Below are 497754 nucleotides of genomic sequence, written 5' to 3'. Positions count from 1 at the left end.
AAGGCACTCTGAGCTGAAGTATATAAAGGAAATATATTGTGGTTTCTATAGAGGTGAACGTCTAAGAAAGTTTTACTTTGTAAGAAATAAATATTTTAAAGTTTTAATTTTGACCATACATTTCTTTTGTAATTAGGAAAAACAGGTAGCAATAAAATATTTTTTTTAATTAGGCAAAGAATTTTTTTTAGAGGAAGGGCAGATTATAAAAGATAAATACTAAAAAGTATCACAAATATGTAAGAGTAAGGCCAGAAAAGTCTTATTGGGAACAGGAAAAAAATACCAGAGACAAGAAAATAAAATGGAACTTTTAAAGAAGATCAAGAAAGAGATATATTTACTGCTTGAGGCAAATAACTGATAAAGGTCAAGCCAAGCTTCTACTTTGCCTGTCTTCTCCATCAAGGAGAATGATTTTTGGATGAAAATGAAAAGAGTAAACAGTTGATAGGAGGAGGAAGATGTCCATGAGGGGCAAAAAGATTGGAAAAGGACATCTCTGCACTAATTGAAGTTAGATCTCCTAGTCCAGAAGTTACATCTAGGGGTGGGGGGAGAGGGAAGATATGAGAGCTTGCAAACAAGATTACTCAAGGGAACCAACTTTTGTTGAATATATATGTTATGTTCTGGCACTTTATATTTTCCTGGAATTTCTATAGTAACTCTCAAGTTATGCTTGTGGAGAAAATAAAGTGTAGGCTGGGTGCCAGAACTTCACTACGAGGTAGGTATTATTATTATTATTATTTTACAGATGAGGAAAATGAAACTAAGTGAGGTTAGATAATTTCATTGAGGGTATATAGCTCACATAAAGTGGGTGTGTCAGGGGTCCCCAAGACCAAACTTAGACTGGACTTGCTAGAAGGACTAACAGAATTCAGAACAGCTATAATAACTCATGGTTATGGTTTATTATAGCAAAAGGATACAGTTAAAATAAGCAAAAGGAAAAGGCCCATGCGATGAAGGCCCCAGGAGAAACCAGGTGCAAGTTTTCAGCTATCCTCTCTTAGTGCAGTCTCAAGGACAGCTCTTAATTCTCCCATCAATGAAATGTGACAAACTGTGTCAAGTGTTGCCCATCAGGGAAGCTCACCTGAGCCTTGGTTCCAGGGTTTTTATTGGGGATCAACTATGCAGACATACAGTGCCTGTATGACTGACCCTTAGCTACTCAGTCTCCAGCCTTCCAGAGGTCAGGCTAATTGAGTGTAGCCCGAGGCCTCAGGCACACTGAAGCATCCTTATCAGGCAGGATATACCAGGGGCTCAGAGGTTACCTCCCAGTAGCCAGTCAAAGGCTAGTCTTTACTTTGGAATGTGCAGAATTGGCACAATAACTGACCCACATGTAACTCATCAAACAACCCTGAGAAGTATTATTGCATGTAAAGATGAGGAAATTGAGGCTCAAAAAGATCAAACAGATTGCTGAAGGTCCAACAACTAATAAGTGGCAGTTAGATTTAGTAGAATTTAGTTTTGCCTGACTCCAAAATCCATAACGTAACCACTTCTCAGCGACTACTAATCAGAATGGACAGACTAGAGAGATAAGCTGAATTCAAATGAACTTTTTTTTTTTTTTTTTAATGTTCTGGCTGTATGTCAGTCTCTTCAAGCTATTCTTACTTAAGGAGACAGGGCAGTGACTAGAAAGAAGTTGTGAGTTTTTTTAAGAAATCTTTTTTTTTTTTTTAAACGCATTGTTTACTTTGTTTATTTATTTATTTTTGGCTGTGTTGGGTCTTCGTTTCTGTGCGAGGGCTTTCTCCAGTTGCGGCAAGTGGGGGCCACTCTTCGTCGCGGTGCGCAGGCCTCTCACTATCGCGGCCTCTCTTGTTGCGGAGCCCAGGCTCCAGACGCGCAGGCTCAGTAATTGTGGCTCATGGGCCTGGTTGCTCCGTGGCATGTGGGATCTTCCCAGACCAGGGCTCGAACCTGTGTTCCCTGCATTGGCAGGCAGATTCTCAACCACTGCGCCACCAGGGAAGCCCCAAATGAACTTTTATAGAGATGAACATTAAGTCCTAGAATATAGATGCTAAAAACCAATTTTCAAGGACAAGTCATAGAAAACATGATTTAGAATCAACCTAAATGAAAAAATTGGAGGGATTTCAGTCTATATCTAGCCTCACGTGAGTGCATCATAAGCTTTATATGAATGGTAAATGGCCACCAGAACAACTAATATAATCTTGAAAGCAATAACAGAAGTATTAAGTCTGGAATGAGGGAGGTGTTATTGGGTCCTGATAACATGGCTGACTCTAGGTAGTACTTCATACTCCAAATCTTTCCCTATTGCAAAGATCTCTTGCCCTCTCTTCCCTCAGCTCAATAACAAGGCAATCTGACACGGTGCAACTAAGCCTGTGCGCCACAACTACTGAAGCCCACGCGCCTAGAGCCCGTGCTCCACGACAAGAGAAGCCACCGCAATGAGAAGCCCGCGCACCGCAACCAAGAGTAGCCCCTGCTCTCCGCAACTAGAGAAGGCCTGCGCGCAACAACGAAGACCCATTGCAGGCAAAAATAAATAAATAAATTTTAAAAAAATAACAAGGCAATCTGATAAACTATCCCTATGAAGGTATGATGTTGAATCAAATAAAACTACTACTTGTGTAAGTCAAAATGTTTGAATATCAGCAATTTCAATCTAATATTAACACCTGATAATAATTTTACGTGTCATTTCTCTAAGGGTATTTCCATTTTAGTGGAGGAATCCAAGAGACAAGAGACAACATTTCAGATCAGGAAAGGCAGATACTTGCGAACACGGAAACATTCAGATGCTTGCCAAATTACACCATACCCAACCTACACTTTCTTGACAGTTTGTTCAATTAAGTTGTACCAATATCTCTTTATGACATTGTCAACTCATACCCATTCAAATAAATTAATGTTCCCATCTCAGCTGACTCATTTGGCAGTAAAAGCTAGTTCACATGCCAATGCATTAGCTGGCTCACATGACCTCTCTATAAAAAAAAGCACATTTTCACAGTAATAAACAAAAAGGAGCAGTATGCCCTCCCTTGCCCAATGTAGTAGCTCAGGTTAAACAAATGTGAAAAGTTTTAAGGGGCAAAGAGATGGAAAAGAGGAGATACAATGCAGAAAGACCTGGAACGATACAGACGTTTTACAATGTATAAAATAAGAGTGCTTGACATTTTGTGTTTTTAGGTCTATAAAGAGATGACTGTAATTACTCCTGAGCTCTCAGAATACTTATTCAAAGAGCACAGTTGATTCCCTACAATGTACACAATGTTATCAAGATACATTAAGGACATTTAATAAACTCTCAAATTAAATCAATATATACAATTATAAATATTAAATTTGTATTAAATGGCATGAATAATATAAATATTGATAGTTTAATATAAACTAAATATACGTGATTATATATATTAGGTAAATTACAAGTACAAAAGAGCAGATTACTCTGTGATTGGTCAAATGTTGTCTTTAATGCTGCCAAAGCGACACAGTAGATCTGATTGTTTTTATTTTATTTAGCATTCACTTGTACAACAAATATTTATTATGCACATGCTCTGTGATAGGCACGTGAAATAACTTTCATATTGACCACTGCTGCAAATAAAGTCATTTATAAACAGCCTGGAGAAAGTGTTATCAGTATCTGTTTTTAAGTAGGCTCTGAGGATTTGGAATATTTAAAACCGTTCTATATTCACATCCCAAAGATAATGTACAAATTGTCTTCATTGATTAATCTATGCTATCATAAGCTGGGGAAATGTCGTTCTGTGACTTCAGTTTTCTTTAAACGTTTAATAATGTTCTCCACTTGAGGAAGGGTTTAAGGCTGGACTCAGAGACAGAGGTGATGGATGTTTCCCATTACCAGGTTGAATGAAAAGCTTCTTACTTAGCATGGACCACGCCTAGAGGCTAGCAGAAGAAGAAAGCTTTGCCCGGTCATTAGTTATCTCAGAACTCCTGAAGACTTCAACCTTTTCTATTACTACTTAATTGAATTTAGAAAATTATGATCTTCCTTTTGAATATTTTACAGGTTTTTAAATGTACGATTGATTTTTTTTTTTTTTGGCCTGGAGAATGTTTGGATGTGTTCCTTCTAATCTGTGATTTGCTATCTATTCCACAATCTAAAAAACATCTGAATGTTTTGGCTAAGTTAGAAAATAAAAGTATGTTCTCATATTTTGGAGCCAAGGCACATCTGCATTAGTTTCTTGATTATGTAGATATACCTTGGCTCCAAAACTTTCTGATTCTGTGGTTAGCCTTAAGTATGAAAAGCTATTTTGGAGAAAGCAAAGCTTGAGTATGAAATTCCAAAATTACTTTTTAACTACTTAATGTTGGATAACATATAGTATATTATACATTTATTATTGTGAAATAAAATTCATATTTTATGACAAGAAAAATTTAAACATGAAAAAATTTTCTCTTCCTTTTGACCTCTTTTCCCACTATTGTACATTGTGTATCTGCATTATGTATTGACCAAACCTTCCAATCAGCAAAAATACCTGCTCAACCATAAAGAGAAATATTTTCCTAGCATCAACAAGGCAACTCCTTAAAAGATAACATTCCTTCTTGATCTTGTAAGGGGCCACGATGACCCATGACCCACTACTCACTAGATTGTGTAAACAGTCAATAATACGTCATTTAATGTACAGCCCTCTGTCTCAAAAACTTATATAACTGTGCCTTGGCCCCTAACCAGTGGAAATGTTCTCAGAACTTTCTGAGAGGCTGTTCCCGGGTTATAATCCTCAATTTGGCTCAAATAAAATATTCCATTTCATGAACTTATTTTCAAAACAGAAACAGACTCACAGACATAGAAAACAAACTTAGGGTTACCAAAGGGAAAAGGTTGGGGGGGAGGGATAAATTAGGAATTTGGGAGTAACATATATACACTATTGCATATAAAATAGACAACCAACAAGGACCTACTGCGAAACACAGGGAACTATACTTAATATTTTGTAATAACCTATATGGGAAAAGAATCTGAAAAAGTATATATATATATTCATATATATATATATATATATATATATATACATACATACATATATATATATATATACATACATATATATATATATATATGAATCACTTTGCTGTACATCTGAAACTAACACAACATTGTAAATCAACTATACTTCAATAAAAAAAAATAAAAGAGAGTAAATCCTAAGAGCTCTTATCACAAGGAGAAAATTTTTTTCTTTATTCTTTTCTTCTTTTTTTTATTGTATCTATATGAGAAGACATATGCCAGCTGAAACTATTGTGGTAATCATTTCACAGTATGTATAAATCAAACCATCATGCTGTATGCCTTTAACTTATACAGTGATGTAAGTCGACTATTTCTCAATAAAACTGGAAAAATTTGCACTTCTAAAAAATTTTTTCCATTTCGTTCTAAGATCGACTGATTAATTTTTCATTGACATTACCCTACAGACTTTATAATAGGGATCTCAAAAATAAGTTCTGACATGCCCCACATCTAAATCCCTAATGAACACAATTTTTTTTTCTTTTCTCTATTTTCTATTCTACTCTCCCACTTTGAATAAGCACTAATTCACCATGAATACTCTGGTCATTTTCCCCAGAAATAAAATTAATGTCTACTTCACAGAGTTTCTGAAAGTGTCACTGGCAAAGCCCACTGGGGTGGAGAATAAGATGGAATCGAGGTTATAAGATAAGGTCTAACCTCTTCTTTTGTGCTTAGTCTAGTTTCACTTGCCTACAGGGGGCATGTGCAGAGGCCTTGCACCTAACACGTGGAATCAGCATTCTCAGCACAGAACCGCTGCACCTGGCACGTGACTTGGTGTGCAGAAGCGGTGCACCCGACACCTCAATTCACCATGACAACAGCATGCGGTGTGCAGAGATGCTGCCCCTGGCACTGCAATCTGGAGCCCTAAGCAACACACCTGCACCTACCAACAAGTGCCCTGTCCCTTACTCCACAGGTGAGATCCCCATAAAGCAGCCCCACCCATGGCCTGTCTGGGAGAGGGTGTGCTCTGGAACTAGGGCTTGCACCTCTCCATTTTTTGATCAAAGAATAAAACTTTCCTTTGCTTCTGATACTACTTGGTCTTGTTCTGAGCTGAACGACACCGGGCAGCAGGACCGTTGCTGGAGGCTGACTCTGGAGGGTCAGTAACAAAAGGGGAGAAAAGAATTTTCTCTCAGTTTAGTTAAGATCATACTCAAACTCAGTGTTGCTGGGCCTTGATCTGTTTCTTAAACTATAGGATGGGAACTTCAAGTTTATATATGGTTTGTCAATTAACCCTGACATCTCAGGTAATGGTCGAACTGACTTATTTTAGCCTATTTTGCTAAAGGTTATATCTCACCTGTAGGGGAGGAAAAAGTTTTTCTTCACTCTCTTAGGTTCCCTGGCTGGGTCTGGAAATTAAACTGACAAAGACAGATTAACAGGAGAAAAGCGTACAAATTTTATTAAATTTTTACATGTATGTGGGAGCCTTCACAAGAGAGTGAAGACCTGAAGAAGTGACCAGAGCAGGAAGCTTTTATACATTTCAGACAAAGAAGCAATGAATTTATGAAGAATTGACAAGACAAAGGGATTTGGGCTTGGGGTGGCAAATGGTGAAGAGGTAACTAGTAAGGGTTAGTTTAACCAGGTTTGTTTTGTACAGATTTCTAGGCCCCAAATTCTAGGCTCTAGCGATAAGAAAGTCTTCCTTCCTCCTGGTACAGGGAGGGTACTTTTCACCTGGGAGATTTTATCTCCTGCTTTCAGGGAAGAAAAACAAGGCAGGAAGGTCAGAGTGACCTTCCTGCTTCTGCTGTTTTCTCAAATTCCTTCAGCTTAAGATATTCAATATGCCAAGGGGGCATATTTTGGAGTAGCATGTCCTGAATCCCATTACACCCAACAAATTTATCTTTGATAATAAATAACTCTTCCAGGGGAGCACTCTCTCTATCTTTCTCTTTCTCTCTCTCTAATATATATAGTTTTTAGAATAATATTGAGATCCTGCTATCTATCTTACAAAATAAATATTCCATATTATGTCAGAAAGCTGGGGCACTTACGGTATTCATAAAGCTGCCAGTCTGTGTAATTCATCAAATAGATGAGCAAACCCATATATGAAATTTTAATCTTGATTCATTTCAGAGTTTAGAATAAGCCAGTTTGTTTTATTAAACATATGTATCTAATATTTATGTATTTCATGTGCATAAATTCTATTTTCTTATTACTATGAGGGAATATATTTTTTTAAAGACTTTGTTTTTAGTTTACTTATTTATTTGGTTGCGTTGCATCTTAGTTGCAGCAGGCGGGCTCCTTAGTTGCGGCTCGCAGGCTCCTTTGTTGTGGCATACAAACTCTTAGTTGCGGCATGCATGTGGGATCTAGTTCCCTCACCAGGGACCGAACCTGGACCCCCTGCTTTGGTAGTGCGGAGTCTTAACCACTGGACCACCAGGGAAGTCCCTATGAAGGCATATTTCATTCACACTCCAACACATAACAGATAGGGATGCCAGGCAAGAATTTTTAGACATGGTGTCATTTTATTGAGAGATACTTTCTTTCCTGATAAATGGCTTTGAAAGCAGCTGTGAGCCTCCCCCTTCCCTCATCTCCCCCACCTCACAGAGTTTGTCGGTGCACCTTTATAACCTGCCTGAAGAGAATTATAATCTGCAGTGTGACTTTGCCAGCCATTAATCTTCCTCCCGTTTTAGGGTCTGAAAGGAGAAATCCCTAGAGCATGTTTTCCCCTGGCCTCGCAGTCATCCCGTTAGCTTCTGCAGTCACAGATAAAAGAGCAGTCTTGTGCTCTCACAGCAGGTCTCTGGGGGCACAGCCAGCCACAGAGCTCGATTCCTTAGATTTTTCCATGAAGGATTCATACTTGTCACCAACCAGCAAAAAATCAACCCTATCAACTTCAGTTAAGGTGTCACTGTAAGCAGAAGATGTTTTCGTGGCCAGGACACAGCTCTGCAAATAAGGAAATGACACATGCAATTGAAATCTTAAATATATGATCATTCAGGGTGTGGGGAAGATACCTTTTAAAAGCTTTCATAAAATAACATTTTCTGCCAGCAGCAGCATTTTATCACCAGTTGCAATAACCAGTTCCTTAAATGCATGTCTTCCCTTGGAAGTCACGAATAAGCCAATTCTGATTCCTGGGTACATAAATTGTCCAGGATGTTTCTTCCAAGTACCAAATGATATGTCTATCTTCTGCCCACGGAAGAGCCCTGAGCTTATCTTACAGCCTTGTATTATTCACTGAAATGCTCCAGCGAGGTAGGGTAAAGAGCACTGCTCTCAATCAACACAGTCTGTAAATCGCACCATTTAAAAGCATCGTCAACATCTGTCCCTAAGTCCTGTGATCAAAATTACTGGAAGGTTCACTGACATATCCACACTTAATTCTTTTTTCACCAAGCACTATGAATTCAAACTCAGAAGAAACTTTACCTCATGGGTCGCTGGTCACTGATTGTTCCATTTAACATGCATCAATCACCTCCAGAAACTCCCTTTGTTCCAGGTACCAAGCCAGAGAAGCTTGGAGCAGATGTGCTCCCTCGAGCGGCCCGGTGCTCCCGTATCCCCCAGAAACAGACCCAGTAATCAGTTAGCAGTCAGTCTATCAGTGCAGGAAGGAGAAAAAATCTATTTCTGGGTGTCCTAGTGGTGCTTCCAGAAAAATCATATTGATAGCCAGCTAACATGACTTAAATTTTACATATTCAGAATGACCTAAACCGGTGCTTCTCAAACTATTTGTGGACTAGTTTTTTTTAAATGCCCAATCCATGTGGACTGATATTTTTGTAAAATATAATAAAAATGAACTACTAGAAAAATTACATTTAAAAAAATCCCCAAAATATAATGCCATGTGGTTTATTATTTTTTATTATAATTATTATGTTATTGTGTATTATTATATTATATAATTACTCTGTCAAATTGCTATAAAAGTTCCTAAATGCTTAGTTTCAATTTCTGTATTTAGCTCATCACAGACTGATAATATTTACATCACCTGCTTGCACCGGTCTGTAAATCAGGCTTGAAGTATCACTGACCTAAATCATAGCCTTTGTCCTTTAAATATCCTTATGTGTTTTAAGTGTGAGCCTTTTTGAATTATAATCAAATGAGACATAAGCATTTTCAGAGAAACCTCAGAAGAGTAGAAATCGCTCTTCAGTGCAGTGGTAAATATCTTCCAACGTGGAGCTTATCTTTTCCTTTCTAGGAACAGAATATTATTATGGAATAAAGATTGGTTTTGGATCCAAATAGGTCTGGGTTTGAATCCCAAATCTATCATTTACTAGCTGTGTGAGCTTTGGCAAATTAATTAACCGTTGTAAGCTTCCTTTCTATCTGTAAAACGGGGTGGGCAAATAACTTCCTCTCGAGATTGTTGTAAAGATTGAATAAAACAATGGATAAAATGCATCTGGAAGGAAGCAAATGTGCAATAAATGAAGCTATCATTATTATAAATGGTTGCTCACTAAACTGGGAGCTCCTTTGAAGCAGGTTGGAGGAAAAAGCACAGCTCCTAGCTCGGTAGCCAGCAATAAATGCTTCTGGGTGTGAATAGAAAGGGAAAGGAAAGGAAAGTGAGCTCAAGGGAAAGAAGGAAGGGAAGAAACAAGAAAGCAAAGGAGGAAGGGAATGCTAGTAGTGGTAAATCAAAGATTTTCTTCCTTTAATGAGTTTCAGAAAGTTCTTCCTTATAATTTGCAGAAATTGGAATGGATGAGACGTAAATTCCTTGGTTAGCTGCCAATGAGGGTTCAGAGTAGGGTCACTATTTTTAATCTGGCATTGGACACCCACTTGGGCTAATCCACATGCAGTCATGGAACAATCCATCAGTCAGTGGTATTTATTGAGCAAGGTACCCAGCAATCTGCTAGGCGTACAGAGCATGAGGTTGGATGACCTTGGGACACACCTATTTAATTGGGGGTGGGGGGACAATTACATAACTTGATATCTTCTTGAAAATTAGAAATTGTCCATAGCTCCAAAAAGAGACATATTTAGCAGTTTTTTATGAACAAATAAAGTGTCTCAGTGGTTTTTAATGTGTAAGTGAAATTGGGTATCATTATTCAGAAGGTTGATCTAGTGGAGCAGAGTTTGCTTCACAGACAGAAGTGGCAGTGTAGGCTGAGGTTATTTATAACCTGCTGCCGTTTCAGCACTGCTGATGGAAGCTGCAGAGTACTATTTCTTTTTGCAGATGACGTCAATTATTTTGGTGTGTGTTCTTTTCTAAAATGTTGTAACTGGCCTCAGCTGTGATAGGAATGATATTGGTCTTTGGCCTTCCGCGATTACAGTAATAACACCTGCAACTGGGTATTAGTGTTCAATGATTCCTTTTAAGACCACAGCCTTTTCTTCGCTCTTCTTTTGTAGGGAAGAGTTGCCTTTGGAGAAACTACATTTTGTTCCTCCAAAGAAAGAGTCACCATTTTCAATATTTCCCTAGAAGTCTATAACACAATGTTCTTTTTCTTGTACATACAAGACAAGCTTTTCTGTGATTCAGTACTTAACTTGGTACTTCTGGTAAGAGAAAGATTTTAGTTTTTACTGAGGCTAAAGTAAAATATTCACCTATCAGTAATACTGCAATGCTCTATGCTGTGAGAATATTTAGTATGGTAATTACTTCTCTGATAGAATTGATAATGGCTGCTTTTTTCTGAAATAATTCTCTTTTATTTCTAGGGATGAGTAAAGGAAAATATGTAGGCCTTCCAGGGCACTAAGGAATCAGTCTCCATTCCTACAAGGAATTCTAAGTTTCATCATATTGAGTTTACAAAGTTCTTTAGTTTCCTTTAAATTTATTTTTTAAAAACATAATTCTTCAATTGGATAAATCCTTCCAAACTAAATCCAAAATGATAAGCTCTAGAAGCTGATAAACAGCAAAGTCTTTAATAAAGGCCTTTTTCCCTTCAATGCATTAAACATTCGTGAGCATCAGGGTCTATGTGTATAATTAGTAATGTACAATGTAATATCTCATCTTGAATATCTGCATAGTTCAGCCTATTATGAAAAGATAGCAGGCAGATCCTGACATTGGAAGAATCAGACCGCTCAGGGAAAAATGAATGAAATATATTTTACAGTCCTTTGATTTCCTCCTAACTCAGGGGGGGCATTCATTCCTGGTTTAAATTTATAAGATTTATGATCATTCTACTTGCAATAAAGATATGCTCATTTTTCAAGTAGTAATACTTTAATTAAGAGTTGAGGAAGAAATTACTGTAACACAATGGAATATAGAGCTTTAAGAGCTTTCAAAAAATTATCAATATAAACAACTGGTTATTTAGGGCCGATGACGGATCTTCTTTTGTACTGGCAAGATATGAGAGAAAAATTATTTCTATAGTTTTCATCCTTTGTCAGTGATAAATAAAGATGAAGATTAGGACCCATCCTGGCATGCACACACACCAGTCATGGCAAGAGTCATTTACGAAAACCTTGGAGCAGAATGTCGCTCTGTATTGAAACTGTGATGAACCCCAGCTGGGTCCCCTAAATAGCCTAAGGAAGCAGTGTCCTATGTTAAACATCATCTCCCAATTTTTAGTGATATCTGGAGATACCCAGATCACACCCTCCCTCTCGATGTGTCTCCAGTGACCCTCTCCTGACCTTTGGTCCTGATTTAAGCTTTCAAAACTGAGACACAGTCGAGATGATTTCATATTGTTCATCAGAAGATCCAAACTGTTTCCCTCTTTCTCTTTATTGCATCCTACCTCTCTGAGCCTGGCTGTTTCATTGTTCCAATAAGCTGAAATACCATAGAAGGTAGATTTTCATACATTTTGTTCCTTTATAACCTCTGCATGCAGGGTCCTGGGAGAATGGTGAGGTTGCAGGCTTCTGCGCTCTCCCCAATGCTGACTGCCTCACATCCGCTCAGTTTTAGGCGCTACTATCCTTTTATGCCCCCTCATTCCCTATCAAACTTTTCTTTGGATTCTCGTTTATACTAAGGTTCAAATAACAGATAACAACCTAAAGCAGTGGTTCTCAACCCAGAGTGCCCCTCAGAATCACATGGGAAGTAAAGTTTCACGTGGTTTGGTTCTACTCCAGGCTTAGTGAATCAGAATCACTAGGAATGGGAACCAGGAATTTTTATTTTGTAAAAGCTCATAAGCATTCCTGATTAAGAAATACTGGCCTTCCATTGGACCTTCCCTTTAATAGGTTCAAAACCTGCAGCTAAAGTCACTATGATCAGCTGAAGAATTTTAAGCAGCTGTGGAAGTGAACTGCAGAAAGGCAAGAATTCCCAGGACATAACGAGTGGAGGGCTTTGCCTCCGAATTCCTTGCCTGTAACAACTACATCTTTTTTTTAACAATAAAATGTTTTAATAAAATTTTTTTTCTCACTAAAAGCTGCCTATTCTTTACAGGAAACATGAAAAATATATAAAGGAGAAAAAGCTATATTCATAAGATATAAACTTAATATTTTAGCTTATTTCCTTCTATTCTTTAGGCAATTATTTGTATTTTTCTATTTTTGCTTTCTATGAAATTGGCTTTATCTTTTTCATATTGTTTCCTGCCAGGAAACAGTCATTTTGTTTGATGAATGTAGGATCTATATCTGATATTCCCTCTCTCTCTCTCACACACACACACACGCACACACGCACGGTGCCTAACATATACTGCCTCTAATATCTTATGTTCTCAATAAATATGTGCAGACTGAATGAATTCAGAGACCCAGTTTTGGACTCCTTTCTTGGCATTCACAGAAAGATAGTAACAAATTATAATGATTTCTATTCCTTGCTTTCTCAATCAGCTTCAAAAGATAATTTTTTAAGATGATTGTGTAAAATATACAAAATAGAATTATTAAATAGAATTTGAGTAGCTCCTTGCTCTTTCAAAATAACTCAATGACAATATTTAAATTTTAAAAGAATCTGTCTCCTAAGAAATAAGGCTTCTGCTCCTAACTTTATTTCTTCCAAAAAGTATCACTTTTAATGCCATTCAGCAGCTGCAACAGTCAGAATTAGGTTTGGTTGCATGCATCCGTAATGCCAAATAATGATGGTTTAAACAAGAGAAAGTCAAGGGATAGATAGTGCAGTGCTGGCATGGTGGTTCCATGGTCAATCAGAGACTGAAGCTCCTTCTTTCTTTCTGCTCTACCATCTTCGTGAGTGGCTTCCATCCTTAAAGTCTACTCACAGTCAAATATGGCTGTTGGAGTGCCACGATTTACATCTATATTCCAGGCAAGTAACAAGAAGAAAGAGGGAAGGGGGGCTTCCCTGGTGGCGCAGTGGTTGAGAATCTGCCTGCCAATGCAGTGGACACGGGTTTGGGCCCTGGTCTGGGAAGATCCCACATGCCACAGAGCAACTGGGCCCATGAGCCACAACGAGCCACAACTACTGAGCCTGCACGTCTGGAGCCTGTGCTCCGCAACAAAGAGAGGCCTCGATAGTGAGAGGCCCGCGCACCGCGATGAAGAGTGGCCCCCGCTCGCTGGAACTAGAGAAAGCCCTCGCACAGAAACGAGGACCCAACACAGCTAAAAATAAATTTAAAAAAAAAAAAAAAAAAAAAGAGGGAAGGGAAAAGAGAGAGCATTTTAGCCAAATTAGTGCCCTTTAGGGAGCAAGCCCAAAAGACACACCCATCAATTTTTGTTGACTTCTCAGTTAAGCCCTCAAGAGAAGCTGGAAAATGTGTGCAGTTGTTGCTAAGAATATAATCAGGGGTCTCTTAATAAGAAAAAAAATGGACAACAGATACCATACAGGCAGCTAGCAGTCTCTCTTCCACAGCATAACCTCTTATGTCATTTAACAGTTATGCTTGTGGCTACAAATAACAAAATATCTAACAATAAGTGGCTTAAACAGTAAATTTTATCCTACAAACTAAGTCAGGGTGGTTGAGAAGCTCAAGGATGTTGTCAAGGCCCAGGTACCTTCCATCTTTCTGCTATGCCATTCATAATATATCAACAGTATCTTTCTTTTTCTTCAAAAGATGGCTGCATCATGCCTTCACATTACAACATCCAAACATTGGAAGGGTAAATTCACATTTGTGTCCCTTCAGGGTAGAAACCGCCCAACTGACTCATGGGTTGTCATGTGTCCATGCTTAAACCAATCATTAGCAAGAGTAATGGAATTACAAGAGTTGGTTTAAAGTGATGAATCAGCGATTCCCTCCTGGGGCTGAGTGTGTGGGAAGGTATTTACCTGAACAAGATCAGGGCTCCCCTACCAAGGAAGAAAGGAGGTAGGCAGTGGGGAAAATGGCTATTGGATAGATAAAGGTTTTTTTCTGTTTTACAAAACACAGTGATTTACAACTGTTCTCCTGAGTAGTGAACACTTAGGAAATTCCATGATACCTCACTCATTACTTAAATAGCATTTTCTTTCTAAAGGGCAAAAGACAAGCCTGAGATCAGACATTGAATCATCAAGCATTAACACACAGACACAGATTTCTATTTCTACAACTGTAGAAAAATTAAAGGATAGTTACCTTTTTTTTTTTTGGTTGCGTTGGGTCTTCGTTGCTGTGCATGGGCTTTCTCTAGTTGCAGAGAGTGGGGGCTACTCTTCGTTGCGGTGCGCAGGCTTCTCATTGAGGTGACTTCTCTTGTTGCCAAGCACGGGCTCTAGGTGCATGGGCTTCAGTAGTTGTGGCACGTGGGCTCAGAAGTTGTGGCTCACGGGCTCTAGGTCACAGGCTCAGTGGTTGGGGCACACTAGCTTAGTTGCTCCGTGGCATGTGGGATCTTCCTGGACCAGGGCTCGAACCCATTTCCCCTGCATTGGCAGGCGGATTCTTAACCGCTGAGCCACCAGGGAAGCCCAAGGATAGTTACCTTTTGATGAATAGTATCAGTACTCTTTAAGTGTTAGACTTTTAGCATTACAATTGGCGTACATTACAAAGGACCAAAAATCCCAATTATTCTAAAATTCAAATAATCATAAAAGAATTTGCATTTCTCCCACATAGATGCAAATACATTTTGATTGGATGTTCCATTTAAACTGCTAAGGACATTAATGGGTCAATGTAAAATTATCCTTTATTTTTCCCCCAATCATAAAATCTGTATTCCTTATTGTAAAAATCCTCCCTCTCTTGCCCCAAATAAAGCAATTAAGCCTTCTGTGTCGAAGATTTGAATTTCCTTAGCTTCTAGAAGAAATATTTGACCTGGATTCTCAAAATCTAAGCTGAATTCTCAAAACCTAAGCTGACGGGGGTTTCAGACAGATTATCTCGGATTGGGGAAAGAGGGATTTCTGGGGGTTCAGGAAGAGACACGTGAGCCTACATGGGAGCGTTAAATTCCGTCAGACTGAGTAGGGTGGTAGGACATTTGGCAAGTTCTACAAGGTATGACATCCACTCCTACCCAGCACTCTGAGGGTGACTGGTCATCTGATGGATGCCCCTATGGAGACTGAACTTCTAGTACTCTGGTCTAGAGGACAACCTATGGCCAATGGATTTCTGTGACAGCATTCTTGGATTCCACCCAAAACACTGGTGCTTGGTAGCAGAGAATGTAGTTAAAGAAGCATCAGGAAAGATGGCAATTATCATAAAATCAGGGCCCTGCTTGTGTTCCCAGAGTCAAATAAGTTCTTGGATTCTTATGATCCAATGGAGAGAGGGAGAGAGTCTCTGAGTGACACAGTATGATCATGTCTACCCAATATGCATTCTTTCTCACTAGCAAAACTGCTAAGTTATTGGAGGCAACTGTACCTGCCTTAAAAAAATACATTACCTAGTCTTTCTCACTCGTATGTGGCTGATGAAAATAAAAAGAAGTTGAGAAGCACTCCTGAAGAAGTTCCTTTGCTCTTTGGAGTTTTCTTTCTTCCTTCCGGGAATGAAGAAATCATGTCTGGAAATCCAACAGCCATCTTTTAACCCAGAAGGTTACTAAAGATTGCAGCGCAGAAATACAGGAAGCAGCTTGGTTCCTGGTAACTTCCTGGAGCATCCATACCATCTCAGGCTGCCTCCATCAGAATTCTGCATGACAACCCTTATCTGCTTTAACACTGTAGTCGGGTCTCTTATTGGCAGAAGCATTGACCTCCTAATCAATTTATGTAACTGTCACAACAACCTTGGAAGTATTATTATGACTGATCCCAGTTTTTACATGATGAGGGACTGATAAATCATGGAGTCAGAATTCAAACACGGTTTTGTCTGGCTCTAAAGCACATACTTTCAATTTTCATGCTATTTGGTAAATCAAGCTGGGATAGACAAGGTTAGGAAGGAGTGGGGTTTGGGGAGGGACCGTACAAATACCAGAGCAAGAACCAGGTGACCAGAAGCCAGGGGGAGGAACCCTTGGAGGGGTATGTGTGTATGTGTGTGCAGTTACAAGGCCCAGGAAATAGTATCATGCTGATGAGTACTGCTCTGTTTGCTTTTTAGCCCTGATCGTTGCACTTGAAGTATTACTGAGCTTGAAACCTGAAGCCCAAATAAAAAATATGCCTGGCCATTAGTCCGCTAATTGAATTAATGTAGATGCCAATCCTGATAAGTCAGATCTGGAAGAAGAAATTTTGATCTGAATTAACTAGTTTAATTGTCTGCGAAATCCAAATTGACCAAATAATTGCAAGTTAATCCTTTCATTTAATGCTGTATAGATCCTCCCACTCTGATTGGGAATGTGGTATTTGTATTCTTAGAGTTCTCAGCCTCTAACAGGTACTCCCTTTACCAGCCTGGAATACAAATGTCAGGGGACATTTGGCAATCTCTGGAGACATTTTTGGTTATCACATCCGGATGTTGTTATTGGCATCTAGTGGATAGAAGCCAGGATGCTGTTAAACAACCTGCAATGCACAGGACAGCTCTCCACAGCAAAGAATTATCCAGACCAAATGTCAATTGTGTTGCTGTTGAGGAACCATGCTCTAGTCAAACAGTACTTAGTGAAGGGAGAATTGGGCACTTTAAACTGTTAATGACAGTCCAATCAGTTATTTCAGGCTCCAAAGTAATATTTAAACCTGGCCTCTTGATTCATCAAATTAAGCAGGTAATTGATCACGCTCTATTTCCCTTTTTCCATTGTAGATTCAGCCAGAAAGCATAGCAGATAGGTTTCTAAAATCCTTCATCCTTTCTGTTTCAAGTCTTTGTGTTTACTGGAAGGTCATTAAGTTGCTTTGCTTTTGAAGTTCATTTATTATTTCTAAATCTAGTGCAGTCTATTTGGTCTTTCTTAATGCTGTCTAGTGAAACATTAATGAGAAGCTCACGCATAGTCATAGAATTTGTCTGATTACTTCATTAATTTTTAATGAGCTTGCTGCTTACTCTTCAGGGTAACATAACAGATATTGGATAATGTAATTCTTTCCCGGTGGAGTGCCCCTAAATTTGGCTCTAAATTATTAATCATGTAGGCTGGGGACATTAAAGAGTCTTTTGCCAATTAATTTACCTAAATATTTGGCTACATAATTTCTATAATATATTCTCTTCCCAGAAATTTCTTTTGATCAATTACTGTGGCTGAAAACATACAATTTTCTCCAGAGTGAAATCCTCAGAATTCAAAATCTGAGAAATTGAGTTTCATTGTAAGATTCAAACTTGAGCCTACCCTTAAGAAACATTGTAATCACATCAGTTTCTTAAAAAGGAAAGGGAATTGTTATTTTAAATATCAATCTGTGGCTTCTAGAATCCAGGTAGTAATTTCAATTCAATATGTTTCTGTACCTAGAGCATCTAAGTTTATTATATATTGTTTTAAAATTCTCGTCTTATGGACTTGGGGCACAAAGTTTTATTAATATCCTACTAGTTTTGCAGCTATGAGCAATGTAAGCCCCATGGTAGCAATGATTATAAGATTACTTGGCCAGTAAAAGTTTATTCTACAGTTGCAAACATCTCAGTACAAAAAAGGTTAAATTAGTTGTTCTAGTCAGTCAACCTAAAATTTCTGTATCCCAGCCCTTTTCTAAGAATGGTAGCAACTATTTCTTTCCAATAGAGCAAGAATAATAATGAAAGTCAGACCATAAAAGTTATGAAGACTCCTATATGCCTCACTCTACCAGTCCTAACTACCCCATGCCAAAAAAACAACAGCAAACTATTCTGTCAGTTCGTGGGAGCTATAAATCAATTCAGGCTGTGTTCATGTATTCAGTCTAAAATCATTACAAAACATTACAAAAGAAACATTCCACTGAATTAATCAACCTCAGGTCATCAACACAGGAGTACAATGCGGGTGACCAATACTTCCCAGCCTCTACTAATCCAGCCATCATTTCTCTCAGCCAAAACCAACTGGTTTGACTGCAAGCTGGAGTAATAAAGTTGCAACAAGTGCTTTGCAGTGCCACTTCACAGCATGGCTTTCGTGGAAACACAACAAATAAGGCTGTCAAACGGGTCATTTCGGTCATGTAGATGAAACTGTTAGGATTCAAGGGGGTTAATTAGTCACATCCTTTCGCTGAATTAGTTCAGCAGTAGACCTAGAAGTCAAATGAAGATCAAAATATGAAATTTATTGCTAGTAAAGCTGGACTAGAATAAGCTGCTTGAACCTATGACAAAACCAGACTTCCTGGTCTTCCCTCCTGAGATGCAAACCGATGCTCTCTGCAGGGTAGGGCTTGCCCTTATGCTTGCCATCTGAAGTGAAGAACATGTGTGTCCAGCAGACAGGCTCATTGAGAAAAGATGGATGCCAACAGCTCAGTACTCTACTAGAAATCCCACCGTGGGAAGGAGCCAGCAAAAGAAGGAAGGCAGAAGCTTCTATCTAATAACTCCAAGAACCTGGAAGTTCCCACTTTGTCAGTCAAGGCTGGGAAGATGGGAGAAGGAGAACATGAGCCCACGTACCCAAAAGTCTCATTGCTTTGCAAAACAAGGGACTTAATTTTTCAGTATTCAGTAGTCAGTCTTTAGGTATAAAAATAGAAACCGTCCTTATGCTTAAAACAGACCTTACTTTTAAGATCCTTGCAAATACACTATTGATGTGATGGCTCAGACAGGATTGCATGAAATATTTAACTTCATCAACCAGTGCTTTTTTTGTGGCGATGACCAGATTATACTAACTTGACTTATTGAGTAAATCTCCAATGTCTCTTGCCTTTGATGACAAGGTCAAGATTAGACACTTAAACAATAGTGTGGTAAAGGAAGCTTGGAAATCATTTTGGACAGTGGTTCTCAACTCTGGCTGCACATTAGAATCACCTGATGAGCTCTAAATAATACATATGTGACTGGTGGTCTCCAGTTCCAGAGGTTTTGATCTAACTGGTCTAAGGTGTGGCTCAGACATCAGTATGTGAAGAGGCACCAGCAAGGCCTCCAAATGTGTAAAAGGGTCTTTCCTTCTGGCAGATGCAGCCTCAAGCCAGGGGTCAGGGCTCGGCTCAGGTTGTGCTGTGCTCCCAGGGCCTTTGCAGGGCCTTTCTGGATCAGTACAGAGCTGTATGCATGTTCACAGTGGCCCTGCTCCACAGACATAGAAAGTAAGCCCTGAGGTGTCAAGTCTGGAAATAGAAGGGGAACTGGATTGAGTAGAGCTACAAAAGTACTGAATTAGAAGCAGCAGCCCCAGGGGCTAGTCTGAGGTCTGTCACTTAGAAGCTGTGTAATCTCAGAAACTTGAGCTCTCTGAGTCTCCACGTCCTCCTTTGTTAAGAAGCATAATGGGGCTTCCCTGGTGGCGCAGTGGTTGAGAATCTGCCTGCCAATGCAGGGGACACGGGTTCGAGCCCTGGTCTGGGAAGATCCCACATGCCACGGAGCAACTGGGCCCGTGAGCCACAATTACTGAGCCTGCGCGTCTGGAGCCCGTGCTCCGCAACAAGAGAGGCCGCGATAGTGAGAGGCCCGCGCACCGCGATGAAGAGTGGCCCCCGCTTGCCACAACTAGAGAAAGCCCTCGCACAGAAACGAAGACCCAACACAGCCAAAAATAAATAAATAAATTAATTAATTAAAAAAAAAAAAAAAGAAGCATAATGGGAGCGTGTTGAGTCTCTGTTTCAGCTCTGGGGAGCTCTAGAGCTGGTTTTGTTCAATTTAATCCAAGTACATGTGTAGAGTATGTGTTAGCTTAAGAACTTGTTTTCTAATTCCAGAAGAGGTGCTAAAAGTAGACTTTCCCCCTTAGTAAGTGGCTTTTTACTCAGAGACACAGATTTGCAGAGCAAGGATAAAGCAAAGCTAGCTTTATTGCTAAGTCTCATCCTCCTAAGACCCAGGGGGGGAAGAAAGAAGTGGATCCCTGGCTAAAGAGGGGGTTTAAGGGGTACAGAATCCTCCCACTCTTGGTGGACTTGGGACATGCCCAAGGTGAAGGGCTCTTGGGGCTGTTCTACTCATCCAGGGTCCACAGGGAAACTGGCCTGTTCTTTGCTCAAGAACAGAACTTCACTACTTTGTCAGACCTCAGTAAACAGAGAACTGGTAATTAGACTGATGCTTAACCAGTGGTTCTCACATTTTAGCAGGCATCAGAATGACTTGGAGGGAATGTTAAAACCCAGAATTCTGGCCTCTGCCCCCTAGAGTTTTTGGTGTGAAAGGGGGCCTGGCAATTTACTCTTTCTGCTGGTCTGGGGACCACTCTGAGAATCTCTGCTTTAGGCCATCTTAGAAAGAACCACGAGGCTCTCCCTCTTATAAACCAGTTGTAATGACTTTGTGCCTCCGTATCATTTGAAAACTTCTGAACGCACTTGTATTTTTTGTGAGAGACATGTCCACTCTTTAGGTTTCATCAGGATTAATGTACAATATTGTTGTTAACCAACAGCAAATTTGTTATATTCTATTAAGCTATAAATATTTTAAAAACCCCACAAAACTTGACCTTTTATTTGACAAATTAGTATCAGAAATAAAGATCACACTGAGATTTGCTTCTATATATCTTCTTTGATAGTTTTAAAAGTTCCATATGGTGACTATTAGTAAATATGCCCTTTTCTACAATGTAGCCAAGAGACTATTTAACTTTTTGCTATAATAAATAATGCCTCAATGAATATATTTAGGTATAATATTTTTTTCCAGAATTTTGGACTGCAAATATAGTTATTGTCATATTGAGTGAAATTACACTTCATGCACTTTATTAGCCTGGGTTCTCCAGAGGAACAGAACCGATAGAATGTAAAGGAGATTTATTAAGAGGAATTGGCTCATGCAATTATGGAGGCTGAAAAGTCCCAAGATCTGCCGTCTGCAAGCTGGACCCAGGAAAGCCAGTGGAGTAATTCAATCTGAGTCTGAAGGCTTGAGAACTAGGGGAGCTGATGACGTAAATTGCAGTCTGAGGGTAGGAGATTCTAGCTCAAGCAATGAGGCAGAAAAAAGGGACAAATTCTTCTTCCTTCAACTTTTATTCTATTCAGGTCTTCCACAGATTGGATGGGTGACGCTCAACCACACAGGGGAGGGTCATCTGCTTGACTCAGTCTACTGATTCAAATGCCAATCTCATCCAGAAACACCCTCATAAACACACCCAGAAATAATATTTAACCAGATATCTGGGCATTCTCTGATCCAGTCAAATTGACACATAAAATTAATTATCACATGCACATTGTAAAAACATCCTCTTCCCAGCAAATGGTTCTAACCATCTCCCTCCCACCTCACTTTCACCCTCCAGTTTTTGAGCACCTACTATAGCTCTGTGCTAGGCAATGGGAATACAGTGGTGGACAAAAAAAAAATCATAAGCCCTAATTTTATGGAGTTTACATTTTTTGAGAGAGACAAAGAAGAGAGAGAGAAGGAGAGAGAGAGAGAAAGTAATTACAAGTTATAACACCTACTGTGAAGGAACAAAGGGGATGCTGAGACAGATAAAGATCAATAGACATGGGTGATCACCAAGGAAGGCCTCTCCAAGGAGACATTTAAGCTAAAACTGAGGATAGGGAGTAGCTAGCCATGTTGCTGTGGTAGAACATTCCAGCTAAAGGAAATTGTGTGTGCAAAGGCCCTGGGGTGGAAAAGAGTTTCAGGCAGAGAAACTGAAGAAAGAACAGTAAGCTAGAACCAAGGGAACAGTGGATAGAGAGGCAGGATTCAATAGTAAAACGCTTTGTAATCCATTGTAAAAAGGTGGGATTTTATTCTCAGTGAAATGGATGGTTTTAAGCAGGGGAGTTATATAACCAAATTTTTGTTTTAAGCAGATCGCTTTTGCTGCTGAGTGCAGAAGGAATTAGAGGAGGAAGACTAGAAACGGGGAGAAGGTCATCGTGGTGTCCAGGCAAATGATGTTACAAAATTAGACCAAGGTGGGGTTATGGAGATGGTGATTAAAGGACAGATGATAAGTAAAGGAAACACATTTGGAGGTAAACTCTCTGGGATTTCCTGATAAATGGGGATGAGAGAGGGAAGGAAAGGGAAGAATCAAGGATGACTCCTAGATTTCTGAGCAATGGAGGGAATAGTTACATAATTTACAGGCCTGGGTAAGATCTGTGAAGTAAAGGAAAGATTGCCTATGAGGCAAATGAAGTGGTGATTCCTGAGTGGTTTTCCAGGATCCCCCTCTAAGGAAGCTGGTCAAGGGGGATACTGTGAGACCGATACCCAATTTTCTGTTCCTATTTCCATGATCTCTTTTGTTTGGAATTCTTCTCCCCACACCAGGCTACAGGGTGCTATCATCTTTCCAGTTACCTAACTCTCAAGACCACAGCCCCTCCTTCTACTTTTCTCGCTACTTCTGTAGCCCTTAAGGATTTTACTGATAATCATATAGGGAAAATAGACAGATATTAAGGACTTCTAAAGTTTCCATTCCTGGTTCCCTTCTTGTATTCAGTCATGGTAAATGGAAGCCCAGATGAATTCCATGCTTTGAGATTATACTTCTAAGAGGGGATTTCACCCACTTCTCTATCTCAAACCCTCTTGTTCTCAAACTTCCTCTTGGACCCAGCTCTAGGTCTCATAGACTCTTTCCTCCTTGAACACATTACTTCTGGCACCGCGGGCTTGTGAGACCATTAGGTGTCCTCCCCTCTTCAACAGGTGTATTATTTCCTAGGGCTACCATAACAAGTGACCACAAACTGGGTGGCTTTACATACAAAGAAACTTATTCTCTCACAGTTCTGAAGTCTAGACATCTGAAATCAAGGGCCATGTTCCCTCCAAAGTCTCCAGGGGAGAATCCTTCCTTGCTTCTTCAGCTTCCGAGAGCCCCAGGTGTTTTTTTGGCTTATGTTAACATCTCTCCAATCTTGCCTCCAGTCATGTTGGATTAAAGGCCAGCCCTATTCCTAAATGTCCTCATTTTAACTTAATTCCATCTGCAATGACCCTCTTTCAAATAAGATCACATTTTGAGGTACTGGGGGGCTAGGGCTTCAACATATCTTTTTTGGGGACACAATTCAACCCATAACAGTGTGCAATCTGGATTTCTTTTAACTCCAGACCATGTGACCATGTGGACTGGTCCCGTTGGGGCATCCCTTCCATATTAGCCTGGTAGCGTCAGAAACTTCACGGGGTTCGCTAGGTGATGCGCCTGGATAGCTCACCCTGCACTGCCATATAATCAGGGTCCCTGCTTATAATTTTTAATATGAAAAATAATCATTAGACATGCTGAGTGTTTGTGTAAGCCTGATCAATGCTTTTTCTCCATGTAGGCAAGCCACGTGGGGAAACAATTTATCAGACACTTGTTTGGAAAGGATGGAATAAGCTGGAGGCGTAGGAGTGGGAGGCAGGAGTTTTGCAATTTGGACGTCTGGAGGCATCCACACAGGAACACCGGAAGAAGACAACTGGAAGCGCCCCCATCTGCGACCAGTGCTTAGATGGGCGCTGCTAGCCTTGTCTCTGACAAGTGATTTCTACCTCCTTGGCTGGTCAAACCCTCCCCTGTCCTCACTATTTAGATGTGTATTACTGGTTTCAATCTGATTAATGTCCATTCTTACTGCCTTGGGAACCATTTGGTCCCGCTAAGGTACTTAGTAATCTCTGCTCCCATCCATCAGGAATTCATTTTTAGTTTAACTCTGAGACGGCGGCTTCATATCCAAGGCTTTGAGGAACACAGTGACAGCCACACTGAAGAGACTTTGTTTTTCTTCAGTTTCTCTGCTTTTCTCAAAAAGAACAGAGCTTGACATTTTTGGACCAGATAATTTTTTGTTGTATAGATTTATTATGTGCCTTATAGGATATTTAGCAACATCCCTGGCCAATGGGAGAGTGGGGGCAGAATCACCTCCAGTTAGGAATCACTGGTACTTTGTATCTATCTATCTATCTATCATCAATCATATATCCATATCATATTTATACCTATATCATATATCTACATCATATATCATAAAAACATAGATACCAAAAAACACACATACATGTATATGTGTAAGATTATATACATATATATCTAAGATGTTATATATATGCACATTACGATTATATATAGACAGCTATAGATAGGACCATAGACAAATAGATGATAGCTAGCTAGCTAGGAGCTCCTGACACCCAGGTGGCCTGGTATTATGAGATGTCTTCTTGTTGCTAAGAGGTGGCCTGGCACCCATTGAGAAGCCTTGGTTTCTCCTGCTGAACATAAGCAATTTAAGAAAAAAAATATATATATATATATCAGAGAGAGCATATTCTGATGGAAGGAGGGAGAGAAGGAAGATAGAGGTCCCAGCAAAGGGGCTCCCTTGTTAGGGCAATACACTGCAAACTCTCAGGAATGGGGGGTGGGGGGGGGAAATAAACGGAAGACTCTGAGGAAATGAGAGTGAAAGCCAACCTCAACTTTGCAATTTTCCCCCAGAGCCAGTTCTGACAGTATCCTCCTATGTCTTTACAGAAAGCAGCCAGTGAAAACGAAGATGACAGCAGAGTTTTTTTCCTTGTAAAGCTGGGCTCAATTTGAAACAGAATATTAACAGCAAAAGGCTCAATATCTCATTACCAATCCCCGTAAGCATAGAGTCCCCAGAAAAGATAAATATTTGAATAGAGGATGACAATATGTATGATAATTTGTAGTCAGCATTCCACATGCATTTTCATTGAGTCTTTTATTTTGAACTCGTGCTTCTGAGTGAGATTTGCAATAATTACATGCATATAAATTTTGAATTCTGAACTCAGGATTTGAGGATCATTAAGTCCACACAAGCCTTCAAAAAAGAGCAGCCTCCTTATTGATTTACCTAGGACAGGCAAGACAATGTCTAGATTCTTTCCCTTTTTCTTTCAGTTCACTGAGTAAAAATAGATTGAGGTTTATACCAGTTTCCTCAAAATTTTGCTTGAAGGTGAACTTGAGGTCACCTTAATAGCTATCAAAACTCTTCTTATTATCAAGCTTGGAAAACTTTCCCCAATTTTCTCTTTGAAAGTCTATCTTTGGGGGAACTTTAACCTCCTCTGACTTCTAATTAGCTTTTTTTCAATAACAAGAGTTCAGTGGGAAGTGAAAAATCACAGAGGTTGACTAGGGCCACAGGTTACAAAAGTAATGCAACTCTTTCATCTCTTCCTGTGAAGCAATTTCAGGAATTAACACTGTTGTCTTTAAAGCATGCTTTGGAACCAAGCCTCCCAAAGAAGGTATTGATATATACAAGCAGATACAATTCCCACATGGGCCATTGGTTGACTTAGGCTGATCCATGCACCTACACTTTCAGAGAATCATCTTCAAAGACAGCTCTTACAAGATGAGTCATTCTTACATGGACTCTTCATAGACAGTTTTAGATCCTTCCAAATCCCTGAAGTCAGTACATTCTGGAGTCAAGCACTTTCCCATTAGGTGGGGAAATGGTCCTCAAGTGGGAAGGGAGGCTTCCATTTATTTGGACGTGGGGTAAGGATAACTGGCCGAGGATTCATTGTCTCAAAAGTCTTCATTCCAAAAGAGGTTCTTTGCTCTATTTTCACATTGCTAAAAGACCCAGTCAAGTGATTTCTTTTTTTAATAAAAAAGAGGTGTGTTCTCAAAGATAAATTTATCAATCCTCTGATTTATTCAACAAACATTTACATTGTGCCTACTCTGTGTGTCAGGAAAAGATACTTGGTTTAATTCTCATAGAGCTTACATTCTAGAGAGGAAGACAGATAATAAGCATGCAAAGACAAGAGAAGGAGACAGTCATGAGAAGAGTCTTCCAAGCAGAGAGACTATTGAGAGCAAAGGTCACGAAGCCAGAAAGAGCAGAAGTAGAATTTTAGAACAAGAAGCAGCCAGCATGACTAATTGAAGTTAGATGAGAATAGAAAAGTAGGCAGGAGCTTTACTGTGAGAGACCTGGTACATTAAGGTCAAGAGTTTGGGTTTTTGTAAGACAGTGAGGAGCCATCTGGGATTTCAATTATGTGTCACATGGTCCAACTGAAAGGTGACCTGTTCAATAAATTTACCCATTGACAAAAACCTTGCTTTTATAATCATTTATAATCATTATGATTATTTAGAGCAATGCATAGTGGATTTTACCAGCCCATTTTTGTAGCACCTCAAATTGAATATAATCATTATGATTACTTAGAATTGAATGCAACAGTTTTAACAGCATTTGAATATTCCTGTGACGTTTTAGTTGACTGGTTCTGTTTTGTCTCCATAACAGCACTTTAAGGGACAATCAGGTAGCCAACCACTCCAGATTATAAAGTGGTTTAGTCTTCTATGTATATATTTTATATCAAAATTCAACTGTAACTGACACCTTAACATTTCAGTTAGGAATTTTTATGTTTACATTGATTTCTAATTCTTTAAATGTCATTTTAAAAGTATAATTTTCTGTTTTTCTAATATTTTATTTTTATTTTTTATTTTTTGGCCTGCCTTGCGGCTTGTGGGATCCTAGTTCCCCGACCTCGGACCTCAGCAGTGAAATCTCAGAGTCCTAACCACTGGACCGCCAGGGAATTACCTGTGTTTTTCTAATATTTTAGCACTTTTAAGACACTTTATTTTTCCAAGTAACAAATCAATGTTTGTTACTTTTAGCTATTTGTAGCTTGAATTTATTATGTGATGTGATCGCCCTTGTCACTTTCTGGTTCATTTCTTGACTTAAACTTTTAAGGATTTTTAAAACTTTAAAAAAAATTCTTCCTTTACAATTTCATGTTTATTGTTAAGGTAACCTAAGTTTGAAGTATTAATCCTATAGTACATTATGCTAACCCCTCCCAGGCATTCTTTCCACTCAGTTAAATAATTTCCCTTTTTCACGTTAAGTCTTTCTGCAAACTGCTACAGTCTATGTATAGAATTTCTCCCGGTTAGAAATAAATTTTTTAGTGTTTAATACATGACAGGATTGTATAATGTACTTCTCATCTGTTTGGGATACTCTTTAATGTTTGAAAAGTCAGAAATAATATTAAAATAAATTTTTTAAAGTTTTTTTAATAAATCAGTACATTCAATAAATTTGGAGACTTGTTCATTTGGTAAACTGTCACTGGATGAATTGAATTTCTGTAAACTGGCATTAGGCAAATTGATTTTCAGATAATTCACCCAGAAGGGATTCAATTTCCATTAGAGAATAAAGAACACTGACATAACTGTGGAAAATGTATGTTGAATTCAAGCCTCTACCTTTTGAGAGAAACACAACCTGCTTAGAGAAATGAATTGGTACTTTTTAAAGATTACAAACATCAAAGTTGCAGAAAATATTTTAACCCACTCTCAGCCAGGCATCTCTTTACATACGATTTTTATGAAACTTATAAAATGTCATATTTTCTGCTAGACTTTCAGGACAGACTGTTCCAATGCTCACCTTTCATAAATAATTCTTCTCTAGGATGAAAACTCAACTGCTAAGAAGAATAGACAACTTCAGTAAAACAGAGACATGCATTTATTAGTGCTTCTCATTAAATGTCTTCCTCGATTTTCTTCTCCAACAAAGTTCCTGGTATACTGCCGGATGACTACCCAAAATGCTTTACAATCGTGGGATTTTATGATTTAAAAGTAATTTAAAAATCAATCCCTTCTGCCATTTACTCTAAGAGACACTCACTTGCTCTGTATTGTTTTGAAGTATGGTCAAATGAAAGATTTCCCCCCGGCCTTCAGCGTCCTCCAAGTCAGAGTTTATACCTTCCTCTCACTTGAGTTCCATTTCCTGAGAACGGCAAATATTTCTGGTATGCTTTGCTTTTTTCTTTCTTTTATTTTTCTCCCTTTCTGAAGTGGTGCTAAGAAGCTGCTTCTGAATTTTTGTCTACCTTCTACTCTGCATCTTGCTTAAACCTTTTTTTCTTTTCTTTTCCTCATCTTTATTTTTCTCATTTAAAAATTATACTCATTTAAAATTATACTCATTTAAAAATTAAAATGAGTATATTTTAAGAAAACTATGAGCAGTATCATCTCTGCAGAGGAAGCAAGAGTTCTTGAAACCCCACTGTTCTTCACCCAAGGTAAAGCAGATGACAAACATCTGAATTACAGATACTTTTGCTTAGAAGACAAACATTTCCTTTAAATGGGTGACTTCAAAATTCTCATTATTGTTATTACAATATTATTTGGGCAACACAGGTTGGTTTTTTTTGTTTTTTTGTTTTAATGAATGAATACATTGGTTCAACTGTAGGCTAAATAATGGCCTCCCTAAAGATGCCTATGTCCTAAACCCTGGAATCTGTGAATTTGCTACCTTATGTGGGAAAGGGATTTTGCAGATGTGACTAAGCTAAGGAGTTTGAGATGAGGAGATTATTTTGGATTATCTGGGTGGGAACAATGTAATTACAAAGGTCCTCTTAAGAGGAAAGTCAGTGTCTAAAAAGATGATAGATGATGAAAGCAGAGGTTGGAGCGATGACATTTCTGGAAGGCGGCCATGAGTCAACGAATACCCATAGTTTTTAGTAATTGGAAAAGGCAAGGAAGCAGATTCTCCCCTAGAGCCTCCAGAAGGAATGCTGCCCTGCTGACCATTGGTGAGATGACCCAAACTTTCATTCCCCAAGGTTCTGAGTCCTCCATCATCCTGCTTTTCATGTTTTTGCTTCTGTAGTTTTCTATTAACCTTTACTATTGGCAGGAAAGTACTAAGAGGAACTCTGGAGAATCCTCTGTGTTCCAGACATAGTCTTTCCTACCTCTAATGTGTAGCAGGAACTTAATTTCCCCTGGGTGATTGGGATCAGTCATCCTAGCCATTAGTGTAACATCTTTATCTGCTTATTGACTCAGTGGCATAAGAAGCCCAAAATGGCCAGATGGCAGTCTCATCTTCCAGTAAGCTGCAGGATCACAAATCACGGCAGTGAAGGGCGGATTTGAAGCTGAGAGATAATAATAAATTGATAACTGGCATAATTATCTCTGCTTTTCCAATGAGAAAACTATGGTTCAGAGAGGTTGATTGGTGTGCCTCATGTCACCTATTAACAAGAGGCAGTGTCCCAGATACTCAGACCTCAGATCTGAATGTTCCTTTCTGCTCTTTTAAACGTGGTGGTTCAGGTAGACTGGATCAAGCCCCAGACCTGGGTCTGAACTCTAGCATTTACTCACTGAGAGACCTTGGGCAACTCACTTAACTATTCTAAGCCTCAGTTTTCTCAGCTGTAAAGCTGGGATAATAGTCCCCAAATCACAGGATTAGAACGAGAATTGAATGAGTTCACAGTCTGTGAAAGCACTATGTAAACTCAGCAGACTTCATGAAGGTATCATTATTAAGGATTGTACAGACTCTCCATTTACTGCTTACCCACTGAAAATTTCGATTAATTCCTTAGCACCTCATAGTTTATGAAGAATGTTCTCTATTAAGGGGAGTTGCTGCTATCTGGGCAGCAAATGGAGTAAATTCTAAAATCAGCAGGAAACACAGAGCAAGTGAGCATAGTCTGGTGGAAGAAATTGATACAGCTCTTTGTACCAGTAATCTCTGAATCTCCATTATTTTTGCCAAATATTTCTTGCAAGTCATTTTGGGAAATGCCTCACTGCCTTTTTCTATTTTATTAAATCTAAGAACCTCATTAAGTCAAACTATCAGCGATGCACCGTCAGCAGGCAGAAAATGGGGAAAATCCTCATTCAGTGTTTCATCATGAAAACCTTCCTAACAAACCCAAGACAAACACATTCCCCTCCTACTGCCTATTCATACAAGATTAACTATTGTGCCGGTTCACAATATTCAATCATCATTTCTTACCCATTTAAGAGCTGCTTGCGTGAATTAGGAAGTAGAGACCCAGCAGGCTCCAGTGCTTCTTTCCATATTTTCAGCACTAGAAATACAGCTTAATTAAATGCAATTAGAACATGACACAACTTTTATTAAGAAAAGAAGAAGCTAAAGCTTCTCTCCCTCCAAAATAAAGAAAAAGATAGTAGGAGACGTAAAATTTATTTTCCGCTCTCTAATACCCAGTCCTGGCTGCTTCTATTTTTTAATTGTCCCACATTTCATAGATCATTATTCACAGTCCTGCCACGAACACCTATACTTTGCTTCTTGCCTTTACTTCCTATATTGATGGTCCCCACTAATCGTAAGAACGTGAATGTGTTTGAAGGGAAAAGCACAACTTCAGAAGCTCAGTGCAATTTATGAAAATGTCCTTTTCCACCTGGTTTTCAGGGAATTATTACATCAGTAAAGTGGGGCCACTCTCTTATACCTGTCTGAGAACCTAATTTGGTGTCTGGTTTATAGAAGCACACAATAAATATGTGTTGAATGTAGGCCTTTGGATTCATATCATGGCCTACTTAATCAATGAAAGAATCTTATGAGATTCACGGGAGGTCTCAGATAGCATTTAAAATTAACTGGTTTAGTTCTATAATGCTAAATCAAGATTTTTTTTAGAAACAGTCTTCCCCCGTCATTATTAAAGTGGTAACTGGTCATTGTAGGTTTTTTTGAAAATAAAATAACAAAATAAAGAAGATAAAAATCACCCATTGTCTCAAAATCCAGATGGAACTACTTTCAACATTTTGGTGTATTTTCTTTCCAGTTTCTCCGTCTTTCTTGGCCCCCCTTCCTCTCTCTATCTTTCTGTCTCTCTGATTAGGATTATATAATACACAGTTCAGTATTCAGCTTTCTCACATTATGTATTTTGAACATCTTACTTGCCATTATATAGTCTTTGAAAATAAAAAATTTAATAAATGCATGATATTTCATAATAGGTTTGTACATATGTGTTTATGTGTGCTCCCTCAGTGTGTACACAGATACACACACACACACACAAATACTGCTCACAGCAAAGCTGAACGTATTGGTGATTGTAGTAAGGGAGCAGAATGCTGGTCAACCAATCTCACCAAGCAGAACAGACTGATCATTGCACGCACAGTTTGGGAGAGTGTGGAGTTCCGGGATTGGCAGACTTTCAAGGGCAAAAGTAGGTTGATAGCAACTCTAGAAATGTGGTTATTCTAGTGAGACTTCTGTTGATTGGTTGGCATTGAGAAGCATATTTATTGGACTAACTTCGTTCCTGATTGGCTGACTTTGGGATGTAAGAGACCGTCACTTACTGGTTGGTTTGCCAAAGCATGTTCACCAAAGCAAGTTGCATTGATGGGTAGAAAGGGTTTAAAACCAGGTTATAGTGGTACTTGTTACCATGATTACAGAACGATCAGCATTTTCCTAGGAATATGAGAAATTTTTGTCATCTCAATACCATAATTTATTTAATCATTCTCTTACTGTGGGATAATTGGATTATTTACAATTTTCCTACTATTATAAATAATGCTGCAGTGACTGTCCTAAGCAGTCTTTGAGCATATATCTGGTTATTTTCTTAAAAAAGATTCCTAGAATGGATTGTTGATTCAACAGAGGATTCAAAAAAAACTTATAATAGTAATACAGGTTCATTATAGAACATTTAGGAAATATAGATGCATAAAAGGAAGAAAATTAAAATCATCTATAAGCCACCGTCCTCCCCACCATATAATCACTGTTTAATCTTCATCTTTCTCAACCATTTTCTGTGTTTGTTTAGATCTACACAAATAAACACAAATAAGAAATATCGATAGTACTTTTTTTCAGTTTGCTTTCTTCACCTAATGAATTGTTATGGATATCTTTCCCTGTCATCATATAGTGTCATTTAAGGGCTGAATAATAATGTGTGTGTCTACATCTGCATACAATACAATTTATTTAGCTTTTTTCTATTGTTGGATCTTCAAGTCTCCTTTCCTCCTTCTTTTTGTTCATGCCTGCCTGCCTGCCCGCCTAGCTTCCTGCTTTCTTTTTCCTTTTATTATTTTATTATAATTATTATTTTATTATTTTAAATGCTATTATAAGCAATAGAATACTTTATATAAAATATATCCACCCTTGTGGCATTTCAGCTGTCTTATGATTTGCTTTAAATTTTGTTTTTAGTGTTTTAAAAATCTCTTCATTATGGAAAATTTCAAATTTATCATATTCTGTATTCAACGCTAGACAGAATAGTATAAGGAACTTCTATGAACTCACTACTCAGTTTCAATGATTGTCATGGTCCATTTTATGTTTTCTATACTCCCCATTCTCCCTCTCAAACTCTTGATTATTTTAAAGTGAATCCCAGACATCAAATGATTTCATCTGTAAATATTTCTGTATGTGTATTTATTTTAAAGCATAACAAAACCACTTTAACATCAAAAAGTACTACAGTGTTTCCTTAATATTTTAAAATATCCAGTCAGTATTCATATTTTACATGAATAACACTATATATATATATATATGAATGTATGTATGTATGCATATGAAACACCACAAAGCTTTGGATTGTCAAGTTAGACTCACACAATCAAAGGTCTTACCCAGTATTCAAACTCCACAAATAATTACAAGAATAATTACAAGAGACTCAGACAAATATGAAGAGCTCTGGGACAGCAGCGGAAGCTTCCTTAGGTCCTTCACTCCTAGAATAGACACAATCTCTGGCCTAGAGAGAACAAAGTCTCAAAGCTAAGCGTAAAGATTTGCACTCCAGGGAGTGTTTAGAATATGAAACATCCGTTTTCAGTTTACATGACATTGTCCAGGAAGCCATACCTCATAAATCCACGGATTCTAGGTTTATTTACTATAAGCAATACTTAACTAGGGAGAGTTAAGAACATTCCATAGATAAAGACCCTCCCCCTAGTGTATATCATTGGTCTCTTCATCCGGAGGTCTGGTTGCCATGTTGATAAGGACATTAGACTGAATAATCTGATTCTTTTCTTTTTCCCTGAGAGTCTCCCAGGTAAAAAAAGTGCATGGATCACAAAGTAGCTGCTTTACAAGTTCTTTGGTTTTAATTGGAATCCAAAAGAGATGTATGCATTGCAATTGATTAATACATCTCTCTAGTCTCTTCTAATTTATATATTCCTCCTCTGTCTCACTTTTCCTTGTAATTTTTTTGGGAGAAGAATGTGGCGAAGAGTCTCCAGAGGTAGTCACCATCAATTTCTTTCCTCCCTCTTTGTGCATGCTATTCCTTATATTAAGAGACCGAGTCTTGGCTGACTTAAGTGACTAGTTTGACCAAGAGAATGTGGCATACGTGTCATTCATTCTAGGACTTTTGAAGCTACATCCTAAACCTTACACCTTCCCCCTGAAACCCAAACACTAGATGCTATAAGAAGCCCAAGCCACATAGACGAGCCATGTGGAAGAACTCTGGCCAACAGGCCTAGCTAAGCTCCCAGGCCAAAGCCAGCATTAACTGCCAGCTGTGTAAGGTTTACTGTCTAGTCTAGTTGAAATTTCAGATGATTCTATCCCCAGCCACATTATCTGCAAATTCATGAGAGACCCCACTTTAGAAGTACCCAAAGAGATCTGTGAACCTACAGAACCATGAGAGACAACTATAAATTGTTATTTTATGGCAACAAGTTTTGTGATGATTCTTTTTATGTGACCAAAATAATTAGAATCAAGAAATCAAGGGCTTCCCTGGTGGCGCAGTGGTTGAGAGTCTGCCTGCCAGTGCAGGGGACACGGGTTCGAGCCCTGGTCTGGGAGGATCCCGTGTGCCGCGGAGCGACTGGGCCCGTGAGCCACAATTGCTGAGCCTGCGCGTCTGGAGCCTGTGCTCTGCAGCGGGAGAGGCCGCGACAATGAGAGGCCCGCGCACTGCGATGAAGAGTGGCCCCCACTTGCCGCAGCTGGAGAGGCCCCTCGCACAGAAACGAAGACCCAACACAGCCATAAATAAATAAATTAATTAATTAAAAGAAAAAATATCTGGCAGCACTGAAATAATCAAGCGAAGTAACATGTGCAAAATATAAAAAAAAAAAAAATAAGAAATCAAGTCATTTGTCCTATAGATTTTCCTACAATCAGAAGTTTGCTGATCGCATCCCAGTGGTGTCTTTTAACATGTTCTTCTGTCCCCTATATTTCATACACATTTGTAGTTATGTCTAAAGGCTAAAATGGATTCTATTTTGATTTTACTTTGGCAATAATATTTCATAGGTGGTTATGCAGCCATGAAAATGTGCCTTTCTCGTCTTTGACTGTGGGAAGTGCGATTGCTCAGTCTTCAGTGTGTTCATGCCAAGGCCACCTTCCCCATATGCTGTCTACTTCCAGCCAATGACTGAGTACAGCAGGAATACCAAGGCAGGCCTGTTCCTAAGAGTCATGGGACTCCTCTGATGGGCAACTTTGGACACTACATTGGGCGTGTCAAACTTCCTTAGAACTGCACTGCAGTCTTAGGCTCTTTCACCCAACCTCCTTCCTTTCTGCTCTCCTTCCACCAGCGTGAGACCTGCGTCATGGCCTGATGTCTCTTCCAGCTTCCCTTGGCTCTCTCCTCATTTTCCTTCATAGACATTTCCCCTAATAAATACTTGCATATCTAATCCCATTTTGGCATATGCTTCTTGGAGGACCTGTACTAACACAAGTGCTAATGGAAGTGATCTGAGAAAACAGTCACCCAGGAGACAAAGAAAATGTCATCCTCACTGGTAAGTGGGGCATAGACAGTCTATTGCACAGGTGGCAGCTCAGTTACTAAAGATTTCACTTGGAAAAATGTCCTGGTAAAAGAAATGAATTTTGAGGGTGATTGATGAAAGGGACAGAAATGTTTGACTGAAAAAACAAGAATTCATTGGTTTAGGGGCATTTTCTCAGGAGGTAGGATTTAACACCTCTATTGGGAAACCACTCTGTTTTTCCTTTCCTTTCATACTATTACATGCTCACAACACTTTTGACACCAGATATGTAGGTTTTCCACACAAAGCAATTCTGTGACACCCACTGGGTGTCCTACGATTCAATTCAGTTATAACACTATCTAGCTGGAGGTAACATCAGATCTCACAAGTTAAGGGCTCAGTCCCTCAGAATTGCTTCTCTTCTGATACCAACCACCAAGTCTCAGATTGTCACATGTACTTCTGACCAATGGAGCAAAAACTGAGGTTCCCTGGATCCCCTCCTTGGGTTTGGTAATTTTCTAGAATGGCTCACAGAACTCAGGGAAACACTTACTTACATTTATTGGCTTATTATGTAATAAAGGATGATAAGGATATAGATGAACAGACAGATGAAGAGATGCGTAGGGTTAGGTCTGGAAGGATCCCGAGCGTAGGAGCTTCTGTCCCTGTGGAGTTGGGGTATGCCAACTTTCAGGAACATAGAAGTGTTCACCAACCTGGAAGATCTTTGAACCCAGTGCTTTTGGGATTTTATGGAAGCTTCATCATGTAGGCATGATCAGTCATTAACTCAATCTCCAGCCTTTCTGCCCTCCCTGGAAGATTGGGGTAGGGCTGAAAGTTCTAAGCTTCTAATCATGGCTTGATCTTTCTGATGACCAGGACCCACCTGAAGCCAACCAGAAGCCCACCAAGCATCACCTGATTAGAATAGAAGATGCTCCTATCACCCCGGAAATTCCAAGAGATCTAAGAGCTCTATATTCAGAACCAGAGTCAAAGACCAAATATTAGAACAAAACGTGCTCCTAATGCTCTTATCACTTAGGAAATTACAGGGGTTTGAGAAGCTCTCTGCCAGGAACTGGGGGCAGGGACTAAGTTTATATATATTTTCAATTATTTCGCAATACCTAGCAAGAACCTTAGGGAGTAGAACAAAATCACTGCCAGGGTGGCTCTCAGAAGCCTGGCAAAAGCAACAGCCAACTCTCAGGAAAGTGGAAATGCCTGAGGGGCCCTGACAGATGCCGGAGGAAGGACTGCTAAGGGGCAGAGGCTAAGGGGAGTAGGCATGCTGGAATGGATATTTAATATAAGGTTGGAAGACCTGTCAGAGCTTTCTGATCCTCGGAGAGCCCAATGACATGCCATTTACCGAGGCCTTTAGGAATGTGCTGGTGAGAGGATGCCAGCATTGCTAGCAAGTTCAGGGATGGTCCTTCTCTGATGGTCAAAAGATGGTCTCAAAGTGGGGCTCGTTAATATCTATAGGGATGATGGGTCCTCAGAGAAGCCAGGCCATAATTACTGTAATGACTAGCACTATAGAAGGGGCAGCAAAGGGGGCTTGACCCACAAGGAGATATGGAGATCACAGACAGAGAATGGCATCTCTTGGTACAAAATAGACAGGAAGCCAGCAAGGGTGGTGCTTAACATCTGTAACCACAAAAGGGGCAGGAATAGAGACACAGTATAAGAAAGTGCCTGTCTCGTGGCTGCTCATCAGTATTGAGTGTTATTTTTTATTTTTTTTTAACTTTTTATTTTATGTTGGAGTATAGTTGATTAACAATGTTGTATTAGTTTCTGGTGTACAACAAAGTGATTCAGTTATACATATACATGTATCTATTCTTTTTCAAATTCTTTTCCCAATTAGGTTGTTGCAGAATATTGAGCAGAGTTCCCTGTGCTATACAGTAGGTCCTTGTTCGTTATCCATTTTACATTTTATTTTATTTTTTTGAAATCGAAACATAAGTTTTGTATCTCTATCCAGGGGATATGAAGACAGAGTTTTGGCTTTCATCACATCAGCTATCCATTTTAAATATAGCAGCGAGTACATGTTAATCCCAAACTCCCTAAATATCCCTCTCCCCCCTTCCCCCCTGGTGACCATAAGTTTGTTCTCTAAGTCTGTGAGTCTGTTTTTGTTTGGTACATAATTTTTAAAATAGTATTTGCCACTAATTCAGGTGTATTTTACTAAGAAGTATGCAAGCAGAGGCAGAGAGCAAGCTTTCTTTTATAGCATGTGCGCACTAGCTGCTCTGTTTTCCTTTGAGCTTTCCCTTGCCGATTCTCCATCACCAAATTACTTGTCCTAAACGAACCTTGCTGGCCTCATCTATTCTCCCCCCACCACAGCTGCACATTAGCAATGGTATGTGTGGCCTCATCAATTTCAAAACCTGACAGAGCAATCTAAACTCTACTGCCAGATCACTCCCATGCTCTCCTTGAAACCAGACTCAGCACTTCGTCTCACTCAGCTCCCCCAAAGCCCATTTCCAGAACTTTTAGTAAATCACATAGATTTTGCCGAATGCTTCATAAGGAAATGGAAAGGAAGTTACATGACAAACTACACAGCAAAGCTTTATCAGAATCCCTGCCTTCTGGAATCTGCTTTCTTGGGCTCTCACTTCACTACTCTCCACCTTGAACAGCATCTGGTAGCACTTGCGGTTCTTAGAAGTTTCTATGCTCTAGATTTCTTATCTTGTCACTTGCTATTTTTTCTTTCTAGAATATTCTCCCGATATCCCCTTTCCCAATCTGGATAATTCCTACTCGTCCTTTGGAAGTCATCTTAGATTTCACTTCCTTTAAGGAGCCTCCCCTGTCCCTGCAAGTCTAGGTGAGACACCCTTCCTGACGCTCCTCTCACAACCTCCTCTGTTTACACCTTATATCAGTCAGCCTCCCTGCAGGAAACGAACATACACTCAAGAGTCAAGAGAACCCACAAGGGATGAGGAAGCATCTGGGGACCACTCCGGCTCCTAAACCTAAAGAAACAAAGGGAGGGAATGGTGTTTAAGACACCCTTGCAAGAGCTGCGGCAACAGAAGAGGAGTCACCTGACAGAAATTGTAGCCGTAGAAGAATCATAACCTCTGCTAGAACTGAGACTAGGCAAGGCTGGGGGGCTGGCGAATAATACCCTGACTTCTCTCTCCTTCCTCCCTCACTCCAATGTCTGCCCAGAGGCGTTACCTAACCGGAAGTCAAGGGGCAAGAAAGCCCGGGTCAGTCTCCTGGGCATCAGGTTTGACAGTCGTGTAGAGAATAGATGGAAAATGGGACAACAGCTACTATAGTCCTATTGTAGTCCTTTAACACATAGTGTATATTTGCTGATTTGTTTATTTCAACTCCTTGGAGGCAGGTGCTACATTCTCAGGGCCTAGTACTATGGCTCATATATGTAAATGCTCAATAAATAAATATTTAGCAAATTCAACACACATATTAGGTCATGCAATACACATGATTAATTCTTCTATTAACCCCATTGCTTAAAGTATGAAGAGAGGAATGGAACTACCATTTCTGAAATAATTAATTAATGACAGGGAGGGCCCAGACTTCGAAGCCCCACTACCGAGGTCTAGGTCTGGTTCCATCACTTCCTAACTGGGTGACTTTCGGCAAGTGGTTTGACTTTCTGTGCCTCAGTTTCCCATTATAAAACAGAAGTAATAGCAGACCTACTTCATAGGGTTTTGGTGAGGATTAAACAATTTTATACATGTGAAATGCTTAGAATAATATCAGATGCATAGTAAGCATCATAAAATTGTAAGGTGCTTATTATTAATGAAATTTTAATGTAAAAGTGTAAAATATTGCAATTATTGGTCTTGTTATTCATGGCTACAGTTGTGGTCCCTCTTGCAAAGGAGCTGCTTTTCTAGTATTGTGGTACCTCTGGGTCTTTTGGACAATATGCATACAATACAGTAATCGTGGCAAATGTGCACATATATAAAAGTTTCTACTTAATCTGTTAAATATACCTCAAAAGGACAGTGCAGTGGGAAAATGTACAGAAAATGCCTCCGTGGTTTCCATCTGTGGTGCAAAGCTGGCAGCTATAGGAAATGCATGGAATTATGGCCTTTGGGTCAGACAGATTTATGAGGACTCAAGTCCCATCTTCCCCACTTACTAACTGTATAATCTTAAGACAATTCTTTACTTTTCTCATGCTTGGAGTTCCCACGTGTAAAAACAGAGAAAATAGCATCTACTTTGCAAGTTTATTCGAAAACTGAATTAGATAATACATGTGATAGCACCTAATGCTGTATTTGGCACACTGTAGACATTCAATAAATGTTTCTTTTCTTTCTGAGAAAACTTTAAAGGACACTTTACTGATAAAAACAAAATAAAAAATAAAAGTAATTAGTCAGTAAGTGTTTACTGAGCATTTACCATCACAAACTCTAAAGTGTTCTGCTGATGTTCGAGAACCAGGACCACCCCGTAATAGTTGGGTTACCGTCAGTGAGTTACTTAACCTCTTTGTGTTTCAGTTTCCTCATCTGTAAAGTGAGAAGAATAATAATAACCATCCCTCTGAGTCGTTTTGAAAATTAAATAACTGATAATGTGTGAAGTGCTTAGAATAATGCCTCTCATCCATAAGCACTTACTGAGTGTTGGCTGTTCCTTCTGTTATCGTTGTTGTTATTATCTGATCATTAGAAGAGATACTAAGAAGCTTTACACAATGCCACTGCCATCAAGAAGACTCTGGTCTTCAACCCGAGAAGCCTCTTTCATGGAACCATGTCCATGCCATCCTTTTATGTTGCTAGGAAGGCTTCCTTCAACAACAAATAATGACAGGTAAACTATCAGGACAGACGAAACTCTGAGATGCCTAATGCAGCATGATAGCAAAACCTGGTGCTTCCTCTATACCCTCTGCCACAGGTTATATTCTGGCCCCAGCTGAGAGAGAGACTGGTCTTGTAGTACCCACAGCTACAGAAGAGAAAAATGAAGGAGGATTATTCCTGAAGGGGCTTCTGAAGCTACGTCAATACAATCAGTAAAGCCAACAAAACTGGACTAATTAAGTGGCATAAACAGCATGGGAAATATGAACAAAGCAAATGGTGATTACATCTGAGACAAGCTTGCAGCACAGCTGCTTAATTCTACCTTAGCTTTGTTGGCACAAAAATTTTTAGTGTCAACGAGCTGGCACACCAAACACCAACATCATGAATTAATATTGACTAAGTGTCCAAAGTCTGTTGGGTACTGCAGAGCAAGAACAATCGCTAGCATTAAGATAAAAAGAGCATAGAGAAAAAAGTAAATATCTTTTCATGTTTATTTCCCCCAGGAAGGTAAGCAGTATGGGAAGCCACTGGATTCATTTAGGGATATTCTTATAGGGAAATGGAAACAATAACCAAAATGATGATAATCGCAGCTACATTTACTGAGCTCTTGCTATGCATCAGGTGCTGTCCTAGTACTTTACACATACTGGGTCATTTAATGCAGGTGGTTAATCCTCATTCCCTAATGAATGGAGAGAGAACAGGTCTACCATCTGTTAAGTGCTTCGTTAAGTGTCTGGCACTGTGCTATGTTCTTTTATACACATTCTCATTAAATCCTTAAATGGTCATTTTTTTCAGCTGAAGAAAAACAAGTTCAGAGAGTTTATGTTATCTGCTAACGTCTCAGCACTAATAAGTTGCAGATTAGTGGTTCAATTCAGTTTTTCCTGACCCCAAAAAGTCACACTCTTTTTTTGTTTGTTTTTACCACAACAACTGTATTCTTATAACATTATAGAACAAGTTTCAAAGTTCAAACAGTAGATGTCTTTTGTTAACATTAACTTTTTGTCCAGGAAATATCTCCTTTCTCCTGGGAAGGGATCATACTACTTGCGTGGGAGGTACCATCTTTATTCAGATCCTACTCACTTGGCTCTCTTCATTGTATCATGACCCTTCCCATAAATCGGCTTTTTTTGTAAGCTAATTCAAGTTGAGTGCCTGACACTCGCAACCCAATGTATCCAATTCAATCACCACTGCAATTTTAATGATGTGGCAGGGCATTAATTCATTTTTGGCAGATTACATAGTGAGATGGACGTATCACTCTGTACATGTTGTAACTGAAATCAAATGGATCTTTGCGTGTGAAGGATGGCAACCAGACTCTTTACTATCTAGTCACACCTTTTCTGAGGGAAGCATGATTTGGTCTGTAGTATAAGAAAATCTATTGTGCACTGCAAAGTAAAGGAGCTGTTACAGTGGAGGATTACTGGACTGAATGTCAATATTATGACATAGTATGAGTGTGTTTCGTGTTTGGTAATTGCAATCATTGTTGCTTTTGTTGTGGTCATCCATTTACAATGCTTGGTGTCAGCTTATTTCTCTCTTGTAAAAATGAAATACAGTGTGTGCGTGTGAAAAAAAATAAAAATAAAAAAATAAAGTTTACCCAAAATAACAAAAAATAAACATTAAAAAAAAAAAGAAAATCTATTGTGTACTATGTTAAGCTGGGATGGAATATTGCATTTATGTTCTTCCAGTACAAACCAGTCGGATTCTTAATTGTTTTTACTCTCAAATAAAGGCAGAATCAAAAGTTGTTTCTTCTAACAGCAAATAATTAGGGTTGTAGGGGTATGTGTTGGGGTGCGGGTGTTCTAAAAAGCATGATATCTTTGAATTCAAGGAATTTACGATGTAGATAAGAAGATACATAGATATGAAAAAAATGAGAATTAAAACAATCAGTAGAGCCCCACCATATCTTATCAGTTAGTTGGATGTGTTCCTAAAGTCCCTTGGAAAATTGACTTGTGAAACCTGGAATATTTCCCCATAGGAAGAATGTGATATAAGGTCCTGCAATTCCAGGGGTCATCTGTAAAAACTATTTAACCCTGTACTATCACAAAATGACCCCAAATCCTTCGCCTCCAAGGCCTTTCCCAGTCTGGCTCCTTCTCTCCTTCTCAGTCTCTCAACTCTCCTCCTTACTTTGTCCACTAACTGTGTGACACTGGCCTTCTTTAAGTGCCTCCAATGCTCCACTCTGTCACGAGTCTTTCCCACTACCTAGCCCTCCTGGACTGCTCTTTCATCTTATCCCCACCTCACACCTTCACTACCCCTTTATCTTTCAGGACCCGGCTTAAATACGACTTCGGATGTGTCTCCTGACCCGCAGACCAAATCTTCCTTCTACACCCTGACACCACCACAGCTCCTCCTGGGATGTCCTTTGTAGTCCTTACTGTATTCGTAGGAGTTTATTTAATGTCTGTCTGCTCTCTCTGAGCCTGTGTCCTCATCTGCATGATGGGGTATGCACCATGTGGGGTCATTAGGAGGATGGAGCTAACGCCAGCAAAGCCCATGGCACAGACTAGGTTCTTCAACCACTAGAGCTCTTCCTGTCATGTGAAAGAAACCGAAATGCCAGGGGCCAGGTTCTGCTTCATCCTTCACTTAGAGGTGCCTGCCTGAGGTTCCTGCTGGAGGTTTGCAGGCTCCTGGAAGGTGAAGAGCAGTTGCCGCCTGGCTGAGGCTGCTCAGAAAAAGCCCATGAGCATCTGTCCTGTTCCCTGGCGATCGGACATGTACATGTGGCCGCACACAGTGCTGGTGCGGGTCAGCAAGCCCGAGCCCACCACTCACGTCAGGCCAAACAGGAAGAACCGTACGCGGCCTCATTAAAGGAGAGACATGACAAATAAGCAAATTACATATGCAGACACACACACATGCACATGCCTGTGCTCAAAAATATGATTTAATGACTAGGTCTTGACTGTCTTTGAAATAGATTGGCCACCTGGGCTAAGTAAAGCTACAAATAAACCAGGTCAGGTTCGGTTTTTCCAGGAGGGAGGGAGAGAAAGAGACACTGTGTGTGTGTGTGTGTGTGTGTGTGTGTGTGTGTGTATGTGTGTGTCTAGCAGAGCTCTGAGATACCCTAGAATGGGTACTGGGCTAGCCATCCTTGAAATGTGCAGATCTTCCTCATTCTTCTGAGGCTTTGCAGACAACAAGGAACTGTCAGGCTGAATTAGCGGCTCTGTAAACCCAGTCTCTGTGGCTAAACAGCTGGGACAAAAATCTCTGAAGTCTCTTACATCCTGGCAGTCTTCTCTAAAATATTTATGGCAGGGAGGCAACATGGTAAGCCCCGAGGTTTGGAAATCTACAACGAAGGCCCAGAAGGAAGCCAGCTGGATAATCTTGGGCAAATCTCTTAACTTCTCTGAATCTTCTCTCTTTACCTGCAAAAAGAAGCTTCAAAATTCCTGTCTACCCCATAGGGTGATGGTTAGGAGGCACGACATAAGCAGTGTCTCAGCCCCTAGTAAAATGATAAACGAACAACAGGGATTCCTTTTCAAATATTGTTCCAGTTTCTCTGCCTTACCTTGGAAGGCTTTTGGAAAGCTCTCCAGAGATTGTGACCTAGGAATCAACTCGTATTTATTTGCTAGGAAGCTTCTGTAAATCAAAGTTACAAAGAGGGACTCAGATAAGGCAGTATTTCCGCTCACTGAGAAAATGAGTTTCAGGCCCAGGAAGGGGAACTGGGAGGCTGAGGAGAGATTTCAGGCGTGTTTACCTCACTAAACACCCACGTTGGTTCAGGCACAGTGATTGTCTAAAGTCCCGGAGCCATCCTCCTCCAGATCAGCAATGTCCAGCGGGTCAGCAGTTTGCAATTGTCTCCAGGCAAACAATTCTACTTGGAAGTTATTTTTATACTTGAAAGTTTTATACTTGAAAATTTCCCCTGGTCTCTGGAAGAATGGAATTTCCGTATAATAACTGAACTGGCCTTGTGCAGAAGCAAAGTCCCTGTTGCAGCTACTGCAAAGAAAGGAAGATGAATAAATAGGAGGTGTATGAGCAGAGGAAGCTTTTGTCTGCAGAGGAAGCAGGGCCTTTTAGAGTGATTCCTGAATGCCTGTCTGATGCCCTCCATACAGAATCACCAGAGCACTTCCTTAAAATACAGGTACCTGGGCCTCACGCAAAACACACTAATTCCGGAGAAGGGGTCCTGGATTCTGTGTTTTAAACAAGCCCTTTAGGGGATTCAGTTGCCCAGCTGGGCCCGAGAAACAGTGGGCAGAAGCTTTCCCTCCACGTTCAGTGCACGGACGGCCCTGGTGACTGCTTGCTGTGATTCAGGGCTGACCCTGCAGGGGTCCTGGGAAGACTGACTCTTTGACCTCCTTCAAGCCAATGTTCGTTCTTTCTTTCTTAATACATTTATTTATTTATTTATTTTTGGCTGCGTTGGGTCTTCGTTGCTGCGCACAGGCTTTCTCTAGTTGTGGCGGGCAGGGGCTGCTCTTTGTTGCAGTGCCTGGGCTTCTCATTGAGGTGGCTTCTCTTGTTGCAGAGGCGTGGGCTTCAGTAGTTGTGGCACGTGGGCTCTAGAGCGCAGGCTCAGTAGTTGTGGCGTACGGGCTTAGTTGCTCCCACGGCATGTGGGATCTTCCCGGACCAGGGCTCGAACCCGTGTCCCCTGCATTGGCAGGTGGATTCTTAACCACTGCACCACCAGGGGAGTCCGCCAATGTTCTTTAAATGTGTACTTGACACCTATTTAGAGGAGAGACACCTATTTAGAGGAGGGACACCTGGTGTTAAGTGGGGACGAATCCTCTGCTGCCTGCAGCGAATCTGCTCTTGCCCCAAACTTGCCAACTTTGCTCAGAAACCACATGCCATATGATCCCACTTACACGAAATGTCCAGAATAGACAAATCCATAGAGCCAGGAAGCAGATTTGTGGCTGTCTAGGGCTGGGAGTTGGGGTGATGGCTAAGGGAAGGAGGGTTTCTTTGGGGGGTCAACAAAAATGTTCTAAAATTGACTGGGGAGGTGGAAGCACAGCTCTGTGAACATACTGAAAGCTGCTGAACTGTACGCTTTAAATGAGTAAATTGTATGGTATGTGAATTACATCTTAAGAAAACTGTTTAAAAACAAACAAAAGTTTACTAGGAAAAACCAAAACCCTGCAGTGAACCATGCCCACCTCTCCTTATAAGGTAGTTGAGTAACCATCTGCTGATATTTGGGGGAGAAGAAAGGCCCCTTCCCAGAGATACAGTAAATCTTATGTGGGGCTCAAATACCTATATTTTAAACGAGTGCCTCTGGTGATTCTGATATAGTGAGAATACACACAGGTATTTGGGAACTGCTCTAAAAGGCTCTATTGCAGAGACAATTTTTCCTGTATCACTGCCTTTCTTGAAAAAAAAGTGCCCCAGTGTGTGCGTGTGTGTGTGTGTGTGTGTGTGTGTTAGCATTCCATATGGATTTATTCACATGTGCTTTAGTCTGGCTCTGGTATAACTGCATTTTATACATGAGATCAGTTCCTTTCTCTAATCCAATTTTGAGGCTTGCCTAAGCCAAGTCCCAAGGGAAGGAGGTAAAATGGGAATTAAAGGGCTTGCTGGAGGGTTTTTTGAGACATTTTAAAACAATATCCAACTTTATAAGAGTCCTTCAGTAGTCTGAGCCTACATTAAGATCAGGTCACTACATAATTATGGGCTATCCGAGATTGCCTGGCATTGTGGAAATAGTGAGGGCTTTGGCTGCCCCTGTCTACCTTTAATAACTGTTACTTTATCCCTTTCAGCCTGTAGATTTGGACTATTGGTACCTTGCTCACAGAATGACTCTGAAGAGTAAATGACATAATAAACATATACAAGATGGCACAAAATATCTGCTCAGTAAAAACTAGCAAATATTACTGTTATGTTATTTCTCATTTCATGCTTCCTATGTTTCCTCATTTGGATTCTAAGCTCCTTTGAGGACAGTCCTTTGATTCCCACACAACTCCTATCGTAGCGTCTCATATGCAAAAGCCAAGAGAGGGTTAAGGAAGCACAGGTTGTGGAAAACACCCATGGGCTACCAGCCCAGGCTCCGCTCTCCTAGGGTTATCCTGACCCCGCCACCCACAAGGTTATAGCCGTGAGCTCCCAGCAGCTTCTGTAACAGTGTGAACTCACCCCCACTCCTCCTATGCCACAACTGATTGGATTAGGTGAGGACTCCCAACCCAAGCTTGGCCAATGAGTCTCTTTCCTGGGAATTTGTAATTGGGTCCAAGAGATTCCAGCAGGTGTCTCCAGGCCTCTTTGAAACAGACTATGTAAACCTACAACAATATGCAGCAGCTATTTTCTACTAGAAGCATAATACCAAGGCCTACAGTGGGGTGTGGGCATAAAACAGATGCTCTCACGTTCCACCGTCACTGCGTGATTTGAAGTATATTCATAAGGTTTATTCTAGGCAGCTATTCACAAGGCTTCTAAAGAATGTTTTAAAGCATGGGAAATGTACATATTATAATGTTGAGGTAAAAAGGATGAAACAAAATTATGTAGACCTCACAGATTAAAAAATATACATATATTCATAAAATACTGGAAATTATAAAAATATCAATAGCAATAGAGAGGTTGTAGATGATTTTATTTTTTAATACTTTCTGACTTTTCAAGAAAAGTCTATATACAGGGGTAAGAAAAGCCAGTGTAAGTTTTCTTCCCCCTTCTCTTTAAAAAATTAAGCTCCTCTGGCCTCAGTTTTGTCAGAATCCTAGATATTTTGATCTCGGAGGAAATCATTTGCACCTAGGTGTTAGCTCTGGAAAGGTGCTATTGAAAATGGACTTCCATAGGCAGGATGCAGAAGTTCTCAACCACGGATCCCTTCCAGAGGATCCCTTCTGTGAGAGGTAAGCAGTTCTACCTCTAAAAGCAAATATCAATAGTGATTTCCCAGTTTGTAGGAGAAAACATGATAGAATTTTCCAAAATTAAAATTCTCTCCCGTAAATTTTCCTTTGATGCCTGCCACTGATGTTCCAACTAGATTCTTACAGAGTGAACATTAGAATCACTGGGGAGCTTTAAAAATATGCAAATACCACTGCTCCATCTTCCAGAAACTTTGACTTAATTGGTCTTTTCTGGGATCCAGACAGCTATAGTTTTTAAATCTCTTTAAGTGATTCTAATCTTCAGGCAGAATTGAGAACCACTGACCTAGTCTGTCTGGTTGAATGCAAAATTCTACATTCGTTTATTTCGTTGTCTGAAGCTATATATATACATATTTGTTAGGATTTCAGAAAGAGCTTCACAATTTCCAAACGCCCTATTGATTGAGGGAATTGGAAATTCAGGCTGGAACTCATCCCCAGGCACTGCCATGCCGGGTGGCCAGAGAGACTGTTTGGAGACATCGCCCTCCTGTGGCGACACTTGGTAACTGTTTGGCCAGGCCTGGGTTCACTCTTCCCCTTGTTTCTCTGGAAACGGTCCCAAGCGGGCTCTGAACCTTGTCTGACAGAGCCTCCCATGGAGTCTGCCTCCATTTCAGCCACTGACCGGCTGGGCGTGGGCCTGCCCTTTGAAAGCTCCCTTGAATTAGTAATATGTTTTCCCTTTCCTGACATGTCAGCAGCAGACTTGGAGCCATAAACCTGGGACAAAGTTTCCAGACTGGTTCTTAATTGTCAGGAGTAACAGTTGCTAATAAGAGCTGCAGAGTTGCTTATTGACACCGGGAATGCTAAACTGAGCCAGAATTGTTCCTGTAAGTTTACTGGGGGGAAAAAAAAATATCACATCGACAGTTATAGGGTCTGGGGAAGAGGGAAAGTGTAAATGTTTAGCAAAACAAACTCTTTAGAAGGTTCAGTTTAACACTGTCCCTTGTGTGGGGGACAGAAGTCCAAGGCAGTGGGGTACACTGGCGGGTTGGGGGGACAGTTGAGGAGAGGAAGTGTCACCAGGGTGAACAGGGACAACGGGCTATAGTGCCGACCTAGGTCCTGGAGCGGGCCTGGGGGGAAAGATTAATCCCGGTGAAGAAAACTTTATCGCACATCAAAACCGCGTGGGAAGCTTGTCCAGCAAGCTTCTGTGAAGGCCTTTTCCACCAGTTTGATTCAATCGGTCTAGGAATCTGAGGGGATTGAGAAGCAGTGCAGGGGCCCACCATTTGTCTGGTGCCTACTTAGTCCCAGGCACAGCATGACCGCATTATTTCCTTATCGAGTCCTTACAACAACTCTCTTGAGAAACAGTGCAGGGGCCCACCATTTGTCTGGTGCCTACTTGGTCCCAGGCATAGCATGACCGCATTATTTCCTTATCGAGTCCTGACAACAACTCTCTGAGGTAGATGGTACTCTTCCCATTTTACAGATGAGGAAACTGAGGCTCAGGGAGGTGGCAATAGGTGCCTGAAGCCTCACAGCTGGGCAGTGATGGGGCCTGGATGGCAATGGCAGGTAGCTGGGAGTTGGTGGCAGGGAGCTGCTCACAGGAACAAGTCACGAGAACAAGTCAAATCCTTCATTACTAGGCCTGGTGCCAAATGTCAGAGCAGGGACCAGAGATATGACAGACCACAGGTGTGGTCCCAGAGCTGGGATGGTGCCAAACCTATGCTCGGTGGTGAAGGAAATCTTGGGGTGAGGTAGGGATGTAGGGAGGGAGGAACAAAAGGTAGAGAGAGGAAGAGGAGGCCGGGCCCAGAAACCAGCCAGACCAGAGGCTGCAGAAAGCACGGGGGGAGGTGGTGTGATGGAGACCAAGTACTGGTCTGCTTGAAGAGGGGGCTGGGGACCCCTCTGCACCCCTGCCCTCCTGCAGTCCTTTCTCCTTGAGCTTCTTTCTTCCTCTGGATCTTTTCATGTTCCTTTCTTACTTCTCCTTTCTTCCTGTTTCTTGTCTTCCCCGTTAGAGGAAGGTTTTTAGCTTCCCTCAGAGATCCAAGGCGTGTCCTCCCAGCATGTCACATGCTTCTCACAGGATGTCAAAGAGAACAATCAATTGCTTAAGTAAAGGAAAACATCAAAATCCGATCCCTTTGCAATCAAAATCCCCACCCGTCTTCTTCCCACAGCGCGTACATCCTCAGCTGGCCCAAAGCCCTCCTCGGTGGCGCCTTCCCACAGAGCTGAGATCATCCGGGGCTGAGAAGAGCTGCCTGCAGTTCCCTGTGGCAACGGCACTCAGCAGCATCTCATGTTTAATGCAAGTGAGCTTCTGAGACAGGAAAGCTTTCAAGATACAGCTTAAGGTACCTAAATGCTGCCCTTTACAGAGCAAACAGAAGTATACACAACCAATGTGGGTTTTCCTATTTTAGAATAATTGTGTTCTCATCCGTACAGATTTAAGCAAACCAGTTCTGTCAGAAGAAAGGAAAATCAATATGCCCAAGGGCCTCTGTGGGCCAGAGAGGTCTAGGTCCCCTCCACTTTTTGAGTCTCCCAAGGACTTTTAAAATGCCAAAATTGGGTTTTAAAAATTGCAGTGGATTGTAAATGCTTCATTAGCAAGTTAATATCTTTGACACAAAAGATATAATGCAGTGTAATTGTTCTAGTTACAAGCTAATTACTGGATCTGTATAAAGTGATAATTCATAGTGCACCTTAGGTAACAGGACATGGGGTAAAGCTGTATGTTGAAAAACTTCTTTCAATCCTGTCAGTATATGATTCCTTTGGAAATAACATAAAAAGTCTAAAATTGAAAACTTTTGCGTGGCCATGTTCAAGCTAACGAACAATATCGGTGACCGTGGAGGTTTCCCTTCTGTTAACACGGACACTCTTGTCTTTGAGTAAGTCCTACCGCTCTTCCTACTCTGTCACCCATTCTGAATCGTTCTGTTAATATATTAGCGTCCTCTAGCCTGTCTTAAGAATGCTCAAGTTGGAAGGGCTTTATAAATACCATATATTTAGTCCAACAGCCTTTCTTAGCCTATTTGAATCCAAAGCAGCATGCCAACTCAATGCATTGCTGCAGAACTCTTTTTTTTTTTTTAAATGGCCCTGGTGCTCCTTGATGAAACTGCTGATTCTAGGATTAGGGTAGGAAATACAGGAGATGAGCCTGGAGCATGTTGCAGTGCCAGAAAGTAAGGAAATGATCAAAAACCAACCAAAAGAAACCCCTACATTGATGGGACTGTCAACAGGACATAGGAACCAACTGAAAGAGCTCCCAGTGGCCAAAGCTGGAGCAATTTGAGCAGTAAAATCAAGGAAGCAGTACTGGCTTATAACCCAAAGTAGAAAATAAATATCCATGAGTCTATATTGATACAAATGATTGAATAAATAAAGGGGGAGGGGGACATACATTTTCCTTGGAGAATTGCAAATAATTTATGTAGATACTCCACCCTCAACAAGATAGCATGTAACTCCCAGGTCTTAAGTGTGGGCTATGCATTGCAACTTGGTTCCAAAGAGGGCAGTGTGGAAGGAGGTGGGGAGTAACTTCATTGTGGGAATGGAGTCAAGGGAAGATAAAATATAATATTAAACCAGGCCAAATGTACGGACTTGGGTGTGTTTATCTGAGTCTAGATTTAATGTGTCAGCTCACCCAGCTGGACGTGGCTCTAGCAGTTTTCGTGGTTGATTTAATGATGTGTGTACTCATTGGTGCCTACATCCGATGAGGTGAGATGCTAGAACTTCCTAGTGTGATGTAGAAAACTCATCCAAAGACTTAGGGAGACAGGAATGTAGATTTACGTAGGCCATGAATACCCAACCGTATCTCCGGGTGGAATCCGTTTGGCAATGTCCTCACCAAGGTATGAAGAAATATATCAGTATCCTCGGAAAGTTCTGTGGGGCTATGCTCCCTAGGCTGAGGTTCATGGGGGAAGATGCTGCCATTGAGATGGGTCCTGTCAGGACGATAGAAACCGCATCGTAGAGATTTCAGCAGAAGGAATTTAATGTGGGAATCAGTTGGAGGGCTGAGCGAGGAAGAGGATCATTCTCTGTGGTCATCCAGAAGTAATAACCCAGGATGGGCCCTGGGAAGCTGGGGCTCAGGCCTCTGACAGGGGGTGCTGCATGCTGCTGTTGCTGCCTCTGGAAGGCCTGACGCTGTTTCTGGGAGAGCTTAAGTAATACAGAGGCCAAAACCAACTGCTGAGAACCCGTTGCTGAGCTGGTATGTCAGGAACAGCAAGTAAACTCAGAGAAGTTCCTTTTCTCCTGTGGAACCCCTTATTGACAAAAGCTAGAAAGCTAGCTAGTAAAGGAGAAATCTAACGTGTGGAATCCCAGCCCCACATCATAAAGAATAGAGAAGAGTGGATTTGGAACAGAAGGGCAAGAACTTCATAACCTGCAAGGAACTCCCCTCATCCCCTCTACTTTAAAAAGCAAACCTCTCAAAGACACACACTTTCTTGGACTCCGCTCCCCTTGCCATAGCCAGGCAGGGTTTTAGTAAATATGGGCTGAGCATCACGGATGATATTACTATAATCCTGCGACACAGCACAATCCATTGTGGAGCTCGGATCTCAATATTTATGAACACAGCACTCAGTTATAGTGTTTTATGTATTTAGCTAGAGAGTTTTTACCCACTCTACTCAGGATCATTTTGGAAAGTCACATCAGGAGAGCAGAGCCCTGCCTTATTTTTATAAGTGGCATAGCCTCTTGATGTCAGTGGTCTTTATGCACAGAGATGCTGAAAGTAGTTTAACTACTCCTGTAAAATACCTTTCTCTTTTTTTTTAAATCATTGTAAGAGACAGGGATCAGCTCAGCTTCCATGGTGATGTGGGGATTTCTGAAGAGTTTGCAGATGAAAAAAAATGTAATGCAGGGTCTGAGAAACTTGTAAGGTCTTTCTAAATATAATCCTAGAACCAGCAGAAAAACTCTGCATTTACATCTACCCAACGTCTTTCTTATCCAAAAAAGGCTGATAGTGAGGATTTCTGTTTTAAGGCGTTATGGCAGCAGTTGAGTGATTGATCTCACAGCTCAATGGAGGAAGGGCCAAAATACAATAGTCTTGTATCAGAAAGTATAGCAGAAGGGCTTCCCTGGTGGCGCAGTGGTTGAGAATCTGCCTGCCAATGCAGGGGACACGGGTTCGAGCCCTGGTCTGGGGGATCCCACATGCCGCAGAGCAACTGGGCCCGTGAGCCACAATTACTGAGCCTGCGCGTCTGGAGCCTGTGCTCCGCAACAGGAGAGGCCGCGATAGTGAGAGGCCCGCGCACCGCGATGAAGAGTGGCCCCCGCTTGCCGCAACTAGAGAAAGCCCTCGCACAGAAACGAAGAACCAACACAGCCAAAAATAAATATTAAAAAAATAAAAAATAAAAAAAATTAAAAAAATAAAGTATAGCAATGGCAAGCTGCATCATGAGGACAAAGAACTTTTCATAATGGTCTTAAAGTGGTGTTGATATTGAAATGTTCAGCCCAGAATTATCTATGTCAAATTCATTACACTTCCCTAGTCTTTTTCTTTCTCTTGAAATAAAAATGATAATAAATGAGCAAAACACTACTTGGCAAGATATATATCAGCTTTTTCTTTGAAAGACTCAGAACTCAATGAATATCAATTATATTATAAGCTATGCATATAAAGATTCCAACCATTAAGAACTGTGCAAATTTTATTTCAATGTCAAATTCCAAAGAAAAACACCCAGAAATTGCTATGCACATTTGCACTTACAGCTTTTCTTTTTAGGATGTGGTTTTGAACCCAGACTCCAATGAGCCATGTGCTCTTGCCGACAGTATTTTCAGGGAAAGGCTTTCCTGAAGCTGCATCACACTGGCTCATTTTAAGGAAAATGCAGGTCTTTGTAAAATAGAACCTATTTATTGTCAAGGAGTCCAAGGTATACAGACTATTCGGATAATATTTATATCCTAATAGTAGACGTTACCGTCCCGACTTCCATTTCTGTTGGAGCCCAACAGCAATTCGACTTAAGAAAAAGATGTTCTATTCCTAATCATTTCTAAAATGGAACTGAAATAATGATCGCAGGACACCCAAATAATTGAAGCGGCCAACAAAGATTACAGAACCATAAAATGCTCTGTGACTTGCTACACTGTTGATAATAGCAACAGGATAAAGAGATTTAAGAAGGAAAGCATATTTTAAACATGGAAGAATAATGTTTAAGGAATGGCCAATTTGTTTCCCTCTAGAAATCTCCTTGTACATGGTTCTCTTGGGAAGTCTAATCAATTAAAACCCTACGTGCTATTATTCTATTTATGAGTGGAATGAGGAATACATTTCTCATGTTACTACATAAATGAATCTCATCTTCAGGGCTTTGAAATATAACTTTAACCAGACTATAGTGAATTTGGGTGCCATCTCATCTTTCTGCATAACAGTGAAATTGATTTTATGATTCCTTACTCATAAATTACAGGACTGAGGCAGTAACAGACTTGGAGATGCTTTTGCCTTGTCTCCTCTAGTCTCAGAGGCTGCGCATGTCACTTGCTCTTTTTTTCTTTTTTTTTTTTCTGAGCCACAGATAGCTCCTCAAGCTTGCAATTCTGGTTATAGTACTCAACCGAAAAATGTGTTTTGAAAAAGACTGATCTGTTAGACCCAGAATGTGTTCTTGGCTTACTTAGATCTTCCAACCTGAATATTTCCCCTGAAAACTTTAGCACGTCATTGGTATTAAATATTTTGTTAAGAATTAATAGAATGATCACCATGCAAATGAATGTATATAACATGGGTACCATTATGAAACTAAGCTACAAAACTCAAAGGATGTCTTTTCTCCTCACTTTTGCAATGAGAGCAAAGTAACCCATGGTAGTATTTGAATTCCTGACGCTCCTACTGGGTCCTACATTCGTGTCAGGATTTCGCTACTTAGTCAAGAGAATCAATACCTTAATGCCCTTTATAAAAGAATCTCTGTTAATTCCTTCATATACTGACTAGTCTATCTAGAGGGAAGAGTAAGGTAATATAAAATTATAAGGCATGCTGAATTTTCTTTAATTCCTCAGACTCACTCCTGGGAGATCAGGTAATTCCTTGAGGTTACCTCAAGAAGGCTGAGGTTAGCAAGGGAAACAGAAGTCAGGTTTCCTCATCTTGTCCTGGCAGGTGTGACCCCCAGCCTGTCTACCTGCCTTCTAGCTTGACCCCTGCCTTCAATTTCAGGAACGGCTGGAGTTATGAGAAACAGTGGAAGTTTACACATTCCATCTTCACACACATCCAGCATGTGGCTTCCGAATTCACCTTTTCTGTCTCCATCAGCCCATTTCGTTCTCTCTTAATTGGATATGCAGCGACCTGTGCCCCAATCCGGCAGAGAATAAAGAATGTGGTCAAAGGAGCATTGAGTTCAAGCCGGGAGAAAGGTTTGGTTCTACAAATTTACTAAACCAAATCTTACCCTAATGTTCCTATCATTTTTTTAAGCCTTCTTAAATCTTTTGATTTTAATATTTCAATTGACTTTTTGCTTTCTCTCTATATAATAGTTCTAGAAAGAGATCATTTACATCAGAACAGCTAATTACTTCTCAGCAATTGAGAAAATGTGGGCCCAAAGGCACAATTATTTAGGCTGGTGCTTTATACCAATCTCAGAATGAAGAAGGTGAAAGGAAACGGTTAATCATGGGAAATATAACAGGATACAGAACCGTTGTCTATTTATTGCTGAGTTGACTTTATCATTACGACTTCTCAGAATACCTGGTCTATCTGCACTCACAAGTAAGGATATAATTCAGTCAAGACCTGAGTTTTAGATTTTCTCTTTTGATGATCTGCAACACTACTTCCTCTCCCTGTGCTCTCACAACGCTTGGGTGCTGTTTCTCTAACAGTATTCCAGTGTGTAGTGTACCTTATTTTTGTAAGCACACTGAACCGAGACTGTGACTTGGTGAGGGCAGAAAAGCTTCTTCTTATTTGTTTTCCTAGCATCTTAAAACTTGGTTCATAAGAAGTTCCCAATATTTGTTGAGTAAACCAAATTATTGTTTTGATTTGGTTTTAGATGACATGTTAGTATTCTATTTCTGATACATTTTTAGAAATGCTATTATAACACAAATAAAACCCCTAATGCGCACAACATTCAAACCATAAGAGTGTGTGAAACAGGCTTAGATGAAATCTCTCTCTAATGTGGATAGTAGGGTGTAGATCAAGTAAATTTAAAAACCAGTCTCCTATGAGGTGAGACCCGTAGGTAATAACTTTCCTAACTGGCTTTAGACCAACTAAAACCTATTCTATTTCTTCCATGGAAACTTCAGCATCAAACTGTCACACAGTGTTTTTGCCTTTTTTTTGATAAAGAGGTACAGCTTTTACTTGAAAGATTTTACTCTAACAAAATTTCAACCTTAACAATTTTATGTTTATTCTTTAAATTTCCTTGAGATAACTAGTTTTCTAGATGGAACACTGCAAAATTCTGAACCAGGTTTTTGGACTGGGGATCTGATTATGCATTCCTAAAATGCAGTTTTCTTTCGAAGGAGCTCAAGATGAGGTAATTTTAACTCTTCAATGCCTAAACCTTACCTCCCCTACATCCTTAAACCTGTTACCTTCTTTATTTCCTTCTAAAACTATTTTGAGGAACACTGGCTGAAAAGAATCATGGGTAGGAGGGATTAATAACTAGATTTTTCTCTTTCTCGTTGTGCCATGTATTACATGTTTCTTTCAGTTTCCAACTAAGGGACTTTGGCAAATACTCAAGTGAATGGAATAAGCCTAGAGTCAAATTGTTTTAAATGTCAGTTAAACAGAAAAGTTTTTATATGTTATAAATCTATTAAGAAATAATGCTTAGGGCTTCCCTGGTGGTGCAGTGGTTGGGAATACGCCTGCCGATGCGGGGGACATGGGTTCGAGCCCTGGTATGGGAAGATCCCACATACCGCGAAGCAACAAAGTCCGTGCGCCACAACTACTGAGCCTGCGCTCTAGAGCCCGTGAACCACAACTACTGAAGCGCGCACGCCTAGAGCCCGTGCTCTGCAACAAGAGAAGCCACGGCAATGAGAAGCCCGCGCACCGCAACGAAGAGTAGCCCCCGCTCGCCGCAACTAGAGAAAGCCCGCGCACAGCAACGAAGACCCAATGCAGCCAAAAATAAATAAACTTATATTAAAAAAAAGAAATAATGTTTACAGTGAATTATATTTCTAAGACTTATATAGCCATTCCTTCCTTTAGGGAAATGGTTATTAAGCAGTGGGGTGGAAAATATCAATATATATAAGGCTCACCCAGAGGGATTTTTCAAGCTATACATTCCCCCTCCACAAATATTCTGATATATTCCTTTTTGTTCTCTCTCTGGAATCAATGCTATAATGAACTATTGACTGCTGTGTGTCATATCCTTTTGTATGTTGTGAATTATTATTTTAGATTTATCAGTGAATGAAATGTTTCCAATTCGAATTCTACAAAAATATAAGACAACATTTTGTTTAAATTACGTTATTTATTTTTAGATCATCCCTCTTAGTCCTGCATGCATTGTTAGCACAAAAAGTTGAACTTGATCACAACCTCCTTTGAAGAGATATTAGGTACATAACCACCATCTGAAGATTTTCTTCATAGATGGCCCAAGATTTCCAGGCCTTGGTAACACTGTCAGTAACCTATACAATGTACAATAGAAAAATTTACCAAATATCCTTTGTTTAATGTAAACAAGGCAGGAGGCAAAACAGAGTATTATAGTAACACTATTTTACAGGGCCCAGAAATATGATTATCTATCATGTTTTAACACATCATATGTCACAATGACATGCATATTTTGATTAACTGTACAACCCAAAATATAATTACCATATAAATTGTGATTTTAGCACTTCACTGTAACTTCTGTCAATATAAACTTCATAATTAAATGGTAATTGTATATTAATGCAATAATTTATGGAAATATGTTACCATGAATTATGAAGTAATTCCATAATTTGTGCCCCGTAAAATTAAGTGTAATAATCTTTACACTAGCAACAGTGTAAGCAAGCTAAGGATTTTGGTCCTTATAGATATATACACATATATATATACACACATGTACACACACAATAATGTACAATTAAACCAAAAAGCTATGAATCCACTCATAGCTTATATATTGCACAGACAGATACATTATGAGAACCTTACATAGTCAATGTGAGTACTACAGTGATAATTGGCTGGCTAAGGACACATTTTGAGTTCTATCACGTAAAGAATGTGGCTCATTACTAAAAAAAATAAACCCAAAGACTATACTGTTAGACAGAAAGTTAAAAAAAAGAATGTGCATACCCATTTACACCAATGTGAAGCAAGGCTAAAGTACAGTTTGGAATCTGTCATGGCAATCGATTGCTAGGGTGGTACTGCCCACTCAACACAGTGCATATCAGTCACTGTTTTGCAAATACTGAGGAACAGAAATAGTCAGCTTCTGAAAGACAGTACACAAATGGCTAGTCATGGAGGACAATGTTTCACCAACAAATCCAACTCACTGTGAGAACTTGTGCTGGCTCTAGGTCTGAACTAAACACGAAGAAGAAAGGAAGGAAAGACAGCAGCAAACTTAGAAGAGAAACAAATTATACCTTAAGCTTTAGCTGATTACAAATCAAAGTCATTACAATAACTTAGGAAAATAATTATCTTTTAAGAAGCAGCATACACACACACAAATATGAATTAAAGCTTCTCTGAGCTTGGTTTCATGGTTTAGCCAAAAGGTCCTACTGTGAAATCAAGGACAAAATCGTATTTGGTTTGAGAGGTAACATCATTGCCATTACACCTATCGAATGCTCCAAAAACATTAAGAAATATCTAATATCTCTTAATGTTCTATTTTAAGTACACCTACATCAAAGTAGACTACAACTACATCTAAAAATGAAGATGTTGCAGCGTTCCTTCATCAATAAATACAGCAAACAGAATAATGCTTTCCCATCATTAAAAATCATTTAAAGAAAATCATGCACAAAGTAACTATCTCCCACCTGTTTTCTCATTGTTTCGCTCAATAAATTTCCTAGAGTGAGCTAACAGAGATTTGCATTAAATTCGAAATTTAGGTTTTTTTTTGTTTTGTTTTAACAGTGGTAAGCATTCTAGAGCCAAGAATATTCATAATTTTTGACATTTTGTTGTTAATAAATAGCAAAAACTAACTATAAAATAAATCAGAAAACGAATACAACAAAATTAGCAGTAGGTGTAAAACAGGCTTCTATACACACGCTACACCATGTATAGATACAAACATGCTACACAAAACAACTTCTTAGAACGGGCAGCTACAGTTCCTTTCAGGCTGGAAGGTTTGCCTAGTCTGCTCCCCCAAATATCAGTAAATGAAAAGGTAAAGAGGAAAGTGCTGCTGCTTAACATTTCAACTGAAAAAATAAAACAAAAAGCCAAGGAAGCTTAAAAGCAATATTTGAGTGATAAGTATCACTTAAAGGAAGGATAGAAAGTGGATTAGCAAACGCCATTTTGTAAATCAAGTACCAGCACGCTGTGCACAGCGCAGCTTTGTCAACTACCCACACCACACGTTCCCACACACGTACCCATTCACACATATACCAATTTACCCAAGTTCTTTCATATGTAAACAGGTCAGACTTGCTGGTTTGTTTTAAAATCTCTTTAGAACGATTTAAAACAAAAGACTGAACAAAATGGAAAAAAAAAAATGTAAACATTCAGGAGGCCATTGGCATTTTGATTGCTGCCACCTACACGCTACCATGCATTTCAATAAGAAAATCAAATTATAAAGCAATTTTCAGAGAGGGAGGGAGAGAGAGCAAAAAAAGGGTCTCAACCCAATACATGTTAATTAGCTTAAAAAATACTATTTTAGTAAACACTACCAACAGTGAGCACAAATTCAACATTGTTGCAAAAATGACAAAGTTTAAATAAACTGGGACCCATACATGAAAATCAATCACTAACGTGGCTATGTGCACAAGAGAGTAAAAGAAGGTTTCTTTAAAAAATATATATATTAATCAAGAATTTCTTTATCATATTAAATTGTTATTCTTAGAAAAGCTGAAGAAAGTTAATGGTGCTCTACACATTTTTATCTTCTATTATTAATTCATTTGATGGTTCCTAAATTGTACTTTTTTCTCACTTACAGTTTTTTTCAATATTTTGTTTGATAAGAATTCTGACCTTAAAAAGTTATAAAATTAGGTGTTTTTTTTCCTGCTACTTATTAATCCAAAAGAATATAAGCACTTGAGTCCCAGAGAACGTCAAAATGCCTTGCTACCTAAAAGGATATTAAATTAACAGAAATATCATCAAAGTCATGACATCAGAAATTTTGCAGCTTTTCACACAGGCATTAGAAATGCTTATTTCCTGAAGTTCCTTTGATTGTATCCTGGACTCAAGGATGTGCAACTTTATATCTAGAACCATTATGATAAAGTCAACATCACACAACATTGTACTGAGTGTCCACTCAGTGGGTTCTGAATGGTTCTGTCCAGTTTACAGCAATGCTTCATTTAAAAAGGCTTTTTATCCTCTCGTGGCTGGGTGGAACTGAGGCTTTTTTGATGAAATGCATACAACAGTTCTGTTCCCTTGGTTACTTGCAAGATGCTGTTTATGGTGTGGAGGCAGCATGGTATTTCACAAAGGCGATGGCCGCCAGCTCCTTACAGAACTCTTCCAGCACAATCACACCCTCCAGCAACGTGATGTGCTCGATACTGGGAAGGGAAAGCAGGCAATCAATCAATCGATGCAGGGTGGTATTAGCAAATCATCAAGTTTTGGCAAAAGTTTTAGATAAACAACATGTAAAATGCTGACTTACATAGGGCCTTCAGGTTCCAGACCAAGTAATCGCTTTCTGACTAATAGAAGCTTGGGAGTAAAATCTTGAATACGCTGGATTCGAACCATGAGGTCTCCAACAACCTGTGTCACAGGCACAAAAGGAGCTCAGTTCCTAAACACCTCCATGGGGATTTTCAGGATAAAAAAATACTCCATTTCCTATTACTAAATGAAGACTGTCACTTTTCACTATTCACATAACAATCTTTGACAAAGGACTCATAGCTATCCCTTAAAATACAGTAGTTATATATACCACTTAAAAGAATGAATCTTTATTCTCCACATTCTGTAGTAAAATAATTATTTCTAAAGAGTAAATATATAATATTTTTTATTATGTGACACTAATTACACACAATGATATTAAGATGTTAATTCGTCAGGTTTATCAATCCTAGAGAACATAACAAAACTGATAACTCACCCTGACGATTACAGAGAAGAGAGATCTACAGCCAGAAGCAAGGTTCACATAAGGGTCCAAAAGGTACTCGTGTATGTGTGGATGAGGGAAGAGAGAAAGTCTAGATAACACTGATGTTACTTGTAAATTGACATCATATGGCTATGGAGAGGGAAAAACCAAAAAGATATTTGACATTATGTATAATGTATATACCTGACAACTTAATTTACCATTTCCATTTGTCTTCTTAAGAAAAAGGAAAATCTACCATCTCATTCCTCCCGCTACATGCTCTTCTACAATGAAAATATCTATAACTAAATTAGCTCTAGCTCGCACCACCTTAGTCAAAGTGCATATATCACAGTCCTAAAACTTAAAATAAAAGGTATGCACATAAACATATAGAAAAAAATAAATATATAACAAAGTCAGAATGTCTCTGTTTTATGCAGGTTGTTTTATGTAGTAAAATAGTTCAAGAGGTCATCAAAACCCAACAAAGAGTCATATGTAATATTAATTACAAACAATAGAAGACATTAAATATAAGACCAAAGATAGAAGGGAAGGTATTAAAATCTTTTATAGTAGTCTAATTTTAGAAATGATAATCCTCGTCTCTTAAATTATTCAACTACTGCCAATTACCAAGAGTATGTATACAACAAAGTCATATACATCACAGAACCTTGTCAACAGAATGAAAGTACTTGGGGGTAGAAATAACTACCATATGCCTCAAAAGTGAACAAGAAGATTCAAAATCATGATTAAAGACAGGGATCACCTCCTTTACTGTGCAAGAGCATTAACTCTTCCAAAACAATGTCTGTGTACATCTGTGTGTAGTTCCTCATATACTTTTTTGTATGTAGTATCACAATTTTACTTGAATTCTGTTTTTTTTATATTTAATCTGTTTATTCTTCGTAGGAAGTAGCTTGGAGGTGCTTTACAGAGTATGTGTCAAAATCCAAGTGAAATGCATAACGTACAAAAAGAGTTGCTATTATTGTGCCTAGAACTTTCAACAGAAATCTCTCATCCCTTCCAGTTTTCTTCTTCTAAGCAGCCAAAGGCAACTGAGTGGCTGAAACAAAACCGACTTCAGTGAGAAGGTTGGAAAGAACCTAGGTGACCGGATGAGTGAGAAACAGATGCTGCAGCAGGAGCAAGGGAAAAGTGATTCAGGACCAAGTTGATATTAACAACGGAATCTGAATCTTTTACCCTCATTCACTGAGCAGCTTTTAAGCCCTTGATCATAACGAATACCAATCCAGAAGTGAATATTTGACATTTAAAGGACAGCAAATGCTTGAGCATGTGCCAGAAGATATCAAAGATACTGTTATTTGAACAAAAATTCAAGGCCTGTGCTAAAGTCCAATTTTAGTCTTTTTTGCTTACTACTAGATACATGAACACAGAATTTCTGAAAGAAGAAAAACTACCCCTAAGTCACTCTTATTCAAAATCTAGCCTTAAGCAAGATAAATGAAAGGAGATACGATTCCCATTAAAAGATAGTTTGAAGGGCATCTTTTCCTACTTGATAATATTTGCAACAGAATAGCCTTCTCCAAGACTCAGTTCAAAACAAACAATGAATTCACATTAAATTGTATTTTAGGCACAAAGGAAACATTTAAAAAAATCTTTAAGAAGAAAGCATTTGGTAAAATGTGGACAAAATCATTTAAAATACAACTTAAGTACAGTATTGTACATGACTTCATTTCAGGTGGTTCAGAGTTTTAGGTCACTAAATTCTGCCATTTACAGGTACTTAAATAAATTGAGAAAATTTGGCTTCAAACAACTATATATTGCCACTTAAACTCTGTATTTTCTCTATATGGTGTTAGTCTGGTTTTAAGTTTTTTTTGAACAAGAATCTATATCTTTGGTTGTTTAAGAAACTTAAGGCTGACTCAGATTATATTTAAAAAAATTTTTTTTAAGTCTTTATTGAATTTGTTACAATATTGCTTCTGTTTTATGTTTTGTTTTTTGGCGCGGAGGCATGTGGGATCTTAGCTCCCCGACCAGGGATCAAACCAGCACCCCCTGCGCTGGAAGGCAAAGTCTTAACCACTGGACCACCAGGCAAGTCCCAGATTATATTTTTATGTTGTGAAAATGAAGATAAATTTCAGCTAGATAGAAACTGTTCCACCATACTCTGAACTGGTCTCTACTTCACTGGTCTCTTTCTTCTACTTTAAAGTAGTAACTTTAAAACAAGCTGGCCTTTTAGAGGGTGGTTAACAGCAACTGTTTGTATCTATTATTTTGAATCCCTCCCATTTGTACTTTATACAGTATTCACCTGAAATAAAAGTTAACCAGATTTTTCTGACACATTAAGTGCACTTGGCCCATTTTTGATTGAGCTCACCCTAAATACAAGGTCTGAATTTTGGAATAATAAACTTTGACTTAAAAGCATATTGATGCTGGACTTCCCTGGTGGCGCAGTCATTAAGAATCCGCCTGCCAACGCAGGGGACACGGGTTCGAGCCCTGGTCCGGGAAGATCCCACATGCCGCGGAGCAACTAAGCCCGTGCGCCACAACTACTGAGGCTGTGCTCTAGAGCCTGTGCGCCACAACTACTGAGCCTGTGTGCCTAGAGCCCGTGCTCCGCAACAAGAGAAGCCCCCGCTCGCCACAACTAGAGAAAGCCCACGCGCAGCAATGAAGACCCAATGCAGCCCAAAAAAAAGCATACTGATGTCATGTGCAAACTCAGTCGCAACCCTTTTATTAAAGGCCAAGTATGTAGATGGTCAAAATAATAAGAAGTAAGTCAAATTTTTAAAAATCTCAACAACTTGAGAGTCTCTGAAATTTCTTATAACACCTGCATTTAACAAGATTTTATATTTTTTAAAGTATTTTAAATTGCTTTTTTTCATATAATTCTTACAAGCAAATCAAGTAATATCAACTTCACTTTAACAATAAGAAAATGTGACAAACAGCTAAGTTTCGTTGCCCAAATTCAGATTTTTCACCGTCAGAGCAGGGACAAGAACTTGGGCTTCCCTATATTTTTCCTGGTATTCCTTACATTCTGCTATGGACTTTTGTTTTTACTATCTTTTTAAAATCACAACGGTTAAAAACAATACTAAACACACTATATTTTTCAAAAGTTAACATTGTGACAACACAATAGTGTCATGAATACCTGATGCCATAACTTCTCAATTATACATGCAGAAATTAGCTACTTTATTAATTATCCACAGTAATGTTTAATCCCAGCCTGGTTACCCTGACCCTATTAGGGGTATATATGTACTAAGAAAATACAAGCAAACATCACCTTCAGCAAAAACATTTAGAGAAGAAAGAAAATGAAATTAAACCAAGCACGCTAGGCACACCAGGACTCATGATTATCTTTGAGATCTGATTATAATGTCCTTATCCAAAAAGGCTTGGAAAATCAAGCGTTTAAAGACAGAAGGGTTGAGGCTAGGCTCCACAGCTCACTGAGTCACGTGAACTGACACTAAGGGTCCCTCATTTATACCGTAACATGGGGAACGGTCTTGCCTATCGTTCAGGGTTCCAGGAAGAGAAAGTGAGACACTGTGTATGATCACTTCTGCACTGTGAAGAGCTATCTGGTGAACGGAAAAGAACTGTAAGCATTCTGGGATATTCTGTCTCCAGGGTATCCTTTTCTGTCAGCACTCTACAGACTGAAGGGAAAAATGCTCAGGTGTGGTGAGGATTCAGAGAGGCTCTTTCCACTCAATTCAGAAACTACTTTTTAAAATTTAGATTCCTTGTGAGGGCTTTTGGTCAAAATTTCTAAAGATTACTGACTTAATACTGATTGTTAATGTCTCTTCTGTGTTAGCTGAATCAGATCCAAACTAAGCCAAGAGAACTAGCACAAAAACACAATATACTGATGAGCCCCACTACCTGGGAGGTTTACACAGCCGTGATGTATTATAGCATAATACCTTCAGTAGCTGGATTTAAATACTTTGGTTGTTAAGTATTAAAAACCAACCAACAGGGGCTTCCCTGGTGGCGCAGTGGTTGAGAATCTGCCTGCCAATGCAGGGGACACGGGTTTGAGCCCTGGTCTGGGAAGATCCCACATGCCGCGGAGCAACTGGGCCCATGAGCCACAACTACTGAGCCTGTGCGTCTGGAGCCTGTGCTCCGCAACAAGAGAGGCCGCGACAGTCAGAGGCCCGTGCACCGCGATGAAGAGTGGCCCCCGCTCGCCGCAACTAGAGAAAGCCCTCGCACAGAAACGAAGACCCAACAAAGCCAAAAATAAATAAATAAATATATTTTAAAAAAAAACCAACCAACAAATCAGCAAACAATGAAACACTAGAAATTCAGCACATGTTGTTAGGAGGTTAAAAGAAAAAAAAGGACTTTACTCTGTGTCTTTATTGATTACTATCAGAAACAGTGCTGACTGAAGTCCACCCCACTGAAATACTTCTTAATTATCATTTCTTTATTTGGCTTTCTGGTTATTGAAGACAGCCTGCTTGTGGAGTAAATTTCTTTTATAACTCCCTATGGTCACACAAATATTTAACTAAAATGCTAAAATGAACAAGTACTTCAATATACAGTTTTAAATTAATTCTAAATTGGCTAACTCAGTTTCCATGCTGAGGCAAGTTTAATGCCAGATTGTTTTATTTCAAGTGTCCATCCCAGTGTGTAAAACATTTCAAAGCTCTATCGTCACTTTGTATGTCAAGGAGAGATGGAGAGAGGGATTCTACTGATATAATCCCAAATTCAGTTCTCCTGACAATCAATGAGAGAGACATAGCAACATACCGGCGGATGGTGATTTTTAGCTACCTTGGAATAAGTAAATTAACCTTTTTTAAACTGCATCTCCCCATATGAAAATGAGTATCATTCACAAGTTCTTTGTCTGAAGAAGCAGGTTCATCTGATACTGTTCCCTAATTTTAGCGAGACCAGAGCTCTCAAGATTCGATTTGAAATGACATTTAAGGTCTTCTGAATTAAACCTAACAAGTTTCACTCTACCTGTATCTGTACTAACTGTACTAACTAAAAGGCTTTCGAAGAAAGCGCTCTAGGCACTGCCGAAAGGTGTTAAGGTTATTAAGACAATAACCTACAATGAGACGTAAACATACAACTCTGTAACAGCTGTCAGGCCAAATAAAAGCTTTAACATAATGAATGCATCAGAAACCCACCAGTTGTTGGCAATCTAGCTTTATGAAAAAGTCATCTAGTGGAAAAAGAAAACAATAAAACTACTTTACTGAAGATGTAAACTAAGATGTGAGTAGAACTCATGGTGAATGGCAACAAAATAATATGGAAATTAATATTTTAAAACTTGTTACCTGATCAAGAATTCTTCCCATTCTGTCAAATAAAACTTTCAAAAAATGACCTTCAAAGAAAGCTGCTTCTAAATTGCACTTTTCCAATGCTTTTGGAGACCCAGGCCACTCCCATCTTAAGCAGATAGCACAGTAGTCCCGGAACTAGGGAGAAAGTATTTGGATCATTAAAGAAGAACTGAACAAAAACAAATGGAGATTAAATAGAAATAATTTTCCCCAATAGGCATAGAAATCCACTTGAATGCTAAGTGTCTGCTAAGTGTGAGGTGCCATGGAAGAGGGGAGAGGGATGAGCCGGATAACACGCTGACTGGAGAGAGGCACAAGGTCAGGTCACGACCACCAGTCCCAGCACGTTGATGGAAAGCAGGCAGATTTTAACTTTACCAAGGTACCCCTTTCACTGCTGAGCTTATGCTCTTTCCTTTAGAGGAATTCAACCTTTTACTTATTCTCATCACAGAATTAGCGAGTATTTAAAAAGCAAAGCAAGTTTTAGCCACATTTTCAAATCTATTCTAAAGTATATATAATATATAAAATAGGTGAACAGATACACAGCACCTGAGAAGGCAAACTTGACTTTCCTACGATGTGTTTACCCAGGCACGTTGCTATGACTGTCAGGAGGAAACAGGGCTGCTCTAAGTGTGGTCCGAAAACCGTTCACTACCACTGCACTGAGACGAGTACAAAACCTGAGAGCAAGTTTAGAAACTTCTCTTGCAATTTCACTGAGTAAATTTTACATCTGTTCAATCTATAAAATAATCAGGGCTTGTATTCTGTGTTTTTTCTTTTCATTTTTTTATATTTTACAAAAGCATTAGTCAGTGACAGGTTGGAAATAAGTGGAAACCGGTCCTCACTACACAGTTTATCAGCAGGATACACAATATGGATTTTTATAAGCACAAGAATATCTCTTATAATAAAAAGAAAATTTTAAAGTCTTCCCAGATATGTAATTTACTTGAATTTAAACAAAAGAAATTTAGAGCATAGTTTTCTTCCATATTCTTTCTCCCTTTTCAGATTGTCCTTATTCAATAAAGCAAAATTACTTTATCATCTCTAGTTTACAAATTAACTGAGATTAAAACATATTCTTACACAAAGCACTAACTTCAACTTTTAAAAGAAAAACATTTAAAATGATTAAAAAACCAACTTCTTCAATATCTTGTGAGCTTTAAACTATTTGTCTTTCAATAGAAAATTTTCTTTATAAAACCACACTCCAATATTTAATAAAGCATTTTTTTAACATCTTTATTGGAGTATAACTGCTTTACAATAGTGTGTTAGCTTCTGCTTTATAACAAAGTGAATCAGTTATGCATATACATATGTTCCTATATCTCTTCCCTCTTGCGTCTCCCTCCCTCCCACCCTCCCTATCCCACCCCTTTAGGTGGTCACAAAGCACCGAGCTGATCTCCCTGTGCTATGCGGCTGCTTCCCACTAGCTATCTATTTTACATTTGGTAGTGTATATTATGTCCATGCCACTCTCTCACTTTGACACAGCTTACCCTTCCCCCACCCCCCCATATCCTCAAGTCCATTCTCTAGTAGGTCTGCGTCTTTATTCCCGTCTTGCCACTAGGTTCTTCATGGCCTTTTTTTTTTTTTTCCTTAGATTCCATATATATGTGTTAGCATATGGTATTTGTTTTTCTCTTTCTGACTTACTTCACTCTGTAGGACAGACTCTAACTCCATCCACCTCATTACAAATACCTCCATTTCATTTCTTTTTATGGCTGAGTAATATTCCATTGTATATATGTGCCACATCTTCTTTATCTATTCATCCAATGATGGACACTTAGGTTGCTTCCATGTCCTGGCTATTGTAAATAGAGCTGCAATGAACATTTTGGTACATGACTCTTTTTGAATTATGGTTTTCTCAGGGTATATGCCCAGTAGTGGGATTGCTGGGTCATATGGTAGTTCTATTTTTAGTTTTTTAAGGAACCTCCATACTGTTCTCCATAGTGGCTGTATCAATTTACATTCCCACCAACAGTGCAAAAGTGTTCACTTTTCTCCACACCCTCTCCAGCATTTATTGTTTCTAGATTTTTTGATGATGGCCATTCTGACCAGTGTGAGATGATATCTCACTGTAGTTTTGATTTGCATTTCTCTAATGATTAATGATGTTGAGCATTCTTTCATGTGTTTGTTGGCAATCTGTAATATCTTCCTTGGAGAAATGTCTATTTAGGTTTTCTGCCCATTTTTGGATTGGGTTGTTTGTTTTTTTGTTATTGAGCTGCATGAGCTGCTTGTAAATTTTGGAGATTAATCCTCTGTCAGTTGCTTCATTTGCAAATATTTTCTCCCATTCTGAGGGTTGTCTTTTGGTCTTGTTTATGGTTTCCTTTGCTGTACAAAAGCTTTTTAAGTTTCATTAGGTCCCATTTGTTTATTTTTGTTTTTATTTCCATTTCTCTTGGAGGTGGGTCAAAAAGGATCTTGCTGTGATTTATGTCATAGAGTGTTCTGCCTACGTTTTCCTCTAAGAGTTTGATAGTGTCCGGCCTTACATTTAGGTCTTTAATCCATTTTGAGTTTATTTTTGTGTATGGTGTTCGGGAGTGTTCTAATTTCATACTTTTACATGTACCTGTCCAGTAATAAAGCATTTTTATATTAACACTTCTGAAATTCTGAGCTAGAAAGTAATAGTGTAAATTTTTTCTACTCTTTTTGTGTCTTGTCGAATATTTCTGAAACAATCATAACTGTAATCAGAATATGGAAATGAAACTTTACAGAAAGAATCAAAGCAGTTTAAAAATCCAATCAGTACTACTGAGGTTGGTACTACTTTTATTGCCTCTATTTTATTGTTACATGAATGTATTTGCATTACTCTAGTTATTCACATAGTAATGTGGACTTGAATTCAGGCTTAAAGCATCATGAATTAACTATAAGCACAGGCAAGTTAATTATCAATAAGAGCACACTTTAACCCAAAGGATTTAAATGAAAATTAAATGTATATTTTTCTGACTTGAGACATTTCAAAATTTGGAATTTGGTAAAAATGCAAAATGTTACAGAGGGGAAAGATGACTGAGAGAAGACCATTTAATTTAATAACTAAGAGGAGACCTTTGGGAAAGTACTTTCAGTAAGGTGGAAAGCTGGGAGGCAGGGGATGAAGAGCCAGCACTTGTGAGTTACTGACGAGTAAGAACAGTGAAGAGGAAAGGGTATAGCCTGTGGGCTGGGGGCAATGGTGGGCGGTGGGTAGAATTATTTAAAAATCATGTTTTAGATCAGCAGGGGAAAGGATTTGGGGGACATATAATTTCAAGGGCAGGAAGAAAGAGAAGAAAAGGAGGGGAGGTGGGGAAGGGAGCATAAAGAAATCTTGAGATAGAGACACACAGTTAGTGAAATGCAAAGTCAGGTCACTGGCAAAAAGTTCAAGTGGTGAGAGTGGAGTTCAGGTCTTGCAGAGAAAGGGAAACCTTTGGAGAAACGACTGTGGGCAATGTGACAACGTGTGTGCATTCTTATTAGATTGCGTGTCAAAAACTAGTTACTTCTCTTACCTGCCTATGAGCATCTCGGAGGTAGGTGTCATATCCCGTGCCCTCCACATGGTAGGATGATTTTGCTTCATCCGGTACCAGACAGAGAAAACTTAAATGAAAAAATGCCATAATCAATAATACAAATACTCTCACAATTCAACATCTCTATATGTGTTAAAATACCTAGCAATATCTTCAGTTTAGCCAAGTATTAATGCAAATGGAAACTTGAAAAGTAAAATTGTATATTCCTAAGTACTTAATCTTGAATCAGTACTACAATTCACTGATTAAATACTCTGTCATTATTTTAAAAGTTTTATTTAAAAATTACTCATTCCACTTAAAGTAGAATCAAGCAGAAGAAGACTCGACTCTTTTTACATTACAGGACAATGATAGACTGCCGTGAAATTTGTTAGTCTCAGGAACCTGGCTTTTAAGTAACTGAACCTTCGATTTTCATGCACCCTAACTGTGCATCTTACACCACATGCAGTCTTCTCTAAAGTCACCTCCCAGCACCAGGCATATCAGCGACAGGATTGCAAAGGAAGGAAAAGAAGAAAATTGCCGGGAAAGGGCACTTAAAAAAAAACAACATAAAAACGCTAAAAAAGAAAAAAAAAAAGGAATAGCCCTCTGCTTAACACATGTGAGTACACGGCCAATAAGTTCAATTTGTCAAACTGGAAATTCTCAATGTTGTTCCAACTGGGAATTACTTAAAACATTTTACATTAAAAATAAGCAGAGGACCTTGAAGATTTATTTAACCACTACTCCAGAGCTTTTCTCTTTTGTGCGGATCGTTGCCCCTCGGTTGTCACTAGCTACATAAGCATTTCAAAAAGCTGACATAATCTCTAAAGAAGGGAAGACTGAATTCATAACATATCTCTATAATGATCAAAGAGCAGAGCTATTACATGTTATAAAAATAAGTAGGGCTTTCCTGGTGGCGCAGTGGTTGAGAGTCTGCCTGCCAATGCAGGGGACACGGGTTCAAGCCCTGGTCTGGGAAGATCCCACATGCCGCAGAGCAATTAGGCCCGTGAGCCACAATTACTGAGCCTGCGCGTCTGGAGCCTGTGCTCCGCAACAAGAGAGGCCGCGATAGTGAGAGGCCCGCGCACCGCGATGAAGAGTGGCCCCCACTTGCCGCAACTAGAGAAAGCCCTCGCGCAGAAACGAAGACCCAGCACAGCCATAAGTAAATAAATGAAAATAAATAAATAATAATAATAAAAAATAAGTAAAAGAGATGTAAGTCAAATTAATATAGCAACTCACCTATTTACAATTTTATGGACTTCAGTTTTCCCATCATTTTTGGGGTGGTCTGGAGAAGCAGGAGGTGAAGAACTAAGCCACTCTTGGTTTGACAAAGTGTTATCTGGTGAAATGTCAGTAAACAAAGGATCTTCTTCCAGATCTCTAAGTTTAATTTAATGATGTATAAAAAAAAATTTTATTAGAGTTTCTAAACCAAAAGATTCTCTGCTATGTTCTTAGAAAACATTACATAATTTTGCTAATAAAAGAATTAAGGAATAATGAATGTATTTATATTTTTTAGAGAAATTAACATTTTATACTAACATCAAACTCAAGGCTATAATGATTTCGTTACGTTTAATGACTATATACTGCCATTTGTAATTTAAAGGGACAATAAGATCAGGACATCTAAATTTTATTTTTAAAAAACTTTTAAACTGTTAGAGGTATTTTTTTTAAGAATAAGGGAGGGAACTAAGAGGGGAGAAAATTATGATTCTATATGAAATGCTAAACTCACAGAGTTGGATAGAAACTTACACTGCTCCTGCTATTAATCCATTCTCCACTACATCTTTATCTTCTGGGCACACAGGTTTATATTCTGTATAGTTTCTTTCTTCAAGATTTCTTAGGACCAAGTTGTAAAGAATGTGCTCATTGGGTTTTTGCAAAAGATGTTCAAACATTCTTAATGTCATTATGCTTATCTGAAACCAAAAATGATAAAGGGTAACTGAAAAGTTGTTTAAATAAACGATTCTTCTTCACGCTTTCAATTTTCAAAATAAAAAGCCACATAAAAAAAGAGGCTATAGGGCACTTCCCTGGTGGCACAGTGGTAAAGAATCCGCCTGCCAATGCAGGGGACACGGGTTCAAGCCCTGGTCTGGGAAGATCCCACATGCTGCGGAGCAACTAAGCCTGTGCACCACAACTACTGAGCCTGAGTGGTGCAACTACTGAAGCCCACGCGCCTAGAGCCCGTGCTCTGCAACAAGAGGAGCCACCGCAATGAGAAGCCCACGCACTGCAACGAAGAGTAGCCTCCATTCGCTGCAACTAGAGAAAGCCTGCACGCAGCAACAGACCCAACCCAACCAAAAATAAATAAATTAATTAATTAAAAAAAAAAAAAAGAGGCTATATTCAAAACATCACAAGTACATCAAAGTCAGTATGTCAAAAAATCTAAGTCCAATTCTAAATCCTTACATAGCTTACCTCATCAGATATGTGATCACAATGTTCAATTAACCTATGTCTTAAAGGATGTCTGCTGATTTCTGCCAGAGTTTCTGGTTCCCTCTGTTCTCCAAGGATGAAAAACACCATTTCTTGAAGCAAAATGTCAGAGGTTACTTGCCGAACAATGCGATGAAGCAGAGCAGTTGATGTCAGAATACCCATCTCAGAACTGGCAAAACAAACAAATAATTAGTGGGCAAAAATAACATGAACACAGTGATTTTTTTTTTTTTTTAAGTAAAGAGGCCACTCACGTTTGCATTAATTGAGGTTCCATAACACCAATAAAAAATCTTTCATGAACAGCTTTGGCAAGAGCAACAGCAGCAGTCTAGAACATAGTATAAGTATCATTATCTTTTTTTAAAATGGGAAAGAGATTAATTTATAACATCCGTAAGTCAGTTTGCACTCTCCCTCTGAATTGATGTGAAAAAACAAACTTGACTACTGACCATCTTGTTGATGGCATATAAACCTAGATGAGACATTAGCTATTGGGTCCTTTACATGTTATCTAAATTTCCAAGAACAAAGACAAACAGGATAAAAATATTATCCCAGTCACTTATTGTATTAACATCTCCCCAAAGAGGAGAAATGCAGGGAGGCCAATGTTACCTTGTGAAGGGTTATGCTGTAATACTTAAAGAAACATATGGGCAGAACTTGAACTTCGATTTATTCCAGAGCTGTAATACACACACACATGCACACACACACGTATATACACACTTTTTTTTGGTTTATTTCATTTTATTTATTTAACTGTGTTATCCTAAGACAATTAAGATATACTTAGGGATATAAACTACTAACTGTGCTATCCTAAGACAATTAAGACATAGTTAAAAATGTAAATTGAGGATTCAAATTTTAGTTAGTTGATATTTACAGTTTTAAGTTATCAGTAAAAAACAATGAAATATTCAAACCTTTTGTGCTTCCTTTATGAGTTGATCACAATAATCAAACCAGGAGAGAAATGAAATTAAGGCTCGTTTTCCTGGAAATGCAGAAGCATCTTCTTTATGACTATATGAGTCCAAGCTATAGGACACAGAGGAAATGTGAAGTCCAAAGTTATCCGAAAGCATTAATCCAATTCAGTACAAAAGGGGAGATGAAGGCACGTGAATGAACACACACGATGATACATTTACACAGGCGATGCTGGATGACAATCAGAAGAGGGTTTTATAAATAAAAGCCAAAGATAAGAGAAAACCTTTTAAATGAAAGTTGTGAATAATTTTCACTCATTAAGTGGAGAGAGATTGAAGCAGAATGGAGCTGCAGCAGAAAAACCATTGAGATAGGTCCTCATATTTCCATCATAAATTTGACCAAGTAACAGAAATGAAAAGTCGGAGGTTCTCAGCCACTAGGATGGAAGGAAAGAAACATAAAGAAGGGACTGCAAGAGGAAATAACTGGTTTGCTTCTCTTCCTGCCTTAAAATACCACCCAGTAGTAAAGTTAACAAGTGGGTCTGGCAGATGTTGACAATATAGGGTGGAAAAAAACAAGTAAGAACCAAAGCAGGGTTAAAAATGCACAGAGAAACAATAACAGGTTATTATGTCAAAATGTTAGACTGCTTACAGGTGGTGGGATTATGGGTAATTTTATTTATGCTGCTTTACAGTTTTTAATAACTTATAAGTGTTCCTCAATAATCATATTTTCATATGAGAATCAAGGGGGGAGCCCTAAAAGCTGGGGGGAAGGGGCGAAACAAAGAGGTGGGAGGCGAGGTTCCACACAGGCAGGCCATGAACTGTGAGACTGCCCCAGGGGCAGTGGAGCTGATTTATAAAAGAGAAGATTCCTCCTCTCAGGGTTTTGTTTTTTAAAAAATATAGTCAGATAAAGTTATGGATCTTAACACAGTTAAGGTCGTAATTGATCACTATTAACACACAGAGGGAAAATAGCTTAACTATGTAACAGATGGACCGGTCCCACGCCAATTCATTCCTGATAACAAATTTTAAAACAAGTCTCAAAACACAATCCTGTTTAATGATCACTAGCAATGTTATATATTTCAAAACTAAAGATTTCTATCATTGCAAAATGGAAATGGATTTAAAAGCGTAGGTTTAAGAAGTCACTCTTATGGGAAAAGAGAAATAGCAGCTCTTACCCCCAGTTAATTGCTTCCACTGTTTCAATATCTAAGGGGTCCACTGACTGAGGTAGGGCCTTGTACAGGGAGGCGAGCCTGTCTGTGAGCAGTTCGCACAAGCAGGTGCTCTGCGTGAGGCACTTGGCGGCCGCTGGCTCTGGCAGACTCACTAGCAGCATCAAGCCCTCGCAGGCTTTCACAGCTATTCGGCCATCCTGAGGGGAGAGACACATAACCTCTTCAATGCTGGAATTAGACGTACATCATGTTGTTTGGGAAAATTCAACTTAAACGGATTTAAAGTTTTACACCAAAATAAAAATAGATTTTTTTCCCCTGTGCAAATAACTGAGATTATGTTAGAGGGAAAAAAAGGTAAAGAAGATGACTCACAGGACTTCTAGTAAGATTTAACAAAGAATTCACTAAGTTGTAATCCTGGTTTGGACGAACAACTGTGGCCTCTGGCAGTGCAGCGATGCTGAGGTTGTCCAAGCCTGTGGACAGATCATCCGGCTGAGGAGGCGGCGCATCCTCTAACTCAGTGTGCTCCATTCCAGAAGCACCAGACGGTTCCTCTGGCCGACAGGACTGTCCTGTATCTGTTGACAAGGAATCTTGACCTTTTAATACATCTTCTGAAGTTGCATTTGGTGCTCCTTTAGAAGCCAGAGATTTAAACTTGTTCTGAAAAGGAATACATGTGTTGTAAGATTCACGTCAAAAGCCTTATGTAATAGAAATCATATTTTAATGGGTTTTTCTAAAATTAACATTCAATATCTAGCCACTGTAGCAATGGATACGTGTTGTGACAAGTGAAAATACCCAGACTTAAACAAACTGTGTTTTAGATATTTTAAAATTACACAGGTGTTTCAGAGGTAGAGAAGGGACTTGAGGACGTGGGGAGGGGGAAGGTGAGACTGGGACGAAGTGAGAGACTGGCATGGACATATATACACTACCAAATGTAAAATAGATAGCTAGTGGGAAGCAACCGCATAGCACAGGGAGATCAGCTCGGTGCTTTGTGACCACCTAGATGGGTGGGGTAGGGAGGGTGGGAGGGAGACGCAAGAGGGAGGAGATATGGGGATATATGTATATGTATAGCTGATTCACTTTGTTGTACAGCAGAAACTAACACACCAGTGTAAAGCAATTATACCCCAATAAAGATGTTAAAAAAAAATTACATAGGCATTTATGATACTCTTCAGAACACGATCTACAAACTGTTTTACACCAACTATAAACAATGAACGATACTAGTGATAACTATTTGACTACTACTGAAAACAAGTGATGTTAGTGAGGAAAAAAAAGATTCAGGAAGTTTCAATTGCAGTTAATTGTTTTCTAATCACTAGGCTACTAAAAATACATTGCCCCAATGTTGACTCTTCTAAAACCAGTTTTCTAAGATGATTTTTCTGTTTTTTCCTTATACTTCTGCTCTGTAAATATAAACCAACATTCTGAGGGCATTCTTACTTGTGTTTCTGAGGATAAAACTAAGATTTGCTTGAAATATTGTGACCCTTCCCCCCACCACATACACCCAAACACAAAAAGAATCTAAACTGAAGCAAATCTTTAGTTCCCAGGTAAAAGTATCTTGCTTTCCATTTAAACACAAGAGCAAAAGTCAAATCACTCACACAAGTTAGAATTCATCATAAACCCGCTTCTCTGCAGGGCCTATCAGAGTGTTTCACCCATCACAGAAGTGCATTAAATGCTGAATGAACTCAAAGTTCTACTTCCAAAGTTATATGATAGTTATTATAAATCACTTTATTACTATTAAAAGTAGAGTTTAGACCAATCTTCTTGAGAAATTGAGCTCAGAGCACATATATTAAAAGAAAACAATTCTGAGGAACTACAATGAATATCCCAAACAACTTCCCTATTTCCTATAAAGTCAATTGCATATCATAGTCTTTATGAATGTAGAACATTTTATTCCATCTAAAATGTTAATACTATTGTTGGGCGTGGCACCTGGGATAAGAATGGCAAGAGGAAGAGTAATCCTAGAACAGCACTCACTCCCTAAACTAGTGTTCCTCAAAGTGTGACTCAGGACTGTTGGCCTTGTGGTCTTCTGTGGGGCCTGATAAAAATGCAGATTCCTGGGTCTCACCTAGACCTCCAGAATGAGAATATCTGGAGGTGGAACCAAGGAATCTGCATTTTGAAAAAGCTCTGCAAGCAAGTACAAACTCTTCATCCTGCCATTCAAAGCCTTTGACAATTCCAACCTATCTGTCTAGGCCCTTTTCTTACCACATGGCCTAGTTAAACTATGTGAACAACACACCACAAACTTTCATATCTTCACTCCTTCACTTATGCTCACCCCTCCTTATCTAAACATCTGTCAAGGCTCATTTCAAAGACAACCTCTTCCGTGCCGCCTTTCCTAATGACCAGGGCCGATGTAATCTCTTCATCCTATGAACATTTAGGGGGCATTAGGGGGTATCTTTCTTATGATACTCACCTTAGATTATAGTATCTGAACATTAGTCTTACCCTCATCACCAGACTACGAACTCCTTTAGGGCAAAAATGTTTCTAACTCATCTACTATCTGCACTTAATTCACAGCAGATGTATCTATTAGCTGATATAAATGAACAGAGAAATTAGATTTCAGGGGATACATATGCTCAAGAACTGCAAAGTACTTCTATTACTATCTGTTACTTACCAGTAATAAAGCTGCATTTCTCTAAAGATTCATTCATTCAATAAGAGTTAATTAAAGTTACTCTGCATTGTGCTAGATACCAGAGAAGCTGTGGGGACCTAAAGATTAATGAGATAGAGTCCTTGTCCTCAAGGAGCTTACTGACCAGGAAGAAAAAATAAAATGCATATAAATAACTCTAATGCTAGGGAGCTTGTAATAACTGACATTAAAAGCGTATAAGTAGTCCGATCAGTTCAGAAAATGGAGATACCTAGCACCTCAGGCTTTGGAGAAGTATGTGCTATAAACATGCTGCATTACAGCAGTCATGACGCTAATTCAGAAAGGTGTTCTTGGTATTCAGGTCGAAATGTAAATGTTTCTCTGAAAACAGGCAGGCATACATATGCTTGCAAATTTTCTCTGCTTCTGATCTATGGCTGTGTACTTCTGAAACAAGTTTCGGAGATTCTGAGAAAAACTCCTTAAAGCTTAAGGTTGGAAGAAAATCTACTGCATCTAAAGTAACTTAGGTATCGGGACTTCCCTGGTGGCTCAGTGGTTAAGAATCCGCCTGCCAATGCAGGGGACACGGGTTTAAGCCCTGGTCCGGGAAGATCCCACATGCCCCGGGAGCAACTAAGCCTGTGCACCACAACTATTGAGCCTGTGCTCTACGGCCCGCGTGCCATAACTACTGAAACCTGCATGCCTAGAGCCTGTGCTCCGCAACAAGAGAAGCCACCGCGATGAGAAGCCTGCGCACCACAATGAAGAGTAGCCCCCGCTCGCCACAACTAGAGAAAGACCGCGTGCAGTGATGAAGACCCAATGCAGCCAAAATATAAATAAATAAAAATTAAAAAAAAAAAAGTAACTTAGGTATCTAAGAAAACTTTAGTAAAAAACTTTGAGAAGAAAAATCTCATGCTTAGTCAAATCGAGATATTTGATACATTTATATCATAAGGCTATTCCAGCCATGTTGAAGCAAACTTTCAAAATATGATGCATACCATGAAAATCAGGCATTCATAGTCCTTAACAATAACCTAGAAATTTAAATTCATGCAATTTTGCAGCTTCATTGTTTACCTACCTCCAGTAAGAGTGCAGAATAAGATCCTGAATTACTTATTAAATAAAGTGAATAAAAAATGAGCCCATCTATTAGAACGGCTAAAAGTTTTAAAAACCAAACAAAAAAACTTGACAACACCCACTCTGACAAGAACATGGAACAACAGAACTCTCATACAGTGTCCATGGGATGCAAAATGAAAAACCCACTCGGGAAGAGTTTTGCAAATATACACTTACTACATGATACGGAAATCCTACTCTGAGGTATTTACCCAAGTGAAATGAAAATCTAAATCCATACAAAAATCTGTGAATGTTTACAGTGGCCTCATCCATAATTGCCCCAAACTGGAAACAACCCATAAGTCCCTCAACTGGTGAATGGATAAACAACTGTGGTACATCTATACAGTGGAATACTACTCAGCAATGTAAAGGACCAAACTCATGGATGACTCTCAAATGCATTATATGAAGTAAAAAAAAGCCAGATTCAAAAGGCTGATTATATTTTTATGACTTTCTGGAAAAGAGAAAACTTGGGACAGAAAACAGATCAATGATTGCTTGGGGCAGAGGTGGAAACAGGATGACCAGGAAAGGACATATGGTAAGGTGATGGAGCTACTGCATATCTTGATTGTGTTGGTGGTTACACGACTGTGTTTGTCAAACTCATAGAATGGTGGATCGGAAAGACTGAGTTGTACTCTAACTTATACCTCAATCTGAAAAAAAAAAAAAAAAGAAGAAGAAAAAACATTTTTTAACAAAAAAAACAACATTTTTTCTAATATATTCCTAAATGACTTCACTGCTGAAAAAAAGTAAATGAAAGCAGGAAATACATAAAAGTTATTTTCTAATTTAAAACTGGAAATAAAATCCAAATATCAATTAAGTAAACTATGATTCGGTGACTACAGCTATGAAAAGATAGTACAAGATAATAGAGCAATTCCAACTGTTACACCAGGGTGGGGAGGTAACTCATGATGCTTCGCATCTTGTCCAAATCTGCACACACCATCCTTACCCCAGGTCAAGTTACCCACACTCTGCACTTGAGCAAGCCTGGCTGAAAATATGATAGCTTATAAATTCCCGTGACTTCTCTCTCCCTGATTTGCCCTTCAAGCTGTACTCCTTCTAAGCCTTGGCTTTGTATTTGTCCAGCCCCTATACTGCCCCATACATCTGGCTCAATCACATTCTTTGAGAATCGTTTTTCTCAGGAGATTTCAGGTTAAAATAAAACAGTGCTCTTAAATGAAAATTCTGGGAAGTAAAACAAGCTATCTGATTCCCAAAGAAGTAATTCCTTCTAATATTATTCACAGAATTCAGTTCTCATAATAATTTTAATACACACATACTTTGAAGGTTGACAGGAAGTATACCATACCTCCAGAAAAAAATTAACCAAGTAGGGATCTTGTTTCAGCTTTGCACACACAATGCAGAGAAACTGAATTTCTTCATTTTCTGTTGGCGTTGCAAGGACTTCACCACACAGTCGAATTAATTTCTGTCAAAAAATTTAAAACAAATGTTTAAACTTAGGTTACTTTTTATAAACATGTAAACAGCCATTCATTTACCTTCAGGATATTTAAAATTTTCAAATAATGCAAATACCTTGCATTTTTCAGAAAGAACACTATTTACAATCACCTATATCAAAATAAATTTGCTAGCAGTAAGTTTTTCAAATATGTTACTCTAAAAAAGTAATGAGTTATATAATAAACTCTCCTTGAGATGTCATGGAAATAAGTAAATGGTAAAATTAATGTATAAAATTTTAAAAGAGAAATATAAAGACATGAAATGCATTTAATACATCGTCATGCATAAAGAAAGCTCAAGTATTTGCTAATTTGCATGTTATTTTAGAAAAATCATATAACATTATTTCTATACGAAAAGAAGCAAACTGAAAAGTTTTGTGTAAAGGGAACAAAATACCTGCACTGGCCTATGCACGTTAATATGTGGAAGTAGTGGCTGCCGGACTTTCCCCAGAAGTTTGGTATAGAACACCAAAACCTGCTGTTTCATCCCCGGAGGGCACTAGGGGTAGGAGAAAAGAAAAGCAAACAAGAAAAAAACAGACAACGCAAACATACTTACTTAAAAGCTTAAAAAATAGGAGAGGCAATGTACATGAATATATTCCACCTTCAAAAATCAATGCAATTAGCCAGTTAATGACTTTATCAGAATAAAATTCTCCATGAAATTATTACTGACTGGTATTGTATAAATAAAATTACATCTGGGACTATAATATAGTGTATGAGACCACAGGCTGATGTAATTACAAATAGCCTGGTGATAATGTGCCATGGAGACTGGAGTTTGGCTCAGGCAATGCCAACCTGTTTATATTCTAAATGCTAGGGTAACAGGAAACTCCCCAGCCAAAGCAAAGGCAGAATCTTATCGCTTACGCTACTGACAGGTAATCAATAACCTTCCATCATACACGTGTAGGAGAAATGAAGCCTTCTAACACATATTATGTAAATAAAGGAATCCTATGTATAAACTGCTGTGATTTATTCTAACAATGCTGTTCTAAATTAGTTGCAAAATTATTTACATTATGATTACTATAGGCAATGAATATTTAATAAATAAGTTTTGATAACATGCCAATTGTTTTAAATATTTGCTGAAAAGTAGGTATACCTGATGATTCCTCATGTTGTAGATTAAGAGAGTATGAGTTAACAAGGTTATATGTTCTATAGTTAACCTGCTTATTCTGCCTCAGATTTAAAATATAGTCACAAAAGAAGTATTTCCAAAACATCATCATAGACACGTTACCTGGAAATAGCATAAGCTATAATCTTAAGCACAATAATATTTTAAGATAGCAAATACCTTCAATTATTCAGGTAAAACACAATACTTATAATCACCAATATCAAACTAAATTTCCTAGTAGTATAATTACTAATATTTGCTCAAAAGTCAATTAATATTTGTTTAATATAATGTTGCATAACCCCTCTCTCCATGTAACAGGAAACAGAAGGGAGGAGTGGAATGAATCGGAGGGTGTTAGGGAGCAAACATGTTGCCTAGAAAATATAAACAGAATGAATTTAACCTAGAAATGAAATGGAGTATTACAGATTTAGTTAAAAGGAAATTGTCTTCAATACTACTTCATAATTCTATTTGGTGTTTAAACACGTCTATTAGCTTGGGGTTTTTCTAGTTTGATTTTCACATCATATATTATAGAAATTCACAGAACAGAACCACAGATTTTTAGAGCTGGGGGAGGCCCCTTGGTGATCACTTCCTAGTTTTTAAAGAGGAGGAAGATTAACCAAAGAGACTTACTTGAAACTGGCTCCACTCATCAGTAGAGTTAATGTCAGAATAATCAGTGATATTTTCTTTCAGGATTATGAAAAATACTTCCTATTTTTGTAACCCAGTTTTCACTGGGTTCCTACTCATTTCCTTTGATTCTGAGCGTCTGCACTTGAGTTTATTTTCACAAATGTTGACACTGTAATTCTAAGCAGCCTAAGTACCAGTTGTTGTCTAGAGCATTTGGGAGCTTCGAAAGTCACGTTCACAGAGGCCATACCATTTTCTTTTTTTTCCACATACTGACTTGAATCCTGCCATACTTAATACACAACTCTACAATTAAATTTAGTGCTTGGCAGCTTCTTTATCTCTAAGACATGAATACATATATTACATGCCCAAGAACGTCACGTGGATTAGGAACTTACATCAGCTTTCCCTAAGGTATATAATGTTTCCAAGATCTTGTGATGAAGTAAATACTCCATACATGGCCCCGTCTCTCCAAATTCCCGTTCACTTTCTTCTTGTATCAAGATAACCAACATCTGTTCCAGATGAGATGGAATATTTGTATCTGTCACTGGGGCTTTATCATCTAAACAATAAAAACATTCATCAAATTTTCAAACATTTTTATCTGCACATTTGCACCTAAAATACTCTTTATATTTCCCTGTTCCTATTCAAACAGAAAAATCTGAACCACACACACTTAAGTGAGGTTTATATCTTATTCAAAAACAATCTATATTCTGAAAGATAGTCTATAAGCTAATATTCACGCAACGTAATTCAGAAAAGGAGCCATTTATATGGGGAATGGGAACACAATCAGAAAAAATAAAAGTAACATCAGAATTTTGTACCCACTTATAATTAAAAAAATTTTTTTTCAATTAGCCAGTTCAGAAGATCTAAACTTTAGGTCTCTTTATATAGAAACAGGTTGGCCGTGAATGTTAAGCTGAATAACGTAGGATATGAGGAGAGGACAGGTTCTGTTTTTGCTCACTGCTGCACTGCTTTGTAACAATGCACTTACTGTCCCCAATTCATCTCCAGATTTGAAAACATGAGGAGCCCAAAGAAAATCCCTCTATTAAAAATTTCTGACCTCTCCTCTCATTAGCAGATACCTACTCCCAAAGTAAAAGCTGCTTCTCAGGAGAATTCTTATAAAATATTGATTTTTCAAAATAAAAATTCATGGATACTTTTTACATATCAAAAACACATGGTTTTATTAACCTATCTTTATTACATAAGGGTTAAATTACTCTCAATAAAATGTGAAGTTTTATAGAATGTCTAAATACAAAATATATTAGGGAATGACAAGTTCTTTTTTACGTCTCTATTTATGTCTCTATTCTCCTTTACTTAGCACTGCTACAGTTTACACTACACAATCCTGGTATACTATGTATCTGATGATTTAAAGCTTTGTCTGTACATATGCACATGGATGTATTATATATACACACACACAGACTAAACCATAATACTAAAGCCTTATGGAGAAAACAATGGAAAGAGAAGGGTCACTCTTGTTTCCCAGGAGGACATATATGTATCAAATTTGATATAGTATGGGACAGTTGTTAAGAGCATGAGACCTGGAGTTGGGCAACTTGAATTCAAATCTTGGCTCTGTCACTTTTAGCTGGATGACCTGGGCAAACTGTTTAAGCCTCAGCACCAACATCTGTAAAATGGAGTTAATCAACACCAGTAAGTGCTATCGTATGATTTCAATGAAATACTCTGTGTAAAGCCCAGTGCCTTAGCACATTGTAAGAATTCAAGAAATGTTAACTTATGATGTCTTACTTCATATTCTTCTAAAATGAGTAGTCTAGGGCTAATAAAAAATAGTGTGTAATTTTATTTGAAATTTGCTTTTTAAAAATGTTTTTTCACCTGTTTTACTGCAGACTTTATATCAACATTCCAGGAAAGAATGAATATTTAAGCATGGTCTGATTACACTTATTTATGGAGAAAAATAATCAAAATGACGTTTTTTTTGAGAAATAAATGAACTGTAAATTCGACTTGATGGGATTAAAATCCTAGCTCTCAAGAAGATGTAGTTTCTGCCGTCCACTCTCATCCCAAACCATGTTTATAGATCCCTGTGCCTTTGCATAAGCTATTCCTTCTATCTGAAATGCCTCTGCCCTCCTTACCTACCTCAAAACCTACTGCTCATCCTTTAAAGCCCAGGTCAGACACTGCCTCCTATCTCTCCCTTCTTCCTTCTCTCTCTGTGCCTGATGCACCTTTTTGTCCCATACTTTACTGTAATGCACACACTTGTTTCTGCTACGAGACTGCAAAAAAATCATTTAAAGCAAGAACTCATAGGCTTTCCTGTAAAGCATTTCCTTAAGACCATGGAGGGGTGAAAAATTCACAAGGGCTAAGAATAGTCATTTGAAAAGGCAGCTCCTCTCAAAAAACTTTTCTGTAGATCTGCTGTCTAAACATCCAAATTAAGGTAGAAATTATATTTTACACCTAAAGGTGTATATACAGATATAGATAGTCTGATTTTCACTTACTATACAAATATGAAGAATTTCTTTCTTTTAAAGAAGAATTATCTACGACCCCATCAGCTTATCAGATCAACTATTTTTTTTTCATGTTTCCTTTCAGTTAAAAGACATGTGCCCAATCTGCACATCCACTAGCGTTTACCTATACATTCCTCAAGGGAGCCCATAGCGCTATGTAGCAAGGCTACTCTATTTCCTTACTTCAGAGGTTGCCAAACTTCAGCTCATGGGACAGACCCAGGCTTGCCATCTGTTTTAATAAAGTTGTATTGGAACAAAAGAATGCTATTCTTTTACTTACTGTTGATGGCTGCTTTTGCACGATAACAACAGAATTGAAGAGTTGCAACAGAGACTGTATGGCCTACAAAGCCTAAAATATTTACTATCTGACACTTTACAGAAAAATTTTGCCAACCTTTGACCTAATTTATTCACATTTCCCCATATTCACTCTTCAGCCTACTCACTAAGAAAAATTGAAGCAACCAGAAAATAACTTCCAAAGACTCCCTATACCATGTCTACCCCTTTCCTGAATCTACACCCATATGTTCTTCTTTCTGCCTTAATTTTATGGATGAACTGTCCACAAGTCTATGAAGGCTAAGCCTCCACTAATGCACTAGGATCCCATACCCCACTTGCCAACTGAAGGATATGGCTCAGAAATGATTTCATATGACTCTCGTACCCACCTTTCCTTCTCCACTCGATCATTCTCACCAAAGTACAAATGGCAGTATGTTCCATCTTTACAAAAAAATTAAAACCCCCTCAGTGCCACATCTCCCCTGTGGCTGTTGCTCCATTTCTCAGCCCCCCTTTCCACTAACACTCCTCAAGAGAGCAGTCTTCACACACTGTCTATATATGCTCTCTGTCCATTTTCTCTGAAACTTCCTCCAATCAGGTCTCCTCTCTCTTCCTTGCTATTAAAAGGGCTCTTATCAAGACCACTAACGAGCTCCTCATGGCTGAATCCAATGATCGGTTCCTAGCCTTCATCAGCTTTGACATCATTTGTCATTTGGATCCTTCTCTCCTCCTCCAGCTTCTAGGACACCATTCTCTCTTGGCTGTCTGCTACCGAACTGGCAAAAGCAAAATCTCCTTTGCTGTCATTCTCATTTTCCCAATCTCTAAACATTGAGTGCAGGGGCTTAGTTCCTGAACACTTTCCCTCTTCCATCTATCCTTAGCTATCCCTAGATAATCTCACCCAGTCTCAAGGCTTTAAATCCTACTTACATGCTGATGAGTCTCAATTCCATATGTCTAGTTTAGGCCTCTACCCTAAATTCCAGATTCCTATTTCCTATTGTCTACTTGACATATCCAATTGCATATATAATGGGCGTCTCAAACTAAACATGTCCACAATGCTCTCACAAACCTGCTTCTCCTGCAGTCTCCCCATTCTCAGTGAGTGGCCCTTCTATTTTTCCAACCGCCTAAGCCCCAACATTTGGAGTTATCCATGACTCTTACTCTCATATCCAATATTCAATCCACCAACAAAGCTTTCTTCAAAGTATACCCAGAGGACAATCATTTCTTACACCTCCACCCTAGTCTGAGCCACCATCATCTCTCAGACCATTGCAATAGTCCCCTAACTGTGCTGCCAGCTTCACCTCTGCATACTTTCAATCTCATTTTCTCACAGAAGCCAAAGTGATTCCTTTAAAACAGATTATGTTACACCTCTGCTCAAAACCCTCTAACGGCTTCCCATCTTAGAGTAAAAGCCAAAACCCTTACAATGGCTTACAAGGCCTTGTGTGAATCTGCACCCTCACCTGTCTTTTGTCACCTCCTCCCATTTCCCTCCTTGTTCACTTGCTCTAGCCACACTTCTTTGTGGTTCCTAGTATAAGCCAAGTGCTGCACGCTCCAGCCTCAGGGATTGTGCGCTGGGTGCTCTCCTGGAACTTCTCCCCCAGGTGCCCCCAGGCTTGCTTCCTCCTCCTTCAGACTTCAGCTCAGAAGTCACCTGGGGCAACAAGGCTTTCTCTAATCTTAAATAGCCATCTGCCCCTGACCCCCACTCCCCAACACACACCTCTATCCCTTTTAGCCTGCTTCATCTTCTCCTTAGCACTTATCATCTGACACACTATGTATACCTGTCTATTTATTGTTCGCTTCCTCCCAATCAACACATAAGCTCTGTTAGGACAGAGATTTTTGTCTGTTTGATTGTTGTATTTCCCAGTGCCTAGAACAACGCTTACACATAGTAGGTGTTCAACAGATATACTTTTGAATGAATCTACGAGAGGAATTAGAAGTAAAATAAATTGTTTATAAGTTTAATGTAAAATAACTTTGAAAACTAGTTTGAAATGTGTTTTAGCATTTCAGAAATTTTCTGTTTAATTAATATTAGCATTGTTTCTTACCTGAAGTCTCTATGTAGTAATGGGTAATTGCCTTCCAGTGATAAACAAAGTCTTCTTGTAAAGGAAGAGAAGGTGCAAGCTACACAAACACAAACAAAAAGACCACAGCAATTAAGGAAATGGTATTAGGAGTTTCCCATTAAGTATAACTCTGTATTTGTCTACTAATGATGCAAAAGCAGCATAAGAATAAGGGGTGAGCTTTAATTTGATTCTTTATGTCAATATCAAAGAGAAACAAAATGAGTCAAATCCAAGAAAGTAAAAATGATTTATTAAGAAAGAGGACAAACACATTTATCAGCATTATTATTATATTATAGTATTGGGGTTTTTTTTCCCCTCCCTGATACCAGTTACTATATATATGGCTTCAAAAGTAACAGCGTTACATGAAAACACAATATCCTATTACTAAAGTATCAGTAAAATGGAATTATCGATAACCAGGGATCTTTGTACCTAGGACTTTGAAATGCAAGACAGTAAAAAGGCTGCTATGTAATTAGTTACACATCACCAAAGTCAACCCTGTAATCAGATTAAAACTGTTCCGTATTTTCAATGACAGACAGAAGTGAATCTTTTCTTTTTAAGCCTAGATTAGACAGTGCATATTTTTAGCAAAATAACTACATGAACAAGACACTACCAATTTAAATTCCACAAAGTCAAAAATGTTTTACATTTTAATTTTGAAATTTACTTCAGGAGTTTTAAGCCCAAAATCATATCCCTTCAGCCATCTCATAGGAAATTTACAAGTATTTCAAATGGGTGTTAAATGGATAGAAAAAGATTTGGATGTACCTTCTAAAACATTTTCTTGTCCTTAAAAAGAGTGAGAGAAAGAGAGAGAACTCTCTCTCCGTCCTAGTAGCATCAATACATTTTGGGCAGAAAGTACAGAGTTGACCCAGTTTACTTAAGAACAAATAGGTTTCGGGCTTCCCTGGTGGCGCAGTGGTTAAGAATCCGCCTGCCAATGCAGGGGACACGGGTTCGAGCCCTGGTCCGGGAAGATCCTACATGCCGCAGAGCAATTAAGCCCATGCGCCACAACTACTGAGCCTGCACTATAGAGCCTGCGAGCCACAACTACTGAAGCCGGCGTGCCACAACTACTGAAGCCCACGCGTCTAGAGCCTGTGCTCCGCAACAAGAGAAGCTACCACAACGAGAAGCCTGCGCAATGCAATGAAGATTAGCCCCCGCTCGCCGCAATTAGAGAAAGCCCACGTGCAGCAAAGAAGACCCAACACAGCCAAAAATAAAATAAATAAAATAAATAAGTTTATAAAAAAAAAAAAAGAACAAATAGGTTTCTATTTTGGGAACCTAAACTATGGCAGCATAATCGTCCATTTTCATATATTCATCTAAACAGATGACCTAAGAGGTCATGTTACTCCTATACTTCTACTTGTTCCATTTTGATTTCTTGGAGTCTCCTGCAGGGACCTCAAAGTTCGAAACCCTGTCAAAACAATTTCCAAACTCTTGAGCAAATTATAAAGATTGGTCATGACATCTTAAGTGTTTCAATCCAGAAGATGAACTGTGCTTAGGAAAAAAATGGACCTGAAAAATTTTCAGCAATCATCAACATCTTAATGCTAGCTTTTTCATCTGTGCATATTCGTACCACTCTGAATAGTACTGAATTAAGAAAATATAAATATTCATCTCATTTCCAAATAGAATGCTATGAAAAATTTTAAAAGACTTTAATATCTTTAACAAAGGAGTTAAAACCTTTGGGATTACATAATTCAAGAACATGGGGAAAGAAATAACTTGTAGGATATTGAGAAAACAATTAAAAAGAAAAATAGGAAAGAAAGAATTAACTTGGGAAAATAATCTTCCTGAAATTTTTAGATTAAAAGTCTGTTTTAATCAGCTACTTATTTTTAGAATCTTCCTCAAAACACATAAAATTCCTCTTGTTTTTTGGGCCTGGTTTTTTACACACCAACTTTATGTAGTGTTAACAATTATTATTAATTAATTATGTATTAACAATTGGGACAAACCCAAATGAAATTTGGTGTTTCAAAAAATGTACCTAGTTTCTTATGTGTAAATATTATGACTTGTTAAATTTTTCCAAGGGAATTTCCAGGGTATATATGGAATTACAGCATCCTTGTTCCAGATTATTTCACCCACGGGATTTAACTCTATTTACAAGGAAAGTTACTAAATCAGAGGTCTTAAATGATTTGTGTCGGGGGCCTTTGCTGTTACAGTCAAATTCAAAGCAGGATGGTGTTGCTTACTTGTGAATCTCTTGCAGAAATTTGCTTTAAATAAGAAACCTATTTACAGAGACAGTGAAACAGTTCTAAGTTGCTCATAATTCAGTAACAATCTTGTTCAAACATGAATAAATTTTCTTATTTAGGTAAAACTTCCTAGTAAACTTGCCTCTTTCATTTCAAATTATAACATGCCAGACATATGTTTTATCATTACATAAAAACATTTACGCTCTGGGTTAAAAAAAAAAAAAGATGTGTGAATCAGCATGAGGAGATTCTAATTTGAGTTAACTTCTTACAATACAGAGATTAAATTTTTGAAAATTCATGCGATCGATCACTATCTCAACCAAAAACTGACCTGAATATCTAACGTGGATATCACTTTCTCTGAGAAGTCTTGCCAGACTTCCTGCCGAGGTTATAGTCATTTCCAAACACATTTGCGGCACCCGCTCCCTGACTGACTGCTCACTCTCTCCCAGCCCTTATCCCATGTCTGTAATTGTTGAGTTATCCATCTTCTCCACTAGATTGTAAACTCCATGAGTTTACAAGGATTATATCATCTTGTTCATCACTGAATCCCCAGTTTCCAAGTCAATGATGGCAAATAGTAAGCATTCAGTAACATTCATTGAGTGAATAAACAGCAGTTGCTACCATTTAATGAGTAGTTATGTGCCAGGCACAGTGCTACAAAGTTTACACTTACCATGTGGTCTTAAATTCTCACGATAAACTCTAAGACCACCTGAGTCATTAACTGACCTGCCCAAGGAAACACTACTTGTAATTAGAAACCCGGACTCTCTTTCTCCAAAATGCCTACCACACAAAAGGACCTACCTACATTGATAACTCAGATGAGAACTAGTGCTGTCAAAGCCACATCTGCAGTCTCACATGTATCATGAACATTCCATGCCCAGATCTTTTAAAATGCTTCTTCCCCGCTGCAACTTTCCAGACACCCATCCTATCTTCTCTGCCTCTCCGAAGTCCAGCTCAAGCCTCACTTCCTCCAGGGAGCCTTCCGCAACTACTCCAACCCTAAGTGTTTACTCCCCTCCTCCTATAGAACTCACTGGCTGAACAATCATCCAGATAATAATAATAATGATTAACATTTATTAAGCACCTACTATGTGCCAGGCACTGCATTAAGCACTTCATATACACAATCTCATCCTAATTTTCACAACAATTCTATCAGATAGGTACAATTATTTCCATTTTACAATGAGGAATTGAAATGTACAAAGACTAAGTAACTTGTCTAGTGAAAAAGCAAGGGGCAGAGGCAAGCCTGGAACCCTGCTCTGACTGGCTCTAGGGGCTAGGCCACACTCTTGGGCACTGCTTGTACTTTAACCAGTGTTTTGTTTTGTCTCCCAATGCATTCTCACTGTGAACTCGCACTGTGCCATGCTTTCTTGGTGGGCTCATAAAATATTTACTGAATGACTAAAGGACTAAAGTTAAAGATCACTTGTTGGAAAAGAATACACTTAAGAAAACACTACATATATTTCATCTGATGTTTTAATTCCTAGTGCAGAGTAGATTTTTAAGGAATTGCTGGTCCCAACAATCATCATTAACTCAACTATAATTTAAAAAGAAAATGTTGCATTCAAATTCTGAAAGATGACATCCATTGAATTAATTAGTTAAGGTAGATGAAACTTTCTTTCCTGACACTGCCCTTTATCCTCTTGGAATAAATCTGCCCTCAAGGATGGAACTGACTGGAATTTAAAAGATATTAGTCCCTGGCAGATAACCTCACATAGACAAAGGCCCTCAACAAATGTTGAATTGTACTAAATGGAAGGTGTTTTATTTATCCTTTGGAGAAGCTGTACTAAAATGATCCACCTCAGAACTACATGGGAGGCCTGATTTCAGACGTGTGACTTGTGGCAACTGGCTAAAAGAATAGATTCATTTCATAACTCTTACTGGCCAATCACTTGTATGCTGAGGGAAAACTGTCATTTCTGAAACAGGAGGCAAGAGTTACGTTACAGTTTTTGTTTTTGATCAAGGTGTGAATTTCTCCCCTAAATTCAAAATGCAGTCTATCAGCTTAATAACACATCTTCAAATACTGATCTTTGAAAACATCTTAGTTGTATTTCATCCTTGTTAAGTAGTTAACAGGAAATGTGAAGAAACCATTAATTAAACAATAAGGAAAACTCTACACTTAAACCCCATTTAAATGAATATGTATCTGGTTGACCCTAAAAAACCATTTGAAGGCTGATCCGATTGAATCAAGAAACCTAGGAAGGGACTTCCCTGGTGACACAGTGGGTAAGAACCCTCCTGCCAATGCAGGAGACACGGGTTCGATCCCTGGTCCAGGAAGACCCCACATGCCTCAGAGCAACTAAGCCCGTGTGCCACAGCTACTGAGCCTGCGCGCTCTAGAGCCCACGAGCCACAACCACTGAAGCCCGCGTGCCACAACTACTGAAGCCCGCGTGCCTAGAGCCCGTGCTCCGCAACAAGAGAAGCCACGGCAATGAGAAGCCCAAGAACCACAACAAAGAGTAGCCCCTGCTCGCTGCAACTAGAGAAAGCCCATGCACAGCAACGAAGACCCACGGCAACCAAAAATAAATTAATTTTTTAAAAAAAAAGAAAGAAACCTAGGAAATAATCATACCAAAACCGTTGAGAAAACATTAGAGATTCACACAGTGACACAACTGAAAAAAGGTCATGTCAGAATCTGCTTATAGGATTATCTCCCATCTCTGTAGAATCCTGATAATTCTGATAATTGCAATACTGTATCAGAAAATGCTAATTGGGCATACAAATTAAAAGGAGTACAGAGAAAAGCTAATGAAATAAACTGAGGAATGGTAAGATTAGTACACAGAAAAAAATGTCAAGGAAATAAAGAAACAGAACTGAATAAATGTAAACCAATCTTGGGCTAGGAAAAAAAAATATTCTTCAAATACCACAAAGATGGCTTATTCAGCATTACGTATGAGTTCATTCCCAAGAGAATTTTAAAAGAGGAAAAAAAAAAAAAAGTATGCCAAAAATTTTTCACAAGATTGAACCTCTTATCAAGGTAAACTGGGAAGTATCACAGCTGAAAACATTAATGCTAAGCAAATAAAAACATTACTTTTCTAAATGCAGTGCATTAACTCCTAGGACCAGGTGAATATAATCCACTCTTAACTTTTTCTCACTAACCTCAGCAAAGTAGAGAACCTGGATATTACAGAGCCAGAGTCAGACAATTTACATGGATAATCTGGTAGATGCTAACATATACAATTATAAAAAGATAACGCAGACAGAGAACACAGGTCTCTGGACAAAAATGAGTCTTGACTGGGAGAGCATGAAAGCCATCTTTCTTTTTCTAACTACTTATTTCTGTAAATATCAGCCTGAATTAGTAAAGAATATAAATAATGTAATAAATTTTTATTCCCAATTATCTCAGTATTTAGCTGTATTGAGTGTTAAAAATTAAATGATTCTTGGTACTTTAAGTTAAGGAATAATATAAAATGTAAATATCACTGTTTTTTATAAATTTCAGTTAAATTCTTAAAATAAGGTGCTGTAGATTGTGTATAAGCCAAGAAAGGCAAATTAAAAGTTGCCTTAAAGTCTAAAACTGTCGTCTCCCTCATGAGTAATACTGCTCTTCATCTATGAAAAACCCTGTCTTGCTTGATTTGATACACTCATTTTCTCAAGAACTTGTAGTAGAGCTAAAATGACTCTTAAACATTTCCCACACAGCACTTAAAAATTGTATTGAAGTTTTGTTTCCATTACTGAGTTTTAAAAATCCATTTTATTTTTATCTGGCCATAAAAACTGTTCTATTGCAATTGGGTTTTGTTTTGTTTTTTTTTCCTTAAAGTTGTGTAGATTTGAATGTGCTGTATCACTCAAACTGAACATAGAGAATGACATTTTTAAAACTAGCAAAGTAACACGTCTAGCAAAACTGCACTTGTTATGAACTTCACAGGGTGCATTTTTCAATTTGGGCAATTCTGCCAGCGTAAAGCAAAACAACCGGAGTAAAGCAACTCGACCCCTTTCACTGAAACAGCAGGAAGACATTTTCCTGTTAGTTACTTCTCTTTTATTAGTGTTAGGATATTTGAGTAATGTCTCCCTATGCTTGTGTCTAAAATCCTCAGAGGAGGGTACAATGGCAGGAAAAACGACGAGCATCCAGGAAAGGAAGAGAAGAAAGGAAACAGATGGTCCCGGTGCTGTGTGAGGGCTTGGAAGCTGTCTAAAGCGCCCTCGACGAGACCCGCCAAACGCCTATTTCACATCAATCAGTAATGAGTTCGGCCGCAAGGCCTGTGAAAGCAAGAGCTGGCCAGACTACGAAACCGGGTCGGGTGGGCTGCTTCCTCGCCAGAGCCGCGCCCCCGGCAAGAGCACCCCTTCCTGCCTCCCCACCCCCCAAAACAAAACAAACCCAAGCAGTGTTAGGCCGTTTCTTTTGTCTTGGTCAACGCTGACCACTTGAGGTAACGGCCAGGGAGTCCGGGGGAGAGCCCTGTGGCCCTGCCAGGTGCTCCCCGACTCCCCTGTCCCCACCGGAGGAATCGGGCGACCCCCGACCCGGGCCGGGGGGCCGGTCCTGCCGGGGACCCCCGCCCACCCTCCTGAGCGAAGGAAAGGGCTCCACGCCGGCCCGGAGCAGGAAGGAGAGCAGGGGGTCCGCTCGGAGCCAGGCCCGCGGCCCCGGCGCCCGCCCCGGGCCTCGCCCTTCCGCGGGGCCGGGGACGCCGAGGGCCGGGCCGAGGCCGCCGGGCTCTCCCGGGGCCGGCGCGGGAGCGTAGGCCGGCCGCCATCCCCGACCTGTCTTGCGCCCGCAGCCCGAGGCCTTACCGCCTCCACGGCGTGCTGCAGGATGGAGGTGAACTTGGAAAACATCCTGTCCCGGGACTGCAGCAGCCTCTCCCGGGACGACCTGGAGAGCTCCTCGATCCGCCGCCGCCGCCCCTGCTGCGGCTGCCGGGGCCGCTCCAGAGTGAAGGCCGGTGCGGGGCGGGGAGGACGAGCAGAGGGCCGAGGCGGGCCCGGCCCGGCCGCTTCGGGTGTGCGCGGGCGGCGAGGCGGCTCCGGCGGGCGCTGCGACGTGGCTGGCGGCGAGGAGGGTGTTCCAGGCGGACTCCGGGCCCGCGACACTCCGGCGGCGGCGGCGGCGGCGGCGGCGGCGGCGGCGGTGCCTCCGGCTCGGACACGGTGGCAGCTCGGCTCGGGTCCCTTCCGCCCGCTCTGCCCGCCGCGGCCTGCAGGGGGCGCCGCCGCGGCGCGGGGGTGGGGCCCAGCCAGGCCAGGCCGGCCCTGCGCCGCGGGGGCCACACGCCGCGGGGGCGGGAGAGGCACCGAGAGGCCGCGGCCTGCCTGGGGCGGGAGTCGGGCCTGGGCGCAGCCGCCCCCCTCTTCCGGCGACACGGTCATTCTTACGTTTTAAAAATTCAGCCGTTCTCACTCACTTTGTTTCTCCGATGGAAGTAACATGTCGATTTTGTATGAAAACGTAGACATGTATGTATACAAAATTCAGAGGTTAGTCTTTTAAGGGCAGATTTGCAAGACCGGTAAGAAAAAGCACAGTATTCCCAAGGCAAACAGGAACCTTGGGTTTTAAATGCTAAGAATTAGAACAAATCAACTAATGCAGATGAAATGGCTTTGCTAACTGTAAAACTTCATTATTATTTTTATTGTTGTTGTCGTTGTTATTATCATTTTATTTAGTTATTTATTTATTCAACATTAAAACAGGAAGCCCCAGATGGACAAATGGTAAGATGATTCAGTTATTAATTTGTAACATGTTTGATAGTTAGAAAATGTATTCAGTATAGCATTTTCTATTCAGCTTATCAGTTGATACTGGGAAACATCAGTGAGGGAAAAGAATCAGAAGGGGTTCTAGAAAATGCATAGGACAGATAAGTGGAGCTACAATGTAAGCGCTCGGATGGAGGCTTCTTAAAATACGGTGCAACAGTATATTTGTCAAGCCTTGAAGAAACAAGATTCGGGCTGGTAAAGTTTAGGTTGGGTTGATACAGATTATGAAAATGTTCATATCCTGGAGAACTTTGTTTTTGCTTGTATTGGCATTTTTATCAAAAGAACCACTAAATTCTTGATAAGATGAGGGTGGAGTAAGTGTTGCACAACCGGTGATGAAAATATGTATTTGTAACTGAATTAGTTGAACAGAGGAAAAAGGCAGAAAAAGTAGCATCAGTGCAGAGTGGTGTTTAGGGCCAGTCTCTGGAGCCGGTTAGCCTAGATTTAAATCCCAGTTCTGCCACTCACTGTAGCAAGTTGTTTAACCTCTTTGTGCTTTAGTTTCTTCATCTGTAAAATGGGGGTAGCACCTACCTCATGAAGTTGTATGTAAATTCCTTAATATACGTAAAATACTTTAACATGCCCAGTCCATAGTAAGCGATGCATGGACAATTGTTATTATTATTGTTGTTGTTATTGTTAGTAATAGTAGTATTTAACAAAATAATAGGGCCAGAAATCAAGATTTAAGGAGGAGACTTTAACTAGTCTTGTGTTCTTTTCTCTCCTGTTTTTGCTGCCTCTGTCCTTGGATAGCAGGTAAATTTGACCTTAATTCCCTGTATAGGAGCCCCAGAATGCTGGAGGCAAATTCTGTCATTTGCTAAAGATCGAAATGTGCTCCTTATCAAACTGTAGCTAATTGTGTCTGCTTCAACCAAGAGTACATACTGTTTATTATCATTATTATTATTCAACAGTTTAAGATGGTTAGTCATATTATTAACTAATTATTTTCCTGACCTAATTGTCATACATTTATATGGTGTTTTGTATTTTCATAATACCTTACAACCACTAATTGTATGAGGAGGTCTGTTTAAAGCAGGCTTACTCAGAGTTGTTTGTATTTGACAATGCCTGTCTTTTGTATACTTAATATAAGCACAATAAGATATATGTTTTGCTCTAGATTAATATCAGTATTTAGGATGACGATTCATCTATTCGATATGTAGGTTCTAAGACATGCAAGTGGGACTAGAATTATAATAGAGCAGATACTCTTACTTATTCTCATCCTAGAATGACACTAACATTATCACCAGCCTTATGCATGGGCAGAGTTGAACCTACCTCAACAAAGTAGCTTATGACTTAAGAAAGCATAACAAAGGCTTTCCTGGGTCTCGAAAACACTTAGATATAGGTGCCTGAAATTCCTCAATTAGAACTTTATTCCTTCATTCCTTTGGCTTAAGGCAAATAAGAAATTTAGTCCCTGCTTAAATTAAAAGACTTTGGGAAGAGATAACACATTAAACTCTTATCATTCATTACACCTGAGGGTGAATGAATTTGTTAAGTTCTTTTCTGAATAAAGTTTAATCGGCAAGGACACAGAAAAATCTATGAAACTGAAACTCAGTTGGGATGGAGTTGAAGAAGAAATAGAGTTAGAGGATACCCACTTTCAAAATTTGGCAGACTTCTGGAGATTTTCTATATATATTCCCTCTATATGTAGAATTCAGCAACATTCCCTTTCCAAATGTCACTAAAAATTACAGTAAAGAGATTTTTCAAAGTACACACCCAAAAAGTACAAATAAATTAAGAGATAGCAATAAAATTTTGAGAATTGGAAAGTAACTGTAAAGGAGGTAACTGATATGACTGACATAAGAAAGCTGAATCCCAAGGTAACAGTTAAGGAAACCAAGAACAAAAGTGATATGTCAGTACATTCACAACCTCTCAATGGCTCAGGAATTGGTAGCATTAAGTACCTCTGGAAGTGGAGGTAAAAGTGGGACTGAAAATAGCAGGATGGATTGAAAGTTTGTTTAGAACTGGATAGATGCATCCCCCCCACTCCACAAGATTGGCTGACTTCCCCTTTCCCACCCTGGAATAACATTAGAGACTTTTTCCCAGAAAGGGAGGGGTTCCATACTGAGAGAAGATAAAAAGAAGAAGGAGAAGGAGAAGAAGATAAAGTGAAAATAAACCTTGTGAATGTTGAAGACACACGTCCCCAACCCTCATCCTGCACTTGGCTCAAAATGTAATCATCAGGCTGATCCTTCCAGGTAGAAGACAGGAAGGGTCCTCTCTGGAGAATCCGTTTAGTCCAAGAGAAAAGACCCAAAGGTCCTGCAGAGGGAACCCAGACAAGTCTTCAGTGCAGCCCCCAGTTGACAAGCTCTGTCCACATGCTCAGAGCTTCAGTTTCTTCATGCATCTCTTTTAAATAGGATCACACAGCCCGGGGTCATCAACAACTTGAGGAAAGCTTACATTAAAGATAGAACCCAAAAAAAAAAAAAAAAAAAAAAGATAGAACCCAAAGGAAAAACAGGACAAAAAAGAAACTGGGAAGAAACAGAGTTGCTTACATTGAACAGATAGGGAAAGATGGGAAGAAAACTTAAAAAAACAACTATTTTAATATCCTCATTAATATCCTCAGAGAGATAGAAGATGTTGCATCTGTAAAATAAGAATGGTATGGTATTTTTATTTTATTTTTTTTAACTTTTGGGTTTATTTATTTATTTTTTTATTTATTTATGGCTGTGCTGGGTCTTCGTTTCTGTGCGAGGGCTTTCTCTAGTTGCGGCAAGTGGGGGCCACTCTTCATCGCGGTGCATGGGCCTCTCATTATCCCGGCCTCTCTTGTTGCGGAGCACAGGCTCCAGACACGCAGGCTCAGTAATTGTGGCTCACGGGCCTAGTTGCTCCGCGGCATGTGGGATCCTCCCAGACTAGGGCTCGAACCCATGTCCCCTGCATTGGCAGGCAGATTCTCAACCACTGCGCCACCAGGGAAGCCCGGTATGGTATTTTTAAAAAGCAGCATTTTGGAAACAAAAAAGAGACTCTTAGAAATCAAGAATATGATAACAAATTTTTTTAAAAAATAAGAAGGGTGGAAAATAAGCTTGAAAATATTTAGCAAGCTTAGACTAGAGCAAAAAAGAATGGAAAATGGCAGGGAAATTTATTTTAAATTAGAAGGCCAGTCCAATGGATCCAATATCTGAATAATTGGAGAGAATAGAGGGAGGAAATAATTGAATACATTAATTAATAATTTGATATAATTTTATAGATCTGAAAGACATGAATTTCCAAATTGAGAGGGTTCATTAAACACCAGAACAATGAATGAAAATAGACTCACTCTAGAGGGCATTATTGTGAAATTTCAGAACAGTGGGTTCAAAGAAAGCTCTACAAAACTTCCAATGAGGGAAAAAAGAAAACAAGTTTATGCAAAGAATCAAAAATTACAATGGCATCATACTTTTCAACAACAAAATGGGATGTCAGAAGGCTTTGGGGCAATGCCTTCAAAATTCTGAGGTAAAATAATTTCAATCTAGAATTCTATACTAAGAAACTATCAATCAAGTGTAAGGGTAAAATAAGTCATTTCAGATGTGCAAGGTGTTGAAAATTTTTCCTAACTTGCAGTCTTTCTCAGGAAGCTGTCAGAAGATGTGCTCCATCAAAACTCAGGGAGTGGGACTTCCCTGGTGGCGCAGTGGTTAGGAATCCACCTGCCAATGCAGGGGATACGGGTTCGAGCCCTAGTCTGGGAAGATCCTACATGCCGCGGAGCAACTAAGCCCGTGCACCACAACTACTGAGCCCGTGTGCCTAGAGCCTGTGCTCCGCAACAAGAGAAGCCACCGCAATGAGAAGCCTGCGCACCACAACGAAGAGTAGCCCCCACTCGCCGCAACTAGAGAAAGCCCACGCACAGCAACAAAGACCCAATGCAGCCAAAAATAAATAAATTAAAAAAAACAAAAAACACAGGGAGTAAACCAAAGGAAAAAAGATAAAGGAATCAGCTAACAGAATCCACCATAAGAAGGAGGTAAAGGAAATTCCTAGGATGATAGTAAAGCAGAATCCCAGGAAGACAGCTATGCATCAAGATGGGATAGTAAACAACCAGTCCAAATTGGAGCAAGTCAGAAGAGAGTCCCTACAGAAACAGACTTGCTGATATAAAAGACAAACTAGTGGTTACCAAAGGGGAGAGGGAAGGGGGAAGGGGCAAAGTAGGAGTGTGGGATTGAGGTACAAACTACTATGTCTAAAATAAATAAGCAACAAAGGTATATTGTATGACATAGGAAATTATAGCCATTATCTTATAATAACTTTTATTGGAGTATAATCTGTAAAAATACTGAATCACTATACTGTACATGAAAAACTAATAAAATATTGTGAATCAACTATACTTCAGTTAAAAAAAAAAAGAAGAGATTTCCTCAAGAAGATGAAACTGGTGGATGGCCTATCTATGTGTTTGAGCAGATTTATCAGATAGGAGGAGAGTGATATTGAATTAGTGATAAATACAAAGAAAACTAAGCAAAGGGAAAAAAAAAAAAAAGCTAGATCATTGTTAACACCAGGAAAAATATTGTGTAGAAATGTGTAATCATAGTATACACATGGCTCAACTGTAAATAGTGCTTACATAACCATAATAATGTAAATACTGATCTAATTTAAAATTATGGTATTGCTGCTGTACTTAGGGAAGATGAAAGGATGGATGTGTGATGGGTGGGGGTGGTTGTGTGTGTGTGTGTGAGTGTGAAAGAAAGCTAAATCTTTATCATCTGTCATCAGGAAACATTAGGTATTGTTTAAAACCAAAATATCAAGAAGTAACACTATAAGCATATTATTTAAGGAAAGGAAGTAGTTAACAAAAGAGCCCACCCAAAGCATTGAAAGAGGTTGCCTTTGTGAAGCAGGAAATTGGGGAGTTTTGGAGGAAGGACAGGGGCTTTCATAACAAACTTTGTAAAACCTCTTGACAAACTATGCTAGTATAACTGATATGACCAAAGTTTGTTTGGCAAAGGGAGAAACTAAAGGCAAGAAACCATTTTTGGTGCAGACAAGAGATTATAAGGGTTAATATGTGGAAAATAGGAAGGAGATGGTAGACTTGAAAGATGAGGTAAGATCAACCAAATTGTGCAAGTGATTAAATACAAAAAGTGAGGAAGAAAAAGTAGTCAAAGATGTTGCTAGAGTTTCTAGCTTGGATGAAGTTAGGTGAAGATGCCATTAATTGAGATAGGGACTACGGGAATGTAGAAAGATAGATTTTTTTTTAACGTGTTAAGTTTGATTGCTTGTATGATGACATCTGTGTGAGGATGTTGATTACGGGATGATAAATTTGGATTAGAAAGTCAAGAGAGAGATCTGGGCTGGAAGTAAAGATCTGAGAGTCATCTCTTAGAGATGAGATGCTAGAATAAATGCGGTAGTTCAGTGAGATGGTATAGTGAACAAAAAAAAGACAGAATGTGTGTAAACTTCAGGAGTCACTGAATTTAAGGATTGGGAGATGGAAGAGGAATTCACTGAAAAAAGCAGTTAAAGGGATAGGAAAATACATTATGAAGTTCAGGAAGAAGTGAGTTTCGAAATTAGGAAGCTGGTTCAAGATAAAAGTAGCATAGGCTTCATCTCCTGAACTCAACCCTACAGCTGCCACAGAAACAAGAGAGAAGCTGATAGATCCCAGAACCTTATATAGAAACTGTGAAAATTCCTTAGCAAGTATAGCAGATACCTCTAGTGTCCAGTGTCATGTTCCTTTGGTCCACTTCTGATTGCAGCTGCAGCTGATTGCAGTTCTGTGCAAGCTCAGACTCACCTCATGGTGACAGCATCTCACCTCAGTCTCATTCAACCCTCTTCAGAACTTCTGCCACTGAAATCTCTGTGTGGGAGAGCCTGCTCCTTGCAAATGTGTGATGGAGTTAGAACCCATGGGGACAACTCTTAGCCAATGGGGGATGGAAACTGGTGGATAAAGACTCCAGTGTCCGGTCTGATTCTGGGAAGCAATTCTAGGAAGTATTCTGCACACTTCTCAGGATGTCCTGGTGGGATCAAGTACCCACTGACCAGAGTGGTGACCTCAGTAGCCCTCTTATGCTTTTCCTTCTTCATTCTTATCCTCCCCACTTCCTCATTTCCTGTGATCTGAAGTAAATTACAGTCAAGTCTTTGTCTCAGGGTCTACTTTTGAGGAAACCCACTATGTGTGGGAGTTAGAGTGGAAGAAGCCTGGAGGGGAAGACCAAGTGCCACAAATTGGGTCCAGACAAAGGGAAGTATACCTTTACCCCATAGGCTAGGGAATTACAACAAAGGAAGCAATTCCTAGAAATGATCAGTGCCTATTAGGTCCAGCTGCATATGACCAAAAAAAAAAAAAAATTTTTTTTTTTCAAATAATAGTTCCTTAAAAAAGTTTCTTTCTCTCAAGTAAAAGTTTGCCTGGTGGGCTGTCAGGACTCTTAACTTTCCGCACTCCATCCAGTGCTGCCATACTCAAGATCAATTCATGGTCTTATAGTGATGCTGGAGCTCCAGTTACCCTTTTGAGGGCAGTAGCAGGAAGAAGCAAGGAGAAAAGCAATTACCTCCTCCCTTTCAACAAATTCTTTCTGAAAGTTCCACACTTCTTACATTTCATTGGCCAGAACTTACATAACCACCCCTAGTTTTGGGGAAAGAAAGTTGGGAAATGTAGTGTTTAATTCAGAGTAACCAGCAGAAAAATAAAAAGTATAACTTTCAAATTCAGTACAAAAAGTTTGCTCAATCCAATGAAATGTGGGAAAGAAAAAATAAAAAAAAAGAAGCATGAAAAATAGAAAACTGAAAATAGGTCTATTAATTATAATAAATGTAAATGGGCTAAACCCAACAATTGAAAGCCAGAGAGTCATACACTGGATTTTTAAAAATATTTATAATTGACTCTTGAACAACATGGGTTTGAACTTCAAGGATCCACTTATACACAGATTTTTTTCAATAAATATGCACTACAGTACTACATGATTCACAGTTGGTTGACTTCACGGATACAGAAATGCAGATACAGAGGGATGACTGCAGAGTTATACACAGATGTTCCACTGCTCAGAGGGTTAGCACCCCTAAACCGCCACATTGTCAAAGGGTCAACTGTAGTACCATACTTTCTAGGAGAGGCACATTTAAAACAAAAGGGAAGAGAAAGGCTGAAATAAAGGAATAGAAAAGATATACCAGGGAAATATGAATCAAAGAAAAAAACAGAGTAGCAATTGTATCAGACAAGAGAATTGAAGTTGAAAAATGTCACAAGAGCTAAAACATATAACAATATTGGTAAAATAATAATAGACCAATAATATAAATATACCTGATATTGACACAAAAAATATGGTATAGACACAAAATATATAAAGCAATAACTCACAGCACTACAGAAAGAGATAAACTATTGTACTTAGAGGTTTTAATTCACCTCTCACATAAGCAGATAGATCAAGCTCTGAAAATAAGCAAAGATATAGGGTATTTGAATAAATGATTAGTAAGCTCAAGCTAAAAGTTATAGAAATCATACTTTCAAGCATACCTGGAACATCCACAAAATTTGATTACATACCAAGCCACAAAAGAAGCATAAGGAAATTCCAAAGACTCAATATTCATTCTTTAACCAAATATTTATTGAGCAACACACACACACACACAGAGGTTATATCCTAATGGGAAAGACTAATAACAAACAAATATATAATAAAATTTCAGGTAGTGGTAAAAGCTTTGAAGAGAATAAACTGGAATAAGGGGAGAGAAGATGATTTGGTGAAGTCTTATTTTAAATAAAGTGGCCCAGGAAGTCTTTTCTGTGGAGGTGTCATATGAACGAAGCAAGGGAATTAGCTATACAAATAGAAGAGTGGTTCTGGCAGAGAAAACATCATGTGCAAATGTCTTATGATATGAGAAAGAGTTTGGCATCTCTGAGGAAGGCCAGTGTGGCTGGAATAAGTAGGTGTTTGAGGAGAAAAAAAGAAAAAGTTGAATATGCAATTAGGGAGGTGGCCAGGAGTCAGATCACAGAAAGCAGTAATTCTCAGTGCTGTCAAATTCAAAGGGCCCCTTTTCTTAATGGAAAAATGTTAATGAAAGTATTACAAATACGGAAAAGTCATATGTGTACACCTTAATGAATTTTCACATAGTGAACCACCTGGGCAATCAGTACGCAGATCAAGAAAGTGAGCATTACCACTACTTCCGAAGCCTCTGAATGCCCATCCAGTCATTAACCCTTGCCATGAGCTACCACTATTATGACTTCTAACACCGTGGACTAGTTTTGCCTCATTCTGAACTATATATAAAGTGGAATCATATAACATGTATTCTGTCACTGTTGGGTGCAGTGTTGTAAAAGCCAAACTTGTTAATATTGTGGTTCTGATCTTCTATATCCATAGTGATTATTTGCTTTGTTCTGTCAGCTTCTGAGAGATGTAAGTCTCCCACTATGATTGTGGCTTCTTCTACCTTTAGTTATGCCAATTTTGCTTTATATATTTTGAAGCTGTGTTATATGTATATTCAGATTTTGACTTTTAGTCACTTCCTGATGGATTGACCTCTTTGTCCTGATGCAAGTCCCTTTTATGATAATAGTGCTTCTTGCCTTAAAGTCTACTATGATTGATTATAAGTATAGCTGGTTAATGTTTGCATACTGAGTGTATAGTTCCATCTTTTTACTTTCAAACTTTCTGTGTGCTTAAAAAATAAGATCTGTCTGTTGACAACATAGGTTTTTCTTTCATCTACTGAGACAGTCTTAGTCCTTTACTTGGAATTTTATTCTGTTTAATATAGTTGCTGATAATTTGGGTTTATGTCTACCATCTCACTATTTATTTTCTATTTTACCAGTTTTTTGTTTCCTTTTCATTCATATCTTACCTTCCTTGAATTAATCAAGATTTTTTATTTCCATTAATATTAATATTTTAATATTGTTACATTTATATAACAATTTAACAAAATTTGTTATTAGACATTATTTTTCTTTTAATATTGATAGTTAGATTAGAAATTATAACATATATCCTTGACATATTCTATTTTAACACAAATTATTACCTTCATAACTTCCATAATAATGCTAGGACCTTAAAATACTTTATTTCTATTTATTAACATTTGCCCTTTTGGGTTGTTTTATTCCATAAAACATTACTATTATTATTTGAACAGTATATATCCACTTGTATTTACCATATATTTACTTGTTCTGTTCTTTATTTCTTCTTTCAATTCCCTCTGGTTTCCCTCTAGGGTTACTTTCTTTCTGCCCTGAAGAACTCTCATCATTGGTTTTTGTTTTTGTGTTTTTTCTTTTAGTTTTGCAGTGAGGGTTTGCCTAAAAATATCTTTATTTCATCTTTATCAGTTTATTCACTTATTTCACTCTCAATGTTGAAAGATATTCTTACTGTTGGTTGGAACTTATTTTTCTTTCAGCACCCTAAAGGTATCATTCCATTTTTCTGGCTTCCATTACTTTTTTAAAGAAGTCATCTATCAGTCTTATCGTGTTTTTGCGGGTAATGTATCATGATTTTCCCAATTTATATAGATAGAAACCTAGAGAATAGGTGTGGGAACAAATCTTAGGGATGGAAGGAATATAAAGTTCGATCAGGCCAATGATGGCTCACTAATCAGAGAGTCTAGATTCAGCATGTTAGCCAACGAGCATGGAAATAGATCTGATAGTTTTCTTGTTTGGTTGACCCAAATTCTGGACCCAAAAGTGGCTTCCATTAAATGAAGTCGAAATGCCAGAACTTCTTTCACATGTTGTAGAGAAAGGTATTTAGGAAATTGTAAAGTTTAAGGAAACTGGAATATTAGTGGATTTATCATGTAAGACCTGCTCATCCACCCTCCCACCACATCCCCCAAGAGGGTTCTCAGGATACGCTTTTCATCAAAGTAGTGAGAAATAGATTGATGAGGGAATCCCCAGAATCCTTGAAGAGTTCTGTGCTGGCTCTTCTTTAAGTAAGTAATTGAAGCTGGGAACTGCTACCATTGAACTGGGACCCCTAAATTAAATGGGGATTATAGGATAGCAGGGGCCAAGTGGCAGCACTTAATTACCAAAGTCAAGGTGGACATAATGACTGTAATGGACAACAGAGCCAAAGCGATAATTAGAATAGCCTAACCTGCAGAGGTCTTTGGCATTGGCTAATTGATTATGGTATCCCTAGAATTGAAATAGATGGGGCATCCTTATTAAAGTCTTACTTAATCTCTTACTCTAGTTCTAATGAACAGAAGTCTGGCTTGTATCACCAAAACAGAGAGCCTCAGCTACTCTATCATTTCCCAGGCTTGAGTCATGTCACAAACCTGGAGTTCCTTGAATGGAAGGAAAGCCAGGTCCCCTTGAGAAAGGACCATGCCATACTGCCAAATATTTACAGTGTTAATCTTCTTTCTAGCCATCTCCCAAGGACATGTAATCATTTACCAATGTGACTGTGTACTGAGGAAAGAGAAAGAGTCAGACTATTTTAGGAATTACTAAATACTAGCTCTGACACTAATTCTTAGAGACCCCAAATATTGCTGTAGTCCAACAGTGAGGGTAGGGCCTTAGGAAATTAAAGTCGGGTGGTCAATGAAGTTTTGTCACAGGTTCCTATATAGTGGTCCCAGGGGGTATCTGAATCTACCTTGCGGTTATTTGCCCAGTTCTGTAATACATAACTGGAATAGACATATTCAGCAACTGGCAGAATCTCCACATTGATTCCCTGACTCATGGAGTGAGTACTGTTATGTCAGGAAAGGCTAAGTGGGAGCCACTAGAATTGCCTCTGTTTATGAAAATAGTAAGACAATATCATATTTATGGATGGATTGGAGAGATAAATACCACCATCAAGGATTGAAAAGATGCAGGGATGGTGATTCCTACCACATCTCTATTCAACTTGCCTATGTAGCCTTGCAGAAGACAGATGTGTCTTGCATAACCACACTGGTTTACTGTAAACTTAATCAGGTGGTGACTCCTATTGCAGCTGTTGTTCCAGATGTGCTTTCATTGCTGGAGCAAATCAACACATCCTCTTGCAACTGGCTCGCAGCTATTTTGAGATTTTTTTCCCCTCTATACTTGTTAGTAAAGACCAGAGATCAGCAAACTTTTTTGTCAGTGACCGGATGGAAAATATTTTAGGATTTATGGGCCATAGGTCCCTGTCACAACTACTCAACTCTGACATTGTAGTGCAAAAGCATCCATAGACAATACATAAATTAATGGACATGGTTGTGATCCAGTAAAACTTTATGTACAAAAACAGCTGGGAGGCCAGATTGGCCTTCGGGCCATGGTTTGCTGACCTTTTGCATCATTAAATATCATCACATGGAGTCTTCTTTCAGCAGGCAAGGCCAACAATACACCTTCAATGTCCTAGCTGAGAGACATATCAACTCTTCACCCCTATTCCATAATCCAGTGTGCAGAGACCGATCACCCTTCCATTCCACATGACATCATGCTAGTCTGATACATTGATGACATTATGCTGATTGCTGAGCAGGAAGTAATAACTCTTCCTGCTGCACATGTGCCAGAAGGTACAAAATAAATCCCACAAAAATTTAGAGGCTTGCCATTTTGGTGACACTTCTAGGGAGTTCAGTGGTCTGGGACATGTCAAGATATGTCTCCCGTGTGAAGGATAATTGGCTCCATCTGGCCCCCACTACCACTAAGAAAGAGGTACAATACCTAGTAAGCCTCTTTGGAATTTGGAGGCAATATATACCTCATTTTTGCATGCTGCTCTGTCCCATATAAGAAGTGACCTCCAAAGCTGCCAGTTTTGAGTGGGACCCAGAACAAGACTGGTCTGCAGCATAAGCTGCTCTGTCTCTTGGCCATATGACCCAGCAGATCCAATGGTGCCTGAAATGTCAGTGGCAGATAGGGATGCTGTATGGAGCATTTGGCAGGCTGCTATATGTGAATCACAGTACAGACCCTCAGGATATTGAAGCAAAGCCATGTCAAACTCTATGTATAACTATGCTTTAAAAAACAAACAAAAACAGTTGCTTGCTTGCTATGAGGCCTTGGTAGAGAATGAATGCTTGACAATGGACCATAAAATTACTGTGAGACCTGAACTGTCCTTCATGAACTAGGTGTTATGTGACCCATAATGTCAGCCGTGAAGTTGGGCATGCGCAGCAGTACTCCATTAGCAAATACAAGTGGCATATACAAGACGGGGTTCAAGAAGATCCCGAAGACACAAGCGAGTTGCATAAGTAGCCCTACTCCTACAACATTATTTGTTTCTCCCAGTTATCACTTAAGGCCTCATGAGGAGTTCTCTTTGACCAGTGGGCTAAGGAAGAAAAAAATTCTGGTTTGGTTTACCAGTGGGGTTGCATGATAGATGTAGAGAGCTACAGCACTGCAGCCCCACTCCAAGATGTCCCTGAAAAACCGTGGAGAAGGGAGAGCCTCCTGAGGGAGGGCAGAACCCAGAACAGTGCACCTGGTTGTTTGTTTTTCCTGAAAGTAGAGATGTCCAGAGATGTGGATCCATACGGATTCCTGACATGGTTAGTTGTTTGGTGGGATGGTCAGGAACTTGGAAAGAACATGGTTGGAAGATTGGTGACCAGGAGGTAGGGGGAAGAAATATGTGGATAGAGCTCTCTGAATGGGAACAGAGGTTCAAGATAATTGTATCCCATGTGAATGCTCTTCAGAGGGCAACCCCTGTAGAGGAGAATTTTAATCAGCTGTAAAATGGGTGACCCATTTTTTGGCTGTCAGTCAGCCTACTTCCCCATCCACTCCTGTCACTGACCAATGGGCTCCCAAAGTAGCCAACTCAGCAGGGATGGGAGGTTGAGCATGGATAAGGAACATGGATTTCCATTAACCAAGACCAATATGGCAAAACCACTGCTGAGGGTCGAACCAGCCAATAGCAGAGATGAACATTGCACACTCAATACAGAATCATTTCCTAGGGGCATTAGCTATCTTCTGATGGCAGCTTGATTCCAGTGAACTACTTTCATCATGGAAGGGGCAGCACTTTGTTCTCATCAGAAGGGACACTTCCTCTGGATATGGATTTGCCTTTCTTCTCTCAATGCTTCAGCCGAAACCACCATTTATGAATTTAAAAATCCATTTGCTGTCATTGGATTCCATATAGTATTGCTTCTAATCAAGGAACTTATGTTACAGCAAACGTAATGTGGCAATGGGTCCATGCTAGTGGAATTTCCTGGGCTTACCATGTTTCCCATCATGCTGAAGCAGCTGACTTGATAGAACAGTGGTATGGCATTTTAAAAACTCAGTTACAGTGCCAGTGAAGTGGCAGCATCTTGCAATGCTGAAGCAATGTGTTCCAGGAGGCAGTATATGCTCTAAATCAGCAACCGATGTTTGCTGCTGTTTTTCCTGTAGCCATACTTCATGGGTCTGGGAATTAAGGGTGGAAATGGGAGTGGTTCCTCTCACTACCAAAATTTGCTTTTCATCTGCATTACTTTTATTTATTTATTTATTTAACATCTTTATTGAAGTATAATTGCTTTACAATGGTGTGTTAGTTTCTGCTGTGTAACAAAGTGAATCAGCTATGCCTATACATATATCCCCATATCCCCTCCTCTTGAGCCTCCCTTCTACCCTCCCTATCCCACCCCTCTAGGTGGTCACAAAGCATCAAGCTGATCTCCCTGTGCTATGTGGCTGTTTCCCACTAGCTATCTATTTTACATTTGGTAGTGTATATATGTCAATGCGACTCTCTCACTTCGTCCCAGCTTACACTTCCCCCTCCCCGTGTCCTCAAGTCCATTCTTTATTCCTGTCCTGCCTCTAGGTTCTTCAGAACCATTTATTTTTTTTCTCTTAGATTCCATATATATGTGTTAGCATATGGTATTTGTTTTTCTCTTTCTGACTTACTTCACTCTGTATGACAGACTCTAGGTCCATCCCCCTCACTACAAATAACTCACTTTCGTTTCTTTTTATGGCTGAGTAATATTCCATTGTATATATATGCCACATCTTCTTTTTTTTTTTTTTTTTTTATTTTATTTATTTTTGGTTGTGTTGGGTCTTCGTTTCTGTGCGAGGGCTTTCTCTAGTTGCGGCAAGCGGGGGCCACTCTTCATCGCGGTGCGCGGGCCTCTCACTATCACGGCCTCTCCCGTTGCGGAGCACAGGCTCCAGATGCGTATGCCACATCTTCTTTATCCATTCATCTGTCAGTGGACACTTAGGTTGCTTCCATGTCCTGGCTATTGTAAATAGAGCTGCAATGAACATTGTGGTATATGACTCTTTTTGAATTATGGTTTTCTCAGGGTATATGCCCAGTAGTGGGATTGCTGGGTCGTATGGTAGTTCTATTTTTAGTTTTTTGAGGAACCTCTATACTGTTCTCCATAGTGGTTGTATCAATTTCCATTCCCACCAACAGTGCAAGAGGGTTCCCTTTTCTCCACACCCTCTCCAGCATTTATTGTTTGTAGATTTTTTGATGATGGACATTGACTGGTGTGAGGTGATACCTCATTGTAGTTTTGATTTGCATTTCTCTAACGATTAGTGATGTTGAGCATCCTTTCATGTGTTTGTTGGCAATCTATATATCTTCTTTGGAGAAATGTCTATTTAGGTCTTCTGCCCATTTTTGGATTGGGTTGTTTGCTTTTGTAATACTGAGCTGCATGAGCTGCTTGTATATTTTGGAGATTAATCCTTTGTCAGTTGCTTCATTTGCAAATATTTTCTCCCATTCTGAGGGTTGTCTTTTTGTCTTGTTTATGGTTTCCTTTGCTGTGCAAAAGCTTTTAAGTTTCATTAGGTCTCATTTGTTTACTTTTTTTTTATTTCCATTTCTCTTGGAGGTGGGTCAAAAAGGATCTTGCTGTGCTTATGTCATAGAATGTTCTGCCTGTGTTTTCCTCTAAGAGTTTTATAGTGTCTGGCCTTACATTTAGATCTTTAATCCATTTGGAGTTTATTTTTGTGTATGATGTTAGGGAGCGTTCTAATTTCATTCTTTTATATGTAGCTGTCCAGTTTTCCCAGCACCACTTATTGAAGAGGCTGTCTTCTCCACTGTATATTCTTGCCTCCTTTATCAAAGATAAGGTGACCATATGTGCATAGGTTTATCTCTGGGCTTTCTATCCTGTTCCATTGATCTATGCTTCTGTTTCTGTGCCAGTACCATACTGTCTTGATTACTGTAGCTTTGTAGTATAGTCTGAAGTCCGGGAGCCTGATTCCTCCAGCTCTGTTTTTCTTTCTTTCTCAAGATTGCTTTGGCTATTCGGGGTCTTTTGTGTTTCCATACAAATTGTGAAAATTTTTGTTCTAGTTCTGTGAAAAATGCCATTGGTAGTTTTTTTTTTTTTTTTAAACATCTTTATTGAAGTATAATAGCCTTACAATGGTGTGTTAGCTTCTGCTTTATAACAAAGTTAATCAGTTATACATATACAATATGTTCCCATATCTCTTCCCTCTTGCATCTCCCTCCCTCCCACCCTCCCCATCCCACCCCTCTAGGTGGTCACAAAGCACCGAGCTGATCTCCCTGTGCTATGCGGCTGCTTCCCACTAGCTAGCTATTTTACATTTGGTAGTGTATATATGTCCATGACACTCTCTCACCCTGTCACATCTCACCCCACCGCCTCCCCATATCCTCAAGTCCATTCTCTAGTAGGTCTGTGTCTTTATTCCCGTCTTGCCACTAGGTTCTTCATGGCCTTTTTTTTTTTTTTTTCCTTAGATTCCGTATATATGTGTTAGCATACTGTATTTGTTTTTCTCTTTCTGACTTACTTCACTCTGTATGACAGACTCTAACTCCATCCACCTCATTACAAATACCTCCATTTCATTTCTTTTCATGGCTGAGTAATATTCCATTGTATATATGTGCCACATCTTCTTTATCCATTCATCTGTCGATGGACATTTAGGTTGCTTCCATGTCCTGGCTATTGTAAATAGAGCTGCAATGAACATTTTGGTACATGACTCTTTTTGAATTATGGTTTTCTCAGGGTATATGCCCAGTAGTGGGATTGCTGGATCGTATGGTAGTTCTATTTGTAGTTTTTTAAGGAACCTCCATACTGTTCTCCATAGTGGCTGTATCAATTTACATTCCCACCAACAGTGCAAGAGAGTTCCCTTTCCTCCACACCCTCTCCAGCATTTATTGTTTCTAGATTTTTTGATGATGGCCATTCTGACCGGTGTGAGATGATATCTCATTGTAGTTTTGATTTGCATTTCTCTAATGATTAATGATGTTGAGCATTCTTTCATGTGTCTGTAGGCCATCTGTATATCTTCTTTGGAGAAATGTCTATTTAGGTCTTCTGCCCATTTTTGGATTGGGTTGTTCGTTTTTTTGTTATTGAGCTGCATGAGCTGCTTGTAAATCTTGGAGATTAATCCTTTGTCAGTTGCTTCATTTGCAAATATTTTCTCCCATTCTGAGGGTTGTCTTTTGGTCTTGTTTATGGTTTCCTTTGCTGTGCAAAAGCTTTTAAGTTTCATTAGGTCCCATTTGTTTATTTGTGTTCTTATTTCCATTTCTCTGGGAGCTGGGTCAAAAAGAATCTTGCTGTGATGTATGTCATAGAGTGTTCTGCCTATGTTTTCCTCTAAGAGTTTGATAGTGTCTGGTCTTACACTTAGGTCTTTAATCCATTTTGAGTTTATTTTTGTGCATGGTGTCAGGGAGTGTTCTAATTTCATACTTTTACATGTACCTGTCCAATTTTCCCAGCACCACTTATTGAAGAGGCTGTCTTTTCTCCACTGTATATGCTTGCCTCCTTTATCAAAGATAAGGTGACCATATGTGCGTGGGTTTATCTCTGGGCTTTCTATCCTGTTCCATTGATCTATATTTCTGTTTTTGTGCCAGTACCAAACTGTCTTGATTACTGTAGCTTTGTAATATAGTCTGAAGTCAGGGAGCCTGATTCCCCCAGCTCCATTTTTCGTTCTCAAGATTGCTTTGGCTATTCGGGGTCTTTTGTGTTTCCATACAAATTGTGAAATTTTTTGTTCTAGTTCTGTGAAAAATGCCAGTGGTAGTTTGATAGGGATTGCATTGAATCTGTAGATTGCTTTGGGTAGTAGAGTCATTTTCACAATGTTGATTCTTCCAATCCAGGAACATGGTATATCTTTCCATCTATTTGTATCATCTTTAATTTCTTTCATCAGTGTCTTATAATTTTCTGCATACAGGTCTTTTGTCTCCTTAGGTAGGTTTATTCCTAGATATTTTATTCTTTTTGTTGCAATGGTAAATGGGAGTGTTTTCTTAATTTCACTTTCAGATTTTTCATCATTAGTGTATAGAAATGCAAGAGATTTCTGTGCATTAATTTTGTATCCTGCTACTTTACCAAATTCATTGATTAGCTCTAGGAGTTTTCTGGTAGCATCTTTAGGATTCTCTATGTATTGTATCATGTCATCTGCAAGCACTGACAGTTTTACTTCTTCTTTTCCAATTTGGATTCCTTTTATGTCTTTTTCATCTCTGATTGCCGTGGCTAGGAGTTCCAAAACTATGTTGAATAATAGTGGTGAAAGTCGGAAACCTTATCTTGTTCATGATCTTAGTGGACATGGTTTCAGTTTTTCACCATTGATAATGATGTTGGCTGTGGGTTTGTCATATATGGCCTTTATTATGTTGAGGTAAGTTCCCTCTATGCCTACTTTCTGGAAAGTTTTTATCATAAATGGGTGTTGAATTTTGTTGAAAGGTTTTTCTGCATCTGTTGAGATTATCATATGGTTTTTATCCTTCAATTTGTTAATATGGTGTATCACATTGATTGATTTTGTAAACTGAAGAATCCTTGTACTCCTGGGATAAACCCAACTTGATCATGGTGTATGATCCTTTTAATGTGCTGCTGGATTCTGTTTGCTAGTATTTTGTTGAGGATTTTTGCATCTATGTTCATCAGTGATATTGGCCTGTAGTTTTCTCTTTTTGTAACATCTTTGTCTGGTTTTGGTATCAGGGTGACGGTGGCCTCATAGGATGAGTTTGGGAGTGTTCCTCCCTCTGCTATATTTTGGAAGAGTTTGAGAAGGATAGGTGTTAGCTCTTCTCTAAATGTTTGATAGAATTTGCCTGTGAATCCATCTGGTCCTGGGCTTTCGTTTGTTGGAAGATTTTAGTCACAGTTTCAATTTCAGTGGTTGTGATTGGTCTGTTAATATTTTCTATTTCCTGGTTCAGTCTCGAGAGGTTGTGCTTTTCTAAGAAATTGTCCATTCCTTCCAGGTCGTCCATTTTATTGGCATATAGTTGCTTGTAGTAATCTCTCATGATCCTTTGTATTTCTGCACTGTCAGTTATTACTTCTCCTTTTTCATTTCTAATTCTATTGATTTGAGTCTTCTCCCTTTTTTTCTTGTTGAGTCTGGCTAATGGTTATCAATTTTTTTTATTTTCTCAAAGAACCAGCTTTTAGTTTTATTGATATTTGCTATTGTATTCTTCTTTTCTTTTTCATTTATTCCTGATCTGATCTTTATATTTCTTTCCTTCCGCTAACTTTGGGGTATTTTTGTTCTTCTTTCTCTAATTGCTTTAGGTGTAAGGTTAGGTTGTTTATTGGAGATGTTTCTTGTTTCTTGATGTGGGATTGTATTGCTATAAACTTCCCTCTTATAACTGCTTTTGCTGCATCCCATAGGTTTTGGGTCATCGTGTTTTCACTGTCATTTGCTTCTAGGTATTTGTTGATTTCCTCAGTGATCTCTTGGTTATTTAGTAGCATATTGTTTAGCCTCCATGTATTTGTATTTCTTACAGATTTTTTCCTGTAATTGATATCTAGTCTCATAGTGTTGTGGTCAGAAAAGATACTTGATACAATTTCAATTTTCTTAAATTTACCAAGGCTTGATTTGTGACCCAAAATATGATCTATCCTGGAGAATGTTCCATGAGCACTTGGGAAGAAAGTGTATTCTGTTGTTTTTAGATGGAATGTCCTATAAATATCAATTAAGTCCATCTTGTTTAATGTATCATTTAAAGCTTGTGTTTCCTTATTTATTTTCATTTTGGTTGATCTGTCCATTGGTGAAAGTGGGGTGTTAAAGTCCCCTACTATGATTGTGTTACTGTCAATTTCCCCTTTTATTGCTGTTAGCATTTGCCTTATGTATAGAGGTGCTCCTATGTTGGGTGCATAAATATTTACCATTGTTATAGCTTCTTCTTGGATTGATCCCTTGATCATTATGTAGTGTCCTTCTTTTTCTCTTGTAATAGTCTTTATTTCAAAGTCTATATTGTCAAGCAGTCAAGCATTTCCTAAGCAGCAGCGTGGTGGGAAGCTGATAGTTTTGCTTCCATAGATTTGGCTGAGAAGGAAGCAAGTCCAGTTGGATTTAGAAAGCTTATTACTGAGTTCCCATCAGGAACATAAGCTTCATGTTTACCTCGGCTCCCCTTGCCACCTGAGCCCCCGGGGAGGCAATGTGGAGCAGGCCCAGGTAGACACCATACACACAAGTCTGTGTCACAGCTGAGAAATGCTAAGTCCTCAGTCTCATAAGGTGACTGCCAGCAAACCTGCCCATCCTCCTTTCTGGAAAGAGACTCTATCTTTATTATCCTGGAATATAGACAAATCTTTCCTGGGAGGGGAAACTTTTCTGTCCTGGAATGTCTCTGGGGGTTTTCTATCTCTGCTTTCCTGGTGAGGAAACAAATCTGCCCTCTGACCTAGAGAGAGAGAGACACCATGCTATGCAAACAGATAGCCCTAGGTATGTTGAAACTCCATGGAGAACTGCCTACCACAAGAAATACCTAGTGAAGAATACCTTGTGGAAGAGACCAGTCTTCACAACATTGGATTTCTAGTGTCATAACATCTGCCTCAAGAGTAGGTTTCTTAGGATGGCTTGAATAAAATTTTGCTTCATCCAGAATTATAGGCACATATTGGAAGGCACACTCCAACATTTGATTTATGCCTCTTTATTATTAGTACTCTGAATTCCCATATCTTTCAGAATCTGTGCCATCTCCAAGGCATCTTGAATTTTTCTTGGGAGTTGCCATCCTGCTAGCCTCTCTGATCTGTCAACTGCTCTAGAAAATTTTTTACTTTAGCAATCAAAAAATTTTGAAACAATCTCAAAATTACAGTAAAGATTCAAGTACAGTCCCAAAAAACCTGAGGGTTTTCAAATATGAGGTAGGTTGCTGACATGATTCCCATCACTGCCGAATACTTTAGTGTGTATTTCCTACAAACAAGAACATTCTTCAGCATAACCACAATACAGTGCATTCGTTTCCTAGGCCTGTCATAACAAATTACCACAAACTTGATGGCTTAAAACAACAGAAATTGATTTTCTCATAGTCTGGAGGCCGAAAGTCTGAAATCAAGGTGTCAGCAGAGCTGCGCTTCCTCTGGAGCCTCCAGGGGAGAATCCTCCATTGCCGTTTACAGCTTCTGGTGGCTCCAGGAGTTCCTTGGTTTTGTGGCTGCATCACTCCAATTTCTGCTTCCATATTCACATGAACTTCTTCTCTTTGTGTCTTCTCTTCTCTGTGCGTCTTATCTAAGGACACGTGATTTAGGACCCATCCAGTTAATCTGGATGATCTTATCTTGAGATCCTTAACTTAATTATATTTGCAAAGACTCTTTTTTCAAATGAGGTCACGTTCACAGATTTCAGGAATTAGGACCTGGGTGTATCTTTTGGGGAGCCACCATTCAACTCACTACAATGACCAGAAATCTAGATATTGAAACTAACACATTACTATCATCTAATCCACAGACCCCATTCCAAATTTGACCAGTTGTCTCAATCATGTTGTTTTTTTTTTAAACTATTTATTTATTTATTTTAAAAACTCTTTATTTTATATTGGAGCATAGTTGATTAACAATGTTGTGTTAGTTTCAGGTGTACAGCAAAGTGATTCAGTTTTACATATACATGTATCTATTCTTTTCAAATTCTTTTCCCATTTAGGTTATTACAGAATATTGAGCAGAGTTCCCTGTGCTATACAGTAGGTCCTTGTTGGTTATCTATTTTAAATATAGCAGTGTGTACATGTCAATCCCAAATTCCCAATCTATCCCTTCTCCCCATCCTTCCCCCCTGGTAACCATAACTTTGTTTTCTAAGTCTGTGAGTCTGTTTCTGTTTTGTAAATGAGTTCATTTGTATCTTTTTTTTTTTTTCTAGATTCTGCATATAAGCAACATCATATGATATTTGTCTTTCTCTGTCTGTCTGTCCTTTATGGTAAAAGAATCCAGTTCAGAATCATGTGGTATATTTACTTGCCTCTTTATCCTCCTTCAGTCTGGAAGAGTTCCTTGGTCTTTCATTGACTTTCATGACTTGACAATTTTGAAGATTCAGGCCCTCAATTTGGGTTTCTGATGTTTGCTCATGATTATATTTAGGTATGCATTTTTCGAAGGAACATCACAGAGTGATGTTTTCTTCCCATACATCCCATTAGGTGGCACATATTTTCAATTTATGCCATTACCAAGCAATGTTACTTTGACCTCTTGGTTAAGGTGGTGATGCCAAACTTTACTGTTAAATTACTCTTCTCATGTATGTAGAGATCCTGTTCTTCATCAAACTTTCCATTTAATTATATCACTATGGACTCACAGTTGACTGTTTCAATCAATGGGTTATACTCCATTGCTATTTTATTCTTTTCCTTTTAAAAAATTATTATCTGATGCTTAGTTTTTGGCCAGAAGGAGCCCCTCCAAGCTGGTTTCTGTGTCTTTTTAACTTGTCACCATCATTCTTTGAGCATTTTCTTGCTTTCTGCTACAAGATGTTCCTAGCTCGTCTTGTACTTTCGTTGTCTTAGCCGTGGAATCAAATATTTCACCCTGGTTCCTTTTATTGGAGAATGGCTGTTAGAAGCTACGATAATATAGGGGAACATGCTTTGTTGTCTGAGATAAATAAACAAACAAAAAATCTCCCCATATAATTCTGGTCCCCCAAATAAATGAAACCTTAAGTGGTTTTTTTTCTGGAAATTTCTCGCTCCCTAACAAAAACAACCAATTTCATCCTTGATTTTTGTAGTGCTGATGCCTGAAAAAAATGTCATGGTCTTTGTGGATATGATAATAATATGAGAAAATTGCTATTTTCCATCATGTACAAATGAAATATAAACTCAGTAACACTGGTAACTTTGTGGGATTAAAAAAACTTACTGTATTTTTTTGTTAATGTTATTTCTAAAAATCTCCTTTGCAAGCTATTTTTCTTTTCTGAGTGCTTTTGTCTTTGAGTTTTCTTTTGACAGGATGTTGTATTCAAACTGGTGTTGTAACTGAGTCTTCAGGAAAACACTGTTCTCTCAGGAGTATGCTGAGATCTGAGTCTAGAGTCATTACGGGTGGTCAGGATGGGTCTCGAGAAAGATATGCAAGGCAACTTCCCTAGGTGATCTTACACAGGATCTTTAATCTAGTCTTCTTGGACACAGGAGGACAGGCTGTCTGTGTTGGCAGGAGAGGCTCAGAGAGACTTGGAGTTAAGTTCTCATCTTTGTTCAATTCCACCAGAGGTCCCCATTCCAAGTCTCAGGTTCACTCCCTCTCAATGCCATAACTTTAACATTAAGAGACATGGCCAAGTCTATGAATTCAACTCAAGTTGTTTTTTTTTTGCAACCCAAGCAACTAAATTTGGGGTATGATTTTCAGTGAGTTTGACCCTGCAGCTATAAGAAATTGAAAACTATCTTAGGGTCACCATAGACTCTCTCTAGTTCTTTGTGACTTGAAATGTCTCAAAGTTTAAAATCACAGTTTAAAGCCTTGATCTTATCGTTTTCTTTCTGTAAGCTCTCCAGTGCAGTCAGAAGCAGCCAATGACCCCCTAGTTCTCATACTCTTCAGTATTATCATAGCAACCCAGTGCATCAGCCACTTGGTCCTCCAGGCCACTTGTTTCAGTACAACTAGATTCCTATTTTCTATTAGCAAAAGATCTCAGCACTGCTTTCAAAGTTAAGCACATAACCAAACAATCCCAAATCCCATCTTTGAGGGTCTGTTTCCCAGAACCACTCTGGCACTGAGTACTGTACTTGTTAGGGTACCGTCAGGAAGACAGAGACCACACCAGTCATTTCAGCAGAGAGAATTTAATGTAAGAAATGTGTTACATGGGGCAAACATTGAGGCCCAGAGATAATGACCTGCTACTGGAACAAAGGGAAGAAGCTGGTATTTTCAGGGCTTCCCTGGTGGCACAGTGGTTAAGAATCTGCCTGCCAATGCAGGGGACACGTGTTCAAGCCCTGGTCCGGGAAGATCCCACATGCTGTGGAGCAACTAAGCCCATGCGCCACAACTACTGAGCCCGTGTGCTGCAACTGCTGTAGCCTGCGCGCCTAGAGCCTGTGCTCCACAACAAGAGAAGCCACCGCGATGAGAAGCCTGCGCACCGCAACGAAGACCCAACACAGCCATAAATAACTAACTAAAAAGAAAAAAGTTGGTATTTTCAAAAACCAGAGGCTTGGAAGAGGAGCCCCACAGAGCTAGGACTTAGACCCCTGAGAAGGAGGTGCTGCCCTGCTGGCACCAGTACCTCACAGGGGGCACCATAAAGCTAATTTTGGAAGCGTCAAAAGAAGCTAAAGACTGGAAGTAACTGCTGGTGCCAGAGGGAAATGCTGCTGCGGAGGCAACGATGTCAGGAACTGCACACAACCGGAAGAGGCAGTTCTGCTGCTTTTCTTCCACCTCATACTCTCCCTCCAGCACCCCCTGCTGGCAGAACTGAACAGTTACCCGGCAAAAGAGAAACTAGTTTGCAGACCTAGACCCAGACCACAAAGCAGAGTTTAGGAGGGTGGATTTGGACCTGATTTAATAGGATTATGTGTGTTTTAACACATAAATGCAGAGACTCAATTCCAGAGAGGACATGATAAAATAGATGTTTATATCCATATGCGGGATCAACACGAAGGTGACAGCTCTAAATCTATTCGGGCATGTTACACTAGTGATGCAAATAACAAATGGTGTTGCCAAGAATAATGTGATTCTTCAACGTGGTGAGCAACTTTTGGTAACGTTCCAAAAAAAATAATGCACCACTCTCCCTTGATTTACAAATTAGTGCATTCCTGGAAATTTTATTTTATACTAAATATTCAACTAACGGTAAATAGGTTTTTCATCTACATGAATATCCAGCCAGAAATTCAAAAGTCCTTCTTTTATGGGAATAGCCTGTATATTGCAGGATGTCTAGAACCGTTCCTTGAATTCCACAGTCCTCCACTAATTTCCAAAACACCTGCTAGGATATGCTAGTACTGTCTCCATTAAGACCGACTGCCATGGGATCTTACCATAGGGCTAGGGCTTAAGGATTCAGGATTTTATTCTGAGTCAACCTGGAAGCCATTTGAGGGTTTTGAACGGAAACATTTGATGTACATTTTTAAAAAGATCACTCTGGCCGCTGCTATGTGAAAAACAGTCTGTGAGGAAGGCAAGAATAGAAGCAAGGAGTACAGTGGAAGGCTCACATTATTCCAGTAGAAGGAGAAAGCAGTGAGAAGTAGTTGGATTCTGGACATATTTCAAAGGTATAGCAGATGGGATTTTCTTTAAAATTAGGCATGAATGAGGGAAAGAGCAGGACCAGGGATGATGCCAAGGTTTGGGCCCAGTTGACTGTGCATGGCTGTGCCTTTTTTTTTTTTTTTAATAAATTTATTTATTTATTTATTTATTTATTTACTTATGGCTGTGTTGGGTCTTCATTTCTGTGCGAGGGCTTTCTCCAGTTGTGGCAAGCGGGGGCCACTCTTCATCGCAGTGCACGGGCCTCTCACTATCGCGGCCTCTCTTGTCGTGGAGCACAGGCTCCAGACGCGCAGGCTCAGTAATTGTGGCTCACGGGCCCAGTTGCTCCGCGGCATGTGGGATCTTCCCAGACCAGGGCTCGAACCCGTGTCCCCTGCATTGGCAGGCAGACTCTCAACCACTGCGCCACCAGGGAAGCCCACGTGCCATTTTAAAATATGGAAAATTTGGGGGGGGGGTGGATTTTTCAGAGGGGGGAATCAAGTGTTCTGTTTTCAGTCTGTAAGACATCCAAGTGGAGATGCTGAATAGGCAGTTGCATATACCACTCTAGAGCTCAGTGGGAAGATCAGGGCCTAGAGGTATAAATTAGGGAGTAGTCAGAGCTTACATGAAAATTTAAATACATGAACCTAGATGCAATTACCAAGGGGATGAATGTAGGTAGGGGAGAGAAGAGGTTCAAGGCATGAACCGGAGCTACTCCAGCCTCCAGAGTCTGGGAAGAGGCAGAGGTGCCAGCAAAGAAAGTAACATCATCCTGGACTGTGTTTTTTGACCATAACACAATAATATGGTATAATAATATTATAATGGCTAGTGCCAAGCACTATTCTAAGCCCTTAAGATATACTACTTTAAAAAAATATTGGGAGTTCCCTGTTGGCCTAGTGGTTAGGATTCTGGGCTTTCACTGACATGGCCTGGGTTCAATCCCTAGTTGGAGAACTGAGATCCTGCAAGCCATGTGACGCGGCCAAAAAAAAAAAATTTAATAAACAACCAATCTATGAGGTAGGTTATGTTGTCTTTATTTAATGATGAGGAAACTCAGGCAGAGTTGAATACATCCTACTCAGTATTAAAACCAACTGTAAAGTTATAAAACTTGATAAAGGAAGTGCTTGCATAAGACTGTGAATGTACTAAATGCCACTGAATCATTCACTTTAAAATGGTTAATTTTATATTATGTGAATTTCACCCTAATTTAAAAAATCAGTTGTAAAGCCAGGGCAATAAAATAGCACAGTTATAATAGAGGGAGAGACTAATAAACCAATGTAACAATGCAGACTGCTCTTGGAAAACTCTATTGCTATAAAAAAAAATGTATGCTAGATCTGTCCATCGCAACATATTTATATAAAAACAAACAACAAATGGTTTAAAGTCATAAACATGAAAGGTAAATCTGTAGTTTCAATAATCAAAGAAAATGTAGGAGAATATAGAGTGGAAGATTTTCTTAAATAAGACCACAAAAAGAAAACTATAAAGGGAAAGATTGAGAGATGTTATCATATCAAAATTAACTATGTCTGTTCAGCAATAGATACCATGTACAAGCTAACAGCAACAGTCAAAAGACTTCAGAGTCTAAAACTGGTATATAAGTTTCCTATTGCTGCTGTAACAAGTACCACAAATTTAGTGGCTTAAAACAACAAAAATGGATTATCCTATAGTACTGAAGGTCAGAGGTCTGGAATGAGTTTCACTGTGCTAAAATTTAAAAAAGTCCAATATTTAAATATGAATAACATTATTAATAATAGCATCAGCACTATTAATCTCATTTATAAATACTATACATACTATGATATTTGTTAATGATACATATTATTTATAGTGTATAGTATATGAGAGTATATTATTGTATAAAAGAGAAAATAGTCACATTTAATTTCCCCAGATTAAACAATAGTAATTACACAATTACCTACTTTATGACCACAGTTAATATGGAAATAGAAGATAATCATTTCTTTTATTCACAAATAAAGATGGAATTTTTTTTTTTGGCCGCTCCATGCAGCATGTGGGATCTTAGTTCCCCAACCAGGGATCAAACCCCTGCCCCCTGCAGTGGAAGCGTGGAGTCTTAACCACTGGACAGCCAGGGAAGTCCCAAAGATAGCATTTTTTATAATGGGGTTAACTATGTGAGAAATTTAACCTTGAATATATACAGAGGGAAATGTGTTGTATCATTCAGATAAAGTAGACCAGATAACTTCATAATGGCAGATGACAGAATATTTAGGAATTAGAAGCCAATCTAATTACCCTGTTCCACCCAACATCCCTCCCCCAAGAAAGTCATACATTCAACATGTAATCAATTAGATAATTTATTTTCATTTTTAAAAATACGAAGTCTTTGAGACCTAGATTTATCAGTTGGGACTATATACGTCAAGTGCTCAATAGCCACATGTGGCCAATGGCTACCATGTTCGGCAGCACAGTTTTAGACAAAGGAAGAAGCTAACAAAATAAAGTAAGAAAGCGACTACTTCAGGGAAGACAGGAAGGTGGGAGTGAGATTGCACCTGGTTAAAAAGTATCAGGGTTGCTGAGAAGTTGAGAGGGAATGAAATTTTAAGCACAGGTGGAGGGACTGACTTCAGATCAGAGGCAAAACTCTTTCGTTGTAACAAGAGGAAAGGAGGAGAGGATGGGTCCAGACACAAAGAGTCCCCAGCTAATAGATTCTATTTCCTTTGGGAACTAAAAAAGCAAATGAGAATGACGGGAGAGGTGGAGGGTGGCAGTGGTGGTGGATTTGAAGTTTTGAGGAAAGTGGAGAATATTTGAAATAGCCTCTGTGGGGACTGGGAAGAGAGAGAGCTGGCTAAGGAAACACTGATGGTGGAACTGTTGAACAACTTTGGAAGCCAGTGTGAGTGTGATGACCATGTATCCGGTCTATTCTGTTGTGTGATTTTCTCCAGCAGCCTTCATTAACCTGGTCGTAGGTAGTACAAAAGGTGTAGGATTGTCAGTTGAAATCAGTCAAAACTAAGGCGCTTCCAGGCAGATGTGAATGAGAGCCTAGGAGACAAAGGAGGTGAGGAATCTATGCAGAGAGGGGTTCAAGTGATGGACTTTAAAATCTAATTTGAAGTGGAAATGAAGACAAGAGAGATCTGATACAGAGAAAGGAGATGTGACAGTTTCCTGGAAGTTCCAATCAGGTCTGGGGACCCATCTCAGGACTCGCTGATTAGCGAACTGGAAAAATAGAAAGTTACAGTGAGACAGTGAGATGATTGAATTTATTGTTTACAAAGTTGAAGAGTTTTGGTGTTGACAAATCCAGGGTGTTGGTGTGGAGTGGGGTCTGAATCGGGGTGGATGGGAAGGGCACTGGAGATGAGGAGGTTAAGGAACTGAAGGCCATGGTGACAGATGGGTCACCCATGAGGATATGGATATCTTGTGATGATGGCAGGACTTGGAGTGAGAAGGACACCCGTAAGCCAGGTGCCAAGTCACAGTGATGGGGGGTGGGGCAGTGACCAGGAAGTCTATAAATGACAGCAACGTGGAGGGATGGAGCTTGGTATAGCCATATGGCTTAAGGCTAAGAGGAGTAGGCATTTCTACATGAGAGTGAAAAGCAAGGTCTGGAGGTGACATTTGGGAGGCACTGAGGAAAGAGGAGGTCATCAACTTTAAAGCTCATCTAGTTAAAAGATCTCATTCCATAGATAAGGAAACTGAGGCCAGAGTGTGTGGTAGTCAGCCTCCAAGATGTTCCCCAATGAGCCCCACCTTTTGGTATTCACACCCTTCTGTTGTCCTTTCCCACAGAGCACCAAGGTTAGTGCACATGAACAGTACAATACAGCAGAAGGGATGGTTTATTGCTTCTGAGGTTAGGTTAGAAAGGATATTGCAGCCCCTGTCTAGCTACTCTCTCACTCTTGGATCACTCACTTTGGGGGAAGCCAGTTGCCCTATCATGAGCAACCCTATGGAGACCCATATGGTGAGGACCAACACTTCTTGCCGGTAGCCACGTGAGCAAGCTTAGAAGCAAATCCTCTAGCCTCCATCAGGCCTTAGATGACTGCAGCTCTAGCTGACATCTTGATTGCGACGTCATGAAAAATCCCTGAGCCAGAACCAGTTAAGTCACTCCTGAATCCCTAACCTACAGAAACTGGGAGATAATACATGTTGGTTGTTTTAAGCCACTAAGTTTGGGATAATTTGTCAAGCAGCAAGAGATAAATAATACTAAGAATTTGGGTAACTTACCCAAAGGCACAAAGCTAGGTAGTGGCCAATTTAAAATGAGAACACAGGGCTTCTCACTCTCAATTCATTGTTCTTTTAGGTCATGCTGTATTCTGGTGTATCTTGTGCTTTATTTGTACTGAAACACATGCACTTGGGAGGTGTTAATACCTATCTAAAAATGTTTAATGGATCATAGTTCTGCTGCTTCTTAGGCAAAATAAAATAAAAACTCATGGAATGCAGAATAAGATTCAGTAAGGCAAATTTTTCTTTGTCATCAACATAGAGTATAACACGTAAGCATTTCCAAAGCATGCTTATATCTTTTTGCCATAATTCATGGAAAGATTCAAAGGACTAATTAAAGTTTGTGCAATAGCTTAGTGGTAAAACCAGAAATGTAATTTCTCCTTGGCTTCTTTTAACCACTTGATAGGAATGACATAGAGTAACCGGTATTAGTTATATCATTTAAATACTTCAATAATTCTGCCCTTCCTGTGCAGTGAATCAGTGACAGGGTCTAGTGTCTGCATTTTTCTTTGTTGTCTCTAAATGTAATATTAGGCACTTTGTGGCTTCTACTTCCATGCCATAGAGTCTGCCATTTGTATGCACAGGACTGTTATGTCAGAGAAATTTTGTGTGACCATTTGACTTACAGTTTGGGACTCAGTTTTCAAAAATATGATTATATAATTACTTTATGTTTTCCTTCCTTAAGAATATAGCTAGGAAAGAAGGGGACAGAGTAGAAAATTAGATTTGGGTTTCACTAGAACATGGATTTAAAACAAATTAATCTCAAGTGTGTTCAAGGCTCCAATTTCATTAAATCTCATAAAAATTCAGATGTATTTCCAATTACTCCTCATTACAGTCAGCAAGTTAATTTGCTCTCATATATTCTCAGCATTATGGAGATTCTTGAATGTTTTCTTGTGTTTTTTTCTACTGTGCTTGAAAAAAGTAGATTTGCCAACTATTTCCTAGAATCACTTATTCTCTTGGGAGTCACAGAAAGACAATTTTCACTCCCTTGACATTTTAGCACTTTCCCGGTTACAATTCAGGTAATTAAGTGTGGCTTGAGCTTGCTTGAGCAAAAATACTATTTCATATTTTATAGTAAATAGGTTAGTGATTAATGTGTAGTTGGAATTTTGTAAAAATTTAACATTGTTTTTATAATAAGCAAAAATAAGAAAACAGAAATATGTGTCCTTAATCACTGATGGTACTAATTTTTCCAGTTGTGTTCTTGTTCTTCAGAAAACTCAGATGTTCCTAATCAAACTTATGTTTGTAAATTCCTTTGATTTTTATGATCTTATACATGGTTTTTAGTAAGAACTCATTCATTCAACAAAATTTATTGAGTAACTATTATGTGCCAGGTACTTTTATTTGTGTTGGGGATATGGGAGTGACTGAAACATACGAAGTGTCTGTTTTTGTAGTGGGGGAAGAGCTAATAAGCAAATAAACAAAATAGATATATGTCAAATGGTGATTAAATGCTATGAAGAAACAATAAAGCAAGATAAGAGGATAGAAAGTGATAGACCTAGATGAGGACAGGGATCAAGATATGTATTTGTCAGGGACAAAAGCATTCCAGAGGGGAACACAGGTGCGAAGGCAAGCAAACCATACCTAATGGGTCAAGAAATGGCCAGGAGACATGTTTGGCCGTAGCAGAGTCAGCAAAGAGGAGATGAGATCCGTGGGGAAGCAAGGGCCAGAACTTGTGAAGTCCACAGGCCAAAGTGAAGAGTTTGATTTTTAATGTAATCTCTTCTGGCTGCTGTGTCAAGAGACTATAGTATGAATTATCATTGTAATTGTGGAAACAGGAAGACCAATTAGGAGACTCTGTTAGTGTAGGTCCCCTGAGAAGCCGAGTTGGGATTAGATGTGTAGGAGATTTATTAAGGGAACACCTGTGAAGGGAAATGGGAGGGGGTGTCAGAACAGGCTTTGAGAACCTTCAGAATGCAATGTAGTTCTGACCCAGGTCAAGGAGGCAGGAAGTTTAGATGGAAGAGTCTGAAACCGCAGTGCAGGTCTATGAAAGTTTGGCAAGGCCAATAAGGAGCCCTTGAGTCAAAGTCACCCATCGTAGAAGTCCCTCATCTCCTAGGAGTGGGGCTGCCCCTGTGTTTCTGCCATGCTGTCATTAGCTAGAAGCAGTCCTTGGGAAACATGGCCTCAGGGTGAACACTGATGGATTTCAGAGTGCAGCAGCTGGGGCCATCAGTCAGACTGGGAGGTCTCAGATGGCCATCACGGAGACTTTTGCCATAATCTAGGTATGAGAGATCATGGTGGCTTGGGTTCAGGAAGTAGATGGATTTAGGCTGTCTATTCATCTGGACATATCTGAAGGTTAGGTTGACCTCTTTTGCCAGTAGATTTGATATGGAGTGTGAGGGAGGGAGAAGAGACAAAGATGCCTCCAAGGTTTTTTGTTCTGAGTATCAGGAGAAGGGGATTGCCATTTACTGAGATGGGGAAGACTGAGGGAGTCTTGAAGGAGGGGGATCAGGAGTTCATTTTGGCCATGTAGTTTGAGATGTTGAATTGACCCCCAAATGGAGATGTTGAAAAGGCAGCTGAATAGATGAATCTAGATTTCCAAGGAGCGTTCCAAACCGGAAATGTAACTTTGAAAATCATCAATGTATGGATAGCAGTTAAAAGCATGAGACCAGATTGGTTTACCTAAGTAATATATATAGATGGAGAGAAGAAGAGGTTCAAGGCCTAACAGGGAGAAGAGGACAATCCCAGAAAAAGGCAGAAGGAGCAGCTGTAGCAGGTAGGAGGAGATGCACAGAAGGGTGGTGTCCAGGGAGCCAAGTGAGAAAATATTCTGGAGGGATAAAATTTCAGTTTTCTACTTCTTTAATCTTGATATCTGTTAAATGAAAGTTCTATGAAGTATTAATATCTTACTAAGTGGACCTACTAAATAGAAGAAAATAAAGCTTATAAGAATTTTGGCTTTGTGGCCAATTCAAAACCTGTCTCTGCCATTCCTGTGTGTCCTTGGGCAAGATTCTCAGTCTTGCTTCTGATTTCTCATTTCTACACTGGGGATTATAGGGTTGTTAAGAGGATTGAGTGAGGTAATAGTTGTAAATGATTATTGGGACAGCGCCTGACATACGATAAGTATTCAATAAATGTTATATATCATTGCATAAGAAATATTGCCATTAACAATAGCTTTTACTCTCTCTCAAGTTTTCTGATGGTAGCAGCTAGGATTTTAGGGTTTAACGTAGATCCTTTCAGATTTCATTTCTCTGACTGGGATCCTTATGTACTTGTTTTCTCCTCATATTTCTTTTCTCTTCTATATTTTGAAATAAAACTGTTTTTAAAATCTTCACAACTCCTTGTATTTAAGGTTTTAAACAAGTTGCCGACAGAGGCTTCTTTAAGTACAGCATGGCTGGACAGAGAAATAAAGTCAAAATAAGGAGAAATAGTTTCATAGAACAGTAGTTTTAAGCCCTTTGGGGTTATTGATCCCTCTGAGAATAAGGTGAAAACTCTCCTCTGAAAAATGCATACTCAGATACACACACACACACACACACACACACAATTTTGATTATAATTTGAGCGAGTTTGTGGATTCCTAAAGCCAACCCATGAACCCTTTAGGCAGCCATGAAGCCAGGTCTTGAATTGGCTGCAAAGTCCATATTCTTATGAGCTTGATTTCCTTCTTGATTGTTTAGGGTCCACTAAGTAGGATGTCAAAACATCATGAATTTTAAGTCACTCATATACTTCTATTTTTAACAAAAAGGACCTTCCCTCAGAGAAATTTAAATTCTAAGTCAATTCAGTTGGTGAAAAAGCCAAAAAACAAAAACCATATATACAGGGCATGTGATCTGTGCAGTCAGGGCCCTGTTCTTAAGAGTTTCCCATGCTTGAGTTAATGCTGTGCTGTTACCATCTTGAAATTCTTAATAATTTTTTTTAATAAGAAGTTCCACGTTTTCGTAATGCACGCTGCCCTGCAAATTATATAGCCAGATACACACACACACACACACATGCACACACAAACATACAATTTAAGTTCACTAGAATTTTTCTTTCATTTAAATAAGAACACAAAATTTGCTGGAAATAAAGTATTTTCCAATGTGCCTTTCCACAGTAATGTTCTCACTCATCTTTTCTCCTTGAGGTAATGTATTATTTAATTATAATTTGCGATTATAATTTTTACCTCCACTTAAGTCCAGAGGTAAGATGTAACTACATAATAAAATTATCATAAACAATATTAAAAGACACACAAACCAGGAACCTCTGTATCCTAGGCCAAGCGAGCCGTCTAAGGAAAGGGAGGATTCTGATATTGATGGGAAGCTGGTGCTAAGGCAGGGAGGAGCTAGACAGGAGTAGAGACGTGATTGTTCTTATGATGCCATGTTAAGGTGCTGCTACGTTCTCCTGAAGCCAGTGAGAGACCATTGAAAGGTTTTAAGCAGCAGAGTATGGTCAACATTATTATCTCCATTTTTAAGGGTTGCCAGATTTAGCAAATATAACTGCAGGATGCCCGATTAAATTTGCATTTCAGATAAATAATAAATCATTTTTTAGCATAGGTATGTCATATGCAATATTTTGGACATACTTATACTACAAAAGTATTGGTTGTTAATTGAAATCAGATTTAAGTGAGCATCCTGTATTTTATCTGGCAACCCTAGCATTTTTCTTAATACAATGCCTGATACATGGTAGGTGATAAATACATTTTAGTGCCACCCCGCTTTTTTTTTTACCACCTGTAGGTGGCAGTGTGATCAAGTAATTTTATGGGAGCTGCTTGGCAAATCCAAGTTTAATACTTTATTATTTGTCTGTCTATTAAAAAGGCTTTTTAAAAAAAAATAGATAAATGAAGTTCTCAAAAATATAGTTTTTAAGGTACTCAAAAATAAATATAATTCAGTCCTCATCTTTCCCACACTCATCATCAAAGGGATTGAAACCCATATGTGGTCCAGTTCTAGTGGACTACGGTGCCTTCATACTTCTAGGGCTATTTTGAGAATTTTGTAGCTTTTCATGATATTGTAAATAGAATTTTTTCCCTATATTTTCTAACAGACTACTTCTGATGTGTAAGATTGGTTTTTGTATGTTTATTTTTGTTTTAGACCATACTCTATAGTTCAAGTAGTGTTAATATGAATATTCTTGAATTTTCTAATATACAATTAAACTATCTGCAAATAATGTACTTTTCTCTCTCTTTCAAAACAGCGATGAATCTCTCTTTTATACTTAAAAAAACTAAATATAATTCTACTAAATGTAGGCAGAAGAAAAATATAATTGTATTGTGCTCTTAAAAAAATCTATTTCCATGAGCATGAGATTTTGTATTCACACAAAACTATTATCATTATAATAGTTTAATACTGCAATCCAAAGATACAGCCATAACCTTAAAATTGTATTTACACATAAATGATATAATATAGAATTATGTAAAAATGGAACCTCAATTATCTATTGTATCTACACCCATACCTCTACCCTCCACCCATTCTACTAAGAATGCTTATTCTTATCACAGAGATCTGTCTTCTTACAAAGCCAAAGGAAAACATCCTCGTGAACTCCAATAAAGTCCCAAATTTATTTAAATTTCAATACAAGAGCCAATGATTTTTTTACAGAAAAGTTACACCACTATCTGTTTCCTAAAACTATTTATTATCTTTTGAGCTGTGACAATGTACTTAGCACCACACAAAACAGGACATGGTCCCTTCCTGTATCTAATGTTGCGAATCCACCTAAGAGTTACAATCTATGAAATCATGAGTTTTGAAGATAGCACCTTTAGGTATTTTAGTTCACATGTATTTAAATGTGTGTTGATTTATAAGCTGTAAAATAGAATGGAAGTTTAAATATTTATCTCAAAATAAACTTTGCACTAGGTGGCACTGTTTGCTAATATGCTACTTATGTTGAACTAGACTAGTTAATGATTTTCATATACTTTGCTGTATCCCAGTAGGTACTTGGGAAATATAAAATCTATTATATATTTATAAGTATTTTTATGATTATGAAAGTAATTTATTCTCTTTTTAAAATTCTTCTAATGGAAAAGTCCAGAAAAATATAAAAAGTGTAAAAAGAAAAATCATCTATAATTCTGTGTTTAGATGGCTTATAAAATTTTTTTTCTCTATGGTCCAGGAAGCTCTGAATAAAGCATAAGCATTTGGGTCAAACTAACCTGGGTTCAAATCCTATCCATGCCATTTATACTTATTTAATGTATCTTAGGGCAAAAATCTTAATTTCATTAAGTTTTAATTTTTTTTTTTTAATCTTGACTCCTCTTCTCCCTCCAGCTACAATCTATTTCTTCAGGAAAGTTGTATGTTGTCTTTCCTTTCTTACATTTATTGCACTACTCTGTCCACTTCAATTTGGCTTCTGCTCCCATAGTCCAAACATGACCCTGATTAATGTCACTAATGACCTGCGTGTTGTCAGATTCAATGCACATTTTCCTGTCTTCATCTCATGCTCCCTCTCAGCAGCACTGTTGTGCTGGAGCCTGATGGTAACGGTGCCCGGCAGCTAATTATGTGCATCTTTTTCCAACTCCAAGTTCAGTGAAGACATGTTGGTAGCTTGAAATTAGCCATGGTGAGAATATTTACATCATGGAAATCAGCAAATGCTACAAATCAGAGCCCTCCCACCCCACCAGTAGCCATTTTTCAAACATTTATCAGCACAGTGCTGGATATAGGTGATCATTTTTCCCTTTACAGACTCCCTTTTTTGTTGTTTGTTTGTTTGTTTACGCAGTCCCACTCTCTCCTTGTTTTCCTCCCATCTTAGCTCCTCCGTCTTCTCCTTTGCTGGCTCTTCCTCTATTCTACCACTACATGTTAGCACTCCTCAGTCCTGAGTCCTCTCTTCTTCCTTTCATATAGTAGCTTCAAAAAATAATCTCACTAATTTCCAGGTATTTAAATGCTACCATATGCTGATCGATTTCAGATTTGTGTCTGCAGCCCGGACCTCCCCTCTAGGATCCAAAATCAAAACACTTATTTAAACTTGTACTGGATGTCTCACAGGTATCTCAAACTCATGGGCAAAACAAAGTTCCAGATTTAAGTCCACAAATCTTACCTTCTCTATCCCAACATTCTCCATTTCAGTAAATGGAACCGTCGTCTACTTGATCACCGAAGCCAAAAACTTAAGCATCGTCCATGGTTCTTCCCTGTCCTCCATCCCCGTGTCTAATCTAGCAGCAAATCCTGTCAATTATATTCCAAAATATCTTTTGACTCTTATTTTTATTCTCCACTTCTGTCATCACATTTTGTGCTGACATGGTCTCTCAACTCAATTACTATCATGGCCCCCAAACTGATCTCTGAAGGTCAATTCATCCTCCCCTCCAATCCATCTCCATGTAGGCGCAAAAAGTGATACAATGTAAATCAGATCACAGCATTTCCATGCTTAAAATCCTCAAACGATCTTTCACTATATTTAGCTTAAAAATCAAATATCAGGTTTTTGATCTGGCCCCTGCTAATCTGTCCAACTTGAAGTGTAGTCATTCAAGTTCGTTTATGTTCTGCTCAAGCCCACAGTGGTTGGCTTTCTAGTCTTGAACATGCTAAGATTCCCCCCCATATAGAGCTTTTGTATAGGCACCCCCCCCTCTGAAATGACCTTTTCCTTCTCTTTTTGTGGTTAGCTCCTTCTGTTCCTTTAATTATCAAATCAATTTAAATCTACCTTTTCATTGTTCTTTGTCTCAGTCCCCTTTTTATCTCCTGGTTGCATGAATGAATGAATCTATAAATAAGGATTTACTTTATAGGAACAAATAATGAAAAAAGTATGAAAAAGTTCTCAGCATAAGGCCTGGTACAGAGTATGTGTTAAATAAATGGCAATTTTTGGGGGAGTAGGTGGCAACTATTTAAAAATTTAATTCAATTTAATTTTTAACATTGCAGAGTTCCAGAATAAAGACTTGTGTCCTGAAGGTGGCAGTACTAAAACTCAGGATATTCTCATTTCCTAGTTTCACAGATGGGTAGTTTTACTTCAGCAGAACATCTCTAGTATTTATGATTTGAATTACTAAGTATGTACTAGTAAGACGAAGAGCTAGAATTGCTCAGAGGAATTGAAATATTTCTGGTAATCCAAATAAAATAAGAGAGAAAAGCACCAATAAAACTATCAGGCCATACATGTCTTTTGTTTTTCCCTGATCAAATACACATGGAAAGAGCGTATTTGGACTTTGGCAATTTAATAGGTTAGACTGTGATGCTAAAAATGTTCTAGCTATATGATTATAAATTTTTCACTGAGTTTGTTATCAGAGAGTTCTGCAACTTTAATCTTATATTAAAAATGCAGCTTGTTTATCATTAGAACTTCCAATGAAACAGAAAGGGTGGAGCTGCATTTATTATTTAAAAAAAAAAAAAGTCAGGGGCTCAGAGAGTAACATCAACTTGCTGTACTAAGGGTACATCAAGTAAGATAAAATTTAAAATAACATTATAAATAACACATAAATAACATTTAAAATAATATAAATAACTGATATGAAATAACACTAGTACTCGCATTAAATTTTAAAACCACTTAAGGAAAGACATTTATTCAAATGCTGGTTGGTTGTGTCTCATGAGAAGTGGTTCTGTTGCCACTAGCAACCACTAGCCACCACCACTGTGACTCTTCTGGAGTGAGGAGGGGTGTATGTCCAAGGGACCCTCCAGGCAATTGCATACGACTTCTACCTAAATCTTTAGTCCTCATCCTCTCTCATCTCTGACCCTCATCTCCCTGAAAGGATTAAAGCAGAATTTTCGTGGACTCTTCACTACACAGTGTCCTAACCCTGAATCTTACTCTATCCAGTGTGACCTTTCAGGGATAAAGGGACACTCCCAGCCCTGGTTATTACCAGCCGGGTCACAAAATATAGAAAAGAGAGACTCCAGAGGGAAAGAAAGCTTTGACCCACTTCATTCTTTTCCCCCCAGTTAAGTGTCACTTCCTTCTGACCTGCCACCTCCTTTGTTGGGCATCCCATTGTGTGTTCTCAAGGACCCCATTTGTTCTACTAATTATACCCAAACTCTCCTTTCTGAAGATGAAGTAGTGAAGAGAGAAGATCTTGGCTTTCCTTCATGTGTTCAAGTGTGAGAGTGCTTATACACAAAATTGATTTCCTGGAAACATAGCAGCCTCAACCTTTCTAATCTGTGAATGACAAAGGAGAAAAGTTACAGCCTCAGGGCTTCCCTGGTGGCGCAGTGGTTGAGAGTCTGCCTGCCAACGCAGGGGACACGGGTTTGAGCCCTGGTCTGGGAAGATCCCACATGCCGCGGAGCAGCTGGGCCCGTGAGCCACAACTACTGAGCCTGCGCGTCTGGAGCCTGTGCTCCGCAACAAGAGAGGCCGCGATAGTGAGAGGCCCGCGCACCGTGATGAAGAGTGGCCCCCGCTTGCCACAACTAGAGAAAAGCCCTCGCACAGAAACAAAGACCCAACACAGCCATAAATAAATAAATAAATAAATAAAAATTAAAAAAAAAAAAAAGTTACAGCCTCAGCTTGTGAGTCACTGTTAAAAAAAAAAATCAACACAACTTTCATCCCCAGCAATTTTATTTCTAAGTGTCTTTCCTAGACATACATTTGCAAATAATCATAGAGACATGTTCAAGGATTCTCAATGTAGCGTCATTTGTAACAGTGAAATGAAAGATAATATAAATGACCAGCAAAGGAAAAATGGTTAACTAAACGATAATGCACTGATTCAATGCAATATACCCATACTATGCAGCATCCAAAGAATAAAATGGATCTATATATACTGATGGAAGGATCCTTAAGACAAATTGTTAAATGAAAACAGTAATCTGTAGAAAAATATTTCTCTGTGTGTAATGTACACACATATACATGATGTATATATGTATGTAAACAAAGAAAAAAGGTTCAGAGGGCTACCCATAAAACAAATAGAAGTGATTACTTCTGGGGAAGAAAATTGGACTTGGGTGGAAGTTGGCTTAAAGCGGCTTTTGCTTTGTTTCTGAATTTTTTACAATGTGTATCAATGTACTATTACTTACACAGTTAAACATTTAAGAGAAAGGGACAAGGAAAGCAAGAAGACGTACAGTATAGTATAGTGGTTAATTTCATGGTCCCTGGAACCTGACGACCTATATCCAGGTTGTAGCTTGTCACTTATTTAACCTCTCTGTGCTTCAGTTTCCTCCCCTGTAAAATGGGGTAACAATAGTACCCACCTCAGAAGGTGGCTGTAAAGATGAAAGAAGATGATGCATGTAAAGTGCTTGGCACCTAGAATGTGTTATGTAAGAGTTAGCTAATAATATTGATTAAGGGAAGAATAAATCATTTGTGATTCCACTTTAGTCAGAAAAGTTATTACTTTTCTTCCTATTTTGGCACTAGTGGGACCTCAGGAAATGTACCTTTAAAAAATCAATATAAAAAAGCCCTGGAGATGAGGCTTGTAATGGTCTTGCTATTATCTAGTCATCCTGGAACAAAATGCAGGATGGCAAATTGGAGTGTACAGTCCAACCAACATTAATATCAAACACTGATCTGGGTGTTGGAGACAAAAAGACCAACGAGGCAAATTTTCTGCTCTTAAGGAACTCATTTTGTGTAATGGGAGGTGTGGTGGAGGGAAGAATCAAATCAGCCTACAGATCATTTCAGCATAATGTGGTGCTCTATCACAATGTGATAGGAATGATAAATGTAGGTAGAGAGAAAAGGAATAGGTGGGGACAAGGAAAGATTCCCGTAAGAGGTGAAAACTCTGGAAAGATGGGGACGAGTTAGCTAATGACAAGAAGGAAGGAATGGGCATTCCAGGCAGAGGAAACATCATGATTTATGTGAGGGAACTACTAGTAGTTTGGTACTGCTGAAATGTAGTATGTATATTTTTTGTGTGTGTGTGTGTGTTTGGCAGCAAGTGGAGAGAGCTGGGGAAGAATGGTGGGAGGAAGTAAAGAGTAACCTTACTTTGGAAAGATAGTGACAACCAAAGACGACCTTAGTCATGTAGTATCAGTGTTGTAATAAGAGCAGAAAGCCAGACTGTAGTGGAAAGATTACTGAAGATGACCTGCCTTGACAGATCAAGGGGTTCTATGTAAGAGGTCTCAACTTTGAGAAATAACCTTCTGAAAAAATATTACAGGACAATTTCTGACTTCTGCTTCTGTGTAGAATGTAATAGGTCATGGCAGGCCAGTGCTCTTGCTGCAACGCCTAGGGAAAAAAAGGATAAGTTGCAAAATTCATAGTTTAAAAGATATCAGAGAATTGACAGGGAAGAGCCCTTCCTAGGTAAGTTGACAATCTCTGGCCATTTCCTTGCCTGGGGATATTTGCCAGTTCTGGGTGAGGACTAAGAATCAGGCTTGGCCTAGGAAGAGGGACCTGACCCCTCTAGGGAAAATAGGTACAAGTAGAGCTTTTGCTGGTTGTGTGGGGCTGGCTTGACAGATTGTAAACTCGTATAGAACCAAACACAAAGGACCATTTGCTGATTCCTGGGTGATGCAGGACACTAGGAGACTTAGCTAGAAGCTTCTAAAAGGCGTTGTGAAATATCTCAGTTTCGTAATACTTAGGAGACAAATTCCCACTATAAGGAGAGGTCCTGACACAAATATATAGCCAGTTACTTCCTCAAGACATTTGCTAATTATTGAAACTGCATGGGGTCAGAGGCAAAGAGCTAAACTCAAAACCTCTAAAGGGCAGAACTGACTCTGAAGAGCTGAAGAGACAGAGACCGAGCAGGCTCTCAATCAAAAGCCAGGAGGGCCACACCTGAGAAATAGGGATGAAAAGAGATCCTTGTATGGGTTGAGGTGATCTGCCTACTTGATGGAAAATGACATCATCTGCAGCCTCTGGATTCTTATATACAATGTCTGGTATACAATCAAAATTACAAAATGTGTGAAGAGCAGGGAAATGTGGCCAATAATCAAGAGAAAAAATAGATAGTACAAGCAAAGCCACAGATGATTATATATTACAGTTACCTGACAAGGATTTTAAATATAACATATGATTAATATTAAAGAAAATAGGGAAAAATGGACAAAAAGATAAAGACCAACAGAGAATTAGAATCTATAAAGAAGAATCAAATACATATTCTAGAAATGAAAAATATGCTATCTGAAGTTAAAAACATCTTGGATGAGTTTGACAGGACACAGTAAAGACAGAGCTAGTGAACTTGAGGATGGGTGAACAGAAATTATCCAAATTGAAATATATAGAGAAAATATTTTGGAAGAAAAAGAATAGCACATAAATGCATGTTGAACACAAATGGTCTAAAACCAGTCTAACTAATTGATTACTCGAGAGAGAGAGAGAATAGACTATGGAGCAGAAGAAATTCATAAAAACATTAACCTTAAGATATTTTTAAGATGACTACTGAACCCAAGCAGGGTTAAATAGAAGAAAATCACACATAGCCAAACTGATGAAAACCAGATAAAAAGAAATCTTAAAAATAGACAGGTAAAAAGACATTTTACCTTCAAGAAACAATAGTAAGAGTAATTGCAATCTTTTCAACAGGAACTATGGAAAAAAGTAATGAAATGGGATCTTTAAATTGCTAAAGAAAAATACTCTGTACCTTACAATGATCACAAATGTTTTACCTATACCAATTACGGATTTGTTGTTCACCATCTCATATTTATGGCCATTTTTAGGTCCTATGAACACTCTTTAGCACTCTGAGCTATGTGGCCTCACACTTTATTCATATTACATAATTTGGGGCTTTGCAATTGTGTGGCATAAAGATCATCTATGCCAGGTTATGCAAACTGGAGTTTTATACTCCTTTAAGGTGATATTTACTTTTGTAATCCACTGGCTTGACTCTGCAATCAAATCATAGCATCAATGTAATCTTCTCATGAGGAGTTTACATTGCTTCGACTTTATTAGCAAGAGCTTTCTGCTGTATGTTAGGAATACTGCTTGTACTGATAGCTTTTATTCTAATTTTTCTGGCATATAATGTTGGGTCTCAGTGACTAGGGACATTTTTAAGGCTATTATAAACACCATGTTTAGAGTTTAATCACAAACTATAGGCCAGGTCATTTTTATTCATGTCACTTAAAGAATTCCCTACATTTGCAGCATGGAGACAGATGGAACAGTTCAATAATATAAGCAGCTGTGCTGTTATTGAACTGGAGGTTCCTTTTGGTGTGATTTAACATGTCTAAATAATGACTGAGAGGGTTTGTAAAATGTGTTCTTCAATATTCCCATAGATTCATCATAAGTGAAGCAGGACAGTGAGAACTTCCTGTGGCTAATGTGTCCTCTCTGGCCTATCTATGAACATCCAGTTATTTACTGTTTGGGTGGCTCACCTCTCTCCTGAACTAAAGAGACACCAGCCAGCAGCAGATGAGTAATCCTTGATGATTGGAAGTAACCAGTTGCCATTCCCCATCTCTCAGATGTTTCATTGAACATCCAGATATGTTTTTCTCAGGTAGCTTGAATACCTGGTCCCTCTTTTTCTTTTTCTTTCTTTCTTTCTTTCTTTCTTTCTTTCTTTCTTTCTTTCTTTCTTTCTTTCTTTCTTTCTTTCTTTCTCTCTTTCCTTCTTTCTTTTTCTTTATTTCTTTCTCTTTCTTTCTTTCTCTCTCTCTTTCTCTTTCCTTCTTTCCTCTTCCTTCTTTCTTTTTTCTTTCTTTCTTTCCTTCTTTCTTTCTCTCTTTCTCTTTCCTTCTTTCCTCTTCCTTCCTTCCTTCCTTTCCAAGGCACTGGTTCCTCGGGTGCACACCATTGGACAACTAGTACATTTTTGCCTGACTCCTGTAGGGACTAGAATCTGATCTTAACTCTGCCTTGATTCCCTTGTACTCGCTTCCTTTAATGATGAAGCCTACATCTAAAATATTTAACATCTCCACACTGCTCTACCAAACCCTGCCACTAGCCCTAATGTCTATATTAGAGACCCTTCAAATTTCACATTATGACCTGGATCTGGATTCAATTACTCATTCCTCTGTTTTTGACTTTTTCTCTCCTTTTTCAGTACAATTTTTCTGTTTCCCCAAGTTACTGCCAACTTCTATGTAGTTTTCCAGTATGCTGCATGACCAGCCTCTAACCCTCTGCTTCAAATTAAGTTTCATTATGTTAGGGTCTCCAGATAATGATAATAAAGCATTTACTATTTACCACAGGATAGAATAGAAACCATTCAGAACATAATTTCCAAGAAGTTGATTGATATTAAATGCCCCAAATGATATCAATGCTCCACCTCCAAATGGCCATTTTAAATGTGAAATCTTAGATGTGGGCACAATTAGGAGGCTGAGAAGAACTGAATAGAGGTTTCAGAATGGTGGACAACTAGATTGGTGCCTTCAAACATTAGCTCAGAAGCTCCCTAGATGAAAAATATGACTCTAGTGGTGATATAGAGGGGTACGAACCACAAAATACACACATTATTAACCAAGTAAATAATTACCATTCATTCAATGGTCTAATTAAAACGTTCTTTTATATACATTATTGCATTTGTAGTCCACAGTAACCTTGCTAGGTGGATATTACTTTTATTATGTGCATTTGAACCCAGCAAATAAGAGCAAATTTTATTGATTATTTACCATATGCCAGATTATGGTAATATATTTAACATTCATTTTCTCATTGAATCCATAAAAGACTTCTAAGAGGAAGCAACTCTTTTTAGATGAGGAAACTTCAGGCTTATAGAGGCTGTGCCTAAGGATGCAGGAGTAGCAAGTGAGAGAGCCAGGATTTAAAGATCAAAGCTTTTAATCATGAAGTTTGGAAGTTAAATGACTTGCCTAAGTTCTCCCAGCGGGGAAATTGGAGACCGGAATTGAGCCCAGGATACATGACGATTTATTGTTCATTTTCTAAAACTTTATTCACACACTATACAAATCTACCCACTTAAAATGCACAGTTCGATGGCTTTTAAAAAATTTTATATTGGAGTATAGTGGATTAAAAATGTTGTGTTAGTTTCAAGTGTACAGCAAAGTGATTCAGTTATACATATAGTTGTATCTATTCTTTTTCAAATTCTTTTCCCATTTAGGTTATTACAGAATATTGAGCAGAGTTCCCTGTGCTGTACAGTAGGTCCTTGTTGGTTATCTATTTTAAATATAGCAGTGTGTACATGTCAGCCCCAAACTCCCAAACTACCCCTCCCTGCACCCTTCCCCCTGGTAACCATAAGTTCATTCTCTAAGTCTGTGAGTCTTCTTCTGTTTTGTAATTGATGGCTTTTAGTCTATTCACAGAGTTGTCTGTCTTGCTCAGGCTGCCATAACAAAACACCATAGACTGAGTGGCTTAAACAACAGAAATTAATTTTCTCATAATTCTGGAGACTTGATGTCCAAGATCAAGGTGCCAGCATGGTCAGTTTCTGCTGAGGGCTCTCTTCCTGGCTGATAGATGGCAGTCTTCTTGCTGTGCCGTCATGTCGTAGTGGGGAAGAAGACAACAAGCTCTCTGGTGTCTCTTCTTATAAGGGACATCATGAAGGTCCCGATTTCATGACCTCATCTAAATTAGATTATCTCCCAAAGATCCCATCTCCAAATACCATCACATTGTGGGGTAGGAATTTAGCATTAATTTGGGGGGATACAGTTAAGTGCATAGCAACTCACTTCAGGTCAAAGGCCCAATAGTGACTAATAAATGTCCTCTGTCCCAATCCAAATTCTCTAGAGAGAGAACTGGATTGTCCCAGCCTGGGTCAGGTCCTCACTCCAGTCTCGTCAGCTGTGGCCATAGCAGAGATTGCTATGTCTTTGAGTTGTAGTGTGGTTTAAGGATTCTCTTGCTTTAAAAAATAACTTACCAGACAAGTATGTATCCCTAAATGATATATTTTCCAGTTTGGCTAGTGTTAAATATATTATGCTTCAATAATTCAGTCATGTTGGATATAGCTGTGGTGCATCCATTATTGCAAATGTGTATTATTTCAATATGTGACTACACCATACTTTGTTTTACTTATCTTCAAATTTGCTGCTTCTTCCTTCAGATGTATCCAGTCTACTGATGAGCTCATTGAAGGAATTCTCATCTCATATCTAGCCTTTCCATTTGACTTTTCTTATCATTTCCATCTTTTTGCTGAAATTCCCCACCTTTCTGTATGTGTTGTCCTTCTTTTCCACCAGATCCAGATACATAGTTATTTTCAAGTCCTTGCTTGTAGTTCCCAAACCTGGGTCATATCTGAGTCTAGTTCTGTTGATTCTATCTGGTATCACTTTCTCTCCTCCCAAAGAAAGTTCTTTAACATTCTCGTAGTACAGGTCTGCTGGTGATGCATTTTCTCATATTTCATTTGTTTAAAAAAGTTTTTGATGTTATTGAAGAATACTTTGGCTGATATAGAATTCTAGTTTGACAGTTTTTTTTCCTTTTGGCTCCTTAAAGAGTATTTCCAGTGTCTTCTGGAGTGCTTAGTTTCTGTCAAGAAGTCTACTCTCCTTATCTTTGTTGCTTTGCATTTAGTTTATCTTTTTACTCCAGGAGCTTTTATGATTTTCTCTTTATCACTGGTTTTCAGCAATTTGCTTATAATACGCCTGGGTGTATTTTGTTTTGTATGTGGGTATATGTTTACCCTGCTCGAGAACCACTGAGTTCTTTGAAATGTGAAATTATTCTTTTCCTCAAATTTGGAATATTTTCTGCTCCTCTCCTTTCTAAGATTCAAATATTCATATGTTAGACTATTATTGTTCCACTGGTCACTGAACCTGTTTATGATTTTTTCAATGTTTTTTTCTCTGTGTATCACTTTGAATAGCTTTCATTGATTACTTCATGTTCACTGATCTTTTCTTCTGAAGAGTCTTATTTGCTATTTATTCCACTTTGTGAAATTTTTGCTTAAGATGTTGTATTTTCCTAAAACTTCGATTTGGTTTATTTGTTCTTTAAACTTTCATTTTCTTCCTCACTATCTTCATGTCTTCCTTTAAATACTTGAATGTAGTTAATTGATAGTTCCATCATCTCTGTCATTCTAAGTCTGTTTTAATGATTGGTTTTTCTCTGAGTTATGGGCTACATTCTCCTGCTTTGTGGCATGTTTAGTAATTTTTGACTGGATGCTGACCATTGTAACCATTACTTTGTTGAGTGCTGAATTTGTTGTCTTCCTTTAAGATTGTTGTTCTCTATTCTACAGGCAATTAAGTTATTTACAGATCAGTTTGATCTCTTTAAGGCCTGTTTTAAGTTTTGCTGGGGTAGATGGAGTGTACCTTTACTTCAGCAGTATTTTAGCCTCCCTACTAAGGTGTGACTCTGATGAAGTTTCCACTGAGTGCCTTAGATTATCACCAATGAATCTCTGCTGTGCCTGGCCAGAACTCAAATATCTCCCAGCCTCGTGTGAGCCCTACAAATTGTTCCTCTTTTAACAATTTGTTCATTTTGCCTACCCTTTGTAGCTTCATCTTACATGTGTACAGCCTAGTACACAGTAACGTTTCAAGGGGATTCTTGTGTAGATTCTTGGAGCTCTTTTTCTACATAGTTTGTTCTTCTAGGTATTCTGTCCCACAGCTTCCAGCCACTTCAGTCTCCCAGGACTGTGATTTGGTTTCCTAAAAGCAATGAGACCACTGAGCTCTGTTTGAGTTTCTCCTCCTTCCACCTGTGGTCTGCAAATCTACTTTAGTCAGAAGCTAGAGCATTCACAGGACTCGTCTTATTTGCTTGCCTTTTTTAAAGGATCACTGTCCTGAGTTGTCTGTTGTCCATGCCCTACAAATAGTTGTTTCATGTATTTTATTCAGTTTTTCACCTGTTTGATGTGGGAAAGCAAACCTAATTCATGTTACTTCATCATGTCCAGAAGTGAATTTTAGTCTGTAACATTTTTTAAACATCTGCTCCATATGTAAATAAGTGTCTCTTTCTATTCCTAATATTCACTTTTGCCTTCTCTTTTTTTCCTTAATCAATTTCATTAAAGGTGATCCATTTTATTAATCTTTTCAAAGAAATAATTTTTATCCTAGTCTATCATTTCAAATGTATCAATGTTTAGTCAGATTTATCTACATGTAAACAAAATTTTTTTCTCTCATTGTTTCTTCCATCTCACACCTTTTAACAGAGGTCATTTTTTGCTATATAAATATATTTATATATTATATATATTTATATATAAATAATGTAGAAATGCCTTTAGTGGAAAACAATATTTATTTTAAAATATCTTTATTTTGCTCTCATTGTTGAAAGATTTTTTGCTGTTTACATAATTTAATTGGCTATAGTCTAATCACAATTCCATTGTCTTCTGGCTTTCACCATTCCATTTAAGAAATGTCTTGTTAGTCTGTTGTTTCTTTGTAGACTGTCTTTTCCCTTTGTTTTTAGTGTTGTTTGGTTTCAATACAATGTGTCTAGGTCTGGATTTCTGTTTATTCATCCTGTTTGATATAAGTTGTATTTCCTTTATCTGTGGATTTATGTTTTTTTGTAAAGTTCTCAGTTGTTATTTCTTTAAATGCTGTCTCTCCTCCATGTTTTCTATTCTCTCTTAGGACTCCTATTATTTATACATTAGACCATATCATTCTGCCCTCTATATATCTTAACCTCTTTTTTAATATTTCCATCTCCTAATATTTCACAGCTGTATTCTTAGCAATTTTTTAAACATCTACCTTCCATTTCACTAATTATTTGGTTCCAAATAATCTTCTGTTTCACCTATTCATTGAACTAAAAAAATTTTTTTTAACAGTTGATATTTAAAATTTTGATTTTTTAAAATTTACTTGGTGATTTTTTGTAGTTTCTTGTTGGTTCATTTTTCTGTGATGTATACCTTTTATTACTTTTTTGTATTATTTATATATTTCATCTCATTTTATATTTGTTATCTGGGAATTACAAGATCTGAAGTACTTACTATCTATATCTGCTATTTGTTATTTCTGATAACTCTCATTCAGAGTGGCATGTTTTCTTGTGTATTTAGTAATCATTGATTGTGACCTCATTTTTGGTGGATCATCTGTCAAATTTTATCAGAATAGAATTTTTGTTTGCTTCTCTTGGGAGCCAGGGATACTACTGACCTGGAATCATTTCAGCCCCCTTTAGTGACCTGGCTTCATGACAAGTCTCAAGTTTAGCTTCTCCACCTTGTACATTGTCTGACTTTCTCCTACTTGAACATAAATATCATGAGGACAGGAACTGATCTAACTGGTTTGCCATGTCTTCTTCATTGCCTTACTTCTTCATTGCCTTACATGGTAGGTATTACAAACGTATTTGCTGAAAAATTGTTGAGTAGTCAGATTGCCCTTTTTTTAAAAAAAAAAAACTTGAAGTTATACAGAAAGCCAAATTGAAGTGGTGGTGAATCAGCAGTTGAAAAGCTGTGTGAATATGAATCCATATTCAATCACTTTAAAAGTCAACAAAGAATAGAAAACACTAATAATGTATGCTAACTTCCATTAGAAGTTGAAAGAGTATTTTTGGCAAGAGTCAAATAGTAACATTTTTTTTCAAACACAGACTGGAATGTTTCTTCCCATTGGTCTATATAAAACTGCTATTTATAGTTTCAACCAATAGCCTATACTTTATTACCTGACTTTAAAAAGTGGCATTTAACGTTTCTCTTAAAATTCCTTGCATCTTAGAGTTTGCTTTTACGATGATTTCAAAAGTATTCTCAGTTATCTTAGATGAGAAATTTGTTAGGATGTTCAAGCTACTAACAGGAACTTGGTTGCTGTGTGGTTGGAAGAATTAGTTTCAGATTTGTAAGATTATAGGAACAGATTCTGGAATGATGTGTTTGACTGTAACAGGCATTTCAATCATAACTGCAAAATATAAGCAAATCATATACATTTTAAAATCTGAACTGATACTTAACCCGAAGAAGACCAAAGTTAAATTCATAGGGAAACCTTTCTTTAGCCAAAGATAATCTTTGATGATAAACTTACCATTTTCCAACCTGCCAGTCAATCAGGTACTGAGTACCAGTGTGTGCCTAACAGTTTTGTTTAAGATGTCTTATTTCAGACTTACAGTTATATATAGGAGTGTATTTTATAAGCATCTGTGTAGTCTATTATAAGCATGTTAAGGACAGGAGTAAGCTCTGTTCATTATTAGGCTTTTGCGCTGTACCTATAATTTTGGTGTAAAGTTATAAGGACCAGAACTATTGTGACAGTTAGAGAAAAGGGCTGGATATTAATTACAAGAATAAAAGTGAAAGTCACACAATTTTGGGACCTCCCTATCTTACTAGTCTGGGGTCTGATATAATATATGCCCTGTGATATACTTCCAGAACAAATTCAATTCAACAAGACGATCCAAGTCTCTCATTTCAAGGAACTTACAATCAGCTGGAGAGACAGGAAACACGTACAACAAAACCATTGAATGGCAACACAAAGCAGTATATTAAGTAAAAATAGGTGGTTCTGAAAGTACAAGTTGAAAGAATGAGGAGATCAAGGTGGGTTGAGGTCGCTGGAGGACTTTACACGAGGAGACAGTGTATAAATTAATTTGGGTGAGGAGGAGGGCATTTGGGAGGCGCACCAGAGGGAAACTATTCTGTCTACAACAGAGCGTTTGCTTAGAGGAGTAGCTAGAGATGATGCTGGAGAGGTAAGAGAGCATAGGTTGTGGAAAGCCTCAAAATCTTCATAGTCCTTTAGCTCCATATAGACACAGACAATGTCTATGTTGTTCACCATTGTAACTCTGGTACCTACCATAGAGATTGGCATATAGTATATATTCAATAAAATTCTGTTGAATGGATTAACTGCATGGATGAGGAGACTTTGAAATGTTGAGGCTTTATCTGAAGATTTGTGGGGATTCACTGGAAGTTTTGGAGTATGAAGATGTCATATTATAAACAGTGTTTTAAGAAAGCTATTCTCAAGGCAAGAGGCAAAATAAACTGGAGCGGGTGGAGGCTGGATGTAGGGAGAACAGTGGCTTTCATGTAACCATCCTTTGGGTGAGAAGGGTTAACAGTGGGAAAAAAGAGTTGTTTTGAAATGGAAGCAACCGGATTGTGATTTATTGTCAAGTTTGCCTCCTAGAAGATAGCAAAAGGGATGTTGTCAAGACGGATAAATAATGAGTTAATTTTTGTAGTTGGTAGTTGAATATGAGAATTTCTACTCTCATTACTTACCTTTTTCCTAATATTTCTCTCCCCACATGGTTATTTGATTGGGCTTTTTTTTTCAATGATGCTCAGTTATCCACCGATTATTTTTTTCTAGAGATAGTTTGTTCACCTATTCTTTGAAGATTTCTGAATTATCAGACCTATTATACAATTCTCATTATATCAGGATAGATTTGGGAAGTGCCTACATAGAAAATAACTAGAATATCTGTTGTGAGAGTGGATATAGGAATAGACACGGAGAAGGGAGTGAGTGTGAATTCCTGAAACTTGGAATTCTTTCATCAGTCTTAGAGGTTTAATAAGCTGCTGTGCCCGTTCTCCTCAAAGCTTAGAATCTCACCTCTTCAGTTTAGAACTTCTGGATCTGGTGGTGTTGTAAGGTTGCTTACTAGCCTCAAGCTCTAGTTGATAAAACCTCCAGGCAGTAGGAGATTGTTCTTGTATTTTTTTCGTTTTTACTCTGATAAATAGAAAAGGTGGATTTGCTTAGAATGTTTGCCCTACTCTCCAGCCCAGCCCAGCCCTGCCCAGCCCTGATACTCCAGAGTTGATACAATAGATCAGATGTGTTTACAGACCTTCCTTGAGTGTCAGTTGACTCAAGACCCAGGGCTGGGTCAGCCCTGCTCTGCATCACCTCAAGGGTCCCAGGAAGAAAAGTCCGCCCATCCCACCCGGCCGACTTCGAAGGGGCTCACTGGTCGCTAATTTTGTTTTGACCAGCGGGCGGACGCCCAAGGTCTTCCTCCCACTGAAGCCCAAGCCCCTCCAGCGACCGTGGTCTTCCCCTCCTGTCCAGGGTATCACTTAGGGGAGGGAAGAGAACAGCTCTTTCCTCCTTTCTTTCTCTGAGACCAAAGCGGGAGGCTGGAAGGCCACTCATAGCGGCAGCACTATTCTTATTACTACTATTATTTTCAACAAGGACTCGGGTCGGGGGAGGGGAGACGCAGCCCTCACCGCACGCCGCACCACGCTCGCTCGGGGACAAAAGCTCGCGCTGGCGCCGCAGCCGAGCTGGAGGCGCGTCCCCGCCGCCGCTGGACCCGGTGGGCCGGGCGGCCGGGCGGGCGGGGGAGGCGGGGAGGCGGGCCCCGCCCAGCTCGGGCCGCGGGCTGTCAGCGCTGCCGCGCCCGGCCGGTGCTCGCCCGCCGGCCGTGCTGCGCCCAGCGGCGCCCAGGTGTCTTGCGGGAGGCGTCCCCGCGCGGCCAGCCGCCTTCCCACGCGGGCGGGCGCGGGTGCGCCTCGTGCGTTTCGGCGAGATTTTCCTCCCCACGCCCTGCCGGGTGTCTCCGCCGCCCTCCCTGCTTCGACTCCTGCTGCCTGAACCATGTCCGCAAGGGGTGAGTGGGGACCAGGTGGGCGCCGTCCCCGGACCCCGCGCCGGGCCCGGCGGGGAAGGCGCGGACCAGGGCGGGCCGGGCAGGTGCCGGAGGGCGGGGGGCCGGGGGCCGCGAGAGCCTTGCCGGCCCCAACCCGGTCTGAAACTTTGGCATCGGATCCCTGGGCTCTGGGCGGCCGAGGGTGGGGCGGGGGCAGTGTGCGGGGAGTGTGTGTGTGTGTGTGTGTGTGTGTGTGTGTGTGTGTGTAAGGAAGCCCTCGCCCTTGACCTTGATCCCCCGGATGTGGGCGAAGCCAGAGGGCCGAGGTCGGTGTCCGGCTCACCTGTGCCAGCCGCACGTCTGGGCTGGGAGGGCGTGGGGGATGGGCTCGCCGCTGCCAGTCCTGCTGGGCAGTGGCCTGAAGGGCTGGCCGGGAGGGAGGAAGAGGTGTTTTTTTTTTCCTCCATTCTTGTTACCATTTTGCAGCTTGGTTACGGAAGGAATCCAGGGCTTGATGCAGTAACATTTAAAGCTGCAGTGCTTACATCTCATTTAAAAAAGTAAATTCCCTACCTGTACTCCTCTTTGCATTAATCTCCCCTCACCCCAGCAGTTTTCTTCCTGGAGTTGAACGATTTAACTGCAGGTGAAACTGGGCGAAAGAAAGAAAAAAAAAAAAATCAGAATTGCTTTTCAGCCAAGAGTGAAGGGAATGTATTTCTTGCCATCTGGAGCCAGTGGTGATGCTGGGAGAGTGGGTTAGTCATAGCTCAGTGGCTGCTACTATGAGTGAAATATTAAAGCGATCAAGTCACTGTGCAGCTTGCCAGCAATGAAAACGAAGTGACTTGGTTGCTTTGCCATAAGCCTTTAAGGAAAATAGTGATTATGTTTAGAAAGTATATTTGCTAAGCAATAAGTACCACCCCTTTTGATACCCCGAAGCTTTAAGAGGAGTTGCAGTGTAATTTTTTTTTTTAACTCTGAAGGGTGAACCCTGCTTTTTGAGGGGAGTTTAGGAATTTAACAATGTGTTGGATAATTAAGTGATGCTTTTCAAGGTTCATTCTGGGGCGTGTAATGAATAAAGTAAATTCTATCCAGAATGTTTAAACTCCCTTTTAAGGAAACTGGTCTTTGTGGGTCTGGCAATATGGTTGGTTGGTTCCGTACCTGGAAATGGGGTGGTACAGGCAGGGTGGAATGACAGAATTTATGTTTGTAGATCTCGGGCTACAGAGGTGATATGCGACCCTGAGATACTACCTGCCTAATGATGCCTAAAAATTTGTGTGTATTAGAGAAAGAAAAAAGAGGGTGAAACGTTGACTACAGGGGGCTGGGTGTGTGTACGGAATCTTCTGAGCGACTCCAGCTGTATAATCTCTAAACTGTGCTCTCAGACGGAGGCTTTTGGTCCTGACTTCTGTCCTAAGTATTACAAGGAACACGTGGCGACTAGTTCTCATAGGTTGTATAACTCTCTGTGGTCAGAGTGCACCTCTGATGCGCTTTACACCACCCAAACCCCTTAGTACACAAAACGTTGCACACCGTAGGAGCCAACTAACTACTGGGAACCTTGGTATGTCCTAGAAAGCATCAAGTTCATTAGGTAACCCCCCAGTTTCACCTTGTCTCTGGCCCCTTCTACTACAAGGTCTCTGTGGTTTATCCAAGGATATGAAATGAAGATGCCCCAGTGATTCAGAGGCTAGAGCCCTGGCTTGGGACCTGGTTCTTGAATATTTCTTCTTGAACCTGGTTTCAAGCAGGATGATTCGGAGTCGGACACAGATCTTTCACTTAACGCTCTTGTTTCCCCTTCAAACTCCATGTTGATAATCTTGCATTTGACAGTTTAAAGTCTGACTAATATTGCAAGGGGAGAAAAAAACATGATAAATATCAGTTACTGCATACTTACTACATGTCAGGCACTTTACATGTATTGCCTCAGTTGGTCCTCACAATAACTGACTCAAGTAGATGCTGTTATTACCTCTCCATTTCACAGATGAAGGAACTGAGGTTTTGAGAGATTGTGTAACTTAACCTGAGCTCAAACATTTGGTAGGTGGCAGACCCTGATTTCTACCCAGGACTGTCTGACTTCTGATCACATCCACTTTGTTTTAGTGCTTCTCTATTACTTGTCCTTTGAGTATTATAGTAAACATCACAATCATTGATTTGCTGAGAGAGAAAAATGCCCTATACTTGAGATTGAAAGGAAATGGCCTTGGTAAGTCATTTGGAATTCCCAGTACATTTAGGAACTTCTTCATGGACATTTGGTAAAGACCAAGTGAGGGAAACAAGGCCCTTGATCCTTGATGTTGTTAATTTGATATCCCTACTCTGTTTCTTCCTCCTTTACTTTTGAGGACCAGAACTTCCTAGATATTACCAATGACTGAAGATTTTTCTTATGTTTCTATGAAGTACTTCTATCTTTATGAATTTGTAAAAAACAATTCTGAATGATTAGTAGAATGCCTAGTATAGTAGCTACTGAATTAAGTTCATGTGGAGAGATGTCTGTTTGCCATTTATTTTTTATAAAAGATGTTTTTAGAACTGAGCTTCACTATGCTTTTCTAATTTAGTATCTGCTCTCATCTCTATTCCTGAAAGTAGAGATAAACTTTTATGGTCAGAAAGTTAATGTCTACTTAAATACCTAACTTATCATTAGGAAGGTCTTTAGATACTTGGAAAGATAAATCTCATTAATTTAAAAAATGAACTCTGCTTGTTTCTAATATCTAGACTTGTAAGTTATGGTAGGGGTAGAAATATTTTTTAAAAATTGAAAATGCTGAAACATTGAATCTCATAGAAAAGTAATTTTATTAAAAAATTGTAGAGAGAAAAATATTTTTGAATTCATCTTCTCTTTAAGATATAAAGAGAGTACTAAAATTTAATTCATTATTCAAACTACCAATAAAAGATATTCTTAAATTTCATGATAGGCCAGCTAAGACATTCCTCATCTTGTGGTCTTTTAGAATACTATCATCAAAGACTTTTAACTTGGTGTTGTATTTTAACTGCTAGAGACCAAAATGGAGCTATCATGTCTTGATTTTGAATTGACAAACTGGGGGAAATTATAACACTTAGAAAAGAGTTTCCAAACCTGGGAAGAATCATCTAGGTAGCCTTTTTAAAATGTAGATTCTTGGGTCTCATTCCAGGTCTAATGGCTCATAACCTCTAAAGGTAGTGCCCAAACATCCATATACTATGTGAAAAGCTCCCCAGGTAATTCTAAAAATCATTAGATTAGAGCAGGATCAAAGAATCATCTGGAGTATTTATTAAACATGCTGATACCGGGCTCTGCTTCAGATCTACTGAATCAGAATATTCATGGAAAGGCCTGGGAATCTGAATTTTTAGCAAATTTCAGTTGATTCTTATGTACAGCCAGACTTGGGAGTTATTGAATTAGAGCTTGTTTCTTTTAACTCAGGGCTTCTGTATCGTCCAGCAAGTTTTGGAAAAAAGCTGTTTTTGAGTTATAAAAATAATGTACTAAAATTTATTATCAATATATTCGTATAATCAAAATATATTAATGTATAAATGGATATATTAAATATTGAAATTATAGAGTATTATATTAAAAATTCAAACAGAAGTGTATTAACTTAAAAATGAAAATTTTCTATTTTTACACCCTTCCTACCAAATCCTCGGAATTAAGCATGGCAAACAGTGCATCCTGTGTATCCTTCCCGGCAGTTTCTATCTGGTTAGCTTTTGGTTCAGTTCAATAAATATTAAATACCTATTCAGTACAAGATGCGTGGCAGCAACTGGCGCTGTACGCAGAAGAGATAGCTTATGAGCTTATTAGGTTGTCAGAGCTCGAGTCTTGAGAAAATAGGTCCAGGTATGTGAGGATAGAGTCCAGAGCACGGGCAGAGAAATAACGCAAAGTATGGATGCTCTAGAAATGTTAGCTCGGTCTTGCTATCTTTGTTTTCAGAATTTCCATAAAACTAGGAGCAACCTGAATGCTCATCCACTGGAGAATGAGTGACTAAATCATGGTTCATCCATACGATAGACTGTTATACAACTATTAGAAAGAATGAGTTAGGTCCATATGTGTTGGTCTGGAGTGATGGCCATGATACATTATTAAGGGAAAAGAGCAAGTGTTATGATAAAATACATGTGTGCGATCCCAGTTCTACAAATTGAGAAGACTCTCTAAGTGTGCATATGGGTGTGCCATGAGCATAGAGAAAGTCATAGAACAGTACACACCAAGCATTCAACAGTGGTTAAAAAAAGTCAAGGGTAAAAAAAAGTCAAGAGTAAAAAAAGTTAAAGTCAAGGGTAGGGAGGGGAGAGAGTTGGCTTTTCTTTGAACACGTCTTTGTGTTGTCTGATAGCAAGTAGATATAGCTTTAAAAGATTGAGAGAAAAATCGAATAAATAAGAAAAATGTCCACTTCATCCCCAGTATTCATTTCATTTATTCAAGTCAGGACTGTAGATTTTCATTCATTTATTCAACAAACATTTACTGAACACCTGTTACGTGCCAGCAGTCAGTGACTAGGACACAGCATATACCCTCAAGGAACTCATAGTTCTGTGCGGGAGACAAATACATAAATATTATTTTTACAAGGATATGCTGAGTGCAGAGAGAAGGAGAGAGATAATGTGAGCTAGAGAAAGAGTTATGAGGATACAAAGGAGTGGCACCGAATATAGCTGTGGGGGGTGAGGACCAGGAGATCAGGTGAGGTTTCTTGAAGAAAGCGGGGATATTTTCTTGGAGAATGAGTTGGATTTAGCCAGGTGAAAAAGGATGGGGTGGAGGGAAAGGCTTTCCAGGGACACTTGGGCATGAAAGAAACAGTTCTGTGTATGTCAACCTGGAAGGCATGTAGGTTCAGGAGGGTGTGTTTGCCAGGGAGAGAGGAGCCAGATCTCAGTTGAGTGAGGAGGTGCGGCGGGCTGGGGGATGTAGGGATTGTGGAACGGCTGGGGATGTAGGGATTGTGGAACGGCTGGGGATGTAGGGATTGTGGAACGGCTGGGGATGTAGGGATTGTGGAACGGCTGGGGATGTAGGGATTGTGGAACGGCTGGGGATGTAGGGATTGTGGAACGGCTGGGGATGTAGGGATTGTGGAACGGCTGGGGATGTAGGGATTGTGGAACGGCTGGGGATGTAGGGATTGTGGAACGGCTGGGGATGTAGGGATTGTGGAACGGCTGGGGATGTAGGGATTGTGGAACGGCTGGGGATGTAGGGATTGTGGAACGGCTGGGGATGTAGGGATTGTGGAGCGGCTGGGGATGTAGGGATTGTGGAACGGCTGGGGATGTAGGGATTGTGGAACGGCTGGGGATGTAGGGATTGTGGAACGGCTGGGGATGTAGGGATTGTGGAACGGCTGGGGATGTAGGGATTGTGGAACGGCTGGGGATGTAGGGATTGTGGAGCGGCTGGGGATGTAGGGATTGTGGAGCGGCTGGGGATGTAGGGATTGTGGAACGGCTGGGGATGTAGGGATTGTGGAACGGCTGGGGATGTAGGGATTGTGGAACGGCTGGGGATGTAGGGATTGTGGAACGGCTGGGGATGTAGGGATTGTGGAACGGCTGGGGATGTAGGGATTGTGGAACGGCTGGGGATGTAGGGATTGTGGAACGGCTGGGGATGTAGGGATTGTGGAACGGCTGGGGATGTAGGGATTGTGGAACGGCTGGGGATGTAGGGATTGTGGAACGGCTGGGGATGTAGGGATTGTGGAACGGCTGGGGATGTAGGGATTGTGGAACGGCTGGGGATGTAGGGATTGTGGAACGGCTGGGGATGTAGGGATTGTGGAACGGCTGGGGATGTAGGGATTGTGGAACGGCTGGGGATGTAGGGATTGTGGAGCGGCTGGGGATGTAGGGATTGTGGAACGGCTGGGGATGTAGGGATTGTGGAACGGCTGGGGATGTAGGGATTGTGGAACGGCTGGGGATGTAGGGATTGTGGAACGGCTGGGGATGTAGGGATTGTGGAACGGCTGGGGATGTAGGGATTGTGGAACGGCTGGGGATGTAGGGATTGTGGAACGGCTGGGGATGTAGGGATTGTGGAACGGCTGGGGATGTAGGGATTGTGGAACGGCTGGGGATGTAGGGATTGTGGAACGGCTGGGGATGTAGGGATTGTGGAACGGCTGGGGATGTAGGGATTGTGGAACGGCTGGGGATGTAGGGATTGTGGAACGGCTGGGGATGTAGGGATTGTGGAACGGCTGGGGATGTAGGGATTGTGGAACGGCTGGGGATGTAGGGATTGTGGAACGGCTGGGGATGTAGGGATTGTGGAACGGCTGGGGATGTAGGGATTGTGGAACGGCTGGGATGTAGGGATTGTGGAACGGCTGGGGATGTAGGGATTGTGGAACGGCTGGGGATGTAGGGATTGTGGAACGGCTGGGGATGTAGGGATTGTGGAACGGCTGGGGATGTAGGATTGTGGAACGGCTGGGGATGTAGGGATTGTGGAGCGGCTGGGATGTAGGGATTGTGGAACGGCTGGGGATGTAGGGATTGTGGAACGGCTGGGGATGTAGGGATTGTGGAACGGCTGGGGATGTAGGGATTGTGGAACGGCTGGGGATGTAGGGATTGTGGAACGGCTGGGGATGTAGGGATTGTGGAACGGCTGGGGGATGTAGGGATTGTGGAACGGCTGGGGATGTAGGGATTGTGGAACGGCTGGGGATGTAGGGATTGTGGAACGGCTGGGGATGTAGGGATTGTGGAGCGGCTGGGGATGTAGGGATTGTGGAACGGCTGGGGATGTAGGGATTGTGGAGCGGCTGGGGATGTAGGGATTGTGGAACGGCTGGGGATGTAGGGATTGTGGAACGGCTGGGGATGTAGGGATTGTGGAACGGCTGGGGATGTAGGGATTGTGGAACGGCTGGGGATGTAGGGATTGTGGAGCGGCTGGGGATGTAGGGATTGTGGAACGGCTGGGGATGTAGGGATTGTGGAACGGCTGGGGATGTAGGGATTGTGGAACGGCTGGGGATGTAGGGATTGTGGAACGGCTGGGGATGTAGGGATTGTGGAACGGCTGGGGATGTAGGGATTGTGGAACGGCTGGGATGTAGGGATTGTGGAACGGCTGGGGATGTAGGGATTGTGGAACGGCTGGGGATGTAGGGATTGTGGAACGGCTGGGGATGTAGGGATTGTGGAGCGGCTGGGGATGTAGGGATTGTGGAACGGGTGGGGATGTAGGGATTGTGGAGCGGCTGGGGATGTAGGGATTGTGGAACGGCTGGGGATGTAGGGATTGTGGAACGGCTGGGGATGTAGGGATTGTGGAACGGCTGGGGATGTAGGGATTGTGGAACGGCTGGGGATGTAGGGATTGTGGAACGGCTGGGGATGTAGGGATTGTGGAGCGGCTGGGGATGTAGGGATTGTGGAACGGCTGGGGATGTAGGGATTGTGGAACGGCTGGGGATGTAGGGATTGTGGAACGGCTGGGGATGTAGGGATTGTGGAGCGGCTGGGGATGTAGGGATTGTGGAACGGCTGGGGATGTAGGGATTGTGGAACGGCTGGGGATGTAGGGATTGTGGAACGGCTGGGATGTAGGGATTGTGGAACGGCTGGGGATGTAGGGATTGTGGAACGGCTGGGGACGTAGGGATTGTGGAACGGCTGGGGATGTAGGGATTGTGGAACGGCTGGGGATGTAGGATTGTGGAGCGGCTGGGGATGTAGGGATTGTGGAACGGCTGGGGATGTAGGGATTGTGGAACGGCTGGGGATGTAGGGATTGTGGAACGGCTGGGGATGTAGGGATTGTGGAACGGCTGGGGATGTAGGGATTGTGGAGCGGCTGGGGATGTAGGGATTGTGGAACGGCTGGGGATGTAGGGATTGTGGAACGGCTGGGGATGTAGGGATTGTGGAGCGGCTGGGGATGTAGGGGATTGTGGAACGGCTGGGGATGTAGGGATTGTGGAACGGCTGGGGATGTAGGGATTGTGGAACGGCTGGGGATGTAGGGATTGTGGAACGGCTGGGGATGTAGGGATTGTGGAACGGCTGGGGATGTAGGGATTGTGGAACGGCTGGGGATGTAGGGATTGTGGAACGGCTGGGGATGTAGGGATTGTGGAACGGCTGGGGATGTAGGGATTGTGGAACGGCTGGGGATGTAGGGATTGTGGAACGGCTGGGGATGTAGGGATTGTGGAACGGCTGGGGATGTAGGGATTGTGGAACGGCTGGGGATGTAGGGATTGTGGAACGGCTGGGGATGTAGGGATTGTGGAACGGCTGGGGATGTAGGGATTGTGGAACGGCTGGGGATGTAGGGATTGTGGAACGGCTGGGGATGTAGGGATTGTGGAACGGCTGGGGATGTAGGGATTGTGGAGCGGCTGGGGATGTAGGGATTGTGGAACGGCTGGGGATGTAGGGATTGTGGAACGGCTGGGGATGTAGGGATTGTGGAACGGCTGGGGATGTAGGGATTGTGGAACGGCTGGGGATGTAGGGATTGTGGAGCGGCTGGGGATGTAGGGATTGTGGAGCGGCTGGGGATGTAGGGATTGTGGAACGGCTGGGGATGTAGGGATTGTGGAGCGGCTGGGGATGTAGGGATTGTGGAGCGGCTGGGGATGTAGGGATTGTGGAACGGCTGGGGATGTAGGGATTGTGGAACGGCTGGGGATGTAGGGATTGTGGAACGGCTGGGGATGTAGGGATTGTGGAACGGCTGGGGATGTAGGGATTGTGGAACGGCTGGGGATGTAGGGATTGTGGAACGGCTGGGGATGTAGGGATTGTGGAACGGCTGGGGATGTAGGGATTGTGGAACGGCTGGGGATGTAGGGATTGTGGAGCGGCTGGGGATGTAGGGATTGTGGAGCGGCTGGGGATGTAGGGATTGTGGAACGGCTGGGGATGTAGGGATTGTGGAACGGCTGGGGATGTAGGGATTGTGGAGCGGCTGGGGATGTAGGGATTGTGGAACGGCTGGGGATGTAGGGATTGTGGAACGGCTGGGGATGTAGGGATTGTGGAACGGCTGGGGATGTAGGGATTGTGGAACGGCTGGGGATGTAGGGATTGTGGAACGGCTGGGGATGTAGGGATTGTGGAACGGCTGGGGATGTAGGGATTGTGGAACGGCTGGGGATGTAGGGATTGTGGAACGGCTGGGGATGTAGGGATTGTGGAACGGCTGGGGATGTAGGGATTGTGGAACGGCTGGGGATGTAGGGATTGTGGAACGGCTGGGGATGTAGGGATTGTGGAACGGCTGGGGATGTAGGGATTGTGGAACGGCTGGGGGATGTAGGGATTGTGGAACGGCTGGGGATGTAGGGATTGTGGAACGGCTGGGGATGTAGGGATTGTGGAGCGGCTGGGGATGTAGGGATTGTGGAACGGCTGGGGATGTAGGGATTGTGGAACGGCTGGGGATGTAGGGATTGTGGAACGGCTGGGGATGTAGGGATTGTGGAACGGCTGGGGATGTAGGGATTGTGGAACGGCTGGGGATGTAGGGATTGTGGAACGGCTGGGGATGTAGGGATTGTGGAACGGCTGGGGGATGTAGGGATTGTGGAACGGCTGGGGATGTAGGGATTGTGGAACGGCTGGGGATGTAGGGATTGTGGAGCGGCTGGGGATGTAGGGATTGTGGAACGGCTGGGGATGTAGGGATTGTGGAACGGCTGGGGATGTAGGGATTGTGGAACGGCTGGGGATGTAGGGATTTTCATTTACAAGGAAGGATGGTTCCAGGGAGCAGAGTGGAAGGTCATCAGTGGTGGGTGGGAGGTGTGCAGCAGGAGGGAAGAAGCACAGGGCAGGGAGGATGAGGGGGAGAGGAAATGAGCGAGGCTGGGCCCTCTCAGTCCTTTCCATGACTGAGACTGCAAGAGTGAGGGAGACGGTTGGGCATGGTCGGCCTCAAATATCTTAATATCTTTGGCATGAGGAGTTCTGGTGGCAGACCGAGCTGAGTCCCAGGCAGTACTGGCTAAAGGCAGCGAGGAGGTGAGGGCTGCCATCAGATTTGTAGAGTAGCAGCTAAGCCCTGTGCTGGACAGTGGTTCTTCCATAGGGCTGGGGTGCAGAGGGACTTTAGGAGTCAGAGCTACACTCACTTGTGCTGACGTCTTCTGCTTCCATGCTTACAGTAGGGCTCAACAAATATGAATCTGCTAAATGATAAAGTGGAGACTTCCATTCTGTTTCTTCTCTCTCTTACTTCCTCCTGTAACTCCATGCCTGTTATACCTCTAGTTGCATCACTCTACCTTTATCAGCTTCTTTCATGGTGATGTTGCAAAGATTAATGCACTAAGACTTCTTATTTGGTGTTATAGGGGGGCCGTTTTTCTGGCCTGTATTTTCTGGCCTCTGGCTAGAGTTTTTCTTCTCTTTGAGTTACAGAACTCTCAAGCAATTTACCGAACTGAAGAAAAAGGACAATGTATTTGAAAGCCAAGTCTAGCCATTATAAGTTTTAGTATTAAAAAAAAAATAAAGCAGCAACACACTACACTTCCTGGAAGTCCTTTTTTGCACTTAAAATAAATGGGTTCCAATTAAATAGATTTTTTTTACATGAGAGAAGTAGTTTTTGACATCAGTTTCTCACAGGTGGGAGAATCATGTTTCAGAAAAGAGTTTCAGAAGGTTGAATTGTTCATGCATTGTATCTCTGAACAGCGTTTTATATATATGTGTGTGTATATATATATATTTTTTTTTTTTTTTTTTTAATTTGAGACCTCATGTAGAGAAGGTTGAGTTAATCATACTTCCCAGGTTACGGCTTACTGTCACCAACAGTTCATCAGACCCCTCCCTTGTCCAGTTTATTTATTGATATATTTTTATCCCTATCCCTCAATCCCGTTCCCTTTTCCCCAATGGCAATGATTCTAATACCTTTGATATGTGTGTCCTAGAGTTTATAGTAAAACCAATTCTTAGAATAGTTCTTATATTTAAAGCTGTAAGTACCAAGTTATTTTACTTTATGTGTGTGTCTGTGTGTCTTTGTGTTTGAAAGATTAACCAAATTCTTATTTGGGTACCTGATTTTGTGAACAGATATGTATTTCTGATCTTATTTGGAAGTTTACATCACTTAATGCAACAGCAAGCCTTATTCTGTTAGGGACTAGATATACAAAATGAAAAAAGGTTATTCTCAATCCCAAAGGAATACAAACTAAGGTGTGTGTGTGTGTGTGTGTGTGTGTGTGTGTGTGTAAAGTTATGCACATGTACACAGCTGACCAGAATAGATGATTAATATTATCAAATAAGAATCATCAAACTGCTATGGGAGGTTCCACTAATTTGTGACTGGAGTTAACATGAAGCCTTCACTTCACAGAGCACATGGAATTTGAGTTGAATCTTGAAGGATGAGTAGGGATTTGGCAGGCAAAATACTGAAAGATGTGCTTCCTTTCAGAAGGAACAAGAATCGCATAGGTGAAGGCACGGAGGAGGGAAAGTGCAGGACATATGGGGAGGAAGGAGTCTGTGACATGTGAGGGGGTTACAAGATTGGTGGTGGGGAGGAGAGGGAGAATAGGGAAGACAAGGGAATGATGCATTGAACTAGTAAGCCTTTCCATCAAAGGCTTTTCCTAAACAGAGAAGTGCAGATGTAAAGAAGGGAAGTGAGAGGTCTGTCCTTGGTACATTCAGATAACTCATTCCTGGTTGTTCAACTGCCCACAATGGTATTGATGGTATTTTATTGCCAATTTACGCTGCAGTGAGTTACATTTTATCCTGACCACAATTCCCATTTAGGTACAAACTTTGCCCAAAGCCCGCTCTCGTGTTTCCTTTTTTATGGCAGATTAGGAGTCTTATCTTTAGTTTTGTACCTGACATCAGAATATTCCAGGACAAAGAATGCTGGCATACAGGAGGGCTGAATGCAGACTAGCCAAGCAACATGTTTGACTCTAGCCAAGGGAAGGAGCAAGGACATTCCCCCAGAAGTGTGCATTCTTAACCAATCCTATTTTTACACGCACATTAACAGTTCCCTCAGTTCTAGAGAGGAACAAAACAGCACTAGTTCATAGAGCCCTTTAAAATGAAAGATGAAATTTTGTAAAAGTTATGGAACAATCTCTTTGAGATGGTAAGTTAGTCTTCATCATCTTTTAGGGGAGAAATGTTTCTTTTTTTATGAGCCTGTGGTTTCAGGTTCTTCTCTAACTCAATCCATATTAGTGTCCATTGACATAGGTAGTACTGATCACTTGATACAATTTAACATTTTGTTGCTCCATTCCCAAGGTGCTACTTATTAAGTCCTGAACTTGTGGTGCCATTATCTGATTAATCACTGGTTTCTAATTACATGGTAGTGAAATGAAAAGGAATGTAAGTGGTCAGCATTTCACCCTGGTTAAAGCAGCAGTCTCTAGGAATATCATCCATCCATCCACCCATCCCATAGATATCTATCGAGCCTTCCTCGAGTTCATAATAAACGTCATCCAAGAGCCTGCTGTCTGTCTATGTTTATTAAATTTTATAATGTCACTAGGAGTTGACAGCTCATGTTGCCTTTCACTATCCTATTATGGTAGGGTTGTTCTCTCTCTAAATGTGCAGTGCGCGCCAAAAAGAACCGATTTTGTTCATTTGCCCTGAGGACCTCTTGAGAAGTATTTTGAAGCTTTGTGGTCCTCTCCTGCAACCCATCTCGTCCACCCATTTTGGTGACGGTGTAGCAAGGCTAAAAATGAACCTATGACTCCACTCCGTGGATAGAGCAATCCCTGTGTTTCTTTGGGTTCTCCTGGGGCACTTGCATTTTTAGGTCTTGTTTTCTCCCCCACACGTTAGGGTGTACCCTTTGCTACCTTAGTAAATACCTCACGCTTTGGAGCACAAACAGCATCATTCTGTCACAGACAACAGCCTGAGGAGAAAAACCAATCCACTTGCAAACTGGAGAGGAAATTGTTCTGAGAGTCAAGTGTGAGGGAGAGGGAGAGAGAGAGGGAGAAGGAGAGGGAGGGAGGGAGAATATGAGAGCAATAGGGGGTTGATGTAGATTAAACAAGACTATTAGAAATTGAAAATAGAGATATCAGATTTGAGTCTAACTTAGATATTTGCTAGTATAAATTGAATTATCACATTTTTCTTTACTGAAAATGGAATAGAAGCTAGTGGCGTTGAAATTTATGTTAGATATACACAGGATTCCAGAACCAAGAAAATGCATACTTCTTCTCTCCCTTCCCCCAAGAACAGAAATGCCAACCATTTATCCGAAAATTTCTTGACAGCAAGCAAGAAGACAGTGTGATGGACAGGGGTTAACTCTTTTCTCTTTTGATGATATTCAATCAGCTAATATTTATTGAACCTCTTTTCTAGAGCAGCCAGATTTATTCCAAATCTATATATTAATTAATAAAGTCATTTAACAAATATTTATTGAGCACTCTGGAGTGAGGATTGTCATGATTTTTGGGTGCAGAAATATTAAAAGGTGTTAGAATTTGTGATTGAATGAGGCTGGAGCAAATAGGACTGATCAACATTTATTGTTGACATTTAATCTAACTTACATGTATCATGTAAGTTAACATCTAAATGGGATACTTCTATCTAGGACAAATGCTAAACCTGATGGGATGCTGGAACACAGGTGCAGACTGGGGCTATCCCAGGGAAATTGGGATTGTGGCCTTCCTACCTAGTAGAGTTTCTAGCCAGCATGTGTTTTGGTGTCAGTGTATTCCTTGGTCTCAAAGGACAGAATTTTTGTCAATATCTGAATATTTGCCTGTAATGTTAGCTACATTGTATATTATCTACATCAAAATTTAACTTAAATCCTAGACTGGCCATCTCCTCCCCATCAATCCAGCACATTTCTGTGCTATGTTCTCTCATGGGAAGTTGGTATGCTCAGGTGTAATTACCATTAGAGACCAACAATAACATTTGATATGAAGTCAAACCCAAATGAATTTTTAGAATTTTTTTTGGAGTAATTCACACAGTAGTTTTCTTCTATCGGGGTCAATTATCTAGAGAAAAACTATTGTGGGAAGGAAATGTGCCTTTGGTCTTCCATAGTCATTTAAAATGAGTGGCTGTTTCTTCTAGTTAGTGCAATTTCAAAGCAGCTTTAAAATGTGTAGTTCAGTCTACCTGTGTCTGTTCTTGGACTCACTACTTATTTGATGACTCTCTGCCAATGTATTTAAGGTTTATTTCCCCAGTACATTGTATTATTTTATTGGAAAATTTATCTAATATGTATTTACCAGTATAAGGAAATTGTCTGTCCGTGTTTTTTTTTTTATAATTACTGGGTGGGCAAGTTCTTATTTAGTAGATGTACCCATAAAATCCTTTGTATTATTCAGCCCTACATTAGGATAAAAATGAAAGCAGAAATTGTGGGTCAAGCATCCCCAAATTACTTGCTGATTGATTAGAGGTCATATGATTTTGGTCCTTTGTTAGATAATTTCTTTTTTAGGCTTGTGGGAGAAAGAGCTGTACATGCGTAATTATGTTTGTTCACATTTTAATAAATTAAAGTTCTTTATTCTGTACTGTGTGTTCTCTCTCCAGCTCTTTAACTTTATTATATATGAGAATAATATTTGATGGTGTGTATGTAATCATGTTAGAGTCAATTTATAAATAGTTTGTCCTCAAGAAAATATCCTATAATATGTTTTGCTTAAAACTGTATCTGAGGTCTTCACCCGTGCTTTTCTTTCTCAACTTATTGAGAATTCATTTAAAAAACACATCCACAAGAGAGTAGCCACCAGAGAACTGAATGGTAACAATGAAGGGAAATGAGGACAATGAAGTAAACAGCTATTTCTGGCTTTTAGCTCCAAATAAGTATGAACAGAAGGATAGGAGTCCCAGAGTCTGGGGGAAGGAGAGAGGGGAGGGGAAGCCATCATTTTTAAACGTTAAAAAAAAATGTAGAAAAGAAGTTTAGGTTGGCAGTCTCTAATGGCTTCTAGGGAGATTTTTTTGTTGCTCTTGTTCTGTGTAAAACAAGGGAATCTTTATTTTGATTCGTTTAAGCATCTGGGTGAGCAATGAGTGTGAACACCAGTGATAGTTTAGTTTTCTCACCAGTTCCTTAGCTCCTTTTTATTTCAGGAGGATCTATTCAGTGGTTAGACGCTTTATATAAACTGTAGAATTGGAGTTGTAAACAATGTGTTCATTTGTCCACTCATTCAGTAAGTATTAGTTGAACACCTACTAAGGGCTCAAATTATTCTAGGTGTTGAAGTGAGACAGCCACTTACCAAATAAACGTATAATGTGACAAGTGGTGATAAAGTGCTAGGAAGAAATATGAAGAAGAGCAAAGAGAAGAGAGAGAGCTGGGGAGATGAGAGGGCAGGGCAGGTGCTATTTTGTACATACGGGATGATAATGGAAGGCCTCTTTGATAAAGTGACGGGTGAGCAGGGACCCGAAGGAAGTGAGAGGTCATGCAGATTCTGGCGGAAGGGTTTTCTAGGCAGTGAGATAAGCAGTGCAGAGGTGTTGAGGTCTATCCTGCGTGTGTGTCCTGGGACCAGCAGGAGGCCAGTGTGGCTGGATCAGAGAGTGTAGGGGAGAGGGATGGAGCTGAAGTGAGAGAGATAGTTGGGGAAGGGGTGGTTATGTCAAATTGGTCCTTACAGGCCACTGTGAGAACCGAAGTTTTCCTCTGAGTGAGACAGAGTGAGATAGGAGGTCCTTGATAGTTCTGAGCAGAGTTGTGACATGATTTTATATAGTTTAAAAGGATCACTTGGTCAACAATATAGAGAATAGATTGTAGTGAATAAGGGTAGATGCATGAAGACCATTTAGGAGCTTACTGCAATGGTCAAAACAGAAGATGGTGGCTTGGACCAGATGGTATGAAAGCAGCTGGTGAAAAGTCAATGGATTCTGGAAATATTTCTAAGGAAGTGCTTATAGGACTTGTGGGTGGGTGGGAAACATGGAGCAAAAGAAGGGGGAGAACTGTGGATACCTCCATTTTCTCAGCAGCTGGAAGGATAGCATGTCATTTCCTGGAATGGGGAAGCATGTCGAACAAGCAGGTTTGGGGAGTGGGGGAATCAAGCATTTTGGACATTTAAATTTGAGATGTCTCTTAGGTATTCTATTATGAGGATCTTTATTATGCCCATTTTACAGATAGAGAAAATGAGGCACAGAGAAGTGAAGACGCTTGCCTGATATCACCTAGCTAATAAGTGGTTGATACAGGATTTAAATTCAGGTCTTGTTCGTGCCAGAGTATATGTTATCCACCACAATGCTGCCTCTTTACATGAGGCTGAAATACATGCCAGAAAAATAATGCATCTAGTTTTCACTTCTTAATTATGATTTCTCATCATATGAGATAATTTTCTGCATTTTAAAACATGGCTTGTGTTTAAGGGGAAAATAAAACCCTGTCAGTCACATTATTCCAAATTCTACTATTTATCAGTGTTATCACTGTTAGCGTTGCAAAAATGCTACTGAAATATGAAGAAGCATAGTATGGCATTCGTTCATGCATTCGATTTGATCGTTGAGCGCTCGCTATAAACCAGGCTTGGGGGTGCTAACTGGCTCCTCTGCTAGCAGACCTGCCAGACTAATGAGGTGAGAGGCATGTGTACAGAAGGTGCAGCACAGTGTGACCAGTGGTGATGGTGGGACGTAAAACGTGCTGCAGGAGCACAGAGGAAGGACCTGCTCCACTCTGACTGGACATGGGGCCAAAGAGGACTTGACGAAGCAAGTGATACTGGAATGGGACCTTAACGAATGAGTGCCAAATGGGAGAAATGGTGGAAAAGCGTTGCAAACACAGCATGCTTTTAGAATTTTAAAAATGCTAATTAAGCATATGAAACAGTAAGACATTTGAAGTGAATAACATACAGGAGCAATATCAGGAAAATTTTAAAATTACCCTGAGGAGAAACATGAAAAATTTAAGTCATTGAAGAGACCTACTAGGCTCTTGGATAACAAGACACCATATTGTAAAAATGTTCATTTCCCCTAAATCTCTCTACAAAAGAAATGAAATCTCGATTAAAATGCCAACAGAATCTTTTTTTAGAGACATGGCAAAATGATACTATTATTCGTTTTGCAAAATGAAATTTATGAAACTCTGAGAAAGAGGTGTAGTTAAGGGAGGGTTAGCTCTATCAGATATTAAAATGTAATATGAAACTGCAATAATTAAAACAGTTAAGTATTGGAGAGAAATGAGAATAGTGGGAAAAGATTACAGAGTACAGTAAACAAGTGTGTATGGAATTTAATTATAGAAAAGTGGCTTTTTGAGGTGTGAGGAGATCCAATAAATGATATGGGTACAGCCGGCTATTTAGAACAAAGAAATCTGGACCCCTTATTTCTTACACCAGGCACACAATTCCTAGTGTAGTAAATCATTAAGTGTAAAATAAATGAAACAATAGTGGTCCTAGAAGAAAACACAGGTAAATTTATGAGGATGTTAGAAGATTCCTGACCTTTCATACAGACTACAAAGCTCAGAAGTCATAAAAGAAAATGTAGATACATCTAACTACATAAAAAAATGGAAAGAATTCTGTATGGTTAAAAATACCCCACCCTGCCTTCTGGCTTGCATCACAAGGCCCCAGCAGAGCTGACTCGACCTGACCACCTGCACCAGGAAGGTCCAGCCAACAGGTAGCCGGAGAAGAGGCAGAGATGGGCTGGGGGGGCACTACTGGGGTCTTTTAGAGAGCGTGGCAAATGCTTTGACAGTGTTAGTGTTAGGGTTCCCCTGAGAACCTCACTGAAGTTTCACTCTCTGTACAAAGCAGGCCAGACAAATTCTGAGGACAGCCTTCACCCCTCATTTCACAAACACAGAGGGAGGGTTTTCACTACCAAATGCAAGGGGTACAGCATAGTCCCTGCCTCAGAGAGGCCTCGTTGGACCTAGGTTTGACATCTGAAATCGGAAGGCCACCATCACTCCCATTCTTCCCTGTCTTCCAGAACATTCACGTTCCTTAGGATAGTGTGGTCAGAGGCTTTATCCCTTTTCTTGACAGTTGTAGGAATGGCACTAAGTGGTCATCTACTTTAAGGTTAATATTAGGCTACCCAGTGACACTGGCACACATTTACCATAGAAAAAGAGGTGACATGGTTGGGATGCTCTATTCCTGCTGAAAAAGGGGACAAAGGAACACTTGGAGCTGGGCTAGAATGGGCAGTCTAATGAACTCATTTATCTCAGCCTTTTCTCCTCCCAGAGCCAAGCTGCCTAAAGTGATAAAGGATATTTACTTGCTGGTGCTCAGAACATTTGACTTAAGTGAGCCTCCTATTAGTGGTTCTTGGAGATTAGCCTGCCTGATTTCTCTGAATCCCTTTGATTAAATCGGGGCTTGCTTTGGAGGCATCCTTTTGCCCTGATTTCTCTGCTAATAAATACATTTTGAACTTGGTGGTAAACTCTGCTCTTCCTCTAATGGTTACACTTCCTCTCCCCAGACTTTTTCATTTTAGTGTCTAGTCAATGACACTAAACTGTGCAGAGTTGTCTAAGTGGCTCTATCCTCTCCTAGACTGTAAATTCTGAGAAGCCAGAAACCGAGTGTTATAAGTGCACTCCCAGATCCTAGCCCACCCCAGAGCCTGAAGCTGAGTACCATTCAATGAACAGTTATTGAGAGATTGGGAGAAGAAAGGTTGCCGTGCATGAAATCCACAGTCTGGTGGGATGCACAAACATAGGAAGAGGGGTAGAAGGAGAAGGGGCTGTCCTAGGATTTCTCAGTCCTTTTGGTTGAACTCAAGTTGAATATGACTTGAAAGTTCATTTCGTCATATGCCTTTGCTCTTAAACCTGATCAAGGACACAGTTCTTCCTACTTGGGCAAGGAGTGTTTGACATGCAGATTGTAACCCCATCCATTGTGTTCTTCAGTGGGCTGGGTTCTGGAAGGATTGAAGCTGGACACTGACGTGGTTGCTCTGATGTGCGATTTCACCCCTCCTGCCCCTGCGTTTCGTTTTCCTACAAGGTGATGTGTACCCCAGGGACCCTGACCCTCTCCTCCCTTTATCCTCCTCACACCCACACGCCTCATTGCCACCTGTCACGGGGTTCTGGAATGTGTCAAGGACACTGGGGTGCATATTGGGTATGTTGTTGTGTCGCCCACTGCATTTGCAGCTACAAATTAATCCCCTTCAAAGCATCCTTCAGCTATGTCCAAGAGTTTCCTAAGGTATTGTCTCACGTGTCTTATGTTTGGACATCCAGCTTGGCTGCAACCCTGCTGCCTTGGCGTAGACAACGGCCTTGAGCGCTGCTCTTTGGCTGGGGCTTCTGGTCGCCTCGCCCACCCCCACCCAGTCTGGCCATAGTCTCCCTGAGCTGCTTTGAGCTAAGCGTGGCTAGTGGCTCTTCCCCAGAGCGTAACTGAGACCAAGGTGCAACTTAGAAAATTAAATGAAAACTAAAAAGGTAAAAGCTTCTTTTTTAATTCTAAGAGCTATAATATAACTGTCCAGAGAAACTCTTTTGACGTAAAAGAGGGATATACACATATACTTAGATTTAAAAGAATAATTTAAATAACATAAATGAGACGTGAAAGGTCCTCATCCTCTGAAGTAACCACTATTACCAGTTTCTTGAGATTCTTTTCTAGAGAACAGTTATGTGTGTACTGGGACACTAAAATCAATCTATTACCTATAAAATGGTGATCTACCTACCTGCTTACTTAAAAAAACACTTGGCCTTTTTCACATAATATATCTTTATGTTGTTCCATCTAAGTACCTGCTCATTTTTTAAAATGACTTCATAGTGTTCAAGCAGATGGTTTCACCACACCTGACTTAATAATCCTTTTTTTAAAAATTTATTTATTTTATTATTATCATTATTTTTAAGCTGGTGTGGTGGGTTTTTTTAAAATTAATTAATTAATTAATTAATTTATTTTTGGCTGTGTTGGGTCTTCGTTTCCGTGAAAGGGGTTTCTCTAGTTGCGGTGAGCGGGGGCCACTCTTCATCGCGGTGCGCGGACCTCTCACTGTCGTGGCCTCTCTTGTTGCGGAGCACAAGCTCCAGACGCGCAGGCTCAGCAATTGTGGCTCACGGGCCTAGTTGCTCCGCGGCATGTGGGATCTTCCCAGACCAGGGCTCGAACCCGTGTTCCCTGCATTGGCAGGCAGATTCTCAACCACTGCACCACCAGGGAAGCCCTAATAATCCTTTTTGATAGATACTTTGCTTGATGGCTTTTATAGACAGTGCTGCACTGAACATCTTTGTGCATGTATCTTGTTGAGATTTTTAGAGCATAGCAATAGGTATTAGCTGTAACTTTTAATGAGGCTTTACTGATGGTTCAGAGAAAATGGCAAGGGAGCATGGTCCCCTCTGTGGTTGACTTGCTTTAGGCTCTCTCCTGTGGTGTCTCCTGCCTTGCCCCCATTCAGTCTCTGCCCAGCTAGGAACAGCTTATTTCTCAGCACTAAAAAATGTTACAGACATCTCCTTTATATATACCAAGGGACAGACCACTTCTAGCCCAGAGGGAAAAAAAAAAGAATATTTATTTTCCCTTACTTCATCTAAAGCCAACCTCATTGCCTGTTACAGGATTAATTTTCTCCAGAATGATCCATTGCTTTTAGGACAAGTTACTCACAAAATAGTCTGGGGCTGATATATTTCCCAAAGGCTGGATTATTTATCCTTATTCATGGTCACTCGTTACCCTCAGTTAAAAAATAAAACCTGAAAATTAATTCTTTTTAAGATTGAGTCCAAATCTCCCCACTTACAAATAATCAAATTGGCCATGCCTCCACAGGAGGTCATACATTCTAGTGGGAAGAGTTGGATGAGGAGTTGGGAGGCTGGAGTTTTACCTATAACTCCGCTCCTCCAGCTGTGAGATTGTGGGTACACCATACAACAGACCCTCACCTTGGAGCCCCATTCCCTATTCCCAAGATGACCTCAGAAGACTCTTCCACCTCCAAGTTTTGAAACTAAAAATGAATTTCCAGATCAGATGACTCAATTTTACTTTGATTAAATTCCTGTAATGCTTCACTCTTGGCTGGAGTTTCAGCAGACAGGAGCTACTTGGGCAAAGGGGTTTGGGAAGAGGCTGGCTGCCATCTCAAGTCATGGAATTAAAATTTTAAGCTGCTTTTGCCTTTGCACAATGTGACTCCTGATTTACTAAGAGACCTGATAAAATTTCCAAGAAGCCTGTGATGGGTTTGATGTTCTGAAGCCAATGAAAAAGAAAATTTTGCTAGTGAAAGCAGAGCCTCCTTTTTGAGTCTGGTTGTTGTATACCATTTTTAATGATGCGTGTAACATATTCTGGTCAAGGAGCCCAAACCTAAAACTAACAGAGGGCCTGCTTTGTTCTTAGAAAGGGTCATATGATGTTCATTAGGTTGGTTGGATGAATTTATTTGGAAGCCTTGACTGATAAGGCTTAATATAAAAATATCATATCTAACTTATAAAAGAATTTAAATGCCAACTTTTGTATGGAATAGAAAGAACTAGAAAAATATCATATCTTCTTTGTTTTTTCCATGCCTCTTCCTGTTGTTTCTGGTACCAAACAAACAATACCAAATATTTATTGGTAAAGAGGAAATGCAAATTTAAGAAATGAGTATTATTACCTATTAGAGTATGTATTCAGAGCAGCTCCTGTTTCCCTCATGCGGTTCTTTGACTTTGCAGTGAAGTATCAGTGACTGAACTCTTTTCATTCTCTTCCTTTTGGTGAATTTGGTAGTTAAGGCAGCTTCTCCATCAATCACTTCAGTCTTTAGAATCATGATGGTAAGATTATGCAACATCTTTCTCAATTAAGAAAAGAAGCAGAAGTCAGGAGGAAAGGCACTTATTGGCTGTTTTTAAACAGAATGATTTCTACTTTTGTATTATTCATTGCACAAGAAAGTATTCCACATGAAATTGATGTTGGGGTGCTAAATACAATCAATATGACTTTAAGGTCAGTTAGGAAAAGTTTTTTTGAAAAATTATTTTTACTATCTTATTGTCTAAGTCATAAAAAAGTGACGACATTTGGTGGAAATATATTTCATTAATAGAATGCTAAAAGAAAGATATTTTATAGGAAATTGTTGTCATATGTAATATATGTTTAAAATACAGCAGAATGCTTTTGGAGGTTATGAATATTGACGCTATAAAGCTTTGGCAGAAGGGATATACTCTACCTGGCTTCAGCTTTGTTGAGAATATTATCAACAACATTTTTACTTTCCCACCTTTTTTCAAATTTATTTCCTAGTCTTCATTTGAGTTTTGTATTCTGCTTAAACTAGCCTCTAGGTATATGTGCACTTCCTATGGAGAGTGTTTAAATTTGCTTCTCTAAAGAAGTTTTGGTCTGTGTTGGAGAGGGTGTGGAGAAGAGGGAACCCTTGTGCAGTGTTGGTGGGAATGTAAACTGGTGCAGCCACTATGGAAAACAGTACAGAAGTTCCTCAAAAAACTAAAAATAGCACTACCATATGATCCAGCAATCCCACTATATCCATTTCCAATATATGCAGAAAAAAATGAAAACACTAATTTGGAAAGATACATGCACCCCAGTGTTCATAGCAGCACTATTTATAATAACCAAGATGTGGAGAAACTCAAGTGTCCATCAACAGATGAATGGATAAAGAAGATGCAGTATATAGATTATATAAAATGGATTATTACTCAGCCATAAAAAAAGAATGAAATTCTGCCATTTGCAACAACATGGATGGAGCTACAAAATATTATGCTTACTGAAATAAGTCAGAGAAAAACAAATACTGTATGATATCATTTATATGTGGAATCTAAAAAATAATACGAATGAATGTATAAAGCAAAACAGAAACAGACTCACAGATATAGAAAACAAACTAGTGGTTACCAGAGGGGTGAGGGAAGGGGGGAAGGGCACAATAGGGGTACGGGTTTAAGAGATACAAATGACTATGTATAAAATAGATAAGCAACAAGTATATGTTGTATAGCACAGGGGACTATAGTCATTATCTTGTAATAACATTTAGTGGGGTATAATCCGTAAAAATACTGAATCACTATGCCATACACCTGAAACTAATATATTCTAAATCAATTATACTTCAATTTAAAAAATAAAGAAGTTTTGGAAATGATTTAATAAGGTTGACTACATCACCACACTGACAAGGACCCTAATGTAGACAATTTAATGAGCTTGATTTTACCTGAGGAACAATAATCATGGATACTGTTACCATCTGAATAGGAGGAACAATATTTTAGTCAAGTCTGTCTGCCTAGCACGTAGTACAGTCATCCTACAAATATTTATTAAGCACCTGCTGTCTTAGGAGCAGTAGATGCAGCAGTACACAAAACAGATTAAAAAAAATTCCTTGCCAGTGGGAGCTTACTAGAGAGCTTACACTTTAAGTTGTTATTTTATTTATGTAAAAATTATATTTATAAAATATAAGTAAAATATATAGCATATCAGATGGTGATGAATGCTCTGGAGAAGATGAAGCAGGGGCAGGGAGTGGAGAGTGCCGGTTGAGCTTGATCAGGGAAGGCTTCTCTGAGATGACATTTAAATAGAAGGAGGAGAAAGCAAGCTATGTGACCGTCCGGAGTAAGAGAATTCTAGGTGGAGGGACCAGTGATTGTAACCCTGAGTCAGGAACATGCTTGGAGTGTTTCAGACACAGTGAGGCTAGTAGGAGGGGGAGGTCAGAGAGCAGCTTGGGGGACGGGTCATGTGCTGTCTTGTGAACCAACATAAGGACTTTGAGTGAGATGGGAACCACTGGAGGGTTTTGAGCAGACAAACAAACACAGTTAAATGTTGACCTGACCTGAACATACCTTTAAAGAAAACATGAAACCCTGATCTGTGGCTTTGGCTTGTTTATATATACAGTATTTGGTCATCTTTGGGTTTTGTGGTGTGTGTGTGTGCACGCATGTGTGTGTGTGTGTGTGTGCACGTGCATGTGTATGCACAGGGCCAGGACTAGGGTGAAGGGAGTAAGACTCTACCCCGAGCGTGATGCCTCCTAACTTTTGCACCCTAAGCACCTCACTCCTCTCACCCTAGTCCTGACCTGTGTGTGTGTTTATTGTTTTAATTTGTGAATAACTATATGAATAAAACTTACCTCTGGCTACTGTTACCATTGTAGCAAGCAAACAAAGTGTGTATCCTGCACCACAGATCTCTGACATTGTTGGAACCAGAAAGAAGCAAATGTAGTCAATGGGTAACGGGCAGTCATTGCCTAACATTTGGCTTAGAGAACTTGATACAGTCCAGAAGAATAACTAGTAAAGGAAGGCAAACTGCTTCCTTCTGTGGTTTCAGAAAGGAAACGCTGTAATACCAGATAACCGCCTCGTAAAGGGTGTGACCAAGCTTAGAAATCAAGATGTCCAATGATAAATCATTATACTTTCAGTACACCCATGACACGTAATTTCAATTAAATTGTTAGGCAGTCATAATGGTAGCACGCTATTTGAGCTAGAGACAAGTCCCCGGGGATGGAGATAATGTGCAGGTGTGACTGGTATTAAAAAATCTCAGCTGCCATCCTTGCCTCGTCTTTCATGTTATGCACCAGGTTATTTTAGTTTAGTTTAGTTTAGTTTTAGTTTAGTTTTTGGAAAGCAGACAAAATGGAGGGAAGCGATGAATTTATTGGACACACATACACATTGAACAGAATGAGAGACAGGCACACACAGCAGATACGACTTCTGAAGGCCTGGGGCTGTATTAAAACACACACAGATAACATTTTCATTGTTGTTTTGCATCTGTCTCTGCATATCTGACAGTGGAAATGTAATTTCAGAATTGAACTGTGATCCCTTTTGTATAGATTGCATATTGTAAGCTGGCCAACCAGAGACAGTATCTAATGTCATGTCTGTTTACTACTATGTATGCTTTTTAAGAACTGAAAAATAATAAAGATTAATGATAGCTAAAAATATGGTCAGCCCAATTTTCCAAACTTAGTTCATGGTTTCCATGAAAATGAGAATTATTGGGACTTTCCTGGTGGCACAGTGGTTAAGAATCTGCCTGCCAATGCAGGGGACACAGGTTCGAGCCCTGGTCCAGGAAGATCCCACATGCCGTGGAGCACCTAAGCCCGTGCATCACAATTACTGAGCCTGCGCTCTAGAGCCCGTGAGCCACAACTACTGAGCCCACGTGCTTAGAGCCTGTGCTCCGCGACAAGAGAAGCCACTGCGATGAGAAGCCTGTGCACAACAATGAAGAGTAGCCCCTGCTCGCCACAACTAGAGAAAGCCTGTGCGCAGCAAGGAAGACCCAACGCAGCCAAAAATAAATAAATTTAAAAAAAAATGAGAATTACTTAAGCACAGGACTTCATGTGGTTTGTAATTTTTTCCCATCGTTTTGGCAGTTCAGCCATTCAAGCGTGATCATGTTGTGGTTTTCAATGTCTAATACAGCCTTTTAAGTAATTAATTTCAGGTAATGCTCTTCTTAAATTTCAAGAATATATTAAAGCAATAGGGGGTGGGGGAGGGAAGGATTGGGAGTTAGGGTTTAGCAGATGCAAACTATTATATATAGGATGGATAAACAGCAAGGTCCTATTGTATAGCACAGGCAACTATATTCAATATCCTGTGATAAACCATAATGGAAAAGAATATGAAAAAAGAATATATATATATGTATGTATGTATGTATGTATGAGTCACTTTGCTGTATACCTGAAGTTAAACACAACATTGTAAATCAACTATACTTCAATAAAATTTTTTTAAAAAGAAAGCAATTAGAACCGTAAACTAGGTCATTTGTACTTATAGACAACTGTTGTCAATCTCACTCACATACCCTTTCAATTTCATTCTATGCATCACTACTGAATTAATTTTCTACAGCTTGACTGTGATTGTGTGGCTCCCTTCTCGAAAAGCTGCCCCCCCCCCACCGTCTCTTGAATTACCTTCAGATTCCTCTGCTACTTCATTCAAGGCTCCTTTGTGACAAGTACCAGGATGTTTTAATTTTTTTGGAGAGAAGAGATGAATTCATTGGACATGCATACACATTGAGCAGAGTGAAGAGACAGGCACACACAGCAGAAATGACTTCCAAATTAATTCATTTTCTGCAGCTTGACTGCATGATTGCAATGACTTCCCTCTGCAAAAAGCTTTCGTAATTCCCCCGCTCCCCACCCCACCCACCACTGTTGCCTCTTGAATTGCCTTTAGCTTACTTTAATTTGGCATTCAAGGCTCCTCATGACCTGGATGACCCACTTCACTTTTATGGTCTTTGAAACCTTTGCTTAGGTCAAGCTAGACTTTTCATCTTTTTCAACACAACTATACTTTTGACTCTGTTTCCACCTGGAATACCTTCTTCTTCACCAGGTTCTGACAAAATTGTGTCAATTTTTTAAAGACCCATCGTATATGCTATGAAGACTTTTCTGTGAGAGAGAGAGAGCTCTTCTGCTTTTTTGGAGTCTCTTGAGTAACAATCCCTTTGCACTGTGGAGATTGATGTGCTTGTTTTCATTGCATTCCTCGTACTTAGAAAGGAAACATTTTTAAAGCTGCCATTTATTGAGTCCTTACTTTGTGCCAGGCAGTGAGAGGCATATAGCATTGTAATTGAGATGAGTCTAGAAGCAGACTGCCTGGGTTCAAAGCCCGGCACTGCCACTTACTGTCGTGTAACCCTGGACAAGGGCCCTCACCTCTCTGTGCCTATTTCCTCATAAATGGCAAGTTTCTTATAGAGTTGTTAAGAGAATTTCATGCGTTCATACAGAAAACAAGATTTCAGACAGTGCTTGGCACATGGTAAACACTCAATAGTAGCAATTACTATTTGCAAACATCATAATATTTCATCCTAACAAAAACTCTATGAGGTTTATATTAACCCCTATTTGAAAGAGGAGGAGAGTGAAACTCAGGGAAATTAAACAACTTGCCCAAGATCGTACGACTGATAATGGGAGAGCCGAGGTTTGGACCTTGGTCTGTTTGATTTCACTATGTGTCTTGCTCATTTAAAAAAATTTTGGCATGGTGCCACGTACCCAGTAGGGGCTTCATACATATTTCTTGAGTTGAAATGCTGAGTATAAAAAAAAGCATGCATTTATGAGTTCAGATTTTGCGTCTGCTTTTTACTGGCTATGTGAATTTCAGAACATACTTAAATCTTCCTAGCTTCAGGTTCTCCTTCTTTGTAAGAGGATGATAGTAATAACCATGCCAGAGAGCTAGGGGAGTAAATAAATGTACAGATTGAGTGAGATCACCTATGTCGACTGCCTAATGTAGGGAACGTGCTTGATGAGTATGAGTTTCTTCTCTCATTTCCCTTATTATTTAAAAATTATTATCATTGTATTAGTCAATGTTAGTCAAGTTAAAATACTGTGAGAGATGTGATTCTGATTAGAGTAGTCACATCAACCCTTCAAAAAACAAAATGCTGGTCATTGTTATTCTAGTAATGCCATGAGGGGAGCAGCCTCATGTTAGCGGGCTTCATTTAGAAGTTTGAAAATATCCCTTCTTCATTTCACCTTGCTGTGTTGCCTGAAGTTATATTGATCCCAGATTGGGTTGTGTTAACCAATATCCTCTTTCAAAATGCAATGTGATGGGAGATCTTATAAATGAGTTAGCTTAATCTGATTGTTTTTCTCTTGATTTAGTTTAAATCAGCCAGCATTTAGGTGAAAGGAGCTTTGGTTTGGAGGAGGAAACATGAGGGAAAAGTAGTTTTTAAGCTATAAGGATAGGCTTAAACAGAAACTAAGTAGCATAAGGGACCATGGGTAACCAGTGACCTATAAGAGAGGTGAGAGATTATTTACACTGGAACAACCCCCAGATTGGATAATTAACCCTTAAGTAACATTTGACTGCAACACCGAGCTTCTTCCCTGACCTGATCTCATGGGACAAATCCATCTAACAGAAAACATTCCTTCCTATAATAGGATCATAAAGTATTTGTGATTAAAATATGCTGCTTTCTAAAAATTCATAACAACGTGAAGCCAATGATAAATTGACGCCACAGTCTGGACTTCAGTTTTATTTTAAGGAAACTAATAGGTAACAGTGGAAGAGTTTGGATAATTTCTTCTTCCTTCTCCTGGAATCCACCTATTTTGTAACAATTCTATTGTACTATACCCATCTTCAAATTTCATAAAATATCTTCTGATTTAAAATGTCAAGCGCTAACCTTTTATGAACCACTGGAGTCAGTGTTTCCCTCTTTCTGATGTGCCTGTAGGTTGAACAGTAGGAAGGCCAGTGCCTGGCTCTCTTTGAGTATTCGATATAGTTGAACTGGTCATGTTGAACTGCCAGGATTGGGAGGCCGAAATGCAGTTTGTTGAAATAATAAGCCCTGCAGTGACAATTTTTACAAATGCTCATAATTTTTTTTTTTTTTAAATAGTTTCCAATCCTCATCTGGGCAGCGGGCTTTTTCAGTTCCTCCCACTACTCATATTACTATTTTTATTAATTTATTTATGTTTTGGCTGTGTTGGGTCTTCGTTTCTGTGCGAGGGCTTTCTCTAGTTGCGGCGAGCGGGGGCCACTCTTCATCGCGGTGCGCGGGCCTCTCACTGTCGCGGCCTCTCTTGTTGCGGAGCACAGGCTCCAGACGCGCAGGCTCAGTAGTTGTGGCTCACGGGCCCAGCCGCTCCGCGGCATGTGGGATCTTCCCAGACCAGGGCTCGAACCCGTGTCCCCTGCATTGGCAGGCAGATTCTCAACCACTGTGCCACCAGGGAAGCCCCAAATGCTCATAATTTAACATTCTCTTTTCTTTAGGCATGAAAAAAAAAATCAACCAGCTTGTACAAGTGCACGCCTATTTCCTTGAGTGCTCTGGTGCTACTGTAACTCCCTAGTTATCATACAAGGGGGTAGATAGGAGCAGCTTCAGCACTTCAGGGAATTTTTGGATTATAATCGTCATCCCTTGTCTAATAACCTTGATGTATTCTTAGGAACCACATTAGCTAGGGACTTCTAATCTGGTCTAACGCCCTATCCATTCAACAAAAATTGGTGATAAACACAGACTTACAAGAGGAAAATATTTCAAAGTACAAAAGAAAAACAGATCATTTTAAGGGTGGGATGTCACTGAATCAAATAAGCTGGCCTGTGGTCACATTTACTCTTAAAGGTATGTAGAATCAGGTGGGTTGAGGAGGAAAACATTAGTTAGTAATAAAGCTAGAGAGTGAAATTTATTACTCTTGGTTTAGATGTAGTGATGCGATGCTGAGCGTGGAGTACACATGTTCTATTTTCTCCATAATTTAGTATAATTTGGATGTTACACAAAGGAGCATGATTGTTTATCACCCATTTTCTTTGAAAACAATTCTAAAACTGGAGTCATAGTTCTGTACAGGCATATTTGAGAAAAATGCTGGGTTGTCAAGTAAGGTTCCCTCTAAATATAAAATTAAATGAAATTTCCATGTTGCATTCTGACATCTACAAGCCTAGGTTGGTATTTTAGTGCGAGAGTTGTGTAAATGCAAATACACACCAAGTTCCCCTAGGGCCGACCAGCCAGTGAGTACAAATGGGGCATATCCCTATAAGTATCCACATTTTGCTGGCTCAGTGGCCTTCAACTAAAAAACTGGAAGAACTCAGCATTTTCCTCCCTGAAAGTTTCTCCCCACTTTTCCGGCATGGCCCAGGAGGGATCTCATATGTGCTGCGAAAGAGCTTACCACATTCTAGTGAAGCTCCTTATTACTGGCCACTGCGCACAATTTACTTTTTAACCACCATTCATAGATTGCTACTGCCAGGCCCTGTATCCAGTGCTTTATGTGCATTACCTCATTTATGAATGAATGAATCCTCCCAGCCACCTGATGGGTCATGCATTAACACTTCAGTTTTATGGATGAAGAAACAGAGGCACAGAGATTAAAGACTCACAGGGATCTCAAGTGGCATTTCTCAGAATCACTCATTAATTGATTCAACAAATATATATATATATATATATATATATATATTTTTTTTTTTTTTTTTTTTTTTTTTTTTTGCAAACCAACCAAGGTACAGTTCAAGTACTGGGCTGCAGCGGTGAACAGTGCAGTTAGGGCCCCCTGTTCTCAGGTTTATAATCTGTTGGGGAGGTGGAGACAGACAATAAACAAAACAAGAAACAGAAAAAGATAATTTCAAATATCCATAAGGGCTATCATGGTGTTAGTAAACCAGGGTTATGTGAAAGAGAATGACTGGTGTGTGGGTGGGCGTCTTGGGGGGTGTCGGGGAAGCCATTTAGAGAAGGAAGCTTTGAGCTGAGATCAGAGTGAGAAGAAGGAGGCAGCCACCTGAAGAGTTTGAGCACGAGTGTTAGAGGCACAGGAAACAGCAAATGTAAAAGTCCCGAAGCAGAAAGGAGCTTGGTGTGTTTCAGGAACAGAAAGAAGGTCTGTGTAGCTGGCATATAGTTATCAGTGGGAACAAAATCAGAGAGGAAGCTGGAGGGGAGGCAGAGCTCCAGCCAGGTAGGGTCTCGGGTACCATAGAGTTTGATTTTATTCTGACAGTCATGAACACCCACTGGAGGATTTTAAGCAGGGGCATGATGGGATCAGATTCACATTTTAAAGCCTCGCTTTTGCTGTTTTGCGGATTGTCAGTTACAGTTTGGCAGGAGAGAAATCAGAAGGAGCAGCTGGGATGCCCTTTCAGGGATGGAGGGAAGAAAGGATGGTGGCTTGAAGGAGGGTGGGGCAGTGGAGGGGGGACAAGCGGGCAGATTCGTGGACTATTTTAGAGGAGGGATTGGCAGGAATTACTGATGGAGTGGAGTTAGACAGTGAGGGATGGAGAGCACCTGGGGGAGAGTGAGGGCTGTGGTTCTGTTTAGGGAGGTAGGGGGATGGAGGGAACAGGTGTTGGGAGTGGGAATAACGTCACGGGTTCTGTTAGCACGTGTTAATTTGAGTTGCCTCTGAGACATTCGAGAGGGGCGGTCAGGCAGGCAGCTGGACATCTGAGTCTATTCCAGGGGACAGGTCAAGGCGAGAGCTTTCAATTGGGGACTTGTCAGCATAAAGCTTAGGGATATCACCTAGGAAGAGATGTAGATGGTGAATCAATGCTGCTCAAAGGTGGTCCACCTTTGAGCGTGGTTCCCACCCACACCCTGTTACTGGTCCCAGTGAGATAAAAACAGAATTCAGAGTAAGTTTTAGAAACGTTTATAGCAATTATAACAAATGCCTGATCAGTAGCTTGTATTCTGTATGCCTTTGGTTTCATTGTTTCGGTAATACATTTTTTTGTTGTTGTTTTTAAACGATTTAAGCTCTGATTATTAACTCATAACCAAGGAGGAACTATTTAAATTTATTTATTTTTATTTATTTATGGCTGTGTTGGGTCTTCGTTTCTGTGCGAGCGCAAGCAGGGGCCACTCTTCATCGCGGTGCGCGGGCCTCTTGCTATCGCGGCCTCTCTTGTTGCGGAGCACAGGCTCCAGACGCGCAGGCTCAGTAGTTGTGGCACACGGGCCTAGTTGCTCCGCGGCATGTGGGATCTTTCCAGACCAGGGCTCGAACCCGTGTCCCCTGCATTGGCAGGCAGATTCTCAACCACTGCGCCACCAGGGAAGCCCTGGTAATACGTTTTTATTGCACTTTACAATAATACTGTTCTGCAGGGTTTGGAAATTAAAACGAAAACACCTAACTCTTTTCCCTAGACAGTTGAGGAACACTGCTCTGAAGTTTAGAGGTTAAGCAGGAAGGAAGAGATAGAAACAGAGCCTGAGAATAAATGGCCAGTGAGGCAGAAGGAAAACTTTGATTTTCCTTTGGTTGGAACCTCGTCTGACTCCAAGGCACAGGTGCTTCACTATGATTTTTTACTGCATTCTTTCCTAGGGAGTGACCACAACAAGGCCCACAATATAACACCAACAGAGCTGTGATCCCATCATGAAGCTTCTGCTTCTACGCCCAAGTGATGTCTCTTGATCTCCTAAGAGGTCAACCTAGGTTGCCAGGAGGGGCTGCATCCCCATCGGTTTTTATAGAAATGCGAAGTGTTTTTCCCTCAACTTCTTGTCTCACTTTGTCACTTGGGTCCCCAGAGAAATCCTATTTATACGTTAGGGTTTTTAAAAATATTTTATAAAGTCCCTACAGAAAGCCGCCTTCTCCTTTTAACAACAGCTCCTCTTTTTATAGATGTCAGACCTTGCCCGTGGGCAGAGCTAAAAAACAGGGCCATTCTGTCTCCCGTTTCCCAGGATCCGTCCTCTCTCTTGCACATCAGCCCACACAAATAAGGGTCCGTGATGGGGGAACAGGAGGCAGAAGCAGCTGCAGCCTCGATCTGCCAGCACTGATCTTAAACACAAACTTTAGGGTTTCTGTTTTTTAAGTGTATTATAGACTAACAGTTACTTCCCTTGAATAGATTTGAAAAGTAGTAATTTGATTTTTAGAGGTTTAAAATTTTCTCATGCTTTGGAAAAAGAAAAATGTCAAGAGAAGACAAAGAACTAAACATTTATTATCTTACCGCTTGGACTGATTTAAAATTGAGTTTCAAAATGATTATTTCACAGCAAGATCCAAGATGGTTATATCTAATTGATGCAAGAAATCTGTCAGTGTATCTGAGTTTGGCAATTTGAACTTCAAAAAGTACAAGTGGTTCTACTATTGACTTTTAGTGTTTCTGAGTTCTAAAATATATGACACCTTTAATAGCTAATTGAGTCACTACTCTGAGCGTGTTTCGACAGAGACACTCAGGACACGTGGTATAACCCTACTGCTATCTAGGTTTCATTGCCCCCAAATCAACACCAATGGAGTAGAAAATTTTAATTCTAGAAGCCATTCTAAAGCTTCATTTATAGGCAAAATTACCTTGAAGTTGCTTTTTATAGTTGCTTTAATTATTCTTTAACCACACTAGTGCTACTACTTGTATCCTTACATATAAAAATGATAATAATAGTAATGATAGCAATAATAATAAATTAAAAGTACATTACTTAGTAGTAGTAATGCTAATAATTGCAAAAACTAAAATTTATTGAGGTACGATGTGCCAAACAATATTCTAAGATTTTTACACAGATTAATGAATTTATAATCCTTGAGGTGTTGAATATGTCTTAGTCTGTTCGAGCTGCTATAACAAAATACTACAGTCTGAGTGGCTTATAAACATCCAAAATTTATTGCTCACGGTTCTGGAGGCTGGGAAGTCCAAGATCAAGATTGCCAGCACAGTCACGTTTTGGGAAGGGCCCTCTTCCTTATTCATAGCTGACACTTTCTCGCTGTGTCTTTACGTGGTGGAAGGGAGCTCTGTGCCGTCTCTTTTTTTTTTTTGCGATTTTAATTTCAATTTTATTTTTTTATTTTTTATTTTATTTTTTTCTCTCTTTTTTTAACATCTTTATTAGAGTATAATTGCTTTACAATGGTATGTTAGTTTCTGCTTTATAACAAAGTGAATCAGCTATACATATACATATATCCCCATATCTCCTCCCTCTTGCATCTCCCTCCCACCCTACCTATCCCACCCCTCTAGGTGGTCACAAAGCACTGAGCTGATCTCCCTGTGCTATGTGGCTGCTTCCTACTAGCTATCTATTTTACATTTGGTAGTGTATATATGTCCATTGTGCAGTCCCTTTTACACTGATTCTGTTCGTGATGCCTCCACCTTCATGACCTAATCACCTCTCCAAAACCCCATGTACGAATACCATCACCTTTGGAGGCTAGGATTTTCACATATGAATTGGGGGGGGGGGGGCGGACACAAGCATTCAGACCATAGCAAGGTAAATAATATTATGACCCCATTCAACAGGTGAGGAAACTGAGGCACAGTGAAGTTAAGTAACTGGTTCAAAGTCATTGACTCAGGAAGAGATTTTTTTTCATATTTAACTTGCTGGTCTGGATGTTTTACTTGCGGATGCAGGTGACAGATAGAATGTAGATAATGGTATTTTGTTTTGTTTTGCTTACTTACAGATGGTTGGAAATAAACTCAAATAATGCAGTGATGGAACACAAAGATAAATTGTATCTCTCCACACTTCTTTGTGGAACCAAAGTGTGCTTCTGACACTTGTTAGTCATTAGAGATACTTAATTATTCTGCAATTAACTGATTTTATAATACTTAAACACAGCAATAAAAATTTTCAAGGGCTTTCAAAGAACACTTAGTAGAGCCTTTTAAAAATAATGCCAAATATAAAAATTAAGTACTTTTTAATTTGTCTTAGAGCATTCATATTTCATAAGATGGAAATCAGCTTGAGATAGGCTAGCTTTCTACCAAAGTTAGCAAAATCTATGAGAATTAACGGAGAAGCAATCTGCTTTGCCCTACTAGTAACCCTAAATATTCTTGTTAAATATAAGAAGTCCACAAGTTATGAATAGGTTGTGTTTCATGTGTTTGACAAAAAGGTAATTTTTCTGTACTTATGTTTTGTTATAGTTTTCCATAAACAACTTTCTATGTCTCTTAAAACTTCTATGGGGTTCTTTTCATGACATCATAATATTCCAGTGAATGAATTTGACGACATATTGACATATGATTTCCTGAAAGGCTGTACTATTATTATTATTTTTGGCCACGCCACGCGCCATGTGGGATCTTAGTTCCCTGACCAGGGATTGAACCTGCACCCCCTGCGCTGAAAGCACGGAGTCTTAACCACTGGACCACTGGGGGAGTCCCTAGGCTGTATCATTTTAAACTTCCACTAACAGCTGTAATAGTGTCCTCACAGTTTCTGGATTTTAACTGAAAATAATCTCTGTCAGTTATTTGTGGGGAACAAAGAGAATCTGTTCGAACTTACATGCCTTTGATTAGGAACAATTCTGACCTTTTCCCATATACTTCATCTTGTGAATTGCCTGCTGTTTTTTTATGGTGGGGGGTTGAGGGGTGGAGACAGGAGGCTGTCCCTCCATTTCTCTTCCTAAAGATATTAACCATTTCCCTGATATATGTTGTACGTACACCTTCCCAGTTATTGGAAGCTGTTTTGATTTTAAACCTAGTGCACTTCCATTATTTTAAAGGATTCATATTAAGGACAAGTCTGTCAAAGCTGTTATCTAGTAGAATTCTTTAGGGTGACTTGAAAGTAGTGAACCACTGTTGTTAAGTGGTTTCCAAAGTGCTAAGACCACATCTTCCCTGATTTGCAGTCTATATATCACCTCAGAAAAGCAGACTTTTTTCTTATTTCAAAGATCCATTTCCATATCAGCTCTGTCCAAGTAACTACTTCCAATCGCTATAGTATTAATTTTCCTGTAAATTTAGATTTGAGGCTGCATCCACTCCTTTCCATACCTGCAATTTTCCATTTTCATACTCCCTCATAGGAGGATATGTAGGGGTTGGGATTTAGTCATGCCCAGATTTCCTCCTCGGCAGAATAAGAAAGACTTCCAAGGGAAGTGGTGTTAAGTCCCCTAGGATTACTTCTTTCTATACAGCCCCAAGCATAGAGGAAACAAATTTCCCTAAGAGAATGTAGGCAAGGGGTAAAGCTTCTGCTAAAAATCTGTAACTGTCCATTTGTGTTAGTATTCCTGTTTTTCTTATACGCAGTACATGTATGTACTACATGTATGAAAAGCTCAAAACGTCTATTTTTAAAAGTTCTTACTAATAACTAACAGAATGGCTAATATTAAAATTTTGAGGCACCCACAATAACATTTGTCAGACTTAGTGAAGAACCATATAAATGTGTATTCAACTATCTACTACATTGTAGGAGACTCTCCATTGATTGCCTAGAAACACTGTTAAATCATTTTGGTGACAATTCTTTCTCTGTGTCCTGTAATTGTGTATTGTATATTCAGATTAAGATTTTAAAAAATTGGTGCGATAGGTGTGTTGTTATTTTAGAAATGGCTGTCCTTATCCTAGCTGAAAATAGGGAGTTCATCCACTGGACTCAAGGCCAGTGCATTTTTGGCTTCTTATTGCTTCATAAGTTGCCAATAGAAATATACCCTAACAAGATAAAATCTTGGTTGAGCTTCCTTTAAGCCTGTTAGGCTGTATTCAGTTGATTTTCTAGTATCGAAGCAAGGACCTAACATAGCCTGAATGCCAGCTGAGTTGGCATTTGACCATCTGAAGTGGGAAACTGCCAATCCAGTGGATTCATGTTTTTGATGGCAAAAATGTCTTTACTGTGCCTATTTGTTATGCAGATTATTTCCCCCTTGACTCTGTGATTTAAAGAATCAAGAAAGTATGGTAAAAGCAATGCATGTATAATGTAAAAAGAAAAAAATCAATCAGTACTGAATGGTATTACATTGTATATATGTATATATAATATAAATACATATATAAAATATATATGTAAAAATACATTGCTCTTGGGGCTTCCCTGGTGGCGCAGTGGTTGAGAATCTGCCTGCCAATGCAGGGGACACGGGTTCGAGCCCTGGTCCGGGAGGATCCCACATGCCGTGGAGCAACTAGGCCCGTGAGCCACAATTACTGAGCCTGCGCGTCTGGAGCCTGTGCTCCGCGATAATGAGAGGCCCGCGCACCGCGATGAAGAGTGGTTCCCACTTGCCACAATTAGAGAAAGCCCTCGCACAGAAACGAAGACCCAACACAGCCATAAATAAATAAATAAATAAATAAATAAATTAAAAAAAAAATACATTGCTCTTTATTCATCCATTAATGTTAGACTTCTCACTATGAAAGATAAAGATTTAGTATCCCTACTGTATCTCTGTCGTTCTTCGTCCTACCTAGTGTTTTATTATTTTTATTATAACATAAATTTTAAAAAAAATAATTTATTTATTTTTGGCTGCGTTGGGTCTTCGTTGCTGCGCACGGGCTTACTCTAGTTGCGATGAGCGGGGGCTACTCTTTGTTGCGGTGCGCAGGCTTCTCATTGTGGTGGCCTCTCTGGTTGAGGAGCACAGGCTCCAGGTGTGCGGGCTTCAGTAGTTGTGGCACACGGGCTCAGTAGTTGTGGCTCGCGGGCTCTAGAGCGCAGGCTCAGTAGTTGTTGCACATGGGCTTAGTTGCTCTGCGGCATGTGGGATCTTCCCGGACCAGGGCTCAAACCCATGTCCCCTGCATTGGCAGGCGGATTCTTATCCACTGTGCCACCAGGGAAGTCCCATATAACATACATTTTTTAATTTTAAAAATTATACTTTTATCCCAATTTCTTGTTCTGTCAACTCTGGACTCTATAGACTCTCTAGGATGTAAGTTGAGGAACTAGGGTTCCTAATTACTCTCAACCTCTCCTTCACTACAAGCCCTGAGCTCCGTCAGCTCTACCACTATTTTTATGTTATCAAAAATTGACACTTACATTTTGATGTTATTGTAAACTTGCCCTGCTTTGTGTATAGGCTTATTCTAAACATTGGAAACCAGAGGAAGGAATGCAATTCCATGGCACCACACTTGTGCTTCTTTAAGGAGAATGTTCAAAGCATTAAGGTCAAATGGATTCTTTTTTCTTACATTCCTCAATTACTCAAAATCACATCACCTTTAAATTGGTTTCTATTCAGATAATGACTTTATTGTAGCTTCTCTGCCTATTCTGAAGGTTTTAGGTGTCTTTCTCTTTTGTAATTAGAGAAGAGACATTATGTTTTCCCCATGTTACTAAGATCTTTCAGCTTCTTAATCATACTTTCATTTGAAGAGAATTGTTTCCCTTGTTTATCTTAAACAGAGTTTGTTCTTGCTCATCCCGACCACCACAAGTCTACCATCCTTTCCTTTGTCACCCAGAAATCCCCATTTTCCTGGCTGTGCTTCAGTTTCTGTCCCTTATAGATCCAACTAGGAGTTTATTCGTGAAGTTGTCATTCATTTCTTTTCAGTTTTGAGGTAAAACACAGCTAGTAAAGGGTAAATGGACTAACGAAGACCCATATCTATTCATGAAAAGTCACCAAAAGCTGTTGGCTATTAACTCTGCCATTTTCCTTTTTAAGCCAAGAGAGTAAAAGGATTTTGTAATAATTCTCTCTTTAATTTAATGACTGGAGGGGATAAAGTGCTGCATTAGCTTTTGCCCACATTTGTATGTTTTTCCAAGGATATCTAATTTGGCTTTGAACAAATGACTGTTTCTTTAGCTGTTTCAAATTTCTCCCGTCTCCAGTTTGGAAAGCATAATGCTTACATATTTTTTCTTGTTGGAATATAATTCATATACCATAAAATTCACCTTTTAAAGTGTACAATTTAGTTGTTTTTAGTAAAATCAAAAGATTATGCAACCTCATTTTTTTAGTAAACTATTTTAATATTCACAAAGTGGATAAAATGGTAGAGTGAACACCCACATATCCATTACCCAGAATGAATAGCTGTAATGGCACCTTTAAAATTTTTTATTTTTTGTATTTATTTTTAATTTTTTTATTTTTTTAAATTTATTTATTTATTTATTTATGGCTGTGTTGGGTCTTCGTTTCTGTGCGAGGGCTTTCTCTAGTTGTGGCAAGCGGGGGCCACTCTTCATCACGGTGCGCGGGCCTCTCACTATCGCGGCCTCTCCCGTTGCGGAGCACAGGCTCCAGACACGCAGGCTCAGTAATTGTGGCTCACGGGCCCAGTTGCTCCGCGGCATGTGGGATCTTCCCAGACCAGGGCTCGAACCCGTGTCCCCTGCATTGGCAGGCAGATTCTCAACCACTGCGCCACCAGGGAAGCCCTATTTTTAATTTTTAAATTGAAGTATAGTTGATTTACAATGTTGTGTTAGTTTCAGGTGTACAGCAAAGTGATTCAGTTATACATATACATATATCTACTCATTTTTATTTTTATTATTATTTTTAAAATTTATTTCTTTGGCTGTGTTGGGTCTTTGTTGCTGCACGGTGGGCTTTCTCTAGTTGCAGTGAGCGGGGGCTACCCTTCGTTGCGGTGCGTGGACTTCTCTTTGTGGTGGCTTCTCTTGTTGCAGAGCACAGGCTCTAGGCGCATGGGCTTCAGTAGTTGCAGCACGCGGGCTCAGAAGTTTTGGCTTGCCGGCTTTAGAGCGCAGGCTCAGTAGTTGTGGCGCATGGGCTCAGTCGCTCTGCAGCATGTGGGATCCTCCCGCACCAGGGATCAAACCCGCATCCCCTGCATTGGTAGGCAGACTCCCAACTACTGCACCACCAGGGAAGTCCTCCACTCTTTTTTAGATTCTTTTCCCATGTAAGTCATTACAGAGTATTGAGTAGAGTTCCCTGTGCTATATCATAGGTCCTTGTTAGTTATCTATTTTATATATCATAGTGTGTATCTGTTAATCCCATACTCCTAATTTATCCCTCTCCCCCTCCTTTCCCCTTTGGTGACCATAAATTTGTTCTCTATGTCTGTGAGTCTATTTTTTTTTTGTAAATAAGCTCATTCGTATCATTTTTTTAGATTCCACGTATAAGTGATATCATATGATATTTGTCTTTCTCTGTCTGACTTCACTTAATATGATAATCTCTAGGTCCATCCATGTTGCTGCAAATGGTATTATTTTATTCTATTTTTATGGCTGAGTAATATTCCATTGTATATATACACCACATCTTCTTTATCTAATGACACCCTTTTTACTAGAATGCTTCTGAGGCTGAACTAATGTTGAGGAAACATTAGATTTTGAGGAGTGCATGAACTTTAAAAATGCAACATATTTTATTGCATGGATATGCAAGTGTGAAATCATTCAATTTTGGCCACTATCTCTGAAGACCAGAATCATTCAGACCTATCTGAGTGTTCTCTGTGTTGTGTCACAATAGGTTTAGAGTTTTCTTTACTGGGTGACTTTGAACTTTATTTTAGTGTTTTAGTACATCATATTGAAGTGTGAGATAAAAATTCTTAAAAAAAATTTATTTAGTGATATTTGTACCTGTTGATAATATAAGGTTAGAATCTTCCTTCAATTAGGATAAGGATGCAGCAGGATATGAACAGGCCCATTTATGGGGCAGGATTTGGGGTTGGGGGATAACACAATTCAGGTTTGGAGGGATTTGGAATTATAATTGTCATTGTGTTGAAACCAGGAAGTCAGGAAGCACTAAGGATGATGCAAGTTTCAGAGATCAAAGTAGGATAGAGCCTAGAGTTCAACAGGTCAGAAGATTTGAAAAAGTGTTCTCCCAAATTGAGCAGGGACTGTTTATTTTATGCACTGTTTTATTTCTTGCTAATGCTAGCTGCCACAGTCTCACAGATGAATCTGGGACATGCTAATGCACCTTCTTTTTTTGGTGTTACTAGACTTTTTACCAACATGTAGTTTGAAGCTATTTCAGATAGATATATTTTAAGCATCACTGCATTAAGTTGGCTTTTCAAAAGCCCAAAGTGGTAAAGTAATATTTCTATCTACATGTTGGTCACTAGATTTTTTTGTTTTTTATAGAACTCTCTCTTTTTTTTAAAAAAAATTAATTAATTAATTAATTTATTATTTTGGCTGTGTTGGGTCTTCATTTCTGTGCGAGGGCTTTCTCTAGTTGCGGCGAGCGGGGGCCACTCTTCATCGCGGTGCGTGGGCCTCTCACTATCGCGGCCTCTCTTGCTGCAGAGCACAGGCTCCAGACGCGCAGGCTCAGTAGTTGTGGCTCACGGGCCCAGTTGCCCCGCGGCACGTGGGATCTTCCCAGACCAGGGCTCGAACCCGTGTCCCCTGCACTGGCAGGCAGATTCTCAACCACTGCGCCACTAGGGAAGCCCTGGTCACTAGATTTAAGAGCATTTTATGTTTTTATAGACTACCCTGCTGTGTGTACTGCTCAATGGTGTTCCTGGTTTCATGTTTAGATAACTGTCACTGGATGTGCTATTTATATTTTTCCCAGCACAAATATCTCCTTTATTATTTTAAAAAATGGTTAAGGAATATGTGTAATTGTCAGTTTTTTATGGAAGCATAATTGACTTATTGTGTTAGTTACAGATGTACAACATAGTGATTCAATATTTCTATACATTACAAAACAATGACCACGGTAAGTCTAGTTACCATCTGTCACCATCCAAAGTTATTACAATATGTAATTGTCAGTTTTATTACTTTTTAAGCAGGGACTGAAATGTACCTTAGGGTTGTTGTTTTTTAATATACAATCCAGTCAGCCAACACACTCATCTAATTCTTTGTCTCTGTTTGACTTGGCTTGATAATCAAACCCCAAATGGCAATGAGGATTAAATCACTATGGCCCGTTTATTGCATTCTTATTTATGAGGTCATTGCTTAATACAAGTGGTATCTGAGTTTTATCTCATATCCCAGGGCCAGGCTCTTCTTCACATATGACAGATGGTATAATACTGGACTTCAAAACCAGTGCCTTCTGGTTCCTGGGGGGCACTTTAGGATTATGGAAATGGTTCTAGAAAAACATCGCCACCTGTCAAAATCTCTTTTGCAGAAACTCTAGCTCTCTTTGTAGGTACGTTATCTAAAAACATTCCTTTGCCAGCAAGCTTAGAAGTCACACTGCTCCACAAATGGTATGGCAGCGAGATCTACTGGCTTTCCATTGGTAAAGGATGTGTGGTTAGATATTTTGAGAGTAATACAGAGATTTGTGATTATTCATCCATATTCCTACACCTAGTCTCCTTAGGGACAGAGGCACACATACTGTGTTGTAATATTTGACTACTGGACTCCTGTTCCCACTTTGCAAATACAACTTTGACTTGACCACAGCACCAGTTTTACTAAAACATTTTCCGTTCTAAGACCAATTATTTACATTTACTAATATAATAAAAATATAAATGAAAAAAATAAATGGGATTTCAATTGGCTCCCAAATCCCTGGAACATACTGAAAGTGAAAATTTTTTTGTTTATCTGTGTTCAAAAGAAATTAAGGAGAGTGCTTTATTGGCTCTACAGGTAACAAAATAAATAATCTTAGATCCCTGGATTAATTAAAGAGCAAATAAACCATTGCTCTTTAGACAGAGACCCTTCAGCATTACTCTAGGTAGGAGCCTGCTTTCCTCTCTTCATGCCATTCCCTCTACCTGAAACCTTATAGGAAGTAACTGGAGGACTTGAGTGAGCTTCCTAGATTTTGAACTTCTTGAGGGCAGGGACTCAAGGATCTATCTTATCTTTGTAAACCTCTGCAGTACCTACAACTACATTGTATACATGGTAGGGAAAAGAAATTCCCAAGTTGTACTTGCTAACTTGCTTCATTTTAGGCAGTCTTGTGAGCTGATTGAAATCCCGTCTGGAACCAGTGTAGATAGCATGTCCTCACTTAAAAACTATTCCAGGCAAGAACTTTCTCAACCTCTTGAGTATATTTCATAATTATTAGATATTTACTGTTTTTACTTGATGGAAAACATACTAAAGAGACCTTACCCTCAGGAAACGTACCCACTAGTAGTAAAGAGTAGACTTAACCCTTTTGAAAACTCAACAATCTATGTAAAATAATCTATTGAGAATTTGATGCCATGATAAGTCAAGTCACGGGCAGGAAAGCACATCACCCTATTATGTGGCTAGTGGTCTGGGAAGACTTCCTCCCGTGGGGAGGTGAGCTGAATCTCAATGGATTGGATGGATTTGGAAAACAGAGGTGTGAGGAGAGCCTTTCAGAGAAGGAGGACGAGGGGAGCAGAGTGTGATAGTTGGGGAGACTAGACGGAGTTTTGGGGAGAAACTGAAGACCCCTTTGATTAGAATGGCGACTTTGGGAGAGTGAGTCATTATAGATAAGGCTGAAAAGTGAGCATATTATGGAGAACCATGAATGTAAGGTTATGCTGTTTGGACTTTGCTGTGTAAACAGAAAACCATTCGGAAGGTTTTTGAGCAAGGGAATGACACAGTCTCAGTGGTATATTTGGAAGATTTGGTGGGGAGTCTGGTAGAGGATGAATTAAATTAGCTGGCAGGAGGTTGGGCAAAGATCAGAGACAGGAAGACCAGATAGGGTTTCTGAATCCACTTATGAAGTCTCAAGGTCCTGAAATAGGGAGTTAGTGATGAAAATACAAAGGAAGAATGAGATGCCAAACACTTTTTACTTGAATATGACAGCAACAGCGTGTCTGTTTCTGATACAGGTGGTATTGGGCAGAAATAACTGGTTGTTACTTACTGGGAACAAACGAGTCCTTTATCTAATTATAAGGAGACTGAATTTGGATGTTGTAAATCAATTTTCCCATGCATCACCTGTGTTCTTTGGGTACCGAAGAAAATGGGGCGTGACATCACTAAGTTTTTCTCAGCAGCGTTCAATTCACCACATAAATAAATAACCTCAGCCCAGCATGCTACAGGAAGGCTGACTTTTAAATTGTTTAGTATAGCTGATTAAATTAATTCCAGAGACTAAACTTCAGATCTTCAAGGAGCATGTTTTCGCTTGGGGTATAGCATTACAGTGGCTGAATTACATATGATCAAGCTACCTGAGAAGTGGGTTGCAATATTTTTTTCCTAAAGGGCAATTTTTTGGACCAGGTTAGTGTTGCTAGACAATTCAGTCAAAGAATTCAGAATAGTTAGACAATTTTCCCTGTAGCCCTTATTTTAGGGCTCTCTTTCCTCTCTTCCCCACCCTAGTCCCATCATCTATCTAATTCACACACTACCTGGCACCCCACCAAATCCTCCTAAAATACCACTGGGATTGTGTCACTCCCTTGCTCAAAAACCTTCTCAATGGTTTTGTTTATGTAGCAAAGTCCAAACTCTATAACCTTACACGCGTGGTCCTCCACACATGATCCTAATCTACTTTTAGTATTCATAATATGCAATCAATGATTCTAGTATATTCTTAATTATTATATTTATACTAAGTGAACACAATAATATAGACTAGAGAATCTGAGCATTAAACTAGGTTATATAACCTGAATTTCAGTTGGAGCCCAAGTAAATGTAAAAAATTCACTTTCATATTTTGAGTTTTAAATTTTTAGATTTTGTTTACGTATTTGTCATAAGATTTCCGTATATGAAAGGAACCAACGTAGTTGTCCTTTTCAGTGTCTATGACTTTTTAAAAGATTAATTCATTAATATCTAGCTTTTTTTCTAGAGGTAATTTATGGCAGTTTATAGTGATATATAAAGTATGCCAAGGCAGCATAATTTAAAGTAGGTGAGATAGAAGAAAACATAGGTGTACCTCTCCATGACCTTTGGATTAGGCAATGATTTCCTAGGTATGACACCAAAAGCATAAGCAACCAAGGAAAAATAGATAAAATGGACTTCATCAAAATTAAAATTTTCTGTGTTTCCAAGGACTTTATCAAGAAAGTGACAATACCACCAATAAAATGGGAGAAAATATACACAAATCATATATCTGATAAGGGTCTATTAGTCAGAATGAAGAACTCTTACAACTCAAACAAAACTACACAACCTAATTTAAAAATGTACAAAGGGTTTGAATAGACCTTTCTCCAAAGAAGATATATAAATGGCCAATAAGTGCATGAAAAGATGCTCAATAGCATTAGTCATTAGGGAATTGCAAATCAAAATAACAAGACACCACTTCACACCCACTAAGATGGTTATAATAAAAAAGATAGCAAGTGTTGGTGAGGATGTGGAAAAATTGGAACTCTAATACATTGCTAGGGAGAATGTAGAATGGTACAGTCCTTTGGAGAACAGTTTGGCAGTTTATCAAAAAGTTAAATACAGAATTACCATATGACCTAGCAATTTCACTCTGAGCTATATAACCAAGAGGATTGAAAACGTATGTCCATGCAAAAACCTGTACATGAATGTTTATAGCAACATTATTCATAATAGTCAAAAAATGCAAACAACTCAAATATACATCAACTGGTAAACTGATAAATGAAACGTAGTATATCTATACAATGGGATATTTTTCAGCAATAAAAAGAATGAAGTACTGATATATGCTACAACATGGATGACCCATGAAAACATGCTAAGTGAAAGAAACCAGACGCAAAAGGTCACATTTTGTATGATTCCATAAGTATGAAATATCCAGAATAGGTAAATTCACAAAGACAGAAAGTAGATTAGTGGTTGCCAGGGAGGTGATGGGGGGGAGGAAATGGGGAGTGACTGCTAGTTTCTTTTTGGGTGATGAACATGTTTTGGAATTAGTTAGTGATGATGGTTGTAGAAATTTTTGAATGTACTAAAAACCAATGAATTGTATAGTTTAAAAGGGTGAATTATGGTAAGTATATTTCAAAAGCAAAGTGGATGAGAAAATTGAAACAAGCATATAACGTGGATCTAGGAATAAAACTAGTATTAACCTATAACGGTCCATATACTTGCTGTTGGTTGGTCATGAACCTAACTCCAATTAACTTATGGTTCAGTTACATAATTCATAATGTCATTAGTCCAATGGCTCAGGATTTGATCATGGTGACTGATCATAACCTACTCAGGCATTTCACTCTAGGTGGAATTTTGTACTGTAGTAGAGGAAACAGCACTCTAGCTATTTATATTCCACATTTTCCTTTAAGGAATACATTCTTTGTGTACATGTTATTTGGGAAAAGAAACATAACCCAGCCATATGAACAGTAAAGCAGTTTTTGAATGAAGAATGAAAAGCCACTAAATTAGGCTGATTTATTTGTATGAATGTTTACTGATATAATAATACCTCTGTTCTCAAAGTGTTTATATTCTAGTGAAGTGGCTGAAAGAATGAGGTAACTGTTATTTTTTAATTGGCTTACAGTTTTACCCAATAACTGTACTGACCAAGCCAAATAACATGGCTTTTTACTAGCAGAACAGTAGACCATAAGGCAAAATGATCAGAAAGGAGTTTTGCATAGAAAACTTCTGTTTCATCAAAATGTTGACTTTTCTCTATTTCTCATAACACTGTAGTACAGTATCATTTTCTCAGGACTGGGTTTAAGAAACTCCCTGGATTTATTTACAGACTCCTTTCCTTAGCCATGCCACACAGTTTCCTGTGCTCTATGTCCTGAGAGCAACTGTGGACAGTCACAGTCAGACGACTTAACAACTCATTCACAGTTCCTGTTTCAATTTGAGAATCAGACTGTGAAAACTACTTCAAGATTTGGTCCTTTGGGGTATTTTTATACCATAGATAATTAGCTTTGGGCACGTTGGACCAGCAGCCCTTAATCTTTTTAAAAAGGTGCTCATTTCCCTGGGACTTTGATATCATCCCAAAGTTTGATGGTGATCAGCTTTGGAACCAGGTTGGTGGCGCCATGTGGAATGGAACGCGCCTGCATGTTTTGGAGCTCAGGGTATACCTATACATTGGAACCTCTGGAGGCAGACAGTGAGTACCCTGGGAAGAACACTGGCTTTGGAGTCATCCTGGGTTCGTACTTAACCCTGATAGCTGCAAGAACTTGGTCAAGTACTTTCCCTAAGCCTCAATTTCCTCATTGGCAAAATAAGGTCCTAAGAGCATGGGAGTGAAGTGATGATTAAAGGGGCTAAAACATCAAAGGTGCTGAGCACAGTGCGTGGCACATGGTTACACAGAGTAAACGACAGTGTTGCAGTCCTTAGAACCAGTGCTTGAATGGGCTCAGTAAATAATTGTTGAATGAATGAATGGACTCCTAACTGCAGGTGGGAAAACATTACTTTATGAACACTTTAAAAAGTGAAAAGAATAGAGAAAAACATAACATGGACACTGATGTATAGACTTCTACAATTTTGCTATACTTGCTTCAGATTATGAAAGAAATAAAATGTCATAAATACAACTGACTTCCCCTGTGCATCCCTCCCAAATCTCTTTCATCTCCTCTTCCCAGAGGTAATTGCTATCATGAATTGTTGTAATTACTGCTTCTAGAGTATTCCCACATATATATGTAAATGAACAACATACAGCACAGCTTTGCTAATTTTCACTCTTTATATAAAAGCATTATGTACTACTCTCTAGCTTGCTTTTTTTTTTTTTTTTTTTGGCTCACCATTATGTCTTTGAGATTAATTCATGTTGATACATGTTGCTATAGTTCATTCATTTTTTTCCCTGCCTTAGAAGGCAAGTATTTTATGACTAAATCATAATTTATTTATCCATCCATGGTATTGGTGGATATTTAGGTTCCCCTCAATCCCCCCACTTTCTTGCTGTTATAACAATTATGCAATAAACATTTTTTTTACAACCTTATTGGAGTATAATTGCTTTACAATGTTGTGTTAGATTCTGCTGTATAACAAAGTGAATCATCTATACGTATACATATGTCCCCATATCCCCTCCCTCTTGTGTCTCCCTCCCACACTCCCTATCCCACCCCTCTAGGTGGTCATAGAGCACCAAACTGATCTCCCTGTGCTATGCAGCTGCTTCCCACTAGCTATCTATTTTACATTTGGTAGTGTATATATGTCCACGCCACTCTCTCACTTCGTCCCAGTTTACCTTTCCCCCTCCCTGTGTCCTCAAGTCCATTCTCTATGTCTGTGTCTTTATTCCTCTCCTGCCCCTAGGTTCTTCAGAACCATTTTTTGTTTTTTTTTTAGATTCCATATATATATGTTAGCATACGGTATTTGTTTTTCTCTTTCTGACTTACTTCACTCTGTATGACAGACTCTAGGTCCATCCACCTCACTACAAATAACTCAATTTCGTTTCTTTTTATGGCTGAGTAATATTCCATTGTATATATGTGCCACATCTTCTTTATCCATTCATCTGTCGATGGAAACTTAGGTTGCTTCCATGTCCTGGCTATTGTAAATAGAGCTGCAATGAACATTGTGGTACATGACTCTTTTTGAATTATGGTTTTCTCAGGGTATATGCCCAGTAGTGGGATTGCTGGGTCATATGGTAGTTCTATTTTTAGTTTTTTAAGGAACCTCCATACTGTTCTCCATAGTGGCTGTATCAATTTACATTCCCACCAACAGTGCAAGAGGGTTCCCTTTTCTCCACACCCTCTCCAGCATTTATTGTTGTAGATTTTTTGATGATGGCCATTGACTGGTGTGAGGTGATATCTCTTTGTAGTTTTGATTTGCATTTCTCTAATGATTAGTGATGTTGAGCATCCTTTCATGTGTTTGTTGGCAATCTGTATATCTTCTTTGGAGAAATGTCTATTTAGGTCTTCTGCCCATTTTTGGATTGGGTTGTTTGTTTTTTTGATATTGAGCTGCATGAGCTGCTTGAAAATTTTGGAGATTAATCCTTTGGCACTTGCTTCATTCACAAATATTTTCTCCCATTCTGAGGGTTGTCTTTTCATCTTGTTTATGGTTTCCTTTGCTGTGCAAAAGCTTTTAAGTTTCATTAGGTCCCATTTGTTTATTTGTGTTTTTATTTCCATTTCTCTAGGAGGTGGGTCAAAAAGGATCTTGCTGTGATTTATGTCATAGAGTGTTCTGCCTATGTTTTCCTCTAAGAGTTTGATAGTGTCTGGCCTTACATTTAGGTCTTTAATCCATTTGGAGTTTATTTTTGTGTATGGTGTTAGGGAGTGTTCTAATTTCATTCTTCTACATGTAGCTGTCCAGTTTTCCCAGCACCACTTATTGAAGAGGCTGTCTTTTCTCCATTGTATATTCTTGCCTCCTTTGTCAAAGATAAGGTGACCATATGTGCGTGGGATTATCTCTGGGCTTTCTGTCCTGTTCCATTGATCTATATTTCTGTTTTTGTGCCAGTACCATACTGTCCTAATTACTGTAGCTTTATAGTATAGTCTGAAGTCCAGGAGCCTGATTCCTCCAGCTCTGTTTTTCTTTCTCAAGATTGCTTTGGCTATTTGCGTTCTTGTGTTTCCATACAAATTGTGAAATTTTTTGTTCTAGTTCTGTGAAAAATGCCATTGGTACTTTGATAGGCATTGCATTGAATCTGTAGATTGCTTTGGGTAGTATAGTCATTTTCACAATGTTGATTCTTCTAATCCAAGAACATGGTATATCTCTCCATCTGTTTGTATCATCTTTAATTTCTTTCATCAGTGTCTTACAGTTTTCTGCATACAGATCTTTTGTCTCCTTAGGTAGGTTTATTCCTAGGTATTTTATTCTTTTTGTTGCAATGGTAAATGGGAGTGTTTCCTTAGTTTCTCTTTCTGTTTTTTCATTGTTAGTGTATAGGAATGCAAGAGATTTCTGTGCATTAATTTTGTATCCTGCTACATTACCAAATTCATTGATTAGCTCTAGTAGTTTTTTGGTAGCATCTTTAGAATTCTCTATGTATAGTATCATGTCATCTGCACACAGTGACAGCTTTACTTCTTCTTTTCCGATTTGGATTCCTTTTATTTCTTTTTCTTCTCTGATTGCTGTGGTTAAAAGTTCGAAACTATGTTGAATAATAGTGGTGAGAGTGGAAAACCTTGTCTTGTTCCTGATCTTAGAGAAAATGGTTTCAGTTTGTCACCATTGAGAACGATGTTGGCTGTGGCTTTGTCATATATGGCCTTTATTATGTTGAGGTAAGTTCCCTCTATGCCTACTTTCTGGAGGGTTTTTATCATAAATCGATGTTGAAATTTGTCGAAAGCTTTTTCTGCATCTATTGAGATGATCATATGGTTTTTCTCATTCACTTTGTTAATATGGTGTATCACATTGATTGATTTGCGTATATTGAAGAGTCCTTGCATTCCTGGGATAAACCCCACTAGATCATGGTGTATGATCCTTTTAATGTGCTGTTGGATTCTGTTTGCTAGTATTTTGTTGAGGATTTTTGTATCTATGTTCATCAGTGATATTGGCCTGTAGTTTTCTTTCTTTGTGACATCTTTGTCTGGTTTTGGTGTCAGGGTGATGGTGGCCTCGTAGAATGAATTTGGGAGTGTTCATCCTTCTGCTATATTTTGGAAGAGTTTGAGAAGGATAGGTGTTAGCTCTTCTCTGAATGTTTGATACAATTCACCTGTGAAGCCATCTTGTCCTGGACTTTTGTTCGCTGGAAGATTTTTAATCACAGTCTCAATTTCAGTGCTTGTCTTTGGTCTTTTTATATTTTCTATTTCTTCCTGATTCAGTCTCAAGAGGTTGTGCTTTTCTAAGAATGTGTCCATTTCTTCCAGGTTGTCCATTTTATTGGCATAGAGTTGCTTGCAGTAATCTCTCATGATCCTTTGTATTTCTGCACTGTCAGTTGTTACTTCTCCTTTTTCATTTCTAATTCTATTGATTTGAGTCTTCTCCCTTTTTTTCTTGATGAGTCTGGCTAACAGTTTATCAATTTTGTTTATCTTGTCAAAGAAGCAGCTTTTAGTTTTATTGATCTTTGCTATTGTTTCCTTCATTTCTTTTTCATTTATTTCTGATTTGATCTTTATGATTTCTTTCCTTCTGCTAACTTTGGGGTACTTTTGTTCTTCTTTCTCGAATTGCTTTAGGTGTAAGATTAGTTTGTTTATTTGAGATGTTTCTTGTTTCTTGAGGTAGGTTTGTATTTCTGTAAACTTCCCTCTTAGAACTGCTTTTGCTGCATCCCATAGGTTTTGGGTCATGGTGTTTTCATTGTCATTTGTTTCTAGGTATTTTTTGATTTCCTCTTTGATTTCTTCAGTGATCTCTTGGTTATTTAGTAGCGTATTGTTTAGCCTCCATGTGTTTGTATTTTTTACAGATTTTTTTCCTGTAATTGATATCTAGTCTCATAGCGTTGTGGTCGGAAAAGATACTTGATACAATTTCAATTTTCTTAAATTTACCAAGGCTTGATTTGTGACCCAAGATATGGTCTATCCTGGAGAATGTTCCATGAGCCCTTGAGAAGAAAGTGTATTCTGTTGTTTTTGGATGGAATGTCCTATAAATATCAATTAAGTCCATCTTGTTTAATGTATCATTTAAAGCTTGTGTTTCCTTATTTATTTTCATTTTGGATGATCTGTCCATTGGTGAAAGTGGGGTGTTAAAGTCCCCTACTATGATTGTGTTACTGTTGATTTCCCCTTTTATGGCTGTTAGTATTTGCCTTATGTATTGAGGTGCTCCTATGTTGGGTACATAAATATTTACCATTGTTATATCTTCTTCTTGGATTGATCCCTTGATCATTATATAGTGTCCTTCTTTTTCTCTTGTAATAGTCTTTATTTTAAAGTCTATTTTGTTTGATATGAGAATTGCTACACCAGCTTTCTTTTGATTTCCATTTGCATGGAATATCTTTTTCCATCCCCTCACTTTCAGTCTGTATGTGTCCCTAGGTCTGAAGTGGGTGTCTTGGAGACAGCATATATATGGGTCTTGTTTTTGTATCCATTCAGCCAGTCTGTGTCTCTTGGTTGCAGCATTTAATCCATTTACATTTAAGGTAGTTATCGGTATGTATGTTCCTATTACCATTTTCTCAATTGTTTTGGGTTTGTTATTGTAGGTCTTTTCCTTCTCTTGTGTTTCCAGCCTAGAGAAGTTCCTTTAGTATTTGTTGTAAAGCTGGTTTGGTGGTGCTGAATTCTCTTAGCTTTTGCTTGTCTGTAAAGGTTTTAATTTCTCCGTCTACTCTGAATGAGATTCTTGCTGGGTAGAGTAATCTTGGTTGTAGGTTTTTCCCTTTCATCGCTTTAAATATGTCCTGCCACTCCCTTCTGCCTTGCAGAGTTTCTGCTGAAAGATTAGCTGTTAACCTTATGGGGATTCCCTTGTATATTATTTGTTGTGTTTCCCTTGCTGCTTTTAATATTTTTTCTTTGTATTTAATTTTTGATAGTTTGATAAATACGTGTCTTGGCGTGTTTCTCCTTGAATTTATCCTGTATGGGACTCTCTGTGCTTCCTGGACATGACTATTTCCTTTCCCATATTAGGGAAGTTTTCAACTATAATCTCTTCAAATATTTTCTCAGTCCCTTTCTTTTTCTCTTCTTCTTCTGGGACCCCTACAATTTGAATGTTGGTGCGTTTAATGTTGTCCCAGAGGTCTCTGAGACTGTCCTCAATTCTTTTCATTCTTTTTTCTTTATTCCGCTCTGTGGTAGTTATTTCCACTATTTTATCTTACAAGGTCACTTATCGGTTATTCTGCCTCAGTTATTCTGCTCTTGATTCCTTCTAGAGAATTTTTAATTTCATTTATTGTGTTGTTCATCATTGTTTGTTTGCTCTTTAGTTCTTCTAGGTCCTTGTTAATCGTTTCTTGTATTTTCTCCATTCTATTTCCAAGATTTTGGATCATCTTTACTATCATTACTCTGAAATCTTTTTCAGGTAGACTGCCTATTTCCTCTTCATTTGTTTGGTCTGGTGTGTTTTTACCTTGCTCCTTCATCCACTGTGTGTTTCTCTGTCTTCTCATTTTGCTTAACTTTACTGTGTTTGGGGTCTCCTTTATGCAGACCGCAGGTGAGTAGTTCCCGTTGTTTTTGGTGTCTGCCCCCAGTGGGTAAGGTTGGTTCAGTGGGTTGTGTAGGCTTCCTGGTGGAGGGGATTGGTGCCTGTGTTTTGGTGGATGAGGCTGGATCTTGGCTGTCTGGTGGGCAAGTCCACATCTGGTGGTGTGTTTTGGGGTTTCTGTGACCCTATTATGATTTTAGGCAGCCTCTCTGCTAATGGGTGGGGTTGTGTTCCTTTCTTGCTAGTTGTTTGGCATAGGGTGTCCAGCACTGTAGCTTGCTGGTCATTGAGTGGAGCTGGGTCTTAGTGTTGACATGGACATCTCTGGGAGAGCTTTCACCCATTTCATATTACATGGAGCTGGGAGGTCTCTGGTGGACCAATGTCTTGAACTTGACTCTCCCACCTCAGAGGCACAAGCCTGACACCCGGCCAGAGCACCGAGACCCTGTCAGCCACACGGCTCAGAAGAAAAGGGAGGAAAAAAGAAAGAAAGAAAGAAAATAAAATAATTAAAATTAAAAATTAAAAAAATTATTGAAAATAAAAAAATATTAAAAAGTAATAAAAAAAAGAAAAAAAAAAGACAGAACCCTGGGACAAATGGTAAAAGCAAAGCTATACAGACAAAATCACACAAAGGATACACATACACACTCACAAAAAGAGAAAAAGGAAAAATATATGTATATTTATATAAACAAAAAAAAGGAAGAGAGCAACCAAATCAATAAACAAATCTACCAATGATAATAAACCCTAAATACTAAACTAAGATAAACATAAAACCAGAAACAAACTAGATGCAGAAAGCAAACCCCCAAGTCTACAGTTGCTCCCAAAGTCCACCTCCTCAATTTGGGATGATTCATTGTCTGTTCAGGTATTCCCCAGATGCAGGTACATCAGGTTGTTTGTGGAGCTTTAATCTGCTGCTTCTGAGGCTGCTGGGAGAGATTTCCCTTTCTCTTCTTTGTTCACACAGTTCTCAGGGTTCAGTTTTGGATTTGGACCGGCCTCTGCATGTAGGTCGCCTGAGGGCGTCTGTTCTTCGCTCACACAGGATGGGGTTAAAGGCGCAGCTGCTTGGGGGGCTCTGGCTCACTCAGGCTGGGGGGAGGGAGCGGTACGGAGGCGGGGCGAACCTGCGACGGCAGAGGCCGGCGTGACGTTGCACCAGCCTGAGGCGTGCCGTGCGTTCTCCCGGGGAAGTTGTCCCCGGATCACGGGACCCTGGCAGTGGCGGGCTGCACAGGCTCCCGGGAGGGGCGGTGTGGAGAGTGACCTGTGCTCGCACACAGGCTTCTTGGTGGCGGCAGCAGCAACCTTAGCGTCTCATGCCCGTCTCTGGGGTCCGCGCTGATCGCCGCGGCTCGCACCCGTCTCTGGAGCTCGTTTAGGCGGTGCTCTGAATCCCCTCTCCTCGCGCACCCTGAAACAATGGTCTCTTGCCTCTTAGGCAGTTCCAGACCTTTCTCCGGACTCCCTCCCGGCTAGCCGTGGCGCATTAACCCCTTCAGGCTGTGTTCATGCAGTCAACCCCAGTCCTCTCCCTGCGATCCAATCCGACCTCCGAAGCCCGAGCCTCAGCTCCCAGCCCCGCCCGCCCCAGCGGGGGAGCAGACAAGCCTCTCGGGCTGGTGAGTGCAGGTCGGCACCGATCCTCCGTGCGGGAATCTCTCCGCTTTGCCCTCCGCACCCCTGTGGCTGCGCTCTCCTCTGTGGCTCCGGAGCTTCCCCCCACCCTGCCACCCCCCGTCTCCACCAGTGAAGGGGCTTCCTAGTGTGTGGGAACGTTTCCTCCTTCCCAGCTCCCTCCCTAAGATGCAGGTCCCATCCCTATTCTTTTGTCTGTGTTTTTCCTTTTTTCTGTTGCCCTACCCAGGTACGTGGGGAGTTTCTTGCCTTTTGGGAAGTCTGAGGTCTTCTGCCAGCGTTCAGTAGGTGTTCTGTAGGAGTTGTTCCACATGTAGATGTATTTCTCATGTATTTGTGGGGAGGAAGGTGATCTCCACGTCTTTCTCCTCCGCCATCTTGAAGGTCTCCACAGTAAACATTCTTATCTGTCCTTCTGATGCAGGGTAAACAAACAGAAGAGGAACTATTTGGGCTTTGGGCATGTGCATCTTCCATTTACTAGATATTAAAATTTTGCTCTCCAAGGTGCTTGTATGGGTTTCTATTACCAGCAGAAGAGCATTCCCATTTCTCCACAAATTTGCCAACACTTGCATTGTCAGGTTTGAGTATGAAGTGATAACTCACTTCCGTTTTAATTTGCATTTTCCTGATTACTGAACGAATCTGAACAGCACCTTTTCATACATTTATGTAAGATCATTTGTTTTTCCTCAATTGTGAGTCACCTGTTAGTATCTTTACCATTTTCCAGTGGATTACTATGTCTTTTTTTTTTTTTAACATCTTTATTGGAGTATAATTGCTTTACAATGTTTTGTTAGTTTCTGGTGTATAATAAAGTGAATCAGCTATATTATTATTATTGATTTATAGATGTTTATAAATTCTGGATACTAATTCTTTGTCACATTTTTACAAATCTCCCAGTTTCCCACAGTTAGTTCACACTCTTTGTCTTATCACATTTTCTCACAACTTTACACTCTTCATTAAACCTAGCAAAAACACCAAACTTATAGATACAGAGAACGGGTAGGTGGTTGCCAGCGGTTGGGGTTGGGGGGTAGCAGGTATATAAAATGGGTGAAGGGGGTCAAAAGGTACAAACTTCCAGTTATAAAATAAATAAGCCCTGGGGATGTGATGTGCAGCATGGCGACTGTAGTTAACAATACTTCCTGTGTGTTTGAAAGTTGCTTAGAGTATATCATGTATGTTCTTATCACAAGAAAAATTTGTGACTGTTTGTGGGTGATGGATATTAACTAGACTTATTGTGGTGATCATTTTATGGTACATAGGAATATTGATTCATTATGTTGTACACCTGAAACATATAATGTTATATGTCAATTATATCTCAATTTAAAAAAAACTAGCATAAAAAACACCCAGGTTTAAACAACAAGGTCCTACTGTACAGCACAGGGAACTGTATGCAATATCCCCTGATAAATTATAATGGAAAAGAATGTGAAAAAGAATGTATATATTTTTATAAATGAATCACTTTGCTGTATAGCAGAAATTAACACAACATTGTACATGAGCTGTACTTCAGTAAAATAAATGCAAACAAACAAACAAACAAACAAACCACGCTCAAGTTTAACCATTTCTTTAGGTCTTCATTTTCTTATGATGGCTTCTGTGTCACGTAAGCTTATGTTAAATAAATTTGTATGCTTTTCCTCTTGTTAATCTGTCTTTTGTTACGGAGACCTAATCAAGAGCCTGAGATGAGTAGAGGAAAGATATTTTTCCTCCCCTATATATTCTAAAATTCTGTATTCTACTTTTTTGATCTTGTATCAAAACACAGAGAAACTTCTAAATTGTCACCTGGAATTTTATCTTGTTCCAAAGGTGAAACTATTCTTTCCTAGTGAAAGCTTTTAAAATATTTGTTAGCTCATTGTCTCAGGTGGTACCGTACATTTATCTTATTATGCTAGCTGATTCACTGCAGAAAAATGGCAAGGAGATGAAATGGGCCTATTGATTTGTTTATGTCCTGAGGCATGACAGCCTCGGAAAGGGAGGTAAATGTCTTTGATGATGACATTTTGAGATTCTGTAGAATTTTGGGGGTTACTTTATTGCTGTTATTTATATGAATTCACATTTAACATTGTTTCTGCAAGCTAGAGAGTGTTGCTATAAGTCACAAAACCTTTTTGCCCACTGGCAAAATGAAGCAGTTTTGTGAAAACTGCAGAAAATAGCTTTCCCACATACTCACAACAGCTGTTTCGTTTTATTTTGTAACAGCAACAAATCTCTAAACCTATTCCCTAAAACTTTTTACAAATCACACAGTCATGTTCTTTGGAGCTATAAAACATAGCAATTAAATATAGAAATGCACAAAAAGAAAATGAATTCAAGTCTTACAATCCAGATAGTGCCTTTGGACATTTAAAGACAAGAAAAGTGATACACATACAGGGCTTACATCTGCACAGTACATGCCGAGACTTCTTCTTTTCCAGACACTCAGTGCATTTCCCGCAAGAGAGTTTCTTTGTATTCTTCCAGAAGAAATGCACTTCATTTCTCATAAGGGATCATACTCTACACACCATTTTGTCCTTTAGTTTTTTACACTTGATAATCTACATCGAGGTTGTGTCACACCTGAGCATACAGATATGTGGAGTGCCCATTAATGTCAGTATCCCATTTATTGTATGGATGATCTGCATTTTTTTAAAAAAACAGTGTCGTAGTCTCTATTAATGGGTATTTAGATGTTTCTAGGCTTTTTGTTTGTTTCCGTTTTGGTTTTGCTTTTTCCATGCCATGCTGCAGGAAACATCCTCATCCATGTAATTTTGGCCCATTTTGTTCTGGTATATCTGTAGGGTAACTTGCTAGTGGGGGAATTTGTTAGTTCACCAATTATGTGCTTTTTAAGTTCTTCAGTTTTAATCCTGGAGATTTAAAAAAATATATTCTCAAATGCTAATTTTGGAGTAAAGGCCTGATGCTAGTTGAGGAAGCCTTCTTTTTTTAAAAATAGCATTGAGTTATTTTGTGTGGCTGGGGGTGGAGAGAGAAAAGAGAAACATCATTTTACTCACGGTGCATCTAAATATATGAAAATGTGGGGCATGTTGTTAACAGACTATGCTTCACTTTGCACTAAGGGAACACGTAGGCTCATTTACTGGCAGGCATTGGGTATCTGGTGGCTGATACCTGGTGGAGGTCTGGAGCTCGCTGAGACCCTCTCACCTATCTCCCCTGTGAGGTGACTGCCCTCGCTGCTGCCTTGAGTTGCTCCTTAGAGTTGGACAATCCAGGGGAGGGCCTGGCCCTAGAAGGTCTTTGTAAAATGTGCCTGCTGTGCTCGGGGGAGGAAGGCAGGACTTCTTAGAGGCCCCCGCCCCAGCCCTGTTCTGTTAATAGGGTGGGAATGCTCTTCACCTTGGAAGGCCTTGAAAAGGCCAGTACAAAATAGATGCCTTTCAGTGTAGCTTCTAGAAAACGATGGGAAAGAGAAGGGATAGGGAAGAGAGAAGGTCAGACCTGGTGCTAGGGAGTGTCTATTGCCAAGACAACTTTGCCTCTTTTGTCTTTAGGCAAAAGCAGGAGGAGACGATACATAGAAAATCCTAAAGATGCCACAAGAAAACTACTAGAGGTAATCAATGAATTTGATAAAGTAGCAGGATATAAAATTAATGCACAGAAATCTCTTACATTCCTATACACTAACAACAAAAAATCAGAAAGAGAAATTAAGGAAACACTCCCATTTACCATTGCAACAAAAAGAATAAAATACCTAGGAATAAACCTACCTAAGGAAACAAAGGACCTGTATGCAGAAAACTATAAGACACTGATGAAAGAAATAAAAGACTATACAAACAGATGGAGAGATATACCATGTTCTTGGATTGGAAGAATCAACATTGTGAAAATGACTATACTACCCAAAGGAATCTACAGATTCAGTGCAATCCCCATCAAATCACCAATGGAATTTTTCACAGAACTAGAACAAAAAATTTTACAATTTGTATGGAAACACAAAAGACCCCGAATAGCCAAAGCAATCTTGAGAAAGAAAAATGGAGCTGGAGGAATCAGGCTCCCTGACTTCAGACTATACTACAAAGCTACAGTAATTAAGACAGTATGGTACTGGCACAAAAACAGAAATATAGATCAATGGAACAGGACAGAAAGCCCAGAGAAAATCCCACGCACATATGGTCACCTTATCTTTGACAAAGGAGGCAAGAATATACAATGGAGAAAAGACAGCCTCTTCAATAAGTGGTCCTGGGAAAACTGGACAACTACATGTAAAAGAATGAAATTAGAACACTTCCTAACACCATACACAAAAATAAACTCCAAATGGATTAAAGACCTAAATGTAAGACCAGACACTATAAAACTGTTAGAGGAAAACATAGGAAAAACACTCTGTGACATAAACCACAGCAAGATCTTTTCTGACCCACCTCCTAGAGTAATGGAAATAAAAACAAAAATAAACAAATGGGACCTAATGAAACTTAAAAGCTTTTGCACAGCAAAGGAAAACATAAACAAGGTGAAAAAACAACCCTCAGAATGGGAGAAAATATTTGCAAATGAAGCAACTGACAAAGGATTAATCTCCAAAATATACAAGCAGCTCATGCAGCTCAGTATTACAAAAGCAAACAACCCAATCCAAAAATGGGCAGAAGACCTAAATAGACATTTCTCCAAAGAAGATATACAGATTGCCAACAAACACATGAAAGGATGCTCAACATCACTAATTATTAGAGAAACGCAAATCAAAACCACACTGAGGTATCACCTCACACCAGTCAGAATGGTCATCATTAAAAAATCTAGAAACCATAAATACTGGAGAGGATGTGGAGAAAAGGGAACCCTCTTGCACTGTTGGTGGGAATGTAAATTGATACAGCCACTATGGAGAACAGTATGGAGGTTCCTTAAAAAACTGAAAATAGAACTACCATATGACCCAGCAGTCCCACTACTGGGCATATACCCTGAGAAAACCATAATTCAAAAAGAGACATGTACCACAATGTTCACTGTAGCACTATTTACAATAGCCAGACATGGAAGCAACCTAAATGTCCATCAACAGATGAATGGATAAAGAAGATGTGGCACATACATACAATGGAGTATTATTACTCAGCCATAAAAAGGAATGAAATTGAGTTATTTGTAATGAGGTGGATGGACCTAGAGTCTGTCATACAGAGTGAAGAAAGTCAGAAAGAGAAAAACAAATATGTATGCTAACCCACATATATGGAATCAAAAAAACGGTACTGATGAACCTAGTGGCAGGGCAGGAATAAAGACACAGACATAGAGAATGGACTTGAGGACATGGGGGCGGGGGAAGGGGAAGCTGGGACAAAGTGAGAGAGTAGCATTGACATTTATACACTACCAAATGTAAAATAGATGTGACGACCTAGAGGGGTGGGATAGGGAGGGTGAGAGGGAGGCTCAAGAGGGAGGGGATATAGGGATATATGTATACATATAGCTGATTCACTTTGTTGTACAGCAGAAACTAACACAACATTGTAAAGCAATTATACTCCAATAAAGACATAAAAAAAAAGCAGAAGGAGAGCTGAGTTTCTCCACTTTTAAGAATTCCTGGCTCAAAGACTTAAATATAAGACATGATACCATGAAACTCCTAGAAGACAACATAGACAAAATATTCTCTAACATAAATTGTAGCAATGTTTTCTTACGTCAGTCTCCCAAGGCAAAAGAAATAAAAGCAAACAAAACAAAACAGAAACAAACAAACAAAAAAAACCAAATGGGACCAAATCAAACTTGTAAGCTTTTGCACAGCAAAGGAAACCATCAACAAAATGAAAAGACAACCTACAGAATGGGAGAAAATATTTGCAAATGGTGCAACTGACAAGGGCTTAATTTCCAAAATATATAAACAGCTTATACAACTCAATATCAAAAAAACAAACAACCCAATCAAAAAATAGGCAGAAGACCTAAATAGACATTTCTCCAAAGAAGACATACAGATGGCCAAGAGGCACATGAAAAGATGCTCAACATTGCCAATTATTAGAGAAATGCAAATCAGAATTACAATTAAGTATCACGTCACACAGGTCAGATTGACCATCATCAAAAAATCTATAAACAATAAATGCTGGACAGGGTGTGGAGAAAAAGGGAACCTTTCTACACTGTTGGTGGGAATGTAAATTGGTGCAGCCACTATGAAAAACAGTATGGAAGTTCCTTAAAAAACTAAAAATAGAGTTACCATATGATCCAGCAATTCCTGGTCATATATCTACAAAAGACAAAAACTCTAATTCAAAAAGATACATGTACCCCAGTGTTCATAGCAGCACTATGTACAATAACCAAGACATGGAAGCAAGCTAAGTGTCCATCGACAGATGAATGGATAAAGAAGATGTGGTGTGTGTACACACACACACACACACACACACACACACACCCCCAATGGAAGATTACTCAACCATAAAGAAGAATGAAATAATGCCATGTGCGGCAACATGGATGGACCTAGTGAGTATCATACTAAATAAAGTTTAAGTCAGACAGAGAAAGACAAATATGATATCACTTATATGTGGAATCTAAAAAAAATGATAAAAATAAACTTATTTACAAAACAGAAATAGACTCATGGACATAGAAAACAAACTTGTGGTTACCAAAGGGGAAAGGGGCTGGAGGGATAAATTAAGAACTTGGGATTAACAGACACACACACACAGACACACACATACACAAGACACAAAAGAATCCCTTGCTTCCATAAAGATGGTAATGACAGCGGTGATAGCTCCTATTTGAGGTGCTTTACATGCAGGTTTGTGCTTTCATGTACATTCTCCTTGGATCTTCACAGTGATTCTATTTTACAGATGAAGAAACCAAAGCCCAAAGAAATCAAGTAACTTACTCAAGGACACACAACCAGTAAGTGGCAGAACTGGGAGCCACGAGGAGTCCCTTGTTAAGGGGTCTTTCTGTTGCACGCTCATAAAGAACATGCAACTTAAATATCATGAATAGCCTTCCAGATGTGAAATGAGGGGTCTTCCTTTTAAAAAGCGATTGAAAGTTTGGAGTTGAGGTAATAGCAATTGTTAAAAGATGCTTTTCAGAAAAAGGTAAAACCATGGCTCTCCTACAGATGCCAAAATGAGCACATGTCAAAGGTTTTGTTTTACTCATTAATCAACAAAGGAGCCATGCAGATGTTATAACCAGTTCAAAAGAGAATTGAAATCCAGATACATTTCTAGATCAGGAATACCGAAACAAATATGTAAATGGAGGCAAACTGATTTTTGCACAGAGCGAGAGAGAAGACAATTGAACCTCTACCAGACATGACCATGATGGCATGTCTCTCAGTTTAACCTATAAACAAAGAGGTGCAAACAACTCAAAGACAACGGGCAGGGCTAGAATCAGATAACCCTTAAGTGTGTATTGTAGGTAGACAATGCATAGTTTTCCACTAAAACACAAATTCATCTTTGCACAATTTATGTAGGCGTGTCAAACAGGCTGAAAGGACAGAGAGGCTGCCTCCATGGTAGGTTGGTGGTAAGGAGGAGGGTGGGCAAGAGTCATCCAAGGATAGCTTGAAGGTGTTTCTCAAGGTTTTGAAAAGGTCAAGATGCACGCTGACCTTTCCCTGAAGTCCTTTCGTGCTGGCCTGGGTGGGCCCTCCAGGGTAATCCTAGACAACCTACCCTCCCAGGTGGCAGCCTGTGCTCTCATTTATTCCTGTTTCAGCCGTTAAAATTTACCTGCCCCATATTCCATTTCCCGAGACCCCCGCATTAGGCCAGGTTACAGTTTGCTCTCTTAGATAATCTGAGTATTTCTATAGGGGCCCGTCCTCATCATTGTGTGTCCCTCCTGGCATCCACAGCTGTCCCCTGCCCACTGCAGCTCTGGTCCTCTCCTGAGCCTGCCTCCCCTGGGTATCCCTATCCTTTGGATCTGTCACTTTCTCTTCCTCACCAAAATCTGGTCAGACGCTTAGAAAGGACTGAATAAGCAAATCTCATTGGGGTAAGTTTTTGTTTACTACCACTGCTCTGGGGCTGTGCCCTGTGCTAGGTGCTGGGGGCATAGTAGCTTAGGTAGGAGTTCGTGCTCTACTGGTGAGACAGCCATGTAAATAGTTATTACAACACAATGTGCTCAGTGCTTTGGCCAAGGTATGTGCACCTCAAGCCGTGATTACAGAAGAGGGAGGGATTAGTTCAGCTTGAGCTGGGTCTGGAAGCACGAGTGGGCTTTTGCTGGGGGAAAAGGACCAACCCAGAAGCTGAGGCCCCCTCCCCTGCCTCTCCTGGTCAGCCAGTGACAGGCCGTTCTCTGCTCCCTTGGCTCTGCACCTGTTTAGACAAGGACAAAGCATCTTCTGCTCAGAGAGGCCTCTTCGGGCACCAGTGGGATCCCTGTAAGCAAAATCTTCTGGGGTAAAGGAGATGCCAGGAAAGCAAAATTTCCTCTTACCTTGAAGTGTGTGTATGTGTATGGATAAATATGAGTTGTAAAAGATGACTGTTATTTTTTTTTAAAAATCTTTATTGAAGTATAATTGCTTTACAATGGTGTGTTAGTTTCTGCTTTATAACAAAGTGAATCAGTTATACATATACATATGTTCCCATATCTCTTCCCTCTTGCATCTCCCTCCCTCCCACCCTCCCCCTCCCACCCCTCTAGGTGGTCACAAAGCACCGAGCTGATCTCCCTGTGCTATGCGGCTGCTTCCCACTAGCTATCTATTTTACATTTGGTAGTGTATATATGTCCATGACACTCTCTCACCCTGTCCCATCTCACCCCTCCCCCTCCCCATATCCTCAAGTCCATTCTCTAGTAGGTCTGTGTCTTTATTCCCGTCTTGCCACTAGGTTCTTTTTTTTTTTTTTTTTTTTTTCACACACACACACTGTATTTTATTTTTACAAGAGATAAATAGACTGACACCAAGCATTGTACATGGATGACCACAACAAAAGCAACAATGATTGCAATTACCAAACATGAAACACACTCATACTATGTCATAATATTGACATTCAGTCCAGTAATCCTTCACTGTAACAGCTCCTTTACTTTGCAGTGAAAATTGATTTGTATATTCTTTGCCTCTGAGTCCTTGTGGGATTTTTTTTTTTTTAAATTCAGACAGGAAGTCACACAAATTATACTCATCCTCATCAGTTCACTCAGTCCCATGTAATTAATTTTTTTTTTCATCTTGATCTTTTGTTAGCACTTTTATGAGTTCATCAGTTTTTCATTAGAGTTCTGAAAATGCTTATTCATTCAGTTCAGCAGTACAGTCAGTTACCAGAAACCTGTACTTGTCAGAGTCTTTTCCATGAATTTCTTGAAGATGAAACCCTTTTATAGGAACATATTTGCAAAATCATCAGAGTACACCCAGAACTGTCTGTAAATGACAAAAGACTTAAAAATGACCACGGTTAAAGATTTGATGAAAGTTCATAATAATGCAGTTGACAAGAAAATTAGTTATTTCTGAGATATACATTTTAAAGTAATAACTAGGATTATTACTTATAACATTATACCAGAACATATAAGATTTTTAGAAATTTCATGCAATGTCTGAAACATTTATATTAACATATTTCCATACATATTTCCATACAAATACAAATATAAGATTTTTAGAAATTTCATGTAATGTCTGAAACATTTATATTAACATATTTCCATACAAATACAAATATAAGATTTTTAGAAATTTCATGTAATGTCTGAAACATTTATATTAACATATTTCCATACAAATAACCCAATGAAAGTTTAGTATTAGTTGTTTTGTTTGTTTTTTTATACTGCAGGTTCTTATTAGGCATCAATTTTATACACATCAGTGTATACATGTCAATCCCAATCGCCCAATTCAGCACACCACCATCCCCACCTCACCGCAGTTTTCCCCCCTTGATGTCCATATGTCCATTCTCTACATCTGTGTCTCAACTTCTGCCCTGCAAACTGGCTCATCTGTACCATTTTTCTAGGTTCCACATACATGCATTAATATACGATATTTGTTTTTCTCTTTCTGACTTACTTCACTCTGTATGACAGTCTCTAGATCCATCCACGTCTCAACAAATGACTCAGTTTCGTTCCTTTTTATGGCTGAGTAATATTCCATTGTATATATGTACCACATCTTCTTGATCCATTCGTCTGTTGATGGGCATTTAGGTTGCTTCCATGACCTGGCTATTGTAAATAGTGCTGCAATGAACATTCGGGTGCATGTGTCTTTTTGAATTACGGTTTTCTCTGGGTATATGCCCAGTAGTGGGATTGCTGGGTCATATGGTAATTCTATTTTTAGTTTTTTAAGGAACCTCCATATTGTTCTCCATAGTGGCTGTATCAATTTACATTCCCACCAACAGTGCAAGAGGGTTCCCTTTTCTCCACACCCTCTCCAGCATTTGTTGTTTGTAGATTTTCTGATGATGTCCATTCTAACAGGAGTGAGGTGATACCTCATTGTAGTTTTGATTTGCATTTCTCTAATAATTAGTGATGTTGAGCATCTTTTCATGTGCTTCGTGGCCGTTTGTATGTCTTCTTTGTAGAAATGTCTATTTAGGTCTTCTGCCCATTTTTGGATTGGGGTGTTTGTTTCTTTGATATTGAGCTGAATGAGCTGTTTATATATTTTGGAGATTAATCCTTTGTCCGTTGATTCATTTGCAAATATTTTCTCCCATTCTGAGGGTTGTCTTTTGGTCTTGTTTATGGTTTCCTTTGCTGTGCAAAAGCTTTGAAGTTTCATTAGGTCCCACTTGTTTATTTTTGTTTTTATTTCCATTACTCTAGGAGGTGGATCAAAAAAGATCTTGCTATGATTTATGTCAAAGAGTGTTCTTCCTATGTTTTCCTCTAAGAGTTTTATAGTGTCCAGTCTTATATTTAGGTCTCTAATCCATTTTGAGTTTATTTTTGTGTATGGTGTTAGGGAGTATTCTAATTTCATTCTTTTACATGTAGCTGTCCAGTTTTCCCAGCACCACTTATTGAAGAGACTGTCTTTTCTCCATTGTATATCTTTGCCTCCTTTGTCATAGATTAGTTGACCATAGGTGCGTGGGTTAATCTCTGGGCTTTCTATCTTGTTCCATTGATCTATGTTTCTGTTTTTGTGCCAGTACCATCTTGTCTTGATTACTGTAGCTTTGTAGTATAGTCTGAAGTCAGGGAGTCTGATTCCTCCAGCTCCATTTTTTTGCCTCAAGACTGCTTTGGCTATTCGGGGTCTTTTGTGTCTCCATACAAATTTTAAGATGATTTGTTGTAGCTCCGTAAAAAATGCCATTGGTAATTTGATAGGGATTGCATTGAATCTGTAGATTGCTTCGGGTAGTATACTCATTTTCACAATGTTGATTCTTCCAATCCAAGAACATGGTATATCTCTCCATCTGTTTGTATCATCTTTAATTTCTTTCATCAGTGTCTTACAGTTTTCTGCATACAGGTCTTTTGTCTCCCTAGGTAGGTTTATTCCTAGGTATTTTATTCTTTTTGTTGCAATGGTAAATGGCAGTGTTTCCATAATTTCTCTTTCAGATTTTTCATCATTAGTGTATAGGAATGCAAGAGATTTCTGGGCATTAATTTTGTATCCTGCAACTTTACCATATTCATTAATTAGCTCTAGCAGTTTTCTGGTGGCAGTTTTAGGATTCTCTATGTATAGTATCATGTCATCCGCAAACAGTGACAGTTTTACTTCTTCTTTTCCAATCTGTATTCCTTTTATTTCTTTTTCTTCTCTGATTGCCGTGGCTAGGACTTCCAGAACTATGTTGAATAATAGTGGTGAGAGTGGACATCCTTGTCTCGTTCCTGATCTTAGAGGAAATGCTTTCAGTTTTTCACCATTGAGAATGATGTTTGCTGTGGGTTTGTCATATATGGCCTTTATTATGTTGAGGTAGGTTCCCTCTATGCCCACTTTCTGGAGAGTTTTTATCAGAAATGGGTGTTGAATTTTGTCGAAAGCTTTTTCTGCATCTATTGAGATGATCATATGGTTTTTATTCTTCAATTTGTTAATATGGTGTATCACATTGATTGATTTGCGTATATTGAAGAATCCTTGCATCCCTGGGATAAATCCCACTTGATTGTGGTGTATGATCCTTTTAATGTGTTGTTGGATTCTGTTTGCTAGTATTTTGTTGAGGATTTTTGCATCTATATTCATCAGTGATATTGGTCTGTAATTTTCTTTTTTTGTAGTGTCTTTGTCTGGTTTTGGTATCAGGGTGATGATGGCCTCATAGAATGAGTTTGGGAGTGTTCCTTCCTCTGCAATTTTTTGGAAGAGTTTGAGAAGGATGGGTGTTAGCTCTTCTCTAAATGTTTGATAGAATTCACCTGTGAAGCCATCTGGTCCTGGACTTTTGTTTGTTGGAAGATTTTTAATCACAGTTTCAATTTCATTACTTGTGATTGGTCTGTTCATATTTTCTGTTTCTTCCTGGTTCAGTCTTGGAAGGTTATACCTTTCTAAGAATTTGTCCATTTCTTCCAGGTTGTCCATTTTATTGGCATAAAGTTGCTTGTAGTAGTCTCTTAGGATGCTTTGTATTTCTGCGGTGTCTGTTGTAACTTCTCCTTTTTCATTTCTGATTTTATTGATTTGAGTCCTCTCCCTCTTTTTCTTGATGAGTCTGGCTAATGGCTTATCAATTTTGTTTATCTTCTCAAAGAACCAACTTTTAGTTTTATTGATCTTTGCTATTGTTTTCTTTGTTTCTATTTCATTTATTTCTGCTCTGATCTTTATGATTTCTTTCCTTCTGCTAACTTTGGGTTTTGTTTGTTCTTCTTTCTCTAGTTTCTTTAGGTGTAAGGTTAGATTGTTTACTTGAGATTTTTCTTGTTTCTTTAGGTAGGCTTGTATAGCTATAAACTTCCCTCTTAGAACCGCTTTTGCTGCATCCCATAGGTTTTGGGTCATTGTGTTTTCATTGTCATTTGTCTCTAGGTATTTTTTTATTTCCTCTTTGATTTCTTCAGTGATCTCTTGGTTATTTAGTAACGTATTGTTTAGCCTCCATGTGTTTGTCTTTTTTACGTTTTTTTCCCTGTAATTCATTTCTAATCTCATAGCGTTGTGGTCAGAAAAGATGCTTGATATGATTTCAATTTTCTTAAATTTCCTGAGGCTTGATTTGTGACCCAAGATGTGATCTATCCTGGAGAATGTTCCGTGCGCACTTGAGAAGAACGTGTAATCTGCTGTTTTTGGATGGAATGTCCTATATATATCAATTAAATCTATCTGGTCTATTGTGTCATTTAAAGCTTCTGTTTCCTTATTTATTTTCATTTTGGATGATCTGTCCATTGGTGTAAGTGGAGTGTTAAAGTCCCCCACTATTATTGTGTTACTGTCGATTTCCTCTTTTATAGCTGTTAGCAGTTGCCTTATGTATTGAGGTGCTCCTATGTTGGGTGCATATATATTTATAATTGTTATATCTTCTTCACGGATTGATCCCTGGATCATTATGTAGTGTCCTTCCTTGTCTCTTGTAACATTCTTTATTTTAAAGTCTATTTTATCTGATATGAGTATAGCTACTCCAGCTTTCTTTTGATTTCCATTTGCATGGAATATCTTTTTCCATCCCCTCACTTTCAGTCTGTATGTGTCCCTAGGTCTGAAGTGGGTGTCTTGTAGACAGCATATATATGGGTCTTGTTTTTGTATCCATTCAGCCAGTCTATGTCTTTTGGTTGGGGCATTTAATCCATTCACGTTTAAGGTAATTATCGATATGTATGTTCCTATGACCATTTTCTTAATTGTTTTGGGTTTGTTTTTGTAGGTCCTTTTCTTCTCTTGTGTTTCCCACTTAGAGAAGTTCCTTTAGCATTTGTTGTAGAGCTGGTTTGGTGGTGCTGAATTCTCTTAGCTTTTGCTTGTCTGTAAAGCTTTTGATTTCTCCATCAAATCTAAATGAGATCCTTGCCGGGTAGAGTAATCTTGGTTGTAGGTTCTTCCCTTTCATCACTTTAAGTATATCATGCCACTCCCTTCTGGCTTGTAGAGTTTCTGCTGAGAAATCAGCTGTTAACCTTATGGGAGTTCCCTTGTATGTTATTTGTCGTTTTTCCCTTGCTGCTTTCAATAATTTTTCTTTGTCTTTAATTTTTGCCACTTTGATTACTATGTGTCTCGGCGTGTTTCTCCTTGGGTTTATTCTGTATGGGACTCTCTGTGCTTCCTGGACTTGGGTGGCTATTTCCTTTCCCATGTTAGGGAAGTTTTCGACTATAATCTCTTCAAATATTTTCTCTGGTCCTTTCTCTCTCTCTTCTCCTTCTGGGACCCCTATAATGCGAATGTTGTTGCATTTAATGTTGTCCCAGAGGTCTCTTAGGCTGTCTTCATTTCTTTTCATTCTTTTTTCTTTAGTCTGTTCCGCAGCAGTGAATTCCACCATTCTGTCTTCCAGGTCACTTATCCGTTCTTCTGCCTCAGTTATTCTGCTATTGATTCCTTCTAGTGTAGTTTTCATTTCAGTTATTGTATTGGTCATCTCTGTTTGTTTGTTCTTTAATTCTTCTAGGTCTTTGTTAATCATTTCTTGCATCTTCTCAATCTTTGCCTCCATTCTTATTGCGAGGTCCTGGATCATCTTCACTATCATTATTCTGAATTCTTTTTCTGGAAGGTTGCCTATCTCCACTTCATTTAGTTGTTTTTCTGGGGTTTTTTCTTGTTCCTTCATCTGGTACATAGCCCTCTGCCTTTTCATCTTCTCTATCTTTCTGTAACTGTGGTTTTTGGTCCACAGGCTGCAGGATTGTAGTTTTTCTTGCTTCTGCTGTCTGCCCTCTGGTGGTTGAGGCTATCTAAGAGGCTTGATGGGAGGCTCTGGTGGTGGGTAGAGCTGACTGTTGCTGTGGCGGTCAGAGCTCAGTAAAACCTTAATCCACTTGACTGTTGATGGGTGGGGCTGGGTTCCCTCCCTGTCGCTGTGGCGGTCAGAGCTCAGTAAAACCTTAATCCACTTGACTGTTGATGGGTGGGGCTGGGTTCCCTCCCTGTTGGTTGTTTTGCCTGAGGCAATCCAACACTGGAGCCTACCCGTGCTCTTTGGTGGGGTTAATGGCAGTCTCTGGGAGGGCTCACGCCAAGGAGAACTTCCCAGAACCTCTGCTGCCAGTGTCCTTATCCCCACGGTGAAACAGAGCCACCACTCGCCTCTGCAGGAGACCCCCCAACACCAGCAGGTAGGTCTGGTTCAGTCTCCCCCAGGGTCACTGCTCCTTCCCCTGGGTCCCGATGCACACATTACTTTGTGTGTGCCCTCCAAGAGTGGGGTCTCTGTTTCCCCCAGTCCTGTCAAAGTCCTGCAATCAATTCCCACTAGGCTTCAAAGTCTGATTCTCTAGGAATTCCTCCTCCCGTAGCCGGACCCCCAGGTTGGGAAGCCTGACGTGGGGCTCAGAACCTTCACTCCAGTGGGTGGACTTCTGTGGTATAAGTGTTCGCCAGTCTGTGAGCCACCCACCCAGCAGTTATGGGATTTGATTTTACTCTGATTGCGCCCCTCCTACCGTCTCACTGTGGCTTCTCCTCTGTCCTTGGACGTGGGGTATCCTCCTTGGTGAAGTCCAGGGGCTTCCTGTCAATGATTGTCTAGCAGCCAGTTGTGATTCTGGTGCTCTCGCAAGAGGGAGTGAGAGCACGTCCTTCTACTCCGCCATCTTGGTTAATCTCCCGCCACTAGGTTCTTCATGGCCTTTTTTTTTTTTTTCCTTAGATTCCATATATATGTGTTAGCATACTGTATTTGTTTTTCTCTTTCTGACTTACTTCACTCTGTATGACAGACTCTAACTCCATCCACCTCATTACAAATACCTCCATTTCATTTCTTTTTATGGCTGAGTAATATTCCATTGTATATATGTGCCACATCTTCTTTATCTATTCATCCGATGATGGACACTTAGGTTGCTTCCATGTCCTGGCTATTGTAAATAGAGCTGCAATGAACATTTTGGTACCTGAATCTTTTTGAACTATGGTTTTCTCAGGGTATATGCCCAGTAGTGGGATTGCTGGGTCGTATGGTAGTTCTATTTGTAGTTTTTTAAGGAACCTCCATACTGTTCTCCATAGTGGCTGTATCAATTTACATTCCCACCAACAGTGCAAGAGTGTTCCCTTTTCTCCACACCCTCTCCAGCATTTATTGTTTGTAGATTTTTTGATGATGGCGATGACTGTTTTTTATTTCTTAATTAAGGCTATTGGATTGATTTAGAAGTTTAGATCTCTGGAATTTTATTAGAAAAAAACTGTGACTGGACCTTGAGATCTGATTATAAGGCTTAAAAATGATCTTCTAAGAGCACTTAGTTATCTTCCAGGCCCACCTACCCATTCACCGAGGACGTCCTCCAGACTGGTCTGTCTGTATAAAGCCGGGAGCCATCACTTGGGCATCTCCTTAGGAGTAACTGCTCAGTGGGGCCCCGCTGGCTGGGAGGGGTCCACAAGACATCCTCTCCAGAATGTAAAAGAGCTTATTCCTGAGGTCCAGGAGATTTCATTGTGCCGCCTCTACTCCTGAGAGGTGAAGGTCAACTAAGGAAGCTGTCCCAGAAGGGATCAGGCCAGGAACGTGATTGGAAAAGAACACAGTTAATCCCCATTGCCACCAAATCAAACTTTGAAAAGCTACTTGATCTGTTAATAAAGAGTTAATAAAGAGTATGGCAACTCTCCTTGTCTTAGCTGAACACAATTTCCAGTCACTTCCCAGAGCAGCCTCTTACAGAGTAACTGACATTCAGTGTGAGCCAGATTTGTCGGGTGGGCTGACCCTGGCTCAGGACCTTCAAGGAGCAGAGTAGGGGCTGGAGTCTCAGACACTCTGTGTTTGGTTTTTAGCCACTGCTGGGAAGGGTTTTTATTTAGACACACTATTGATTATCCTTGTTGGATAATTATCCACGGCTGGAGTTGTGAAGATTGAAGGTAAATGGTAGGCAAATGCCCGACAAGGGGTGGGAAGGACTACGTTTCATGGTTCATGTTGTGTGGAAAATAGATTTGCTTCCTTGTTTTCTATAAGATTGAAGTTTTCATGCTTGCTGTTCTTATTCTAATTTTCCCTGGTCTTGCTACATCCATGAGGACCCTGGGAGAAAGGGGTTAACGAAGGGGTTTCAGGTTGGGTAAGTACTGTGATTCAAAGGCTACTAGAAACCGTTCTTTCCTAAAGATGCCTCTGTACTCGCTCACTGAACAGAATGCCCTTTGAGGCTCTCAGAAGCCCTGTGAAAACATATTACTGAAGAAAGGACCCTTCATAGACCCTTCTTCACAGCTAAGTTTATAGGAATAATTATTGAGAATTATTCTGAAGGAATGGAAGAAAAGGCAGGTATGTTTGATTAAAGAATGGAGATTCTGGGAGTTCCCTGGTGGGCTAGTGGTTAGGATTCCGGGCTTTCACTGCTGTGGCCTGGGTTCAGTCCCTGGTCTGGGAACAGAGAATCCCGCAAGCCATGCAGCATGGCCAAAAAAAAAGAATGGAGATTCTGAAAATGTTTAACCATCAGAAGGCGAGTTGTTTAGGCACCAGAAGGCTAAAGCAGGGATCCCAGGCTTCAGCCAGAGCAGCCAGCCCAACGCTGCTGGGATCATCCCCCAGGAGATGAGTGTGACAGACACGGATGCCACCTTTCTATTTCCTGTGGCCTGCCCTACAACATACAAAATCTGACACAAGAATGGGCATCCTTATTACTGCAGTACCTAGAATTATATTGTGAGCCTGACGCCAGCCATGAGAAGGCCACTGATCTCTCACAATACTGCAAGCAGTGGTGAGGTCAGTGGCCTTGAGAGGTCACTTCACCCAGTGCTCTGAAGATGGGTGATGAAGTAGAAGGACAGGATTGGGCTTCAAGCTCAAGCCTCGTGTGGCCCTTTCCGCACCTCAGTGACCTTGGGCAAGGTCCTGAGGTTCAGATGAGAGTAGAGGTTCTACTTCTCAGGGTTATTTAAGGTTCAACTGAGCTCTTTTATGTAAACTGCCCTGTACAGTCTCTTGGGCATCGTAGGTAGTCAAAAAATGTTTATTGGACTTTTATGGAGAAAGCCTATGTAGTTAATTTTCAGACTCTGTGAAACTATGGCCAACATAAATCCTGTCAGGGAGATCAGTGGCCTTTGGGGGAGGTGTGGAATCTATTGGCTTCTCACTATGTTTCCTACTTTTCATTATATTCCAGACCTGTCTTGCCAAGTTTGCCCCGTGATGGTTGGTCATTATTATATAATAACATACACAAGTGAACAAAAGTTCAAGCAATATGCAAAGCTGTTCAGTGAAATGAGCTTCTTGTGACCCCATTTACACTCCTCAGAGGTAGCCAATGTTGTTTCTTTTGTTTCCTTCCAGAAATTTTTCCCGCATGTACACTCCTAAGTGTCTTGTTCTTTACACAAATGAGAGCAGCCCAGACACACTCTTCTGTACCTTGTTTGTTTTTTTTTCAGTAACTTTACATCACATCAATATTGACTAATACAATACAAAAGCTAGATTATTTGGAAGATCATGGGCAACCTGGGAGGAGAACTGGTGCTTCCAGACAAAGAATGGATCTGGTTAAGAATCTAGGACTTGAGCACCTTTAAAGCTGCAAGGGATTTAATTATATTCCTTTGGCTTCTTGTCTGATTCCTCCTGGAGGACCTTCTGGGTTAATTACGGGTCCCAGGGACACTGGCAGACACAGCTGCTGCATTGCTGTTCCACAGAGGTAATTAATCATCCAGCCTGAGCCAGGAGAGAATGCTCCATTCTCTGTCCTCATTACCAATAGCTTCTGGAGAAGGAAAATTTTCTTACAAAACAGAACCACATGTGATTCTTTTTAGAATTATAGTGTTTCCATACTGGGTTTCCTATCATAAAATCGAGGGGAAAAATTGTGTTTGTATGTACTGGGGTGGGGTGTAAATCACTTGACTCTCTGGGGTCATCTATTGATAATTTGGAAGTTTTATTCAAAGGGACACTATGTGCCTATTTATTTCCCCTCTTTCCATCTTCCTGCCTTTTTTAATACCATAAAATCCTAGTTTGAAGTCAATTCATTATGCTGTATGCCTTAATCGTATACAGTGCTATATATCAATTATATCCCCATAAAACTGGAAGGAAAAAATCCTAGTTTGAAGGCATATTTGTGGTATCTGTTTCAGTGGTACTCAGTTGGAGGCAGTTTTGTCCCCCAGGGAATGTTTGACAATGTCTGAAGACGTTTTTGGTTGTCACACCTGGGGGGCTGGTGCTCCTGGCACCCGGCAGGCAGAGGCCAGGGATAGTGCTTAACATCCTACAAGGCACAGACATCCCCACGACAAAGAATTATCGGGCCCCAAATGTCAAAGATGCTGAGGTTGAGGAATCCTAGCCGATTCGTCTAGAGTTCAGTGCTCTCCCTACATGATATCAATTTTGTTGTTTTTGTATATTTCTTAGGACCTCAGACATCCCTTCCAGCTGTTAGGTTCTCAGAGTCTCTTCAGATCAGTAGATAAAGGTATCCACACAGAGCAGTTCACTTGCTCCTAACAAACACTAATGGCAAGAATTACCCCACTGCTGAGGCATTTACAGATGAGGCCTCTCACTTGCAATGGTATCCTCAGCCCCAGTGAATAGTAGGAACTCAGCAGACATTGGTTGAATGAGTGAGATAATGTGATGCTTTGGCATCAGCTGGTGGGCTTGCAGCAGTGATGTGAGCAGACATCTGGCACCAGCATACACTTTGCTCCATGGTGACTGTGACTGCTGCGACAGCTCTGTGTCCATGTGGAAGCTTCCGTTAACAGAGCTTACCATTTCCCCTGTATTTTCCTGCTGCTCCTGTGGATGAGCAGTTCCAAGCAGTGCAAGCAATTACAGAAGAAATTTATACATATCTGGCATCCGCAGAAGCAGCTAGTGTGTAATGAACTCAGTGTTGGAGACCTGCATAAAAACCACTCAGGGATTTTTTGATGATGGCCATTGGGGAAGGCTAAGCTGGGACGAAGTGAGAGAGTAACATTGACATATATACCAAATATTTTGGTATATATGTCAATTACATTTTTACCAAATGTAAAATAGATAGCTAGTGGGAAGCAGCTGCATAGCACAGGGAGATCAGCTCAGTGCTTTGTGACCACCTAGAGGGGTGGGATAGGGAAGGTGGGAGGGATACGCAAGAGGGAGGGGATATGGGGATATACATATGCATATAGCTGATTCACTTTGGTATCCAGCATAAACTAACACACCATTGTAAAGCAATTATACTCCAATAAAGATGTTACAAAAAAAAAAAAAAAACCACTCAGGGAGGGGATCATTGGTTCTTGGAGTTTAAAAGGACTTAATTTTACCTTGGATTCCCAAATCATCGATATCGTTTAGACAGGAGGATTTCTAGCATGGAAAGTTTACATGATCTTAATAGCATATATGTTAAAGATGAAGTACATCAATCGGAAGACAAGTGATTATCCTTAAGAAAGTGTCCCTTATAAGTTCAGGAGGTGGTGGTCCCTACATAAGAAAATCAGAAAAACATATTTACAATGACTTTGTTTCTTTTTTCTTTGGGGGGCTGTGGGGAAGTGTTTTCTTTTTCTTCTCTCTTTCTCTCTATTAATTTTAGATGCCCTATCTGTGACAAACCATTAGAACTTGCATATATGTACTTACCTTACTTAGTTACCGTAGCTAAAGAGTGCCCACCGGAGCTGGAGAAACGGTTCTAACACTGGCCATAAATGATCTAGGGTCACCTTTTCCTTACATGGAGGGACATGGCAGATGATGATGAAAAGTTCTCTGTTTTCTCCACTTCTTGTTGGATAGCTACTCTCCTGGCCTAGAGGACTCCATAAGACAGTCTGAGACAGAAAATAGTGACTCTAGGGGTGGATGGAACATGCATTTCTAATAGCACCAGAGAGATTTTCTGCTTTATCGTCACACTATCCTTTTGTAGAAACACTTGATTGTTTTGGTTGATAAATAAGGGGAGAAGTAGGAACTTCCATTATGACGGCTCCATATCATGACGGAAGTCGAATGTGATTGCTCCAACCTGTGTACCTAACTCTTAAGACTAATTTCAAGGGCAATCTGTAACATGCTCATTGTATTTATGTTTCTTTCCACATTGTATTTCTGTTCACGTTTTCCTTATTCTTGGTATGCAAATGAAAGAATTCAGAAGTATATTTGGTTGAAAATTAAAAATTAGGGTTCAGAAGAAATGTTTTCTTTTAGATGTATGGACTTCAGTTTTAAGCTTAAATAGCCCCCAAACTCCAAGGTTTCAATACGTTACAGTAGGTTTCTTATAGAAAGGAAAGGTCACTGTGAAAGCTGAGGTCAGGAAGGACCCCTCCGCACTTTGTCCTCCTTGGAGAACTGACTTGTGTGTGAGCACCAGGCAGTTTTACCCACTGGGCTGAGTGAGAGCAAGTCAGCCTCAGTGTTAGCCTGGGTCACTTATCAGGGAGGAGGCATTGTTAGGAAATACGTGTCTTTTAAGGAATGTAATTTGGTTTTTGTTTTGTTTTACTAAATGTGTTCTTACTAGGAAAAGAGCAGAAGATTCCCAAATTCCCAGGCTTGTCCTTTTCTTGCAGCTGATTTTACTTGGAAAGAATTGAAGGAAGAGGGTTGAATACTAATCCTAGGTGTGTTTGTGAAAATTAATGGTGTTTGGCTAGCTAATTAGGAGGAAAGGGCAATGCTCCCGAAGTAGAGCAACTAAGATGACTGGAATTTTCTTTCTTGGCTCTCTCTTCCAACTCCCTTGGCCCTCAGCCTTTCTGGGAAATCTTTGTGCCTTTTTTTCCTGCATCAAATAAAATAGTCCATGCTTCCGTGAAAGCTAGTAATTTTATTAGGAACAATATTATATTAAACATAAGTAACTTCAAAGTGTTGAAATTTTAGATGTGGATCAGCTTTGGGTTTTGTGTTTTTCTTTCCTTTCCTTTCCTTTTCTTTACTTCTCTTCTCTTCTCTTTTCTTTTCTTTTCTTCTCCTTCTTTCTTTAAGAATATGCAAAAGTCCACATTGGAATCACTTCTGCCCTCATGGCATAAAAGGGGAACAGAGAGGGTGGGAAGGAAGGAGGAAGAGAGAAAGAGAAATCTGAAGTGTTTTTTTTTTTTGAAATCAGAAGGATAACCATCCTTCTTCTATATATATTACAAGGACATAATGTGGGGTTAATTTATTTATTTCTTATTACAGTGAATGGATAATTGTCTTCTTAAGGTTTTTCCTTAGTTTTCTGAATCTGTAAATAGTTTACATAAAAATAATCTGCTTTTGACTTCTGTGCAGGCCACAGCAAAACAAAACAAACCCCTCTGAGTGTGTGTGATCCCAAGATACATGGAGGGAGCGTTTTACATTCTTCTGTGGAGCTGCGTGCTCAGTTACAGTTGGAAGACAACTCAGCATCAGCAGTTGCTGGATATATCCAGCTCTGACTTGGGGAGCTTTTGGTAACATTAGTCACAAGGACGTCAACCCTCCAGGGTTTCCAAATTCTTTTCAAGTGCAGCTTTCAGCTTGAGGTGCCAGGATCACTGGCTTCTTTCAGTGCTGGTGGTTGACAGCCCAGTTTTGAAAGGCTGCCTTTGGCTGGGGACCCAGTAAGTGCTATAGCAGAAAAAGCCCTAGGCTCCATGTCCAAAGACCTTCAGTCTGGGCTCAGTTTGATTAGCTGTCTAATCTGCAGCAAGTCACTTAGCCTCAGTGAACTTTAGTTTTTCTCATCTGTAAAATGAGATGTGAAGTCCGAGGTCCCAAATGGATGATTTTATGATCTAGATGAAGTTAATTAGAAAACCAGCTCCAGCCCTGTGATTAATAAACAGGAAGAGAAGGCACTCAATCCCAGGCTAAACAGCATCAGAGGGCCACTTCAGATGGAAAGAACGTTCCAGAAAGTAAAATGTTTGTGAGGGCTGATTACGATATATTTATCGAGGTTCTTCTCTAGGCATTTCTGGGAGATGATTTTCAAGTCCAAGTCGGTATGTAGACCCTGTGAATGCAGCCCCTTCCCAGTACAGAATGCAGTTAACACAGAGTAGGTACAAGTCAGTTTCCTATTTTTGTCTCATTTGAGCCCCTTTTAAGCTGTCACTCTATCCATTGTGTGTATTTTTTAAGCAGGGAGACACATTTTCTCTGCAAGAGTGATATTTATCACTTACTCTCTTTGCATTTAGAGAAAGATGGGTGTGAATTCCTCACTTCTTTTATTATTGTTTTATTGAAAGGAGTGAAGTTTTCTTAAAAGCTGCCCCTTGAAGGGAAACAATCCTGTTGAATGAAGCTGGCTGACTGAAACTGAAAGTTATTTAGTGTTACCAAAAAGAGACTAACACAAATGAAAAGTCTATACTTTCTCTAAGTAAATGCCAGTGGTAGGAAATGTGAGGTTAGAAGCCTTTCTTACCCTTCATTGGGTAAGAAAAACATTGAGGGATGGCTTCTTGACAAGGCCTATTTTTTATTTTCCCTTTCTCTTCATCTTGCACTTAGTTTTTCTTTCCCTTGGATGTGTAGTTTATTGCCAGATCTTATTATTGTGTACTTAAAAAACACTCTCCTTTGGGGACATAGCTCCCTTGTTCCTTCCTAACAGAATAACAGTTTTGTAACACCCGCCCAAAATGCAGGGATCTTAGTGGGATCTTGGGCATTCCATCTGAAGGGGATTATCCTGTATTCGTTGCGTAACCTGCCCTTCTGCCATCCTTGGCAAGTAACACACGTGCCCCAGAAAGAGGCCAGCACAGTAGGAACTGGCTTCCTCCTTCCCAGGCATTTTCTTATACCAATGTCCCCTCTTCCTTATTAAAACCTGAGTCAGGTATCAAAATGCTCTGTCAGCTACATCATGGAAATAGCAGGGTGAGAAGATGTGTATTTCATTAGCAGATGGAACTGTAGGGAAAGGAGGCAGTCCATTGCCCTAGGGTTTGATGTGTAATAAGTAAGACGTACTCATATAAAATCAATGACAGTTTTGTTGAGCAGATTCAACTTTGCCCTAAAAAGCCCCAAATAGTCCTGTGTCATAGACTAACCTGTACCAGGTTGTTCCACACATCACTAAAATTTTTCACTAGTGGCATCAGAGTGTGAGCTGTCATCTCCTTAGCTTTTATCCACGGAGCATGTGTGTCTCAACCATGTGATGACAGTAAAGTGGAAAACCCAAACCAAGAAAGCCAGCATGACACTGGGGAGCCTGGCAAAGAGAAGGTAGCCTTGATTAAGTGTGGTCAATCTGACTGAGTGTAGCTCATAATAGGCTGCAGCCTTTTTGCTTTTAAATTTCCTATCTTATGCATTTATGGTTTGAAAACCATTGTATGCCTCTACACTGTAATTTTTAGGTCTTATGAAGGAACCACTATAACTTTTAATTATGGCATCAGTACACTTTGTAATGAAAAGATTTTCCCTCTCATTCTCAAGGATGCACTGAAAATCTTCCCGATGTTCCTTGGACTCCACTCTCTCTACCCTTTGCTCTGCTCTGTGCTCCAGGCTCACCTCTACAGCTGCATCAGTGGCTCCCTTGACTTCTGCTGGAGTTGGGTCCAGCCTGTGGGGGGCTCTGGCGGGAGATCTGAGAGCGGGAGGAGAATGTAGTTGGGGTGTTTATTCCCCTGACTCCTTCCCTGCCAGGTCACCATTGGCTGTCTGTCCTTCTGTTAAGGGCCATCGCTCCTGTCAGGTAGCCCTCTCCATTTGGCTACCCCACTTCGGATTCTAGCATCTACTCTACCCCTCACCTCTGCAGGCCTCGGAGTAGTAACAGCTGCCCACTGTAGCTAGCCTCATGTAGTGGAGGTTCCTTGTCGGTTTACCGAAACCCTTCCCATACCTTTGCAAATATCCGCTTTGTTCAACTCTTTTCAAATGATGCAGTTTGAATGTTCTATCTGTTTCCTGCCAAGACCCTGACTGATACAGAAGTTAAGCATGAGGGCTGACCATTCCTGGTCCCGAGAGTGGTATGTGTGACTGTGAGACTTGTGTCAATCGTAAGCTTTACATGTGGCTTCTTCAGTGGTCTCAACATTGTCACCATGTAAACTGAACATCAAAAGATGGGGAATAGGGCTTCCCTGGTGGCGCAGTGGTTGAGAATCTGCCTGCTAATGCAGGAGACACGGGTTCAAGCCCTGGTCTGGGAGGATCCCACATGCCGCGGAGCGACTAGGCCCGTGAGCCACAACTACTGAGCCTGCGCGTCTGGAGCCTGTGCTCCGCAACAAGAGAGACCGCGACAGTGAGAGGCCCGTGCACCGCGATGAAGAGTGGCCCCTGCTTGCCGCAACTAGAGAAAGCCCTCGCACAGAAACGAAGACCCAACACAGCCAAATATAAATAAATTAATTAATTAATTAAAAAAAAAAGGATGGGAAATATACCCAGTCCCTATAAAAAGCCATTGTATAGCAACAGAAGAGCTCATGGTAAGTTGAAGTGGGATGACTGCAAACAAGACAATCAGCAGAAGAAAATTTTACAAAACCCTAGTGAAACCAGTTTCTAATGAGATGCTGGACAGCAATATTCATTTGCCTTCCTTGTGGCAACCAGAGTAACTTCTGTTACTGTTGCTCTTGTGACAGTAAAAATTCACTTGTGACAAGTGAATATATAGTGCCTTGTGACAGAGATACCTTACAGGGACTACAGACCCCAAATAGAACAGGAATAGCTTGAATATTGTCATAATCATTGACTAGTCTTTTTCAGACCTACTTACACACAAGTATGAGCTTATAGGTCAACTTTAAGTAGGGTGTATCAGAATGTCTTTAGAATTTTAAAGAATGAGTGAAAGACAAGCAAATGTTTCAGAGGCTCACCTTTTCTAGTGAAATAGTGGAATTCAGACACTTAGTATGCAAATATGGACCCATGCATTTCTTTCTGGAAAGCCAAATCTCTCAAGATTACATGTTAATACAATTCTGATAGTTGCCAAAGCCCTACTGAGTCACTTCATCTCTGGATCTGTTGGGCAGTTGAACCTGTGAGAGGAGTGGATGTGAAGTCCAGTGGGTATCCTTGACCTGGGTCAACATGGCAGTTCTTGCCCAAGTAAATATGTGTGTGCACGTGTGTATGCACGTGGTGGGGATGGTGGTATGTGTAGTTATTTTTTGCTATAGTTTTATGGAGCCTTACATGCAATATGAAGATTGTATTATTTGAGGAGCCCCCTTTAGGCAAAATAATGAAAAATTATGAATACAAAATTAGGTATAAAGATGAATGTTTATTTAGGAAGAGGAAAAAATCATAAGAAATGTCAAATTTCTTTCTTAAACGTGACAATTATCAAATATCATGCCATACAGAGCAACAGGCAGTTAAGTAACAAACATATTGACATATCTTTGTAATACTTCTCCCCCTACATTTTTAAAAAATTTCATTAATTAATTAATTTTTGTCTGTGTCAGGCCTTCATTGTTGGGTATTCGTTGCTGGACTTGGGCTTTCTCTAGTTGCGGCGAGCGGGGGCTACTCTTCATTGCGGTGCACGGGCTTCTCATTGCAGTGGCTTCTCTTGTTTCGGAGCTTGGGCTCTAGGCGCGTGGGCTTCAGTACTTGTGGCACATGGGCTCAGTAGTTGTGGCTCGCAGGCTTAGTTGCTCCACGGCATGTGGGATCTTCCCGGACCAGGGCTCTAACCCGTGTCCCCTGCATTGGCAGGCGGATTCTCAACCACTGTGCCACCAGGGAAGCCCCTCCCCCTACATTTTAGATGGCATTCTCTTTGATTGCCTCTTCACATGACAACAATTTTGTAATATTTTCTATATAGAGAAAAGAAAAATACTTTTATCTTTCTTTTAGCATAGTTTATTAAAATTTATTTTTTGTATTGCTAGCTGGAATACATAAAACAAGCAATTTCGCACAGTTACACTCACTGCTAGAGTTTTGGGTCTATAAATACCAGACTTTTTTTTTTTTTTTTTTTAAAGAATTTCACTTTTTATTTATTTATTTATTTATTTATTTATTTATTTATTTATTTTGGGCTGTGTTGGGTCTTCGTTTCTGTGCGAGGGCTTTCTCTAGTTGCAGCCTCTTCATCGCGGTGCGCGGGCCTCTCACTATTGCAGCCTCTCTTGTTGCGGAGCACAGGCTCCAGACGCGCAGGCTCAGTAGTTGTGGTAAACGGGCTTAGCTGCTCCACGGCATGTGAGATCTTCCCAGACCAGGGCTCGAACCCGTGTCCCCTGCATTGGCAGGCAGACTCTCAACCACTGTGCCACCAGGGAAGCCCAATACCAGACTTTTGATAGTTTTGATTTCTCATAGTGCCTACTGAAAAATGTATGGTGCATTTATAATTATACCTGTTTCATTACCAAGTATATTTATGGTAGGAGAGAACTTCGGTTTTGACTAGATGTTGATGAGGACTGAATCCTCTGCTTCTGATTTTACATGTCTGATGGTTGGAAGATTTTTTCCATAGACCTTTGTACATTTTAAACCTTGTTTCTCTTCTAAGGCCCACACAGTTCTTGTGCTGGATGCCATGGGACACATTCTTATCACATGACCTCTGTTCTCACATCTTCACGCCATGACACTGAGTCAGCATCGTACATGGTAGGAGTGTTCCTGGAAGTCATTTTTACACTGCAGTGATAGCTAACAATAATGTAACAATACACAGGGGTGGCAATGAACCCCATAAATATATTCCACAAAACCCCAAACTAAATGTATTCCTGACTCAACTTCTTCTTAGCCAGATTCTTAAAATATACTCTGTGCCACTTCAACACTGACCTACAAGGAGGGAAGTCAAAACGAAAAGAGAGAGTCTTAAGATTCTGATTGAAATATCTTTGTGTGTGTGTGTGTGTGTGTTTATGCGTGCACGCATGTGCACAAATTTTACAGACATATGACCATGTGAAAGATATTAGGGCTCCTCCCAGGACTTTGAAAGGGTCCCTGCAAGTGAGAATCCTTGCAGCTTAAGCATCATTAACTTCATGGTAAATCCACTTCTGTTAATTATATTGGAAAGCTTGTCTGCTGCCTCACTCAAGCATTAAGACACTGACCCTGGATTTTATTATTAACTAGAGTTGACTTTTAGGATAAGTAGATTTTACTACTTCATTTCCTTCCTTCTTCCCTCCCTCCCTCCCTCCCTCCCTCCCTTCCTTCCTTCCTTCCTTCCTTCCTTCCTTCCTCCTTCTCTCCCTCCCTCCCTCCCTTTTTCCCTCCTTTCCTCAAATGTAGGGGGAGAATAAGTACTTCTTTTTCTAATTACTTAATTCATTCACTTTTCTTTCATTCTTTTTTTGCATTCTCTCCACGTTTTCCTCTACCCTCTCTGGACCTCCTCCTTCACCAGAAGTACACTATTTTCATGTGTGTCACTGCTGCCTCCAATTACCAGTCCTATGTGGTTTTGAGGTCCCATGAAAGGAGGGTCTCTTAGCATCGCCTCATGCTTGGCAAGGAGACGTTTGTGGCGGAGGGTACCTGGAGAGAGGACTTGACAGGTAGGAGGAAGCGCTTTCAGGGAAACACTGACTGTCTATCAGACCAAGAGGTTTCCTGATGGCTCCAGGGGGCATAGCTGCTTCATGGTCACATGACAGCGCTGGACCGGTGCCTGCTGAGGTTGTTTTGTTTCAGAATGTGCCAGTAGCTGGATCACTTTCTCTAGAGAGAGCTCAGCATGCATTTCACACTTGCCATCCTTCTCATGGTGGTTTCTTTTTAAAAATGCCCTTTTCCTTATGGCTAAGAAGGTTTTAGTAAGGTTTCCCATCACCAAGACTGTTGAGTTGTACATATTTTGTATTCATCACCATGGGTGAACAAATAAAAGACCTGCCACCAAAACAGGCTTTGAAAAATAGTGATTAGCAAAATAGCTTAGTGAAACAGTGAGAACTCTGTGGGATGTTATGGCCCCTGACTGCACTGTCCAGGTGGTATTCACTAACCATAAGTGGCTACTGAGTTCCTGTTGAAGGGATAGTATATCAGGTTACATATATTTTGATATATTGGTTTAAATAAAATAATTGTTATAATTAATTTCACCTGTTTTCTTTTACTTTTTTTTATGCAGTTACTGGAAATTTTTAAATGATGGTGTTGGTCTCTAATAGGCCATTCCGTGTGTCTGAGAGTCTATTACTGGTGCCTTACTGGCTTACTGGAAGTCTGGGGCGAGGCTGCTTTGGTTTCCCACAGGATTGGGCAGGGTTTTTAATTTTTTTAAGTTGAACAAAACTCTGAAACATAATGAATCAGAGTAGCAGGCCATTCTCTTTATAGTAAATGGAATAATAGGGTAATGAACTCCTTTGGGGACGTAACAAGTTAAGCAACAGAACAAGTTCTCTGCTTTTAGCAAAATATTTCCCCCTAAGGTTATCTCTTATAACCCTACCTCTCCCCATCATAATTGAGCAACTGCCTTGGACGTCTTTAGCCTCAGGCTTCGTCACATTGGCATCTAGAAAGAGAATTAGTTTGCTCTCCTCCTTGAGACTACAAGCCACACTTGGTATACTCCTCCAGGGAAAAGTAGCTGTTGGGGTCTCTAACTGCCTGTTGTTTATGCCTCCAGCATATGGGAACGTGCGTTGACTTGTCGACTTTGGTGTCATCATTACCAGTGAACATTTGTGAGAATAACTCATAGTGAGGATTATTTATTGATAAGGATATCCCACAAAACTCTGACAATCAGTTGGTACTGATGCTGTTAATACAATATAGTTTATGTAACTTGGACGATAGAATGAATCTGGGAAAGAAAAAAGATAAAGTCTTTCCTAGAAAAGGGGCTTGTGCCTAATCAATTCAATTCCCAAAGGTTTCCTAATCCTTTGAACTTTGTTTTGCTGAACTTACTTGTGTGTAGTTTTCCATCCCCTTATCTAATTATATATTGTTATTTTGTACATAGTAGATGCTCGATTCCGATTGATTGATTTTCAGATTCTGAGTGTGACATCAAGAAGGAGTGTAGTCTTGTACTTGAGGTTCAGGTTTGAAGGTTTGAGTTTGACTTGGTGGTTTTTAAATGGATCCAATTCTTTTTTTTTTAATGTCTTTTTTGCAGTATAATTGCTTTACAATGTTGTGTTAGTTTCTGCTGTATAACAAAGTGAATCAGCTATATGTATACATATATCCTCATATCCCCTCCCTCTTGCGTCTCCCTCCCACCCTCCCTATCCCGCCCCTCTAGGTGGTCACAAAGCACCAAGATGATTTCCCTGTGCTATGCGGCTGCTTCCCACTAGCTATCTATTTTACATTTGGTAGTGTATATATGTCAATACGACTCTCTCACTTTGTCCCAGCTTACCCTTCCCACTCCCCGTGTCCTCAAGTCCCTTCTCTATGTCTGCGTCTTTATTCCTGTCCTGCCCCTAGGTTCGTTAGAACCATTTTTTTTTTATTTAGATGCCATATATATGTGTTAGCATACGGTATTTGTTTTTCTCTTTCTGACTTACTTCACTCTGTGTGACAGACTCTAGGTCTATCCACCTCACTACAAATAACTCAGTTTCATTTCTTTTTATGGCTAATATTCCATTGTATATATGTGCCCCATCTTCTTTATTAAATGGACCCAATTATTTATGGTAAGAATGATGACTGCCTTGTACTAGAGGTTTCAGGGTAAACCGGACCTGTTGGCTATTTGTCTTGGAAAATAACCCAATGAAATGTATTAACAAATAATTTGATCCACACCCCCATCCCACTACCTGCAGCCCTGCCCTTGCACTGCAATCTTCTGCACATAAAACAACATATTTCATAAAATTTCAAACTTTTTATTATTTCTGGTGTTGAGGCTACCTGCATAAATTACAATATCTTAAGTAACCGTCTTTGGAAGATACAGTGGCTTCATGTCTGCTTTATCATGGCACTAAGTTTTAGAGAGATTACTTTTGTTTTTGTGCCTATCTTGGTGACCAGACTTTCTCACCAAGAGTCTGAGTAAATTTTTGTCGACTGAATGACTTCTTACGTTTTTCTGTCAGTCTCCTGTGTTTGCTTATCCCAAACCATCTACAGTTCTCTTTTCCTTCATCCTTATTCATCAGGTTCAACCTCTGCAAAGAAAAAAAAAAAAAAAGAGTTTTTCAGAATATTTCCTCCAGTTTCAACGACTCAAGGTCTTTGCCTTACTCTCCTAATTCGTACCCTGCCCAGTGGTGACCCATCCCCTCAGGGACCACGGGCACTGACATCTGACTTTGGGACACAAGATGATGTCCAGCAAGTACACTTGTTGGCTTCGTATCCTAATCTCAAGTCAATTTATTTGTCAATAAGTCACATTCATTTTATTTTATAATTTATGTGATAACTGCTTTAAAACATGGCTCAGGCTAGTTGGTTCTAGTCAAGTCAGAATTCTGCCTGCTCTCTTGTTTTAGCATTTAAAAAATCCCTGTGTTCTTGCCTAGAAGTTTTAAGCATACGCACACCCTGTATCTGCGATGGTGTAAGTACATGTCTGCCTGGAGGTCATGGCATGAACCAGGCATTTCTCAGCTGATTTTGAGCTAATTCTGCACGTGTTTAGTTTAAGAACTAGCCCTGACACTAATTTAAAAAAAAGGAGATATCAAACTTTTATTTCTTATTACCTCATTTGTTTGGGTACTCATATTGTTTAAAGTACTTCGGTGAGCATGGAAATTTTGGGCACAATTATCCAGTCCTTTGAAAAAGTCTTAAAACTGGTATACATGAAAGGAATTATAAGGCAGCTTTTCCACTTCAGCTGATGAACTATTCATGAGTTTGTCTTTGAGAACCAGAATTCACTGAAATTGGACTTGACTCCTTATTAGGGTCAATGATCCACTAAATCGTTATACTTGGAAACAATCTGTGGATTCTCTTTGTGGAAATAGCCTATAACAAAGTGTACTTTCACATTCCCAGACATGCCAGAAAAAAAGACATTGGACCCCACTCAGGAAGGGAGAGACTGATTTGCCCTGCCCATTAAGTTACTCTTTTTTCTCCTCAGAATGACCAAAGGCAGGCTTTGCCTGTGAATCACTTTATTGAAAATGGTATGAAAAATAAATGAGCTATAAGCAATTTAAGGGAAGCTTGAAACTGGGCATTAGAACATCTCTGCTAATATGTAATGCACATTCTAAATTCCAGTTTAGTAGCTGGCCAAAGCAGATTTACAGATAATCCCCATTTATGAAAATATTCTACTGGGAAGTATTATAAGGTACCTTTTTATAGTTTATGTGGTAACAATTTAAGCTCTTGTTACTCCAAGATACCTCAGGGATGTAATGTTATGAGAGAGTGTGTGTGGCAGAGAGAGACAGAGGGAGAGAGGGAGAAGGAGAGAGGGAAAGAGAGAGAGAGAGAGGAGAGAGAGGAGAGAGAGGGAGAGAGAGACAGAGACAGAGAGAGAGGAATTGTTCAAATCACTCAGTAGCTAGAAAAGCCAAACCACAGTGCCACTTTAAAGTGTTTTTATTCTTATTCATATATTGTTCAGTGTATAGTCATGAAAGACCTTTGGTTAAAGATAAGAAACATTAAACAGATTGATGATAAAATACAAGTGAATCATTTTTATCATTAACATTTTTTAAAATTCTGCAAACTCTTATTCTCAAGTTGATGTTCACCATATTCATAAGTTTCACTCATCTAAGTAAAATTCTTCTTTAAATCATTGGAAGAACTATGGTATTTCAAAAGCCAATGTTTTAGAAGGATAATATATTAATGATTATCTGCAATTTTTTTTTTTGATTATTAGCAGTAAAGATTTTCCTCACTTATGATATTTAGAGAGAAAAGCTTGGAAATAGCGGGCTGAAATTTTTTTTTTAGCTTACCATTAAAAAAAGCAATAAAAGTAATAAAAATCAGTCAGTTGAATGTTTAAGCTTAAATATTAGAATTCTAAGCATCTATATGATCATGTTGCAATAATACAAAGTTAAAATTCAGTGTACATTTTTTCCTTGGCATGTGTTTAAAGATTTCTATAATAAAAAATAAGCAAAATAGTATAATGAACCTCACACATCCATCACCCAGTTTCAGTTAACAACACCCTGCCATCCTTGTTTGATGTAAACTTCCACTCCCTCTATTATTTTTTAAGTTATTTTTTAAAGGTATAATTGGCATACATTGATGTACAGATCTTAGCTATAAGATTTTTTTAAATGGATACATCCACATAACTTCTATCACAATATTGAACATTTCCACATCCCCAGATATTCCCTTGTGTCCCTTGTCAGTGCATTCTCTTACTCCACAGTTCTAAATAGATTTGCCTGTTCTAGAACTTCGTATAAACAACATACTCTTTTTGCATAAGCTATCTTTTGCTCAGCATAAGGTCTGTGTGATTCATCCATGTCCTTGTATATAGAAGTAGTCATTCCTTTTTATTGCTGAGTGGTATTCCATTATACAGCTATACCACAATTTGTTTATTCATACTATTGATGGGCATTTGACTTGTTTATAATTTTTTGCTAATATGAATAAATCTGCTATGAAAATACTCGAAAAAGTCTTTTTGTGGATTTATGTTTTCATTTCCTTTGACTAAACATCTAGATGTGGAATTGCTAGGCCAAGGGGAGGTGTACGCTTAACTTTATAAGAAAATGCCAAATCTTTTTTAAGTCGTTGTACCATGTTAAATTCTCACTAGCCACGTATGAGAGGTTTAGCTGTTTTACATCCTCATCAACATTTAGTATTGTCATTTGGTAGACAGGCATCTAAGTGTGATTTTAGTTTGCATTTCCCTGGTAACTAATTATTTAAGAACTTTTTCATGTGCTTAGTGGGTATTTGCATATCTTTCTTTGTGAAGTGCGTGTTCAAGTCTTTGTTTCCCCACTATTAAATTGTGTTGTTTATCTTCTTATTGAGTTGTATGACTTCTTAAAAATATATTCTGAATACAAGTTCTTTGTCTACTTTATGTTTTACAAGTTTTTTTTCCCAGCCTGAGATTTGCCTATTTATTTTCTTAATAGTCTCTTTTAATGAATAGAAGTTTTAATTTCAATGAAGTTTAATGTATCAGTTTTTATGGTTTGTGTTTTTTGTATCCTATTTGTTCAAGAAATCCTTGCCTAATCCCAGGGAACAAAGGTAGTCTATGTATTCTTCTAAAAGCTTTATAGGTTTGGACTTTAGGTTTACATCTGTCATCCATCTCAAAATAATTTTCGTATGTACTGTGAGGGAGGGGTTGAGGTTCATTTTTTTCCCACGTGGATATCCAGTTGTTCCGGTTGTTGAAAAGACTCCTTTCCTGGTTGAATTGCATTGGGACCTTTGTAGAAAATCTATTGATCATGAAAGTGTGGCTCTCTTTCTGGAATTTCTAATCCATTTATTGATCAACTTGTCTTTCACTGTGCACACTGTCTTGATTACTGTAGCTTTATAGAAAGTCTTTTTAGTCATATAAGTCTTCCATCTTTGTTCTTTTTCAAGATTGTTTTGGTATTCCTAGGCTCTTATGTTCCCATGTCTATTTGAACATCAGTTTACCAGTTTCTATTTAAATACACCTGCTGAGAATATTATTGGGGTTACATTGAATCCATAAATTAATTTCAGGGAAATGAACATCTTAATATTGTATCTTAAAATCCATAGACAAGATATATATCTCCATTTATTTAGGTTTTCTTTAATTTATCTCAGCAATTATTTGCAGTGTTTTGTGTAGAGCAGCCTTTTTCAATGAGATTTCACAAGAGAATTAGCCCTACTGCGCTAATGCATTCTTCATAGATAATGAATTAACTTACTGTGTATCCATCTAGAAATGCATTAGGGTATTACTTACATGTGGAATCTAAAAAAGGCAAATTCATAGAAACAGTGAGTAGAATAGTAGTTACCAGGGGTGGGGGAAATAGGGAGAGGTTGGTAAAAAGGTATAAGTTCTCAGTTACAAGATGGATAGGTTCTGGGTATCTAATGTATAGCATGGTAAATATAGTTGGCAATACTGTATTGTGTAAGTGAAATTTGCTAAGAGAGTAAATCTTAAGCTCACTCCCTCTCTCTTTCTCTCCCTCTCCCTCTCTCTGTCTCTCTCTCTCTCACACACACACACAAACACACACACTCACACAAAGGTAACTATGTGAGGTGATGGATGTATTAATTAACTTTAGGGTGGGGATCCTTTCACAATGTGCATGTATATCAAATCATCACGTTGTACACTTTAAACATCTTACAATTTTATTTGTCAATTATACCTCAGGAAAGGTGGAAAAAGAAAATAAATATATTAGCTTGGTAGAATCTTTGGTAGAATTAAGAATCTAACTGGGCAACACCTTGCAATTCTGCAGTACAATATCACAAGCAGTGTATTGACATTGATTCAACCAAGACATAAAGCAGTTGCATCACCACAAGGATACCTTGTGTTGCCCTTTCATAGCAGATATAACTGTTTTAAAAGTTTATTTTTTACTTCTGGTAGGTACTACTATAAATTATATAAATAATATGTTTGTACTTGCATTTCTTTCAACAATTGCTCTTAAACTAGGAACTTTAATACTCACTTCCAGAGTTTTATTAGTTTTAAATCTACTGTTGGTAGTCTTTATAACTCAAAATAATATACTGCTATATTTTATCTGATTTTAGATAATACCTCCTGAGTCCCTATAATGTGAAAGGAGGAAATTACCACTCCTTCACCTCACTTTTCTTCTCCTACACACGTTTTCTGCCTTCTTACTGTTCTCCTCTATACCCTACTTTTACATTGTCAAGGTTTACAATATTGTACATCTTCTAACTTTCAGGCTTTCTTGTTTATTATAGGTTGATTTTGAGATCTGAAAACCAATAGAATGCATTTATAACATTAAAGTTATATAAATGTTCTTAACTGCAAAGTAGGTATGTGATTGGACCTGTAAGAAAAGGAATTATTTTGAGCATTGATGCTGTTTTGCTCTAAGAGAATGTTCAAGCATTATCAAAGCATCATCATCAAAGGGCCCTTTTCCAAAATCCTTATTTTTTTTTGCTTAGAATTATGTTACTTTATATTACTCTTTAGTTTGCATCATAGTTGCACCATGATTTTCTTATACAGATTTTTAGTTTACACAAAGCTTTTAATCCCAATTCTTTTTTTTTTTTTTTTGCTAGGCAAAATGAATGTATTAATGGCATCACTAAGATCTTCTGTCCTCTTAATCATACTAACTTGCTGAATGAACTCTCTTTCTTGAAGATGCGTTCTTGGAACCCTCTGACCATGTTCTAACCATATTTCTAGATCTGTTGCATAGCTGTCACTGTGGGACAAACACCACCACTGTTTTATTCTTAAACTAATTCTACATTTTCTTGGAATCTATAGTTTTATGTTTGAGGATTAATTTTTCCTTCTGTTTGAGTCAAACTTTTTTCAGTAAGGATGCATGGGAGGTCAATGGAATCCTTGCAAGTCTGAAAATGTCTTATTTTGCCCACATGCTTGATTGACCTGGTAGAGATATCCAGATTCAATGGTATGTTTTCCCTAAAACTTGAAAGGCTTTGTTCTACTGTTTTCTGAAATTCAGAATGTCTGCCAAGTCTGATGGCAGCTTGATTCCTTTTCCTTTCTTGGTAACCTGATTGGGTCTCTGATAGCTTTAAAGATCTTCTCTGTATCTTCAGAGGTCTGAAATTCCACCAGGATATGTCTTGCTGGTTGTTTTTGTTTGTTTGTTTGTTTTCTTCATCCTATTCAGCACCTGGTTTGCCCTTTCAATATGAAGACCTGTGTCTTTCATTGGGTCTGGGGAATTTTCTCTTATTATTTTCTCCCCTCTTCTCTGTATTCTCTTTCTGAGATTCCTATCAAATGGGTGCTGGGTGTCCTCCATCTCTCTTAATTCTTCTTTCATATTTTCCATCTCTTTTTTATTTTGTTCTATGTTCTTGGCAATCTCCTTGACATTTTCTTCTAGCTTACCTATTGAATTTCTTTTTATTTTCACAATCATTTTTAATTTCCCCATACTCTCTTTGTCTCTGCTTGCTCCTTTAATCTTTTCCCATTTTTATTTCATGGATACAGTGTGTTCTCAAATACCTTAGAGGATATGAATTGAAATTGAATTTTTATTTAGGTCCTCTTCTTTTGTATGAATTATTTGTATTCTCTAGAACCATGTGGTTATATTTTCATCTTGATCCCATTTTGTGTTGTTTGTTTTCCTCAAATGTCTAGTGATTCTTACTTGTTTCTTCACATGTATTAATAAATTAATAGGGAAATTAATAAGGAAATTTCTAGTGGGGGAATTAATTTTTCCTTCTGTTTCCTTGCTGGTGTAATTTTCCTCTATAGCTGCAGTGTTCTGCATTGTCTCTGTACAAGAGATCTCTAAAATATAATCTTCAATACATTTAGTAATATATTGATCTAAAATAAGTTTTACTTTAAAGTCTGTATCATATACCAAATGAAATGGCAAAATAACCTTTTAAAACCCCAAGGAAGATTATGGAATTTTATATCAATATGGAAAGGTTTGGAGATCTAAGTTTAAAAATTAATGATGTAAAGAATTAGCTGAATTACTAAAACTGAAAATTAGGGCAATCTAAATTATTGAACTTTATTAGACTAAATGATGTGTGGGTTTTCATTTTAATAGCAAATCTCACTCTCACTTTAGTCTTGTTCTGTTCCTATGGTATCATGGTTTAGATGCCCAGGAACCTAACATCTAATTCATTGTTAGAAGCCGTTTGCACACATCCTGTGTGAAGCCGGCACCTCCTGACATGTTCGCTCTGTGCTGGTTTTCCTCCCTCCTACTTGCTGACATTTGCTGGCGCTGCCTGGGGAGCTGAGTGGGCTGGCCCGGGGCTGGCTGTCCTGCCGCACAGGACAGCTGTCTGCGAAGCCCAGCGCCAGCTCCCAGGACTGAGCACCTCACCACTCAGGAGCATGTGCCTCAGGGCACGAGAGGCCTTCCAGGCTGCCAGATTCCAGTTCTTTCCAGTTTGTACTTTTTAGAAGTAGTTTGTGTCTCTGACTGAGACTGTTTTAGAAGTGCCATTTAAATTTTGTTAAAAACCCACTGTAGAGTGACCTCACCTGCACTCGTGATGAATAGGGGCAGGGAAGAAGCTAGGCCCTGTAAACAGAAAAGTTCTGGTCTGGAAATCCCTCCTCTTCCTTCTCCCTCCAGAGTGCTCTGAGTCATGGGTCTGAGAGATTCAGATTATTGCAAATTCTTGTTCTTACTGAACCCACGCTGGATGAGAAGGCCTCAGCATAGCACTAGGACTTAGTGACAATGGAGGAAAAGATCCATTCAGCATCCGCTGTGAGTTGAGTTGTATCCTCCCAAAATTCCTCTGTTGAAGCCCTACTTCAGAATATAAGTGTATTTGGAGATAGGGCCTTGAAAGATGTCATTAAATTAAAATGAGGTCATTAAGGTGGGCCCTCATCTAATATGACTGGTATCCTTATAAGAAGAGAACATTTGGGCACAGAGGAAGAGAGAAAGAGACATGAGACATATGCACACACAGAAGGCTGACCCTGTGAGGCCACAGCAGGAAAGTGGCCATCTGCAAGCCAAGGTGAAAGGCCCCAGAAGCCAAACCTGCCAACACCTTGACCTTGGACTTCCAGCCTCTGGAACTGTGAGAAAATAAATTTCTGTTGTTGAAGCCACCCCAGTCTGTGGTATTTTGCAGTGACAGCCCTCACAAACTGATTCAGAATTTTTAGTCAACAAATCCTGATTCTTTCCCTGCTGCCCTCAAGGACAGGAAGAAGGCATTCATTGGGGCCTGGGTAAGTAGTCTGATCACTTGATTCTAAACCTGTGTCTTTGATTGATGACATTGGTGCTATCAAGGAATGATTTTGACTAGCCTTGCTGAGTTCTAAACTCTTTGGATATCAAACTTGGATGGAGAGCTAGTGAGGGAAATCAGAAAGACTGTAATTAGGAGAATTTCACAGGTGTGCAAGCATAACATTGTGTAGGATGTTAGCTGAGATATGCTGATAAGGGCCAGTTGCCACAGGCGATGGCAATAAAGATCTGGAAGTTCTGGTTTGCCAAAGAGGCTGACACCCCAATAAGACCCTGACTTCAGAGATTAAAATTTGAAGTCCCTTGGTTTAGTTGTACAGAGCTTCATGAATGAAAACCTTTCTTTTCATTTGATTTGTTTTCCCCCCATCTCTTCAATGCCATTATATTATCATTGGTGTTTCTAGCAGCAGGATTATTCAATCTGAAAAACTCGAATCCTGCTGGACTTAGTCCTGACCTCAGTCTCAGGTTGTGGACTCTACATCATGCATTCACCCACTCTGTGTCTCAGCTTTCTTTACCTAAAAAGAGAGATAATTCCTGCTCCCTACTTCACAGAGATATGATTTTGATGTCGTAGGCATCAATTTTGAGAAAGAGAGTGGACTTCAGAAAGGCCTTTTTTCCCATTCAACTTGGATGTGAGAAAGTGATGTAGTAGCCTCTTTGAGCCTCAGTTCCCTCATCTATAAAATGGGCACAGTATTACCTCCTTGAAAGGGTATTGTGCGTATTCATTGAGAACATATGGAAAGCACCTTGCATTAATCCTTGCATATTTTAAGAGCTCAATAAATGTTAGCCATTGATGATGACTGTGATGATGATATTACTAACAAGATGTGATTTCACTGCTCTTGATGCCCTCCTAACATATTGCTCTGTCTCATGAAAGGAACATCTGCTTTAAGACTCAGGTTGGTTGAAACCATCTAACATGAGGGGTATAGGATTTAGGAGAATGTGTGGAGGTATAACTACAGAATGAGGTCTTATTCCTTTAACCTACAAGCGCTAAAACTTCAGGATATGCCATAAAGCAGCCTTTCTCTAACTTTAATATGCACATAAATTCCCTGGAGATATTGTTAAAAGGCAGGTTCTGATCCGGTAGGTGGGAGTGGGGTTGGGTGCTGAGATTCTGCATTTCTAACAAGTTCCCAGGCAATGGCAAAGCTACTGCTCCAGATCAGCTTTGAGCAGCAAGGTGGTGGCGCTGTGACCCCAACCTGTTTGTCAACTCCACTTTTACCCATCAGTTATTATTTTCTATTGCTTCACATTAAAATTCATAACAATTTCATTTTCATTTTTCATCTTAAATTGGCAGGGCTCTTCCTTCCCATCCTTAGCCTCTCTAACACTTTATTTTTTTAACAAAATAAGAATAACAACAATGACAATGACTAATATTTATATAGAGATTACTATGTACCAGGAGCTGTTTACTTAAATTCTTATGATACCCCGTAAGGTAGGTACTTTAATCATCCCCATCTTATAGATGATAAGACTGAGGCACATATAGGTAAAAGAACTTGCTTAGATACTCATCTAGTGCATGGCAACTAAGATTATTTTAGGAGTCTATTTAAAGGAGCCTGTTGTAAATCAGAGACCCTAGAGATAGCTGGAATAGTCCAGTTTAATTTATCAGCTTTTGTTGCTCACAGTTTGGTTTCATCACGTTTTACAAAACGTGGAGCCCACCTTCCTGGAGCCAGCGACAATGGTATTTATCCAGAATGCACTCCCAGACTAACTGCAGAGGCTAGGTATCCTGATGAGTACTAGAGTGACCCTGGGACTAGACCCCATGCAGTGAGCTCAGCTGGTTTGCTAAGTAACAAGACTTTAAGAATGAAGATCACAGCAAGCAGGACAGATCCTGCTTCCATCCTAATTTGAATGTAAATTCAACTTTATCAAGCAAATATTATTTTCTATTGGTTTACATTCAACCTCAGAAAGTTTTTATTTTTCATCTTAAATTGGCAGGTCTCTTGCTACTTTCCTGTCCCTGGCCTCTCAATCTAGTACTTTAAAAATGTTGAGAATAAGAATAAGAATAAAAATAAGAATAGGAATAAGACCACCGCTGTACCTGCAAGCCTGCCCTGTAGGGTTGTGGGCAGTTCCAGGAAGAGCTGTAGTAGACAGACCTGAGCACGTTCCTGGATGAGAACAGGGACCTTTCTGTTAGGAGCTGTGTCCTCTGCAACTTGGGGAAAGTGCTTACACTGGAGCACATTGCTCAGAGCCCATGGTTGGCCATAACCCTGCCTTGGCCACTCACTTATTCTGGGACCTGGGACCAGTCACTGACTCTCATGGTCTTCATTTTCCTCCTTCCTAAAGTGAAAGGATTGGACAGGATGGGAATTTTTCAAAGTGTGTGTTTGTTTTTAGCTATGGAACCCTGTCTTCAAATAAAGGGTCATCTGGAAGCCCAGAAAATAAGATAGATGAGCTGAAATTTCTCTGGTAGAAGTTGGGGTGGAGCCAGAGTCAGCCCTTCTCATCCCTCTCCAGTCCACGAGAAGCCTCATTATTCTGTGTATGAGCTTGAAAACAACTGGACTAGGTGATCCAAAGGCTCCCTCTAGCTTCTGTATGGTCTGTCTGTGCCTGTGTGCTCAGAGGAACAGAGATTGGAGTATCAGAAGGCTACCGTTGAGGAGAAGTATTTGACTGCTAAAGGCAATTTTGTCCTTGACCCCAATGGTTGGTTATTAAGAACACTAAAAAGGTTTAGCAAGGCATCCTCAGTGTTGACTTGTTTTGAAAGATTTAAATGCATGTTGGGTTTTTTTTTTTCTCCTCTATCATTAAACGTACCTTAAACTAGACTTATCCTCTTGAATTTGGGACAGAGTAGAAAGATTTTTGTTTTGTTTTGTTTTTTTGATTTTTGACTAGGTTTATAAAGGTGTGATGTATATAGTTACAGGCTAGCCCAACTCCCTTTGCTAAAGTAAACAAATGATCTTGGAAGAGATGAAAGTTGAAAGCAGGCAGAGATTAAACCATTAAGATTTTCAAAAGTCAGTAGGAAAGTCTTTGGAATAATTAGTTTGCATGAGACCATAAATAAATGATTGCTTTCATTAAAGGCTAGATATGAATGTTTTGCTGTCCGTAAATTGTTAACTAGGCAGGGTAATACAGAATGTTAAATTAAATTTAAAGTTTCCCAAATTACACTGAGTTGAATCAGAGTCAGTGGTTTGAAGTAGCATTCTCATTCTCATTAAAATGTGGCATATTTTCTCTTCCCACTAACTTTGAATAAAGCTTCCAAAGAGAATGCAGCTTCCAAACTGGTTGCTAGTGGTACACACTGAGTGAAAGATATAGGTGAGACAGAATGATGTAGTACCGTTTCCAGGGGAAGTATGTGTTTTCTAGATGTTTTTTCTATTTTCCTACCCCCTAACAGCAAAAAATTCCATATAACATGTAGCCCGCTGTGTATAGCACAGTCAATAAATATCCTCCTTCCTTCTCTAGGGGTGAAGCTACATGTGAAATATTTTGCAGTCGCTATGATCATATGTCACTTGTGAGCAAAATGGTAATTAATGTGGAAATTATAAAAATCCAGACTATAGTCAATCATGATTTAACTTAATGTTTGATCCTCATACAATGAGAGAAAGGTAGAATCTCCTCATTCTGCAGTAATTTTTTTCGTTTTAAGACTTCATCATCGCAAATTTTCAAAGGCACAGAAAGACTGGAATCCCCCAGTTCCTACAGTTTATTTGTGTCAAATGAGCATGAAAGAGAAATGGCCTGTTTTTTTTTGCAGGGAGTATAGAATACATTTTAATCCCCACTAGCCTAGCCCAGCAGGTTGGGTAGGAGTGAAGGTCAGGGCAGATGAAATAGATGAAAGTGGGAGAGGAGGGAAATAGCAAATCCATGACTGTCCACTTCTTAGCTGTGGATGGGCGATGTAGAAGCCGTCTGATGGCAACCACTAAGTACGTTCTGCTTCGAATTAGTCCTTCTTTATTAGAAAATGTTCACACAAATAACAGCGTTGATATTGGTTAATTGCATGCAGAGCGACGTGAATAAGGCTCGAGGATGTTGCGGTTGAGCCATTTGATCACATCTCACTCTAGCACAGTGATGAACATGTACAGACCTGAGTTCAAGTTCCTGCTCCCCTGACCACAAGCTCTGACTTTAAGAAAAATTACTTTCTCTCTAGGCTTAGTCTTCTCATCTGTTAAAGAAGGATTAATAATACCCTTCTTCCAAGTACTTACCTTCTAAGGTTGTTATGAGGAAAAATTGAGAGATGCAGGTGAGAAATGCCTATCTTAGTTCCTGGGACAGAATAACTGCTTGAAAAATATTAGCCCCATTTTGGGGTGCTGGCAGCAAATAATAGGGGGCAGCATCAAGTAGTGATTAGGATAAGCATAAATTCAGGTGATGGATTCCAATGTACTAGCTATACTGTTTCCATCCAGCTAATTGTTTGATGTGGGGAGTCTAGTTTCTTGAGATTTCATCTCAAGTCCTTTTTGACAAATAGTGGCCAAAAAAAGAAGAAAGGAAAAGAAAGGGAGGGAAGGAAGGAAGGAAGGAAAAAAGAAGAGAAAGTAAAAGAAAAAGAGTTGATAGAAATGTTGGGTGGCACTGTTATCTCTAACCTTTTCTGATACAGATAGAGCAGGTATTATTAGACCATTTAACAGATTTAGAAGTCAGTTTGGTGACTGACCTGGGATCATTGGTGAGTTAGCAATAGGACCAGGTCAAGAGGTTGGATCTAGTAAGTGTCAGATGGCAACTCCAATCTGAACATGGAACACTGCTCTATACAGTGGGCATGAGGTTTGGGGAACAGTCTGCCATGCTGGTGGTCCCCTCACTGCAGCCTTTGCAGAGACAGGCACTACCCATCAACTAGGTCTCTTTGTGAAGGAGCTTAATTCAGGAGAATCTCATGAAAACAGCATGTGACTCAGAAAAATGATTCTTTTGACGTCAACAGAAAGAACTCCTCCCTTCTCCCATGGAGTCTTTAGTATTTAGACCTTTTGCAAAAAGCATTAGCAGCCTTCGATATACTCTTACTTTTTGTACTGCTAAATTCATATTTTGGATCACCCCGCCATTATCTCAGGCATGGAGATGGCTTTGGCATCTTCTCTGATTTAATGATTTGCCTGGAGCTGTTTATTCTGGAGAGAGTTTTAGCATCCTGGGCATGGGTCTCTGACTCAGACCACTTGTGTCCAAGTCCCCAAGTGCCAGCTGTATCTCTTGTTAGTGGAGTGGCCTTGGGCAATTTCTTCAACTTTCTCTCTGTTCAGTTGCCTCATCTTTCTGATGGAGATGATAATGGTACCTGCCTCAGAGGGTTATAAGAAATCAATGAGAGAATCTTTGTTCAAAACCTGCAGAGAGTGAGCCCTCAGTAAATGTGAGCTATGAATAATAATAAGGCTATCCTATTTGCGGTTTATGAAGCTGAGATACACAATGACCGTACGTTGATATTATCTTAGTAAAGGTGTTGATGTTATCTTAGTAAAGTCCATAAAATTTCATTTCCAGTCACAAAAATAATGACATGGGATCCACGTGGAAATCATTAGCAGAAACTGGGTCTAGTAGCACAGAGATCGTTGTGTGCCATAAAGACCATATCTAGATGAAGCCACCGTCAGAGTGCTTTGTGTTTAAGTGGGTGGTGAACTACTAGTTCTTTTAGTTCCTGAAACTGATCTTTCCCATGGAGTCACATAGCTGAGCTTGGATTGAGGCCAATCATCGGGGCTTATAATTGAATATCATCAGAACACAAGTTCAAGGGAAATGACAAATCAGTACTTAACTTTTTTTTTTCCTGTGCCTTTCTAGTTAGGGTCTAGAGGGGTCTTCTTTCTTACTGAATATGACCTTTTAAGAAATTTAGTTTCCATCTTTCCCAATAGAATCATTTTTCTTATGGGATTAAATTTGCTTCAAGTTTCTGTCTCTTCTGCTTAGTTTAAAAGATGAGACCAGGGCCCTGTGCATGTTTTGTGATTGATATCCGCTATTTTTCACTCTTAGCTCTGTCATAAATTATATTATGGTAGGCTTCATCTCCTAAGCCCAGTCTTTTAATACAATCTGCTGTAAGATGTGCTGTTTGCCTGGGAACACGCAGCATCTGTGTTTCCAGGTTAGCATCGCGGGGGACCAGACCGGACTTGCAAACAGAGCCAGGCGCTGAGGCCTATGGTAGCCATCTAAATAGCAGGACTGAATGTTGCTGGTCAGAATTTTCCTCCTTATACATTCTGTGTGGCCTTGGCAAGTTCCTAAATTCCTCTGGCTCTAAGATTTCTCTTTGACACTATGAAGTAAATTATCTCTAAATTCCCTTCTTGCCCTCTGCTTCCTTAGAGCAGTATTTCCAAATTCTGTTTTGGGGTCAGTTAATATTTGTGCTGGGGTTGGGCGTTCTCTGGTCCAATAAATTTAGGAAATGCATCTTACCTTATTTTTGTCTTAAAGAGTTACAAGGCACATATGTCTCTGAGAAGTCCATGATTAATAAACCTGTTTAACAATGTTGAATGAAGCATTTCTCAAATATAGGTGAATATGCAATTGAAGGCATATTTTATTTATTAATTTTACTGACTGACAATCGCTTTCCTGGGAAGACTTATGAGGAGCATCATTTGGGAAAGATTTCTGCTCCAGCTTCCTCAGGTGACTGAGTTATGTAAGGTAAAGAACACATAGCAGTACCTCTGATTTTAGAATGACATTGTAGGGAGTACCATTGCCATTTAATTGGAAAACGGTTATGTAAACAGTTTCTAAGCAATTGGCTTTTGGATTCTACTAAATTGCCAGTGTATCTCTGGCTCAACTCACAGAAGTAAGATTTGGAGGAACATGATCAGGAAGGAACTACTTTATTGGCTAACACTTCAAAAAGTCAAAGTTTCCATGTTGGATCGTGCCCCAACTCCCTCTCCGTGCTGTCCTGCCTTATAAAAGGCAAGGAACGAACCCGTCCATGCAGGTTGCTTTGAAACTAGAATCCTGTTTTAGTCCCAGAAAAGAGCTACAGCACTACACGTGGTTTCTTCTTCCCCCTTTCATTTAAAATCAGTTAGGGATCATATTCTGTGATTTCAAGGGAGTGGGAAAAACTAGCTTCCATCACAATCAAAATGAGGACTAATGAGAAAAAAAAATGCAATGATAAAAGACTTCTGTTCCATCCTTCTGGTAAGAATCCTGAGACACTAATAAAAAAACAGTAGGGCTAAATTATGAAATCACTGTCATGAGAATGCTAGGCATTGGGCGTAATCAGAAGATTTCAATAAATGCGACTGGCCTTTTGGCAGCAGCTAACATATGACAGCTCTGCAAATGCCAAGCATTTTATCAACGAGTGGTCCAGTTGTGATCCTTTGTCTGGCGCCTGGTGCTTCGGCCAAGTCAGGAGGATGTTATCAGAGGCACAGAGTTCCAGATGGTGGCCTGGACTCAAGGAAGGGAGGGTGGGGCGACCCAGGAGTATGACCCAGAGCCATTTCAAAAGAAATCAAAAAAGCCACCTGGACGGAGAAGAGAGTAAGCTGAGAATGTTCAATTAAATAAGCTTAATGTTTAAACAATGTGATCATGTAGTCTTTCCTTTCATTGGGTAGATTATAGGCCTTATATTGAATTAACTATCTCAGAATTGGGTGCTGGGGCTTAAGTTTTTATTGCAGGAATTAAATGAACTGCCCTCACACTTAAAACAGTTATGCCAGTTTCCTTCTACCTCTTAGCCTCTAAATGTGTCTGATGCTGGAGATATTTGTCCTAAGTGTCTTCTCCCATTTAAACTGTCTTCCTAATGTTTCCAATTTGCAAAAGCCCTGGTGTTCAAAAATAACTGGGAGAAAAGTTGGACTGTGGGTGGTAGGTAATCCAGCCCAGCATCAGGGCATTACTGACTAGAGGAAAAAATGCCTCTTCCTGAGCCTTACCGGAGGAGGCCATTGCTTTCAGACAGCCTGTACCTAATACAGAAGGGCTCCAAGTCCATGACTGGCCTCGGACCAGCGCTTTGTCAGGGAACCACATCCAGGCTGATAGGGAAAGGAGTCTGCCCGAGTTGGAGTATTTTTGTTAAATCCTAGCACACACAAAAAAAGTGCTAAAAGCCCATCTGGCGAGATGATCATTCATTAAGTGAAAAGAGGATGCAGAAGCCTTCGGGAAATCGATCCTTTTCTTTCCTTGTCTCACGTGTTTGAGTTATTGTGCACTCACAGTGATCAAAATCTGCATTCTGAATTGTGCAGATTGGAGGCAAACCGGCGGAACGTTCTGGGCGTGTTTTAATAGTATCTTCCCAGAAAGGGCGGTTTTCTGCAGCTGTGGTGTCAGTGAACTGATGTGTTGTTCAGAGTAATCTTTAGAATTGGTGGGAGACAGAGCACAGAGAGCCAGGAGTTGAGGAAGGAGCTAGACTTGTGCCGGAAACTCCTCATTCTTCCAGAGCTGGCTGTGACACACCCTCTGGGTGGCACACCCCTCCCTCGGGTCCAACTCAGCCCACAGACTCGTGGGAGGAAAGCCAGGGCCCAAGCCTCTCCTCTGAGGAGTGGATGCAGTCCTTCTGTGTCAGCCACCTCGGGAAGAGAAGCTGAAACCTTAGAGCTTTGTGCGCGTTAATGACCTGGGAACCCATTGAGCTCATGGACCCTCACCACATCCTCGAAGACAGCCAAGGTTTGACTGTCCGTATTTGTAAACTCGACATACGTGCTGTCTGGGGTAGACTGTGTGTTTAAAGATGAGGAGAGATGCAGTGACTTTTCTACTGGTTAAAATAGTTGTACGCTTATTATCTTAACCCTCTATGTGCACAACATGTTTGTATAAAATGCGTATGTTATATATTAACATATTTATAGATATCATTAATATAATGGGATTTAAAAATGGACAGCCTATCTAAATTTAGATAGGTTGGTCTGTTGGAGCACTTTAGAAGGAGTCCTCAGTGACTGTAGGTGAACATCTGTGACCCCATTTCTGCTCACGTGCTCTTTTCCTTTCACCCGCCATCTCCATGCCAGTACCTCTGTGTTAACATAGCTTCGAGATGAAGTCTTTCATCCCCTTACATTACAATGTAGTTTTTCTCTCCTTGGATCAGGCACTCTGGGTGTTTTGTTTGAGTTAGGGGTGCCGTCCCTAGGATGCTCCCCTACAGTTGTGCCTCGTGCGACAGGTCGTACCCAGGTGAGACTGGCTTCAAGAGTGCCGCAGCCCACCCTGCTCCGCATCCCCAGGGACCAACAGCCAATGCCACAGCCTCAGAGGAATCCCAAGGTGATTTTGCTGGCTGCTCCATTGAAACCAGCAGACCTTGTCGATTCACGCTGATGCTTTTGATCCTAGACCGCTTAGGGTAAGTGATTGTAACATTTTGGCTTCTGGAGAGTAGACTATCCGGTAGTCCCATGTAAGGCAGATACGCTTTGTACCTGCCACCATCACTTTTGAACGCTCTGCTCTTCTCGGTTTACCAGGACCTCCGGTGAGCTCTGGTTCGCCTTCCTGTAGGACTGGGAAGCCTTGGCATTGCTACACTTCACATGTACACACTGTTGAGAGGTACAAAGGAACTGAATGTTGGCATACTCTGTAACTGATGAATAATTCATGGGGGCTTTCTGTGCCATAAAATTTTCTTCTATAAATGAACATTACTTTGAAAGACAATGCTGATTGAAAAATCTGGAAATGTGGTGTCATATTCTTTATTGATCTGCCTTCAACATTTGCTGGGAAGGCAAAAGTTGACAGACATCAGAATAATTAAATTTAAAGCTGACAATAGCCCCAGGTGGGCAGTAAGCCAAAACCTCAGCCGCAACTTTTTCTTACCAGCTTCTTTCTAAAGTGTAACCACCTGATGTTTACAAAAGGCCTCTGGATTCTTTGACACTCTCTGGGCTTTCTTTGAAGATAGAATCTGAATGTTAATGATAACACCGTACATATTAATTAGTATCAACACACTACTGATATTTATAGTTGGAAACTATGATTCGATGGCTTTTCCTAACTGAAAGGGGTCCTAGAGATAAAACTAGAATATCTCAAGATGTCTAAGTGTCACTATTTGAATAAATTTGAAGTCCTCTGATTCCTTGCACTGTAAAAAGAGTAAATTTTTTTTTTTTTTTGGCTGCATTGGGTCTTTGTTGCTGCGCGTGGGCTTTCTCTAGTTGTGGCGAGCGGGGGCTACTCTTCGTTGCGGTGCACGGGCTTTTCATTGCCGTGGCTTCTCTTGTTGCGGAGCACGGGCTCTAGGCGTGGGCTCAGTAGTTGTGGCACGTGGGCTCAGTAGTTGTGGCTCGCGGGCTCTAGAGCGCAGGCTCAGGAGTTGTGGTGCACGGGCTTAGTTGCTCCGCGGCATGTGGGATCTTCCCGGACCAGGGATCAAACCCGTGTCCCCTGCATTGGCAGGCAGATTCTTAACCACTGTGCCACCAGGGAAGTCCCCAAAAGAGTAAATTTTAATTTCAATTTCCAGGAAAGATAGGGCAGGTTTTGCAAAATCTTACATGAAAGAGAGATTATAAATTAACAGAGTAAGTCATATCTGATTATATTTTTAGTGGTCACTGGAAAGAAAAATTCTTTCAAAAGAATTTCATTTCTTTTCTCTGTTTTTTCCTACTCCCCTCCTTTCCACTCCATGGCGTATTTTTAATGTATTTGGAATCTTTCCACTTGCTGCCAGCTGGAATCTACAGAAAGTGTATCCCTAGAACACTAAACAGTTGACTTGAATCTCAGTCATAATTAAATTGGAAGTTGGCAAATTATTCTGAGTCTTAAAAAGAGGCACACCTTATGTCTGTAACATAAGGAGTTTCACTACTCTGCATTGTTTTAAAAGTACTCTCCATAGGGAATATTGACAATATTTTTTAATGACTTTTTTTTTTTTAAATAGAAGGATGTTTTGAAAGGATGTCTAATAAACATGTTTGACCATGCTTGAATTTGGTGTCTTAACTGGTAGCTGGGTCCCGGATACTTTAAAACAACCAAGTTTTCACCTGCTCATCCATCCCTCTTTAATGCGTGCATCACCCTGTCTTTTTCTCCTGGCACACCTTGAAAGCATTAACTACTTAGAGGACTGGTGATATAAGACTTTGATACAGCAATTTACTATCTTCTGCTCTAAAGGATCTGCTTAGAGCTAGTGTTTGCATACAATTAACATTAGTTATTTAGGCATATGAGCTACCCAGCCTTCTATTTTATACTAAAACCTGACTGCTGATACGTACTTCTCCATCATTAACATACTTTAAAGGTTGGGGTCATAGTCAGGATATTAATTCAGAATATCGAGATTTAACAAGACATCTCTAAATGCCATTCATTTCCAAAAAGGGGCAAAAATGCCGTGCGCTGATTGGCACCCCGTTTAGGTTCCATGTGAGAGAATGGAGTGTTGGGCAGGTTTTTCTGCTTTAAGAGGCAGTCACAGCTGCCATGGAAAATGCGCTCTGTCAAGGCCGGTGGCCAGTGGGTCGATTAGAGCATGACCCTGCTAGAGACATGTGTGAACGGTGGGAGCCCACCCAGAAGCGGGTTTGTGTAAAGCAGTCAAGCATCGAAGGGGCCTTGGGAGCTCCTGTCCGAGTCCTGTCTACCCCGCAGACGCTGTTCACAGGCTCCCCGGCCTTGTGACCTACCACGTACCTCGAAGATCCTAGTGCAATAGAAACTCCCTGAGCCTGGTATTACTCTTCTTTATAACACTTTGCATGGAAACCATACCTCATGTGACACGTGAATGAAGTGGTAGAGAGACTTAGAAGGTGAACTGGGGTACACAGTGCTCTTGGGGAAAGGTCGGCTTGTTAGTGGAGTGGTATTATTTTGTGGCAAGTCCATCTCTATGGTCTATTTTTAAATGATTTAAATGGTCCGTTCTGTTTATTTTTCACATACAGTGTGTTGCTGGCTATGTGAACACTCAAATGCACATGCAGGTTCATGGATTTAAGTAGCCACTTCACTTTTGAGGCTCTTGGCATGTCTTTCCCTACTTTTTTAACTTTAGAGGCACTCTCACGGTAATAGTGTGTCTCTAATTGGTAGCTTCACTGGGGAGGATCTGCGGATGTGTCACAGATCCCTCCCCCGACTTGGCATTAGAGCGGCTCATTAACGTTCTGTTTGTTCTCGTTAATTTACTAAGCATCTTTCAGCAGGTGGCAGGTACTGTACTATGTATTGTTCAGAATAAATCTCTGTCATTTAGAATCTATAGTCTTGGAAGGACTGCTGGCATGTGTGTGCCAAAGATGTGCTGGGCAGCTAACCAACATGAGAAATTAGTAAGGACCTGAGCTGGGTGAAGAATACCAGTATTGGAATATAAGATGTAAGAACATGTAGTCACCTAAGGAATGTAAATGGGTGCAGCCAGTATGAAAAACAGTATGGAGGTTCCTTAAAAGCTAAAAATACAGCTACCATATGATCCAGCAATCCCATTCCTGGGATATCCAGAAAAGATGAAAACTCTAATTTGAAAAGATACATGCACCCCTATGCTCATAGCACCACTATTTACAATAGCCAAGACATGGAAGCAACCTAAGTGTCCAACAGATGAATGGATAAAGAAGATGTGGTATATATACACCATGGAATATTACTCAGCCATAAAAAAGAATGAAATTTTGCCATTTGCAGCAACATGGATTGCCCTAAAGATCATACTAAGTGAAGTAAGTCAGAAAGAGAAAGAAAAATACCATATGATATCAGTTATATGTGGAATCTAAAGACTAATACAGATGAATTTGTATATGAAACAGAAACAGACTCACAGACATTGAAAACAAACTTATGGTTACCAAAGGAGAAAGGGTAGGGAGGGATAAATTAGGAGAATGGGATTAACAGATACACAGTACTATATATAAAATAGATAAATGACAAGGATATACTGTATAGCACAGGAAACTACATTCAATATCTTAACCTATGATCGAAAAGAATCTGAAAAATATATATATTTATAACTGAATCACTTTGCTGTACACCTGAAACTAACACATCATTATAAATCAACTATACTTCAATTTTAAAAAAGATGTGGTCCCCTGAAGAGGTTAGGATGCTAGCTAGGGAAGCCCTGGGGGCTCCTTGGGATATAAATGACCCCACTGATTTCAGTGGGGCACAATCTGACCACAGGTCACTTCTCACCATGGCTCCAGCATGGGATCAGGGTGCCTCTGGTCCTCAGGAACCATTTCTGCCCCTGCTCACTGCCAGGACCACAAGGATTGGAGATTTATTTTCCTCTTGCTAAAATGACTATTCTTTAGTGAATTTCAGAGTTATTTTTTTCGAATGTAAGTATATGATTTTGGACTTGTAGAAGGAAAGTATGTTCCTTCTGGACACAACGTTAAGTTCTTGAGCTCTAGAGACAAGAGATTTGGTTCACATCATGGCTTTGATACCTACTAGCCAGGTAACCTTGGGCAAGTGTCTGAATTTCTCTAAGCCTCAGTTTCTGCTTCCATAAAATGGAGCTAATAGTAGGGCTACCTGCTTTATAAGATTGTGAGGATTAAATGAGGATGTCTATAAAACCCATGGCATGGTGCCTCACGTGTAATAATGAATGGGTTCTAGCATTAGCGATTATAGTTCCACCTGAGAAATTCAGCTGCTTCCAAATTATTTATATTGTTAAATAGTGACTTGGAATCCATAGGCTTTGATTCTAGATTGGTTATTTTATTTTTATGTGTGTGTTTTATTTTATTTATTTTAAATTATACAAATCATACAAGAGTAAGCTGTCACTGTAAAAATGTCAAATACTATATGAAAGGCAAAAGCTTCTCTTGACCACCATCCAAACCTAGGTGGTAACTACTATTATCAGTGTTATTTATTCATTTTATTTTCATCAAAGTAATGCATGTTCCTAGTTTTAGAAGTCAAATAGTGTCTTCTTCCATGAACAGGAGACAAGGGAGTAAGAGCCAAGGATTCTGGAGTTTTTCTGGCCTGACTTTCTAAGATCATCAAAACTATGGCATTTCTGTTACAGAATGTGGCCTTTCTAGGTGGGACTTTTTACTTTTTTAGTTTTCATCTTTGGCTGGTATCGGTGAGGGTCAGTCTCCTGGCAGAGAGAAGAAAGGGAGGGGAAATGGAGGTTTGATGCTTTCCTGTAAATACGTCATCCCATCCTCCTGTTCATCCTTCAGCCCTGCCTTCAGTGGTACTTCATGCCTCCAATAACAGGCCTTTCCCGGCTTGCCCCCGCGGTTGTTTCCCCTCCAGGTTAAGTTTCAGCTTCTCCCTTTCTGCTTATGTCATCCATTCATTTTCCAGCTTCCAAAATCGTGTCAACATCTGTCTACTGTTGTTGTTCCTTTCATGTTCTTTTTGGGGTTTTGTGAAGACACAGAGATAAACAATGTTCACAGCACCATGTTTAACCAGAAGCTCAAAGTTTCTGTAGATTTTCCCACTCAATTACTGTCTTATACTCTAATTATCTCACATTTTATTTAATCTCCTCCAACAGAATTATAAGTTCATTAATATTAAAACTGTGATTTTTATATCTTTCAGTAATGAGCACATGGTGGGTGTGCACTAAATTCTTTCTTTAAATTGAGCTAACATTGATTTATAACATTGTATAAGTTTCACATATACGCTATTATAATTCGACTTCCAAATACACTACAGCATGGTATATATACCACATCTTCTTTATCCATTCATCTACTGATGGGCACTTAAGTTGTTTCCTTATCTTGGGTATTAAAAATAATGCTCTGATAAACATAGGGGTGCCTATAGCGTTTTGAATTAGTGGTTCATATTTTTTGGACAAATACCCAGAAGTAGAATAGTTGGGTCATATGATAGTTCTATTTTTAATTTTTTGAGGAATCTCCATACTGTTCTCCATAGTGGCTGCACTAATTTACATTCCCACCAACAGTGCAGGAGGGTTCCCTTTTCTCCACACCCTCTCCAGCACTTGTTATTTTTTGTCTTTTGGTAATAGCCATTCTAATGAATGTGAGTTGATATTTGTATTTGATTTCCCTGATGATTAGCAATGTTGAACATCTTTTCATTTGCCTGTTGGCCATTTGTATGTCTTCTTTGGAAAAATGCCTTTCAGATCCTCTGTTTATTTTTTAATCGGGTTGTTTGTTTTTTGTTGTTGTTGAGTTCTTGAGTTCTTCAGTCACTAAATTCTTAATGATTAGTTGATTGCTTTTCATATTTGGGTGAAAAGGGACATCATATATATTACCTTTAAGAGTTTGGTGCCATAAAAACCATGTCACTAAAAAATATTACACCGGGACTTCCCTGGCGGTCCAGTGTTTAAGACTCCGTGCTTCCACCGCAGGGGCATGGGTTCGATCCTGGTCGGGGAACTAAGATCCCACAAGCCATGTGGTGTGGCCAAAAAAAAAAAAAAATTGCACCTTTTTCATTTTTGTCTTTAAGATTCCGAAGGAATATAAGTATTAGCAGTAAGTATTATCAAACAAGGTACTCTTGTATCAATTAGTTATTCCTGCTTCCTAAACCATTCCAAAATTTGGAAACTTAAAGCAACAATCATCTACCATTTTTCATGAGTCTGCAGGGTTGGCCGGGGGTCAGCTGCTTTCTGCTGAATCAGTGGGCAGTTTGGCAGCCTCACCACATGTTTGGAGGTGACTCTGCTCCACGCATCTCTCATCCTCCTCTTGGGACCAGCAGGTTATCCCAGCCATGTCCCCATCACGGTGAAGCAGAAGGACAAAGAGCAAACAGAGATATGCATGACCTCTTTGAGGCCTAGCTCAGAACTGCACAGTTACTTTCTTCCTCCTTATTCTATAGGCCAGAGCAAGTTACATGGTCAAAGTGGTGGGCATTGTAAAGTTACATGGCAAAGGGCTTGGGTACAAGGAGGGAAGATGAAGTTGGGCCACCAGGGCAACCTATCTTGCCTTCTGTGCAGTAACAGGAGCCCTGGCATGAATGGACACTTATTGAGACTCACTTAAGTAAAAGTCTTATGTCCAGCTAAACTTGCCAGACTTTAATTTTTTATTTATAAAAAAAAAGGGACTTCCCTGGTGGCGCTGTGGTTAAGAATCCGCCTGCCAATGCAGGGGACATGGGTTCGAGCCCTGGTCCGGGAAGATCCCACATGCTGTGGAGCAACTAAGCCTGTGCGCCACAACTACTGAGCCTGCGCTCTAGAGCCTGTGAGCCACAACTACTGAGCCCATGTGCCACAACTACTGAAGCCCACACGCCTAGAGCCCGGGCTCTGCAACAAGAGAAGCCACCGCAATGAGAAAACCCGCACACCACAACAAAGAGAAGCCCCCGCTCGCCACAACTAGAGAAAGCCTGCGTGCAGCAACGAAGACCCGATGCAACCAAAAATAAATAAATAAAAATAAATTTTAAAAAAATTAAATAAAATAAAGAGAGAGACAATTCTAACCCTCAAGGACTTTACTAATCATACTTGAGGAAATGATGTACAGATGAAACTAGTGAATAAGATGATTATAGAGCAAAAAGCTAAGAAATAGAAGATTTGAACACTTTGTGTGTGACTAGCCTAAAGCAAACTTTTGCTGTAAAGGACAAAATAGTAAATATTTTAACCTTTGTGAGCTGAGTGGTCTCTTGCAATTGTTCAGCTGTGGTTTCAGCACAGAAGTAGCCATAGATAATACACAAATGGATGGCCATGACTGTGTTCTGATAAATCTTTATTTGTAAAACAAGACAGCAAGCATTAGTTTATAGACCACTGGCCTAGAATATTGAAAGAAATAAGACAGAGTCAGTTATGGAAGGCTTGCTGAAAAAGGAGCAATGGTTTCCGAGGCAATAAAGATTAATTTAGCTCAACAAGATATATTTTAGATATGAAGTCAGAAAAAACTTATGGTCATTCAATAGGTAAATTTTCCAACAGGTTAATGTGGTTCAGTCAGAATGAAAACTCATTTCTCTTCAAAAGTATTACTTGCTGCAAATGATTTCTGCTTCTGATTGCCTATTTGAAAACATGTTTAAGAATGTTAATATTTTTGCTTAGTTGGAGGATGAGGAAAGAAAGATTTGAAAATAAAATGAAAGAAATACCTAATTAAAGAGATTTGATTTTATGCCACTTTAAAATTTGTGTTTAACTGATGTGACCTAGATTTGTATAAAGGAACCAGAGTGATTAATAGGAATGATTTATTTTTAACTATTAAGAAACAATATGCAGAATTTAAGTGGGTAGTTTTCCACCTCAATTGTATTTCACTTAGATGTTCCTTAGTAATCTTCATGCTCCCCCTATATTTGAAGGAAAAAAAGCCCAGAATACTGTTAGAAAGTAAAGTTTTTTGCTCAAAATCTTTAATACCTGTTTACTCATTTGTAGTCAGCTTGTCATCAATAGCCTGTATCTTGACAGATTTCTGCTGATTAAATCCAGATAAAGAAGAGTTTGGACCGTAGCTTTAGGAAAGGCGGGAAGGAGGGATGCCCCCTTGGATAAGATCCTTAATTTTATATACACTACCAAATGTAAAATAGATAGCTAGTGGGAAGCAGCTGCATAGCACAGGGAGATCAGCTTGGTTCTTCGTGACCACCTAGAGGGGTGGGATAGGGAGGGTGGGAGGGAGACACAAGAGGGAGGGTATATAAGGCTATATGTATATGTATAGCTGATTCACTTTGTTATACAGCAAAACTAACACACCATTGTAAAGCAATTATACTCCAATAAAGATGTTAAAAAAAAGACAATAGTTTAGAAGCTGTAGAAGATGAAAATGGAGAAAGTTTAGGTTAGTGTGTTTTAATTTAGTATTGAAAATCCTCATATTTTAAAAAAGCAAACCCATTCTAATATTATTATAATTATCACACTGTTCATTTTGTCATTTTTATTTATTACTACTTCATATCTGTATAGTAAAATAGTTGATCTAAAAAAAAAAAAAGTGTTCTAAAGCTTCGTGTTTTTCTCAGGTATCTCTTAGTTTTTCCCTCCTGGTGGAAATGTCAAAATATACACAGAAGAAGGGGTCTGAAAGGTATTATTTTATTTCACTCATTTGATTTATTATTTATTGAGCTCCTGCTTTGTGTCAGTCGCTGCCTTAGGACCTGGGGATGCAACAATGAGGAAGATCAGCTCTGATTCTTCCCGTTGGGGTGCTCTGGAGCCAGCAATGGCCATGGATGGGTGACCACAGTGCATCAATGTATCAGGGGGTCCCAGAGGGAGGGAACCAGTCTCAAAAGTAAGAGGGATTTTTCTCAAGGTAAATAAACTCCCTCCTGATTTTACATACATATGATTAAAATAAAACTGCACTGTGAAAGAACTTAGAATTTGCCATTCCTAGTCATCATACCTGAGGTTAGCAATAAAATTAAAAGAAATTCCTGGTAGGTTTTAAGAACATCATTTGAAATCCCCTGAGTTTCTTGGAAAAATACCATTTTTCCCAGGTAAAATAATCGTATAAATCCACTCTCACTGTTACTGATTATTACCTTACATTTTCTTTTAATTTGTTATATACATTATGTTTTCTTGAGACATTCTCTTTTCTCTCATTAATTTCCTTTCTTACTGTTGTGTTCACAGAGAGAGAGAGCCACAGACAGGCTATGAGAAAAAGGATTAGGTAAAGGATCTGCTGAGAAACTTCCTAAGATGCAGCCTTCCAATAAACTTACAGATATTCTATCTCGTTATGAAGAAGAACATTTATTTTTAGTCTCTTTGTGACTCTCAGAGCATTCATATAAATGTCTGATTTTGAAGATTTTAACAGTGTGTTGCCTCCACAGTAACATTAAGAATAACAATAATTAAGATGGCTAAAAAAATTTTTAGTGCTTGTCGTGTGACACACACTGTGCTAAATCTTTACATATCATATTATCTCATTCAATTTTCTCAAAAACTCTGGAGAGGAGACACTATTATCATCCCCATTTTACAGATGAGAAAACCATCACAGAAGTATCTTGCCCAATGTCATCATAAGTGGCAGATTCAGACCTTGAACCCAAGCAAGTCTAATGGCAAAGTTTATATTCTCACTACCTCTCGACTCCCTGAACATGAAGTGCATAAGAATATAAGAAAGATTTTATAGTTATGATGATATTTAAAATAGTAACTACTCAACTTACTCGTAAGGATTGAGACGAAAGGTGCATACAGATGGTCCCTTGTAAGCAATGGTTTGCTAACCAGCTAACCTGCTGCACCTTTTAAAATTCTTTTCCTCTGAATACATTTGCCTGAATTTTTCCCCATAATGCCTTTTTTTGATAAATTAAAAAAGGCAACTCTAGGAATTTCATCTTTATTGAAAACAAAATGATTGAAATAAATAATTATTGAACACCTACTATAGGCCAGTCATGGTGGCTAGGAAATTGGGGATACAGTAGATATGCCCCTACTTTCATGGTGCTGCCTACAAGCTTTTGGGAAGACAAACTTTATGCAGATAATTGTATAATTAAAAAGTGTGGCATCATGAGAAAATATATAGTGTAATAAGAAATTTTAATTTAAATTGGGGCACCCTGGAAGGCCTCACAGGAGGTGACATTTAAGCTGGTGTCAAGTTGATGAGTAGGAGTAAGCATCTGGCAGTGATGGGAGCCATACAGATTGCTTGGCAGGGGGGAAGAGTGTGTATGAGGTCCCTGATGTGGGAACAAAGTGTGGTACCTTCAAGGAACTGAAAGATGGCCTCTGTGACTAGAGCATCACGACTGAGGATGAAGGCTAAAAGAGATGAGGACAGGGATGCTGTTAGTGCCTGACATGGTAAGAGTTTTGGGTTGGATTGTGCAGTGACTAAATATTGAAAAATGGCTGTACAAGTTTAAGTAGTAACATTTTTTAAAATTAAAAATGATTACAAGTAAATTTGGATGGCAGTGTGGTATTAGTGGAAAGGTTTTTTTTTAAATAGAGAAATGGAAGGGAATGGAGTCCAGAAATAGTCCCACACACGTGATCGTTTGATTTACAACAAAGGTGCCACTGCAATTCAATAAATAGTGCTGGAGCCATTGGATATTCATGTGGGGAGGAAATGAACCTTGATCCCTATCTCACACCATTTACAAAATTAATTTGATGTAGAATAGATAGCTAGTTGGAAGCAGCCACATAGCACAGGGAGATCAGCTTGGTGCTTTGTGACCACCTAGAGGGGTGGGATAGGTAGGGTGGGAGGGAGACGCAAGAGGGAGGAGATATGGGGATATATGTATATGTATAGCTGATTCACATTGTTATAAAACAGAAACTAACACACCATTGTAAAGCAATTATACTCCAATAAAGATGTTAAAAAATTAATTTGAGATGGAACATAAAAGCTAAAACCAGTTTCTGGGATAAAACAGATGAGAAAATGTTCATAAGCACGCATTAAACAAAGATTTCTTTAAAAAACACCAAAGCAAGCACTAGCCAAAAAAGAAAAAAGTCGCTAAATTAAAATTTTATTAAAATTAGGAATGGTTCATCAAAGGATATCATTAAGAAAATGAATGGGCAAGCTGCCATCTAGGAGAAGGTAGTTGCATTGTGTTTGAAAAAGTACTCATATCCAAGGTATATAAAGAACTCCTACAAATCAATAAGGAAAAGGCAGATAATCCATATTTCACAAAAACATCTACTTCACAAAAAGAGGATATCCAAAATGACTGATAAACATATGAAAAAAGTCTCACTATCATTAGTCATCACCCCAGTGAGACCCCATTATTCATCTGGCAGAATGGCTAAAATTAAAAGGGCTGATAATACTAAATGTTGGCAAGAATGTGGAACAACTAAAATTATCCTGCATTGCTGGTGGGAATATAAACTGAACCAGTCATTTTGGAAAAGTGTTTGAGAGTACCTTCAAAAGTTAACATATAGCCACTCTATCCTAGGTATATAATCAAGAGAAATCAGCATGTATGCCCATAGTGGACATCTATAGTAATGTTCATAGCAGTTTTATTTATAATAGCCCCCCACCAAAAAGCCAAATGTCCCAAAACAGGAGAATGGATAAATTAGTTGTGTAGTTGAGGTGTATTTTTCCAACGGAATATTACCCAACAATAAAACAAAACTACTGATACACACAACGTCATGGATGAATTGAACAAACATTATGCTGAGTAAAAGGAGCCAAACGTGGATAAGTACATGCTATACATACATCTTGGAGTTCAAATTCAAGCAAAGCTAATCTATTATAAGTCAGAATAGTGGTTTCCTAGAGGGAGAGGAGATGTAGCATTGACCGGGTATAAAGAAACCTTGTCAGGAACGTTTTAGATCTTGATCTGGGAGGTGGTTACATGTTGTACACATGAAAAAACTCATTGAACTGTGTACTTGAGATTCGTGAACTTTACTGCATGTAAGATATATTTCCATTAAAATTTTAACATTAAAGTCCTAACGGTAGATTCGAATGACATGGGGAAAAGTTTCAGTAAGCCAAAGTTATAAATTGCGTATGTAATATGATGTGAAATAAAGATTTTCATAGAAAATCACGGAAAGAAAATATACTGAAGAATTAACAGTGATTTCTGGATGGTAGGACTGTGTTATTTCCATTTCTTAATAGTTTTCAGCATCTCCTAAATGTTCTCTAATGAAGTATATTACTTCTATAACAGAAAAGCTGAAATGGGAACAACTGTAACTAAGAAGGTATTTGACATAACTTGATCCTCAATTGTAAATCCATTTTGATATTTTGGGGGTGGGAAGTAGCAATTTAGGACAGGCAAATTCATAGAGCTGTAGGGTTAGCGAAAGCTTCATGGGGAGAACCTCAGGGAAACTGAGAAAACATCTAGGGAAGATGTGGTAGAAGCAGGAGCAGGGCTGGACAGCTAACCTTGTGTGATGTTGTCTTTGACCTGTGATCCTCAGTCTATGTTGGTTGACTGTGTTTCTATCCACTTCATGGATTCTGTGGTCCTTCAAATGTATAATTGCTTTTTCACTTAACACGTTGATCTTCTAAGCCATTTGTAATTCTTATTCCTAAAAAGCTCTTTTCCTAGCCTTTTACATCTTCAGGCGTTACCGTTTGCTCTGTTCTCTATTTTAAGGCATCCTTCCCCCAGCACCCTGCTTCTGCATATGCCAATGTGAGTTTAAAAATTAATTGTGCCAAGGCATTCTCTCCTCCTTCGAAATAAATAAATAAAACAATACCAGGAACACACACACACACACACACACACACACACACACACACACACACAGACACACACACAGAGCTCCAAATGATCCATCCATCTGTTGAAGACATCCACCATCCACTTCATCCTGGTGCAGGCTATTTTTGTTTGCTTTGTCTTGAGAGCTTCTATATTGAACGCCTTTAAAGAATACTTAGGTTTTCATCAGAAAATGAAAAGCAAATCACTTTGTTTTTCCATTTTATACCTATTACAGAACTGTGCACAAAGAAATGCTCAATAAATGCTGATTGAATTGCCCTTCTACAGATCACGTTCTATGCCACATTCAGATTTTTCCGTGCACATTTTTACTGATGAGTGCACATTTATAATTATGAAGCGGATTGTGGAAGGGGTCATATTCTTTAGAATCCAGTATTTTTCTGAATCTGTTCTCTGCAAACCTGTATCCTCTTAGGTGAGTTTAATTACTTACTACATTTAAAGGATGAATTGAATTGAAGGATGAACTGAAGTCTTTTGAAAGTGGTTTTTTTTTTAACTGCTTCTCTTCTTTTTTTGGCAGGGTAAGCAATAGCGTTATGCTGTTACTGGAAATTTTAGTCAATAAAATGTATGCTTCTTTAATTAGAATGCTAGGAAGTACTGCTGAGTTGGATCATTTAGTTAGTGCAATGAGCTGAGAGGTTTGAGCATTTGTGTGCAGAGGGTCAATTTCAGTAAATTGAGTATATATGGGCCATTTTAATATTTTCTCCCAGATAACTTACATCTAGTATTCATTTTAAGGTCCTATGTTCATAAATATTTGTGAAGCGTCTCCCCTGAAACAGACACAGAAATGAGAGAGACCACCTTTGCTTTCAAGGAGTTCCTGGTCCAATGAGTTCTTTTCTCCTTCATCCATTCCCACGGCCCCGATGCTGCCAAAGTTACACCTCCAGCTTTGACTTCTCCCCTGGGAGCTAGAGCAGCATGCCCCGTTTCCTGCTGGTTACCACTCCATGGATGTTCTGATCACATCTCAAACTCATTATTACAACTGAAATTAGTTCATTATCACCTTCTCCACCCAAACCCATTCTCTTTCCTACGTCTCTTTTCTCAATGGCTCTACTTTTTTCCAGTCACTCAAGCTCTAACCTTTGGGAGTTCTAACAAAACCCCTTACATTACAGATTTATTTCCCCCTTACTAAGCATCCACCTCCTTTTATTCTGGCCACTTGTCCAGTGGAGTCACCTCCTATAAACACTGCCCATCCTCAGAGCGGCTGGGTGTATGAATCCATGCAAGAAAGCGGTGGCTCAGCAGGATACCCTATATTTGTGGGAAGATCTTAGAACGATCTTGTGTTCCTTACCTACTAATAACCCTGTCTCACTCCACTTGCCCCTTGGTTGTCAAACTTATCCACCTCTCTTCCCATCTCAACCTAGGCTGGGTGCTTTCCCTTCCCTTCTTCCTCCTAAATGCTCACGCATAATTGATTGCTTCCCCATTTCCACTTCTCTTTCTGACTCAGTATTTGCAGAGACAGGCAGCTCTTCCATTGGATTCTCTCCCTCAAGCACTGCGCCTTCCAATTTGACACAGCCTGAAGTTCTCCCAGCCCCCAATACTGCCTGCCTAGGCAGCTCCCAAATCGTGGCCTACCCCAGCCAATGACATGGTGTCAAAACTGGTATGCTTTGAGAATCCAAAAGTAGGTTTTGCGTTTGTTCCCATTTCCAAAGTTCATGATATGGTGTTTACCATGGGATAATAACATACAGTTTATGATTTATAGAATATTGGAGAGAAGGTATGATTTTTGCATTGGGGGAAACGGGAGAGGCAAAACTTAATGGAGAAACATGGATGAATCTCGAAAACATGCTGAACAAAAGAAACTGGGGGCGAAAGGGTACATACTAGATAGTTCTATTTATATGAAGTTCTAGAATGAGAAAAATGGTGAGAGAAATCAGAATAGTGGTTGCCTCTGATGTGGAGGTGGAGAGCGGCTGGGAAAGATCACAAGGGAACTTTCTGAGGTGACGGATGTGTTCTGTACCTTGAGAGAGATGTGGGTTACATGGGCGAATGAATTTGTCAAAACTTATTGAAGTGTACGCCTAAGATCTATGCTTTTCACTGTAGGTAAAAATTTTATAAAAGAAACAAAAAATTAAGGGGAAAGATATAGAGTAGAATTCATAATAGTATCCTACTAGTGATTAGAGATAAAGGATTATATAATGTAGGTATAAAGAAAATAATGTAATGGAGAAAGGACATGCTTTTGCATTCATGGCAAGGAAAAAATGTGGTAAAATTTGCTCTGGAAGTAAGTGCTGCTGGTATCATACACTCAATTGTTTGGGAATAATGGCCACTTTTGTGGTGGTTCATAGCAGATATGTCATAATTAAGATCCAATTCTGCAAGTAAGAAAATATCTTGTATGTGAAACCTTCCAGTGCTTCTAAAAATCTTCCACCCCTTTGCCTTCCTCCAGTACCTGAAATAAATCACAACTGTTTGGCTTAAGCTTGGTGAGTAGGAGAGTTTACATCATAGGTTTGCAATAACTGATACACAGATCTTACTTAGGCTGGTAACCCACAGACCATGATAGGCCTGTGAACATGTGTTGCTTTCTTTCTCTTTTTGCGGGGGAGGGGAGGATGTGGATCTTTTTTGTTGTTGTTGTTTTTTAATTACTTGCAAATATTTGAAACTTGGGATATTTCACATAAAAATCTGAACACCTGGTAATCCTTGGCTGGCGTTCCAAAACAGCAATAATTGCCTGGATCTGAATAGTGGCTCCTTCTTAAGGTGGGAAACGTACTTTACACACATCTTACTACAAGTATCACAAGTATCTCAGGATCGAACTACTGCCTCAATTGTTGTTTTAATTTCTATTTTCAGTCCCATAAGTATTTGAATATGCAGCCTTTGAATTAACATTTATAGAGCCCCTCATATGTTCTAGGAATTATTAGGGGCTTTAGCAGATACATAAGGTAGATACTATTACTATATCCATTTTACAGACAAGGCAACCAAGGTTTAAATAAGTGAAGAACTTGCCTGAGGTTGCCCAGCAGGAAGTAGCAAAGCCAGGATCTGAAGGACGTTTTCTTACTCCAGAGCCCATGCATTTACCCACCACATTGTTGTTCTCCTTTGTTTATTTTTAGCTTTGGTTTCATCCATTATTTAGTACTAACCTCTGGTTGAGTTCTTGTTGGTTTCCTTATGATTTATTTTGATAGAAAGCCCTTGGTCTCCAAACTCTCTTGATTTTGCATCCTTAGCAGTAAAAAAAAAACCCATGCCTATTTATGTTTATTATTTACTAATAAATAATACTCTTGTAGGGCTTCCCTGGTGGCGCAGTGGTTGAGAATCTGCCTGCTAATGCAGGGGACACGGGTTCGAGCCCTGGTCTGGGAAGATCCCACATGCCACGGAGCAGCTGGGCCCGTGAGCCACAACTACTGAGCCTGCGCGTCTGGAGCCTGTGCCCCGCAACGGGAGGGGCCGCGATAGTGAAAGGCCCGCGCACCGCGATGAAGAGCGGTCCCCGCACCGCGATGAAGAGTGGCCCCCACTTGCCGCAACTAGAGAAAGCCCTCGCGCGAACCGAAGACCCAGCACAGCCAAAAATAAATAAATAAATAAAAATAAAAGTAGCTATAAAATTAAAAATAATAATAATAATAATAATACTCTTGTATATTAATATTATATACATTCTAAAGCATACATATATTCTGAAATGTTAAAGAATAAGATATTATGTATATATTTATATATATAATATCTCATATACATATTATATATAATTTTCTTTCTACACTGCAATAAATTATCTTTTAGGTATTGCATACCCTGTTTTGACAACCAGTACATGAAACAATGCCTGGACGATGATTCTGCCTGAAAGCATCTTTCATGTCAGAGACTCCCAATTTTGTATCCAGTAAGTTGTCCCTTCCAGATAAAGGTGCAGTAGAAAGTCACCAGATCAGCCCAGATTATGGAAAGAACAAAATTCTCCTTTGCTCGAAAAGTAGTTGTCCATCTGTAACCACATTGACAACACTGTGCTCTAAGCTTTTACAGCCCTGAACTTCAAAATAGCTAACAGCATCTTTTATTGATCTTCAGGTCTCATATTTGCCTTTGGGTAGTGTAGGTTCTCTTCAAACCTCTAATTCTGACTGTGAGTTTAGTTTCAAGGGATGGAGTATCCTCCCGGGTCTCAGTTTCTCAGTCGGAGCTGCGGGGGATCCGTGTAGAGCTTGTACCCTCTCACCTCACAGGGCTGCTGCCATGATTAACAAAATTGGACAAAAACAAGTGCTGGGAGAGGCTGTTAATAATGGATCACTGTGAAATGCATCTGTGGGTACGTGCCAAGAGTTTTCCCGGAGTTCTGACGCTGTAAAGAATGGCTGTGAGCAGGATTTGGGGGGCATGTCTTGTGCTTGTGTTATTTCTCTGACTAGAGTTGTTTATATGTGGATGGATAGGTTCTACCTTCTAAGACCTGATCTTTCCCTGATCTTCCTTCCCATCATCTTGTGTGATCTGAACAAAGCTTTCTTCTGGAGCATTCTCTTTGGATTGTTCTTTTCTGTCTTACCCTAGTCCCCTTCTTTACTTAATACGTTTTTTCTTCAAGATCCAGATCAAACACCCTATTCTCCAGAATCCCACCAGCACCAGGCTGACCCAACCTTTCTCTCTCAGGCACTTTCATAACCTCAGAGCATGGCATTGAGAGCATGGCAAGGGAACACACTTGACACACACGCCCTGTGGACTCCCTCGAGGGAAAGCCTTCTTTTGTTTGCTGTTGTTGGAAATGTAACAGAAATACATAAAATTGTCCATGTAAAATCTGAAACATAAACCACTGTCTCTTTCTGAAACACATTTTTTAAGACAGAAAATTAAAAGGTACCACTAACTATATTTCAAATATCTAAACCAAACCCCTCTCCCATCTTTTATTGCACTAACTATACACTGGGGTGGATTTACCAAGTTGCACTATATATAGTTAAGCATATACATGCCCACGTCTCCGGCTAATTTCCGTGCTCTCTGAAGGCCCTTGTCTTATTCGTCATTAAAGCAGCTAACACCTGGCCTGTCCTATTGTGACACTCAGTATATGTTTGTGGAATGAAGAGAGCTCCCTTAAACAAAGGATGCAGAAAAGCCTGACACCGATTTTCAGCAGCAGGTCTCCTGTTATATTCCTTGTCTACCTTACATATGTCTTGTGACCACAAACTCCAGGGAGTTCCTCTTTGAAGTCAAAGTTTAAGTGCAGAGGTGAGTGATCTCTAGAAAAGATGTGGTGAGCAGGAAGCCCTGATGATGGCATAGTCAGGAAGTAGACTGTTCGGGGTGGAACAGATGATTTGACATTTTCTAATAAATTGACAGTGAACATGAGATTTGCCAGAGTGAGTCGGAGCTATTCTGTGCCGAGATAGATGAATCATGAAAACCTCAAACCATGCCACTGGAAACACTCCCCTCTGCAGTTTCTCTCCTGGGAGGGCCCTAGAGGGGACACCGGAGCGGGCAGGCACCGCGCACCTGCTCCAGGTCCAGCGCCTCCATCAGTGGTGGTGCAGAAAAGTGCTGACGCTGCCGGGGTTTCTCTTTCCTATGCTCAGCTTTTTATCGAACCAGCAAGAACAACCTGTCTCCTAATGACCAACCACTGGGACAGCTTTCTGTGGCCACAGCTGGCCTGGGCCACTCAGGCATGTGCCTGTCACCTAGTGCCTTGCAGCGCAGTGGCACTTAGACGAGCTCTGAGCAGCAAGAGGATAACCGCATCCTGAAGCTGCATATGTGGGAACAGGAGTTCTCAGACCCTTAAAGCAGTTATTAATGACCAAAGTGTGTCTTGTCTTTGATATCTGGCTTTTATCCAAGTATTGTGTACTCGTATTTTACAGTGACTTTTTTTTTTTTTTTTAATTTTATTCATTTATTTTTGGCTGTGTTGGGTCTTCGTTTCCATGCGAGGGCTTTCTCTAGATGCGGCGAGCGGGGGCCACTTTTCATTGCAACGCGCGGGCCTCTCACTGTCGCGGCCTCTCTTGTTGCGGAGCACAGGCTCCAGACGCGCAGGCTCAGTAGTTGTGGCTCACGGGCCTAGTTGCTCCACGGCATGTGGGATCTTCCCAGACCAGGGCTCGAACCCGTGTGCCCTGCATTGGCAGGCAGACTCTCAACCACTGCGCCACCAGGGAAGCCCCTACAGTGACTTCTTATCAAGAGGTGTCAAATTCTATTTACAAGGCCCTGAGCAGCTAGTATGTGTAGAGTCCTACGTGAAGGAAACAGGATGACAGAGGCAAGACTCCTGACCTCTAGAAACTTAGCACCAGTGGGGAAAATAAGGCAGTCTACAGGTAGCCGTGTTACAAGGCAGGGTATAATAAATACCACAGCAGAGCTGCTTTTGAAGACAAGACAGGAAGAAATTAATTCTAGCTGGAGGGATTCTGGAAGCCTTGATGGAGAAGGTAGCCGCTGAGCTGCATTTTTAAGCACAGACGGAATTTCAGAAAGATCAGGTGGGAGAAGGTTGAGGTATTTCAGGAAAAGAGAAAGAAGCACAGAAAGAATTAAGGGTTGGGGAATATGGGGTGTGTTCAGGGCAGGAGAAGTTTCGGCAACGGAAGGAGACCCCAGCCTCGTGGGTTGTGATCTGCGGTAAGTAACGTAGTGCTCTGACTCCGCGGAACAGATTGGTGAGGCAGCCTTGTCTAACACACGGGGTTCGAGCTCCGGGGATGCCTGTGACCGACCGTCCCCGAGCTGATCCCCGTCTGCGGCTGCTTCCTTGAAGGCAATCCAAGCCTGCCTCTCATTGCTATTTGGAAACCTTGCCTATGGAGAGAGTATCGTTAGAGGGTAATCTGAGACACTTGCTGTCTGTTAAACTAATTACGCTTCAGTCTTCAGAGCGCCTTGGTGCTCTCAATCCTGAACGCTTAGCAGATTTAATGTAGCATCTCAATTATTAATGGAGATGATACGGAAGAGGGGGCTTGGCTGCTTGTCCCGTTTAGAGCAGGTCTTGGACGGGTGGCATTACGGGAAGAGAGGCAGCTGCTTGCAGAGCGATGGACGAAGCAGGCCTTCCAGAGGAGCCCTACCCAGGCAGGAGCCTGTGCCAGTATGCTCAGAAAATCACAGCCTGCCTTGGAGGGATGGGTAAGACCCCTTAAACATTGGGCTTTGCGGAGGAGATGCCCAGGTTAATGTTGCAGGCGAACAGAAGGACTAAACTTAAGACTGGCCGGTGGCAGGGAGCAGGTGTAGCTGCCGGAGTGGGAGAACCTCCAGTGAGCTGAGGCGTAATCGTCTGGAAGTCCGATCGATGGTGCCCCTTCCTCTGAACGCTCCCACTTAGAAAACTGCTGTTTCTCTGCTTACTCTGTTCTGCTCAGCAGCAAAGATCATCCTGATTATTGTGAACTAGTGCAGGTGTTTTCAATGGACTTGCTAAGCTCTTTTGTTTGCTCACTTCTGATTAAAACAAAATCCAAAACTGAAAAACAAGTAACCCCTTTGTCACTGATGAAGCCACAGGCTGTAAATTCAAACTATTTCCTTATAAAACTAAATCCCATACAAATTGGCATTTTAAAGGTGGTAATTTTCTCTCTTAAAATTTTTTTTTCTTAGCAAAAAGCAGGTAAATCTTAGCAGGTGATTTAAAGGGGGAGGAAGGACATTTGTCTGGAAAAAAAAAGACCTAAATCGTTACATGGAATAAAATTAAAGTCAGAATTCACTTGCGGAGAATTGCTGCAGGGATTGACCTGTGACTGGCGAACTAAGAGCAATAGTTAAGGCATCTGTCCCCTGAGCACTGTGCAACCCCAGAATCCTTGGTTCTGAGGTTGGGGTTCATCTCATTATTGAGCTCCTACAGTATGCACAGGCAGAGTTCTCAGGGCCTCTCAGTGCTGGTTGAAGCTCTTGGTTCATTTTCCCACTGACAGTTTCTTTTCATCTTTTATCATAGAAGAGAAGCTTGTTTAGGTGCAGTGGAACTGTTGCTAGCAGCATTAGGAAAGTCCTATCTGATAAGATATGCAGGCCACCCAAACAAATTATACATTCGTAATTAGCATTAGCTTTGTAGTGTAATGCATTGTGATACCTTGTTTTAGAACCATGTGAACTGTCACAGAAACCACTTTACTGCTTTGTAAATGCTGTGACTGTAATTTTACATGAGCTGTGGCAAGAGGCTGATGTTGGTGCAGCAGTGGAAGAAATGGGTCCACTGGTGCTTCTTTAAGGATCTTCTCCATACTGTGCTTTCATGGCTGAAGAGGTTGCTGTCAGGCAGATACCACTGAAAGTTTATTTTTAAGACTGGAGGTGTGGCCTCTGCTGGCTGTTTACAATGAGCTATGTGGAAGAGGTTAAGCTAAGAACTCTGGGCACTCTGGAAAGTGGAACTTAGCTCAAGGGTGCCCAATGTCACTGCTGGCTCCAACTCCCAAGCAGCCAGCATCTGAATTCTTAACTCTCTCCACCACCTGAAAAAGAACTCAGCACCTCACATTTACATGCAATGAGATTGTCTTTAAAAGCAAACCAACCTCTGTTATTCTCATCAGCCTTCTTTATGGTTCATATTTAGTTTACTTTCCATCCTGACTTAAAATTCATAAAATAGATAGAACTTCTTATATATAATCCTTTTATTGAAGAATAATTTAATTTTTTTCCTTTTACAGTCTATCAGTACATAACTGCTTTTTAACTACATATATGGATCTATAAACTTGTCCAAAAATGTAGGTGTGGCCTGAATATGTTCTGCTGAAACAACAGCCGAGTCAGTGCTATAGAATTCGTTTTAGTGGACAATGCTTGACAAGTTTAGGGACCAAGAAGGCAGGATAGCTTTGTCATGGAGTAGTTATACTTTTGCTTGGTCAGGAAGATGCTGGATTTGAAAAACAATCATCTTATCTGTCCAAAGTCTATGTTGGTGTATCGTTAGTATATGCTACAGCCTCTGTTTAAAGCGGCTGTGTCCAGCTTCTCTACATAGAAACATAAACATGTTTCACAAACAGGCCATGTGGACACACACATAAGCAGATAGACCTTCTCACTTTCTCAGTTTGCAAAGGACAAGCCTATAGGAAACTAACCACAGGAAGAAGGAATTCATAGTTTAGGGAGGAGGTTCCCACATTACAACGTTTATTAGAAAAACACTCTAGAAGAACCAGTAGGTCTACAATGGGCCTCAGGCATCTGTGTTTTAAACAGACTGGTCCAGGAACCATACTTTGGGAAACATTTGATAAAATATCTCACATTGTACATCCTAAGGCTCTTCAAAATAGACAAGCAAGAAATAGAACACATACAGCTTGTTTTACTCGCTTTGAAAACTGTTTTCAGAGGAAGACCTTGGAAAGATCTTTTCTGGGGGCAATGCTGGTATAGGGCTTAATTTCCAAAATTTGAGAACAGAAATTTCGCCATGTGACTGTGGTGTGCAGAAGCTTCCATACTTGCGCCCTCTGCAGCTCCAGCCCGATCTGGATGGCCTTTGGGGCAGAGTCGATCTCCTCCATTCCCACTGTGCTTCCCACTGGCCTAGAATCATTCTAGCAAATTTGAATTCTCTGGTTCTTGAACTCTGTTACCAAATCCTGCATTAAAGATTAGGAGCTAATAATAAAAGAAGCAAAGATTTCCTTTCTCTGCTTCATCTCTCTATAGCTTTTGTGGAAGGACCTTTCGACCGTGGTAGAAACAGTCATGGTTTAGGAGTCAGGAGACCTGGCTCCACCCTGGGCTTGCTGTGTTGTCCTGGGAAAGTCACTTAGCATCTCTAAGACTTACCTTCCTCATCTTAAAAATTAAAGGGCTGGAGTAGATCAATGCTTCCTGAATGTTGGTCCTGGTATGGGGAACTTTGAGAAATATAAGTTCCTGGGCCTCGCCTCCAAAGAATCTCATTCAGTGGTCTGGGCTAGTGCCCCAGATTTTGTATTTCTCAAAAACTCTACACAAGATTCTTCTGCACAGTGATATTTGGGAACCACTGGACTTGACTATCTTTGAAGACGTTTCTAGCTCTATAATTCAATTCTGTTTAAAGTGTGTAAGGGTTTTATTGAAAAGAAAAAGCTGTTAGAATATAATAGCCCAATGACAGGAGAAGGAGTATGGTTTTATTTACTCTGACTTGTGACTATTGTGTGTTTATAGACGGTCACATATTGTGCTTAACCTTACTGAGTGGATATCAGAGGGTAAATACTCATTACCAGGGTTGTCCTTTGTACATCAGCAGCCCTAAATGTGTGACGGTCCTGCTAGCTTATAACTTTATTAATACACGCAGCTACCTTCATGATAATTCTGTCTCCGTTATGTGATTCTTCTAGGGATTCTGCAATAGCAGAAAACACATGAAACAACATTAAGAATATTATTAGCTTTTGGATTAATGGAATGAGGCAGAAAGATTTTCATGACACTAGGGGGAGGGGTTTCCCTCTAGAAAATGAAAAGGATTATTTACTGTGGCCTGGAGCTAGCTATGTTGCTAGTTGAAGCTGAAGAACTTTAATTGAGCTCTCCCTTCCATGAGATCTGAAATACTAGAGCACTTGGAATTATTATCCTGAGTTTTTTCTGATATGCATTTTTAGATTCTATTCGATAGATATGCCTATTCACAGTACTCTTACCAGATGATATTGAGTATACTAGGAATAGCCGCGGGTGAATTCTTTTAGCTGTTGCAGCTATGTCCTTTCTCTTGCTCTGGATATTAATCTGATTTTTAAATATGCATTCAGGTCTCTGACTGACATAGTCTTGAGTTCCTGGTAGCGGTTGTTTTTATACCTGATCATCTGTGTATATGGAGCCCTACCTAAGCTCTTGAGGGTAATCACTTAAATACATCTTCCTTAATCTTCTTTTCTGGGCAGTGAGAAAAAAACAATAAGGAGTCAGGAGAGTTGCGGAGAAGCACAGCTTCTTGGGAGCCTGGTATCTATTTCTCACTTCTGTGTAATCAGTGCCAAGATGCCTTGCTTCCTTGGTTTAAAATCTCTGGGGAAATTGTTCAACTCGGTGAAAAGCAAAGTCACCTCATCTGAAAAAACCAGCACCAGGGGCTCATACAGAAGGAGACTGTTTGTCGAGGATGTGAGTGTCTCTGGGAGCCCCTACCATGCTCACAGGCGGGTCACCATCATTCATTTGTTGTGTCTACATCCTGAGGTCTATTGCATGTTCGAGCACTTGTTGAACAACCTTGATCTTCTTGGTGAGTAAAAGAGCCCACTCTGGACACGGCTTTGTGTTTCGTGATTGGCATAAGTAATAAAGTATTATCTAGAACCATTCTTCCATTATGTATTCTTCAAAGGAAACACTATCCTTGATATATAATTAATGGGGTGAGGGTGGGAGCAATGGAGAATGTAACATAAGTACAGCTATGGAGCTAAAGTCTGACGGTAATTTTGTCCATGATTTTATGATCTCAGTAACAAATACGTCTCTTTCCAAACTTGGTACTAATAATGGTCTATAATAGGAAGTATGATGGAAAAGAAAGATCTCTGTCGATAGATGCTTTTCTTTCATATGATATAGGGTGAACGGAAAAGAAATATTCAAGGCAGCAGACTGCCACTCGTAAAACGAGACCTAAGTGAAGTTGAGGTCTAAATTGTCACTGCCTCAGGTGTGCTGATCTTGTGAAATATTTTAAAAGAAAAGAAAAAGAAAGGATTTATAATATTTTGAGAACTTGTTGAGGCTTCTACTCAGTGAAGTTATTAGAATGTGGTGACTCATCCATCTGCCTGGGAAAGAAGTTGAGGAAGCCCAGATGAGGGCAAGAGTCGTTGCACTTAAGAGTTCTCAGACTTGGAAATTACAGTGATTTCTTTATTAATGAAGATGACATCCACCCAACTGCTTACTCCTTTGTCAAAATCAGTACTAGGATTTGTACAGGAGGCAGAGGGCTATTAGACATGGTCCCTATAAACATGTGAAGATGAGCCGAAAGAGCCAGAAAACAGAACATATACCTGATAATTCTTTGCTAGAGAGGACGGCAGGGTTGGATTAAAGCCAGGTAAGGTAAGGGAGTTAACCTATACTGGGATGTTTTGTTTTGTTTTCAATTAAGTTTTAAATAGCTTTATTGAGATATAATTCATATATCATACAATTCACCCATTCAAAGTATACAGCTCAATAGTTTTTAGTATATTTGCTGTTATGTGCAACCATCATCACAGTGAACTTTGGAAATATTTTATTGTCTCAAAAAGAAGCCCTGCGCCCTTTTACCGTTATCCTGCCCTCACCCCAACCTCTCCATACCCACCCCCCAGCTGTAAGAAGCCTCTAATCTCCTTTCTGTCTTCATAGATTTCCCTATTTTGGACATTTCCTATGAGTGGAATCATACTATATGGTCTTTTGTGTCTGGCTTCTTTTACTTAGCATGTTTTCTAGGTTCATTCATATTATTATATGAAAGTATCAGTACTTCATTCCTTGTTATGGTTAAATAATATTCCATTGTATGGATATATATATATACCACATTTTGTTTATCCATTCATCAGTTAATGGACATATGGGTTGTTTCCACCTTTGGCTCTTATGAATAATGCTGCTGTGAACATTCATGTACAAGTTTTTGTGTGGCCATATGTTTTCATTTCTCTTGGGTATATACCTAGGAGTGACATTGCTGTGTCATATGGTAGTTGTATGTTTAACCTTCTGAGGAATTCCCAGACTCTTATCCGAAGTGGCTGCACCATTTTACATTCCCGCCAGCAGCACATGAAGATTCCAATTTCACCACATCCTTGCCAACACTTGTTATTATCTGACTTTTTGCTTCTAGCTTTCCTAGCAGGTATAAGGTAGTATATCATTATGGTTCTACTGAGCTTTGACTGGGGCAGGGAGAGGCTGGCTAGCAGATCTGTGTTAGGGCAGGACAGGACACTGATCCGACAGGTGCCGACGGTTCCTGACGCTCACAGTTCTTGGTTCTCTTACTCCTCAACAGTCTCCACTTCACTACTCCAGCCTCATCCTTTTCAGGGGAGCAAGGAGTGGGGATAGAGAAACCGTGACTTCTGCCCCCAGGCCTCCTATAAGCCACCCTAGAAAAACTTGGTTCAGAGCCAGCTGACCATGCCTATTATAGTTTAGGGCACCTCTCTCAACTATCGGATTCACATGCTGGCGGATACCTAAAATCCCTTTATTGAGGAAAAAAAGTGAATTCATCAGTTAGGGATAAAAACCAAACATGTAGCTTTCTGCTGGAGCTAACATTTAATTATAAATGATTTCAGTGCTTCTACTCAGTGATTCTACATATACAGTTTTACTCAGCCATAAAAAGAAATGAAATTGAGTTATTTGTAGTGAGGTGGATGGACCTAGAGTCTGTCATACAGAGTGAAGTAAGTCAGAAAGAGAAAAACAAATACTGTATGCTAACACATATATATGGAATCTAAAAAAAAAAAAAAAAAGGTTCTGATGAACCTAGGGGCAGGACAGGAGTAAAGACACAGACGTAGAGAATGGACTTGAGGACACGGGGAGGGGGAAGGGTAAACTGGGACGAAGTGAGAGAGTGGCATTGACATATATACACTACCAAATGTAAAATAGATAGCTAGTGGGAAGCAGCTGCATAGCACAGGGAGATCAGCTCAGTGCTTTGTGACCACCTAGGGGGTTGGGAAAGGGAGGGTAGGAGGGAGACGCAAGAGGGAGGGGATATGGGGATATATGTATACATATAGCTGATTCACTTTGTTATACAGCAGAAACTAATACAACATTGTAAAGCAATTATATTCCAATAAAGATATTAAATAAAAATAAATGAAATAAATAAAAGAGATTCAAGGTAAATGTTTTTGGAATGAGCTGTTGATGCTCAGGAAAGAGATAAGGTCTGCCAGTAGAGAAGGCAGGAAGTCAAGGGGAGACCAGGTAAACTGTGGTTGATGGAGAGTGTGCTGGACAATGGCTTGTCAGTAGTTTCAATCACAAGAGAGCAAGAGAATAAGCAGTATCAAAGAGAGCCTAGGTAAAGGAAAGTGTAACCATCACTGGGGTATCAGTATCTTAGTGGAGGCAGATAAGGAAACCTGGGGGATTAGTTCAGTGTGTGGCTTTGGGGTTGGACATTTCAGAATTTGAGTCCCAGCTCTTCTACTTACTAAATGTGTTATTTTGGGAAATTAGTGTCTCCAAGTGACAGTTTCCCCATCTGTAAGGTATGCTGAAGAACGCACACCTTACATGATTGCTATGAGCAGGTCTGCCCCTAGGGCATATGGGTTCCTGGGCAAATATTTTTTGTGGGGCCCCTGTTTACATAAACAATTTGAGTCACCCCAAATCAGTGTGTCAACAGTCCAATCCTGCTCAGTCATGGTAAACAAATACCATGCCAGCCTCAGGAAGTGATTATTCACCAAACTCCCCTCCAGGAATTGAGCTAGTTCCAGGACCTTGGTTGGCTAGAGCTCCTCCAGGCATCTGGTCAACCCCCTGCACAGCAAGGGAGAGACATAGAGGATCATTAGAGAGTGCTCCAAAGAGGAGGCTGGACTGCCCTGCCTAGATAGCACTGCTGGCCCCAGCTGGTCCCAGGCAACAAGAAGGGACTTAGACATTTTTGAGGAAGGTTTGGTTTAGGGGTAGGGTCCCTGCTTGCCTGAGTCTAAGGACAGCATTGATTATAAGGATTAAATGCGAACATGCACATCAGAGGTGTTTGATATAGTGGCACACACAAGCGTCTGCTAAATTTTAACTGCAATAAAAATACAATAGAGTAGTTTATTATTTTAAAAAATAATGATTTTATCTTCCACTGCTGTGAAGCAATAGAGGTCCAGTTTTTGTGCTGCTGGGGCCCAGGAGTATAAACACAGCACAGGAAGTGGGGTTCCCAGGAGGCTACTAAGTGTGCTTGAAGTATCCTGTTTGGGACAGGTGCTTGAAGGAAGCTCACCCTCCTGCAGTCATGTGTGTTCCTGTGCTAGCAAAGCCCCACAGTGCTCAGGAGCAGCTCCTGGCAGGATGCTCAGGGATGTTTGGCAAAGGCCTCCGGCAGCTGCCAGAAAGACCTCAAGATGTTGCAGCTTCCTGTTTTTGTCTGGTGCTCGCTCCTGCTTTTGAGCTGTGCAGAGCTCCACGCTTTTCAAAGTGCCCCTATGTGTCTTTCTCTTTTGTCATGCTCAAAACAACCCCCAGAAGTCACTAGAGAAGGAACTGTTTTCCCCATTTAAGAACAGGAAAGGAATTGGCAAGAAGCTGGGACTTGTAGACAAAGCAAAGATATCAGTGAACGTAAAAAATAGCTTCTGCGTGTGGATCTGATTGTATCTCTGATTGTGGATGCAATACCACTCTAGAACCACTGTCGTTCATTGTGGGACTGCTGTGTTTCCAACATTGTGCCCAGTGCTTTATAATTTTTCCCCATTTAATATTCCTAATAACTCAACAAAGCCAGTACTACTTTAATCTTTGTTTTACAGATGAGGCGTCTGAGGCATATGCAGTTAAGAAACCTGCCAAAAGTTATATAGGTAGAAAGTGGAAGAGCTGGATTTGGACCCAGGTTGGCCTGACACCCAAGTTCATGGTCTTAACCATGATGTGGTAAGGCCTTAGCCCTAGGAGCTTAAGGACAGGTCATCCATGAGATCTGCTGAGCATTGGCAAACTTAAAATTTGTAAATAGTAGTTCTAAAGAAGTACTTTAACAACTCAAATTTGAAGATTCTCTTATAAAATAAATTGGTTTTGCCAGGAAACTTAGCAAATATTTCTTTTTCCTAGTTCATAATTACAAGCTATCTGCCTGGGGTTTTCTCCTCACCTTACTGTCAGAACTTAGAGTAAGTTTGTGAACCTGTGTTGTTTTCTGACCTTCTGAGCTTTTGGGTCTAGTACAAATGAAAGAGGCATATTTAGGGCAATTACCTTCTCAACAAACAAACAAGAAGAGACTGGTGGTGCTATCAAAAGCCCTAAGGTCATCTGAAAGGGTTCAATGATTATGTTGTCAGCTGAGTCCAAATCCCAAAGCAAAATGTTCTGGACTGGAGACCAGGGACCAAAGTAGAGTTGGCAGTCCCCTCCCTGGTGATTAATATATTGTTGCTTCTTGAAGTGGTAGCAACCTGTTTTGTTATATTGTTCATGGCATGTAGCACTGTGGTTCTCTAACTTTCTGTGTCCCTTTTCATCCCGTTCGCTGTCACTAATCCCATTTCTGTCAAATGGCCAGGGGGAGGTCTTGGACATTGTGGCCCAAAGGCTAGAAGGGACTTTTTGTTGTCCACAGTTTGAAGAGCACACCTTCCAAGACTGTGGAGCTTTTCTATCGCATCTCTCTGGTAGTGTTGAGATGCTATGTTGGAAAAATATTTTAAATACTTGGCAAATCTCAGACTCAATGTTGAAGACCCCTACCCACCCCACCTTTAATTTGAGAGGGGTGTTTGACTTCTGGCCATGAAAAAAAATGTTTCCCAGAAGATGTGACAAGAAGGAATATCCGGTTCCTCCCCTCAGCCCTGCTGTCCTCGCCGATGGCTACACGAGTGGCTGTCTGGACACAAAGCGGTGACAGGAATCTGGTGTTGGCAAGGAGGTGCGCTCGGTCGTGGCCTCAGTTCCTCCACCACACCAGGCCACCAGGGCCACGTCCAGTTTGTTGATGGGATGTGGTTCCCTCCAAACAGTAGTCTTACTTTGACTTTTATTCTGTTGAGGTGGGAAATGATCGGTGGTAAACGACCTCTAAGTCTTGGGAGGGCATGGAAGGAGAGATTGGAGATTTCAGCTACGTGGTAAAGCATTAGACAGCCTGCATTTTTCATTGATTTGTAGTTATCAATAACCCCTGTTAATTTCCCAAAGCTTCCTGTTCCATTAGTTTAATCATATTTCCCAGAATCAGAGTGTCAAGCCCTTGACGGTCAGACCCTGCCTTTCTATCACATTTTCAATCATTAACCCCCCTCTGCCCCAACACTCACACCAGAGGTCTTTGTCACAGATGTCTGAAGGGCCCTTTCACCTTCTCTCTCTGTGCTGTTCTGCTTCCTGCCATAGCCTTCCCGGTTCCTCTGGCTCTCAGGCAGGATTCGCTTTAAGCTTTTCCTCCTCTGGGCAGGCTTGTCTGACCTCTTCCCTCATCCTCCCGTGTGCTGTACAGCACCCCATGCATCTCTCTTAGAAGTACCTGTTTATAAGCCTCTCTCGCTTAGCACACTGCAAGGTCCTCTCTGAGAGCATGGAGGGAGCCACATTTCTATTCTTACTGTATTACAGTACCTGGTATGGAAAAAGGCTGTAAGTGTATGAGTAAATGAACGACTAGATGTTTGTAGAAATCAAATCGCTATGTTAGAATACAGTGGGCGTAAAATTATCCCCCTGCCTTCAAGTAGCTGAGGCCCGAAGAAGCAGTTTGGTGCAGTGGCCGCAATTTCTGGGCTGTGGGGTCAGGCTGCCCTGCCAAGTTCAAAGTGCAGCGCTACTCATTTTAGATGTTGTGACTTGGACACCATACTTAATATCTTTGAGCCTCAGTTTTATCACTTATCAAATGTGGATAATACTACCTACACTGCAGTAATAGTATGAGGACTAAAATAAAATATAAATATAAAAGAAGAAAATAAACTAGCCTTAGTAGCTTTTCAATAACTATTTCCCCCTTTCCTCTTCTCTCCACCCCAATTGTGGGAGAAGTGAAATAAATTCTTAGGTAATAAATACAATTAGTTTTCCAAGCAAGGAAAGATAACGTGGACCTGGGATGGCCAGGGAAATAGAAAGTAGGATTTGAGCTGGAAAATAGAGGAGACATACCCAGAATAGGAGTAGAAAGAAAATATCCCAGTGAAATGAGATTAGAAAGAAAAAAACTAGAAGTAAGACATTTTTCACTTAGTTCCACTGCCTCTCTCTTCTTGGTCCAGCCTTATTGTTTTGATGTGTATCTTTGTTTTTATTTATTTATTTTTTAGGCCTAGGAATGTGGACAAGTAACTTATTTTCACGGGAAATGTTCCCATCTAATTTACTTCCTTAAGTAACTGAATATGCTGAAATGCCCCATTAGTTTTAATTATATGTATTAATACTTAAAAACTAATCTTATTTAAAGTCAGAAGGTAAGGCAATCTGTTTAAGTTTATTGTTCGGCGTTGGTTTTTTTCCCTGGCTTTAAAAATATTTTTATTCTTACTAAGAGTGGACTACCTTCACAGAAACCCCTGATTTAGCGTCATGTGATCCTAATGAATCTGGGGTGTGACCCAATGCTTATCATCATAGACGCCTGTTACCTTAGTAAATCAGCCATGAGTCTGGAATGGCTCTGGGATGCAAGCTGAAGGCTGCCAACAGGAAAGCAGTATAGTCTATTTGTGATGCTATTTGTGATGTAGCCAGGAGAGCGGATGACTCCTTTCTCAACCTCCAGAAGACACCACACTCAGAATGCAAAAGCAGAATGCATGGCACCTCCAAATTTAAATAGGCCAGAACTCTAGAAGAACTGTGGTGTGCCTCAGAATTCTAGATGCTTCTTAAGAACGGAAATACAACTTTGATATCAACACCTTTCTACAGGGAGTGAGAGACTGAGGCCCAGAGAAGTGAAGTGACTTTCCCCAGATCTGTTGGATACATCAGAGGTGAAATTAGATGAAGAACTGGTCTCCTTTCTCCCTGCTTAACATTGCAGAAGAGGAGACCAAAGGACTGCCAAAAATTGTTTTAGTTTAGTTTGAGATTCAGCTCAGGTGAAACTTTCCCTTGAATCTTCTCCAGATGTCCCCTCTTTGGGGAATACCACACAAATGCCCATTTACGGATAAGTATTTCCACCTTTATGCACTTTTATGCCTGGTTATATCTATTTGTCTGCATGTCTCTCTTTGCCAGGTAGTCAGGTTCTTATTTGCAGCAAAGTGGTTTTAGCGGGCTTTGTTTCTCCAGTGTATACTAAATGCTGTGCTTGGTAAATAAACATATTTCATACATTTAAAAAATTAAGATATAATTCACATGCCATAAAAGTATGCCATTTTAACATGTACAATTTTGTGGTTTTTAGTATATTCACAAAGTTGTGCAAACATCACCACTATCTAATTCCAGAGCATTTTTATCACCCCTAAAAGCGACCCTGTATCCGTTAGCAGTCCCTCCCTGTTACCACCACTCCCCAGCCCCTGGGAACTCCTGATCTATTGATACTTTCTGTCTCTATGAATTTGCCTATTCTGGACATTTCATATAATTGGAATTACACAACACATGACCTTTTGTGTCTGGCTTCTTTCACTTAGCATAATGTTTTCATGGCTCGTCGATGTTGTAGCATGTTATCAGTATTTCGTTCCTTTATATGGCTATGTGGATACGCCACATTTTGTTTATCTGTTCATCAGCTGATGGACATTCGGGTTGTTTCTGTTCTAGGGTATTATGAATAATGCTGGTTTTGTCCCTGTTTTCCCCAGGGACTACACTATTTTGCATTAAAATTGCCCTTAATACAATTTTAAATTAAGTCAAAACTATTCCCCAAATATGAAATAACCGGTTTTCATTAAAGTGAAAAATCCCATGTGTACATTCATGCCTGTTTATACCCTGTATCTTAATCTTCAAAACCTCGTATATCCCTACAACTTAAAGGTTTGCAAACATATTACATAAAGGAAGGTAGGATCTTTACTCGGTGACTTTAGTTACCTGGTTTTGTTGTTCCTGCTACGGGTGCCTTAGGATAGCCCCCAAGCTTTGTTTGGTTGCTGTTTAAAGATCTTTCCTCATCCAAGTTCTGTAGCCATAGATAGCAACTGAAATGAATCAGAGGATGTCAGAGATGTTCTGACTCACAGTGCCCAGAAAAATCCAGCTCACAGAGGTTTTCATGTGGGCCGGTGGAGAGGGAGCATTCTCATGACATAAAATAGGTCCCCAGTGGATAAAGATGGGCTTGGGAAGAAAAGTCAAATAGTTGGAGCCACTGCCAGCACCCAGCTTTCTCTCTTTATGTCTGTCACGCCCCGGATCATGTTGTAATGTCATTTTTGACATCACTAGAATATTCTAGGGTGTTTAACATTTGCTCTTTGTGTGGGACAATTCCCAGTTCTGTTTCATATCACTCTTTTCCCTGAAGGGCTATCATGTGGTTCTAGTATGTAGCTGGATATGTTCATCTGTTATCTTTTCCTCAGGCCAGACTTGTCCTTGAAGTGACACTCAAACTCTGTAACCAGTTGGTAGCCAGCCCTGTTGCAGGGGTACTGGCTACTTAATAATTAACTGCCCCATCACTGAAGTCATCAATTGCTACAATATTATCATTGATGGAAATACTATGTGATGTTACTTTGTTTAGTAATCCTTCAACTGAACTTGATCTTGCATAGATCATGGTTCAGTTGGTCTATGTTAAGATTTTTAAAGAGGACACGAGAAGCTACTTTCAACACGTTTCTTGGTTAGCTCTTTTATCTGGATACCAGGAGTGGTCTAGTTCATTTCCTGTCTGTAGCAACTGGTGAAAAGATGCTGAGCCCAACCAACTTTCTGTAACTCTTCCTGTATTTGGGGAGGACCATATTCTACTTGAAGCTTTCCTCTATCTCTTTTGCTAAACGGCAAGCATTCCTTTCTTCAAACCTTTATAGCATTTTCTCAGTACTTCTGATTCCAATCCCTTTCTACTTCCGCTTAAAGTTATTTAAGTACTTGGGCTACTTGCCCTCCTAGAATGTAAGCTCACTGAGGGCTTAATCTAGGCATCTTCGATCTATATATCAGTCAGCTTTATGAAGTTTTATGTATTATAGATGTTCAGTAAATGCATAATTAATGAATCAGTGGTAATTTCTTTTCATTCTTCCCTGAATTTTGCCCATTTTGCTTTCAATTGTGTGATGCTATGGCTTAATGCTGTTTTTATGGCTTCGTTGCTTTTTTCTGTGTGTAAATTTAATGGCCAATGAAGCATACTGGTAAATGCCCAGCACTCTTAGTATATTTTATTCAGGAAGGGAAAAATATAGTGTATAATTCAGATCCAAAACCAAGAAGAATTTAAGTTCTAAATATTTCCCTTCCTGTCCTCCCTCCCATCTCCCCAAACCTCAACAAATCCAATACATATGCAGAGTGTTTTCTATCTTGCTGGGGAATGGTGAGAAGGGAAGAAAGGAATAAAACTACCTTTTATACCTCTTTCAAAAATACAGCCAACGTGGCATATGGCATATAGTACTAGCACAATCTTTGGTGCAATTGTAGCAATGTGAAACTGTTTAAATTTTTTAAATGAAAGCCCATGTATATATGTAAGTAGAATATTATTATAAAATGATTCATTTCTACAGAGCTTGATAAACGTCATAAATCACATCCTTCTCCCCAAAACATAACTGCAGTTAAAAGACATTTGGGGGCATATTGGTTTATGAGGCAGTTGTTTGTTCTGACCCCTGTGACCAGAGTTAATCCAAGTAGCCTTATTGACATATTTTAAAGGAAGAAGCACTTAGCTGCTTCCATGGGCATTAACTCACTCATTTGATGTTTCTAGGAACCAGGTTTGACTTTTAGAGGTGAATGCCAAGGAAATACGAGCATTCAAAAGAAGGAGGAATGTATATGCGTAAGAACATAGAGAGGTCGGTCTCATAGGAACCCAGGAAATGCTAAGCAGTCAGACCTCAGGAAGCATAGGATTCCAGGCTGCTCCAGGACCATCTGTTCAGTTTTGGGGAATGTCCTATTCTCTTCCCTCCCAACTGGCTTCCTCTGACACTTTACCCCTTGGAATTTTGGTATCCACATGTCTCTATGAAGCCTGCCCCTGGCCTGGCCTTACGTGATCTTTTAATACATGTACCAGCCCCTGACTAGGACTTTTCTATATGACTCTTAGTTCAGAGTCCCAGAAGTGAAAACCTAATTGACCCAGCTCCTCTTTCTCAAGGCAGGATATACATTGTAAGTGCTTGGCCAGCTGAGGTATGGGTCCCCCCTCCCCACCCAGTGTCTACTTATGATCCAGTCAGCCACAGCCAAAGCATGAAGTCATATTGCTCAGTGCCCACTCAGAAGAGGGGTTGAACGGGGACAGAAGAGGAATGATTAGGGCAAGCATCCCCCAAGGCATATCATTACCTCTGGGCAGTGACTCTATGTTGATAATGAAAGTCTTGTCATGAGAAATTCCATGGCATTTTCATAAATATGCAGGCTCAATAACTGGAAAGAAAAATAAAACTCTATGTGGGTATCCTTGGAACCAGTGTGTCATCTCTTTTTCATTCATCAACCTCTCTGGAGGAAAGATACTATGGAAATCCTAGATATAAATAAATGAGAAACAATTTTGGATCTTGAACCAAGAATCTGAAAAAAAAAAAAAAAAGAATCAGTAAAAAGGTAAAGGTGTATTAACTCCCTTTTAGAACCCTGAAGATACATTTGCCTTGTGATACCCTTTGCCTTACCAAGTCCAAGTGATGGGAGATGAAGTAGACAAACAGGGGTTAGGTTTTGCATAATCTCTAAGCAAGGATGAAGCAACTGGGTGATGTGACTTCAGGTGCTTCTGTGAGATGCCTAGATCAAGAATCTTGGACTCTCTGGTGCAAGTCATCTCTTCCTGCTGTGAAGACAAGGACAGTATCTCTCTCATACGTCTCTCCTACCCACCTCCTGATATTTGTTAGTTATAATATTGTTTTCATGTTGTTCTTTGCTTTCTTTGCTCAAAAGAGCATTCCCATTCTCTTTCATAACCATAATCCAGTAATTGGGGTATCAGTTTCATATTTAATAGAATTCACTGCTCACTGCTAGTCCTTTTACTACAATATTTGCATTCCTGAGTTTATTTTGACTCATCTCACTCATCTCTTCATTGACTAGATGTTGATGTGAAGCTATTTTCCAAAGAAGTGTTCGTGGTGTTGTATTTCCCGACCACCTCTGTGTTTGTGGTTGGTTTGTCCATTGCCTTTATGTCTGAACAACATTTGGGCTGAGTGAAAGGTTCTTGGGACACACACTTTCTTTCCCCCGAGATTTTCAGGTATTGCTCCACTGTCTTCTGTGCATTAGCATTGCCACTGAGAAGTCTGAGATCAGCCTGAGTTTTTCTCTTTTGATGAGTGATGGGCTTTTTCTGTCTGGATATATGGAGAATGATATCCTTTGAAGTTCAAAAGCTTAGGGTAAGACCTGGAGTTAGCATTCTGTATCAAACTTTGTTAAAATAGTATCTCTACACACTTTAAATCTGCAAGTTCAGATCTATCTTTATTTCAGGGAAATTCTTGTGTATTAGATCTCTGAATATATCTTCTGCTTCTTAAATTCTCTACTTCTGGGACACAATTTTTTTCGTTTTCCTTTATTTTGCACATCTATTGATTGTCTCTCATTGTTTTAGGCTCTTTCTTCTGCATTCATTGAGATCATCTCAAATTTTTTTCTATCCTAGGAATTAGATATTTATCGGTGTCTGCTCTCTTCTTTGATGTCTCATTTATTCCTGTTGATCCTGAGTAGGTCCTCAGTTTCCACCTCTTATTTGTATAATCTTTTTCTTCATCTCATTCTGTTGTGTCATCATCACACACATGAGCTCTTTTTAAATTTCATGCACTAATTCAACATTTTGTGCCCGTTCCCCTTCACTCTCGTCCCACACAGAAGCCAGAAGGATCCTGTGGAAATGACAATCAGATCATGCAACTTTCTCTGCTCAGAGCCTCCAGTGGCTTCCCACCTCACTCACTGTAAAACCAAGGTCCTCACATGACTGATAGGGAGGGGCCTAACTCTTCCTCTTCTCTAGCCTCACTCCGGCTCTCACTCCTCGAACACACCAGGTCACCTCCCTCCTTCAGACCTTTGCTCTTATTGTTCACTTGTCTGGGATGCTCTTTCCTCAAATATCCATATGGCTACTCCCCTACCTCCTTCAGGTTTGCGCAAATGGCACTTTCTCAAAGAGGCCTTCCTCGGCCACTCACTTCAAACCACAACTCCTTCCCCCAACACTCTTTCTCCAGCCTTGATTTTTCTCCAGACTTGATTTTTCTCCATAGTACTTATCACTTCTATCATCTATATCATATGATTGATATATATATATATATATATATATATATATAGTTTACGTATATATTTTATTATATCAACCACATACACACACAACTAGAATGTAAGCTCCATCACAGCAAGGATTTTTGTCTATTGCCCTTACAGCAATATCGCAGCACCTAGAACAGTTCCTGACACTTAGTAAGCACTCAATAAGTATTTCCTGAATGAATGAGTGGGCTGAGGTTATCTTTGTCTTCCTGGGGAGGTTTCCTAACATTGAAGTCCAGTCTTTCTTGGATGGTTGGCCTCACACTGCCTTTTTCATATGGCAGCAAAGGTCATGTGTCAAGGTATCAGGAGGGGGTCTAAATTCTTTAAGGCATTGTAAGTAAAATTCCCCACATTTGATATGAAAAGGCTCCCTATAGCCCAAAATGGTTTTGAAAACTTGAGCTTTACAGTTTTCCATTATCCTGTTTTTGTTGTAAATTGATGAAGCAGTGAGAAACTAAGTCATAACAATCATTATTACCTTCCTTGAGCTCCTTCTGGATGCCAGACACTTTCATTTCATAGAGAGCCTCTTTCAGCCTCACCCAGTACCAGGTACATAATTTGCAGGGTCCAGTGCAAAAGGAAAATGTGAGACCCCTCGTTCAAAGTGCAGGAATAAAGTGCCATTAAAGGTACTACAATATGAAGCTTTTTTTTCTTTATTCCACAGACTCTTTCTCACCTTGTCATAATGTTTTTATTTGCTATTTAATGTTGTCCTAAATAAAGTAAAATTTTAAATTGTTGACTTGAAGTTTGACCTTTCATGTTTACACTGTGCACCACTCATTTTAAACGCAAAGAGCACTGAACTCATTTGTGAAATTGCACAATTTATATTTCATAGATCGCAGATGCATATGTATTTCATTCTTTCCAGAAGCGTGGGAATTCTGCACCCAAATAGCTCAACTGTTTTTATTTCACTTCTTAGATGCATGCGCATTCTAGCGACACTCTCTACCTTTGGCTTACTGACGGGTAAGGAAGGACGGAAGGGAAAGGGGGCAGTAGGTTGTCCTATCTTTCCTTTTGCTTCTATATCATCATTTTCAGTGTAAGTGGTTGGCTAAATAGGGAAGTAACATGAGTCAGAAAGGATATGATAGGGTCCCTTGGTTGTTTGTGTTTCCTTGAACACCTTGCCTTCTTTTTTGCATTCTGGTTTGGATGGAAAGTGACCTCTCAGTGCTGCTGTTTATTCAGTCGCAGATGTGACACACTTTCCTTGCACTCCCTGAATTCCCATGCATCACGAGTCCACTGGAATTGGGAGCTCAGGGGGCATCGCAAATACCCCCTGTGAAGGGGGCAGCAGGAATGGCAGACACACATCCTGTACCTCTCTTGTCTGCTCACACGCATGCTCCATTGTCCCATCCAACCTCACTTATAAGACACAAGCTCAAAGATAAAATTCTTGCAAATCTCAATATAACAAGAGCAGAGCATTAAACCAAATGGAGGGCCCATCTGAGCACAGGTTCCTACACAACTTCCCAGGTCGCGCGCCCGGGAAGCCAGCCCTGTCCTCACCACAGCCTCACAAGTGGAGCATGTTACTACCGTTCACAGGTGAGACTGCTGAAACCCAGAGAGAAAATAACATGCCCGAGGTCCCTGAGCCTGTGGCAGAGCTGGAACTCAAATCCTGGCTGTTTGATCAGGTTGCCTGTGTGGCCAGTTAGCATGACAAAATAACCACAGGTAGGAGGTAAGACCCCAGGGGTTTTGGCCATTTCCAAGTAATTGTGTAACCTTGGACAAGTCTGCCTTAGGACTTTAGTTTTCATCTCAATGTGAGGCTAATGCCTGTTTTTTTTCATACAAGTTATAGTTTTTCACAAGCCAGAGGGTTGGTTGCATGGTCCCTTCTCTCTTTGTCCTGAGAGCTGGAGGAACTCACAGAGACGTGTGTTGGGTGACAGTGCTGTTTTTCCTGTGGCAGCACATGCACTAATGGCCATGCACTTTGCATGCTTTATTTGGCCTGTCCCTCAGACGATGGCTGAAATGTCCCAGGAGAATGTGAGAGAGGTTATTTTCTGGGAGTGTGCCAGGGCCTAATTAGAGTGAAGGGGGCAAATGGAGGCTTTGTCAACTTTGCAAAAATTCTGTGACCACCTCCCATAAAATTTTTTTAGTTGTCTCTCTATGTAGACCACAGGAATGCTGTTCCTTGAGGATGGTTAGACAGGGTAGATGATTGAATTGCATCTTAAAAGACTCGAGAATGTGGATCTGGGCAAACCATCTTCCCCTGTCCAGCCAAGGATGAGCCCAACAGGCCAAGGGGATGCGATTCACCTGGCAGGTCCTATCATAAGAAGTCCAAGAGCCAATGAAGGATAAGGTATCAGGAGAGAAGATCATTTTATACAGACAAGGCAAAATGGAACATCATTTCCATTGTGTCAAGTCGTCTGGAAACGCCAAAGAAGTTGATGTACATTGAGTGCATCTTGACTCAAAAAATGTTTGTGTGTGTGTGTGTGTGTGTGTGTGTGTGTGTGTGTAGTTGGGAACAGGGGAAGGGAGACTCTTTCATGACCTCTGTGGAATGAAGACCCAGTAAAGCAAAAGACCCAACAAAGCAAAGGGAGGGCCCATGGCTCTGGATTCTGACAAGCCTCTTCCCTCAAGTGTAAAGATAATAACATTATCTTATCCAGTTGTTAGGAGGATTAAATGAGGTGATAAATGAATGTAAAAAGAGTAGAATGGTAGCTGACACATAATAAGCACCCTGTAAATGGCGACAAAAGTGGTACTTAGGATTAGTTATTAAGGAGACTTCATAAAATGCTACCTGGTTAAGTTCCTTTCAACTCATTTCTCCCCACGGTGAATTATTGGTTTGCATCTTGGCAAATACTTTCAAGCAACCACTAAATTGATTTATATATAAGAGACTGAATTTACTTTTAATTTACTTGAGTAAGATTTTTAAATCAGCCTTTTTGATATAAAAATGAATACTTAGCCAGCATTTTGACTTACTATGGTAAGCCAGTGACATTTATTCCTTAGAATTCATCAAATATCACATTCCTACTTTGTGCCTATCACTATTTGAATACAGATATTCACATGTGATCCCTTCCCTCAGAGAGCCCACAATCTTTTGCAAAAATAGACATATAAATCCTTCATTGCAGTGTAGTAAAATTCAGAGCACTGGTGACATTAAGTACCAGAAAGAAGGGGGTGTTGCTAGGAAAGGATCACAGCTCCAGATGATAGGAAATGACCGTTTTTCTTTCCTAGTAACTGTATTTCTACCTAGAAAATATTAGGGGAAAAGACAAAGCCAATAGTAAATTGTTAGGGGGAAAAAAGGCCTTTTTTCCCAAGTAATTCAACTTGGAAGTATTTCTGTACTTCTTGTGAACTTCTCATGTGCCTGAAATTAGGCTAAAATTCATGAAACTCTCTGTACTATCAAAAGATCCTTTGAATTTCAGTAGTAGGTTCCAGTACACTTTCAGGAAAAAGGCTTGTTTTGTGCTCCCTCTGCAGTTTATATCTTTAGTGGATTATTTATAGAGAGCTTTAAATATACCTTAGTAATTTTTCCTAAGCTGCAACCTATTGTTTAGGTCCAAACTCAGAACTGGCTTCTGAGAAGGACCACGGGGAAGTTTTGGATACAAATGTAAAATAATTCTACTTGAAGAACTCATGGAAAAGAACTTTGCTGGGCATTGATTCTGTGAGATTCACATGGAAAAAATCCTAAGAATTCTCCGTTGAAAACATGAGAGTGGGATCAAGAGGGATCAGACATTTAGGAGTTTGTATCAGACTGTAGGAAACTTTGGAATCATCACTGCTAATAAATTTTCATGAAGATTGCAGTGAATGTCAGGATGATTGTTATTTCAGCCAACTGAGAAGATGGAGGTTGTTTTTTAGATGTGGCAGCATGGGCTATAGCTATGTTTGTAAATTTCATGTTCATTTACTTCCTGTGATGCAGGCCAATGTGCTAGGCCAGTCAGTGGTCCTTCATCACTTAAGGAGCTGGTGCAGCTCGAGCCTCATCCCAGAAAATCTGAATCATCAGACCTTGGATGGGACCAGGTGTATGCATTTAAAGCACCCCTAGTATTTTTTTTATCCCTGGAGGTCTGCAGGCTGCACTCTTGGCAGTCTAGCAAAGCATGAAAACCTCCTTCCCTTCATGGAGCTCACAGCCTCATTGTGGACATGAAGCCATTACTCCAGGAGGATAAGCCAATCCCAAATGGTTTGTGCTACTTAAAATGCTATGTCTGGGATGTGCCTGGCTGTCATTTTATTCTATTTCTCAGGGAAATATTTAAGTACACTAATAAACATAGACACTTTGTGGGCATGTCTGCTAAACACGGGACATGCACACACCAACACAATCCAATTTGGAGGAAGGAGGCAGTATGGTTGGAAACACATCATAGCAGACTTTGAAATGCACCCAAAGTCTTTTGAACTTAATTGGTAAAGAAATAGGTAGCTCAGGTTTGAGACTCTCATCACATCACTTCTAATGTCCAACGTCCTTAGTGTGGCATTCAGAGCCCTCCGTGACCTGCCACCCTGGCCTTAGATTGAACCTCTCCCCATTCCCCTTGAACAGTGAGCTTGATACCTTCTTGTCCCATGAGGAGGCCATGGAATGATCTTTCCCCCTTTCTTCATTTGGCAGCCCTCTCTTACTTCTTTACTCCTCCTAGTAGCCTCTCCTGACTCCCCAGTTTGGGCTCAGTACTGCTCTGCACCCTGTGCACCCAGTTCTGTCTTTTTATTTTTTCGGCTGCGTTGGGTCTTCGTTGCTGTGCGCAGGCTCTCTAGTTGCGGTGAACTGGGGCTACTCTTTGTTGCAGGGCGCAGGCTTCTCATTGCGGTGGCTTCTCTTGTTGCGGAGCATGGGCTCTAGGCGCCCAGGCTTCAGTAGTTGCAGCACGTGGGCTCAGTAGTTGTGGCTCGTGGGCTCTAGAGTGCAGGCTCAGTAGTTGCGGCGCATGGGTTTAGTTGCTCCATGGCATGTGGGATCTTCCCGGACCAGGGATCGAACCCGTGTCCCCAGGTGGATTATTAACCACTGCACCACCAGGGAAGTCCCCCCACTTCTGTCTTACCACCTTCCTAATTGGGTTGAGAGTTTGTGTGTGTGAGCATCTCCTCCACTAGATGGTAAGCAACTCCAGAGCAGTGATTTCTCTCTTCCTGTTTTGGTATTGCCAGCCCAGTACCTGACGTACTGTAGATGCCCCATACATGTCTGCAGTGAGGTTGATAGATGGAAACATTAAATGGAAAGCAAATAACAGACTCATTCTCAAGTTTTCCTTCAGCTGGATTCTGCTAGAGAGGATTTTGAGCACTCTTCTGCCAATGAGTCCAAAGGTGTTGAGGGATGCATGGCCATGGAGGGGTCCTGAAATTCCTGCCCTGTGGATGCACAGGCCATAGGCAATCCGTGGCTCTGTAGGAGAGAGCAGTGAGGATGTGAACTCCATCAGGTTGCTTGTTTTCTGGTTTTCACATTTCCCTCTTAATTGGCATGGCTTCTTTGGAAGTGATGTACTCTTGATTTTTTGCCAAGAGTGGCTGTGTGCTCACAAAGCTTTTCTCTCCAACAAAATGGTTTCTGTCCTTTGGTCACTTGTGGACAACCCTGGCTTCATTTTGTGAGTGAATGACAAGGCGGCAGTGAGTCAGTTTGGGGGAATAAAACAACAAATGAACCCGCGGGTTGGTGTCTGTATTATGAACTCTTATCTCATCTGAGTGGAATGAGATTGAGATAAGTTCTTTGGAAATCTTCTCTAGAAATAAGAATAAAAAGTCCTGCTGTCTTATGAACTGTACATTTTTTATTTTTTCCTTCATTTGTTTTGCTGCACTTCTTGTAGCTTTAACTAACTGTAAAGTAGAAAATATCTATGCTTTGCTTCTGTTCTCAAAGCTCTTAATTATTTGGCCCTGAGGCCGGAGACAAAAGCAATTTGGTTTTACTCTGCCACATTCCAAAAATAACTTTAGTAATACCCTCTTTGGTTATCTTAAAAGTATAGAGTGGATGCTTTTATCCTAAAGTAGCAGTGTCTGACTGTTGGGGGGACTTTAGCTATATGACTGTTGTTTAGCAACTAAATGCTGGTGACTCATTCACTTTGACTGTGGTACAGGAAAATTCTTTCCATGGAAAACACAGGAGGGGGGCAATGTCTCTGAACCACTATGTAGTATTTTCCTTTGCAAAAGGCTTCCCTGGAAACGAGTAGGCACCAGCTGTTACTCTGCTGGCGTAGTCTCCAAAGCGGCCAGTGAGCCTTCCTCAGCCAGGGTTTCTGGGCAGTTTATCCACAAAGGTATACAGGTAGGTTCAGAGCTGTAATAAATCAGTTTGGTTAATAAACTGAAATCTCAGGATTAAAAATGGTCACCCTGAATAAAAGAGAAATTGAACTAATTGCATTTACAGTATCCAGAATATTTATGTATGATCTGGTTTGGACTAGAAACACAATGGTGTTTTAGTGTCACATTCCATGGGGTGTGGGGCGGGAAGGGAGAGAGAGAGGGTGAGAGAGGGAGTGCCTCAGTGAGGTGCTAGTCTATTTATGCAGCAAAAATATAATAAACTAAATTCACCTGCTAGGCTCACAGCACCAAACTAATTCCAGTTCTCTGAGTTTAATTTTGCTTGTCCGCATCTCCTTGCGGGCTCTGAGGGTGCTAGCCCTCAGGGGATAGAAAGGGCTGGTCCCCTCCTGCTCTCGAGCCCTGCCCATCCCTCTCGACCTGAGGTCGTGCTGCTCTCATGCTTGGCTCTTATTTATGAATGGAGGTTAGAGAAGCCGCTTAAAGGCTCTTTAGTGCTTACACTCCAGCTGGCTGCTGACTTAGGAAAAACATGACCCTATGGGGCTGCGGTGGGGGCAGGGAGGACCGTGGGAGAAGTTTGTGTCATAGAAATGACGACCCATGGGTTGGAGGGGCCTTATTAGCCCTTTCTTACAGGCAGAGATGCCCAGGCTATTAATAGTAAAGCCCTGAATCACAGATGTAGGAATGTCACAGCTGCTTGAGCTCTGCCACTGTTACCCGGCAGAAAAGCAGCCCCGCCCAACGTCATTTCAGCTATAAACAACCTCGGAGGCAAAGATGAGGCACGTTGATTGACTTCATTCCTTTCTGTTACCCCAGCTCTCTTAGGCCCAACACGGTACAATATTTGCGGTAAAACAGTCGAATCCTGGCTGAGCGTTCTGGTTCTGCAGGACGGGTTGCCCATCTGCCTTTGTGTCTCTCGCTCATCACATCTCTCCCACATGGTGGGGAGAACAAGCAAACGATCTGGGTTCCGGAGACAGGTGCTGGAATGGGGTGGGCGTCGGCTTAGTGACCCCAGCCTCCATCCCCGGAAGTCACCTGCTCCCGTGAGACCAACGTGTGCTCCTGTGGGTCAGAAATCAAAAGCCTTGTCACTTGTCAGGTTTCACTGCCACTGCCGGATCAGGCTTAGGCTGGTGAGCGGTGCGGGGGTGACTGCCCTTCACTTTGTGGCTGGGAGGGTTCCTCCCTCACATATACACAACCCAAGAGGGGCTTGTCTAGAAAACTCTAAAGAAGCAAGGAGAAGAGGGAAGTCAGAATCCTACCTGGATAACTCAGACTTTTACTTTGATCCTGAATTTGATCCTGGATGAGGAATTGAATCCTGAAAGAGCCTCTTCCCAGGCTCCCTCTCATTGTCCGGTCGGTCCCCTGCTCCTCCCGTTTCAGGTAAGGGGTCAGGGAGCAGCAGGGCAAATCACAAATCAAATGTCATTATTCATTTTTCATTGTAATTAAGCCTCCAGGACCCTAAAAGTTGAAAAAAATGAACTTGAAGGCATCACTAGCATTATTTTTCTACCAAGGCTAATTTTACTTATTTATTTATTTTTGGGGGTAGGAATTTAACACAAATTTACTTGCATAGATTTAAATTGCAGTTTCTATTATAAAAACAGAAAGGTTACCCTTTCACTTTTTTTTTTTTAACATCTTTATTGGAGTATAATTGCTTTACAATGGTGTGTTAGTTTCTGCTGTATAACAAAGTGAATCAGCTATACGAATACATATATCCCCGTATCCCCTCCCTCTTGCATCTCCCTCCCACCCTCCCTATCCCACCCCTCTAGGTGGTCACAAAGCAGTGAGCTGATCTCCCTGTGCCATGCAGCTGCTTCCCACTAGCTATCTGTTTTACATTTGGTAGTGTATATATGTCCATGTCACTCTCTCACTTCATCCCAGCTTACCCTTCCCCCTCCCCGTGTCCTCAAGTCCATTCTCTACGTCTGTGTCTTTATTCCTGTCCTGCCCCTAGGTTCTTCAGAACCATTTTTTGTGTTTTTTAGATTCCGTATATATGTTTTAGCATACGGTATTTGTTTTTCTCTTTCTGACTTACTTCACTCTGTATGACAGACTCTAGGTCCATCCACCTCACTACAAATGACTCAATTTCATTTCCTTTTGTGGCTGAGTAATATTCCATTGTATGTATATGCCACATCTTCTTTATCCATTCATCTGTCGATGGACACTTAGGTTGCTTCCATGTCCTGGCTATTGTAAATAGAGCTGCAATGAACATTGTGGTACATGACTCTTTTTGAATTATGGTTTTCTCAGGGTATATGACCAGTAGTGGGATTGCTGGGTCATATGGCAGTTCTATTTTTAGTTTTTTAAGGAACCTCCATACTGTTCTCCATAGTGGCTGTATCAATTTCCATTCCCACCAACAGTGCAAGAGGGTTCCCTTTTCTCCACACCCTCTCCAGCATTTATTGTTTGTAGATTTTTTGATGATGGCCATTCTGACTGGTGTGAGGTGGTACCTCATTGTAGTTTTGATTTGCATTTCTCTAATGATTAGTGATGTTGAGCATCCTTTCATGTGTTTGTTGGCAATCTGTATATCTTCTTTGGAGAAATGTCTATTTAGGTCTTCTGCCCATTTTTGGATTGGGTTGTATGTTTTTTTGATATTGAGCTGCATGAGCTGCCAAGGCTAATTTTATTTATTCAGTTGGTCTGAAAGAAGCTGAATTGACAGCAGCAGTAATAGGAGACTAATAAGCTAACAATTGACTAGTTTTACTTATTGGAACAGTCCCTGGCTTGCCCCTCGGCCCCCCTCTTCTGGCAATCATTTATCAGACCCCGGGAGGGGGCCAGGGCTCCGGAGCATTTTGATGCCCGTTTTCCCGGCACGAGGAATGCTACGTGGTGTCAGTGACCAGAGATTAGGACACTGGAATTTTGCATTTGTTACAGCAGCAGCTGTAGTGAGTGGCTGAAGCCGAAGGGCAGCGTCCCGCCCTCCCCCCTCCACCAGCAGGGCGCGGCCACCACTCGGCAGCGATCGCTGGGGCGGGCACCGGAGCTCGGCCCTCCAGACAGGGGGCGGGATTTTAGAAAGAAGCCCCGGACTTGGCAAGTGGATGCCCCGGTTCTTCCTCGCTGCCTCTGCCGCAGCCGATCTGTCTGCCTAGGGGCGCTCCCACTCCTAGACTTTGTTCCTGTTTCCTTCGGTGCTGCTCGCCAAAGGCCCTGGTTGCCATGGTGAAGGAGAAAGGTAATTATAAATATCGATCACTGTGCATGGTTGCAGAAGTTGGACTGGTGCTGCAGGGCTCGGCCACCTAATGGGGGATGATCAATGGAAAGCCAGGCAGACATGTTCTTGGTGTGAGAATCTGTACTGTGGTGTCCGTGTTTCCACAGAATGGAGACTTACTTCATCAGGAACCTTTCATTTAGCCACGGCGTCGTCAGAAGCACATCCTGTTTCTGGAGTGTTTGCACAGCCGAGCTCCCGGGCGTGCGTCTCTTTTGCCTGACATTGCATTTTGAATTTTCGGTTGTGTTTGAGCCTTGCCTTCCTGCCCTCATCCTAGCCTCCATTCTTCCTCACTTACCCCCACCCAAATCAATAAATTAATGAAGATGTGTAATGAAAGGATCCTTCTACCACGTCTGTGCTGTGTTGGCATCTGCCCAAGCCTAGCTGTATGGCTGGAAGTTCGAAGTGGGCTGTCTTAAAGGTTCCAGGTGTGCCACTCTTAATAACCTGTCATTTCAGCGGCATCCCTAATCACTCCTCCAAACACCTTAAAGGATGCTTGACATGTCAAAGGTGGCAGATTATGTCTTAAGAAGAAAGTAAAACGGGAGAGGGCTGTCATGCTCTGCACAGGTGTGCAGTATTTATGCACTGGGCGTGGTCCTGAAATGGAAGGTAAATCTTTCAGAATTGAATTGTAGTTTAAATTATTCGTTTATCTGGGAAATATAAAAGAGCACAACAGTGTTTGATTTTAATTATCCAAGTAATATATAAATATGTCTTGCGTTAAGAAAAGTGAAATGTCACAGGAGACTAGAGAGTGAAAGGTGAAATCCCCTTGCCCCTACCCTGTACACCTCAACTCCCCTTTCTCTCTTGAGGCAAAATTGTTAATAGTTACTGTGCATCCTTTTAGACCTTCTAGACAGGAATAAGATAGATAGATGAGAGATAGATACATAGATAGATAGATAGGTAGATAGTATTTTAAAAGGATCATTCTTTGATCATTTTCTATGGCTTGATTTTTTTCTCTTAATATGTCTTCGGGACCTTTACAACATGATTTGATAGTGTGAGTAACCACCACTTAATTTTGCTTTTTGGGTAAGCTGGGATTTATTCTACCACATTTTCTGACTGGGGACGTACTTTTCTCCATAAACACAGATGTCTGCTCTTTGGGGGCTGTCTTGAACATTTCAGTGATTTATCTTTATCTACTTTCTCGTAAAGCCCCTACAGGGAATAAATATTAGGTGAACGTGCTGAACTCAAATTGATCCCTATTGCTGGAAACTCAGTTCAGGTTTATTATGCTAATGGATGGATGGAGAAATAGGATCATGACAGCTAAGTGTGTTAAGACCACACCTTAGGACAAAGAGAAACAGCTTCTGTTCTATCCATTCTGCTCCTGTGTATCTTTCATAAATCACGTTGTTTGGCTTTGGTTTTTCATGGACTAAGGGGTAATTGCGTGAAATGGTTTGGTGCGAATATAGGTGCTTCTAATAATGTTTCCTCTCTTTTTGGGGTAATACCAGGAACGCTCAGAGTAACAGATAAAGATGTTGACATTTAATCAAGGTCAGGTCTCTTCATTTTTACCTCTGCCACAGAGGAGAGAAACAACCTGGCTCTGATCTCTATTGCTAATGGATTTGAGTTTGTTTCCCCAACAGGAGTAATTTATGAGTGATGGGAAAGGGGATGGTAAAAGCCACTTCCCGATTCCATCCCCCAGGGGTCCAGGAAGCTCCAGACATTTTGTATGTGGTGAATGTATTACAGATCAGTGGTCCCCGAATAGCAGCTCTTTTTAGGTCACTACAGACTTCCCAAAGCTCGGATTGCCTGTGTTCACATTTGCTTTACAAGTCAGTAGCCACTTTCTGACTGGAACACTTTGGACAGGGCACCGAGAGGTCACATACTGGTATTATCTGAGCCCTTAGCCACTGATTAAAGGCTGTTCCTTTTTTATTTTGAGGTCTGTGTCAGTCTCCACTTCTGTCTCCCAGCTTCCTGACTGCATTGACCTCAGCCAACAGCAGGGGAAGGCAGGGTTTTTGGTGGGTACACAAGCGCTTCCATGGAAAGAAAGGAATTTCATTATAGCTTTTAAAGAGAGAAGGGCACAGGAAAGCACGTAGTCCAGACATTCATCCTAGAGTGAGAAAACTGGGCTTCAGAAAAGGTAGGTAAATTGCTCAAAATCACACAGCAGGTAATTGGACCAAGCGCTCATCCTCTGTGTTCCATCAAAGCGGAACATGGCTCAGTGTCTGCATTTACTACAGTGTGTGGACACCCACTGGCTCCGTCACTAGACAGCGAGCCTCTTAGAAGCAGCCCTGTGTCTCTATCTTTAATCTTCCAGTTCATAGCTTGGTGCCTGCCCATCGTAGATTCTCACAGTTGAAACAGGTTGGCCTGTTGTCAGAGCTGGTTCCAGAATCTGTGTCTTCTTGATTCTGAGACCTTTCTAGTCCTCTCCATTTCCTCTTGCTGCCAGAGAGGCCTAGCTTCTTCCTTTCTCCTGGAGCTGACGCGAATCAGCCTTGAGCGAGCTTGGATCACGGCAGCATCCATCCTGAGGAACATGGGAAGCCCTCTGAAGGAGTGACATAGATTCCCTGTTGCTCACCGCTTAGAGATGGTTTAGCTCACACTGACTTGTGCCACCATTTTCTCTCCTAGGTAAAGTTTCCATGTATCTCTCGGCTTGGGATTGACACTGACAGGAAAGAAAGCATGCTGGCAGATCACACCTCTACAAGTGTGGAATGACATTTGCCAACATGCTTTGACCCTCATTCTCTTCTCTTCTCCTAACCAGGTGCCCACCCATTTCCAGTTGCAGAGACTTATTGATCTGGGAATCTTGATGAAATGGTTATTTCTCTGACGCGTTCAACGGCGTCTTACCCTTGCTGTGTCCTGTAACAAAGAAGCAGGAGAGATTTTGTGGGTTTGTCAGTCAGTATCTGTCTTTCTGAATACACTTTCATCAACCTCAATTCCAGAGCCCACTCTACTCATTTAAAAACTGTAATTGTCTAGCTTATGTGTGTTCTAGTGCAAGTTTTAAAAATGAACACAAAAGGGATTTATTATTCCTTTTTGTTAGAGAAAACAAGAATAAGCAAATACTAGAGATTACGTTGTGTAAACACTCATTTATTTATATAATAAGGGGGGCTTATGGTTTGGAAATCATGTAAGAGGATAAAAATTTAGCAGCGAGGGAGTCACATCAAGGAAAACAGAGTTCTACATTTGAGCACATCATTTTTTGTTTATTTTGTTTCTCAAGTTTTCTGTCACTGTTAGATGACCCAACTTGCTTTTATTTATTTTTTTAATAAATCTATTTATTTATTTATTTTGGCTGCATTGGGTCTTCGTTGCTGCACGTGGGCTTTCTCTAGTTGCGGCGAGCGGGGGCTACTCTTTCTTCGTTGCGGTGCGCGGGCTTCTCATTGTGGTGGCTTCTCTTGTTGTGGAGCACGGGCTCTAGGCACATGGGCTTCAGTAGTTGTGGCATGCGGGCTCAGTAGTTGTGGTGCACTGGCTTAGTTACTCCATGGCATGTGGGATCTTCCCCGACCAGGGATCGAACCCGTGTCCCCTATGTTGGCAGGCAGATTCTTAACAACTGCGCCACCAGGGAAGTCACCCAACTTGCTTTTAAGGTAGAGCAGGACCCAGTGAAACTCATTGTAGTTCACCCTCGGTGGAGAGACGTTCACCCTCCACCTGACATTCAGGTATATGAGACACACACACACAAAAACACACACACACACGGAGCAATCTTGTTTCTTAGCAACTTCTGAGAACAGTGGTGTACTGGGTCTCAGATGTGTTTTACAGACTGGCACCAAAGCAATCCTCTTAGGATGCTGATGTCATCATATTTCCAGCTGAAAAACCTAAATGAGTGACAAGGTAAAGTTCAAGCCTTCCTGCTAATCATTTAGGATTCTCTCCAAGTACTGAAATTACCTCCTCGCCACTCCTATCTAAAACAATCTTGTTTTTTGCGTGTGTGCTTTTATTTAATTACATCTTTATTGGAGTATAAGTGCTTTACAATGGTGTGTTAGTTTCTGCTTTATAACAAAGTGAATCAGCTATACGTATACATATATCCCCATATCCCCTCCCTCTTGCACCTCCCTCCCACCCTCCCTATCCCACCCCTCTATGTGGTCACAAAGCACCAAGCTGATCTCCCTGTGCTAAGTGGCTGCTTCCCACTAGCTACCTATTTTACATTTGGTTGTGTATATATGTCCATGCCACTCTCTCACTTTGTCCCAGCTTACCCTTCCCCCTCCCCGTGTCCTCAAGTCCATTCTCTACGTCTGCGTCATCATTCCTGTCCTGCCCCTAGGTTCTGTTTTTGTTTTTAATGTTACTATTAAATCTGCCAGTTATTGAAAATATACTAACTGGCAGGCTTTGTGTTGAAAGCTTTATGTACATTGTTTCTAATCTTTGAAACCATCAAGGTCAGTGGTACTCCTCCCCTTTAATAGATGAGGAAGAGGAGGTTCACAGGAGTTTAGAAACTGGCCAGAGATCACTTAGCTAGAAAGTAGAAGAGCTGATTTTCTACCCAGGCCTATCTGGCTCCAGAATCTGTGCTAATTGTACTTACCGTACCTCCCCCCACACTTTTCCTATTTGAATAATCATGGAGGTATCTTCCTTCTCCATCCTGGGTCATTCTGCCCCTCCTGTCCTGGTGAGAAATATATATAGTCTCCTTTTCTGTATCTGCCCAAGACCTAACTCAAGTTCTGCTTCCTAACAGTGCTTTACAAAGGCCCATCCCTTCTGTATATTCTTCTAGAGTTACTATGAGCACTTAAGTAAACACCAGAGTAATTATACAACAATTTAATCATCACCTGTATGGCTTAAGGAAGAGTGTCTGTCTCTCCCTAAGGAGTTGTTGACTTCATATATTGTCTTATCAAACAACCTTTAGGGTTGCCACGTGTTGTTGCCTCTAATGGTATCTGTTCTTCCGCCCCTTCCCACTCCTCCCAAAACCCACACCCACACAGACGCTACCCACTCAGGCGCGTGCACACTGCCTAATGTAATCAAAACCCATTTCTGTTCCATCCTTGGGGAAGTCTGAGAACAGATCGTTCTCTGCAGTATAATAATTCATTATCCATCCAAGTCGCCTTCCAGGCCCCCTGTTGGTGTAAAATAGCTTCTCCTAGATTCAGTTTTCCAACCCTGCTTCCCAGGTTGATGCTTCATACCCCACCCCTACCTGCGCCTGGAATTGTCTAGGTTCTTCATTTATCCTTAACCTGAAAAGCCCCAAGGTTTTCAAGGGACACCAATGACAGGGATATTTCCTAAGTAAGGTCTAAAGGGAAGCTATTGATTTAAGGAGATACCATGATGCTATAAGCTTCAGAATACATTGTCTTGATCTGTGACTTATGCACACAACTCAGTTGTGAACTTTGAATCTTTGAAGGGAGAGGAGATCCAGTTTTGTCATCATATTCCACTCGAGAGGAAAAAAAAAACCAAGTGTGAATTTCTCTTACTGTTTTATAAATGAAATAGTACTACTCTCACTAGGAAGTATGGCTCTGCTCCGGTTTTCTTCACAACCGAAGGGCTGTCTGGGTGATGGGATTTCTAACGCTAAGGGAAAGAACTTCACATTAAAAAAGAAAAATCACAACAAATCCCTGCCCGCTGCCACTTACTCACTGATGTCTAAAAATGTTTATCCAGAGAGAAAAACAAAAAAAGACTTTGTTTCCACAATTAGACTTAAGGCTGAATGTGGAAAGAAATCTGAGAGAAGGAACACATTGACTTAAATTTACCCGCTCTTGAGAACATCTCAGCTGGTTGGGCCACTGAGATGGGTGGTCTTCTTTATCCATTCATCTGTCGATGGGCATTTAGGAGAAACTCTTTTTTAAAGAACAAGAACTTGACTTTCCAAAGTCCTGCAGAAAAGACATCCTCAGTGAGACTCACCCTACCAAGAGCAAAATCTTGTGCACCGATTCTCTGTGGGGGGGCGGGGGGGCTCCTCTGTGTCATCATCATATTCACAGCTCCTGGGAGGCAAGCAGGAGGGCCCTCATAGTGCTTGCATCTCGTGTGCCAAAGCCGAAATGCTGAGTATTTTCCTGGGCCAGCATTAGAGAGTCAGAGGACCTTTCAGAAGGTTCAGTGATGGGTGAGTGGTGCAGGATTTCTTCCCATTGTGGTTGAGCCTGATCTGGGCACACCACAGTAGAAACCAGCCCAGCTTCCTATTTCATTGTGTGTTGGTCTGATGGTGACTCATACCGAGAGGTATGTTTATCCCAAACTGGCAGGAGCTGTGTATTCAAGGGCACATTTTGTTAACAGTGGGGAGGGTGAATATTTGTATGCATGACCTCTTTTCTCTGAAACGTTGCATTTGTGTTCACACTGACATGATTAATGCTATTATGGTCCAGTGTGCCCTGGGGGGCCCCAGGGTTGAGTTTCTGTGTCCCATTGCAATCCAATAGGCTGACTTATTTGAATACTTGGACTTAACTGTGAAGATGCTGGTTTTCTTAAGACTTCCAGGGAAATGACTATCGAGGGCAGTGGTTCTCAACTGTTGGCAGGCATCAGAACCACCTGGAGGGCTTGTAAGAACAGGGATGTCTAGGCCCTGCTCCCAGAGTTCTGATTCAGTTAAGTCTGAGGAAGGGCGTGGGGTTTTGCATTTCTAGCAATTCCCAGGTGATGTTGACGCTTGTGGTCTGGGGACCATACTCTGACACTGTCTAGGTAATCCATGGTTTCTGTGGGTAAAATGATCAGCCTTCCATGCAGAGAAGTGAGAACTTTTATATAAGTAGCCTCTCCATTCTCTTTTGCTAATTGATCTTGCTTACAATGCAGACAACAAAGAGAAGGCCAAGAGCATTGTTCTCGCGCTGACTCTCCTGCATCGTAGAATGAAGCTATAGTTCATTTAAAAAAAGACCTTCTGGGAGATCTGAGTGGCCAGAAGACTGCTGTCAGTATATGACACTGGATGGGCAGAGAGTGGGCCTGGGAGGAAGTTACAAGGTGCCTTTCCCTGGGAGTGAGTTGGCGTTCAGGTTGACTTGGGGAAGGCAGGGAGTCCAGGCACAGGAGTGCCATTCTGTAACCATCATTCCTAATTCTCGAAGGGTTAGGTGAACATTTTTACTGGGGTTCATACACCTTTTTGGAATCCTTTGTAAAAGATAGTTTCAAAGGAGCCAGGATAGTCTTTGAGGAGCTAAAACATAGTATTAAAACCTGGAGCATTTCACCCACCTCCACTATATCGGTCTGTATTCTAGATGTCTGGATTCTGTCTTGTCATTCAACAAAATTGATTGTTCAACAGTCTGTATTCACAATTCTAATTGAAACATTGTGCAGGGAGAAACTTAAGAAAAATTAAGACAAACAGAGAATGGTAGAAAAAGGTAGCACGGTTATTTCACCGTGGAGTATCTGATGGGAAATGAGAGAGAGGGCTGAGTACCCCTCAGAAAAATGGCAGGAGCTGTGGGTTCCCAGGTCCATGGAGGGTCCCCTAAGTGACACGTGGAGCTAGATGAGTGTCTGCTGGATTGCTATGTGCCACTCGTGGGAGCCCTGTCTGGACAGCCGTCGAGGAACAGTTTTAAGGCCGACAGTGGGAATGGTATCTTCTGGACTGGGTTCAGTGGTGCTGTTCCTGCTCAACTGGAAGACACTGCCTGTCCTGCCATGTGTGAAGAGCCCAGCCTGAAGCAATGAACCATAGCAACGGGATTCTTGAGCGCATCACAGATTTATTGAAGTCTACTCTCCACATTTCGGGGGTAACCTGATACACTGAAAAGGTCCTACCTTCAGTAGGTTAATGAATTAGCCATTGTTGGGAGGGGTGCTGATTGAAAAGAGAGGCAACACAAGGTGATCAGAAGGGATATAAATGGTATTCTCTTGGGGTTCAAAGGAAGGAAGAGTTAGTGTTTCAAATGAATCAGAAAAGGCTTTACAGAAAAGGAGGCATTTAAGATTGACCTTGGAGGGTTCTGTTAATTTCTTCCTGTTAGGGATGGTGTTTAATTCAATTCGTACTCAGTATACAGTGTCTGCTCCATAGTAAGTGCTCAGTGAATGTTGAACGAACTAACAAGTGGATGAAGGATGCGTATGGGTGCGGGAGGTGGTTATCCTTGTTTAAATGTTTATTCAGAACCTAATAAGAGATGAGCAGTCTCGGTATAGAAACAAATAAAATGTAGTTCTTGACCTGAAAGCACTCACATTCTAGCAAGGAACATAAACACAGAAATGATTATGATATAATGTGAAATGTATGCAGCAGAGAACGCAAAGTAATATGGGGCTGCAGTGCAGGGAGTGATTAATTCTCCTGGGAGGTCATGGCAAGCGAGGCTTTGAAGGTCGAACAGGAGTGCAACAAGTGGATAAAGGGGAAATGAGAGAAAGGTTTCCAGTTGGCAAAACAGAAGCAATGAAGGAAACGCAGCCAGCTGAGTTTGGCAGGAACTACTATTGGTCGCGTGACTGCAGTGAACATGAGGAAGGGTAAATGGAGGGCTTTGCAGGTCAGGTTGAATTGAGGATGGTTAGAACCAAAGGCTGTACATACAGATGCCTCCAAGAATCAGGCAGGTGACCTAAACGAATGGAGATTAGGACAGACTGGACAGCAGGGACCCCTCTACAGCGAAAAGCCCCTCTGTTGCTCTATCCTGGTTCCCACGAAACTAGGAATGGAGGCACGTAGGCCATGTGGCCAGGCCTTCCAATTTCCGAGAGTGACTAGAAATAGGGGGTTTTATGTAAAATCTCCAGATGCTTAAATGTTGGCAAATGATTCAACTTTCTCTTCAAAAAAATCTTTGTGTAGGCCAAACAAAACATGTCTGTGGGCAGGACTCAGCCAAAGGGCCTTCCGATTGTGGTCTGGGGCTTAACACGGCGTTCACCAAACCTACCCACAGTAAGAAATCCATTTTGACACATCAAGACTCAAGACTTGTGCACTTATGCATATAAATGGCTACAGAAAAAGTCACATGAAGCAATACTTAACCTTTACTCTCTGCTCTTTTCTAGCCTCTCCTATTTTTTTTAACTAAGCTGGTCATGATCCATTGAACCGATATCCTGTTTCACTGGGTTAAGACCTGAAGTTTGAAAACCATTGGTTTAGAACATCTACACTAACTAAAGTTTTATTGTATGGAAACAGAACAAGGTACTTTCTTGGGCAACCATGTTTCTATCCTGGACACTTACAATAGTGCTTAATATGTACATTTTGGTTATTTTGGTTAAGTTGGATTTCTTCACTTGCAACTGGAAAAGTTTTGACAGAATAATTTCGGAATCTTTTAGTGATCATTTTATCCTAAACAGAAGTTGGCCAGAATTTGGTGTCCTCTTTTGGGGTGCTTGTCATCTTTTGGGTCAATTAAGGACTGACCCAGCTGTTAAATTCAGAGTAAAATGCTACGTGGTTGAATTTCAGCGGCAAGTCCAAAGGAGAGCCCCATTCAGGCCTCATTAGCATCTAAGCCTGATGTTTCTGGAACGACTTTCTCGTTTAGAAGAATTTCCCCCTATGATTCCACATCACCTCTCTGCTCGCCTGGTCCCCTTGTTTTTGCATCACAACCAGGGAGAGTAGAACAAGTTCAGGGCTTGGGCAGTGTGTCAGGTACCACATCACCCATCATCAATGCAACAACTCTTCACCTCCATTGGTTGGGCACCATGTGCTATATAGCCTTCAGTTTTGACATATCAGATTATTTCAAGAAATATTATAACGTAGGGGCTTTGGAGAGAGGTCACCCCTCCCTTGGAATGTCTGAGAGGTGAGTTGTCATAGCAAGCCTCTCGTGCAGCAGGAAAAGCATAACCTTTCTTTGGGTTCTGGGTGTGTCTGCCATCACTCCTACCTTGAGTTGGAGGCACCCCTGCAAGATGCAACAGGACTCAAAAAGAGCTTGGACTATGAAACAAGAGCACCAGAGTGGCTTCTTGCCGTTGGAAGGTGCGGCAGTGATGGAGAGACCCCTAGGGAAAGGCCGTGCTTAACATGAAAGCCCAGGGACCATGGTGAGGTGGCACTGATATGGTGGTGGTTGCATAATAGGTAGGCAGAGAAGCCAGGTGCTAAACATGAATCAAACAAACAAGGCCAGACAGAGAGCAGCAACCTACAAGGACAGAGAGTGTCCCATACGATACTACCAGGGGTGGGGAAACCAGTGCAGTGCAAGACCATGAGGAGCAGTATTTGAAGATGAGGTGGGAAGGCTCCCTGTTTTTACAGGATCTGTGTGTCACCTCCCTCCAGGGCCCCGTTCTCATCCTCGTGCGGGGGAGCGGCCCCCCCTGGAGTTGTGCAGCCACAGCCTGCACATCTTCTTTCCCCAGAGGCAGTGCTGCCAGGGGGTGAATGCTGGGGTTGGTATCAGATGAATCATGTCTCTAGAGGACGTAGAGCCAAGCTCCTCACCTGTGTGAGATTTGATTTTTTTCTTCAGTGAAAATAGCACTGAGAACACCCACCTTTCTCTCCAGGTGCAGAGGTTTGATAAGTTATCTGATAAGTTTGAGCACTGGAAAGGGTTATTGGTTAGATCTACAACAAAAACTGTTAAAAAAAAAATGATAGATTGTTCATCAGAAACCAGGCTAGTGGGAGTAAAGGAAATGATGACATCATCATTAGGAGAAAAAAAAATGTTGTACAAGAAAGGGGCTCTATTCACAGATTGCACTGCAGGTTCTAGTCGAACGATGATTACATTCTCAAAGTGTAAGCACTGACCACAGTTAACTGAAAATGTGGTTTAGCCATATTAGTAAGAACAAGATATTAATAAGTAGTGACTGAGTTGGTAGGAGAATGCAGCAATAAGAATAGCAGTAAGAATTTCTTAAGACTAAGAAACAGAGCGATGAAGACCAGGAAAAACACCGAAAGTTGAACGCATCCGCTTGTGGTGAGCACAGAGGAGTGAGGGTGGAGAAGCAGGAGGAGAGGTGAGGCAGGCTGTTGCCATCGTGCATTATAAGTATATGTGTTTTTTATGCATATAAGCCTTTTCAGTTTCTTAAACTTTGATAAAAATTAAAACATATGGGAGAAAACCCATACTACCCTCTTCGTATCTTTATTGTCAGGATTCATTTCAATGACATAACTTGTATAAAAATCTCACAAACATTGCTTGAAGGTCTGTTGATCTGTAAAGTTTATTTAAATAGCAGGGTAGGTGCACAACCCAGAGCCAAAGGGAATGACCCAAGATCCCTTGCAGAGAAAATAAAACGAAAATGTAGGCAATGAGAATAATTAAATTTGTAGCTGGCTGGAGAGGCAGTCAAACTGCCTTCGGCTGGGATTTTCAGGAGAGACAGGTTCAGAGCCTGAACTTGTGAAACCCTTCCCTGTATGTGTTCATCTCTTTCTCATTTGTCCCTTGTGGTACAATTGTTCCATTTACCTTGGTAACTTTGTATGATTATCCCCGAAGCCTTCGGGATGTTATAGGTTTGCCTGGAAACATAGCATTTATGAGCGGGAGTTCTGCAGCCAGACTGCCTGGGTTAAAATCCCAGCTCCACTGTTACTAATTGTGTGACCTCAGGCAAGTCACTTAACCCCGCCTGTGCCTCGGTCTCCTCATCAGAAAATAAGGACATCAGTTGTACCAACTTCACAGGGTTGTTGTGAGGGTTGAATCAATACCTATAAGGCATTTAAAATAACCTAGCAAGAGCTCAGTAATTGTTTGCTTTTGCAGCTATTGTTATCACTGTGCCTCTGGACTGAGGAAAATTGGTGGGACAACGTTTTCATTGGGATGGAGTTCAGTGATCAGATTAGTTTCAGCACCCGGGCAAGTAAACAGAGCTAGACAGGTGAGCTAAGGAGCCACCCATTTCTGCTGGCCAGTCTCTTCCCAGTTCACCTGAAGCAGAGCAAGGCCTTGTAAACTTCTGTCATGCCACCCTGCTCCGGGACCACGCGAGTGGCTTCCTGTGGCCAATCATTCCTACTGTCCTGTGATAGAACGTCACCAAGGAGCTCTACTGGCTGGGTTCTTGAAGCCCGCGTCCCCTGGGCAAGCAAGCTTGTGATACTAGTTCATCTTTCTGCTGTGGAATGAAATGAGATGGCTGATAATGATTTGGTGCAGGAACATGTAGACCTTATAAGAATGGTTGTTTTAAAATGTTGGAGGCCGGAAGCCAGGTGTGCCCAGGATTCTTGCCGAGGAAACTGTCCGCCCACTCTGCAGCAGCCCCTGCTGGCTTCTTCCCATCATTGTGTCATGTCCTGCTCTGGGAACACTGCGTTTCGATTTTCCAAGGCTCTGGTGACACCTCCGCTCCTGGCCCCAGGTCAGTTCAGTTGGAAGTGGTGCTCCTTTGTGCCGTTCTCATTCAGAGAGAAGCTTAGCCAGAGTTGATTTGGAACTGGTCCACCAGTAAGCTCGTTCCTTCAGCTTTTGTTTTTTTTCTGAGTCAGAAATTTAAGCAAGTCTTAGTCATTATGTCATTAGTTGAGTTTATTGACATCATCAAAATTACCTAATTGATACATCCGATTGGTGACCCCAAGGCATTTAACCAACTTTCAATCTCACCCAAAGGCTGTTACTATGGAAAAGAGACAGGAAATCAGGCTAGTGTTAAGTGAATGAACACACTGAACATACATCTACAGAGCATAGACCTTGTGCCAGGAACTGTGCTAGACCCTGGGAATACAGTGGCAGTAACCTTGTAGTAAAGAAGACAGAAAAGAAGGAAACAGAATATTTAGATGGTGGTAAGTGTAAAGCAAGTAAACAGAGATGGGGGTAGCAGGGAATCAGGGAAACCGAGTTGACTTGGGTGGTCCCGGGAGAGCTCTCAGACGGTTGATGTGAGAGCTGCTTTAGGGTGAGACCAGAAGAGGAGGAGCCAGCCTTGCAAATACCAGGGGGACGAACCTTCCGGAAAGGAAGGGGCATGTGGAGATCTTGAAGCATCAGGAACTGGAGCTTGGGAGCGATGTGGAGAGGACATGAGAACAGACCAGGGAGGTGGGCGGGCTCTGTGGGCTACCATAGGGCGCCTTGGATAATGCGGCAGAAGCTACTTAGAGGCCTTAGTTGGTGGTATGATCTGCTCAAATAATGCCCTTAAAAGATCATTCTGGTTGCGAACATGAGTCAAAAGCCCACACTATTTGAAGACAGAGCCTGTGCATTCTTCCCAACTGTCCCCTAAACCCCTCCTAGCACCCTACTTGTTGAGGGACCAATTACTCAGAGGCATAGCCTCTTGTTTCTAATTTTCTGGCAAATCTCCAGTGTTGACATACCTCTAGCCAAGTCATGTTTGTGAAACCTCCCACATGAGACGTGAACTAGGTCTGATGGTGTCTCATCCAGTTTTTTTTTTCTTCTGATGGGCTCTTTTTCACGAGGGCTGCAGAAATGAAGTGATAATGAGGACATCTGTCAGGTTGGGATGTGTTGGTGAAAAACAAACATATACCTTAGTGGGGAGGATTCCATGCATTAGTAAGGTGTGAGATGTGTAGAGGGAAATCCCCGTGTGTGTGTATACAGTTGTTCCTTCTGATTGCTCTGCGGATGTTGAGAAGCTGAGACTAACGGACACTAGTCAAACCTGCTACTTAAAATCGATAGAGACAGAAAATAGATTAGTGGTTGCCCAGGGCTGAGCAGGGGAGGGATGGGGGCGTGACTGCTAATGGGTATGGGGTCTCTTTTGGGGGTGATAAAAATGTAAAAAATACCAGAATTACTACTTGTGGTGATGGTCACACAATTCTGTGAATATACCTACAAACATTGAATTGTACACTTTAAATGGGTAAATTTTAGGATGTGTGAACTATATGCTGATAAAACAAAATCTGTTCTTTAGCGTCTTATGGGTTAAACTGAAATGATGACACCGAAAGCTGTACGATTCATTGGGTGCACTGAACATTCACTGGGTGTTACCCAGCAGAAGAGCAGGTGTCCATTGCTAAAAGTCACAGAAGACAGCAGAGCTGGAAATTCAACGTATTTGTGTTTCAGGCGGAGCACATGGTCATTTATTTATGATCAAGGATCTTAAACTACAGTTCACCGTATCCCCACACTGAAACACCATGGGAACCATCATGGCTTCCATTTGGTGAACACTCATTATCTGTCAGGAAAAGTGCTGAGCACCTTTCATACATTTATCCTTGTTAAGTGTCAGAATAGGTTTTATCCCCATTTTACAGAAGAGGAAATTGAGGCTTAGAGAAGAAAAGTAACTTGTTTCATGATCACAGAGCTAAGAGGAGTGGAGCCCGGATTTGCACCAGGTCTGTCTGACCAGAGTCAGGACTGTGCCCATCTCACCGCTGGAGGGGACCCCTCGCTGAAAGCCATCATGTCATCGTGCGCGGCTCCCAATTTGCCTGCACTGTGAGCTGAAAAATAGTCCTAATTCAGCTCCTGAGAAATAGGCCAACTGGGACTTCCCTGGTGGCGCAGTGGTTAAGAATCTGCCTGCCAATGCAGGGAACATGGGTTCGAGCCCTGGTCCGGGAAGATCCCACATGCCGCGGAGCAACTAAGCCCATGCGCCACAACTACTGAGCCTGCACTCTAGAGCCTGTGAGTCACAACTACTGAGCCCGCGTGCCACAACCACTGAAGCCCGCTCCCCTAGAGTCCATGCTCTGCAACAAGAGAGGCCACCGCAATGAGAAGCCCGCGCACCGCAACGAAGAGTAGCCCCCGCTCGCCGCAACTAGAGAAAGCCCTCATGCAGCAATGAAGACCCAACGCAGCCAAAAATAAATAAAAATAAAAATAAATAAATTTATTAAAAAAAAAAAAGAAATAGGCCAACAGTACTCTGATTATATCACTCATCTCAAGACCTCCACCTGCGGGAGATAAGGAACCTTTAGAGTCTGTTCCTTAGCTTGTCCTTCAAGGATGCGCAGGTCAGACTTTGTTCACTGTCTTCTATTCCATGTTGCCCTTTGCGCACTGTGTGCTTCAGCCAAACCAGGTGTCCTGACGGTCCCCAGACATACCCCATCCCACCCCTCCATCATCTAAGATGCCTTCCTCTTCCTTCCTCCTCATTTAAATCCTGCCCTCCTACCCTGCCTTAAAGACCCAGCTGGGAGGATGCTTCCTTCTTGAAAATTTTTTTGGTTTCTCTCTCCTCATTTTACACTTTTATTTCAGCACACGATTTACTCTCTACCTTTTATTCCCATTCATATTCCTTCTCTCTCTCTCCATCTCTCTCTCTATCTCCTTATCTGTCTGTTTATCCTTTCCTCCACCTCCTTCCATCTAACCTACCCCATAAAAGTGTAAACTCTTTGAGGGCAGGATCTGGGACTTACACAAATGTCATGGGAGAAACGCTGCCGCTTTCGCCTTCCGTTGCTCTTGCCCACGAAGCCTCTGGGTCAGAGGGCTGCCCGACTAACCGTAGCTCTCCCACCTCCAGGCCCTGGCTCACGCTGTCCCTGCTCCCTGAACCATCCTCCCCTTGTCACCATTTACATTCTGCCCATACCACGGTCTCAAATCCCACTCCTTCCTCCCTGGAACTTTCTCCAGCTATTCGTCCCAACCTACTGCATGCTTCTCCCTGCAGAAGTCCTAGCATATCGTCTATGCCTCTCCTACAGTCTTAAACCTCCCAGGACAGCTCCCAAGTGGTTTTCTCTCAGCACTGACCAGCTCCCCAGGGAGGGCGTCCTGTGTGCTGTGCCCAGAACTGGGGAGGGCACGGGAGGTGTGTCTCCGGAGTTCCCCATAGGGCCTGGAACAACACAGGACACACAGAGGCTCTTATGCGGTCAGTATTTGTTGACTCTTGTTGATAAGAAGTTATTTCCCAAGCGTTGGAAGGTTGCATTTAGGAGTTTTAATGGAGACATTTATGTAATGTCTCTGTCCTCTTCCCCCACCAGTCGCATGTTGAACTTCAAACATATTTTTTCTTTTCCAGTGATAGACTTCACTAAGTCTGAACTTTGCTAAACTTTAGGAAATAACCTCTTTTCTCCCACTCCAGCAGATGAATCCCTGAAGTTAAATGAGAGAATGATCGAACCACCCAGGGTCAGGCTCTCTGTCGCCCGGATGACTAGGAAAATACCTGGCAAGGTGACAAGTATAGATTATGTGTGCTTGCCTTTTCTTGCAAAGGTAACACGGGGCAGAGTTATGTCATACAGAAAGCTTGAACAAGCCAGAACTGAAGTTCCGAAAGGAGCCTAAATACCTAAAGTGTAGTTCCAGCGTTTGTAAGATCATGTCTGATTCTGCACGTTGGATACTGTGAACTCAAGTCCTTTGCTTTCATCTTCCCCATAGGCCTGCGGACGCTGGAGAGACCCAGGGGAAGGTGACCGTGCGTGTTTATTCACAGAGTGCGAGTGGGAGGGCCACTTCAGAAAGGGTTCAAAGTCTTGTTTCTGAAATTTACTACCACCTGAATTAAAAGCCTCATGTTGCTGTTTACCAACAGGTGACCTCGGGCACAGTGGTGTGCTAGTAAATGTGTCACAACCGTCTATGGGAGTAGGCACAGGGCAAAGCCCTGATTTGTAAAGTTTGCCGATTTCCGTGGTGTAAATACCCGCCCCGTGGCTGATTTCAGGCTCCTAAGGTGAAGTCGCTGAGCGCACAGTTGGGCAGAGCTGTGCGAGGCCAGCTCTCCGCAGCAGGCAGGAGCCCTACCAGCTCACCACTCTTGAGGGGAAGGTCCTTAACATTGCTAATGCTCAGTGAGGTCAATCTGAGGTTGATGGGATAAAGGGAGATACTATATTTGAACACCTTTTGTAAATTGTGAAGTACCATACACATATTAACAATTGTCATTAGTTTGTCTTAAATGCTATTTTTAACTAGTTAGTAATTCCCAGTGTATCCTGGGCAGTAAGTAGAAGCAGAGAAAAAAAGAAAAAGGCAAAGACAGCTGGGAAGCTTCCTGTGCTGTTATCAGACTTCAGTGTGTACCTCACAGGGACACTACAATTAACATCTTGGTTTTTTGTTTTTTTTAAACCCCTCTCATGTGTCTGGATTTGGAATTAGTGGGGAGAAGGCAATGGTGGTGCCACCAGGCCTAAGTGAAACCCCATCCCAGGACCCTAGGCCTAAATGCTGTTAGACTGTGACCCTCTCTCTTGGTGGTCTGCCAGCAGGGTTCAGGCTGAAGCCACAGCCCAAGTGTTTGACTTGATCCATTTCTAAGTAGAATTGCTGGGGCAGGGACAATTTGAGATCCCTGGGTGACTTTCAAAGGCTGTGTCACATTTCAGAAGGTATTTTTGTTACACTTTAGAAATTCCTGCTCATCAGGGTTAGTGACAGTCTCCCAACATTCACATGACTCGGGCATCTGTGTGCCAGGCCGGTGCTGTGGGCGCTCGCCCACGAGGAGATGACCTCGTGTTGTCCCCACTTCAACCTGTGAGGCATTCTTAGCCCTTTTTTTTTTTTTTTTAATAAATTTATTTATTTATTTATTATTTATTTTTGGCTGTGTTTGGTCTTCGTTGCCGCGCACGGGCTTTTCTCTAGTTGCGGTGTGCGTGCTTCTCATTGTGGTGGCTTCTCTCGTTGTGGAGCACAGGCTTTAGGCACACGGGCTTCAGTAGTTGCGGCACGTGGGCTCAATAGTTGTGGCTCACAGGCTCAGTAGTTGTGGCTCACGGGCTTAGCTGCTCTGCGGCATGTGGGATCTTCCTGGACCAGGAATCGAACCCGTGTCCCCTGCATTGGCAGGCGGATTCTTAACCACCGCGCCACCAGGGAAGTCCCTCTTAGCCCTTCTGTATGGTCTCGGGGAAGTGGAGGCTCGTGTCAGGAGAGGCAGGACTAGGAATCAGGTCTCCTCCAGGGTCCTTTCGAGTTACTGTTCGGGAGGAGCGGTGTGGCTTTCTACCAATGACTGTGCTCCAAAGTTAAATGACTAAGTGCTGTCAGAGAAGGGCTAGGGGAGGCCAAAGAAAGGAGTGGTCTCAGTGAGTCATCTCAACCAAACGGTGTGTCAAGGGAGACACTCTTTTAGAAGCAGGAGGAGAAGACACCGAACTGATGGTAAATCCCTTTCTAAGATTAACCTTCATACCCAGAAGGCAGGTGTAGCACACACAGCAGGGCAAAAGCATCATATGATTTACACGGAGGAAATTTCCTGGCTGAAGTATTATAATCCTAGTACCTCTTTGCCTTGGGGGAATCAGATTAACTGGATTAAAGCCTGGGCTGTTGCTATAATCAGGATCCCAGCTGACCCATTGGTGACGGTGTCTTTTATGTTTGGAGGAATAGCAGAGACAGACTGCGTTGCCTCAGAAAAGGCAAATTAGGTATTGGGATCTGTTACAAGCAGAAAGCCACCAGTGGCAGGATGCTAGAACAGAGCCGTCCTACTGCCCGCTGGGAGTGTTTGTGCCACGGCGGCCGTGTGCTTTGTGCCAAGCGGTAATCCTGACCACAAGACTAACATGGTATAAGGAAATTAATTAGGTCATGGAAGCCAATGCAAGGGAAGGGTCATTTTGGACAACTACTGACACAGTTAACAGTGGGTAGCTTCCCGTAACTACCACTTGCCACAGCAGGAAATGGACTTTTAGGTAAACTGCAAATTACACACTCTGTGCATTTATTTAAACTCCTGAGTTGCTCGATTCCTAGGCTCAATACTAGTACCATTCGAGCATAAAGAAAGGGAGGAGGAGGTGGAGAGAAGCGGTGGAAGCGCGGGAGAACACATCTCTGTGATGTGTGTTTACAATTAAATGGGAACTAATGGGGTAGAAGCATAGAAAGCTTTCTCAGTAGTGAAGCAGTCTCTCTGAAATGTAGACTCCCAGGATAATAGGATTCCTGTCTTTAGACAGAAACCAAACTTACCAGCAGAAAATCATTTTGTGATTGCAAATCCAGACCAGTCCTAACCAGACAGTTTTCCAACCCAGGCCTCTGCTCAGGGTGGAGGCTGGATGTATTCCCTTGCTCTATTACCCTTCCCCTGTAGGTGTTCTTTCCCCAAATATTGCCGCAGCCTGGAATAGCTTCTTTTATATTTGAAGTGTTATTTCCCATCTGCTTATTTACTAGCAGGTGATACCTTTGGGATTATGATGCAGCTGGGTGTTCACTGCTTCTGAGCTGTGTAATCAGAATTTAGTACATTGCACTAGCTTGGTTTCCTTCTATGCGGCATAATACTTTCCTGTGGAAATCCCCTGCCCAGTGCTTCTGAGTGTGGGCTTTGGAGTCAGACGACTTCCTAGTTGTGTAATCTTTTTTTTTTTAACTTTTTATTTTATATTGGAGTATAGTTGATTAACAATGTTGTGATAGTTTCAGGTGTACAGCAAAGTGATTCAGTTATATATATACATGTATCTGTTCTTTTTCAAATTCTTTTCCCATTTGTTAACATAATATTGAGCAGAGTTCCCTGTGTTATATGGCAGGTCCTTGTTGGTTATCCATTTTAAATATAGCAGTGTGTACATGTCAATCCCAAACTCTCTAACTATCCCTTCCCCCCACCCTTCCCACCTGATAACCATAAGTTCATTCTCTAAGTCTGTGAGTCTGTTTCTGTTTCGTAAATAAGTCTTGAACAAGGTATTTGACTCCTAGCCTTGGTGTCTTCCGCTGCACAACAGGAATAATAAAACAGCACCCCCGAAAGGCAGTTGTGATGATTATCTGTGATTGCGAGTGTAAATCAGTTAACACAGGGCCTAGAACATAGTAAGTGTTCAATAAATTGTACTTGTTACAATAATAGAATGGTGTTACAGAGTTACATACTGAGATGTCATAAGTTCAAGAATCTGTAGCTTCATATGGGAGATGCTCCAGTAGTGGTATTGGCTGGTAACTGTATTTTCCCTGATCCAAAAATTGAACTGAGAAGTACAGAGAGAACAACTCAGATTATTTGAAATCAAAAGTATCCCAGAAACCTGGAGGAATTGACCATTGAGCTTGCAGTTTTGTAGGGTCAGGATTGATGCGCTGTGAAACAAAAGCAAAATAAACACAAAACAAGAGAAAATTAAGTGCTGGGTGACAGTGCAGGTATTTAGTGCTTTAGGACTTGGAGGAGAATGAAATATTTTATTAATATAAGCTACAGTGAGAGCTTCAGAGAAGCTTCAGATGACTGACCAGGCAGTGGTCAGGAGGCCTCACTAAAGGGAGCTTTGTATATTTATATGAATGGACAGCAGAGGATTTTAGTGTCTATCTTTGGAGGGGGGGTTGGCCTGCCAGAGTTCAAAACCACTCAGCACAGTGAGAAATACTCAGCAATGTAGTTTCTTCTTAAGTATCTAAATAGCTATTGTGGGTCATGTTATTGAAGATCTCTGAAATGAGACCAAGAACTTTAGACTTGATGGATTGGGACTGAGAGAGATAATGGAAGTTATTTTGTTTTTATTTTAATAGACTTTATTTTTTAGAGCAGTCTTAGATTTAAAGAAAATTCAAGAAGATAGTACAGAGAGTTTCCGTATACTAGTTTTCCATATGAGTAGCATCTTACATTAATATAATTCTTTTGTTATAGTTAATGAACCAAAACTGACACATTGTTAACTTAAGTCTATACTTTGTGTGTATTTTCTTGGTTTTATCTGATGTCTTTTTTCTGTTCTGGGATCCCATCCAGGATACCACACTACATTTAGTCATCATATCATTTTAGGCTTCTCTTGGCTGTGACAATATGACTTTCCTCCTTGTTTTTGATGATCTTGATGATTTTGAAGAGTACTGGTCTGGCACTTTGGGGATTTTCTCATGATTAGACTAGGATTATGAGGTTTGGGGGGAAGGAAGGTCACAGGGGCAAAGTACTAGTTTTCATCACATCATATCAAAGGTACATACTATCAACACGACCTGTTGATGTTGACCTTGAGCACCTGGGTGAGGTAGTGCTTGTCAAATCTGTCCACTGTAAAGTTTCTCTCCCACTCCCCCTTCCATACTGTCCCCTCTGGAAGGAGGTCACCAAGCACAGCCCGAACTTAAGGAGTGGGGAGTGATGCCCCACTCCTTTGAGTTGCCTATTCTTCTCACGTCACATTGAAGAAGAAAGAGCCAGGGAGCAGGGAACTCTCAGCAATCTGAGAAAAAGGGGTTGGAGACTGGATGCATGTGGTGAGAGAAGGGATGACTAAGGGATGTGAGAGTGGACAGAATTTCATGGGAGATGAAAGAGAGGGTGGGATCAGGATGACTGCAAGGCTCCAAGCGTCAGTGATTAGGGGATCGTTTGGGTGTAAAGAGCACTGCATTGGGGGCTTCCCTGGTGGCGCAGTGGTTGAGAATCCGCCTGCCAATGCAGGGGACACGGGTTCGAGCCCTGGTCCGGGAAGATCCCACATGCCGCGGAGCAACTAAGCCCGTGCGCTACAACTACTGAGCCTGCGCATCTGGAGCCTGTGCTCCGCGACAAGAGAGGCCACGATAGTGAGAGGCCCATGCACCGCGATGAAGAGTGGCCCCCATTTGCCGCAACTGGAGAAAGCCCTCGCCATTGGTTTATTGCCAACTCTCTATTTCATGGCTGTGTCACCTTGGGTTTGTCACTTTGTTCCTCTGAGTCTCAGTTTGCCCATCTGTAAAACGTGCTTGACAGTTTCTGCTCTTCCTACCTTGTTGGGCTCTCATGAGAGTAACATGAGATAATGCAGATGGAAGGGCTTTGAAAGCCATCAAGCCTGTGTGGTTTCAAAGGCTGGTGAAGGGAGTGACGGTGCTAATGACAAGGAAGAGTACTTGAGAGGGGGATTTCTTACCTGGGAGATTCTGAATAATTCAGATAACCCGGGGCAAGTTATAACTCATACTGAGGATGGTGTCATAGGCTTGTGATAGTCACCTGCTAAGGAGATTTTTATTTCAAATACGCTTTCTCAGATATTCTGATTCTGCTGGTCTAGTTCCATGGTCTGTCCCCCAGAAGGAAAGAACTTGGGTAAGACGAGGCTGGTTCTGGAATATTAGGAGGGGCTTCACCTAATCTTTTCAGCTTTCCTCTTACAGCCTTTAATGTCCTCTGCTTGGGGGCACTGAAGGTAACAGGTTTCCTTAATGATCTCAAACCCCCCCCCCCCCACACACACACAGTCTCATCGCCTGCGATCTCTAATAGGCATTTCCAAAGTAACACATCCAAAATGGAACTTTGGTTCTGTTCTATGCTGGAGTCTCAGGGATGAGGCTCACCTGCTTTGCTTGACTGTGAAAGGCAGTGTGAAACTCCTCGGTTAGCCTTGCAATAGCCTGTTTTAACTGAGTCTCCAGAATCCCTCCAAACTGGATATTATGCAGTGGATGAATCCCTTTACCTTTTCAGGCCAATAAATTCTTGGCTCTTCATATACATTTCCTCGCTATTCAGGAGATATGCAACCATGCTTTTGGTTTCTCATCGTATTATTCTTATTTTAGCAACAAACTGATGAGCCATGGAAGATTTTAACCATGTCTGCCCAAATTCCGGGGTAAATCACTGACTACTTGGTACAGCAGAAGAAATTTGGGAAGCCTGAGTGTACCTCTGCCAATAATTTGCTGCTGACTTTGGGCACAAGGAATGTAAGCTCTCTGCTCATTTTCCCTATCAGTAGAATACGGAGGGACCACCCAGGCTCTGAAGGATGGAGCAATCAAGTAAAAATTAGCAACAGAGCTAGTTGGCAAATAAGAGGAGTACAGAATTAATGTCATTTTTTATGTTGCAAGTGGCTCCGCATATTTCAAAAATGTAGGCTTGAGCCAAAGAATATACATTTGGTATTAACCAAACTGCCAAAGGAAGTTATGTAAAAGAGACCTCTTTACTGATCTTTAAAAAGCGGAGAGATTCTTTTGTCTATACTGATTTGAGTTGGGATGAAATAAATACTGAGTCTCTTTTGGTCTTTGGATTCTGTCCTCTAACAAGCAGAGCCCATTTCTTCACAAGTAGGTGGTTCTGATAAGTGTCTGCCTAGGCTGATGTATGATGGAAAGGCAAGTAAACGTGATGTAGTCTCTGCTCATCTCTGGGTGAAAATAGAGGTCATCTCTGGGCATGGAGGGTTTCGCAGTGTAATATATATTTCCAAAGGGAAATGCTTGCAAAATGCAGATGCTGATCCCAATTCTGACCTTCGTGACTGGTGCCAGCATGTGCATTGGCACCTGCGTTGAGGCAAAGGGAAGAGCCAAGAAGTGAAATGATATTTTCCTTCCCTCATCATTACTCAGCATAGCTGGCTTGCTTAGCTATAAAAAATTCAAGTGTCAAGAGAAACTGCAGTGCAATTTCTCATCCAAAAATGCATTCTCCCTCACAGTCAAGAGATCCACTGTGTTCTAATGTTGCTTCTGAGTTGGATGGTCTTGTGGGTTACTTTTTTTCACTCTAACTCTTCTCTGTAACTTGCTTAACAATATTGTCTGAATTCTAAGGGGACAGTAGTTCTTAAACTGTAGTATGCATAAGAATCACCTGAGGAGCTTAGGAAAATAATAGGTCCCCGACTCACACCCTTAGTTCAGTGGGCTGAGGAATCTGCATATTTAATACATGGCACAGGGAGTTCTGATATAGGGCATCAGCAGAGCCACCTTGAGGGTTACCATCTGGGTGCCATGCTCAGCTAGCAATATATTACTGTACACAGTGTATAAGCCTTTATAAACCAAGTCCTAGTTGCTGCTTTTAGAACAGCCTTTGAGCCTGGCTAAATAAATTATTGCCTGACTTAACAACAATCATCGCTGGACTTATAATAACTTCTGATTTCTAAATTTCTGATTTAGACAAGAGGAGCATGAGCTTGGGAGTCAGAAAGCCCTGGGTGTAGATCTTTGAGCCTGCACTTACTGTTACTTGAACAGGCTGCTCAGCTTCTCTGAGGCTTGATTTCCTCATCTGTCAAGTGGGAACGGTATTGCCCACCTCACTGAGGAAGGGGTGGTGAGGATGAAATAAAATGACTTATATGTAAGCACCTAGCACCGTGCCTGGCACTTAGCAGACAGATGCTCAGTAAATATTATTTTCCTCCATTCTTATAGGAAGCAGGAAGTTGAAACCAACAAACAAAAAACCTTACATAAAGCAGATATTGTTAAGGGAGACTTTTTTTTTTAATGCCCAGGTGAATAGATTTTTGGCCTTGTTACACATCATTTTAAAAGTCAGTGGTTGTTTAGAGATCTTGGAAGGAAGCCCCTTCTTAATTGCTTTAGATAGTACTGACTTCTGTTGTGAATACAGGTTTCCAAGAGAGATCCCAGCAGGCAGATAAGGAAACGCAGGGGTATCACGATGTTCATACCTTTGCCGAACACTTTGGGGTCCAGTGCAGAGATTTCAGGTCAGGAGTTTAACCCGAAACTACACCTGCTCCTGGTCTAAATCTCACAAGGAGAACCTTGTTTCTGAGAATTTAACTAGTAATGGATTAATTGGACTGTCTTATTCAAACTCTTTCCAGGAGAAATGAGAACATTACAGTGGTCTGAGGGAAACAATGCACTATTATACTCGTGGTATACAGAGAGCTCCTTGCTGTGAGGTGCTTTCTAAATTCAATTTCAGCAATACCTGCCCACGCCCCCCTCCCCCGGTCCAACCTGGTTTTACCGTTTGAAAAAAGAAATCATCTTTGTTCTTTGTGTTGGTTGATTAATTTTAGGTTCACTGTTCTTATCCCATATCACGCTCATGCAGGTACTTATGTAATACATTTCTGTATATCACACGGTTCCTCCTTCTGAGGACCCAAATCAGAAAAGGAATTTAATAGCAAAAAACGCCTTGCTGCATTCTCTGGCTGGACAAGCTGCAGGTTCAATGAAGATCCTTGGGTAGCGTCAAGTCACAGGTGTCCTCTTGCTGCCTACTCTCTTGGTCCTTTGTAAGAGGAGCCTGTAATCCTATTCCTGGGGCACGGCAGTTACAATAACTTCTCTTCTCTGAAGGCCACACTCTGGAAACTGAGAGAATAATCCCTGTAAGCCCCATCATATGATTTTAGAGCCTGGAAAGATCTTCGAAATCCGCTGATCCAATTCCCTTTGTTTTACAGGAGAGGAAACTGAAGTTCAGAGAAATCCACGTAGTTACTAATTTATTTATTTATTTATTTTATTGATTGATTGATTGATTTTTGGCTGTGTTGGGTCTTCGTTTCTGTGCGAGGGCTTTCTCTAGTTGCGGCAAGTGGGGGCCACTCTTCATTGCGGTGCGCGGGCCTCTCACTGTCGCGGCCTCTCTTGTTGCGGAGCACAGGCTCCAGACGCGCAGGCTCAGTAGTTGTGGCTCACGGGCCTAGTTGCTCCGCAGCATGTGGGATCCTCCCAGACCAGGGCTCGAACCTGTGTCCCCTGCATTGACAGGCAGATTCTCAACCGCTGCGCCACCAGGGAAGCCCCTAATTTATTTTTTTAAAGGACTGCCTGCAGTGTGTGTATCAGGAGCTGTGCACACAATAGGAGGCTCATAATAGACATCCAACGGGTTGAGTTGCCAAACGAGGATCAGGAATGACTCTCTGGAGACGAGGAACTAGCCAGTGCCTGCTAACTAGGAAGGAAATAAATGTTAACTGAGCCCCTTTGGTGCACGAGTGTTCTGCTGTGTTCAGAGGAGCTGGGGAAAGAAGGAGGAGTAAAAACGGGGAGAAACAAAATATGAACTTTAATAAACGGTCCTCATTGTCAAGGAACTTACAGTCTGCAGTGAACTCCTGGCTGGAAGGCACTTTCTAAATCAAGATAAGGACCTGCCGCACAATACTGAACCAAATAAGATCATATACTTAATGACCCAATTACATAGTCCTGGAGAAGTTTGGGAGGAAGAGACAAGACTTCTGGCTGCCAGAGGAACAAGCCCAGTGTTTTCCCCACCGGACTGTTAAAGCCACAACTCTCTTATTGATCTGTGTGTCCCTGTAATTATGACATGGGGGCAGAGGCTCCACTGGTGCTTATTGAATCAATATGTGGCTCATTTGATACTAAAATTATGGGTATATTTATGCGTGCCCACAATGACTCCTTTTGTAGGAATGCTTTCTACTCACATGGATCTTTTGTTGTTTTTCTTTCAGTGGCCCACCCTCAGGACCCTCACCACCCGTCAGAGAAGCCTGTCATTCACTGCCATAAATGTGGGGAGCCGTGCAAGGGTGAAGTGCTTCGGGTCCAGACCAAACATTTCCACATCAAATGTTTCACCTGCAAAGGTACGGAGCCTCCAGCTTCCTGGCTGTGTGCCACGTCCTTGCCTTGGAGGCTGCCCCATCCCATTAACTCCACACCAGTTCACCAGATGATAAATGAATGTGCTCCCAGACCCTGGAATTGCTCACCTTCCCTAATTTGGGAATGGATTAAACTTAAGGGGGAGACTGAGCTCCCCCCGCCCCCAAGACCAGCAGTACACTGTCTTTGGGTGTTCACTGAGGTTCCTGATCCTAGGAGGGGAGACTAATTGTGGAAGAGCAATGAAAATGGAGTTTTGTGTTTTGTTTTGTTTTTGTTTTTCTTTTTGGCTGTGCTATGCGGCATATGGGGTCTTAGTTCCCCAACCAGGGATCAAACCCGTGACCCCTGCCATGGAAACATGGAGTCTTAACCACTGGACTGCCAGGGAAGTCCCAAGTTTATATTTCTTTTTCAAAAAATTTTTTTATTTTATTGAAGTATAGTTGATTTACAATGTTGTGTTAGTTTCTAGTGTACAGCAAAGTGATTCAGTTATACATATATTTACGTATTCTTTTTCATATTCTTTTCCATTCTGGTTTGTCACAGGCTGTTGAATGTGGTTCCCTGTGCTATACTGTAGGACCTTGCTGTTTATCTGTACTTTATATTTCTTTTTCCCTGAGATGAGGGACTCCTACTTCAAAGTAACCATGTCCCAAAGCCATTTTTTAAAGGAGGACTGGAAAACTTTAAGATTGGGGTGCTAAGTCACTGGCTTCTGTGCGTGCGTGTGTGTGTGTGTGTGTGTGTGTGTGTGTGTGTGTTGAGAAGTGAGAATTAAGCAAGAACACTTGGAAGGCCTCCAAGCAGGAAAATACTTCCCATTTAAGAAGTGACCCATTTGTGGTTGATTTCCATTAACAAGCCCCCCTTTTTGGGTGTGCAACTCTTGGCATCTATGTATGAAATGTGCTGTCCTGTTATTCTGGAGCCAGGGCCTGGCCAAGTGGCCAAGGAAGAAGAGAGTAGTTTCTGTGTGTTTATTTGAGAAATATGTTACTTGAGCTAAGGGCATGTCTGGATAGCTCAGGCTGGGGTTCAGTGATGTTGGAAGAGGTGGAGGAGGGGCAAGACTCTGGGCCTGCCCTGTAGCTTTACTCTGAGCTCTGCACGTGGTACCCACCCTCATTCCTGGAAACCATGTTTCATTTTGAGCCTCTTAGGCTACAAAAGGTCAGCATTGCCATCTTAACCAGCTGTCCCCGGGGTCTCTCAAGTAGGCTCCAGGCTGCCTAGAGACCCTCAAATACATGATCAAAGGCGGTGGGCCAAAGCTCTTCTGGAGTCCACAGCTGTTTCTTTCACTGAGTGTAACCTTTTCAGGAAAAAGAGTACTAGCATATAGCTCGGGTAAAAAGGTGGAGGGGAAGGAAGGGCATGAGTTTAGCTCCCATTGAGCGTGACAGAGGTGACAAAGGCTATAATGCGCATCATATAGAGAGAGAGTCTTTTATCCTCCTGGAAATCCCTATGAGCAAGTACGATAAATCCCCAGTTTTCAGACGACCCAAGTTGGTTATCAGGAAACATCAAGGTCACACCCAGGGAACTGACTGTGTCCACACTCTGTGTGCCTTAAGTCCTGCCATTGCCGCTAAAGCAGCTCTGTGGTCTCAGGCAAGTGACCTCTCTGTGGCTCTGTGTCCTTATCTGTAAAAGAAAGAGACTAGACCACGTGATATTTAAATCACCCCAGGTCTGATGTTTGCCAGTTCTATATACACATAACCATATTTCTATATAATACAGAACCCAGAGGTACTGAATTAGAGCCTTTTAGGTAGCATGTCAGAAAAAAATATAACTTCTCCTTGCATCCAGATTGGCTAACTTGGAGTCAGGCATTATATTTTGTTTTATTTTTTGCTCATAGATTTCCTGAGACATGGCTTAAGGAGTAGATTTGGTATGAAATAAACAGAAAAAAGTAAAGAAGGGCAGCCCTGTATGTAGTTTATATTTCTAGTTGAAAGTACAAAGTCTTAGTCTCCGGGTAGTCACTGTTCAACACATCAAGATATTAGAAGACACATTCGTTTATCCCCCGGGAGGTAGAAGTTTCCATGCTTTTCTTCTAGTTTAAATCGAAGGACTGAATGTAAGTTATTTATGTTGGAAAGTTGTACCATATGTACTTTGTTTCATGCTATCAATGTGTTCCTGAAAAGTTGAATTTTTTTATAAATTACATCATATTTTGAGAACACGTCATTCATAGGAATTATTTTTAGTTTAAACAAAACTTTACTAAAATAAATGTCATCGGTTCTTGTAAATTTGTATTTTCCCATACTTTATCTGTCAAGTCTACTGTCTTATGTCCCCAACTTACTGGGGTCACCCCTTTTTTTACTATCCAAAGAAAGTGTTTAAGCTCCCCATGTCTTATACTCTAGCAAGTTTATGCCTTTTCCCCAAGATTCTAGAGTAGTGTTGTCCAGTAGAAACATGATGCAAGCCACATACATGATTCTGAATTTTCTAATAGCTATATTAAAAAGGTATAATGGGACAGTTGCAGTTAACTTTCATAATATATTTTTTATTTGTCCTTACAGACCCAAAATAGTATAATTTCAACAAGTAATTAAAATAAAAATTATTGAGATATTTGACATTTTTTTTTTTTCATACTAGTTTACAGTGCATCTCAATTTGGACTAGTCAGTCACATTTCAACTGTTCAATAGCCACAGGTAGTCAGTAGCTATAGTATTGGACAACACAGTTCTAGAGATTCCTCGAGGTTTACATTCTTGTGGTCCCCTCTTGCTCTAAATTCTTGCCACTCCCAAATTCTTGGTCTCCCCTTTATGAGTGCTGTGCCTTTAGCATGGCTTCACCCCATACTGAACACCATTTCTCTTCGTCCTTTTCCCAAAGTACCACTTCACAAAGCAGCTGTTTTCAGCAGAGTTTACTAACTGTCTGGGATAATGGAGGGAGTTATAGCACAGAATAGACAACTGCCTAGCATTCTCAGGCTTTCTCTTTCCTTCCTTCCTTCCTTCCTCACTCCCTCCCTCCCTCGCCCCTTTCTTTCTTTCTTTCCTTCCTTCCTTCTTTCTATTAACTAGAAAAGTCTATTAATAGACTTTAATTTTTAGAGCAATTTTACATTTACAGGAAAATTGAGCAGAAAGTACAGATGAGGGCCATTTCTCATACTTATTCAGAACCTCATCTGCTACCATCTTGGTAGGGCGTCCTCTCTCTACAAAGACCCTTCTCCCCTCCATCCCAGGGACCCCAACTTCCTTCTCCCTCATTGTCAGCTCAGGAGTCTAAATTACCTTAGGGTCTCTACGTTTTATAAGCTCATTAGGAGTGTTTCCCAGAGGAAACAGAAATCTTCTCCTTGAAGAATGCTGTCTTCCTCCTAACCCAAGTGGCCCAGACTGCAGCTAAGTCTTAAAACAACAGTTTTGTTTTCTTTCTGTTACATATAAAGCAGAGGTGTCATTTTTACACAAATAACAAGTGTTGGCGAGGATGTGGAGAAAAGGGAACCCTCGTGCAGTGTTGGTGGGAATGTAAATTGGTGTAGCCACTATGGAGAACAGTATGGAGATTCCTCAAAAAATTAAATATAGAACTACCATATGATTAAACTACTCCACTTCTGGGTATTTATCCAAAAAAATATGAAGACACTAATTCAAAATGATATATGCACCCCTATGTTCATTGCAGTATTATTTACAATAGCCAAGATATGGAAGCAACCTAAGTGCCCATCAGTAGATGACTGGATAAAGAAGATGTGATATACAATGGTTATTACCCAGTCACAGAAAAAGAATAAAATCTTGCCATCTGCAAAAGAATAAATGAATGGATCTAGAGGGTATTATGCTAAGTGAAATAAGTCAGACAGCAACAAATACTGTATGATTTCACTTATATGTGTCATCTAAAAAACAGAACAAGTGAACAACCATAACAAAACAGAAACAAGAGTCATAGATACAGAGAACAAACAGGTGGATGCCAGAGGGGAGGAGGAAGATGTGGGAGAGAAATAGGTGAGGGAGATTAAGAGGTACAAACTTCCAGCTGCAAAATAAATGAACCACTGGTATGAGATGTACAGCGTGGGGACTACAGTCAATATTTATGTAATACCTTTGTGTGGTGGCAGATTGTAACTAGACTTGTCATGGTGATCATTTTGAAATATACAGAAATGTTAAATCACTGTGCTGTGTACCAGGAACTAACATAGTATTGCAGGTCAATTATACTTCGAAAACAAACTCACAGAGAAACAGATCAGAACTGTGGTCACCAGAGGCAGAGGTGGGGGGAATTGGATGAAGGTGGTCAAAAGGTACAAACTCCCAGTTATAAGATAAATAAGTACTAGAGATGTAATATACGATGTGATAAATATAATCAACACTGTTTTATGTTACATGTGAAAGTTAAGAGAGTAAAGCTTAAGTTTTCTTCACAAGGAAAAAAAAATTTTTTTTTCTATTTCTTTAATTCTGCATCTGTATGAGATGATGGATGGTCACTAAACTTACTGAGGTCATAATTTCATGATGTACGTGAGCCAAATCATTATGCTATGCATCTTCAACTTATACAGAGCTGTATGTCAGTTATGTCTCAATAAAACTGGAAGGAAAAACAAAATAGAGATGTCCTGTTCAGATTGTGAGCTAATGTCCCAGGATGGAGGATTTTGGGTGGAGAGCATTTGCTAAAACAAGCCTGGGCTTTTGGTCAAGACCTGGCTGAGTGCGGGAGGAGGAGCATTCAGGTTCTGACTGCGAGATGAGTCAGGATCTCCGGGTGATTCTCTCCCCTCCCTCCTACCAGCTCTCCTTCATACGTATACCGTGGTGCCAAAGCCTTGTAGTTCTTGAATGGGACCTGAGGGGACCTTCTGCAATTAGAAAGAAAGCCCTAAGATGCAAATACCCGTGGAAGTAAAAAGCAGAGATGAACTCTTTTACTAAGAATGGATTTTGAAAGAGGAGGGACAAAGAGGACACTGAACATCTTACATGAGAGCTAGACAAGTGCGAAGGTGGGAAAGGGTTGCAGTGGAGGAATTAGAGTTCATAACACAAACTTAAACCCATTAGCAGTCCACGACTTCATAGGTTTAGCTGTAACAGGGTCAGGATTGGTGAGCAGGAATTTTGTTGGTGAACCTATATCACTTCCTGAAATGTCTGATATCTTGGGATCTGATGGCCCAAGAGTTATGTATCCAATTAGTACATGTTAATGGAACACATACTCCATGCAAGATATTATGCTAAATGCTGAGAAAAGAAAGACCACAGCACGTTTGTGTGCTGACACACATACATGTTTGTGTGTCAGAGAACTCATGGGGTATTTGAAGAGGTATATACATGAGCAACATGTATTATATTGAGTAATAAGTGCTGTGATGGAGAGAAATATAGGATGTGGACTGGGGGCAGGGAGATAGATGCAGAAGGGGGATAGAATGGTTGTCAGGTGGAAATAATGTAAGGTGGCACCAGGTGTGATAGGGACTCAGGGACAGATTTAAAAGACGTTTAAAGTTAAGGTTGCTAGGATTTTATGACTGATTGAATATGAGGAATGAAGAAGGATCCAGGTTTCCAGTTGGACTGCCTGGGTGGACAGATGGTTGCCACCAACTAAGGATATACAGGAACACTGGATAGGCTAGTGCAGGGAGAGAGTTCAGTTTGGGATACATTGAGGCTGAGCCCACATGGTCCATACAGAGTCTCGAAGGCTTAGCACTCGAGAGGTACTGGTCTGTGTTGGGAAGAAGGGTTCGAAAGTGTTTGGCATCCAGATAATGGCTGAAGCTCTACAATTGTGCGTGGAATTCCCCTGGGAAAGGGCAAAAGGCAGGAACTGAATAATAACGATGCCAGCGTCTGAAGGAAGCAGAACCTAATTTCCATTTGTAACCTTGGAAAATGTGCCCATCTGGTAATGAGATGGAGAAAGTGATTTAATTAATGGATAGATTCTATAATTAAAAGAAAAGGAGATCCCCATAGCTTCTGTTATTCTTTATAATAACCCAATGGAAATAAAATATGGCTGCAGGCTTCTGGATGGAGCTATTCTTTATCTTCAGTACTCAGTGGCTTTGTTTTTCATCCTTGCTCATTAGCAGCAACAATCCCACTAACTTAAAAGAGGTTTTTTCTTTTTAATGCTATCCATTCATTCTGATATTGTTCCAGTGATATGATCATTTTTTAATGTAGCACCTTGTCTGCATCAGGATTGTAACACATGCTCTATAAGAGAATAAGAAACCTATTTAAATAGTATAAATTTAATATTTAATAATTACATATTTAATATTTAATTATATTTAAGTTAATTATAATTATATACACAGTTCATCATATACATTGTTGACACATTATATTGTTCATTATAATTATTGTTGTCTATCTTCGGCATTTTTTTTCAGGATAATGCCCTAGATCCGGTTTTCTTCCAGAAAGTTCTAGAGCATTTAGAAACGTTGAGGGACCAGAGGATTGAGAAGGGCTTTCTAGCCAAATGTTCTGTTTTCAGTGAGCCTTTCCTGGACTATACTGTATAAGATTTCAGCTGCTCCCTGTACCATATCTCTTTCTGCTGTATCTTTTTTCCTTAACATTTATCATTATTTAGTATATTTTATTCATGCATCTTTACCCCCTACTAAAGAGTAAGCTCCCCTCGAGGGCAGAGATTTTTGTCTGTTTTGTTTACTACTGTGTACCTGGTACCTAAAACAATGCCCGACGTATTAGGTGCCCAATAAGGGGAAAGCTGACTGAATGAATGAATGACCAGTAACCGTGTATTTCTTTGGCACTTGAATATTTGTAAGTGTTTCTAATGGCATAGCTAGTCAACAAGATTTATTGAGTGCTTACTATGATATATGCCCTCAAATGCTTACTAGACAGCAACATTATCTTTTGAAAAGAACGAGTGTAAGTAAAGCTATCTGTCATTGATTACAGAGCTACATGTCTGCCTGGCAGATGGAACAGATAAGAGAACTTGTGCTGAAGGCTACTGTCAGGCAGCGCTTGGGTGGGATGTTGCTGCTGTTTAGTTCTTTATGCTGGTTTAGCCCCTTAGCTTTCACTTAACCCACTGGATATACCCCACTGCATGTGGGGTATTTTCGGACTCAAGTGGACATTGATAAAGCTCTAGTAAAATGGAAGAAATTTCTTGTATTCCCTAAGTGCTGAGCTCGGGCTTTTAATACCTATTTAGAGAATCTGACTCATTTGGAAATTGATTAAATGGAAGAATTAATCAGGATGCAAGAAAAATAAGTCTGATGCAAATGTGCTCCCTTCTCACAGCAAATCAGAAACCACTTTCATGCCATCTTTTGTTGATAAAAGAATAATCCTGTGTAGTTTATCTTTTGAATCTTGCACCGTGTTAAAGTGTTACCTAGTCAAATAAATATAATTTAGAGTATAAGGTTTTGAATTCCAAAGTGAAATAGGATAAAGGCTCAGAACTTCTCCAAAATACGCTGCTTAACAATTTTGACTCTTGTTGGGAGATAATTATCCATGGGTCTCTTGTGAGCATAGGCGCCGGTAGCTTTTTGTTCTGAATTATCTTTCCAAGGATGTTTGTATAGTGAACATTCTTGGAAGATAGAGATAATGTTTCCCTCTGGAGTAGGGGACGGATTTGTTTGCTGTCTAGTATAATAAAGATAATGTCTGCCTCTAGAACAAAGGTTGGATAGATTTGCTTGCAGCTCATTATGAAAGATTGGGGTTTCCGAAGCTCGGGGTTCCTCAGTGACACAAACCCCCTGCACGAGCAGCATCCTGGTGACCTGCTTCTCTTGCCTCTGTGGGATTTGGGGGGTCATGGGGAATGGGTAACAAATATGAAGCTCATGTTACTCGCCCTGAGTCATAAAGTCTTTCGCTTCTTAAAAAAAAAAAAAAAAAAATATTTTGCTTCTGACCCAGGAGTTTCATGTCTTCTGCCAGCATCCATGAAATCAGGGCAGGCTAACTTGTTAGCTTGCAGGTAAAAATCTCAAGTTCTTTATAGTTCTTGAGAGCTCTGTTTTGTGTCCATGAAAGCTTACTTTTTGGGAAAGGGAACGCTGAAGTTCACCCAGCTTGATCAAAGAAGAACACATTTTCTAAGAAGATGATTTGTACAACAAAGGTTATGGGAGTGTTTATATCATAGAGGAGGGAGGAAAACGGAAATGTTCCTCAAACATTTTTAAAGCAAACACTGAACTCATCCTGTTGCTGGTTCTTTTCACGTCCTGACCCTGAACGCTTGGAGTACCCCATGGTCAGACCTCATCTCTATGTCCACTTTCTAGTGACCTCATCTAGTCTCATGGTTTACAAGTACCATCTGTACCCTGACAAATACCAACTCGATTACTCTCCCCTGCAATCCAGACTGGTATCTTCAAAGGCCTTCTCAGCATCTCCGGCAGGCCTCTCAAACCTAATTCCTGGTTACTAGCACCATCCCTACCCCCTAACCTTCTCCTCCAGTCTTTTAATTTCAGCAGTTGTCAAGACCTTCCTCCCAGTTGCTCAGGCTAAAAACGTTGGAGTCATTTTCACTCCTCTTTTTCTTTCACATGAAGCAAGTATTCCACCAACAAATCCCTTTGGCCCTATCTTCATAGTGTATACAAAAATCTGACCATTTACACTATCCCAAAGATAATGATCCTGCTCCAAGCTGCCATCATGTTTTGCCTGGATTAATAATGGTATTGGGTCTCCCTGCATCTGCCGTTGCCCCCCTTCCCCAGATTATTCTTAATGCAGTAGCCAAGGTGATCCTTAAAAATAAAGCCAGATCCTGTCACCTTTCCAAAGAATTCCCGCATCTTTCAGAATGAAAGCCAAAGACCTTAATTTGACCTTCAGGGCCCCTCCTCACTGCTACTCCCAGTCCTCATGTCCCACCACTTTCTCTCTGGCTCCCTCTGCCAAGCTACACTGACCTGTTTGATTGCTCTTAAACAAACCAAGCATTGAAGCACCTCAGGACCTTTGCACTTACTGTTCCTTTTGTTTGACAAGCTTTTATCCAGATATGTGCCTGGCGCCCTCCATAACTTCCTTTGGGTCTCTTCTCAAATGACACTTACCAATGAGATCATCTTTGACACCATCTGATATGGGTAGATGTGTATATGTGTATCTGTGTGTGTTTACATATATATGTATTTATATACGATTTAAGTTATGTATGGTTTGTTGGTTGCCTGTCTACCCCTGCTAGAACGTAGGCACCAACAGGGTTTGTACAGCAGTCCTTAGGAAAAAACCTAGCTTACATTAGGCACTCAATAATAATTGCTGAATGAATGAATGAAATGTTTATCATTGATTGATACTAATTACACATTATTATTTCCAATTATTAAATCCAGGTCACCCCAGGCTTGATTTCAATCAATGTCTCCTTAAGTGTGGGAAGGAGAAAATTATTTTTGTAGTTCCCAGATACAGCATTTCTCACACAGGGAAAAAATATTCTCTCTTCAATATTTTTTCAACGCTTCTAATTTCATGAAGCAGAAAATCTTTATAACAAAGAGAGAATAGCTGTCAGGCCCAGGGCCTTGATCAAGCAATGATATCAAAGCTCCAACTGAATTACATTATTTAATTATTTATTTCTACAGATACTTTATATAGAGGGCAAGTGGCCCTGGAAGTTTTGATTTACAGTAGTGGTATACATTTGCCTTTTAAAATAATTGTACTTCATAAAAGTGAGATTTATTTGTCTCTATCCTGCCTAAGGAGAGTGCAGGCCTGACTGAGAGCAGAGACCGAGGCCAGTGCCAGCTGAAGGTTTGGGTGGGGCTCAGAATACAGAAGCAGCCTCTTCAGCTGCCTGTTCAGGAACTTCTTTTCCAGATGCACTTCCATGATTACAGACCATGTAATGAACAACAAAGCCGTGTGGCTGACAGGGTCTTGGTACTCCAGCCGGGTGTCAGGCCTGAGCCTCTGAGGTGGGAGAGCTGAGTTCAGGACATTGGTCCACCAGAGACCTCCCAGCCCCACATAATATCAACCGGCGAGAGATCTCCCAGAGACCTCTGTCTCAACGCTAAGACCCAACTCCACTCAACAAGAGCAAGCTCCAGTGCTGAACACCCCATGCCACACAACTACCAAGACAAGAACACAACCTTACCCATTAGCAGAGAGGCTGCCTAAAATCATAGTAAGTTCACAGACACCCCAAAACACACCACTGGACGCAGTCCTGCCCACCGGAAAGACAAGATCCAGCCTCATCCGCCAGAACGCAGGCACCAGTCCCCTCCACCAGGAAGCCTACACAACCCACTGAACCAACCTTACCCACTGGGGGCAGACACCAAAAACAACAGGAACTACGAACCTGCAGCCTGCAAAAAGGAGACCCCAAACACAGTAAATTAAGCAAAATGAGAAGACAGAGAAACATGCAGCAGATGAAGGAGCAAGGTAAAAACCAATCAGACCAAACAAATGAAGAGGAAATAGGCAGTCTACCTGAAAAAGAATTCAGAGTAATGATAGTAAAGATGATCCAAAATCTTGGAAACAGAATGGAGAAAATACAAGAAACGTTTAACAAAGACCTAGAAGAACTAGAGAACAAACAAACTATGATGAACAACACAATAAATGAAATTTAAAATTCTCTAGAAGGAATCAATAGCAGAATAACTGAGGCAGAAGAACGGATAAGTGACCTGGAAGATAAAATAGTGGAAATAACTACCACAGAGCAGAATAAAGAAAAAAGAATGAAAAGAATTGAGGACAATCTCAGAGACCTCTGGGACAACATTAAATGCACCAGCATTCGAATTATAGGGGTCAAAGAAGAAGAGAAAAAGAAAGGGACTGAGAAAATATTTGAAGAGATTATAGTTGAAAACTTCCTTAATATGGGAAAGGAAATAGTCAATCAGGTCCAGGAAGTGCAGAGAGTTCCATACAGGATAAATCCAAGGAGAAACACGCCAAGACACGTATTAATCAAACTATCAAAAATTAAATACAAAGGAAAAATATTAAAAGCAGCAAGGGAAAAGCAACAAATAACATACAAGGGAATTCCCATAAGGTTAACAGCTGATCTTTCAGCAGAAACTGCAAGCCAGAAGTCTGTGGCAGGACATATTTAAAGTGATGAAAGGGAAAAACCTACAACCAAGATTACTCTACCCAGCAAGGATCTCATTCAGATTCGACAGAGAAATTAAAACCTTTACAGACAATCAAAAGCTAAGGGAATTCAGCACCACCAAACCAGCTTTACAACAAATGCTAAAAGAACTTCTCTAGGCAGGAAACACAAGAGAAGGAAAAGACCTACAATAACAAACCCAAAACAATTGAGAAAATGGTAATAGGAACATACATATTGGTAGTTACCATAAATGTAAATGGATTAAATGCTTCAACCAAAAGACATAGACTGGCTGAACGGATACAAAAACCAGACCTGTATATATGCTGTCTACAAGAGACCCACTTCAGACCTAGTGACGCATACAGACTGAAAATGAGGGTATGGAAAAAGATATTCCATGCAAATGGAAATCAAAAGAAAGCTGGAGTAGCAATTCTCATATCAGACAAAATAAACTTTAAAATAAAGACTATTACAAGAGACAAAGCAGGACACTACATAATGATCAAGGAATCAATTCAAGAAGCTATAAAAATTATAAATATTTATTGACCCAACATAGGAGCACCTCTATACATAAGGCAAATGCTAACAACCATAAAAGAGGAAATCAACAGTAACACAATCATAGGGGACTTTAACACCCCACTTTCACCAATGGACAGATCATCCAAAGTGAAAATAAATAAGAAAACACAGGCTTTAAATGATACACTAAACAAGATGGACTTAATTGATATTTATAGGACATTCCATCCAAAAACAACAGAATACACTTTCTTCTCAAGTGCTCATGGAACATTCTCCAGGATAGATCATATCTTGGGTCACAAATCAAGCCTTGGTAAATTTAAGAAAATTGTAATTGTATCAAATATCTTTTCTGACCACAACGCTATGAGACTAGATATCATTACAGGAAACAAACTGTAAAAAATACAAACACATGGAGGCTAAACAATACACTACTAAATAACCACGAGATCACTGAAGAAATCAAAGAGGAAATAAAAAAATACCTAGAAACAAATGACAATGAAAACACCATGACCCAAAACCTATGGGATGCAGCAAAAGCATTTCTAAGAGGGAAGTTTATAGCAATACAATCCTACCTCAAGAAACAAGAAACATCTCAAATAAACAACCTAACCTTACACCTAAAGCAAGTAGAGAAAGAAGAACAAAACAAACTCAAAGTTAGCAGAAGGAAAGAAATCATAAAGATCAGGTCAGAAATAAATGAAAAAGAAATGAAGGGAATGATAGCAAAGATCAATAAAGCTAAAAGATAGTTCTTTGAGAAGATAAACAAAAGCGATAAACCATTAGCCAGACTCATCACAAAAAAAAAGGAAAAGACTCAAATCAATAGAATTAGAAATGAAAAAGGAGAAGTAACAACTGACACTGCAGAAATACAAAGGATCATGAGAGATTACTACAAGCAACTATATGCCAATAAAATGGACAACTTGGAAGAAGCAGACAAATACTTAGAAATACACAACCTTCCAAGACTGAACCAGGAAGAAATAGAAAATATGAACAGACCAATCACAAGCACTGAAATTGAAACTGTGATTAAAAATCTTCTAACAAACAAAAACCCAGGACCAGATGGCTTCACAGACGAATTCTATCAAACATTTAGAGAAGAGCTAACACCTATCCTTCTCAAACTCTTCCAAAATATAGCAGAGGGAGGAACACTCCCAAACTCATTCTGTGAGGCCACCATCACCCTGATACCAAAACCAGACAAAGGTGTCACAAAAAAAGAAAACTACAGGCCAATATCACTGATGAACATAGATGCAAAAATCCTCAACAAAATACTAGCAAACAGAATCCAACAGCACATTAAAAGGATCATACACCATGATCAAGTGAGATTTATCCCGGGAATGCAAGGATTCTTCAATATACACAAATCAATCAATGTGATACACCATATTAACAAATGGAAGGAGAAAAACCATATGATCATCTCAGTAGATGCAGAAAAAACTTTCAACAGAATTCAACACCAATTTATGATAAAAACCCTCCAGAAAGTAAGCATAGAGGGAACTTACCTCAACATAATAAAGGCCATATATGAAAAACCCAAAACCAACATCATTCTCAATGGTGAAAAACTGAAACCATTTCCACTAAGATCAGGAACAAGACAGGGTTGCCCACTCTCACCACTATTATTCAACATAGTTTTGGAAGTTTTAGCCACAGCAATCAGAGAAGAAAAAGAAATAAAAGGAATCCAAATCGGAAAAGAAGTAAAACTGTCACTGTTTGCAGATGACATGATACTATACGTAGAGAATCCTAAAGATGCTACCAGAAAACTACTAGGACTAATCAATGAATTTGGTAAAGTAGCAGGATACAAAATTAATGCACAGAAATCTCTTGCATTCCTATATACTAATGATGAAAAATCTGAAAGAGAAATTAAGGAAACACTCCCATTTACCATTGCAACAAAAAGAATAAAATACCTAGGAATAAACCTACCTAAGGAGACAAAAGACCTAGAAAACTATAAGACACTGATGAAAGAAATTAAAGATGATACCAACAGATGGAGAGATATACCATGTTCTTGGATTGGAAGAATGAACATTGTGAAAATGACTATGCTACTCAAAGCAATCTACAGATTCAATGCAATCCCTATCAAACTACCAATGGCATTTTTCACAGAACTAGAACAAAAAATTTCATAATTTGTATGGAAACACAAAAGACCCCGAATAGCCAAAGCAATCTTGAGAACGAAAAATGGAGCTGGAGGAACCAGGCTCCCTGACTTCAGACTATACTACAAAGCTAGAGTAATCAAGACAGTATGGTACTGGCACAAAGACAGAAATATAGATCAATGGAACAGGACAGAAAGCCCAGAGATAAACCCACACACATATGGTCACATTATCTTTGACAAAGGAGGCAAGAATATACAATGGAGAAAAGACAGCCTCTTCAATAAGTGGTGCTGGGAAAACTGGACAGCTACATGGAAAAGAATGAAATTAGAACACTCCCTAACACCATACACAAAAATAAACTCAAAATGGATTAAAGACCTAAATGTAAGGTCAGACACTATCAAACTCTTAGAGGAAAACATAGGCAGAACACTCTATGACATAAATCACAGCAAGATCCTTTTTGACCCACCTCCTAGAGAAATGGAAATAAAAACAAAAATAAACAAATGGGACCTAATGAAACTTAAAAGCTTTTGCACAGCAAAGGAAACCATAAACAAGATGAAAAACAACCCTCAGAATGGGAGAAAATATTTGCAAATGAAGCAACTGACAAAGGATTAATCTCCAAAATATACAAGCAGCCCATGTAACTCAATATCAAAAAACAACAACAGTCCAATCCAAAAATGGGCAGAAGACCTAAATAGACATTTCTCCAAACAAGATATACTGACTGCCAACAAACACATGAAAGGATGCTCAACATCACTAATCATTAGAGAAATGCAAATCAAAACTGCAACAAGGTATCACCTCACACTGGTCAGAATGGACATCATCAAAAAATCTAGAAACAGTAAATGCTGGAGAGGGTGTGGAGAAAAGGGAACACTCTTGCACTGTTGGTGGGAATGTAAATTGATGGCTGTTCTCCAGCCACTATGGAGAACAGTACGGAGGTTCCTTAAAAAACTAAAAATAGAACTACCATATGACCCAGCAATCCCACTACTGGGCATATACCCTGAGAAAACCATAATTCAAAAAGAGTCATGTACCACAATGTTCATTGCAGCTCTATTTACAATAGCCAGGACATGGAAGCAACCTAAGTGTCCATCAGCAGATGAATGGATAAAGAAGATGTGGCACATATATACAATGGAATATTACTCAGCTGTAAAAAGAAACGAAATTGAGTTATTTTTAGTGAGGTGGATGGACCTAGAGTCTGTCATACAGGGTGAAGTAAGTCAGAAAGAGAAAAACAAATACCGTATGCTAACACATATATATGGAATCTAAAAAAAAAAAAAAAAAAATCTTCTGAAGAACCTAGGGGCAGGACAGGAATAAAAACACAGACATAGAGAATGGACTTAAGGACATGTGAAGGGGGAAGGGTAAGCTAGGACCAAGTGAGAGAGTGGCATGGACTTACATACACTACCAAATGTAAAATAGATAGCTAGTGGGAAGCAGCTGCATAGCACAGGGAGATCAGCTCGGTGCTTTGTGACCACCTAGAGGGGTGGGATAGGGAGGTTGGGAGGGAGACGCAAGAGGGAGGAGATATGGGGATATATGTATATGTATAGCTGATTCACTTTGTTATACAGCAGAAACTAACACACCATTGTAAAGCAATTATAATCCAATAAAGATGTTAAAAAAATAAAAATACTATAATATCAACTCTGGTTAAATCTAATGAATAAAAATGTCTGCTTCACCTAAAAAAAAAAAAAAAGTGAGGTGATGTTTTAAAAGGCATTAAGGAAACAAAATCTATGGCAAAAAATATAGTGAAGGTGGTACATGAGTGAAATTGGGAAAGTTTGGGGAACAGTGATTCTGATATTAGACTTGGATTTGCATCTGAAGTGATGAGGCTGTTTTTAGTGTAGTCTTGGGACTCAAATGTTATACAATATTATAATCATGACATCTACTGAAAAGAAGAAAAACTGCACTTACGTAAATGTAGTCCAACTTTTAAACTGCTATGGTGAGGTTTGTCTGCCGCTAATGAGATTGAATTAGTGAATTTTGGTTGCAATTTGAAAAGTAAGAATTGACTCTACCATGGTCATTTCTTTCTTTCTTTTTTTAAATAAATTTATTTTTTTAATTTATTTTTGGCTGTGTTGGGTCTTCATTGCTGCCCCCGGGCTCTCTCTAGTTGCGGCAAGTTGGGGCTAGTCTTTGCTGTGGTGCACAGGCTTCTCATTGCAGTGGCCTCTCTCGTTGCAGAGCATGGGGTCTAGGCGCACAGGCCTCAGTAGTTGTGGCACATGGGCTCAGTAGTTGTGGCTCGCAGGCTTTAGAACACAGGCTCAGTAGTTGTGGTGCATGGGCTTAATTGCTCCGCGGCATGTGGGATCCTCCCGGACCAAGGCTCAAACCCATGTCCCCTGCATTGGCAGGCAGATTATTAACCACTGCACCACCAGGGAAGTCCCTCAACAAATAGTTTTTTTTTCAAGTGCCGAGGCACTCAAGAATAAGTCATACACAATCAGGTTATACATATAAGTTAGACATGACCTCTGCCTTCATAGTGGTATTCCATAGACTGAATGTTTGTGTTCCTCCCAAACTCATATGTTGAAACCCAATCCCCAATGGTGTTAGGAAGTATGGCCTCTGGGAGGTGATTAGGTCATGAGGATGAGCCCTCATGAATGGGATTAGTGCCCTTATACAAGAGACCCCAAAGAGCTCCCTCATCCCTTCTGCCATATGAGGACCTAATGAGAAGACTGCTCTCTGAACCAAGAAGCAGGCTCTCACCAGACACTGAATCAGCTGTCAACTTGATCTTGGACTTCACAGTCTCCAGAACTGTGAAAAATAAAGTTCAATTGTTTATTAACCACCCAGTCTGTGGTATTTCGTTATAGCAGCCTGAATGGACTAAGACAAGCTATTAATCAGACATTGAAATAATCATAAAACTATGACTTACCGACTGTCATTGGTGCAATAAAGGGAAAATGAGAAGATCTGCCTGGGCAAAAATGTGAGCTTGTAACAGGAGGATCTCAATGTGTTTGTGGTGGGGGGATGGGCAGGTGGTCAGGAAAGGCTTTCCTACCCCACCCCCATCTCTCCTGGAAGAGAAATTTGAGCTGCCGTGTAAAGGATGAAAGTACAGTAGCCACTTAATTTTTCCTTGTAATAAAAGTCCGCTAAATGGACTTCATTATTCCAAAGAGCAGATTTGCATTCTTTTCTTACTAAAAGTCACTTAAATTTTGGCATAAATCAATCTGGGAATATCGACACTTGATGACCTTCAAATGTTTACCATGTGAAATGTTTATAGAGCATCTATCATCTGTCCATTCACCATCCTAGGCTATGGAGGTCTGAAAGGTATTTATAACATGATGCCTACCCCTAAAGAGCTTGTGATCTGGTGGCAAGCAGTGTGCTTACTAGAGGAACCATGGCTGGTAGCAGGACAGGTGCAGGTGAGTGGTCCAGAGCACAGGTGCAGTGAGTCCAAGACTGCAGAGACCACCTAGAGCTGAATGGTCCAGGGATGTTGCCAAGAAGGGGACAAGATATGATAAAACACGGATGCTCCAGAAAACATAATAACCTTCCCAGGACTGGAAAGGGGGAGCATGCTAGTTGTGGTCAGGGGTAGGGGCTGCTTTGTTCAAGGTGATGGAGACAGGGGTATGTCTGGAGTTGACACTGGCCTTCATTTGGGGAAGCAAGCTTTCTGCTGGAAATGAATGGAGCCATAACCCTCCTACTGTCATTTGAAAGATGGCATTTTAAACATTAATTAGAGTAACTTTATTCCATTTCAAAAATGGAACTAGTGTTGTATGTTATTTATAGCCACATAGTTTTAAAAAGACTTCTGAACATTGGACGTCTGTGGAAATTTTTAAAAATCAGATCACATGAGCTCGTCTCTCAAGATAGCATTGGCAGAAATCTGCATACAGAATATGTCTTAATAGAGACTGTTGCCACTTCGCAATGTGAGGCTTAACTGTGTGTTAGAGGGTGTGGGAAATGCTACCTTTTGATGCTCATAGCCCATGAACATCAAAATTATTTTTAAAGTGTTTATCTAAAACTATTAGAAAATCTGGGTTACAACGTCTACTGATGTCAATGAATTGCAATATATTTTTCAAGAATTAGTCTTTAAAGACTGGGTTCTGTGAAAGGGCTTGGGAAAAGCATCCCATCTCCAATAGCACTTTCCATTTTTGCCATCTTCGGGTTTATAAGATGTTTACCAGACCAGGATCATTCCATGTAGAATATGTGTATTTATAAAGTGCAAGGATTTTATGGAGTAAAGTGGATGAAAACTGAGGGGTGGGTGGGTTGAATATACAGATTAAGAGTTTTCTGTGTTTAGTTTTTTTTTAAGTAAAATTATATTATCTAATTTATATGCTATAAGAACTAACTCTTCATGTTTGTATCTCATTTCCAAAATGGTACTTTAGGTGATGATAAAATGATAAATTTGATGCTCTTTTCATTGCAATGTAATCTCTATGATTTGATCTAGCTGTATGGGTCAAGAAAGTAACATTATCACATTGTCCATACCGAAAAGGATAAGTACTCTTCTATCCTGAATGGAAAGGCCATTTATTCTGTCATAAATATTTTCTAACCATGGATATAGTATAGCCTCTTTCAAGAGCCTGTTCTCATTTGTAATCACGTCTATGGTTATAGCTATAAGCTTATCTAACCTGATCTCTTGGTACATGTAAAGCAAATGTTTCCCCAGTTTGTCCTTTAGATGGAAAAGAGCTGATTATTGATTTCCTTAAAATAACCCATCATACACATAAGACCATAATTACCCTGACCTCTTTTCTTTGGTCTAATCCCAATTCCATTTACCTTTTTTTTTCTTAGCTGTTCTCTCCCAGCCCTTTAATTACTCCTGTTGCTACTGTGTGATCCCATTCTAGTTTCTTTTCATGCACCTTAAATTATGGAGCACATAACCAGTCACAGTCTTTTTCTCTGTAATCAGGACCTTCTTGGTATTGTGAGCCCAAAGCAGAGCTATAGTGTGACCCTACACATAGCACATGTGAATTGAAATGGTCTCTTGAGTTGTTGAGTTACAGTCAATTTCAGTTGTGAAGGAAGTTCAGAGTCTTAAAAGACTCAAGAAGTTGAGAGAGGGTGGAGTTACTACCTTGGCACCACTATTTTGATGCCAATTTGGTACTTGCAGAAGCAAAGACAGGATTACTGGCTCTTTCTTTATGCTGTGCCAGAGCAACTTGGTTCTGCCCACACTGTCCTGGTTTAAAGCAATATGAAATAGGAGGAAAGGGACAATAAGTTTCCATCTCTCTAAGTATCGTGGAAGATATAAAACAGCATAAGAAGTGGTATTTGCCTTTAATAAGCTTGCAACTGAGATAAGGAAAAAATCTCAATGGCAGTATAAGGTACAAGATAACATATTAAGAGTCAAACGTTAATAATTGTTCTGAGCCCAGAGGAAGCAGAGCCAGAGGGGACTGGAAGAAACCATCAGCTTCATCACAAGGTCAAACCTGAGTGGGGCCTGGGAGGCTGGCTGGGGTTGGTATGGGTGTTGGCAGGAGGTGGGAGGAGGTGTCTATCCGGCAGGGGGGTGGGAGGGTCAGTTTGACTGGAATAAAGCGCTCATGATCAAGAAGAGTCAGATGAATGTTTGGTAGATGCCAGGGCCTTAGATGCAAGGTCAAAGTGTTTGCAGAGTGAAGCAGGAGGTCTTTTACCATAATACTTGGGAGGAGGTGTGCAGGGTAGATTGGGCAGGAGAAACCAGAGAAAAAGAGCCCATTAAGAGGGTTAATAGACCCCATGCTAACTGCTTTTTTGTGGTTGCTGGTAAAAATGGGTAGGCATCTGTGCCTTTATCTGTTTTCTGCAGGTTCAGCTTATAGATACACATATAATTCTCATGGAGGCTCTGTCCTTAGTGTCTGGGAGTTCATAAAAGGCAAAGATACATGACTGAGCTCTTTATGGGGACTGAAAAAGGGAAAGGGAGAGGAGAGAATATAGACCTTAAAATTTACCTGTGGGCCCAAAATTCCAGTGGGTGGCTTAATCTGAGGTAGGCTTACCTGGGATAAGCAAGATCCTATTAAGTCTGGCCAGCCTTTCATTTCTTCCTTGTGCACATTTTCAGCATTTATGCAAGATCTTTCCTAATTATTAAGTAATCTATGCTATCAGAGAAGACTTTAATACTTGTTTTGTGTTATGGGCCAAAACCAAAACAAAACAGTACACTGAGTGAGAGATATTATTCTGGGTGATATCTTTGTTATTTGAGCTGGTTATAATTAATGTGGATTAACATAATTAATCCACAACAAGCATTAAAATCAAACTTACTTTGTAGTTGAAGATTTTATTAGTAAAAGAGGTTCCTAAATGTTTCCTTTTCAGCCAAGTCTCTTTAGTTATTATTGTAAACTCAAACTTGGAATTAATACAGCCCCTCAAATGCCTGGCTTTGGGGTCTCATTTTGCCATCTGGTTGGACTTCTATCTTCTTTCTAACTATCTTCTTTCCCAGAAATGATCATCGATTTCATTGAGCATTTAGAAGTTAAGGTGAAAACTATTTAAATATGTTTTTGAGGCTTAGTATTTGCTTCCAGGGTGATGCATTAGCTAATAGTTATTTTTGGTGGAAGCTGCCCCCTCTTATTATTGTTTATGAGTCTCTGTTCAGCTATTTTGAACTCTGGGCGACAGCATGTAGTACTTTGAAGCTACAGTGTATGGTGCTTTCAAACACACTGCTCTGGATTTCAGAGCAGAATCTGATTCAGTGAGACCCCACCCTGTAATAGAATTGGGAGTGGTTTGGGAAGATGCTATGTCAAAGTCTACCTTTGTATTTTCTATGAAAAAAGGGTTTGAGGAAGTGAACAGAATAACATCTTGGGTGAAATAAAATTCTTTTAAAATTTAGTTGGAGTAGAGGATGGATGAAGAGGATGGGAGGTATATGATATTCACGGTGCAGATCCACCCATGAAGTGTTTGAGAGTTGCGTACCCTGCGTCCATCCCAGCCCTGCTTCTGCCCATGGCAGCCTAAGAGGAGGCAGGGCTAGTGCTGGCCCAGGCCAGGTAGAATGGGGTTTCAACTGTAAAGCAGAACTTCTAGAGCACATAGCCCTTTTAGGGTGTGGAGAAAAGGGAACCCTCGTATGCTGTTGACGGGAATGTAAATTGGTGTGGCCACTATGAAAAACGGTATGGAGGTTCCTCAGAAAACTAAAAATAGATCTACCATATGATCCAGCAGTCCCACTCCTGGGTGTTTATCTGAAGGAAACAAAAACACTAATTAGAAAAGATACATGCACCCATAACTGAATCACTTTGCTGTACAGCAACAATTAACACAACATTGTAAATCAACTATAGTTCAATTTAAAAAAAGAAAGGACACATGCACCCCTATGCTCACTGCAGCATTATTTACAGTAGGCAAAGTATAGACGCAACCTAAATGCCCATCAATAGATGAATGGATAAAAAAGATGTGATGTATATACACAATGGAATATTACTCAGCCATAAAAGAGAGTGAAATCTTGCCATTTGCGACAACATGGATGGGCCTGGAGGGCGTTATGCTAAGTGAAATAAGTCAGACAGAGAAAGACAAATACTGTATGATTTCACTTTTGTGTGGAATCTAAAAACAAAACAAATGAACAAATAGCAAATAACAAAACAGAAACAGAGTCATAGATACAGAGAACAAACAGGTGGATGCTTGGGGGAGGGTTGAAGGGGGAGAAGATAAATAGGTGATGGAGATTAAGAGGTACAAACTTCCAGCTGCAAAATAAATGAGTCACCAGTATGAAATGTACAGTGTGGGGAATATAGTCAGTAATTATGTAATATCTTCCTGTGGTGAGAGAATTTAACTGGACTTATTGTGGTGGTCATTTTGAAATGTATAGAAATATCAAATTACTAAGGTGAGTAACAAGAACCAGCATAGTGGGCTTCCCTGGTGGCGCAGTGGTTAAGAATCCACCTGCCGATGCAGGGGACACGGGTTTGATCCCTGGTCTGGGAAGATCCCACATGCTGGAGCAACTAAGCCCAAGGGCCACAACTACTGAGCCTGCGCTCTAGAGCCCGCGAGCCACAACTACTGAGCCCGTGTGCCACAACTACTGAAGCCTGCACGCCTAGAGCCCGTGCTCTGCAACAAGACAAGCCACGGCAATGAGAAGCCCACGTGCAGCAACGAAGACCCAGCGCAGCCAAAAATAAAATAAATAAAATAAATTTATTAAAAAAAATAAATGACTAGCATAGTGTTGTAGGTCAGTTGTACTTCAAAAACAAACACGCACATTCATAGAGAAAGAGATCAGATTTGTGGTTACCAGAGGTGGGGGGAGGGGGAGGGGGAGTTGGATGAAGGCAATAAAAAGGTACAAACTCCCAGTTATAAGATAAATAAGTGCTAGTGATGTAATGTACAACATGATAAATATAGTTAACACTGCTGTGTGTTGTATATGAAAGTCGTTAAAAGAGTGAATCCTAAGAGTTCTCATCACAAGAAAAAAATGTTCTATTTCTTTAATTTTGTATCTATATGAGATAATGGATGTTCACTAAACTTATTGTGATAATCATTTCATGATGTATGTAAATCAGATCACTATGCTGTATACCTTAAATTTGTACAGTGCTGTATGTCACTTATATCTCAATAAAACTGGAAGAAAAAATAAAAATAATGTAAAAAATAAGAAAGAAAGAAGGAAAGCAAGCACATGGCCCTTATCGCCAGAAATGAGCGGGTGTAACCCAGATTCTGCCATGAAAAGCCTTCATTTCCCTGGGGCAAGTTCAGAAGGGCTCTTCATGCCCTGTGATGGGCTGACCAGCTGGCAGAGTGCCAGACCACAAAACCAGCGCCTGCCCTAGAAAAGAGAAGAAAGAACCCACCTAAGGCTCCAGGCCCCCAGTTAGAATTCTTATGTTGCTCAAAACTAAATTGATCACGTTTGCTTGACTTCCCTCCCTCTCTCACTAGGATGAATTGATTAAAACACCAATGAGACCAGCAGAGATGTTCAATCTCCAGATCTAGATGAAGAAAATGTCTCTTGCATTTTACCTCCAAGCAACCTTTGGGCAGAGTTTTAAGTATTACCTATTCTCCTAAATTTCTGGCAGTATGAACTAGTTGACAGATGGACTGTCTCTGAAATGAATTTGTTGCAACATAAAATGTAACTGCTGTTTTTAGAAAGTTGAAGAAATAGTTGCTACTACAACCCTGTTCATGCCGCTAGAATACTATGCTGTTTTCACCCTTATTTGACACCTCCGTACTTTGTTCCCCTCCTGTTCTGTGGTATTTTTACAACACAAGCAGCTCCTGTTAACTTTTTTTGAAAAGATGTAAGATTTTTAAATGTGCTGTTACTATTTTCACAACTTTTATATAAAATTGCTTCGATGTACATATTCCTACTTAACTAGTTAATGGAATGCCTTGGTTTGCAGAGAATGAATTCAGGGGTGTCACACCTGCAAGACATATGACTGTTTGTGGCCATGCTTTAGTAGGAGCAAAGCAGGCAAGATTCAGGGGGGCCTTGAGTGGGACATGTTTTAAATAATTGATCATGAGAAGAAAGCAATTGATTAATCTCTTTCACTGGCAGCTCTATTTTTTTTTTAACATCTTTATTGGAGTATAATTGCTTTACAATGGTGTGTTAGTTTCTGCTTTATAACGAAGTGAATCAGCTATACATATGCATATATCCCCATATCTCCTCCCTCTTGCGTCTTCCTACCACCCTCCCTATGGTCACCCTCTAGGTGGTCACAAAGCACTGAGCTGATCTCCCTGTGCTATGCAGCTGCTTGCCATGAGCTATCTATTTTACATTTATTAGTTTATATATGTCCATGCCACTCTCTCACTTCGTCCCAGCTTACCCTTCCCCCTCCCCGTGTCCTCAAGTGGCAGCTCTATTTTTTATGAAAGGAATCTATGCTTTTCCCTGGGCGTATGTTAACTTTCAACCAAAGTAAAGACAAATGGAGCATCCAGAGTTAAAAACCTAAATAGACCCTACTGAAGTTCGACCTTACTAATTGGGATTGTGTGATCATTTGGATGGGAAAGTTTTACTTTGCGCCACCAGTTAAAAGTATTTGCTAAGCTGTTAATATTAAACAGACCAAAAGTTTTTTTTAATTTTTAAAATGTTCACCTTTAGATATTTTGGGTTAAAAAGAGTAACTCCTTTGTCAAAGTGTAGTTTTCAAGAAGTTAAATACATGACTCTCATACAAATATGGAATGAACATGCACCAGAGATTTAGTCAACTCATTAATGAAGGAACTAGCAGAATGTAAAGCTGGTTCAAAGGAGAACCAAAGGAATGGGTTTAAGGGCATTCAAGAAAGGATGTCGGGATAAGATGCCAGGGTTAGATATAAGACTGGTTAGCGGTCTAACAGGAGAGTAAATCTGGACAGAAATCATCTGCACATCTACCGGACAAGAAGCTACAGGTTATGGTTAATTTTCAAAGTCCAGGCTTTTAATTAGTAGTAAAGAGCTTGTCAAACACAGATCCAGTGCCCTGGGTCATGAAACAATTCTGTGTGGGCTGTTAATACTCCTGCATGACACTGGAGGAACATGCTTCTCTCCTTCACCTTGTTTACAAGGTTTGGATAATTTTCCTTAACATCTTATTATTAAAGTGAGCTTCTACCTGTATAGGCACCAGGAATAGACAAATTCTTAGAGACAGAAAGTAGAGTGGCGGTTGCCAGGGGCTGGGGGGAGGGAGGGAGAATGGGGAGTTATTGTTTTATGGGTCCAGAGTTTCAGTTTTGCAAGATGAAAGATGTCCTGTGGATGCATGGGGGTGGTGACTGCACAACTATGTGAATGTGCTAAATGTCACTGAACTGTACACTTAAAAATGGTTAAGATGGTCCATTTTATGTTATGTGTGTATTAGCAAAATTAAATAATTTTAAAAAGTGAGCTGACACATAGGTATGTGAAGAAAAAGTTAACAATTCTTCATCCTACTGAGATAACCCATTTAATAACCCTATGTTTATCTTAACTCACTTTTCCTCGTTCATAAAAACATAAGTAGACTTTTTAAAAAAGGGATTATTAAAATTCTTTGTGAAGTTTTCTCTTTTAACAATATGTCATGGACAGGCCTCTAGGTTACAGATATTGATCTAACCCATTCTTTTTAATACAAACTCCATAGACTGGATATATCGTAATTTATCCAACTATTGCTCTACTGATGGAAATTTGAGTTGTTCCCAGGTTTTGGGTTTTTTTTTTTGCCAGTACACAGACTGTTATAATAAGGCCGTTTGAATACAAGAGAGTGATGCTGAAGGCCAGGACCTGAGTAAAGATGGCAAGAAGGCAGAGGAGGGAAATGGATCAAAGAAATGTTTTCTTGGGAAAATGGATTGGATTTAGTGGACAGTTGAAAATTTTGGTGTAAGAGTGGGAGAATGCATAGCGCTGCCATTTTATTAAAAGTGGGAATAGCAGAAGGTTTCAGAAGAGATGGCAGAGAAGCTGAGAGGGTAGAGTTTGTGTTGACAATGCTGTGTTCGAGTTAAGTGTGCCGTCTCTGCCCAGCTTGGGGAAGATATCACAGATAAAGACATAGATTTGAGAATCCTTCACACAAAGTCATAGTTGAAGCTCTGAGAGTGGATGAGACCTGTTCCCAGGGAGGCCTTGTGTTCGAGAGGAAGGAGGTGACATCCATGGGAGTTACTTGCATTTAGGGGTCTGGCCAAGGAGACTGAGAAGTTGTGGTCAGAGGAGGAGGAGGAGGAACAGGCAAGTAAAGCCCGGAGAGGGAGGAGTCTGAGATTACGTCCCAACTAGTCCAATCTTAGGAAATGTAATAACGTTAAGTACTGTTAGGTCTGAGCAGTACGGACGTTCCCTCTCACTGCTTGCTGTGTATGCCTTTCATGACCCCTGCCTCTGTGAGTCTGTTTTCAAACGCTGGTTTCCTTGTGTATAAACCACCAGAAGCAGTGGTACAGTTTGGTAAGCCAATTTGGGCCACTGCTTTGAATTTAAGGACTAAGCCAAATCAAATGGCAAAGGGGCACAGTTTGATTTTAGTTTGGCATCTCTCAACAGTAATTACAAAGTCATTTTTTTAAGGCTAGATTAGGTTCATATAAACAAAGACTTTATTATTAAAGGAGAGTATGTGTCAATTTCACAAAGCCATGTGAACTAGAGAGGCTGCAGGGGTTCCCTAAGGAAGCAGTGAACACAGGGATTTCTAAAACGTTTAGAATTAGCTTTGAAGCTGTCTCAACAATCTGTATTAGCATAATTACCCTATTGCCACCAGATCTTTTTATAAAGGATCTGTGAATTTTTACATTCTGTCTACCTTAGGTGATTGGAAGGGAGACTGAAGGGAATTACTAGCAGTCCAAATGCCTTATTTTGTTACCTTTCATGGTTTTGAGAAATACCCAAGTTTGGAAGAGCAACTGAGTCATTGGAACTGCTTGATGCCACTGAAGAGTGAAATCAGTGGGAATTTGGCAAGTTTGAAGCTAGATTCAATTTATAATAATTCAAAAATTGGTTCCCAGTCTTATATCAGATACCATGGTTGGAGGTCCCTAAAGACGAATCAAAAGAAGTGAAGCTGAGGAGTCTTACCCATAAAGTGCTTTGTCATTTTGTGGGAAAATAAAAAAGAATACATAGAAAAATATTGAAGAAAAATCTCTAAGGTGTCCTGTGACCCTCAGGATTGTGTTTATTGTTGTTGAAGGAATTTGCAGGTAGAGTGAGGTTAGTCCATACTTGAGTTCTCTCGAGCCACAGGACCATTTGGTAAGGAGAAGGCAGGTGTGGCAACAGTGGGAGACTGGCAGGTTAGGGAGGCGGCAGGTGGTGAACGAGCTGGTTTCCAGGTAATGTGATCACAGTAGGTTTATATGGTGGTCATTTTCAGGCATGATGGACTCAGGCCATCATCTTGGGTTACTTGATTATAAATTGCAAAGAAGGAGGTCATAGCTGTGGAGTGTTGATCTAAACAAAGACAGATGAACCCACAGTGGAAAGCTTGTTGTAGGTTCTGCGTCACCTTGAATATCTTTAGTAGTTTGCCATTAGTAGAGACTGCTAACTGAGGGTGGGGCAGTAAGATTCCATCAGAATCTTACTGTGCTCAACACTAGTTCATCTAGATGCGTTCATGTGTCATGGGAACTTATCATGCGTTCCAGTAGGTCCTTAGGAAAGCAATTAGTGACTGAACTCACCTCGTCCCTACCCCGGCTGAGTGCCCATACCAACTGCTTGCAGGAATAATCAGGACAAATCCTGGATTCTTTGCCCAAGGCCCTGAATTGTACAGGAGTCATCCAACCTTGGGAACAGAGATGTTAAGAATGGAGATTTCCAGCTTTGGTGTTGCTTCCCAGTCACTTGGCAGTGGAAAATCTTTACTCGCAGAGGCTGCCTTTGGCTTTATTTTTGGACCAGTTGCTGAGTCCTGCTCTGGTCTTGCCTGAACATGCAGACCTGGAATCCCAGGACCTGCTTTTTTTGCACCATCTCCGTAATTCACAGCTGCACGGTTTTGAAAGAGACGCCAAAATCCAGACACAGCAAAGCAGCCTCTTTTGCGTGTGCTGAGGTCCTGAATGACAGTTTTATCTTGGACATGTTCCCTTTTCTTTCCTCTTCTGCTTGTTCATTTTTATCTCTCTCTGTAATATATAAATAATGGACTTATCCTATTTACTGCACAGAGAAAATTAAATGTCTGAATTGTTTAGAACTATGGGAAAGTATTTCCAGAGTGTGAAAAAATAGACACTGGACATTTCAGCTTTTGGTGTAGTGGGAATTTATTACTCAGCTCAGTAACAGTTTTGGTCCAAACCAAGCAGTTGTGTGGGCAAGCAGTGCTTTCCTGAATAGCACTGCAAGAGACAGTTTTGTTCATATTTGAGACCGCATGAGCCAAAGGTATCTTTCCATCAAAGACTGATTATCTCTGAGTCTTAGACATATCACAGAAGCTGTGGAGCCCTAGCCAGTGGATTTTACTTGCATGAGATATTGCATAGCCCCCAAAGGGGAGGGAAACAAAAGGGGAGGGAGGCAAGAGAGAGAACTCAGAGCCCAACAATAAATAGCTCTTTGTACCAGTCCCCCCCTCCCAAACCCCATACTGCTGAGATCATAGAGTAAGTTAGCAGCATGCAGTAGAAGGCACTGCTGCCCAGCGGCTTGGCAGATGATGACCAGATGTGAACTTGTCTGTCCACAGTGTGTGGCTGTGACCTGGCCCAAGGGGGCTTCTTCATAAAGAACGGAGAGTATCTCTGCACCCTGGACTACCAGAGGATGTATGGCACGCGCTGCCATGGCTGCGGGGAGTTTGTGGAAGGAGAGGTGGTGACCGCCCTGGGCAAGACCTACCATCCCAACTGCTTTGCTTGTACGATCTGCAAGTAAGTGTGGCTTTCCCCAACAGAGAAGCGCTGGGTTCTGCTGTCAAAGCTTGGAATGTGCGCTTTGGTCTTCAGTTGTACTTAGTCTTTTTTTTTTTTTAGTATTTATTTATTTTGGCTGTGCCTGGTCTTAGCTGTGCCAGATGGGATCTTTTAGTTGCAGCTTGTGGGATCTAGTTCCCCGACCAGGGATCGAACCCGGGCCCCCTGCACTGGGAGCGTTGAGTCTTAACCACTGGACCACCAGGGAAGTCCCTTGAGTTGTACTTAGTCTTAAAATATCTGTTCTTTAAAAAAAATTTTTTTATTGAAGTACAGTTTGATTTACAATGTTGTGTTAGTTCCAGGTGTACAGCAAGGTGATTCAGTTATACAAATATACACATATATCTTTTTCACATTCTTTTCCATTATAGATTATTACAAGATATTGAATATAGTTCCCTGTGCTATACAGTAGGACCTTGTTGTTTATCTATTTTATATATAGTAGTTTGTATCTGTTAATCCCAAACTCCTAATTTATCCCTCCCCCTCTCCTTTCCCCTTTGGTAACCATAAGTTTGTTTTCTATGTCTGTGAGTCTATTTCTGTTTTGTAAATAAATTCATTTGTATCATTTTTTTTAGATTCCACAGATAAGTGATATCATATATTTGTCTTAAAATATTTTTTCTGATGCACCTTTAGATGTTTTTATTTTCCTAGTGTGTTATCAGGCTTAGTCAAAAAGTAATTTACTTAGGAAACTTTATATGTGATATCCTCCACTAAATAATGTGACCGATTTTAAGTGCCTTGAAACCAAATCTGACAGCAGCTCTAGGTCTTGAGGCATTTTGAGCAATGGAAATGTGGGAGGAAATGGCATAAATACTTGGAAAGATGAAGCTTATTTGGAAGTATCAGTTCTTATCAGATGAAGCTTATTTGGAAGTATCAGTGTGTGGGAGTGGGTGTGTAAAATAGTTGCATTTGCTCTATAACCAGGGAGAGCAAACTGCCCCATGGGCCAAATTAGACCCAATACCTGTTTTGTAAATAAAGTTTTATTGGAACACAGCCATGCCCGCCCGTTTGTTTATGTATTGTCTGTGGCTGGTTCCAAGTGACAGTGGCAGAGTTGAGCAGTTGTGACAGAAACCTTATGATCTGCACAGTCTAAAAAAATATTTACAATCTGATCTTTCAGGGGAAAAGTTGACAACGCCTCCTCTCTATCATCCACCAAGGTTAGATCTTTACTGCACAAAGCAGCTTGATTAAAATGATCAGTCAGAGAGAAGAAGGAAACTGTGTGAAGCGTGAGTGGAAAATGTGGTTCATTGTTGTTGTGTTTTGAGTGCTACACATTACAGAATTTACAATGGGTTCGATTCCTATAATGAGGAAACTCACCAATAAAGGATCAGCTACTTAATTGACCCATACTAATCAGGCAATCCCATGCCTTTTGGAATGGTGTTGATTCCGTGTGCTCCATTTTGCTATGCCTTTGTAAAAACTACAGTTCAGTTCAGTTTGTTCTGTTTTTCAGCATTTCATGTTTCTAGGCCAGAGGAATGTAAACTCTAGAAGGGTAAATATGATTTTGTATAATTAATTAACAAGATAATGCACATGGATAAATTGTAATAAGATTTAGATGAAATATTCATAATCAAATTATTTTAATAACTTTATATAACTATTAGCCCATTTTTTAATTATATATATTTTTTAAATCATAATTTAAAAATTCTGGGTTAATGAGCTGAAATTTTTTCTGTATTTAATCAAAAGCAAAGCTTCCTCTTGACCTCTCCTTTTTCAGGCTGTAGCTCACAGCCCAGTTAAGAGCCTGGACTGGCATTCGGGAGACCCGAGTTCTGGTCCTGCTTCCTGGGCTGATTTGAGACCTATGTGAGCTAACTTTTCCACAGCAGTTGTCTCATCTGTAAGGTGACAGGCTGTGAACTGGATACAAGTGATTCCCCAAACCTGGATGGTCACTGGAATCCTCTAGGGAGGGTCTCTTTAAAATATCCATTTCTAGCCTTTCTCCCTCCTAACTCATGATGATTTAGTAGTTTCTGAAGGGTTACCAAGGAGGAGGAGACTCAGTCGGGTTGGAAGGCGCTGGCCCAGGTAAACTCCGAGAGCCTTCCTGATCTTGGCCCCGAGAGATCATTGCTTCAAGTTGGTAACGGACAGACATTCATCAGCTGTAGCCCTGTCCCCGCGTGTCTGAGCCCGCAGAGAGGGGCCCGCTGTTGCTGCTCTAGTGCTACTGCCACTGCTGCTGAATGACGCCAGTTTCCTCTGCGGAGGCGGCCTTTACAGTTTACAAATTGCATTCATGGAGAAATTAATTTAACCCTCTGAGCAATTCTGTGAGGTCAATCAGGAATTAGTATCCCTACTTATGAGTGACTTTGAGACCCAGAGTGTAAGGGATTTTCCCGGTCCCTCACATCGCAAGGCCAAGGTTTGAACTCAGGTGTTCTGGCTCTAAATCCAGTTCTCCTTCTATTACAAACATTCAGGCAAATATCAGAAGGAAGTGAACCCAATGGGCAGAGGACGTAGGGAAATGAAGGGGGGTCATTTGTGAAATAACAAAATTCAAAATTCAGAAGACCTGGTCGCGTTGTTGAGAACTGGACTCTGGTTTGTCCCATGGTGGGTCTGTGTGGGGTTCAAGTTTAAAAATATAAGCTTAGATGAGATGCAGGGCCTGGACTAGGGTGAAGCCAGGGAGGCTCCTGGGCGCACAGTTTAAAGGGGCGTTTACTCCCGGGTCATGCGGTGCCCCTGACAGTGGGGGCCTCCTTAGATGCTTGGCCTCAGGTGCCTCGCTGCCCTCACCCTGGTCCTGGCCCTGATCAGAGGCAAAGAACCTGAGCTTATTGTGTCTGTGGACCCTTCACTCCCTGAGGGCCTCCTTACAGAGCAGATTGGAGGCTTGCTTGGTTTTAATTAATAAGTGTGAAGCGATAAGCCTGTTGGTATCCACCAGAGTGTGACTTTGATTATTAAAGACAGAGCAAGTTCTGAGTTGGTGGATACCACCTGCACCTGCCTGTGGCTTGGTCTCCCTAGCTGGTCAATCCACGCAAGTTGCTTAACCTCTCTGGGCCTTATCTGAGCAATGGAAAGTAACACGGCACCAGGAGAGGAGAGGAGAGGAGAGACCACCTCAGCTCAGCACTTCTAAAATTTGGCGGTGTGAGAGTTTAAAACTCTCCTTGATGACTGGCAACATGCACATTTGTGGAGTTAAGTCCAAATTTACTATCTGTGCGTGCATTTTGGTTAATCACCAACAGTTAGGCGGCCGAAGGGCAACTTAAAGCAGCTGTGAACGTAAAACATGTCCAGAAGCTTGAATTTGTTCTTAAGAAATTGCTTCTGACCCAGATGCGTGGGGATGTTTGGCTTATGAGTTGCAAATTTCCTGATTGACAGAATCACACATTTGAAAACTCACGATGAAGATCATTGGCACATTGGTCAGTTGCAAGAAAGTAGGCATGGAACCTGTCACATGGCTATTAATTAATGACTTTTTTTAAAGCTATCTGCCTGCTGAACTGGGAGCAAAAGAAACTGGTAACGTACCTGAAAAGGCAATATTTTTGCAACGTGTGCTGTTATTGATGAATATCTAATGTGAAAGGGAAATATCTTTCTGAAAAGAAGCTAATACTAATTTTTAAACAGATATTTATAGCATCTTCGTATTTCTCCAAGTTTATAAGGGACTGGGGCCCTAGCACTGTGAGATATTTAGTTCGCCCATTTAGACGTCCAGGACAAAGTCTAATTCAGCATAATTATCACATTGGTCCAGGGAACTTAAAGAGTTAATGCTTGACCTGTAACCAGTTCTCTTGGGGGAGGGCCTTAAGCTTGAATAGGAATCCATTGCATTTAAAATATTTCTTCATGGAGGTGTTTCCATTTGGAAAACGGAGAATTTTACTGTGTGTGCCCTGCTAGGTGACTTGTTGGAACATCCCTCCGCTAATGAGTGGAGGTAAATGGTATCATTTTACTATCTGGTTGCCCGTAAAAGCCGCGCATTCTCCTTTCCTCTCAAAATGAGGCACGTTTGTTTGTTTGTTTGGACTGGATCCAGCTGGCTGGCTTGCTTCAGGCTGCATTTCAGATGGTTTGTCTGGTGCTCCTCTTTGAAGCAATGAATTGGCACCGGAGGCCAGCAAAGCAGGAGTGAGGAAGAGGAATGAAATTGCCGCAATAACCTTGAGGGCCATGTCTTTCTGTCTCCAGGCGCCCGTTTCCACCCGGAGACCGAGTCACGTTCAATGGGAGAGACTGCCTTTGCCAACTCTGTGCACAGCCGATGTCTTCCAGCCCTAAAGAAGCCTCCTGCTCTGGCAGTAAGTGCCCCAGCCACCTGTTGACATGAATTCCTTCATTCCTCAAAGGTAGCTTAGGCAGGTACCTTCCTTTTTGAGAAACTCTGGTGGCAGGAGCCAAGAGTAGGTCGATCTAAGGCATTTTCAATTGTAAAACGTGATGCGTGGAGAAGCCTTCACTAAAACCCATGCAGTGAGAAGCATCTCCCTTATTTCAAAAGGACAGAAATAGAATTGGACATCACACTGTGTATTTTGATAGTAAATGAAGGAAAAAGAATTATAAACTGTTACATCAGAAACGCCCCTCTCTGGTCATGGAGGTTAAGCTGTGAGAGCATTTGGTGGTGATGTGATTGATGTCTCTGTGTATTAAAAAAGCTATCCCCCACTGTGCCTTGGGCGAATGTGGTGGTTATAATTTACTCTTAAATAATTCTTTATTACTTATCACCCTTAAGTATTCTTTATTCACCTGGAGGGTTTCTGACATTTATTCATTGAACAGATAATTTGCTGAGCACTTACAATGTGTGTGTCATTCACACTAGAGATACAGGCGTGGACAGAACATACTCAGAATCCTCAGGAAGCTTATTTTTTAGTAGGAGCAGGTAGACAATGAATGCGTGTACAAAAATATCTAATACCTGAAGAAAATTAAAGTAGGAAGAAAAAGCAGGGCAATGGGTCTGTGTTTGTATGGGGCAATCAGGGAGACCACTCTTAAAAAGTGTCACCCAAAGCGAAATTGGAAGAAAGTATGGGACAAGCCATCCATACATCATGGGATTGGTAATTCTTGATGACAAGGCTTGTCTGACCTGTGTGAATCCAAAGAAAACCAGCTTCCTTCCAAATAAAAATAGTGGCCAAATGCAGTATTTCTTGTAGTAAATAACATTGGGTAGGTCAGTTCACTCTGAAGTGAGAGGGATTCTGAACTCAGACAGCAAGCAAGGAAGCTCTCCTTCCCTCTGTTTCCTGGGGCGTTAGGACCTGGTCTAGAGGTTTGCCTCGGTTTCTGTGGATTGTGCCCGACCTCAGAGAGCAAATGCCTTTAAACCCTGCCAGTCTCAGCACATAAGAATGAGATAAGCCCCTTCTGCTCTGGAGGAATTTCTTGTAATTTATAACAGCGCTTCCAAATCTTCCTGTTAAAGTAGAAGAGTTATACCTGTTAAAAATAAGAATGTTATGACCAAAAGTATTTACATAGAAATTGGATTTTGACCATTGGGAGAAAAGAAGAAAATAAATGTATTAGTGCATCTTATTCAACACACATGATCAGATCCTTAGCATGTGGATTTATATGCCCTACTAATAAATAACAAGCAGCCTGGGTAGGATAAGGGCTACAAAACAGGACACTATCCTAGACCCCTAATAGGGTTTCAAGTCCCTCACTGTGCTTACCTACTCTGCCCCATGCAGGTCATTGGGAAGGTGACCTAGGTTGAGAATAGGTACCCCTTGCTTGAGAGGGCTTGCTTTGAAAGTATGTTACCAAAAAACTTTGCAGGAATTCTTCAGTCTAGTTAAGAAAAAGAGGATGTTATGAGTCCCAGGATGGGATGACAATCTATAAGAGAAGATCACGTCCGTAGGTCTATTATAGGACTGGCTGCATCCTCAAATTCAGTGGAGTCCTTTGGTCCAACTACCTTTCTTGATAGGTGAGGATATTGCAGCCCACGAGGATATTCAAGGTCACACAAGCTATCCAATAATAAGGTAGGGTTAGAGGCAGGGCTTCTGACTCCGAGTTTGGGGCTGTCTTTTTGTTTCATCTAATACTCCTCATTGTCTGGTTTAAGAAACAGAAGGAGGATATCTTTAAAGGTTTCCAGTCCTCTTCCTCCATGTAATTTGGAAGCGTATTTCCTAATCATAGCTCCACCAAAATGGTTATTCCAATTTTTATCAAACATTGTTTTGCTTTATCTATATTTTCTTGTTTTATATGACATAGTTGTTATGCACATAAAAAAGAAATTAAAATTCTAAGTATAAAAATGTATCAGACTCAAATTCATTACATTTCTAATGCTAGATTTAACAATTATTGCATACGTGCAAATTGTTGGACCAAACCATATTTTCTCCTTTGCTCCCAATGGATGAATCCCTTTTCTCTGTGCAACTGCTTTGGTCAGAACATTTTTATTTTCAACAAGTACTTGTCTATTTAGATAAGTACTCAAATAGCATTTCTGGGGCGTGTGGGTGTGGGTGTCTGTCAAAAAGAGAGCTCTTATATATGGATACACACATGCAAAATACCCAAAGGAGGCAGGCACACAAATACAAGAGCAAGTGAATTTTCAACAAGTTTCTGAAATTCATTGGAGCATAATTAGAAAACACTTGGTTATTCTTTGTAATTCTTTAAGAAATGCCCTATATTTTAAAACTATACTGATGTTACTTTGATTCTTATTTTAAAAAAAAAAGTTTAACTTGGCAAAGCTTCCTAAAGAAAAGCAAAAAATGAAACTTTTCTTTGATAATGTTCACAGTGTTAGTGAAATAGATCAGAGAGCCAAGATCCTCTTTTTCCTTTGAAATGTTCTTTCACAAATGAGTTTGCTCTTCTGAACCGAAATTTTATTTCACGTTCTGTGGCTGGTTTTCCATAATCACTGAATAGGAGGTAAAGACAGTGTGAGAGGGATAGAAGAAGTGAAGAGTGGCCAATGGAAGCAAGTCAATGATGTGATGAGAATTAACACAAAATAGGCTCTGTTTGCGCTTACTCAGTAGAGGTGCAATTTCAACCACTCAGAGGCCACTGTGTCTGTGTTGCTCTAATTTAGGGAGATGTCCCAGGGGAGTGCCTGTGATGTCTTGGGTCCTCTGCTTGGTGCTTTCTTCCACATTACAGTAATTCTTCTCACCTTTATTTTATTTTCTTCTTAAAACATTTGCGTAGTACTCACTGTGATCAGCACTGTGTAGCTGGTGTACAAATTTTAACTCATTTAATCCTCAAAACCACCCTATAGGTTGGTACTAAAACCATCCCCTTTTCACAGATGAAGAAACAAAGGGCCATAGAGGTGAAATAATTTGCCCAAGGTTACACAGTGGTAGAGCTGGGATACAAACCCAGGCTCCAGATGCCATGTTACTGTCCCGGATATTTATTTCACAATGTAGGTATCACTCTCTGATTTCCAAAGATGGAGGTTGCTGAGCCTTGGAGCAGTGACCTGACTTGTCTGCGGATTTACTCGAGTGTCTGCCTGAAAGGCTGTGTGCTTTCTATGTGCCACAGTTGCCTCCCTGGTGTAGCAAGGTTTGGTGAATAGAAACCATCAGGAAGTTATTCATAGAAACAAACTACTTCAATTAAAGATTATTGCCCTTGAATTAGTAAAAACTGTTGCTGCACCCAGTCTAATGCAATTTGAATTCAATAAGCAACAAACATTATATAACATGGAGATAATAGTAAACATTGCCTCACAGGGTTACAATGAACATTAATTAAACTGCTTTTATAATTGATAAAAAAAAATCAATTGCCTATGTCTAGCTGATTCATACTTTAGAAATAAAAATGTATGTCCAGAAAGCATGATGCTCTCCCAGAAGTTTATTGACACTCCTTTAAGGCCTAACTTCACTCCATTCTTCATGTATCTGCCAGTAATTGAGGGCCTGGTTCTTTGGTTTAAGGAGCCACGTGAGGGGGAGTCTGCGTGTGACAACCTAGAGGGTAGGGAATCGGGTTTGGATGTTGCTTCCTGCACGGCTCGGGTCTATTTCAGGCACCCGAACAGAAGTGGGTTGCTGTCTACGATCACCCTTTCCATTTCAAAGGGTGTCTGACTAGTGTCTGATTGTGTGCAGATTGATGCGATGAACACCCCCACACACATACATCCAAACCCATCTTCCTCTCCTTTACCCCCTCTGTACAGCATGGCCATTGTTCCAACTTCAACTGGAACTCCTAAGGTATTGGGGCAAATGCTCTACTTGGACTGAATTTAAATCATTACAGATAAACAGTCATGTGCATGTTTTCAAAGGGGAGGAAGATTTTTCAATTATTTTACCTTTCTGTTTGGTGCAATAGCTTTTAATAGTTGCAAGATAATGTTTCTTTTATCTATGTTCTCTCTCAAAAAAAAACATTTGTAGGTTGAGTGGGATTGTCTGCTGAGGCACCTACAATAGGTGGAGTGGTGATGATCTGACGCTGGCATCTGACTGCCTGGGTCAGGCTGTGGCTCTAGCCATCTCCCGACCTCTCCATCCTCCATGTCCTCTTCCGTAAAATGGGATGGCAATAGGTACCTATCTCGTAGGATTAAATAAGTAAATAGATAAAAGTACTGGATACTTATAAAACAAAAACTTACTGTTCAGGCATTGACTTCTGAATTTTTGTGTAGGACAATCTTCGCTTTTTGTGACTATGCTTTTTTCACTCTACCGTTCATGGTGGCTGTCTTTTCTGTTCATTGGATATTTTCCACCAGTATGTAAAACCAGTGAAGGCAGGAACACGTGCACACATACAACCCATGGATTGTTGGGTTTTGACTCTTGGTGATGGGTTTTGTGGCAAGGTCTTCAAAACAGATCAGCCCCACCTTCTTGAGACACTTTCTTCCAGTAGGATAGGACGGCAGAGGAGGCTTGGCAAGCCTCTGCTAAAGAGTATGGGTTCTGGACAGGTTGATGGCTGGTTTTTATCCCAGTTCTACCACATACAGGCTGTGTGGCCTTGAGAACTCAATCTCTGCCAGCGTTTCTTTGCCTATAAAATGGGAAACAATAATAGTTCCTTTCTCATTGGGTTGTTGTGGGGATTCATATAAGTAAAGTACTTAAAAAGATTCATGATACCTAATAAGCTCATCCAAATGTTAACCATTGTTCTTTAAGGAAGTTACGAGACTAGAACTTGAGCTTAGAGATAATTTAGAATCAGAAAGGAATGGAAGAAGAGAGCGTAGCACACTGGTTTCAGATGTGGGCTCTACCTTTCAGAGCGCTTGGGTGTGACTCCTGGTCCTGCTTCTTCCCAGCCATGAAGTCATGGACAAGTTATTGGATGTCTCAGAACCTTCATGCTCTCATCTGAAAATCGGAAAATAGCTACTCCTAAGGGTTGTTATGGGAATTAAATAAGATACTACTACGTGGGAGGACAGTCTAAATGTGGGGAGGGTACTTGTAAAAACAGCACAGGGGGAACCCAAACAGAACAAAGGCTTTGTTCTTCCACATCCTGAGAAGAAAAGCTGGAAAGTTAGAGCAAGGGCGCCAGGTCTCTGGAGGCTTTGAGGAGTTTGGCAATGTGGAGCTCGGCTTAACCTGGAGGACAACCAGATGAAAACAATGTTCTAGAAAGATTAAGGTGGTAATGGCAATAGTGGTGCGCAAAATCAGTGATTTGACATCAGTGATCAGAGCTGGGGAGACCATTGGTTGTGGGTACAGGTAATGGCTGTGAGAAAAGGTGAGGAAGATGAATGAAAGGACTATATGTCAAAGAAAGATATGGATGTCATTCATTCATTCAATGAGCATTTCTTTGAGCACCTACTGTGTTCCTGGCACCAGCCAAATTCTTTACTGCACAGTTAACATGATGTATTACAGTGATACATTTGTCACAATTAAAAAACCAACATTGGTACATAACCTGTTGCATTTTAATTGTTTAAACGTGTGCCCACCTCCACTACCAAGTTAATGAACTCATTAAAGATAAGGACCCTGCTGTCTTTCTCTCTTATACAAGGTCTAGCACATAAAGCCCTAGATAAACATTCCAGAAATTGAATCAAAGCCATCTTTATCTCTAAACAGAGCTAATAACAATCTTCGCTTTTTAAATGGGTTTAAGTGTTCATTGTAAAACAATACAAATTTTACAGAAAAGTACAAAGAAGGAGATGAAAATCACCCAAAATCCCATCACAATGAGATTACCTCTATTAACATTTTGGTGGACATGCTTCTGGATTTTGCTCTAAGTGTTATAGACACATGTACAACTTCGCGTAAATTCTTCCCATAGCATTTTGTTCATGTGTCTTCTCATCAAACATCATTTGTTCTGTTGAGTGTCACACAAAAGATTGAAAGCTTTGAATTTGCTTAGGCTCCCTGGCTACAGGGCCAGCTCACAGGTGTCCCGGCCAAAGCTGTGCTTTGCATTTCTATTGTGACAGTTATTGCCACATAGCTCCCCTAGCTCTTTGCATCTTTTTCTCTCCAACCAGACTATGAGCTACCTAATGACAAGGTCTTTTTTTTTTTTCCCCCCTAAGAATAGCACTGTGCACACAGCAAGTACATGAATGTTCATTTAGTGGGTAAATTGATGCCATCCCAGGAGAGCCTTTCAGGTAATAAATCTCAGCTCCCAGGTCTGGAATGTTGAGTTCTGAATGCTACTTGAATGACGATGGTGACAATGGCTTTTGCGGTTTTGTAAAATTACATAGTACAGCTTGGGTGCATGAGGGCAAGGTGTATTGGCATGTTTAAACGTTCATTTTCTCATCTTATTTACAAGTCTTTCCTCTTATTTAATAAACGGGGAAGGAGCTATTGCTTTAGATAATTTGGCTGATGACAGCATCACAAGGTTTTTTTGATTTGGGTGTTTTTTTTCAGTAGAAGTGTCAGGGAATGTATTTCCCAACTTTGAGTGTGAGGTTAGAGAGGCCTCACCTCTCTGGGCACTTAGGGTGCCAGCCCCTGGCCTGGAAGGACAGGGTCTAACCTGACATGGCAGTTCCAATATTGCTCTACTGGGTACGGATTAGACTGTTGAGAGACTTTCGAATTGACATAGTAGCCAAAGATTCATTGCAGGAGGACAAGGTATGTTGCAAAAAGGAACATTAATATTTAGATTTTTCATACTGAAACCTGTTACAATTATGAGTCAGACATAAAGATCCCAGAGTGACATATCTTTTCACTTAACCAGAACCTGGATTATCTCAGTTGCAAGAAAGGAAGAAAAGTTCCCACCTTATAGGGAATGGGTCCAACTAAGGGGCAGAAAGGGAAAATGGGTACAAAAAAATGTTTCAGTGGTTGGCAAGTTAATGGTATTTTGTTATTTGCTGTTTTCATTTCACTAGATACGTCTTTTATGTAATAAGACCCATACCTTCTGACAACTTATCAGTAAAACTAGAATTTTAACGATTGGAAGAGTGGTTATTCCCCAGTTTAATTTTTCAGCAGCAGTAAAGATTTAGCTGTTCAAAGGACTGCTGTGTATACCTATAGTTGTATATTCCTATAGACTGTCCTCAGAGGGATACTGAGAAATTACTCTTAGTGCTTATCTCCAGAAGAAAGGGAGCGGTAGCAGGGAGATAGGGAAGGAAAGGAATTATTTTTACTACATGAAAAAAAAAAGTTTAACTGTGTGTACGTATTACCTATTTAAAACCAAAGCAGGGCTTCCCTGGTGGTGCAGTGGTTGCGAATCCGCCTGCCAATGCAGGGGACACGGGTTCGAGCCCTGGTCTGGGAAGATCCCACATGCCGCGGAGCAACTGGGCCCGTGAGCCACAACTACTGAGCCTGCGCGTCTGAAGCCTGTGCTCCGCAACAAGAGAGGCCGCGATAGTGAGAGGCCCGCGCACCGCGATGAAGAGTGGCCCCTGCTTGCCACAGCTAGAGAAAGCCCTTGTACGGAAACGAAGACCCAACACAGCCAAAAATAAATTAATTAATTAATTAATTTAAAAAAAAAAACCAAAGCACATCAAAAATAAAAATAATGTTAAATTTAAAAAATAAAAAAAAAGGGACTTCCCTGGTTGTGCAGTGGTTAAGAATCCACCTGCCAATGCAGGGGACACAGGTTCGAGCCCTGGTCCGAGAGGATCCCACATGCTGTGGAGCAGCTAAGCCCGTGCGCCACAACTACTGAGCCTGCCCTCTAGAGCCTGCGAGCCACAATTACTGAGCCCATGTGCCACAACTACTGAAGCCCACACGCCTAGAGCCCGTGCTCTGCAACCAGAGAAGCCACCGCAATGAGAAGCCCACGCACCGCAACGAAGAGTAGCCCCTGCTCGCGGCAACTAGAGAAAGCCTGTGCGCAGCAACGAAGACCCAATGCAGCCAAAAATAAATAATATAAATAAAAATAAATTTATAAAAACACAAACAAAAAAATAAGTAAATAAGTAAATATAAGGCCCTTTCCAGACTGGAGTCTCACTGCAGTTTGCCCTTGCTGTGACCTTCAGTTGTGTATGTATTAAGTGACTGGTCACATGAGGAAAGTACTGAAACTGACATTCTACCCTTTCTTTTCTTCTTTCTATCTTTGGAATAGAGTCAATGAGCTGATGTTGGCTAATGAGTACTGGATCTGAGAAACTGGCGTAAAACTTAAGTATGATTTCCTCTTTGGCAAGAGCCCGGTTTGCTGGTTGACCATAGCCAGTTAAAGATTTATCATGAAACTCCTCACCAGGTTAAAGTTTACAACTTAATTAAGGAAATCAGTATAAGGGCAAACCTTCTTGGTACAGATTTTTTTGACTGAAATTCACATAACATAAAATTAACCATTTTAAAGTGAATGTTTAAGTACATTCACAACATTGTCCAACCAACACTTCTATTTCCAAAACATTTTCATCACCCCAAAAGAAAACTCTATACCCATTAAACAGTTACTCCCAGCTCACCCCTTCTCCCAGGCCCTAGGAACTACCAATCTGTTTCTGTGTCTTCACCTACTTTGGACATTTCATATAAGTGGCGTCATACAAGTGTGGCCTTTTGTTTCTGGCTTCTTCCACTTAGCATAATGTTTTCAAGGCTCATCCATGTCGTAGCATGTGTCAGAATTCCTTCCATTCAATTCCTGCTTAATAGACTCATAACCAATTAATGGAGAGGAAAGGCAAACAATCTGGCTCCTTTTAATAAAATTTCCTATTCAGATCCTGGTCTTGAATACGAGAAAAAACACACCCAATGCTAATCAAAGGAGGGGGCTTCTTGACCTTGAGAATTCATAATACTCCTATCGGAATTCTGTGAGCACTGGCTTAGGGGTTAGAATTGGAAGTTTCAAATGTGCAAATGGTCTGTATTTGTAAAAATTATGACCAAAGCTATAAGTATATATGATGTACACTTTAAAAGAAGGAAAGATGGGATTGATTGCCAAATATTAGATAATAGAGGGCTCAGAAGATGACTGTTCCTGGTCCTGCCTACAGCTTGCCTGATGAGGCTGATAATCTGCTGCTGTTACGGCCCATGAAAACTTGTTTGTTGTGCAGTATTGTTTTCCCAAGACAACAAGAACCTTCACCTAAAATAGCAGGTCAGAGGCTGCTCTGGCTTGTGATGTTTCCATCATGGCCATCAAGATAACAAAGGGAGCAGCTAACCTAGGCAAGGACATGGGTGATTGTGCAAAGTCTGGTTCAAGGTTACATATTCAGGCAGCCCATAACCTTTTAAAATAATTCTGCATCATTTTTAGTGAATTTGAGATATAAATTATTGAGAGCCATAAGATGGCAAATACACCGCACCTATGTATTTGAATATAAATAAATAGGAATGTTCCAATTCCCCTCAGCCCCAACCAGTATTTGTCTTGTGACCCCCATGTATTGCTTTTTGGCAAATGGCAGCGTAGAATTTCAGAAGTTAAAAAGTACTTAAAAAACTAATTCTTGAAAAGTGCTTAGCCTAACACATTTGCATTTTGCCCTCTATCTGTCCTTTCTTTTGGTGACCTCATACCCATGGAATTTGCCGTGACATGCTAGAAAAGAAAACTGCAGACTCATGTCAGTAACTCGAAACGGATTGTGGCCGGTCAATAGTTGTCAACACAGATGTCTGGTTGGAACTTGGCAACACTGAGCAGCACAGGTGAAGAGCAGACATTCAACAATGTCCACTTGCTAGATGGACGCTCTTATCACTACTAAATGATGTGGCCTTTTTAGTCAAGGAAGGGTTTTCAAATACCCAAACCCCAAACCCCTTATACCTTAATGATGTTAAAACTGTAAGCCAAGTCTTGTTAAAAAAAATAGCATAGGGACTGTCTGGATTTTTTTTAAATTGATGGGTTACAAATTCAAGGGCCTACCAAAAAAGGGCCAGGCTGGTAACATAGGTGCATATGCTCAGTTCAAGCTTGAAAACAGGTGGCAGTGGACATTTAGACCCTAGGGGGGGATGCGAACCTTAGCAAACTGAAAACATCTGTCCTGTCTAGGGTGGGCACCCACTACGTGCCTCCCACAGTTATTCCCACGAAGGAATCCACGTGCCAGAGGCTGATCAGACGTGTTGAAAGCTTGTGTCAAAGGCAGCTTTTTGACCTCATAGAATCTGACCCATGTTCAGGTCACACTTCTCTTGTCTCCGCTTTCTCTCTTTTTGGGTAGAACAGCTGTTCTCTGGTATTCTGCATTCACCATTTTATTACACAAGGTCATGTGAAATCCACATCCTGTGGGAGACATTGAATGACAAGATATGATGTCATTAAATTCAGGATTCAAGTTAGCCAAACCCTGGAACTTAAATTGGGGGGTTTTGTTTGTTTGTTTTCCCTAAAGCTCCTTATATTGACTCCTGGCCAGGGATAAAGTGCCTCTAGTTAACAGTCTATTAAAAGGACACCACTTGAATATAGAGTCTCCAAAATCTTATTCTACTTTCTATTAATAACAACCTATGTCTGTTTTCAGTGTATTTTTTGCTTTGTTTGCCTGGTGTGTCTTCTTTCTGCTGAAATAGATGTGTCTGGGACAGATCTTGTTACCCTTTTTAAAAATTATTTCTTTCCTTCTGCCACATCTCCTAGGCTAGAATGAGAAAAACTCAAAGTTGATGACTAATGATGTGCAATTTTTGACATGGAGTGATGTCTCAGACACATTGTTCCTTTCTAAGAATGTGTACATTCAACATGCAAAAAGTATATATAACATGCATCCATAATAGATTTAAATTAACAACAACAAAACACCCAGCAAAAATTAATTAGCCAGGGGCTACGGGGAATGTTGAATGTTCGTTTTCTCTCTTTCCAACTGCTCAGTTGTTATTATTTTTTAATTTGCAAGCAGGAAAGCAAGGACAGCTTCTGGTTCTGGATCCCGTTTGGGCCATGTGGATTCCTTGCCCTCTGTTCTTCTGATCTGATTCATCCCAGGGCTGGATGGAAACCCAGAGGGCAGAGCCCACCCAGGGACAGCTTGGGGAGCAGGAGTTCCTGAGGGTTCCACCTGTCATCCAATTCCCAGATTCAGATGGATAGAGAGGTCACCTGTGGCCCAGAACCTGCTTGGGAAAAAGAGAAGGAGCTGGGAAGAGAGTTGGTAGAAATATATGCTAAGAGGAAAGAATTAGTTCATTCATTTTTTTTTTAATATAAATGTATTTATCTATGGCTGCATTGGGTCTTCATTGCTTCGCGCGGGCTTTCTCTAGTGGTGAACAGGGACTGCTCTTTTTTTTTTAAAATTAATTAATTAATTTATTTTTGGCTGTGTTGGGTCTTCGTTTCTGTGTGAGGGCTTTCTCTAGTTGCGGCAAGTGGGGGCCACTCTTCATCGCGGTGCGCGGGCCTCTCACTATCGTGGCCTCTCTTGCTGCGGAGCACAGGCTCCAGACGCGCAGGCTCAGTAATTGTGGCTCACGGGCCTAGTTGCTCCGCGGCAAGTGGGATCTTCCCAGACCAGGGCTCGAACCCGTGTCCCCTGCATTGGCAGGCGGATTCTCAACCACTGCGCCACCAGGGAAGCCCCGGGACTACTCTTCATTGCGGCGTGCAGGCTTCTCATTGCAGTGGTTTCTCTTGTAGAGCACAGGCTCTAGGCACGCGGGCTTCAGTAGTTGCGGCACATGGGCTCAGTAGTTGTGGCTTGTGGGCTCTAGAGCGCAGGCTCAGTAGTTGTGGCTCATGGGCTTAGTTGCTCTGCAGCATGTGGGATCTTCCCAGACCAGGGCTCAAACCCATGTCCTCTGCCTTGGCAGGTGGATTCTTAACCACTGTGCCACCAGGGAAGCCCGGTTCATTCATTTTGATTCAGTCAGAACAGAAACAATGGCTCTCTCCCCATCCATCAATTCCTTGATCTCCTCTGCAGCCTCCTCCCTGGCAAGCCCTGCTCTGGCCCTCCCAGTACGGTTGATCCATCTTTGCCTCCTGCCCCCAAGATGCCCAAAGACAGGGAGACCTCTCCCGGCAATGAGAGACATCACTCTGCATGGGGGACAAAAAAGAGAAAGCTAGGCTTTAAAGACAACACTGGGGAGATGGAGAGAAGATGGGGGTGGGAGATTTGATCTCTGCCTAACTGTCTTCCCGCCACTGGGATTCCTCTCTGTGTCACCAGACATTGCTCTCTGCCTCCTCCTTCATTCTTGAAATACAGTCCATCCCTGTTATTTGCAGATTCTGTGTTTGCCAGTTTGCCTACTCGCTAAAATTTCTTTGTAACACCAAAACAAATACTCCCGTGCTGACCCAGCAATCCCACTACTGGGCATATACCCAGAGAAAACCATAATTCAAAAAGACACATGCACCCCAATGTTCATTGCAGCTCTATTTACAATAGCCAGGTCATGGAAGCAACCTAAATGCCCATCGACAGACGAGTGGATAAAGAAGATGTGGCACATATATACAATGGAGTATTACTCGGCCATAAAAAAGGAATGAAATTGGGTCATTTGTAGAGACGTGGATGATCTGGAGACTGTCATACAGAGTAAAGTAAGTCAGAAAGAGAAAAAAAATATCGTATATTAATGCATATATGTGGAACCTAGAAAAATGATACAGATGAACCGGTTTGCAGGGCAGAAATAGAGACACAGATGCAGAGAACAAACGTATGGACACCAAGGGGGGAAAGCGGTGGGGGTGGGGGTGGTGGGATGAACTGGGAGATTGGGATTGACATGTATCCACTGATGTGTATAAAATGGATGACTAATAAGAACCTGCTGTATAAAAAATAAATAAAATTCTAAAATTAAAAAAAAAAAAATACTCCCACACTTTTCTGGTCATTCACAGACAAGCGCAGAGCTGTGAAAAATGTGAGTAGCCGACTTCACCTGCTCCTAGCTGACCTGGAACATGGGGACACTCTGCCTTCTTCTTTCAGCTCTTACACTGTAAACGTGTGTCCTCTTCGAGGTCTATTTAGGGCAGCATTTTTTGTATTTTTGTGCTTTTTTAAATTGTGGTAAGATTTTATAACATAATATTTATTGTTTTAACCATTCATAAGTACACAATTCAGGGGCAGTGAATACGTTCGCAACATTGTGTAACCATCACCACTCTCTACATCTCAAACTGTTTCGTCATTCCCAACAGAAACTCCGTACCCATTAAACACAAACTCCCCCTTCTGCCCTCCCCCCCAGCCCCTGGTAACTTTTGTACTACTTTTCATCTCTATGAATTTGACCGCTCTAATTACTTTATATAAGTGGAATCATGTGGTGTTTGTCCTTCTGTGTCTGGCTTATTTCACTGGGCACAATGTCTTCGGGGTTCAGCCATGTTGTGGCATGTGTCAGAACCTCATTCTTTTTGTGGCTGTATAATATTCCATTGTATATATATACACACCACACTTTGTCCATTCATCTGTTGATGGACTCAGGTTTTTTCCACCTTTTGGCTATTGTGAATAGTGCTGCTACAAACATGGGTGTACAAATATCTGTTCCAGTCCCTGCTTTCAGTTCTTTTGGATATATGCCCAGGAGTGAAATTGCTGGGTTATATGATATTTTTGTGCTTTTTGTTGCTGATTTCACTGCTTAAAATGCCCCAAACGTAGTGATGAAGTGCTGGCTACTGTTCGTTCCCAGAAGGCGGTGAGGTGTCTTATGGAGAAAATATGTGTGCAACATAAGCTTCCTTCAGGTATGCGTTATAGTGCTGTTGGTTATGAGTTCAGTGTGAAAGACTCAACAGTATATAGTAAGTGAAGTGTCTTGAAACAGAAACAAAAAAAAAACCCTATATCTGAAATGATTTTGTGTCTATTTTTCATCCACATGTATAGCCATGAACTTATGTGCTTATCTTTGTTGATGACAACTAGAGTTTCTTTTTTTATTCTCATTTTTAAAGAGGGATTCCAGGGGAAGCTTGAATTTTCTGGAACTTATATGGACAACAGTATCAATACTGAAACTTGATATTTTTATTCTTAATTTTTAAAACTTTACAGTAAAGGAAGCAAATACTCTGAATTGACTTAAAATCGCTATGGACATTTTATAACATCTCAGTATCTAAGCAAGCATCAATTAAATGAGTGAAGTCTCTCTCTAGTCCCTACTACGATTTACATTATTTTCACGATGATTCTCTGTACCCACAAGTGAACCTCATGCTGCAGCTCCATGATGGCTGTTTTTGCTCATTGACAGCAGAAGAGGCAATGACCAGGGGAACAAATGCATGGTTGGAGCTTTAAACCCAGAAAAGCCCTGTAAAGGCCTGGGTTCATGTTCAAGTGCATTTGAGAACAGTCGATTTCCACTCTGCAGTTAATGGGGAGCTGTTTATCTGTGTGACCTTGTGCAAAGCTTGGGCCCACCCTGGGCCTTACTGTCCTGTGTGCAAAATGAAACTTTCACACCAGAAGTCTTCAAAGTCCCTCTGGAACTTTGTGTGGATAATCGCTGTCCCTCCAGGTTAGCGGGAGCCCCAAGGGAGGACTGAGATAACGTATGCAAGATCTTTTCAAAGTTAAAGCGTGAATAATAACAACAACAATAATAATGTTAATAGGACGATGATGATTGTGGAACCAGAGAAACCAAAATGCCTTTTCCAGAGGCTCACAGTGGGTCTTGGTTATTTGTTAAGGGGAAGATGAAATGCAGGTTTTCTGAGATTATTGCAAGTGTGAGGACAGACATCGATTGTTTACCATGTGCCCGACACTCTGCTGGGGGATTACACACATGTTCTCTCCACTCTCATGACAGCCCCAGAAGGTAGGTATTGTTCATCTGCCCGTTTTACAAATGAAGAAACTGAAGCCCAGTGTTACCTAGCTTGCCCAAGGTCCCTTGGTTCCGTGTCAGAGCTGGAATTTGACCCCAGGTCTCTTTGCCCCTGAGGTCCTTAATCCCTATGCGTTGTACAATCAGCGTATAGAATGGGCCAGAACACTAGTGGGACAAAACAGTAGTCTTATTTTTTTCTGTTGCTACCTTTATTATCCTCTATCAGAGCTCCCTTTCTCACCCTTAATAACATCTTAGGCAGATCCCATAGCTTTCTGGTCACTTTCAGCTCTTAAAAAGTCCAGTATAGTCGAAAACTTTATTCTCACGTCCACATCAGAGCTGCACCCTTTTCCCAGCTCAGGCCGGACCCAAATAGGAGACCTGCAATGAGGAGGGGGCACAGCCTCTTCTACTTCTTTACTCCTTCCTGTCCGGCTTGTGGCTCCTTGGGAGTCCGGGCAGAGGGGAGGGGGATTAGAGGTACAGAGGACAAGGTGTTGTAACTGTTGTCTTTCAGCTAACTCTAGGGAGAATTTTTAATAGGACCCATTTTGAGTTCCTTGACAAAAGTGTGCAATTTCTGGCTAACCTGTTTCAACAGACCCCCTCCATCCTCCCCAGCCTCAGGTCCTACTCCTCATGACCTCTTACTAATGCCTGGCAGGCAGCTTTCTCAGGTGGGTTCATTCAAGATGCTTGGGCGTGGGTACCAGCCACAGGACACAAGTGCATCCCCAGTGAGCCAAATGGTGGCCATGCACACCTCTCCCACTTCTGTCTTCTCCTTAGCCTGCCATCAAGAGGAGGGGCTCCAGCCGGCTTCCTGCCTTCCAAATCTTCCGGACTTAGCAGGCTCCAGACTTTTCGTTCATGAACGCTACCAAGCGCCAGGACAGTCCGGTCAATTTGTCCCAAGAACTCTAACATCAAGCTCCTCATGGATCCACAGGAGCACCAGGGCCTGAGCACCCCCACTCAGTAAACATCTAGGTGGGGAGCGGGAGGCTGGTTCCCCCCCCTCTCCCGGGGTCCTCTAATCCCTCTCACAGCAGAGGGGAGGGAACACCCCATTCCTGCTGTGTGGACAGCTCCCTGCCCACTCTCCTCCATGCCTTTGTGAATTTCTGATTTCAGAGGTAGGGAGGCAGTAGGGGTTGAGAGTCATCAGGTAGATTCTACTATCTTTTGGTAAATCCGGCAAGGATGTTCCTAGCCACCTGCTCTGGAAGACGGAAAATTTATCATCATTGTTTTCAGCTCTAAGACGATACATAGCCCAAAATTTCAAGACACTAGGAAAAGTCCCATTCCATATTCTAGAAGCTTTGGTCGCAGATGGGTGGCTACTGTGAATGGCAGCTTCCACCTCCACTGATGGTTCTAGGCATGACAGAAGCCTGGGAAGGCAGGGATGATTGGGAATTCAGTTACCACGAAGTTCCCTTTTCTGTAGCTCCATTTCTCAGCCTTCTGTTCCAGAAAATCATCTTCACAGAGTAAGACATCTTTTTGGCTCTTACCCTTTCCAAATGGGAAATTCTAGGAAGGCAGAAATCGTTCTTAAAAAGAACATAGCTATCCAGGCTGACAGGACCTTAAAGGCAGCCCAAGTGATGACATCTTTCTTAACATCATGAGAACACAGGTTTCCTTCCAGAGAGCCATTTGTTACCTTCTTCAACTTAAGTACTTTTGAAGCCCAGGTGTCCATGGCCCTATGCCGAAAAAGAAAAAAAAAAAAAAAGAGTGAGATTAAAGGAGACAGACAGGATCCCTATTCTCAAGGATATTTATTAACTTTGAACAAAATGATATAAATATGGAACCAGGTGTGTACATGGATATTAGTTTAACTTGGACATAAGTAGCCAAATCCCTGCTTTTCTCTTGGCTCCTGGTGCCAAGAATGAAAGGCTTGGGGGCAGAGCGTTTAAGGCTGTTGCAGTTTTCTTCTGTTTTCACATTTGGTCGTTGTGCGTCCCTGATAGAAGACCAGCGAGTTGCTAGAGGGTTTGATTTCCTTGATGCTGCTCCATATTCACCTATTTCTGACTTTGGCAGTAATTCCAGTGCCAATCACCAGCTTTCTATATTTATCAGCAGCTGCTTCAGTGATGTGGAAACAATTTTCTCAACAGCTGAAAAACATGAAGATAGAGACGAGGACATTTTGTTCTTTATAAAAGAGCTTAGTTGGAATGAGCATAGGAGACACAAACCATCAGCACAAATCTTTTTATCTCAGCATCTTTTCCACTTTCCCCAGCGTGACATCAGGATTAAGGAGAGTATAAAGTTTTGTCCAGAGAGGAACGAATGTGTAACCTCTGTGGAATACACTGGAATACTTTGAATCAGCTGGGCCAGTATCCTACTTTCCAGGAGGCCATCTTTGTTGATTTGCTTGATTTATGTCTTAAGGTTTGGGATGAAGGAGCCTCATCCCCAGCCTTTACTTCCAGCCCAGTTTCACCAGCTGGCTGGCTCTAGGTGGTCACACTCGGTGAATGCTTCTTCATGAAACATAATCAAGGTCAGTTGAAGAACATGTGCCCTCCGTGGAACACTGCAGGGTGTAGAGGATCTGAGAGGTTCAGGACACCACCTGTGAGGTCAGAGGCTTCCAGACTGCAAGGCAGTTTGACTCCATGACTGTGAGGAATAATAAAGATTGTGAAAAACAACTACTGTTTCAAAACAACTATGCCATGTCTATAAAACGCTCACACGATGCCTGGTTCACCAAAGCCCTCAGTGCAGAATGATCAGAGAGGTCATTATTGCACTCAAATTGTCTCAGCTGCTGTCAGAGCTCTGGGGTATCTGGGCATTAATGTGCTTATAAAAAGAGCAAGACAGAATCAAGAAACCTGGTTTCTAGTCCCATCGGCTGCTACCAAGGAAAGGGGAACCACGTGGAGCGCCCAACAGGTACCAAGCATTCTAAGTGTTATATGAAGCACTTCATGACGCGGAGTTTCTCTTCTTCCTCGCAGCAACCTGAGAAGTGGGTCAGCATTTCCCAGATGAAGAAATGAGGGGTCAGAGAGAATAACTTTTCCGAATTAGAGCCCAAGCGTTCCTAATCCTAAAGCCAGCCCTCTCGCCGTCCCCTCACCTTTGATCTCCCTCAACCCCAGTGCTATGCAGGGGAGATACCAAACAGCCCCACCGACCTTCTTGAGCCTGTCTTCAGTTGTAGAATTGAAAACCTATCTCTAAAGTTTATTTTCTGCTTTAAGAATTCTATCAACCAGCATCTTCCGTATTATTTTAAATCCTTATTGCCACCTAGTGGGCATAATCTAATCAGAAGAATGAAGAAAATTTTCAGTTCACTTGGATTAAAACCTGCCACTTCATCTTAAATCCATATTGTGCTCCTGACCTTTAAAAATTGTATTTATGAGCAAATATCATGGCCTTCCTTTCTTTTTTTTTAATTTATTAATTTATTTATTTTGGCTGTGTTGGGTCTTCGTTTCTGTGCGAGGGCTTTCTCCAGTTGCGGCAAGCGGGGGCCTCTCACTGTCGCGGCCTCTCCCGTTGTGGAGCACAGGCTCCAGACGCGCAGGCTCAGTAGTTGTGGCTCACGGGCCCAGTTGCTCCGCGGCATGTGGGATCCTCCCAGACCAGGGCTCGAACCCGTGTCCCCCGCATTGGCAGGCAGATTCTCAACTGCTGCGCCACCAAGGAAGCCCCATTTTTATCTTTATAGTAAACTACCAGATGAGTGGTCCCCTTTGAAAGATTTTTGGTGAGTTGCTGGGAATCGTGTAAATCCCAGCTTTTAAAAAAAATATGTAACGCTTTGTGACCATATAATACACACTCAGCTTATAATGGGCTATACTTAAAGAAATTCTAATCTGCAATATTCATAACTTGTATAGTAGATATACTTTTAACTTTATAAATATTTTGCTCAGCATTTTTTTACATTCTCGTGATAAAAAAATATGAGCTTATGTTATGCATACTGTTTTACAGCTTGCTTTTTTTTTTACTCAATCTATTTTGGACATCTTTCCTTGTCAGCACACAAATCTACCTCATTCGTTTCAGTGGTATGTAGTATTCCATTATTGACCATACTGTAATCAATGTAACCAGTTTCTCATTAATGTCCACATAGGTTATTTTCAGCTTTATTGTTACAAAAATGTGGTAGAGGATGAATATATATTCTTCAGGGGATGGACATACACGTACACTCACATGCACATTCTTTTGCAAATTTATTTGTAGAATAAAATCTTAGACATGAAATTGCTGAATATAAAGGTTATGTAAATACCCACTGACCAGAGGTCACCAGAAGCACACCTGTAATCAATAAAAAAAAGTCAGGTGTACTTAACAAACCACAGCAAGGGAGAAAACGAGAAGAATTGTGAGCTATCTCTGGATGACATTTAGAGGAACTTTTTATAGGATTTGGGCTTGTGCTGGGTACTGTTAGGGAAGTTCTTCTAGAAGGAGAGAGAATTCAAGTTAGGCTAGAAATGTCATTCTTAGTACAGGAGCAGCAGTCACAGATGTGGTCAGAAAAGGGGTGTGTGTAATCGTTTTGTGTACCGATTATTCCGTGAGTGTTTTTTATGATCAGTTGGGGACATCATGAGCAACGTGCCAACAGTGCTTTCTTTCACTTTCTCAGGTACGTTGATTTTACAGAAATTGCTTTACAGAAAGGTTGTACCAATTTACAGGCAGACCTCGGAGATACTGCCTATTCGGTGGGATCAGTTCTAGACCACCACAATAAAGCAAATACAGCAATAAAATGAGTCACATGAACTTTTTTGGTTCCCCAGTGCGTATGGAAGTTATATTTACACCATTCTGTAGTCTATTAAGTGTGCAAAACATTATGTGTAAAAAAGCAATGTACATACCTGTATTAGAAAATACCTTATTGCTGAAAAATGCTAACCATCATCTGAGCCTTCAATGAGTCTTAGCGGGAATACCAAAGATCACTGATCACAGATCACCATAACAAACATAATAATAATGAAAAAGTTTGAAAAATTGGGAGAATTACCAAAATGACACATGAGACATGACATGTGAGACATGTCAAAAGAGACATGAAGTGAGCAAATGTTTTTGAAAAGATGGCGCCAATAGACTTGATTGAGGTAAGGTTGCCACAGACCTTCAATTCGCATTATATTTGAAGCACAATAAAGTGAAACACAATAAAATGGGGTACGCCTGTATATTCTTCTGGGTTCTCTTAAATATTCCATTTCCCTAACAACCATGTTTTTAATAATCAGAATAAGGGCAATTGTAATAATAGCAAATGTTTATAGAGCTCTAAGTCCTTTATTTCATTGATTCCTCATCAGAGAACTTGAGACAGGCACTAATAGCATCCTGGCTTTCATATGAGGAAACCAAGACTTAGAAAAGAGGAGAACCGGCCTGGGTCACGTGGCTAGCCAAGATGAGCTGGGGTGCAGAACCAGGTCGTCTCATTCCAGGGCCCACACTCTTTACCATGAAGAAACACGTTCTCCTCTATCTGCTTCACAGGAGCCTGTCACGGAGAATCGAAAGCTAAGGAATTATGAGCCATTGAATTGATGATCACAAATCTTCGAAGGTCTGGTTTAGGCTGATAAGGAAGTAGAGTCCTGTTTACAAAAATGAGACTTACGGGCAGCCTTCCAAGAGTCCCATACATAGTGTTAGAGACGCATCCAGCATGGGAGTGCTTAGCTACTCACATGGGCCCTCAATTAATAAAGGCCGATGAGAGCTTTCTTAAAATCACAGCCAAGACGCTATAATTAAATATTCTCTGGGCCGGCTGGAGCTCAGAGGGTATTTAAATCACCCCCAAGGAAATAAACTGATGAAGGACCTCCATGCCCTTGGATCCACGGAGGTTTATGACGTTCGCATCCTGTGTGAGGATGGGGCCTGCGAGTCTGCTGGGGAAGGTTTCGAGCAGGGAGAGAACGCAGAATGAAATTGTGCTTAAGTAAATATTTATTGAGGGTGTGGTGGGTGCACACTGGGGTTCAGAGCAGGCCTGCATGCTTGGATTTAGCAAAACAAACGTAGAGTAACCACTGGTGGCTGCTTTTTTCCAGATTGTGCTGGCTGTGGACGAGATATCAAGAACGGGCAGGCGCTTCTGGCTCTGGAAAAGCAGTGGCACTTGGGTTGCTTTAAATGCAAGTCCTGCGGGAAGGTCCTCACCGGGGAGTACATCAGCAAGTAAGACTGGGGCCTGGGGCGTGGATCCTTTCAGCAGGGATGGGGCCGTCTTGGGCCCCCTGTAGGCCCTGCTCTCCGGGTCTCCACCCCATCCCATCAGACATAATGAAAAACATTCACATCCCACAATCAATATGAACTTTTTGCTATAAAACTTTTGAAGAGAATTTTATTCTTCTGTTGTTGCCTACTATAAGTTTAATGAAATATTCATCATTGCCTAATGTAACAATGAAGCTGACATAACTGTAGGCTGTATGTTGTAACCAATTAAGCATTTAGTAATTTTACTTTTGCTAATTTTTTTTTCCTATTTGGAACTAGTAAACCTTTACCCTCCTTCTAGGTCTCAGACATATTTGTAGACACCCCCCCCCCAAAAAAAAAAACCACTCAGGGTCTAGGCACGGAGCCCATTAGGACCACCAGGGAATAGGTTCATTAGAGTCAGATGCTGGTGTAGATAATAAAGCAGGTGAAGTTTTTGTTTTTGTTTAATGTAACCTGGAAAAACTAGATACAGTGGTTACCTTTCAAATTAAGGAGGAGGGACTTCCTCGGTGGTCCAGTGGTTAAGACCCCGCACTTCCACTGCAGTGGGCGCGGGGTTTGATCCCTGGTCAGGGAATCAAGATTCCACATGCCGTGCAACAAGGCCAAAAAAAAAAAAAAAAAAAATTAAGGAGGAAAGAATGAGCATGGAGCGGGGGGAGGGTCCAGTAGCAGTGAGGGAAAGTTGTCCCCTATCCACTTTAAAAAATGGTCTCCAACCAGCACCTATTCAAAACAAATTTTAATGAATTTTAACGCAGGAATATAGTGAAACAAACAAAAGAAGTAGCTTAGGCCCCACCCCCTAGAAATCCAATTCTGCAGGTCTGGGGTGAAGCAAACACCAGTATTAGAAAGAGAGAAACTGCACAGGTGATTCTGATGCACAGCCAAAGCAAGAAGAGAGAAATGCGCGGCCTTTAACACTGACGGCCGTGCAGCGCTAGGTAACTGGGCTGAGTGGCACGTTTTAACTCTTCCGTGCAATGGCACACATAGAACATGATATTTTTCACTGTGTCCTGAGGGAAATGAAGGAGGTTGCAGGAGGCTGAATGAGAGGCCCTGGACCCCTAGGGCCCCTGAGGGCTAAGGGGATGGCGTCTCCATGCTGTTGGGAGCTCTGGCATATGAGTCAGTGAGCTGGTGGGGGATGAGGAAGAGGGACCCTGGGACCACAGCTGAAGCCCATCTTGCAGCTGAAGCTGCAAGAGAGAGAGACTCCAGGTTTTTGCTAGTTAGGTCTGAGGCAGTCCGGGAATCAGCAGCCGTAACCCTTTGGCTGTTATTTCCACGTGGCTTGGAGAACCTCAGCGTTCTCCCTGAATCATTTGGTTTTGTGGGCTTTGACCCTGTCTGACCAGGTCTCCAGGCACGTGAGCGCTGGGTGGGAGAGAAACAGCTTCTGCTACCGTTCTGTGCAGGAGGGCGGAGAGAAATGGGGTCTGGGTGTCTTTCCTGCCCTCGGCCTTCTCGGGAGCTGACGCTCTTTGTCCTGCAGGGATGGCGCTCCGTACTGCGAAAAGGACTACCAGGGGCTCTTCGGGGTGAAATGTGAAGCCTGCCACCAGTTTATCACCGGCAAGGTCCTGGAGGTAAGTGACAGACGGTCTTCCCTCAAAGCTCCCGTCATCTTCCTCAAGGCCCTGGAAAATACACAGGGGTCTCTTTTCCCATTTTTTTCCATCTTCTTCTCACATGTGGAGGAAAGAGTAGTTGTAGATGACGAATCACTTAGAGACCTACTGTATGGTGCTGTCTTCTCAGGCAGTGCCTACTGAGTGCTTGTGTGGAGGAAATTGGAAGGACGGGGAATTTGAGGGAAAAAAAGAATGAAAAAGAGTCTGTTAAGAATTATGTAGTAGGAAAGGTTATATTAAACTGTTCTTTTTTTTAGAAGTCAGAAAAGAGGAAATGAAGAGCGTGCTAGAGCCATGTGTGTGGGTGGTACACCTGTGCGTATGTGTGCCCGCATGTCTGTGTGTGCGTGTACACGTGTGCGCCCTTGTGTGTACACGTTGGAGTGTACAGACTCAGGGAGCAGAGGCCCCACATTGAAGCTAAGAGACGAAAGAGTCATTGGAGGTGAGGGCGTAGACTTCCCCACCCTTAGAGAACCACATCCTGTGTGACCCAGAACGCCCTGTGGTCCAGGCTGAGCCGAAGCCTGTCAGGTTCAGGTGTGACTCTGCCTCGCACCAGGGAGCGTGGTTCCTGCTTTCTCAGCAGCGGCCCCACCAGCTTCTGCCTCTGGGCTGAGCCGAGCTCCTCCTGGGCCGGGGCCACCTGTGGACATGAGGCCAGAGGTCAGAGAGTCACTGCCTGGCTTCTCGTAGGCCTGTGGGGTGTTAGCACATTCCCATGGAAGAAGTAGAGATTGCCTCACACCCGTCCCGCGTCTCAGGGCGGAGAATGTGCGCTGAGCAGAGGTGAGTCAGGACGCCCGGTGGAGTCCTTGGAAGGTAGCTGAACAACTTGTCACATCGCTTCAGCAAGACACCAGGGCACTGAATCCACTTCATCTCATTCAAACTTCCCAGCAGGGTATGTTTCAGGGACCCAGGACTGAATCCGAGAGTCCCCCAAGGTGTCACTGGGCAGCTTCTGTGGGATTTTACCAAGTTCGGGGTAGCCTTCCTAATCCCACAGCAAGCTCTGCAATGCCTTCCTGTCCGTGAAGTGCAAAAGGGGGCTGACGTTGGCTCTGTGCTGAGACCTAGTCCAGCTAATCGGATTTGGGAGATAAGGAAGTGCGTGTTGTCAATGCGGTTGCCTCTGACTCAGGGGAAGGGTGTTTCGGGAAGAAGGAACAGCAATGGCAGAGGCTCAGAGGCAAGCACAAGCACAGCACACCCAAGAAACAAAGTCATTTGGGCAGGAGCATGGCTGAGAGAGATGATGCTGGAGGAATGGGAGGGGCCCGAGCGTGAGGACCTCGAAAGTCACATTCAGGAGTTTGGCTTTACCCTAAGAGTGGTGCGAAGTGTTGAAGTGATTGTGGCTAGAGTGTCATATGGCTGGATCAGACTGTTGTGTGAAGAATAGGTGGGTGTCCTCAAATGCATGCGTGTGCCCCCATGTTCACGGCAGCTCTGCTCCCACCAGGCAGAAGGGAAAACAGCCCGGGAGTCCATGGATGGATGGATAAACACAATGTAGTATATATAGACAATGGAATATCGTTCAGCCTTTAAAAGGAAAGAATTCTGATACAGGCTACAACATGCATGAACCTTGAAAACATTATGCCAAGTGGTAGAAGCCGGTCATGAAAGACCACACACTGTATGCTTCCATTTAGATGAAATATACAGAGGAGATCGACCCCTAGAGAGAGAAAGCAGATTGGTGGTTGCCTGGAGTTTGGGGTAGGGACGGGGGATGGGGAGTAGCTGCTTATTGGTACCCCCTTGGGGCAATGAAAATGTTTTGGAACTAGATAGAGGTGGTGGTTGCACAACCTTGTGAATGTCCTAAATGTCACAGAATTGTTCCCTTTAAAATGGTTAATTTTATGTTATGTGAATTTCACCTCAAATTTTAAAAAAATGGTGGAGACAGGGAGGCCACTTAGGAGAGCTTTGGACACCAAACAGTGGTGGCACTAGCTGGAGTGACACCTGAGAAGTAGATGCCCACCACCACACACACACACAGCCGGGGGTCGAGGAGGAGTTTCCATGGCCTTTCCAATAAGGCTTTTATTGCCAGCCCAAGGATACTTCAAGGCTGGGTTTGGGGCCCAGGGTGATGCACATCCCTAGGAAAGCTATTGGAGAAGATGCATGTGACCCATCCAGAGGGTAGCTTAAAATCCAGCAGTCTCATCCCAAGACACAAAGTACAGTAGTCCTCGCCTGTCCTCTGAATGTGCCCCTCGTCCCTCCACAGAGTGAGGAGCCCTGAGTGGGGCCTTACAGCATTTCCTTGGCTTCCCAAGTTTGATCTGCTGCACAGGTCTGAAATAAACCTGTAGAGTTGGGAGCAATTAGGAAATTTCATTTTAAAACAAGATGGAGTGTAGACTTACTGTGATGAACCATGTGTAAAAATACCGAATCACTATGTTGTACTCCTAAAACTAATAGAATATTGTCTGTCGATTCTAATTCAATAATAAACAAATAACTAAAACACCAGAACTATAGCAAGAGAGGCGGGAAGACAGTGAACGCAGCCCCCAGCTTGAGCACCACATTTGTAGACAGCGTGGATGGAAGCAGCTATCTCCTCAGGCCAAATGTGGGACTATGTCCCCTGAGAATAGTTAGGGAGGCAAAAGGACTTGTGAGGGGTGTTGATTATCTTCAGATTTAGTTCAACAGCTGTAGGAAGGAATCTCTACAGTAAAACTAGATGCTGTTTTGAAGACACATGCTGTTCTGAAGACACATCTGCTTACTCTGGTTTCTCCCTGGAGGCCCGAGTATTCCAGTGTTTGCAGGGGCTGTGAGGGCCCCTCACCCAATTGGCTTCAGGCCTCCGTGAGGGCCATTGATGAGGACGAAGCCTGGGACGCTTTCCACACAGAGGTGGGGCAGAGGTGGGGCAGAGGTGGGGCTTTTGGGAGCAGGTTGCAGCGGGGTTCTGGGCAGATTCAAGACCCACCCTGTGGGCGTGCCATCCCCCTCAGATGGGTGTGTGATCTAGAAAAATGTGCTGCACAGTGAACAGCTGACATGTGACAGCTCGTGAGTCAGCCTGGCTGGGTTCCCAGCACAAAACTCTGCCCTCCTCCCTCTGCCTTTTATTCTCTGACCCACTGTAGGTAAAGCATGATGATTCTGGATTTGTTGTAAATACTGTAATCCTTGCTTTTTGGGGTGTTTTTTTTTTCCTGTTTTTAACGTTATGGTAAAATCCACATAACATAAAATGTACCATCTTAACCATTTTTAAGTGTACAGTTCAGTGTATTACATAGATTCATAATGTTGTGCAACCATCACCACCATCCATCTCCATAACTCTTTATGACTTTGAAATCTGTACTTATTAAACAGTAACTCCCCATTCCCCTCTCCCCACAGCCCTTGGCAGTGACCACTCTACTTTCTGTCTCTATGAATTTGACCACCCTGAGTGTCTCATATAGGTGGAATCATACAGTATTTGTGTTTTCCACTGATGGGCTTATTTCACTTAGTATAATGTCCTTGAGGTTCATCCATGTTGTAGCATGTGACCGTATTTCCTTCCTTTTTCAGGCTGAATAATATTCCATTGTATGGATGTACCACAGTTTGCCTATCCATTCTGTGATCTTTGATTTTTTTGGTTATGTTTTTGATTGATTTTATCCATAGAGATTATAAATGTATTATTAGTTCCCTGTGTCTTTTGTAACAGTGGTGGCTTAAAACCGCAGAAACTTATTGTCTCACAGTTCTGGAGGCCAGAAGTCCCAAACTGAAGTGTCGGCAGGGGCTGTGCTCCCTCCAAAGGCTAGGGGAGGGTCCTTCCTTGCCTCTCCAGCTCCTAGTGGCTGTGGCTACATAACCCTCATCCCTGTCTCCATCTCCACAGAGCCTTCAACTCTGTGTCCTCTCCTCTCTGTGTCAAACCTCCCTCTGCCTTTCTTTTAGAAGGTCACTTGTCATTGGATTTGAGGTCCACCCGGATCATTCAGGATGATTCCCTCCTCTCAAGATCCTTAGCTTAATTACATCTGTAAAGACCCTTTCTCCAAACATTCACAGGTTCCAGAGATTTGATGTGGATATATCTTTGGGGGGGGGCCACCAGTCCAGTAAACCTGGGAAATTACACAAGTATCATCCTGGTGAAGGCTGGAGCTCTGGTGTGGTTTTTTTTTTTTTTTTATCTCAACAGGTTTTATTTATTTATTTATTTATTTTTAAACATCTTTATTGAAGTATAATTGCTTTACAATGGTGTCTTAGTTTCTGCTTTATAACAAAGTGAATCAGTTATACATATACATATGTTCCCATATCTCTTCCCTCTTGCGTCTCCCTCCCTCCCACCCTCCCCATCCCACCCCTCTAGGTGGTCACAAAGCACCGAGCTGATCTCCCTGTGCTATGCGGCTGCTTCCCACTAGCTAGCTATTTTACATTTGGTAGTGTATATATGTCCATGACACTCTCTCACCCTGTCACAACTCACCCCTCCCCCTCCCCATATCCTCAAGTCCATTCTCTAGTAGGTCTGTGTGTTTATTCCCGTCTTGCCACTAGGTTCTTCATGGCCTTTTTTTTTTTTTTTTTTCCTTAGATTCCATATATATGTGTTAGCATACTGTATTTGTTTTTCTCTTTCTGACTTACTTCACTCTGTATGACAGACTCTAACTCCATCCACCTCATTACAAATACCTCCATTTCATTTCTTTTTATGGCTGAGTAATATTCCATTGTATATATGTGCCACATCTTCTTTATCCATTCATCTGTCGATGGACATTTAGGTTGCTTCCATGTCCTGGCTATTGTAAATAGAGCTGCAATGAACATTTTGGTACATGACTCTTTTTGAACTATGGTTTTCTCAGGGTATATGCCCAGTAGTGGGATTGCTGGGTCGTATGGTAGTTCTATTTGTAGTTTTTTAAGGAACCTCCATACTGTTCTCCATAGTGGCTGTATCAATTTCCATTCCCACCAACAGTGCAAGAGTGTTCCCTTTCCTCCACACCCTCTCCAGCATTTATTGTTTCTAGATTTTTTGATGATGGCCATTCTGACCAGTGTGAGATGATATCTCATTGTAGTTTTGATTTGCATTTCTCTAATGATTAATGATGTTGAGCATTCTTTCATGTGTCTGTTGGCAATCTGTATATCTTCTTTGGAGAAATGTCTATTTAGGTCTTCTGCCCATTTTTGGATTGGGTTGTTCGTTTTTTTGTTTTTGAGCTGCATGAGCTGCTTGTAAATCTTGGAGATTAATCCTTTGTCAGTTGCTTCATTTGCAAATATTTTCTCCCATTCTGATGGTTGTCTTTTGGTCTTGTTTATGGTTTCCTTTGCTGTGCAAAAGTTTTTAAGTTTCATTAGGTCCCATTTGTTTATTTGTGTTCTTATTTCCATTTCTCTAGGAGCTGGGTCAAAAAGAATCTTGCTGTGATGTATGTCATAGAGTGTTCTGCCTATGTTTTCCTCTAAGAGTTTGATGGTATCTGGCCTTACATTTAGGTCTTTAATCCATTTTGAGTTTATTTTTGTGCATGGTGTCAGGGAGTGTTCTAATTTCATACTTTTACATGTATCCGTCCAATTTTCCCAGCACCACTTATTGAAGAGGCTGTCTTTTCTCCACTGTATATGGTTGCCTCCTTTATCAAAGATAAGGTGACCATATGTGCGTGGGTTTATCTCTGGGCTTTCTATCCTGTTCCATTGATCTATATTTCTGTTTTTGTGCCAGTACCAAACTGTCTTGATTACTGTAGCTTTGTAATATAGTCTGAAGTCAGGGAGCCTGATTCCCCCAGCTCCATTTTTCGTTCTCAAGATTGCTTTGGCTATTCGGGGTCTTTTGTGTTTCCATACAAATTGTGAAATTTTTTGTTCTAGTTCTGTGAAAAATGCCAGTGGTAGTTTGATAGGGATTGCATTGAATCTGTAGATTGCTTTGGGTAGTAGAGTCATTTTCACAATGTTGATTCTTCCAATCCAAGAACATGGTATATCTCTCCATCTATTTGTATCATCTTTAATTTCTTTCATCAGTGTCTTATAATTTTCTGCATACAGGTCTTTTGTCTCCTTAGGTAGGTTTATTCCTAGATATGCTATTCTTTTTGTTGCAATGGTAAACGGGAGTGTTTTCTTAATTTCTCTTTCAGATTTTTCGTCATTAGTGTATAGAAATGCAAGAGATTTCTGTGCATTAATTTTGTATCCTGCTACTTTACCAAATTCATTGATTAGCTCTAGGAGTTTTCTGGTAGCATCTTTAGGATTCTCTATGTATAGTATCATGTCATCTGCAAACAGTGACAGCTTTACTTCTTCTTTTCCGATTTGGATTCCTTTTATTTCTTTTTCTTCTCTGATTGCTGTGGCTAACACTTCCAAAACTATGTTGAATAATAGTGGTGAGAGTGGGCAACCTTGTCTTGTTCCTGATCTTAGTGGAAATGGTTTCAGTTTTTTTCTGGTGTGGTTTTAATTGAACCCTCGCTAAGCATCGGAGGTGTCCTAAGGCCACTTCTCTGGGTGTGGTTTTACCTGAGATACGAGCAGACACTGGAGGGAGATTTGAGAAGGAGGAGGGTCCCTGGACGATGATCAAGAAGCTCCAGGCTCAGCTATGTCACTAATTCCTGAGTGATTTTGGACAGATCGTTTAGCCTCTTTGAGACTATCTTCATTTCACAGGTAAAAGGAGTGGCATGTAACCTCTGAAACTCTACCCTGTTCTAAACTTCTCTCTCCGTTATTCCTTAATATCATAAGCCCTACCCATTACATTGGCTTGAGGGAGTGGGGAGGAGAGCCTTCATGTGTTTTAATGAAAAGGGCTCCAGGGGATAGGAAATCAGGGATTTACTCTTGGATCTGGAAATCACAGCTATGTGACCTTGGGCAGCTCACTCAATTTCTTTGAGCCTCAGTTTTTTCTTTAAATACAAGCATTAAAAATATATATGTAGGGCTTCCCTGGTGGTGCAGTGGTTGAGAATCCGCCTGCCAATGCAGGGGACACGGGTTCGAACCCTGGTTTGGGAAGATCCCACATGCCACGGAGCAACTGGGCCCGTGAGCCACAACTACTGAGCCTGCGCGTCTGGAGCCTGTGCTCCGCAACAAGAGAGGCCGCGATAGTGAGAGGCCTGCGCACCGCGATGAAGAGTGGGCCCCGCTTGCCACAACTAGAGAAAGCCCTCGCACAGAAACGAAGACCCAACACAGCCAAAAATAAATAAAAAAAAAAGAAAGGTAACTGAATCCTCCAGCTAAGGTGTATGCCCCAGTCCCTTTAAAAAAAAAAAAAAAAAAAAAAAAAAATATATATATATATATATATATATATATGTAAATCCAAGACTTGGACCACTTGACTCCTAAAGTTACTTTGGTTCTAAGGATCTGAGTTCTGTAATTCTCATGTCTTAGATCTAAGTGGTCAGAGCCAGCAGTTCTTTTTTTTCTGGAGAGATTTTCTGGAAACTGGCCTGTAACACTCAGCATGTGGCATACACTCAGACTGTAGTTTTATTTTTCATTAGCTTGCTTTCAGTTTTGTAAAAACTTATAACTTATATTTTGCTATAAGTGGCACATATTTTAGAGCTCTAAAATATGTGCCACTTATAGCAAGTGGCTTGCTATAAGTGGCACATATTTTAGAGCTTATGCTAATTAACCTAGAAATTCAGGAGCATTCTGAAGATGTTTACAACCTGCCTCCTAACTAAGAAGTCCAGAAGCAGATTCGTGTGAGACACTGGAGTGTGCCGATAGTCTTCTATCTCCATCTCCACCTCTAAACGTCTCTGAAGCAACCTTCCTCCTCCTGGTCCTTACTTCCCTTCCCTTCCCCCACCCAGCTCCCTTCTGCTTTAGCAGCTTAGTGGTAACAGGACATGACATGAGACTTCAGACTTAGGGCACAGATGTCAATAGACGTTGGGGACATCCCTTTGGTATGAATTTCCTTCCATCTTTGGTGAATGGTCCTAGGAGATCTCTGACTCCAACAAACTCCCTTTCCTGGGTTCAGGTGGTTACCTGCCAACTTTCCCAAGAAAGAAAGCAGCAACAAAATAGTTGCAAAATGAATGCAGTACAGAAAAAAAAAAAAAAAAAGCCAATGTCAAACTAGACACAGAAGTCTGGAGGGTAAAGGAAAAGGGCCCGTCCCATGTCCGCCCCCTTCCCTGTCCTGGGCTGTTCCATCTGCAGACCGAGGCTGGACTTGACTTCTCTTAGTCTGTTCTCTTGCACAACCCCCTTCCCCCAGGGAGCTCAGTGTTTACCGAGCGCTCCCGGGTTCCTTCAAGACCAGTGCTCTTAGGGTTGTCTGGCTCTGCAGGCATTGCCACCCTCAGCAGGCACCTGGCCGGCTGTGTGCCCAGCCTGCTGTGTGCTCTGGCCCCAGAGACAAAGGCCCGTGGTGTGTCTGCATTCCTCCCAGCGGAGGGCTGGACTCCTAGTCTTTCCCTGGCCTTCTTCCTCAGGTCGCCACACCCAGGAAATCAATCCTCCTGTCTTTCCAGAATGGCTGGTAGCCCACGCCTTTCTGTGGTTTGGTGTTTACTGTGCCACTTGTGCTCTCCTGGGAAGAATGTATGACAGGGTCTGTCAGAATTTGAATGCCTCGCCATGTAAGAGAGAGACCCTCAAATGTGGCCCAGGGCCAATCCTCCAGCCCCCTTAGTGCCATTCCATTCATACCTATGGCAACACCGTCCTGTCTTTATCTGTTAACTTGGAAGCCTTGGATGAAAAGACAGGACTTAGACTGGCTTTAGACCCCTCCTGCTCTACCCCTGCAGTGTAGGAAATGGAATCACAACATGAGTCAGCAAATCCTTTCCCTTGATTCTCCAAAGGATTAAAACCGATGGCTTTGTTTTGTTTTACCTTGTTTTGTTTTTACTTTTTTTTACTTTTTGATTAAAACTCCTTTTTCATAAAGCCCAAGGACAAATGTTTATGATGTTCCTGCGAAACTAATTCACGTTATAAATTGGAGGCCCTTGTCCCCTTCCTTCCTTTTGCTGTAGGTATTTTAAGCATGTTCTGCTGTAACAGCCACAAGCAATGAGTAGATCTTGTTCTGGGCTAAACTGTTACCTAGTGAGAGGAAATATAGGCTGTCCCAGGGCACTTGCATGGCAGATAATCTTTTTGTCACCATCGAAGATGTAATTTGCAAAGACAGACTGAATGGTGAAGTCCCCCCTTTCTTGTTCTATGTATGTCATATAAATGCAAGCAAGACTAACAAGCTGTGTTCATGCAGAAAACTAATTTCATTCTTCTCATTCTCACTGCACTCCCAGGAATTCATGCCTCCTTCCCCTTAATTGTGGACCCAAATATTTTTGAGGATCAGGGAAAGGAAAAGAATCAAGTAATATTTGTAGTCTTGGTTGAGATGGTCTCTGCCCCGGTGGACAGTGAACCACCACAATAGCCTGCTTTTGTATGATATATTTCACATTTACAAATGATCTCATAAATATTTAATCCTCACAACAGGCCTGTAAAGTGATGAAAGCAGTTCCTACTGACCTCCATCTACAGATGAAGCTGCTGAGCGCCAGAGACCTGGGGGCTGATTGGTAACAGAACCCAATTAGAAGCCAGGTCTCTCAGTTCTCAGAAGATAGGAACACACACCTACACACATGCTGCTTCACGATCCATCTGGCAGTAATCATTGCAGAAAACAAGTAATTAATTTGCCTCCCAAAATAACTTACAGAAGGACCAAAATTTACCATTCCTGGTGAAATGGGGAAAGTGTCTCATTAGTGGCCCTGTTATATCTATTTTCAGGACAGTAAACATTTGCTGCTTGTTTGGTTTCCTTTTTACCCATGTGAAATGTCACCAAAGGTCAGGGACCCTGCTCATAGAGTCTGTTGTATTATTTCCACACCGTCATGCCTCATTCTCCCTTGTCTCCTTTACTCAGCTGGAGGCTCCACAGGGCACCTGGCATGGCCTGTGGAGAATACTGTTGATGGGTGGTGCTGTCTCAAGTGAGGGAGCTTGCTTTCTTCACCAAGCTCTGGTCTAGGACTCCCCAGAGCTCAATGGAGAGTCAAGAAGAGCCTGGGAGGCAATTCCATTATAGGGACACCGGTCACCTTTCCTCATTTAAAATATAGCTTAACGATAAACTGCAAAAATGGCCTCATCTTAAATATGAGTTAAGCAAGATGTACACTATCCATACAATGGAATATTATTCAGCAGTGAAAAGGAATAAGTCCCTGATACCTGCTACAGCATGGATGAACCTTGAATATATTATGCTGAGTGAAAGAAGCTAGTCACAAAAGACCACCTATTATATGATTCCTACAACAGGCAAATCTGTAGAGACAGAAAGTCTATTAGTGGTTGCCCGTGTCTGGGGGGTGAGGGAAATGACTGTTAATGGGTATGGAGTTTCTTTTGGGGGTGATGAAATGTTCTTGAATTAGATAGTGGTGATGGTTGCACAAGTCTGTGAATATACTAAAAACTACTGAATGGTACACTTTTTTTAGAAGGGTGAATTTTATGGCATGTGGATTATATCTCAGTGTAGGTAGGTAGATAGGTAGTAGGTAGATAGATACACATACATATATGCATACATCTATCCATCTATGCAGAGAGATATTCAATACAAGGTGATAGAGAGGTTTGGGATCCTGTATTTCTCGGTTTCCTTATCTGTAAAATGAGGATACGATTGCTACCTCATAGGGCTGCAGGATTTGAAAAAGACATAAAAATCTTTGGCCTAATTAGTAGCTAGGTTAGTCCACTCCTCTCTCTCCCTCTCTTCTTCCTTCTTCTGGTCTATGATAGCTTAACTTATTAGGTATAAGAAAGTGGGTAAAGGACGAGAATGGGGATTAAGTCAATAAATGTCTTAATGCCAGATCGTGTACCACCTTCTTTCCTTTGTGGGCATTTAAAGTTTTATTCCCTCACTTGGTCACAGGTTGCCATCACACAGAACCATGCCCCTGATCATAGTGTGTGACTTGATTAACATATAATCTCCCCAGTGAGGGAAAGCCAACTGAAGTTTAAATTCAACGTATGGTTTATGATGTGTTGGTTGCAACGTCTTATTTGCAAAGAATAACTTAGTGCTAATATTTGTCCCTTCCATCATTAATAGATCAGGAATTGACCCAGTAGAGCATAAGAAGCACATTGACATGATAAATGATTGGAGGAAAATCTATCTGATTCACCCAAAATTATCCACTTTGTCTTACATTAATGATAAGAGGAAATGTGTTGCCAGGGTAGCAGAAGACTGTTCACAGGCAGTAAAGATTCGATATTTATTTTTAAAAAGCACCCATTTCTGCCAGCACAAATGGAAGGGCTTTCTTCTCTGGAAATGACATTTTGAAAAGACTTTGTATTTTGAGTTAAAAAAGATGTTCTGTTTTTCAGTGTTATTTCACTTCAGAGAGCTTAGCTTCTTGCTGGTGCAACGTGGCAGTGGGGTGACAGCCGAACCAAGTGGGGTAATGTGACTCTTCCAGAGAAATCAGCAAGAAGTACTGAGGATGTGCTGATGGCCCAGCACTGGGGGCCACAGAAGAAGGTGTGAGATTTAGGACTTGTTCTCAGATAGATGAGGCGTGCATTTCTAAAAGTAATAGGGTGTCCGAGTCCAAAATTACGCCCCCTGTAGTGTCCCGGGGACGCCCAGGGCTCTTGAGTACCCAAAGCTATTGCAGCATCTTCAGTCTGAGGGTGATTCTCAGTGATGGTATTGAACTTTGGAAATAGCTAGGACCCAACAGCCGAGAGGCAGCCTGCGAAGACACGTGACCAACAAGTACAGGGAAGGGATGGGTCTCTGGTCTGGCCACTGTTCTGAGCACAGAAGTGATGACCCCTCAGCTGTCCTTTCTCCTCTCCAGGACCCAACACTTTGTGAGCCTCAGAAGGCTCATGTGTCTGCATTCTCATGGACCCAAAGCATCCATCCTTTCCCTTCCTCCTGTTCCCCACCTGCTCCCACCCCTGGCTCTGTTCATGTCTCCTTCACCACTGTAACCCAAAAAGGGATGATTATACCCCTTCTTCTAAGGGATCGATTCCAAGGTGCCTCACCTGCCCTGCAGAGGTGACCTTCAGTGAATTTCAAGGTAATTGTCATGACCATTTCTTGGTGGAGCAGAAAAAGAGTTCAATCTTTGACAGTGTATCTCAGTACACAAAAGATAACTGGGGGCCCACAGTTGTGTGAGGGCCAAGTAAGAGGCACACACAATAAATGCCCTGGGGTTTAAAAGAGATTCTTGTCAATTCTTAGAAGTCAGCTTTGGATTTTGAGGAATGGGTAGGTACAGGCAGGTGAGAGTGAGAAATTTGTCTCCATTTGCTCTTGTGACTGATGTCTTAGGTCACTTTTTTCCTACCTTGTCTGTTTCTTTGGTTTTCATTTTACTGTTTGGTTTAATTGCATGCGTATAATGTGCTGTTTTCCACTTCAAATCATTTTTGTAAGTAGGTTGTAAACTTTAAAAATTAAGAAAAATATATTTTCCATTGCTGACTATCATAATTTTAATTTAATTATGAGGTAAATTGGCGTTTGTGGGTTGACCTGGATCCATTTCTCCATCTGAAAGTTCATCCGTATTAGAAAACGCCTGCCACCCTGTTGGATCTGCCCATCTGGTGGATGGTGAGAGAGGCAAAGGGCTCTCTACACCCAGATTCAGCCTTTCTCCTGAAATCTGGGTTGTATCTCCAGTGGGCATTAGGGCAACCCTTTGGTCTCAAGGAATCGTCTCTAGCTTCTGGGTTCCTGACAGCTGAGACAAAAGGTGGTGTCTCGAGCTACCTCGGCTGTATTTTGTCCTTATGTTTTTGTCCACTTAGCCCCTTGTAGCAAGTGTTCAACTTGGGGGTAGACATTGAAATGTGGCACCATCCGCAGGTCACCAGGACAACTTCTATTCTGGGCACAACTTTCTCTAGGTGAGGATGTGAAATTTTTTTTTTTTTTTTTTTTGGTGTCTTTACTCTTCTGCTCTTTTTTATTTATTTTAGTTATTTATTTTTGGCTGCATTGGGTCTTCGCTGATGCACGTAGGCTTTCTCTAGTTGCAGCGAGCGGGGGCTACTCTTTGTCGTGGTGCGCGGGCTTCTCATCGCGGTGGCTTCTCTTGTTGTGGAGCACGGGCTCTAGGCGTGCGGGCTTCAGTAGTTGTGGCTCACGGGCTCTAGAGCACAGGCTCAGTAGTTGTGGCGCACGGGCTTAGTTGCTCCGCGGCATGTGGGATCTTCCCGGACCAGGGCTCGAACCCATGTCCCCTGCATTGGCAGGCGGATTCTTAACCACTGTACCACCAGGGAAGTCCAGGATGTGAAATTTTCCACGAGGCCCAGGAGGTGATGACTGCTCCAGGGGAGAGGGGTGCATTTGGTCCCCTTGGCCTCAGGCAGCGATGCTGCCCTGCTACATATCCTACTAGGAACAGGCTTCCTCCTCTTTTGTTTTCCACCTGAACGTGCTTGCTTCCTGCACCTCACGGCTTCCCACCTTGTGAGGGATGTAATGCCAACTCCAGCAGATGGACCTGCCTAGAGTGTGCCAGGAGGAGTGACGGTCAGGGCTGGTGCTCATCCAGCCCAGAGAAAATGAACTGGTTCAGTAATCCCTTTCCCTAAAGGACACTTTGGAGTGGCCTTGCAAATGAAAACTGTTTATAAACCATCTATTTTCATGGCCCTGCAGCAAAACTCAAAGCTGCAGGCAGGCATCTTGGAAACATAGACAGAATCAGGAATTTTGGAGCTTGAAGTGGCCTTAGGTAAGGTGGGAGAGGGAAGAGTGGTTAGTAGAAAGAACTGACACAGCCAGACACACCAGGATTGATTATAGTGCCTACACTTAGAGCTGAGCAAGTTGCTTAAACTCTCTGAGCCTCAGCAGCCTCATTGTAAAACATGGATAATCTTTACCTTTTAAAGGCTTTAATCGGATTATAAATGAGTCATCTGGGACAGTGCCTGACATACAATGCTTCAAGAATGTTTTTTCCATTTTCTTCCTTTATAAGTGAAGAAAAAGATTTTGTAAAAGCCCAGTACATTGAATGAGCTCATAACTTCCTACCTGAATGAAGGAGTCAGGCTCACCCCCACCGATTTACTCTCTGATGTAGTTAAATATGTGCTTATTTCAGATGTACAAGTTAATAGTCATGTTGATGCTTTCTTTTGAAATTTTCTTAAATCACTTAACTTCAGACATCCACATGCCCATAAATTCAATCTATCATTGTTCCAGCAAGTATTTTCTTTTACAGTACTTTTTACAAGGCATCTAGCAGCTGCTAAATAAAGATTTGTTGATGAATGATTGTTTTTCCCATTATGAATTTTTGTCATGGCCTTCACATACTCTTTGGGCATAAATTCCTCACCACCCTACTGATTACTGGTTCCTTTCCCTCACATGAGAAATAAATGCCCACATGTCTTTTTCTTGTCTGTTAATGTCTGTTATCACATCCACCTGAGTGTGGTCTGTTAAGTATAAACTCCTGGAGGATTTGTGCTTTCTGTTAAATTGTTCTGTATAATGCCCAGCACATTTGCCTAGATGGGGCCTTTCTCAGTATCTAGGATGATGATGAAGAGGCCTCTTAGCTTCTACGGACTGTGAAAGCTCCAGTATCAGCTCCTTGATATAGACTGAGTCCCTTTGGAACAGATGTTAACCACCTGCCCCTTTGATTAGTAACATCTTTATTTACATACCTTGCAGTTCACCCTGGTTAACTGTGTGATTTAATAATCCTTAGTAAATTTACAGAGTTGTACAACCATCATCACAATCCAATTTTAGAACATTTTCATCACCTCAAACAGATCCCTAAGCCCCTCCTTTGATTCTTTATTCTTCACTTTCTTTCCCATAATCACATCCACATGAATGTAGAGAAGGCAGGTCGACAGGAAAGGCATCTCGTTATTGCTCGCTAAGGGCTGCCCAGCTAGGCAGGTCTCTTGAAACTCTTGACTCTGTCCGGTGGTGATTTGGGGCTCTTTTCATTTGGAAATCTGCTTGGTAAATTTAAAGATGAACCATCATCTTTCTCTCCATCCTAGAAGATATAGAGGTGGTTACAGAAATAAAATCTGAAAGAGGAGCTGATAAGTCCAGATATGGGAGAGTAGAAGAGGATGATGAAGTCTGGGGGTTAGTGATCCCAGTTCTTATGCTTCAGTACTTCTAGCCCTGTGCCTGGGAGCATGGTTGAATTTCCCTTTTTCCTTTGTAAGGAGGGACACTTTCACTCCTCTGACAAACAGTGGACTGCCTACTAATGTCCCAAACAAGAGGCGAAGTTCTAGGATCACCTGGATATCTCATTTAAAGTATAGATTACCAGACCTCACCCAGAGGTTCTAGGGGACCAGGCTGGGGCCAGGAATCTGCATGTTAACATGCCACCCTGCTCTGGGGGATTCTGGTAGGGCCAGGGGGCTACAGATCACACTTAGAGAAACTGACCCTAAAAGGGTGTGGTGAAAGCACATTCATGGGGGCTTTTGACTCCTGGGAAGGATAATGCACTAGAAATTTTAGCTAACCCCCTGTAATTATTGTAATGTGTAACCCAGTAGCTTCCTCTTCATTTTAGAAGCACTGTTTTATTGCTAAAATCCTTACATTTCTTCGGCAATGTTTGGGATTGCTTCCAAACCAACCTAGAGAGATTACACACACACACAAAAGGTCTTTTTATTAGCTGATCTTTACGAGCAAATAATCTCCATGAAAAATTTCCCTAAATCGCTTTAGTCTTGTTAAAAATGACAGGAATCGTAACAGAATCTTGCCCTAGTCCTAAGGGAGGGCTACATAAAAGGGGCTGTGCTAGCAGCGTGGTAGAAGGTTTCTGGCTCCGTCTGTTTGTTCATAAGTATGCAGAGCCTGTGGCTTTGCCTTCTGTGGCGGGTTCATCTGGGATTTCTGCAGGACAGTTTAGTGGACGTGAGGTAAGGTGTGTAAAGTGCCTGGAATGTAGGTAACTAGTAATTTTTTGGGTGCGGTAAAAGGACACAATACAAAATGTACCAACAGTATGAAACATGGAAGCTTCATAAGTGAAGTTTTGGGGGGATCACATTTATCTCAATACAAACATTCTGAAATATGAAAATTCTGAATAACGAGTGGAAACCAAAATCAAGTTGCACTGTGTTTTATTACACCTACAGAAAGGATGCCATAAAGTGTGCCTCCAGTGCAGTGACTTAGGAGAGGAGGCTATCTGATCTCTATGCTCAGTCGTGTACCTTTCCGTCATCTCAAATCGAAGAAAGAAAGTAAAAAGCATAAGACGCTGGTTTCAATGCAAGCCTCTGCCCCAGGGACAATCACTGTCAGATTAATGGTGCAGACAAGCATGGGTGAATGTGAAGAAATGGTACTTTCCTCACCTGCAGTTAAAAAAAAAAGAAAACATACCCCCCTCCTTTTTCAGAAACATGGACTGGCCCGTTAGTGGTTGCCGGTGTGTTTAACTAGTAAATGCAGTGGGGAGAGGGAGGGTGGGAACGCCTGCCCCAGTCTGTTCTCTTTTCCGGTGTGTGTCTCTGGAGAGACGCGCATTTCGTTAGCTCTGCTTCCGAGAGGAGCCCCGCTCGTGTCCCCCAGGCGGGCAGGGAGCCCCAGTCTGTCGGGCTGAGGTCTGGCGTTTACAAGCCTCTTTGCAGTGTTGTGAGTTTGAAGCCCAGAGTTCCCTGCTCAGCAAAACCAGGAACCGAAGCAGAAGAAAAGGAGCCCTGGATTAAGGTAAAGCGACGTTGCTGGAGGTGTCCTTGGCTTTGCAGAGCAGACGTGAAATTCCCCGCTTCTTTGGCGACATGGGAGACCCCCAGGGTCCTCCAGACGTGGTATGCTGGATGCTGGCGACAGAAGCCACTGGCTTTGGCCTGAAGGACATTTTACTTAAACTTTTTGCTTTTCTTATGATGCAAAATGAACTACGGAGGTTTTTTTTCATGCGTCTAGTAGTAAAGAGCAGAAAAAGGCAGGTTATTTGACTGAGTAATAGTTTATTGACCTTTTAAAGAGTGTTTTTTCAGACCGCTACCCCCAAGATTGAAAGGAGAGTGTGGTTTCCAGATTGTTTTGTTTTGTTTTGTCTGTGCTTGTAGAGCTCTGCGGAATTTATGTTTGAGATGAAAGAACTTAAGAATCCTATTTGGGGGGTCTGATGGTAAAAGGGGCTAGGGGAATTGACTCAATTGATCTGTTACTACAGATGTGAGGATTTTTTCCTTTAAGAAGATTCCCATGAATGAATATGGGGAAGCAAAACATTTGTGTATTATTCATTTTTTCTTACAGCTACAGGTTGAGAGAGCCTGACTGTGCCCTCTCTTTACCATCTTTGGGCAGGAAATGTAAGAAATCTAGAGATTCTTGCCTTTCTAATGCAAACAGGTTTTCTGAAAACCTAGTTATTAATCAAACCATGCTCCAAAATTTATTTTTGAGAAAAATTTTTAAAGCAGGCTGTGCTAGCACTGAAGAAGGAATGAGACAAGAAAAATCATCTCAGCCATGAAAGAAATAGATTTATGATTTGGGAAAGGTTAAAAAAAAAAAAAAAAAGTGAGTCTCGCCTAAAAGTCAGCAGGAGTGGGGTTGCCATAGCAGCTTCATCTATCCCTTAACTGGGATCGGCGATTTACGAGAAAATTGAGCCTGTTTTCTCTGAGACAGTCTCAGGAGGCATGTTAAGAGGATGTGAAGTTATTTAGATTATCCAAACAGGTTCTGACAAGTAAGTGAAAATGACTAATTAAAATATTGTTGCCATTCTATAATGGATCAAAAGGCTTGTTGAGTCATGATGTACTTACAGAAAAGGTGAATTTGCCACAGCTCCTTGATATAAATTACTTTTGAGAAGGGTTTTTAAGACTAAATGTGAGGCCTGGCTCAGCCTCTTTGAAATAAGCTTTCAATGCACGTTTCGACCTAGTGTTTTCAGGTGGGTTCCTTCTGCATTTTCATGTGTCAGTGAGTTTAACCCTTGCATCTGTGGCTTATCGAACTGGTTCAGGGGCTATCATATCATGACAACAGAGGTCTGCAGGTTTTTCCCTCCAACTAAATAATAGCTAATTTAAAAGGACAGAGAAGTCCAAAATACTCAGGACTTACACCCCAAGTCTGTAGAGGGATGATCATGGTTTTGCCTCCTGTAGACCAGGTTTCTCAGCCTCAGCACGACTGGCATTTTGGATGGGGTGATTCTTTGCTGTGGGGAACTGGCCTGTGTTTAGCAGCATCCCTGGTACCCACCCACTAGATGACAGTAGCAATTCCCTCCCCAACTCAACAACTAAAAACGTCTCCAGCCATTGCCAAATGTTCCCTGCCGGGCAAAATCAGCCCCCAGTTGAGAACCACTCCTATTAAGTAACCACTTTTGAGACCTACTGGGAGGGCTGTGGCAGGGGCGGGGAGGCAAGACCCCAAGGGAGGGTGTTTATCAAAAGAACAAGAACAGGACAAATATTTTGCCCTGAGCATTTTGGTCTTTGCTTTGTTTTCTTTTTGTTTGAAATCACATCCTGGGCTGGGTGATGGAGCACTCTTCTGGGTATACATTCTTCTGCTCCTGGCCTCTCCCCTCCTGGTCCTTTGTGGGCCTTATTTGATGCAGTGCCTAATCAAACTTCTCTGAAAGGAATCCTATCTTAAGTGCATCCCAGAAATGCACTATTTTTTTTTTTAAAAGAAGAATCTCGTATTATAGCGTGGTTTTATAAGGTGTAAAAAATAGGTGTGCCTTTGTGTAAATCTGGACACACCTATTTGGTTTTTCTTCTGGAACCTGTAGCTAAGTGCTTTCATTTCTTTTTTCCTTTCCCCCTCTGCACCAGTAAGTCTCAACCTTTCTGATTGAGAACTGGGTCTCCTTTTGTCAATGAAATAAAATAGTCACAGCCTTTTTCCAATTCACAGATAACAAAAGAGTCAATGGCTGGAACTTTTTCCATTTAAAAGTTTTCTTACACCTTTAGCATATGCTGTTGTGTGTTTGCTCTCAGAGGTTAACGGATTACAAAATGAAATCGTAACAAATTCTGGAACAAAACATCGGAAATAGCCAATTTTGCTTAGTTCTACTTAACTTCTTTTGGTGGACCTATGTTCTAATTATAGCTTTAAATTTTATAAGTATACATTCATAATCTTATTAAACAACAATCTGATATACAAACTATATGTATTACATTTTCTTGGCATTTCTCCAAGAACATGATAGGTGCTGAGCACCATGGTATGTTGCAAGGAGCTGCCACAGGCTGTTCTGGGGAGAGAACCCTCCTCAGGCCCAGCTCGGGTAGGGGGGTAGGGGTGGTGCCTGACATTGGCTGAGCATATCAGGAAACACCTCTACTTGTTGGAGTCATTCTTGGTGATGGGTTGGAATGGCCCATGGTGTTTTCTGTGATTCATTACAAAACGCATCTTCCGTTTACCTCTACCTGGAGGTACCTATGTATCTGACACCTTGTGCTCTCTTAGAAGCATTTCCTCATTTGAAAATCCACTCCCCCATTTACTAGATCTGAGATCTATGAATGCAGAGAACATTAGTATTTTAGGTCCATTTTGTCACCAGGATGTAGCACAGTGCCTACGGATGCTGGCTGCTCAGTAAACAAGTGAATGTCAGTGATTCCCCTACAAAGACCACCTGGGAGCTTGGTCTGCAAGAAGTTTGCGTGTCTGCAACCTGTGTCCTGTCCACATAGTCTATTCTGTGTATTTTTTTCAAAAGGACAAATCCATTCCCCATCCAAGCAGCCTTTAATGTTTGAAAGACTACCAGGGAAGTCTTTTAACGATATAGGAGTAGTGGTTCTGCGGGTTGTAAAATTTGGAGGGGAGAGCTTTATAAATTTTTCTTCCTGAGGTCCAGATATTAAACTTATGCTCTTATATTTAAAGCCCCACATGCTAAAGCTGCCTCGTGGCTTCAGTAAGAAGAAGAGCATACCAAGCCTAGGACTTGACCTAAAGGCAATGCATTCCCATCCTCTTTGCTTTTAAGAAAATTATCCAGTCCAATGAACTTGTAGATCACAAATGAAAAAATATGCCTTATATACTCTTATGTGTTGGAGTCTGAAGTCTTCGAGAATTGGGAGTGTCTACTGGGAAGTCAGAACAGTGCTCAAAAGAGCCCACATTTCTTGAATCAGTTATCAGGACGTGGGCTGTCCAGATGAGGCAGATGACTTGAAATGGGGACTTCCCTGGAATATGCAGGATGTAAAGATGCAGTAGTGGTATGTAAAGGAGCCCAAGATGGTCTTAATGCTGTGATTCAAAGACTGTCCCCAGCTCCGTTTTCTAAAGCAGAGCCCCTGGTATGAGTCAATATGGGCAAGAATGAGTCAATATGGGCAAGAATGAGTCTAACCGGTGCCTTAAGCTGCCCAGGCTTAAACTGTGACCTTGCAGGGAGGGGGCCCTAACAAAAGAGGAAACAAACCCCACTGCTTTTCCTGTTCACCAAGCCCGGAATGTCTTTGGCAAATACGTGTCTGTGTCCTCCTCAGCATTGCTGGTTCACATTGAGGTCGTTTTTTTGCTCATAAACATTAGATGAAGCAGGAATGCTTGCTTACACTTAAGACGGCTTTTATCTTACCCTCCTGCTAAATAATAATAGTGTTGGTTTGTCTTGGGGCTCTGCAGCTGGCTCCTTGCATCCGTGCTTATATCCGTATACCTTGTCCAAATAAACATACTTGAAAAGATAGAGAAATGTGTTTTGAACAGTTTAAAACATCCTCTAACAGAGAGTTTTAGCCCAGCTTTCTGCTTTGTTTTGGCAGCTTGTTTAGGATGCAAAGTGTATCTTGTTCTGGCAACAGATTAAAGAAGGTGTTGGTTCTTACATAGCAAAGTTTAGGGCCTAAGGACTGGGGTGGGGGGTGCTGGCGAGTGCAGATTTCCAGTCTTCCTTTGTGGTTTTTAAAGAGTTTTAAAGCATAAGAAAAAAAATGTGCCTGACTTTGTTTTTTTAATATAAATTTATTTATTTTATTTTTGGCTGCGTTGGGTCTTCATTGCTGCGCACGGGCTTCTCTAGTTGCAGTGAGCGGGGGCTACTCTTTGTTGCGGTGTGCGGGCTTCTCATCGCAGTGGCTTCTCTTGTTGCGGAGCATGGACTCTAGGCACATGGGCTTCAGCAGTTGTGACGCGCAGGCTCAGTAGTTGTGGCGCACGGGCTTAGTTGCTCCGCGGCACGTGGGATCTTCCCGGACCCGTACCAGGGTTCGAACCCGTGTCCCCTGCATTGGCAGGCAGATTCTTAACCACTGTGCCACCAGGGAAACCCCTGACTTTTTTTTTTGTTTTGACTTTTAACCTCAGAACTGTAAAAACCTATTGAAAAACCTTACCTTGGCTTAGCCAAGGAGGTAATCTGCGATTAAGCTCCTGCCCTGCCCCCCCAAGTCACCTACATCTCTCCCCCCGATTCACTCCAGCCCACTGGCCTTCTTTCTGTCTCTCAAGCACTCTCTCGCCATCTCGGGGTCTTTGTACTTGCTGTTCCCTCTGCCTGGAACATTCTTCCCCCAGGTCATCTTCTGTCCCCTGGCCCTGTTTTATTCTCTTCATGGCACTTTTTTTCCACGATTTGAAATTCTTCTTTGTTTGTATACACGTCGTTGTCTGTCACCTGTTGCTAGAATGTAAACTTCATGACAGGTACTGCCATGTTCCCAGCACCTAAAACAGGATCTGCAAATGAATGTATTTACAAAACAGAATCAGACTCACAGACATAGAAAACAAACTTATAGTTACCAAAAGGGAAAGGGTGGGGGAGGGATACATTAGGAGCTTGGGATTAACAGACACACACTACTTTATATAAAACAGATAAACAGCAAGGTCCTACTGTATAGCACAGGGAACTATATTCAGTATCCTGTAATAACCTATAATCCTATAATGGAAAAGAATCTGAAAAAGAATAGTTATATGTAACTGAATTTACTTTGCTGTACACCGGAAACTAACACAACATTGTAAATCCACTGTACTTCAATAAAATAAAATAAAATAGTATCTGATGGAAGGTAGGTAGGTAGGTGCTCAATAAATGGATGGTGGATGGATAGATGGAGGAATGAATGGGGAGGGAGGAAGGGAGGCGGGGGGTGCTATCTGCCTGTAACCTCCTGCTCCCCTTTAAATCTAACCAAGTGCTCCCCTTCTGTGGTGCCCCCCTCCACAGTAGTCTTGGGTGGTTTTCTCCCCCATGCCCACCTCACTGGGCACATCACACCAACAGTGTCACCTGTTGTAGTCCCTTGTTTTGGAGTCAGCCACACCTCTGCAGGGTAAGCATCGGGACAGGAATATCTAATAAAGGGTGATTATGGCTGCAGTTATTATTAGTTCTTACTGCACTTTATAACCCTGTCTCATTAATGTCCTTTCACCCATGTGCATTACTCTGTATTACTTTCACCTTTGTTTTGCAAATAAGGAAACTGAGGCTCAGAGCAGCTGCCCAATGGCCTACAGATGATTACTGGCAGGGCCTGGATTTGAATCCATAATGTCTGTCTCCAAAGCCCATATTCCATGGCATTTGTCTCCTCTTCATCAGGTTGACTCACAGGCCCGCCATCAGCTTTTGCCAAATGAATGAAACCTAAGACCTCACCTCACCTCCTCCCTCTCTTCCTTATTATTTGAGCTTATAAGCATTATTTATAATATAAACATTATTTATAATATTATTTGCAGTATTATATAAATAGTATAAAGATGAACGTATTAGCTCATCTCTAAGGACAACTAGCTGGTGTATCTTAAGTCACTTTTTTTAAACTGACAGGGCTTAATTGATTATTTAAACTCTCATTTTTCTCATGTAAGCAAATCCATCCGTAAAAAGTTCAGCTATTGTTGAGTCATGCATATGAACTTTAACCGAGGTGGTTCCTGGGCAGCCCTAGGGACCAGTTTCCCTGTCTTCAGCTCCCAACGTTACATTGATTTCCCTTAGAACATAAAGCTTCTACTAAGAAAAAAATGTAGCAGCCATAGATGGACATTTCAAGTGAAAAAAAAAAAAAAAACTAGGAAAAAGCCTGAAAATGTACAATGTGTCAGTGTTTCTTCCCATATTTTTAACACAACCAAGTGCTTCCAATTGCCTGCCCCTCCACTTGGTTGTGTTAAAAATATGGAAGAAAGGCTGACACCAGTCTTTATGAGTTTGGTTGGCCCCAGGATGTTCCATTGCTGAGGTAGAAAGCCAAGATCAGAAGCCTCTGCCGACACGTGCATGTGATTCTCTAAGCCCGTTCTAAGATGATAAAAGCTGCTGAATTTTCATAGCGTTGAGGTGGAAAGAGTGCACATGCCTGGGGTGCCCTCATCTGTGGTGTGCCCGGTAATGTGAGTCTTCGGGTAGGAACTAGGCAGACTGTGCTGGTGTGTTGCGAGCAGGTCCCTCATCGTCTGGCAGCTTGAATTTTCCAGCACACGACGAGTCCTGATGATGACTTGAATAGGGCAGAATCCTGACAAGGCTGGTCGGTCAAAGCTTTCCTAGGCGCATGACCAAGTTTCACCCAGGTTTGGGGCCAACCCAGCTGGTTCCCATTTTCCTTGGTGGGAGGATAAGCAGGAAGATGGAGTTCATGTGCTATTTGTTGATGTGATAAAATCAAAAGGCCCTCCAGCACTGGGGGTGGGACCACCAAGAGGTGCTCTTGTCATGGGTAGCATGTGTGTGGAATCTGTCACGAACCCCAATGTGTGACCCAGCTTCTCTGTCCATCACAGCCACTACTGGCCCTTTAACCATCCCTGAGCAAAATTGGAGGAACTGTGACTTTTTAACACAACTTTTTAACACAAAACCCTCAAGCTCCATAATGGTCTTGGGTGTGCTCATTAATAACTGTGTCTCGTGGTTTGAATTTAACTGACTTTGGAATGAGAGTATTGGAAAGGAATTTCTGACTGAGTTCATGCATTACTTCCAGCCCAGAGCCATTTGGTAACTGGGGCCTTGCCTAATCTGAACTCACACCGACACGGGCTGCAACTCAGTTGGTTGGTTCCCAGACCTGGCCTGGCACCAACCTGAAAGATCTCTTCTCTACCTGATTTTCTGTGTTAGAGGTAATTCCTGCTCAAGACCCCTAGAAATATCATGGCAGGATCGTTACATAGATTTAATCTGGTCTGACCTTCTTAAAGTTAAAGATATTGAGACCCAGAAAACACAAGAAGGCACCACCTATTGGTGAGAGCCAAAAGCGAGTCTCAGAGCAGTTCTGTGTTTCACCACCCCCAGCACTCCCCAGGCCACCCCATTCAACTACTTCTCTGCTTATTGTACAAAAAAAAAAAAAAAAAAAAAACAGGTATTCCAAAAGGCCTTTGGAATATTAAAGCTATTGCGTGAAAGCAGGGTACTAGGGAGTTGAGTGAATTTCTCTGCTGGTCGTTCCGTGGATATTTGAGAAGTTTTTGCTCAAAGCTTTATTTTATATTCTCTTTGTTTTGAGACACCTTCCCTTTCCAGGCCACTAGACACTTTCGTTCTTATCCTGAAAACGTCTGAGTTCCCACCTGCTTCCAGGAAGATTGTATGTATGTATGTATGTTTGTATTTATTTATTTATGGCTGGCTGCGTTGGGTCTTCGTTGCTGCGCGCGGGCTTTCTCTAGTTGCGGCGAACAGGGGCTACTCTTCGTTGCGGTGCGTGGACTTCTCAGTGCGGTGGCTTCTCTTGTTGCAGAGCACAGGCTCTAGGCGCGCGGGCTTCAGTAGTTGTGGCTGGCGGGCTCTAGAGCGCAGGCTCAGTAGTTTTGGCACACGGGCTTAGTTGCTCCGCGGCATGTGGGATCTTCCCGGACCAGGGCTCGAACCCGTGTCCCCTGCACTGGCAGGCGGGCTCTTAACCGCTGCGCCACCAGGGAAGCCCCAGGAAGATTGTTGATGCCTGCCCGGGATGCCCTGCCCTGTCCAAGTAGAGAACTTCTAAAAGTTTTCTTTACAAAGTGATGTGTGCTCATTTTAAATAAATATGAATAAACAAATAAGCACATGGTATAGAATCATAGAAGGCAGAGGGCAGATGGTAACTCTGTCTGTACAGACTCTTTCTGTAAGGGGCCGGATAGTAAATATTTTCAGCTTCACGGACCATTACTGTCTCTGTCTTAGCTACTCAGTGCTTCTGTTGAAGGGCCGGACTAGCCATGGACACCACCCAAACGAATGGACATGGCTGCGTTCCAATAAAGCTTTATTTACAAAAGCAGGGCTACAGTTTGCCAGCCCTGGTAGACATCCCCCTCTCCCTCCCCACCCCGCTCCCCAGGGGTGGGTGTTGTTCGGAGCCCCTGGCAGCCACAGAAGTGTTTACGTACATGGAGTTTAGGCACATGGATTCTGTCATACCGAATGTAGTTCTGTATCTTGCTTTTCTCCTGTTTCCAATGCACAGATAAACGTGGGAGGGTATATATCCTTTTTTTAGACAAATAGGACCACGTTGTGTCTATTGTTTTACAGTTTCCTTTTCTTCACTTGGCAATGACTCGGGGCCAGTGCTTATGGATTTAGGACTTTATTCCTAAAGGCCACACAGTGGCCTCATTCTTTACCTTGCTCCAAGAAACCATAACAAATACAAGAGAATAACTATAGATGTAAATAATTACTGGCCGACAGTCAAAGATGATGTCTTGTTGTGTACAAAGGGGCAAGTTAATACATGACTTTGCACAGCGATGAAGGTTTCCAAGCAAATTTTAGGGTTAACATCATGATTGATTATGAAGAGATTTCTGTGAAATCCTGAAAATGCCAAGTTTTGTGTAGCGCTGTGGAATATGGGTTGTGGTGAATGAGGTTAGACCCGCCCTGTGCCTGCCCTTCAATGTCTGTACTTTTGGAGATGCCCTGTGTTCATTTCCTAGGGCTGCTGTAACAAAGGACCACACACTTGGTGGCTTAGAACAACAGAAATCTATTCACTCACAGTCCTGGGCGCCAGACAACTGAAATCGAGGTGTCAGTAGCGTTGTGGGTTCCTTCTGGAGGCTCTGACGGAGAACCCGTCCCATGTTCTCTCCTAGCTTCTGACGGCGGCTGGCAATCCTGAACATTCCTTGGCGTGTGGATGTATCACTCCAGTCTTTGCCAGTCTTCCCGTGGCCTTCCTCTTTGTGTCTCTCGATCTGTTTCCCCTTCTCTTTTCTCGTAAGGACTTGTCATTGGATTTAGGGCCCACCCTAATCCAGGATGACCTCATCTCAAGATCCTTACCTTAATTACATCTGCAAAACCCCTGTACCTAGCAAGGTTACATTCTGAGGTTCCAGGTGGACATACCTTGAAGGAGCCACAATTCAACCCACTCCATGTCCTCTAAACATCAGTGTTCTTCCTTCTCAGGTTTTTCTCCCTGCCTAATTCTTGTCATAATCAGCAGCCCTGCTTTTTGAGGAGAACCCTGGCAGCCCCAGGAATGGCATCTGCTGAGAGTTATTTGCAAGTCTAAGATCAGTCTAAGGCCAGAACTGCAAGGCTTCTAGGAATTTTCTTGCCAAGTTCAGCAAAATAAGAGGCTAATGAGAAAAGTATTTGCATATCTGATACCTTAATTGAAAAGAAAGCAGGGCTTGCCTGGTGGCACAGTGGTTAAGAATCCGCCTGCCAATGCAAGGGACACGGGTACAAGCCCTGGTCCAGGAAGATCCCACATGCTGCGGAGCAGCGAAGCCTGTGCCACAACTACTGAGCCTGCGCTCTAGAGCCCACGAGCCACAACTACTGAGCCCGCGTGACACAACTACTGAAGCCTGTGCGCCTAGAGCCGGTGCTCCGCAACAAGAGAAGCCACTGCAATGAGAAGCCCTCGCACCACAACGAAGAGTAGCCCTCGCTCGCCACAACTAGAGAAAGCCCGTGCGCAGCAACAAAGACCCAACGCAGCCAAAAGTAAATAAATAAAATAAATAAATTTATTTTAGAAAAAGAAAAGGAAGCAGAAGGAAAACTTTCTTTTGTAATCCCCAGGGGTTTTTAGTTCAGTTGGTGCCAGCTGAATGGTGGCCTTGCTCTGAACTTAACCAGCACTGATAGTTGAGTTTCGAAGTTTGACTCCAGCATGAGGCCTGGATTACCAACACCATCTATTTGTATAATTTTTCAGAGGAAAGTTGTATTCATGCAAAACTAAAGGATTGTGGCTGGGTATGTCACTTGTTTTTAATAGTTTGAGAAAACAGCTGTTATTTGTGTTGCACAAGGCATTTGGATGCAAAAAGGTTTTAGTTTCTAAAACTGAGAAATGAGACCAGCCCACTTTTTACTGGGAGACAGCACCTTTGGTCATAAGTGGCAGAAACTCACCTCAATCCAGCTGTCTTAGTGTCCTAGGGCTGCCGTAACAAAGTAACAAAGTACTACAAAGCGGGTAGCTTTAAAGCAGCAGAAATTTATTCTCTCACAGTTCTGGAGGCTAGAAGTCTACAGTCAAGGTGTTGGCATGGCCAGGCTCTCTCCGAGGCCTCTGTGAGGGCAGGAGGGGGGGTTCCTTTTGCCTGGTCCAGATTCTGGTAGCCCCAGGCATTCCTTGGCTTGTGGCAGCGTAACTCCAATCTCTGCCTCCTGTGACCTGGCATTCTAAGGGATCCTGTCACTCTTTCCTCCTCTTATGAGGACACCAGCCATCCTGGATTAAGAGCCAACCTAACTCTGGTCTGACCTCATCTTAACTAATTACATCTGCAATAACCCGGTTTCCAAACAGGAGCATATTCTGAGGTGTTGAGAATTGGAATTGCAACAAACGTATCTTCTTAGGGGACACAAGTCAACCCCTAACACCAACTGAAGCACAACAGTTCTCACAGGACCAGGCCGCCACAGAGGGCCGGAGGGACTGAAGCCTGGGCCTCGGATGCTGTTTGTGTGCTCTGGGCTGTCGGCTTGTCTCTGCAGGTGTGTTCATGCTCACAAACCTACTCTCTCTGCTTGAAAAGGACGGAGCTACAGGGGCTCCGAGCAGCTCAACCTCAGTGGAAAAGGCTGCTCTCTCCCCTGCTCACATCAGGAAGTCCTGGGGAAGGTGCCATTGCCATGGTGTGGTCACCTTTCCAGCCTGGATCATTCTCTGTGGCCAGTGGTGGGTCGTGGAGACAGTGGCAGTTCCTGTGAATGGAGTTGGGGGAGGACGAGGCTCTCCCCAAAGCAGGGTGGCCTTAACTCGCTCACTGGGGGATCGTGAGCGTGGGGTAGCCTCAGCCGCACGTTACTTCTGAATGGCCCTGGTCTTGACTTGCTCTTAATGCGATCTCGTGCATGGATTTGTTCTTTTACACCCGCTGCGCGTTCACCTGGACTAACCCACGTTCAGGTGCTGGGAGATATCCCCAGATGTGTTTTAGATTTTGTGTTTCTCTGAAAGGTGCGTTTGCATTCAGGCAAAAAGCCCATGGAGACTCTTAATTGAATCTTTAATCCCTAAGGATGCTATGGTGGTAGCTATCAAGGACGGGTGCTTTGTGCCTCTTAGTTTTCAGACTAACGCTTTTAAATTTCTAAACAGGATCGCACTAGTGTAGAAACAGTTTTAAACTCTGCTCAATGGCCTGTGGGAAGCCCGTTTCCTGTACTTTGAATGCCTTTTTGTATGTGTTTTTATGCACTCACTGCTGGAAAGGTACGGTTCTAGTTCAACTATAAAAATTAATTCAGGGGAATGATTGCATAAATTAACAAAACAGTTCATAATTCAAAATGCCCATTTCATGTCTTAATTATGTTTACTTCTATCTAATATTGAAAAATAGCTTCTTATTCTCTGAGTCTACTGCGAGCAGCATAGAGCAAGCCACCTGAGATAACTAATCTGCAGATAGTCCAAGAAGAGATACCCATACAGCCTAGAGGCCAGACACAGTGATTCCCTGGGTACCATCATTTGAGGGAGAGCATCGTTTGAAAACTTTTCAGGCTTGTGATGACGTTTTTAAGAATCTCTCTGTCTTGGAAATTTGAAACACAACCCAAACTTAGCAGATATCAGTAGCCAACTAGACTCTGCTAGGGCACTAATCCTTGCCGTCTCTTTGGTAAAGGATATATTTCTTGGTAGCATTGAATCCATCACCTTTCTCAGAAAAATCAATCGCTTATGTCTACATACTCTGGACTAGACAGGAATGCTAAGAACCATTTACCTGTTCTTTTGTTCCTGGTTGATGAGGGACGCCCTTTGCTGTCACCAGCCACCAGAATTAGTGAGGGACATTAAATTCACGTCGACTCCAGGACCACTAGTGCTGCAGGCTGAGTTGGACTTTTATTGGTGGTCGTTTACTGTAGGTTAGGAAGAGGTGAACTGAAGCAAGTCTACCCGGTGAAATTGCTGTGATGTGGTATAAGCTAGCTCGGGATAAATTGAGTGTGAAATCATTACTGTCGGATGTTGCCTGCCAGTGGTTTTGTGTGTGTGTGTGTGTGTGTGTGTGTGTGTGTGTATGATAATTATTTTTGCTTGATTTAAGAGGTGGTAGAATACTGGCTGTTACTGAAATAAAGCTAATTTCTTCCTGTTCTGAGCCATTATGTTGCATGGTTGGGACGTTTGAAACACAGTTTTCTAAGATCGCTGCTTTTCTGCAATGAAGAACTAGTATTCTTCTTTCTTCTCTTTCTGTCCCCTCTGTGATTTTTGTTCTCTTAATTTATCCCATCTATCAGTTAAATGTATAAGGGGTAAGAAATGAGCTTTTAGCTCATCATTATATATGGAAATTATATAGAAAAGCAACTCGAGGTAAAGAAATGTCTGGTTTTCTGGGTTTGCTTTTGTGTGTTGGGGAAAGAGAGGGTGGATGGAGTGGTCCAGGTGGATATGTTCTTGGCTATGATGTGAGTGATAGGGAAAAAAGTCTTGAGTTTTGGTACATATAGTAATGAAAGGGAGATTCTGCTTACCTTTTTTTTTTTTAATATCTTTATTGGAGTATAATTGCTTTACAACGGTGTGTTAGTTTCTGCTTTATAACAAAGTGAATCAGTTATACATATACATATGTTCCCATATCTCTTCCCTCTTGCATCTCCCTCCCTCCCACCCTCCCTATCCCACCCCTCTAGGTGGTCACAAAGCACCGAGCTGATCTCCCTGTGCTATGCGGCTGCTTCCCACTAGCTATCTATTTTACATTTCTAATCTCCATTTACAGGTCCATATTCCGTGATGTCTTCTCTGACCCCATGAATCATCATTAACCACTGTCCCCTCCTCTTGATCCCAGGGCAGAGTCTTTCATTCAGTGAATGCTTATTGAGCACTTACTGTTTGCACAAACTGGGGATGCAGAAATGAACAAGGCTCCTGCCTAAAGGCTTTGACCTCATGCACACAGGCCTCTGGTCCCTAGAAAACACAGCTGGACATTACTATATACCAGGCACTCACGTGTGTGCATTACATTGGGTTGGAACACATTTCCTTTCTCCAGATCATGAAATCTGGCCTGCTTTATGCACAGGTGAAAACAGCAGTTTGTTCAGGCTCCTGCCTTTAATAGACTCATTATTTTTGGGATAAGTATCCCTCCCAGCAAGGTTTACAAATCTAAGTCATCTCGTGCTTATCACGGCTGGCCTGCAGCAAGGAAGTGGGAGCAGCTTTCCTGTCCTAATTGGACAGAAGGCAGTTGACTTGTCTTGGATGGGGAGTGCCTGGACCAACCTTTCCAGGAAGATGCTAAGAGAGCATCAGTGCACCTGAGATAGTTTGTTGATAAGGAAGTGATGTCACTGTTTTCACGCTGGAGAGAGCGGCAGAGGGACAGCTGTTTGGTCCCATAAGAAAGAGAGGCCTTTAAACTTGATGATATTGGAGAATATAGACAGTTGGTTTTTCTCTTGAGAGTTTGGGAGTGTTTTTTGCAGGTGACCTGTTTGTTTCATACTGAAAGAATTAGAATTACTCTTTCCCGGGAAATGTATTAGGAGCAAATTACAGGAAGTAGGACTATTCTAGAAAGAGGTGAGGGGGGATAAAAAAGAATTTTTAAAAGGAAAACATAGTTTAGAATAGAATAAAATCCTAACGTAAATTTACCAATATAGTTTGATTTCAAAAATTCATTCTGTCATTGCTCTACAGCATGATAATTTTTCTCAGTACTATACTTACCTAACATATTTTGGGTCTACTAGTTTGAGGTATAATTCATTCTTTAAACAAGAATTTAGCATTTAATGCTTGTACTTGCTAGCTGATTGCATAATTATTGTTATAATATACAATTATAAAAGACACGGTCCCTGCCTTAATGGAACTTAAAAGTTAGTGGAAGTCCTAAAACACAGAAATATCTAGAAGCTCATGGCGCTATATGAATGGAATAAATGAATGCTATTTATTTAAGAGTGCAGATGAGGTGGGGTCATATCCAGGTGACATTGATAAGAAAAGGTCCCTAGAGAAGGCAGCTTTTGACCCAATGCTTGGAGCATTGGTATTTTATTATATAAAGTAGACTATTTTTGCAAAATATACCTACTATGTGCTCAACACCTACAAGACTCTGGAAATATGAAAATGAATAAGACGGTGTCCTTTCTTCTGAGAAGTGAAAAGTCTAGTGGGAAAACCTGTTAAGTAACCAGCAGTTATAATTTATTGCATTAGATAAAGGGGTGTCTACTTCCATCAATGTTTAAAAAGTATATATTCGAGACCAGAAATAAATGCAAGTCGAAGGGAATGCCCGAATCTGGGGAGTTGGAGAAGGCTCACTCTAGAAACTCTCAGCCTGGGCTGCGCCTGGGAGTCACTAGGGGAGCTCGTTAAAGCTGCTGGTGCCCAAGCCCTTCCCCAGAGCTACTCCACCTCTCTTGAGGGGAACCTATGATTCTTTAAAGCGGGACAGGTAGATTGAGACCAGGTCGTGGAGGCTGCTGAATGCCGGGGTAGGAGGTTCAACTTTTGTCAGCAGGTAATGGGATGACATTAAAGACGTTTTATCCAGAGAGGATTGTGATCCATGTGGTGTTTAACAAAAACTAACCTGCCGTTTAAATGTCCTTAGCTCAGTAAAGGGCCTCTGGTCCAGTTGCTGAGTGGTGAGGAGGGAGGACTGACCAGCATTTCTTTGCAGAGTGGCTGCTTTGCCCAGGCAGCTGGGCTTTTCCTGTCTGTGTGCCTGCCTGTCTGTCTGTCTGTCATCAGAGGAGCCTGCTGGCTTTGACTAAGTTCAGTAGACTTTGCTGAGGAGCACTTGGATGCCTTGACCTCAGAACTCAGGCCAGTCTGCTGCCCTGGGGCAAAGTGCAGGCTTGACCTCGGCTCAGGTCACAGGATCTAACACTTCAAAGGTTCCAGAGCTGTGACTGCGCAGAATCACTGGTCCATGTCTGTGACTCAGGCTGTCATCTGAGTCCCAGCGTCTAGCCACCACAAGGTCACTGGCTTCCCTCTGACAGGACCCTCTGTCACCTGACATAACGGGTGGGAGGGGCAGCAGGTGTGGCTGGCAGGGTGCCTGCCCTCCTGGCCCGAACTCTCTGCTTATCCTGGCTCCAGCCCAGAGGCCTGCCCTTCCAGAGGAATCCAGAGGGTCGCTCACAGAGCAAGCCCCCACCCAGGCTGTAAAGACTGGAATGTGAATCATGTATCTCTTTCTTTGCAGGATACAGAAATGCTTTGGTCGTCATCCAAAGACATGAGCTTTGCTTTTAAATGGGTTCTGATTTGGGTATTGCCAAATGTGGGGTCCTGAATTCTTTCATACATCTCCCTCTCCATCTTAGAATTTACTTTGCGCTCTGTTTCTTCTTCCTGCTGACCATTAGCACTGATAGTGACGGCCAGAGCACCCCTCCCCGCTGCTCCTAGTGAAACGGTAGAGTCTGGGCTCTGCAGATTCTGGGCTGGAAGGCTTGGTTGTTTGTTAAGGGGGTAGAGTCCAGCCACAGTGGGAGAGGAAATCAGACAAGGTTGTTTTTAAAAGCAAGCTGTGTTTTTCTGACTGCTCTGGTATTGGTTCCCACCCTGAAGGCTCCTCTAACCCTGGGGAAGAAAAAATATTTTTAGTCTGATACGGGGCTGTAGGCAGCCCAGAGCTGAACCATCTGTAAAAGAGTTGATAACTCAGAGCCATGGTTTTAGTGGAAATAACTTGTAAGGATCACCCAAGACTCCAAAGCAAGGCAAGGGCTATGCCCAAGGCTCTGGGTTACCCAACTCTCATGAAGTCCTTTAAGAGTTATTTTAGAATAGAAATATCGAGGAAGGAAAAAGAATGGGTAGGATAGAGAAATGTTTGCAATTCCTGGAGAAGATAAAAATCATAGAAGTGGAATTTACTTTAGAGATAGCAACTTGATGAAGAAAAGCAGTTGACAAACTAGAATCTCACTGAACTGGGATGACATGTTTCCTGTACACTATATAACAAGCTTAAATATTTTTAATTTAAAAAAACCCTGCTTTCTGTATGTTTCCTACAAGTTACAAAGTCATTACTAAGATGATAAATACAGGGGACCTGCATGCTGTTTCCCATCCCCTCTCTCCCAGGCACACACTTGTGCCATTTGGCCGCCAGGACATGTGTATTGATCGTTGATTCCCTTGGAGCATCTGGCAGGGACGAGACGCTTTGGATTGCTGTTATTTGTGCATTCCTGACTCCAACATGCTCTTGAGTTGGAAAGGAGACCAGGAATGAGATCATGAGTAATAAGAAACCTTAAGTGTTTGCCCTTGAACAAGAGACAAAAATTATCCAGTTGGGATTAGATTTCAAGAATGTTGAACTTGAAGGCAAATATTTATCTCCTGATGTTAAGAAAGGAAAATATGTAAAACCTTTAACCTTGACTGTAGGGTGGTGTCTGCATTTGAAAAACGGGTTGCATTAAACCGGAAGCATGATGAGTTTCTCGTTGTTCCTTCCCTGGAATTATGCAAATAGTTTTTAGCACATGCAGAGCAGCAGCTGACCTGGCGTTCTACTCAGTGTTCAACGTAGTATCCCATTGGATTCTGAGAGTCTGTCCCTCTTGGGTCTAACTTCCTAAAGAGACCCCTTAAAAATCCCTTTCAGAGTGTAAGTATTTGGAAAGAAAATGGCCTAGAATAGCTGGTATTTTGCAACCTAGTTCATCCTCTCCCTGTGTCATAGTACTCAAGGTGAATTTACATGTAATTAACATTTCTTTTACCTACATAGCAATCTTGCAAACTAGGCAGAAGCAATAGTTTTCTACCCTTTTAACATTATAGAATATACAAGTCTTTTCAGACAGTACATAGGATTGGGGGAAATAAGCAGTTGGGTCCCAATACATCCAAACATGCTGAAAGTTCAGTACAGCATTCAACCTAACAGATTTCTCAAACATCCACCTTTTATATTCCTGACATTGCACCTACCGAAACTGGGGCAGCCTAATAACATGTCTAAAATGGGCCAAATGACACTCTCCTAATGAGACCCCAGGAACCAGGATCATTTTCTAGTCCACAATTTCAAATTATCACCCCAAGTGAGTTATTGTTGTGCAAGGGATAGTCTTCAAAGATCCCTTGGATCTTACCTGGGTAGTTAGCTGCTGTACTCCCTCATGAGAATTCATGGAAGAAGGAAAAAAAAACAATGCTTATTATTTTTAAGCTGTCCAAGTTACCAAAGTAATTTCCAGTCTTTCTGACCCTTGACATGTACCAGGATGTAGGGGGAAGGGAGAATGGACTTAATCAAAAACCCTAGATTGAACACTAGCTCTGTAATTTAGAAGACTTTTCTTGGTCCATAAATAGGCATAAGAGTAATAGGGTACCCCCGAAGCATTGGGTGGATTAAACGGGAAGGTGCTTCACAAACGTTCAACTGCAAAACAAATGCAAAAGATATTATTAACAATAAAAATAATGGATAAGAAGTGTTTAAGCTCAATCATGAGAGGATAAGTGAAATCTTTTAGTAGCCACTGAAGTCCTCAATCTTCCAATTCCAATTCTTTTTTGATCCTTGCCAGTGGGCCTCAGCCCTAACTGGAAGAAGCCACTTTTGAAGCTTCATGACAAAGACTTGTACAGAGTGATCCAGGGAGTGCCAGCCGTTGCCTGCTGATTTTGAGCCTATATTGGAATTAAATATGAGGACTATTTGCATTTCATCCACGTCTCTCCATCAGTTCATCCACGTCTCTCTAACAGAAAGACAAGGATGAAAGGAGAATTGGAAATTGCTCAGTGACACTCTGGAGATACTGGAATAATGGATACCTGATGGGATTAAAGTACAGAGCTTTTACTAAGAGGCCATTTTATTAAAAAAGAAAAAATCATTCACTTCACAGAGGTTAGAAATCACTTTGGGAATCTGTTTGGTAAAGCGCTGTTAATTTGATTCTTCTTATTTAATTCCTTCAAATTCCTCTCGGATTAAAATTGTAATAAAAGGCAAAAACCACTTTGGATAACCGTTTGGCAGCACTCAATCTGAACATAAACGTATGCAATGACCTTGACATATATTGTCTACTTTTATGTATATGTACCACTGAAATGTGTATATAATTCACCAAAAGACATGGGCAGGAAGCTTCACAGCAACACAGTTCAAAACAGCCAACATTTTAAAACTACCAAAATGTCCATCAAGAGTGGAATGGATAAATAAGATGTAGTATAATTACACAAAGGAATACTATGGAATCATGAGACGTGGTGAAGTACAAGTACACACAGAATCATGAATAATTCTCACGGTGTTGAGTAAGAGAGGCCAGACATATCTGCTTCCTATTATGTAAACTTCAAAGACAGGTAAAAGTTAGAAGTCAGCATAGTGATTAGAAATCAATGACTGGAAGAGGACATGAAGGGGCTTCTGGGTACAGATAATGTTCTCTTACTCGGTTTGGGTGCTAGCTACAAGTTGTGTTGCATTTATGACAATTCATTAAACTAGAAATTTATGACTTGTGCATTTTTTCCAGTGTATGTTCTACTTCAGTAAAGAAGTTTACTTAAAAGAAAAAAAAATTAAGGTGTACCTCTTTCCTACTCCAAAGAAAGGAAAAAAAAAAGTGCATTCAGGACTTCCTGCCTACCTTGTAAGGGAGAACATTGTGATATAATATGTAAAATGCATGGCATTTTTTGTGACAAAGAAAAGAAAAAAAGCCAAATTGTAGAACAGACTGTAACAACAATTACCTTGGTCAGGGAATACCAAGTCTAGCTAACACTCAAGGAAATTCAACCTCAAATCCTTGAGTCCCTGGTTACCCTCTAAACTATGTTGTATTCCTTAATAACTTATCGGAAGAGACTAATGAGATGATGTTATCCATGCTACTTAATCAGTTCCTGGTTTCAAGGAAGTACATTTAATACCTATGAGACATGACATGACTTAATTGGATTTGAAAATGACAGGCAGGCTGGAGCTGCCAGGGCTGCTTTACAAGGATTTAGGGTCACATTTTCTTTCCCATACCACGCAGACCACCTATGTCAAGAAATAACATTTGGGAGAGTTGTTTTTAAAGGACTTGGTGTTATTTCTAGTGGTTTTGGTTTTTTGTTTTGTTTTATAACATTTGATCACACCGTTTGAGTAGTTGGGTGTGGGAGGGATCGTGAAAGTAAAATTTTTGTTAAGGTCTTAAAACATCGTCTAGTCTTCCTTGAGCCTTAGCAAACTGTAAAATGTGAAGACCTTAATAAATAAACCTTTATTTGTATTCTTTAAAAAAAAAAAAAAAGGAAGTTGAAAGATGATACTGTAAAGTCATAGGAAATACACCTTTTTAGGGCAGATCCCAGCAAGGGTCTCCCCTCATGAACGGAGCTGCTGAGGGTAGGGAGGCTGGGGGACCTGGTGCTTCTGAGTACAGTCTGGAGTTGGACAGACTGGGGTTTAGATCACAGTTCCATTCCTTGCTAACTGAGTAACCTTGGGTGATTTCTTGATGTCCCTAAGCTTTAATTTCCTCATCTGTTAAATGGACATAATACCCCTATCACAGGGTTGTAGGGAGAGTCAGATGGAATATGGTTTGTGAGGTGCTTAGCGTAGTATCTGGAAACAGGTAAATACTGAAATGACAGCTGGGGCACAGAAGTTCATCCTTTAGTTCTCTTTTGGCCATAATTGTGCAGGAAATGGTTGCTCAGCATCTGGAGATTTGGGGATAAGGGCTTCTGTTGGCCTGTTAATTTACCCGACATTTCTAGAGAACTTGCTCCATGGAAAGCAAGAGAGATCCTAGAGCTATGATGACACATGTGTGGCCCACGTCTTTAAAGGGATGTATAATCTAACGTGAACGAGAGGGAGCAAGCTCACCTGCACTTACTGGTACCAGATACTTACTTTGGTATGAACTGAACTTGCCTTTGGTTATTTAATTTTCATAACAATCCTATGTGGCAGGTTTTCTTATGCCAGTTTTTACAGTTGAAGAAATAAGTCCAGAAAAGTGCCCAAGGCCACACCATTTGCAAGGTCAGAATGCAGACCCTGGGTTCTCTTGATTCCAAAGCCCATCTCTTTCTACTCCATGTTGGACAGTGGGATGGGGCAGACAGCCCAGGCATAATGTAACTGAAAGTGGGGTCCGGCTGCTCGCCTCTCAAAAGCCAATAAAGAGCCCAGGTTGGTGGAGAGGAAAGTTTGTTTTATTTTGGATGCTGGCAACCGGGGAGGGTGGACACCTGTCCAAAGGCCAACTCTGTGTCAGGCTCTGACAGTCATCTTGGAATTGGTCATCGGTGGTCAACCAGCATCATCTTGATTGTTTCAGGTACAGTTAATCTTCAGTTTCAGGTTCCGTTCGTTTCCATTTCTTTGAGGCCAGTTCTCGGAATTGTGGCAGCTTATGCCATGGCTACAGCCTGGTCATCATGTAGTTCATTTCTTCCACCTGGCGGGTGTTTCAGTATCTGTAAGACAGCTCGCAGGATATGGCTCAGAATTTTGTCTATAGCCCTTAAGGAGGATCTAAAGGTCCTTGACTATGTTTAATGACTAAACTATTATTATTTGGTCTCCTTTGACTGTTTTCCTTTGTTTCTGCATTTTCTCACTTCTCTGATTAAACTTATTCTTTGACTAAAGTTTTTCCACAGACAAAAGGCAGGCTGAGGACATGAGAGGGCAAGGACCATATCGTCCTTCTCCATTTCAATAACGTTAGAGGCAAAGTTAAATGTGTGGGACAGCCCAAGCCCAGAGCTGTGGGAACACCAGAGAGGAGAGGTTAGTTTCAAATGCAGATATCCGTGCATTTCAGATTTACGTTTTGCCTTCAGTGTAGTTATTTGCTCTGCCTTGAAATTTGGCAAACTATTCAAAATACATGTTAACAGAACTTCTCAATCATTTTGGCCATCTTTTTATATCATACAGGATATTTCTATTTATTTTTCTAGTTGCCTGAGATTTCTGAAACAAGAGAAGTATTGTATCCATGATGTGGTGATATCAGTACAAGAGAATCGAACTTGTGTCCGAAGACCTGGGATGTTTCCTAGTTCTGACACTTAGCTGTGTGACCTTGGTTTTGGTGCAGCAAGTCACTTGGCTTCTGAGCCTCGGTTTGATCACCATAAAACATGAAGGATGATGTCACCTGCTTCAAAAGTTCAGATAAAACTCCAATTAAATATTGTGCATGAAAGCACACAGCCAAAGAACCAGCCTGAGAGATTCCCAGTAGCGACACTAAGGTTAATGGCGTAGCCCAGGTTTTCGTTTCAGTGTCTCATGTGGTCCCCAGCAAGTTACTTAATCTCTCTGCAGCTCCATTTCTCTTGTTGTACAAGAGAATAGTGATTCCTCTGAAGAAAGAGAAATACTGATTAGATTAGCAAATTAGGCAATTATTTTCTAATCCCTTTGAAAATGTTCAAGTCTTTAGACAACTGCTAACAGTACAATATTGCACACATATATCTAGCTTTCTATATATGCAGGTATATTTTGTTCTGCAAAAAAAAAAAAAATCTTTATTTTTCAACAGCTTTCCAAAGGAATCTGGACCCCCCCCAAAAGGAATGAATGCATGCACGCCCTGATGTGTCCTTGTGAACAGTGCACAGGAAAGTTTCTCTTGTCTTCCAGTCAGGTCTTTCCCCCACTCCCTACTGTTTTCTTTCTTTCTTTTTTTTAATTGTCCTGTCTCTTTATTAAAGAATAGTTTATGTACCATAAAATACAGTTTATTTTTATTACATTTAAACAGTTGTGCAGCCATCACCACAATGCAGTTTTACAACTTTTCCATCACCTCATTTTGACTTTGCAGTCAACCCTGCTCCCAATCTTATTCCCATCCCCATTTCCAGCAACCACCAATCTACTTTGTATCTCTTTCCTTTTGCCTTTTCTAGAAATTTCATAGAAATGGAATCAATATGTAGTCTTTCGTGTCTGGCTTCTTTCACTTAACATCATGTTGTTGAGGGTCATCTATGTTGTATGTAGCAGCAGTTTGTTCCTTTTATTTAAAAGCAGTAGCTTTGCAGTATTGCATTATTTGAATGTTCCACATTTTGTTTATCTGTTCACTAGCTGAGAGTCATTTGGATTATTTCCAGTTTGGGGCTATTTTTGGAGAACACTGCTGTGAACTTTTGCGTATAAGTCTTTGAGTGGACATAAGTTACCATTTCTTTTAGTTCGAAACCTAGGAGTGGAAGTGTGCTGGGTTGCATGGTATATTTATGTTCAACTTTTTGAGAAACTGCTAAAGAGGTTTCCAAAGTAGCTATACCACTCTCCTATTGCCATATAAATTTTAGGATTGGCTTGTCAATGTACAAATAATCTGACTGGGATTTTGGTAAAGATTACACTGACTCTATTGATCAATTTAAAGAGACCAGTTAGGTCTTTCAGGAATGCACATATCTACAGATAATGTTTATCTAGCACTGTTAAACTGCAAAGACTGCTTAAAAGTTTTTGCACTTCCTTCCTTGGAAGGAGATGAGATAGCAGTAACCATCTGCCAAAAGCCAGTGTGCAGTTACACCGGGGTGTTGCAGCCTTTTTTATTCTTTTATATTTTGAGCTGGTCAGAGGGAACCAGAGCGCTGGAATGCCATTGCGTATTTCTCTCTGCACCGTTTTGTGCATCTTCTCTGGGGAAGACCAGCCGCCGCCCCTCCCCCTGATGTTTGGAGCAGGGGCCGCAGTTGGGGCTATATAGTCGGTGAGGTGGCAGGGCTGCAGGATGTTTGCTCTTCTCTGTGCAGACTAGCTGTGCACAGACTTGTGGGGAGCCCTGTGGGCTTTGTGCAAGCTGCCTGGGCAGACTGATTTATTCACCTTTGCCCAGGATCCAAACTTTGGGCCAAGGCGCACCCTCATGACCCTGCCTAAACAGGATGCTGCATCAGGGAAAAAAAAGCCTCCCGGAACAGGGGAGTGGTAGCTTCGGGATCAAGCTGGTCCAGTTGCACTGGAAACCTCTCCCACTTCAGGGGAAAAAAACAACAAATGCAGAAAAGGCTGAGTCAGCCCTCACACCGCCTTTCTACAGGAGCAAAACGGGAACTAGCGTGATTCTGCCTCTCCCTCCCCACCCATGCACCTGCCACATCCTTGTTACTCCCTTTGGCTTCCTCATCTACTGTCAGGTTTCCCCAGTTCACAATGATCTGCATGGACTTAGGTCAGTGCTTACAAAATAAAACAAAAGAAGCTTATTTCTGGGCCCCACCCCAGGGCCATTGAACCCATGTTTAAAAGGCTCTTGGGTGTTGCTTATGTGCAGAAAAGTTAGAAAACCCCTGACCTAGGTCAACACACTAACCTCCAAGTGTTTGCATGTCCTGAGTCTGAAAGCACCATCAACCAGACCCATGTTTGCGGGAGTCTCAGGGACAGAAATGCAATTTGTTTACTCCTCTGGGTATTCTGAGCACCATCTCTGAATCAAGTTAGATTTTTAAAATGAGACTGCAAACCTAGACCTTGATAGTTTAACTTCCCCTGTGAGAATGATTTCATTCAACGACCTTTCAGTGCTACATACACCCTCAGTTTTTCTCAAGGGTCTGTGTAAGAAACAACTACTTGGACATTTCCAGCCATCGTCGAAATTAGTGTGGAAGTTGTTTTGCTGCTCCAGAACTGAGGTCTCCCTATGAGAATTCCTTCGGTGCTTTTTGGAGGCAGTTTACGCAAGAGGAGGCCTGGAGTCAGGTGACCTGGACTCACAACCCAGCTCTGCTTTTTGGAAGCATTGAGAGCTTTGGAGAATTTGTTCACTTTGAGCTTTCAGTTTTTGCTTGCAGAACAAGACTGTAAAATAGCACCTACCTCACAGGACTGTGTGAGAGCCATCACTCAGAGCCCTTGGTACCATGCCTGGAAAAGAGCAAGACCCTATTGAACCTCAGCCTGCAGTGACTGTTACTAACTTAGAATCAGGAAACCTTGCCTCTCTAGTGACAATTGTATGTGACCATTTTTTTTCACACAGTGAGACTTTCGTGGCCCATTTTCCCTTTTGTCCTCATCTACTGAGAAGCTCAGATCCCAACAAACATGTTTGCCTGAGTGTGGAGCCTTTTGATTTTTTTTTTCCTCTAAGGTTTTTGTTCCATTGTTTTCAGGTCACAGCCTTCTCTGATAAGCATCTGGAAGTCTTTTTTGGAAGGAGGCGTGGCATAAGCTATAAATTGCTGAAGGCTGACCTCAAGGGCCATGTTTCATATCTCCTGGGCAGTATCAGGAGTAAAGCACTCCAAGAGAAAAGGGGTAAAGAGAAACTGAAAAGGGCAGTTAGCCATTCCGGAGCTAAGCAGATTATCTGTCCAAGGACGGGGTCTATAATTACAGTTCTGTTTTCTACTCCCAGTGGCCTGTTACATTGGCACAGGGCTTAGGGCGTCAGAACTCCTCCTGGCTGTCAGACACTATGGAGTCTTTGGTTAAATTCCATTCCCTGCCATCAAGAATGTCCTTTCTCTACCGAGATTACTTTTCTGTTAACACTGCCATGTGAGCTTGTAGAGGGACGGGATTTCACACAGAATCATAGAATTTTACAGCAGGATGGGACTTGAAATTGTCTAGTCCAGCCCTTCACTTTTTACAGAGGAGGGTCCTGGGCCTTGGAGAGGGTAAGTAGTGACATAATTGAGGTCCCATGAGTAAGAAATAAAGAAATAATACCCCAGTCTCCTGATTCTGAATCTTGTAACCCTTTCCCTGCACCCCGTGTCCACAAGGAGTTCAGGGCTCCTTTCTCCTGCTTTATAGCAGGTGGTATTTCCCCAGATGGTATTCTCGCCTGTATGATAAAGTTTACACTTCAAGTTAGAGATTAACTAAATAGGAATAATAACCACAGAAGTGTGACTTAATCAGCACCATTAAAGGCAAGTGATTTTTAGCACTTTGAATGTGTATGCAGGTGCTTTTATAAAACTCAACTAAATAAACAAATTGTTTATGGTCTATAGAGTTTAATGCCAGCCAGAATGTGGACTTTTTAACGTGTGCATTTTGAATATGTGAAAATAAGTAAGGTTGTAATTTTTTAAATAGCAGCGTACAAAGATGGACGGGAAATGGTAATGACAGGGCTGTAGTGAGCCCCAGAGGTACATCTGGCCTCTCGGGCTGAGGCAGAGCTGGTGTTCCAGGGTGTGGGCCTGGGGACAGGTACCCGGTAACCACTGCTTACGAAGTCACCTGTCACAACAAAGCCCACGGTGCTTCAAAAGTTTGCAATCAGGGGACTTCCCTGGTGGCACAGTAGATAAGAATCTGCCTGTCAATGCAGGGGACAAGGGTTCGATCCCTGGTCTGGGAAGATCCCACATGCCACAGAGCAACTAAGCCCATGTGCCACAACTGCTGAGCCTGTGCTCTAGAGCCCACGAGCCACAACTATTGAAGTTAGTTGACCTCGCGCCTAGAGCCCATGCTCTGCAACAAAGAGAAGCCACCACAATGAGAAGCCCGCACACCACAACAAAGAGTAGCCCCCCGCTTGCTGCAACTAGAGAAAGCCCGCGTGCAGCAACGAAGACCCAAAGCAGCCAAAAATAAATAAAATTAAATCTTTAAAAAAAAAAAAAAAAGTTTGTAATCAATAGCCTCCTCTCCACAGTGAATTGTGTGTTCCTCATCTGTTCGTAGGTGGACGCTGTTTAGTCTCATTTTGCTCATGATCTGAAATACTTTTCCTTCTTCTAAAAATGACTCTAATTTAAATGCTTTGGATTCAGCTACATCCAGTTTTTTTGGTTAGTTTGCATATAACCCCGTCTGTGTTCAGCTCTGTTACCTTTGCTGACCCTGTGCACAGGGCTTGTCTGTGAACCATCACGGGTGCCTGTGTTAAGAAGAAGTGAAACAGAGACGGGGTGGCTCACACATGCAAAGGAGGGGCTCCCCTATCCTGAGCGCATGGCCCTGTGCCCCCCGCCCCCCAGGCCTGCACTGCTGCACAAACAGGAAGACTTTTAAACGGCTGTGCAACTGTCCTTTGATTCTGGCTCACTGTATCTCTTGACATGTTCAGCATCATGGGATGAGGCAAGTGCACAGGTCAAGACCGATGCCCCTGGCGTTATGCTGGCGCTGTTTCTCAGCAGTGGTTTTGCTCATGACTTACAGAGCAGAGCCCTGCCACAGGAGCGCTTGACAAATCTTCCGTCCATCTTGTATGACAGCTCGTGTAACACAGTTACTCTCCTTTGCCTGTCCTTGGGAAAGGGCGGCAGCATCCAGAGAGCCTTTTGTCATCATCCCAAACCGCGCTAACAAGCCTTTCTGTGGATGGCCCTAGAACCATCTCTGTGCAAAGGATTATTATGTTGTTATTCCTACTATTGTACGCAGTACATCACAACATTTTCAAAATGTCATTTGATCATTCACCCTAGCATCCCTGTGAGGTAGGTGCAGCGCTGGGGTACTGTATGGGTATTAGTTATGGTACTAGTTAGGAACATGTGCTCTAGAGCCAGACTACCTGGGTTTGCAGCCTGGCCCTACCACTTTCTAGCTGTGTGACCAGGAACAAGTTTACTAAATCTCTCCAAGCCTCAGCTTCCTCATCTATAAACTAGGGAATAATAACCTTAGGAGGTTATTGTGAAACAAATGACTGAATGTTTATGAAGTATGTAGAACAGTGACTGACACAGAATAATCGTAAAAATGTTCACTTTTATTGTTATTGTCACCATCAACTTCATCATCTCTACTTTGCAGTAGAGTTTCCAAGAGTTTGTGATTTGCCCAAGATCACATTGGGTGTTATGACTCCAAGAGACAATGGACTTTTTTCTTCTTAGTCTTTATTTCCTTATTACACAGTAACATAAAAATGAATTCTTGTAAAAGATCAAAGCAATACAGAAACATATAAAGGAAATTGGTAGGTTCCCACCCTGCTCCTTCCTCTTTCCCCACAAGGAATCACAGAAGACTAACTGGTGTGCATTCTCCCTACCTTCTCTCCATGCAGGGCACACATATAAAATCAATATACATATATATATATACATATGTGTGTCCTCTCCAGAATAAATAATAGTAACAGTGCCTGACTTACAGGACTGGATGTTGGGGGGCAGAGGGTGAGGGCAGGCAATATACTAGCCCTCTCATCAGCTCCATGAGTTAAGTGCTATTATTCTACCCATTTTACAGCTGTGGAAGTGAAGGTTAGGGAGATTGTCACCTTTACAGGACCACATAGTGCTGAAACTGGATTTGAATCCAGTCAGACTTACCCCAGTATCTCCACACTTTTGACTACTACTATATGTGGCCATATCACAGGCATTATTTTTCCACTTGATTTTTTTCTCTTAGTAGTATTTGTTTGAACTCTTTCCATATAAATACATATACGTTTACTTCTTTCTTTTAATGGCTACATGAGTCAATATTTTATTTCACTACTTTCTTATTTAGGTTGCTTCTGTTTCCTTGTTCTTTGCTGTTATAAATGATTCAAAACTGAATACCCTTAATACATACACTTTTGGGCACATGTGTGAGAATTTCTGTAGAATGGCTTTTACAAGTGGAATTGTTCATCAGGGAGTAATATGTACGTACACATTAAATTTCAATAAATATTGCTTTCCAAAAAGAATTTTGCTCACCAACAGTGTGTGAGAATGCCTGTTTCCTCACATTAGTCTTCTTCTTATCTTTGCCAATTTGTTGAAGAAAAACACTCTTTTTCTAAATTGTGCTTCCCTGATTCCTGGTGGGGTTGAGCTAATTATTTGGGGGGTTATCTACCTTTCCTCTGGAAATTGCCTTTTGCCCATATTGCCATTTAGTTTTCATTGTAGATGCTCTTTATAAATTCTGGGTAATAATCTTTTCTCTGAAATGCATGACCAGATGTTTTATCCCTGTCTGTAACTTTGTTTTATGTCTAGAGATTGTGTGTGCATGTGTGTATGTGTGCAGGCTCACGTACACAGTCAATACTTATCTTTATTGTTTCTAGGCTTTGCCTTGCTTAGGAAAGCCTTCCCGAGTTTGTTAAAACAGTCTCCTTCATATTCTTCTAATATTTCTATGATTTTGTTTCAACTTTTAACTTTGTACCTCTCTAGAATTTGTTTTTGTGTAGGTTGTGAGTTAGGAATCTAGATTTAACTTTTTCTAAGTGAAAAACTCATTGTTCTCACCGTTAATTGAATAACCCATTTCTTTCAACTCATTTGAAACACCACCTTTATCATAATTTTCTTGTTGTATCTATGGCTGGGCACCTGGTTCCTCTCTTCTGTCCCACTGATTTATCTTCTATCCCTGCACCAATATTAGAACACTTTAATTATTTTAGCCTTAGAATAACTTTTTATTTGGGAAGGGAAAAACCCCTTTCACTGCCACTCTCTTTTCCAAAGCAGTTTTTATATTTTTGTGCAATTTTTCTTCCATGTGAACTTTTAAAATCAGCTTGTCAAGTTCTATAAAAGAAACTCCTGTGTGTATTTTGACTGAGAATATATTGCATTAATAGGTTCATTTTGGATAATTTGGCATCTTTACTATATTTAGTTTTCCCATCCGCAAGTACCATATGTCTCTAAGTCTTTCATGCCCATCAGTTAAGATCCTTATGTAGATCTTTCATCGAAGGGTTTATTTGTTGCTATATTACCAATAGGGGCCTGTTTTCCCATCACCTGGACTTAATTTGTATTACTAGTGAATAGGAAAACTATTGGTTTTTATATATTAATTTTTTATCTAGCTACTTAACTGAACTCTTTTATTAGTGACCTTTATACTGATTTCTTTTTCTTGATCTATCACATAGGTTAGGACTAAAACCATAAAGAAAAACGCTGGTGAAAGTATACATCTCTGCCTTGTTCTTATCTTTAATTAGAATGCTTCTAATATTGCACCACTAAATATGGTAGATACACTTTATCAGCCTGAAGAAATTTCTTTCTATTTCTAGCTTACTGAGGGCGTGTGCTTTTCACTGCAGACTACACCAGATTCCCGTCAAGGGGCCTTAATTCTGTCCCCTACATTTTCCTTGAGAATTCAGAGATTGTCCAAATGCCTGGGACCTCCCAGCATTGATATCCCAGCTGACCCAACACAGTTTAGAAATGAGTAATATTTTCTCTTCCTCCTTTCACTCACATTGGACCCTGGATGGCTGAAGAGAAAGGGCTACTTTGTGTGAACATTTCCTATACTCCCCTCACATGCCCCCCCCCACCCATCCTACACCCCCCCCACCCCCCTGCCGAAAAAATAAATAAATAATGCTGTGTGGATAAGAGCAAAATTCCACTTCTGGAATTTTCTGGCAGGCACCACTGAAAAGATTTCATTCCTGGCTTCTACTTGTAAATAACTTCCATTTTTTTTCCACTGGGTTATCTTGAGTAGCTGACCACCATCTCACACTCTAGTAGCTAATTGGTTTCATAGTTTCTACAGGAGGGTGTGAGAAAGGAATCACTACCTGACCTCTGATTTCCTGTTGAGATTTCACGCAGGCACAGGGTGAAGCCACTTCTAACTCTGGGCTCTCAGCAATGCCTTGTGCACAGTTAATGCAAAAGAAATGTTTTTATGGTCGATTGATGAAATGATTTAATTGCAGAGTACATATGATAATTTTTGGGTGGCGAGACTTTTTGCTAAGATGTAGACGAAAGGATTTTGCTTTGTCGGGCATGCATTTGGAGCATGACTCTAATGGGACTTGGCACCTGTCTACAGATTTGTCCCTGTGTCCAGTGACATTTTGCTTTGGGGAAGTCAACACCCACTGTGGTGGCATCTGTCATATTTAAGAATGTGAAATGCTCAGGAATAATGCAGAGCCACCTCAGTAACATGCCTTCTTCAGAAAACAATTAAAATGAGACTTTGGCAAAAGATTGTTATAAGCAGCAGAGAAGAGAGTTGGGGCTCCTTCTAAGATAAAAAGCAGCGGATGATGTTTTTACTATGGTTTTTCTCATGTTGATGTAAGCTGGGTAGATTATATTATTTTCAGACTGTTTAGCTAGGAAAGCAAGAACCTGCTAAATAGGATCCTTTCTTTTTATTGCTTTAGTACAAACCAACACTGGCCTCCAACATCAATTTGGCTGTTAATGTTTTTGAGGTGGGCTTGTTTGGGAAATGGAGTGGGCTCATCTCAGGCACATGCTGTATAACTGGCAACCATCCAGGAGAGCCCAAGCTGAGAGACAACTGGATGCCAGAAACCCCAAGAGGCAAGGCAACCTCACATGGCAGGCACAAGTAGCTGGTCTTTGAGCCCCTCCCAGATCCAGTGGGATCAGCTTCAGCTTCTAGGGCTGTTGGTATAGGAAGTTCGGTCAATTGGACAATTATTTTTCCTGCCTTAGCTTCTTCTCTTTTCCTCCAGATTCCCACATCCAGAAAAGAGGCTGGGAGCAGTGACCAGTAATAGACTAAAATATTTCCTACCTCTTCTCTTGCAGGCAGGTGACAAACATTACCACCCTAGCTGTGCACGATGCAGCAGATGCAACCAGATGTTCACAGAAGGAGAGGAAATGTATCTTCAAGGTAAGGTGGACTCAAGAATCCAGTTAAGTTCTCCCCACCTGGGGAAAGAAAACCTTGCTATGTTTGTTTTTAGAGAAGGAGGCATTTCGTTAGCTGCAGGGCTACAATGTAGCCAAATGTTACCTCATCAGTTAGTATTAATCAGCCAAGCAATTGACATCCTGGCAGTGAGCCTCTGAGACTGTTAACAGAGCCGGTGTGTTGCTTCTGGATGAATGAATTGGACTTGATGTTTGCTGCTATGGAGGTTAGGCAAGAGTGAAAATCAGCTCCCCCTCCTCCCACCCCTCCTCCCACCCAGCCCCCAGGAATATGCTTGGGAAACAAAAGATCAAAAGAGGAAAAGCATTTCTAGAAATGTTACACATTGGATGGCTACTTTGTCTCTTCTCACTTCACTGTCCTGGGGGAAGAAGGATTTTGGGGGGCCTCCCAGGCTGCTCTTATCCAGGCTTTCAGGAAGAAGAAAATCTCATATTTGGTGGATTGCATCACAGATGTACTTCATCCCATCCCAAAGAGGACATAGCTGTCATGGTGTAAGAGAGAGGGACAGAGAGTGAGAGAACACACCCAAAGTCCCTGACAGAGAAATTAAGAAGTTTCTGGTGCCAAGGAAGGGCTCATTACCAGAGGGCCATTCAATTTTTTTTTTTTTAATGAAAATAATTTTGAGAAATTTTCCCAGTGTACAGCTATGATTAGCTTTTGTCTCCTCTAAAATTCTGAAGCTTCTCAGAGAGCTTTAGGGGAGGATTCTCCTCCAGTCAAACAGCACCATCGTGCAAGCATTTTACTATTTTTAGCGGGAAAAAGAGTCATTAAATAGACAAGGGCTTATCAGTAAAATTAGCAAGAACCACAAGAGCTGTTGCTTATTCAGTTTCGCTAATTACTGGGTCTCATCGGCCTTTACATGTCATTTCTTCATGTCTCTCTGCATGTAACACTATGTGTAGTTTTAATGAATGGTTTGCTTTGCTCTCAATTTTTGTTTTTATGCAACTAAGAAAAGTCTCTGGAAACGATTCTTGAGTATTAGAGCAAAGCTTTGGCTACTCTCCCCTTAAAAATGCTAGCTAGATGAGAAATTGACAACCCAAACGTCCTTTTAGCTTTAGAAGGATCTCTCTGAAAAATTTTGATTAAAAATCTCACTGAATTTTCAAGGGCCCAATAAGGACAAGTGAGAGGCACCAAATCCGTGGTCTCACGTGTGCTTTATATGACGCATTTCCCCTGAGGACAGGCTGTGATTCCATGAAAGCAATAGGCAGGTGTCGGTTTATATTTTCAGCATGGAGCAGATTTATTCTTCAGTTGGTCTCCAGGCTCTGTTTTAGATCTGAGTGTGTCAATTACAGCACTCACAATCAAAGTCCCAAGAGTGCATGTCACCCCTGTGTCTGCTGAGAACCGAGACTCAGGGTTCTGTCTGGGTGCAGCTCCGCACGTTCACATGGTTCTGGAAGCTGAATAGAGAGGGTGATTTCAGGCTGTGCATGAGTGCAGCACATTCATACTACAAATAAACAACTCTGTTAGTTTGGGCTACATTCAGAATTGGGGGATTGTTGTAAATCTCTCCTGGAGCTGGGCTTCTGTGTTCTTTGCCTGCCCTCTTGGCATATCCTTGAAGAATGAGCAGTTTCATCTTCCCCAGCATCCGATGTTCTCTCTGGCTCACATTCCCTATGTGTCTGACCTCTGGAGAACAGTGTGACACCGTGTGCACACCCGGGATTCTGGGCCAGGACGCCCGCTCAGTAGAACCTCCACAGCGCACGCAGCTCCTGGACCCGGCCCTGATCCCCGGCCCTTGGCTCTCCATATTAAGACGATTTCCTGTGCTTCGTAGCCAGCTTCAGAGTAAATGCTAGTGCTGAATGGACTATGTGTCTGCCTGGTTTTGGTTTGTTTGATTTTTTTTTTTTTTTTTTTTTGGCCCTGGGTTAAGCAAGATAGAAATTACTGCTAAATAGGGATTAAAGTATTATTCTGATATAAAATGTATTTTCCCTGTCATTAATTTAATAGTATTTTTGTTCAGTGGTGTAAAATAATTCGAGAGTTATTTTAATTTGATACTTTTCAAGTCCACACAGATTGCTGCTTGAAGAGAGAAAGATTTCAACAATGAAATGTAGAAAGTCTAATATTCATACTGAGATTCTTATTAAGTTTATATCATTTACTTACTGCTTTCCACTTAGTAACTTTTTCAGATTTTTTTAACTTTTTATTTTATGTTGGAGTGTAGTTGATTAACAGTGTTGTGTTAGTTTCAGGTGTACAACAAAGTGATTCAGTTATACAGATATGTGTATCTATTCTTTTTCAAATTCTTTTCCCAATTAGGTTGTTACAGAGTATTGAGCAGAGTTCCCTGTGCTATACAGTAGGTCCTTGTTGGCTATCCATTTTAAATCTAGCAGTGTGGACATGTCAACCCCAAACTCCCAAACAATCCCTCCCCCACTTCCCTTCCCCCTGGTGGCCATAAGTTCATTCTCTAAGTCTGTGAGTCTTCAACTTAGTAACTTTATTCGCTTAGGTCTTTTTAAGTCCCTCTTCAAGTTCTTCTGCCCATTCCCACATTTGAACATACCCTTATATGAGCATATAAGACTTACATATAGGCCTTAGCCATAAATTACATAGATTGTCTATCTAGGTGTAAAAAAATCACATAGGCAGACATTTGATTCTTATAAGAAAAGAGCTTTTGATTGGATATAAGTGTTTTGCTTAGTTCTTTGGTACTGGTACCATCTAAGAAAGTGCTTTACACTCCTATAAAGTGAGGCATTAACCCAGGAACAGAAAATGACACTTAATTAGTGCCTTCATTTGTTTAAAAGTGAAGACTTTTTGCAGTTAATTCAAAGGTTAAAAGTTAAAGGAAAACTTGTGGATTTGTAATGTAACTTTCAACCTTTCTGCTAGTTAGACTGATTTCCTGTGTCTGTTGGATCAACAAAAAATTCAGTGAGTTTTGCTTCTGGTTATAGACGATCTGGTTTGACTTTATTGCCCTCATCTAAATTGCTTGGTTGTTTTGATGTTATATAAGCATGGCTTATGGCTTATATTTCTGAAATTAAATGCAGCTGTTGCTAAGCACACAGACATTACTTTTAAAGGATAATGATACAGTTTAAAAACAAAAACAAAAACCACCACCCAGTCAAGAACTAAATGTCTCTTTCATCAAGACACTCTTGTGCCCAATTAGTGGTCTCTGTGGTCTAGGATTATGACTGTTATAGAACAGGTTCAGACCAGAGGTGGAAAACTCCCCTGGAGTTTGAACTGTCATGATTCACTTGGGCACAGGGCCACTCTCAGAAGTTCTATCTAATAGGACTGTGGCTGCTTTCCATTTCCTTTATTCTTAGCCATGCATTGTCTTTCCAGGTTCTACCGTTTGGCATCCCGACTGTAAGCAATCCACCAAGACCGAGGAAAAACTGCGGGTAAGGAAGGCAATAGTGCCATGATGCCAGGTGTACTTGCTGGGCACTGTGTTTGTAGTCACTAATTTTGGGGACTGGAGTTTGGGTGAAAGTACTTTTTTATAACTTTTTTTTTTTCCTCTATAGCAGACTAAGTGGAAAGGCCATTTGGCCAAGAAAGGAGGTCCCCTCCTACCTTAAATCAATGGTGGTTTTTGTTCCAAATGCTTGTGTTGGACAAAATAAGCCTTGCCTCATAAGTCAGGTTCTTAGGAAAGCATTCAAGGGAAAAGTCAAACCTTACAGATGTGAACAAATGTTTCATCAAGTTCTAGGTCCAACATCTGGTGACCTCATCACCGGGCTCTTTTTGTACTTTGTCCATAATATCACTCCAACCCAAACTCTGAGGCCATTGCTCAGCTCTTTCTACGTTTGATTGGCCTCTCAAATCCAAATTCACCGAGTGGCCTCCATCTCCAAAAGCTGATGATTTGTCAGATAAAACCTTTGGGGAAAATCATGATGAGCCCAGACGTGTCAATGTAAACAGGTATCCTTGATTGTTTTTGTAACTTAAACCTTAGGTAGCATCAAAATGTTTTTGTAACTCCCTAGAACATGGACCACTCGGGCAAGAGGATAGATTCTCTTTATCTCTCACTTCTTTTATCTTTCTTTCCTTTTTTTTTTTTTTTAACCTCTCACTTCTAAAGCCTTCCCCTGGTCTTACTCAATTCTCAGATCACCTCCAGGTGACAATATTTTATCTGTTTAAAAAGCAAAGAGCTGTACACAGTTGCAAGGCCATGATCATAATCTGTATCTTACTCAGATGCCCCCAGTTTTTCACTTGGGCTGTGAAGTATTCTTCAGAGCAATAATCACACTGGACCCCAGTCTACACTCCCTCAGTTTAGCTACCTTAGTGGTACCCTTGGAAAAACTGGAGGTTGACTAGGCCACCTGGTGCCTCAGGGAAAAGAATGGCCTGAAGTTGTTTTGAAAGCCAGACTCTAGAAGACTCTAGAATGTGGTATCATTTCTTCTTGATCTGCCGTTAGCAGACATTAGGAGCGATGTATGTAATTGCCAGCAGCTGCACAGCTGCTGCATCAATGTGGCCCGATCACTAATGCGTCACTTGGGAAGGGGTGGCTTGGCTTCAGAGAAATGATTATCAGTGAGACCCATTTTTTTTTGGCCTGCCACCCTGGGAATGACAGGTCTTATTTTCATTTTGCAGTATCTTTCCTTTATTCTCAGCGAAGCTCAGGTCTGCCCAGGAGCTTTATTTCCTTTGCTTTTTTTTCTGCTTCAGCTGGCATCTGTAAGATCAGATGGAGATATTTTGCCATTTGCATAACTTGTCCCTTGCCTGTGACCCTGAATAAAAGCAGTTGTCTTAGAATTCAGTTAATGTAATCAGACTTTAAGTGTAGGGGGAAAAAATCACTTTTTCTCAAAATAATTGAATAAAGACCAGACAAACTGGAGAGGAATTTGTCCACCAATATCAGGATGATTTGGTCCCTGTTTCAACAGAGAGTTTCAGCTTGAGCATGCGTACCTAACCCTCCCATCTATCAGTCAGTCAGGCGCACACTGGAACAGTCACCAGACTCTGGGATTTTTGAGGACCCATGGATGCTTTGAAAGCAGGTTATCATTATAAAATATTAAAACATTAAAGATAGTACTTACTGTCACTTTTATCATAAGAATGTAAAATTCACAGCATAGCTTGTGGATGTTGCCCAAAAACCACCCAAGTAGCTAGTGGTTGGCACTATCTTTACAGTGTTGCTTCAGTTTCTTGCATAATCGTTTTTACTTCATCCCTGATGAAGTGTTTTGGGAGGTGAAGAGAGGAATACTAACGTGGCCAGACTGAATGGAATGTGTCTTTTCTGTATAAGGATTGCTTGCATTTGCAGATTGTGTTACTAAAATGATTTTTTTTTAAAAAATCAACACTCTTGATCGCATCTTGACAGAACTCTATGGATAAGATTATGAAAACAACTAGTGAGATACTTCCACTCATTCTGGCCAAGAGGACCTGTTGTTTTTTTCTTCCTTTAGTGAAACTTCCCAGAGAATTCCAAAGCTTTTCTCCTAAAGCCAACATTTACCACTTGGGAGGTCAGCCCAGCCCTCAGCTCACTCACCCAGAAATAAGGAGAATGATGCACCTCCAAGGAAAGAGGTTCTGACGTGCCCCAGGTGGGGTACCGGCTGACGCTGGTGGGATTTAAAAGAGTCTAGATTTTTGAAGAAGGAGTAAATCTTGTGCTCTCTTAAGGGTGTGTCTCCAGATGACAGTCTTGAGCCAGGATTTCCAGGCCGTTTACTGGGTGTCACATCAGTGCAGTTACTATAGCAAAATGAAAATGTTTTAAGACTCTTTTGGCAACCCCACTGAGTAATCCACGTTCTTGGTACTTCAAGAATTTGTGGGGCTTTTGTAATAACAGATTCTTAAGAACATCTCTCAATGGCTTCATTGGCTTCTCACTCTTCACATATCAGAACATTTAAGCCAGAATAAATGGAAAGGAACGATGGTGGGTTGGAACATAGGTAAACATACTGTAACTTGAAGACCAGTTAGGGAATTCCCTGGAGATCCAGTTGTTAGGACTCCGCACTTTCACTGCCAAGCGTGTAGGTTCAATCCCTAGTCGGAGAACTGGATCCTGCAAGCTGCACGGTGCAGCCAAAAAAAAAAAGAAAGAAAGAAAGAAAAAAGACCAGTTGCTATGCTTTTAAACATGGACCCCAAAAATACACACACACACACACACACACACACACACACACACAACTAAAGTGATGTCACTTGTCACTTATCAAATTAGTTTTCCTGAAGGTTTTTTTCTGTTTTTGATAGTGTTTCTGAATCGAGGCTATTTCATTGTTCATTCTTCCCTTTTTCATGTTTCATGGCAGCCACGAAACATCCGTCGTTCTCCATCTGATTTCTTTTATCCCAAAAGTCTGATTCGACGCACAAGATGGTCCCCATCTCTGCAGGTTGGCGCTGTGTCTGGGCTGAGGCTGGGAGCCACTGTCCTGGGCCCCAGGCTTCTGTCGCTTTTCCTCCCCTTGCTGCTTTCCCCACATAACTTCCGGGCTCTTGCAGAGGCAGATGCTTTTTCTCACCCCACGGAGTGCATCTCACATTCTGATTCTGGCTGTTTTCTTCTCTGGACAACGTTTTCATTTAGAGCAGTGGCTAAAGCATTGTCTTCAGTACAGCGAGCACATTGGAAGCTACCCTTTTGGTCCTATGCTCACACGTTTGTTCGTTGAACAAATATTTGCTAAGTACCCAGGTATAGTAAGGAAGAAAAGACAGGTAAATAATTATAAAATGATATAGAAACATATCACAGGATATGGATCGTAAAGATCAAGGAAGTTCAGATGAGGGAAGGGGGTCAAGGGGCGCTTCCTAGGAGAAGAGGTCTTTGAGTTGAGTTATGGAGGCTGAATGGGATTTGAACATGTAGAGATGATGAGAAAGGGGTGGGCCTGGTGAAGAGAGCGTCAGGAGTATGGAGCTGGGGAAATGCAGTGCTTCGGGAGGGAGAGCTTTGGCTCCAGGAAGGAGTAGCGAAGTGGGAAAGGAAACAAATAAGACCAGGCACCAGCTCTGCAAGAGGCTGGGGGATTGACATACACTTTCATTGGCTCTCCCTAAGAATCCCCGTGAAGTAGCTATCCTGATACCCATCTTACAGATGGAGAGACTGAGACCCATCATCGTTAACTAACTTGCCCAGAGTTATCCCAGCGGTAAGTGGAAGAGCTGGGATTGGAACCCAGGTCTCTCTCTGAGCCTATAACTCATGTTCTTTCCCCTGTCCTACAAAGGGAGAGTGAGAGAGAAACCTGGGAAGGCAAAAAGAGGACAACGTGAAATACTGGCGAAGTGTGATAGTGTATAAGGAAGAGATGGTGTTGAAGGGTAGCACCACCTGCCCAGGGCACCCTGCAGGAACGGGGAAGGTCCTCGGCCTGCTCTCCAGATGAGCAGCAAGGCAGGGGAGTACGCTCCCTGCACACACTTGACCTTCTTTCGGAGTCTCTTAGAATCGGTTGAAACCTTGGCCTGTTAAATTACGAGTGACTTTCCACAATCCTATCTTTGTCCAGACGAAACCCATTTGACAACTCAGGGTCGCAACACAGCTCTTTAGTCCAGGCCTTGTGCCTGTGCCTGTTTTCCGTGCCTGCCAGAACTGTACTACAGCCCAGGAGAGTTTTGGTTTGGATCTACTTTTATTAAAACTTCACCTTCTTTCTTTAAAAGATTTGAAAAGTAGTTAGAAGTACAGAGTTTCAGAGTAGAAAGAAACGTTTCAGACATCAACCTGCTAAGTTTCTTCATCTATAGAATGAAGTTAGCCCAAGGCTACGCAGGTCATAAACAGCAAGACTTAACTGCAGACTCCAGGGCTCGAGTGCATCGTGTTGGCCCGTGATGCTGGGTTACATCCAACATGTATACGTCATATAATCTTCGTCTATCTTAAAGCTTTAGCTCCAGTGGCAGGGTTTCACGTACAGCAAACTTATAGGGTCATGAATCCAGAGGAAGAGCCAAAGATCATCCCCACTGCAAGTGAGTGCTCAGAATTAGTACCTACTTGGCAAGAAGTTGCTTTTTCAACAGCTTTTGGGGTTTTCCCTGAAAGTATACTTTATAACTCAGATAGTGTTTTATGTTGGTAGCCTAAGGCTATCACCAAGTGATTCATTTTCATAACTTGAAGAAAAATACCACCAAATGTGATAATTTTTGGTCTTCTCCAGACCGTTAAGTTTAAGAGACATGGAGCATCTTGAGAAGTGGTGGGGAGAGAGAGAGAGGGTGGGGCGAGGGTCTGTCTTGAAAAAAACTTCTCTCTTCCTATCCTGTTGTTCAAAAGGGACATCTGATTCCCATTATCCAGCCTTAAATATCAATGAGGTCAACTGTAGCCCCATCACAGAAAGGTGTAAACAGCTTGGGACCTGGCAGAGAAAACAGGCTATTTGACAAGGTCTTGCTTTACCCATTGGCCATTGAGGAACAGCTCAGGAGAACATTCGAGAAGCCTGAAAACGCCAAAGCAATTCTCAAGCCACCCAGATATTTTGATCTTTTAAATATTGTGGCCTACACAGCAGCTCATTTCACCAGATAATATCAAGCAGCTTTAGTTGTTAGGTAAACTGTACACCTTGCAGGGACATTCAGCACTCCATGCCCCTGAAATAAGCCTTGTTTTATTGTGGAGGAAACTCATTTTATTATTTATATTCTGAAATCTCCCCTTCTTTCCTCTTGCTGAATTATAAGTAAAGAAAATGGTGAAAGCAGAATTACCTAAAAAAAACATATTCTGGTTTTGCTTACTTGGAAGAGTTTTATAGGAATAGCAAATTTTGTCTATAGGTAAAAGTTGGTACTGAGCATTTATAATTCCTGTTGTAATGCATTATAAACAAAGCACACGGTATTCCCAGGACCAAGTTAGTAATATTCTGGAGTGGATCACTTGCTTACATTCTAAAAAGGGGCTTCTGTGTTGTGCCTTTGGAGGCTGAAGTATGAATGGCTGCCATCCAAAATGGGCATGAGTTTTTTTCTTCTGAAACTAACATTCACTATATTATAAAGTATGCACTTGCAAACCCATAATATACCCAACAAATACCATGTGTATATTTCTACAAAGGAGCTAATTAGAGGCTTTAAGTATGTCTAGAACAAGGAAATAATGCTGTTGGTTATTTTTTTATTAACGTTGCTACCATACATACCACTTTGTTCCCAGCTTTCACTCTGTTTGAAAATTTTATTCTTTTTGGTGTGTCTTTACAATTCATCAGAATGTATGGGTGTTAAGATTTATCCTGCAAAGACAGTGGGGACTCTTGGCCATAGTAAAGGCTGATGGCCATTGTGCACCTGGCTCTAGAGAAGGGGATGTGTGCCCGTGAGTCCCTCCTGCTTCCTCACAAACACAAATTTCTTTTTGCAAAAGGAGTTCCTGGGAATTCCCTGGCGGTCCAGTGCTTAGGACTCTGTGCTTTTACTGCCTAGGGTGTGGGTTCAGTCCCTGGTCGGGGAACTAAGATCCCACAAGCCATGCAGCACAGCCAAAAATAAAACAAAAAACAAACAAAAACAAAAAAAGAACCAAAAGGAGTTCCTTTTTTGACTTAGCAGTGAACGTTCAGTATATGCAGATTTTTAAAAGTATTCCTTCTTCTGCAGCTGTTATCACCACCTTGTCTGGTGAACTTCAGCAAAAACCCAAGGCAGGTACTGTCAGCCTTAGCAGCACTTCGTATAAGGTGTCAATCACCTTATATCGGTAGTTGTCCCGTAGGTGTTCGTATGATCTCTCCGCTCTGGGTGCCAGTTGCCTGTAGTTCTCTCCCTTAGAGCATGGCTTTGGATGAATGCAGATTAGATGAACGTAGTTGTTGCACCCCTGCTCCTGCTGAATGGGGGGAGGGCAGGGGCAGCAGAGGGCTCTCCAGCTCTCCCCTTCTAAGAAGGGACCAAGTGTGCATGGTGGCCCGCGATTGGAAATAATCGGAAAATATCACTTCTCTGGTTAATCTCCCGGCAAAGCTCTGGTAAGTGTTTTTCAATGGTGAACATTTAAAGAAAGTTGAGAGCTGGGGTGGAAACATAAAAAGATCTGTTCAATGTAATTTTCATTCTGTGACTACGCCTTCTGCAGGGTAGAACAGGTGGACAAAGTCAAGGCGTAAGGGAAAATATCAAGTGAAAGGTAGAGGGTTTTTTAAAACGTTTCATACAGAAAACAAAAAGACTTGCATTTTCAAGCACCTGCTATTAGTGATCAAATGCCATTTTTTTCTCTTTACTGTTGAAATGAACTACTAGTCAGGTGAGACCTCTCTTTGTTGATTTATTTTTTTCCTTTGAGGAAAATAAAAAGCCTTTTTGAAATCAAAAGTAAGTAGGTGAAGGTGTGCTGGAGAAATAAATGTAGATTTAGACCCCTTCCTCATGAGAGATTGAGGGAGGACAGCCACATACAACTACAAGGTTCTTTCTGAGGGATCCTTGCCTCTTGTTACCAAAATAAGGATTAAATGATTTGCCTAATCTTGTTGGCAAAATACTTTGAAAGATCACAGCCAGTTTATAATCCTTCCTATATCTACCTTGCTCTTTCCACCCTTCCCTCTACCTTTTTATTTTCCTCCAAAGATGGCATCAAAAGAAAGAACTGAATTTTTCCAACTGTGCTTTCAAGTTGTTTTTTTCTGTAAGGCATGAAGGAAAAAGTGATTAAAGGAGAGTAAGTAAATTGCATCTGCTTTAACAGCTTAACCACAGATCCTTGTTGCTTTTTCTCTGTAGAACAGAAGTGGGCATACCTTTGGGGATACAAATTTGAAATTATCTTCATTTATAATATTGGCAAGAGGGTATCCATCATAGCTCTCATAGACAATTCCAGAAACAAAGGCTGTTGGCCCATTTGGGTTCTTGATTTAGTTTGATGAATCACTGTTGTTAACTTGGATATCTGAATAGGTTAAAATAGTAACTTAGGTTAAATAATTGCACATAAGGATCATGTGGAAATGTGGGTCATCTGTAACTTTGTTACAGTTCAAAGAGGTGACACTAGAATCAAGTTAATGATAAAGAAGAAACTGTCAGTGGGATTTGAAAGAGGGAAAACATGTCAGTAAGTTGTTGCTTTTGAGGTTAAGATGAGTTTTAATTTGACTGTGTGGATATGAGCAGCTGTGTTGGAAGACAGCTCTGTGCCTTTTGAAGATGAAGGCCATCAGAGACCTTCAGCAAGTTATGTATTAATTAGAGGGAAAATACAGCTAGAAGAAGAAAAGGGGTACATTATTAATAAACAAGATGGTCATTTAAAATTCAGCATGTTTCTTTTCTTTCTTATTCTAAAATACTTCTCTCAAATTACGTTGGCATTTAGGTCTTAACATTTGGATTTCTTTTGTCATATGATGTAATATTAGGATTTGGCTTTTTTTAATTAACACTTTAAAACACATACAAAAATAAAATTCAACACACTTACAAGTCTAGATGTTTAGAATTGAAAGGTAAAATTCTAAATATTTAAGATTCAAACTCCAAAATTAATAGTCCAGTTTTTAGAAGTAATTTTATGATCTTCTTAAGGGAGAGAGCTCTAACCTCTGCTGGTTGAACAAATACACTTTGGGAGCCATTAGGGAGTGTGGCACAAAGCAGGCATCCCTGTGTACCATTTAAGCTTGGAGCACAGTTCAAGAGGCAGCGAACCAGGAACTATACTGGCAGGTCAGACAGGCCTGTGCAACTCTTTGCCATCTGTCATGGAAGGGCATTAGTAACTAGAGCCAAGACGTAAGCAGGAAGTCACCATCTTGGAAGGATATAGATTCACTCCATGGAGTTCTCAAGAAGGGGAAGGACATTTGTCAGCTCCAGGTGGGGCTGCTGCCCCCATGTGCTGAGATAGTTAACATACGTGCGTTCCAAGGTATGGGAAGGCCTCCAAGGGTGGCAGCTGCAGAGAACTCTAGGGAAGTCTGGTCTGTGGAGCTCACATCTGAAAGGACTAGCCTATCACGAGGAACAAAACAGAGACAGTGCTTCCCTTCACTATTTGAGATGAACTGGCTCAGAACTCCAGTCTAATGTCAGGTGTCTGGAAAATGCTGGGTCTTTGCCATGTGCTGGGCAAGGTGCTTGAAGCTTTATATGTCTTGTCTCATTTATCCCTAGGAACTAGGGGTTGTAAGTACCCTCTCCTCCATTCTATAAGTAGAGAAGTTGAAGCTCAAGGAAGTTAAAAGTAAAACAAAAAAAAATGAGAGAAAGGAAAGAGACTCTCATGTGATGTCACACAACTAGGAGAGCCAGTGTGCGAGCCAAGGTATTTGACTCCGAAACCAGCCATTTAACCCCACTAGATTATACTCTACAGAAGTGTGTTTTATCCCATTATTTCATTTTAAACAGGAAAATAAAGACCATTGTAAGAAAATAGGCAAGCAAGAATAACCCACAAACAAGATGCCTACGGAAGTAAAGTTTACAGTAAGGTTTAGGAGGTCAGAAGGAAGCAAAAGCAAACAGTGGCAAATGCAGTGAAAGAAAGAGCAGATTCTGAACCTCCAAGAGGTACTGTAAGCGTTTCTCCAATACTCTAAGTAGTCTGAAGATGCACGGGGCTGAGTGAGCTCTCTAACAAGAGCCGGGGCGGCAGTGGATTTGGTGAACATTGGCTTGACTTCGCAAACTGACTATGAAACTCTAAAATCTTTATTTTGGAATCACAGACTCCAGGAGAGTTGTATGCGAATTGGAGGTGATTCTGATCTGAACACCTTTGAAGAATCAAATGGGACTTGACAAGAATTCAGATTGTCAGATAACTTAAAACCTTTAGCCCTACAGTATTAACAGGGTAAATGAGTAAGATAAATGCTTCAGAGAAAGCCTGTGCCACTCACAGAATACTCTATCCAGTGAAGAAGGAAAGGAGAGAGACTGAGCTGGGAAAGGTTGGTTCAGCCAAGAGGCCTTTTCCTTCCACGAAGTTCTCCATCCCTGGAAGGGCACCCAGGGCCCCTTTCTGACCTGTGCTCACGTTCTTCCCCAGCTACGTTCCTATCGGCTTGCACAGTACACCAGAGAACAAAACACTTCAGAGCCATCCCCAGGTGCATCATTACAGGAAAGACAGAAAGGATCCCTGGCTCACATTTGACAAAAATTAGGATGAGTAACATGGAAGAGGCCCCAAAGCTCCGTATGCACTTTAGCTATTCACACAGTGTCCTCACTGCTTTTAATGAAAACAGACCTTGTTGTCATAGCAACGCCAGCAACCGAAGATGTTAGACTGTCCTAGGGTGCACCCTCTCCCACCCCACCCTAACACTGAGCTGTTACAGGCTTCTTAGAAGCTTATAAGTGGCAGCAAAAACATTTTCAGTTAGCAGGCACTCTTTTCTGCTAGTTCATCTCAATATTTTTCTTTTACTTTCACCTCATTTATCCCAAAGCTATGTTGATGAGAAATAAATGGCCACACACGCCTTACAACATGGGCAGCAAATTTAGCGCAGGGATTAAGAGCTTGGGCTCTGCCTCTAAGGTGTCTGGTTTCAAATCCTGACACTTGCCTACTTGTGTGTGACTTTTCCCTCATCTATAAAATAATGATATTAGCGGTACCTACTTCCTGGGGTTATTGAGAAGATTAAATGAGAGCATGCCTGGGGAGTGCTTAGCACAGGGCCTGCTACATAGTAAGTGGGCAGTAAATGTTTGCTGCTATTAATATTCTTATGTTGTTACATAAGAGGTTTCATTTTTATATTGAGTTTGGCAAATGTTAGATCCTGGCCACTTGAAGCTGAAGGACTACCTGTAGTTAATGATTATCCCACAGAGATGGTTATTGGCTCAGCTTTCTGAAGGGGTGGCATCTCTTTTTAAAGGAGGGCTGCACTTTGGTGGTGTCACTTCTATAATTTGATTGGGAAATGGGTCCAGGAGTTGGACTTTTTGAGTAGTGTTATTATGTGAATCCTTTCTTTTTCATTATACTCAGATTTGGGGATTTTCTCATATTGAGATATGCCTGTGATGGGAAAATTGTCACTTGAGGAGGAAAGTGCTTGTATGAGGCAGGTCTGGGGGGGCAGGGACGGAAGTGTCGAGCCCGGCACACCTCCATTGTACCCCGTGTGCTTTCTTCTACCCCCTCCACCCTCCTGTCTCAGAGATACCAGGGACACTGGCGAGAGCAACTGACCCCAGCCTTCTAGTGAATTCTTACTCTCAGGGCGAGTATAATCACTGCCTGCTTCTGGTTGGCCAGGCGGGTTTGCTTTCCTTGTTTCAGATGTGAGTTCCATAGTGATGCAACATCCTTGTTTTTAGGAGGGTTTTTTTTGACTCAGTTAGACTCATATTTGAGGTACCAAAATATCAGCAGAAACAGTACCAAAGAGGAAAAGTCCTGTTATTCCTAACATAGCTCTATAAATTATCCTCTCCAAGAAATAGCTGCGCGGAGGGGAGCAGATCTTCCAAGACCAGGCCTTTGGGTTTCTTTGCAGAGCTTTCCAGAACATACCAAGCAGAGGTGGGGGGCAGTTAATTCCAGCTCATGCCTTTTCTTCCTGCTCCCATCTCACTCTCAGGGTTCTCCAGCCTCTATTACAAAGTCTACTTTCTTATACCTTCCCCAGCAGCCGACCACTAACCTTACCTCAGTGACCTTCCACATGGTAAGGCTCAAAACATGCAACTGACATGAGTCAAGTATCCACAAACTGAGTATTTGTTTACAAATAATAAATTCTAGCTCATTCCCGCAACAAATATTTATGCCTTCTCTGTACCTGTGTAAAACATCGGGCGCATACAGTGGTGAGAAGATAAACCCTCTGAGGGCAGAGGTCATAACTAAAGGTAGTGAGGGAGATTAACATGATGATGAAACCAACAAATACAGAATTATACATTTTATTCATGAAGCAAAAAAACAAGAATGGTACTGTGAGAGAAAATAACAAGGTCACCAACTCTGGAGTGAAAGATCAGGGAGGGCTTCTTTGAGGAGGTGATATTTAAGCCAAGACTGAAGGAGGGGGAAAAAATCAAGTAAAATTGGGTATCAGAGCATTTGGGGCAGAGGAAGCAGCAAGGATAAGGACCCTGAGGCAGTGACATGTACCATGTTCTATGAGTGACAGTGGGTAGTGAGTGATGGGGGGAAGGAAGGCAGGGACAAAATCCCGAGGCCCTGGGAACTGTGATTTCATTCTATGTGGACCCTGAAGCCAAAAGCAGGATAGTGACAATCCAAATTGTATTCTTCAAAGATCTCTCTGGCCACTGGGTGTCAAGTGGATTAGAAGAGGGAGAGAATGAAGGCAGGAAACCCACAGGAGAGGCCATTGCAGGAGTGCAGACCAGCAGAGGTGGTGACTGGGGCCAGGATTGTGGCCATGGAGATGGAATGTGCTAGAATGTGTCCCCTTGTAGGAGACAAGGAGAAAAAGAAAAGCCCCGAAATGCATTTTCAAGGCTGATTGTACAACTAGTTCTCATTTACCTTTCTTTCTAGGTTTATTTTCCAATATTCAGAAGAGTTACACCTCTTTCTCTTTTTAACCAGCTTAGTCTTTAGGAAAGTGTAGGAACTTAGGCCAGTCTTGATTCTGAAGCCATGGTCTGAAATCTTACAAGTCACTCTTTATTTTACAGCCTACCAGGACTTCTTCCGAAAGCATTTATTCTAGACCAGGCTCCAGTATCCCTGGGTCCCCAGGTCATACTATCTATGTAAGTATCTACTTCTGGAAGAGACACTTCCGGACCAGGGGCGGTAGCAGCTGGTAAGCATGGACCGGATAATCCAAAAGTGAAAAATTCAAAATGATTTTTATTTCTGTTATGAGATCCAGTTTTCATTCTTGTAGATCAGCCATCTCAATCCCATTTTCCTCCACGTGATCAAGGGTTTATGTGAATGTGACCATTGGTATAGAGTGAACGAGTAGATGACCTGTAAAGTGCGGTGATACGATGCAGGACTTAAAAAATTGTTGTACCTAACTTGCATATAGATATTTGGGGATTAATTATACATTTTATAATGCTGATACTGAGTGTCTTTAAATTCTGCCACAGAGGTCTTTAAATATTTAGTTTATTAAATATGCAGTTCTTGTTTTTAGCCATCTGGGAGGATTTTTTTGGCTATCTGTTTGAGCTTTTCCTTCTCTGTAATAAATTTAGGAAATTATCCTGAAGGTTTGCAGGCTTCTCTACTTGATGAATAGACTTCTTCCTAAGCTTTTGGTGACTTTTTTGAAAATGTGATTAATATTGGTATAAATGGGCAACTTTATTTTTTTTAATTTATTTTATTAAAGTATAGTTGATTTACAGTGTTGTGTTCATTTCTACTGTACAGTAAAGTAATTCAGTTATACATATATATACATTATTTTTCATATTCTTTGCCATTATGGTTTATCACAGGATATTGAATATAGTTTCCTGTGCTGTACAGTAGGACCTTGTTGTTTATTCATTCTATATATAACTGTTTGTATCTGCTGATCCCAACCTCCCAATTCTTCCCGCCCCCAACTGCCCTCCCCCTAGGCAACCACAGGTCTGTTCTCTATGTCTGCAAGTATTAAACAGGCAACTTTATAAAGAATATGACCGTGCTAAGCAAAGTGTTTTGGGTTTTGTTTGCTTTTAAGGTTTTCACTTTTTAAACAAGACATGAGATGAGCTAACCATAGTTCCCCGAAGATGAGACGGCAGAGTGATTTTTTTCTTTCTCTTTAACTTTGGCAGGCAAAAGTGGACAATGAAATCCTGGATTACAAGGATTTAGCAGCCATTCCCAAGGTCAAGGCAATTTATGACATTGAACGTCCAGATCTTATTACCTATGAGCCTTTCTACTCTTCGGGCTATGATGACAAACAGGAGAGGCAGAGCCTGGGAGAGGTAATAAATTCCCAGAAGTTGTGAGTGGTACAACTTGTTTCTCTTTGGCACATGTATAAAAACTACTGACTGGAATCAAAATAAATCAGAGGGTCCTTTTGGTTGCCCACTGTTTGCAGGCTTCTGTACCAGGTGATTTGAGGTAGTCAAAAACCTATCACACCATCCCTGCCCTTGGAGAGGTGTGGGGAGGTAAGGGAGCAGACCAACCACAGAAAACGACAGTGCAGGATGAGTAAGCATCAGTACCAGGTTGTAGGATAGCAGAGCCGGCATGCTGGGAAGGAAGCCGAAGTTGTCCTGTCCGGGGAGACTCTGTGAACTGGGCAGAGGGAATAAGGGAGGGAAGAGTCCTCGGTGGGTGGGGGGATGGGGTCTTGGTTTTGGGGCAAGCTGAAGTACATCCATGGGGATCATGAGGAGAGAGATCACAACCCCTAAATTCTGACAGCTGCAGTTTTCAGCATCATAAGATAGAATGTGCAAGAAAAGAAAAAGCAGAGAGAATTGGGCCACGGTATAGGACCGTGGTATGAGCTGGGCTTCTGGAATCAAGTTACTTGGGCTCAACCCAGGAACTCCACATGCTGGTTGTGTGACTTTGACCATGAGACAACCATTCTGATCCTAGTTTTCTTGTCTGTAAAACAGATAATGACAGAATCTACCTCATGGGGTGTTAGTGAGGATTAAATAAGCTATCTATTAAAGATTAATTATCTATATATCTAGATAATTTATCATCTATTAAAGCTAATCTACATTAACTAATTATTAAAGCAATTAGCAGAGAGCCAGACTGGTGGTAAATGTTCAGAAAATGGCAGTTACTACTGTTGTTTTTACCTGTCTTCTTGGGGCTTATTAATACTCTCCTAACATTAATGGTCCACAGGCTGGAGCTCAGCCTCAGCCCCTGGTGACCCTCCCCTCTCTGTCCCCTAGGTCTCATGGGCTCTGGTCTGTTTCCCCTGGCCTATTCAACTCACTCTAAACTTTTCCTCCTTTGTTTTGTAAATTGGAATCATCTATAGACTGATTTGAGTCCACTCAGAGAGGTGTTTCCCAAGTAGTGGACCAAAATCAGTCCTTCAACCAAGGCTAAAACCGATAATCTGTAACATCACAGTGCTTAAAGATCTTAGATGAAGAAAGTTCGTGAAAACGTGGCAATTCTGTTTAATTTATTCTCAATAATGTATGTATAATATTTATTGTTTTATAGTCATGTCTGTATTTACACACACACACACACACACACACACACACACAGTATCTGTATTGAAATGGTCCTTTGGGCAGGAAGTGGTGTCTGTTTTCATGTAGTGCCACCTAGTGGTCATGTCCCTGTAACTGCATCTGCAGCCTCTCTCAAGAGCAGGTTGATTGGTCTGGGTGGTTCAGTTGCCTTTGGGTGGCAGAGCTTCAGAGAGGATAAGGGGCAAAGGAAGGTTCCTGAGCAGAGTGCCTAGGGGCTGGTCCTTGAGCAAGTGGATGAGAATTTCCTAGTGTTCAAGTCACACAAGCAAGGGGAGGTGAGCTGCTTTACGGTGTTCTGGGCCCAAAAGTTTGAGCTTTGAAGTGAAAGTTTCTGGGTTTGGAACCAGGCTGATTTTTCCTCTCCATATGACTTTGGGAAAATTACATATTTCAGTCTCCTTATCTGTAAACTCAAGATAACGGTAATACCTCCCTTAGAGGTTTTCTGTAAGGATTAAGTGAAATATTTAGATTACAACAATACCTGGCACGTAATACGTACTCAGCAAAAATGCTGGCTGCCATCATAATCAGCACTGTTACCATCATAGCCTAGAACGAGGCCTGTGGGTTTCTCTGAGCATAAAGTCTGGATGCAAGGAGGCCCTCTGATCAGACGTATTCATGAACTCTTCCCCAACGCATGGATCTTGCAACTTAGACAAGTTTGCAAGCTATTTAGTTATTTATTCCTTTAATTATTAACACTTCTTCCAGAGAATCCATCTACTGCCATTTTAGAAACCTGGAGGAGTAAGCTTGAAGTTCTGTGCAGCCATCTGTGCCTCCAGAAAGCCGATCAAACCAGACCATGGGGCTCAAGGAAGTCTGGAGTGCAAGACAGCCAGCAGCTTCTTGTAAATTTGGAAAAAAAGGGCAAATTCTGAAACTGAGAAATCCACCATGGGCCCTGTTCTTCAGAATGCTTTGTTTGCATTTCATTTCTATTTGAAAGCTTTTTGCATTTTAATCATAAACATTTCGATCATTCATTTAGGAAATATTTATTGAGCACCTAATATGTGCCAAGAGCTGCTCCAGTCGCTGGGAATACTTGGTTGTAAATGAATGGAGTCCTTGCCCTCATGGAGCTTGCAATGTAATGTGGGAGACATAATAAACAGACAGATACATCACATAATTTTAGAGGGTGATGGAGCTGTGAGGGAAAATGAAGCTGAGTAAGGAGAAAGCATGCCGGGACTGGGTTGCTACTTTAGGCAGGAGGATCACGGAAGGTTCTGTGTGGTAGTGCATTTGAGTAGAGACCTCACTGAGGATGGGGAGTGAGCCCTGCAGGTGTCTGAGTGGAAAGCACTGCTGGCAGAGGGCACAGCAAGTGCAAAGGCTCTGAGGTGAGAGAGGGGTTGGTCTACTGACTGCCCCGAGGAAGCCTGTGTGCCTGGAAAGACGAAAGCCAGAAGGTGAATGGTGTTGAGGTTGGCAAGGCCACTGGGGAGAATGCCACGGACCTGGTCATCATAACATCTCAGGTGATTACTATGGTTATAATTTAGTCAACAACTGTGTTTACCAAATTCTGTGTTTCAGTAGACACTGTAACTCACAGTAGTAAACAGCATAGTTTGAGCATATAGGGGAAATAGTTCCAATTTCTCTAACTTAATCACCTAAAGCATCGCAACATATTTCCAAAACCCATGCATCTTAAGCAGAGACATGTGCCCTAGTCTCGTAGGAGCTTTGTCCTTATGTACCTGTCTGAGCCCCACTCTCAACTTACTGAATCAGAAGACAGGGGATGGGCAAGGGTGCTGGCATGTGTATCTTGAATAATGTTTCCAGGTGATTCTGATAAGCAACTGTAATTAAAACTGAAAATGAGCTAATAAACGTTGTGACTTTAATTCTCTTTTATTCTTCTAGTCTCCAAGGACTTTGTCTCCTACTCCATCCGCAGAAGTAAGTGCCATTTTTGAAAATTATAATGGGTGGAATTGGGGAGTTACTTGGACCATTCCTAGACTCAAATTTTTGCAAAAGGACATTAAACAAAAGAACAGAAAACCCGTGTACAAGATTATGATGAATGTAAGATTCCTTACGTGTAAGATATGACTATAAGACCCAGAAGTAAATTTCTTTCTAAATGGAGACTAGGGAATAAAACCAGTGTTACCCTGCACCTCTGAGTGGTAGGAAAGAGAGTGGAGAATGGGGCCACTTGTCCCGATGTTGGGCTCTCTCCTCTCATCTATAACTGATTGATCTGAATCCTAACCTACTGATTATCTGAAATGGCCAGCAGTGGTCATGGTGTTTCTATCAGCAGAGCCATCTTCATGGGAGACCACTTCTCTTAGGCTAAAATCAATCGTCTTGTCCCCCCCTCTCAGGGTAAATCGACCTTATAGTGGCTTTTATCAAGTCCACCAGGCTGGCTGTTCCCTCGGGAATAACCTCCTGAGTATCTGGATCACATAGAGCTGTCAGTGATGGGTCCATAGTGAGCCGTGGGTCCCCTGTCAGCCCAAACATGCTCTTCCCCTCTGCAGCCTCCAGCACCAAAGACAGAGCCCCCAAATTAGTTACTCTCCCAACCCATTTTATTAAAGGTTCTTCAGGAAGCTCATGATACTGTTCTATAAAATGAAACAGCCCCTTCACACTATACCCCTGATCCCAGGAGTGTCTTGGTTTTGCTGTCACCCACAGTGACAGAGGTGCTTGGTGACCAGAGGTCTTAGAAGCACTTTCTGTTGTCCCAGCATAATTTTTCCCTTGGAGGGTGGCCTAAGCTCAGACCAACTCAAATCTGAGCATGGTCCGGGTCTAACCCAGCACTTGCATTTAAGCTATTACAGGTAATAATAATCAAGGGATTGTTTGTTCAGCGTGCTTCTTCTTATTTTGTATTTCCTTATGTATCCAATGAGCAAACTCCTCAGGGGTTAGGTCTACCCCCTTCTAAAAATAATTAAAATAATAATAATAATTAATAATAAAATCAGTAGTCTTGTCTTAAAGCTAAGTAACTGTCTGGATAGTCTATATGAAACTGGACTGATCTCAGGTAATCACAATAATTTGAGATGGTAAAATCTCTGTAGTATTGTTGTGGTTTATGATTGAGTGCTATGAATAACTAATTTCTATGAATATTCTGATTGTTTTCAACTGAAGTTATGAAGAATTAATTTCTATTATTGACCACTTGTCAAAAATAGAAATAATAATAATAGGTCGAGGCACATTATTGGGGGAATTGTGTTTTGTTGTTGTTTTAATTTATTGTTACAGCCAACTAGGATCAAATCAAAGTTTTTTTACCTCTTGCTCTCAAATTGCACACATCCATAGTTTTTGAGGTTTTAATTTAGTCCTTTTTCATGCATTCTTTCAAACTTTTATTTTTATTGTGCTAGTAGAAACTTCATAGGGCAACAGATTCCTAAAATGTAAAACGTTCCTTGTACTCTTCTAATTCTTTTAAAGTTTTATGTTATGTTTGTGTGTGTATGATTTTTTTTTATACTTTATACCTACAATATTCTTTTCTAGATTTGGACATGGTGACAGACTAGTGGTACTATTGTATTCCATTAAATTGATATGCCATAACTTAATTATTCCCCAGTTTTGTTGAGCACGTAATACAAAGTTTTGTCTTTATAAATGGTGGCATTATAAATATCTGAGGAAATTTTTCCACTTAAAGATCGTTTAAAAATTGTTTTTTTCCTTTTTGGAATTTGCTTCCTAAAGTAGAAGTAGAATTACTGGATTTGAGGCCACCACAAGCTTGTCCTCCAGGAAAATCAACGTAAAACATCACCAGATCAACAGCACGGATGGTGTGGGTTGGTGGTTGGATCCAGGGATGAGATGAGGGTCAGGAGGCTGGTTCTGAAGCAGGCTCCACCTGCACACGGGTCTCTTACCTGCGTGGAACCTTCTGAAACATTCTGCATTTGTGAAGAAGGGAGGTGATACCATGTGTGCTACCTTCTTTATGATGCGGATCTGATGATACAACCTATGCGAACAGACTTTGTAAAACTGGAAAGCACAATATAAGTGTGGTCATTGGAATTATTCCCTCTTTTCCCAGAGCTCTATCAACACTGGAGTTTATCCTTTTTACATCTTAAAATCTTGGTAAAGGCAAGCACTACAGGTTTTGAACAAAAAGCACTAACCATGGAATGCTTGTTTGCATACCTATTTCAGGAATATGGCCCCAAAGTGTATACATGAACAGGTAGACGGGATAGTTCCTGGGTGACTTTGGTGCAGCTTGATTTCGCTTGAACCTGACAACAGCCTGCATGTATGCCTCGTGCTCCCACTTTCTTGCACTTGCTTCCAGGGGTACCAAGATGGGCGGGACCGGATGATCCACCGGTCCACCAGCCAGGGCTCCATCAACTCCCCTGTGTACAGCCGTCACAGCTACACTCCAACCACGTCTCGCTCTCCCCAGCATTTTCACAGACCTGGTAAGGGCACCTGTTCCCGGGATTCACTCTCTAGAGTCATCCGTGTTTCTATGTGATTGTTTTCCCCACCGCTGATAGCGTATTTAAAAATCTGGCTGCCAAATCTGTCTGCCCCTCTCCCAGAAAAAATTGCCAACTCCTATTCCATTGTAGTTTGTGTTATTTCTTTTCTCAAAACGAGAGTCATTTTATGGTTATATTCATTATGACTTATTAAATAATTACATTTTGACAGTGAACACCTAGAAGCAAAGGAGGTTTTTTGTTTTTTTTAGACTTGAAGAAAATCTCAGCACTTTGAGACTTAAAATGGAGATCTCCAAAAGAAAATATGGTGATGTGCCTTTTAGGCTTATCTAAAATCTAAATCCAGTATTAGTCATTTACTGGTGGGTTTATTATGTTTCCCCCATCCGGGTACATGGTATTACTAAGCATGCTTGGTTAAGAACCTGCTAGAAAGAAGTCTCATATACAACCTCGGGGTTGTATTTGGTAACTTTTAAGATGCCTTCCGACCTAAGATTTTGAATCAGACTTGGAAAATATAAAAACACTAGAGGTGTACTATGATGGAGAATATTAAGAGTAGTGGACTTCATTTACCTTTATCTCGGCAGAATGTAGTCCCTTTTACTATTAGTGGGTATCTCCTATGTAGAGTAGAAAAAGCATGGAGATCCCAGCACAGACCCAGGATTCCTAAGAAATAGATTCACCAAGGAAGAATTTTGGCCTTCTCAACAAACTTGGTGATGATGTATGTCTATGAAGACTTCATTTTAAGCCTCTTGCTTCTGTGCAGGCTGATGAGAATAAGCCCATTCATATGCTAACGTATTTTATAAAATAAAACCAAAGGACGTGAACAGAATGTAAAAAGGCTGCAATCTTCTCTTTAAAGCCATAGATTTAATGCTTGTAGAGGATTAAATTTCTACTTTTTGATCCTTCAATAAAGTATAGTTTTCTCTAGACTCATAAATATTTACTCAGTATTTGTTGAGTTACGTTAAAGGAAAATTTTTCAGGAAAGAAATTCCTTTTATTTTTCATGTACAATGATATTCACTTTACTTCTGGGTTTGGATTTACACCACTTTCTGTCTGGGTGATGAGAAATCCTTTGTGCCACCACCCCTACGTATGGGCATACCCTGATACTGCAGCCGTACCCTTGTCAGAATGATGCGAGGTTCACTGGCAAATTGTTGTTCGAGAGAATCCCTGGACAGCAAGGGAGTGGTCAGCCAGGGAAGTTGTTTCCCTAAAAGATCATGTCCTCATTGGGCAGTAGAAAGTTTTCCTCTGTTGCAGTCATGGTTCTGATGCCAAGAGCCTGTAGAACATTCCCCATTCCAAGAACTTCTCCTCCCCCTTCACAATACGTTATGGACATGCGTGATGTCGGTTGTTAGGGCTCCTAATTATTTTTTCGAGGTGGGGCTCTGCTAGCATAGTCATGGTCAGCACAGAGCACCTCAGAGTATCCACTCCATACGTTCTAGATACCAGAGGATCGCGCACATCCTTAGGTCTGGGCTTAGGTTAATGTCCAGAACTGAGTTTCCAGTTCCCTGGTGTCACCACTACCCAATTCTCAGGATCACGGGTAGCTCTTTGCTACACAGGGGATACAGACAGGTTTCCCTTCTGCATAGGCAAAGTAAAATTAAACTTGCAGTAGGATACGTTTGCAGCTTAAAAAAAAAAAGAATCTGACCCTTACCTATAAGTATTTCTTTGCAAGATTCTTGAAATGATTGTCAGTTTTGTACATGTGTTTCAGAGGGTTCTGTTTCGTCAGGTGCCTTTTAAAGACAGCTATGGTTGAGTCTAAGTGACGTGCCCAGTCCTGGCTCAGTGGTAGCTGGTGTCATCCTGACAGAACCTTCTGGTGGCCGTTCCCTCCCACTAAAGCCATTTATTCTTGGAGAGTGAACTCTGTACTGACCTAAACCTGTTTGCAGACTCTCCCCACTTTGTGTAACCCTTCGTAGATGCCTTCTTAACCCCTTTTCCTTCCTCCTTTTTCAGACTTCTGATTAACGTTCATTTTTTTTTTCTTCCTTGGAACGATGGCGTTGTCCCTGCTCCTGTGTTAATTTCTGCTCTTCTTTTCTGTTTGCACCATGTCCTGCCCCGATCCTTGCTGCACAGAGCTGCTGTCTCCTGGTGTGCAGAGGTCCACCCTGCACACCGGCAGCCTCAGCTCCGGCCACAGCGACTCCCGCCCCAACTCCCCTTTCCGACACCACTTCCTTCCCCATATCAAAGGTAAGGAGGCAGGCTTCTCCAGGCAGCACCCTGCATAGCGGAGATTTATTAGCACCCTGGGAAGGCTAATAAGGTGTATCTCCAAGAGTCAGCTCCGAGCTTTGGACTTCTCAGCATGCCTGCGTGCGTCATGACTACACCCAGCCGTGTCTTAGAACTGGCATAGCATCTCTCGTTAGGAGAAATATGTCATTTCTAAAGGGCTCTAGATGAAAAAAACAGGAAATATGTTTGAGACCCTAAGATTTGTTATCTACTGCTTAAGAAAAATATATATTATTATTTTGTTTTTCTCTGGTCAAAAGCAAAATATAATATATATCTGGGGAATCTTCCTGGTTTTCATACGTGTTATGGCTCAGCAAAACACAACGGTATTCAGCAACAAGGGTTCCAAAGTTGTCTTAACGGTGATAAGCCACTTAACCACGTAACAATATTAAAATGTTTGGACGGTATGAAAGATCTATGGCAACGTAACTTAAATTTCTCTCCTTGAGACAACCCTTAGAGTAATGTTCCTTTGACCTGTCCTGATTTCTACATGATGGAGAAGAGGGACTTTGCCTTCTGTTTTCTGTTACTGCCCATTTCTGCCCTTCCCTCTATGCCGTTCCCATTGTTCTCATTGTCTGCTATGTTTCCGTAGCCATTCTCAATCGAGCCAAGAGCCCCAAATTTAAAATAAGTAGGAGCCATAATTTAAAATAAGTAGGAGCTCCCAGAGGATGCTAACTTTTTCCATAGTCTTGATTTGAACCAAATTAACGGAAGAAAATAGCTTAAGGAGGCAGTAGCAGGCAAGCACAGATGTTGTCGTGGGTCTTAAGACAGACCTAAGGGATTCTAACCCCGATTTCCAAGAGCTCACATCACTAACACTTTCTCAAGCAGCCTAAATGTTGTGCTCTTTGACTGAATTTCCTTGGCAGTCATTTTACAAGCATGTGATTTTAGCATTTTCTGTGCTGTAAAAATAACATTGCTGACAAGCTTATTTGAAGACACATACCGTTTGCCACTAGCAAAGAAATTTTTCAGCAGGTGCAGCACTTTCTAAAATTCTTGACAGATTATTTAAAATTATTACTGCTAATTAGTATTTGGGGAGGAAAGACTTTTATTATTTAGATGTCAAGATGATACTTTAGAGAATGTCTATAAAACCATAAGAAATTATTGAAAAAAACTTCAGAGATGTATTTTAAAGAGACTTTAATATAGAAGCCCTTGGCCAAATTAAGATGTTTGTTTCTTTGTTTCTAATATGCAAGGGAAAATGCATTTTTTAATTCATTAAAATGTAAACTGCCTTGTTCGGTTATTATATATTTCCTCTTTCAGAAAGCCACTTTGTGTAGGAAGAAAAATGTCATGTACCCTATAAAGTTATACAGAGTTATACAAATAACACATCACAAAATATCAAGACTCAATACCTCGTGCGTGTGCACAGCCTTATGGTGAGATGGGCACCCATGTGGACACTGGAGTCCCGGCTTTGAATATTATCTCTGTCACATGCTAGCTATGGGACCTTGGATTGTAGACTTAACCTTTTGAGTGCCACTTGCCTCATCTATGAAACCTCTCCTAGGGTATTGGGGTGTGTGAGGTTGTCAACTGAAAAAACAAAAAATGCACAACGTGAGAGCTGTGAGTTAAATTTTATTTGGGGCAAAACGAGGACTATAGCCCGGGAGACAGCATTGCAGATAGCTCTGAGAAACTGCTCCAGAGAGGTAAGGGGAAGGTCAGTAGATGTGTGATTTTGGTGAAGGGGGAGTACGTGCAATCAGGCACCTATTTTTTGCAGAAGGTTGCTGCTAGTCACGAGGAGCAGATGTCACCATGAAGGATTTTAGTGCTTTTCTAGATACGAGGAGATGCAAGAATTGGGCTCATAAAATCTTCTCCTGAAAGTATCTGACTATCTGAAGACCTGTCCTGTCAGTTTTTCCCAGAGCACAGAGGGCCTCATTCCTGATCTCCACCCTGAACTCCTTTCAGGGGGTGCTGAAGGTCAGCCGCTGCTGCGGCTCATGATTTCATCCTTATAGAGGTAGATGGCAAGTGCCAATTTGTAGTTGGCAAGGTGAAATGCCCTGGTGTGTAGTGAGCGCTCAACTCTGGTCCCTCTGTGATTTCCCCCTCGGCATGGTGCTCTTAGAGCACTTCCGGTTGCATCAATCCATCACTCTTCACAGCGTCCCTATGAAGTAAAGTAGCAGGGGGCAGCCATGGGGGTGGATGAAGAGTTGAAGCCCTGGTTAAGTGACCCGGCCAAGGACTCACAGCTAGGAAGTGGCAACACCAGGACTAGATAAACCCCAAGCCTTCCCATCCCTCATTCCTATGAGGGGGCTGTGTTTCGGTCTAAATGCTATACACGAAGTATAATTTTTAAAGCAAACTTTTATTCTCCATCTCTTTTTAACTAGAAAATTGCATTCTTACGGAGGCCAAGACAAACAGCTACTTTCAGGCATTTAAACTACAAAATTAACTTTTCAACAGAAATACCAAGTGGTTAGGAAAATTACAGTACTTCAGTGTGCCTAAATGGTGCTTTATTAAAAATGTAGATATACAATCTTTTCTTTTTTCAGTCTGAATTCGAAGTACACAGTCAAATAGTATAGGTTTAAATTATAGAAAGCAATAGTTTGTTACTTCGAGCTTACGCTTAAAAAATATCTAATGGTCTCTCTCCCATTTTCTTTTTACTGGATATATGCCTACAGTTTGTTCAGATGAAATAGTTTATATACTTCAGATACAAAATATAATGTACATAACAGTATATGCTTAGTTTTAAAATCAGCTTTTTGCTAAACTACAAAATCAATCATGCAGAATTTGTATATTAAAGATATTGCTTTAAAAGCCTAGTTTAGTTGAATAGCTAAATACGGATTCTGCAAAGAATTACGTCTTAAGTTATTTTGAAAAACATGTATCCATTTACATGAAAGTCCTCTCCAGCCCCGGGAGAACGTATGGCCATTAGAGAAACACATCTAAGATATCTTTAAAGGAGCAAAGTCTCCCAGGGTTTTCCATGGCTCTTCATTTGAGCATTCACTCTTTATCTTGGAGCTTGTTTTGCAATCTCAGGGAAATTATTTTTAAAACAAATGTAAGCCAAGGAGCTTGAGGACCCCAGGGTAGGATGTCCATCTCAGGAAGGTGTGGCTGAAAGCAGGGGTCCCCTAGCCCCTCTGGCAGCCAGAAGCCCACCTCCCATTGCCCAAGTCCAATTCTTGGCCCTTATTTCAGACGCATGTGGCCCAGGCCCCCAGGGTCCACGGAGCTGAGGACACCTGCATGGGTGTAGAGCTGAGATGCACATCACCAGCTTTCTCTCTATCTCATTGGCTTCCCCATCCATTTTCTGTAATGCCCATCTTGTTTTCCATTGTGTTTTTTATTTCTGTTCTCTGACCTTCCTTGCAGCTTCATTCTATATCAGTATATCATTGTTGGGCCATTTGGACAAGTGCATGCCTATTTGGAAAAACTATTTTCACCTTGTTTTGGGCTTTGTGCCATGTTTGCAGAGTTTCTCTTCCTTTCCCTTTGAAATACTGTTAGACATTACCTTCTGTGTCCATGAATCAGATTTGCAAACAGGAGGGCTACATATATTAAGTCTCTTTGAAAGAAATCTTCCTGTTTTGCCATACATATGAGTTGCTATGATGCAAATATGTATTTGACACTTGCTGAAGGAAACCATAACGTTTATTGAAGCTTTAGACAAGGACCAGTAATCTTGAAACTCTGTCATGACATTCTAGATGCTACCAACTTTAAGGTCCCCTCAGAATTTATATTTTGGAACATAAGCACTTAGAGGCCAGAAGCTAAGTGGTGCCAACCGTTTCCCACAGCAGACACAAGCATTGCCATTTAGATTGACTTGTCTTAGAATTTGTCACTGACGCTCTCATGGTGGCGAAAAGAAGAATAAAAGTAGGACAGAGCGTTTGAATTTAAGTACAGTGGGAATCCTTCCAGTGAATGATCTCCCGAGGACTGAAAAATTGGCCTATTGGGCTGACTTGGAAGGAGTTAAAAATGAAGACCGGGCTTCCCTGGTGGCGCAGTGGTTGAGAATCTGCCTGCTAATGCAGGGGACACGGGTTCGAGCCCTGGTCTGGGAAGATCCCACGTGCCGCGGAGCAACTGGGCCCGTGAGCCACAATTACTGAGCCTGCGCATCTGGAGCCTATGCTTCGCAACAAGAGAGGCCGCGATAGTGAGAGGCCCGCGCACCGCGATGAAGAGTGGCCCCCACTTGCCGCAGCTAGAGAAAGCCCTAGCACAGAAACGAAGACCCAACATAGTAATCAATCAATCAATAAATAAATAAAATCTAAAAAAAAAAAAAAAAAATGAAGACCAAGAAATGTATATCTATATATACAGTAGCTTCTCACCCCAGTAGCTAAGATCACTAACAACTTAGATGAACCAATGCAAGGACTTATTTAAAGGAACAAAATGGCTATGAGTGTGATATATACTATGTTATATGATACATACACTATTATATTATTTTTAAACAATGTCAACTCCAGGCTGATAGATGATCATGATGATGATGATGATGATGATGACGATGATACCTTCCGTATATGGTATTTCATCTGATGGCTTATACATCACTTTGCCTGAGTAATGAACTAAGCACGAAAATAACCTTTTAGGGCCTTCATCAGTTATTTCCATCCAGGATAGAGGGAAACGATTTATCACTTAAAGAAAGGGTGTTTAACTTAGAAAAGGCCTCATCTTGAGAATTTTTTTGTTAATGCCAAAATTTTTAATGCCTTTCGCATTTCAAGGACTAAGAATTTGGTACCTAGCAACATTATGTACTCTGAGACCTTTAACCCAACGAGCCGTTGTGATGTGTAGAAATCATACTATGCAGGATCACTTAGATGGGTGTGTTGCTGGGTAGCTGTCTACCTAGTGTTTTTAAATGTCTCATGGGAGATTTTAAATGATTATAGAGTTAAATCTACTTACAAAGACTTGAACATACTAGCATTTTTTCTAGCCACTAGAAAGGTCAGTGGTTGCCGAAGATATGCTGCTAAGTAAAAAACTCTGCCCAACTGGAGACAGCATTCAGCCAGAATACACCCTTTGGGAATTCAGACAGTCGTTCCATAGCCTTTGAGAGCCGTCAACCATGGAAGTGATGGGTTTCTACTGCCACTGGGCAGCAGAGCATCTTAATGATAGAATACTTGGGCAAATGCTAATTCTAATGACCTTAAACCTTGATGTCCCATATATGCAGCTATTTTTGTGTGTGCGTGACCCTGGCTAGTAACTATCAGAACAAATTTAATGGAGTTTCATCTGATTGGATATTATAACCAAAACCTGTGAGGACATTCCCCTCCCCCGAAAATCTGACGTTCTACAAATACAGGAAGGTTAGAGGTGCAGGATTAAGGACAGGGAGTAGTGTGGTTTCAAAGCAGTAGCACCAGTGTTCAAGATATGCAGGGTCTTCAAAAAAAAAAAAACTCAAATAAAGCAAGAAAGTTGAGTCTCTCTAGAACTTCCTTTGAGAATAGCCCACAAGAATTATTCTGTTTTTAAATTATGGATTACTCTTGTGAATAATTTCTAATGTTTGTAGGAGTAAAGAATTCTTCTGAAGTGAAACAATTAAATTGGGGTTATTAAGGATCAACTCTAGGGAAAGCTATTTTTAAAAAAAAAAGAAAAAAGGTACTATTGTGATCCCACTGCTGTGTCCTAGCATCCAGCTGCCTATAATTAAGAGAAAGATGATGGTTGATACTGCAGTGGTGCTCACTAAATTAGGTCATTCATTGCTGTAGAATTAATTAGTTGGCCTACTTCAGTCATTCATTCACAGACATTTATTAAGCACTTAGTCGTGCCCAGGCACTGTGTTGAACACACAGAGATAAATGAGATCTAGTTCTGATTCAGCCTTAGGTTTAAAGCAGGATTTTCTTCTAAACATAAACTGTATTCTTCCTTCCCCTGCTTGCCTCTACTGGTGTTTTTTATATTAATTTTTTCAGACATGAGCTGGCTATTTCTCTTTAGGAGAGTGATAGTAAATGAGGTGACTTTCCCTTTAAATGAGCTTTTTAATAGATCAGTGGTTGTAGGTGAAGCTTCATAATTTTTAGCAGCTAATATCTCACTTTAGTAAAGTCAGCATTATAATATATTGGGAGCTAGATGCTAAACTGACTCTTGAAACAAAAAAAGAAAAAAGGGCAAACGTTTTAGAACATGATAACCAAAAACCTGGACTCTAAATTTGAGACAGTAACAAATTCAGATCTCATATTCGGAATATCTTACTGCCCATTTGGTACAGATCTGTGCTCTGGTTATCTAAAACTATACATATCAAAAAATTAAAACTCTATTGAACATGTTATTGCGAGACTCCAGCAATTGACATCTTTCATGCATTGCTGGCCAGATTTAGAACAGTTTGATTTACTTGAGGAAATTGGCTCTTGTACACCTAAAACTAATATAATGTTATATGTCAGTTATATCTCAATTAAAAAAAAAAAAATTTAAGACAAAGTAAAAAAAAAAAAAAAGAGAGAGAAAAAAATTGACTCCTGCTCTATTTTCTGAAGATCTATGATTTATTTAAAATTGTTAGCCTTAACTGATAGATAAATTGGACTTTATCAAAATTTAAAACTCTTGTGCTTCAAAGGACACTATCAAGAAAGTAAAAGACAACCACAAAGTGGGAGAAAATACTTGCAAATCATACGTCTGATAAGAAACTTGTTATCCAGAATATGTAAAGAACCCTTACAACTCAGTCATAAAAGTAATTACCTTACTAATTCATTAACTTTTGATAGTCCTATATCTTCTGGTGTATTCTTGCACGGATGTTCGCTCAGTCGTGGGGAAGGAGGACAGTAGGGTAAGAGCTGATCTCTTTCCGATTTTGCACAAGTCTCAGTTCACCCTGCAGTTCTCATCAGAGGGAGTGATGGTGGCTATGGGGGGGTCCTCAAGGCTTTTGCAGCCAAGCCCAGCAGCACGTTCCAGGCTCTTCCCCACTCCCCCCTCCAAGAACGCCGTGCTGCCCAGCCGCAGAGGCCCATCCTGTTGCTCCCACACACCGGGGCCCTTCCTTCCCCGTGATGTTCCAGCTCCCTAGAATCTGGACCTTCTCACCCCTCCGGCCACCCATCCACCTGGTGAGCTTACCCTTCAATGACCAACTCAATTCTAGCATCTTTCCGTAGCCTTTCTGAAAAATCAATGGCACCTTCATGTGAGTGCCATAGAATTTTTCGCATACCCCCGAGTAAGCACTTATGTGGTATTACGTGTACTTGTTGCTTATAAGTCTGTCTCCTTAGGTAGACCCTGAGCCCCGTGCAGCTACGCACCACATCTCATTCACCTACTTAGCCTCAATCGAAGCGCACTGCCCAGCCATAGTAGATGCTCAGTAAATGTCTCACTGATGGAATTTCTAGACTGGATAGAGCCTCTTTTAAGAGAAAGGTGGAGAGAAGTATAAGTGGTCCCAAAATACCTGGAAGAAAGGGGTCTGACTCTACTGTGTGTATTTCAAAGTGAAGCAACAGAAACATAGGCTGCAATGAAGGCACTTTGCGTTGCTCAGAGGAAGGACCACACAGGTTCCCAGACTCAGCCTCCCGTTCAGAGAAATAGATTCTGATTGCCAGCCTCTGCCATTATGCCTGGAAGTGATTGTTTTGGGGTTTGCATATCCCACCCCTTTACATGCTTGGGTTGTAACCATCTGACGACTGACCCTGAATCATTAGCAAGTGACTTTCCGTTCTTCTTAATGTACTTTCCATCTAATCAGTTTGCTGCCAGCTCACAGCCTTCAGCCGCATGCCATTGGAATGATGCACCTTACCGCTCACTGCTTTTAACCTAGTTCCACTTGAACTCAAATCTCTCTTTTGGAAAATTCAACCTTATACCAGTCACCTTTGTGAGCCAAGTTGATGAACTGAGTTTGTTTCTTTGGTTCCTCCTTTTTGATGTACCTCCTTCCGGTTTGTTCGTTTTGAATTTTTATTATGCTTGCTTTGTTTTCTTTCTTGCTCTCCCTTCTCTCATTTTGTTTTCTCCATTCTTCTCATTGGAGGCAATGAGCCATCCAGCGGCCGGAACTCCCCTCTCCCTTATCGGCCAGACAGCCGCCCTGTCACTCCAACTTACGCTCAGGCCCCTAAACATTTCCATGTTCCAGGTAGGAGCTGACATGGTCTGTGCCTTGGTGTCCTGTCGCCGTGTAGAATGTAGCCTTGTCACGTCTGTCTCGTCTCCATTTCTCATGCTCTTTTAATTGCGGTGCTCACAGTCGACAAACCCTAAATTGCAGGATCTGACCTAGAGGGCCTTTCAAAAGCTTTGTATGTGAGATGCCAGGATTGTATTGAAGGTTTACGTTTTCTCTAAAATTTTTGAAGGGGGATGGGAGGCAGAGGGTGGAAGAATAAGGGTTGAGTTGCTTTGTTTTGACAAAAATTTTAATTTTACCCTTATATTAGTACCTTCTAAGATACCACTCTGTGGTTTAGTGTCGTTGTCTAACACAATGGCAATCTAGTTATCTTCTCATCCTAAAGACTGAACCTCAGTGTTCTTGAGAGTACTTTTATTTTATCTGTTTGTCTCCAGTGTGGAGATTCTTTCTGTGGACTTTTCAGAGAGCTGAAAAATTGGGTCATTTGGAGGGTCTTTCTGCAGTGTGTAATTAACTAACCACCTCCATAGCCCACAAAGACATCTTGCAATTTAGGCTTGGTGCTATAAGCTTTGCTGTCATGGTACAAATAGTAATTTGCCATCAGGAACTGGAAAAATCAGAACCCATCAGTATCTTAATATTTAGGGTCAGCTCACAATCTTTGTGAAGGCAAGATTGGCCATCAGAAGTCATGATATTATTTTTCCATCAGAAGTACATTGTTTTGCTTCTTTTAGCTACTGAAAGTGGTTTAATAAATTACCCGTTATGTTAATGTTGGCATACATATTTGGAATCTGTAGTAGTTTTTCTCTTTTGCATTCCAAACTTACCTAGAAGTTTGAACCGAGGAAAGTTCAATGGGATTCATACCACTGAGATAGGACTGCCTTTAAAAAATATATATATAAATGAAGTTTCATCGAACCTTGAAAATCAGTGTTGTACGTTTGCAACTTTTTTCATGAAGAATGCCCAACCAGGATCCAGTGCCCAAGATTCGGGGGAAACCTTTTGAAACCTCCTGAGTATTTGCAGTCAAAGTTTAATGGTTGCATAATCAAATGGGGTTCTATATAAATATATGAATAATATTTGGCATCTCTTTACTTTTCCTTTCTTTTGTAAAATTTGGCCTATACACACTAAGATTTTGTCAAACATCCTGTCAATACATCAGACTAGCCTCGCACCTAAAAATTGTTTCTATGTTTTACAAAAATATACTCTTAATTTCACTACATCGCTTTCCACTGTTCCACTCATTAGTTGAAAAGTAAATTGAGCCACTGGTCTCTACTGGGAGCTCAATTTCGAGACAGTAGCAATTTGGGGATCTTCCCCAAACTGGTTATGTCTTCCTCACCATCACAGTATCTGCACTGCTTGCGTTTCTTCCTGTTTTAACGCCACTTTTAGTGAAGTGTATATTTGAAATAAATGGCTCATGAGTGAATGACATCTCTCTATATCCTAAGATGTATTACAAAGGATTCCATGTCACATGTCTATAGTAATTCACTCATTCCTGTAATTTCTTTTTCCAGTAACCTCAATCTTTGTAATACAAAAGTTAACCTTCTGGGTTATTTTTGTTGGAGAATCTTCAGTTTGGTTTGCCTCTTGGTTGATCTGTTTTTCCCATCGGTGGATGGCTCCCCATAATCACACACCTTTTGCTTTTCATTTCCACAGATCAAGGGATCAACATTTACCGAAAACCACCCATCTACAAACAGCATGGTAAAACCCGCTTTCCTGCGCGTAGCTTTTAAGTAGCAACGTCAGCTGAACTCTTCGCTGTCCTCTGAAAGGCTTACCTGCTGCTGCTTTTGAGAATCAAACTGGGGCATCCAGTGTATTATACCTTTATGGTCTCCTATGATGCAAATATTGTGAAGTCGGTTTTCCTAGATAGAGAACACTTAGCTTGATTAGGAAACTCCTAGCTTATTTCTGAGCCCATCAAACCATGTATCATTTCACTCATAGAGAAGGAAAGGTACGGTCACACAGTAATTCACAAACTCCCTAACAAGACTTTTTTGGGGGGCCATCAAATAATTTAACCAACCTCTCTGATAATTTTCATGAGCTTGCAATTAGTTTAACTAATTAAAACTAGTGAAGGCTAGCTACCTAAAAATTAATTCGACCAAGGGAATTCCCTGGCGTTCCAGTGGTTAGGACTCTGTGCTTCCATTGCAGGGGGCACAGGTTCGATCTCTGGTCAGGGAACTAAGATACCACAAGCCACGTGGCCAAAAAAAAATTAATTTGACCAAGCCTCCATCAGCCTGACTGTCCAGTTCCCCAGTTTCTGATGGGGCATGCAGATGTCTGCACCCTGTGGTAGAGGGGATGGGACTCACGCTGAGACAGAGGCCCTAGCCTTGATCCCAGCTCTTCACCTACATGGTTCTGTGATATCAGAGACATAACCTCTGTCCCTCAGTTTCTCATCTGCAAAAACCAGTACATTAGGCCAGCTTGTCTCTGAAATTCCTGCAAACTAAGAACCACTGATGTGGATTTATAATTGTGTTTTCCTTTTCTGGGAATATAGAAATTTTAAACCCAGGAAATCATATTAGTCTTTGTAAATCACATTTCCCTCCAACATTATTAGGTCTCTATAGATTCAGCTGCTATAAATCTCTGTGAATGGGTAGAAAGCCAAGACTGGTCTCCAGGTGATTTCAGAAAATTATACACAAATTGTGACTGGAAATTTGAAGGCTGCCTTTAGAATCCAGTTGACATTAATGAGTCCTAAAGGCTTAGGATGACATGAAAAGCAAATAAAGTTGAAAATGCAAAAAGCAAAAAAATTTCAGGCCAACATTCTAGGGGAAAAAGAATGTATGTATTGTAATGGTTCTAGAACTATGATTTTTTTTCTTCATCTGTGTTTTTTTTTTTTTTTGAGTTTACACCATGTGCTTGCTTTTTTAAGTTTCTTAACCGTGTTTTTGTTTGCTTTTTTTATGGTTTAATGTCTTCTCACCCACTCATTAACATGTGAATGTTTACTGACTTCACCAATTCTAATGCGTAAGTACTGTTTGAAGTCTGGCTTTAAAAAAAATTTTTTTTTTAATTTAAGAATAAGATTCCCAGTTTGATTTATCAGTTTAGAGACTTTTTTAAATACTGAAATCTCTAAGATCCTGCCTCTCCAAATAAAAATAATCAAATAATTAAGATTTAAGAAGATAGGATAATGTTAGGTTATTTATTTGGAAGAGATTAGTTTGCTTCTTTTTGTGAAATTGACTTTGACTTTACTCTTTACTTTCTTTCAGTCTCTTGTAATTAAGAGTAGCACAACCAGAGCGGTACATCCCAAAGGACATTCTGCAAAAGAGCAGTTCTCTGTGATAGAAATAGATGTCATACCAAAAACTGGTGTCTATGCCCTGTGCATTTGGAAAATGCTAGACTTAAATAAAGTCACACTTCTTAGTCTTTAATATGCTAACACATATTGTCCTTCTTTAAGAAGAGGATATAGTGTGCAGTGTTTTCCAAGCTGATTTTATCTTTTATTCTCATGAGGTTAGAAATTCAGAAAAATACTGTTCCATGCCTGGCTGAGAATTTACCCCTTATTATTATGTAGGGCGACCTCAGTCAAGTTACTTAAGCAAATTGAGACCCAGAAAGTTACTTAAAAAATGTGGAATTGGAGATGAAAATTCAAAAAGTTACTTCCAGATTTAAAAATCTATGAGCCCAGGGATAGGGGCAAATTTTATCTATAGCATTATAAATATGTTGTGAAATGTTTAGTAACATCCCAGGTCAGCTTGCAAAATTAGCCAGAATCAGGGACTGACCATTTAACCTGGTTTGTTTTGCTCCATTTCTGTGATTCCATCTGGGGCTCTAAGCCAATGACTCCACCATAAGCGTAGCCATTAAGAACTCTGGGAACTAATGCTGCTCCTTGTCTGGCTTTTGTGGTTTTAAAGCTGGATGAGTCATTTGTATATGCAGCCCCTTGAACAAAACAACGAGTGGGTATGGCAAACCCAAGTCTCAAGGCTAAATTCCTGCAAGCTGACAGTGGATTTTCCTGCTGCCATTTCACCTAGGAATCAAGGACACATATACAATATGCAAGGATTGAAATGAACCGGACCAATATTTTTGTGGCTAAGAAGCCACAAAAATTCAAAGCCAACCAGCTCTCTTATGATTAACACCTACAGTCAAATGACAATGTCATGCTTTTCACTTACCTCTTTAATTTCAAATTAACTAGATTAAAATTTCTAATTGCTCTAGAATTGTCCAGTGGAACTTTCCATGATGATGGAAATGTTCTATAATTATGCTGTCCAATACAGTAGCCGCTAACCACGTGTAGGTATGGATCACATAAAATGTGGCTAGTGCTACCGAGGAACTGAATTTTAATTTTATTAATCATTTGTTTTATTTAATTGTATTAATTTAAATGGAAATAGCCACATGTAGCTCGAGCTAGTATCGGACAGCACAGCTCTGGAACAAGATTTTTCAGATGTAGAACAGATGTAGAATGAAGCTTTGCTTCTGGCAGAACGTAAGGAAGATGAGTCGAGTTGTCACTAAGATCTGTTAGTGACTGGGTGATGGATAGTGGTGATAAACAGCTCTCTGGAGTTCACACTTTTTGCCAGAGCACGAGAAAACTATGTAAGAGGATTGATTGTACTACCATGGCCTTACAGACCGATAGCTAAGCTGCCCCTGATTCCCATCCAGATGCAGCTGCCTTGGCAGCCCAGAGCAAGTCTTCAGAAGACATCATCAAGTTTTCCAAGTTCCCAGCAGCCCAGGCTCCAGACCCCAGCGAGATACCAAAGATTGAGACGGACCACTGGCCTGGTCCCCCCTCACTTGCCGCCATAGGTATGCAACTGTAGCAGCTAAGCCAAATGGACAAATTGCTAGGAGATCTCAAAATGCAGTGCTTAAAAATATGCAAGGAAATGTGTCCTAGTGTAAAAATTTTTTAAGAAAAGTATGACCAAGAGTTAGAACAGTGAAAAGAACTAAGGTAGTATTAACGTGTGTGCAAAATGCTTCAAAAACCCAACCACCGGAGCCTTGTGCTAACCAAACCCAGTGAGGTGCAGAACTGGTCTAAAACAGGTGTTTTGTGTGGACTCTCAGTTATTACTGTAAAGTCAGTAACTCTTTTGAATATAGTTGAATCAAAGCCTCCTGCCAAGAACTTCGTTCTATATAGTTAGAGCATAGTGGGTGGATTTACTGAGTGTCCACAGAAGTGTGATTTCTTTGAATTAAGTTTGTTTTAGACGATTTCTGGGTTGTAATTACAATTCTCTTAACAACCAATCTTAACACTGAAGCTCTTTCATTTTTCTCACCTGATCATGTTCTCCATTACTAAGGAAGGGCTGTTACAGAGTAACAAGTGTTCTGGAATATTACTCATGTAAAGTTACATGATTTCACATCTGTCATTTCCATGACGTCTGTGCTAAAATGTCACATTTGAGCTGTTTCATTCTTTGCTTTGAACCACACATTTATGCTTTAGAACTGTGTCTGTGTCTTTACTGTTTTGTCATTAGTGAAATCACTTGGCCCTAAAAAATGGTATTAGCAAACTCAGAAGCTAGTACTGAAAATTTAGTGAGTCAGCTTTCCAAAGATATGACTATCTTATCACATTTCTGTTGACAACCTAAAAGGCCTTCAATTTTCCAAAATTCCCAAATTTTCTTCATCCTGCTGTTTTTCGCCAAGTTATTTTTGGAATAGCTTTTACAAGCAATAGAAGTGGATTTTAAAGCAATTGATATCTATAGAAGTAGTTGAAGGAAAAATCTCTTATACCTCCTGGGTTCCTTATTCACAAGTATTCTATACATTATGTTGACTTAAGATGTATCTAGTTCTTGAAAACTTATGTCTATTCATTTTTGTTAGTGTAGATTAAAGAGAGAAAATTCACGTTGATATTCATGATTTTAGAAACTAAGACTCAGTCGTCAGCTTTTTTTTTCTGCTGGTCCACGTCCTTCAGGCAGTTCTTGGGGCCGCTGAGGTTCCTAGTTCAGTCGTGTTGCATAGCAGGGACATTAAACAGCTAAACTTTGGGGGAGAATTAATATTTTGTTGTTACCAACTGTCATCACTAAATGGTTTGAGGTTCCAAAATGAAGAAAGCTTCTGGTCCATTAATCCAACTGATCAAACCCTGAAGGTATTAGTTAGAGTTTATTTTGATTAGATTAACAGGCTTTCCTATCTCCTCCCACAGCTAAATTAGTCCAAGCCACTTAGGAAAAGCGATAATTATCTTAATTTTCCAGCCATTCAGACAGATTCCTCCTTTCCCCTCCATCTCCCCTTTTTCAGGAAGCTTAAAAATTGTACGTGATCTGCTCTATTATACTGAAATAAGTAACTTTTTAGCTGCGTTAACCCTTTTTATTGGCCCATTAGTATAAAACTCTTTTGTGACCATTTTCCGAAAGATTGAGAGCAAGGAAACATTAGAGACCCATCCCGTCAAAGAAAAATAAAGCATGCTTCTTTTTCTTTTTTTAAAAAATTATTTATTTATTTGGTTGCACTGGGTCTTAGTTACAGCAGGTGGGCTCCTTAGTTGTGGCTTGAGAGCTTCTTAGTTGTGGCTTGCTGCCTCCTTAGTTGCGATACATGGGCTCCTTAGTTGTGGCATGCAAACTCTTAGTTGTGGCATGCATGTGGGATCTAGTTCCCTGACCAGGGATCGAACCTGGGCCCCCTGCATTGGGAGCATGGAGTCTTAACCACTGAAGCATGCTTCTTAATGAATTTATTGGAGGTAGAAGGCAGGGTGATGGTGTGGTGCCAAACCTAAATATTCAGAAAAAGAAAACAAGATTTTTAAATTCGTCACAAGAGAGTGACTGTCTTACCTATTTGATGGTATCTAGATGAATTTGGCTTCCTCTCTATTTGAACAATGACCTCAGGGACATCAAAATAATAACCGCAGATGCCCCTCCCACCTACTATGGAAGCTCTGACCAGTGGCCAGTGGGATGACTTAGACCCAATCATAATGGCAAACCGAGTTCTAATTGAGCAGATCAGATTGTTGGGAGGCATGCCTTACTGAATCACATTTTGGACTGGCTTGTCGAACGGGGCCCGTTGTCTCAAGAAACCAGCTGAATTGGTGGCAGGCTCTTTTCTCCCATGTGTTGCTCACGAATGTTGAAGACCACTGCTGACTTTGCCTGCCTGACACGTTGAGCACAGGTGGACCAGTCCCTTGAGATCCCCTTGCTGTGGGGCTAATGTGAGAGGTTGTCTTTGCTGTGGACTTAGGAGCTGACATGAGACGCAGATCTAGCGGCAGAGAGGAAGACGACGAGGAGCTTCTGAGACGCCGGCAGCTGCAAGAGGAGCAATTAATGAAGGTTTGTCCTGAAACGACTTTGCTGCAGTCTTCAGTTCTGTTGATCCATGTTATTGAACGATTACCGTGGGCGAGCCACCAAGATGAGCAGGAGGTAGTCCCAGCCCTCAGGGGCTTACTGTCCAGTAGGAGAGACAAGATGGGCATCTGGTGACTGTAATAAGGCAGAATACTTAGCAGGTTCTGGAAGAGGTGACCTGGAGGTCAGAGAGACACGGAATGTTTGGGCCTTTTCGAGGAGAGCGAGACTCTGTGTGGGGTGTGTGGGTGTGGTGCATGTGTTGAAAGGATGCTGAAAGGCCAGGTAAAGCCAAAGTGCACTCCGAGGTGGTACAACACCTTCCTTCCCTCACGCAGGCTCTGCTGAAGGATTTCCCTTGGGACAGAGCCTTTCTCCAAGTCTTTCCTCAGGACTCATAGGACCTTGTGTGTATATCTGGGCCAAGAGAGAGGGGATAAAATGGACTGTCACTAAGACATGCTCATTATACCCTCTGTCTCTATCTTAGGCCCACAGCATCCCAGAAGGCCTGGGGTTGAGGGAGCCGAGAAATGATAAACTCCTACCAATAAGGGTCATTTTCCAACGATACTTAATCATATGGGGAATGCACATGATACTAGTTATATAAGGATACAAAGTTACATTTATTATGTGTTCCCAGTTTTGTATATTATGTGCATAGAAAAATACTGGATAGGTATAGATCAGAATGTAAATGGTGGTTATCTCTGAGTGGTGGATTATGGGCTATTCTTTCCTTCTGGATTTTCTAAAATCTGTACAACGAGCATGCATTATTTTTTTCCCTGTTTTTAAACAAATCAGTGTAATTTATCTTTAAAGGCTACTATCCCCAGTCTTCCCTTCCCACATCAAAAATCTGTACACACTCACACATTGCCCTCCTGAGTCTACCTGCTGGCGCTTTGCGAGGAGGGCAAAGGAGGGAGAACATTCTTCTGATCTGGAGCCTGGTTTAGGGCAACAGAGCCTTGACATTGAAGGGACTATGGTGGGTTCAAGGTCCAAAACCTGGCTGACCTTTTGGCGAGCCACCAGGCTCTGGGACAATATGCCTCAGCCCTCTCCAGAGTCAGGAACTTCTTGCAGGATCTCCTAAAAAGAAACTGCAGTTCCCTAAAAGTAATTGCAGGCTTCGCTTTCATTTTTCTTTTCTCTGTGAATAGCTCAACTCGGGCCTGGGCCAGCTGATACTGAAAGAAGAGATGGAGAAGGAGAGGGAGAGCCGGGAGAGGTCCTCCCTGGCCACCGGGCGCTATGATTCTTCCATCAACTCAGGTGAGCAGCAGACCCACCACCTTCCCTGAGCCAGGAGCTGGCCACCTGCCTGCAAGGAGCCTAGTTTGATGGTTCCAGGAGAGGCAGGGTGGTTTCTGGTGGGATCTGCAGAGTGTTCCATAGGAAAGGAAGTGTAGGAATCCTATGTCATGTCAACTTAGCTTAAGAGCCTGCCACGGCTCTTCCTTAAATGTGTGTTTCCTTCCTGTTGGAAATAGGGGGAGCCCTTGGAGGGTCTCAAGAACCAAGAGGTGTCAGTTCCCTTGAGCTGGGTCTACCTTCTAGAACGTACATCTCAGAGGGAAGCGGCAAAAAGAAAATCCTCATAGAGAACAGAATGCTTTTTATAATTTTTTTTTTTTTGATGTGGTTGCGCTGTGGGACATTAGTTCCCCAACGAGGGACTGAACGCGTGCCCCCTGCAGTGGAAGCACAGAGTCTTAACCACTGGACCGCCAGGGAAGTCCAAGAACAGAATGCTTTTTAACTGTAGAGAGCATGAACAATTTTTTCAAAGTATTATGACTTTAGTATATTCAGTATAAGAGCTGAGGGCTAACAGTGCTGTTGTTGATGCTTTTTTTTTTTTTTAAAGAAATTCACGTTCTTTATTTATTTATTTATTTATTTATGACTGTGTTGAGTCTTCGTTTCTGTGCGAGGGCTTTCTCTAGTTGCGGCAAGCGGGGACCACTCTTCATCGCGGTGCGCGGGCCTCTCACCATCGCGGCCTCTCTTGTTGCGGAGCACAGGCTCCAGACGCGCAGGCTCAGTAATTGTGGCTCACGGGCCCAGTTGCTCCGTGGCATGTGGGATCTTCCCAGACCAGGGCTCGAACCCGTGTCCCCTGCATTGGCAGGCAGATTCTCAACCACTGCGCCACCAGGGAAGCCCGATGCTTTTGAAAGAGATTACTTATATACCGGGCTGAAATAGTCTTTCGGTATATTTTCCCCTGCTTATACTTGTCATAAGCCTGTTCTCTTTTAACCCACAAGATATCTTCTCACATGTGTGAACTAGTGCATAATTTTCTCTCCTGAGGATTCCTTTAAACATGTGTTTAGTGTTTCCTATGCAAACACTTCTGCTAAACATTATTTCATTTAATCTTCACAACGTACCAATGAAGTAGATGATATTATGATTATTATCATCTTCTCCATTTTGTAGATCAGGAGACAAGGAAAGGGAAGTTTAAGTAACTTACCCAATGTCACATTGCTGATAACTACCAAAACTAAGGTTTAGGAGTCCAAGTATTATAACCCCAGAGCCCACACCCTTAACCGGAATGCCCTGCTCCTTCTCATAGATGTGTCACTGGCATTGATCTTGGATTAGGTAGTTTAGTAATCTTTAGAGTTCCTTCCAATTCTGCAATTCTGTTGTATAAGAGTAAATAGCACTGTATCTACACGGGTCAAGAAATGAAGACTTAACAAGATGGAATACCATGCCCGAAGATGCAGAGGTGTTAAGTTGCAGAGCCAAAATTCAAGCCCAGGTCTACTCCCTCCAAAGCCCAGCAGCTTATGAGGTGTCCACGCTGTTGATCAATGGGGTACCCTATCCCAAGCCTCCCAGGCGTCCAACTGTGCTTGGCCAGTAGATCTTGGTAACTTAAGTGTAGGCCTCCAGATCAGTTACCGCTGCCATACCAACTGGGACTTAGGCCTGTGTATCCCAGTAGCCCTGGGTTTAGATCATTGCTTGGATCTTTACAAGCTGAGCAGCCGTGGGCAAGATACTTAACTTTCTATTAGCCCCTATTTCGTCTCCTGTAAAATGGAAATACTACCATCATTATTAGGATTGTGTTGAGGATTCAGAGATGCCAAGCACTTCTTCCTTCCCCCCCCCTCCTCGAACATTTCACTGCCCACCCATTCCCTGCATCACCCAAATATGGTGGCATTTTGTGAACACTTGAGCCCAATATTTGGATTTTTTTTTTTTCTAAATCTTCTATTCTGTAGGGTAGAAGATACACTGCCAACTTCATGAAAGAATTGGACTTCCGGTTCCTAACAGTTACTTTTTTATCTTTCTCTTATTCAGCTTCACATGCTCTATCATCGAAAACCTCATCTCTCCCAGGCTATGGGAAAAACGGACTTCACCGGGTGAGATTTCTCAATTACTCGTTTCTGAGTCTCTTCCCTCTTGAGTCGTGGTTGAAGTATTGATGTATTGTCAGAATACACCTGACAATATGATCTCAGTGTTGGATATAATGAAAATTGTAATCACCCTGCTCTCCTGGTAAATCACTTTGAGTTACAGGCAAAATAAGATATTTCTATTGAGAGAAAGAGAAATTGACTTTAGATAAAAGAATAGCCTGTATAAGCTTATGGGAAGACTAGATTAATTGTGTGGCAAATATTTCTACAATCAAGCAAAAAGTAATTACTGGAGCCATTATCTCTGCTGTAAAAAGATACAGGAAAGTTTATTACAACCTCCCTCCCCACAAAGCATGGAACCAAGTGTAACTGTGTAGCTGTGGTGTGGAAAAATGTGTTTTTATTTATCAGCAAGGGATACTTGCTTGCCAAGGACCTGCTGAGCAGTAGCATAGGATATACCACAAAACACAGGTATTTCACAGAAGAAGAACTACGTAGGAAAAATAATAGGGGTCCAGGAATTCAGCTTGGGAGGAATTCTTAGGATTTTGTAAATCCTATCTTCCTTTTCACCTGACTCCAAAACGAGTACTGTGGAGCAGATTTTCTAATGGTGCGTTTTTCTTCATTTCAGCCTGTTTCTACAGACTTTGCTCAGTACAACAGCTATGGGGATGTCAGCGGGGGAGTGCGAGGTGAGGCCCCTGCGGCTGGGTGTTGGCTGACCAAGGGGGAGAAGGGGCTGTGCTGTCACAGGCATGTTGGCTGGGCTCAGGCTGTGTCACATCCTACGGTCAGATCACATCTGTCCTCTGAGCCATCAGGGCATTTATTAAAATCCCAGAGGATCTCTCCTGATGTGAGACCACAAGAAGCGAGTTTGTAGGAGGGAACTCATTGCTCCTACTATGTGCTGAGCGCTAATTAGATCCCTGGAAGTACCGTGATAAGCAAGACATGGGCCTACCTTCAAAATGCATGTGGCTACAGATGCACTGGTGTGCAAGGCAGAAATAGAGACACAGATGTAGAGAACAAATGTATGGACACCAAGGGGGGAAAGCGGGGGGCGGGCAGGGCTGGGATGAACTGGGAGATTGGGATTGACATATATACACTAATATGTATAAAATAGATAACTAATAAAAAATGCATGTGACAGAGACAGAGAGAGAGAAACTCTGTGAGATAAATGCTATGGTCGGAGATGCAGAGAGAAGGGAGAAACACCTTCAGGGTGTCAGCTTCCCCAGGGAAGGGTGTTTAAACTCATAACTAAAACCAGAGAGGCGTCTTCCAGCTTCCGCGAGCAGCCAGGCCGCGTGCGCAGAGACCCGGAGCCGGGGGAGCGTGGCTTGTTGGGGAATGTTTGGAGAATTGCAGTAGGATATACTCTCTGTTGATGTTTCCATATTTTTCTATGGTCTTGCCCTTCTGAGATTTTCTTTTTCTTTCCTTTCCAGACTACCAGGTACGGAGCACTGTCTTTCTCAAGTTGGCCACCCCAGCAAAACAGCCTTTTTTCACAATCCAGACACGTTCTTCTGCGGCTCCAGGGAAGGGTTTCTGTTGAGAAGACCCTGATTTTGGTTGATCCATCTAATCATTAGTCCACAGATGTGAGGAGCCATGAGCGGCAGGCATGCCTGGGGCCCAGGTCAAGCTGGTCCTGCAGGTCTGCGCGAACCAGACCAGGCGTCAGAGGACCCTCTTGCTCTGCCTTTGGAGAGTCCTCTCTGGGGTGGAAGTGGACCAGCATCAAGGGTCCACGCACATGCAGTTGCTTTTTCTTTTAGTTATAACCACTCACTCCTTGAGGCCCTCCCCTCCTCTGTGTGGTCACAGATGAAAAGAAACCCCTGTCTTGGCCAATAGGAAAGAGCTGCTGTGGTACCATTCCTTTTTTCCTAGAACCTAAACCTTGTAAAATGATAATGGAGAATGAGAAAAGGGGAAAAATGCAAAGAAAGCTAAGATTAGAATAAAAAAAAAAAAACAAAAAAAACAAGCATAGACCTGGCAATTCTTTGACGTACCATATACTTTAACACGTGCAGCCTACATTCAGGGATCAGTCAATAGTTATTAAGCCAAAACCTTTCATCAACTGGAGTATAAAAGAGCAGCATTCCCACTATCCCTGCTTTTATGTAACAAGGAGCTCATTTTGAAAAATCCATGGTAATTAAGATGACACATCTCTAAAATGGCAGTGAAGATTTGAGACCCAAACAGGGAGGTCTAGGAGCCCACAGAGCTCTCCCTCAGCTCCCCATGCTGCCATGGGCTGCTCCTGAAACCTGCATTTCTGTTGCAGACCCTCCCAGATGGCCACATGCCTGGAATGAGGATGGACCGGGGCGTCTCCATGCCTAACATGTTGGAACCAAAGGCAAGTGTGGCTCTTTTTCTCTTTCCTCTCACATGGGATGAAACTGGGACATAACCCTAAAAAGATTTGATTTTCTATCTCTTTCACCATTTTCAGGGTTGAGACCCACTTGGCTCCAGGCCAGTGCATTAGGCAAGCCGTGTCATAAAGCATCTTTCCACTCTGTGGGTTTTGTCACACCGAGTCAGCAGGTTTAAGCTCTCCCTGGGTCTGGTGCTGTGTGTTCCCAGTGAAGTACCAGCACTTCTCTCCTATGACCTCGGTATCTACTTGGCCCCTGCCATGAGTGTGGCAAAGCCTGCTCCATGTGGAACAGCTGCAGCCCCCTCCAGATAGGGTGACCAACACACCCTAACTTGCCCAAGACTTTCCTGGTTATAGCACCGAAAGTCTTGCATCCTGGGATCCTCCTCAGTCCCTAGCAAAGTGGGATGATTGGTTGCCCCAGCTCCAGAACATCCTGTGACTCCAAAGGTATCCAAGGGCTGTGCTCCTTGGTGACCATAACTGGGGCTTATTTCAATATGTCATCTACCAAAACACTGCTTCTGGGGCCGCATGGCTCCCTGGATTCATGAACTGGTCATGGAACGAGATTGTCTAACCCTGCAAGTGTGAACTGCCTTGTAAAACAGATACCTATAATTTCAATTCTCTTCTAATTTTTACCTTCATCCCCAGTACATAGTAAGCTGTATTCTTTTACTCAGCAACGCCCTCCAGAGGCACAGTGCCGCCTGAGACACTTGTGGGTATTGGCAATGTATAGGAACCTGCCCTCTCTGCTGGAGACTTGAGTGAGGAACACCCATCACTCTAATACTCTAATCATAGTGTCTTAGAAGCTCTATCTTGGGAGTCTTAGATTTTAGGTAGCTTCTGCTTGTTAATAAAATGGACAGCGGTGGGAATTTTTCCCTGGCGGTCCAGTGGTTAGGGCTCCGCACTTCCACTGCAGGGGGCACGGGTTCGATCCCTAGTTGATCTAAGATCCCACATGCCACATGGCCAAAAAAAAAAAAAAAAAAAAATGGACAGCAGTATTCTAGAAGAGGTGTTTTTCTTTGCTTCTCAGATATTTCCATATGAAATGCTGATGGTGACCAACAGAGGGCGCAGCAAAATCCTAAGAGACGTGGACAGAACCAGGCTAGAGGTAAAAAAACAACAAACAAACACACAAAAAAACTTGTCCCAACTGCATAGTCCTGTGCATTTTCTGCAGTCTTCCCCTAAGAAATGTTCCAGCTAAGGCAAAAAATAAAAAGGATCAACCTAGGTTAAACTAAGCTAACTTGGAGGAAAACCCAAATTTGTATTTAGGAGATGAGCATAAAAATGTATGGTAAAATTCAGAAGAACCACCCAGGAGATGCAGTATGATTTTAGTCATTTTCTTTGGAAATTTGATGTTGCCCTAATTTATGGCTGGTGATGTAGAATGGAGTCTCCCATCACTCTTCAGATACCCCCAAATCCTTATCTTTCTCTGAGCCTGGGTTGAGTTTGTTGAGATTGGGGAGGGAGCGTTCAGTAAAGAGGTGTGTACTAGGCAAGTTCCTCTCTTGGCTGTTTCCACATTCCTTGTCGAAGGGTTAGCTGGGTACACATACCCAAGACCTCCTTAGATGTGGAAGACTGATCTTCGTGCTTTTCCATCTGAATGGTTTTAATTAAGAAAAACTCTGGCTGCTAATCTCATAAAGAATCATTAATTTTCTCTGACAAAAAGCAGTACATCTGTATGTGAGGTCAGGCTGGCACAGAGAATAAAGGCTCCACTATCCTAAGAGAACTTTACTAGGCGGACAAGAGATTGAAGTTCTTGGTCTCTTCAGTAGACCAAGCATCCACCTGAACTCCCACTGCTGAGCCAGGAAAAAGCCCCAGGGCTGCCAAAGGACCACTCTGGAAGTCTCTTTCTGGCTTTCTTATTGCTCTGGTCCATTTTCCCTGCATCTCCTCAGCGTCCCAAGGACCTGAAGTGGAGTCACCTCCAGCATAATGAATCACCTTACTGTGCCCCATCACCATTCAGTGTTATTACAATCATCATTAATACTCCACCAGCTCTTTTCTTTGGTAGGAAGGGTGCCTCACCTGGCCTGGCCAGGTAAGGAACCACTGGGTCCAGTGCCTGCTAAGAAGCCTCAGAGATAAACTCCTCTTCCATCATTCTGCCTTGCTCTTCAAAACAATTACTTATAAACTGGAGAGCAACTCTCAAGGTCATCCATGTGGCCGTCAGGACTGACCACTGTTCTCTTCTCCCATCACAGCGCCACTTAGCCCCAGAAGTGTTTCGGGAAATCTTTGGAATGTCCATCCAGGAGTTTGACAAGTTACCTCTTTGGAGACGCAACGACATGAAGAAAAAAGCAAAACTCTTCTGAGTACCACACATAGACAGCAATTAGAAAAAGGACTGACCATGGCGGTGACACATAGGATGTTGTATTAAGGCCCAAACTTGATTGGAGAATTTGCAAACTACTGTCCCTCAGCAACAACCAAAAGGGAAAATCTGATTAAAACACCCATGAGCCCAATGTTGGGCCAGCCCATGGCAACATTCGCCCAGAAGCAGTGGGGTAGAAATGTCTGTGTTCCCACCCTCGACAGTAGTGTTCACGTGTGACCTTTTTCCATCACCTTATGTGCACAGCAGGAGCTACTTCTTTTGTTTTCTTTCAACTGTTATTCAATAATAGTGTGACTGTATGGGTAAGAGCCAGCAAGTGCCCTTAGGATGCCGCATGGACAAAAGCAGTTGTAATAATTCCAAAGTACGAGTATATTTATTATGTAGCGCCGCGGCTGAGAAGGAAGAGCCCGAGGGATAGATCCACGTGGCAGCAGCCTTTGCCCCACCTTTCCTCACTGGCCTCCTGCAGACCTGCCTGGGCTTCAGCAGGAGGGAAAGCAGAGTCGGGGCCCCCGGCAGCTCTGTTTCAATAGCCACCAAAGTCATTTTTAACATGCTCCTTGTTCCCTACTGTTTGCTAGGACCTGATTGGCAAATTACTTAGCCTATTATTAAAAAGAAAAAAGAATTCAGAGAAAGAGAGGAGAAAGGAGTGAATGAAAATTCTCCTTAAATCCTTTTCTACTTCAGAAAGTATGTTCCTCCCCACCAAGGACAGGAGATGTCTCAGCCCCGCAGCCCTCCACTCTTACAAAGAAAGGAAAGGGGAATTGTCTCCAGATTGGCCCAGTTGTATGCTGTTAGGTGAGTTTTGTCCAAAGGCCATAGCAGTCTTGACCAAAAACAAAAGTTCTGTCTCCTCTCAATGCAAGTTCTCCGACCCAGCAAACTCTGCTCTCTATCCGGCATCCTCTAAATCACATCAAGCCCTCGCTGATTTTGGTTTTTTTAAAGGTCTTTTCAGTAGTAGGCTAAGGAAAGGCATGTTTTTCTCTTTGAAATCTCTGCAACTCCAAGGTAGATTGCCTCAAACTGATTTAATTTGGTCTTTTGAGCTTTCTTTCTTGCCTAGCTCTGTTGACTTCCTGGTTTGCACGTGTGTGTTTATGTGTTTTCACTCACCCAGGGCAGTTTGGTGAGTCTGCATGTGCTTTTAAATTTCATTCCTGCTCGAATGTTTGTCCCACTGTGCTGCAGCTCCTCAGGGACATTTGCACAGGTGCACATGACTCAGAGGTCAAGAGTGAGACTAACTGCATCCCTGCCGCCAGGTCCCCTGTGGAAGGGTGTTGGTTAGAAGCCAGCATATTCCATGACAGATATAGCTCAAGTCAGCATCAGACCGAAGACCGCAGACCTAGGGTCAAACTATGTGTAGACAGCAGGACATCTCACCAGAGTCCTCAAGCTCAGTAACACAAGAGTCACATTGGAGCCGAAGATTACCCCAAAACTTGCATTTAAGACCCCACCATGGTTCCTGAAAGCCTCTGGCTGAGACTCAGACAGGACGTGAGTCGCATGTAGGAGGTTGTTACATTTATTCTCATGCTTTGGGGCTCTGTTTAAGAATTTAAACTCTGTTTTAAAGCCAAAAAAAGAAAACATCTGAATTCACCTGCGTATGCCACTAATAATAAAAGCTCAGAAATTCTTCCTGCTGGCACCAAGTATTAGAATGAGTTAGTAGCTGACGCCAGTGGTAAAAAGCAAGTAGAATATTCTTTCTGACCTTGTACTGCAGACCTAGCTTGTGACACACTCTAGCAACCGGGTGCTGTAGTGAATACTGCAATTGCTTTATAGTATTCTGTGCACTTCCCGAGGGAATCTAAACCTGCCTGACCTTTGCTAGACGCTGAATGTTTGAGGACTGTTCTCACAAATACGTGTGTGTGTGTGTGTGTGTGTGTGTGTGTGTGTGTGTGTGTGTGTGTGTGTGTGTGTGTGTGGACCTACTAACGTGTTTAGCAAATGGCTCTGATGAGGTGGATGTGAGGAGACCAGCTCCTTGGACTGAAGGCAGACTGCAGCCCACAGTTTCGCCCCTTCATCTGTCCGTTGCCTCTTGCTTCATTCAGTACATCCGCCGTCCCATCTTCTGTGACCTCTCCTGCATGGGCAGCCTGGGCACAACGCCTGTGTGTCCTAATCCTTGCTTCGCTCTGGCAGAGTGTGAGGGGTGAGGACCATGGTGTAGTCTCAGTGTTCCCCTGCCACGACCAATAACAAGGATGGCCAAATGTATCCGAGGGTTCGGCTGGAGGAGAGGTTTTTTTTTCATTGGCTAATGAGTTATCATCCACGTACTTGCAGATTAAATGTCAGTGTAAGAAAAATGGCGATGATAGTTAAAGAACCGAGCCCTAAATTTGCCGCCACTGATGAAACTCTACTTTTCTTGTAACTTTTGAATTCAGTTTTGCATCCATCTTGGGGCGGGGTGGGGAGGAAATAGCTTCTTTCCATATCAAGTGTATGAGCTAATTTAAACTACACCGTGCAAAAATGCCTTGCCAGAAAATACCAGTAGCTTCCTGGCTGCAAGCAGAGCAGTGCTGTGCTCTAGGGAAGGGGGCACTGGGAATGCAGAGCGGGCTTCCCAACCCCACTCCCCAGGAGAAGGCTCCAGCCACGGGCATGGGTCACAGGGCAACCTGATTCTTCCAACCGCCAAATTGAATCAGTGGGCTGCAACGCCCTATGTGCTTTGTTGAACTGGGCTCAGCGTGCTTGTCCCGAAAATGTCCAGGTCACTACACAGGAAATCAGTGTTCTCTGCTTGAACCCTGCCCCGCATAAAAAAATTCCAGTTGTTAACACAGTCAAATTAATGAGGATTGTTTAATCTAGGAAAGGAAGTATACACATGGCAAGCTTCCCTAGTGCATACATAAAGGGCTACATTTTTGAGCATTGGGCTTACTAGTGATTCTTGAAGCATAGGCTGATTGCATGAAGAGGCCTCTATGATGACCTGAAAGTCAGTGCTTCCTTTAAAGTTTCTTCCAAAAAAGCCAGGATACCATTTAGTCTTCTGGTGTGATTTATGTTGAGATATAAAGAGCATTTGGAAACATGTCCAGCTCGCTAGGTATCTACATTTTGGTTTGGGTTCATTATGAAATGTTCTTAATGTGACTCCTTCAATAACAAAAGATAAACTGCCTGTTCCCTGAAACCTTGAACAGAAAAGCTAGAGACAATGGGTAATAACGTGCAAAGAAAAAAAAAAAAAAAGTAGTTTCTATCTGTCATGTCCTCTAGTCTCCCCAGTTCTCCCCAACTCCCCATTCTGTTGTTTCCAAGCTGAGTTTCCTCTTCCGAGGTGAGGCTGGAACAATGCTCTTTTCAACTCCTATCCCCTCCATCTGGTGATGTCAATCAACTCCACTTGGAAAAGTCTTGCTAGAAATGTTTCTAAAACTTTCATCTAATTTCTTTACACTTTAAAGCAAACAACTTTTTCTAAAGAATTGCTTCTTAGATGATTATACAATATATATATCTATGCTTTTGCAAGTTTAAAAATTCAAATGAACCACTCTTGACTAGGTAGGTCTTTCTAAAAAACTCTTTAAAGCAAACTTGATGTTAGCGTTCTCTTGCATGTTGAAGGGGCAGGGGACCCTCAAGGCTGTGGGCTCCCAGAGCCCTCTTTCTGACTGTCAGGAAAGATGGTGGAAGGAAGATGAACTCTGTGCCGTCAGCCCTTCTGCATCCTCTGCAGCAAGCTCAGTTTTTACAAATCACCTCATCTGTATTTCCGGTCACTGTTTAATCTACTTCCTAGGCCAGCCTTGATTTTATCTGACTTGTAAAACCATTTTCCTTTGATAAACCAAGTGTTGTCAGGATGCCCTAAAACTCACTCATTAGTACTCCCTTTTGAAGAACGTTCTATTCAGAAAAAGAGATCATTTCAGGCTTGAGGTTCGTAATGACACCTTATAGTGGTGATGTGCGTTAAGGGAACTACCCAATTATGTTGTAATGAAAGAAGGAGAAACTTTGACTTTGGCATTTTAAAAAATCACTGTCTTTCTATTTGCTGCCCAGGGAGTAGTGGGGAGATGGTGACTGACACGCTTTGCATATGGATCTTTGTGTTTTTCATTTGGGGCAAGTTTCATTTATGGCAAACTCAAAAGGAAAGGGGGAGGTGGTCAGTTTAAGCTGAAAAACTTTCTAAACAATATATGTGTACACAGCAAAATTAAACCCAATCTTTTCTGATGCTTCATGTAATTGAGTGGCGATTGTTATCATTAAATAAAATTCTTCCCAAAGGAGTCTCTCCCGAGAGTGACGATGCCATGAGTCGCTTTCTGAGCCCGTTTGCCAAAGGTAGAGGAAAAGACTGCATCCACTAACATTCAGAGAAGCAATGAGCCACTTAGTGATTGTATATGTGTATGTTTCTTTACCCTACGGAAGAGAAGACGAATGTCCGCAGGATTGGTGTTCTTTTGGGGTGTTATGTACAGACCTGTCCAGTAATAAACATGTGTGGTTTCTGTGAGGTGCTGACAGTCCTGCATCGAAGCTTTTGCAGTTCTTTCCTTTTTAAGTTGGGTTTAATGGAATTTTTTTTCAAGTGTTGGAAGGCATACTGTTCTTCCTGCCTCCCCTCCCCTTCCAGAAACAAGAAAGCAAGTATTTGGAAGAACTGCTGCTTAAAAGATGTATCATGTCCCCCGTGAAAGTGAGTGGATATCGGTCGGCATCCTGAATGCCACGTGCCAGTGTGCAGAGGTGGGATGGCCCTGGGCCTGCGTTACTGTGCTTAGGACACCCGACGCGCTCCACACTCTTGTTGAAATCAGCACCTGCCGCCCCTCTGCCGCTGTCCTGCGTCACTGTTGTCCTCACAACTCAGTGAATAAAGTGTGTGCTTTATGCGTAACTGCCTCCACACCGTGTTTCCTTTCTGGTTCCCCTGCTCCCTTTAAAGGTCTGTCCCATTTGAAAAAGTGCCAGCCCAACTTCTAAAGACAAAAACAAAATCAAAATCAAAGTCCTGGGAACGCACTTTTATCACGTAGGAAGGCAGGTTAGAGGGGGAAATGCATCAGATAGCAGTGGTATATTCCAGAATTGTTTGCCCAATAACCCAGACCATATTGACCAAGTCAACTAAAGAAAAAAAAATTTAATAGAGCTGTTGCACTGTGCTGGCCTAGCTGGTATTCAGTTTTGTGTGTGACGCAGAGCAGCAATGGTCTGATCACTTAGGCAAGGCTGGGGACTTGAGGTTTGAGGACAGGAGCTTCTGAACCGCCGCCGTGAGTTGGGCCATTTTACTAAGAAACTAGAATGCAGTGGGAGGAAAACATCTTTGACCTCCACTGCATTATCAAACTTTAGGCAAAGAAAATCTTAAGGATTTCAATTTACTTGTTATCCTCACCGCCGCCGTGATTTGGGCCATTTTACTAAGAAACTAGAATGCAGTGGGAGGAAAACATCTTTGACCTCCACTGCATTATCAAACTTTAAGCAAAGAAAATCTTAAGGATTTCAATTTACTTGTTATCCTCACCGCCAAGATTTGAGGCTTGCCAGAAAACACAAGGATGTATTTATACTCACAATGGTCTCTCCGACCGTAGCCATCCTACTATGTGTCTACCAAGCCTGGTGCCTTAGTCCACATGGGCTGCTATAACAGACCACCAGAGACTGGGGGCCTTGAACGGCATACAGTTATTTCTCACAGTTCTGGAAGCTGGAAGTCCACGATCAAGGTGCTGGCAGATCCAACGTCTGGCGAGAACCCTCTTGACTTTGTAGACAGCCGTCTTCTCATTGAGTCCTCACATGGTGAGAGAAGAGAGGAAGTAATCTCTCTGACATCTCTTTTCATAAGGGAACGAATTCCATCATGAGGGCTCCACCTTCATGATCGAATTACCTCCCAAAAGCCCCTGCCTCCTAATACCATCCCCTTGGGTGTTAGGATTTCAATCTAAGAATCTGCGGAGGACACAGACATGCAGTCCGTCATACCTGCCCAGGGGCCCGTCGCCCTGGCATTCATGTGGACCCTCTCCTGGAAGCCAGAAACAGGTTATTCTCAAGGCAGCTGGCAGGTTAGTTGGCTACTGTGGAAAACGGGTCCGGAGGCCCCGGCCGGAGGTCTGTGCTCTGCTCACTGCTGGCCGCCGCCCACACCGACGTCACCACTCGGGTCGTGGTTCCCGCGAGCAGTGCCGATCTTCAGTCGAGGTTATCTTGAGCGCCCTGTGGCATTTGCCGCCATTGATCACCATTTCATGGGAAGTCGACTCGCTGTGCCGTCGGGTGGTCCCCCCCTGCCCGCCCACAGCAGAGCTCACGGACTGCAGTGGGACTCCTGCCTGCCTGGCCCTGGCTCGCCCACTGCTCGGCCCGGCCCCCCTCCCACCACGCCCACCCTCGAATCTCACCCTCCAGCTCTTCCAAAGCACCGCGAGTTCCCTGAACACACCATGCCCTCCCCCGCCTTTACAGCTTTGCCAACGTCATGTCTTCTGTACCACGTCCAGCTCTTCTAGGTGGTGGAGAGACGAGAGGACCCGGCCCCGAGGAAAGGAGGTGATGGCAGTGTTGACCATCTGAAATTAGTTGCCCACAGCTCTTTGAAGTTACCGTGTGAGTTTCCCATGGGCTCCAGCTGCCCTAAATCAAAGACACAGCCCAGTTCACACCCCCTCTAGGAGCCTGCCTTGGTGGGCCCAGCCCAACCTGCCCCAGTAAATTCTTTGCATGCCTACGGGTGAACATCACGTTTCACGCTTTTCAAGTTTTGCCTAATACTGCTAGCTTTGCCTGTGTTTCTGCTTCTCAGCTGAATGGTAGTGAGAGCTTCTCTGTATCGAGCGCTTTGTGTTGGCTTTACATTAACTGGGTCCCCCAGGACAGCCCTACAAGCAGATAATTGTAGCTCCACTTATACATGTGAGGAAACTAAAGCTCAGAGGCTAATTAAACGTGCCTGACTGTTCAGGGAGCAGCAAAGCTGGTATTACCCAGATCTGTCCCACTGCAAATCCCATGCTGTTTTCCAATGTCCCACTGCCTGTGACTTTCTTTTTTTAAAAAAATTAATTATTTATTTATTTGGCTGAACCCCGTCTTAGTTGCGGGATCTTCTTTGCCGCACACAGGATCTTTTAGTTGCTGCACGGGGGATCTAGTTCCCTGATCGAACCCTGGCCCCCCTCATTGGGAGCTCGGAGTCTTAGCCACTGGACCACCAGGGAAGTACCTGCCTGTGACTTTCTGAAAGCAAGGAATGCGTCCCCCATGTTCTAAATCTCTGGGGGCACACTGCACAGAGGAGGCTGTCAGTGTGAGACTGGCCAGTTCCCCTCAGTCGGCCACAAGCCACAGCACTACCGCCAGGGCATGGTTATAAATAGCGGGTGGGGTGTACTCACTAGCTGTGTGTCTCAGGGCCAGTTATTTAACCTCTTTAGACCTCAGTTTGCTCATCTGTAAAATAGACAAAATAATAAGACCCATCAGAAGATTGTTGCTAAATCATAACACCTGTTGAGCACAGCGCAGGACCTAGCATGTTGTCATTGGTCAGGAAACTTGAGTGATCTTTATTAAGGGTAATTAGCCACTTAGACTTGAAGAATCCCAAATGCTCCCTGAAGCTCAGTTTCCTCATCAGTAAATTAGGAATGAATACCTGCTCTGGCTGTCTTATGGGGTTGTGAGGCCAAATGAAGTAGAGTAGAACTGCTCAGACACAGGAAAGCACTATGTTTACAGATGATATTGGGTAATAAGGGTTTCTGGTACTTGGACAAGGTCTACTACTATTTTATTTTATTATTTTGTTTTTTTAAAGTATAGTTGATTTACAATGTTGTGTTAGTTTCAGGTATATAGCAACATGATTCAGTTATACATACATATATATATATCTATTTTTTTCAGATTCCTTTCCCTTATAGGTTATTACAAAATATTGAGTATGGTTCCCTGGGCTGTACAGTGGGTCCTTGTTGGTTATCTATTTTATATATAGTAGTGTGTATATGTTAATCTCCAACTCTTAATTTAGCTCTCCACCCCCCTTTCCCCTTTGGTAACCATAAGTTTGTTTTCTATGTCTGTGGGTCTGTTTCTATTTTGTATATAAGTTCATTTGTATCTTTTTTTTTTTTTTAGACTCCACATATAAGCGATATCATATGATATTTGTCTCTGTCTGGCTTACTTCACTTAGTATAATAATCTCTAGGTCCATCCATGTTGCTGCAAATGGCATTATTTCATTCTTTTTTATGGCTGAGTAATAACCATTGTATAAATATACCACATCTTCTTTATCCATTCATCTGTCGATGGACATTTAGGTTGCTTCCATGTCTTGGCAGTTGTGAATAGAGCTGCTATGAACATTGGGGTGCATGTATCTTTTTGAATGGCAGTTTTCTCTGGATATATGCCCAGTAGTGGTATTGCAGGATCGTATGGTAGTCCTATTTTTAGTTTCTCAAGGAACTTCCATACTGTTCTCCATAGTGGCTGCACCAATTTACATTCCCACCAACGGTCTAGTACTATTTTAGATAGTTTAATCATTCAAGAATTTTAGTTTTTGTTCTGGGCTTTTTCCCCCTCTAGTCTTTATATGAATTTTCCAGCATTAAAACAAACCCACAGCTTTTATATGCTTCAATAACAACACTGTCTTGTCCAATAATCATCTATGATTGAGATCCCTTGAAGATGTGATTTTTTTTTTTTTTTTTTTTTTGGCCACACCACGTGATTTATGGAATCTTAGTTCCCTGATGAGGGATCGAACCCAGGCCCCCTGCAGTGGAAGCTTGGAGTCCTAACCACTGTACCGCCACAGAATTCCCAAGATGTGCTAATTAATAGTAATAATAACAGTGTTACATAGCAGTTGAGAGTGGGCTATAGCATCAAACTCCCTGGGATTTTTTTGTTTTGTTTTGTTTTTATAAATTTATTTATTTATTTTTGGCTGTGTTGGGTCTTCGTTGCTGTGCACGGGCTTTCTCTAGTTGTGGCGAGTGAGGGCTACTCTTCGTTGCAGTGCGTGGGCTTGTCATTGTCGTGGCTTCTCTTGTTGCAGAGCACGGGATCTAGGCGCACAGGCTTCAGTAGTTGTGGCACGTGGGCTCAGTAGTTGTGGCTCACGGGCTCTAGAGCTCAGGCTCAGTAGTTGTGGCGCACGGGCTTAGTTGCTCCGCGGCATGTGGGATCTTCCCAGGCCAGGGTTCGAACCCGTGTCCCCTGCATTGGCAGGCGGATTCTTAACCACTGCGCCACCAGGGAAGCCCAAACTCCCTGGGTTTGAGTTCGAGCTCCACCAATAATTAGCTGTGTGACTGGTGACAGTTTGCCTAACTTCTCTAAGCCTCAATTTCCATTTCTATAAAATAGGAATAATAATAAAAATACCTACCTTAAAGAGTTATTGTGAGAATCAGGTAGAGTAGGACCCGGCATGATACAAAATGGGCACTCAAACATTACCTTTTATTAATAAAGCAGCTGCCATGTAGTGAGGACTTACTATTTGCCCAGTTCTGAGCTAAGCATATTACATGCTCTATTTCATGGAGTTCCTTACATCACTTCTACTTTAGAACTGAGGAAACAGACCCAGAGAAACCAAGTGCCTTATACAAGATCTGCCTATTGAGTGGTGGGCCTGGGATTCAGACCCCATCTCCCCAGTTCCAAGCTCAAAATGTAAGCAAGTGTCATGCAGAGAACGGCTCAGGTGTCCCCACGGGTACTGCAGGAGCCAGGGTGCCAGGCCACCCACAATGGAAGCGTCCAAATGTGCCAGCTTGGGGGCTCAGCTTTTCCCAAGGAGTTTTAGAGCCATTGGACCTCGGTGTTTTCTGGGTGGGGAGGATTTCCCCAGCCTGCTCGAGGGATGTTTAGAAACACCAGCTGCAGAAGAGTTGAGACTCATTCCCATGAAAGATGGCTTTGGTTTCAGAAAGATCTTTCCAATGTATGACTCACTTCAAAGCAGCCAAAGGCAGCAGAGGCTGAACTGCCGGTCCTTACAGTATTGAGGGACATTTCCTAGGCTCAAGAAAGCTACCAGTCCTACTTAGCCCCCCCGCCCGTTTCTGGAAGGGGGCTCCCTCCTCCTCCCCGCAGAGTCAAGCAGCCTTGCCTGGGTGTGTCACCAGCCCCGCCCTGCTGGACATGGCCCATTGTTGGCCGGAAAGCCCTGGGAAGGGTGGGGACTTGGTGTTAGCAGCTTTTGAGAAAGTTCAGGGTGGTCAGAGGACTAGTGCCCAAAGCTTTGGGGAGCTCAGCCCCAATTTTGAGGACCTGCCTTCACACCCTAAATTCCCTTCTCCCCCCACACCAGCCAGGGCTCTGACAAAGAAATGCCCCTTCCATCCTACGGCACTCGGGGAAGTGCTGTGGTAAGTCAGGGCTCTGGAAGAGGGTGTAATATGACCACATTTATTTTAGTTTCCAGTCTCAACTGGATAAAAATGCTCTCCAGGGCCTGTCATTGTGCTAAGCACAATAGCAGGCCCTGGAGAGGTTTCTCTGTATTTATTTGTGCTGTCCCCCTGCTGCTGCCTCTTAACTCGGCCCTTCCCATCAGATAAAAAGAAAAATTGGCTTGGGAAAACCTCCCTCCAAAGCAGAGGCTGTTTCTGCTTTGTCCTGAGCATGTTTTACTTGCGGGCCCTCCCAGAACATCCTGGGATATTCCAGAAGGCCTAGAGGCAGGGTAGAGCCACCTGGCTTCCAGAACCAGAGCTTGGGAATCAGACTTGAGGGTACATGAGTCCAGATAGTCTAAGAGGAAGATGGATAATAATGGTCTGATGGCAGCGGCTGACATTCTTTAAGAGCCTCTGGAGTGCCAGGCTCAGGGCTAAGTGTTACTCTGTGTAGATTATTTCATTTCATCGGTGAAAGGTACACCCAGGACTGGGAGAGGCCCACTAAAAAGTGGATGGGATTCTAGCCCCTTCCCATCACGTCCAACAGCCATATTCCTCCTGAGGCTGTCACAGCTCTCTGGGGTCTCCTCATTTGCACGTGGTTTCTAAGATTTGCCAAAAGGACCATCTTTGCAAAGACTAAGCCCAGCCTTTCTCTGCAAGGTGGAGCCTGGCCATGAATAACAACATTTTGCTCGAAACTGCACAGAAAGGATAAGTTCTTTCATTCCTGCTATTGTCCCAAAGCATATGCTTCTTAATGAAAAGTTAGAAAATGTTGTGGGCAGTTACATTCCCATCAGATAGGAGTAAGGGTCAACTGGATTACCCTGTCTTTCTTTTTCTTCCTTCCTTTCTTCCTTTCTCCCTCTCTCTCTTTCTTTCTTTCTTCTTTTTTAAATATATAGAACAAATTCTTCCTCCTCCACATAAAAACAAGGTATTTCAGGCAACTCGGAGAAAATTGCTAGTATTTATTAATCGTTATTTGAATCAGATGGCTTCCACTGGATGTGGCACTTTCACAAGCATCGCCTCTGAACCTTCTCCCTACCCCCCACCACAAGCAACCTGGGGAAGTGTCATTGCCCTCAATACACAGATCAGAGCTTGGCTGACCTGTCCAAACTCACATGCGGAGATGGGGAAGAGTCAAGATGTGGCCCCAGGTCTAACTGAAAAGCTTATGCTTCAGTCCACAAGGAGATTCTGATTATGTAGGTCTGGGGAGGGAGCCAGGAAGCTGTGTCCTAAAACAAAATGTCAAAGCTTCCAGATAATTCTGATGATCAACCAAGTTTAGGAATCCCTGGCCCACACTGCATGGCCTCAGGTCAAGAGTGGAGCTGGTCTGTGACTCACCAAACATCCATCGCCAGACCTTGCAAGACTCCATCACCCTAACACATGCGACCAGAAGTCAGACCAAGGCCTCGGAAGTCTGCCCTTGCAAATAGGCCTACAGTCTCCAGAGGCCTCCCTAAGAAATCACTGGCACCGTCCTTCACACAACAGGGTGTCTAGCTCTCTGAATCAGAATCTGCTCAAATGTCACCTCATTCTCAAGGAGATGAAGGAGATTGTCTCCATTTACAGAAAGAAGCATGAGATGAGAGAGGACGGGTCAGGTGCCTAGTTGCTTAAAGGAAAAACAATCCACTGGCATCTCTTCACCTCCCTTTCTCCTCTCACAACCTTGAGAAACCTCTGAAGGTTGAAAACATGGCCTAGAAATCCTATTATTCTACCAAACAACTTATTTTTTTCCCCCAAAGTGCTCACTGTTTTTTCAGTCTATTGTTTGCTGGAAGGGTGGATATAAAAAACTCTAGTCCTAAGTTTTCTGTTGAGACAGTTACTCCAGGGAAATTTGGGAACTGTCTTCAGGGCCTGGCTGGGGAGAGAGTAAGACCAAGGAAGCCAGGAGTTATGTCTGCAAACTCTTCTTTTACATAAACGTGGTTGTTTTTATTTTTGAACCCTTATATATGAAAGCATCTACAGTGAGTTGAAATAATGTCCCTCAAAAGATATGTCCACCCAGAACCTCAGAATATGCCCTTATTTGGAATTAGGGTCTTTGCAGATGTAATTCAGGCAAGGATCTGGAGATAAGACCATCCTAGATTCAGGTGGGCCCTAAATCTCACCACGCACGTCCTTATATGATACTCAAAAGGAGAGACACAGAGACAGACACAGGAATGAAGGCCATATGAAGGCAAAGGCAAAGATTAGAGTTGTGTTACCATAAGCCAAGGAGCCACCAGGATCTGGAAGAGGCAAGTAAGGATCCTCTCCTAGCACCTTCAGCAGGAGCATGGCCCTACCTACACCTTGATTTTAGACTTCTGGACTCTACAACGATGAGAGAATGAATTTCTGTTGTCTTAAGCCATCCAGTTTCTGGTTATTTGTTATGGCAGCCCTAAGAAATTAATACTGCATTTTTATCGGTGAAAAAAGGTCCCTCGACTCCTCAGCAAGGTAGAGCAGGCAAGGGTCTAAGCCAGATGCCCTCAGTGTACTGACCTAGGGCCCCAGGGCACTGTGATGCCACTGACCAGGTATGGAGAGACAAGGCCTACTTCTCCAACACCAGAGAGGCAGATAAGCGTCTGATTTTTCTCTTCCTAGAAAAGAAGATCAGCGTTTGCCTGGCTATCCGTTGACTTGCCTAGCAAGCCTCAATGGCCCAACCTAGTTAGAATGTTTTCAACTGGTAAGCCCGAAGCAGGCAGAGTCCACCTTGGGGATGGAGCCCCTCTGGGCAGAACTGAGCTGGCCAGTCAGGTGGCAGCATGTCTCTTCCTCCCTCAGGGGACTTTGCTCTTTAGGATGAGCCTAGCCCTGGGCTAGGCTAGAAGCAGAGCACACTTTGATGTAAATGTCCATCTGCCAGCGTGCAGGGGCAAAGGGACCTGTGAGTTCACCTCTCCCCTGGGGTCATCAGGAGACCCCTGTGCCTCGTGAACTCCTTTAGTCCAGAGCCGCCACCCAGTAGCACGACCTGGACAAGGTACTCCTGCCTCAGTTTCTGCATCTCCATAATGAAGAGGAAGATGCTGCTTATTGCAGGAGTTGCTGAGAGGATTACATGAGTTAATGCATGAGGTGCACTCAAAACAGGCCCATACTAACACACAATAAAGGTTAGCAAAATATTATTATTGTTAGTATTATTAGTATTTAGTACTGGGTGTTATTACCATGACAGGGAAAGAGCCCATACATTAGTGATTTAAAACTTGAATGAAAATGTCTATATCCCAGGAGTTTATTAAGAATGCAAACTCCCAGGCCTCACCACCAGACAGGTTTAATGGGGGACCCAGTAACTTCTCTCTGTATGTGTGTGCGTGCGTGCGTGTGTGTGTGTGTGTGTGTGTGTGTGTGTGTGTGAGAGAGAGAGAGAGAGAGAGAGAAGGAGAGAGAAGAAGGGAAGGAGGGAGGGAAGGAAGGGAGAAAGGGAGGAAGGACGGAAGGAAGGGAGGGTGGAAGGGGAGATTATTAACAAACCTGTCAAGTGATTCTGGGGCTGGTGGTTCACAAATTATAAGTTTTAAAAACATTGCCCAAATTAGGTTGTTCCCTAGAACTATGAAGTTTATTTCAATTATTAATCACTAGGAGGGGACTAGGTTTGCTTTAAAACTAAAATTGAAATCTTGACATCTCATCTCCATTTTCTGTAATTGGTTGCTTTTAAACAATACAAAATGCCAAGGTCATAAAATTGATTTTAATGAGTCTTTTCCTGCCTCTAGAACGTGCTTAAGTTCAAATCGCTAAGCTTTAAACTCACGATTTCTCAGCCGACGTAATTTAAAAAGAAAAACAACAACACCACCACAGTATTTAAATAGATTTTTTTTTTTTTTTCCTACTCTGGGACGAAATATTCTGTCAAAGCATCAAAGTTCTTTAAGATCTTTCCAGAGATGAGAATGGATTTGTCCTTCCTCAGTTACTGTGTCCCCTTTGCCGGAACACATGAGCAGAGGCACAAGGGGGCATCTAACTGCCACCCCAGCACACCTGACAAAAGGTGAGGCCTTTGGGGGATGAGGGCAGAGCCCTCACGGGATTAGTGTTCTTACATTGGGTTGGCCAAAAAGTTCGTTCGGATTTTCTGTACTGTCTTATGGAAAAACCCGAACGAGCTTTTTGGCCAACCCAATAAAAGCAGCTCCAGCAAGATCCCTCAGCCCCTTCCACCTTGTGAGGTTAGAAGGAGAAGTCTGCAACCTGGGTGAGGCCCTCATCCCACCGTGCTGGCACCTCAGTCTCAGATCACCAGCCTCCAGAACTGTCAGAAATAAATTTCTGTTGTTCGTAAGCCACCCAATTCGTGATATTTTTGTTATAAGAGCCTGAGACGGTCAGAAAGTCACTTTCCAGACTAACTGGGTTTTTCCTTCAGTCTTTGAGTCTGCAAACCTTGAATGGAGAAAGTCCCCTTCCCTTCTCTCTGTCCAGGTAGCCACAAAGTGGGTGTTCCCTGAAAACTCTTTCCTGTTGGAGGAAGAAGTGCAACTAGAGGGAAAAATAGAGGGAAAACGGGAGAGAAGTAGCCCTGCAAGTTTGACCCTTGTCTTATTACATCTGAAAAAGACATTACGTTCACCTGAACTCAAGGTAGAACGTCTGCCACTTGGGGGGACTGACACATTATTTCTCTATCATACTTTCTACCTGAATGTGTTTCAGATTTTGAAAACATCCCATCAGAGCACTTCGGTTGGTTGTACAACTCTGTATTCCTGCTTACTGGGTGATGTCATAAGCACTGCTATAAGAGGGCCACATAGGATGAAGTACCCTTCTGGAGGTCTGGGCCACCAGGAGGCATTCCAGCGTCTGGCGCACAGTAGGTGCACAGCGTACAGTCAGTGCTGATTAAATGACTAGAAATGATTTTTCCTAGCTGTGCTAATTCTCCTTCATTCTCAGTGGGATAGGCAGCCTAAAGCCATTCGAATATCTCATGTTTAAAATGTCAGTAACATGTATTCAGTACCTGAAGTGAAAGACATGATGCTTGGTGTTATGGAAAATATGAACATGAATAAAATAAGGGATGGGGACTAGGTGAGCCAAGTGAGGTGCCGAGGGCCCCCTATTTAAGGAGAGCTCGTTCTCAGGGTCATGCAAACATTGACATTTAGAAAACACAATCCCTGCCCTCAAGGAGCTTAAAGGCTGGAGAGCAACGTGGGCAAGCATATCGTAGGTTAGATTTGGGACCTAAAGCAGATGAAAAAGTTCATGAGATAAAAAAGAAATCAAATGGACCAAGGACCTAAATGTAAAAACCCTAAACCTACAAATTTTCTAGAAGAAAACATAGGGGAAAATTTTCATGACCTTGAGTTAGGCAAAGACTTCTTTTTTTTTAATTTATTTATTTATTTATTTATTTTTGGCTGCGTTGGGTCTTCGTTTCTGTGCGAGGGCTTTCTCTAGTTGCGGCGAGTGGGGGCCACTCTTCATCGCAGTGCGCGGGCCTCTCGCTGTCACGGCCTCTCTTGTTGCGGAGCACAGGCTCCAGACGCACAGGCTCAGTAGTTGTGGCTCACGGGCCTAGTTGCTCCGCGGCATGTGGGATCTTCCCAGACCAGGCCTCGAACCCATGTCCCCTGCATTGGCAGGCAGATTCTCAACCACTGCTCCACCAGGGAAGCCCACAAAGACTTCTTATATATGATACCAAAAGCATGATTCATAACATTTAAAAAGTGATAAATTGGTCTTCATCAAAATTAAGAACTTCTGCTCTTTGAAAGGTATAAAGAGAATGAAAAAACAAGCCTAAGATGGGAAAAAATATTTGCAAGTCACATATCTCATAAAGTACTGGAATCCAGACTATGTGAAGAATTCTCACTATCAAGTGCTGGTGAGGATACAGGGCAACTGGGCTCTTGGACACCACTGGCGGGGATGCAGAATGATGCAACTGCTTTGGAAAACAGTTTGACAGTTTCTTAAAAGTTAAACATACATTGATCCTATGATATCACAGTCCGGCTCCTAGGTCTTTATCCAAGTAAAACCAAAACCTTGGCTCACACAAAACCTGTACATGAGTGCTTATACTGCCATGATTCACATTGCCTAAAGCTAGAAACATCCCAAATGTTCTTTAACTGAGGAATGGATAAACAAACTGTAGTTCTTCCATACAACAGAATAGTACTCAGCAATAAAAAGGAACGAGCTCTTACAATAACACAGGTGAAGCACACATGCGTGAGCTAAGTGGAAGAAAAGCCAGAATCAGAAAGCTACAGATATATGATTAGATTTACATGAGATTCCGGAAAAGGCAAAACTATAGGGCTAGAAAACCACAAATCAGAGGTTTCATGGGAATAGGGGAGGCAGAGGGTTGACTACAAAGGAACACATGGAAATTTTGGGAGGTGATGAAATGTTCTGTGTCTTAATTGTGGTGGTGATTACGTGACTGTACACATTTATCAAAACCCATGGAACTGCACACCAAAAAGGCTGAATTTTCTGTAAGTAAACTATACCTTAATTAAAAATTTGTAAAAAATTATAATAATAAAAGCAGTTCAAGTCAACACATTTTTATTGCCAATACTAGTGTACTGGGATCTGTGAGATGTTATAAAAGAAATGTGATATATATCCAGTCTTGAGAAGCTTACAGTCTTGCTGTAAAGTAGGCACTATTCTAAGCACTTGAGAGAAAACAGGGAGCAAACAGACATTAATCAAGTAACCCTACAAGTATAAACAGAGGGGTATGCATGTGTAAAGAATTAATGGCCTGAGACTTCCCTGGTGGTCCAGTGGTTAAGAATCCCCCTTTCAATGCAGGGGGTGCGGGTTCGATCCTTGGTTGGAAAACTAAGATCCCACGTGCCGTGGGGCAACTGAGCCCGCACACCACAACTACTGAGCTCGCGCGCCTCAACTAGAGCCCGTGTGCCACAAACTACAGAGCCCACGTGCCCTGAAGCCCGCGCACCACAACTAGAGAGAAGCCCGGGCGCCGCAGCAAAGAGCCTGCATGCCACAACTAAGACCCGACGCAGCCAAAAAAAAAAAAAGAGAGAATTAATGGCCTGATTGATTCTAGAACGTCTGCAAAACATGCTCTGAGGAATGCTTCTATTTGAATTGCAGCTGGACTGGATGTGGGCTGCAGTGGGATGGATGGAGGAGCTGAGGGTGCATGCAGGATGACTGCTAAGCTTCTGGATTGTGCAACAGGAGGGGTGGTGGAACCTGCAGTGTACTTTGGAAGAGGAGCAGGTTTGAGGCGGAGAGGAGAGCATGAGCTCAACATATGAACAAGGGTTGAACCATGAGAGCAACACCTGATTAAGGGCATAACTGTGCAGTGCACCCAACAGAAACAAAAACGTGCATGCATGCAAAACCTTGTACGTGAATATTTATAGCAGTGTTATTCATAATAGACCAATGTCCAACAACTGATGAATGGATAAATAAAATGTGATATAGCCATACAATGGAATATTATTTGGCAATACAAAGGAGTAAATACTGATACCTGCTACAACATGGATGAAACTTGAAAATATTATGCTAAGTAAAAGAAGCCAGGCCCAAAAGACTATGGAATGGAATGGTCTTTGGAAATATTAAATAATTCCATTTATATGCCATTTCCAGAATAGGCAAATCTATAGAGTCAGAAGATAGATTAGTGGTTGCCTAAGGCTGGGGAAATGGGGAGAATGGGATGACTACTAATGGGTATAAGGTTTCCTCTTAGGGTGATAAAGATGTTCTAAAATTAATTGTGGTGATGGGTGCACAACTCTGTTAGCATAGTAAAAACAATTGAATTGTACACGTTAAATGGGTGATTTGCACGGTATGTCAATTATATCTCAATAAAAATGTTTTTTTAAAGGAAGAAAGATAATCTGGATTAAGATGTTTTTAGATGTTCTATTTAGAATATTGAAATCTAGAAATCACTCAAATACCTCCGTGGGAGAATGATTATAAAAATAATGACAAATCAATAAGTTGGAATTCAACACAACAATTAAAAATACATGCAATGACAAAGAAGGGCAATTAATTTGAAAAGATGTAAACAGAGTTTTATTTTTATTGTCAAAAACAAAAGCTAGGGCTTCCCTGGTGGTGCAGTGGTTAAGAATCTGCCTGCCAATGCAGGGGACACGAGTTCGAGCCCTGGTCTGGGAAGATCCCACATGCCGCGGAGCAACTAGGCCCGTGAGCCACAACTACTGAGCCTGCGCGTCTGGAGCCTGTGCTCCGCAACGGGAGAGGCCGCGATAGTGAGAGGCCCGCGCACCGCGATGAAGAGTGGCCCCCGCTCACCACAGCTGGAGAAAGCCCTCGCACAGAAACGAAGACCCAACACAGACATAAATAAATAAATTAATAAATTAATTTTAAAAAAAACCAAAACAAAAGCTATGTAGTGGAGAAAGATGCAATCGATTTTGGAGAAGAGTGAGATCCAGCCAAGTGTCAGCTGGAGATGCGGAAGGATGGGAGATTGGAGATGGTGGAAATCAAGAGCGAGGGCAGTGTGCTTCCAGAGCTCTGTCATGAGAGGCTCAGAAGTGGCTGTGTTGGCTTTTAACCCAGTGGGAAGTGGTCAAGAAGCTTGGGCAGGTGGGATGTACATTTATGGCTTAGGATGAGGGCATTGAATTTGGTTCTATGCACACGAAGGAAAGCGTTTATTGAAAAACAACGTTCCAAGCTCTTAGTTCTTTCCTTTGCCTTCCTCCTCCACCCACCCCCCGAGACTTGAGCACTTGCTAAATGTACCCACTACCCATTTTTGAGGATTCACTCAATAGCAGATGTTATGCTAAGTTTTTTGTGTGCTTCATCCTGTAGCATCCTTACAACATGTTCATGAAGTAAGTATTATTATTATCCCCATTTTACAGATAAAGAACCGTGCCCAATGTCACATTGACATTAACAGGTAAACGATGGAGGTGGGATAACTAGGACACGCCAGCCCTTCAGTCTGAAGGACTGAGTCAAGACATGACCCAGCTCAGGAAAATCTTTCTCACAGCCTCCCAAGCTCTCCCACTTTTACAAGCCCCCTGGAGGTGGCCCATCTGTTGGGCAGACCACAGATTCTAAGACACTCACCACTTTAATGTTCCCAGGTGTTGTTTGAATTAAGTGACAATATTTGTGTGAGGTAGGATGTGAATCCTACCAAGAGCCCTCAGGTCAATGGGGCAGATCCAAGAACAAATCCACAAGTCAAACACACTTGCAGCTTCATTCTCTGAACAGTCCAAGTTATTTCATCTTTATGTGTTAAAAGGTTACTCATTTTCTGAGGAAACTGCTCCTCAAATGCATTAAAAAAAAAAAAAAGATTGTTGTTCCTTGCCATCTGGGACCTGCCTGTTTGCCTGTTCTTGGCTCCAAACCCCACACCCCAAGCCCTTCTGCTTGGGGGCCTTCCGTAAACATTACTTGAATTACACTAAAAATTCTAATCGAGTGACAGAATGAGATCCCCAGACACTGTCCAATTGTAGTGGCCTGGTTTCAAATGTTCTGCCCTGGTGGAGACTCCTCTAAAAACGATTCCCATTTATAGTCTCTCAGTTGTTTCTGCCAGAAGAAATGGTGGCTACCTGAGGCTGTTTCCAAAAGGAAGTTGGGAAGCCGCTTTACTACAATCCTCCTCTCTCTCTCCCTTCTCTCCTCCTCTCTCTCTCCCTTCTCTCCTCCTCTCCTGTCTTTGCTTCTCCCTCCCCCTGAAGTATTTTGATCCTGGAAGAAAAGCAAGTACAACTGTGTGATCCAGCAGGAGCACTGAAGCGAGCTCATTGTAACTCAGTGTTCGAAATCCTCAGAGACCGGTCATGACCCCAGGTGCAGGATGAACTCGCCTTGAAGATTTTGTTCCAGAATTTACCAACGTGAAATTTTCTAGACACTTTATCGTGGGCCCCAAAAGATGTCAAAATAATAGGCAGCCATCAGCAGAGAAAGGGAAACATCGTTTCCTTGGTTTGGCTAACTGTGGGAAAGGGCAGCTTCTTGAATACTTGGCTCCTCAATTTGTAGTCCTGGACCAGCGGCATCGACATCGCCTGGGAGCTTGTCAGAAATGCAAAATCTCTGGTCCCACTCCAGACCTTCCAAATCAGAAGCTGAATGTTAAGATCCCCAGGTGGTTCCTATACCTGTTAATGTCGAAGAAGCACTGACTTAGTAGATACGGCTTTTTTGCCAGTGCTGATGGAGTCTCTGGCCGCCCCTTTAGGCTATAAATCCCATGAGGACTTCGTGCAATTTATCATCCAATAAGACCCCAGGTGGCCATGCTTAGTGTCAGATACAGAGAGGTGGAGGGCAGAGACCTGAGTGGGTGGGTGGGTGGATGGGTGGTTGAAATCCTAGCGCCAATTCTAATCCTTAGCACCGAATAGGACCCTTCTGCATATAGAGTGATTGCTGAAACAATCCACAGCTCTGTTTTCTCTGCCACAGGAGGCCTGAGTGATTCTTATCACCTGGAGGAGGACGCCCTCACTTTCAGCCGTCTTAATCTGAAAGATGCATCTAACACCTGTTGTGAACTAACGTCTCAGACATGGAACTAAGTTCTTTATGTGTATTATCTCATGTAGTTCTCACAGCCAACCTATGAGATGAGTATAATTTTTATTCCTATTTGACTAAGGGATAAACTGGGGTACAGAAAGGTTGAATAAGTTGCCCAAGGTCACCGGCTAGAAAGAGGTAGAGGGGAGATTCTAATCTTGACTCCATAGCCTATATTCCGGTGTTTCTCACCTTTCTTTCATTGTCGCCTCCATCCAGGAACCTTTGTAGACATTTTCTCCTTGTGATATTGTGATTTATAACAAGAAATTTATATCTCTGACACAGAGCTCCTAAAACCCTTGGAATTTCCTAAGTGATGAGCGATAAAGGTCTCGATACTCTTAACAACCCCCTCTCACCACACCTGAGTTTACGTTAATGAGGTGACTTTTGGAAAGTTCCTAAGGATGGGGGCTGGTTGCCAGGGGAACCAACCATGTGACTGAAGATTTGGAACTTTCAGTTCCAACCCCCTGACTTCCGGGGAGGGGAGAAGGGCTTGAGGTTGAATCAGTCACCAGTGGCCAATGATTTAATCAATGATACCCATGTAATAAAAACTCCATAAAAACCCAAAAGAAAAGGGTTCAGAGCACTCTGTCTTCATGAATCCCTGAAGATGTGGAGATAGTGGTGAGCTGGGAGAGGCATGGAAGCTCTGTGCCCTTCCCCCATCCCTTGCCCTGTGCATCTCTTCCATCTGGCCGTTCTTGAGTTATATCCTTTTATTATAAACTGGTAATCTAGTAAGTAAAATGTATTCCTGAGTTCTGCGAGCCACTCTAGCACATAAATCAAACCTGTGGAGAAAGTTGTGGGAGCTACCAATACATAGGCAGTTGATCAGAAGTACAGGTGATCACCTGAACTTGGGATTGGCATCTGAAGCTGTGGGGATTGGAGGCAGGGAAGGGCTCGGGGCGCAGTCTTGTAGGACCGAGCCCTTAACCTGTGGGATTTAATGCTATCTCCAGGTAGATGGTGTCAGAATGGAGTTGAACTGTAGAATACCCAGCTGATGTCAGAGCATTGCTTGGGGGTGTGGGGAAACCCCCACACACACATTGTAATAGGCGGCTGAGATTTTACTCCCCCGTGAAATTTTAATCCCACAGATAGACTGTATATCTGTTTATATACTATGTGCGTGTGTGTTTAGTTATACACTGTAAGACTTTTTTCATCCTACCCCAAGAACAAATTTTTGTCCGCTCAGGGATACAATCACTCCCGTGGAGAGTACGTCACTCTTTCAGGAGGATTTGCGGACAATTCTATGTGCTAGGCTGTACCCACAGTGAGGAGCTTGGTGTTTGGGGCTCTAGAAAGGCCGTCTTTGAGCAGAACAGGACCAGGGGCCTTGGCTGATGTGGCAACATTTTCCATCCTGGAGGAACCAGTTCAGACCTGCTTTCACCCTCAGCACAGTGGCTGCAGCGGGAAGAGCCCCGCCTGCGAATCAGGAGACCCAGAGTCCAGCCCCAATCCTGCTTCTGTGGCTCTGGGTCAGTCATTCTCTCAGCACATCCGTTACCAACCTTGAAACTGGGGGTTTGAACTAAACTGGTACTTTTAAAGGAAAACCAAGTCTAAGGGTAGGCAGAGTGCTGAGCTGGAAGCAGCACACA

At 41.1% G+C, this 497754-nt stretch overlaps 2 protein-coding genes and 2 long non-coding RNA genes across 20 annotated transcripts; 2 read left to right on the top strand and 2 right to left on the bottom strand.

The window, feature by feature from the left end:
- The first annotated feature begins 34571 nt into the window (after positions 1-34571).
- Positions 34572-52490, top strand: LOC309635961. Its single transcript, XR_014249125.1, has 2 exons — positions 34572-44275; positions 49220-52490. It is a non-coding gene; the product is annotated as an uncharacterized lncRNA (long non-coding RNA).
- Positions 52491-56615: 4125 nt separating this feature from the next.
- On the bottom strand, positions 56616-93727 carry FHIP2A (FHF complex subunit HOOK interacting protein 2A). Of its 2 annotated transcripts, XM_082407785.1 has the most exons (17): positions 93320-93724; positions 86154-86232; positions 81613-81782; positions 79817-79921; positions 79254-79376; positions 74455-74748; positions 74080-74276; positions 72866-72980; positions 72185-72261; positions 71907-72099; positions 71223-71392; positions 70695-70838; positions 69420-69510; positions 65839-65982; positions 60470-60610; positions 60020-60123; positions 56616-59912 (listed from the first exon to the last, which is right to left on the bottom strand). In XM_082407785.1, exons 1-17 carry the CDS (start codon positions 93362-93364, stop codon positions 59807-59809), a joined length of 2298 nt encoding a protein of 765 aa, XP_082263911.1. In that variant the 5' UTR covers positions 93365-93724; the 3' UTR covers positions 56616-59806. The 2 variants fall into 2 exon arrangements, with proteins under 2 accessions (XP_082263911.1, XP_082263912.1); XM_082407786.1 differs by lacking the exon at positions 60020-60123 and having other exon boundaries at positions 93320-93727.
- A 43311-nt stretch (positions 93728-137038) lies between these two features.
- LOC309635959 lies at positions 137039-151072 on the bottom strand. The gene is made up of 2 exons (XR_014249123.1): positions 146427-151072; positions 137039-145221 (listed from the first exon to the last, which is right to left on the bottom strand). It is a non-coding gene; the product is annotated as an uncharacterized lncRNA (long non-coding RNA).
- ABLIM1 (actin binding LIM protein 1) lies at positions 145878-479943 on the top strand (the record flags this gene model as incomplete). Of its 16 annotated transcripts, XM_082407818.1 has the most annotated exons (25): positions 321949-322083; positions 350400-350583; positions 354856-354965; positions 376088-376214; positions 377767-377860; positions 425990-426077; positions 429495-429553; positions 432485-432568; positions 435804-435851; positions 441822-441899; positions 442929-443084; positions 446232-446267; positions 448675-448804; positions 450965-451081; positions 459252-459356; positions 461052-461099; positions 464115-464255; positions 466695-466786; positions 467977-468088; positions 470150-470214; positions 470855-470915; positions 471684-471691; positions 472538-472612; positions 473688-473768; positions 474892-479943. In XM_082407818.1, the coding sequence occupies 24 exons, from the start codon at positions 350477-350479 to the stop codon at positions 475003-475005; spliced, it is 2136 nt and encodes a 711-aa protein (XP_082263944.1). In that variant the 3' UTR covers positions 475006-479943. The 16 variants fall into 16 exon arrangements, with proteins under 16 accessions (XP_082263939.1, XP_082263937.1, XP_082263938.1 ...); XM_082407804.1 differs by lacking the exons at positions 435804-435851; positions 450965-451081 and having other exon boundaries at positions 464109-464255; XM_082407806.1 differs by lacking the exons at positions 432485-432568; positions 435804-435851; positions 450965-451081.
- Positions 479944-497754: the final 17811 nt, after the last annotated feature.

The sequence above is a fragment of the Balaenoptera borealis genome (genome assembly GCF_965194805.1).
Source record: "Balaenoptera borealis genome assembly, chromosome: 10".
Taxonomy (NCBI): domain Eukaryota; kingdom Metazoa; phylum Chordata; class Mammalia; order Artiodactyla; family Balaenopteridae; genus Balaenoptera; species Balaenoptera borealis.
This window is presented reverse-complemented; position numbering and strand designations above follow the sequence as displayed.

Coding starts and splice junctions, on each gene's coding strand:
- FHIP2A (XM_082407785.1), bottom strand. CDS start 93,364: ATGTTTTCCAAGTTCACCTCCATCCTGCAGCACGCCGTGGAGGCG. Junction 81,783..86,153: donor TTACTACATAGAGACTTCAG/GTAAGAAACAAT, acceptor TTTATTGTTTAG/ATGATAAAGCCCCAGTGACA. Junction 72,262..72,865: donor TCATAAAGGAAGCACAAAAG/GTTTGAATATTT, acceptor ACTATGTTCTAG/ACTGCTGCTGTTGCTCTTGC.